This window comes from Pinus tabuliformis, chromosome X (genome assembly GCF_031772625.1).
Source record: "Pinus tabuliformis cultivar Carrire ecotype Pingquan chromosome X, CPIR1, whole genome shotgun sequence".
Lineage (NCBI taxonomy): Eukaryota > Viridiplantae > Streptophyta > Pinopsida > Pinales > Pinaceae > Pinus > Pinus tabuliformis.
In genome coordinates this window covers 673,329,445-673,906,160 of record NC_142308.1, presented here as the reverse complement: position 1 = coordinate 673,906,160, position 576,716 = coordinate 673,329,445, and the positions used below count along the sequence as shown (strand labels likewise).

At 40.1% G+C, this 576,716-nt stretch overlaps 2 protein-coding genes and 1 non-coding gene across 9 annotated transcripts; 2 read left to right on the top strand and 1 right to left on the bottom strand.

Annotated features, from left to right (window-relative positions):
• The first annotated feature begins 36,509 nt into the window (after positions 1–36,509).
• Positions 36,510–38,102, top strand: LOC149141776 (uncharacterized). Its single transcript, XM_089451332.1, has one exon. It carries the CDS (start codon positions 36,510–36,512, stop codon positions 38,100–38,102), a length of 1,593 nt encoding a protein of 530 aa, XP_089307458.1.
• A 55,477-nt stretch (positions 38,103–93,579) lies between these two features.
• LOC149141775 (uncharacterized) lies at positions 93,580–544,634 on the top strand. Of its 7 annotated transcripts, none has more exons than XM_089448793.1 (17): positions 93,772–93,904; positions 166,774–166,875; positions 172,367–172,492; positions 195,486–195,545; positions 248,454–248,567; positions 248,689–248,776; positions 309,526–309,713; positions 309,848–309,949; positions 347,712–347,783; positions 347,890–347,989; positions 398,161–398,243; positions 437,798–437,875; positions 438,110–438,208; positions 438,426–438,476; positions 438,671–438,727; positions 438,902–438,943; positions 544,092–544,634. In XM_089448793.1, exons 2-17 carry the CDS (start codon positions 166,864–166,866, stop codon positions 544,200–544,202), a joined length of 1,383 nt encoding a protein of 460 aa, XP_089304919.1. In that variant the 5' UTR covers positions 93,772–93,904; positions 166,774–166,863; the 3' UTR covers positions 544,203–544,634. The 7 variants fall into 7 exon arrangements, with proteins under 7 accessions (XP_089304918.1, XP_089304916.1, XP_089304917.1 ...); XM_089448794.1 differs by having other exon boundaries at positions 93,793–93,904; positions 166,769–166,875; XM_089448788.1 differs by lacking the exon at positions 166,774–166,875 and having other exon boundaries at positions 93,582–93,904.
• A 2,079-nt stretch (positions 544,635–546,713) lies between these two features.
• Positions 546,714–546,872, bottom strand: LOC149141774 (U1 spliceosomal RNA). The gene has a single exon (XR_016265417.1). It is a non-coding gene; the product is annotated as a U1 spliceosomal RNA (small nuclear RNA).
• Between the last annotated feature and the right edge of the window lie 29,844 nt (positions 546,873–576,716).

Sequence of the window (576,716 nt, the reverse complement as noted above, 5' to 3'; positions counted from 1 at the left end):
TGTTTTCAATTATAGACCTAATATTTTGATACCATCAGTTCAGAATCAGGAGGAAGGTCCTCCAAAGACAACCTTTAAGGCAATATTTGGGCATTATGAAATTGTAGTTTACCCTTTTGGTATAAAAAAATCCCTAGGTGCTTTCACAAGTTTGATGAACGGGATATTCCAGGAATACCTAGACAAATTTGTACGTCTTTATTGATGATGTTTTGATCTACTCAAATACCTTGGAGGAACATGACGAACACTTGAGGATAGTTTTACAGTGTCTTAGAGAGAACCAACTATATGGGAAGCTGTCAAAGTGTTTTACAAATCCAAGATCCACTATCTTGGGCACATTATCTATGGGGATGGGATTGCAATAGACATGACAAATATTGATGCCATCATCAAATGGCTGGCACCAACCAATGTTCATGAAAAATGTAGTTTCATGGGCATGGATGGATATTACCATAGATTTTTCAAAGGGTTTTCGAAGATAGTAAACCCCATTACTAAACTCCAAAGAAAGAACAAAAAGTTTGTTGGGATTGAAAAATGTGAAGAGGCATTTTAAAGGTTAAAAGTATTATTAACCAAGGCGCCAATTCTGAAAGTACGAAATATGGAACAATAATTTTTGGTTTGCACTGATGCCTCCCAGGAAGGATTGGGCTACATATTGATGCAAGAAGGGAGAGAAATAACATATGCATCAAGAAAACTTAGAACCCATGATGAGAACTATGCAACACATGATCTAGAGATAAAAAATATTGTTTACGCCCTAAAGATTTGGAGAAACTATCTTCTAGGAAGGAAGTTTGAACTAAGGATTGATCATTGTAGGTTATAATAAATTTTCACCCAATACCATTTAAATGCCATACAATAACAATGAGTAGAATTAATAAGTTAATAATATTTTGATATTTACTTACATAAAGGGAACAAAATATAGGGTGGAATATGCTTTAGGTAGGAGACCTCGAATATTTTTAGTGATTCCCTTATATAAAAACCCGAGGGAGATGTTGTTCCAATTACGAGTGGAGGATACCTGGTACAAGGATGTTAGCAAGAGTTTGAGGGAGGATGAAATGATGATCTCGAAGTATGAAGGGTAATCCCTAGTTGGTGTTGTATTACTACAATTCCATGGGAGGATATATGTGCTATCGAGTGAATATATACGCCAATTAATCTTGAGCGAAGCACATCAAATGGTATACACGGCACAGCCTGGTGTTAAAAAGATGAGTTTGGACTTGAAACCACTCTTCATTTGGAAGGGAATGGAGAAGGTCATTGTAAACTTTGTATCTATATATTTAGATGGTTATCAAGTAAAATTTGAACACAAACATCCAATAGGTTTATTACAGCCTCGAGTGAGATACCAAAGTTTATATGGGAAGTTATATCAATGGATTTCATCGTGGAACTACTTAGGACCACAAGAAGACATGATGCCATATTTGTTTTGGTTGAAACTGTAACCAAGAGTGCCCATTTTGTACCAGTCAAGACTACATATAAGGCACCTGATATAGCTAAATTTTTTATTGATGATATTGTGAGATTACGTGGAGTTCCAAGGAAGATCATATCATATAGGGGAGAAATATTTACAGGAATATTTTGGACTAGTTTCCAAGAAGCCCTGCCAACCTAGCTAAACTTTAGCACTGCTTATCACCCTGATACATATGGTCAAACATAGAGAACTAATAAAATCCTTGAGGATATGCTATGAATGTATGTGTTGGATTGACAAAAACAATGGGAGGAATTTTTACCACTAGTGGAATTTTTGTTAATAACAGTTATCATAGTTCCATCAAGATGGCACAATTTGAGTTCTTGTATGGAAGGCCTTGTAGAATGCCTCTAAGTTGGGATTGGTTAAAGGATTGAGTATTAATTGAACCATATGTAGTACAAGATATGGAAGATCAAATGACCATGATTAAGGGGACGCTTAAAGAAGCATATGACGGATATAAGAGCTACGTTGATGCTCACAAAATTGATCAAAGTTATGAAGTTGGAGATAGGGTGTTTTTTAGTGTAAGACCCCAAAATAGCTCCATAAGGTTTGGAAAGGGAGAAAAATTATCCCCATGGTTTGTGGGACCTTTTGAAATCATAAAATGGAAAGAGCCAGTGATATATGGGTTTGCTTTACCTTCATCACTAGCACATAACACCATGTTTTTGTATTACAACATTATATTTAAAATCCCTTGCATGTTATTTACTTGGGTCATTTGCAGGTCTTGTACGATGGCATGGTGATGGTAAAACCAATTCACATACTGGACCAATGAACTCTACAACTTATACAACGATTAGTGGACCAAGTTAATGTCCAGTCAGATAATTATAATCCCAATTCCACCACTTGGGAGGACGCCGAGGAGATGCATCACTATTTTCCTTTTCTATTCTGAGGACTTTAGGATGAAGTCCATTGTTAAGTGGGGGTTTATGTAGTGCACACTATAGTTGTCTGACCCTGATATGACATTATCCTTGATACATTATTCTTTGGAGACCTCACATTGAGGATCCAAATATTTGACTCTTACTATGAGTGTATGTGATTATAATTATTTTTCCAGTTTGATGTTATGATGATAATAGTTGTGATGGACATGTTTTATGACTATGTCTAACCATATGACATATTCATTATGTGTCTCTTTACATTAGCTCTTGCTCTCAGCTACAAATATCTTGGTAATTATGTTATGCTGATGATTTAGCAGATAAAAATATATTATTGACTAATAATATGAATCAAATATTATAGTGTGGTAGGATACCACCCAGATGCACTTGCATGTGATGAATCGACAACCTCTGGTTGGTTTTAATTACATACTATTGTCTTAAGAAATTTTTAAAGTTCAATTCAAAAGTATGTTGTGAGTTCTAATGACATGATCATGGTTGTAGGCACAACTTAGTTTCTTGGCCGAACAACTCACACATGGGTGATGGGGCTGTATAGATAGATGGAACTTCATGGGAGGGGTGGGACAATGTCCCTGATTTCACCCACTAGCACTCCTGCCATGACTTGGGCTGGAAGGTATTGGGATACCTTCACCTTGAATATCATGATGTCATGGGTGCAAACCCCTAATTGGGCTGCTCATGAGGATTTTACTGGGGGTGCGCATCAAGGCAGATTCCTTGATCCCCAACACCATTAGTCTCACTATAGCCAGTGACATTGGAGAGGATAACGATACCCATAGTCACACCTAATTTTCCCCCCTGTAGTCACTAGATGCTTGAAGGTGAAGTGGCATGGAACCCTTGGAACTACAAAGGGAAGTTCTTGAAGGGAACGACTGACTTGGCACACTAGGCATCATGAAGAAAATATTGAAATATAATTAAGATATGATAAACATAATAATTCACATTTTGTGTTAAATAAAGTTTTAAAAACAAGTTATCCAATTAAGAATAAACCTTGGGGTAAAGGGAGAATAGGAAGAAATAAAATATTGGACCACTTGAGAACTCTACCCTACCATCTTTAGAAAATTTTAGGTAGATAATGTGAATAATTTTTTTAATAGGAAGAAGGGGGGAAGAGAGGCATATATTTAATTAGAATGATTAATCCTTAAGTAGTTTAACCTCATTAAGAAAAGTGGGTGGTGAATAAAAATAAATATTAATAAATTAAATTTGAGAAAATTTAGAAAACCTCCATGTGGAAAAGTAAACACAAGAATCTCCATCTAAGAGGCAAATTGAGTTAAATTGTGAGGTAGTTGGAGGATCAAATATAAGACTTGTTAGTTTAAAAACGTAATGAATACAAATTAAGGAGTAGAAAAGGGGGATCAAGAGGCAATTAGGATAAGAAATAGGGAGTCGTGTTGGGGGAAGGAAAAATATTATTTTGAATTAAAATTGAAGTAAATAATTTTGGAAAGCCTTGGTGAGAGGGTGACAGATGGGTGGGTGAATAAGCAAAATCCTGGATTAAGTTATGCATGAAGTGCCAAGTGTCACCTATGAGGCCTCCTATAAAAGAAGGGGCAAGCTACGGGAGAGGGCATCTTTTTGCTGTATTATTGGATGAATGAGAAAATTTTAATTTGAGAGTGAATATGACTATAGTGGGTTTGGTATAGTGGATTTTTTATTTTGAGAGGGGGAACTCTTGAGAAAAGAGTTCTCTCCTCCACTGGCTAGCACTTCTCCACTATCTTACAACCCCATTGCATCACGAGGGTCAATGGGGAATAAGAGTACCTAGGGAGTAGGTTAGGAGGTCAAATAGTGAGTCATCAACATTCGATGAGTGATGTTACACCTTTCACAACCATATGTGGACAACCACAAGAGAGCACAATAATAAAAAGAGTCTAGTCGAGTTTCCATCCCTTCAGTGAACGATACTTTGGGTTATATAAATTTCCACTATATGTTTATTATATTGCATTAAATTGTATAATTGAATTATGGATGAATTGGCCTTGAATTGTTATGTGTATTGCATATTGTTGCATGGTTTATTATGTGATTCACTTATAGTTATTGTTCGTGGATAAATGAATGTCAATTTTATTTATTTATTTATTTTTATTTTTTTTTAATTTGTCTCATTACTAGTAATATAGTATCTTAGGATTGTCGTTCTATTTTCCCATGTTGTATGCAGATAATATAATTTAAAAAAAAATATGTGGGTAAATAACATTATAGGTGTAGTCCCTACATACACTACACCTATGTGCTGCACATTGAAAATGAGGGATAGTTAGCATGCCATAGAAATTAGTCAAGTGATGAGTTGATTGGATTCATGGAATACCACAAGGTCATATCATGATGGAATGGGTTGTGTGATGTATATTATGACTAAAATAGTGATGTATCCATATGAAAATACTCAAATTTCATATTAGAGAAAAATTAGGTTGAATTTGTTTGTGGTATTTTAAGTGCGTGCACGAAAATACCTATCCTAGTTAGTTATGAAATTAGGCATAAACAATAATGAAAATGAAAAAAAAATGTAAGAAAAAAAAAAAGTATGCATGCAAATATTATATTAAATCTTGTCTTGTGAATAAAAAAGAGCAAGTAACAAATGATGGATCTATTACCAACATCTAAGATTCAAAGCATAAGACATGATACAAAAATAATCCAATGGAAAAGCATGTGATTACAAACATCACTAGGAGAGATAACTTTTAGCAAGGTGGGCTCCAAATCATCTCTCCACGAGGGTCCTTTGTCACATTGCATGCTCTAAATCCAAGAGTTCGTGGACAATGATGGAACTCCCAATAGTAGAGGGACACTAACAATGGTTTCAATCTTCTATTAAGTAATTACAATAACATAACCTAAATTTTGTTGTGTATTATTAAATGCAACCACAAGGCCTTCATTTATAGGTGGATAGTGAAACCCATTTTTCAATATAACTTCTATGTGAATTGTCTTAATGTGTTGATAAGGACCCATAAGCTTAATGGGCATTATGGGAGACTATATTGATGTTATTAATGAAACGGGGGTTTGATAAGGTCCCCCACACACTCACAAGGTTGCTTAAACATGTAGGGGTGCATTAAGGAGACTAAACAAGTTCATTAATGAGTTGTTAGTTAACTATTTTTACATTTATAAAGCAACACATCAAATTTAGGGGTTTCCTATGCACATGAGATGGAAAAAGAGGGATAAGCCATAAAAAATGGTCAAATGATGATTTGTGTTTGTTGAGTGGAGTACCATAATGTCACACAAGGATGGAATGGGATGCATGTCATAGATTATGAATATAATAGTATTGTATCTAGGAGAAACTACTCAAACAAAACAAATGAGAAAAATTAAGCTAATAAGATGTTGTTATTGCCTATTAAGACAATGAAACAAATAATAAGAATAATACACCCAATAAATGTCAATCATTGGATATTATTTTCTTCATTAACTAACATAAAAGGAAATAGAAAAATTACAATTATAGCTACCTTGGTTAAGATAAAGATAACAATAGCTTCAAGAGCATGTAACACATGTATTCTAAGTAAGAAGAAGCTAATAATAATTTGACAATAGCATAATACATAGTAATTCATAGATATTCAAGCCAACATTCATTGAAATGGCTTAAATATAACCTAATGTTATAATGTCCAATATAACAACTATATCCAAACCCCAAATAAAGAAATTGTTTTCATTCATATGAAATGTGTTAGTGGCAAATTCTCATGAATGATTTCATGATATTCTATTGAAAATTCCCTTTATTTCCTCTTGAACTTTTTCCCAATTTTGAGGTGTTTCAATTGAAACCAAGTTGTTATGACTAGATGACTATACTAGGTAGACGTAAAATTTGGTTGGTAGTCTTGAAAAAAATTGTGGTAATTGAATTTATTAATTTATTAAAAAAAGTGTTCCATTAAAACCATTGAACTAATTGTATTTTCATAACTTGAAGGATATTTAGACTCTTGCATCAATATAGTTTTTGACCTAGTGCATTACATTAAATAGTAGAGCACCTCCTTCTAAATTATTTTCTACTACAAGGAAAAGAAAGACATCACATTTTCTAACCACATTATAAAACTATCATAATCCATCATAATCACAACTTTTTCATTATCCATCTTTGCATCAACCACATTTTCAAATAATGGTAATGGCCTCAATCCTTCATGTTTCCATGGTTTTTAAGTTTGTACATTGGTTGTGAGACACAAGTGGACTCTACATTATCAATATAAGCAATACAAAAGCAAGAGTACTTTAATTCCTCAATTTAGCACACATTTTCCATTTTCTCACTCGTAACATAGTGTAAATTCATTGTTCTAGGTACTTTGACATAATTACATTTGTTTTATCAACCTTGCCCATCACAAAATAATCTACTTTAGATAAAGGTATTTGTGGACAACAAGTTTCACAAATATTTTTGTTGCTATGTAAAAACACCTCTATATTTAATTAACTATAAACTTCAACACCATCCACACTTATCCTTGCACATGAACCATCCTTGTGTTGAATTCATGGCTTAAATTTGTTTTGCACCAGTGAATAACATCAATTGAATCTACAAGTCAAGAAGTAGTGTGATTCATTTGGTACCTCCTAATGATTTGATTTGGATCATTATATTTTTTTCATCCATATCTATTATTTTAGAGTGGAAATAGTGGAGGACTCAACTCACATAAACATTTTTAAGAGAAATAACTAGTTTGGAAAATTGGGGTCTAGAACCTTCTGGGATTTTTGAGGCATTAAATGAATTTTTCTGGGGTACAACTTTGCCACTTTAGTGCTAGAACTTTAAGTCTTATTCTACACATAGATACCTTTCCAAGGATGCAAGAACGACCTCAATGTAGTGTCCATATGAAAATATTATGCCACTCAGAAGTTAACCTTCCTCTTTTGACAACCATAATTTGAGAGGATTCTATGTCAACTCCCATTCATCAAGGAAAATGTTATAGCCACATGATCATGATGAAGAGGACTCTAGAAGAGTCAATTTCATAACCCTAGTTAAGAGTTGAAGGTTTGAGACTTAACCACTAGTGGGCTATCAAGTTTAGTATATCTATTGTGATGAAATATCTAGTGGAATATCCATGGTAGTTTACTAATCATATTGGTATTGAAGTAGGTTTCTTTGGGTATATTATGTAGGGGATCCAAATCAGTTAAAAGAAAAGTCACAAAACCCTATTCATGGTTGATGAATCTGTGAATAACCTAATGTGATCCTTCTCATGGTGTCCTTGACCAATAAGCTTGGTACATTTATAGAATGTGGGGATTCTAACACAAAGGACTGATCAAAGGGGAGATCAAGAGATTGGGAAGAAAAAAAGGAGACTAATAAAGGTCTTGAAAAAGATCAGCAAAGTTCGAGTGTCATGAACCATTCTATTGACCATCCTCAATGTTCCACCAATAGTAGGCGGTATCTTTGGTGTGAAGTTCCAATTAGATCTTATAGTGTTTGGGATAGGATCCCCATCCATTTTGTGGGCCCAACTTCCACCATCATATGTGTGTGTGTGTTACTCTTGGATTTCAACTGTAGAGAAATAAGTGTGATACCAAGTGTAATATGCTAAAAGAATGAGGACAAGATCAAATATCCATTGATGGCTTGCAAAACATAATACAAGAAAGTAACAACAAATAATGAGGAAGAGTATGCCTTATGAGAGAATCATATAGTCTAAAATAACTAAGACATACACAAGCAAGAAAGTATTAGAAACCAATTGCAAAGTTCACAATTAATTACTAACATTGCATGGAATGAAAGAGTAGAGATTCAAAGTAAACATACAAGTTTCATGCAACAAATTAGTTCATTAACATGTAACCAATATGTAAATACAGATGCATAAACAACAAAAGCATTGGATATCCATTGCAGATGTTATTAATATGCATGGGAACCAAATCATGAAGTGAAAAAAATCTCATTAAATGTTGATAGATTCAAGCACATGCATTGCAAGCCTATCAAAATCCAATAATGGAAAGAGAGTAGTTCATATCATATCTAAAACACAAACCCTAGCCTCATAATCACTCAACCTATAATCTACCAAGAAGCCCTCAAATCCTAGAATGTTATAGCTATGCTAATGTATTCAATGCCCCAAGCCCTCTACGAATGAGGCATGTGGGTATTTTGTGCAAGTGGGTGGGTAATATTTCAACAAGATTGACTTGAAGTCTAGTTATCACCAGGTACTAATCAAACCCTCTGATGTGTGGAAGATTGCCTTCAAATGCAAGGAGGGTCTTTTCGAATGGTTGGTCATCCATTTCGGGTTGAAAAATTCCCTTGCAACCTTCATGAGGTTGATGGACAACATCTTACAACCCTTCACCAACTCATTCGTGGTAGTGTATTTGGACGACATCGTGATCTTCAACTAGAGTTGGGAAGAGAACCTACACCATATTCGAAAGGTCCTCCAAACCTATTGTGTTCCAATTTGGAGAAATTCACTTTTGGTATGACCTAGGTTCAATATCTGGGGTACATCGTTGATGAGCAGGGTGTGTATGTGGACCTAGCCAAGGTACAATTTATTCGGGATTAAACAACCCCAACCACTCTAATAGAGTTCCACATCTTTCTAGGTCTTGTCAATTTCTATCGTAGGTTCACGTTGGGTTTCTCTCATACCACTTGGCCTTTGAGTCAAGTCACAAAGGGCAGACCGAAAGCAAAGTTATTTTTGCCTGAATCCCAACATAAGGCGTTTTTCGAGTTGAAGCATCGCCTCTACTCTACATCAGTGCTCACATTACCAAACCCGTAGTAACCATTTGAAATTAAGACATATGCCTCTGACTATGCTATTGGTGTAGTTCTTACCCAGCAAGGGCATTCAGTGACCTATCACAATGAGACACTTTCAGATACAGTCTAAAATGATCCCACCTATGAAGAAGAGATGTATTCCATTATGCAGCCCTACCGATAATGGAAGCATTACATTCTGGGCAAGGAAACGGTCATCCACGGAGACCATCGACCCCTCCAGTTCACACAGACACAAGGAAAGTTACAAAAAAATTTCCACCAGAAATAGTCTAGATATCTGTAAAAGTTCCATTTGAACATTAATTACAAGAAGGGAAACACTAATAATGTTGCATATTGCCTTAGCCAACCGCTAGTTATGGCACTGGTCAATGTGCTCGACTCTTATGGAAACAAGACTTCATGATGACCACATCTTTCCATGAGTGATCTAGAATTTGACACGACATACCAGATGCTCCTAAAAGGCAAGCAAGTTTGAAACTTTCACCTATAGGAAACACTAGTATGCCACCCGGGACACCTTTTTGTTCCTTCAAACAAGTAATCCAAGATGATTTGAGAGGTTCACTACAGTCGAGTCGCTGGACATTTTGGGGTAGAAAAAATAGTGGCAGTGTTGCAAAAGTATTTTTACTTGCCAAACCTTTGACAAGATGTTGGGAAGTACATCAGACCTTGTACTGCCTGTGCCATTGCCAAACCCACAATAAAGAAGCAAGGCATGTATACTCCTCTTCATACTCCTAACTGAACCTGGGAATCCATATCCATGGATTACATGTCAGGCCTTCCTTCTACCAAGCATGGAAATGACCATGTTTTTCATGGTCCTCGACAGATTCTCTAAGATGGCCATTATGGTGGTGTGCAAGAAGAGTATCATAGCAGAAGCCACTACCAAAATCTTCTTTGAATGAGTATGGGTACACTTTGGGATCCCACAATCCATTATCTCAAATCGGTACAACATGTTCCTAAGTATATTATGGTGAAGCCTCTAGTCATTGTTGGATACCAAGCTCACTAAGTCCACGACCTTCCACCCCCAAACTGATGACCAAACAGAGGTCGTCAACAGGATTATCGTGCACATCATGCGCATGTACAACTGGAAGAATTTATGCACATGGAATGAAAGCATCCCCTATGTCCATCATAGCTACAACAGATCTCTCCACAACTCAACTGGCCACAGCCCCCTTCAAGTAGGGTTGGGATTCCAACCACTATGTCCCATTGATATTTCCATACCACTTGCAACTACTCAGGAAAATTCGAATCATGTCCATTCTGAAGATGACAGAGCTACCAAATTCATTCAACACATTCAACACATTCGCTAGTAGATCCATGACATAGTGGACATATAAAATTCTAAGTACAAACAACTTCATAATCAACATTGGGTGGCACATAAGTTCTAGGTGGGCGACAAAGTATGGTTACATTTGCAAAAGGAGCACCTCGATGGGGGCCATTGTAAGCTTCACCCACTTAGATATGGGCCTTACACCATCACTAAGGCTATATGAGATATTTCTTTTGAGATCAGCCTTCCATCGTTCCTTGGCCTGCACCCAGTATTCAATGTGGATCGCTTGTGGCCATACTTTCCCCCATTGTTGGACACATAAGACATTGCTCAGTAGATGACACCCACAGAGTTCAACCCAAGTTGTATCAAACATTTCATGAATCATGGGATCATGGACACACAAATAAATAACACTCGCTAGTAGAGGATCCAGCTATATCGAATTGTCAAAGCAGGTCAACTCCTTCAGTAGGGTAAGTGGCTCACCAGGGACTAGGTTCAACAAAAATTTCCTCACCTCATGGAGGATTTGCATGCAATGGAGACCATTGCTTCATAAGGGAGGAGGATTTTTCCATGTGTATAGTGGTTTCCACCCACCTATTCCACCAGGAGCTCTAGCTAGTTTCATCAATTTCCTTGATTGTAACAAAATTTACTATTTTTCACAGTTTTTTGGGTCATGAAGTTCCAAAGTTGTTTTGACCTCCTAAACGACGGTTATTTTTTAGGTTTGTAGTAGGACCTTAGCAATATGCAAGGATCTATCACAAATATTGTAGTACGTTGAGAGACCTTTCTAACAAGGTATCGTATGCACCAAAAGAAGATAATATGACCAAGTTACGACCCCGGGAAGTTGGCTGACCAACTAACCCCAACGAGGCCCACAAATTCTTGGCGTTCCATTTCCTAGGGTTATGTTTTTGGTTTAGGGTTTCCCTTATTTGTTCAATAATAAAAACTCCCTTAAACCTCATTGTAACACAGTTTAGAGGCATATAGCTGCCACATCTCTTCTTAGAGATAAGCTACCATCTCCCGAGCTAGTTTATTTCCATTATGTATGTAAGCATATTTCAATTCTTTGATATCAATGAAATGAAGATTTATTTTTTATGAATCTTTGTGTTTATGTTTATATCTATATTTCATTCCTGCATGAGTTTAGATCATCGGTTGCCCGAGGGGTTGCCAACTAGGGTGGGGGGAGGGGGGGAGGCTGTGCAGCTCTCCCCCCCCCCCCGCCTTGAATAGTGGCCCCTCGGACAACCGAGGGGGCAAGGTCGATTCCCGAAATAGCTAAGAGATAACCAATATACAAGGATCCTTTCCAGGACTAACATTATGAGTTAATTTACCTCGTATTAAGAGCCATCCACAACACAAATTTTTCATTCTGCCTTTTATTATCTTTAGTAACCAATGCCAATATTCCACATGATAATAGTTAGGCTTTAGAAAATAACCTAAGTATAGAAAATCTTCATCCATAACAGACATCTTATATGGAAGCAGAGATTAAATGTGTGAAATTCTTTGTGCAGGGACATTATTGTGGAAGAAAGCATATTTTTTATGATGGATCTGCATCCTAAAGGCTGAGTAGAAGATAGAAAAAATGTTGTTAATGACGTTCCATTCAGATTCAAGGCCATCACTTATAATGAGGATGTCATCAACAAACAAAATATGAGTGATATATATCAATTTTTTCACCTTGAAACCTTTAAGGCATCCTCCTTTTTTTGCTTCAATAATCATTCTACTTAGTTCTTCAATTACTAAGAGGAATAAGAGCGGGGACAAGGAACATCCTCGCCTTAAACCCCTTGAAGTTTTGAAGAAGGAATATGGGACCCCATTAATGAGCACTATAAAATTGGTAGACAAAATAAATCCCTATCCAGTTAGTCATCAAAAGGTCCAACCCTATGTGGAGAAGAATAAAGTGAAGAAAATTCATGTTCACTCTATCATATGCCTTGATAAGGTTCATCTTGAGGATGAGAGCACATCGATTCTATAGTTTAATTGAATGAAGAGCCTCTTCGGATGAGCCTATAGCATCATGCATTGATCGATCTTAGAGGAAGCCAAATTGTTCCTTTGAAAGGCAAGAAGAGAGGACATATTTCATCCTGGAGGCCAAAACCTTAGCTATCACCTTGTAAATGAGATTAGAGAGGGATATCAGTCGATAGTCATTAAAGGTCTAGGGCTTGGATGATTTATGGATTAGAGATAGGAAGGTTGAGTTGATTGCTCCAAACACCTTCCTTGGCAACCTTGCCTCCTCAACTACGTTAAAATGTCTTCTCCAAACAAGTCAAAGAAAGCCAAGTAAAACTCAACAGTATAGCCATCGGCCCTGGACTTTTATCCTTGGCAAAAGAGTTCAAGTCTTCTTTTATTTCAATTAGGGATACCAGTTGGCCCATTTTATTAAATTCCACCTCCGTAAATATCCTAGGAAAAAATTGTAAGACATGTAATTGATGTTGTACTAAGTATCACCTCATTCCCTATACTAATTAGAGAAATGAACCCTTACTAGCTTCTCCAGTTCCTGTTGAGAAACATGTGGTTTTCCTTCAACATCCATTATGTCCCATAAAATGTTCTAATTCCTCCTATAAGATGAAAATTCGTAAAAGAATTTTGTATTATGATCACCCTCTTTTACCCAGATCGCCCTGCTTTGGAGTCTCCAACGTTCTTCTTCAATTTTGAGTAAGTATGCTTTCCTTTCATCTAGGAAACCCATCCTTTCTTTCATATCTTCATGAAACGTTGTGAGTGTAATGGATTTTTTACATGAATATATTTCAAATTCAATCACCTCGAGTACTCTTTGTTGCTCACGGATATGGTTTCAAGCCCATAGTTTAGCATGATATTTTAGAATTTTCATTTTGGTGGTCCAAGACTCCATTACAAATAGAGAGGGATCCACCTAAAAATATGACTAACAATCATGAACAAGGGTTTTAAAGGAGGTCTCATTGAGGTAACCTTTTTTAAATTTGAAAGGGAAATTTGCAGGGGATCTTTTGAAATCCAATTACATGCAAATGGGAAAATGATCAGATATAGGCTCTTAACATATCTAAGACTGATATTTTCCCAGTGTTAATGTTAGAGAGTCAGCTATCAAGAACATGTCTAGGTGCTTTTTCCACTCCCTTTGTCCTAGTTCTACCATTTTTCCACATAGGTCCAATAGGGGACGAGCATATGTCGATTAGGTGAGATTCACAGATTATCTGGTATATGACTGGAGAAAATGGGTCAACACAAACATTCTTGCCCCAAATCTCCTTAACAGAGGCAGTAAATTTCAAATTTATTTCTAGGAATTAAGGACTGCTCCCTTAAAAGCCTGCTATTGGCTAGTTGGTTCAAAAGGATTCTCCATCCATGTATGGGCCATAACAGTTGACTAATAAAATTGGATCATCCAGGCCCTTGATATGGTCGTTCAATATAATGCCTTTCATGGATGAGAAAGGGTTGAAGACGACATCTCTTTGATTCCAGAGAGAAGAAATACCCTTGATCCCGGAGATCATCCTGCAACATCCACCAAACAGTTAAACCATTCTGAGTAGAATTTGTGAAGGACTTCTCTGGCTTTGTCCATAGAAACCATTATTTCTTGAAAGAAAATTATGGAAGGATGATGAATGGAAACTAATCTTTGTAGGGATTAGATTTGTAAAATCCCTCGTGAAAATTCCATGTAAAAATATATAAGGCCACGGTCGATGGGACACATATTCCAAGATGAATGGTGGGAGAAACATCCTAGTGGGTGTTGATTCAGTTTATTATGGCTAAGGAAGTTGGAAAAGGCAATGGCTAAGGCTTTGGAAAGGCAAAAAGGCATTTTGGCACATTTATTTATGAAAATAAAGGAAATTAAGAGAAAAATGAGGTGAAAGGTCATAGGTTGCATGTGAGGAGGAAAATGAAGAAAATAGAGGCCTCATTCATGAAAAAAATTTGAGGGTCAGTTGGCAAGTTCTTGGCTTAACATTTTTTCAGTTCAGTTTTGGAGCTCTCTCATTATTCTCTCTCTCTTTCATACTCTTGGAGACTTATAGTTGTCTTGGAGCACTCTTGGTGGGTGTGGCATACATGGATTCTTGGAGCAAAAAGGCAAAGGAAGAGCAGGAAAGTGTAAGAGGGTATTGGGATCAGTAGCTACATCAGTTTTGCTTGCAGGTACCGAGTTGCATGTATGATTTCTTCACTAGTTTTGGCATGCATGTGGATTTTTGATCATGATCTGTCGTTGGCATGGAGGATTGCCTGGATTGAGAGTGATTGCCTAGCCTTTCCATTTCCTGGATAGCCATGGTGATTGTGGGTTTACTTTCATTGTTTGTTTTTGGTTGGTTCTCATGTTTTCTTAGATTGGGTTGATTTATTAGTTCTTGGAAGCCGTAGTTAGACAAATACTCTGGAAGCCCTATAACAACTTTGGTTGAGTTACTAGTCGTAGAAACCTTGGTTGGGAAAATGCTCTGGAAGCCCTTGGTGGGTTGAGTTACTAGTCCTGGAAGCCCTTGTTGGACAAACACTATGGAAGCCCTGTATAAGTTGTGGGTTGAGTTACTAGTATTGGAAGCCTAGGTTGGAAGAAATGCTCTATAAGCCTTCGAAGGCTAGGATGGAGACCAATCTGATGATGGTTTTGTGATGTCTGACCGTGAGGTGGAATCACTATTTGATGGGTTGAGGTGGATGACCTATGGAAGCCCTAGATGAGTTTTTATTGATTTGTTCTATGAGATCCCACATTCGTTCTTGGAATATGGCACGAGGGTGAATGGCCGAAGAGAGATTTGGCTTAGCCATTCTATGGTTGGGTGGAACGTGGAAGTCCCATCCCGGTTTGGATTTTGCATCATTAATGAAATGTTATTTCTCCTTGTATTTCTATGAGAATTTTGATGGATTATATGTGGTCTATATGGTTGTACTTTCATGAGTATTTATGTTGCTATTATGTTGGTTATGTATGTGTTTTATGACAACAACCATGTATGGATTTCATCATGTTTTTACTTGTAATTGAATGATCAATGTATCTATGACCTAATGGATGGAATGGCAGTTGATGTGTTGAGGCATCAATGGTTCTTAGTGATTCTCAGCTAAGTATGAGACACCTATGCTCAGAACTGTTATTTACACCTATAGTTTACATATTCGTGATATGTTTGACGAAATGTCTATCATGGCTACTAGGGGTCCAATCAAGGTCTTAAACAAGTATTGGTTGTAGTACTGTCATTTCCATGTTATTTTACTATTCTTAAGAGATGGTTCAATTCTGGGCAGTGACCTGTGCTCTGGGCCTGAAAAAGTTGCTCAAATCCTAGGGATGCTTGCATAACACTGACTAAATGTGTCTCTGGATGTTGGCAGGCAAGCTTCTGAGAGCGACACTAGGTTTCTAGACATTGTCATGCCTATAGCATGAGATCATCTAAGGCTTAAGTTGTCCAAAAGTTTAGTGGGACCCAAGGGCAAGTTGTCTAAAGTGTTGGATTGGTTCCTAAGGGTCCTGAAGCTGATGTTGGATGTTTGTATGGTGTGTTTCCATCAGTTCCACTTCCTTAATGTGACTTAGGAGGTCGAATCATATCATAGTGACCTCTCATCGCATGTTTACTCTGGCTAACCGACTACTTGGGTATATGTGGGTGGAGAGTGTTACAGAGTGGTATCAGAGCACGGCTCACCCCTCAGACTGGATGGGCAGTGTGTGTTGGTCATGAATGCATGTCAGTTGCATGTGTGTCTCTCACACTTGCATTCCATGTGCTTGTTGCATTTGGATGATATTGATCATGGTGGTAGTGATGTTGTCATGTGGAACTTGAGGTTGTTGTTGTGGAATGCAACGTCGTGAGTGTATGACGGGTTACATGTCGACTTATGTTGCTTACATGCATTGTTGTAGTATGTTTGGTTACATCCTTGTATTCTTGGTTGCACGTATAATTCCTGTAGGTTTGGTTCAATTATTGTTCATTCATGCTTGATCATATATGCTTATGCATATGTGTAGTTGGTTACATATTACTTATGCATGCTCATGTTTGCATGTGGTCAAGTGTACAATGATGTAGTGGTTGTTGTCATGCATGTGGTCATGGTGTGTTTTTTTGTTAAGGCCATGCATTGATGACTAAACCCTAGCTAGAATGATGTGTATACGGTTTTGTACTCATGTGTTATATGTCTATATGCAGTTGTTATGCATGAATGGTCTTGGTTATTGTTATGCATGCATGGTCTTGGTTATAGTTATGCATGAAATGTAGGTCAAACATTGATGGACTTTGTAACTTACTTGAACCTCTAAAGAGTATGCTGAAATTCCTCACACCATCCACCACGGGCTCGAGACACATGACTCCTTCGGTCTTCAACTCGCTTTACAATCTTGACTTAAGGCGATCTTGGAACAAATTGTCCTGAGACAGGCGGCCCAGCAGGCTTCAGAATTAATTCAAATAAAAATGTTACATACCAAGTTATGCCTCAAAGTAGAGCTTTCTGGTCTCTGATCTCTTAAAGCACAGAAAACAAACACTCTTTCACACACTCACTTATTCACTCACAACACATACGTGTTTATCTACATACACAAGACTCATACTTATAAGTTTAGAAACATATGAAAATCATTGAAGGTCCTGTCAGACATTTTTTAGTCCAGACGGTGTCTCTTCAATATTCTCGAGTACAATAATTAAAAGAAAACGCACTACCAAGGTCCCATCGAACTTCGATCACTATCATAATCGGAATTAGGATCATGTGCTTCTGATGAAGATGAGGGAAGCTTTTGCTTTAACCATGATTGATTTAACCACTCCAAATATTTTGTCTCCCATGTATGGTCCTGTTGCCCTTGAGCATCTTGGTACAAATCAACGAAAATAGTTTCTTTTTCGTCGAATACCTTCTCTTTTCCTTTTGTCGTAGCTGCTTTTTCTTTTGTCGAGACTGTAGAAGATTCTCCTTTTAGTGGTGCCTTGGATGATTGTCCTGTATCAAACTTTATCGTGTCAGTCGTAACATAGAGATTCTTTTGTGGAAAGAGATATTTATTGTCCTCTTTCGTCCACCGATTTACATAAGCCATTGGATCTATCTCAATGTCAAGGAAGGAATCCTTTTTTCTTTTACAGAATTCAGGCATTGTTTGAACTGACAATTCGACTCCATCTAATAATTCCCATTTGAAAATTTGAAACATGCTGACAGAGAGTTCTATGGCACATTGGACCCATAGCTTGCAGTTATGATTGATATTCTCTTGATGCTACCAACCTAATTCAAAAATCATAGACGAACAAACCTTGGTTGACAATAATAAATTTATGAAACAAACTACATCATCACTCCAATTTCCTACCAAAACACTAATAGTAATTAATGCCTTTGAATTAATCAGTAATTTGATTACTCCAAATCTTCCTTGAAGTGTTTCCAAAGTTCTGATCATAGACAATTTTTCAAGTAACTTGAGGCTGTGAAATTCTTTAAGATAGAGAGTGATTTTCTTAATTTCTTCATTATTGTTGGCTATCACAGAGGCAGCAACTCGTTCAGGGCCATATAATTGTGCAAAAGGATTTGGGATAATAGGATTTTTGAACTCTAAACTTTGATAATCCCAAGGTGTCGAGAATGTTCGCAAATATTGCAATGTCCTTTCAACACATTGAGAAGCTCTTGTCTGTGGCTTCTTTTGACAATGGCCATTTTTTATTTCCCAATATGCAAATGGTTCAAAGAGTTCATACTGGGAAAATGAATTTGTTCCTACAAAATTTTCATCATTTCTTTGAAGAAATGCAGCATCAAGTTCTTCAAAAGGATCAGGAATTCTTAATGACTTTAGAAACCTTCCTACCCTTTCAGTCATATTTATTTCATCCAAATCCAGCATTTTAGCAGAAGTATAAATAGCAAAAGAGAAATCTATACCTCCAATGATCTGATAATAATTCAAAGTTTGCAAAACCTTGATCATGGATTCAGTATATTCTTTAGTCCAGTAATCATCAAGAGTCTTGAAATAAAGTTTTACCTTCATATTTGGCAGAGGATATACCTTTACCAATTCTTCATCTAGACCCAACAAAACACCAACATTTTTGGATTGCCAAGCTTGACATCTGTGTATCCATTGATTTCTTCTCATTCTCAGTCCAATAACCTTTTTAATTTCTTCGACCACATCACCAAGAATTAATTCAAGAATCTGAAATATTTTTACAAAAGTTTCAAAGCTATCATCTGCAGGGGTCTTACCAGGAATAACAAAAATATCAGTTCTTTGGTTATGAACATGGGCCTTATTCATTTCTCTGGTAAGAGAGTCAGCTAAATAATTGGAAATACCTGGCACCCATTCAACATCAAAATCATACATTTGAAACCATATCTGCCATGCCAAAAGTCTACCTCTTGCAAGCTGTTTTGATATCTTGGCTGATAAGAAATACTTGAAATTCATTGAGTCTGTTCTTATCAGGAGCTTGGCAGGGACCAAATATAATTCGAATTTTTGTATGCCATTAAAAATGGCAAGAGTTTCTTTTTCTGCTGGAAAATAATTTTTCTGGTGAATTAGGAATTCTCCAAATGCATATGCACATAAAATTTCTTCTCCCGTTTCTTCCTTTCTTTCAAAAAGGATGGCTGCCCAAAAATTATCGGACGCATCAGTCTGAAGGATGAGAAATCCATTACCTGGCGGTTTGAGCTCTGGGAGATTTTTGAATTCAGATTTTAACAATTGAACTCCTGTTGTGGCTTCTAGTGACCATCTAGAATGCAAATGTCTTCTGATTGGAGAAGTTTTTTCTGACAATCTAGGAATGTATTTATGCACATAGTTGAGTATTCCTAGAAATCGTTGTATCATTTTAGTATCCTATAACTGATCGGGAAATTCATATAATTTTGTTAAAACATGGGGTTGCATCTGAATTTTTCCATTGATAACATGGATACCCAAAAAATCAATATTATCTTGAAACAGAAGCATTTTATTTTCTGACAAAACAATACCATGCTGCTTTGCTTCTTCAAGAAATATCTGTAAATGCTTCATATGTGATTCAAGATTCTGACTGTGAATCAAAATGTCATCAATATAGACAACAATAAAATCATATTTACCGAAAATATAGTCCATTCACCGTTGAAAGAAAGCTAGAGCATTCTTCAGACCAAATGGGACTACCCTCCATTGGTAAAATCCTGCGGGACACGTAAATGCAGTTTTATGACGATCTTCTTCTTTGATTTGTATCTAGTAATAATCGGATTTCATGTCGAACTTACTGAAGATCTTGCTATTCTGGATTTTTTGCATAATTTTTTCCTGGTGGGGCAGAGGATAATTAAAGCCCTTCATGATTGCATTTAATGGATTATAATTAATAACCATTCGATCTTTTCCTCTAACTATTTCCGAGTGATTTCTTACCAGGAAAGCAGAACTGTAATAATGAGAAGAACTAGGTTCGATTAACTTGAGATTTAAGAGTTCTTCAATCTGCTTTTTGATTTCTTTTTCATCTATTGGAGTACAGGGTATAAGCTTTCCTGTAACCCCATTGTCATGCAGAGTAATTATTTCTTGCTAAGGACTTTCTTTATTCCAGAATGCTTGAGGATTTTCAAAACAACATTTCAACAATTCATCATAAATAGTCATTTGTTCAGGAGACCAATCAGGATTTCTGTTTGCCTTTTGTTTTGATTTTGTTTGACTCCTTTCTTCATAAATCTGCAATACTTCTTACCAATTATGAGAAGTATTCTGGGATTTTTTCATGTCGGCCTTCTTTTGGCTATGTTCTTTTCTGGCTTCTGAATTAGCCAAAGTCAATCTTGGAACTGAGATTGCCTTCTTTTTTATATTCAGAATAACTTTTTCATCACTAATTGTAACTAGCAACACAGAATTAATAAACGGCATTCCAAGAAACAAACTTGCAGAGGCATCATAGTGCTGAATTGCAGAAATTTTTACAATACTCCCCCCAACTTTTAAAGAAATATTGTCAACATAGTGGGTGAGATTGACGGAGCCACCAATGGTCTCAGAAATCAGAATATTCTGTAAAGGCTTCCATAAACCTTTGAATAAAGATGGGCGAGCTAAATTATTGGAGCCACCTGTATCAATGAATGCATCCACAGTGATCCATTCACCTTTAACTTGGACTTCAACAGGAATATAGAGAAGATTGTTAGTTTTAACAATCTTTTTGAGAAAAGAACTTTCATCGAGATTAACAGATGTGGGAACGGGCAAAGATGAAGATGACTGAGAAACTGTCTTTGGGTAAGGACAAAAAGAATTCAACGTGGATTGTGGAGGCAGAGAATTTAAAACGGAGTGTGAATTCTTAGTATCTCGATCGGTAGATAGAGAGGGAACAGTAGAGATAGCATCATCTGAAATGGATTCAGATGTCTCATCAGTGTAGTCATCGGAGCTATACTCATCACTAAAATGCAAGTCAGTTTCATTCTCAGATTCAGAACAATCATAGAAAATATTCATTTTCTGGCATGTGTCGGGAACTGACTCAGTATCTGACAAGGAAGCATCAGTTAAAATATATACATCTGATACTTCATCTTGGGAATCAACAATTGACCAATTATCTACAAAATCATCAATCTCTATACATGCTTTCAACTTGTTGGAAGAGCTTTTGGGACATTTTCTGGCGAAGTGACCTTCTTGTTTGCATATAAAACATGCATTGTCTCTTTTTGGTTGCCTGCGCTTTTTTAAATATTTGAACTTGCGAAATGGATTTCTGGGATTGGCTACTCTCTTGGGCCTGAATTTTCCATATCTTCTGGATTTTCACTTTTTGAATGGTGTCCATGGTAATACATAACGACAAACATCAAGAACATGAGAAAATTCTTGAGCTTTCTTTTGCCAACAAAGATATTTAACTTTTTCTTGACACTGAAATAAGAGATCTATCCAATAAGTCTGTTCAATCTTTTTTCCTTGAACGTCCAAATCTTTCATTATCATGTCACCTAGATTACCAGGAAATTTTGATAGGAATGAAATATTTTGAGTAGAATCATTGGTAAGATTAGCTTTATAGATCTTGGCCATATAATCATTACCAAACTGATCTAAAAACTTTAAATCCTTCAATTCCATTCTTGCTAGATCTGTTATAATCTGTTTCTTTTCATCTACCAGTTCGGGGACAAATTAGGTTTTGAGTAGAAATTCTAATGTAGCTAATCCTGCAGCAACTACATGCATCTGTTCTTCTTCTAATGGTCCCATCCACCAGTCATATACAATTCTGGCCATTTGTTTTTCTGCTAAGGAAAAAATAGATAGATTATCTAATTTAGAGACAATTTGCATTTGATATAGGGCACCAATCCAAACTCTGATGGATTCAGCTGGATTTGTAGATTTGTCTGAGTATAAAACATATCCAGTGGCATTGGCTGCAAACAAGTCTTCTTCAACCCTTGGGTACTTATGTACTTCACGAAGTACATTGGATTTTTGGAGAGATGGCAAAATGAAGGAAGGGAATTTAGAGGCAGCATTTTCTAAAGTGGCTATCTCACTTTTTGATTTGTGAAGATTTAGTGATTTTGCTGGCTCTAGTCTATGTTCAGCTTGGGCGCTGGATTCAGCTTCACTGCCCTCTTGCTTTTCATCTATATCCCAATAGTTAGGAGTATCCATGGAGATAGAAAATTTGGGAACCTTTGATTCTCTCCTTTTCTTTTCTTTTTTCTTTTTCTCTTTTGCTTCTCTTCTTGCTTTTTCTTCTTGCTGTTCATCATGGAGAAGCTTAAGATTAGCTAGAATTAGCTCAGACTGGGATCCTAAATCATCCAGAACTTCCTCTGCATGTGCACACCATGTGGTAAGGTAATTACCAATCTGATAGGTCTGATCTAGGTCAGTGGTGTTTAATGCATTATGCTCTATCAAGGGAGCACAGTCAGCTCGGGTTGGCGGCTATTTTGACACAGAAGAGGTGGTGCAAAATTTTGTCTTAGGAGGCCATTTCCCACCCTTTACAAAACGATGATTTGCGTATTGCCATTCTTCAACAGGAGGAAATTGGGTATGAGAAATAAGATGCATTTTATTTACAGCTAAGAAAGGTTTAGATTCAGGTATATACAGTTCAGTTGATGACAATTGTGGTTCAGAAAGACTGACTTCTTCAACTGGAGGAAGATCTACGCGTCTTGAAGAAGAGGCTTCAGTAGAAGGTACAAGGATTACATAACGACGTGGCCTGACGATAGGTCGAGGAATCTGAGTTTTTGAAGGAATAAGCTTTACTTGACCATTATTAATCGAGATTCTTTTGAGTTTTGACTCAGGCTTTTGATCATCTACAATCGATTTATATTGAAAATACCAATTGCTTGGAAATTTAGTTTGATCATACAAAACACCTTCAACTTGAGAATTTGAAAGACCAACAATAACACAGTGTTTTAAAACGGGTTGTTTGAGTTTAGGGTGAGCTGTGTTAGTTAACTGAAAAGAAGCTTGAACTAGTGTAGAAAGATACTCACTATCTTCTATCATTTGAAGACCTTGAACTCCTACCAAGAGTTTCCAACAATCTTTGAGATGGGCATCTGCTAAACTGATTGAATAATCAGGAAATATTGTAACATATTGACATCCTATAGACATATTTCCCAAAATTGTTCCTATTCTTGCATGGTCATAAGTCTAGTGACGGGTATCAAAGATTTCAACAATACAGGGAGTATTTAATCCATGTCGGAACAAGGGAGCAAGACCAATTCTAATACCACCAAAATGAAGATAGGAATACTTCTAATCCTTAACATACTGTCAAAATTTTTTGATCTCATCATCAGAAAACAAATTTAAAGCAACTATTTGGACAGTCGGATTAGAGATTTTTATAGTGACTTCAACTTCTTTCAGGAAAGATTTTCTCTTAAAAACAACCGACATAAGCAATTTATAGACATCAGTAGCATGGAGAGAAGGAGGATTCCAGCTCTCAGGGTTCTCGATTGCTTCGGAGTTTTCAGTAGATGCAAGGTCAGATTCAACAGTTCGAGAAGAGGCTTCAGTTATAACTTTACGATCAATAGACGAGAAAGAGCGTAACAGATTTGCCATAATTACAAACTATACCAGAGATTGACTAAAGCGTTATAGACATTTTTGGGCATTGCAACCCCAATCATACATGTCCATAAACCAAGGGCTCCTAAGTCCCTAAAAGTTTTGTTCCATGCCCTAAAAGAACAAGGTCAGCTGATTACATCATCTCCCAGAAGTTCTCCACAGGAAACTACTCAGAACTGGTCAAAACTGGACCATACAGGTTGCTCAATGCTAAGGGTGCGATGCATCCCACCTGCCCAGTGTAAAGGGTGCGATGCATATCAAAAAGCCCTTCTGTGGGGTGTGATGGGCGAGAGTGGACAAATGGCAGAGACATTTTGCGAGGTGGATGATCATAGAATCTTCTAGAAACTTCTCCTATGACACTTGCCTCTTTGAATTTGCCCAAGGATGAGTACGAGATCATCAATCTCCAAGTGGAATCAAGAACTATCAGAGAGAAGACACTAATCAAAATCCCAGAAGCTGACTCACCCCCCTGCAATCATCTATATATGGATCCCTCATCCCAGAGATACAGAGGCTAGAATTTTGTATCTTGTAAGGAAGTGTTGTTGGTTTCTTGGTGGAATATCATAGTGTTGGTGATCTAAGCTTTTCATGAGGTGAAAGAAGGGCTTTCATGCTGGAGGATGACGCTAGGTCAGAAAAATTGGTTGTAATCCTCTTTGCTATTCTTGATATTAATAAAGCTATTCAAGTTTTCCTCCACATTCTTGTATGTTTGATGATATATGCATTTGTGTTATCAATATATATCTGGTCCTATATTGTTTATGATTGTAGATCTCTGTTCTTCGATAGTATTATGCTGCTTTGATTCCACAGGTGCTCTTTGACGTTGGGTAGATGAAGGAGAAGTGGCAAGGATCTGTCAGAAGGGAGAGGAACCGAGCAAGGAACCAAGTGCAATACTGAGGTTGGTGTCCTTCATTCCCCTCTTATCTACATCTCATAAAGGAAAATGTAAGTAGTTTTAGTTTGTTTGTTTCTAAGATAGCTACTAGTCTTAGTGGGACTAGCAGCTCCGAGTGGACACTAGATTTCTGAGTGGACCAAGAGTTGTATACTCAATGCAACAAAGTATGCTTATGTCAAATATCCCGACTACACTGGCTATTGTGACGGTGTCGCAAGTACAAGCATTACCTGTTGTATGCCAACCTCAAGTCTCTCAGGTCGCAATCCAACAGCCCCTTGTCCCTGTGACGCCACCACAATCATCGGTTAGTGGCTCCTTAACTGGAGTGACCCAAGCTCAAATGGGTACCATTACCCCTCATCTCGGTCAAACAGCCAGTATTGGACAACAACACATGGTCTCACAACCATGGTTGGTGCAATATCAACAACCACAATTCCAACAAGTTTACCAAGGATCTGAGCACCAAGTCTTTGCAAGTAATGGGCAGCCATATATTCAAAATGGACAACATCAACCATTTCATAATGGTTATGCCCATCAACCTTATCAAAGTTATCAGCATCAAATGCACTATGCTGGTATGCAAAGACCCACTGCTCAGGCAATCCCATCTTATCCTGGGTATGCTTCGCCGAACCTGAATCAACAGTTGCCCTTCGTGGAAACTTTAGAGTTACCAGATCTAAACCGGCTAACAAACGATCCAATCGCTTACGCCCCTTGGTGGCCAGCGATTCCTCATAAACTTCCATCAAATATTCCTAAATTTAATGGAAATCCAGGTGAAGATCCGTCGAATCATGTGATGACCTTTCATCTATGGTTTTCATCTAACACTCTAAACGATGATTCGATCAGGTTTTGCCTTTTTCAGCAAACGCTAATTGGTCTGGCAGCAAAATGGTATATCGAATTGCTTAGAGCTTTGTTTGATAACTTCAGTACCCTAGCCACAACCTTTTTAACCCATTTTCAGTTACCCATAAGGTACGAAACGGGAACAGAGCTTCTTACCAATTTCAAGCAAACGACGGCCACTCACATATCCGATCATATTCATGAGTGGTGACATCGTCGTAGAATGGTAAAAGCATATGTTCCTGATCAGCTGTTGGCTGAATGGTTTATTAAGTCGTTGTTACCTTCTATTACGGAAGATGTGGCAAAGGGAGGAATCGTCACTGAAGAGCAAGTAATTGCTCATGCGCAATATTTAGACTTGATCTATACTCAGTCTGGCACGCTCTACGATAAAATCCCTGATGCTCCTAGACCGGAATTTTCCATTCCTCCCTCTCCTAAATCAAACAAAGACTCTCATGCCGGGGACGGCGTGATAGGAACGACCAGCACAAAAACTGTAAAAGCTAAGTCAAAGAAGGCGCGTACGGTTTTAGGTCAAAATGCAAATGAAGAACTTCTCACCTCAGAAGTAAATTTCGTATTGACTGACAAAGGCAAAGAAACCAAGCAACCAGGAGGCAAGAAGAAAAAGAAAGGGAAGAAGAAGAAACAGGAGGAGTCGTCCCCTGAAAAATCTTCTGCAAACCCTTCTAGAGATAGGAAACCAAATCGTCCATGCCTTATATGTGATGAGGATCATTGGACAAGAGAGTGTTTGTATAAAGCTGAGCTTAGAAAATTCTTCAAGAATTCAAAAACCTCGACAGTACCTATCTGTTTCCAAATCCAGGAACAAATATGGTTGCTAGTGACAATGCTTCCCTGTCCCAAGTGCTAATGTTGTTGGTTTCGAAGCAGCAAAATGATGCTTTGATATCGACAAGGAATAAATATTACGGGAATCCACAGCTGTCGGACAACAAGGCCAATGATCAACCCAGTAGTTCGACAACAACTTTGACCGAAGTTGTGCCACCCATCATTCCTGAACTAACGATAAAGCCGCCAAAGGGAGTAGTACACAAATCGACATTTAATCCTCGTGCCAGAGTAGCACAACATTATAATATAGTGGAGGATCTGGCCCAATTGCCATCCGCTATGTCGACACTTGAGGTACTGCAAAATTGCCCCTCTCAAAAGCAGGCTTTATTATCAGCGATAGGTGGGATTGACCCAACGGATTCCAATCTTGTGTCCTTTAATCACAAAGGATATGACCCTCAGTTACCAGCTCAACTAGCTTTCCTTATTCAAGTGAAAGCCCTCAACAAAACTGTTCATCGAACAATTATTGATGAGGGGGCATCTACATGTATTATGTCGATGAGTTGCTAGAAAACTTTAGGATCTCCACCCTTGTCGCAATCTTCGACAACATTAAAAGCATTTGATGGACGAACATACACCCCATATGGGATTTTAAGTAACTTGCAAGTCAAACTAGGGGGCAAAACAGTAGAAATAGATGTTGAAGTAATTGACGGAAACCTCGATTACAACATCCTACTGGGAAGGCCCTGGATATATGCTATGGTAGCCATTGTGTCAACCTACTTCAGGAAGATTGCATTTCCCTTTCAAGGAGGAATTACAATCATCGACCAACAGACATTTCTCCCCAACAGTTCACAAGTTACGGGAAGCATTCCAATGATCCACGGAAGCCCTCATTCGCTTCAAAATATCGGAGTGGGCCTACTAAAAGACCCTATATTAATGGGGACTTTTGCCCTACCGCCTCCAATCAATCTGGCGGAAGTGGCAACGATGGGAACCTGCAATATGATATCTTCTATTCAAAAGATCTCTGAAAACGATATTAACATGGATCATCTGCAGGTATTGCCTCCAATCCCAATGGAAATATTGTAGCAATCAATGTTTTCGGCATGGGAGGCGAACCCAAATCAACGCTCATCAAGCGTTTGGATAGATAGGTCTAAAGAATATGGTACCCCTTCAGATCCTTGGTCGCAAGTACATTATATAGACGAAGGAATTGTTCAGTCAATGATGATTGACGGGGCACCATGGGAAGATTACCACCATCGTTCCGATCTTCTGGATTACAAAGAAGATACTCCTGGTGACCATCATCATCCCTCGATTTTTGATTTTCTATCAAACACTGTAAACACGGTGGATTCCAAGCAAAACTTGTCCAATACTGAAGAGACTATCGCCATAAATATCTCGACCAAAACAGATGTTGTAGAGAATATTCATGTCAGAAAATCTTGTTCCCCTTCAGAATCTGGAAATATATCACGCTCTTTTTCACGAATTCAGAGATGTCCATTGCTTGGTCATATGATGAAATTCCAAGCATTGACTCGAGCATAGTTGAACACGAAATAAAGATGTATCCAAATGTCAAATCAGTACGACAATGGCTACGGCAGGTGCACCCCAAGAAAGCCGCTGCCATCAAGGCAGAAGTTGAAAAACTTCTCCATGCTGGTTTTATTTACCCGGTTCCTCTAACCGATTGGGTATCGAATATTGTTCCTGTAATGAAAAAACAAGGAACGATTAGAGTGTGCATCGATTATAGGGATGTAAATCAAGCTTGTCTGAAAGAAAACTACCCTACACCCTTCATTGACCAGATAATTAATGAATGCGCCGGATGTGAAATCTTTTCATTTATGGATGGATTTTCCGGGTATAATCAAATAAATATCCGCCCACAGGACCAGTCAAAGACTACATTTATTTGTCCGTGGGGCACATTTGCATATCGCAAGATACCCTTTGGTTTAAATAACGCAGGGGCAACATTTCAAAGGGCAATGAATTATGCCTTCCATGACATCAAAAACATCGTTCAACCATATCTCGACAATCTTCTGGCTCATTCGCGAAAGCGGATCAATCATCCGCAGCATTTGAGAGCGATATTTCTACATTGCCGACACTACAAGATACGACTCAATCCACACAAATGTGTGTTCTGTGTCAGTTTTGGTCGTTTACTTGGCTTTTTGCTCTCAAAGGACAGGATTCGTCTCGACCCATGTAAGGTTCATGCAATCATTAATTTGCCTCCACCTTCAAATTTGCTTCAGATTCAGAAACTCCAAGGGAAAGCAAACTTTATGAGGAGGTTCATTCCAAATTACGCCGAACTTGCTAAAGGTTATACTCGTCTATTGAAAAAAGAAGTACCCTTCGTCTGGGATCAGGTTGTGCAAGCTTCCTTTGATGCTTTAAAGGAATCCCTAATAAAAGCATCATTAATGTACGCTCCTAATTATCAAAAAGACTTTAACATGTATCTGGCTGCAGCGAATACGACCATCACAATGGTTTTAGTTCAAGCAAACAATGGAATTGAACATCCTATATATTATTTGAGTAGAAACTTAAATGATACAGAAAGCAAGTATTCCTACGTTGAAAAGCTAGCTCTCGCAGCTGTTCAAGCGATACAGAGATTTCAACACTATGTCCTCTTTTGAAAAACTACCATTCTATCAGATTGCAACCCCATGACTTATATATTGTGGTGACAGTTGCTGGGGGGAAATATTCAAAATGGATAGAAATTCTACAAGAATTTGATCTGGAATTTATAAAATCCAAATCGAAGAAATCCCTGGTTTTCGCGGAGTTACTATGCGATCTCCCATCGTCGTTCAACGATGCAACACCATAAGAAGCAATAGTGGACGAATCTTTGTTTCTGATATCTTCAAGCAATCCATGGTATGGAGACATAATAATCTATCTCCAATCCAAACATATAGGTCTAATACCTCCCTCTCGGAACAACGACGCATTCGATACCAAACAAAAGAATACATGATCGTCGGTGATACACTTTACCATCGTGGTGTCGATACAGTTCTGAGGAGGTGCCTCACCCACGAGGAGCCGAAAAAGTCCTGAATGATTGCCATTCAGGAGCGTGTTGGGGGCATCAATCTGGTTACGCTACGGTGTGAAAGATTTTACGAGCAGGATACTTCTAGCCAACAATGTTCAAAGATTGCATAACTGCAGTCAGAAGTTGCCATGCATGTCAAATCTTTGATGGAAAAACCAGAATACCACCCGCATCTCTGCAACCAGTAGTTCTTGTTGGGCCATTTTCCAAATGGGGCATAGATTTCATGACATGTAACCCCACCTTGGCCAGGGGGCATGGGTATATCATAGTCGCAGTAGACTATTTTACCAAATGGGCCGAGGCGATGCCTACATTAAACAACAGCGGCGAAACAGCTACCCTCTTCTTCTTCAATCATGTAGTCTCCAGATTCGGCATTCCACAGGCCATAGTCACAGATCATGGATCGCATTTTCGCAATCACATGATGGTTGAATTGGCTGCCAAATTAGGGTTGTCCCACGACAGCTCTACTCCATATTATCCGCAGGCCAACAGACAAGTTGAGGCAATCAACAAGGTCCTGAAGCGGATGCTGCAAAGGATGATTGGAGTCCATAAAAGGAGTTGGCACCTGATCCTGTACTCATCCTTGTGGGCATATCGGACATCGGTGAGGAATGAAACTGGGTTTACACCCTTTCAACTGGTGTATGGCCTAGAGGCAATCTTACCAGTTCAGTGTGAAATCTTGTCCCTCAAACTCGCGGTCGACCTTCTCCCCGGAACTTCAGAAGAGGAGGCTCATTTCTTGGAACTAATACAATTGGATGAAACCCATCGTGATGCCGCTTTGGCTAACGAAGCCCATAAGAAATGAGTCAAGGCGCAGTTTGACAAGAATGTCAAACCCCGTGTCTTCTCAGAAGGTGACCTGGTCTTACTTTACGACCAGGAATCCGATAAATTGGGAGCAGGTAAGTTCAAGTCCTTATGGATGGGCCCCTATATTGTTAAACATGTATTAGCAAAAGGAGCCTACGAGTTAGTAGATTATGATGGGATTCCACTAGCGCAACCTCATAACGGGTTGTACCTTAAGTGTTACTATGCTTGACTCAAGATAGTGACCCCTATGCTTTTGTTACATTTTTGTTTTTGCTAAGGGTAATTGTTTTGGTTAAGTGATCCACTTTTACGTTTGTTGCAGATGTCGGACCTATTGGAATCATTTGTTGGATATGCCGACGGAGCGAGTCGTAGTTCGCGAAACCTATCTTCTGCGGCCTGGGCCATCTTCGATCCAAGCGGCGAGTTAGTGAGTTTCAGAGGGGTATGTATTGGTCGGTCAACGAACAATATTGCTGAATACAGCGCGTTAATAGAGCTCCTCTCTGATGCCATTACATGTGGCATACGTCGACTCGTCGTCAGGCTAGACTCACAACTCGTCATCCTACAACTCACTGGTATCTACTCCATACGGAATCCAGCTATCTATCACATGTTCCTAAGGGTCAAGATTTTGGAAAGGCAGTTTGATTCTATTCAATATCAGCATATTTCCAGAAACTTAAACACATTAATAGACTCATTGGCAAATTATGTGTTAGATAGACATTTGCAACATTTATAACAAAGCATTTCATCAAATATTTGCATCAATATCACGTAACTCAACCAAAATAAAGCTCCGAAAATCAAAAATATATATATATATATAACTATTTATGGTTCATAAGTAATGTTCTGTAACCAGGACAAAACCGGTCAAATTACCCAAAACTCAAAATGCTGGGGGGAACCCTAGTCTAATGATGTTGGTGATAACAAGTCACTGCCTGTGCAATCATGCATAAAAGCCTAGTCCATTGACTCGGCACGCCAGTGGTATGTCGCTGCAACCTCAGAGGCAGCTCGTCGGTCCTCACGTCCGGAATACCGAGAGTGAGGCCTTCGATCTGATCCTGCAATGCTGAAAGAGTCTCAGCCACATCAAGGTCGCGAAGGATAGCCCTCCCCACAGCCTCTCCTACTGGAGCGGCAGCTGGTACTCTCAGACGTACTGCTGGCCGAACTGGTCCAATATCTACATGAGCACATGAGTTTTGATTAGTCCTGATAGAAGAAAGCACAAGAACATTATAAAAAGAAATGATAAACAAAGATATGGTCAGAGAATTTACCGATAGCACCCCACTGCTCACCAGCCGGCAACACCAAATCCGAGTCACCCCGAAAATCCATACCAGCATATGCATACTCAGAAAAAACCATCTCCTAGCGGTTGAACCACTCGAAGAAGGTATCAGAAAAGGAAACCTGGGACTGACCAGCATGTTGGGCCATAAGGTCGACCCATCTCTGCATCCGTGGCTCAATCGGTGGAGGTAAGCCAAGTGAAATGTACTGCGACTGCATCAACGGGATCTTTTCCAAGGCAAAAGCGGTCAAAATAGAACCATAGCCGAAGTTCTTGGATTTTATGCTTTTTACCTTAGTTAGTTGTTCTTTCATCACAGGGAGTACTGCGTCACACCAGTTGAACACCTTTGGTTCAAGACATTCCAAGGCGTACTGCATATAAGACCTGTTAGCCACGTGAAGAGCCACACTACCAGCCAGTCTAGCAAAAGTGAACAGAATGGTCCTCAAGGACCGATCATTGACATCTCGGATGTTGATCTTGCCGTCCCTACTTGGCTGAGATCCCTCTCTGCAATACCGACGAATATAATCTCTCACGGATTCGCCCCCACGAGTGGAACCTGATAATGAAAGAGGGGCACCACACCTCGATAAACTGGTCAAAAAATAGATGTCCACAACAGTCAAGGGGATAGATTTGCCTCTGATCTGAAACACCTGGTTGGTAGGATCCCATGCATCGAGAAGATATTGCAACAAGTTGATTTTTTGCCTCATGCTAGAGATGCGGAAAAACTTGAACAGGCCACAGTTCCGCAGTGCAGTTACCATAACCGGATCATGTAAAGAAAGCATGTCCTCTTCTTCATGCTCGTGTTCTCGCCATGTAACAACCATTTTTCTCTGATGAATCTCTGCAAAACAAGCAAGAGAAGAGTTAGGGTCCTGATTTGGCAAAAAACAGGCAAAAATTCCATGAGAAAACAGTGCAAAAATTTCCCTTCTCGCGCCCATCACACCCCCAGCAGTGTACTAGGTGAGATGCATATTGATTGGCCAATAGCCAAGCCAATATGCATCGCACCTTTCGATATAGGAAGGGTGCGATGGAGCCAGGGTGAATTTTTCAAACCCCAGAGGCTCAGAAAAACAGGGAAACATGCACAGAATTCAAAAAGGAAGGAATGCAACTGAAGAGCTTAGGTTTAGCTCCTACCTGGTCCAGACGGTGCCAAGAATCGTCCACAGAATCTCTCGGAATCAGCTGATGAAAATCAAGGGGGAAAAGCACCTCCAGAGCTCCAACAAACCAAATTTCAAATGAAATCGTAAAATGAGGGGTAAAAACAACTTTTAAATTACTTTTCATGTAATTCGAGTAAAATATTAGTGTTTTAGCTCAATTTTTAAAACATATATTGTTCATTTCTAATCGGTTTGATGAAGCAATTGAACAGGAAGTACAGCCTTTGAAGGAACAAAGTGGTTAGCGGTGAAATTAAATCGATGACCATTATCACGAGAAGTTTTTATGCGAAGTTCAAGCTCGTTAAAAATTAAACCTTAGCAATGAGCAAGCGTTCCCCCAGAGTTTAAGCTCATTAAAAAATGAACCAATTTCCAGTAAATAACCATTGTGAATGCATTATGATTAGCTTTTGAGCCCTGGTCGTGTTTTTACCATCACCTCCACTCTGTTTTAGCCGATCATTCACCTCCATTTGATTGTTTACCCCTTTTGAGGAACAGCTACGAAGAGTGATCCTGTTAGCCATCCTTGTGACACTACCATGATTGGAAAATTCCAAACCTTACATGGAATCAGCTGCTACCTAAAATTATCACTCGTTCCTCAAAAAACGAGTCTCCTTTAAGCTCTACTCATTTGACTTGTAAAATATGAAAAGATTACCGAGCAATTGGCCTCTCCAGCTCGTTAAAGCTACCGGAAGTGATATCCCTCCTCTAGATTTTAATCTTTTTGGACCTGAGGGATTATTACACAAAAAGATCGAGCGCTTGTTTTGTTCAGCTCGTTAAAATTATCGAAAATATTATTTTATACTTTTTTGGACTTAAGGGATTATATGACGAAAAAGGATTATTGGAGTTTCCTTTACGTCCCTTTCAGACTCTCTAACATTGAAAAGGACCGAGTTATCTTTGTCGTTAAACTCGTTAAAACTGAATAGCGACAAACTTGTCGATACAGACAAGAACGAGTTTCACTGTCGCTAGGCTCGTTAAAACATAGCGACGGGTTTGCCCGAAGGGAAAATTACAGAACAAGCATATTTTATCCTCCTCAAGCTTGAAAAAAATAAAGAGGTACTGGTCAGCAATGACTGGGGAAAAAATGGGAAGAAAACTTGAAGAAACTTTATTGGTGGCAAGTCGCTCTTGGACATGACACTTTCGCTCCACGTCCGAGTCAGGTTGGGTTATTCCATTCACTGGTCATATCACCATTGGTCCATCACACCATCCATATTTGGGGTTAACGCTACCAATCCATGTCAGTGTTGCTGGTATGTTCAAGAGAAGTTGCTCAGAGAATTCACCTGTGTCTCATCCACTGCAATACATTCACGCTCCATTCTTTCATGACCGCCACCCTGAACCCTGTATCAGCAAATCGTTTCGCCTCCAAAAATCATTTACTCTGTTCCGTGTCGTAGATGTGGGAATCATTAATGCCTTCCTATGATGGGTCACTTCTTGTCGACATCATCTCATTATCCAAGAAGTCAACTTAGGAACAACCCTTTTAGTAATTTGAAGCTTGCATGCCTCAATGGCAAGTTTCTCACTCTCAGCGACAGGTTTACATCAATGGCCTTCGACCGAAATATTTTGCGTGGTGTTCAACCCCAAGTCCTTTTTCACACCACGCGAATTGTACTATAGTACCTTGAGGGTCATCATCATCGGTGACTCCTCTCGCGCTTGTTAACAGCTTACATCATTGGCTAGTAATTAGGCAATGTCTTTCCATGTTCGACTCCAGAACATCTTTCACATGGATTGACTTGTAGTCTGAGTGAAGATTGGATGAGTTTGAAGACCCCAAATCTAGTTTCATCCATCTGGGTTGCGATATATTCAGGAAAATAAAGACATCAAATGTACATTGTTGTCAGAATCATAAGTCTGCCGCACAGACGGTTGTCTGTCTTATGTACATGAAAATGAATTTATAAAGTTGAGCATGGGAATGCCCGCCTCAGCTAGATCATCAAAAATACTATGAAGATAATGTATTGTATTGTATCTTATTACAGGTCGCCTTCCAGCTCGGAAAAACTTCAGATCCTCATGATAAAGCATTTCACCCGACATCAAAAGATTAACGACCTGATGCTTTAGGGGGCAACTGTTATAGACATTTTTGGGCACTCCAACCCCAATCATACATGTCCATAAACCAAGGGCTCCTAAGTCCCTAAAAGTGTTGTTCCATACCCTAAAAGAACAAGGTCAGCTGATTACATCATCTCCTAGAAGTTCTCCACAGGAAACTGCTTAGAACTGGTCAAAACTGGACCATACAGGTTGCTCAATGCTAAGGGTGCGATGCATACTGAAAAGCCCTTCTGTAGGGTGCGATGGGCGAGAGTGGACAAATGGCAGAGATAGTTTGCGAGGTGGATGATCATATAATCTTCCAGAAACTTCTCCTATGACACTTGCCTCTCTGAATTCACCCAGGGATGAGTAGGAGATCATCAATCTCCAAGTGGAATCAAGAACTATCAGAGAGAGGACACTAATCAAAATCCCAGAAGCTGACTCACCCCCCTGCAATCATCTATATATGGATCCCTCATCCCAAAGATCCAGACGCTGGAATTTTGTATCTTGTAAGGAAGCGCTGTTGGTTTCTTGGTGGAATATCATAGTGTTGGTGATCTAAGCTTTTCATTAGGTGAAAGAAGGGCTTTCATGCTGGAGGATGACGCTGGGTCAGAACAATTGGTTGTAATCCTCTTTGCTATTCTTGATATTAATAAAGCTATTCAAGTTTTCCTCCACATTCTTGTATGTTTGATGATATATGCATTTGTGTGATCAATATATATATGGTCCTATATTGTTTATGATTGTAGATCTATGTTCTTCGATAGTATCATGCTGCTTTGATTCCACAGGTGCTCTTTGAAGCTGGGTAGATGAAGGAGAAGCGGAAAGGATCTGTCAGAAGGGAGAGGAACCGAGCAAGGAACCAAGCGCAAGACTGAGGTTGGTGTCCTTAGATCCCCTCTTATCTACTTCTCATAAAGGAAAACGAAAGTAGCTTTAGTTTGTTTGTTTCTAAGATAGCTACCAGTCTTAGTGGGACTAGCAACTCTGAGTGGACACTCGATTTCTCGATAACATAAAGTAGCGTTTATCTACTCAGCAATTGTAGAACAAGAGCTTTTTGAAGGCTTCCTAGCTAGCTTTAGACTCTGTCTATAGTTTATAACTTAGGACCAGAACAGGGCTCTGATACCAGGAAAATTCAGGCCCAAGAGAGTAGCCAATCCCAGAAATCCATTCCGCAAGTTCAAATATTTAAAAAAGCGCAGGCAACCAAAAAGAGATAATGCATGTTTTATATGCAAACAAGAAGGTCACATCGCTAGAAAATGTCCCAAAAGCTCTTCCAACAAGTTGAAAGCATGTATAGAGATTGATGATATTGTAGATAATTGGTCAGTTGTTGATTCCCAGGATGAAGTATCAGATGTATATATTTTAACTGATGCTTCCTTGTCAAATACTGAGTTAGTTCCCGACACATGCCAGAAAATGAATATTTGCTATGATTGTTCTGAATCTGAGAATGAAATTGACTTGCATTTTAGTGATGAGAATAGCTCCGATGACTACACTATTGAGACATCTGAATCCATTTCAGATGATGCTTTCTCTATTGTTCCCTCTCTATCTACCGATCGAGATACTAAGAATTCACACTCCGTTTTAAATTGTCTGCCTCCACAATCCACGTTGAATTCTTTTTGTCCTTACCCAAAGACAGTTTCTCAGTCATCTTCATCTTTGCCCGTTCCCACATCTGTTAATCTCGATGAAAGTTCTTTTCTCAAAAAGATTGTTAAAACTAACAATCTTCTCTATATTCCTATTGAAGTTCAAGTTAAAGGTGAAGGGATCACTGTGGATGCATTCATTGATACAGGTGGCTCCAATAATTTAGCTCGCCCATCTTTATTCAAAGGTTTATGGAAGCCTTTACAAAATATTCTGATTTCTGAGACCATTGGTGGCTCCGTCAATCTCACCCACTATGTTCACAATATTTCTTTAAAAGTTGGGGGGAGTATTGTAAAAATTCTTGCAATTCAGCACTATGATGCCTCTGCAAGTTTGTTTCTTGGAATGTTGTTTATTAATTCTGTGTTTCCAGTTACAATTAGTGATGACAAAGTTATTCTGAATATAAAAAGGAAGGCAATCTCAGTTCCAAGATTTACTTTGGCTAATTCAGAAGCCAGAAAAGAACATAGCCAAAAGAAGGCCGACATGAAAAGATCCCAGAATACTTCTCATAATTGGCAAGAAGTATTGCATATTTATGAAGAAAGGATTCAAACAAAATCAAAACAAAAGGCAAACAGAAATCCTGATTGGTCTCTTGAACAAATGACTATTTATGATGAATTGTTGAAATGTTGTTCTGAAACTCCTCAAGCATTCTGGAATAAAGAAAGTCCTCAACAAGAAACAATTACTCTGCATGACAACAGGGTTACAGGAAAGCTTATACCCTGTACTCCATTAGATGAAAAAGAAATCAAAAATCAAATTGAAGAACTCTTAAATCTCAAGTTAATCAAACCTAGTTCTTCTCATTATTCTTGTTCTGCTTTCCTACTAAGAAATCACTCGGAAATAGTTAGAGGAAAAGATCGAATGGTTATTAATTATAAGCCATTAAATGAAATCACGAAGGGCTTTAATTATCCTCTGCCCCGCCAGGAAACAATTATGCAAAAAATCCAGAACAGCAAGATCTTCAGTAAGTTCGACATGAAATCCGGTTATTACCATATACAAATCAAAGAAGAAGATCGTCATAAAACTGCTTTTACATGTCCCGCAGGATTTTACCAATGGAGGGTAGTCCCATTTGGTTTGAAGAATGCTCCAGATTTCTTTCAACAGCGAATGGACTATATTTTCGGTAAATATGATTTTATTTTTGTCTATATTGATGACATTTTGATTCACAGTCAAAATCTTGAATCACATATGAAGCATTTACAAATATTTCTTGAAGAAACAAAGCAGCATGGTATTGTTTTGTCAGAAAAGAAAATGCTTCTATTTCAAGATAATATTGATTTTTTGGGTATCCATGTTATCAATGGCAAAATTTAGATGCAACCCCATGTTTTAACAAAATTATCTGAATTTCCCGATCAGTTACAGGATACTAAAATGATTTAGCGATTTCTATGAATACTCAACTATGTGCATAAATACATTCCTAGATTGTCAGAAAAAACTGCTCCAATCAAAATACTTTTGCATTCTGGATGGTCACTAGAGGCCATAGCAGCAGTTCAATTGTTAAAAGCTGAATGCAAAAATCTCCCAGAGCTCAAACCGCCAGGCAATGGATTTCTCATCCTTCAGGCTGATGCGTCCGATAATTTTTGGGCAACCATCCTTTTTGAAAGAAAGGAAGAAACGGGAGAAGAAATTTTATGTGCATATGCATCTGGAGAATTCCTAATTCACCAAAAAAAGTATTTTCCAGCAGAAAAAGAAACTCTTGCCATTTTTAATGGCATACAAAAATTTGAATTATATTTGGCCCCTACCAAGTTCCTCATAAGAACAGACTCAATGAATTTCAAGTATTTCTTATCATCCAAGATATCAAAACAGATCGCAAGAGATAGACTTTTGGCATGGCAGATATGGTTTCAAATGTATGATTTTGATGTTGAATGGGTGCCATGTATTTCCAATTATTTAGCCGACTCTTTTACTAGAGAAATGAACAAGGCCCATGTTCATAACCAAAGAACTGATATTTTTGTTATTCCTCATAAGACCCTTGCAGATGATAGCTTTGAAACTTTTGTAAAAAGATTTCAAATTCTTGAATTAATTCTTGGTGATGTGGTTGAAGAAATTAAAAAGGTTATTGGACTGAGAATGAGAAGAAATCAATGGATACACAGATGTCAAGCTTGGCAGTCCAAAAATGTTGGTGTTTTGTTGGGTCTAGATGAAGAATTGGTAAAGGTATATCCTCTGCCAAATATGAAGGTAAAACTTTATTTCAAGACTCTTGATGATTACTGGACTAAAGAATATACTGAATCCATGATCAAGGTTTTGCAAACTTTGAATTATTATCAGATCATTGGAGGTATAGATTTCTCTTTTGCTGTTTATACTTCTGCTAAAATGTTGGATTTGGATGAAATAAATATGACCGAAAGGGTAGGAAGGTTTCTAAAGTCGTTAAGAATTCCTGATCTTTTTGAAGAACTTGATGCTGCATTTCTTCAAAGAAATGATGAAAATTTTGCAGGAACAGATTCATTTCCCCAGTATGAACTCTTTGAACCATTTGCAGATTGGGAAATAAAAAATGGCCATTGTCAAAAGAAGCCACAGACAAGAGCTTCTCAATGTGTTGAAAGGACATTGCAATATCTGCGAACATTCTCGACACCTTGGGATTATCAAAGTTTAGAGTTCAGAAATCCTATTATCCCAAATCCTTTTGCACAATTATATGGCCCTGAACGAGTTGTTGCCTCTGTGATAGCCAACAATAATGAAGAAATTAAGAAAATCACTCTCTGGCTTAAAGAATTTCATAGCCTCAAGTTACCTGAAAAATTGTCTATGATCAAAACTTTGGAAACACTTCAAGGAAGATTTGGAGTAATCAAATTACTGATTAATTCAAAGGCATTAATTACTATTAGTGTTATGGCAGGAAATTGGAGTGATGATGTAGTTTGTTTGATAAATTTATTATTGTCAACCAAGGTTTGTTCATCTATGATTTTTGAATTAGGTTGGCAGCAGCAAGAGAATATCAATCATAACTGCAAGCTATGGGTCCAATGTGCCATAGAACGCTCTGTCAGCATGTTTCAAATTTTCAAATGGGAATTATTAGATGGAGTCGAATTGTCAGTTCAAACAATGCCTGAATTTCGCAAAAGCAAAAAGGATTCCTTCCTTGACATTGAGATAGATCCAATGGCTTATGTAAATCAGTGGACGAAAGAGGACAATAAATAACTCTTTCCACAAAAGAATCTCTATGTTACGACTGACACGATAAAGTTTGATACAGGAAAATCATCCAAGGAACTGCTAAAAGGAGAATCTTCTACAGTCTCGACAAAAGAAAAAGCAGCTACAGCAAAAGGAAAAGAGAAGGTATCCGACGAAAAAGAAACTGTTTTTGTGGATTTGTACCAAGATTCTCAAGGGCAACAGGACCACACATGGGAGACAGAATATTTGGAGTGGTTAAATCAATCATGGTTAAAGCAAAAGATTCCCTCATCTTCATCAGAACAACACGATCCTGATTCCGATTATGATAGTGATCGAAGTCCGATGGGACCTTGGTAGTGCGTTTTCTTTTAATTATTGTACTCGAGAATATTGAACAGACACTGTCTGGACTAAGCAATGTCTGACATGACCTTCAATAATTCTCATATGTTTCTAAACTTATAAGTATGAGTCTTGTGTATGTAGATAAACACGTTTGTGTTGTGAGTGAATAAGTGAGTGTGTGAAAGAGTGTTTGTTTTATGTGCTTTAAGAGATCAGAGACCAGAAAGCTCTACTCTGAGGCATAACTTGATATGTAACATTTTTATTTGAATTAATTCTGAAGCCTGCTGGGCCGCCTGTCTGAGGACAGTTTGTTCCAAGATCGCCTTAAGTCGAGATTGTAAAGCGAGTTGAAGACCGAAGGAGTCGTGTGTCCTCGTATTTCTTGAGCCCGTGGTGGATGGTGTGAGGAATTTCAGCATACTCTTTAGAGGTTCAAGTAAGTTACAAAGTCCATCATCTTAATTGGTATCAGAGCCCTGTTCTGGTCCTAAGTTATAAACTACAGATAGAGTCTAAAGCTAGCCAGGAAGCCTTCGAAAAGCTCTTGTTCTACAATTGCTGAGTAGATAAACGCTACTTTAGTCAATCTCTGGTATAGTTTGTAATTATGTCAAATCTGTTATGCTCTTTCTCATCTATTGATCGTAAAGTTATAACTGAAGTCTCTTCTCGAACTGTTGAATCTGACCTTGCATCTACTGAAAACTCTGAAGCAATCGAGAATCCTGAGAGCTGGAATCCTCTTGCTCTCCATGCTACTGATGTCTATAAATTTCCTATGTCGTTTGTTTTTAAGAGAAAATCTTTCCTGAAAGAATTTGAAGTCACTATAAAAATCTCTGGTCCGGCTATCCAAATAGTTGCTTTAAATTTGTTTTCTGATGATGAGATCAAAAAATTTCGACAGTATGTTAAGGATCATAAGTATTCCTATCTTCATTTTGGTGGTATTAGAATTGGTCTTGCTCCCTTGTTCCGACATGGATTAAATACTCCCTGTATTGCTGAAATCTTTGATACCCGTCACCAAACTTATGACCATGCAAGAATAGGAACAATTTTGGGAAATCTGTCTATAGGATGTCAATATGGTACAATCTTTCCTGATTATTCAATCAGTTTAGCAGATGCCCATCTCAAAGATTGTTGGAAACACTTGGTAGGAGTTCAAGGTCTTCAAATGATAGAAGATAGTGAGTATCTTTCTACACTGGTTCAAGCTTCTTTTCAGTTAACTAACACAGCTCACCCTAAACTCAAACAACCTGTTTTAAAAGACTGTGTTACTGTTGGTCTTTCAAATGCTCAAGTTGAAGGTGTTTTGTATGATCAAACTGAATTGCCAAGCAATTGGTATTTTCAATATAGATCGATTGCAAATGATCGCAAGCCTGAGTCAAAACTCAAAAGAATCTCGATTAATAATGGTCAAGTAAAGCTTATTCCTGCAAAAACATAGATTCCTCAACATATCGTCAGGCCACGTCGTTATGTAATCCCTGTACATTCTACTGAAGCTCTTCTTCAAGACCCGTAGATCTTCCTCCAGTTGAAGAAGTCAGTCTTTCTGAACCACAGTTGTCATCAACTGAACTGTATATACCTGAATCTAAACCTTTCTTAGATGTAAATAAAATGCATCATATTTCCCATACCTAGTTTCCTCCTGTTGCAGAATGGCAATACGCAAATCATCGTTTTGTAAAGGGTGGGAAATGGCCTCCTAAGACAAAATTTTGCACCACCTCTTCTGTGTCAAAATAGCCGCCGACCCGAGCTGACTGTGCTCCCTTGATAGAGCATAATGCATTAAACACCACTGACCTAGATCAGACCTATCAGATTCGTAATTACCTTACCACATGGTGTGCACATGCAGAGGAAGTTCTGGATGATTTAGGATCCCAGTCTGAGCTAATTCTAGCTAATCTTAAGCTTCTCCATGATGAACAGTAAGAAGAAAAAGCAAGAAGAGAAGCAAAAGAGAAAAAGAAAAAAGAAAAGAAAAGGAGAGAATCAGAGGTTCCCAAATTTTCTATCTCCAAGGATACTCCTAACTATTGGGATATAGATGAAAAGCAAGAAGGCAGGGAAGATGAATCTAGCGCCCAAGCTGAACATAGACTAGAGCCAGCAAAATCACTAAATCTTCACAAATCAAAAAGTGAGATAGCCACTTTAGAAAATGCTGCCTCTAAATTCCCTTCCTTCATTTTGCCATCTCTCCAAAAATCCAATGTACTTCGTGAAGTACATAAGTACCCAAGGGTTGAAGAAGACTTGTTTGCAGCCAATGCCACTGGATATGTTCTAGACTTAGACAAATCTACAAATCCAGTTGAATCCATCAGAGTTTGGATTGGTGCCCTATATCAAATGCAAATTGTCTCTAAATTAGATAATCTATCTATTTTTTCCTTAGCAGAAAAATGAATGGCCAAAATTGTATATGACTGGTGGATGGGACCATCAGAAGAAGAACGGATGCACGTAGCTGTTGCATGATTAGCTACATTAGAATTGCTACTCAAAACCCTATTTGTCTTGGAACTGGCAGATGAAAAGAAACAGATTATAACAGATCTAGCAAAAATGGAATTGAAGTATTTAAAGTTTTTAGATCAATTTGGTAATGATTATATGGCCAAGATCTATAAAGTTAATCTTACCAATGATTCTACTCAAAAGATTTCATTCCTGTCAAAATTGCCTAGTAATCTAGGTGACATGATAATGAAAGATCTGGACGTTCAAGGGAAAAAGATAGAACAGACTTATTGGATAGATCTCTTATTTCGGTGTCAAGAAAAAGTTAAATATGTTTGTTGGCAGAAGAAAGCTCAAGAATTTTTTCCTAGTCTTAATGTTTATCATTATGTATTACCATGGACACCATTCAAAAAGAGAAAATCCAGAAGAATTAAGATGATGGACCTTGTAACTTACTTGAACCTCTAAAGAGTATGCTGAAATTCCTCACACCATCCACCACAGGCTCGAGAAATACGAGGACACGCGACTCCTTCGGTCTTCAACTCGCTTTACAATCCTGAATTAAGGTGATCTTGGAACAAACTGTCCTCAGACAGGCGGCCCAGCAGGCTTCAGAATTAATTCAAATAAAAATGTTACATACCAAGTTATGCCTCAGAGTAGAGCTTTCTGGTCTCTGATCTCTTAAAGCACAGAATACAAACACTCTTTCACACACTCACTTATTCACTCACAACACAGACGTGTTTATCTACATACACAAGACTCATACTTATAAGTTTAGAAACATATGAGAATTATTGAAGGTCCTATTAGACATTGCTTAGTCCAGACGGTGTCTGTTCAATATTCTCGAGTACAATAATTAAAAGAAAACGCACTACCAAGGTCCCATCGGACTTCGATCACTATCATAATCGGAATCAGGATCATGTGCTTCTGATGAAGATGAGGGAATCTTTTGCTTTAACCATGATTGATTTAACCACTCCAAATATTCTGTCTCCCATGTGTGGTCATATTGCTCTTGAGCATCTTGGTACAAATCCACGAAAATAGTTTCTTTTTCGTCAGATACCTTCTCTTTTCATTTTGCTGTAGCTGCTTTTTCTTTTGTCGAGACTATAGAAGATTCTCCTTTTAGTGGTTCCTTGGATGATTGTCCTGTATCAAACTTTATCGTGTCAGTCGTAACATAGAGATTCTTTTGTGGAAAGAGATATATATTTTCCTCATTCGTCCACCAATTTACATAAGCCATTGGCTCTATCTCAATGTCAAGGAAGGAATCCTTTTTGCTTTTACGGAATTCAGGCATTGTTTGAACTGACAATTCGACTCCATCTAATAATTCCCATTTGAAAATTTGAAACATGCTAACAGAGCTTTCTATGGCACATTGGAGCCATAGCTTGCAGTTATGATTGATATTCTCTTGCTGCTTCCAACCTAATTAAAAAATCATAGATGAACAAACCTTGGTTGACAATAATAAATTTATCAAACAAACTACATCATCACTCCAATGTCCTACCATAACACTAATAGTAATTAATGCCTTTGAATCAATCAGTAATTTGATTACTCCAAATCTTCCTTGAAGTGTTTCCAAAGTTTTGATCATAGACAATTTTTCAGGTAACTTGAGGCTGTGAAATTCTTTAAGCCAAAGAGTGATTTTCGTAATTTCTTCATTATTGTTGGCTATCACATAGGCAACAACTCGTTCAGGGGCATATAATTGTGCAAAATGATTTGGGATAATAGGATTTCTGAACTCCAAACTTTGATAATCCCAAGGTGTCAAGAATGTTCGCAGATATTGCAATGTCCTTTCAACACATTGAGAAGCTCTTGTCTATGGCTTCTTTTGACAATGGCCATTTTTATTTCCCAATCTGCAAATGGTTCAAAGATTTCATACTAGGGAAATGAATCTGTTCCTGCAAAATTTTCATCATTTCTTTGAAGAAATGCAGCATCAAGTTCTTCAAAAAGATCAGGAATTCTTAACGACTTTAGAAACCTTCCTACCCTTTCGGTCATATTTATTTCATCCAAATCCAGCATTTTAGTAGAAGTATAAACAACAAAAGAGAAATCTATACCTCCAATGATCTGATAATAATTCAAAGTTTGCAAAACCTTGATCATGGATTCAGTATATTCTTTAGTCCAGTAATCATCAAGAGTCTTGAAATAAAGTTTTACCTTCATATTTGGCAGAGGATATACCTTTACCAATTCTTCATCTAGACCCAACAAAACACCAACATTTTTGGACTGCCAAGCTTGACATCTGTGTATCCATTGATTTCTTCTCATTCTCAGTCCAATAACCTTTTTAATTTCTTCGACCACATCACCAAGAATTAATTCAAGAATCTGAAATCTTTTTACAAAAGTTTCAAAGCTATCATCTGCAGGGGTCTTACCAGGAATAACAAAAATATCAGTTCTTTGGTTATGAACATGGGCCTTGTTCATTTCTCTGGTAAGAGAGTCAGCTAAATAATTGGAAATACCTGGCACCCATTCAACATCAAAATCATACATTTGAAACCATATCTGCCATGCCAAAAGTCTACCTCTTGCGAGCTGTTTTGATATCGTGGCTGATAAGAAATACTTGAAATTCATTGAGTCTGTTTTTATCAGGAACTTGGCAGGGGCCAAATATAATTCGAATTTTTGTATGCCATTAAAAATGGCAAGAGTTTCGTTTTTTGCTGGAAAATATTTTTTTTGGTGAATTAGGAATTCTCCAGATGCATATGCACATAAAATTTCTTCTCTCGTTTCTTCCTTTCTTTCAAAAAGGATGGCTGCCCAAAAATGATTGGACGCATCAGTCTGAAGGATGAGAAAGCCATTACGTGGCGGTTTGAGCTCTGGGAGATTTTTGCATTCAGCTTTTAACAATTGAACTGCTGCTATGGCCTCTAGTGACCATCCAGAATGCAAAAGTATTTTGATTGGAGCAGCTTTTTCTGACAATCTAGGAATGTATTTATGCACATAGTTGAGTATTCATAGAAATCGCTGAATCATTTTAGTATCATGTAACTGATCGGGAAATTCAAATAATTTTGTTAAAACATGGGCTTGCATCTAAATTTTGCCATTGATAACATGGATACCCAAAAATTCAATATTATCTTGAAACAGAAGCATTTTCTTTTCTGACAAAACAATACCATGCTGCTTTGCTTCTTCAAGAAATATTTGTAAATGCTTCATATGTGATTCAAGATTCTCACTATGAATCAAAATGTCATCAATATAGACAACAATAAAATCATATTTACCGAAAATATAGTCCATTCACCTTTGAAAGAAAACTGGAGCATTCTTCAGACCAAATGGGACTACCCTCCATTGGTAAAATCTTGCGGGGCATGTAAAAGCAGTTTTATGACGATCTTCTTCTTTGATTTGTATCTGGTAATAACCAGATTTCATGTCGAACTTACTGAAGATCTTGCTGTTCTGGAATTTTTGCATAATTGTTTCCTGGCGGGGCAGAGGATAATTAAAGCCCTTCGTGATTGCATTTAATGGCTTATAATTAATAACCATTCGATCTTTTCCTCTAACTATTTCCGAGTGATTTCTTAGTAGGAAAGCAGTACAGGAATAATGAGAAGAACTAGGTTCGGTTAACTTGAGATTAAGAGTTCTTCAATCTGCTTTTTGATTTCATTTTCAGCTAATGGAGTACATGGTATAAGCTTCCCTGTAACCCCGTTGTCATGCAGAGTAATTATTTCTTGCTGAGGACTTTCTTTATTCCAGAATGCTTGAGGATTTTTAGAACAACATTTCAACAATTCATCATAAATAGTCATTTGTTCAGGAGACCAATCAGGATTTTTGTTTGCCTTTTTTTTATTTTGTTTGACTCCTTTCTTCATAAATCTGCAATACTTCTTGCCAATTATGAGAAGTATTCTGGGATTTTTTCATGCCGGCCTTCTTTTGGCTATGTTATTTTTTGGCTTCTGAATTAGCCAAAGTCAATCTTGGAACTGAGATTGCCTTCCTTTTTATATTCAGAATAACTTTGTCATCACTAATTTTAACTGGCAACATAGAATTAATAAACGACATTCCAAGAAACAAACTTGCAGAGGCATCATAGTGTTGAATTGCAGAAATTTTTACAATACTCCCCCCAACTTTTAAAGAAATATTGTCAACATAGTGGGTGAGATTGACGGAGCCACCAATGGTCTCAGAAATCAGAATATTTTGTAAAGGCTTCCATAAACCTTTGAATAAATATGGGCGAGCTAAATTATTGGAGCCACCTGTATCAATGAATGCATCCATAGTGATCCATTCACCTTTAACTTGAACTTCAACAGGAATATAGAGAAGATTGTTAGTTTTAACAATCTTTTTGAGAAAAGAACTTTCATCGAGATTAACAGATGTGGGAACGGGCAAAGATGAAGATGACTGAGAAACTGTCTTTGGGTAAGGACAAAAAGAATTCAACGTGGATTGTGGAGGCAGACAATTTAAAACGGAGTGTGAATTCTTAGTATCTCGATCGGTAGATAGAGAGGGAACTAGTAGAGATAGCATCATCTGAAATGGATTCAGATGTCTCAATAGTGTAGTCATCGGAGCTATTCTCATCACTAAAATGCAAGTCAGTTCATTCTCAGATTCAGAACAATCATAGAAAATATTCATTTTCTGGCATGTGTCGGGAACTGACTCAGTATCTGACAAGGAAGCATCAATTAAAATATATACATCTGATACTTCATCTTGGGAATCAACAATTGACTAATTATCTACAAAATCATCAATCTCTATACATGCTTTCAACTTGTTGGAAGAGCTTTTGGGACATTTTCTGGCGAAGTGACCTTCTTGTTTGCATATAAAACATGCATTGTCTCTTTTTGGTTGCCTGTGCTTTTTTAAATATTTGAACTTGCGGAATGGCTTTCTGGGATTGGCTACTCTCTTGGGCCTGAATTTTCCATATCTTCTGGATTTTCTCTTTTTGAATGGTGTCCATGGTAATATAGAACAACAAACATCAAGACCAGGAGAAAATTCTTGAGCTTTCTTCTGCCAACAAAGATATTTAACTTTTTCTTGACACCGAAATAAGAGATCTATCCAATAAGTTTGTTCAATCTTTTTCCCTTGAATGTCCAGATCTTTCATTATCATATCACCTAGATTACTAGGAAATTTTGATAGGAATGAAATCTTTTGAGTAGAATCATTGGTAAGATTAGCTTTATAGATCTTGGCCATATAATCATTACCAAACTGATCTAAAAACTTTAAATCCTTCAATTCCATTCTTGCTAGATCTGTTATAATCTGTTTCTTTTCATCTGCCGGTTCGGGGACAAATTGGGTTTTGAGTAGAAATTCTAATGTAGCTAATCCTGCAGCAGCTACATGCATCCGTTCTTCTTCTGATGGTCCCATCCACCAGTCATATACAATTCTGGCCATTCGTTTTTCTGCTAAGGCAAAAATAGATATATTATCTAATTTAGAGACAATTTGCATTTGATATAGGGCACCAATCCAAACTCTGATGGATTCAGCTGGATTTGTAGATTTGTCTAAGTCTAAAACATATCCAATGGCATTGGCTGCAAACAAGTCTTCTTCAACCCTTGGTTACTTATGTACTTCACGAAGTACATTGGCTTTTTGGAGAGATGGCAAAATGAAGGAAGGGAATTTAGAGGCAGAATTTTCTAAAGTGGCTATCTCACTTTTTGATTTGTGAAGATTTAGTGATTTTGCTGGCTCTAGTCTATGTTCAGCTTGGGCACTGGATTCAGCTTCACTGCCTTCTTGCTTTTCATCTATATCCCAATAGTTAGGAGTATCCATGGAGATAGAAAATTTGGGAACCTTTGATTCTCTCCTTTTCTTTTCTTTTTTCTTTTTCTCTTTTGCTTCTCTTCTTGCTTTTTCTTCTTGCTGTTCATCATGGAGAAGCTTAAGATTAGCTAGAATTAGCTCAAACTGGGATCCTAAATCATCCAGAACTTCCTCTACATGTGCACACCATGTGGTAAGGTAATTACCAATCTGATAGGTCTGATCTAGATCAGTGGTTTTTAATGCATTATGCTCTATCAAGGGAGCATAGTCAGCTCAAGTCGGCGACTGTTTTGACACAGAAGAGGTGGTGCAAAATTTTGTCTTAGGAGGCCATTTCCCACCCTTTACAAAACGATGATTTGCGTATTTCCATTCTTCAACAGGAGGAAACTGGGTATGAGAAATACGATGCATTTTATTTACAGCTAAGAAAGGTTTAGATTCAAGTATATACAGTTCAGTTGATGACAACAATGATTCAAAAAGGCTGACTTCTTCAACTGGAGGAAGATCTACAGGTCTTGGAAAGAGGCTTCAATAGAAGGTACAGGGATTACATAACGACGTGGCCTGACGATAAGTCTAGGAATCTGTGTTTTTGCAGGAATAAGCTTTACTTGACCATTATTAATCGAGATTCTTTTGAGTTTTGACTCAGGCTTGCGATCATTTGCAATCGATTTATATTGAAAATACCAATTGCTTGGCAATTCAGTTTGATCATACAGAACACCTTCAACTTGAGCATTTGAAAGACCAACAGTAACACAGTCTTTTAAAACGGGTTGTTTGAGTTTAGGGTGAGTTGTGTTAGTTAACTGAAAAGAAGCTTGAACCAGTGTAGAAAGATACTCACTATCTTCTATCATTTGAAGACCTTGAACTCCTACCAAGAGTTTCCAACAATCTTTGAGATGGGCATCTGCTAAACTGATTAAATAATCAGGAAAGATTGTACCATATTGACATCCTGTAGACAGATTTCCCAAAATTGTTCCTATTCTTGCATGGTCATAAGTCTGGTGACGGGTATCAAAAATTTCAGCAATACAGGGAGTATTTAATCCATGTCGGAACAAGGAGCAAGACCAATTCTAATACCACCAAAATGAAGATAGGAATACCTCTGATCCTTAACATATTGTCGAAATTTTTTGATCTCATCATTAGAAAACAAATTTAAAGCAACTATTTGGACAGCCGGGCCAGAGATTTTTATAGTGACTTCAACTTCTTTTAGGAAAGATTTTCTCTTAAAAACAAACGACATAAGCAATTTATAGACATCACTAGCATGGAGAGTAGGAGGATTCCAGCTCTCGGGATTCTCGATTGCTTCGGAGTTTTCAGTAGATGCAAGGTCAGATTCAACAATTCGAGAAGAGACTTCAGTTATAACTTTACGATCAAGAGACGAGAAAGAGCGTAACAGATTTTCCATAATTACAAACTATACCAGAGATTGACTAAAGTAGCATTTATCTACTCAGCAATTGTAGAACAAGATCTTTTCCAAGGCTTCCTGGCTAGCTTCATGGTATGCATTTTAGGTTATCATGATGATATTGGTTGTTATGATGCTAATGTGTTCGCTGAGATACAACAACAGATGCAGATCATCATAATGAGGTTGCAACATTAGACTTGGGGTAAGAGCAGATCATCATACAGGTATTGTTTGGCATGCAGGTATGTAAGTTAATGGATTGTTATATACATTAGGTTCATGTACATGTCTATTGATGTTATGGTTACATGTATGATGGATGTTAGTTGATTAGTATAGTTATATGCACATGTGTTAGATAGTCATGAATGATAATAACCTGTGTTTATATGCATTTTTGTTGTTGCTTTATGTTAGTTGACTTGATGATCATGTTATATGTTGTTGATGAGTGTGTTATGGGTTAAGTTGTTGTTGTTATATGTTAGTAACTTGATGATTATGGTTATTACATTAAGATCTTGATGTTATATGTATCATGCTAAATTGCACTGGCCTATGCATATGGTTAGGATTACGACATTCAAGTATGAGTCAACTTGTTGTGACATTGTGTTGTACTAATATGGACTGATCGTATATATGTGATTGTTATGCATGAATGACAATCGTTTATGAGTTTATGATGTGAACATGCTAGCTAGTGACTATTATGGATATCATGACCTTATTATGTTTGAATTGATATGATGTGAAGTTATATCGTGCTAATCTGGATTGATTGTGCAAACAAGTTCACCTCCCCTGAGATACTTTAAGGTATGAGTTCGCTTATGTCATATACTTGGTGCTTAATTGTATGATTATGTCTTCTATTGGGTGTTTGAGTGTTTGGTGTCTATTACTTCATCTAGTTGATTTATTTAACATGGTATGGTTGCAAGTTGGTTGAATGTTTGATGAATTGCTTAAAATGAGTATATGTTCAAATCGTCTTGTTTTAAGATGATTGTACTAATACATATGTGTTGAGACATTTGATATGTACTTGAATGTGGTTGACAATTGTAGCATTATGTCTAAATACTATGAGTTTTCTAGGGACTATGACATGATTGTTGGTCTTGGTAAAGGTTGATTTCAAATTGATAGATATGTTTGTCTTGATATTTGGAACATGTGGTTGACATGTGTGAGTAGCTGCAAGTAACATGTTTGGTATTAGAGTGACAAGGTAATAGTTGATATGTTTATATAACTAATAGTTGGGTGACATGACAGTGCATAGTAAGACTCAATTGCAACAAAGTAAAGAGGGTAAAAGAAAGGAATTGGACAAGAATTCCTTTGGCTATGTTTGTAAACCCTAACTCCAAATGAATGAATGCTTTGCATATAGGAAGCCTTCTTAACCTTAATATTGTTTTAGATTATGTGGATATGTGTTAGATTCATGAACATGTACTTGACAGGTATATTAGCTACTCTCTAGTGACAAGTGGATCTGTCAAGGGAATTGGAGTCCCTTGAAATTTGGCATGGATGTGTTCAGTTGCACCCACCGTGCTTGGCACAACACAGTAAGGTAACTGGTGTATTATTATGTTTAATTATGCACTGATAGTTATGTGTTTATGGCAGTATGATGTAGGGAGTTGCATGGCAAGAGAGGTTGCCATGAAATCTTGAAGAAGGCTTTGGTTGAGCTTTACTTAGGGAGCACTGGGAACCATGGGGATTGAGTCATGGTGTTTATTTTTAGTCTTATGCTTTTTGTCTTTCGTGATTTGTTGTGCTTGATTGGCGGCTTTGTTTATGTCTAGTGTATGGCCATACCACTTTGCTTGCGGAGTCGTGTTGTTATTGGTTTTCATGATTTTCTTATTGTTTATTTATTGTGCTTTCATTTTAAGTTTTGAGTCTTGGGAATTGGTTGAGAAAGAGGAAACTTAATGGAGCTTGGGGAGAGATGTGTGGTACCCAAAAGGTAATGTAAGATTCAGATGAAGCTCAGTGCATGAGTAAGCGCAGTGGAAGGTAAGACTATGATAGTCGATAGGACTAGTTAGGTCCATTGTGGTAAATGGATGGTGGTAGTACATACATGAGAAGGGTAACCAAAAAAGGTAAAGTAAATGGGTCTGGGGTGTCGGATGCCTTGGCTATGTTGGGAAATTTTTTTCTCAATGTTATGCATGTTGCGTAGAAATAAGGAATTTCTCTTAACCCAGAGCTTATGATATCTAGTAATTATGTTACGATCATGATTACACTGATGTTTATATAAGTATGTATGTATGTATGCCATTGTATGATAGAATGACGATTGTATTGTGATAATTATTATATATGTATGTATATATGTATCTATGTCATTGTTTGATAGGGTTGTCAGGAATCGTTATTGCAGAGGAATGTTTGATTATGTAGGTGAACCTCATGATGAGGTTCCTGGTTTATGGGGAATCAAGTGGGAAGAATAGTCATGAAAAATATATGATGTCAGTATCATGTGGTTATGAGTTGATATTATGTGATTATATTATGTTTATGTTATGGATAGGCTATGCTGAGGGATACATCAACAAAATGAAAGAAATGTGGTGTACGACATGCTGGGACAAGCATGGATAAGACATTGTAAGCAAAGCTGCTTGGTAAAGACAATGTGGTTTTGGATGTGTGGTACTAATGTTTTGCATATGTTATACATGTTGCATCTGTGATGTTGTGTGCATGCAGTGTTATGTATATATAGTGTGTGTACTGTTGTTTAGGCAATGTTATGTACATGATGGTACAAATAGTGTTGCGTGAATGTTGCATATGTAGTGTTGGGTATAGACGATGCTATGTACATGATGGATATGCGGTGTTGTGTGCATATGGTGTTGTGTGCATGTTGGGTATGCAGTGATGTGTATGATGTTATGTACATATGGTGTTGTGTGCATGATTATACAAGTGGTGTTGTGAGCATGTGATATAAGTGGTTTTGTGTGCTGGTGGTGTTGTGTACATGTTATGCATGTGGCGTTTTGGTACATGTGGTGTCGTCTACATGTCATATTGACTACACGTTGTACATGTGGTTCGATGTACATGTGGTGTTGTATACATGTTGTGCAGGTGGTTTCGTGTACATGTGATGATGAGCACACATTGTGAAGGTGGTGCTTTGTACAGGTGGTACTGTGTACGTGTTGTACATATGGTATTGGTGTACATGTGGTATTGTATGTGTGTCGTACATGTTGTGTTGTGTACATGCAGTTATATGTATGTGTATTGTGTAGTTGTGGTATCATGACATGCATACTCATTGTGCTGTACTATGTGCAGTGCATGTATTTTGTTGTGTTGTATGCCAGGTGTAGGTACATGTATTGTGTGGCATTGTACATCAGGTATAGATGTATGATTTGTGTTGTATATCGGGTGTATGTGTATGCATTTTTGGTGTCCCACATTGTGGGAGGATGTATGTCTTGTGATGTACATTATGTATGTATACGTGTTGTGTTGTACACCAGGTGCAAGTGTATGTATTTTGTTGTGTTTTACATTGGGTGTAGGTGTATGTGTTGTATGTCAAGTGTAGATGCATGTATTGCATGGTGTGGTATGTCGTGTGTGGTTGTATTTGTGGGATGTACACTATGTGTGTGTGCACATGGTTGAGGAGAAGGCACTGGGTGTTTGTTGAGTGTGACAACCAATCCAGAGTGTGTATGAAATAAGGACAAAGGTGGAAGCCAAGGATTGATTAAAGGATAAGTATCAATATTTTATTTCAGTTTTATTATGCATATGATTTATGATTCTGGTCTATAATGACTACATGTGATCTATGATTCTGGTTTATGATGGCTACATATGATTTATGATTTTGATCTATGATGGTTGTGTTTGACCTAACATGATGTGATATGTTTATACATGATGATTTGGTCAAAGATGCTAGTTTGAATGATTGTGACAAGAAGTAAACAAGATTGCAAGTGTACCTTATTGACGAGCCACCAATGAGGTATTATTTGAAGTTATTTCAATTTATTTTGAATCTAATGGAAATTATGTGCTTGGAACAGAAATGCATGTACATGCCTAGTTGAGTAGTTGAAATTAACTACAAGAATTAGCAGCATAAGTGAAATAAATTGGAACATGCAATAGTATGCCGGTAGAGCACTTCAGGAGCAAGGCCATTGTGGGACACTGGTACCCAATAGTGTCCATTGATTGCCATGAGCATGTTATGATCGGTATGATGGTTTTAAGGCAGGTATATGCCTTGGTTTTGTATCTTCCGTTGCGAGGAAGCCTTGCCAAGGGATGGATTTCCTGAGATGGGGATGCCAGCGGAACTTGGAAGGTGAGTGACTGCACGGAAGGGGTTGGCAAGATTGTTGGAGGGATTGTGTAGCAGAGAAGGGAAGACCGAGGATGGATTTTTTTTTGTCATTAGCATTTCCAGATGGAATCAGATGAAAATTGGGAGTGCGCCCTGGAACAATGAGTCGATAATTGTTTATTGAGAGGACAAGCAGTGCTAGATCATAACGCTGGACATTGGATGCAGATTTGACTTTGCAATGGATTCTGGACTTCCTAGGAAGGAGGTGAATCCTAGTATTACTTTGAGGGTGGAGGTGTGAGCCTTTTGATTCCCTTATTGCAGCTGCAGGCATCATATCCTTTTATTTTTTGGTTGCGCAAATGTGCATATGTGTATATGTGTCTGTTATTGTAAATATTGTATCGAGCTAGATTTATAAAGCTCCATATACAGTATGGTTATTTGCTGGTTGAACCAAATGTGTATGTGTATATGTGGTTATTGTAAATACCGTAATGATATGTGTTATAAAGCTACAATAAACGATATGTTTGTCATGTTTCAGTAGTGGTCATTGTAAATATTGCAACGAGTTGTGTTATAAATCTCCATGGGAAATATGTTTTGTTTTTAGTAGTCTTGTTGGTTATAGGTGTCATTGAACACCAAGGACGGTGTTCCCCCAAGGGGGAGGGTTCTGTAATAGCCCTGGTGAAAATTCCATGTAAAAAATATATAAGGCCACGGTCCATGGGACACGTATTCCAAGCTGAATGGTGGGAGAAACATCCTAGTGGGTGTTGATTCTGTTTATTATGGCTAAGGAAATAGCCGAAGGCAATGGCTAAGGATTTGGAAAGGCAAAAAGGAATTTTGGCATATTTATTTATGGAAATAAAGGAAATTAGGAGAAAAAGGAGGTGAAAGGTCACACGTTGCATGTGAGGAGGAAAATGAACAAAATAGAGGACTCATTCATAAAAAGGTTTCCGAGGATCAGTTGGCAAGTTCTTGGCTCAACCTTTTGTCAGATGAGTTTTGGAGCTCTCTCATTATTCTCTCTCTCTCTCATACTCTTGGAGACTTAGAGTTTTCTTGAAGCACTCTTCGTGGCTGTGGCATACTTGGATTCTTGGAGAAAGAAGGCAAAGGAAGAGCAAGAAAGTGGAAGAGGGCATCGAGATCAACAACTACATCATATTTTCTTGTAGGTATTGAGTTGCATGTATGTTTTCTTCACTATTTTTAGCATGCATGGCATATGCATGTGGACTCTTGGTCATGATCTATCATTTCCATGGAGGATTGCCTAGATTGATAATGGATTTCCTAGCCTTTTCGTTTCCTAGATAGCCATGATGATTGTGGGTTTACTTTCATTGTTTGTTTTTGGTTGGTTCTCGTGTTTCCTTAGCTTGGGTTGAGTTATTAGTTCCTGGAAACCCTCGTTAGAAAAAGGCTCTGGAAACTCAGAAAATGTTTTGGGTTGAGTTATTAGTTCATGGAAGCCCTGGTTGGACAAAAACTTCGGAAGCCCTGTAATAGCTTGGGTTGAGTTACTAGTCTTGGAAGCCTTGGTTGGAAAAACTCTCTAGAAGCCCTTGGTAAGTTGAGTTACTAGTCCTGGATGCCCTGGTTGGACAAACACTCTGGAAACCCTGTATAAGTTGTGGGTTGAGTTACTAGTCCTCGAAGCATTGGTTGGAACAAACACTTTGGAAGCCTTCAAAGGCTAGGATGGAGACCAGCCTGATGATGTTTTTGTGATGTCCGACTGTGAGGTGGAATCACTATTTTATGGGTTGAGGTGGATGACCTCTGAAATCCCCGGATGAGTTTTGATTGATGTGTTCTATGAGATCCCACATTCGTGCTTGGAATATGGCATGGGGGTGAATGGATGAAGAGAGATTTGACTCAGCCATTCTATGGTTGGGTGGAACGTGGACGTCCCATCCTAGGTTTGGATTCTGCATCATTAATGAAAGGTTTTTCCCCTTGTATTTCTACGAGCATTTTGATGGATTATATGTGGTCTATATGGTTGTACTTTAATGATTATTTCTACTGCTATTATGTTGGTTATGTATGTGTTTTATGACAACATCCATGTATGGATTTCATCATGTTTTTACTTGTAATTGAATGATCAAGGTATCTATGAACTAATAGATGGAATGGAAGTTGATGTGTTAAGGCATCAATGGTTCTTAGCGATTCTCAGCTAAGTATGAGACCCCTATGCTTAGAACTGTTATTTACACCTGTAGTTTACATATTCGTGATATGTTTGACGAAATTCCTGTCATGGCTAGTAGGGGTTCAGTCAAGGTCTTAAACAAGTATTTGCTTTAGTACTGTCATTTCCATGTTATTTTACTGTTCTTAAAAGATGGTTCAATTTTGGGCAGTGACCTGGGCTCTGGGCCTAAAAAAGTGGCATAACACTGACTAAATGAGTCTTTGGATGCTGGTAGGAAAGCCTATGAGAGTGACTCTGGGTTTATGGACATTGTCATGACAATATCATGAGAGTGACTAAGGCTTGAGTTATCTAAAAGTTCAATGAGACCCGAGGGAAAGTTGTCTGAAGTGTTGGATTGGTTCCCTAGGGTCCTAAAGCTGGTGTTGAACGTTTGTATGGTGTGTTTTCGTCGGTTCCACTTCCTTAACGTGACTTAGGAGGTCGAATCATATCATAGTGGCCTCTCGTCACATGTTTACCCCGACTGAATGGTTGCTTGGATAGATGTGGGGGAGAGTGTTACAAGATTTTGGGAGGTCTCCTGACTCTTGTGACGTTCGAAGACATCATAATCATCAAGTTAAATAAGTAAAGGGTTGCATTGCTCTAAGGGCCCTATCATATTTAGAGGTATTCATGGATTATGCATAAGAATTGCCACGAGAAATGGATTCACGAGAAAGTTCTTTTTTATTCAGACGCTTCTTTCAAACAATGACATTATTGAAGGAAAAGATGACATTATCTTTCATAGGAATGCTAGGCTGCGGGGAGGAAAAGGAGGGGGTGGCTATAAGAATTAGGGCTGAAGAGAAAGGGGGACGAGGAGACCTGTAGCCTCCTGTTGTGAGTCCTCCATGGGTGCATATTAGGGCATATGGTTCAAGGAGGATTTCCAAGCATCTAATGGGGGCTTAATGAGTGGGGGAAGGGATTTTGATAGGCTGGGAGAATATAAGGTTATTCTAGGGATGCCAACAGAATAAAGGATAAGGCTAGACCGGAAAGATAGAGGTGGGATAGGAGAGAGGGAGTTGGGAAAGGTCACGAGATGGAAAGGGTTGCATTTTCGATCATTTAAAACTAGGTGTTATAGTAAAGAGGGAGGAAGTGTGTCAGAGTCGGTATTATGAACTACATATATCTTAGACATATTTGCAATATTATCCAATAATATTACATCATCTGTTGAAAGGGTTTGTAAGAGTTTACCCGAAATAACATTTAATAAATTCAATGAGGTCGTCATCGAAGAGGAAGGGAGTGATGAGAAAGTAGACTATCTTAAGGAAGGATTTCCATTCGCTCTAAGCACCAAATAGGGAGAATATGAGGCAGCCTCCATCACTTCAGGTAGAGTTACTGTAGGAGAAGCCCCTTCATTGGTCAGACTTTCCAATGTGTCCCCGCAGTTCCCGCCTTCATCACGAGATAGGTTTTCCATCCTAGTTTTTCAACCTAAGGGAGTCCATTTGGAGCATGCATGCTTAAACTTATTGGTGTCTCCGCCTAGAATAATTTCACCTAAAATATCAACATAATTCTAAGATGTGTGTGGAAGCTTATCGCCCTAACTAGGGTTTGGATTTCCCTTTGAAATCCTATTGCTACAAGTTGCCTTTAGATGTCTTGTATGGTGGACAAATGAGCATAGGAATGAGACTTTCTAGTTGTCCAACCATTGGGTGAATGAGACATTTACTAAAGTTATTTTCATTTTTTATGGAAATCCCTTTTGAAGGTCCATTTCCACTAACACCCATAAGATTTTCTTGTAAAAAGAAACCAAGGACTTCTCCTCGAAGAAGATGAACCTCCTGATACAATTAGCTACCTTTGTTATAATTTGTCACGTCCAAAGCTCGAGGGAGAAGCCAAATAGTTTTACCCACTCGTAGTGAGAAGCGGGTTTTACCATCATATAGTTAAACCCTATTTTCCATTTTTGCAACCATAAGAAACCTCTGCTAATGACTAAAGCACGGTGTAGGATTATGAGAAGGTCCCCTTCGTCCATGAAGTGGAAGTGGATCCAATTTATCATCAAAAGGTTGAAGGTAGGACAATATCCCAGACTCTAATGTTGGATCGAAGACCCACCATATTCCAAAAAATGATATGAGGAAGTTTGATGGCAAGGATCCTGCAACATGGATATTACAGATGGAGCAATTTTTCGATCTCAATAATGTGCAAAACACACAAAAGGTATGTATGGAAACTTTATATTTGGTACCAAATCAGTTTGTATGGTATCAATGGCTTTGCTCTCGTAAACAATTTATCACTTGGGCAATTTTTACAGAAGAATTGATAGCACATTATGAGGAAACAAAAAGCAACACTTTTTTTAGCCAATTGATAAGTCTCAAACAAAAGGGTTCAATAATGGAGCACATTGAGGAGTTCCAAAAATTGAACATAAGGGTAAAAGATATTCTAGAGGAGCATAGGATTGATGTGTTCATAGGGTCTTTAAAGGATAATATCCAACATGATGTTCGCCTTTGGGAACCTGATTCATTAGAGAAGGCATTCAGGTTAGCAAGAAAAATGGAAAGCAAAATTATGGCAACCAAGAAGCATACCACTCACAACTATAAAGACGGAAGTGTTGTTGCCCCTAGTCTTCCACAACCTATAAGGTTGACACCACAACAATTGGAAGAAAAAAGAGCAAAAGGGCTTTGTTACAGTTGTGATAGAAAATACACTAAAGGTCATAAGTGTGCTGAGAAGAAATTATTCTACATAGATTGTGAAGAGGAAGAAGAAAAGGAGCAAGAAAGGTCAAAAGAAGAGGATATACTCCAGGAACAAAGCCTAGATGAAGAACAAATGAATCCGACCATATCTTTTAATGCATTGGTAGGAATTACCACTCCTCAAACCATCAAGATAGAAGGACAAATCAAGAAGAAAAAGGTAATAGTGTTGATTGATTCAGGAAGCACCCACAATTTTATTCATTGTAAGGTAGCAAAAGAATTGAATTGCTTCCTATATCCAGCACCAGAGTGTCAAGTGATGATTGCAAATGGAGGAACAATAAATTGCTCTGGAAAGTGCCATAATATCAAGCTATCCATGGGAGAATATGTATTGACTAGCCCAATGCTTTCCATTCCAATGGGAGGTGTTGATGTTGTACTAGGAGTCCAATGGCTACAATCCTTGGGTACAATAGCTTTTAATTTTCAAGAACTTTTCATCAAAATTTCTATGGAAGGAAAGGAAGTTGAATTAAGGGGTATTGCAGGGAAACCAGGAAAGATAATCAGCTCTAATGGTATGACAAAGCTTCTAAAAAAGGAACAAAGAGGTGTAATTGCACAATTATGTTCGCTAGATGTTTCCACATCAGAATCATCTATTTCTCTAGATCTCCAAAAATTCCTGGACAATCATTCCAAGGTATTTGAGACTCCCAAAGGTCTCCCACCTATGCGTGATCATGATCATGCTATTCATCTGATTCCAGGAAGTGTTCCTCCAAACATCAGGCCGTACAGATATCCCTATGTCCAAAAGAGTGAAATTGAACGTATGGTTGCAGAAATGCTAGAGGCTGGTATAATTCAACCGAGTCAAAGTTCTTTCTCTGCTCCAGTAGTATTGGTGCACAAGAAGGATGGATCATGGTGCATGTGTTCGGATTATAGGGAGCTCAACAAGCTCACTATTAAAGATAAGTTTCCCATTCCTGTCATTGATGAATTACTGGATGAATTGCATGGATCAATTTACTTCACCAAGTTGGATCTTCGTTCAGGATATCATCAAATCAGAATGAAGACTGAAGACATTCCGAAAACAGCATTTAGAACTCATGAGGGTCATTATGAATTTTTGGTCATGCCTTTTGGCCTTACCAATGCACCTTCAACATTTCAAGGTTTGATGAATTCAATTTTCAAACCATTCCTTAGAAAAATTTGTTAGTATTTTTTGATGATATACTAATCTACAGCAAGTCTTGGAAGGATCATGTTGAACATGTTGACAGGGTGCTACAACTATTGGAGGAGAAACAATTATATGCAAAAAGATCCAAATGTTTCTTTGGAGTCCAGGAGGTGGAATATCTGGGTCATATTGTATCTCATGAAGGAGTTAAGGTAGACCCTAGCAAAATTAAAGCCATTAAGGAATGGAAAATCCCCACATCCATAAAGCATCTGCGAGGATTTCTCGGGTTGACAGGGTATTATCGCAAGTTTGTTAAGAATTATGGGAGAATAGCAGCACCTCTAACAACATTATTGAAGAAAGATGCATTTTCATGGACTCCGGAAGCAACAAAGGCCTTTGAACATCTTAAAGAGGCAATGTGCCAAGCACCGGTCTTAGCTACACCATACTTCACAAAAACCTTTATTGTGGAATGTGATGCTTCAGGAAATGGAATTGGTGTTGTTCTAATGCAAGATGAAAGACCCATTGCTTTTGAAAGTCGTCCAATCAAGGGAAAGTTTTTACACAAAGCTATTTATGAGAAGGAAATGTTGGCAATACTCCATGCACTTAAGAAATGGCGACCCTACCTAATGGGAAGACACTTCAAGGTAAAAACGGATCATGATAGCCTTAAATACTTTTTAGAACAAAGATTATCCTCTGAAGAGCAACAAAAGTGGGTCACAAAGATGTTGGGTTATGACTTTGAAATCATCTACAAAAAAGAGAAGCAAAATGTGGTGGCAGATGCACTCTCAAGAAAGGATGAGGATGTGGAAGCATTGTTGTTCACCATTTCTATTATCCAACCAGATTGGATAAACGAAGCAAGGGAGGAATGGAAGAATGACGAAGAAGTGTGGGCACTTATTCGAAAGTTACAACAAGATTCCAGTACGTCTGATACATTTAGCTGGCAAAATGATTCGTTATGGTACAAAGATCGCTTATACCTCTGTAAGAATTCCCAGCTAAAACAAAAGATTCTTATGGAATTGCACACTTCTCCCTTAGGAGGGCACTCAGGATTTTTAAAAACTTACCACAGGGTTAAGAAGGGATTTTTTTGGGATGGCCTTAAATCAGATATTCAAAAGTTTGTGGCGAAATGTTTGGTTTGCCAACAAAATAAAGTTGAAACAATTAAGACACCGGGTCTATTACAACCTTTATCCATTCCAAGCCAACGTTGGGAGGAGGTTTCAATGGATTTTATCACAGGTTTACCCAAGTCTGAGGGAAAGAGTGTCATCATGGTGGTAGTTGACAGACTTACCAAGTATGCACACTTTTGTGCATTATCACATCCATTTAAAGCCAGTACAGTTTCTACTGCATTTATGGAAACAATTCAAAAGCTACATGGAAACCCAAAGATTATTGTAAGTGACAGAGATCCCATTTTCACTGGAAATTTTTGGACAAAATTATTTTCTTGTCTTGGTACTCAGTTAGCTCATAGCTCATCTTATCATCCTCAATCTGATGGGCAAACTGAGATAGTAAACAAATGTTTGGAAGGATATCTTCGTTGCTTTGTATCTGATAAACAGACACAATGGGTCAAATGGTTGCCTCTGGCTGAATGGTGGTATAACACTTCCTTCCATACAGCAACAAAAATGACCCCATTTATGGCACTTTATGGGTATCAACCACCATCCATCACATCATATTTAAGAGAAAATTCTAAGGTTCAGGCAGTGGACCATCACATCGAACATCAACAACAAGTCCTCCAACTCTTAAAGGATAACCTCATGTTGGCACAAAATAGAATGAAACAACAGGCAGATCAACATCGCAGCGAAAGAAGTTTTGATGTAGGTGATTGGGTATTCCTACAGCTACAACCATATAAGCAAATGTCCCTCAAGCAATCTAAGAAGGATAATAAATTATCACCAAAGTATTATGGTCCATACAAGGTGTTGCAAAAGATTGGTACTATGGCATACAAATTGGAGCTTCCTGCAGCTTCTCGATTGCACCCAGTTTTCCATGTTTCATGTTTAAAGAAGGTTATAGGCGACAAGCTCCCAGTTCAAACAATATTGCCAGAACTTGACGAGGAAGGAAAAATTATATTGGAACCGGAAGCAGTCACAGAAACAAGAACTCGACAGCTACGAAATCGATCAATTTCGGAGTATCTTATCAAGTGGAAGAACTTATCCACTGAGGATTCCACATGGGGGGATGAGAATTTTATACAAAAGTATCCAGAACTACTCAAGCGTTGAGGACAACACTTTTTTGAAGGAGAGGGGCATGTTGGGTCCCTATAATACTAGTGATTACCCCATTACTATTGTAGTTGTACCCCTTATTAATATTGTTGTGCCCCTATTGCCCCCATATTGTTATTACTGTGCCCCATATAATCCCTCTATTGTTATTTTTGTGGCTTTATATTATTATTGTTAGGTCGGCTGGGTTATATTGTGACTCCTTAGACTCCTATATATAGAAAGGAGGTTTTGTCATTTGAATCATCAAAGAATTGTTCATTTATGTAATGTAAAGGAGGTTGCCCCCGTAAAGCCTATGACAGGATCAGCTGGACATATCTAAGGATGCTTTTGACGCATTTAGGCTTTAAGGTGGAGTTCATAAACTGGATCATGGGATGCATATCAAGTGTAAACTTTGCTGTTCTGATCAATGGGGCTGCCTCTCAATTTTTTAAAAGCCAAAGAGGGTTGCGCCAAGGCTGCCCTCTTTCTCCACTGCTTTTTCTTCTAGCAGCAGAAGGACTAAGTAGGTTGATTTTAAATGCAAAGAGATCAGGTTTGGTCAAAGGTTTGGAAGTTGTTGTTAATTTATTCATAACTCATCTTCTTTTTGTCGATGATATTCTATTATTCACAAATGGGAACATAAATGAAATTAAAGAGATTAAATATATCCTTGATTTGTTCCTAAAAGCTACAGGGCTTCAAATAAATGATAGAAAGTCCCAGCTAATTTGCGAAGGTTTCAGAAGATAAGAGGAGATTCTGATTGCCTCTTATCTGCCTTTCGGAATCTGTAATATGGAGCAGCCATTCAAATATCTTGGTTTCTGGCTAAAACCATCCTCTTATAGAAAGCAGGATTGGAATTGGTTGGTGGCAAAAATCAAACAAAAAATCTCTCACTGGAGTTTCAAGTGGTTATCGCGGGCAGGTAGACTTACTCTGGTAAATTTTTTTCTTCAGGCAATTCCGGTTTTTTGGGTGGCATTGACTTGGATTCCCAAAGGGATTCTTCATAAAATCAAACAGATTTGTAGCAGGTTTCTGTGGTCGGGGTCTAAGGAGGACTCAGTTCTTCCTTGGGTGGCTTGGGATAAAATTGCTAGGCCGAAAGATTGGGGTGGTTGGGGCCTAAAAATCCCTTTTGATTTCAGTAAATCTTTTGCAGCAAAATCAGGATGGAGAATTATAACCTCGGAGAATCTCTGGACTAGGGTTGTCAAGAGAAAGTATATTGACCCTGTTCCTCTTGAAGAGTGGATTAGGAGCCCTAACAAAAAAGGAAGGAATTGTTCAGTTATTTGGAAAGCCACTACAGAGGCTTTTAAAGTAATTGAACAAGGTCTGGCTTGGCGGGTAGGGAATGGTGAAAGCTTGAGGATTGGCAGGGATCCGTGGGTAGGGTGTAGCGAAGGTTTCGCTCTATCTCTTGATTTGCTCTTTCACCTTGATGATAAAGGTATCAAAAGCTTAAACCAGATAGCTAATATGGAGCAGTCATCAATATGGGGGCAGGCTTGGAAATCCGAAGATGATCTAGGATTAGATCCCATATGGAGGAATGATTGGCAGCTCTTTCTTCAGGAGCTTAGAAGATCAAATGTTAGACTAAAGGACAGTCCGGATTCCCTGGTTTGGGCTCATTCTGAGACAGGGTTTTACTCTCCTAAAGCTGGGTATAACTTTTTGATGAAGGAAAAGGGATGGGATCCCCCTGTTTGGTGGGCAAAGCCTTTATTTAAATTGAAATGTCCCAAAAAAGCTAGGATTTTCTTCTGGTGCGCTTTAAAAAATAGGATCCCTTCATGGGAGATTCTTCAAGCTCGTTTTAAACAGGGCCCTGGCAGATGCCCTCTTTGTTTCAAAGACTCAGAATCCATTCCGCACCTGTTTCTCGCTTGTCCCTTTACAAGGCAAGTCTGGAATGAAGTGGAAAAGCTGTTAAACGTCAAAGTAAGGTGGGAGGGGGAAGTATTGTCCAATGCCTGGGAGTACTGGTGGAATCATTTTCATGTGAAAAATCTGAGGAATCTTCCCCCCATCATTTGCTAGGGCATTTGGCTTGCCAAGAATCGAAGTATTTTTAGAGAAAAATCCACCCCCGCGGCAACTATTGCAATTCAAAGCTCAGCCATCCTTGCCAGCATTCCGGAGCCGGATGGTCCCTCAAAATCTGACCTCCAGAAGGAGATTCAGATTAGAGATGGGATCCCTTGGGCATTTTTTGACGGAGCAGCCCAAAATAATTCCACTGGTGCCGGGATTATTATACACATTAGCCCATCTCGTTTGCTTAAAGCCTCAGTGGGTCTCGGTTTGGGTACAAACAATTTTGCAGAACTCTCAGCCTTGAAATTACTCCTTTGCTGGCTCATTCACAAAAATATCCTTGCAGTTCAGATTTTTGGAGACTCGCTGAATGTTGTTAACTGGGTCACCGGGAAATATAGATGTCAGCATTATGTGTTGTTGCCGTTATTAGAAGAAATCCAAAATTTAAAGTTACAGTTTGATGTTTTTTCCATTGATCACATCTACAGGGACAAGAATGAAGAGGCAGACCGGCTTTCTAAAGAAGGTTTGCAGCAAGCTGTGGGCACATGGAGAATAACTGAACAGGACCAGGACCAAATCCGCGTGTCGGATCTCCCCCCATACTCTTAACTTTTTTGTCTATATATATATGCACTAGTTTATCAGTGGTTTTATATGATACTGGTGGCATATGAAAACTGTGTCTCTCTTTTTACGTTTTGCTCTGTTTTGATAGAGCGGTTTTAGTGACCTGTGGTTTATTTTGTATATGCTATGGGTTGTTTTCCTTATAAAAGGAGACCCATGTTCTTGAGACTTGTTTGGATTACTGTTTTATGGCGTGGCTGTTTAGGCCGGGTATAGGAGTCATAGCAGAGTTTGTAGGTATGCTGCTGTTCCTACACAGAGGAGTATATGCTCCTTCTCATGCAATTTTTTGCAGAATGTTTACTCATATGCTTTGTAACTTTTTTATTTCTTATAAAAAAGTTCGATTTTTTTTCCTTGGAAAAAAAAAAGGAGGTTGCCCCCTCGAAGAGGCTGAATTTTAAGGCGTTGATCTATATTTTCTATCTTTTCTTGAGCTGGTTTCATAACACTCAACTAAAGCGCTAATACTCAAGTTCTGAAGTTCTGAGGCCAATACTGAGCCGCCAACTCCTTTAGCTTGGCATCTTGAGCAAGCCTCCTAGAATCTGGCAGTTCTTTGTGAGTAGAATTCTCTAATACCTCCTTGCTTCCGATGGAATTATTCTCCAATAAATCACAATAACAACGTTAGATGCCCTTAATAGAACAACCCTTAGTAGCCTAAAATAACCCAAAATTCATAAACTACCTTTCAATAAACTTAGAAAAATGTGGGAGAGAAGAGGAAGCGGCTTTAAAAAAAAGCTCCGTTGACTTGTTCAAACACTTTTCTACCTATTGCAGTCACCTGTGCATCCAATAGTCCTCCCATTGATGTAACAACAAGGAATCCTTTCCTGGAAAAGGAGTTGGATATACAGTCAACTAAATTTTGATAGCTAAAAGCAACTAGTTATCATGTACTTAAATAAATGGAAAAATACTACAATTATTTAGTTCATAATAAAACCAAAGCTTGAAGTATCTGCATATACTCATCTCAATGGTGAAATTATGAGAGTTTGTCTTAGCAGCATATCAACGAAGCTCCATCATTTCTCAAATATCAAGTATGATTCGATTTGTTTTGAGGACGATCTCTCAAAAATAGGAAAACGATACAAAATAACAAGATTTCAAGAAAGATAATATTCTTCTTACTCCATCTGGACCAAAATAAAAAGGGGAAAGTTTTTTTAAGAGATGTCTATTCAAAATAAACACCTTTTTTTTAAATCATAAAAACATGTACTAATTCAATCATATTACGTCAAGACAGTAAAATAGCTAGCAAAACCAACAACCAAACCACATTTTATAGGTAACATCTTCCATAATGCAAGGTTTTTGGTAATTTGCATCATCCACACGGTCTAGTATCAAATACATTTAACTCTTACATTTAGAGACACATCCACATTTTCTGCTCAATAAAAAAACAGACAAGTAGAAAATTTGAGCCCATTCATCCAACTCGTTGCTTACAAATTAAAACTCCCTATCAACTTAATAGTGATGAAAGAGAAAATCCTACATTAATATTCCATGCATGAGAAACTAAAAATTCAAAAGACCTCCAACTTAGGATGTGAAGGGCAAAACACTATTGTACTTCAACATCCCAACCTAACTTAAACCCACTTCATCAAAACAAAAAACTGGAAATAGAAATCATCATACAATTGTTTAGTCCTATGCAGAGCGCCTCAGGAAAAGCACGAAGGAATTAAGAAACACAACAATTATAATTTTCCCTCCAACATACAACTTCCATGGTAGTTGTAATGCTGAAATTCATCATTACACCGCCCTTCCAAAACTAGTGCTCAATTTATTCTATCTTATCCTCTTCATCTCCTTTTTCTTGTAAATATGAAGTCCAGGGAGTAAGATTTTCCCTTAATATTTGCATGATTAATGTGTTATCCTTGTAGTACTCTTCATTGAGAGTGTCAAGCTCCACAATTGTTTCATCAAATGCTTGTTTGGCCAAGTGGCAAGCCCTCTCAGGCGAGTTGAAAATTTCATAGTAGAAAACCAAGAAGTTCAATGCCAACCCATGCTTGATTGGGTGGGAAGGTTCCAGATCTGTAGTTCTTGTGATTGAAGCAGTCTGGTAAGCTTTGAGAGATTGGTCTACAGCTTCTTTAAATAAAAACCTGCATTAAATATAATGGTCGCAATGCATTTTATGTTCTTTTGGTTTGCATCTTCTTTAAATAAACACCTGCATTAAAATATAATGGCCGCAATGCATTTTCTGTTCTTTCCACCAAGCAACTAGTGGAAGAATCAGTTCAAGTTGTTGTGTAAATGGACGAGAGTGGTTGGATTTCAAAATGTTGTCCGGAAAATGAAGGAAATATTTTGGGATCCATATCTAGATTTAAAAATGGAACCAGGGAGAATAGGGGTGGGAGATGTGAAGGTCCAAGCTATGATTCCCTAAACCAATCTAGTAAAACAACCAGGATTTTGAAAGAGATATGGTCTTGAAAGGGCGTCAAGATGGTAGAAGCGAAAGTTTGGATTTTAGTGCACAATATGGTAGAAGCGAAAGTTTAGATTTTAGTGCAGGGGAGGATCCATTGTTCAAATGTATTGTGGATTTTTTTTACAGCAACAATTCAACAATTTCTTCAAGAGGAGGCGAAGAATATAGTCTTCAGATAGCACAACACAATTCAGGGATCACATATAAGACATAAGAAAGAATATCAGAGAAGAAAGCAAGAAGAAAATGTGTCTGCAATGAAGCTTGAGAAAGGAAAATTAGAGGATGGTCTCACACAACTAAAAATAAGATGCTCTACTTTTGAAGTAGACATTGAACAACCAATTCAAAATTTAACACCACCTCAAGCACAAGAAAAAAAAAAAGAAAAAAGAGGTTCATTCTGGAGGGTTTCTTTGGCTTCATAGACCCCTATTTTCTTAACCTTTACAGTTAACTTGGTGTTGAGGCAGAGAAAGCTAATTTGACAACAAACATAAATGTATCCCTCCATTTATTGGAGAGCATGGCTTATTTTCTTGGCCACCATGTCGTTGACTTAATGGTAACATGGTACATAACCTAAAATTCTAGGAGTCATTGCAAATTTTGCTCTCTCAGGGATTGTTTTCATGCCATACCTGCTTCGAGCTCGTGGATAAACTTGTTGAGGATGGACTTACTTGCTGACCTCTTCCTAATTTCTTGTCACCCTAGTAGCAATGAAACCCTGGTTGTAGTTAAAGACAAATTGAGGAATGAAGCACACCTAAAAAATGTCTCCTCTTCAATATGATTGTGCTTCATGAACACTGTTATACTCCTATAGCAATAGGTGTCATATTTCATGATTGACTGATTGAGCTCTGTAATATGTTCATCCTTTCCTTGCTGTAAAGGTTTCTATATTATCAAAAATAAAAATTAAAAATTAAAAAATGTAAAGAGGGTATGCCCTAAAAGAAAAATCAAAGGGTAAAAAGAATAAAATGGTCAAAAGAAAAAATGAGAAGAAATGAACCCCAAATAAAGAAAGACCAGGAAAGTGTGCAAGTCCAAATGCCACTATTATTTCATTTTCTGTAAATAAAGCATTGTGTGCAACTTGTTAACTTTATGCCACAATTGATGAATGGCCAAACAACTCAATCTTGGCTAGTTCATGTTTTGAATTTCATGTTTTAGAGATAGAGAATAAAAATATGTCCAAACTGTTTAATCTTGGCAGATATGTAGATAGGTAGAGAAGCAAGGGAGCTCAACAGTTTAATCTGAGCCCTTGGATGTAATAAGTGTAGACTTAGGTATGCTTACCATGAAAAGAAAAGAAAAGTTTATGAGGGTTTGCTAGTCCAAGTGCACCCAAGTAAAAGAAGAAAAAATGCTAGGCAAAATAGGCAGGGTAGGTAGATCACTGTTGCAGAATGAGACTTGTGATAGGTTTTGTCTCTAAAAAATGTGTTAACTTACACTTTTGTCACAAGTGCAAGGAAGATATTTTTGTTGCAGCTCAAGCGAGGCAAGGTTTTCATAACTAATTCCCCTTCATGTTTTCCCCTAATCATTCACTAACTCCCCCAAAGGTATTAAGAGCTGCTTAATATCCATCAATCACTCCTCTCATTTCATAAACATCCCCTAAGTAAAACCCTTTTTACTTATGAAATTGGAAAAAAACTCCTTGTAAAAACCCTTTTTGACCCTAAGCCTAAGTTTATCACTTAGCGCTTCCCATTTCATAAATCATATTAATTTTTAACTTGTATTGTTATATGTAAATCCTGTTTTTTTACCCCACTCCCGTACTATGTAAATATAACAAAACCCCGCATTTTTAATATCCCCCCCCGGGTCGAAATACAACCATATCACTGTATAAGCGAATTTTTGGGAATTAATAGGTTCATCTGAAGCCTATTAATAACCCTTCCCATGCTAGCAAGGGATTAATTAGCCTCCCGGGTTAATTAATAACCTAACCACCTCCCGAACCAATAGAAATAGCCCCGATACCATTATAAAACATTGTTTATTTGATTGGGCCCGCGCATTAAACTTTCGCCATATGCTGTGAGCACCCACTGTCCGATCTCCATTCCACCATCCAACGGTTGATAGCCATTTCGCGACCCCCTCCACTTCTGTTATAGCTCCAAATCTCACTCTTATGGTTTGTGATGCTGTACTCATGGCCTAGGGCAACCCCTCTTTCCAGACCTGGTCCTAAAATTTAAAAAACAGTGTTTTATCCCTTATACGCGACATTGCCCTGAGTTAAACGCGTGTATACGCGGGTATGTGTATAGCCAACCCGCGTGTATGTATTAAAACACTTAAAAAAATATAAAACTCCTCATTTTCGGGCGGAGATCGCGGGTTTTACCTGCTGATCACCTGTTAGTGCCTGTGGCCCAACTGTTCCCAACCAACTCCTAACTAAAAAACTACTTTGGAGATGGTATAAAAAGACCTCAAAGGGAAGGCCTAAGGGAGGAGAGAATAGAGAGAAAGGTTATTATGCTGAGATTTTTCCCTTGACCAGGTCTGAAGTCCCTTGTGCCTTCTGCACTTCCCCCATTTTGTACAAGAAACCTTTGTTTCCTTGTGTGTTGATGTTCATCCACCATTTATGACATCATGGAGAGAGGCATGGAAGGAGTTTTGTTAGAGGCTTGAGGCTGGAACAGATCCGAAAGGAAGCTTTGCTTGGAGCCTGCTGAAGGTGATTCAGGTGAACATATTCCTTTTTATGTACTTTATTTGTCTATAATAAAAGAAACACATGTCTTGGTTCCCGAAATGAATCTTCTTTATGTTAATGATAGTCATGTTTAGAATTCATATGTAAATGGTTGTTTGGATTTCATAACTAACTACCTTTCTTTATAACATGAAGATGGTTTCTTTATAGGTTTTGTCCATGTACTGCTGTGTTCTTTGAATTGGTTGTTTTGCAGGACAAAAGAGAAGAACGGAACTCCAAGAAGGGTTTGGACCCTAAAGGCCTTCTCAAACGTAGGACCAAAGGTATGTACCCTTATCATAGAATTTGCTTACTATAGCATAATGGCTGTATGAATGTATGTTTCTTTGAATAGATAACTTTCAGTCTGCTAGGGTTTCAACCCAAAAAACCCTAGGGGAGTAATTCCCTCAATCAACTTCCGAACTTTAACTCCCAGGGAACCGGCGGTATTACCCCCATACCTCTACCACGCGTCACTCCGTCGCCATGCTCGCTCCCTCCTCGCCCGAAACTGCCCAGCCCCAAAAGTGGTACGAGCAAAACCACTTACCACCATCCACCGTCCCCTTGCTGACGCCATCCGTTGGCGTCACCCTCCGCTGACATCACCTGCCACATCATCTACCCCATACTTCCACTGATGTCACCCGTCCGTCAAATCATGAGTTTCCACCAAAAATTCTTTTTTCCAATTAAAAAAGGAAAAAGGTCATTTTTTGATATATTTCGCTACAAACAACGCTCTGGGCACAATATCTACCGAGTTCGCAGTTCATCCTCGACTGCCTCTGGATCATTAAAGGCTCCATCGATGAGCTCCGCTGCCTGTCAACCGACCCTCTAGTCTACGGTTTCCTCCTGTTTAACACAGGTACCTGTAAATTTTCTCAATACATGGCTATTAGCGCATCAATTGCCAAGATTTCTCAGCAATCTCCGCTGCCACAGAAAGATCTAAAGGAAGTGAAACAAAAGGCGCAGAACAACCTCCACCATCCCAACAAATAAGTGTTTGTCCATAGTTGCGTTATTACCCTCGGGAAAAGGGAAATTTTGGGCGTTTTTTCAAACAGCGGTGAGCAAGGGTAAGATCATAATTAAAAGAGTATCAGTTCAAGCATTAAAGTGTATCAAATCACAAGTCAAAGTGTATCAGAGAATTAAAGACAAAAGCATATCAGCATTAAAAATGGGCAGAGCAGCATTAAAGAGTATCAAATGCACAGAGCTACTACAGGACAGATGCAAGCCGAACCCTAAAGGCCTGCCTCCAGCACAACATAAGTTAGTCGCTTCTATTTTTCTTGTAAACTATTTTAGGTTAAAAACTAGATATTACCTCACAACTATTATGAGATATTGTTTGTACATATTTTATTGTATAAATACCCCCTTCATTAGAGTTTTGGAGAGGTTGGGTGTGTGTGGATTTCTTAGACTCTGTTGTAATATTGAACTTTGGAATAAAGAGCTGTTGGAATCAAAATCTTGTCTGGCCTATTGGATGAAGAATTGAAGCAGAGGATTTGTCACAGAATTCTTGAATCAACCTTCGGATCAATAAGTCCCTTATACCTTGTGTTTTACAGTTTTCATGTTTATTATATCACCTGTGTTTCATAATCTGAATGATAAAGAAAAAGGTTAATTCAGAATTTGCTTAACTACACTCTGTTTTCAGTCTTTATTATTCTCTGTGTTTTCTTTAGAATTAGTATAAACAGTGAACTCTTAATTGCTCCTGTTTTCCTAATTCTTTCATGTTGTTTATTCGCTAAGGAATTCTTAACTGCTCCTTATCAGTAATCATCTGTTTTCCCTCTTTCAATATGTTGAAGGATTCTTAACTGCCCTTCACCCATTTGAGTCCATTCCATCTGATTTCAGCCTTTTAATTGTTCCATGTTTGACTACCTTGCTCTGTGATGCCATCCTTTGTTAGAAACCAAATCCAGGAAACCATCTTCTTTGACTCCATCATGCCCAATGGACTGAACTCTTCAGTTTTACCTCTCTGTTCTATTGAATCTCACCACCCAAACTCAAAACAAAACCCTTGAACTTCATAACTAGCCTAATACCTTCAAAAAACAAAGCTAAATCATAAAGAGAGAGCCCTCTCTGGATACAGATTGGCTAGATTCTGTATCTAAAAGATTGGTCTATGGTTACCTTGGTCGTATTCCCTTTCTTACAACTTTTGGGAAAAACCTAAGTGATAACATCATTGGCGACCCCACTGGGGACTAAATAATTATCTGTTACTATTGTTTATTTCATAAGCTACAGATGGAGCCTGAAGTTAGCCAGGTAGCCTTTGAAACTGCTTTTGCTTTGCAATTGCAGAAGTAAATAAATGTTGCTTCAGTCTATCTCCGATCTAGTTTATGTTTTGAACAGTTGGTTCCAAATACTTAATCAGTTCCTCTTTTCAAAAAAATCTTCAGGAAAGTTCAAAACTCCCACATCCAGAACCTCCTAGAAGAGACTGTCAAAGTAGTATTGTCAAAACTATACCAAGAAAAAACCTAAAACATACCTAGAAACTGGCTTCAGAAAGGATTCGTTACACGAGATCAAATCCTGATCCTAATCCCCCACCTGTGTTTGAAAATCCTAATCTAATTTCTAGGATTGTTAGAAGCCAAGAAAGCCAAGAAAATTCTGCTAGTTCACACCTTGACAAATATTTGCAGAACTCCATTCAATCTGAGCTTACCTCTGAAAGAACACCGAGCCTTTCTGCGATTACTACAGTTTCTTCAAGTTCACCATTAGCACCTCAAACTATCCTTTCCACTCCTCCATCTTCAACACACGTTCCTACTGTTGTCCCTACTCTTCCAGTTGTCACACTTATTTTTGCAGCCATGGAAAACCAATATACTCCCCTAAACTTGCCTGCAAATCTAGGGGCCATGCCTCAAGACTATCAAAGTAAAATCCCTTCTTTTGACGGCACTGGCACTTAGACAGCTCAACAACATACCAATAAAATAACCAGCTATTTTGAAAGTTATGAGATTGATGATGATGATGTGAGAATAAAAGTTTTTGTTCAAAGTTTAACTGGAGATGTTAGAACCTGGTTTAGAGCCCTCCCTGCAAACAGTATCAATGACCCACAAGCTCTTTATCAGACCTTCTTGAACAGATGGGAAAAAAAGAAAGATCCTCTCCACATTTTATCAGAGTATGAGAACCTGAGAAGAGGCACACAAGAAACTGTCCAAGATTACTGTGCCAGATTCAATAATGTCTACAATGCTATTCCACAAAATCTCAGACCTCCTCCAGATTTGGCCTTGATTAAATTCCCTGATGCATTTGATTCTGATATGGCATACCAACTTAGGGAAAGAGCTCCTCGAAATTTAGAAGAGGTGTAGAGTATAGTTGTCAGTGTTGAGGCCAACCTGATATCTAAGCGATCTAGAGCCAGAGCTGAAAGGAGGACACCTTTCAAAGAAGAACCTTCTACTTTTGAACAGAAATTATATGCTATCATTAAAGGAATGGATAGACTTGGAGACATAATGGAAACAATCGAGAGAAAATCCCCTTGGGATGGTCAACCAAGCAATACTGGGAGAAATCCAAATTTCAGGAAGAACCAAAATCCTAACACCGGAAAGACAGGGCCTGACCAAAATATTAGGCCCCCATTTCAAGAAAATTATGCTGAAGCCTCAACTTTTGATGAACCAACAGAAGGCACTTAAATTAATTTGATGGGACTCAATAATGAACAACAAGTTTTCTTGACCCAAGACGACCAAGAAGCTTACATTGTGAAACAATTCCAAACTCAGTCAGGTGAATCATTTGACTTTAGGGAGGGATATGATACAACCATTTATGAAGTTCACAAACAATACAATCTGAGAAGCAGAAGAATAGATGTCCCTGAAATCAGCAAACAGAAAGATACCAAGCAGCCTAACAAAGGTAAGATCAGTCCCCCCCTGTACATATTTTTTCTAGAACATATCCTAACCCTAATAATCCAATCGTGGAAGATATATCAGACAATCAAACACCTAACAGAAAACCTTCCGCTGCTACTTCTGCTAAAGCAAAAGAAGAGCCTCTAAAACTTGATTTGGAAACAAACTCAGCCCATAAATCCACTCCAGAAGAGGAGAAGAACGCAAAAAATTTAGTTGTCCAAAACACAAGAACTCAGACCGAAAAACATTTCAATTTTGAGACAGAAGTAGGCAAACTAAAGATAGTTGTTCCATTATTGGAATTAGCTAAACATGAGGTCTACAAAGTCAAATCAACAGATCACTCAAAATTTCTGGGAACGAAGATTCAATAAACATTTTTGATGACCAGCCGGAACTGATATTTGGCCCTGAAGTAAATGGAAAAACAACAAAGGGAGAAGTTCCTCCTTTCTATGTGGGTTTAAACATACATGATAAAATACTCCATAATGCCATGTTTGATTCTGGTGTTTCCCACAACTTAATGCCTAAATCTGTAATGGAGAAACTTGACCTTGACATCACCAGGCCATATAAAGACCTTTTCTCTTTTGATTCAAGTCAGGTCAAATGTTTGGGTTTAATCAAATATTTATGTGTGTCACTAGTCCAATATCTTGCCAAAACCATCTTAATGGACATAGTAGTAGCTGATATTCCTCCAAAGTATGGTATGTTGTTATCTAGATCTTGGGGTGCAAAGCTTCAAGGATCTCTACAGTTAGACATGTCTTACGCTACTATTTCAGTGTTTGGTCAACCCAAGAGACTATACAGAGAAACCCTTATGAAGTATGTAGTAAGTAGCCAAGAGAAACCTCAAAATTTCCCTATCTACTCAATACATTCAGACATGGATTCTTTTATCCTTTACAATGCTGAAATTGATCCCCCACATGAAATGAGAGGTTTTACAGATAAAACAGGAAAAATTGCAAATGAAAAGTCTGGTGCCTGAATCCAAGAAATTTCTAAAAAACATGAAACATCAGATAAATCAGAAGACACTGAAAAACTAGATCTCCTTATTGAACAGAACCTTGAAACTCCAGATACTAATTATAAGCAGGAAATCCTTTGGTACTTAGAATTTGATGGTTCTGTGAACAAATTAGGAGCAGGAGCAGGGGTTTGGGTGCACAATCTGGAAAACAATCATGCTGAAGGCCATGCCTACATATTGAGCTTTAGATGCACTAATAATATGGCTGAATATGAAGCTTTGTTGCTAGGTCTTAAACTAGTCAAAAAATTGGGAGCAACTAGAATGTCAGTCCTAGGAGATTCTAATTTAATAATTCAACAGATAAAAGGGAAGTTCTTGACAAATGATCCCAGATTAAGAGAATACAGAGGGACAACCATAGAGATCCTTAACACATTTCTGGAAACTCAACTTGCCAAAATCCCAAGAAAACATAACTTGCAAACTCATAGCCTAGCAATGTTTGCCAGCACCTGTAAATTGTTATTCGAACCAAACCATCAATTCACAACAGAAATTAGACACAGGCCAGCCATACCTGATAATGTAAAAAACTGGCAAGTTAACAGTGATAAACAGATCAACAATTTTTTAACTCTAGAAGAAGAATTTTCCAGCACTAATGTAGATGAAGATACGGTTACTGAGTTTGATCCAGCAAATCAGTTAGAAACAGACATTTCAGCAGAAAGTTCAACTCAAATGCTTCATCCAACGAAATTTACCAAAGAGGAAATACAAGATCTTAAAGAAACAGATGTTCATGAGTTTATTGAAGGAGAATCTGAAATCATCGAACTGAAAGACAATCACTTGCCAAAAGGATTAACTCCTTTGGAAGATCTCTTTGATTTCAACGACATTCCAAAGAAACCTCAGATGGAACCTCCAAAAGCAGACATTGAAGACTACAACATAGGAACTGAACAGAACCCAAAAATGGTAAAATTGTCCAAAACTTTGCCCCCTGATGAAAAACTTAAGTATGTTGAATTGATCAAAGAATTCCAGGATGTTTTTGCCTGGAGCTATGAAGACCTGAAGTCTTACGACACCTCTGTAATTCAGCATACAATACCCCTCAAGGAAAATCAAAAACCATTCAAACAAAAGCTCAGAAGAATCAACCCTGTACTGTTGCCTTTAATAGAAAAAGAAATCAGACGAATGCATGATGCAAGGATAATTGCTCCAATCAGATTTTCAGAGTGGGTATCTAATTTAGTGCCCACAAGGAAGAAAACATGAGAAATCAGATTATGTGTTGACTTAAGGAATGTAAACAAGGTTTCTTTGAAGGACAACCACCCTTTACCCAAGAAGGATCATATCTTACAAAGAGTAGTAGGTGCTTTTAGGATCTCACTTTTGGATGGGTTTTTAGGTTTTAATCAGATTCTGGTTCACCCTGATGACCAAGAAAAGATTGCATTTACAACACCATGGGGTACATTCAAATATGTTAAAATGCCATTCGGACTTAAGAATGCAAGGGCAACCTTTCAAAGAGCAATGGACATAGCTTATGCAAAAGAAATTCAAGATTTTCTGGTTGTATATCTAGATGACCTCACTGTGTTTTCCAAAACAGATCAGCAACATTTAGATCATCTGAGACAAGTGTTCCTAAAATGCAGAAAATATGGTATTTCATTAAATCCTAAAAAATCTCTATTTGGTCTAGAAGAAGGCAAACTGTTAAGCCATATCATCTCCAAAGATGGCATCAGAATTGATCCTGCTAGAATAAAAGCTATTCTGCAAATACCCCACCCCAGAATGTCAAAGAACTTCAAGATTTCCTAGGGAAGATTAATTTTTTGAGAATATTCATATCCAATTTGGCTGAATTAATCAGATTGTTGAACAATATGTTAAAAAAGAATTCCAAGGTTAAATGGACAGTAGAAGCCAAACAAGCATTTGAATAAATTAAAATGGCTTTGACCAGAACACCAATCCTTACAAGTCCAAAGTTCGACAGAGACTTCATAATTTTCTCATTTGCATCAGAACACACTATAGCAGCTGTTTTACTACAAAAAGATGATCAAGGATGTGAAAAACCCATAGCCTTTTTCAGTAAAGCACTTAGAGATGCACCCCTGAATTACAAAACCATGGAAAAACATGATTATGCTCTTGTGAAAGCTATTCAAGACTTCAGAGTCTACATACTGTACTCCCATGTAATAGCTTATGTGCCAAATGTTGTTGTCAAAGACATCCTGACTCAGGATGGAATTGAAGGCAAACGAGGTAAATGGATAGCTAAAATATTGGAGTATGACATTGAAATAAAACCTACAAAGCTGATAAAAGGACAGGGATTGGCTAAACTCATGACTGAAACAAACTTTCAAGCCCTAGATATTAATGAACTGGATAACGAACAGGAGATGGCGACTCCACAAATCAGCGAGGCCTTCTTAGAATCACCTTGGTACACTGACATAATTCATGTATTAGTAAACCTGCAAGCTCCTACAGGGTTATTCAGAACAAAGAAAAGATTTTTAAAGTTGAAAGCTTCAAAATTTTGTATTTTAGATGGTGCCCTTTTTTGGAAGAATCATGAATGTATTTTATTGAATTGTTTAGTAAAGGAAGAAGCTGACAAAGTTCTCAAAGAATTTCATGCAGGGGACTGCGGCGGACACCTTTACTGGAAGTCAACTGCAGACAAAATCCTGAGGGCTGGATTTTACTGGCCAACCTTGTTTGTTGATGTAAAGAAGTTTGTCACTGCTTGCCACAAATGCCAAATTTTTAAAGGCAAAAGGAAGCTGTTACCCTTTCCCTTGAGACCAATTTCCACTGAAAAACCTTTTCAACAATGGGGTTTGGACTTCATTGGAGAAATACACCCTCCCTCTTCTGGCCAACATAAATGGATTCTCACTGCCACAGACTATTTCACCAAATGGATAGAAGCCATTCCTTCTAGATAAGCCAATGATACAGTGATTATAGGATTCCTAGAAACCAATATCTTGTCTAGGTTTGGTTGTCCTAAAAAGATCATAACCGACAATGTTGCTGCCTTCAAATCCAAGAAACTGATAAATTTCTGCAGCAAATATCATATCACTTTAGGCCATTCCACAGCCTATTACCCTCAAGGTAATGGTCTAGCTGAATCCTCCAATAAAAGCTGATCAATATTATTAAGAAATTGTTGGAAGAGAACAAGAAAAACTGGCACAAGAAGCTTACAAATGCACTATGGGCAGACAGACTTACTACAAAGAGATTTATTGGAACTAGCCCTTATGAGCTAGTTTATGGCATGGAGGCTGTGTTTCCTTCATCTCTGGGAGTTCCTGTAATGAAATTACTGCAAGAAGCTCAGGAGGAACCAAATGACATTCAAAGGAGAATAAATCAGACCATCCATTTGCAGCAGACCAGAGAAGAAGTGCACCAAAAATCCCAAATGTTACAAGAAAAACTCAAGAAAATATTTGATAAAAGGACCAAAGCAGAAGATTTCTACATTGGAGACAAAGTTTTGAAGTGGGATTCCAGAAGAGAAGACAAAGGAAAACATGGGAAGGACCATTTGTCATCCATGCATTGCAATGGAACAATACTTACTTTTTGAAGAGCCTGGATGGTACAGAAACAGAAGAAGGACCAGTGAATGGTCGAATGTTGAAACATTACTTTGATCCAGTTTTTTGATGGATTTTTTACTCTAACATGTACATACTATATGCTTGATAATGTCACAGTTTAGATTGGATAAGTAACTTGCCGCAGTTGAAGCCCGAAGAGAAGGCCCTAAGCTTCACAAGTGTGCTGTCATATGTACAATAAAGCAACCAGCAAAGGAAGATTTCAGAGCACAGTAAAAGTTATCCATAAGGCCATCTGACCTGTTGTTCTTGACTTTCCACCAGGGAAAGCCATCCCCAAGTGGAGCCACTGTTATACTCCTATAGCAATAGGTGTCATATTTCATGATTGACTGATTGAGCTCTGTAATATGTTCACCCTTTCCTTGCTATAAAGGTTTCCATATTATTAAAAAATGTAAAGAGGGTATGCCCTAAAAGAAAAATCAAAGGGTAAAAAGAATAAAATGGTCAAAAGAAAAAATGAGAAGAAATGAACCCCAAATAAAGAAAGACCAGGAAAGTGTGCAAGTCCAAATGCCACTACTATTTCATTTTCTGTAAATAAAGCATTGTGTGCAGCTTGTTAACTTTATGCCACAATTGATGAATGGCCAAACAGCTCAATATTCGCTAGTTCATGTTTTGAATTTCATGTTTTAGAGATAGAGAATAAAAATCTGTCCAAACTGTTTAATCTTGGTAGATATGTAGATAGGTAGAGAAGCAAGGGAGCTCAACAGTTGAATGTGAGCCCTTGGATGTAATAAGTGCAGACTTAGGTAGGCTTACCATGAAAAGAAAAGAAAAGTCGATGAGGGTTTGCTAGTCCAAGTGCACCCAAGTAAAGAGAAGAAAAAATGCTAGGCAAAATAGGCAGGGTAGGTAGATTGTTGTTGCAGAATGAGACTTGTGATAGGTTTTGTCTCTAAAAAATGTGTTAACTTACACTTCTGTCACAAGTGCAAGGCAGATATTTTTGTTGCAGCTCAAGCGAGGCAAGGTTTTCATAACTAATTCTCCTTCATATTTTCCCCTAATCATTCACTAACTCCCCCAAAGGTATTAATATATGCTTAATATCCATGAATCACTCCTCTCATTTCATAAACATCGCCTAAGTAAAACCCTTTTTACTTAGGAAATTGGCAAAAACTCCTTGTAAAAACCCTTTTTCACCCTAAGCCTAAGTTTATCACTTAGCGCTTCCCATTTCATAAATCATATTAATTTTAACTTGTATTATTATATGTAAATCCTACTTTTTTACCCCACTCCCGTACTATATAAATATAACAAAACCCCGCATTTTAATATTCCCCCCCCAGTCGAAATATGACCATATCACTGTATAAGCGAATTTTTGGGAATTAATAGGTTTATCTGAAACTTATTAATAACCCTTCCCGTGCTAGCAAGGGATTAATTAGTCGCCCAGGTTAATTAATAACCTAACCACCTCCCGAACCAATAGAAATAGCCCCGATACCATTATAAAACATTGTTTATTTGATTGGGCCCGCGCATTAAACTTCCGCCATATGATGTGAGCGCCCACTGTCCGATCTCCGTTCCACCATCCAACGGTTGATAGCCATTTCGCGACCCCCTCCACTGCTGAACTTTAACTCCCGGGGAATTGGCGGTATTACCCCCGTACCTCTGCCACGCGTCACTCCGTCGCCATGCTCGCTCCCTCCTCGCCCGAAACGCCCAGCCCCAAAAGTGGTATGGGAAAAACCACTTACCACCATCCACCGTCACCTTGCTGACATCATCCGTTGGCATCACCCTTCGCTGACATCACCTGCCACATCATCTTCCGTTGACATCACCCGTCCGTCAAATCATGAGTTTCCGCCAAAAATTCTTTTTGCCAATTAAAAAAGGAAAAAGGTCATTTTTTGATATATTTCACTGCAAATAGCGCTCCGGGCACAATATCTACCGAGTTCGCAGTTCATCCTCGACCGCCTCTGGATCATTAAAGGCTCCATCGACGAGCTCTGCGCCTGTCAACCGACCCTCCAGTGTACGGTTTCCTTCTCTTTGACACAGGTACCTGTAAACTTTCTCAATACATGGCTATTAGCGCATCAATTGCCAGGATTTCTCAGCAATCTCCGCTGCCACAGAAAGATCTAAAGGAAGTGAAACAAAAGGTGCAGAACAACCTCCACCATCCCAAAAAACAGGTGTTTGTCCATAGCTGTGCTGTTACCCTCGGGAAAAGGGAAATTTTGGGCGTTTTATCAAAACAGCGGTGAGCAAGGGTCAGATCAGAATTAAAAGAGTATCAGTTCAAGCGTTAAAGTGTATCAGATCACAAGTCAAAGTGTATCAGAGAATTAAAGGCAAAAGCAGATCAGCATTAAAAATGGGTAGAGCAGCATTAAAGAGTATCAAATGCACAGAGCTACTACAGGACAGTTGCAAGCCGAACCCTAAAGGCCTGCCTCCAGCACAACATAAGTTAGCCGCTTCTATTTTTCTTGTAAACTATTTTAGGTTAAAAACTAGATATTACCTCACAACTGTTATGAGATATTGTTTGTACATATTTTGTTGTATAAATACCCCCTTCATTAGAGTTTTGGAGAGGTTGGGTGTGTGTGGATTTCTTAGACTCTGTTGTAATATTGAACTTTGGAATAAAGAGCTGTTGGAATCAAAATCTTGTCTGCCCTACTGGATGAAGAATTGAAGCAGAGGACTTGTCACATAATTCTTGAATCAACCTTCGGATCAATAAGTCCCTTATATCTTGTGTTTTACAGTTTTCATGTTTATTATATCTCCTGTGTTTCATAATCTGAATGATAAAGAAAAAGGTCGATTCTGAATTTGCTTAACTGCAATTTGTTTTCAGTCTTTATTATTCTTTGTGTTTTCTTCAAAATTAGTATAAACAATGAATTCTTAATTTCTCCTGTTTTCCTAATTCTTTCATGCTGTTTATTTGCTAAGGAATTCTTAACTGCTCCTTATCAGTAATCATCCGTTTTCTCTCTTTCAATATGTTGAAGGATTCTTAACTGCCCTTCACCCATTTGAGTCCATTCCAGCCTTTTAATTGTTCCATGTTTGACTACCTTGCTCTGTGATGCCATCCTTTGTTAGAAACCAAATCCAGGAAGCCACCTTCTTTGACTCCATCATGCCCAATGGACTGAACTCTTCAGTTTTACCTCTCCGTTCTATTGAATCTCACCACCCAAACTCAAAACAAAACCCTTGAACTTCATAACTAGCCTAATACCTTCAAAAAACAAAGCTAAATCATAAAGAGAGAGCCCTCTCTGGATACAGATTGGCTAGATTTTGTATCTAAAAGATTGGTCTGTGGTTACCTTGGCCGTATTCCCTTTCTTACAACTTTGGGAACAACCTGAGTGATAACAAACACAACCCTACAACATTTATGAATATGCATCCAAAGAGGAGAGGTAAAGGATTGCAACTGGCAGCAGTAACATGAATAAATAAAACTCAAAATTGACTCAACCCTCTTCGACAAAACTCATGCTTCCCCCTCGAACCGAAGTTGCAGAAAAGGCAGGTTAAGGGCAAACAAATGAGAGGGTAAATGTTTAAGGTACCATTTTTATATGAGCATATAGTTTGTCACGGTGAAAGCAAGGTTCAGGCATGAGGCACGTGGCCCTTATGCGAGGACCCACGTTTCTTACCGTGGTGTTTTCTATATAAATATTAAATTTCAAGTACATTTTGAAAATAAAGTTTTTCTTTAATTTATTCCGAAGCAAATGTGAAAAAGAAAATTTTCCAAAAATACGAGAATAGTTTTTTTTTAATCAAAATAAATAACAATAATGAGGAAACTTATGGAAACACAAACCACTAACAATTGTCTTCTCTCTTTCAAAACATTATCTCCTGATACGAGAGGGTTTCATACTTTTTTGTTTTCTATATAAATATTCCATTTTGTTTTCTATATAAATATTAAATTTCAAGCACATTTTGAAAATAAAGTTTTTTTTTAATTTATTGAAGGAAAATGTGAAATATCAATTTTCCCAAAAATACTAGAGTAGTTTTACTTTTATCAAAATAAAACAACAATAATGAGAAAACCTATGGAAACACAAACCTTGTCTTATGCCTTTCAAAACATTATCTCAAAATATGATATGTTAATTACCATGGAAAGCTAGAAAATAAAACTAGAAGTTACAATGGTCTTTTGCCTTTCAAAACATTATCTCAAAATAAGATAGGTTAATTACCAAGGAAAACTAGAAAATAAAACTACAAAGCATTATCTCAAAATAAGATAGGTTCATTACCAAGGAAAATTAGAAAATAAAACTACATGGCGGCATGGAAATAACATTTTGGTGAGCATTAAGATATAAATAGAAAGTGAGGTTTGAAGTATGAAATTTACGTATTTATTCGGGAAAAATGTTATATTGATTGAGAAAAAAATAAAATTTCAAATATATGGTAAATTATAAATACAACCATATTTATAAAAGAAATTATTTTATTATTATTTAATTTCATGTAAGTAATCATTTTTTTTGTTAATATTAAAAACTTTAAAACTAATTTCATGTAAACATTGGGATACAAATTGGGAAGTTCAACCAATAATGGACTCATGCATTCGTCTAATAAATTATCAAATTTTTATTGTTGCTTTTGTTTATTTTCTACTAAAAAAAATTAAAAACTAATTTCAGTTAAACATTGGAATACAAATTCATAAGTCTTAACAAAAAATGTAATGATATCAAGTTATTAATGTCCATATATAGAAATATCTTTAAAAACAAATCTCTATAAGATAATAACACCCCATAATTGACTTTTTGCACTAGCAAGTGAATATAAATACAACGTTAATATTTTCACATTGTTTTATTGTTGTTTATTTTTATGTAATATTATTTGTATATGGTCACAAGGGTTCAAAATTCAAGTGGTTACTGTCTTTCAAAAGTTAAGTTTGAATTGAAAATTTATTTATTTATTTTTATTTTTTTTAACGAGGAAAGGGACATACCACAGAGTACTTAAAGAAACAACTATTTATTCGATTTATTTGATTTCTTGGAGAGGGCTAGATCTAGATCTAACCTGGACACACTACGACTGGTTGGACTTGGGCTCAGAGGGCTAGGAAACTTGTGGAAGTTCCTTGGGCTAGGAAGTCATTCCTAGTTGGCTGGGAAGTGAATTCAGTGAGACAACCCCAACGGAAACTAAGCTGACAAAACATACCAATTGAGTCGCCAAATAAGATATTCTTCATTTTATAATTTTATTTATGTAAATGGTTACCATGACATGTATAATATGTTACAACTCTCAATCATTATAAACATAAAATTTTGTATGCTCCAAAATGTCTATAAAAATTATTTGAATGAATGTAGTAATAGTTAGACGAAAGCACTATCCGCATGTCTTTGCACCTTTTTGGTGCAAATGCTAGTATATATATTTGTTGCATGATATATATAAGTTGTGTAAATTTTAGGTCACCCATGAAATTTTCCATGGTCAAACAATTTGCGGTCATAAAGGGTGCAAGATTCAATGTTTCAATTTTTATGAGGAGATCATGTTGAGATTAAAGCACTTTTTTTCTGGCATAAAGAGGTAAAAATGATGTAAATTGGTTATGATCTCCTCTATTTTATTTATGAAATGTGTTTATTTGTTTTTTTTTAATTAATTAATTAATTTATAATGCATTTAGTTCTGTTTTTGAGTGTCTATAAGTTTTTCGTTGACTAAAAATTTATGCCTCTTATCTATAGTTTAATTTTGGAATTCATTTTTTGTTAATTTTTATTATTATTTAAATTGATTTATTTGTAAGTGATTGGTTGAGGTCTTATTATGGACTCTTTAGTAACTTACATTTTTGTTAGTTACTAATTTTTTGTTTTTAGTTTTATTTCATTTTTATTTATTTTTTTATCTTTTTTTCTATGGTTTTTTTTTAAGATGAAAAATTTTAAAGAAGAAAAAATAATAAAAAATCTTATCCAATATATATATATATATATATATTTAATTTAAGTTTTATTACTTTTTAATTTTACTTATATTTTTTTTGTCTTTTTCTATTTTTTTTTGTCTATTTTCAATTCCAATTACATTAATCATATTTTTTTTCTTGTTTACACATAGCTTTTATAATTAATAACTATTATGATAATTAGTTATTAGTTTTTAGAATGTCGTAAGCATTTCTTTCCTAATTTTGTTAAGAAAGTTTTATTGATGTGTAATTATTAATTGTTAGGATCTTGTGAGCATTTTTTCCCTAACTTTGTTGAATTTTATTTAAGCTTTGCTTCCAAGTATATCAAGAATTCAAGAAATGATCTTATAACAAAAAATTGAATTCAAGAATTCAAGAAGGTTTTTGTTTTTTTTGTTTTTTGTTTTATCCTTTGGTTTGTAATTAATGTTTGTTATTCTGGCAGGTCAAAAAGGATTTGAAACCCGGCCAATTATTATCCCACTTTGAAGTTCCATATTCTGCTTCAAGTCATTGGAGATTGCTAGTCATTTATTGAGAGATTAGCCTTCAATTTCTCACCATGCAAAAAGTTAATGTGTAAATTTTGTTAAAGCAATTTAATCTATTGCAACTTTAATCCTGGTTTTATTCAAAGTGATTGTCTCAAATTCATCCATTTTAATACTAAATCACAAAGCATAGACAAAAGTATAATATTTAAAAAATATTTGAAAATGGTTAATGATATATTTTATTTATTTTAATAATTAGATTTTTTTAAATGTTGTTGTTGTTGTTGTTTTTTTTTGTTCACGATACCAAATGTTTTAGGAACTAAGTATTTTGATTATAAACTAAGTGTTCTAATATCCATCTATAGTTACTAGTGATTTCATTTATATAAATGTGCTAGTCATAATTTAGTTGTTAAATTAATAGTAAAACAATCGTTATTACAAATTATTCATAAATATTAATAAGCTTGTCTTTACAATTTATTTTAAAAATTAATTTAATAGATCATCCCAACTCCATTTTGCTCTACAAAAGAAATAAATCTTGTTTAAAACGGGACGTCATTTGCGAGATAACATTAAAAGTTTTGTTCTATATTCTCACGCCTTCACTACCACAAACACAATTGCATTCAACTCTATATCATTGTTTTAAAAAACGATCGAGTCGACTCCGACTCGACCGAGTCAGATCGAGCCAATGCCTAGCCGGGCCAGCTCGGTGGCCGAAACGAAACGGCTGGCCGGGTTGTTACCGAGCCATTCATTGACTTGGTCGACTCGGTAACAACTCGAACGACTTGGTAACGACTCAGCCGACTTGGTAACAACTCGGCCTGCTCGGCTCTTTGACAAAAATCTTGAAGCACATTTGTCAAAAGTTGTTCTGCCTCCTACATTTCAATGGTTGGGTTGTTGTTTATTGCATATTTATAACCCTAAAGTAATCTATCAATGTGAGAAAGTTTTGAAAATTACAAGGCCTAAGTATGGTTATCCTAGTGGCATGAATTAGAAAACTGAAACAATGCATTGAGCCATACAATATTTTTAAAAAGACAAATGTTCTGACAATGGACTAATAAATACATATTTACCTCTGATTATTCTGGAGCTTGACCAGAATTAAATCAAGGGTTTTGAGACTTCATTAGGGCCAAAGAATTGCTATTATTGTTATTGTAGTCTAGTGATTGTCCGTAGGCTGAGGCAGAAAAGAATCCTGGCATTGGTGGCTAAGTATGAACTTTGTATTGGACAGTGCACTGGGTGCCATTTTGATATAATGGATATATTCATGAGCATACTTTGATCATATGTTGTCTTCTCTCTATATTCTAAAGCTTTGTGTTTGGAAACATGAATGAAAATATTTAAAATTATGTTTTTTATAAAAAAATAAATATTTAATGTATTTTTTACAATGACCAAGTCATTCAAATCAAACCGTCCGAGTCAATATCGAGTCAGAGTCGGAGTCAAAGTCGACCCTCGGCTGTTTCCGAACCGGAGTCGGAGTTTTAAAACATTGCTCTATATCGATCATGTACAATTTACATGAACTTTGTACGAGAAAATTGGTTGTGCAAAACAAGTATTGACATCTCAGTGAGTTGAAACTAAGTTTCTCCATATTAGTTTGAACCAAACACTGCCAAAGAGATAAAGTTATAAAGCTTCATTACAACTAATGAGGTAGGACGCTCACTAAAAAACAACATTTTCACTTTCATTTCTATTTTTTTGTGAGGGCCTTAATTGATCATCTCACAGCAATTCATATTCCAATTAGCTATATTTAAATTAAGCAGCGGGTACTAGCTACTAAGTAACACTTGTTAAATTATATATTTGATAATTTATATATATAATTTTAATTTTAATCATAAACAAAATATATTTTTGTTTATGATTGAGATGAGATTTTTCTCAATTATATAAAAAGAAAGAGATTATAAACAAAATATATCTTGTTTATATATATATAATCTTAATCATAAACAAATATAATCTTAATCATAAACAAACTATATTAATAAACTAAAATATTTAAATATAAATTATCAAAAATGCATTTGGGGTTTTAATAATTTAATTTTTATATATAATTTCATCACTTTTACATGTTAGACGTGTTAGTGATTTAATTATTTCATTGCAATTTATAGTAATGTTATGTATAATGCTTATTTTATTTAATTATTTATTCAATTCAAGATGTCTCTAACTTAGACAATTTCACTAATCTCTTACACATCAAAAAGTAATGTGTAGTTAAAAATATTAATCCCTTTAAAAAAATAACAAATAGTTTTTAATTTATAAAGAGCAATGAACCTCATGCCACATGAATATGGAATACAACATTTTACTTGTCTAATTGCTACTAATACCCTCCATGAATTAACCCAAATCTTTACTATTGCTTACCAAACCTTAGTATTATTAGTTTGCCATAGCATATGTGGCATACATTTCAATAGGGAATATTAGAATGAGAGTTTGGAATGACCAAATATTCTTAAAAATTTGAGGGTTAACAATCATATACAACTTGAGTGGGCCTAATGGTTAAGAGCATGTGTTTCTTCCTAAGAGGTCATAGGTTGAAAACCAAAGGGAGTAGAGTATGTATGTCTTTGTAGACTTAGCAGTCAAATTGTTGTGCGGAGGTGGGTCCCTTGTCCCACAAACTAGGGGGTCTTAGGTCCCTTGTCCCACAAACAAGGGAGTCTCATACACCAATTTGGTGTTTGCCATGACCTTAAAATAAGATGAAAATAATAATAAATCTAAAATAAATGAGAATTTTGTTTACATAGATAGGCACATGCATTTATTTAAAATAATTTTAAAATATTTAAAATAAATGAAAAAATTCATTTTCTATAAACATTAATTATACTAATTTATGATGTTTATCGGTTTACCACGTATGTTATTAAAGTTACTTATTTTTATAGTATGGAGGAGTTATTTATGAAATGTCTTTGTTGTCTAGGCATAACAAGACACAATACTTATCAACTTTTTGCAAATAGAATAACAAGTTAAGAGGACTTTACTCTGGAGAAATCATTATGGTTAAACATGTTTGAATTAAAGTTGTATCAAGATAGTTGGCCTTCACAGAAAGTCATGGTTATTAAGTGCAAGTGTTGTAGGTGATAATTATTGTTATGTTCTCTATTTTGTCAATTTCAATCTCACTTATTTACCTTTTAACATTCTAGGAGAGGTTTTTGTAAATATTTCTACCGTTATAAGATTGGACAAAATGATCTAAAAAAAACTTACCATTGGTATTGAAGGTTTTACTGATTTTCACTATAACTAAAAAATCTAGGCAAATTCTAGTAGAGTGTTTTTTCCATAATGTGCTTAAATTGAGAAAACTTATGTAGTAATTATGTTTATATTAATGCACAAATGAGCATGGTACTAATATGCATTAGTGGGTTAAAATCCCAGCGATCAGCACTAATAGTTTTCTATCTTAGTCAATAACTTTTGCTATCAATTATTTTTTCATAAGAGACGAGAACTAACAACAACGCTACATATAATACTTGTAATTAAAATTTATAATAAACTCTTGTGACATCCATAATAAATTAGTACTTTTCTACTTAGTTACAATAACTTCTATTATCAATTACTTTTTACATAAAAGACAAGTACTAACAACAACGCTCTATTACTTGTAATTAAAATTCATAATAAAATCAGGTGAAATCCCTAATGAATATTTTTTTAATGCTTTAATGCGCAACGTAAAATAGAGCATTGTGTTTAATTTCACAAGAGGTTAAAATGTATAAAGTGCTAACGTCAATATATTTACGTTACAAAGATACACACATGTATGTTCATGATTGAGGTATTTTTATAGATACACATGTATATTCATGATTGAGGTATTTTTATGGAGACCATGATTATAGATAATGCAAAACAATACTTTTAGATATTTAATTAGGAAATTTAAAGAAGAAGCGGTGAGGAAAAATTAATATTATTGAAGTGTAAATGTACCATCTAGTTTTTCACTGATTTTCCATACTCTTATAGCTGAACAAAACCTACCTTAGAGAGAGAGTCTATTTTTGTGTTCCACTCCCTGTAAATATGTCGACAAGAAATTTAATTAAAATGTTGTTTGAGCAAAAAAACCTCCTCAAGAATAGGTAACAAAGCGTGTATGTGACAACGTTGCGAACCATTGAACCAGTTAACAATGATCATTGAATCACCAAATATTTGCAAAGCATGAATATCTTTTTCAATGGTAAAGAGTAGCAGAAGTTTTAGGTTGAGAAGTTCCACATAGTTATTGTGATATTCCTTTTTCTGGTGTTCCTCATGGCATCGTTAGGATGGACTTTCAGGGTTGGAGGTAAACATGTCATAGGTGGAGGTTTACTTTATTAGTGGGCCCAAGGGTTTTTGGAGATATTTCATGGGGTTTTGAGGAGTTTCTATGGGATCTGATGACATTTGCTTGGTCTATTCCATCATCTGCACAACTTGTCTTTTGTTCCGTCGCATTCCGACAACTTTTGAAAAACAGGGTTATTATTGGGCCTAACTTAGTTAATGCTTAAGGTGACATTCCGAGAGGAATGCTTGGCATAACACCTTAGTGCAATAGCTCGTTGGAACCGAAATGAGAAGATCTACAAAATGGAATGGTTATAAGTGTTTTTCAGTGACCTGAGGAGGCGTGGTGGTCAATTTACACTTGACCCACATTAAAAAATATGTTAATTGAAATAAAAAGAGGGAAAAGTGCTCAATTATTAAAATAATGATAAAATGGAGGGTTCTAGAGGGGTCCATCAAATCTATAAAAGAGGAGGAGGAGGCCATTAACAGACATCTTGGATTTGCGTTTTCTTCTTGTGGAGAGGTTTGAGAACTCGGTTCTCTACTTCAGCAGTGACACCAAGATGAAAACCCTCAGGTGATTTTGGTGAGAGTGGACGAAAACCCACCTCATCTCCTTGGTGGATTTAACCAAAATTCATAGGTGTAGTGATTGATTTCAATTCAGTTTTGGGAGGGCCGTTTTCAACATTGGAGCATATTAGTTTTGGAGACGAGATTTTCTATCTTAGCTATTTCAGTTATATCGTCATGTACACTCTTTCAGTTATTTATTATAATGAAAGATGAGATTATTTATGCCCATTGTCTTATTGAATTGCATGCACTCTACTTATTATATTTTACATGGCAGTCTTCTGTGAATTGAATAATAATTTTATGGTGAAATTTTGGTTGAGATAAATTTATGCATAATTAGCAAAATATCCCATTTGGGATATTACAGTTATTTGTGCCTCTTCCCAAACCACTTTGGAGCTTATAAAGATGGTTTTCATGTATGTAAAGAACTACCACAGAAACCATTTTCTGATGCAGCTCCATCAAAGTATGCCCACATGAAGGAATGGTCTATCTCTTCAGTGACAATATTTTGAGGAACATGTGAATTTTCTTCCACAGGGAGGAGTTCATAGATCAAACATACATCAGTCGCCACATTCTTAGGAGCAAATGTTTGATTTTTGAATATTTCTCTATTTCTTGCTATCCAAATTCCCCAACAAACCAGAGGAGCTAGGTTTCTGAGATGCTTTGGGGTGATATGATCCCACCATACCTATGATGCTTCCTAAACTGTATCCCTGACCTAATTTATGGCTCCACCTAATTGTCCTTTGATCAAATTCCAAACTGCCATTGCAAAAGGACATTCAATGAACATGTGCAGTTTTGATTCCAGAGCACTCTTACACAGAGCACACCTGCCCGATCATGCAAGTCTCACTTTAAGAGGTGATCCCATTTTGGAATTTTTTTTTCCAAAAAACACCACATGAATATATGAGATTTAGAGGGGTGTTTCAGCTTCCACAAACAGTTCCACCACCAAACCTGCACTTCCGACTGTCTAAATATGTTGATATAAACATACCCATCTTTTGGAGTATATCTCCCCCAGGAGGAATGGATCCAACAAAGTGAATCATCCTCATCCTCATTGATGCAGACGTGAGCAGTGTTGAGAGCCAAAGTGTAATTTTGCCAATTCTCCTAGAGATCCATAGGCAAATTTCGCTACTGTGCAGAGCACCCACCTTGGGCCCAAATTTTAAATTTTATTAATAAAAACTAAAATTAATATTTATATAAAGATAATTTTCATTTGAAATTTTAATAAGATAATGTGATATTTAAAAACTAAAAATTGAAAGTGATTTGATTTGTATATAGATTAGTCTAAATTGATGTAACTTCGGATCTATAGTGTGTCGAGAAGGATCAAATTCCTTAATGTGTAAATCTTCTTTTGGAATGTAAAAATTAAATTATGTGATCTTATTATCACTTTACATGAATATTACATAATCATATCTAATTTATAATTATATAAAATATAAAATATTAATGTTCCACTTTTTTTTGCTAGACAATATGAGTCCTGAGATGATTAACACCCTTAACGTTTGGCTTGAGTAGCCCCGACCCAGGGGCATCGAAGTTGTCAAAATCACTTGGGGATCACACCTTGCTTAGGTCACACCAACCCTTAGCATAACTGAATTTTTGCCCACGAAATTTCCAACTGATGACCTTTTCACCATAGAGTGCCTTAACTAACACCCTATCACTATCTACTCTATGCCCATTAAACTAAATATTTTACCTTTTTAGTAATAAGTTTATATTTTTAATTTATTTTAAAATTATTAATTAAATTAAATTATTTTATTTTAATTTTATGTTTATTAAATTATATATATATATATATATATATATATAAAATCTTTTATAAAATGTGCAAATAAATGATTAAATTTTAATTAATATAATTTTCAATTATATTATTAAATTTTAAAATTTATAAATATTTAAAAAACACTTTTAAAAATTATATACCATTTATATTTAATATAAAATAATTTAAAAATAAAAATAATATTATATAAATCAAATAAATAATTTTGTTTGTTTGTGTGTGTGATTCACCAGATTTAACCTGTGGGTTGAGGAGCTGTGAGCCAAGAGGCATCTAATTCGTCAAAATTTTGACTGGATTTTTAGCATGTTTTCTCCCCTAACACAGGAAACCTATGGCTTGAGGAGCTGCGAGCCAAGAGGCATCTAATTCGTCAAAGTCTTGACTAGATTTTTTAGCCTGTTTCCTCCCCTAACACAAGGCACAACTACTCCCTTGTGAGATTTGATCCCGAATCACTTTACGAAGTTGAAGCTATCCTCAACTGATTGTACTAATAAAACTTGACATAAATCAATTAAATATTAAAAAAACATATTTTTTTAAGTTAATAAAACATTTATATTTTAATTTAAACCCTAAGACCAAAATCCTCACTCACACAACAATGGCCAATCAACCTGCCTCACCTTAGTTAAGAAAAACCATACATGTAAACTTCACGCTAAACATTGACTATAAACATCAGCCTCATAATATAAGGACACTCTGCAAACAAATAATATAATGATACTCTCGAAGCAATAATGATAAATAATAATGATAGATAATTAATTTATATATAAGCCTTTGATTAAATAAAACGATTGAAGTTGAAAAAAATTCGTTTTATTTAAGTTGTGTGAGATACCAAAACACTTCCGCCCTCAAAATTATAATATCAGTTGGAACTATCAGTTGGAACTTTGTATACTGTACACCCACGGTGGAGAGAACTATAATCAGAGAATATGAGCAACAGAAGATAAAGATAATATCGGTAGATCACAAAACAAACAACATGCCGGTGTCTCCTCTCGGAGGACAGAGATGGTTGGGGACTCAGGCGACCGATTTTCGCGGAGCGATTTTCTTCCATTCTCGTCTTCGGGACCACCACAGATACCCAAAAGTCCCAGTCATCCGACACAAGATTTCCGTTTACTGTATGCAACAACATCAACAACAGGTACTTATTTATTCAGTCAGTTCAACTGCTTTTCCATAATATTTAGTCATTAACATCTCAGCAGCCACAGTTTTAATCTTACAAAATGGGATAGGTGTTTGATTTTGTTCCTGGAATTCAATCTCACAGAGGGATCATCTTCTTTGAGTCACTTTAAGTTCATATGATATAATATCAATATCTATTATTTGCTAAATAAACTTAGGCATGTCGCTGCGTGCAATTCACAGAGTATTTTTTTCATTTTTGCTTTAGCCCAGTGGACGAAGCCGATCGAGGCCAATGTCTGGTGGAATACCTTCATTGATAGCTAGGTGACTCGGTTGCTGAATTCGGTTATTCCTAAAAATTTCAGTACCTGCATTGCAGTAAGAGTCCGAATCAGATTAAGATATTTCACTTAAATCAATCTTCAGCAGCAACCCTGCGTACCAACTAAGTGGCCCCAAACTGTGCGGAGTTGTCCTTGGATTGTGAAAGGGCACAGGCCTATTAGTGTGATATAGATTTCACGTGAGTCATCTCGAAGACCTCTTATAGACTATATACCAAAGCCAAAAGTCTTACTAAACCCCTAAATTTACATTCTACACTTCTCTTTATATATATCTTTTTAGGAAAGAATCAAGTTTGGTTGATGGTCAGTCAAAGGTCAGACAACTCATTAGAATTTCAACCTAACAATAAGCTCAATGGACTAATTAAACTAACTCACTAAGCCTATTTTATATATCATAATCTGTTTCTAAACCGCAAATTTTACATTACTAAAGTAATCCATTACTAAGCCACGAGTCTTCTCACTCCCCCAAAATCTGCATTCGACAGCTTTCTTTATCTATTATTTCATGTCGAAACCTTATGTAATTCACTACCATGAGTCCCCTAAATCCACACTCGACAACTTTCTTGATGAATTATTTCATGCCGAAACCTTAGTATGTAATTCATCACCATGGAAAATAGTTTTTGCTCAAGAGGGTTTCCTAGATTTTCTCATTTTCTTTATCAATATAATTTTTAATTTTAATTAATTAATAATTAATTTGTTTTTTAAAATAAGAGCAAAAGAGATTCAAATTGTGTTGAAATTCCCAATTATGAACAATAGGGATTAAACTCAAGGACGAAGCTCAATTAAACTTTTAAACTTTTCCCTATTTGATGTGGAATAATCTTTTAGATTAATGGTTTGGCAACCTTTTAGTGGATTTACAAATAATTTTTGAAAATTTATTCCATTCTTTTTTTAGTGTTTTACTATAGAAAATAAATTAACCTAATGGATTTGAAGGAATTTGTTCTATGGAGTAACTTGCAGGAACAATCACTGAAACAACCAACAGTTTTCACCTCTCTTGGAAATTAGCCTCACAATAAACGATCCCAGCTTCTCAACAAACCCCTCGCTAAATAGAGTATCCCAAGAGCTAGTTGCCAGAATATCTGCATAACTTTCCCTGTTGTCTTTGAAGGTCTTGCATTCTAAAATGAAATGCTTTTCCGTTTCCACTTTTCCAGAAGAACAAAAAATACACACTCTTTCCTCCCACACTTCTTTTGGCCTTTTCCAGTGTTGTGTTTCACAACGGAGTTGATGAGAATTAGTCTTTAACTGAGCAATAAGAATTTTGACTCTCCAAGAAATATTGGCCTCTATGTACTCTTTTTGTTGATGTTTATGAGTGGGATTAAACACTTCAAGATAGAATTTTTTCTTTCTCCCTAGCTCTTTATCCCAAGTACACTTGTGGAACTTATCCATAACAAATTATTTTATCTCTTTACTCTTTATGGTGTTGAAGAATCTAGGGCAAAGTAGTGTAGTGTGATTCTTCATTACTTGATAAAATATTGTGGAGTCTTTTTACTTTTCTTGTTAGCTTATTCTTCTTCTTCTTATTACTCTATCAAACTGCTACCAAAACATAAAAACAAGAACACAAGATGTTGGCTCTTTGCCGGGGCCAAAACCTCTCTTCTCTTGAGAGGAAACCCCTTTTGTGAATTTCTCTTATTAAAGCTTCTATTGATCAATGCCAAACCCTAGACCCGTGACAAGAGATCCTCCAAGCACAAGTCAAGTCTTTACTCCTTTCTGCACCATATATCTCACACTTCTTCTGACACTTTCTCTTCTAGCACTTCGTCTTCTAGTTAGAGTTTTTTTACCTTAGAGAGATAGGCTCCTTCGCTTGGCTTGAGAGTCCTTGTAGGCTTGATCTCTCATCCAAACAATGAACTGTTCGCTAGCTGCTATTATGGCTCAGACATACCCTTACTGCACCTCGCATGTGTGACTGTTTCTAGCCCTAGAAACAGTCCTTTATACTTCGATCTCCTTCTTTCTTACTTCGCTTGATGTCCTTCTTCCACGCTGGAGTAGGAGGCCTTTATGGGCCTAGTTTTAGCCCCAAACAAATAGAAATATCCAATTGTGATCTTACTATTGTTATGGTTGCAGACTGTCCTTCATTCCCTCACACGTGTGACTGTATATACCCTAGAAACAATCCCTTACTCTTCGCTGTTCTTCCTCTTCTCTTCGCTGCCCTAGTAGCCCCTTTTACCTTGGCTTCCTTCGACCTTCTTGATCTCTTTCTCTGGCGCATTTTAGAGCACAATTGATGCGTTGTCTTTGGAGTGGACAACCTCTATAAATAGAGGACTGTCCCTCCATTTTAGCCGACTTGACTGACTGCATTTAGGCCGACTTGTCTTCGTAAATGTAGGTCAACTTTGAGGGCAGTTGTTGAAGTTTCGAAGCCTAACTGCTAGAAACCGTTCATGCACTTCACTGATTTATTCCTACCTACTTGTTCTGTTAATTAACAAGTTATTTACCATGTAAATACTGGAAATAAATACAAGTGCATGCTCAACACATTACAGATCATCAACTAAAGGAGACAGAAACAAACACATAAGTGACACCGTTGTTTTTGGACTAATGTCCCTGGAAAAACTCAATGCGGGAAAACCGGTGCAGCTACCTGAGGGTTTGATTTATTAAGCAGTTTCAGAATACAATCTGGGCGCCAAGTCTGGTTCACCCAACAGAGAATAAATCTCGACAGTAGTACCTCTCTACTCGGAAGCAGATATTCGACTGAAACCCCGGATAAACACTTCGGTAGCTCCACAGCTCCAATCTTTCCCACGAAACCCCAACATTAGCCTCTCTCTGGCCCAACGTTAGCCAACATCACTCTGGCTTGGCCTTGGTCAGCCTCTGGAGGCACTGCGTTAGTCCTCTGGCCTCTGCGTCACCTACGCTAGCCCTCTGAGGCATTGCACAGCTCTTGGTTGGCTCTACGTGACCCTTGGCTGGCTCTGCATGAACCCTTGGCTGCTTTTGCGTCCCTCTCTCCGGCTACTGTGTTGATCCTCTTGGTGCTATCTCTGCCTCTCTGCTTCTGTATTCATTGCCCCTCAGTTGTAACTCTGATCACTCTCTCAACTTTCTCAGCAAACCCAGCCCCAGAAAGTCGAAATCTTGATCTCTTGGTGTATCCTCTAAGTGACCTTCAAGCCTCCTCTTATACTTTTCTCGTTGACAAATCAATGGCCGAGATTAAGTCCCTAATCAACGACTAAGATTAGATCTGGCTTGATCCATGACTTTTGGACCATTCTAACACAGTTTTATATTAATTCACATTAATAGTTTATTTTCCCTAAGTTTAGACTTAGGGACTCCATTAAAAATATTAATTATTTTAATATCTCTCAAATTGTTTAGAATCTACCCAAACCCTTTCTGGGTATTGGAGATCTCATGTGCCTTAGCCTCTCCACCAATTTTCATGGCTAGATCACATCCGATGCTACCCCAAATCAACACTCCCTCTTAGCGAGGACTGTGCTCTAGCAATACTCCTCACTGAGTATCACCCTGATCATTCGGTATCGGTTCCTGTGCTGATGCTAGGCCTGCTGCTCATCATTTGCACTGCTGCATCCTGTACTGCTACCCATGGCCTTGCCATTGCCACTGCTGCATCCGTACTGCAACTCCCTGTGCATCCGTGCTGCTGCCCATGGCCCTGCCACTGCCACTGATGCATCAGCACTGCAACTCCTCTCATCACGCTGCATCGTGCTGCCCATAGCACTACCATTGCTAACTACTGCACTGCAACTCAGTTACTAAGAAGTAAGTAACTGACCTCCCAACTCTGACATCTATGTCAGGCTAGAGACACCCTCGATGCTGAAACTCCCTCTGTCATTGACAAGTGCTCCCTCTCTGACCTTTGCGCTGCTGCAACAAATCCATGCATCTCGCACCATTGCACACCTCTCTGTGCCATCTTGCGCTGGTACAACACTCCCGTGCTTCTCACACTCCTGCTACCTCACGCTGTCCTGGGAATCTTGCACTGTAGCTCCCTCTGTCGCTCCATCCGTATTTGTCTCTACTAACATCCGCCAATACTGCTACTCCTCTTCGGGGCTCCCATAGGAAGGTCTAATCCAAGAGGCTGGGTACCTCGAGGATCCTGCCCCTCATCGCTTATAGTCCGTCTAACTACAGCTCAATGTCTCCCCACTTCCGCTCAAGTGGTGTGTGTGCACTCATGGCACAGTCATCGCCTGTCTCCACTTCTTTCTCTACCCTTGCTGGCGCAGCCTTGGTTTCGGAGGCCTCTCCCTTGCTCTTCTTCCTTGCACACTGGGTTGCATAATGATCCAGCTCCCCACAATGGAAGCATTTGACCTTGGAGAGGTCCTTCTTCTTCCGTTTCTCTTGCTTTCCCTCAGATACTAGGGTAGCATCCACCTCCTCCACCTCCTCCACCTCCTTCTTGATTATGATCCCCTTGTCGCTGCTTCCCGCCTTGCTCAGCCTTCTGATCTCTTCTTGGCGAAGAGCAACCCACATTTCCTCCCAATCTGGAAGGGTTGCCTTGCCCAGTATGCTCTGGACAAACATCTCCTAGTCTTCTGAGACTGCGTTCAGGGTTGTTCTCACCATCAATTCTTGATTCGGCGTGGCCCCTATGGAAGTCAGCTGATCCCAGATCTCCTGCAATCAACTGAGGAAGGGGTCGATCTGTTCTCCCTTCTGCATCTGGTATGATCGTAGCTAATTTTCTAGTAACATCCTTCTTTGCATAGAAGTATGCTGGTACAATTTCTTTAGGGCCTCCCACCTCTCATTTGCTGTTTCGTTTTCGACAATATGTGGTACTACATGGTCCTTGACCTCGTCAAGGATGATGCTCTTGGCCCTCGCCATTGCCTCCTCGTACTTGTCGTTATTATCTGGGTCAACTGGGATAGCTATCGTCCTCAAGGCGAAGTGCTTGACACGATTCCTGTCTAGAATGGATAGGATTCTAGCCTTCCAGATTACAAATTTTGAGGCTTCGTTTAGTCTGTCCTGGTCTCTTACCCCGTTCACTGCCATCTCGCTGCTCCTCTACTTCCCTCCTAGAAGTTCTCGGTGTGACTCCCTCTAAGCCTCGATTTCCCTCCTGGAAATCCTTTTGCCAATGTCGAGATGCCCCCACTCCGATCCTTAGTGCCGCTGCACCACTGATCCAGATTTCTTGGCTAGAAACCCTCGATAGCAACTCCCTCCTCCTTGGTCTTGCCCTGTTAGGTACTGTTCTGACTACAATACCCCACTAGCTCCACTCTGCAACTTACCCATAGCCTCCTAAACCCCAACAAACTGAAGGTTAGAGCTCCTAGGCTTTGCGCAATCCCGGCACCGGAAAATCAACCTTCTCAACCAACTGTGTCAGCCCTCCTGGCCTCTGCGTGGCTTTGCGTGAGCCTGTCTTTGCCTCCATCAGCCTCTGCACTGCCTCTTTTTGGCTCGATCTTGATGATCCAGGCACTGTGTCACCCCTTCCTTGCTGCTACTCTGCTAGGAACAACTTTTGTCACTCGGGACAGCTAGTTTTTTCTACTGCTGCTCTGCTCGGCTGATGTCCTTAGTTCTCCTGTGATTTGCAACCACGTTCTGATACCATGTTGAAGTTTCTAAGCCTAACTGTTAGAAACCCTTCATGCACTTCACTGATTTATTCCTACCTACATGTTCTGTTAATTAACAAGTTATTTACCATGTAAATAATGGAAATAAATACAAATGCATGCTCAATACATTACAGATCATCAACTGAAGGAAACAGAAACAAACACACAAGTGACACCGTTGTTTTTGAGCGTTTGATTTATTAAGCAGTTTTAGAATATAATCTGGGTGCCAAGTCCGACTCACCCAATAGAGAAAAAATCTTGGCAGTAGTACCTCTCTACTCGAAAGTAGATATTCCGACTGAAACCCCGGATAAACACTTCGGCAGCTCCACAGCTCCAATCTGCCCCACGAAACCCCAGCGTCAGCCTCTCTCTGGCCCAGCATTAGCCCAATGTCACTCTAGCTTGGCCTGCGTCAGCCTTTGGAGGCACTGCGTCAGTCCTCTGGCCCTCTGTGTCACCCACGCTGGCCCTCTGAGGCACTGCGCAACTCCTGGCTGGCTCTACGTGAGCCCTGACTGGCTCTGCGTGAACCCTTGGCTGCTTCTGCATCCCTCTCTTCGGCTACTGCACTGATCCTCCCGGTGCTATCTCTGCCTCTTTGCTTCTGTATTCACTACCCCTCAGCTGCAACTCTAATCACTCTCTCAACTTTCTCAGCAAACCCAACCCCAAAAAGTCGAAATTTTGATCTCTTGGTGTATCCTCCAAGTGACCCTCAAGCCTCCTCTTATATTTTTCTCGTTGACAAATCAACAACCAAGATTAAGTCCCTAATCAACGGCTAAGATTAGATCTGCCTTGATCCATGACTTTTGGACCATTCTAACACAGTTTTATATTAATTCACATTAATATTTTATTTTCCCTAAGTTTAGACTTAGGGACTCCATTAAAAATATTAATTATTTTAATATCTCTCAAACTGTTTAGAATTTGCCCAAACCCTTTCTGGGTATTGGAGATCTCATGTGCCTTAGCCTCTCCACTAATTTTTGTGGCTGGAGCACATCCGATGCTACCCCAAATCAACAATAGTTTGGTGGTTGACTTGTTGAGCATACTTTGGATTGATTCCATGGTGTTGTAGCATGCTTGAAGGAGCTTGTTGAAGGTGCCATTGCCTAGGAGTAGACTTGACTTTGCTTGGAGGTTTTCCTTTGATTTTAATATATATTTATACATAGTGTAACATGCCCTTAAGGCCTTCAATATTTTTTCTTGACTATTTGACTCACCTATAGCACTTTGACATGTGCTAGACCTACTACAATGAGCAAGAAACTCATTGTCATATATCATAAAAATAATATTTCTTTTCTTGAATAAGTACAAATATCAAAAGTACATTTATGAAGACCAAACCTAGTTACACTTCCTTCAACATATGGGACACGCGTTCAAGTAAATACCGCATGTACTAAACCATTTGTTATTTTGCTACATCCAAGTCTTTTTTCTTTTGCACAATATGTCATTAAAGACAACCTTAGGCCATCTGCCCTTTTCCATTTGCTCATTTTTTTTAAATACCTTATGACTCGCACCATAACAATTGTTTCAATAGGAGCAGCCTTTGTTTCACTTAGCAAGATAGCATAAGGAACTGCACTTTTAATTTTGAATTTGCTTGTAATCAAACGCTTCTGAATTTTCTCAATTTGTTTCCACTGCATGTCGGATGTACTGCTGGCCCACAGTTCACAACCATAGAGAATCACCAGAATCACTAGAAGCCCAAAAAGAGTTTGAGTGGTTTTCTAGTCCCATAACTCTGCCTCTCTACACCTATTTTGAAAATCATAAAATGCTTTCCAACCCCCCAAAGTTCTTTTCTTTCTACAGCCAGCACAACTTAGATTTTTGTTGAAGTCAATTCGAGGTATTTGTAATCCACAGTTCTTCCAGAATGCTGCCTTCAAAGTAGAAAAAGATAAAATGAGATAAAATTGAAAGAAATAAAAATTATGTTAATAAAAATATCAAGAATTAATTCTAGAAACATCTCATGCATAAATAATTGAAAAACATAAAATAATTAAGAAAGAAAATAACAATTCATCGAAAGTATCTAGCAATACATTCAACCGTATTACAGTTAATGGAATTCTTGCTGGACGCCCATGACATTTACTCAGTTGTACATCATTCCATGATATAGAAAAAGATGCAGAAGAATTCAACAAACTAAAATTGTCTTGACTCCAAGAGGAGTTTTTGTATAAGCTTTGAATGAATCCTCTGCTCCAATTCTCTTCTACTGTTCTAGAGCTAAAATACCATTTCTAAGAGGTCGATTCTCCTATTTATAATTAAATTTGTAACTTAAAATAATATGAAGCAAAAATAGTGCAAACAATCTAAAAAATCACAAAGCTTTGCATGTTACTATAATTATGGCAGACGAGGTGGCTCAACGGATGCATGCTCAGTGTCATAGCTGGCCCATTGCTCAATTAGATCCTTAGACAAGTAGGCATGTGGGAATGCATATTGGTCCATAAGTAAACTCGAGATTTCCTTTCCATATTTGAAAAGCTAAGTGTATCTTTCTATCTTTGGAATTTACAATTTCAATCTATTAGTTTTTTTTTCCTAAAGTTAGACCATTCATATTACTTTCAAAAGGACTCATACATACAATTATCACTTGCTACTGGTTTGCCATTTATAAAACCAGACTAGTAGCATAAGTTCAAAATTTTGTAAGATACCTAGAATATCTGAAAATCCCCTCTAAATTTCTGAGTTTTGTTTGAATTTGTCTCTATGGTATTTCGTCAAACAGTTTATGTACATATGGCTGTAGGTGCTTTCTTTTGTATTTTATTTTAGTAAAAAATACACAGTACCGAATAACACCATGAAAATACTTTCAGACAGCAATATATAATTTATATTGTACTCGGAAATGTTACATACCACTGACAGGAGTCTGCTACAGCAATATTGGGACAAATATAACAAGAAATATCAGCATGTTTGCACAAACAGTGAGGTTGTAAGATGTCCACTCAGAAGATACACTGATAAACTCAGTCCACAGAGATATACTGGTCTGATAATGGAGGATATATGCAGCCTTCCCAACAAGTCACCTGCAAACAGTGACTGATATCTTCAGCAGCTCGTATAGATACCCAGAATAGGAACTCGGCCTCTTTTATGACACAACTCGACCTCTGAAATAACAGTGACTCGGCCCTTGGTATATGACAGACTCAACACCGCTTTCTTTATGCTGTTCTTAGCTTGTGTGAGGAGGTTTTCGTTTAGCAATATAACCCAGCTCTTATGGAGTAGACTCGGCCTCTTAGCAGAACTTGGCCAACACATAAAAGATGCAAATCTCGGTCCCTTAAGGGTACAGAACTCAGCCCCTTTCAATATTCAGTTCCCATTTTAATTTTTAAAATACCAAGGCTACTGGTCGATTTGGTGACAGTCTGATATGAAGGAGAAACTCGGCCCCTTGAAAGATGTAGTTTTGCTCCCAATGTGTCTCAATATTCAGTCTGTATAGATAATATGAAATACCAAAAGTTAGAAGATAAAATCAACTGATAGCACCTTTAAAACTTACTCTATTTCTGCCATTGTCTTCTTTTCCGTCAACAATGAAGCCCAATGTCGAAATTTGAGTGATTATGATCCAATAGTAGCTAGTGTGTATAGTTTCAACACTGATACCAACAACCAAAATGAGGGTTTCCAAAAACCCTAGACTCTTTCTCAAGCGCTTTCCAAAATTCTATTTTTCAAGTGAGTGAATGCAAGAATGAGGAGAGACTCCTCATTTTTCCCTTTTTATAACTCATTTGACTCTTTTGCTGCCTTTTTACCTTTTCATTTTAATAAAGTCACTTTAGTGGGTTTTTTTACTTTATAAATTAAAACTGACTCTTCGTTAGCCTAGAACCCATGTCCCCTTTTTTCTCCTTTAGCTTTTTCATAAGGTTTTCTCCTAGGCAAATTGTGTTCCCTTGATTAATTTTTCCGTCCTAGCCTATGAGAATTTAATTAGGTTAGCAGAGTCATTACCTTATATCGCCCAAGTGGATGGGGACATTACAGTCCTCCTGGCCCAAGATTGCTTGTCCTCAAGCAACATCAATCCGGGATGTTGGATTACTTGTTCTCCTTCCCAAGTGGTGTCTTCGACAGACAAATCTTTCCATTTGACCAGGTATTCTTAAATGGTCCTGTTTCTTAGCTTATGCTCCCATACCTCCAAAATTCACTTCAGGACCAAATCAACTCCCCCACTTCATCCAATGGTGGGAGCTCAGTAAAAGTGACAATGTGTTGCCCTAGGGTCTTCTTGAGGCATGAAAAACGAAAGACATTTTGTATCTTACACCCTTTTGGAAGCTTCATCACATATGCCACCTCTCCTATGCGCCTCACAATCCTGTAGGGTCCACAAAATCTGGGTTTCAATTTCTTTGCCCCTTCCTTTTGAGTGATGATTTCCAATAGGCTTGTAGACAAAGATATACCAGGTCCCCAACCTCGAAACTATGCTCCACTTGATGCTTATATACATAAGTCTTCTGTTGATTCTGAGCCATCTGCAAATTATCTTTGAGGAGTCGCGGTATGTCCTGATTCTCCTAAATCTAATCCTTAGCTATAGGCGCCCTACTGCCTCCAAACACCCGATCTATAAATGTTGGTGCATCATACTTATACAGGGCTCTGAAGGGAGTCATCCCAATCAACATGTGATAATTGGTGTTATAACAATTCTCTCCCAACTGCAACCACTTTATCCAAGCTTTCTGTTGGCTCGACACATAGTTTCTTAGATAGCCCTTCAGCCATTTGTTGACTATCTCAGTATGCTCGTCAATCTGCGAGTGGTAACTAGTACTCGACATTAACTTTGTTCCAACCAACCTGAGCAACTCTTGCCAAAATCATCCCCTCATGAATCTATTGTCTGTGAAAATTTGAGAATCCCCGAATCACTACTGCAGCAAACTGATATTACTTCTCCTACTTTTTAATCTATGCAAGTTATTTACTGTGTTCTATTGTAAATATCGAAGTAAATACAATTGCAGCTTTCACAACTTTAAATAATATGCGGAAACAAGAAACTGAGCAAGAAGGAAATACACAACACATGACACCATTATTTTTGGACAAATGTCCCAGGAAAACGCAATGTGGGAAAACAGGTGCAACAACTGAGGGTTTGTATTATTAAGCAATAGTTTTATGAATACAATCTTTGGATGCCTTGCTGGCTATCCAATACAGAGAATCTGACTGACAAAAGATTAGTGAGAAATACCTCACACTATCACTGGCGATCCAAGACTGATCCAGCCACTGAATGGCTAGCCCCTAGCAGCCTCTACGCAGTTTCTGCGCAATCACTGCGTTGTTCTGCGTCACTGCTTCTGGGGCCTGCGTCACTCCTTCTGGCTGATCATTTTGCTTCTGGAACTTCGACTTCTGCCCTCCCGGTCTCACACCCCGACTTCTGGCTCCAGAACTCGACTTCTCCAGCAAAATATGGATCTCCTCTCGGGCTCTGCGCTGTTTCTGCGTGGCCCTACACTGCCTCTTCTGGATCTCTCTCTGCCTCCTTTGCGATGTATTCTCAGATCAGGAAACTCTCCAACCAGAACTATCCCTGCTCCTCACTGCAGGAAATCACCTTGATCTATTCTATAACATCTGCTACGTGTTGATTTTTGGTAGTATCAGATGTGCTCTAAGCCTCAAAATTTGCAAGGAGGCTTGGACACATGTATTCTACAATATCCAGAAATCATTTTGAGAAATTCCACCCAAAGGCAATTTTATTTAAATAATTAATTATTTTTAATGGGTGCCTAAGTCTAAACATAGGAAATTAAAATAATTAAAGGGTATTAATCAAACTGTGGGTGAAACTTCTAGAAGAAGACGAGGATAAAGCCAAAATGATTTGAGCCATTGATTAGAATCTAATCTGGGTTGTTGGTTCTCAACGAGAAGATTATAAGAGGAGGCTTGATGGGCATTTGGAAAACACATCGAGTAAGAGATCAGAGATCGAATTTCTGAAGAGAGCAACGCAACAGTTGCCAGAGAGAGATTCGAAGTGATTTCTTGCAGTGAGGGGCAGGGATAGTATCCAGAGGGAAGTTTTCCTGGACCAGAGAGTACAAGGCAGAGAGGGCAGAGAGATGTCCAGAGAGGCTGACGCTGGGCCACACAGAGCTATGCTGTGGCAGCGTAGAGCTTCAGAGGGAGATTGAAATTCTGCTGAGGAACAGTCAATATCTAGTGTCAGGGCCGAGGTGTGAGACCGAGAGGCTTGAGAGCTGAAGTTTCCAGCCAATAGAGGATTAGAAGAAGGTGCAGCACAGTCCCAGCTGCAGTGACGCAGTGATTGCGTGGGAGTAATGCAGAACTGCATAGAGGCAACGCAGAGGCTCATCTCCATTGCAGATCAATGTTGGTTCTTCCAGTGACTGGATGAGATCATCTCACTACACTTTTTGTTCAGTTTCTCTCTGTATCGGATAACTAGTTTGTCATCCAATGAGTTGTACTCAGATATACTACTGCTTAATAATACAAACCCTCAGCTGTTGCACAGGTTTTCCCACACAGGGTTTTTCCGGGGACATTTGTCCAAAAATAACTTTGTAGATGTGTGTGATGATTGTTTCTCTCCTGTACTGTATTTAGTTTCTGCAGTTTTTATTTGTGTAGGCTGATGTGTATTTAATTCAATATTTGTCGTAGCACAAGGAGTAAATTGTTTAATTGAATTAACAATTAGAAGAATTAACGTTAGTTGCTATAGTAGGAATCGGGTAACCGAATTTTCACAAGGTATTAGAGCACTAATCGTGAGCAAAAGAGCTCAGAAGCAGAAAGGAAGAGGAGTTCGAAATTACTGCAGAGGCAGCAATTCAAAACCCCAGAGGTAGCGTAGTTTGTGGGCCAAGGAGGTCGAAGTTTTGAGGAGAATTCGATTTCTCTGAGTGAGTCGACAGAGAAATTCAATCTCTAGATCGAAGCTTTCCAGAGGCATAAGTGAGCAACGTACTTTTCCTTACAGAGCAGATCTTTAGTTGGGACACAGATATTTTGCAGCAGTTGCTGGCAGAATAGTGTCAGTGGGAGAGAAGAAGACACTCTTGAGGGAATTCTTCCTTAGAGGACTTCAAGCCAAGAAGTCTGAATTCTCATTTGTTGAGCAGCAACAGGGAGCGACAAATCTACTAACTCCAGCAGGGATTGCGTAGGCCAGCCTAGTAGTAGCGCATAGGAGAGAGGAGGTAGTTCGACACTTCACTAGCAGAAATGGCAGCTCATGGGTTGCAAGATCAGGATCGGTTGGAGGGTGCATCCAACTACGTGATTTGGAAGGCAAGGATCTCATGCCTTTTGGATGAGCACGATCTCAAAACCTATGTCGATAGTGTGGTAGCTGTACCCGCAGATCCAGATCCGCTCAAGAAGTACAAGGCCGAGATGGCGAAGGCCAAGAGGTTGATCCTCGACGGAGTGAGGGATCATGTAGTGTGTCACATTGCCGGCAAGGATATTGCTCGACAGATGTGGGAAGCTTTGGCCACGCTATACGAAGGATCTTTTGAGCAGCGAAAGATGTACTTGGAGCAAAAGATGAGATCCACGCAGATGTAGAAGGGGGAACACATTGATTCGTTCCTAACGAACCTTCAAGAGATTCGGGATTCGTTGGAAGTTGTGGGGTCAACACCTCAGCCTACCGAGATGGTGAGGCTGGCCCTGAATTCTGTTTTATAAGAATGGCAAGTGTTTGTCTAGAGTATCCTGGGCAGAGAGAGATTGTCGGATTGGGAAGGAATGTGGGTCGCTCTTCAGCAAGAAGAGATGAGGAGAGACTTAGTCAAGTGCAAACTTGATAGTAGCAGCAACAGCAGTGGGACGAAGCCAAAGGAGGAGGAAGAGAATGCAACCCTTGCATCTAAGGGGCAGCAGGAGCAGTGGAAGAAAAAGAAAGATGTTTTGAAGATCAAGTGCTTCCGGTGTGGTGAACTTGGTCACTACGCTACACAGTGTCCTCTCAAGAAGAAGGACAAGGACGAGAAGCATGATTCGAAGGCTGCATTTGCAAAGATCGCGGAGGAGGAATTTGCGATGGTTGCCCAGATGCCTCCAGGGGAGAGGTGGAGTGATCTAGAGCTGTAGTTTGAAAGAACTACAGATGGGCGGGATCCTTAAGGAGTCCACCTCTCGGATCAATACCTGTTCAGTAATTTTGGATGCTTTTCCGCTGCTGATGCAGTAGCAGCAGCAGTTGGAGAAGGTTGCAATGCAGATGCAGTGTTGGCAGTGGCAGTGCCAGCAACAGCACAAATGTAAAAATTATGAGGGTTGCAGTACAAATGCAGTGTTGGCAGTGGCAGTGTCAACAACAGTACATATGCAACATTTGTGCAGTAGTTGGTGGGCAGCGATGTCAGACATCAACAACACAAAGGGAGATGTTATAGAGAAGGGTGATGCTTCAGCGAGTTGCATTACTAGAGCATATTCCTCGCTAAGAGGAAGTGTTGATTTCTGGTAGCATCGGATGTGCTCTAATATCATGTCCCTTTTGAAATACATTTGTAGCAGGGTGATGCTACACAATTTTGCACAATTTTGTCTAAGGAAGAGAACCCATCATTTTCGACTTAGGGACTTAGGAGGTAATTCGAATTTATTTGGTTGCTAGTGGAACGTGGGGGCCACCCAAATCGGAGTTCGAATTGGCCCATTCGAATAGCTTGGAGGGAAAGTCGAATAGGTGGATGGAGGGGACCACATGAGGCTAGGGAGGCCCAAGGAGTTATAAGGAGGGAGCAAGTCTCATTCTGGATTCATTCTTACACCTTACAATCAAAATTACTTGATTGTTCGCTCTGCTGTTTAGCTGAGTCAACTGACTATTTAGCCACGAATCTCTAAAGCGAGAGATTCAACTTCTACTTCGGGGGACCATCCGTGCCCGCCCTAGAGAGGTAGTTCCATAAGTATTTCAGGAGTTCTGGGAGTGTGTTACAACACTACCATTCAGCTACAACAGGGAGTGTGTATTTCTGGCTACCTGGAGGATACGCATGGGGAGTTTGGAGCTATTAGTGATCAAGCATTTGCCGGGAGAGTTAGTGGATTGGGAGAGTAGCAAAGGGCCAACCTTTCTTGTGAGTTTCAGAGCCAGCGTCCTAGCAGTTCGGATTATTGGGCTTGGGGACAGCGTAGAGGGCCAATCCAGCAATTTCGTGGATCTAAGGAGCAGGTGCCATAGGCCAGAAGCCCATCTAGGAAGTCAGGGGATTGATAACGGAGGTCAGCCCAACACTTTGGGTCCATTTCCAGGAGGATTTACAGGAAAATTCCGGTAGGCCGAGTTTCGCAGTTGCAGCTGAAGCTGGTTTCCAAGGGGGTCGAATTTCATAAGTCTAAACCAGCCAAATTCCTTTCTGGGGTTTTCTGGGTTTTGGGCAAGGATCACACTCCTAATTTTATAGAATTTTATGGGCAGATCTAAGGGGTCAAACAGGGGTCCCAACTGAGCCAGCAACTAGAGGAGCTAAGGGGAATGTGGGCCAAAATTTCGAGGTCAACACTTGGCCAATTGCTTCGTGGGTTTTTCTGGGTTTAGGCCATTGTTTTAAAAAACGACTGAGTTGACTCCGACTTGGCTGAGTTAGATCGAGCCAATGCTTGGCTGGGTCGGCTCGGTGGCCGAAACGGAACGGCTGGCCGGGTTGTTACCGAGCCAGTCATTGACTCGGTCGACTCAGTAACAACTTGAATGACTCGGCCGGCTCGGTAACAACTCGGCTGACTCGGCTCTTTGACAAAAATCCTGAAGCACATTTGTCAAAAGTTGTTCCGCCTCCTACATATCAATGGTTGGGTTGTTGTTTATTGCATATTTATAGCCCTAAAGTAATCTATCACTGTGAGAAAGTTTTGAAAATTACAAGGCCGAAGTATGGTTATCCTAGTGGCATGAATTAGAAAACTGAAACAATGCATTGAGCCATACAATGTTTTTAAAAAGGCAAACGTTCTGGCAATGGACTAATAAATACATATTTACCTCTAATTGTTCTGGAGCTTGACCATAATTAAATCAAGGGTTTTGAGACTTCATTAGGGGCAGAGAATTGGTATTATTGTTGTTGTAGTCTAGTGATTGTCCTTAGGCTGAGGCAAAAAAGAATCTTGGCATTGGTGGCTAAGTATGAACTTTGTATTGGACAGTGCACTGGGTGCCATTTTGATATAATGGATATATTCATGAGCCTACTTTGATCATATGTTGTCTTCTCTCTATATTCTAAAGCTTTGAGTTTGGAAACATTAATGAAAATCTTTAAAATTATGTTTTTTATAATAATTTTTTTTTTAATGTATTTTTTACAACGATCGAGTAATTGAAATCAAACCGGCCGAGTTGATACTGAGTCAGAGTCGGAGTCGGAGCCGACCCTCAGCTGTTTTTGAACCGGAGTCGGAGTTTTAAAACATTGGTTTGGGCCAAGGAGCAAGGAGCTGAAATCTCATAATTTTCTAAGCACGCGAAGCAGTGATTCCAGCCCTTCGAAGTCAATAGACATAACAATTTTTTGGGGCAACGCAATTTAGTTTGGTGCAACAGTTGTAGCAGCCTTCAGTTCTGTATTTTCTCACCCGGGTTTTGTCATGCTTGTCCATTGAGACAAGCCTAGGTGCACCAATCTAATTTACTATTGTATTTGCTCTTGAAGAAGTAATAAAATGGCTCAACAGTTCTCTATTTCCAGTGTTTCCATGGGTGCTTAATGTATATTTTGTTTTTCTAATTGCTGGATTGTTTGCATGCTTTGTATATCACTTATATTCCTGTTTATGAACATTACATTTAAGCCTCAAAATTTGCAAGGAGGCTTGGACACATGTATTCCAGAATACTCAGAAATCATTTTGGGAAATTCCACCTGGAGACAGTTTTATTAAAATAATTAATTATTTTTAATGGGTGCCTAAGTTTAAATTTAGGAAATTAAAATAATTAAAGGGTATTAATCCAACTGTATCTGAGCCATTGATTAGAATCTAATCTGGGCCATTGGTTTTCAATGAGGAGATTATAAGAGGAGGCTTGATGGGCATTTGGAAAACACATCGAGTAAGAGATCAGAGATTGAATTTTTGAAGAGAGCAACGTAGCAGTTGCCAGAGAGAGATTCGAAGTGATTTCTTGCAGTGAGGAATAGGGATAGTATCCGGAGGGAAGTTTTCCTGGACCTGAGAGTACAAGGAAGAGAGGGTAGAGAGATGTCTAGAGAGGCTGACGCTGGGCCACGTTGTGGAAGTGCAGAGCTTCAGAGGGAGATCAAAATTTTGTTGAGGAACAGTCAGGATCTAGTGCCGGGGCCGGGGTGTGAGACCGTGAGGTTTGAGAGCTGAAGTTTCTAGCCAACTGAGGATCAGAAGGAGGTGCAGCGCAGTTCCAGTTGTAGTGACGCAGTGACTACGTGGGGTGATACAGAACTGCGCAGAGGCTGCAGAGAGGCAGCGCAAAGGCTCATCTCCAGTGTAGATCAGTGTCGGTTCTTCCAGTGACGGGGTGAGATCATCTCACTACTCTTTTTGTCCAATTTCTCTCTGTATTGGATAGCTAGTTGGGCATCCAACGAATTGTACTCACATTTACTACTGCTTAATAATACAAACTCACATCCGCTGCACTGGTTTTCCCACACTGGGTTTTTCCGGGGACATTTGTCCAAAAATAACTATGTAGCCTTTACTATATTTAGCTTCCGCAATTTTTATTTGTGTATGCTGCAGTGTATTTAATTCAATATTTGTCGTAGCACACAGTGTGAAAATTCCTCAACCGCAATCCCTACTGCAGCAACTGATGATATTACTCCTATTTGTTAAATTCCTTTAAACAAATTACTTGCAGTTTCCTACGACAAATATCGTAATACATACACTGCAACCTTCACTTAATTCAATTATATGCGGAAACAAGAATTGAGCAAGAAAGAAAATACAACACAAATGACACCGTTATTTTTCGACAAATGTACCCGGAAAAACCCAATGTGGGAAAACCAATGCAACAGATCTGAGGGTTTATAACTTTATTATTATTAAGCAGCAACAAATTCTGAATACATCTCTGAATACCTCTCGGGTTATTCAGTTACAGAGAGAGAAATATTGGCAGGAAGATTTGTGAGATTACCTCACACAATCACTGAGAAAAATCTCGGCTGATCCAGACACTGGATGAAGTGCCTCTGGTAGGCCCTGTGTTGCCTCTGCGCAGTCCCTGTGTCAACCCCTCTAGGCATTGCGTCATCCAACCAACTGATCGATTTGCTGCCCGAAGTCACTGCTCTCAACCTCCCGGTCTCACACCCCGACTCTCGGCTTCTGAAACTGACTCTGTTGCAAAATTTTAGACTCTCTCTCACCCTCTACGTTACCTCTGCTTGGCCCTACGTGAGAGCTGCTGGATCACTCTCTGCCTCTCTCTGCTGATGATTCTCTCACTGAGAAAATCTCTCTCTCTCTCTCCGGATGCTATCCCTGCCCCTCAACTGCAAGAAATATCCTCAATCGGAATTTCTTCATGAGAACTTCTCACTTCAGAAATTCGATCCCTTGATCTCTTGGTGTGTTTTCCAAATGACCTTCAATCTCTCTTAAATAATCTTCTTGTTGACATTCAACGACCCAAATTAAAAGCTAATCAATGGCTAAGATCATTTTAGCTTGATCCTTGTCTTCTTCTAGAAGTTACACCCACAATTAGATTAATACCCATTAATATTTTTAATTTCCTAAGTTTAGACTTAGGGTCCCATTAAAAAATATTAATTATTTTAATAAAATTGTCTCTGGGTGGAATTTCCCAAAACGCTTTCTGGGTTCTTTGGAATACATGTGCCCAAGCCTCCCTGCAAAATTTGAGGCCTAGAGCACATCCGATGCTACCCCAAATCAACACTCCCTCTTAGCGAGGAATGTGCTCTAGCAATATACGCTGCTGCATACTACTCTGACTCTGAAGCATCGTCCTCTGCGCTGTTGATGTCTGACATGCTGTCCACCAACTACTGCTCAAATGCTGCATTTGTATTGCTGCTGACCCTGCCACTGTCAACACTGCATCCGTACTACAACTCCCTCTCAAGTGCTGTTGCTAGCACTGCCACTGCCAATTGCCATTGCACTGCAAACTGTTGCTGCTACTCTATCAACAATGGAAAAACATCCAAAATTACTGAACTAACTGTGTTCAGTATGATACCACGTGAATGCTAAAGCCTGATTGTTGCTAGTCTTTGCGCTGACCCTCTGAATCTACTGCACTGCTGTTGACCTCTGCTCTGTGCCATCTGCACTGCTGCCAACTCTACTCTGCGCTGTTCAGTCTCTGGCGCTCCTAGCCACTACAATTGTCTCTCCGACACTCCTCGACACCATTTGACACTAGTCCATCCTGCTACCTCTGATTTGGGCTCCCGTAGCAAGGAATTGATCCAAGAGGTGGGCTCCTCAAGGATCTTGCCCATTTGTAGCTCTTTCGAACTACAACTCCAAATCAGCCCACCTCCCTCCTAGAGGTATCTCGGTTGTCATGGCGAACTCCTCCTCTTCGATCTTTGCGGGTGCAGCCTTCGGATTGTGTTTCTCATCCTTGTCCTTCTTCCTGAGAGGACCATGTGTTGTGTAGTGATCCATCTCACCACACCTGAAACACTTGATCTTCGAGACGTCCTTCTTACGTCTCCGTTGCTTCTGCTATCCCTTCGTTGCAAGGGCTGCATTATCCTCCTCCTCCTTGGGCTTTGATCCACTACTGCTGTTGCTTCCAACAAGTTTGACCTTGATGAAGTCTCTCCTCAGCTCCCCTTGTTTAGAGCTGCCCACATCTCATCCCAATTTGGCAATGCATACTCTGGACAAAGACTTGCCACTCATTTGAGACAGAGTTGAGGTCCAGTTTGATCAACTCTGAATCTTGAGGTGTATGCCCCGCAACAAACAACTCATCACGGGTCTCCTTAAGCTTCGTGAGGAATGGATCCACACGCTCCCCCTTCTGTATCTGAGCAGATATCAACTTCTGCTCCAAGTACATCTACTGCTGCTCGGAAGATCCCTGATATAATGTAGCCAAGGCATCTCGCATCTCCTTAGCAGTCCCTCTGCTAGCGACATGACAAACCAAGTGATCCTTTACTCCATCCAAGATTATCCTCTTGGCCTTCGCCATTTTTGTTCAGTACTTCTTCAGTGGGTTTGCATCTATAGGGATAGCCACCACACTGTTGACGTATGTATTGAGGGCATGCTCATCTGGAAGGAATGACATCCTTGCCTTGTAGATGACATAGTTGGATGCTTTGTCCAACCTGTCCTGATCCCTCAAGCCACTGGTTTCCATTTCTGCCAAAAATAGAAAGTTGAATGACCTCCTCTCTCCTCTGTGCCACTGTTGGGCTAGCCTACACACTCCGTGCTGGAGCTAGTAAAACTGCTGTCCCTTGCTGTTGCTCAGCTCTAGAGAATTCGAATTCCTTGGCTAGGAATTCTCTGAGGAAGAAATTCCCTCAGCCGTGCTTCTCTTCTCTCTTCTGATGATCTTCTACCTAGCAAACTACCTGCAAAAAAATCTGCGTCCCACCAACTTCTCCTCACGCTGAGACTTCAACGCTGCTCCCTCTGCCCCGACAAAAACTCGATCCGGAAGCCCTTTTCTTCGTTGACTCACTCGGAGAGAAACTGCCTCGAAATTTCAGCCCTCCAGGTAAGAATTGCACAAACCCTCTGGGGTTTCAAACTGCTGCCTCCTGTAGTTTTTCGATTTCCCTCTTCTTCTCAGCGCTGGGTTTTTTGGCACTGCTCTTCTTGTTCCACCTGCAGCTCCGATACCATGTGAAAATTCCTCAACCGAAATCCCCACTGCAGCAACTGATGATATTACTCCTAAATGTTAAATTCCTTTAAACAAATTACTTGCAGTTTCCTACGACAAATATCGTAATACATACACTGCAACCTTCACTTAATTAAATTATATGCGGAAACAAGAGACTAAGCAAGAAAGAAAATACAACACAAATGACACCGTTATTTTTGGACAAATGTCCTGGAAAAACCCAATGCGGGAAAACCAGTGCAACTGATTTGAGGGTTTTATTTTATTAAGCAGTAGCAAATTATGAATACGTCTATGATTACCTCCTCGAGTTATTCAATTACAGAGAGAGAAATATTGACAGATTGATTTGTGAAATTACCTCACACAATCACTGAGAAAAATCCCCGCTGATACAGACATTGGATGAAGTGCCTCTGGTAGGCCCTGCGTTGCCTTTGCGTAGTCCTCACGCAATCCCTGTGTCAACCCCTCTAGGCACTGTGTCACCTAGCCAATTGATCGATTTGCTGCCTAGAGTTACTGCTCTCAGCCTCCCAGTCTCACATCCTGGCTCCCGACTTCTAAAATTGACTCTGCTACAAAATTTCGGACTCTCTCTCACCTTCTGTGTTGCCTCAATGTGGCCCTGCGTCAGCCTCTGCGTGAGAGTTGTTGGATCACTCTCTGCCTCTCTCTGCTGATGATTCTCCGGCTGGGAAAATCTCTCTCTTTCCGAATGCTATCCCTGCCCCTCAACTACAAGAAAGCTTCTCGATCAAAATTTCCTCTTGAGAACTTCTCACTCCAGAAATTCAATCTCTTGATCTCTTGGTGTGTTTTCCAAATGACGTTCAAGCTCTCTTAAATAATCTTCTTGTTGACATTCAACGACCTGGATTAAAAGCTAATCAATGGCTAAGGTCATTTTAGCTTGATCCTCGTCTTCTTCTAGAAGTTACACCCACAATTAGATTAATACCCATTAATATTTTTAATTTCCTAAGTTTAGACTTAGGGTCCCATTAAAAAATATTAATTATTTTAATAGAATTTCTCTAGGTGGAATTTCCCAAAACACTTTTTGGGTTCTTTGGAATACATGTGCCCAAGCCTCCCTGCAAAATTTGAGGCCTAGAGCACATTCGATGCTACCCCAAATCAACATACAACAAGTACATTGTTTAATCGAATTAACAATTAGAAGAATTAACATCAGTTCCTGCACTAGGAATCGGGTAACTGATTTTTCACGCTGCACTGGCCTCTCTGAGAAATTCGATCTCTTGATCTCTCTCCGATGTGTTTTCCAAATGCCCATCGAAGTCCTTCTAATCCTCTAGTTGAGTAATCAACGGCTTGGATTAGATTCTAATCAATGGCTCAGATCATTTGGGCTCGATCTCCGTCTTCTTTTAGAAGTTTCACCCTCAGTTTGATTAATACCTTTAAATTATTTTAATTTCCTAAGTTTAGACTTAGGCACCCATAAAAAATAATTAATTCTTTTAATAAATCTGTCTCCGGATGGAATTTCCCAAAACGATTTCTGGGTATTGTGGAATACGCGTGTCCTAGCCTCCTTGCAAATTTTGAGGCTAAGAGCACATCAGATGCTACCAGATATCAACATTGTCCCTGTCATTGACGATGGTCTTTGGCAGTTTGTGCAATCGAAATATCTCTCTGAAAGTTAACTCTACCACCTGTGATGCTGAATATTGGGAAGGTATGGTGAAGAAGTGTTCAAATTTCATGAGTCGATCAACCACCACATAAATGCAATCCTTTCTTTGCACCTGAGGTAACCCCGATAATGAAATCCATAGAAACGCTTTCCCATTTTTTGCTCCAGTATGGGAAGTGGTTGAAGTAATTCTACCGAATGAGTGTGCTTTGCTGTATTCTGTTGGTAGATGTTGCACTCCCTCACGAATCTCAATACATCTGTCTTAAGGCCTTTCCACGTGAATATTTTACTGATTTGCTTGTAAGTTTTCAAGTACCTAGGGTGCCTTGTTAGTCGTGAGTTGTGCGTTGCCTGTAGGATCTTTTCTTTAAGCTGAGACTCTGGTACCAGGTAGATCCTATCTTTGTAATAAATAATGTCATCTATGACACAATACCTGTCATCCTGAATCAACCCATCAAGGATCTCACAAGTAAATTTGTTCTTGGAGTACTCAACTAGCAAAAGAGATTTCTAGTCAGCAAAAATCTCCATGAGAGAGAGAGAGTGGGTGGCATTCTGGAAAGGGCATTGGCTACCACATTGTTTTTTCCCTTAACATACTCAATCTCAAAATCATAAGCTTGAAGCTTACTGATCCATTTTTTGTTGACGCTCACTCAACTCTTTCTGCTCCATGAGGAACCTTAAGCTATTGTGATTTGTTTTCACCTTAAATATGTTCCCCACCAAGGATTGTCTGAATTTGGCAGTGCATGCATGATGGCCAACATCTCCTTATCATATATCGTAAGAGCACATTTGGATGTTGCTTCTCTCTAGGTTCTGCTTCGATATCCTGGATGAGCAAGAAGCAAAAATCGGTTGCTTTGAGCACCGCAGAGGCTGAATATATTGCTGCTAGTATGGCCTCCTATGAAGCTGTTTGGTTGATGAAGCTCTTTAGTGAGTTGTTTGGGCATGTGCTGGATACCACTGTGATCTATTGCGACAACCAAAGTGGGATTCGTCTTTCTGAGAATCCTGTGTTTCATGACCACTCCAAGCATATTGATATCAGGTACCACTTTATCCGAGATATGGTACAACGGGGAGCAATAAGGCTCCGTCATATTGGGACTAATGATCAAGTCGCAGATATTCTTACGAAGCCCCTAGGGAAGGTCAAATTCTTAACCTTCTGTGAACAACTTGGAGTCGTGGAGAGACCCTCTTATGAGGGTCCCATTTGAGTTGGATATTGAGCTCTAGGAGCTTTGGGGGGCTTGGGGTAGTTCTTGGAGCAATGAGTGACCATAGGGTGAGTGGTTCACCTTCCCCTAGTGGTGCGCAATGTATAGGGTGAGTGGTTCACCTTTCCCTGTGATACCCCATGATGGTTGAGATATGCATAGGATGAGTGGTTCACCTTCTCCTATGGCATATGAGCAGGATGAGTGGTTCACCTTCTCTTGTCGATACATCCTACCCATGCAATCTGGGACTCATGGGAAGTACCTCTCATCTGGCCAATGAGTAGGGAAATGAGGATAGGGACCATAGTACTACCGATGGACGCATCGTGTACTACCGTACTCCCTATGCTAGGATGTTTGATATTGATCTGGGATCAATGGAGACTGATTTCGGGTCAGTGGAGAGTGGTATGATACACTCTCGATCATTGGAGACTAACTTTGGGTCAGTGGAGAGTGGTATGACACTCTCGATCATTTCTTCTTCATTATTTCTTCATAGTTCAGCAGAGCAGAGTAGTGCAGAGCAAGGATGTTAGAGATGGTATAGATTGACAAATGGTTTGGCAGGTGGAGTTCTCCCTAGTTGAGAGGGAGTGTTAAATTGTCAGAGATGATATAGATTGACAAATGGTTTGGCAGGTGGAGTTCTCCGTAGTTGAGAGGGAGTGTTAAATTTGGCAACCAGGGCCAAACCCCACCTTGGACAACTCATATAATGGAGATGATATTTTTGGTGGATTCCTCTTTCCGAGAGGTGTAGGATTGATCTAAATATCATCTCATTCTGACATGTATAAATGGAATTATGAATTTATTTCTTTTATGGACAAATTGTCAAGGTCGGCCAGCAATCTAATGTAGGCTCAGAAGCCCAAAAGACATGTCTCTTCACCCTCAACGTTGCATATAAATAGAAGGAGCATCTACCTCATTTGGACATCATTCATCTCACACATATCTCTCTCTCCTCATCTGATTGGGTGTACAGATTTCTGGGCAGCCTCTCTCCTCCACATGTGCGAAGGACAGTCTGTGATTTTCTGTTTCATGCGTTGACCAAATTGTAGAAGGTTTGACCAGTGTTGACCGGGCAACAGTTGACCTTGTTTGATAGCGATTGTCTTAGGAGAAAATTTTGTTTGGGTAGGCCGCATTTCTAGGCATAGATTTCGAGGCATTTTGTACTGTTTGACCAATGTTGACCGCAGGTTTGACTTTACATTGATTGAGTTTGATTAATATTTTCGTGACTGTTTTGGGCTGATTCGAACTATCCTTGGAGGCCAAATTGACTGTTTGACCGAGCTGATTTGGAGGTGTAATTCTGCTAAGTTGACCAGCATTGACTTTTTGGTTAGGGCATCTTGTTGACTGTCGTTTGACTAGACAAATTTGACTGTGATTGGGCAAGTGAATTTTGTATATTGTACTCTCTCTCTGCTTGAACTTTTGAAGAATAATAAGAAGAATTGATCAAAGGGTTTCCCCACATTGGGGTTTGTCCCTGGCATGCGCCACATCTTGTGTCCTCTTGTCTTAGCTTGTCGTCTGTTTTTTAGGAATGTTCTATCTGCATTTACTATCATGTTAATGTGATTGCTAATCTGGAAATTGATATTGGGCTAATAAGAAAAATTGAAGTAAATTGCTCTTGAGCATAGAACATACCATTGTTATCTAAAATTAACAATATGAGAACATATTATGTTGATTTCATCTAGTGTGACTTATGCTTTGCTGCAATTCTTCGGAGGAGGAGATCCTTTCTTCTCTTGATCATATTTCCCAGGATGGAAATAGTGATCCATATTATCTGCAACCATATGACATGACTTTCATAATTATCTATGTAAGCATACATACCTCATTTTTATTTTGGTCATCCAGACTTCCTATAGCAACTTCATTCGAAAGGATTTTATCCTTCTTTCCTGTTATGTCATCATGCCATCACCCCTTGAATCCCACGAGTTGGAATTCCTGATGAAAACCTTGCTTTTCTTTCTACATCGGTGAATCCTTTGATTAGGATTCCATCAGAGAAACTCGAGGATGTTTCATATCCTCACCCGACAGATGTTTTCTTTGTTGACTATGATGGTCCTAGACGATGATGACCTCTGCTACTTTCTATAAGTATTAATGAGGTTTCCTAAGAGCTTCCTATTCTTTGTAATCAGTAGGATTTGTACCAGACATATTTTCTGCTTCCCATGTCACGAGCTCTTACTTCTAATGCTTCTATAATGCTATTTTCTAATCTGATGCATCCTATCTTATTTACACTGCACCCTATCTATAATTTACAAGTGGAAAGTACCTTCTAGAAGAAGATCATCTCAGTCATAGTAGAGATCTTTTACTTCTTCATTCTTAAGCTTCTTTGACTTAGGTTCTTTCACTTCTCCAGTAATGTGGGCTTCTTACCTATTCCTCTTGTCCTTACTACGACTAGGACAGTCTCTTTTATAGTGCCCAAGTTAATGACATCCACAGTATCTTATCTTATCCATGTTCTTCCTTTTCTTTGGAGTACCAAACTTTCCAAATTTTTGTTTTCTTCTTGTCATCACATCATATGCTTGATTCTGCTCATTTGGTCCAACATCAATCTTTGCCTTCAGTCTAGTTTCTTCGATCTTATAGAGTGACCATAGATTTTGAAATGTATTAGTCTCTTTCTTCCCATATAAACATGAAGTGAAGTTACCCCATTCTTCTGGTAGTGCATTTAGTACCACTGTGATCATCTCGAATTTCTGATATCCTCATGAAGTATGAGGCTATTCCATCTTCCTTGGATATCTTCAGTTTGTAGAGTTCTTGCCTTAGAGGGATTACTTCTCCTGCAGTACTTGCGAAAAACAACTCCACCAATTTGTCATATATAGCTTTTGTAGTCTCCAATTTTGATACATATGGGATTAGAGAGTCTTTTATAGATTCTATAATAATCCTTTGGGATCTCACTTCTCCTTTCATGTATCTAGCATGTGCTTGAGTATCTTCTTTTGGAGGCTGGGTTATTGATCCCTTAATGTGATCCACAACCTCATTCTCAATAAGATTTAAGTCTGTCATTTTCTTCAATGCTAGGAAATTTACAACCCCAACCAATTTATTGCTTTCCTTGCAAAAAGACATTTTGATATTATCAGATATAGTCATAGACTTACTTGAGTGATTGTTGCTTGCTTCCTCCTTAATCTTGATGTTGATAGAGGATCTTCTTCTTGAGTGATTGATGAGAGAGCTTGATTCACGATCCTTCTTGAATGTTCTAGTCTTCCTCCTTTCTTGAAGAGTTTTCACTCCTTTGATGATGTGATGATATCTGAAGTGATCCTAGGGTTTCGGTCTTTCTTCCTGCTTCCTTCTTTGATCTAGGGTTTCTTTGATGTAGATCTTGATCTTTTTGCTTTGATAACATTCGACTTGCTTTGATGCCTTTCTTTGAAGATCGATTCTCTTGTGTCTAATTCTTCTTGACTGCCCTTTCTTGTCTTCAACGCCTAAGCTTTGATACCATGTTGAGAAATCTAGGGCATTCAAAGATGACACTTTTTGTGCTTGATAATTGCTTGTGACACACTTTTACTTCTTAATCTTATAGTCTTTTCTTTATTAGCTTATTAATGTGTTCTTTCATCAAGACAATTACCAATATGCATAAAAGACAAGTGACACAGTATGTAGGCTTCTTTAGCCAGGGCCAAAACTTCTCATCTCTTGAGAGGAAAACTCAATCAAAATTCTTCTTCTAGATCTTCAATTGATAAGTACCAAGACCATGACACAGACCCTTGACTCTAGTATCCTCTCAAGAACCTTGTCACTAACCTTGATGCTCTACCTCTTCCTTCCTTCGCCTTTCTTCTTGATCTTGAACTGCTTCTCCTTAGCTCCTTCTAGAGAAACTCGGTCTCTATCTTTTCCACTGCTCCTTCACAACTTCCCTAGAGAATCTTAGTCTCTAGGTCTTCTAGAGAAACTCGATCTCTACTTCAATCACCCAGAAGAGTCTTCTTTTGTTGCCCCAGAAGATACCTTCCTTTGCTATCCCAGAAGAAACCCTACTTCGCAGGTCCCAGAAGAATTCTTCTTTGTATGCCCAGAAGAATCCTGTTTACTGCCCCAAAGAATGCCTCTTTCGCTGATCCAGAAGATCCCTTCTTCGCTGTCCCAGAAGAATGACTTTCGCAGCCCTAGAAGAAACCCTTTCACTATCCTTACTTCGCACTTTCTTCTGCACATTTTCTTCGCACTTCTCTTGGACCGAATTTAGATCTAACTGCTTTCTTTGAATGGAGGCTGAGTTCTATTTATACACCTCTTCACTGTGTCTTTAGGCCAACTTGACAACTGGAGTTAGGCCGACTTTATCTAGTAGTTTCTTCATCATTTGTAGGTCGTCTTGAAGAGGTTAGGTGACAAGTTCTTGGAGGATACTTTACATAAACAAGATTGACCTTTTACAAAGTGTAACATGACTTCATTTACATGACGATGACTCTAACATTTTATGACTAGATGATAAATAAATCCTAAAGACTCTCAATGGGAGTCTTGACTCAAAAACAAAATCCCTTGCTCATGAAACCCATGAAGCAAGTCAATATAATAATTTTATTTTTTCTTATTTACATCTCATTACATAAAATCATAATTGCATGTCATTATGAAGACTGAACCTAGTTACACTTTTCAACAGACTATATATCATTGCTTCTGATACACTGGTAATGAAATCCAACTCATAGGATATACAAATTTAGATTGGGATGGCAGTGAAACAGACAGAAAAAGCACGATAGGTGGATGCTTTAGCGCAGGATCTTCCATGATCTCATGGATAAGTAGAAAGCAAGATACAATTGTTTTGAGTAGTGTTGAAGCTGTATATTGCTGCAAACGAGGTCTGTCGGGAAGCGGTTTGGCTCAGGAAGTTGCTATCAAACCTGTTTGAATGACTGCTTAGCCCTACATGGATACATTGTGATCATCAGAGTTGCATAAGATTGATAGAAGACCCAGTGTTTCATGATAAGACGAAGCATATAAACAACTACCACTACATCAAAACCTTGGTACGAGATGGGTCATAGACCTGCACTATCTACCGACATATGAACATGTAGAAGATATACTGACTAAAGCGCTACCAAACAAGAAACTTGAGTACCTGAGAGGTAAGCTTGGTTTGGTGGATATCTCTTCCTTAATTGAGAGGGAGTGATATCAGATAGTTCTTGTCTTTATGGGTCAGGCACTAGACTAGGACTAACAACCATAAGTCTTAGTGAAGGCCATAAATAAAGAATGGAGTCCAGAGGATTAGATAAGCATCTATATTGGAACTTCTTATGGATTATAGAATCCAGGAAAAGAAGTTGTTGATTGATGCTCTTTCAGGATGAGGTAGGGCATCCAAGATAAGAGTAGTCGAAGAGGACTGATATTCTTTGAGGATCTAGGTTTGGGAATCCAAAATAAGAATAGTCCTAAAAGGACATACCTTGTAGACATCTAGATGGGGTATGTGCCTTGAGAGGTAGTGTGGCAGCTCACATAAAGCCTCCCAACATAATGCTCATAATTAAGGGATAATGCTGGTTATGATAAAGATGCTTGACAAGAGATGGCTTATCATTTCGACTCTTCTTATGAGAATGCTTCAAGATTGAGATTCCTTGTACCATGAATACCTCCCTAGTTAAGAGGGAGTGTTGAAAATTGTAACTAGGTTCAATCTTCATTATGATGTAATTGTAATCATGACATTGTATATTCTTTATAAAGAAAGAAAAACAAAGAAAAATAAATTATATTTTATTTTTGGAGGGGTTTCATACTCAAGTTTAAGTCAAAAGCATGTTCTTCATGTTTTAAGGTCTTCTAGGTCTTTTGAGGATAAAGAATAATATTGGTCATGTGTTAGTCCCATTTGGACTCATTGTAATGAAGAAAAATATTTATTTTGTCAAGAAAAAGCCATGGATAAGCCCAAGACCAAGTTGACCCAAGAAGCAGATCAATTCGGCCTAAAGGGAGGGAATTCGACCCTCAATAAAGGCTATATAAAGGAAAGTAGTTTGACTCATTTGGCACACTAAAAAAAAGCAAGTTTGATCTGCAATAACGAAGAAGGAAGAGAGTAGCTGGAGGGACGAAGAAGAAGGATAGAAGCCGAAATTTGTCTAAAGATCATCTTCTCTTATTTTGCTCTAGGGTTTGTGAAGCTGCCAGTTGCAGGGGGTCGAAGTTCCGTTGTAGGGGGACGAAATTCCGTGAAACAGTTGCAGGGGGTCGAAGTTGCAACATCAAAGAAGCAATATTGAAGTTTTGGAAGCTGTCTCAAGGAAGATCTTGCTGGGGGCTGGCTTGGGGCTTGGAGGGTTTGTTGGCTTTGGTCTTTGGGTCTTGGAAGTCTCTTTTGTAAGCATATTCTAAAGAAGAGAAACATTTTTTGGGTTTCCCCTTGGAGGGGTTTTGCCTTGGCTTGGAGCCTATATCTTGTGTACTTTGTCTTGTTGTGATCTTCATTGTTTTGGTAATTGCTTGATGAACAAATATCTAAAAAAGTAATAACGGGGCAACACATATCACAAGTAATTATCAAGTTAAGGAAAATCATCTAAATGCATAAGTCTCCTGATTTTCCAATAGGGATGGTGGTAAGGGTTGGTTATAACTGCTTGAACCCCCTCCTCTAACTCTATAACATGCTCAAACCCTCTATCTGGGAGTTTACCTGGAGGAATATCACTAAAAACTTTTTTATTTTTAAAGAGTAATACCTGGATATCATTTGGATGTTGTCGAGGTTGTTCTAGGGGCTTCTTGTCTGAAATGTAACACTCAACAACCCATTGTATGCCTCCGTTCCGCAACATTGTCTCCATGCTATGAGCTACACTATCTTGGGTGGATACTGATGAATGGACCGCAAGACTACCTTCTTGCCGTCATGGTTTGTGAACTCCATGTCCATCTTCCTTTGATCAGTGGTGTATCTCCTGATGGAATAAAGCCACTGAACTCCGAGTACCACATTGTCATCTCATACGTCCAATGCAAATAAGTCATCTATCAATGTGTAGTTCCCCATGGTTATTTTTAGTTTGGGGATCCATCTGCTGCACTCCATCTGATGACCACCTGGTATGACCACTGTGAAACCATCAAACTCCTCTGTCGGAATCTCTTGTTGATCCACCATAGCTGCATCTATAAAGTTGTGGGATGCCCCACCATCAATCAACACTGTCACTTTTCTTCCCAACATAACCTCCCTAACTCTGAACGTTTGGTATTTAGGAAGTCCTGACATGGATACAATAACAGGGCCTTTACCCCTAGCTTGTGATGACTCCTCACCTACTGCCTGATGCTCCTGTTCCTGTACTTGCTCCTCATCCTCCTCACCATTGTCACTGTCTGAATAAACCTCAATGTAATGGAACTTACCCGCTTTGTCCTTCCCTGCACACTTGTGCTTTGATGCCCAAGGCTCTTGACAACTAAAACATAGCTTTTTCTTCCTCAGCTCCTTTCGGGTCTCCTCATCCAGCATTGGTTTCTTGGTGTACTCCCTTTGAAAGGGTTTAACCTCTTTGTTCTTTTGGGGGAAGGATGGTTTAGGAGGAAATCTACTCCTAGGAAGAACATCTTGCATGTCTCTGGCTCCACTGAATGCAACTTGTAGAGTGGCGGGCTTATAAATTTGCCAAAGTTCCTTTGGGGAGAAGCAACAAATATAGCAGTATATGCTCAAAACAGGGTACCTCATCAAGCATTGGATAACAAAATTCTCGAAGAAGTATTCACAATTGTCAAGCTCGACGTTGGTCATCTCTGTATATTTGGTTGCCCCGTATATTTCCATGTGCCGAAAGACAAAAGGAACAAACAAGAAGCCATAGGAAGAAAATGTACGTTTGTTGGATATTGTGAATATTCTAAATCATTTAGAATATATATTCCTAGTCAAAGGAAGGTTGAAATTAGTAGAGATGTAACGTTCGATGAAGATGCTGCCCTTTTGAAAGCATGGACCTTCCTTCACCGTCTCCTCCTAAGAAGAAGAATGATAATATGGATATTTTAGAAGGTCCTTCAGTGTCTGAATCCAAGAGAGACATTGTTGATGATACCATGGAGCCTATGGACCTCTTAGATCCTCCTCCATGTGATCCCTCTGCTAGGAAGAGGCCACTTTGGCTTCGTGACACATTACAGGATGCCGAAAGACTCATTCCTGCCAGAAGGTCATTAAGAGAAAGCAAGAAGCCATGTAGGTACTAGGGATATGTTGTAGCTATGAGCAATTTGATTCAAGCAGAGCCTCACACCTTTGAAGAGGCCGTGAAAAAACAAGTCTAGAAGGATGCTATGGCTGAAGAATACGAATCAATTATGAAGAATGATGTATGGGATGTTGTGTTGAGACCGAAGGGGAAATCTATCATAACTTCAAAATGTCTATTCAAGATCAAGCATGGAGTCGATGGAAGTGTTGAAAAATATAAGGCAAGGTTCGTGGCCCGGGGATTCTCCTAGAAAGAGAGAGAAGATTACGATGATGTATTTGCTCTTGTAGCTCGATACAACACCATTTGTTCGATAGTTACCCTTGTTGCAAGTCAAGGATGGACCCTTCATGAGATGGACGTGAAGACAACATTCCTTCATGGCATGTTACAAGAAGAAGTGTATGTTGAGCAACCTTAGTGATTTGAAGTAAAGGACCGAAAGATACATGTTTGTAGGTTGAAGAAGGCATTGTATGGCTTGAAGCAAGCCCTGAGAGCATGGTACACCTGCATAGATGGTTACCTGATGAAGCTTGGATTCACAAGAAGCAATGCCGACCCCAACCTCTACTTTAAAGTGGTCCAAGGTATGCCATTGATTTTGGTATTATATGTTGATGACTTATTCTTGATAGGTGCAGACCCTCTCATTCTTGAATGTAAGAGGGATTTGGCTACTGAATTCGAGATGAAAGATCTTGGTTTGATGCACTATTTCCTGGGATTAGAAGTATGGCAAAGACCGGGCGAGATTTTCCTTTCACAAGGAAAATATGTTGTGAAACTGTTAGAGAGATTTGGCATGGTAGAATGCAAGTCCTTGCCTACACTTATGGAGATGAATTTCAAGAAGCTATGTGGAGAGGTTGTTGGACCGGACATAGCAAACCCTTTTGAGTATAGACAACTGGTTGGTGCTTTGATGTTTCTCGTGAACACTCGCCCTGACATATGTTTCATAGTCAACACTTTGAGCCATTTTATGACCGAGCCTCACCACGTACATTGGGTCACTGCCAAGCATGTATTGAGATATCTACATGGGACTGTAAACATTGGACTAAGATATGCTATTAGAGATGTTATACTACATGGATATATAGATGTAGATTGCACTGGCAGTGTTTTTGATAGAAAGAGTACTTCCAAATACTATTTTAGTTTGGGATTCGCTATGATATCATGGATGAGAAGGAAGAATAAGTCTGTAGCCTTTAGCACAATTGAGGCTAAGTATATTACAACCAACTTGCCGAGTTGTTAAGCAACGTGGTTGAGGAAACTCTTTGGAGAGCTATTTGAGCAGGTCTTGGACATGACAATTATCTATTGCGACAATAAGAGTGGGATTCGTTTGTCAGAGAATCTTGTGTTCCACGACAAGTCCAAGCACATTGAGATCAAATATCATTACATCTGAGGCATGGTGCAGAGAACAGCCTGAGACTCCTTCACATGTCAACAGATGAGAAGATTGCTGATACCCTTACTAAGGCTTTGCCAAAAGGGAAGGTCTTGGTTTTCAGAGAGCAACTTGGACTGGTTGAGATGACCCTTTCGGATAAGGGTTTGAGTTGATCAAGAACACTGAGCAATGCTCTTCCTCCCTAGTTGAGCTCCCAGGGTGAGGAATGGAGTTGATGAGCTATTGGGGATAAGGGACCTCTAACCGATATGGTGTAGAGACCTGAGATCTCCCCTACTCAGAGTATTCCCTAGTTAGCCTCCTCCCAATGAATAGAATATATCATATAATATTGATTTAATATAATTGGAAAGCTTGTGTCAACCAACCAATACCATTATACCACATGGATAGAATTTATTTCACTGAAATATGAAAATGAGAACGAATCAAATCCAATTCATTTTATTTATTTATTTATTTATTTTTTTGTTTATGGGCGAAGGACGGGAATTGAACCCGTGCGTGGTGGATTCACAATCCACTGCCTTGGTCCACTTGACTACGTCTGCCCCAGAAAAACAAAGGTTTTTTCTCAACTCTTAGACACCCCACCCTGTGGGATAACCTCCCATCTGGCCAATGGGATGAGGGACTTGGGATAGAGTGTGATCTCTACCGCTTGCATTAGGTGGATCTTGCCCAAGTTGGTGGATGCAAGTGTTCTACCAGCTGACTCTTTAGGGTTAACATGGATGATCAGGGACAATAGGGTAGAGTGTGATTCTTGTCTCTGTAAGTTGATCTCACCTATTGTCAAGGACTTTGGGATAGAGTGTGATCCCTACGCTTTGGGGTAGGTTTGATCTCGCCCATTGTCTTTAGTTCTGGGTGGTAGCTATGGCTCCCCATCGATGATGATGATGATGATGATTTCAGGTGGTAGCTGAGTCTCCCCGATGGTGATGAGTCAGGGTGGTAGCTGGAGCTCCCCTGCAACAATTCTTCTTCTTTAGATTCGAGAATGTTCAACATGAGATGAGCAGAGACAAGCAAAGATGAGTAGGGATGCACATGACATGATGCTGAGATACTTATGATGATCACATGATGCAATTGGAATTTCTCCCTAGCTGAGAGGGAGTGTTAATTTGGCAGCTCAGTGACAAATTCCAATCATTGGACTAGATTCCTCATTTCGAGAGGACCAAAATTGACTTTTGAAGCACTTGAATTGGACAAGGGAAAGTGTATTTTTGAAGTGAAGCTCACATGTGCACAAATGGACAGGTGGTCCTAAAATGAAATTGGACACCCTTGGAAGCCTATAAATACAAGTCTAGTGACCCTCATTTGTATATGATCATCAACCATCTTCTTCTTCTCTCTTCCTTGGTTTGGTTCGCACGGGTTTGAAGGTGGCTTGCAGATATTGGTTCGTATAGGTTTGAAATTGTAGGGTCTGAAGTTCGCACGTGTGATTAGGGTTTTTGGGTTCCAGCCACAGGGTTGACACAAGATTTTTTTGGTTGCAATTGCACGAATCCAAGCCAGTCCGTGCGATTGGAAAGCTTTAGCCGCACACATCAGCCTTCCTCCTTGCGGATGGGTTTTAGGGTTTCATATTTACATGTGATGTAGTTGACTGCAGATTGGGAAAGTTAACTTTGATCAATCTTGTTACTGGGATCATATTTCTAGATATTGTTTGGGTGATTTTGCTAGATCATTTTGTATTGGCTCATTGTACTCTTTGTTGAACATTTTATGACAATCTAATAGAAGAAGAATTGCGAAGGATTTTCTTCCTTGTGGGGTTTTTCCCCTAGTCATTGACCAAATATTGTGTCTCTTGTTTCTTGGTTGTCTTTCATTGTGCATTTGTATAATTGTTCTATCTACTATTTCTTTACTGTCGTTGCTTAATTTAATTTGTAATTTGGATGCTATTGGAAATTGTTGAAGTAATAGTTGCAACATAGAACAATTCTTGATGAAAAATTAACATGGTATCAAATATGAGGTGAAGACAATCCCAAGAGACATAGAGCAAGAGCATCCATCCTCTAGTAGCTGAATTTTGGTCTGATAAAATAAAGAAGAAGTCTACTTCATACTTCAAGGATAATGAAAACTTAGTTGTTTCATCTGGCTTTGCAGCTTGGAAGACCAGGATCAATGTCACCTTAGATGAGTATGATGTCATGGAATACGTGGAAGGAAAGATTTCACCGCCACCAGAAAATGCATCCCAAGCTGCCAAGTCCAAGTACAAGAAAGGTGAGATTAAAGCTAAGAAGATTATTATTGATTCTTTAAGAGATCATCTACTTGTTTATATTTCATCTTTGAAGACTTCCAAAGAAATGTACGATAAGATTGTGGGCATGTATGAAGTGAACAATTTGAGCCACATTATGGATTTGAAAAATCAACTCAAAGAATCTAAGATGCGCAAAGGAGAGACTATACAATCATTCTTCATGAGAATCACTGAAATTAGGGATCAACTATGGACTGCTCAAGAAATTGTACTTGACAGGGAATTAGTGATGACTGCCCTTAGTGGTCTTCCTTCATCATGGGACATGTTCATTACTTCTATCAACAATAGAGAAAGGATCCTTACTTTTGATGAGCTACTTGCTGTATAAGGAAAGAATGATGATATCTAGGGGAAGAATTCAAAGGCCAAATGAAGGAGAGCCCACTGCCTTCGTTACTCAAGGGAAGAAGAAAAACAAGAAGAAAGGAAAGGGAAATCCATCTAATGCAAGAAGACCTCCTCAAGCCAACCGAGATTCCAAGGACTCAAGAAGACGAGATAAAGATGTTGAATGCTACAATTGTCATCAAAAGGGTCACTATGCTCGAGATTGCCCTGAGAAGAGAGATGCTCCAAGAAGAAACACTTCAAGGTCCTACAACAATAATCGTGGCTACAACAACAAGTCATATGATAGAAGAGATGATAGAAGAAGGAATGATAGAAGAAGAAGAGACTCTCCCGATGATCGTGAAGAAGAATATCGTCCACAAAAGAGGTCAAGAAATTCTAGGTATGAAAGTAATGCTACTAATCAATCTGAATATATTCTTATTTCTACACTTTCTAGTTCCTCTCCTTCGGATACTTGGGACAGTTGGTTGGTTGATAGTGGGGCCTCTCATCATTTCTCTGGGTATAAGGAAGTTCTCTCTAATTTGGTGGAGAGGGAATCATGTTTGAAAATTATTCTTGGAGACAACTCCACTCATCCCGTTAAAGGTTTTGGGTCTGTTAAATTTCATTTGGATTATGGAGAATTTGTTTTGCTTCATTATGTAATGTATGTGCTGGGATTGAAGAAGAATTTGGTATCTATATTTGCTTTGGAAGACAAAGCGATGAAGGTTGCCTTCATCAAGGGAAAAGTACTTACTTGTTCAGTGGGATCCCCTATGAGAGATGCATTCACATTGGGATCTAGATTTGAAGGAGTCTATAGAGTCTCTAGAAGACCTCTTCTAGCATTGGTCCATAATAGTAATCATCAAAGCGATGTTAGAAAAATTTATTTCTAATTGCTGATTGATTTCTGAAAATACACAGAGGTTTCTGTATGTAATATATTTAATTGATTGATAATATTCGAATGATGAATACAAGGCTGAGGCGATGCTCCTTTAATAGGAGTTGACTGGCCACGCCTAATCAGAGAGACATGTCCTTTGGGACTAATGTCTCTTCATTTAAGTAATTAATTGTTAATTAATTAATTACAATTAACCATTTAATTACTTAGATAATATTTTAATATTTTAATAATTTTATGAATTTAAATTCATAACATTGCCTTCCCCTTAAGATGCTTTGTCCTCAAAGCATAGGTAGGTTTGGGTGTTGATGAAGAAAACGTTTTGATTCCCAAGACGAGTCTTCCTTTGGTAACCTCTTCCATTTGATGAGGTATTCCTTTATTGTCTTGGATCGTAAAACCTTTTCTCGGGTAGCGAGTATACCTTCAGGTTCGAGGATGATTCTTCCTTCTTCATCGGTCTTTGGTATTTCTGTTTGTGCTATTTGGTTTTGCCCTAATACTCTCTTGAGACTTGATACATGAAAGGTATTATGGATTCGACAATTGTCAGGTAACTTTAATCCATAAGCTATGCTACTTATTTTTTTGATTATCTGATACAACCCATAATATTTAGGTGATAATTTATTCTTCCCCTGTTGTTTTAGTGATAATTGCTTATAAGGTTGGAGTCTAACAAAGACCCAATCTCCCTCCTCGAACTCTCTTTCAGTGCGGTGTTGGTCGGCTTGTTGTTTCATTCTATTACAAGCCATGGTTAGATTTTCTTTTAGTAAGTTGATGATCCTTTGACTTTCTTCTAGGTGGTATTTAACTGCTGGTACCCTAGAATCAAGGAGTGCAAAGTCTTTCCACCTGGGTGGCTCGTAACCATATAAGGCTTGGAAGGGTGTCATCTTAGTTGAAGTGTGGTATGTGGTATTATACCACCATTCTGCCAGGTGTAGCCACTGGGTCCATCTGTTTTGTTTATCTGTAACGAAACAACGAAGATATGTTTCCAAGCATTTATTAACGATTTCGGTTTTTCCATCTGTTTGGGGGTGATAGGCTGAACTCATGTTGAGGGATATTCTTGCTTGGTGGTAGAATTCCTTCCAAAATTTGCCCTTAAACCTTACATCTCTATCGCTGACGATGACCCTAGGAAACCCGTGTAGTTTGTAAATATTTTTACAAAACACATCAACGATTTGATTAGTTGTGTTAGTCTTTTTAATAGCCATAAAGTGGGCATATTTAGTGAGCCTGTCGACTACTATGAATATTTTATCCTTTCCGTCAGATGCAGGTAGTTCTTCAATAAAGTCCATTGAAATCTCCTCCCACTTTTGATTTGGAATGTGTAGTGGATGTAGCAACCCTGGAGTTGGAATATTTTCGCTCTTGTTCCTTTGACAAATATCACATTTTGCAACATATTTCTGAATTTCCTTTCTCATACCCTTCCAATAGAATGACTATCGGATGTTGTAGTAAGTCTTGTAGAATCCGACATGTCTGGCTGCAGGCGAATTGTGAGACTCTTTTAGTATTCTCACCTTAAATTTGGATGCGGGTGTTAGGTAAATTCTACCCTTGTACCATAAGATGTCATTCTTCCACTTGAAGTTGGTCTACTGACTGATATTCTTAATCATGGAGTGACAATCCTCATCCTTGGCATATTTGGCTCGTATTTCGTCCAACCATTCTGGAACAACTATCATGGCAGCACATGTTGTGTTGTCGTCGTCTTTACATGAGAGTGCATTTGCCACGACATTCTCTTTCCCTTTTTTGTGCAATATTTCTAGGTCGAAGGCTGACAACTTCTCCATCCATTTTTGTTGCTCTGTTGATAATGTCTTTTGCTGAAGTAAGAACTGTAGACTGTTGTGGTCGGTTCAGATTGAGAATTTACTTCCAAGCAAGTATTGGCGCCACTTTGTGTTGGAAATACTGAGAGGGGGGTGAATTAGTATTCTTTTTCAATTGTTACTTTTATCAGTTAAATCAATTATATTTAGGACACAAAATGAGCAATAGAAATAAATGCTTCTATTAATATAGTCTTTATAATGAATCAAGTACAATATATAGGGCTCCAACCCTTGATGAAGACACTGATCTTCAATTCCCTAGGCTCCAGCCTGTTGCCAAGCACCAACTTGGTCTTTTGTGAGGCTCCAACCTCTAGGGCACCGCCCTATCTTCTCAAGGCATCAACCTTGCATTTAGAGGCTCCAACTCCTAGGGCACCAACCCTTCTCTGGTATAGGCTCCGACCTGGTTTCTTGAGGAGACCAATCCTCTAAGGCTCCAACCCTATCTTCTCCAAGGCACCAACCTTATATTTTCCAAGCAACAACTTGGACTTCCCAAGGCACCAACCCTGTCAATTTTGAGGCACCAAACCCAAGGGCTCCAACCCTATAGCTTTACTTTGTCAAGGTATATTTGGTTGTACTTCACGGCTCCCTAAGTCTTCTTCACCGAGCCCTATCAATCTTCAGCTTCACTGCTACATCAATGCCAACCTGTCTTCATATGAAGGAGTCTTCACAACTCTTCATATTGCCCAAACAGAGTCTGCAAAGTTACCTCGTGATGATTTCAAATAGGCATCATGATCTCCAATAATGTCTCCAAGATTTGCTGAAGCTTTTCAACAAGATATCTGCGCTAAGCCTCAATGTCTATACAAAAACAATTCTCTGTTTCAAGCCTTTGTTCTTACTGTCGCGGTAATTGCTTCAGGAGTGACTGCTTTAGAGGAGTGACTGTCATGGTCTGCACTTCTATGGATTAATTCATTATAGGTCCTAGCCTTTCAAAGATTAACCCAGTCAGAAGAATTTCTTTTCCCGCTTGACCTTTGACTTCCTTCTATTCCCGCTCGACCTTCGACTTCCTTCTTTTCCACTCGACCTCTGGCTTCCTTCTTTTCTGTTCCTTCAAGTTCACGAGTTGTGAATTGTCACTTCTTCTCTGTGATAAATTCCTGATTCCAATTTACTTCTCGAGGTGGAGCGTTTAACTTATATATATGAATCTCATCAATACCCAAAAGACATGTTCATTGGAGGAGAGGTCGACTTGTGTATGGGGTCGCACATTACAAATATATCATAAACTTGTTTATTTATGAACATTCATATTATAATAGATGTTTGGCGGTCCCACATGCCACGTCACTGCTTAAATTGCAATCGCAACTTCATAAAACTCCTGCAATCGCAACCCTTTGGCTTCACGATATAACATTGCCGATGCCCCTATTTCCAATGGAGCGGATGTGATGTGATATTAAACAGTTGTTAATAAATCCGTTGGGTCCACAATTCTATCGCAATTGGCGGTTTGCCATCATGACATCTCTTCAAGACTTGCGATATGCGACGGATGTGATATTTCTTTAGGACGTATTATAATGGTGCAGCGGGTCTGCAATACTATCGCAATCGGGGTTTCGACGTGATAAGGCTTTAAAGCTTGCAATGCAGTGGATGCGATATTTCAATAGAGTTGTTACCATAAAATGATCGGGTCCGCAGTACATATCACAATCGGGGTTTTGAGCAGTGGCATATAATAGAACTGTCGATATGTTTTCTCCAATGCGTTGTGGACTTTAAAGAGTTTCCATGGCTTATTACTCGGATGTTCCTTAGCTCTTTCGATATCTTAACTCCTCTGATATGTTAACTCCTTCGATACTCCGCAATACTCCTCCGATATGTTAACTCCTCCGATATGTTAACTCCTCTGATATTTCTCCGATATTTCATGCGATATCTCCGATATGGCTCTTACTCTTGAGCATATGCGATATTTCAATAAAAACAGATTGTAACAAACTCTTACTCTTGGCTTGGCTTTCCTGTGGCTTCTCTGTGATTTCCGATGGCTACTCTTTGATGGCTTTCCTCCTTGGCTTCTTGCTCCTGTTACTTCACGGATCTGCTTCTCCTTGGCTTTCCTCCTTGGGTCTACTGCTTCTATTCTTGTCTGTATATATATATTTAATCCATATGTTGTATTCAGTCCTTGGGTCCTCCATGGGGAACATTATGATCACAAGAATTTTCCATCACAAACACTACCATATTGACATCAATGACAACCTTGATTAACACTTTGTTAAGGCATGTATGATGGAGAGCATCTCCCTTTGGTATGTTGATTTCAAGCCTTCCTGCTTATTGAGTTTCCTTCTTTCAAATGCTATAGGGTGGTTCTCCTGCATTAATACGATTCCAATCCCAAATCCTTAGGCATCACATTCGACTACAAACTGTTTGGAGAAGTTGGGAGTCGCTAATACTGGTGTGGTTGACATTACTTCCTTTAGATTCTCGAAACACGTGTTTGCTTGGTCATTCCACTGAAAAGCATTCTTCTTTAACAAATTGGTCAGGGGTGTTGTCAAATGTGCATATTTTTTTATAAATATTTTGTAATACCCGGTTAGACCTAAAAATCCTCTTAGCTTGGATACATTTTTGGGTTTGGGCCATTCCTTGATTGCCTTGATTTTGTTGGGATCCACTTGGACTCCTTCCCTGGATATAACATGTCCAAGGTATTCAACTTCCTTTTGCCCAAACATACACTTTGATAGCTTGGCATAGAACTGGTTCTTCTCCAATACAGACAAGACTTCTTCCAGATGCTTGAGATGTTCCTTCCACGTCTTACTGTAGACCAGAATATCATCAAAGAAAACTAATACAAACTTCCGCAAATATGGGTGAAAAAGTTCATTCATGGTTTCTTGGAAGGTGGCTGGCGCATTTGTTAATCCAAATGGCATAACTTTAAACTCGTAGTGCCCTTCATGAGTTCTAAATGCTGTCTTTTCGACATCTTCTAGTCTTACTCGTATTTGGTAGTAACCTGATCTTAGATCTAATTTGGAGAAGTATTCTACAATGTGTAGTTCATCTAGCATTTCATCAATGAACGAAATCGAAAACTTATGTTTGATAGTGATTTTGTTTAACCCTCTGTAATCTATACATAATTGGAAGGATCCATCCTTCTTCCTGACCAATACCACGGGTGCAGCGTAAGGACTTCTACTTTTCGTAATGATTCCATGCTTTAGCAGATCTTGTATTAATCATTCAATTTTTGTCTTGTGGTGATGGGGATAACAATACGGTTTAACGTTTACAGGTGTCGAGTTTGGTTTGACTTCGATGATGTGCTCAATTTTCCTTTCAAGGGGTAATTTCATTGGCAGGTCTTGAAAAACCTTCTTGTATTTTTGGATCAAGGATAAAACCTTAAGGTCTTTATTAGTCTTTGCATCATCACAGTAATGGGACAACAATTGCAAGTTGTAATGAACATAAACCAAGCTCTCTGCCCGATCTAAACTCTACCCGTTCCTTTTAACACTGTGGATGAAAGAATAAGAGCTCCAACACCTCTTTTGTTAATTTTAGGTATGTTCTATGCTTAGAGCAATTTATTTCAATTTTCACAGTTAGCTCCATATCTTTTCCAGATTAGCAATCACATCAGCGTTAAAGTAAACTGCAGATAGAACATAAACATAAATCGCAGAAGACAAGTCAAGACAAGAGGACACAAGATGTGGCGCTAGCCAGGGACAAACCCCAATGTGGGGAAACCCTTGATCAATTCTTCTTATATGTTCTTCAATAGTTCAACAGAGAGAGAGAGAGAGAGTACGTTTACAACAGAAGTCAACACTTTGACTTATCTAGATAAGAGCATAGATCATCTCTAAGAAGATGATACATGAGATCAGTTGAAGACATATTGCTTCAACTAATTCTCCAAGGTGACTTCTTCACCTATCGTTGTGCTGCATTTCGTCATCATGCTGCAACTCACCACGCTGCACCCATCATCACTATGCTACATCGCATCACGCTTCATTAATCATGACTGTACCCATCACTGTACTGCATTATGTGCCATTGCTGCACCATGTTGCCATCTTGACTTATGTGTTGGCTGCACCTTGCTTGCTTGTTGTCCCTAGCATGCTTGTTGTCCTTAGCATGCTAGTTGTCCCTTGCATGCTAGCTGTAACATTGCATGCTTGGTGTATTTGCTGCTAAGTACCATACAACTGTCCCAATGTTAGTTAGCTGTCCCTTGCATGTTGCTCTTCTTTGGAAACAGATGCTCCGGCTGTTTCGGCAGTTCCCGACAGTTCTGGTTGTTCCCGGCAGTTCCGGTTGTTCTGGGTAGTTCTGGCAGTCCCGACAGTTCCGAAATTTCCAACTTTTCTGGCAGTTTCGACTTTTTCGGCATTTCCAGCTTTTCCGGATTTTCTGGCAGTTCCGTCTTTTCCGGCAGTTTCGGCTTTTCTGGCAATTCCAGCTTTTTCGGCTTTTTTGGCAGTTCCGGCTTTTCCAGCATTTCCGGCTTTTCCAGCAGTTTCAGCTTTTCTAGCTTTTTCGGCTTTTCCGACAGTTTCAACTTCTCCGGCAGTTCCGACTTTTCTGAATTTTCTAGTAGTTCCGGCTTTTCCAGTAGTTCCAACTTTTCCGGCAGTTCTGGCAGTTCCGGCTTTCTGCCCTCTGGATCAGGGAAACGTTATTCCTTAGGATCTCTCCTCCTACTAAAACCCAAAGACAAGTAGAGAGAGGAAGAGATCCCAAGTGTGTTGAAATGACTTGAAGGCCACCTCTATTTATACTAAAACGTTGAGCACATGTGGGGTTTATTTGGTTGCTGGCCGACCTTGACGAATTGTCTTATAACGCAAATAAATTCATAACTCCATGAATACTTATCAGAATCGGATGATCTTTAGATCAATCCTACACCTCTCGATGAGAGGGATCCAAGAAAAATATCAGCTGCCATAAATAAGATGACCCACATGGAGTTTGGCCCTAGTTGCCAATTTTAACACTCCCTCTCAACTAGGGAGAACTCCATCCGTTGATCCATATGTCCGACTGTACTATCTCTGCCATCAGTGCTCTGCACTGCTTTGATCTGTTGAGCTCTGCTCTGCTCTGCTTTGATCTGCTGAGCTCTGCTTTGCTCTGCTCTGTTGAACCATGAAGAAGAAGAATTGATCGAGAATGTCTCATACCATTCTCTACTGACCCGAAGTCAGTTTCATTTGAAGAGAGTGTGTCACATCACTCTTACTAACCTGAAGTCGGTTTTATTGATCCCAGATCAATATCACAAGAGAGTGTCTCAAACCACTCCTACTGATCCCAGATTAGTTTCATTGATCCCAAATCAATGTCACAAGAGAGTGTCTCAAACCACTCATACTGATCCCATATCAGTTTCGTTGATCCCAGATCAATCGAGGTCGTCCTAGCATAGGGAGTACGGTAGATACAGCGATGCGTCCATTGATAGCAATGTTTTAAAACTCCGACTCCGACTCCGACTCGGTCGAGGATCGACTCCGACTCCGACTCCGAAACGGTAATGACTCGGCCGGCTCGATTTCAATGACTCGGTCGTTGTAAAAAATACATTAAATATTTATTTATTTTATTAAAAAACATAATTTTAAATATTTTAAACATAATTTTAAAGATTTTCATTCATGTTTCCAAACACACAGCATTATAATATAGATGGAAGACAACATATGATCAAAGTAGGCTCTTTGCTTCTGTTCAATTTGAACATTAAACCTTGACTGTCAATCTTGACATTGTCACTATACAACAACCACTGTTGCCCTCGACACAAACACTGCAATGCTCACGAATGAATATGCAATAGGGAGCTCATGGCGCAGTTGCTAAATCAACTATGCCAAGCTGCTTTCAATCTTACACTGCTGCACTGGTGCCGAAAGGATGTATCAACAAATATGCTGCGAGCAGTGAGGCTCAGAGCTAGATGTCTTAGTTCTGCTCTATGACCTTGAAAATATCTCAACCTCTGCCCAAGGAGGCTTACTGGCATGCGTCTTATAGCTGCTCAGATATAGCAATGAAGCACCTTCCAGAGTGCTACAACAATGATGAAACATAAACCTTTACTGCCCCCTATCTTAGAATGAAGGACTGTTGATGAAGTAAGCCAGAATATGTAAATGAACTCCTAATCATGAGACCAATTCCAATGATGATAACCTTACTATAGATAAAGACATATTCTTCTACAAATCTTCAACTTCAGTCAATAAGAGGAATGCTACTACATACAGTGCCTCTGTCTTTTCACTTAGAATCATCAAGACTCACAACTGCAATGTGAATACCCTTACTGCAAACCAATGAAACATGAACCTCTCACTGCTGCAATATAAGCCACTGAACCTTACACTGTCAGAAGGTGCCTACCATTAATTTCTAACTGCTACTATTGGAGGCACTGGCACTGCTGAAGTAATGATTGATGATGTAGTCCTACTCAATCTGCTTGTCAAGTCACCTTGGAAATTCAATTGTGAATAGAAGACCACGTTTGAAGTTCGAAATTTGTAGATGATGATGTATATAAAGGATCAATACTTCAGTGCAATAAGTAGGTAATAAATGCGAAACGGATCTCATTGACTAAGCCAATCACAGAGCTAAATGATTCAGAGTTTTAAGCCTCATACAGTTGTGCAAGTCTGCAAGAACAGTCCTTGTTAGCTTGAGAATGGACTTCGCTGACCTGCCCAGCCGTCCCCTTGTGACTCGGCCGAGTCAAGTCGGATCCGGCCGGGTTGACCGAGTCACACATGACTCGGTCAACCGGACCGGTTACTTGGCCGGGTCACTCCTCCAGCAATCGACTCGGTTCGACTCGGCCGTTTCGGTTTCGAAACGGCCGATTTGTAAAACACTGATCGATAGTACTACTATGGTCCCTATCCTCATTTCCCTGCTCATTGATCAGATGAGAGGTACTTCCCATGCATCCTAGACTGCATGGGTAGGATGCCTCGACAAGAGAACTAATCATCCTGTCCACAGGAGAACGAATCATCCTGTCAGTGGATGCCACAGAGAACTAATCATCCTGGCCCACAGGAGAACTAATCATCCTGTTCCACAGTCGCCACAGAGAACAAATCATCTTGGCCCACAGGAGAACTAATCATCCTGTTCCACAGTTGCCACGGGAGAACTAATCATCCTGTTCCACAGTTTCCATGGGAGAACTAATCATCCTGACCCACAGAAGAACTAATCATCCTATTCATAGCGCACCACCAGGGGAGGGTGAGTCGCCCTGTGGTCGTATGTTGCTCTAGTAAGTACCCCAAGCCCCCTAGAGCTCCCAGAGCTCAATGCATGCAACATGCAGGACCCTTATAAGAAGGTCTCTCAACGACTCTAAGTCGTTCGGGAAAGTCACAAATTTGACCTTTCCCTGGGGCTTTGACAAAATGTCTGCGACCTATACATCAGTCTCAATGCGATGGAGCCTCCTCGCTCATCGACTTACCATATCCCAGATAAGGCAGTATCTGATGTCTATCTGTTGGAGCAATCATCGAATACGAGATTCCTCAATAATCGAATCCCCCCTCTGGTTGTCACAGAGAATCATAGTGGTATTCGTCATGTGTACAAACAACTCACTTAAGAGCTTCTGCAACCATGCAGCTTCACACGAGATCATACTTGTAGCTATGTATTCGGTCTCGGCGATGCTTATAGCAACTGACTTTTGCTTCCTGCTCATCCATGATATCGAAGCAGAATCCAAAGAGAACCAACACTAAGAAGTGCTCTAGTGATCCTCCACACTGCCTGCCCAGTCAGCATTCGAATAATCATGTAGTTTCATATTTCCGACAGTGTATCTCAATCCATGAGAGATTGTGCCCCGAAGATATCTCAAAAAATTCTTGGCACCAATCCAGTGAGGCTCAACCAAATATGAGCTCACCATGTTAACTACAAAACATATGTCCGGACGGCAGTTCACCAAGAACATCAACGCGAATGAGTTTATGAAACTCAGAGGCATTTCCCAAATCTGGTTCGACATCACTACCATATAAGTTCTGAAAGTTAAGATCCTCGAGGTAGTCACAGGCTTGCAGTTTATCATTCCACTTCCGGACTCCAACTCCCTCTTACTTCTGCAAATGAGAGGGTCTGCACCTGTCAGAAATAGGTCGTCCTCATAAGGTGCCGATATGATAGTTCTATCATCCACAACTTTCAAACAATGGTTTGGATCGACTTCACTCTTAGTGAATCTCAGCTTCATCTGACAGCGATCAATCCTCTCATACTACGCCTGGGGTGTTTTGCTTCAAGCCATAGAGGGCTTTCTTCCACCTGTATACATGAGATTCCTGATCATGAATCTCAAACTCCTTGGGTTGTTCCAAACCTGTGGACCTGCTGCATGAGGGGAATGGTCCCTGTTGACCACTATGTGTCAACTACCCATAGCAGTACACCCCCTTTTTTCGCAAAAGGGATAGCGCTTGATTGATATGTCCGTGCCATTCAATTGTCATCATCAGCCCGATCATGTATGTTGTAAACCCAATCTGCATGTGTAAATGTAAATAATCTTAGCAGATCTGAGTCATGTATGTAAATTGCCTAGGCAAACCTAATTTTTTAGTGATAATTTACGTTCCGGAAGGTTTTTCGTCTCACCAATCCATGATCGGCAGAGTTTTCCTTCAGCCTAACCCAAAGCCGAAATGGATTTTGTCATTAGAATCTTAGGGGAATCCTAGTGTGCTTCGAGTCGATGTAAAAGTAATTTGGAAATAATCCTAATTATTTCGTTAGGTTATTTCAAATTGCTTGATCTGTTAGATTATGTGTGTTGCAGAACTGGGTGGTCTATGAGGGTCTATGTCAAATGGGTTTTCCCCCTTGAGATGTAAAATTGTAAAAGTCATGATGTAAAGTGTCTTGAGGGTTGGAAAAAGTTTTATCCCCTCATAAGTCCTAGGTCCTAAGTGATTTTTCCAAAGGCTAAGTTTGAGGATCCAATAATAATAATAATAATAATAAAATAATAATAAGTCAAAAGTTTTGAGGAAATAAATGCAGGATTTTAATTTTTTAATATATTAAAATGCATTTAAAATTTCGACGGATGAGACTAAAAGAGATTTTAATCCTCATCGACGGTCGAGATTAGTTTGACATGCATCACTCGAACTAGCCGTTGAGAATTTTTCCTTTAAATGAGGTGTTAGGGGTCATTTGTGATCATTCGATCTAAGAGTCGTGTGCTAAAGAAAACTCTCTTGTAGTCATTTTTTGTGCAATAAAGAAAGACTTTGGGGTTGAAAATCTTGCTGGTGTTACTCTTTTGGAAATGCTGTAAGATGTTTTATTTTTTTGCATAATTTTATTTTCAGCCATTGATGATAGCTTGATGAAGATTGATTTAGGCACAGGTATCTTGTCTGATCTCTGGGGTTTGAATGATAGTTTAATTTCTGAAATATAATGGCAGGTATCTCCATTTGATCTGAATTTCACTGTTGTTTTCTCCCTCTATGTTAATGGTTGATTTAAGCTGTGCAGGATATCCTTAATTTTGAGTTTACCGGGCGTTAGGGGAAGTTCTCGGTTGAACCAACCAACTCCTGGATTGCATTTTCTGAAAGAGCCCAACCAGTTTTAATCCCGGGCTTATCATTAGAATTTTTGTTGCAGATGCATGAAGGGTTTTCTGAAGCACCTCACATTAAATTTAAAATTCTGAAAATATTTCTGTGGCATAATGGCAAATTTGGCTATTTAGAGCCTTTAATTTGTAATTACTGTAACTATTTCGCTGGTTTTTGTTAGGGTTTTAGTTTTTAATTCTTGCACATTTTACTTCTCGGTGTTCTGTTTTTGCCATTGCAGGTTGTAGGTACAAATCTTGAAATTTTTTCGGGGTTTTCATTAGACAAATCTGCATGCAGGGCAATTTAAAATTTATTGGAGAATTTGGAAGGTTTTCTGATCTATCTGTCTGCTGTTCTTGGGGTTTCATTTCGCAGAAAAAAATTCAAATTTTTTTTTGGGCATACGCTGGTCTCAGGCTTAGAAAATCAAAAGAAAAATTCGAGATTATACAGCTGCATCCATCATCGGTTTCCTTTCCTGCGTACTGGCTCCTTGTCACTCCATTCTCACACATTGTTTTCTTCTCCACGCAATTTTTCATTCACGCAGCTCGTCCTCCTGCGCGCTGCTCTTCCTCCCCATGCTCTCCTCGTCCCTTTTCACACAATCTCTCCACTCTAGGTCCCTTCCTCATTTGTGTACACCATTCACCCTTCAGCTTTCTTCAGCAAACCTGCAAAACCACTGCCTAAACCCTCATTCGCATTTTTCTACATGCTGCTGCTTACTATCTCATCCATCGAAATATTCATCCATCTGCCAGACTTGCATACTTCCCTCATCTCCACCTGCAAACGCAAAGAAAACCGGCACCTTCATCTGCTGCAATCCATTCCATCTTCATGCAACCAGCTTCATCACTTGCGTATTTTCCCTTGCTGCCGTCAAAAACCCTTTAGCATACCTGCTAGCAAACCAAACAAACATTAAACACAAACAAATTTTCGATTTTGGTTTGATACAATGCATGTTAATGTATATATGTTATTCTAAGATATAAGGTTAGCATAGTTTGTTGATATATGCGTTTTAGTTTTCTTTTAATGTTATTTAATTTTCATTTTATTTAAATTTATAGTTAGTGTAGCTTTAGGTTAATTTTATAATTTACGTATATATGCTAGTTAAGTTAGCGTACTTTCTTTTTTTTGGTATTTAGATCTTAAGTTCTAGAATTAGATTATTATTAGTTTTAGATACATTAGATTTTAGTTTCTTCTTTTTAGAATTTTAAAATCATAAAAAATAAAAAATATAAAAATATAAAAATATAAAAAAGGCATCTTCAAGTTCTTTTTAGATTTTAGATTAGACTTTAGTTTAGATTAGATTTTGTTTTTTATTTAGAATTTTAGTTTTGTTTTATTTTTAGAATTAAAATTTTATAAAAAAAATCCCAAAAAGCATAAAGTGTTTTATCCTTAGGTTTTATTTTAGTCTTGTTTTATTTTTCTAGTTCATATTAAAAAAAAAAAAATATATTTTTTGAAATGTTTTGTCAGATTTAGTCTTGGCTCAAGGATTTGTCATATTTACAATTTTGGTGTATCTTTTCCGCTAAGGCTAAAATTTTGATGTGGGATTTATATTTATCATTTTTATATAGTTAAACATGCTTAAATGTTTATTTGAAGATGAGCTATATGAAAGTGGTAACTGATTAGCATTTAAAATTGCATGGTTATTTAAAGCACTTAATCTTTTGAATTTTAATTGCTGGAATATTGTTAAGGCATTGCGCATTTATTGATTATCTCGCAAGATTAATCTTTGCTTGGGTCGTTTGATGATATATGATTGTTTTACAAGGTTCATATTTCTGCAACATTTAATAATCATTTAGTCATTAACTCCATAAGGCACTGGCACATTAATTTCTAAAATCAATCAGGTGCTAAATTGCCTAACTGTGTCTCCCAACCCAACTGGTTCACAGTTGGTCATCCTTTATCCCATAGGGTCTACCCCCCTTAACCTCGGGAGATGGCTTAAACGGAGAGATCGGGGATCAGGGTGACAACCCCCGGTTTGAGCATTGTCGCGTTGCCCAGACAATCTGTGCGACAATATTTTTTGGCGCTATTTCCGGGGACATTTTATTCTCGGCGTTTCAACGACATTTCCTCATTTTCTTCTTATTTCTCATCTTTTCATTTGGCCCGGCAACAACAATATTTTTTGGCGCCGTTGCCGGGGACATTTTATTCTCGACATTTCGACGACATTCATTTTCTCATTTCTCATCATTTCCTCATCATTCTCATCTGTTCATTTCAGCCGACAACGACAACATTTTTTGGTGCCGTTGCCGGGGATAGAGTTTTTCTGTCCCTGGCATTTCAATGACATTTCATCTTCATTCTTCTCTCTCATCTGGAATCTGGAATCTTTTCATTTGAGCCGACAAAGTCAACATTTTTTGGCATCATCTCATCTTTTCCGCCATTCGTTAACCTGTCAAACGACCAACATTCTTTGGCGTCATTTGATCTTTTCATCACTTTATCTTTCGTCATATCGTTTAATCGTATCTTCAACACCTACTCTTCAGTTCGTTTCTTGTTTGGGTGGTGACTCCATTTCTTTTCATTTATTTTTTCCTAGACAAGAAGCCTCCCTCATATCTGCTTGTTGGTTGCTTTTTGGATCCTAGAATTAGATTCATTGTTCAAGTGGCGACTCCACTTCTTTCATCTCTTGATTTTCTTGAGCAGAGATCTCTTTCTATCATCCATTTGGTCCCTCGTTATTCATCATGGATTATACGTTTACCCCATGTCATTTTACTGATGATCTCCATGATGTTCCAGAAGTGGCCATTTCTAAATTACCTTTGTTCTCGAGTGGTGATTCAGTCGCTGTTAGAAAGCATCTAGGCAGGTTTACTCGTATAATGATCATATATTGTAGACCCCCTCAGTATAATCATGAAGATGTCAAAATGCGTCTTTTTGTCCTTTCTTTAGAGGGTGATGCTTTGAATTGGTTTAACAATTGTCCCGAGGATTCTTTAACTTCTTTACAAGACATTGTCAATGCTTTTAAAGATAGATATGGTTATCAAGATAGCTCGCCTTGTGCCCCTAAAATTGTGCAACAGAATGAAAGTAATCTTATGAAAGGTCCAACTGTCGATGAAATATTTCAAGACAATTTTTCATATCAGAGTGTGCCATCGACCTATACCATTGCAGATCAAATCCAAGATAGTGGAAAAGTAGGGACAAATTGTGAAATCAATGAAAAGGAAAATTAGAAGAAAATTATAGAAGAACTAATGCGGCGGGTAGAAAATATGGAGATCAATCAAACTAATTACGCCAATGATGTGAGAACTTTATGCACCCGCTTGGAAAGACGTGATAAGGAGATGGAAATCATGAAAATTAAACACTCTGACCACGTAGCCGACATGCAAAGTCAACATGCTAAGGAAATTGAGACCATGAAAGCTAATCTTGACAGGGAAATTAATTTTATGCTTTGCAAGTTATCAGGCTTAGAGGAAAATATGATGATCATGGAATTTGATTATAATAATCAATTGGCTACCATGCAAGAAAATCATAAGAAAGAGATAAACTTTATGCAACATTGCTGGATGACCATAAAAGCAGATAATGATAAAGTAATAAAAGATATGGAAGCTAATCAGATATGTCTTCAGAATAAGTTATTGACCATGGAAGAAGACCATGCCAGGGAAATCAGTGCTATGAAGATTGAACACTCTAGTTAGATAGATGCCATTAAAATACAGGTTCAGAAATTTCAACAATGGTCAGAGGATGAAAGAAACCAGGGAATGCCAATAGATCAGGAGCCTCCTTATCTGTTGCAACAAGCTCCATCTTATTATGAGGTTCGTTGTTCCATTGAAAAGTGGATAATTGAAGGTGACCTGGATAAAAGGGAAATTAATAATCAGGTTGATGCTCACACGGTTAATCCATTAGTCATTGAAGATCAAGTTATAACTCATGGCACCTGTGAGATTGATCCATCATCCTTGACAGGGCAGATGCAGAATGAAGAAAGACATGTCACGCATATTTAACATACTTCATCTGGGAGCTTTGAAGCAGAAAGTCCCACGTCATCAGCGATACAGCCTGCCACAAAGAAAAAACACAAAAAAAGAAAATGAGAAAAAGATTTGATGCATCAGACGGCCGCGAGCAACTTGATTTTCGGATAGGGAAAAGTCCTACCGTATGCAAAATTGGACATGGTACATCCGATAAGCAGCCGACAGATTTGCTTGAAAGCAGGAAAATGCTCAGTATACACTATGTTGAACGCATAAGATGCCATGGGGCATCCTCTGTATTTCCAACCCTACTCCTTGTTTTTTCAGCATTTTCATTTCTGTTTTAGGATTAGATTTACTTTTCATGTTACTAGATAGTTAATAAATGAAGAGCTTATATCTTTCCTGTGCTTAATGTTATATGATGATTTTTGGATGGACGCTACTTATGTTTTGTTGTGTGTTGCGTGGATGCAGATTTTGGATTCTCACATTCCTACAATGCAGCAACGTGTCCCCAAGTAGAGCCAGATGTTGACCACTACGTGTCAACTACCCATAGCAGTACACCCCCTTTTTTCGCAAAAGGAATAGCGCTTGATCGATATGTCTGTGCCATTCGACTGTCATCATCAGCCTGATCATGTTATGTTGTAAACCCAGTCTGCATGTGTAAATTGTAAATAATCTTAGCAGATCTGAGTCATGTATGTAAATTGCCTAGGCAAACCTAATTTTCTAGTGATAATTTATGTTCCGGAAGGTTTTTCATCTCACCAATCCATGATCGGCAGAGTTTTCCTTCAGTCTAACCCCAAAGCCGGAATGGATTTTGTCATTAGAATCTTAAGGGAATCCTAGTGTGCTTCGAGTTGATGTAAAAGTAATTTGGAAATAATCCTAATTATTTCGTTAGGTTATTTCAAATTGCTTGATCTGCTAGATTATGTTTGTGTCGCAGAACTAGGTGGTCTATGAGGGTCTATGTCAAATGGGTTTTCCCCCTTGAGATATAAAATTGTAAAAGTCATGATGTAAAGTGTCTTGAGGGTTGGAAAATGTTTTATCCCCTCATAAGTCCTAGGTCCCAGGTGATTTTTCCAAGGGCTAAATTCGAGGATCCAATAAAAAAATAATATAAGTCAAATTTTGAGGAAATAAATGCAGGATTTTAATTTTTTAATATATTAAAATGCATTTAAAATTTCGACGGATGAGATTAAAAGAGGTTTTAATCCTCATCGACGGTCGAGATTAGTTTGACATGGATCACTCGAACTAGCTGTTGGGAATTTTTCCTTTAAATAGGGTGTTAGGGGTCATTTGAGATCATTCGATTTGAGAGTCGTGTGCTAAAGAAAGCTCTCTTGTAGTCATTTTTTTGTGCAATAAAAAAAGACTTTGGGGTTGAAAATCTTGCTGGTGTTACTCTTCTGGAAATGCTATAAGATGTTTTATTTTTCTGCATAATTTTATTTTCAGCCATTGATGATAGCTTGATGAAGATTGATTTAGGCACAGGTATCTTGTCTGATCTCTGGGGTTTGAATGATAGTTTAATTTCTGAAATATAATGGCAGGTATCTCCATTTGATCTGAATTTCACTGTTGTTTTCTCTCTCTATGTTAATGGTTGATTTAAGTTGTGCAGGATATCCTTAATTTTGAGTTTACCGGGCGTTAGGGGAAGTTCTTGGCTGAACCAGCCAACTCTCGGATTGCGTTTTCTGAAAGAGCCCAACCAGTTTTAATCCCGGGCTTATCATTAGAATTTTTGTTGCAGATGCATGAAGGGTTTTCTGAAGCACCTCACATTAAATTTAAAATTCTGAAAATATTTCTGTGGCATAATGGCAAATCTGGCTATTTAGAGCCTTTAATTTGTAATTACTGTAACTGTTTAGTTGGTTTTTGTTAGGGTTTTATGTTTTAATTCTTACACATTTTACTTCTCGGTGTTCTGTTTTTGCCATTGCAGGTTGCAGGTATAGATCTTGAAAATTTTTCGAGGTTTTCATTAGACAAATTTGAATGCAGGGCAATTTAAAATTTACTGGAGAATTTGAAAGGTTTTTTGATCTATCTGTCTGCTGTTCCTGGGGTTTCATTTCACAGAAAAAAATTCAAATTTTTTTTGGGCATATGCTGGTCTCAGGCGTAGAAAGTCAAAATAAAAATTCGAGATTATACAGCTGCATCCATCATCGGTTTCCTTCCTGCGTACTGGCTCCCTGTCACTCCATTCTCACATGTTGTTTTCTTCTCCACGCAATTTTTCATTCACGCAGCCCGTCCTCTTGTGTGCTGCTCTTCCTCCCCACGCTGTCCTCGTCCCTTTTCACACAGTCTCTCCACTCCAGCTCCCTTCCTCATTTGCGTACACTATTCACCCTTCAGCTTTCTTCAGCAAACCTGCAAAACCACTGCCTAAACCCTCATTCGCATTCTTCTACATGCTGATGCTTACTATCTTATCCATCGAAATATTCATCCATGTGCCAGACCTGCGTACTTCCCTCATCTCCACCTGCAAACGCAAAGAAAACCGGCACCTTCATCCGCTGCAATCCATTCCATCTTCACGCAGCCAGCTCCATCACCTATGTATTTTCCCTTGCTGCCATCAAAAACCCTTTAGCATACCTGCTAGCAGACCAAACAAACATTAAACGCAGACAAATTTTCGATTTTGGTTTGATACGATGCAGGTTAATGTATATATGTTATTCTAAGATAGGGTTAGCATAGTCTATTGATATATGCGTTTTAGCTTTCTTTTCATGTTATTTAATTTTCATTTTATTTAAATTTATAGTTAGTGTAGTTTCAGGGTAATTTTATAATTTATGTATATATGCTAGTTAAGTTAGCGTACTCTTTTTTTGTATTTAGATATTAAGTTATAGAATTAGATTATTATTAGTTTTAGATACATTAGATTTTAGTTTCTTCTTTTTAGAATTTTAAAATCATAAAAAAAAATTAAAAAATATAAAATAAGCATCTTAAAGTTCTTTTTAGATTTTAGATTAGACTTTAGTTTAGATTAGATTTTATTTTTTATTTAGAATTTTAGTTTTGTTTTATTTTTAGACTTAAAATTTTATAAAAAAAAAATCCCAAAAAGCATAAAGTGTTTTATCCGTGGGTTTTATTTTAGTCTTGTTTTATTTTTCTAGTTCATATAAAAATATATATATATATATATTTTTTGAAATGTTTTGTCAGATTTAGTCTTGGCTCAAGGATTTGTCATATTTACAATTTTGGTGTATCTTTTCCGCTAAGGCTAAAATTTTGATGTGGGATTTATATTTATCATTTTTATATAGTTAAACATGCTTAAATGTTTATTTGAAGATGAGCTATATGAAAGTGGTAACTGATTAGCATTTAAAATTGCATGGTTATTTAAAGCATTTAATCTTTTGAATTTTAATTGCTGGAATATTGTTAAGGCATTACGCATTTATTGATTATCTCGCAAGATTAATCTTTGCTTAGGTCGTTTGATGATATATGATTGTTTTACAAGGTTCATATTTCTGCAACATTTAATAATCATTTAATCATTAACTCTATAAGGCACTAGCACATTAATTTTTAAAATCAATCAGGTGCTAAATTGCCTTGCTGTGTCTCCCAACCCAATTGGTTCACAGTTGGTCATCCTTTATCCCATAGGGTCTACCCACCTTAGCCTCGGGAGACGGCTTAAACGGAGAGATTGGGGATCAGGGTGATAGCCCCCGGTCTGAGCGTTGTCGCGCTACCCAGACAATCTGTGCGACAACAGTCCCCTTATAAGATTTTCCTTTGGTACATCTCAGACATGTACCTTCATGCTTTACTTGAATTCAGACATCCCTATCACCATTTGACTCACATCAGGTAGGGCCCCATAGGTAGACCTCTGGTGTTATAGATGCGATATGTCAATTGACATGATCCCCAATGGACCATCCTGCAGCTTGATACAAATTGCCAACCTTGAACCCATGAGAAAAAGCATCTTTGGAAATTATATTTTTTAACACGTACCTTTCCATCGATGAATGCCACCCTGAAGCCTTTGACTTCCATTTCCAAGATGGACACCAGGTTGTTCTTGCGATCAGGTACATTAAAGAGATTCTGTAAATGAATCGAGTTACCCTTATTCAATTGACAATTAACATTCCCTACACCCTTTCCGGGATAGGTGGCATCGTCTCCAAGGATAATCCCACGATTGTTTCCATCTCTACCAAATTAGAGAGTGCACCCATCTATCCGATGAAGTGCCTTGAAGCACTACAATCTATAAAGCCAGATTCCCAAAGAATCTGAAGGAGAGGGCCAATACAAGATAACGCTTCTTTATGTTATCAAAAACAACATTTGATTCTTCATACCTGGGGTTCCTTGCTTTCTATGAAGAGGTGGCCATTTCCTTGATGACCTGCATTACCTGTCATTCCTTTGATCATTGAAGATGTCCCTGGAATGATTGTTATCATCATCAAGTGATGTGTCCCTGCCATTTGGACACTCCTTCGCATAATGGCCGAACTAGTTATCTGCCTTTCCTTCCACCCTTAGATTTGGTCTTCCAATGAAGTGATCTTTAGGTAGGCCAGATTTCGCTGCGCCATTTTGATAATATTCTCTGCTTCGACTTCACCCTTGGTGAATTTGAAGAGGGATGAGGAATCCACTGATCCTTTTGTCCTTTCCCAACTGTCTTCGGTGATTTCACTCTTGCTTGGGCATTGTCTTCACCTCAGCTCTGATACCATGTTAATTTTAGGTATGTTCTATGCTTAGAGCAATTTATTTCAATTTTCACAGTTAGCTCCATATCTTTTCCAGATTAGCAATCACATCAGCATTAAAGTAAACTGTAGATAGAACATAAACATAAATCGCAGAAGACAAGCCAAGACAAGAGGACACAAGATGTGGCGCTAGCCAGGGACAAACCCCAATGTGGGGAAACCCTTGATCAATTCTTCTTATATGTTCTTCAATAGTTCAACAGAGAGAGAGAGATAGTACGTTTACAACAGAAGTCAACACTTTGACTTATCTAGATAAGAGCATAGATCATCTCTAAGAAGATGATACATGAGATTAGTTGAAGACATGCTGCGTCAACTAATTCTCCAACGTGACTCCTTCACCTATCGTTGTGCTACATTTTATCATCATGCTGCACCTCACCATGCTGCACCCATCATCACTATGCTGCATCTCATCATGCTTCATTAATCATGACTGTACCCATCACCGTACTGCATTATGTGCCATTACTGCACCATGTTGCCATCCTGACCTATGTGTTGGCTGCCCCTTGCTTGCTGGTTGTCCCTTGCTTACTTGTTGTCCCTAGCATGCTTGTTGTTGCATGCTAGCTGTATCATTGCATGCTTGGTATATTTGCTGCTAAGTACCATACAACTGTCCCAATGTTAGTTAGCTGTCCCTTGCATGCTGCTCTCCTTCGGAGATAGATGCTCCTATTGTTTCGGTAGTTCCCGACAGTTTCGGATGTTCCCGGTAGTTCCAACAATTCCGGTTGTTCCCAGCAGTTCTGGCAGTCCCGACAGTTTAGGCTTTTCCGGCAGTTCCAACTTTTTCGCAGTTTCGGCTTTTCCGGCAATATCGGCTTTTCCGGCTTTTCCCTTTTTTTGGCAGTTCCATCTTTTCCCGCAGTTCCGGCTTTTCTGGCTTTTCCGGCAGCTCCGGCAGTTTCGGCTTTTCCGACAGTTCCGACTTTTCTGGTAGTTCCGGCTTTTCCGACATTTCCAGCTTTTTCGGCAGTTCGGTTTTTCCGGCAGTTCCGACTTTTCCGGCTTTTCTGGCAATTTCGGCTTTCTGCTCTATGGATCAGGGCAACGTTATTCCTTAGGATCTCTCATCCTACTAAAACCCAAAGACAAGTAGAGAGAGGAAGAGATCCCAAGTGTGTTGAAATGACTTGAAGGCCACCTCTATTTATACGAAAATGTTGAGCACATGTGGGGTTTATTTGGTCGCTGGCCGACCTTGACGAATTGTCTTATAATGCAAATAAATTCATAACTCCATGAATACTTATCGGAATCGAATGATCTTTAGATCAATCCTACACCTCTCGATGAGAGGGATCCAAGAAAAATATCAGCTGCCATAAATAAGATGACCCACATGGAGTTTGGCCCTAGTTTCCAATTTTAACATCTTTGCAGAAGAAGTGTTTACCACCTGTGATAGCACCTGCAATGCCAAAGTCTGTAGAAGTGGAGTAGCACCTCCATGCGTGTTCCACTACTCAAGAGAAGAAAAGGTCTCTCGATCTCTAATTGCATTCATGCTCCCAAATGGACTAGTGCTAAGCGTGTAGTTGCTCAACTGTTTGCGTACCATGGAAGCCTCCTCAGCAAGGACTAATTTATCCAATGCAATCATATATTTTTCTAGAACCACTTGATCTAGGTGTGGTTTTCTCTTGCTCCCCCCCAATGTGTTGGTGTTGAAAGCCATGATGGATGATAGTATTTAGGTGTCAAAACATATGCTAATGCATGCAATGGAACATTTAGCATATCCCATCGTTTTTTCACCTCTGCACGAATATAATTGTACAAGGTGATATCTCTAGGCTCAACAATGTCTTTAATCTGCGCCAACATGTTATCCATTTGCTCATACACCTCCCCAATTATTGGTCGATTTGAATCTGCAAACTTGATCATGTAATAAATTGGTTTGGTGAATTGCAAAACATATTAAACCTGTGACCAAAAGAACGTGTCAAGAATATTGTCCTCGGCTGCATTAACACCATCTCTATCAGTGTTAATTTCCTCCCATGGTTCAGAGGTCACCATATTAGTTAAAGCTTGTCTCACCTTCACTAGCCGCCTAAAGGTGAGGTAATAACTTGCAAATCTTGTTTTTGCAAGTTTAAGCAACTGCAACTTGGAGTAAGTGCCATAGAAGTAGTTTACCCTTGTATGCCCTGTGATAAATTTAATGAGTTGCTTCCCTCTCTTGTAAAGCTCATTAATCCACCCACATTCTTTATGCTTCACAATATCATGCATCAAAAGGTTCAATGTGTGCACCAAGCAGCCATACCAAAAGATGTGTGGATGAGTATGCTCAATAACTTTTCCTGCTGCCTTACAATTTATTTCATTATATGTGATCACTTGAATCACATTATTAGGACCAACATCTTTGATTGATTGTAATAGGAGATCTGCAATGTTATGGGAAGTTGCAGTGATGGAGGTGTCATGACATGTAATAAATACTGCACCACTAACAAAAAGACCAAGCAGATTTATCAAATGTTGGTTTTTAATATTTGTCCACCCATCTGATACAATGGATACCCCACAATCCACCCACTCATTTGTTAAACATGTCAAAGCTCTTTGAACCTTTGCCTTTTCTCTTTCTAATATCACTCTTCTAGCTTTCCCATAGTTGGGGGCCTTGTATCCTTAGGGGGCTTCATTGTTGAAATTTGGTACCGGAGGACAGGTGGTTCCCTAAGGCTTTGATCTTTGGCCTAGGGAAAAGTGTCCAAAAGAATTTAATTTTTCTCCTAAAGTGACTTTATAATTTTTATAAAGTCAAATCTAATTTAAAAGTGACTTTAAGTGATAAAGTTACTAAAGTCTAATTTTAAAGTGACTTTAATAAAGTCAATGTAAAATTAGAAAGGAAAAGTGACTTTGGAAATAAATGATTAAGTGGGTCTTTATAAAGTGGGGTGAATTGAAAAATAGCAAGTGAGATTTAAATGAGCATTTAATCTCAGCCCTAGATCTCAATCTATTTCAGCCATTGGATTTAGGGATTACCCAAAAGTCACTTAGGGTTAGATTAAGGGAGGAAAAGGAGGAAAAGGTCATTAATTCTTTCATGAGCAGATTGAGAGAAGGAGAGCAAGAGAGCAAGGGAGATTTCTGGGCAATGAGGAGAAGGAGTTTCAGCAAGGCGATACAGCGGAGTTTCAGCAATGCGGAGTTTCAGCAAGTCTGTATAGAGGAGTTTCAGCAGGGCGGAGTTTCAGCAAGGCGGAGTTTCAGCAAGTCTGTACAGCGGAGTTTCAGCATGGCTGAGTTTCAGCAAGGCTGATATAAGTTGTAAAAGTTTGCTTGCTGATTTTTGCTGAATATTTCTCTTACTGTAAAAAGCATTTTCCAGAAATAAAAGAAGCTTTCAAACTGGTTTTCCCCAAGAGTTGTAGGGGGTTTTTCCAGGGTCACCTTGACCAAAAATCACTGTGTTTAAATGTGTTGAATGACTGTTTGTATGTGCTGATATTTATTTCTGCATTTTCCAGCGTTCTGTAAAATTTCCAGAATTTGTGTTTTCAACAAAATTTATTTTCCAGTTGTTGAATGTATGGATATGGGAAATGGCATTTAACTATTTTGGAGAAATAAGGTGAAACTGAAAACCGGGGTGGGAAATGAGAAATTTTTACATGGTATCAGAGCTTGAGTGCTGAAGTGCAGTTTGGGACAGCAAGGAGGAAAATTATAGCCTGTTGATTTTTCACTCAGAAAATTCCAGCAAGCTGATTTTTCACAAACAATAGTTTTTATCTTTACTACAACAATGCTATTTTTCAGTTTTAGGACAGCAGGATGTCATTGGGATTGAGGGTGGAGGATAGGCTGGATTGGCATACAAATTACAGCGTTTGGAAGGAGAGAATGCAGAGTATCTTTGAGGAGGCAGAAGTCTGGGACATCATGGTGCATACCACACAGAACCCTGTTGTTGTGCCTACTGATGCTACTCAGTTGGCTGAGTATAATAAAAAGAACAACAAGGGTAAGAGACTGATTTTAGACGGAGTCAAAGACCATTGCATTCCTCATGTGAGAGGAAAGAGAAATGCCCATGAGATGTGGACAGCATTGTCCAATCTCTACCAGAGTATCAATGAGAACTAGAAAATGGTCCTAAAAGAGAAGCTGAAGACCATTAAGATGGGTAATGATAGTGCAGCTGGATATCTCACAAAGATTACTAATGTGAGAGATGAGTTGGCAGCAGTTGGAGAGGACATTCCACCCACTGAGTTGGTGCAGATTGCAGTGAATGGTCTCCCCTATTCATGGATGAACTTTGCTGATGGGGTTTGTGCACGTGAGACCCTTCCCACATGGGAGAGGTTTTGGGATGATTGCATTCAGACAGAGATCAGGAAAGGTCAGCTTGGGGCAGCCAAGCCAGTTGAGCAGGATGAGGATGTAGCACTGTCGGCAGGAGGCAAGAAAGGCAAAGGGAAGAAGTAGGCTTCCACAAGCAATGGTGGGGCAAAGGCAAAGGTAAAGGTAAATAGGGTAACACACAGAAGGACTATTCCAAGGTGAAGTGTTGGAATTGTCAAAAGATGGGACACTATGCAGTTGTGTGTCCGGAGAAGAAGAAGAAGAAGGGAAGAACCAGAGCGTAGCAGCTTCAGCAGAGGTTGAGGACTTTGCAGATCGTTTTGACCGGGAGTTTGGGTTCACTGCGTATGAGTTCTCTAGTGCAGGATCACCTGCCACACATGTTTTGAGGGAGCATGCTTTTCCCTCGATTAGCGGAGCATCTTCGGGTATCTGGTATGTGGACAGTGGGGCTTCACGTCACATGACAGGAGTCCGTGAGTACTTCTCAGAAATTTCAGAGAGTGGCACTGATATAGAGGTAGTACTCAGTGATGACAGAGTTGTTAGAGCAGTCGGGGTGGGGACACTGACATTTCAGAGGGAGTCCAAACCTCCCTTGAAGGTGTCAGATGTTCTTTATGTGCCAGGGATGAGGAAGAACCTCATATCCGTCTCAGCTTTGGAGGACAGAGGATATGAGGTACTGTTCAGGGGAGGACAGGTGTTGATGTATTCCAGGGGCACTCCAGCTGATTTAGCTAGAGTGATAGGTGTACGCCATGCAAAGGTGTACAAGTTTGCATTCTAGTCCCTTTTGGCATTGAGCAGTAGTACCGACAGCAGAGCTAGCAGTTCTGAGCTGTGTGAGATTTGGCACCGCAGGATGGGACATATGTATCATGGAGCCTTGAGGACCTTGCGGGAGGTCACTACAGGTGTGCCAGATTTTAGTACTGATCACTTTGATACTCGCAGAGGATGTGCAATGGGCAAGTTTGCCAAATCCCCTTTTCCCAGCAGTGACAGCAGAGCGACTGGGATACTTGATTTGATTCATTCCGATGTGAGCGGTCGGATGTCTCATGTTTCCTTGAGTGGATATGAGTACTATGTTTTATTCATTGATGATCACTCCAGGAGGACCTGGATTTATTTCTTGAAGACCAAGAGTGAGGTCTTCAAGCGGTTTCAGGAGTTCAGAGCTCTTGTGGAGACACAGACAGGTCGGAAGATCAAGTCCCTGAGGTCGGACAATGGGGGAGAGTACACCCTTGGAGAGTTTGTTGACTATTGTGCGGAGGCAGGCATTAGGAGGGAGTTCACTGTTCCTTACAACCCCCAACAGAACGGGGTTGCAGAGAGGAAGAACAGATCCATCGTAGGAGTTGCCAAAGCCATGTTACATGATCAGGGGTTGCCATTGTTCTTGTGGGCAGAGGCCTGCAACACAGCTGTTTATTTGCAGAACAGGAGTCCGCATCGTGCCTTGGGGTACATGACTCCGGAGGAGGTTTTTTCTGGGAAGAAGCCTGATATTGGTCATCTTCGTATCTTTGGATGCATTACATGCTCCTACATACCCAAGGAGAAGAGGACCAAACTAGAGCCTACCGCAGAGAAGGGTATCTTTGTGGGCTACAGTGAGACCTCAAAGGCCTTTCGGATTTACATTCATGCACAGAGGAAAGTTGTTGTCAGGCGGGATGTGAAGTTCGAGGAGGACAGGGCCTTTAGGAGGTCACGGGAGTTAGAGTATCTGGATCAGCCAGACCCTCAGCAGCAGTTGAGTCAGTCGCAGGGATCAGGAGGTACATCTATGAGGATGTCAGGTCCGTCAGTGAGCAGTGGCTCGCCGAGCCAGAGGGGTGGTGCTCCGGGCAGCATGCAGAGCAGTCCACAGAGCAATTCACTAGGGAGTCCACTGATGGATAGTTCACACGGTACCTCAGCTTCTACAGGTTCAGGTGCAGGTAGGAGGATAGTAGACAGACAGTCAGGAGTTCAGGCTCCTGATGATGATGAGGAGGAGGAGTTTCATTTTCCTATGGGAGAAGTGTGCTCAGGGAAGAGGAAGCCCAAGTGGCTTCAGGACACCTTGAGAGATGCCACATCTGTTGCTGAGCCTAAGAGGCCGGTCAGAGAGAGTAGACCACCTGAGAGGTTTTGTAGCTATATGGCAATGGCTACTAGCATCCTTGACTCTGAGCCTTCTAGCTATGAGGAGGCAGCTAGCTAGCAGGTCTGGAGAGAGGCCATGCAGGAGGAGTATTCTTCTATCATGAAGAATGATGTTTGGGAGGTGGTGCCGAGGCCTGAGGGCAAATCCGTGGTTACTTCCAGATGGCTTTACAAGGTAAAGCATGCTGCAGATGGCAGCATTGAGAAATTCAAAGCGAGGTTTGTGGCTAGAGGGTTCTCCCATGTAGAAGGAGTTGATTATGAGGAGACCTTCGCTCCCGTGGCTCGATATACTTCGATCCGCTCCATTATATCGATAGCAGCAAAGATGGGTTGGAAGATCCACCAGATGGATGTGAAGACTGCATTTCTCAATGGCTTCATACAGGAGGAGGTGTACATTGAGCAGCCACAGGGCTTTGAGGTGCATGGGAAGGAGTCCCATGTGTGCAGACTGCAGAAGGCCCTTTATGGCCTGAAGCAAGCTCCCAGAGCTTGGTACTCCAGGATAGATACATACTTGCAGGGGATGGGTTTCACAAAGAGTGAGGCAGATCCGAACCTTTACTATATTGTGATAGGTGAGGAGTCTCTCATTCTGGTGCTGTATGTGGATGACTTGGTCATTACAGGTGCAGAGAGACTCATAGAGCACTGCAAGAGAGATCTTGCAGCGGAGTTTGAGATGAAGGACATCGGCTTGATGCATTACTTTTTGGGTTTGGAGATGTGGCAGGAGGAGGGGCATTTCTTCCTGGGGCAGGGGAAGTATATTGTGGACATCCTTAGCAGATTCCACATGGAGGATTGTAGACCCATGTCGACACCGATGATTACCAACTGGAAGAAGCTTCATGCTTCGGATTCCGAGTTAGTGGATTCCACATTGTACAGGTAGCTGATTGGTTCCTTGATGTATTTGGTCAACACTAGACCAGATATTTGTTTTGCAGTCAACAGGATGAGTCAGTTTATGTGTGAGCCTAGGAAGGTTCACTGGGTGGCTGCAAAACACATTTTGCGATACTTGCAGGGGACAGTGGATTATGGTCTGGACTACAGGTAGGGGGATGGAGTGAGATTGGCAGGTTATACTGATTTTGATTGGGCAGGTTGTGCTTCTGATAGGAAGAGCACTTCAAGGTGCTGTTTTGGGTTGGGTTCAGCAGTAGTGTCATGGTTCAGCCGGAAGCAGCAGTTAGTAGCATTGAGTTCAGCGGAAGCAGAGTATATGGCAGCCAGTCTAGCTAGTTGTGAGGCCATCTGGCTTCACAAGATGTTGTTTGGCTTATTTGGTCAGCCGTTGAGACCTTCAATGATTTACTGTGATAATCAGAGTTGCATTAAACTCACGGAGAATCCAGTATTTCATGACAGGTCAAAGCATATCGGGATCAAATATCATTTCATCAGAGACTGTGTTCAGAAGGGCGCTGTGAAGCTTGAGTATATTCCCACTAATAAGCAGGTTGCAGATATTCTTACCAAAGCCTTACCACGAGGCAAGCATGTCTACTTCAGAGACAAGATGGGTGTGGTGAGGAACACCTTCCTCGGTAAGAGGGAGTGTTGAAATTTGGTACCGGAGGACAGGTGGTTCCCTAAGGCTTTGATCTTTGGTCTAGGGAAAAGTGTCCAAAAGAATTTAATTTTTCTCCTAAAGTGACTTTATAATTTTTATAAAGTCAAATCTAATTTAAAAGTGAATTTAAGTGATAAAGTTACTAAAGTCTAATTTTAAAGTGACTTTAATAAAGTCAATGTAAAATTAGAAAGGAAAAGTGACTTTGGAAATAAATGACTAAGTGGGTCTTTATTAAAGTGGGGTGAATTAAAAAATAGAAAGTGAGATTTAAATGAGCATTTAATCTCAGCCCTAGATCTCAATCTATTTCAACCATTGGATTTAGGGATTACCCAAAAGTCACTTAGGGTTAAATTAAGGGAGGAAAAGGAGAAAAAAGTCATTAATTTTTTCATGAGCAGATTGAGAGAAGGAGAGCAAGAGAGCAAGGGAGATTTCTGGATAGTGAGGAGAAGGAGTTTCAGCAAGTCTGTACAACGGAGTTTCAGCAAGGCGGAGTTTCAGCAAGGCGGAGTTTCAGCAAGGCTGAGTTTTAGCAAGTCTGTACAGCGGAGTTTCAGCAGGGCAGAGTTTCAGCAAGGCGGAGTTTCAGCAAGGCTGAGATAAGTTGTAAAAGTTTGCTTGCTGATTTTTGCTGAATATTTCTCTTACTGTAAAAAGCATTTTCCAGAAATAAAAGAAGCTTTCGAACTGGTTTTCCCCAAGAGTTGTAGGGGGTTTTTCCAGGGTCACCTTGACCAAAAATCACTGTGTTTAAATGTGTTGAATGGCTGTTTGTATGTGCTGATATTTATTTCTGCATTTTCCAGCATTCTGTAAAATTTCCAGAATTTGTGTTTTCAACAAAATTTATTTTCCAGTTGTTGAATGTATGGATATGGGAAAGGGCATTTAACTATTTTGGAGAAATAAGGTGAAACTGAAAACCGGGGTGGGAAATGAGAAATTTTTACATTCATTGATGGTTTTTTCCATTTCATGCCAATAGGGAGAGCGAAGAACATTGAATGGTACACCGCAAGCACAAAGAAATCAGACTATCTTTCCATCCACGTCATTCCTCCCAACAACATTAAGGAAATCCCCCATTGTTCTTTTACCTTCAGAGCTTGTAGAAGTACCATAAAGATATGAGCTACCAAATCTAGAGGTTGCACTTGATTCAGATTGAGTTTTTTGTTTCTTGTTTTTTTGTTGTGCAACCTCCTATATTTGGATGTATTTTCTTCTTTGTTCAACTAAAACCTTTGGGCGAATCGCTATCCCCACGACACCCTTTTTCTCATCATTGTCCATCACCCCACAAAGATACCTCCTCACACAAGTATATGAACCATTAGATGGTTTTCCTCCATGAAAACCACGAGGGCACAAAAACTTGTAGCTTTCACCACCTTTTCCCCCTTCAATTTTGGTCACATAGTTCCACAAGGGTATTAATGCAACTTTCCCCTCTAGTGTTTCAATGTTCTCATCAGGTTTATCGCCTTCCTCTTCAAACCCTTCCTCATCATTGTACATTGGGTCATCCATATGGGGACTACTATTCTCTTCTTCTTCTTCTTCCCTTCTATTCCTACTCCCCCTTGCCATCATGAAAACCAAAAGTGGAGTAATATATATAAGCCAAAAAAACATCATTTTGGAATATGAATATAGGTGGTGGACAACCTGCAAACAAATGAGCAAGAAGAAAGATTGGGAAAGAATAGGAGAGGGAGGAGAGAAAATACAAAAAACGATGAAAAAAATGAGGGAGTTTGGGTTTGCACTTACCTCTTTAACTCTTGTAGATGGAAGCCCTTCTTTACTCCTCCAAGCTCCTCCTCCTTCAATGCTCGTAGCTCTTCCTTCACTCCTCCTAGATCTCCTTAAATATCTCTTCTCCTCTCTTCTCCAAGCTCTCCAAAAACATAAGAGTGAGCAAATGAGAGGTGAAAAGGACTTTTATCCTTTTCATTCCATCCCTAACCCAACACTAACCCACCCCCAACCCAACTTAAGCCAAAAAAAAGAAAAAAAAGAAAAAAAATAGTTTAAGTGGGTTGCATGGTGGAATCCGCCGGCAGGCTCACGGAAGCGGTCGTGATCTGCCCAGAAGCGACCCCGATCTGCGGCGGATCCACGGGCCGATCCGCCCTCTAAAACACGGATCCATGGGCCAATCTGTCCTTCGAAATGTGGATCCAGCATATGGAAATGTGGATCAGGCCGCACGATTCCCACAAACCAAGAATCGTGCAACCTGACCCGATCCGGGTTTTGGTTTTTCGGAGCCTCGTTTCGGGGGGTGGATCGGCCGCGTTTCCATACGGGATGTGGATCAGGCTTTGTAGTCAGGGGGGAGGGGGTGTTTCTTGCAACGCTGCTTGAGGCACTTGGATGAGGTGTTGAGCATGTTGGAGGAGCAATCATTGTTTGCTAAGGAGTCCAAATGCGAATTTGGAATGACGAAGATTCTATATCTTGGGCACATCGTCAATGCATGAGGAGTGTAGGTCCATCAGGAGAATATTCGGGCTATCATTGAATGGTCAATGCCTAAGAACCTCATAAAATTGAGGGGATTCATAGGGGTATGCAATTATTATCGACAATTTGTTAAGGGTTATTTTCAAATCGTGGCATGCTGACATATTTGACAATGAAGGGAGATTTTAGATGGACAAAAGAGGCACAACGCACTTTTGAGCGGTGTAAGGAGGTAGTGAGTTCTTGTCCTGTTCTTTCCCTTCCAATTTTTTCATGACCTTTTGCTTTAGAATGTGATGCATCATGGAAAGGCATAAAAGCAGTATTGATGCAGGACAGACATCCGATTGCTTTTGAGAGTTAGAAGCTAAGGGAGCCAAAGAGGCTCTCTTCTATATATGATAAGGAGACGTTGGCCATCATGTATGCAGTTGCAAAATTTTGGCAATATTTGGTGGGAGGAAAATTCGTGGTCAAAACATACTATAATAGCCTGAGATACTTCATGGAGCAAAAAGATCTCAACGAGAGGCAATAGAGGTGGGTTAGCAGAATTTAGGCCTATGATTTCGATATTGAATATGTGAAGGGGAAGGAGAATGTGGTGGCCGATGCTCCCTCTTGGATGCCAACAACCTGCTCTCACATGGAAATTAGCAGTGATTGGAGGGTACTTCTACTAGTGGAATACACAAAAAATAAGTTTGCATGTGACTTACCAGATGGAATAATTTAGGGTGACAAAAATACAAGGTTATCAATGATGTTATTTATTACAAGGGAAGAATATTCTTGGTCCCTGAATCGCATCTCAAGGGGGGATTTGGAGACATGTAACTGAGTGCGCGGTCTGCTAATAGAAAAACACTGAGCAATCCCATCCAACAGGACTACTACATCCTCTGCCAATCCCAGATCAAAAATGGGAAAATATTTCTATGGATTTCATCATAGGGCTTTTGAAGGTGTAAGGGAAGGGTTGCAACTTCGTTGTGGTAGATCGATTAACAAAATTTGCCCATTTCATGGCCATAAATTCCAATTATTCAACAACATAGATGGTAGAGATGCTCTTTCAGGAGGTCTTCAGATTGCATGGGATTCCCAAGCGAATTGTGAGTGACTGCGATAGAAGATTTCTTAGTGCCTTTTGGCAGGAACTCTTCAGATTAGTGGGTACGGAGTTAATCTTGTTTCCCAGTTACCACCCGTCGACGAATGGCTAGATGTAAATTGTTAACAAATGGGTGGAAGGATGTTTGAGGAATTAAGTGGTAGGGTAGTAGAGGACTTGGATCAGGGGGTTGCACTTGGGGGAGTATTGTTATAACACCACCTATCATATGTCTATCAGGATGACTCCATTCAAGGCATTGTATGGATATAATGCTCCTACATTTTTAGAGATGGCTCTAGGAGATAGCTGTTGAAGAATGTAACTAGTGTCGGTTTTCATAATTGTATTTGAGTCATGATGTAATGTATTTATCAAAAGAAAGAAAAAGTAAATTTTATTATAAAAGAAATTGACTTATTAAAGCATGGGTTTCATGCTTGGGTCTATGGTTCTTAGGTCAAAGCCTCCATTGTAGGCTTCTAGGGTTTATGTCAAGTGTCCTTGTTCATGTGATAATGTAAAAGACCCTTTTTGGGCTTCATCTATCAAGAAAGAAATTTATTTTGATGTAAAGTAGGGAATTCGACTTCAAGAAGTCGACCTTATCAAGGGAATTCGACTTCACACAAACACTATATAAAGACAATAATTCGACTCATTTGGAGCACACTGACTCAACAAGTTCAATCTGTAGTTGTTGGAGGTAGAAAAAGATCTCGAAGTTGCTGGAGAAGGATTGAAGAAATTGGAAGACCAAAGATCGAGTTCTTGGGCAATCTATCTCTCACACGTGCGAAGTTTCTGGATTATAGCTGGGCCGAAATTGTGAAGTTGCTGGGGTCGAAGTCCTAAATTATAGTTGGGCCGAAATTGTGAAGTTGCTAGGGTCGAACTTCTGGATTGTGTGAAAATTTCTGAATCTAACAAACGAAGTTCCTATTGCAATAAATTGATTTGCATTAACTACTTGTGTTCTTCATTTTAACAAGTTATTTTAAAAAATATTCAGAAAATATTAATGCAAATACATTGCAGCCTACACCACTATACAGATCAAGTACTGAAAAGTAAGTGAGACAACCACACAAAGGACACTTATTTTTGGACTAAACGTCCCCGGAAAAACCCAATGCGGGAAAATCGGTGTAGCATATATGAGGGTTTTATTATTAAGCAGATTTCTGAATACAACTAGGGTGCCAAATTCGACTCACCCAATAGAAAATAAACTCGGCAGAAGTACTTCAATCTGGAGACAGATATTTTGGCGAATCCGGAAATTGGATGAGCAAACCCCATAGGTGACTGCGCTGTCCCCAGTGTCGTGCAGCGATGGCTGCTCCCAGCTCTGCGCTGGAACTGTGTTACCTCCTCTAGGAGTTGCGTCACCCTCCCATTGAGCCTTCCGGGCTAAGAAATCGATCTGCTGAACTGCTGCTTGATCTACCTCACAGAAACCCCAATGTTGCCTCTAACTGACTGCGTCAGCTCATCTAGCCTCTGCGTCACCCTTTTGGAGCTGCGCTGTCTCTCCCTGGTGCTGTGCTGCCTCTTTGCTATGTATTCTCAGCCTTGGACTGAAGTCCCTTTGTCGAACTTCCCCTCTCTGCACTAGAAGCTCACTCCGAAATTCTCAGCAAACCACGCCCCAGAATTTCGATTTAGCTCAAGTGTTGCTCTCACTGTGTGTGTTCTCCAACTGACCCCAAGCCTCCTTTTATACTTTTCTTGTTGAGAAATCAATGACCGTGATCTAATCTCTAATCAATGGCTAAGATTAAATTAGACTTGATCCTCGTCTTTTAGAAGCTTCTCACCCATATTTTCATTAATACCCATTAATATTTTAATTTTCCGAAGTTTTGACTTAGGAACCCCATTAAAAATATTAATTATTTTAATAAAATACTATCCAGGTGGAATTTCACCAAACGAATTTTGGGTCTTGGAGATCTCATTTGTTCTAGCCTCTTCACAAAATTTCGGAGCTAGATCACATCCGATGCTACCCAAAAATCAACAAATCGCAGCTGGGCTGAAATTCTGAAGTTGCTGGGGGTCAAAATTCTGGGTTGTTGTTGGGCTGTAGCTGCTGGACAAGAAGAGATTACTGAAGTTTGCTGAATTTTATTTGAAGGCTGACTTGGTGGAGGAGGAAGGTGTTTTAGGTCTAAGGTCTTGGTCTATCTCAGTTTGATTTACTAGTGGAAGAGTTTGACTGGGTTTTCCCCTATAGAGGGGTTTGACCGTTTTAGCCTTGGCTGAGTGCCTACATCTAGTGTCATTGATCTTCATGCTTTGTTTTGATGATTACTTTGATAAAATAAGAACATAAGAGAAGATAATAAAACTACAAGAATATCACAAGTAATTATCAACATAAGAAAATCTTTTTGCCTTTCCAATTTTCTAACATGGAATCAGAGCTAAGGTGAAGAAGAAGGAAAAAGGCAGACTGAAGATCTATTGAAAAGAGAGATATAAGAAAAGGGTTTCAAGAAAGGTCACAAGGAGTAGAAGATAGCAATATGACAAACTCAATGAAGTCATAAAACAAGCTAGAAGGAGCCACCAACTACAGGGCATGGAAGAAGAGAATGGATCTTATTCTTGCAAGACATAAAGTGTTGGATTTTGTTCAAGGAAAAGTCAAGGAACCAACAGATGAAGTAGGAAAAGTAAAATACAAGGAAATCGATATCTTGGCCATGAACTTAATTGTAGATGGAGTGAAGGACAATCTCATCCCTTACATATCTAATATAGAATCTGCAAAAGCAATGTATGAAGCCCTCTCCAAGTTATTCACCATCAAGAACATTGGTCAGATAGCTAGCCTCAAGAATGAACTAAGGAAAATAAGGATGACAAGAGACGATATTGTGTCATCATATTTTGTAAGGATATCTAGAATAAGAGATAAACTCCAAGCAATAGATGAGGTTGTACCAAAAAGAGAACTAGTAATTGCTGCTCTACTAGGTCTAGCAAAATCCTAGAGTGCTTTTGCATCAAGAATTAGCAGTTGGAAGGATACTCCAACATTCGAACAAATGCAGAATGCATGCAGTCAAGAAGAAGCCCAAATATCATTAGTAAACAACAAGGAGGATGAAGAATACAACACCTCTAATGCCTATTCTTCTCATCACAAGAAGAAGGGAACCTTCAAGAAGTTCAAAGGACCAAAGAAGAAAGTTGACCTATCCAAGGTTGAATGCTACAATTGTCATAAGATGGGTCACTACAAAAGTCATTGTCCTGAAGATCCAAGGAATAAGAAGAGAAAAAAAGAACACGCGAATGTTGTTGATGAAGCTCCACCTAAGAGAAACAAGACTGAAGAATTTGAAATCAAAGATCTATTTGCCAAAGACTCTTAGGGAATACTATCCCTTGCATATCCTTCTATCTTAAGTTTTGCATTATTTTCCTTTATGTTTTGATTTCTAAAGTTTGTAGGTCTAACATATCTTGTTAGAACATTTTTGAATTATTTTGATAAGTTGTAGGTATCCCTCAAAAATATTGGATTAAGAGAGAACCTTCACCATTTTACCAAAAGATAAGTATCTTGTTCCTTGTCTCCTCTTTTATGTTTGGTTTCCCTCTCATATCAAGATTTGTTTGTATTATATGCTAATAACCTTTTATGTTTTCCTTGGTAGGAAAGATTGCAGAATACACAAAGGTTATGGAGGAGACTTAAAAGGATTTGAAGGATGGAAGAAATTATGTTGCAAAGGAAGCCCTTCAAGAATTGATGTCCTACAAGGTTTGTTAAAGACAATTCAAGGTATGTCATAAACTACAAGTTTTGTAACAAGGTTCTGTTCATAGAAAAGGTATGTTCATTTTCTTTTGAAATTTGCTTTACATTACTCACATCGTTATGTCTAAGATTTTGAATCTTAAAGATTCTTATTAGGATGATTAATGATTGGATTGAATCTACCCTCGTTATACTATCATTCTTGTGAAATGCTAACATTTAGGGTTCACTGTAAAACCCGAGCATCTTAATCCTAAGGGTATGTCAATGTTAATAATGAAACCCTAAGTCTTCTTAGGGTTTGTCTAGAACATATGATGAAATCCTATTATTTTGAAATTTAGGGTTTTGGTATTGTTATGATAAAACCCTAGTCCTTTAGGATTTGCAATTAATGTCTAGGTAATATAATGAAACCCTAGATTTTTAGGGTTTGGTGATTTAGGGTTCGTGAACAAAACCTTTATAGTAAGATAATAGGAATGAAACCCTTGGTGTATATTCGTTTGTATGATCGAAACCCTAGTTTGAATAAAATTGTTGTATATCTAAGTTTGATGTTTGTGTCTTGGGTTTACCTAGTAGATATTGATGTGAAATACTAGTGCATCCTAGATATGTATACACAAGTATGCTAACTTAATGATTTAGTTTGTGAAATCTAGGGTTTGTAACAAAACCCTAGTAGAAATTGATATTCTAGGATATTGTTTTCGATATGATTTAGTTTTGATGATAAAATCTAGGGTTTGCAACAAACCCTAGTAGAGTCTGACATGTAATTCTAAAAGCTTATTGTTGAAACCTTAGATATATTGTACTATGATTGGATTGTTATTGAATTGTTGATATCTAAGGATTTATGTCTTGAAGATGAAGTCTAGGGTTTATGACAAAACCCTAGCAATAAGTTGAAGACTAGTATATAAAAAGATGTATCTTTCGCTGATTATGAACCTAACCAGGTTTAGGTATTTGATGTCTAAAGTTTGAATGTTTTGATGCTTCCATTGTAATGACATGATAAACATATTATAGTTGTCTTCATGCTTTTGTATATTTGTATTTGGTTGTACTTGTTGTTGAAGGTTTGCAGGTACATAATCTTCAAGATATTCATAAGTTGAAGATGATAATGATGAGCATGATGGAGATAATGATTGCATTGAATTCCTCTTTTCGATAGGACCAAAATCGACCTAAAGATCATCTTATTTGGACAAGCAGAAGTTGGTTTTTGAATTTATTTATCCACTCATGTATATTGGATTAGGTCGGCCCTAAGCACATGTACAATTGGACAGGTCAGCCTCAACATCAAGTGGACCCTCATGGAAGCCTATATATAGAAGAGACCTCAAGCTCATTTGGACACAATCATCAAGCACTTTCTTCTCTCTTCTATTGTTTGGTTCGCATAGGTCTGATGGAGGAAAGCTCATGCAAAGGGTTTGAAACTATAGGGACAAAGCTCGCACGTGTCTAGGGTTTTTGAGTCTTGGACGCACGCTTGTAACTAAGGATTTTTGTCCCTAGACGCTCGCACAATATGGTCAAGGGAGCATTTGGGAAGTCTCGGGCGCCCGCACACAATGCCTGAGGGAGCGTCATGGAGGCTAGGGTTTCCGCAGTCCAGTTTGGCCCCAGACGCTTGCATGTAATTCACTTGGGAGCATCCAAGTTAGTCCCTGACACTCGCATAGAGTGTCTCTAGGAACGTCTGGGACCAAAAGATGAATTATCGGTACTCCGAAGTTTCTGCTCAGTGACAACAACATTTAGCAGTTGACTACAGTCAATGATAGGGCATTGCATTCCTCAGGATCAAGGTTTTGAGTACAAGCATGTTTAGGGTCATGTCATGGATGTTCTAGTTGTTTTTGTTGTATTGATGAAGATATGGATCATCATACTCTCTTTTGTTGAATCATTTGATGACGATCTATAAGAAGAAGAATTTGCAAGGGTTTTCCCCATAGTGGGTTTTGCCCTGGTCTCCGACCAATCTTGGTGTCTCTATGTGTGCATGCTTTTCTTCTATAGTTCCTTTATGTTCCACTACATTGATGATGATGATGATGATATTGTTCTTTCTACATAGTTGCATATGCTAATGAATAATGATGTAAATCTGAATAATGTTATAATGCTATGGGGTGAACTTAATGTGTTAACGAAGAAATGCAATTATCAAAGCAAAGAACAATGTAGTTCTATGAAAATTAACATGTCAAGTGTCCTTGTTCATGTCATAATGTAAAAGACCCTTCTTGGGCTTCATTTATCAAGATTTTTTATTTTTTATTTTGATGTAAAATAGGTATTTTAGTTCTTCTCCAGCAAGTTGGCCTCAAGAAGGACAAGTTGACCTCATCAAGGCAATTCAACCTCACACAAACACTATATAAAAGTAGCAATTCGACTCATTTGGAGCACACACACTCCACAAGGTCAATCTGTAGTTGCTGGAGGCAGAAGAAGATAGCGAAGTTGTTGGAGAAGGATTGAAGAAGCTGGAAGACCAAAAATTGAGTTCTTGGGCAATCTATCTCTCCCACGTGCAAAGTTTCTGGATTATAGCTGGGCCGAAATTATGAAGTTGTTGGGGTCAAAGTTTTGGATTATAGTTGGGTCGAAATTCTGAAGTTGCTAGGGTCGAAGTTCTGGATTGTAGCTGGGCCAAAATTTTGAAGTTGTTGGGGGTCAAAATTCTAGGTTGTTGTTGGGCTGTAGCTGCTGAACAAGAAGAGACTATTGGAGTTTGCTGAATCATATTGGAAGACTGACTTGGTGGAGGAGGAAGGTCTTTTAGGTCTAAGGTCTTGGTCTATCTCAATTTGATTTACTAGTGGAAGAGTTTGACTGGGTTTTCCCCTATAGAGGGGTTTTAGCCCTGGCTAAGTGCCTACATCTGGTGTCGTTGATCTTCATGCTTTGTTTTGATGATTCTTAGATAAAATAAGAACATAAGAGAAGATAATACAACTACAAGAATATCACAAGTAATTATCAACATAAGAAAATATTTCTGCCTTTTCGATTTTCTAACAATATCAGGGCACCCATGGTTAGGGATTAGTTGTAGAAGAGTCGAGATCTTCTTAGACTCCTCAAAGAGAATCTACAGGTAGTTCAGAACCAACAAAAGATGTACGTGGATTTTTGTAGGGTGCAGCGCAGTTTCCAGGAAGGAGATCTTGTTTTTCTAAGGCTTCAACCATACAAGCAATCAACCTTGAAGAAGAGAAATTTCGAGAAGTTGAACCCACAGTTCTATGGACCCTAGAAGGTGATTAGGAAGATTAGGGAGGTGGCTTATGAGTTAGAATTGCCTAAAGATAGCAAAATCCACAATGTATTCTATGTATCTTGTCTCAAAATAGTACTTGGACAACAAGTTGTGGCAACGACAAAGCTACCACCATTGGACGAGGAAGGACAATTAATTCTCATTCCAAAAGAAGTCTTGGACACAAGGGAGAAGAAGTTAAGGAGTAGGTTCATACAAGAATATTTGATTCGATGGAAATGCTTGTTAGTAGAAGATGCTACATGGGAAGGAGAGCAGGTGTTGTAGTTGCTTGAGGACAAGCAAATTCGGGAAGGGACGACTGTGATGTCCCTTTCGGACTCTTAGAAGCAAAAGGGGGTTAAGTCATAGCCTATCTTGATCCCATGGGTTATTGACAAGAAAAAACAAAAGGGGTCACCATAATAATAATTAAATAAAGGGGTAAAATTTCACTTTGGGAAAGATCAAGTGACCCATGGTATTATCCATGGTTTTTTGAGGAGGAAATTATTATTAAAATGGAGAAGGAGATTGAATGAGGACATGCGAAGAATTATTGGAGAATTTATTGAGGAGCTCTAGTAGCTTGTTGAGAGAGGTGAAACTCTCGTTTGGCTCCCAGTTTTGGTGTTGAAATATACACCCTAGCTGGTGGCATTGGTTTCAGTGGTTGCAAGCCACCCTACCCAATTATTGTTTTGCAGGTTGATCTTGTGGCCAAGGAGATTGATTCAGGAGGATGATTTCCCAATCCATTGTGCATGTTGAGTTCATTGAATTTCAAAGACCGAGTTTACTTATGGGTGTCGAGATCATGATTAGCAAGGGCCAAGCTCGTTAATTTTGCTTGGCTGAAATTCCATTGAATTGTTGGGCCGAATTATCATCTCGCTTGGGGATTGAATTTTTGCATTGATAAGGGCTGAGTTAGCTATATTTCCTGGGCCAAGTTTATTGATTCTATAGGGGCAGAATTTGTTATACTTGCTGGGCCAAATCAGTAAAGAAGGGGCAGAATTTGTGGGTTGAGTTTGTGGTTTTGCAAGAGTCAAGATCATCATTTTTCCGAGGCCGAATTTCTTGGTTTATAGGGGCTGAATTGTTTGATTTTGCCGAGGTTGAGTTCACTAAAGTACCAAGGGTTGAGTTCGTGTATAGCAGGGGCCATGTCTACTGACTTTGTTGGGGCCAAGTTGCCATTCATGTAGCAAACTGATAAAGGAAAAAGGGATTGAAACACTGAGTGTGAATTAGATATTCCGGGAACAGAATAAAGGAGATTGAATTGTTAATTGCTGGGGTCGCGTTTCCATCTAGGAGGTCGAGTTGATTTTCGTAGGCCAAATTGAGGGTGAATTGCTGAAGAGGGATGTGTTGCCAATCAAGGGAGGCTGAAATTGGAGGCCGAATTGCTAATTTCTCAAGGCCGCATTCACACCAGCTAAGGAGATTGGATCCTAGGAATTCTGTGGCCGAATTGCATTAATAAGGGAGGTGGCGTGGTCTGGCCAAACTTGCTGTAGAAGACCTGAGCTAACAAATATTTTGGGCAAGAATTACTACCAGGTTCTCTCTTAGAGGTTTATGTAAAAGAAATTCCTCCAAAGAATTCCATTTAATAAATAATGCCGGAGTTTTTTCAGAGGAAAAAAACTATATTTGTTATATTGAGATCAAAATAATGCCGGAGTTGCTGCATTCTCATTTCTAGGTTTGCATGTTTATTTAATTGTTGGTGATTTTCATGGTGTAAATTTGAGTAAATTTATGGTGTTTTTAAGTAAAAAAAACATTCCAGAAAATTTCTAAATCAAAACCCTTGAAATTTTAGCAAATTAATAATAAGGGATATTACAATCCCTAGAAATAAGATATGCATATATGTGGATATGGTTTGTTTTATTCATATATAGATACTTGCGTTGCCAAAGAGAAATACAAAATATTAGAATTCAAACTATACAAAAACAAAGTACCTGAATCGCTAGGATGCTTGCAATTAGGAAAAGCAACTGTGAATGTTAAAATAGCAGGAATCTAGTTGAGAAAGCCTAAAAAATCATTCTTTGCTAATTTAAAATTAATCGAGAATTTATTTTGATTTTTTACAATTGACTTCTGTGATTTTGCTAAAATTCTTTTATTGTAGCCTTGTTTTGACTTGTGTTTCTGACCTTTATACTGGAAAATGCTGTTGTGCAGTCATATGAACAAGTACTGGTGGTAATTGGAGGTGGAGCAGCTGGTATTTTTGGAGCAATTAGAGCTAAAAATGTGATGCCCCAACTAAAGGTGGTAGTGGTCGAGAAAGGAAAGCCTTTGACTAAGGTGAGAATAAATCGACCCTTTTTCCTATCATGGTCGAGAAAATGGAAAAATGTCGAAAGTGATTTGAGGTCTTTAATTAGTCTTACGTCAACCTGATTCAATAAAAATGTCTGCTCAAGTTGGATTTCAATGCCTTTTCTAGAAAACCAATGACAATAAAATAGATTTTGCATGCTGATTCATGTTCACTGGAAGGGCTGAGCATCTTATTTGACGTTACTGCGAGCTAATAATGTGAACTATAAAGAACATTGTTTTGAAATTGAAAATGATAGGTGTACAAAAAGGAACTGATATGGCAAAGAATACCATCTGTCTGCTTGTGTTGTTCTTTTTGGTTGAAATGCTTCCAATGAACACTAGCAAGCAATGGTTATTTGATGTGAGATATTACAGTGTGGTGGAAGTGTCTCGTGCTATGAAAGCACCCCTTCAGCTAAGTGACCATGACTATGGAGTATCATTTCCATCGAAGTTGCCTATGGCTTGCACATGGTGCAATGAACAATAATCCATATAGGGAATATCCATCATAAGAAGGATAAAGAGTTGAAGTCCATACAGGATGTAATTACTAATATGATTGATAGTGAATGAATAAGGTGACTGATTGATGATATGATGCAGCTTGTGGCAATATACTTACGTGCATTGACAAGTCCTGAAGGTGAATGTTGGTGTCTTTTCATTTCTTCTTCTTCATCTTCTTTTTTCATGAGAAATATCTCTATATTCCATATGAGAAATATACATGTTTCAGTCCTCAAGGGATTGCTCAGACTCAACAACAAAGACTTGAATCCATTACAACAAAGCTTATCATATCACTTGCTGGAATTGAACCTGGGCAAGGAGGTTAACACTCATTCCTCCTAATCACCCAAGATAAGCCCAATTGACATTCATTTCTTCTTCTTCTTATGATGATGTAATATTTTTTTATGTGTTTAATATTCATTATATCGCCTCTTGCTTCAAGGATGCTTTGTCCTCAAAGCATTTTATGGAAAAAGTCATTTCTTTGTTTTGGTTTGCAATGTCTTCTCATGATTTTCTATTCTTGAAGCTGTGATGGTTGATGACACAAGACGATATGAATTAAGAAGCATTGGGCAGAATTGTCATATTGTGAAAGGATCAAACTATCCTAATTTGATCCTGTGGTATTGCATGTTGACAACTTTGTGATTTGGGGATTGATGAGGTTCCACGACTGAGCTTCGTTTTGATGTACTAGAATAGTCATTTAGTTTTTCATGTGGATGTTGTCTTTGGTTAGTTCGTTGAATAACTATTATAATTAGGATGACAATAAGCCTGGGGAGCCTTCTAACAGGGATTGCTAGCACTTTTGGAGCATTTAGCACCAAATTCTACAAGTGGGTTGATTTACCCAGTAGCAGAGCCACTCAAGCCAAAGAGGGTCGAATTTCTGGGGTCAAGCTTTGGCCAAACTCTTTGTGGGTTATTCTGGGTTTGTTGAGGAGAGGCCGGGGTTAATTTCCCGGAATTTCTAAGCAGTGGAGAGGGACCTAACAGAGAATCCTTTCAGGAAACAACACATTTATGGGCATCTATAGTTTGGAGGAGGGTGTCTCACTTGACTTTTTGGGCTTTTCTAGCTTGCCTGGAGCAAACCCAGGTGCACTCATTCCAACACCTATTTGTACACCTCTTTCCATTAATAAACAGTGTACACAACGCAGTTCTTGGGTGTCAATTTGTGGACTGATTGCTTGTTATTGTTTCATGGTGTTTTTATCTATTTTGCTTTGCATATTTACTATTAATTTTCCTTAGGGATATTACAGTTGTATCAGAGCTCATAGACTTGGCACAACCTGTGGGAGCATCACATTCTATGACACCAGAGGATAAGCAAAACGTGACATACCAAAGGCAAAGGTACAGAAGCAAGGAAAGGTAGTTGGAAATTTCCCCTGATCCTGTGATTACAAAGCTTGAGGTAGAAGAAGCCAACATGGGGGACAATGGAGGAGACAAAGTGAATGAGGAAAAGGAGTTTGCCCAACTCCTACTGAGTGCAATGTAGGATTTATCCTGGAACATTGAGGGAATGGGCCAACGAAATGGCAATGGCAACAAGGGTAAGGGAGTCGAAGGGGATTTCCACTATGGAGAAGGGTCTGGCACTTCGCAACACCACGCATCTCTCAATGCCAACATGCCACTGATCCCGAACACACCCCCTAGGTCTACCATTCCCACATTTCTACAATCTGGAGCTGGTGGGAAAGCGGAGCAGGAGGAGGCACCTTATGGGGACTATTTACTAGAGTATCAGTCCTATGGACCTGATTTTGGGAGGGTCATTACTTTCAAAGACTTCTACTAGCTAAAGGGCAACAATAGGCCCTAGGGACAAAGTGGAGGAGGCTACATGCAGGGGATAGACTTGCAATGCACTGTGGGGAGGTTGTTTCTCCCAACTTTTGATGGGTCGTCCAAGAGCTTGGCTAAGGCATGGGTCGAAAAGTTGGAAGCCTATTTCCAGCTAAATCAAATGATGGAAGGAGAGGTAATCTAGATTGCCACGTTTCATTTGGAGGGGGAAGCCCATGACTAGTGCTTCCATGGGCTAACCACGTTGGGGCATGCAGGAGTAACTGCTTATGATGATTTCACTGGGAGGGTGTTGGAGCAGTTTGAGAGGAAAGATCTGGAGGAGTATTTTGGGGAGCTGATAAGGCTAAAGCAGACCGAGAGTGCAAAAGCCTACATTTTAGAGTTTCTGCGATTGTCTGTGATGGTGCCTGACTTGTCAGAGTCTAGGAGGATCGACATGTTTGTGGATGGGCTAGCAGATCCATTGCGCAGGGTAGTAAGGTCCAATAGGCCCACTACATTATAGGATGCGGTAGGGAGAGCCTGAGATTTACAGGATGCCCTACCTAGGGCTCGAGCACCACTACCCCCTAGACAAGGTTTCCAACAGAGGGGGAAAGACACCAGGGCTCCACCATTGAGGGCCAATCAGGGGTGTGGGCAGCTAGATGAGGAGACCTGGAGAGACCTCAAGAGGAGGAAACTGTGCTTCACTTGTCAGGAGCCGTGGGCACCAGGCCATAGATGTGCAGTGGGCAAGGCCCACTACATCGAGGTCTTTTCTGATAGCGATGTAGAGGATGAGACCTATTTTGAGATGGGTGGAGATGACAACGCAACACCTCAGGAGGGAGGACCACCACCACCACCACCACCAATAGGGGGAGTTTCCTTTGCACCTTCTGGAGGGGTCCTTGCATCACTGCGTGGGGTACCCAAATTTTTGACTTTGAGGATCAGAGGCACTATTCAGGGGCAACGTGTATTAGTTCTGGTGGATAGTGGGGCTACCCACAATTTCATTGATGCTCAGTTGGTTCAGAGGAGAGGCATCACAACTGAGGAGTTTGAGGGATTCTCAGTTCTTGTGCCTGGGGACAGAACCATGCAGTGCACTCACTATGTGCCAGCTTTGACAGTGACCATGGGGAACTACTCCATGACAGATCATTTCTTTGTAGTAGATGTACCGGACACCAATGTGGTGTTGGGAGTCCAGTGGCTCTATTCGCTTGGCAGAGTCACAACAGACTGGAGGAAGTTGGAGATGGAGTTTGTAGGGCCAGATGGCAAGACCGTGTTGCTTCGGGGAATGCACTCATACCCACCACAGATTGTTTCGGCCCACAGGATGGAGGCTAACTTGAGACATGGAGACATTGAGTGGGCTGTGGAGTTGAGGATCTCAGAGGCTGGGGGCAAGCCCAAGCCACCACATCCGAAGATACAGGCTATTCTTGACAGGTATCCAGTTGTGTTTGGGGACATACCACCGGGTCAACCACTTGACCGGGGGTTTGAGCACACTATCGAGCTAGAGCCGGGAGTGCAGGCCGTCATCACCACTCCTTATCGACATCCCAAGGCATATCAGGATGAGATAGAGAGGGCCATCCATGAGCTATTGGCACTTGGGCATATCAGGCCCAACTCTAGCCCTTTTGCTTCATCAATTGTGCTGGTGAAGAAGAAGGATGGGTCCTTACGGATGTGCATTGATTATCGGGCCCTCAATAAGAAGACACTGAAGAACCGCTACCCCATCCCACACATAGATGAGCTGATGGATGAGTTGAGGGGAGCTAAGTTCTTTTCGAAGATTGATTTGCGGTCGGGGTACCACCAAATCTGGGTGAGGGACCAAGATGTCTTGAAGACAGCATTTCGGTGCCATTATGGGCACTTCGAGTTTTTGGTTATGCCCTTCGGGTTGACCAACGCACTAGCTACATTCTAGTCATGCATGAACCACATGTTTCGTGGGCAATTGAGGAAGTTTGTGCTGGTGTTCTTTGATGACATATTGATTTATAGCCGGACTTGGGAGGAGCATTTGCAGCACCTTGAGACAGTATTGCGCATTCTGGAGGAGCAACAATTCTATGCTAAACTGTCCAAGTGCGAGTTTGGGCTGACTGAGATGCTCTACCTAGGGCACATCATTGGGGTGGACGGTGTTAGAGTACATGAGGAGAAGATTAGGGCTATCCAGGATTGGCCAGAGCCCCGGAATGTGATCGAGTTGAGGGGTTTCGTAGGCATTTGCACCTATTACAGGAAGTTCGTGAAGGGCTTCTCCCAATTAGCAACACCCATCGCAAACTTGACGAAGAAAAGGGATTTCGAGTGGACCACTATAGCAAAGGAGGCATTTGACCGCCTCGAGGAGGTCATGAGTAGCTGTCCGATGTTGGCACTTCCTGACTTCACTCAACCTTTCGTGTTGGAGTGGGATGCATTAGGAGTGGGTGTGGGGGCCGTGTTGATGCATGGAGGGAACCTCATAGCTTTTGAGAGTTAGAAGCTACTGCCCCATGAGCTACGTATTCCATCTATGATAAGGAGATGCTAGCCATCATGGATGCGTTGGCCAAGTTCATGCAATATTTGATGGGGAACAAGTTTAAAGTCAAGACAGATCACAGTAGCCTTAGGTTCTTCTTGGAGCAGAAACAATTGCAGGAGAGGTAGCAGAAGTGGGTGAGCAAGCTGCAAGCATATGACTTTGACATTGAGTATGTCAAAGGGAACCACAACATAGTGGCTGATGCATTGTCCAGGAGGCCAACCACTCTTTCTTTGATGAGCATTGCCCCGGATTGGAGGTGTAGTTACTAGAGGAGTACTCCAAGGACCCGTTTACGTGTGAGGTCCTTGATGGGTTGGTGATAGATGACCAATATTAGGTGATGAACGAGGTGATCTATGTTGATTTGGGGTAGCATTGGATGTGCTCTAGCCATGAAATTTGGTGGAGAGGTTGGGGCACATGAGATCTCCAATACCCAGAAAAGGTTTGGGGTTTGGGCAAATTCTAAACAGTTCAGGAGATATTAAAATAATTAATATTTTTAATGGAGTCCCTAAGTCTAAACTTAGGGAAAATAAAATATTAATGTGTATTAATATGAAATTGTGTTAGAATGGTCCAAAAGACATGGATCAAGCCAGATCTAATCTTAGCTGTTGATTAGGGACTTAATCTCGGCCGTTGATATGTCAACGAGAAAAGTATAAGAGGAGGCTTGAGGGTCACTTGGAGAATACACCAGAGTGATCAGTCATTCTATTCTCTAGAGCGGGGTTTGCTAAGAGAGATAGAATTAGTGATCGGGAGTTGCAGCTGAGGGGCATTGAGTACAGAGAGACAGAGAGGCAGAGATAGTGCCGGGAGAGCAGCGCAGTAGCCGGGGAGAGTGACGCAGTAGCAGCTAGAGCTCACGCAGGGCCATGCAGAGGTAGCCGGGAGCTGCACAGAGCCTCAGAGAGGCCAGCATTGCTGACGCAGAGGGCCAAAAGGCTGACGCAGGGCTAGCGCTGGGCAGAGAGGGGCTGACGTAGTCCAGAAAAGGTTGACGTTGGGGTTTCTGGGGCAGATTGGAGTTGAGGAGCTGCCGGAAGGATTATCCGGGGTTTCAGCCAGGAGATTTGTCTCAAACTGAGAGGTATTACTGCCAAGGAAATTCTTTGTTGGGTAGGCCAGTTTCGGCACCCAGATTGTACTTTGATATTGCTTAATAAGAAAACCCTCAGATAGCTACACCGGTTTTCCCACATTGGGTTTTTCCGGGGACATTGGTCCAAAAATAATGGTGTCATATGGTGTGATTGTTTCTGTTTCCTTCAGTTGTTGATCTGTAATATGTTGAGCATGCACTAGTGTTTATTTTCAGTATTTACATTGTAAATAACTTGTTAAGTAACGAAACAAGTAGGCAGGAATAAATCAGATAAAGTGCATGGAGGGTTTCTAACTAGTAGACTTAGAAACTTCAACAATCTACTATCGAGACTAGATCTTCTTGGTACCCAACTCCCCACCGAGGGAGAAGATTCTACAGGTTGCCCATGATTCACCATTAGTGGGGCACCAAGGGTTCACGAAGACATATTGGGCCATTAGAGAGCGCTCTGCGTGGAAGGGCCTCAAGGATGATGTTCTGAGGCACATCGGAGAATGTGACACATGCTAGCAGAACAAGGGAGAGTAGACACACCCTGCGGGCCTATTGCAACTGCTTCCATTTCGGAGGGGAAATGGGAGAGCATATCGATGGATTTCATTATCGAGCTGCCCACAGTACAGGGCAAAGATTGCATTTACGTAGTGGTGGACCGCTTGACGAAGTATGCTCACTTCTTCGCCATCCCAGCTTGGTACTTGGTCTCATAGGTGGCCAAATGGTTCTTTAGGGAGGTGTTTCGGCTACATGGTCTCTCAAAGACCATTGTCAGTGATCGAGACAACTGGTTCATGGGTGGATTTTGGAAGGAGCAATTCCGATTGGTGGGTATTGAGCTCACCTCGACTACAAGTTACCACCCTCAAACAGATAGGCAGATGGAGATAGTTAACAAGTGGCTGGAGGGCTATTTGCGTAACTATGTGACAGGTCAGCAGAAGGCATGGATACGGTGGCTACACTTGGGTGAATACTGCTACAACACCACGCACCACATGTCCATAGGTATGTCACCATTCCGAGCTGTATATGGTTATGACGCATTGTCTTTCATTGACATTATGTTTGGAGACAGCAGGGCCCCAAGGGCAAAGTTCTAGATACAGGAGAGCCAAGATATCTTGAGGGCTCTGAAAGACAACCTGCGGATGGCCCAAAACCTGCAGAAGCTTTATGCAGACAAGGGCAGAGTTGAGAGGTAGTTCGAAGTAGGGGACTTGGTGTTTTTGAGGCTCCAACCGTACCGACAGTCCATACTCAAACAAAAGGGGGCTGAGAAGCTCAAACCCCACTTCTATGGGCCTTATCGTGTCACTCGGAGAGTGGGGGAGGCAACATATGAGCTGGAGCTACCCCTAGTGAGTCGGGTGCACAACATTTTTCATGTGTCTTGCCTAAAAGAGGCACTAGGACAGTAGGGTACAACAACTACAAAGTTACCCTCTATGGACGATGAGGGGCATTTGGTGCTTGAACCAGAGGCCATTTTGGATACCAGGGAGAGGCATCTGCATAACAAGGTCATCAGGGAGTTTTTGATTCGATGGAGGAATCTGTCGGATGAGGATGCCACTTGGGAGGGGGGGAATATACTACAACATCCTTCATTGTAGTTGCTCGAGGACAAGCAATGTTTTGGCGGGGAGGACTGTGATATTCCTACTTAGTATTTTACTAAGTAAATATCAATTTTGCTCATTTTTGGCTTATTACATAGTTACACTTAGGAGAAGTGGGTGTAGGGGACGCACATTCGATTTTTGGCATAGTAGGCACTCCAACATTAGACTTCGATGAAAGATTGTGGCCTTGGTGGAGCATGGGGGTCACCACAAGGGAATTTCGGCCCACATGGAAAGTACGCTCTCATTGGAGCGGAATTGGTGAGAGGAATTCGATGTGGGCCCACATGGGCAATCTTGGAGGCAATTTGACAAAAGGAAGGAGGGATTCTCATTTTGCTCATTCACCTACCGTTCTAGAATTTGTCTCTTGACATAGCATGCTTGAGCAGTGAGCCAAGTTTGGATGTGCTGTTCAACACAAGGTTGTTTCCGAGCGGAGATCCCAACCCTTGCTTCAGTGGACTTCGAGTGCCAGCCCATAGAGGGAGGTCTACTTAGTCCCAAATCGTACCAACAGCAGTGAGGCTGAGCTACAACAGTGGGGAAAGCTACATCAACGGGGAAAGATACAACATCGTAGGGATTGCACAACCTTGGGTAGAGACACTCCGAGAGGTTGAGGAATGAGTGGAGTTTGAGGTGGAAATTTGGAGGGAGGCATGGGGAGCATTCTAACAGGGATTGCCAACACTTTTGGAGTATTTAGCAGCAGATTCTACATGTGGGTCAATTTTCCCAACAACAGAGCCACTCAAGCCAAAGAGGGTCGAATTTCCAGGGTCAAGCTTTGCCAAACTATTCGTGGGTTATTCTGGGTTTGTTGAGGAGAGGTCGAGGTTAATTCCCTGGAATTTTCTGAGTAGTTGAGCCCTAGCAGTGGATCCTTTCAAGCAGCACCACATTTCTGGGCATCTACAACGCTGTACTTGGGCAACATAGCAGCAGTTTGGAGGAGGGTGTCTCACTTGTCTTTTTGAGCTTTGCTAGCTTTTGCCTAGAGCAAGCCCAGGTGCACTCATTCCAACACCTATTTGTAGTATGTACACCTCTTTCCATTAATAAAAAGAGTACACAACACAGTTTTTGGGTGTCAATTTGTGTACTGATTGCTTGTTATTGTTTCATGGTGTTTTTGTCTATTTTGCTTTGCATATTTACTATTAATTTTCCTTAGGGATATTACATAATCCTCTTCATCCTTCTTCTATAGTATCTTTTCAGTTTAGGAATTTGGTGAACAATGCCTTGTGAAGAGATTGTAGAGTACTTCTTAGGCACAATTTCTTTATGTGGAGTTGCTAGATGAGCTTGTATGATAAACCTCAAGGCTTATGCTCATCAAATATGGTAAAGCTTTAATGTCAAATTTCTGGGAAACAGATTCTCTTTCACAATGGCACCAAAATGTTACCAATTAAACTTGCATTTAAGCTACAAAGTTGAGAAAAGACAGGTCTAATGGTAATTCAAGAGCGCTATCATTGTCACCATGAGCAAACCTCTTCTCACTTAAGGCCAACTCTTCTCTGCCACAAGGGGGGTTGTCCCTAGGTTAGGATTAGTAAAAATTTATGCCATTGAGGTTTAAGTTAGCGTAGAGTTTCTTTAGTAAAACAAATATCTTTAAAGGATTTATTGAGTTTATTTTAAAGGTGGCTGATGGAGAAAGACTAGTGTCAAATATTCAATAGTGCATATTGAATCATGAGGTAACTATAAACTCTGATTATGTATGACAAGTGGGAGTAAAGATTGCAATAGCATGCAGAGAATTACTGATAATTTAAAAATTCACAAGCATGAATATGAAGTAGTAAAAGGCCCTTCCAAGGTGCCCTTGTATGAACATGCAATAAAAGTAAGAGGACATTTTACTTTCAGCCGAAAATTAATGACATATCCTTCAATGAAATGACATTATTGAAGTAATTCATGTTAATTTATGGTATGTTGTATGCTTAGCGCAGTTTACTTCGATTTCTTCTTATTAGCCACTGTTTAGCAATCATATAAGCATGAAATAAAATGCTGATAGAACATTAATAGATTGACAGAAAACAAGCCAAGCGAAGAGACAGAAGATGTGACGGCTAGCCAAGGACAAACCCCAATGCGGAGAAACCCTTTGATCAATTATTCTTTAATCTTCAATAGTTCAGCAGAGAGAAATAGTACAAATTCAGAAATCTGTAATTTTATGACAGCAGCGACAAACCCTAAATCAGCAAAGTCAAATTTAGTCAAACAGCCCCGGATTGACCTCTAGTCAACCTTGAAGAACTCAGTCTTCAACAACAAACTTCAGCAGCCCAAAACAGCCCTTGGTCAACGGTCAAAACAACAGTGAAAAATCAGCAGTCTACGGTCAGCCCTAACTAGTCAATGCTGGTCAACACTTTGGTCAACACTGGTCAACACAGCCCCCAAACAGCATGCGCAAGTCAGCCTTTGGTCAACGCTTCATTTAGCATCCCAACACTTGGTCAACGCAACCCTAGAAAAGTCAACGCTGCCCTAAACAGAAATTGCATCCTTCTTCTTGCACGTGTGAGAGACGCTGCTCTTTCGCTGGCCCAATGAGACGAGGAGAGAGAAGATGAGTGAATAATGACTCAATCTCACTTGTCCTTATATGATATGCTGGGCATGTGTGCCACAGATTTAGCTGCTGGTCGACCTTGACAATTTGACAAGTAAACACAAATAAATTCATATCTCCATAAATACTTGTTGGAATCGGATGATCGTTAGATCAAAACTACACCTCTTGACGAGAGGAATCAAGGAAAAATATCAGCTGCCATAAATAAGATGACCCACATGGAGTTTGGCCCTAGTTGCCAATTTTAACACTCCCTCTCAACTAGGGAGAACTCCATCTACTACTTTGTCTGACTGTCAGTACTATCTTTGCCATCAAATGCACTACCCTGCACTGCTCGGCTCTACTCTGCTCTACTATGAAGAAGAAGAAATGATCGAGGATGTATCATACCATCCTCCACTGACCCGAAGTCAGTCTTAGAGTGTCATACCACTCTCACTGATCCCAGATCAGTATCATTGATCCTAGATCGATGGAGGTCATCCTAGCATAGGGAGTACGGTAGATACAACGACGCGTTCATCGCTAGTACTACTAATGGTCCCTAACCCCATTTCCCTACTCATTGATCAGATGAGAGGTACTTCCCATGAGTCCCAGACTGCATGGGTAGGATGCCTCGACAAGAGAACTAATCATCCTGTCCCAAAGTCACCACGGGGTATCACAGGGGAAAGTTGAACCTTTCAACCTGTACATAGCGCACCACTAGGGGAGGGTGAGTTGCCTTGTGGTCGCATGTTGCTCCAAGAAGTACCCCAAGCTCCCCGGAGCTCCCAGAGCTCAATGTATGCATCATACACGACCCTCATAAGAGGGTCTCTCAACGACACCAAGTCGTTCTCGAAAAGTCAAGAATTTGACCTTTCCTAGGGGCTTTGTCAAAATGTCGGTGACCTGCTCATCTATATCGATATGTTGGAGCCTTATTGCTCCCCGCTGCACCATATCCCGGATATAGTGGTACCTGATATCGATATGCTTGGAGCGATCATGAAATACAGGATTCTCTGATAAACGAATCCCGCTCTCGTTGTCACACAGGATTACGGTAGTATCCAATGTAAATCCAAACAACTCACTGAAGAGCTTCTGCAACCAGACCACCTCACAAGAGGCCATACTCGCAACAATGTACTCTGCCTCAGTGGTGCTCAAACCCACCGACTTCTGCTTCCTGTTCATCCAGGATATCGAGGCAGATCCCAAAGAGAAACAACACCCAGAAGTGCTCTTTCGGTCCACCATACTGCTTGCCTAATCAGCATTGGTATATCCATGTAATCTCACATCTCCGGCCGTGTATCTCAACCCATGAGTGATTGTGCCACGAAGGTATCTCAATAGATTCTTGGCGCCAATCCAATGTGTGTGGTGAGGCTCAACTATATGTTTACTCAACGTGTTGACTATAAAACATATATCCAGATGGGAGTTCACCAGGAATATCAATGCTCTGATGAGTTAACGATACTCGGTAGCATTTTGTAAAACAGGTTCGACAACACTACCGCTTAACTTCTTGAAGTCAATCTCCATCAGGGTAGTCACGGGCTTGCAGTCCACCATACCGAATCTCTCCAATATCTTCACCACATATTTTCCTTGAGATAGGAAAATATCCCCTGGCTTCTGCCAGACTTCCAGTCCCAAGAAATAGTGCATCAGTCCTAGGTCCTTCATCTCAAACTCAAAAGCCAACTCCCTCTTACATTTGTGAATGAGAGGGTCTGCACCTGTCAGAAAGAGGTCGTCAACGTACAACACCAGTATGAGAGGTTTGTCATCTTCAACCTTAAAGTAAAGGTTAGGGTCGGCTTCACTCCTAGTGAATCCCAGCTTCATCAAGTAGCTATCGATCCTCTCATACCACGCTCGGGGTGCTTGCTTCAGCCCATAGAGGGCTTTCTTCAACTTGCACACATGAGATTCCCGATCATGAATCTCAAATCCTTCGGGTTGTTCCACATAGACTTCCTCTTTGATCGAACCATGCAAGAATGCGGTCTTGACATCCATCTGATGTAGGTTCCATCCTTGCAAAGCAGCAAGGGCTATGATCGAGCGGATGGTGGTGTATCGGGCAACAGGTGCAAATATCTCGTCATAGTCTATGCCTTCCTTCTGAGAGAAGCCACGAGCGACAAAACGAGCCTTATACTTTTCAACACTTCCATCAACTCCATGCTTTATCTTGTAAAGCCATTTCGAAGTGACAACTGCTTTGTCCTGGGGTCTGGGGACCACATCCCAGACATCATTCTTCATGATGGACTCATATTCCTCAGTCATAGCATCCTTCCATACTTGATGCTTGACAACTTCTGTGAACAATGAAGGCTCATTTTGAATGATCGTGCTCATGATGGTCAAGTATCCCTGATACCTGGCCGGCTTCTTACTTTCACGGAAAGTCCCTCTAGGTGCAATGTGTCCTTTGGCATCATCAAGTGTCCCCCTGAGCCATGAAGGCCTCTTCCTAGAAGAGGAAGGTTCTTGCGGAGGGGGATCAAATTTCAATAGGATCCGTAGGTTCTTCTACATTGGGCATGATCTCATCTTCATTTTCCTCTAGTTTCCTGGTGACAGCTTCTCCAGATTTCCTCAATATAGGAAGATTGTCAACTTTGCTAAGAGCCATATCTTCGTTAAAGGTGACATCATGGCTAATCTCGACATCCCTTTGACCAACCACATAGATTCTATAGCCCTTAGTATTTTCGCTACAGCCCACGAAGATCCCTTTCTTTCCAGATGCACCCAATTTATTTCTTTTCTCTTTCGGCACATGAAAATATACAGGATTTCCAAAACTTCTAAAATGAGATACGTCAGGTTTCTTGCCAGTGAACATTTATTCGGGAGTCTTGGAACCCAATGCTTGATGAGGGCATTGATTTTGCACATATACGACTGTATTCGCAGCTTTGGCCCATAGAAACTTCGGAAGCCTTTGATCATGGAGCATAGCACGGACAGCTTCCACAATCGTATGATTCTTCCTTTCCACCACACCATTCTGATCAGGAGTATATGGTGTTTTAGTCTCCCTCTTAATGCTAACCTCTTTGCAAAAGTCATGGAACTCATTGGATTCATACTCAGTCCCATCATCAGTCCTTAAGATTTTGATCTTCTTTTTGGTTTGATTCTTGATCAAGGCTTTGAAGTGACGAAACTAGGAGAACACTTCATCCTTCTTTTTCAAGAAGTATATCCAAGTCTTGCGAGAATAATCATCAGTAAAAGTGAGGTAATATAAATATCCTCCCAAGGAATTCACCTGCATCATACCAGATATGTCAGAGTGAACCAATTGCAATATATCAGAGGTCTTGCTATGGCTTGAGGGGAATGGTCCCCTTTTGAGCTTTCCTTCGGCACATCCAGGACATACACCTTCTTGCTCTAATTTGAACTCAGGCATCTAGTCACCATTTGTCTCACATCTGGTAGAGCTTTATAATGAAGGTGGGCAAACCTTTGGTGCCATAGTTCGGACTGAAGAGATGTGTCACAAGTCATGACACCCAACAGACTTCCTCCGACATGATATAAAGAGTCAACCCTAAACCCAAGAGTGAAAGCATCTTTGAAATTCTTTTTCCATACACGTACCTTGCCATCGATGAAGGCCACCTTGTAGCCTTTGTCTTCCATTGCCGAAAGGGACACCAGGTTCTTTTTGAGATCAGGTACATATAGGACTTCTTGCAAGTGAATTGTATTACCCTGATTCAATTGTAGAGAGACATTCCCTACGCCTTTTACGGGATATTTAGAGTTGTCCCCAAGAACAATTTCCAGGTTGGTCTCCTTCTCTATCAGATTAGAGAGATATTCTTTGTAACTAGTGAAGTGCCTTGAGGCACCACTATCAATAAGCCAATTTCCTAACGAGTCCTGGGGAGCAGTAGTAGAGAGGGCCGCTGGTAGATAATATTCATCGTGCTTATTGTTAACAACGTTAGATTCATACCTAGAGTTTCTTGCCTTTTTGGAGGGTTGACCATTACCCTGATTTCCGTCATTCATTTCCTTTGCCATTGAACCTGCTCTTCCTTTGATTGTTGTGGGAATTGCCTCGGGAGTGATTTTGATCATCGTCATGAGATGTGTCCTTTCTATCAGGTCACTCCCTCACATAGTGGCCAATTTTGTTGCAAATGTAACATCTACCTTTTCTTCCACCTTTCGGTTTGGCCTTTCCCTTAGATCTTGCCCCGGAGTTATTTCTCCTTTTAGCATGAGAGGAGAATGCAGCGGGATTGCCTCTAAGTGTAGGCATTTCCTGCTCTTCCATCCTTGTTTCTTCTTGAATGCATCTCGCCATTAGTTCCTCAAATCTTGGGATTACATTATTGTTGAGAAGAGTGGTTCTGAATATATACCATTCAGATGGGAGCCCTCCGAGAGTTGTGATGGTTAGTTCTCTGTCAGGAACGACTTCCCCAATCGATAGGAGATCATTCTTGATCACGGTGATCCTTAAGAGGTATGCTTGCATACTCTCATCTCTGCCCTTCTTAATTTCCTTCAGCTTATTTCTAAGGAACAAAACTTGATTTGCATCATTAACTTTAAATAAACTTACCAGTCTATTGTAGATTGCCATGGAGGTGGTCAGCTTGGAAACATAGGCCACCAAGCGCTTGTCGATAGAGCCCCGGATGATCTTCTTTGCTTTGACTTCTCCCCTGGTCCACTTGTTTCTACAGCATTAGATGCATTTGATGGAGGCTCAACGATTCTGCCTCTCACATGGTCCAACACTTCCTACTCTTCTAATGTCAGATCGAGAGACATCTTCCATCCGTGATAGTTAGACTTCTCACGGAGCTTGTCTTCAGCAGGGAAGTGTGATGAGGACCCCATGAAGTCTTTGAGATTGCTTCAACAGCCTTCGGTGATTGCTCTTGCTCTTGCTTTTGCTTGGGCTTTGTCTTCACCTCAGCTCTAATACCATGTTAATTTATGGTATGTTCTATGCTTAGCGCAGTTTACTTCGATTTCTTCTTATTAGCCACTGTTTAGCAATCATATAAACATAAAGTAAAATGCTGATAGAACATTAATAGATCGACAGAAAACAAGCCAAGACAAGAGACACAAGATGTGGCGGCTAGCCAGGGACAAACCCCAATGCGGGGAAACCCTTTGATCAATTCTTCTTTAATCTTCAATAGTTCAGCAGAGAGAAATAGTACAAATTCAGAAATCTGTAATTTTATGACAGCAGCAGCAAACCCTAAATCAGCAAAGTCAAATTTAGTCAAACAGCCCTGGATTGACCTCTAGTCAACCTTGAAGAACTCGGTCTTCAACAACAAACTTTGGCAGCCCAAAACAACCCTTGGTCAATGGTCAAAACAACAGTCTGCGGTCAGCCCTAACCAGTCAACGCTGGTCAACACTTTGGTCAACACTGGTCAACGCAGCACCCAAACAGCATGCGCAGGTCAGCCCTTGGTCAATGCTTCATTTAGCATCCCAGCACTTGGTCAACGCAGCCCTAGAAAAGTCAACGCTGCCCTAAAATCAGTCAACGCTGCCCTAAACAGAAAATGCGTCCTTCTTCTTGCATGTGTGAGAGACGCTGCTCCTTCGCTGGCCCAATGAGATGAGGAGAGAGAAGATGAGTTGAGATGAGATGAGTGAATAATGACTCAACCTCACTTGTACTTATATGATACGCTGGGCATGTGTGCCACACATTTAGCTGCTGGCCAACCTTGACAATTTATCAAGTAAATACAAATAAATTCATATCTCCATCAATACTTGTTGGAATCGGATGATCGTTAGATTAATCCTACACCTCTCGACGAGAGGAATCAAGGAAAAATATCAGCTGCCATAAATAAGATGACCCACATGAAGTTTGGCCCTAGTTGCCAATTTTAACAATTCAACTAAGAAGTAAAAACAGCAAGAACCTTAGATAAAATGTACCTCATCCAAAACTCCTTTTCAAGTGACAAATCTGCCCCTTATCTTGAAATCCTTACTGTAGTAGCATCAATAATAATTCCAGCAACGTAAATCAGCAATAGTTGTAGAATGGGATGCCACGCATGAGTAGAAACTTCAATAATCACATGACCATCAAGAGATCTTCAATACAAAGCCAAACCAATGAGTATTGTTTCCTCAAACCATCAACAACCAATCCAATAGGAGGGGCTTCTCTTATATACAGTCAAAGCTCAAACCCCCCTTAAATAAAATAAGAATATTCATATTTTAGATCCTAGATCTCTCCTAAAAACCTATGTTACCGGATCCGGCAGAGGCAAGAGGAACATTGCCGGATCCACGGATCTGAACCGGATCCGGATACGATACACCAAAAATACGTCTAAAATACGTATTTTATAAATATACAGTTTTTGGAAACGGTAAACTTTCCCAGGATACGGATCCCGCTGGTGGCTGCCGGAAACAGTGAAATGGTCGCCGAAAAGTCAGAAAAAGCGGAATTTTTTTAGGTTTCGATTGTCGCTGTAAGTTTAGATTGTCGCTGTAAATTTATGCTATTCTGACTTTCTACCCATTAACGTTTCTAAACTCCCAGCAGCCGCAAAGATCGTTTCACGTTATGCGGGCAAATTTTTGATAGGAAGATGTCACGTTTTCTCTCTCTGATTTTATAAATTAAATATGATTCCTGAGTCTGGCACTTCAGGCAATTCGATTAATTTTGACTTCTTAATCTGGATAGCTCTATTTCCGTTCAGGAGAGAAATGGGAAACAATATAAATTCATATAATACACAAGCATCTGCACGCGCGTAGGCAATAAATCAGAAGTGCAATAATAATTTCTAGAGTTTTGATTTTTATGTGTTTTAAAAAAAAATATTTGGGAACCATAGATTTTTTAATATTCTTAAAATTTGACAAAAATAATTGCCTTGCCCTATGTCTTTTATATTTTTAGAATATTTTAAAATTTACTATAGCGTAACCATATATATTTAAAAATTAACATATGTTTTTTATTTTTATATAAATTTAATTAATATTAATAAATGATACATTAAATATGAAATTATCTATACAATAATTATTTATTGTATGTAAAATTTATATATTTAAAAACTAACTTATGATTTTATTTTTATATTAATATAAATTTTAATTTTAAAAATAAAAGACATTTTTAGAATATTTTAAAATTTACTATAGCGTAACCATATATATTTAAAAATTAACATATGTTTTTTATTTTTATATAAATTTAATTAATATTAATAAATGATACATTAAATATGAAATTATCTATACAATAATTATTTATTGTACGTAAAATTTATATATTTAAAAACTAACTTATGATTTTATTTTTATATTAATATAAATTTTAATTTTAAAAATTTTATTTTTTTTTATTTGCTTGTACTTGACGTTTCCTTGCCGTTTCCGGATCCTGGCTTTTCAAAAAATTAGCGGATCCGTATCCGAATCCGTATCCGGATCCGGATCCGGATCCGAATCCTGGTAACTTAGCTAAAAACATAAACAACAGTGTCTTCTAACTGCCTCTAATACAAGTCAAAACACTTGAGCAAAAAAGTATTAAAACTAAATGGACCAAATAGTGGGCATGGCATTTGTCCATATCCCATCCAAAAGACCTCCTTGCTTTGTTGCTTTGGGCTGATTTGATCACATCATAAGCTTCCTAATGCCAAGTATGGGCTCCTTTCATGGGGTGCTCCTGAAAAATATCAAGAAATGTGCAATAGATCCATGAATGAGGGAGCGCTACCTAGATCAGGGAGGGATCTCCCTTGAAAGACCAACAAAATGCCCAAAATGGCTAGGGCATTTCCTTGAAAAGACTATCAAACTCATCCATCATGAAGAGCCATAAGAATATGCTCAAGAAGGTCAATCTAACCGTTTCCTCTAACAAGTAGAATAACTTCAAATGATGAGCCAAGGTAGTTAGGTTCATGTGTACATCCATCCAAATCATGCGTCCTAGGAGAATGTGCATAGAAAGTGGCATGACCTCCAATGTAAGGATGAAATACTCTAGCACCATGTGATGCCATGTTAAATAGTGTGCGAAACAATTCAAAACCCACTTCAATTAACTAGGCACAAGGTGGAGCAACCTAGTGAGAAGTGCGATGTAGTTAGCTTTCTTCAATATGTGTGCCAAAATGTGATGATCCTAGGATCCCTCCATCAATCTAGGAGCCATCCATCTCAAATATACCATCTCCATGCTATGGAAAACCCCATACATTAGGATGCTTCTCTAACAAGGCAAGTTATGTCTTGAACGCTGCACTAATATAGTTGTTAGAAGGCTAATCACATATGAAAATGTGCAAATGGGCAAGCTCTCCACTAGACATGCAATAAGGCATGAAGAAGCATCCACAAATGAGTGGAAAGAACCTCTTCTAAACAAGGCACTCCAAAAATAATCATATGATAGTGGCAACACTAAGGCATAGTTCTCAAAGGGGCATCATCAGGAGATGAACAATGTAGATGTGAACTGTGAAAATTTCTGAATCTAACAAACTAGAAATCCTTCTGTAGGAAACTGATTTACATTACCTACTTGTATTCTTCATTTAACAAGTTATTTTCAGAAATGTTCAGAAAATATTAATGTAAATACACTGCAACTTACACCACTATACAGATCAAGAACTGAAAAAATAAATGAGACAATCATGCAAATGACATACTTATTTTTGGACTAAACGTCCCCCGAAAAATCCAATGCGAGAAAACCAGTGCAGCAACTCTGAGGGTTTTCTATTATTAAGCAGAAGTTCTGAATACAAATGCTAGTTGCCCTCCCGACAAATCAGTGACAGAGAAATACAATGGCGGAGAACCTGAGTGAGTTTTACCTCACTTCACCCGGCAGAATCTGGTAGCAAAACTGACAGGCCCCGGCTACAACATCGCTGCCCCTTCGCAGTAACTGCGTGGAGCTCTTTGAGGCTCTGCGTCAGCACTACTGCCCGCTGCGTCAGCTTTCCCGGTTGTTCCGACAGTTTTCGGTAGCTCCCTGGCTTTCTGCTTGGAAGGTAGCTCTTACTCTGCATTGGTCCTCTTAGCTCTGCGTCAAGGCTGCGTGGGCCCAGACTGGCCCAACGTCAACTCTCCTAGCTACTGCACTGCCTCCACAAGTTTTTATCTGCCTCTCTGTCTGTATTCCCGAACTATCATTGCCCCTCAGCTGCAAGATCTCCCAAATCGATTTCCCTCCTGAGAACTTCTCACCTCATAAAATCGATTTCCTCAATCTCTCTGTGTGTCTTAACTTCTCCAACTGACCCCAAGCCTCCATTTATACTTTTCCTGTTGATAAATCAACGGTCGAGATTAAGTCTCTAGTCAATGGCCAAGATTAAATTAGACTTGGTCCTCGTCTCTTAGAAGCTTCTCACCCATATTTTCATTAATACCCATTAATATTTTAATTTTCTAAGTTTAGACTTAGGAACCCGATTAAAAATATTAATTATTTTAATAGAATATAATCCAGGAGGAATTTCACCAAACAATATCTGGGTCTTGGAGATCTCATGTGTTTTAGCCCCTCCACAAAATTTCGGAGCTAGAGCACATTCGAGGGTACCCAAAAATCAACACCCCCTCTTAGTGAGGAATGTGCTCTAGCAATACTTCCCAGTAGAAGTATCACACTGATCCACCGCATCGGTCCTTTGCACTGCTAATGCTCGATCTACTGCCCTTCATCCATTGCGCTGCTGCAACCTGTACTGCTGCCCGTGACACTGCCACTGTCATTGGTACATCTGTATTGCAACTCCCTCTCAAAATGCTGCATCATGCTGCCCATAGCACTGCCACTCAGTTGTAGAGAAGTAAGCAACTGAAAATCCACCCAAAAGCTGATATGCTGGTCAGTTGGGATGCCCCTAGATGCTGAAGCTACCTCTGTTGCTAATCTGTGTTGTCCCTTTGATGCTAGTGCGTTGCTATTGTATCTTCTCTGTGCCTTCCGCACTGCTGCGACACTCCACTGCGTTGCTTCAGACTTTGGCACTCTAGCTCTGCCACTGTTGCTCCATCATCCCTCGCACTAACTGACTCCTGTCATTCTGCTACTGCCGTTAAGGGCTCCCGTAGAGGTATGTGATCCAAGAGTTTGGGCACCTCAAGGATCCTGCCCTTTTGTAGTCCTTTCGAGCTACATCTCTAGATCACCCCACCTCCCTCCTAGAGATGTTGTTGCCATCTCTGCCAAAAAATTTCGAACTGGTTATCTTCTCCCTCTTTCGCTGCTGCCCCAGCAAAACTCGGATCTGGATTTCTTTGGCGCTAGAAATCCTCTAAGGAACAAGCTCCCTCTGAATTTCGATTTCCTTCACGGAAATCCTTCTTCCAACCACTGTCGAACCACCCCTCTCTGATCTCTCTTTGTTGCTGCTCAACATTGGATCTAGATTTCTTGGCAAGAAATCTTTTGAGGAACTGATTCCCTCTACTTTGCTTTTTCCCCACTAGGTATTGTTTTGCACCAACAGAATCAACACCCCACCAGTAACTCCAGATGAAATTTGCGCTGCACCCCCAACAACTGGAAAACTAAGACTCAACAGTCTCTGCGCTAGCCCAGTAACCACTGCGCTGCCCTCTGCAACAACAACGTCACCCAATCAGGCTGACGCAAGCTCTGCGTGAGCCTCCCTTGGTGACTACGTCACCCCTCCTCTACTCTCTTGGCCAGAATCTGCGCTGTCTCTCGGGACAACTATCATCAGCAAAGATTTTCCTCTGTGCTTTTGCTGATGGCTTTAGTCCTCCTTGATCTGCGATCGCTTTGATACCATGTGAAAATTTTTGAATCTAACCAGAAATTCTATTGCAGAAAATTGATTTACATCACCTACTTGTATTCTTAATTTAACAAGTTATTTTCAGAAATGTTCAAAAAATATTAATGTAAATACACTGTAGCCTACACCACTATACAGATCAAGAACTAAAAAAATAAATGAGACAATCATGCAAATGACACACTTATTTTTGGACTAAACGTCGTCGAAAAAACCCAATGTAGGAAAACCAGTGCAACAACTATGAGGGTTTTCAATTATTAAGCAGAAGTTTTGAATACAAATGCTGGTTACTCTCCCGACAAACCAGTGACAAAGAAATACAATGGCGGAGAACCTGAGTGAGTTTTACCTCACTTCACCCGACAGAATCTGGCTGATCCGGCAACAAAATTGACAGGCCCCGACTACAACTTTACTGCCCCTTCGCAGTAACTGCGTGGGCATGCGTGGAGCTCTCTGAGGCTTTGCGTCATCACTACTGCCCACTACGTCAGCTTTCTCGTCTGTTTTGGTAGTTTCTGCCAGCTCCTCGACTTTCTGTGTGGAAGACAACTCTTCCTCTGCGTTGGCCCTCCTGGCTCTGCGTCAACGCTGTGTGGGCCCATACTGGCCCAACGTCAGCTCGCTTGGCTACTGCGCTGCCTCCACAAGTTTCTCTCCGCCTCTCTATCTGTATTCCAGAGCTATCATTGCTCCTCAGCTGCAAGATCTCCCCAATCGATTTCCCTCTTGAGAATTTCTCACCTCAGAAAATCGATTTCCTTAATCTCTCTATGTGTCTTCTCCAACTGACCCCAAGCCTCCATTTATACTTTCCCTGTTGATAAATCAATAGTCGATATTAAGTCTCTAATCAATGACTAAGATTAAATTAGACTTGATCCTCGTCTCTTAGAAGCTTCTCACCCATATTTTCATTAATACCCATTAATATTTTAATTTTCCTAAGTTTAGACTTAGGAACCCCATTAAAAATATTAATTATTTAATAAAATACAATCCGGGAGGAATTTCGCCAAACGATTTTTGGGTCTTGGAGATCTCATGTGTTCTAGCCCCTCCACAAAATTTCGGAGTTAGAGCACATCCGATGCACCCAAAAATCAACATGAACAACCCTCACTAGAGCATCTCAGCACCACATGATGGTCAATGGACAAACTTTCATAACTGTCTAGGAAGGTATACACAAGTGATATGACCCCTCCTCAAGCCTTGAGACCCATGTTACATATGCGATAAGGATGCCAATTGAATGATAATTGATGGAACATATGCAATCCATATTACTAAAATATGGCCCAAAAGCCAACATACCCCCACACAACTTTCTTGGGTAGGGTCTTCAATCTTGATCAAAATCCTCATGCTAAATGAGGGGTAATAGGTGTTACAAAGTTAAAATCTTGTTTTTATGAGATTGGTCCTAGTATTCTGTCACATTGTATAATTGAACTTTGTGTGTGCTCATGCCCCTAGTGTTAAAGCTTTATTGTGATTAAATATTTTACATCTAATGTCACCAGCACATTATAAAAACGAGAGCAATATCTATATGCATATTCTTACTTCTTGCAAGAGATGAAAGTTTTGATTGTATCTCTTCTTGCTTGAATTTAATGTTTCTTTCACAAGTTATTTGTTTCTACTGTGCATTTATTACACTATAACAATCATTGCTTTGATAACATAGTTCATTTATTGTTCCTAGCTAGATACTTACCTTTGTTTTTACTTTCAATATTGCTCTAGGAGTTGCTTTTGCACTCCCACATTGTATTTACTTTGTATTCTACCTAGTAGTCCCTTTGACCTACTTTTTTAGTTAGTCATTGGACATTAATAAATTATCTTATCTTATCTAAGATACCTTTCTTTGTATCATTGTGTTAGGTACGAATATCTGGTGGGGGCCGATGCAATGTGACAAATGGACATTCCATAGATACAATGGTATGGCTAGGAATCTTCTAATGGTGTTGAAAAGTCTGTGATGCTTACAAGTTAAGATTACATTCTGTAATGCCTTTCAATAGATGAATTTGCAAGGCTTGCAATGCGAACCAACAATGGCATGCTTTTGCTTTACTAGAGTATTAATTATAGAATATAAGATGGTTGACTTTGTCTATGATAACTGTTGGAAAAATGTGAAATTTTAATTGCTTGGGATGTGAAGAGGATTCTTTTCTACTGAAATTCCTACACAACTAACTCCATTCAATAATTTCTTAGAAGAGTTGAATCAATATCAGACTCACTACAATGCAAAGAGGTTGATGCAGCTGCAAATATCTATGATATGAAGCTTGCATGATTTGAAATGAAGAAATTAAAATATTTAGTTCCTTATAGAAACATTGATGTGTAATTAATATATGTGAATATGTACTTAATACTAAGAATATTGCATAGTAGATTGTAATGTTTTCAATACTTTTAATATTGATGGTAACCGCATAAGACCAGCAAATAATAGTTTTCATTGATGCAATTGTGAACATAACATCATCGATTATTGTTAAGAAAAATAACACAGAGAGAAATGCATGATGCCAAATGATTGTGATTGTTCGTTATAAAAAAATGCCATTAAGTACATGTATTTGGACATAATTGACACACATCCCAAAAGATGCACTAGTATGACTTAACTTTGAAATGACTTAATTAAATTCATTTACTTTTTTCATTTAGCCGAAGTTACATTTACTTTTTAACTAGGCCTTGTTGATTTTTCAAGAGTCCTCTAATTTGATAATTGTTTTTCTCTCATAAAGAAATATTTATGGGTTTTCCGCTTGTGGGTTTTGCCCTGGCCTCAAGCCTCATTTCTGTGTCTCTTGTCTCATGGTTATTTTCTACTACTCTTTCATGTTTAATGGTTGGTATTTTCTTTTGTATAACTGCTTAATGATATTGAATGAATGCTATGTGGTATTTACTATTAATTCTAACTGATCATTGGAAGTAGTTATTATGTTGAAGAAAATTTATTCTATTTTGTGCCCTAGAAACATCAACAATTCAAAGGAATGGTGTGCTGGATCACATCCTCACTATAAGCTTTCAAGTCTTGTCATGACCAAGCAAACACATCCTTAAACTCACGAAATAGCTTCTTAAGTTCATCTCTTTCACCTTGGTTTGTTACCTTTCCGACTTTAATCTTTTGGGGATTAGATGTTTATCCTATGTTTATCTCAACAATATCATGTGGTTCATCAGTTATCTTGCCATTTTTGCAACCATCATCTCTATCAAAGGACTTTTCTAGGGGAATTGTCTTTTCTAACTTGGAAGACTCATGCATATCTCCGATCATATCATTTTGATTGTTTGGAAAATCAGATTGATTATTGTTCTGTAGGAAATCTAGGATATGGACGTCATCCTCAAAGACTTGCCGATGTTCATGGTTATAAGGTATGGCTGGTCAAAAAATGACCTCCATGTTAAAATTCTCCTAAACTAAAGTTGTCCTCATCAGGTGGTTGCAAAGTAGTGGCAGCAACAACCAAAGAATTAGCCAAGGTGTTCTTTTCTCGGGAAACAACATTTATATTGAAAGTTTCTAACCAATGAATGGTGCAACACACAATTCCTTTGTACTTTCTAAGCTTCTCATTTTTAGCATTAAAAGTTCCTTTGATTTGAGACACAATAAGGTTAGAGTCCCCTATAACTTTCAAATATTTTATCCCCTTGTTGAGGGCTATATCTAGTCCTAAAGTGTGAGCTTCGTATTCAGTAATGTTATTAGTGCATTTGAAATTATGTCTACAAGAAAACATAATATATCTATTGGAAGGAGAAATTAAAGTGATCCTTGTTCTAGAAGTGGATTTGGAACAATCCCCATCAAAGTACATAGTCCAAACCTTATCCACATGTTGCTCAAATGTAATGTCCCCTTTTTAGTTTCCTATATAGTACAACTAGGATGGATTTCCATGGTACCTGATGGCTAGGTCATAGGAGCAGGATTACATCATGAGGGGACCCAAAGGGGTTTTGAGGAGTTTTATGGGGTCCAACGACATTCGCTTGGCATATTCCATCATCATGATCAGTTCCCCACAACTTGCTTTTGGTTTCGTTGCATTTCGATATTCCCATAAAACGGGTATATTATTGAGCATAATTAATTATGCTTAAGGTGGCATTCCAGGAGGAATATTTGATGGAACACCTTAGTATAATAGCTCGTTGGAATTAGAATGAGAAGATCTATAGGATGGGATGCTGAGAAGTGACTTCCAGTGGCTAAAGAAAGTATGGTGGATGATTTACCATTTTCTCAGATTAAAAGTGACTTTAATTAGTCACTTAATTAAATAAAAGAAAAGGGAAAAGATTAATTAAGGGGAAAAGGCCAAAAGTGACTTAAGTAAAATAGAAATAAATTAAAAGTCACTTAAGATGAAGTCAAGGAGGAGCTTCTAGAATAATAATAAAATAATAAAATAAAATACTTCTAGAAGATTGAAGATCTATCTATCAAGCCTTTAAAAGGAGGAGGAGATCATTTGGGATATCTTGGATTTGAGTATTTGTCTTTGGTGTGGTTTGGAGAACCTAGTTCTCTACTTTAGTAGCTCCAGGACATAAACCTTTGGGTGATTTGGTGAGAGTGGACAAAAATCCATCTCATCCCTTGGTGAACTCATCCAGAATTTACAGGAGCGCTTATCAGTTGCAGTTCAGTATGGGAGGCCAGATCCAATATTGTAGCAACTAGTTCCTGAGGCAAGTTCCAGTTTGGAGGATCCCATCTCAGCTATCCTCCTGTTATTTGTAAAATCAATTTTATATTAATATAAATAAAGCTTAGATTTCCTGCATGTGTTTATTGCCTATTATGAGATTGCAGTTTATATCTCTAGTTTGTTGATTTTTATGGTTCAGTTTGTGAAATTTTTTTATTGGATTAATGACATAAATTTCTGAAGCAATATTATGCTAAATTTATATTCGGGATATTACAACGGTATCAAAGCTATGCATCCTGCCAACCTAAGGGTTTATTGCAGATCAACTTAGAAAAATATGGAGGGTTTAAGAGAAACTAATATTCGGTGATCCTCCATAATCACCCTAGTTAGAATCTCGTTAATTTCATTGGTTCTCTATAGCCATCATAGTTGGCTTATTATTGTGAAATTCTCCGGAGTTTATTGTTTTCACAGGTGATCTTAGAGGGCCAGATTATCTTGCTTAAAGAAGCCCAAATTCACTGTGATAACTCATTTATATTGCAGAAGGAATTTTTATAAAGGAAGGCAAAATTGTCTTCTTATTGGAGGTCGAATTGCTTGATTTGAGGGTCAATCATTTTGGGGTCGAGAGCATTTTCTGGAGGGTCAATAGCCCTTTCCTTGTCAAAAAAATTTAGAGGGCCAAGAACCTCCTCCTGCACAGGCCAAATCCTGAGTGATACAGTCATCAGTTGGAAGGAACGAATTTCTCCGTCGATACAGGGGGGTCGAGGTTGCCTACAACAAAGCATGAGTTGTTCATCCCTTAGGCAGTTCAAATAAGGTCTGAGAGGGGCCCGAGTTAACCTCTACAGGTCTGTATGAGTTTATTTATCTGCCAGGGGGGCTGAGATATTATAAGTGCAATAGGGCTGTATTCTGTTCATTATGAGTCAAGTTCTAAGCAAGGAGAAGGCCGAGTTCCTCCCTCTATCAGTCTGTTATCTCTGTGTGTAAAGATGAGTACTTGAGGAAAGGGGGGTGAGTTTCAGTTCTCCTAACTACTAGATGAGTTCCATTTGAAGGAGGCCTCGGGTTTGAGTATCTTCTTCTCTCTAAATTGTTTGTGGCAGTAACCTTTATCAAGAATTCATGGTATTCTATCTGCTGGGTCACACTTCATCTATCAACCATTGTAAGAGCTAAACCTTGATGCTGGTCGTGGTGTCATTTTGTTCAGCTGCGTGGGAGTTCTTGCACAGTATGTTGGAGGCATATATATGCAGGCTGTAAACTTCACTACATGACTGGTTGTATCATTCATAATTGGAGTCATATCACTACGTATCCCTGGAGCTGAGCCGATATTCACAACTACAGTCAAAGAAAACTCAGGTTTCTCTATCATTCTTCTATGTTGTGAATTTATGATATATTGTGAATAGTGGATTGTTAGTGTTTATATATATATAGATCAGTGAATGTTCATGCCTCTGTTCCAAAGACAATGTGTCCTCCTGTGGTGATTTCTAGGTAAATACAATGAGTAAAGAATTGCAAACATTATGGAGAAATCTTGCCAACAATAGCTTATCTTGTTGCTTGGGTCTTATGGAATTTACATATTGTTTATGGCATTTTTGGGTTGAATGATGATGTTGTATATGATTATGTGCCAAGTTTGCTTGAGGGAAAAGAGTTGAGTTTCCCTTGACCACGTGCTGGAGATGTCTGGAAGGATGGGCCAACAATACAGTCTAGGAAGTCCATGATATTATTGTTGGGTGAGACAGTTCGAATCACAAGTATGCTGAGGATTCGTGGAGAAATATCAGTTGCCAATGAGTCTGTTTATTAACTAAGGAAGTTGGACGGAGTATGTACTGCCCTCTCTTGTAGCAAACCAATATCATATAAGTGTTGGACCCATCTTATCAAATGATGAAAGTTTGCGTGGGAGACTGTGGGTATATTTATGTGTGACCTGTTGTCGCATAATATGCACGCCTAGATTAGCAGGGAAAAAGTCCTCAATCCCACTAGGTGAGGCCTTAAAGACAAAACACTCAAAGAAGGGGCTGTCACCTATTCTCAACTCTCTCCGTTTAAGCTCTCTCCTGGATAAGCTAAAGGGGTAGTCTCTAAAAGAAAGATATCTAAAGGAAAACTTGTTAAGGATAACAAGGGCTAAGAGATAATAGGAAAGGCAATCACCATTAGATATAACTTGAATTTATAGATTAATTAACAAGTATGAATGTTTATGAGCATGTAAACATCAATAAGATAGATTCAATGAAATCAACAAGATATCTTTCAAGATAAAGCATGAGAGACCAGTGCCTTTAGAGATAACTTGCAAGAAACAATATGCTCAATAAGAAATTATGATACTGGCAATTGAGAAATGATCTTTCAAGTTACAAGAATAGCAATGTTGCAAGACAAGCGTTAGTGATCTTAAACCACAATTGATTATAAATAATTTAGAGATATGAGCAACAAGATTTTAAAATAAAACTTGCAAGAGAAGAAATCTTCTACTTAAAGAGAGATGCTCCAATGTGATACAATCATCAAAAGACAATGAACATGAAATTGAAATAAACAAGTACAAGGATATTGAATGAAAACTTGCAAGTAAGTGATTAGCTCTTAATCCAATTTTGTACAAGAACCAATTGAATGCAAAAATGATAAGTGAGTGTGTGAAGAAGAGTGCTCTTGGTTAATTTTATTTATTTGCCTAATCTAAGGTTTGACTTCCCACCAATTCCTTCAACTTGGTAAGGAATGAGGTTGTTGCAAGAAGGCTAAGAGAGAAGGCAAACGCCTAATTAACAATACCCCCTTAGGACTTCAGTACAACCCGTGTGCCTTTGTTCTTACAAGGGCTCGACCACAAAAGAACTACGAGGTCACATGGAGTTTATCCAAGGAAAATATCAGCTTCCATTAATAAGATGATCCACATGGAGTTTGGCCCTAGTTGCCAATTTTAACAGCTCCAAACTCAAATTTAGGGAGATTGAATGACAACTAGGGAAGTTTGTCCTAAATTTCTATCAACCAAGTTTATGCTTGGAGGTAAATTTTAGAGGGTTCAATATGCAAACTAAATCTAAAATGCAAGATAGTTAATTGCTTAGAATGAAATACTTCAAAAATGAAGTGTCTTAAGATTTATCGATAGCAACATACCATTCCACTTATATGATCAAATTAGTAATTAGCACTTTGAAGTTTGAACACTTTTAGCACTATGAGAGTAGCTTATGCCAATGACCAATGAAGCAAAGCGAACTAAATCAATTACAAATGAGATCAAGATATTAGAGCAACTTCAATGGAAATGGCAATTAGATCTAGTTGCGAAGTGAAAATTACTCAATGAACACAAGAAGCAAGTTAGATCAAGAAGATGACAAGAGGTTTAGATCTAGATCTAGAAATGCTAATGCAACTAAATAATGAAATGAACAAGAATAACTAATCTAAACTAACAATACAAAAATACAAGTTAGAGATTAGATCTAATGATTAAGCTAGCAAAAGAAATGAAATTAGTAAGTGACTAGCTATCCAAGAGGTCCTCCTACCAAACGAGGAGAGAGGGATACCAAGGGAAGAAACCCCAAGCTCTCTCAAGAAAAATTCTTCTTTTATTATTATTACAAGAGAAACCCTCTTATACAAGAGAGGGCTAAGATCTAGAGGAGGGTTTACAAGAAATATAGAGCTTTGAAAGCTAATACCCCTTCCTCAAAAAGAGCGAAAATTTTTATGATGAAATTACAAGGAAATTCCTCCAAGGAAAACTTGGTAATTCTCCAAAATTTTTTCTCTCTTCAAATTTTTTTTGCTTGAAATGCTAGATGTCCAAGAAGGAGGAATTTCACACAAGAAGCAAGGAGAAGCCTCTCCTTTGCTTGCGGCATAGAGAGATAGGCCTAAAAAATGAAGATGACCTCCAAAAAAATTCAACCTTACTTCAAAAGTGGAGACAACCTCCAAAACAATTTCGATCTTGAATTTTCCTGAGGCTCAGATGATAGGTCTCTTAAAAAAAATCGAACTTAAGAAAAGGCCTTGAAACCCTAACCGTCTTGGATTTGTGCAGAAAGATGGAGAGAGGAGAGGGTTGGATCAACGAACAAGTGTTTAGCTTCAAAAAATTCAATTTGTCTCTTGGTCCTCAAGCTTCTACTAGCAAGAAAAAATTTCAAGAAAATATCGAAGCCAAATCCTTGCTCCTCCTTTCAAATTTGCAAAAATTAGAGAGGATATCCAAACAATATATAAGATCTATATACAAGAGAAATATATATACAAAATGGGTTAGAAATATATACAAAATTTTATAGATCTACTAGCCCAAAGAGTATGAGGACAACTCCGCTCTTGGGTAGCAAATTATAAGCTCTAAAATAGCTAGATCTGACAAATAAGGTGCTTAAATAGATATATTTGAATAATTTATGACAAAATTTACAAGCGATGGCAAGGAAATCCCCTTTAAAAATATATCTTATGATAAGCCTTTGAGAGAGATTAAAGTGGGTTCTTTCACTTCTATGCTTTGAGAGTTCGTTGGTTTAATTGAAAACTTCCCCAAATGCCCAAAATTTGATTCAAAAAATAAAATCTCTACAATTTCGAAAGATAATGTCAGATCCACAAGGGATTAGATAGCACAATGAAAAAGAAGACTATGGTTTCAACTGAAAACCCACTAGCGCTTCTAGATCTAGAGTGTTTCTCTAACCCAAATGTCAATGCAAGATAATTGTACATCAATAGATCCAAACTATGGCAAATCGAAATAACAATTTAATTGTTTACCTGTAGAGCATTAAGAACAAATGAATTAGAAAAATAATTACCAAAGATGTAGAAGAAAAACAACATAAAGCTTTAACCCCAAAGACTTCTTTTTATTAGCTCAGAAAAAATTTCAATACAAAGCAGAGCTTCTAGCGAAGAGTTTGACTACACATGATGTTGATAAGATGTTACAATGAGGAGCTTAGAGCTCTTTAAATAGAAAAATGATAGAGTGAGACACCTCTCCAAGTGCTAATGGCTAGATCCAAGCCAAAAAAATTCGAACCCTTGATGAGCCAATGCAAATCTCTAGCAAGAAATTCATTTTCCTTGAAGGAGATGCAAGGTGGAGAAAATATTTGATCCGGGAGTGGTTTGGACCACCAAAATATTTCTATCATTTTCTCCAAAAACTCTCATTCGAATTAACCATCATGGACCATCTCCTTTAAAAATTCAATTTGTTAGGTCATTGGCTTCTTTTCTAGACCATCAGATTTTACCGTGGGCCATTTTTCTTGGTAAATGGAATTCCCATCAATTTTGACTTGAATTTAATATTTGGGAATTTCCATCTCATTTTTTATCATTTTCACTTGGAGAGAATTTTTAATTTTTTCTCTCATTTTATTTTTTGGCTAATTATTTGCCATTTTTTGCCAAAAATTAGAAAAATGGGTTTTTGAGGGGTAAAGACATATTTTTCCACCCTCAAAGTGTGTCTAGATAGAAAGTTGAGGTGTAGAGGTCTAATTTTGATTACTCATACCCCCTACAACTTCTATAGACAACACTTATTACATTTTACATCAAATAATTATTAAAAATCCCGACCAGTGGGAAATTTTTAATAATTAAAAAATGACACTTAGACACAACCAAATTTTGTGAAACTTTAGAGATGATCTAGTATGGTAATATACATTAATTCTAGACACTAGGACTCACCTAAGACTCTACCATCAAGCCGCACTCTAGCTTTGGGGTATATCTGGGAGAAAAACTCAACTGATTATAAGTGTTGAAAAACACAAATAATGGGTTGAGGAAAAAAAACTCCCTAGAGTGAACTCACTTGCTAGTATAGTCCTAAGCTACCTAGGCCTTTTACATGACTCATTTTTCATCATACTAGAATCATTTTTTACATAATCCCCACAGGGTTGTAGAATCTGGAATACATAGATTGAAGATAGGAAGTAGATGAAATTCTGGAATTCTGAAAGTTCGGAATTTTGGCATTTTGACATGATCTGATGATGATGAAATGCTTCTGAATGTGCTTTGCCCATGGAACCTTTGACAAGTCTTCAAATGCAATTTGAGTGGTCAACATGACCTTCCCTCTATTCACACTAGGTTCTCTCCATCTTCGCTCTTGTAATTATTCTAAATATTTGGACTATTTATGTAATGAATGTGCACATGAATGATGTGTTAAAATTATGTAATAAATGTTGTTATAAAGATTTATGGATTATGCACAGTTAATAGAGAGATTGTATATAGGGTGGTCAACATTGACTTGCCTCATTAGATATATGTTATTCACTGTTGTTAGTGTTGAGCTGTTTTGTGGTTTTGTATGTTAATACATGGTAATAAATGAAAGAAAAAAACTCAAAAAACTCCTACAACACGCTCCTTACCCCACATTTTGACAAGTGACCAGTGATTAAATCATCTAAGTCCACAAACTTAAGAAGAAAACAGAGAGAATCTTCCAGTGGGAATATTACAAGAGTCTTGATGCATCTTTATGACATTGATGTATGAAATCAAGTTTTCTATGTCCGGTATCTTGCCATGTATTGACCCCTGTTTTAAGAAACGGCCGTTTCGAAACCAAAACGGCCTGGTTGATCCGTTTCACTAGCAAGAAGAGTGACCCGGCCATGGAAACGGTCCGGTTGGCCGAGTCACCCATGACTCGGCCGAGTCATTGAATGACTCGGCCGAGTCATGGGTGACTCGGCCAACCCGGCCGTTTCCGTTATGACTCGGCCGAGTCACAAAGGAACGGCCCAGGCACACGTAAACAACAAAAAATATAAATTTTTAATGGATTTTTTAATTGTTTTTTGTTTGGTTTGGACCCCAAACAGTTATATGAATATGCTAAATGATTTTTGGGGTCCATTTCCCCCTCCCAAACCCTATTTAACACACCCAAGTGCTCTCATTCACTCACAGCAGTCTTATGCATTTGAGTGAGAGTCTTCTTTGAGAGTTAGTGAGCAGTTCTTGAGCTTGTTTTGGAGCAACAGTGAGGAGTCTTGGAGGAGCATTGTAGCTGGAGTGAGGAGCTTCTTGGGCAGCCATTTGGAGCAACATTGAGGAGCTGATTCTTGGAGCAAGCTTGAGGAGGCAGTTTGTGCCTGGAGGTATTTTTTTCCACCTCTATAAATCTGTTTTTGCTTAGTAAATTTTAGGTGCATATCTAGAAAGCTTAGAGAGTGTTTTTTGTCAAATAAATGAACATTGAATCAATGTTTTTGGGCATATGTTGAAATGGTTGATAGTCAAATGCAATGCAAATTTTGCCATAGGAAAATTAAGGAAGGTCCTGGGGGCATTCATAGGCCGAAACAACACTTGGCATGGATTAGAGGCCAAATTACCCCATGTACCTCACCAGAAATTGGGGAGATTAGAAAGAATTTGTTGGCCAGCTTTGAGAAATTTAAAGAAGATAAGGCTAGGCAAAAAGACATATAGGCTGAAATTGGGAGGAAGAGGGAGATACAAAAAATGATGGCTACCAACCCCCACTATGATTTTGAGGGTTCTTCCTCTATCCCTCAAACTGAGGCATCCAACCCTTTCCGATATGTTCCTCCCTCTTTTGGTTCTGTTCAAGATAAGGAAAAGGGTAGAATGAATTTGAAAAAGGGTGATGTGACTATCAAAAGTTATTTCACTCCCTCCTCTCCATCAGATGCACATGGTCCTGAAGTTAGTAAAACTCAAATGCAGCCCACTTTAGATGACCATTGGAAGAAAGAATTGAGGGAGACTGCTTGTGATTACATAGCTAGATGGTGGTATGATGCTGATATCCCCTTTAATGCTGCTCGTTCACCATATTATGAGCCTATGTTTGATGCCATACATGCTGCTGGAAAAGGCTTCAAAGGCCCTACTATGCATGAGCTAAGGGGGTTTCGTTTGCAGAAAGAAATTCAATCCATTAATGAGTATTTGCAAGAGTTCAGGGACTCATGGGCAAGAACAGGGTGTACCATCATGTCAGATGGATGGACTGATCAAAGAAACCGTACCATCATAAACTTTCTTGTCTTCTGCCCACAGGGAACCATGTTTTTAAAATCAGTTGATGCATATAATAAGATAAAAGATGGCCACTTGTTGTTTCAGCTATTGGATCAGGTTGTTGAGGAGGTGGGGGTGGCTAATGTTGTTCAAATCATCACAGATAATGCCTCTAGCTATGTTCTTGATGGTAAACTGTTAGAGGAAAAACACAAGACCATCTTTTGGACCCCATGCGTTGCACATTGCATAGACCTCATGCTTGAGGATATTGGAAAATTAGATTGGGTCAAAAACACTATAGATCATGCCAAAAGCATAACAAAATTTATCTACAATCATACATTGGTTTTGAGCCTCATGAGGAAACACACTGGGGGCAAGGATATTATTAGGCCTGCCATCACTAGATTTGCTACACATTTTTTGACATTGCAATCTATGCTTTCCCAACATAGAAACTTGCAAAAGATGTTTTCCAGTGATGAATGGAATCAAAGCAATTGGTCTAACAAACCAGAAGGCAAAGAATTGAAAAGGAAAGTCCATGAAGAAACTTTTTGGAGAAAGGCAACAGAGATTGTGAAGCTTGCTGAGCCACTAGTTAAGGTGTTGCGGTTGGTGGATGGGGAAAGGTTGGCTATGGGCTTCATTTATGAGGCAATGGATCAAGCAAAGGAGCAAATAAAGACGGTATACAAGGATAGAGTGGCAAAGTATGGGCCCATTTGGGCAATCATTGATGAAAGATGGAACAATCAACTCCATCACCCTATACATGCAGCTGGGTATTTTTTGAACCCACGGTATCATTATAAAGCTAAGGAGTCAGGAGCTTTGAGGGGGGAGGTCAGAGATGGACTGGTTGATTGCATTGAACGCATGATCCCATTGGAGTCTGATCAGCTGGAGATACACCGACAGGCCAATACCTTCAACAATGCAGCAGGTACCTTTGGGAAGAACCTAGCAAAGATTGCAAGAGAAGCAGATGAGCCAGGTAAACAAAAATTTCAATTTTCAAATTCTTAATAGTTTTACTTTTTTTTTTAAAGTTTGTTAAATCGTTTATAATTTGAAAGTTAGATATAATTTGTAATTTTGTTGAGCTAACTCATTACAGTCCTATGTTTTTTGCAGCACAATGGTGGGAGGCCTTTGGTGGCCATTGTCCTGAATTGCAATGGTTTGCAATTCGTATTTTGAGTCAAACTTGCAGTGCATCTGGGTGTGAGCGCAATTGGGCTATCTTTGAGAGGATTCACACAAAGAAGAGAAACCGTTTGGATAAAAAACGGTTAAATGATCTAGTTTTTGTCCAATACAACCTTCGGCTCAGACGAAACCATTTGCTGAACAAAAGACCTGATTTAGATCCCATTGTGTTGGAAGACATTGATCCAACATCAGATTGGGTAGTGGAGAGTTGTCCAGCAGAGTTTGATCCTGATGAGAATCTTGATTTAGATTTAGATCTAGAGACATCAGTTGAACTTGAACATGTTGTTCAACTTCAGCCTATTCAGTTGAATGCAGATCCCAATCCACCAGCCTCAGTCTCACAGCCAGCAAGGACTCCAGTTGTAGGTGCTTCCTCTGCTCAGCCACGACAGAAGCGCAGCCGCATATCTACTCTATCTCAGCTTGCATCTGCTGCAGTTGCACAGCCTGCTAGTGGTACCACTTCTACAGTTGCAGTTGGGGATGATGATGATGATGAGGAGGAGCCATGGGGCCCCCTGTCTGACTCTGATGATGATGATCCAGAGATTGATCGACATGATCTTGGCTCCTCTGACAGTAGCTACTAGCCAGTAGTACTGTAGTACTAGTACTGGAGTCTGGTCACCGTCACAGTTTACTTTTGTTGTAGAGGCCATTTCTAGCCTCCTTGGTTATGTGTTTTTTGTTTTGAGTCTTCGATCATGTATGACAGTTGACTATGTATTGCCATTGGGTACCATTTTGATATAATGGATTGGTTCATGAGCCTACTTTGATCATATGTTGTCTTCCATCTATATTATAATGCTTTGTGTTTGGAAACATGAATGAAAATCTTTAAAATTATGTTAAAAATCTTTAAAATTATGTTTTTTTATAAAAAAAATAAATATTTAATGTATTTTTTACAACGACCGAGTCATTGAAATCGAGTCGGCCGAGTCATTACCGTTTCGGAGTCGATCCTCGGCCGAGTCGGGGTCGGAGTCGCAGTCTTAAAACATTGGTACTATTGACTACTGGTATTATTAGCAAAGGGTTTGGTGTATAGCGCTGAGTGAAGTGTATCTTGTGTGTTAATTTGAGTGAAGTTGTTTGGCTGCTAGGAGTTGAAGAAAGGTGTATGTGAGGGCTGCTAGTACTCTAATGTCTTAGTCTTGATTATTATGCTATAGCTGGAATGTATCGGTCATAAGCTCTATCTGGATATAGTATTGCTATCCATTGTAGTGCTGTGTTGCATTAGTTGTAGAGATGTTGTTGGATTTGAGTACCAACAATTGATTGAGATATTGATGTTCCTTGTCTAAAATATACTACAGGAGATGTACGATTGCATGGATGCACTGATGCTGATTGGGTTGGAAACATTATTTATAAAAAGAGCACATCTGGGTGCTACTTTAGCTTGGGATCTGCCATGACAGCTTGGATGAGTAGGAAATAGAAGTTCATAGCTTTAAGCACGATCGAGGTTGAGTACATTATTGTTAGCATGGCTATTTGTGAGACAATTTGGTTAAGGAATATCTTTGAGAGAGTTGTTTGAGCAGGTTTTGGATACGTCAATGATATATTGCGGCAAACAAGACTAGGTTCTGACTGGTAGAAAATCCCGTATATAGCTGGGATAGAGATATCTTCATAGATTGAGACAATGCTGCTGCATGAGAAAGGCTTAGGTTTGTGGTTGTTGCCTCTGTGAGAGGGAAGATGAATAAGGTATCCTTTTATGACATGTATTTACTTTAACATAATATTTGATTTGATGTTCCATATGAAAAGGAAAATAGAGAGGACTGCTGCTTGAAAAAACTGCATAAAGCAGTATGATGGAATTGTTCAGTGAATTGTTTGAGTCGGTTCCAGATATGAGCACGTTGATATGAGCTGTCGGGCTAATCGAGGACACTGAGGTAGCTCTTCCCCCATGTTTGAGCTCCTAGGGTGAGGAATTGAGCCATAGAGCTCCTGGGGTTGAGGTACCTCTGGATTTGACAGAGTATACCCTAATTGGCATCTGTCTTTCCCACCCATCTGGCCAATGGGTGCTAACTGCTTGAGTTAGGCGTGATCCTTACTATTTATGGTAAGTGGCATCCCACTCAAGCTAGAGATGCAAGTGTTCTACCACATGACTCTTGAGGGTCATTGTTAGGAAGATCGGTAGGCGATAGGATGGATGTGATCCGTACCTCCTATATAGCAAGTGGTATCTCGCCCATTGATTGCATAATGGGGTGTTTGTGATCCTGGCTTGGTAAGTTGTATCTCGCCTGAGATGACTTGGGGTGAGAGTATCCCATAGGATCTTCCCCATTGTCAAGACATGAGGTAAGAGTGTCCTGTTTACCACTCAAACTACCAGGGGTCCTAGTAGGGGATCCTATAGAGCAACTACTAGGTCAAGTGGCAACAATGGAGCGATAACCCATTGTCACCTCAGCTAAAGATCCCCGCTCTTACAGACTTTCACTAATGGGAGGAGTCCCGATATGAGAGGAATCACTAAGAATAATAGATCAATGATGGGATAATGGACTTGCTTGCTATGAGAGCAAGATAGATGGCTCTCTTAGAAGGGCTATGAGGACACTTAGACCTAGGTTTGAGGATTGATACTTGGCAAGGTGTATTCTAGGCATAAGAGTCCTAAAGAAATAATGGTTTTTATGTAATCCTTGTGGGATTTGAGTCACAAGGTTGTGGGACCACAGAGAACCCAAGTGGACCCAAACTAGGTCAAGGGTGTGGAGTTTATTAACAATGGAGGGGCTTGACTAGGTTAGAGAGGAGAATATGATCAAAGGAGCATTTTTGTTTTGAAATTCAAATGCATTGATCTAAATGAGGATACTAACCCAAAGTAACCTAGGGAGAGGAATGATCCTTGAGCTAGGTCTTGTGATATCTGGGGATTCCATCGTCGAATTGAGCTCTGTTGACCACTACGTGTCAACTACCCGTAGTAGTACACCCCCTTTTTCGCAAAAGGGATAGTGCTTGATCAACGTGTCCTTGCCATTCGACTGTAATCATCAACCCGATCATGTCATGTTGTAAACCCAGTCTGCATGTGTAAATTGTAAATAATCTTAGCAGATCTGTGTCATGTATGTAAATTGCCTAGGCAAACCTAATTTTCTAGTGATAATCTACGTTTCGGAAGGTTTTTTGTCTCACCGATCCATGATCGGCAGAGTTTTCCTTCAGCCTAACCCCAAAGCCGGAATGGATTTTGTCATTAGAATCTTAGGGGAATCCTAGTGTGCTTATTTGGTTGGGTTATTACAAATTACTTGATCTGCTAGATTATATTTGTGTCGCAGAACTAGGTGGTCCATGAGGGTTTATGTCAAATGGGTTTTCCCCCTTGAGATGTAAAATTGTAAAAGTCATGATGTAAAGTGTCTTGAGGGTTAGAAAATAATTAATCCCCTCATAAGTCCTAAGTCCTAGGTCCTAGGTGATTTTTCCAAAGGCTAAGTTCGAGGATCCAATAAAAATAATAAAAGATATAAATAATAAAAAATTAAAAAATTAAAAAATAACTAAAAAATAAAAAAGAAAATAAAATAAAATTTAAAAATAAATAAAAAAATTTGAAAAATAAAATAAAATAATAAAATAATAATAAGTCAAAGTTTTGAATAAATAAATGCAGGATTTTAATTTTTTAATATATTAAAATGCATTTAAAAATGCAACGGATGAGATTGAAAGGGATTTTGATTCCCATCAACGGTCGAGATTAGTTTGACATGGATCACTCAAACTAGCCGTTGGGATTTTTTTCCTTTAAATAGGGTGTTAGGGGTCATTTGAGATCATTCGATCTGAGAGTCGTGTGCTAAAGAAAGCTCTCTTGTAGTCATTTTTTGTGCAATAAAGAAAGACTTTGGGGTTGAAATTCTTGCTGGTGTTACTCTTCTGGAAATGCTGTAAGATGTTTTATTTTTTTGCATAATTTTATTTTCAGCCATTAATGATAGCTTGATGAAGATTGATTTAGGCACAGGTATCTTGTCTGATCTCTGGGGTTTGAATGATAGTTTAATTTCTGAAATATAATGGCAGGTATCTCCATTTGATCTGAATTTCACTGTTGTTTTCTCCCTCTATGTTAATGGTTGATTTAAGTTGTGCAGGATATCTTTAGTTTTGAGTTTACGAGGCGTTAAGGGAAGTTCTCGGCTGAACCAGCCAACTCCTGGATTGTATTTTCTGAAAGAGCCCAGCCAGTTTTTGATCCCGGGCTTATTATTTGAAATTATTTCTTTTTTATGAATGCATGAAGGGTTTTCTGAAGCATCTCACATTAAATTTAACTCATGAAAATATTTCTGTGGCATATTGACAAATCTGGCTATTTAGAGCCTCTGAGCTGTAATTACTGTAATCATTTAGCTGGTTTTAGGGTTTTTAGGTTTTGTCTCTTGCACATTTTATTTCTGGGCGTTCGGTTTTTGCAGGTTGCAGGTACAGATTTTGAAAAATTTTCAGGGTTTCTATCAGGCAATCTGGAGCAGGAAGGATTTAAAATTTTGATTAAATTTCTTGATTATGGGTCTGTTACCTCCGGTTTAAGTTTCTCTGCTGCTCGAGATCCGCGTCCTTCAAGCTGCAGCTCTGCCATCAAAATCAAGCAGCGTCCATTATTTCACCATTCAGAACCTGCGCATTCTCCACGCAACACTCTGCCTGCGTCTACCCTCCTTCCCGCGTTCCTCACCTTCAATGCTGCCAATTCTGCCATACATATCTGCTTCCTTCCCCACGCTGCTCCAAAACCGGCTCCATTTTTTCACAACGCTATTCAAACTCTCCTCCATGCAAACTTCTCCCAACATTTCTCCTCTCTGCTCTTGCGTACCCATCACGCAGCTCCTGTTCACTGCCCAAATCTGCTCGATCCCTTCCCCATTTCGCTGCTACCACCACCTGAATTTTCCTCTCCCAATGCTGCGTCCTTCTCCACGCTGCCACTTTCAGCTGCATCTTCACGTCTTCCTTCCATTCCACGCTAAAGACCTGCAACAAACTCCGCCATCGAACTCATTTTCCATTGCAATCGAATGTTCCTCTCCGCCATCGAATTTTCCTCTCATGTCCCTCAGCCACCTGCGTTCCCTTCTCCCAAACCCTCACACGCTGTCCACGATTCCTCACATCTGCAAACAAAAGCATAGAACCCGCTACTCCTGTGTTTCTGTCATTCCAGCGTTAAAACCCTGCGTGCTGCTATCCCTTTTGCCATCGAACTCACCAGGCCTGCACATGTTGAAACACAATAGCAAAAACGTAGATAAAATTCGATGTGTGTATGGTAAGTTTAGTCGTTGGATTCTAGGTTTGATTTCTATTTTATTTTTTATTAGATTTCATTTAGTTTAAAATAAGCGTTCGATTTCTTTTATCTGTGCATGCTCAGGGTTAGCGTAGGTATTCCTATGTTTTTATTTACTATGATTTTCATTTAGTTGAGGCATTAGTTTAGTTGTGTATATTTAGGTTTTGGTAGCGTATGATTTTTTCGTTTTAGATTTTGAATTAATTTTTTTTTAGTTTTAGTTTTATATATATGATAGTTCATTTTAGTTTCAGATTTATTAAATTCTTGTTTTAGTTTTAGATTTAGACTTCTTTAAATTTAGATTTAGTTTTGTTTAAAGTTAGATTTTAATAATAAAAAATCATAAAATATAAAAATTATAAATGGTTTAAAAAAATAAAAAGGTTCCTTCTTTTTTTTTTTAAGTTTAGAATAGATCTTAACTTTATTTAGATTTTAAGTTTTGTTTTGATTTTAAACTTAAAATTTTATAAAAAATATAAAAATATTATTATTATTTTTTTTTTGAAAAGCTTAACAAAAAATTGAAAATTCATTTTTGGTGTCTCTATGTTCCATTTATTTATAGTTAAATGCACTTAATGTTTATTTGAAGTTAGTTATGTGAAAGTGGTAACTGCTCAACATTTAAATTTATGATCGTTTAAAGCATTTGACTTTTTTAAATTTAATTGCTGGATCATTATTAAAGCGTTGAGTTTATTGAACATCTTGCATTGCTTGGGATATTCGATGATAAATGATTGTTTTACAAGGTTCATATTTCAGCAACATTTAATAAATAATCATTTAATCATTAACTCCATAAGGCACTGGTACAGTAATTCCTAAAATCAATCAAGTACTGGTATTGCCTTGCTGTGTCTCCCAACCCAACTGGTCCATAGCTGGTCTTCCTTCATCCCATAGGGTCTACCCCCCTTAGCCTCGGGAGACGGCTCAAACGGAGAGATTGGGGATCAGGGTGACAGCCCCTGGTCTGAGCGTTGTCGCGCTGCCAAGACAATCTGTGCAATAACAAGCTCAAACTTGGAGGACCCCTTGAGAAGACACAATCGCAATTGTGGCTAAATTGTCAAGGGCTTTTGATGGCTATAAAGGATTTCGCTTGATGCCCGAGGAGACTTTCTAGGGTTAGGCCTAGAATTGGAAGAGATGAAGAAAAGAGAGGTAATTTTGACCCCCAAAGGGATGCGAGGATCAATGCCTTGCTTCTTGGGCTTAATGGAGTCAAGATACACCTAGATCGAGAATTTTCATGAGCTAAGGAGACCTAAATGATCTTCGCTAGCCTTTCAAGGTGCAACAACAAGGTCATTAAGGTTTTATACTTCAAATTGCAAAGGAGATGAAGTTTCAAGGCTTGTTAACCTATTAGGTGCCTATAGGAACATTCACCCATTCCCACAAAGAGTAACACATGCAATATATCATTTATTCAAAGCTTAAAGAAGAATTTTGCATTACTTTGGCCTTTACAATAACAATATCATGCATTATACAAGTGAGATAACAAGAATAACATCAAATTTCACTTACAAGAGAGAGAAAGAGTATATCCATTCACCAACTTCTCATAGCAAGAAGCTTCAAAGACAATAGTGAATATCCGAACATCATAGTGCATCAAGAAACTTCAAAAATTTCATCCAAGAAAGCAAGTGAGAAAATCTCAAGAGATACTAATCCAATCCAAGTGATGATGAGAGGAATGAATGAGCTTCTCATCTATTTATACAATCCATAAAAGAGTTCGAATACCCTAAATGGCCTAATTAAGCCCCTAATTATAAAATAATGTACAATAGTAACATGACTTGGTGACAAGCCCACCAAGATAGCTCAATAATACAAAGATGAAGCCTCTCAAGAGGGAAAAATAGTAGATACAATGAGTCGTTGGGCCATTGAGGAGGCTTAGTGGAGTCCAAAGTGTGCCAATGTGAGAAAATAGGATCCAAACATAGTGATCAAGGGGATGGCCCTTTGATACTCAAACAAATTCTATGTGGTGTCCCCAAGTGCGTGTGGGGGCACAATGACATCCTCATGGGTTTCCAAGGGAATCAATAATGCATGTATACCATTTGTAAGGGCTAGAATGATGACATAAGCCCTGCCTTTGTCTCCCACGGTGAGACATATCCTTATCTGGGCCTTGGAACATCTGCCAAGTGTGTAGTACAAGTGTGAAGTCGAATGGGCATGGTGGTCCAGGTGCATCATCCTCATTCAAAAGGTGGAACACAAGCAATCAATGAATGGTGTTGAGGGATCCATGAAGTGTTAATCTGTTCTCTACTATGGTGGAGGCCAAGGCTCTTAATGCTCACCCTACAAGTGCCAATATGACCCTCTGGAGGGCTTGGACAACGTATAGGGAGACCAAACCCAAAATGGAGACCCACCTGCAATCCTGTATAAGATCCAATGTGTTTCTTTACCTTTCAGTACAACAAATCATAAGAGTAATTGAGTACAAGAACTTACAAATCATGGAAAACAAGTAGACACTTCATAGTGGCATGCTCTTCCACAGTGGGATTTGGTATGTACAGGTGTCACCAAGCTTAATAAAAGGGTTAACCAAGGATTCTATTAGTTGGTTTCAACCCTTAAAGGGGGTGACATGTCCATGGTACACCCATCAAGTGGTAGGTGGCATGTGATATACTGATGGAATGGAGTGGGGGTCAGGGGAAGGCTCCAATCCACATGCCTCAGTGGAAGGGTAGCTATAATAGGGGAAGCCCACACTTGGGTATATTAGTGTGGGAGGGAGCAGTCATGGTACATGAGTTACCTCGAACTTTGTTTTTCCAGCCTTCTTCATATGTATTTTGTCTTTGATTGGTTTTTCTTCATAACTGCTTGGGGCTCCAGGGGATGAGAGCATGATGTGTAGGATGTAGCAGTGATTACCCCCTTAAGGTGGGGCAGTTCATCACCCACCATGGGTTGGGACAATCATGGGTTCCTTAATGATGAAAGGGATCAATATGAGGGACCTTAGAAACTAGGGTGATGGCCATAATGATAGTGGTAGAGCTCATGTTCAACTTTTTCCCACGTGCTAAATATGTATGTCTTGGCCATCATTTGCATTTTGTGGTACAATTCCTGTTGGGAGTGGCCAAAATATGCTTTTTCTCTTCTTTTTAGCTGCATCAACCTCCGGGCATCGTTTTAGGCTCTACCCAAGGTGTGGACAAGGGGAGGGGGGATGCTAACTCGTTGTGGACCCAATGGACAAATGTGGACCCTGATGGGAAAGATGATGAATGGTGTTATAATAACTGGAGGGGAGATGATGTATATGGTGTTGGGAAGCTAGACCATGCAACCTGTTGTCGCACAGATTGTCACGACAACGCTCAGACCGGGGGCTGTCACTCTGATCCCCGATCTCTCCGTTTAAGCCTGTCTCCCGCGGCTAATGGGGGTAGACCCTATGAGGTGATGAAGACCAACTGTCGACCAGTTGGGTTGGGAGACATGAAGAAACGAGCACTAAATTGATTTTGTTAATGTAAAAGACCAGTGCCTTGTGGGTTTGATGTTTAAACAATTATTTACTAGATGTTGCAGAGATGTAAACCATGTACAGCAATCATTTATCATCAAACAACCTGAACGATGCAAGATATCCAGTAAAACCACAATGTTCTTACAATGATTAAGGCTCAATAATGATATTCCGACAATTAAAAATTTCGAAAGATAAATGCTTTAAACAACCACGCAATTAACCAGATATCATATTCATGTAACTAATCTTCAAAATGATCATTCATGTGCAGATTCGCATAAAATGATAAACATTCATTCCACATCAAAAATTTTAGCCTTAGCAAAGATAATAAAGCGTGATAAACCCCTGAGCTAATACTAAATCTGGCAAAAAAATTTCCACAATATTTTTTATGACCGAATGAAACTTTAATTTCAAAAAATTTGAACTAAACCTAAAAGGAAAACCAAATTTTATTTATTTACTCCTAACCAAGTTAAATCTAAAAAAAATTTAAAACCTAAACTATAAAAAAAAAAAGAAAGAAAATTTTATGTCTTCTATAATTTTTATGATTATTTTTTTTTTTTTAATCTTTTGTATATTTTTTTATGATTTTTCTAAACTTTAAACTCAAAACAAAACTAGAGAAAATAAAATCTAATATAATCTAATCTAAAGTTATAAATCTAAAATGAAACTATGTACTAAAAAAATTAAAATTAAATCTAAACAAAGAAACGTGAATTAATACTAAAGCAAAATAAAAAAATGTGAACTAACGCATAACTGTTAAATGCTCCCTTCATAAAAAAAATACACAAGAAAAAGGACGTTCTAACTATGCTAACCAATATGTCAAACGCATGTATATACCAAAAACGTGCTCTTACTGTGCGATTTACAGCTTTTGACGGCGGAATGTTCTTCGACGGCGGACGGAGAGGATGCAGATGGGCGAGCACTTGATCCACGCAGCACACAGGTCTGGTATCTTCGATGAGGAGCCAGGCAATACATTGCAGATAGGCAGCTCAATGAATTTGCTGCAGAATAAGGAGGTTTATGCAGCTGCAAGGAAAGGAGATCAGGTTGACGGAAATCTGGACGACGGCGTGGAGATGGAGTAATGTTGGGTGCTGTTTCGGCAAGGGATGCACGCTGGCGAAGGAAAGAGAAGCGAAGCGCTGGAAAGGAGTGTAGTGACAGGTTCTGAATGGAAATGAAAAATGCGTGGGCAGGAGAATGGCTGCGAAATAGTTATTGCAGCGAGGGAGGTTAGAAAACAGAGTCGAAAAGTACAGGGACTGCGTGAATGGTTAATGATGTGGAACTGATTGTTGTTTGAAGGGCAGCCAATGGTCTGGAAGGGGGGCGGATGATGAGATAGCTGCAGATAAGAAAAAATGCATGGAAAATAGAGAAGGATGGGCAGCAATAGAACAGTTAGTTGGCCAATTGGCAAGGGATTTGCCCAGGTCACAAACGCCCTTGAGAAACTTCTTCCTCATATGCAATGAAAACCCTTTAGATCTGGAGAACAACCGATATTCAAAACCCCTGCACAGCAAAATAGTGTAGATAAACCTTGAAACTCCTCAGAAACCCTGCAACCTGGAATAGAAAATCATCAGAAAAAATGATATGTGCATAGAACCAAAATTTAAAACCCCAGATCGGCTAAACAACTTTTGACTCTTAAATAGCCAGATTTATCAATAATCGGCAATAATATAATCAAAATTCCAGATTCACTATGAAAAACTTCAGAAATCTCTCTTGCAATTTAGAAAAATAAACTAAATGATAAACTCGGGATCAAAACTAGCTGGGCTCTGCAAGAGAATGCTTGCGGGAGTTGGCTGGTTCAGCCGAGAACTTCCCCAAACGCCCGCTGATCTTCTTCAATAAGGGTTTCCTGCACATCTCACTTCAACCATCAATAAAGAGAGAAAAAATAATACTAGATCTCAAAAAGCAATGGAGATACCTGCCATTACTTCAGAAAGCCTAATACCATTCAAACCCTAGCAAGTGAACAAGATACCTGTGCTCAACAATACTCTATAATAAGCTGTTACTAATGGCTGAAAATCAAAATATGCAGTAAATAAAATAGCTCACAGCACTTCCAGAGAGTAACACCAGCAGGGTTTTAACCCCAAAGTCTTTCTTTATTAGCACCACAAAAGTTTACAAGAGAGCTTCTTCAGCACAAGACTCCAAGATCGAATGATCTCAAATGACCCCTAGCACCCTATTTAAAGGAAAAGATCCCAACAGCTAGTTCAAGTGATCCATGTCAAAATGATCTCGACCGTTGATGAGGATCAAGATATCTCTTAATCTCATCCGTCGAATTTTTAATGCATTAAAAAATTGAAATTCTGCATTTATTTACTCAAAATATTATTATTTTATTATTTTTTAAGTTTTTACTTTATTTTATTATTTTTTTATATTTTATATTTTTATTTATTTATTATTTTTTAATTTATTTTTAAATGGATCCTTGAACTTAGCTTTTGGGAAAATCACCTAGGACCTAGGACTTAGGACTTATGAGGGGATTAAAACATTTCTTAACCCTCAAGACACTTTACATCATGACTTTTACAACTTTACATCCCATGGGGGGAAAACCCATTTGACATAGACCCTCATAAACCACCTAGTTCTGCGACACAACTATAATCTAGCAGATTAACACACTAGGATTCTCCTAAGATTCTAATGACAAAATCCATCCCGGCTTTGGGGTTAGGCTGAAGGAAAACTTTGCTGATCATGGATCGGTGAGACGAAAAACCTTCCGGAACGTAGATTATCAATTAGAAAATTAGGTCTACCTAGGCAATTTTCAGACATGACTCATATCTGCTAAGATTATTTACAATTTATACATGCACACTGGGTTTACAACATAAATTGATCAAGCTGTCGATGACTGTAGAATGGCACGGACATGTTGATCAAGCGCTACCCTTTTTGCAAAGAAAAAGGGGTTGTACTGCTATGGGCAGTTGACCGGTAGTGGTCAACATCTGGCTCTACTTGGGGACACGTTGCTGCACTGTAGGAATGTGAGAATCCAGAATCTGCATCCACGCAACACACAACAGAAATAAGTAGCGTCCATTCAAAAATCATCATATAACATTTAAGCACATAAAAGATAGAAACTCTTTAACTATGAAAAGTAAATCTAATCTAAAACAGAAATGAAATGCTGAAATGACAAGGAGTAGGTATAGAAATACAATACAAAGTATGCCCTATGGCATCAGATATCATCTTTGAAGAACAGCTTGAGCATTTGGCCATTCGCTGGTAGATCAAGTGGTTTGCCATCCAGTCTGCTCAAGTGGAATGAGTTTGGTCCAGCTATATCTCGAATAATGTAAGGTCCCAGCCACAAACTGTCAAACTTCTTATGTTTTCCTGGTTTCTCATTCTTGCGGTCCTAAAGCAATACCATATCTCCCACCTGCAGAGATCTAGATCGAGAAAATTTATCAAAGCTTTTCTTAATGTTAGATTGATTTTTACATATGGCATCAAAAGCTGTCCTACGAGTTTCATCTAACTCCACAATTTGATCTATTCTATTCTGAACAACATCTTTATTAGTAGAAAAATTCTGGAGGAGCTGATAAGCTGGCAATTTGAGGTGCACAGGTAGAGTTACATCCAAGCCATAAACTAATTCGAAGGGAGATTTACCAGTAGCTTTCTTCTTAGTGATTCTATCTGCCCATAAAGCATACTTGATTTTGCTGTCCCATGATCTTTTATTATCTCCTATTATCTTCTTAATAATCGTTATGAGATTCTTGTTACTTGATTCAGCCAAACCATTACCCCTAGGATAGTAATTTGACGAATGAGATAAGACAATGCCATACTTGAAACAAAAAGATGAAAACTCTAAAGAACTAAAAGCTTTGGCATTGTCAGTAGTGATCTTAGCAGGGACACCAAATCTAGTAATGATGTTATTTTCAATGAAATCCATAATAACCTTTTCAGTGGCATTCTTAGCAGGAATGGCTTCAACCCATTTAGTAAAATAATCCGTAGCAGTCAAAATCCATGAGTAGCCATTGCTAGAATTTTCATGGAACTTCCCTATGAAGTCCAAACCCCAATGCTGAAAAGGTGCCTCTACAATGACAAGTTGTAGAGGCAGGGAAGCAAGCTTCTGTTTCCCAGTGAATAGTTGACAGGCTTGACAGGTTCTAACAAACTTGTGCACATCAGAAAAGATTGAAGGCCAATAATAGCCAGCTCCCAGGATTTTGTGGGCGGTAGTTCTAGCAGCATAATGACCACCACAAAATCCTGAATGAAACTCAGAGATTAATTTCTTGGACTCAACGTCGTCAACACACCTAAGCACTATGCCCTCAGGATTTCTCCACCCAAGGCCATCCTTCATAAGGCAATACTTAGTGGCTTCTAGTCTAAGAGCCCTTCTCTTATGAGCGACTAAATGGTTAGGACATGCAAGATTCATCAAGTAATAAACTATGTCCTTGTACCACTCATGCTCTCCTAATCTTTGCAACTCTGGCGAAGATAGATCGCTAAGACAGAACAAACCAAGAGTCTTTTCGTTACCTTCAGTTAACATCTGAGCTAAACCTTGGCCTTTGACCAGCTTGGTGGGTCTGATCTCTAAATCATATTCCTGTATTTTAGTAAACCACCTAGCACGCATCCCTAAGCAATCAGTTTGAGTTAATATATCCTTGACAGCAGAATGTGGGACGAAAGCAATGATTTTAGAATAACCCACATAAGTTTTAAAGTGCTTAAGAGACTTGACCAGGGCATAAGCCTGCTTTTCCATGGTATTGTACTTCAATTCAGAATTTTGAAGTGCTCTACTCATGAAAGCAATAGGTTGCTCGTGACCATTTTTATTCTTTTGAAGCAGGACACCAGCAATGGTATCTTCGGAAGCGAAAGAAAAAATCATGAAATCTTTGGAATAATCGGGACTAACTAAGACAGGAGCTCTTGCGATAGCACATTTGATTTCTTGGAAAGCCTTTTTGCCGTCTTCTTGCCAAACAGATTTTGCATCTTTCTTTAGAAGATTTTGAATAGGCCTAGCTATTTCTGCGTAATTTGGAATAAACCTTCTAATAAGATTTATCTTTCCGAGGAAAGACTGAAGCATTTTAAGATTATGAGGGAGAGGAATCTTTTGGATTGCTTCAATTCTTTCAGGATCAATCTTGATTCCTTCCTTAGAAATGATATGGCCGAGTAATTTCCCTTCCGTTACTCCAAAAACAGACTTAGCTGGATTCAAAAAAATCCCGTATTCTCTACATCTATCGAAAACCTGCCTAAGATGATTTACATGATTGGTACGATCTTTAGAGAAAACAGTAAGATCATCTTGGTAAATTTCAATAAATTTCTTGATTAACCCTTTGAAGGCATAATCCATAGCCCTTTGGAATGTAGCCCCAGTGTTTGTTAATCCAAAAGGCATTCTGATGTATTCAAAGGTACCCCATGGTGTGGTGAACGTGGTTTTATGACGATCTTCCTTCTTAACCCATACCTGATTGTACCCAGAAAAACCATCTAGCAGCGACATCATTCCAGAACCGGTTACTCTTTGCAATAAAGTCTCCATGTTTGGCAAAGGGTAATTATCTTTCTTGCATGCTAGATTGAGGTTTCGAAAATCGACACACAGCCTTATCGTACCATTCTTTTTCCTAACAATCACCAGATTCGAACACCATGTTGAATGCCTTGTTTGGGCGATAATCCCTGCTGCAAGCATTTTCGCAAGTTCTTTCTGAACCAAGGGGGCTAATTTAGGATTAATTTGCCTAAGTTTCTGACGAAAGGGTTTAGCATTTTCATCCTTTAAGGGGATAGTATGTTCCATGACATCTTCCCTATAGCCCTTTAATTCATCATAAGAAAAAGCTAAAATATCTCGATATTCGCGAAGTAAATCAGTTAACCTTTTTCTTTCCTCCACACTAGTACCTCTACCAATTTTAACGATCTTTGGGTTTTCAGAAGTACCAATGTTTATCTCGAGATATTCGCCTGGGTCCATCTTATTTTCTTCTCTCAGCTTCGTGGCATCATGCCGATCAAAATGTTGCTCTAAGGCAACCACATTCCTAGGAGTAGGATTTATGATATGCTCATGATTTAAAGATCCATCCTCCTCAGAAACTACCCGGAAATCCTCAAACTCATCCAAACTATTAAGAAAACGAATGACTTGCTTTTCATCATTGAAGACTTGCCAATGCTCTGAGTTATCTGGAACAGATGGTCTGAATATTACTTCCATTTTGATCTTATCTTTAATTAGCTCATCAGATAGCTGGAAAGTAGTAGCAGCTACGGCAAGTTCATCTGCCAAACTATTTTGCTCTCTTGGAATTGCTTTGAGGTCAAGGGCATCAAAATGCTCCATAGTATCCCACACAGCATTTCGATAATTTCTTAATCTTTGATTTCTGCATGTGAATTTATTTTTAAGCTGCATGATAACTAAATCAGAATCCCCCTTAATGCTAAGCAATTTAACCTTCAAAGACTTGGCCAATTCAAGCCCCAACAATATAGCCTCATATTCAGCGACATTGTTGGTTGCTTCAAATTCTAATCGATAGGCAAACTTGAAAATGTGACCAAGGGGAGATTTAAGCACTATTCCAGCACCTTTACCCTGCCTAGACGCTGCACCATCGAAGTACATATACGAAACTTTACCCTTGAGATCCCTAATCTTATCATCGGGAGGAATTATAAAATTAGACATGGTGGCATAGTTCCCAATGTCAGATTGCTCTTTGATTATTTCGTTGTGAGGTCTCTTAGGATCTTCAACATGAAATTTTCTTTGGGCTCTCTATTTAGTCTTACAAAACCATCACCCCTAGGAGAAGGAATCATGGCATATGACCAATTCATTTGAATACTTCCTCCTAGATCAGAGGCCCACTTTCTAGATAACAGCATACCCCAGGCATCAGGCACATCCACAACAACAATATCCATGACAACCATGATGTCTGGGTAAACTGAAAGATGAACTTGCAAATCTTTGATTAAACCATGCACTTCGATTTTCTTAGAATCCATGGCCCATATGTTATAGTAGGGTCTAGAAACTCTTAAGTTAAGCTGTTCCATGACCCTTTTAGTCATTACACAAGCTGATGCACCAGAATCCAACATGCAATTATTCAATTTATACCCATTAACTAATAAGGTGATAAAGAAAGGCTAGTGATCTTTGTTATCAGCATCTAAGCTTTGCAGATATATGGGAGCATCATGATAGTCAACTTCCCGAGTCTTCTGTTGAGAAGTATTGACTTGAGGACCTTGAATCGCTTTTAGTAACTTGTCTCTTTGGGAAGGGATTTTAGCAATCTCGGAGATAGGAACCCAGATTTTTGCATTGTTATACCAACTTCCCAAATCGACATCTATTCCAGAGTTTACACCAGGGTTAAAAGTTCGAAGGGGAATTTGATTCCCGCTTTGATCTTTATCCCTTCTCTGATAGGTCAAACCCTTATCTCTAGCAATTTCCAAGATTTGCTCGGGAGAGGGTTTTTCACCATATAACCTAGCCAAAATATCATCTTCATTTTCAAGGTTATTTATACTAAAAGCTGATGAAGGATTCACAACATCACGACTCCTTTCCTTGACCTCTATCCAATCATCCATAGACAAAGGAAACTTGCTGCCTACTACATTTATTTGATCACCCGTTCCAAACATTCCATTATCTAAAATTCTTCTAACGATGGGACAAGTGGCCTCTTCATGAAGAGCATCACAAACCCGACAATAAGGAGGAGCATTACCAACCAAATTATTTAGCGGATTAGGAGGTCTCTGCTCACTAGATTGAGCCTTCCTTTGGCAATTGTTATTTCTATTATTATTATTTCGAGGTTGAAAATTCTGCGTTTGCGATCTTTCCATTTGGATCAACCTATTCTGCAAAGTGGTTATCTCCTTATTATGATTAATTTCCATAGTTTCCATTTTTTGAAGCAATTTGAGAACAAGCTCACTTTCAGGTTCTTGAACTGCTTTTCCTTTAGGTTCCTTTAGTTTTGTAGCAGCCCTATCAAAACCTGGGATCTCAGATTTCCCAGATGCGGCCTTGTCCTTTTCAAGCTCTATAGCTAAGGCTTGGCAATCTCTATAATCATTAAGTTTAGCATGCCTTAATTCATAAGATGGCTCAGGACTAAAGGCATCAATGTAAAAATCTTGGAGAGTTTTATCTGTAGGTTTATAGTCTTGAGGTAATTCTCTAACAATACCATTAAACCTTTTATTAAATTCTTCAACAGTTTCATCCTCTCTCTTTTTTATTAGGCTAATAGCTTTTACGAGGTGTCTTCCTTCTCTCTTATCTCCATATTTTTCTTTAAATGCATTAATGATCGATTCTAAGGAATCAAATGAATTCTGGGGTTTTTCAGTGAACCATTCATGAGCATCACACCCCAAGGTTAAAATGAAAAGAGTCATTCTAACATCTTCATGATCGAAATTAGGAGACCTTGCATATTTAGCCATCCATATACTAAAGTCTCTTAGATGCGAATTTGCACTAATAGCATTGTCTCCCTGAAAGTTAGGCAATTTATCTATCCCAACTGATGGAATAGCATTGGGATACCCTGGAATGCTAGAAAAATTGCAAGGGGCATACATATCCATGATGCTGTGCCTAACTTGACCTTTAAAAAGCAAATGAATGTCAGAGAGGGCTTCTTGTCCAAGGTTAACAAGAAGTGTACGAGAAGAGAGTTTGTGTAATCGTACCCTGAGGACCTTCTCAGGATCAGGAGTAGGATTGCATAGACTGCTTGGATGTCTTCTAGTATACACTCTTGAAGATAATATATGAAGTGGAGTCGCCACCTGAACAAGAAGTGAAACATGAAAAAACTCGAAATGAAAGAACCAAGGATAGAAAAACTCTATCCCCGGCAACGATGCAAATGTTGTCGCACAGATTGTCACGACAACGCTCAGACCGGGGGCTGTCACTCTGATCCCCGATCTCTCCGTTTAAGCCTGTCTCCCGCGGCTAAGGGGGGTAGACCCTATGAGGTGATGAAGACCAACTGTCGACCAGTTGGGTTGGGAGACACGAAGAAACGAGCACTAAATTGATTTTGTTAATGTAAAAGACCAGTGCCTTGTGGGTTTGATGTTTAAACAATTATTTACTAGATGTTGTAGAGATGTAAACCATGTACAGCAATCATTTATCATCAAACAACCTGAACGATGCAAGATATCCAGTAAACCACAATGTTCTTACAATGATTAAGGCTCAATAATGATATTCCGGCGATTAAAAATTCCGAAAGATAAATGCTTTAAACAACCACGCAATTAACCAGATATCATATTCATGCAACTAATCTTCAAAATGATCATTCATGTGCAGATTCGCATAAAATGATAAACATTCATTCCACATCAAAAATTTTAGTCTTAGCAAAGATAATAAAGCGTGATAAACCCCTGAGCTAATACTAAATCTGGCAAAAAATTTCCACAATATTTTTATGACAAAATGAAACTTTAATTTCAAAAAATTTGAACTAAACCTAAAAGGAAACCCAAATTTTATTTATTTACTTCTAACCAAGTTAAATCTAAAAAATTTAAAACCTAAACTATAAAAAAAAAAGAAAGAAAATTTTATGTCTTTTATAGTTTTATAATTTTTATGATTTTTTTTTAACCTTTTGTATATTTTTTTTATGATTTTTCTAAACTTTAAACTCAAAACAAAACTAGAGAAAATAAAATCTAATATAATCTAATCTAAAGTTATAAATCTAAAATGAAACTATGTACTAAAAAAATTAAAATTAAATCTAAACAAAGAAACGTGAATTAATACTAAAGCAAAATAAAAAAATGTGAACTAACGCGTAACTGTTAAATGCTCCCTTCATAAAAAAAAATACACAAAAGAAAAAGGATGTTCTAACTATGCTAACCAATATGTCAAACGCATGTATATACCAAAAACGTGCTCTTACTGTGCGATTTACAACTTTCGACGGCGGAATGTTCTTTGATGACAGACGGAGAGGATGCAGATGGGCGAGCACTTGATCCACGCAGCACACAGGTCTGGTATCTTCGATGAGGAGCCAGGCAATACGTTGCAGATAGGCAACTCAATGAATTTGTTGCAGAATAAGAAGGTTTATGCAGCTGCAAGGAAAGGAGATCAGGTTGACGGAAATCTGGACGGCGGCGTGGAGATGGAGTAATGTTGGGTGCTGTTTCGGCAAGGGATGCACACTGGCGAAGGAAAGAGAAGCGAAGAGCTGGAAAGGAGTGTAGTGACAGGTTCTGAATGGAAATGAAAAAATGCGTGGGCAGGAGAATGGCTGCGAAATAGTTATTGCAGCGAGGGAGGTTAGAAAACAGAGTCGAAAAGTACAGGGACTGCGTGAATGGTTAATGATGTGGAACTGATTGTTGTTTGAAGGGCAGCCAATGGTCTGGAAGGGGGCGGATGATGAGATAGATGCAGATAAGAAAAAATGCGTGGAAAATAGAGAAGGATGGGCAGCAATAGAACAGTTAGTTGGCCAATCGGCAAGGGATTTGCCCAGGTCACAAACGCCCTTGAGAAACTTCCTCCTCATATGCAATGAAAACCCTTTAGATCTGGAGAACAACCGATATTCAAAACCCCTGCACAGCAAAATAGTGTAGATAAACCTTGAAACTCCTCAGAAACCCTGCAACCTGGAATAGAAAATCACCAAAAAAAATAATATGTGCACAGAACCAAAATTTAAAACCCCAGATCGGCTAAACAACTTTTGACTCTTAAATAGCCAGATTTATCAATAATCGGCAATAATATAATCAAAATTCCAGATTCACTATGAAAAACTTCAGAAATCTCTCATGCAATTTAGAAAAATAAACTAAATGATAAACCCGGGATCAAAACTAGCTGGGCTCTGCAAGAGAATGCTTGCGGGAGTTGGCTGGTTCAGCCGAGAACTTCCCCAAACGCCCGCTGATCTTCTTCAATAAGGGTTTCCTGCACAGCTCACTTCAACCATCAATAAAGAGAGAAAAAATAATACTAGATCTCAAAAAGCAATGGAGATACCTGCCATTACTTCAGAAAGCCTAATACCATTCAAACCCTAGCAAGTGAACAGGATACCTGTGCTCAACAATACTCTATAATAAGCTGTTACTAATGGCTGAAAATCAAAATATGCAGTAAATAAAATAGCTCACAACACTTCCAGAGAGTAACACCAGCAGTGTTTTAACCCCAAAGTCTTTCTTTATTAGCACCAGAAAAGTTTACAAGAGAGCTTCTTCAGCACAAGACTCCAAGATCGAATGATCTCAAATGACCCTTAGCACCCTATTTAAAGGAAAAGATCCCAACAGCTAGTTCAAGTGATCCATGTCAAAATGATCTCGATCGTCGATGAGGATCAAGATATCTCTTAATCTCATCCGTCGAATTTTTAATGCATTAAAAAATTGAAATTCTGCATTTATTTACTCAAAATATTATTATTTTATTATTTTTTAAGTTTTTACTTTATTTTATTATTTTTATTATTTTTTTTTTATATTTTATATTTATTTTTATTTATTTATTATTTTTTAATTTATTTTTAAATGGATCCTTGAACTTAGCTTTTGGGAAAATCACCTAGGACCTAGGACTTAGGACTTATGAGGGGATTAAAACATTTCTTAACCCTCAAGACACTTTACATCATGACTTTTACAACTTTACATCCCAAGGGGGGAAAACCCATTTGACATAGACCCTCATAAACCACCCAGTTCTGCGACACAACTATAATCTAGCAGATTAACACACTAGGATTCTCCTAAGATTCTAATGACAAAATCCATCCCGACTTTGGGGTTAGGCTGAAGGAAAACTCTGCCGATCATGGATCGGTGAGACGAAAAACCTTTCGGAACGTAGATTATCACTTAGAAAATTAGGTCCACCTAGGCAATTTACAAACATGACTCATATCTACTAAGATTATTTACAATTTATACATGCAGACTGGGTTTACAACATAAATTGATCAAGCTGTCGATGACTGTAGAATGGCACGGACATGTCGATCAAGCGCTACCCTTTTCGCAAAGAAAAAGGGGGTGTACTACTATGGGCAGTTGACCGACAGTGGTCAACACAACCAAAATCAAGTTTTCTCATTTAGTGTCATCCCTAAAGCTAGTAGTCGGCAAAGGAGATCCGACGGGACTAGCATACAAGGTTAATCATCAAATCGGGCAGAGGAGACAAGAGTCCAAACCTAGCCCACTTTTTTCGCTGAATCGCCCCACTAATCCATGCCCAAAAGTGTCCATGATAAGTAAACAAAAATACCCAACTACATAATGAAAAACCATACCTTCGGGGTTGAAGGGCCGACTTTCAAAGATACAATCATAACAGATGGGTGACGGACCACATGGGTGGCTCAGGTGGTGGAGATAATGGCACATCGAGTTATCTGGTGGTTGCAAGGGGTTGCTGGCTGCTAGCTGAGGATCATCTAGGAGAAAAAAATCTCTTATGGATACTGCCCATGGATGGTGGGTAACATCTAGCTCCAACTGGGACATGAGCTCTAAGAAGAGTGCACAAATGTACTTGAAGAGGGAGGTCATGAGAACACTAGCAATCTCCCGGAACCGCAGACCTGTTACCTGCACATATCAAAGACCAAGCACACGGGGCAACATGTTTTTGTGGTGTCCTATGATCACCCATGCTTAATATTAGGCCATAAAAATCAACAAGAAATAAAATTATTCTAAATGCAATCTCGATGCAACTAATCTATCATGATAATATCATATGATGTTAGTTCTAATGAGAAAATCAACATGCAATGCATCCTATCCTAACATGCATATAATGCAATGTCAAGTATCAAGGAAAGGGGTGATACGACTCAACTTGACCAGTTGCATCCAAAGTTCATCGTTAAGCTTGGCAATATAATAGTAATTCTCCCCAACCTTCCCATGGATCTTAATAGGCACAAGGTTTTTATCAACCAATATCACATCCGCAACTTTGTATTCCTTTTTGGGCTTCCATTTCTTGTTTTGTTTGTGAGTAGGCCTTTGAAGGATACAAACTTCTTGTGAAGGAAGAATGGGAGAAAGTTTCTCAAACTCGGGAGTCTTGTAGTAAGGTATTTGTTGACCACTGGAGGGGCACCTGAGGATTATATGAAAAACTCCATGCCGAAGGATGATCCAGAGTACACTTGTATCATCAGATATCATCAGTCAAGAAAGTCTTTTAACTCTACTTCTATTTTCTCATCATCTTTCTTATACCCAAATTCCACACCTTGCGGGGAATAGTAATAAGTGATACTAGTAATAATGAGTTTTGAGTCTGTAACAGGCCTAGGATGTTGGGACTCGATCAACAAACACGTACAACTTGGAGTGCTTTTTTTATTTGGTTAATTATTCCTTTTTTTTCGGAGGCAGATACTTTTCTGGGTTTTTTCACTCACTTTTTACCCCAAAGTCAGGGTGACTGTTTGAAGGTTGAGCCCGTAACACATCTTAATGTCTAGAGTCGATGTATATTACTATACTAGATCACACAAAAAATTTCGTGGAATTTGGTTGGGTCTAGGTAGTCATTTTTTAATTTTTTAGATTTTCCGCAAGTAAAAAATTGCAAAGTAAATTGTATTTAAATTGTAATAAGTGTAGTCTAGAGAAGTTGTATGGGGTATGTGTAATAAAAATTACACTTTTCACCCTCGGGTTTCTACTATGACACACTTTAAAGGGTTAATAATGTGTTTTGGACCTTCAAAACCCACATTTTCTAAGTTTATTGGAAATTGTGGCATTTAAATAGGCTATAATTAAATTAAATAGAGAGAAATAAATTATTCCCTGTGATAGAATGATGTGGAAATGACTTGGAAATTATCCTAAGTCAAAGAGTTGAGTCAACGGACATGTGGAAGATGACTGAGCACACTGCATCATAAATACACCATTATTTGGCAAAATCGAATTTCCTAGAGATAAAGCAATAGTTGCACATGTGGAAAATCAAATTTATTAGAGGAACTCATGTACTGAAGGAATATTCTACGAAATATTTAGACTAAGTATTTCATGGGGCCTTTTCTCACTGTTAGCTCGAGTTGCTTATACACTTAGCATTTCACATGGAGGATTATGAGTTTCACTTGAGGAAATCACACAGTTCGTAGGGATCTGTGTAGAGCATCTTTGTTATCATCATTTGAAGTGGCGGCACTTGGTTCAACTTTGATTTGGTTTGATTGGAGTTATCTCATTGCTTTGGTTCACTCATGGATATGTTTATTATGCCATATAAGAGAATTCGATTTTCCTTGGCTGCCAATGAGGAATTCGATTTGCCTTGGTGTCTCTATCATATCTGCTTGGAACTCGACTTGCTCTTTCTTGGGATTTGTTCTATGTTCAGTTCTCACATGCATTCTTCCTTGGGATTTACTTCCAACTCTCTATATAATGAGGCTATGTGCTCTCATATTGTATCATGTTATGAACTATTGGGCTTGAGGAAACTTTGCCATTTTGTACTTGCATATTTTCTTAATGTAATCAAGACTTTGAGGCTATCTGGCTGGTGTTCTCTTGGCGTTATGAGGTGATGTCCTTTCATGCTATTGCTATTGTGTTTAATTTCTTTTGTATATTGAATCCATCTGGAAGTGGGAGAAATCGCAATTAGATCAACTTACTCCTAGAGTCACAACGTCCAAGACTCGGCCATTTTTTTCGCTCCAAGTCTTCCATCCAATGAGGAGCAAAAGGGAGTTTTTTTACTCTATAGCTATTTGATCATCCATTTAAATTTAAAATACTTCTTTGATTCTAGTTCTTTCAAAGTTATATCTCCTATTCAAGAGTCATTTCCAAAGCTAGGCAAGTATGGGGGTTTACTTGAACTAGTATTTTGTATATTAAATTGTAGTTTAGTTTTGGTTTCTTTTTCCTAATTTCACACTGACAATTGGTTTTGTGTTTTGCAGCCCATAGGCTTGAGCATTGGGCAACAAGGAGCTTGAGGAGAAGCTTTGGGAAACTACTCACTCGTGTGTATGCAGAACCCCCTTCACACTATCCAAGGACTGATTTCTAGGGAGGTCGTAAGCATCTGAGGGAGAGTTGCAAACTCATCTAGGCCGTGGGCCTTTTGAGCCTTGTGAATCTCTTTTGGAGAGTTTTTTCCATCTTCAAGCTGCTTCTTGTTATATTTTTTTGGGAGAGAGTTTAGTTTTGTTAGATTCCTATCTTTGTAAAGATCTCTCTCATATTGTGGACAACCATCTTAGAGACATTTTTACCCGCTTTAAGTGCTAATAAAGGATAAATTTTTTTGTTTGAGGGAGCTTGGGATTTTTCCCATGGCATCCCCCTTTCTCACTTAGAGGAGGGATTTTGTGGGTGGATTAATTTTTCTTCTAGTTTTTCTTAGCTTTCTAGCACTTATTTTCATTTTGTTCATGCTTAAAATTAACACATTTCACTCCACATGCAATTTTTCCAAATCTTTTATTTAAATTCTCACATGCGTAAGCTTCTAAATTGTAAACTTGAACAAATCTTATTTTATGTGTAAACACTTCATACTATGGCAAGTTTTAATTGTTTCATAAGTTCTTCAAGTATATGCTTCACTACTTGGTCAATTTATGCTATATGTGATTGAAACTATTGAAGCATTATCATTTATTTGAAACAATTGTAGCTTAAAGCAATCTATTCTATTTTATTTCCCTATTTTCCATTTTATGGTGCAAACACATATGAGTTCATTTACATTTTAGTCTCTCAAGTTTATCAACTATCTTTTTTTTCGTTGAAGCATTTGCATGTAGCATTATTTTAATTGGGGAATTAACACAATTTGCACTTCATTTAGGCATTTTAGTATAGGAAGGTCCCAAGCCTCATTAAAATTTTATCTCCAACATAAGTTGGTTGAAGTAGACATCTTAGGGAACCTCTACTCCTCTATTGACTCCTCAATGTAAGATCCATATCTTTTGGCGAGAGTGAGGTCTGCGGATTGAAGAGTTAAATTGCAATCTTGTTATAGAGTTAATTAATAAAATTAACCAAGAGCATTTTCCATTACATTTACTTTTACTTGTCTCTTAATGGTTTCAGTTTTCATATGCAATGTCTATTCCAAAGGCAAGTATTATAATCTTTTCAAACAAGTGTTTTCTTTTCATGCTTCAAGTCTAATTTCATATTGATGTCTTGGTTTAGCATTTTTTTTTACATTTCCAAATTAACTACTAATTGTTGGGTTTTGGCAAGATATGTTTCACATGTTTTGATTCATAAATTTAATTATCTCAAAAACATTTTTGTATTTTGCAATATCTTGTGCTAACAAATTTTTGTCACATTTCAGGGTTACTTTGCTCTTTTTTTTGAGAGCATTGCATTTTACTTTCAGCAAATATATCTTTAAATTTGTTGAGCAATTTCCTTATAAGGCACTGGTTTTATGGTTTTCTCATGTTAATGACTGGCATTGTTATTTCATGTTGCTCACATCATATTTGCTCATAAATCCCTAAATGTAATCCATTTTCACCATAATATTCTCCTAGAAACTCACATCTTTTAACTTAACTTTTCATTAGGGACCACTCTCCTTAGCTAACCTAGGAGATATCTCAAATAGAGAGAGTCAGGATTAGTGTGACAGCCCCTTCTTTGAGTTCTCTGCCACCAAACACACCTTGTGGGGTTGAAGGCTTTTCTCTCTAACTTGTAGGTAGATGTAGGCGGTAGGTAATAACATTTTTGGTGCCATTGCCGGGGACAAGATTTCTTGTACCTAGGAAATCAACTAACCTTTTGGTTTTAGCATGTTTGAACTTTAGATTTAGATTCTTTCTCAAGTGGTGACTCCACTCAATCCAAATTTTGCAAGAGTCTCTACTAGGAGAAATTCAAGTGGTCTAGTTAGCCCCTCCCCTGATCTTGAAGGGGCTTTTTAGAGGAGGGTGAATAGATTTTCTCATAGTAGAGCTCTTGTTAGCAATGTTTTAAAACTTCGACTCCGACTTCAACTCGGCCGAGGGTCGACTCCGACTTTGACTTGGTATCGACTCGACCGGCTCGATTTCAATGACTCGGTCGTTGTAAAAAGTACATTAAATATTTATTTTTTATAAAAACACATAATTTTAAAGATTTTCATTCATGTTTCCAAACACACAACATTAAAATATAGATAGAAGACAACATATGATCAAAGTAGGCTCATGAATATATCCATTATATCAAAATGGCACCCAGTGCACTTTCCAATACATACACGATGATGATATAGAGATCAAAACAAAAACACATAACCAAGGAGGCTATAAATGGCCTCTACAACAAAAGTCTATGACCAGTACTACTAGCTACTACTAGAGTTGCCAACATCATCTGGCTCAGTGTTACTTGGGAGTGGGAGCGAAAGTGGGGAGCGAGAGCGAAAACGAGAGCGGGAGCGACATTTTCAGAAGCTCCTGGTTTGGGAGCGAATCCTAGAGGAGTTCGACAACCAATGTCACTAACATCAAGGTACATAGAGGGATTGGTGCTCTTGATTAAATACGAGTTCCATACCCTAATACATGACAAAATTCAATGGAAACATTGCAATCCTCCAATCCTGAAATCCTGAAAAACTGATAAGCCTGTTGGATTTTGAATGAAATCTAAAATTCTACTTTCTCCATATGAAATCCAATGAGACCGGAACCACTCTCAAACATCCTAAGTCATTTCAGGGTAATGTTAAAAATTTAAGTAAAAGGATGAAAATGAATATTGAGGAGAATGTCACTTTTACTTTAAGAATTTAACATTACCATGAAATTTGAATAGCATATCAATACTAGGAGAGGGGAATGGACCCCAAATAGAATTTAACTAATTTAGACAACACCTTGGAGTTCCCAACACTCAGCTAACAATTAAAATTTAAAAAAAAATATGAAAAATCACATTGTTTTTGGGGGTTACAAGCTGCATTCATTGACTCGGCTGAGTTATTGCAGAATCGGCCGGGTTGACCGAGTCCTCCCATTCCATTTTTTTTGCCGGGTCACAAAAAATCCCAACGACTTGGATCAACTCGGCCGTTTCGGATTCGATTCAGCCGTTTTTTTTAAACATTGCTTGCTAGTCTTGGGCAAGAGGCTATTTCTGATATTCATTTGATTTTTCAAGAACAAGTAGAGCCTAGCATCATGAATGATCTTTTTTCTTCTTGTGACTTCACTAACATAAATGACTATCTTCACAATATCCCTGACAAGGCTATTGAAAATTTGCCTTCCTTTCAAGGTAACAATGCCATTAGTGTTACATCACATGTGAAAAACTTTAATGATTGTATCTTTAAATGGTGTAACACTGTTAATTATGAGGATGTGAAGATGAGACTTTTTGTTTTAATTTTAGAAGAGGATGCTCTTGATTAGCTCATTGAGCAACCTACTAACTCATTTAACTATTTAGAAGCCATTCTAATTGCATTTTTAGATAAGTTTGGAGAGAAGAAGGAAAATAGGCATTTGATTAATGCCATTAGCAATACAAAGAAAAATGAGAATGAAACCATGGAAGAGTTTAACAAAAGATTCAATGGATTAGTAAAAGGCATGCCTGCTACTGCTAAACCTCGTGATGAATTTATTTTATGCTCATATCTAGATTCTTTTGGTGTTGACACTGCTTATGAGTTGAGGAGGAAGGAGCTTGCAAATTTAGGTGAGCTCAAACTGAAGCCTTACAAATGGAAAAGGCTAGAAAGCAATCAGGAAAGTTTGAACTTCTTGGTTTCACTAGAGAGCCATCGAAATCGAATGATTCGAAAAGCAAGGCCAAAGAAGAGACTATACATGATCCTATTAAGGGTTGACCCAACTCATCAAGAGTATGGAAACAAATCACACTAGTCAAATGAATGCTATCCAAAATTGATTAGTAGCCATGGAAAGAAATCAAGGTGGGAGATTCCCAAATAGAGGAAATGATAGATGACAAAAGAGAGGACTTCCCAATGACCATAGGCCACCTAATCCACTTGAGCCTACAAACTTAGTTGATGATTCCAGGCCTTATTGTAGACCTTGTGATGACATACATGATGAACTCACTTGTCCTTATGCAAGAAGGATCCTAGAAGGAAATATGGTGCAAACAAGTGAGCAAAACAATGTAGTTGGAAAAGAGCATCATTTGTCCTTGGAAAATTGGATGGGAGTTATGGAGAGTAGTCAGAAGGTATTAAAAAGTCTCCATCCTCCCATAGTGTGAATAATTTTGAAGATTTGGATAGGATCACTGAGTTATATGGAGAAAAGCCTTCATCAACTCAGATTCTAGAGGTAGCCACGGATAAAGAAAGGGGAAAGAATAAAGAAAGAAATCATAATAAAACTTTCACTCCACCCACATCGAAGTTGAATATTGACTTGAGAGGATGGATTAATAATGCTAAGATTTTAGTTCCTGTCACTGATATCATGAAAATTCCCTCCCAAAGATATAAATTGTTGAAAGCCATTGATGCTCCCAATGGAAAAGAAATGTCTAATTTTTCTAAGGATAGATATGAGGATGCCCCTATCACTATGAAAAGTAGTGATATTTGTAGAGATAACAGAGACCACCAACCTTTTTTCATCACTATGTTGGTCAATGGAATGCTTTTACACAATTGTATGTTTGACTCTAGGGCATCATTTTGTGTCATGACTAAGAAAGTCATGAATTAGTTAAACTTCTTGATTTCTAGACCCTACCACAACATTTGTGCGATGGATTCAAAGGTCATTGAAGTTTGTGGTTTGATAAAAGATCTTGAAGTCCACTTCGCTGTACATCTTGACATTATGATCACCATGGATATTGTGGTGATTGATGTGCTTGATGCTTGGGGGATGTTATTGTCTAGAAAGTGGGGAGTTGATATTGGGGGTAGTTTGCAAATGGATTTAAGTTATGCTACCATCCCTAATAGCGAGGGCATCATGGTTAGATTGGATAGGGAGTTGGACAGAGTTTCATGTAGAAAATCCCAAGGAGCCTCATAATGAAATTGTGTATGAATTTGATAACTTGGGAAACTATACTATCCTGGCTAATTCTTTTCCTTCTTTGGAGAAGGAGGTGGATTGTAAGAAAGATAGACTTTGGCACATGAATTTTGTGGTTCCCATTCTAGGTATGGTAATGGTGTTTGAATTGTCCTTACCTCCCCTCTTGGCCACATATTCAAGTTTGCCTATAGATTGGAATTTGATGAAACCAACAACGTAGCAGAGTATGAGGCTCTATTGTTGGGTCTTGAGTTGGCAAAAGACTTGAGGATAAAGTTGCTTAGCATCAAGGGGGATTTAGATCTAATCATTCTTCAAACCAAGAATCAATTTGCATGCAAGAATGATAGATTAAAGAAATATCGAAATGTTGTTTGGGACAATATGGAATATTTTGATGCATTAGATCTTCAAACAATTCCCAGGGAAGGAAATAAACAAGCTGATAAGCTGGCTGTTGCTGCCTCTGCATTACAGCTTGGAGAGAAGTTGATGGATGATAAAGTTAAGATGGAGATTATCTTCAGGCCATCAGTTCCTGATAATCTTGAGCATTGGAAAATCTTTAATGATGAAAGCCAAGTGGTTCGTTTTTTAAATAACATGGAGGAATTTTTTGAATTTAAGGCTAGCCACAAAGAGGAAGGCTATGATTATGAGGAGTGTAATATGGTGACAAATCCCACTCCTAGGGAACGTGTAGCCTTACGGCAAATTTTTGATAGACATGATGGTTCGAAGAGAAAAGATGATAAGAAAAGGATCCCGGTTGGGATTTGAAACGTTGACGAAAAATGGTTCGTACTGTGGATTCTCCGGTAACTAAGTCAAAAGAAAATTGACTCAGGAGAATTCATTGAAGTGAATATTGGTGCCCCTCATGATCCAAAGATTATTAAAATAGACAAGGGTACCAATGAACAAGAAAGGAAAAATTTGATAAATTTACTTTATGAATATAGAGATGTTTTGATTTTTTCATATGATCACTTGAAAGGTTATAGGGAAGATGTTATGGAACATACTATCCCTCTTAAAAATGAAAATGCCAAACCCTTTCGGCAGAAACTTAGGCAAATCAATCCTAAGTTATCTCCCTTGTTTTCCAAATGCCCATCAAGCCTCTTCTTATAATCTTGTCGTTGATCAATCTACGACCCAGATTAGAATCTAATCAATGGCTCAGATCATTTTGGCTTGATCCTCATCTTCTTCTAGAAGTTTCACCACCAGTTTAATTAATATCCTTTAATTATTTTAATTTCATAAGTTTAGACTTAGGCATCCATTAAAAATAATTAATTATTTTAATAAAACTGTCTCCGGGTGGAATTTCCCAAAACGATTTCTAGGTATTCTGGAATACATGTGTCCTAGCCTCCTTGCAAATTTTGAGGCTTAGAGTGCATCCGATGCTACTAGAAATCAACACTCCCTCTTAGTGAGGAATGTGCTCTAGTAATGCAACTTTCTGAAGCATCACCCTGATTCTATAACATCTCCCTTTGCGCTACTGATGTCTGACATATCTGCCCACCAACTACGGTGCAAATGCTGCATCCGTGCTGCTACTGACTCTACATGTTGCTACCAAGTGCATCTGCACTGCAACTCTTCTCCAACTGTTGCTGCTGCCTTCTACAACAACTGCAACGAGAAAACATCCAAAATACTGAACTAGTTGTGTTCAGCGTGATGCATTGTTGCTGGAGTTCTGACTACTGCTAGTCTCTGTGCTGACCCTCTGAAGCCTCTGTGTTGTTGCTGACACTGCACTGTGCCAACTGCACTGTTGCCAACTCTGTTCCGCGCTGCTGTCTCTGGCGCTCCTAGCCAATGTGACTGACTCTGGCACTCCTTTGCACCAACTGACACTGGTCCATCCCACTGCTTCTGATATGGGCTCTCGTAGCAAGGTATTGATCCATGAAGTGGACTCCTCAATGGACTCTGCCCATCTGTGGTTCTTTCGAACTACAGTACTAGATCACCGCACCTCTCCCCTTGGAGGTATCTGGCAATCTTGGAAAACTCCTCCTCGATCTTAGCGGTTGTAGCCTGTGGATCATGTTTCTCGTCCTTGTCCTTCTTCTTGAGAGGATACTGTGTAGTGTAGTGACCAAATTCACCACACTGGAAACATTTGATCTTTGAGACGCCCTTCTTCCGCCTCGACTATTCCTGCTACCCCTTTGATGCAAGGGCTGCATTCTCCTCCTCCTTGGGCTTCGACCCACTGCTGTTGCTACCATCAAGTTTGCACTTGACTAAGTCTCGCCTCATCTTGCTGAAGAGCGGCCCACATCCCTTCCCAATCCGACAATCTCTCTCTTCCCAGGATACTCTGGACAAACACTTTCCATTCTTCTGAGACTGAATTCAGGGCCAACCTCACCATCTCGGTGGGTTGAGGTGTTGATCCTACAACTGCCGACGAGTCTTGGACCTCCTTCTGCATCCTCATGCATCTCATTTTCTCCTCCAAGTACATATTTTGCTACTTGGAAGATCCTTGATACAACGTAGCCAAGGCATCTCACATCTCTTTGGCTGCCCCTTTGCTAGCAATGTGACATACAACGTGATCCCTCACTCCGTCGAGGATCAACCGCTTGGCCTTCGCCATCTCAACCTTGTACTTCTTGAGCAGATCCGCATCTGCAGGTTCAGTTACTACACTATCGACATAGGCTTTGAGATTATGCTCATTCAGAAGGCATGAGATCCTAGCCTTCCAGATCACATATTTGGATGCTTTGTCCAACCGATCTTGATCTCTCAGCCCTTTAGATGTTGTCTCTGCCAACAAAATGTCGAACTGCCTCCTCTCTCCTCTGCGTTGCTGCTTGACTGGCCTACGCACTCCCTGCTGGAGTTAGTTGATATGCTCCTCTCTACTGCTGCTCATCAATTGAGAAATTGAATTCCTTGGCTAGGAATTCTCTAAGGAAGAAATTCCCTCAGAAAGTGTCTCCTCCATTCTTCTGATGTTTTTCTGCCCAACAACTGTTGCAGAACACTGCGTCTCACCTGAAGACTACTCTGCGCTGAAGCGTCTACTACGCTGCTCCCTCTGCCGGTGACAAATCTCGATCTGGAAATCTTACCTCTTTGTCAACTCACTCATAGAGAGATCTTCCTTGAGAATCTTGCCCTCCTGGCCGGGACTGCTCAATCCCTCTTGGGATTTGATCTACTGCCTACGCAGCACTTTAATCTCCGTCCTTCTCTTCAATGCTCGACTCTTTTGGTCTGCTCTCTTACTTCACCTGCGCTTTGATACCATGTGAAAATTTGGAATCCATGAATCACCACTGTAGCAACTGATTATATTTCTCCTACTGAATCAAGTTATTTACAATATTATACGGTAAACATCTAAATAAATACAACTGCAACCTTGAAAACTTAAATAATATGCGGAAACAAAAACTGAGCAAGAAAGAAATAACACACACAAGTGACATCATTATTTTTGGACAAATGTCCCTGGAAAAACCCAATGCGGGAAAACTAGTGTAGCAACTGAGGGTTTGTATTATTATGCAGTAATTTCTGAGTACAATTCTTCAGATGCCCAAACTGGCAATCCTATACAGAGATCTAACTAGACAAAAAGATAGTGAGATGATCTCACCCTGTCACTGGGAAACCCGACACTGATCTGCCCTGGAGATGAGCCTCTGCACTGTCTTTGCACAGTACTGAATCACACCCACATAGTTGTTGCGTCACTGCTGCTGGGACTGCGCTGCACCTCCTCTCGATCCTTTGCTCACTGGAAACTTTGGCCCTCTGGCCTCTTGGTCTCACACCCCGGCTTCGACACTAGATCTTGACTGTTCCCCAACAGAAATACAGACTCCCTCTGAAGCTCTGTGCTGCCACAACGTAGCTCTACACTGCCTCTGCGTGTCCCAGTGTTGCCTCTCTGGACAACTCTCTGCCCTCTCTGCTTTGCACACTTCGGATCAGGAAAAATTCCTCCGAAAAATTATTCCTGTTGCTCATTACAAGAGATCTCATCGATCATGTTCTCCGGCAACTGATGCACTGCTATCTTGAGAAAATCGATCTCTGATCTCTTACCCGATTTGTTTTCCAAATGCTCATCAAGCCTCTTCTTATAATCCTCTCGTTGATCAATCAACGACCCATATCAGATTCTAATCAATGGCTCATATCATTTTGGCTTGATCCTCGTCTTCTTCTAGAAGTTTCACCCCCAGTTTAATTAGTACCCTTTAATTATTCTAATTTCCGAAGTTTAGACTTAGGCATCCATTAAAAATAATTAATTATTTTAATAAAATTGTCTCTGGGTGGAATTTCCCAAAATGATTTGTGGGTATTCTGGAATACATGTGTCCTAGCCTCCCTGCAAATTTTGAGGCTTAGAGCACATCTGATGCTACTAGAAATCAACACCCACATCTGCCGGGCAATATCTTTGCCAGCTATGTGAGACACCACGTGTTCTCGAACCCCATCGAGAATCAGCCTCTTTGCTTTCGCCATCTCCCTCTTGTAGGCCTTTAGTAGATCTGCATCTGTGGGTACAACTACCACACTATCGATGTAAGCTTTGAGATCATACTCATCTAGAAGACAGGAAATTCTTGCCTTCTAGATCACATAGTTGGAGGCTCCCTCCAATTGATCCTGATCTCTTAGCCCTGCTGATGTCATCTCTGCAAAAATGTCGAATTCCTCCTCTTCTCCTCTGCGCAGTTGCTGATTGGATTTTCGCCTCCCTGCTGGAGTGGTCAAATATGCTCATAGCTACTGCTGCTCTGCTCGGAAAAAATCGAACCTTGAGGAAAGAATTCCCTCAATGTGTGTTCTTTCTTCCTCCTGACGTTATTTTGCACTAGCAAACTACTGCAAAATAAATGTGTCCCAGCTGAAGATTTGCTCTACAAGAAAAATGTTGTGTCTCTCTGCCTCTGGTAAGCTCTGATATGGAAAATCTAATTTATCTTTCGACTCTCTCTAAGAAATAAACTTTTCTCAAAAAATTGACCCTCCTGGCCCAAGGACTGCGCTGCCCCTTGAGGGTTTTGAACTGCTGCCTCTGTAGAGATTCAAAATTCCTCCTTCCTTATGCTATTGAGCTATCTGGCTTACAGTCTATGCTCTGATACCATGTGAAAATTCAGAAACCCTGAATCCTACTACAACAATTGATTTGGTTTCTTCTATTTGTTAAATAACTGAACAAATTATTTACTGCATCCTACGGTAAATATCGAAACTAATACACTGTAACCTTCACAAATACAATGCTGCGGAAGAAAAATAATGCTGGAAGAATAGATACACATGCACATAATTAACACTTTATTTTTTGGATCAATGTCCCTAGACAAACCCAACTTGGGAAAATCGATGCAACAACTGAGGGTTTTATTATTATGCAGTAGTAAATCTGTGTACAAATCTATGGATGCTCAAATCAAGCAATCCATACAGAGAAATGACTGACAGAAGCCTAAGGAGAAAAATCTCATTCTCACCGATGATTCGACATTGACCTTGGCTCAGGATGAGCTCATCTCTGCTGCCTCTACACAATCCCTGCGTCAGCCTAGGCAATTCTGTGTCACACAACTCAGACCAGCTTCTCTCTCGCTTACTGATCAACTGTTGTCTGGGAAATGGACTCTCCTAGCCTTCGGGCTCTCACTTCGGCTGTTGGCACTAAATCACTGCTTCTCCCTAGCAAAATACGACTTCCCCTTTGAAGCATTGCACTGTCTCTTTTCTTTACGTTGCCTCTCTATGGAACTCTTTGTCTCTCTGCTATGCATTGTTGGAATTTCTAAGTTTAACCCGTTAGAAAATATTCCTGTACTATCTGGTTTATTTCTTCCTACTTGTTCAATTGCTTAACAAGTTATTTACCATGTAAATACTCAAATTAAACACAAGTACAATATCAACATCTACAGATCATCAACTGAAAGAAAACAAGCACACAAGTGACAGCGTTATTTTTGGACCAATGTCCTCAGAAAAACCCAATGCGGGAAAACCAGTGCAGCTATTTAGGGTTTTATTATTATGCAGTTTTCAGAATACAACTAGGGTGCCAGAAATGGCTCACCCAACAGAGAATGCCCTCGGCAGTAGTACCTCTCCTCAGAGATAGATATTCTGGCTGATAAATCACCGGATGAACAATCCCACAGTGACAACTGCAGCTTCACTGCTCTGTGTCACTCTGATAGGGACTGCATCACCTTATTCGGCTCACCAGCGCCTAGTCTATCCCACGAAATCCTCCCAGCGCTGCCTCTTGGCCTTGCGTCAGCTCTGCTAGCCTCTGCGTCAACTTCTAGAGCTTCTGTGTCAACCCCTAGACCCTCTGCGTCTCACATGCTGGCCTCTCCTGGCTTTGCGCAGCTCCTCGCTGCCTTTGCGTAGCCTCCAGCTGCCTTTGCATCAACCTCTCCGGGGTCTGCGCTGTCTCTCTGGTACCAACTCTGCGTCTGTGTTGTATATTCACTACCCCTTGCTGTTGATCATTGATTCTATCTCTCTTAGCAAACCCCGCTCTAGAGAATAGAATGACTGATCACTCTGGTGTGTTCTCCAACTGACCCTCAAGCCTCCTCTTATACTTTTCTTGTTGGTCCATCAACGATCGAGATTAAATCTCTAATCAACGGCTAAGATTAGATTTGGTTTGATCCATGACTTTTGGGCCTTTCTAACCCAGTTTTATATTAATACCCATTAATATTTTATTTTTCTTAAGTTTAGACTTAGGAATTCCATTGAAAATATTAATTATTTTAATATCTTCAAAGCGGGTACAATATGTCCAAACCATTTCTGGGTCTTGGAGATCTCATGTGCTTTAGCCTCTCCACCAATTTTCATGGCTAGAGCACATCCGAAGCTACACCAATCAACACTCCCTCTTAGCGAGGACTGTGCTCTAGTAATACTCCTCACTGAGTATCACCCTGATCATCCAGCATCGGTCCCCGTGCTGATGCTAGGCCTCCCTGCCCAACATCCTCTGCACTGCTGCATCCTGTACTGCTGCCCATGTCCCTGCCACTGCCATTGCTGCATCTGTATGACAACTCCCTCTGCATCCGTGCTGTTGCTGGTCCATACACCAGCACTGCATCCCCTTCTCCTCACGCTGCGTCGTGCTACCGCATACTGCTACTGCACTGCAACCCGGTTACTGAGAAGTAAGTAACTGATCCACCCAACATTTGACAGCCCTGTCAGGCTAGAAACACTCCCGATGCTAAAGCTTCCTCTGCCGCTAACAACTGCTCCCTCTACTGACCTCTGCGCTGCTGCAACAACTCCCTGCATCTTGCACCGTTGCACACCTCTTTGTGCCATCCTACACTGGTGCAACACTCCCGTGCCCCTCGCACTGTTGCAACCTGCTAGCCTCGTGCTGTCTCGAGACTCCTGCACTGTAGCACTCTTTGCTGCTCCATTCGCATCCGTCTCTGCTGACAATCGCCAATCCTGCTACTCCTCTTCGGGGCTCCCGTAGCAAGGTATAATCCAAGAGGTTGGGTACCTCAAGGATCCTGCCCCTCATCGCCTGTAGTCCTTCTAACTACAGCTCGATGTCTCCCCACTTCTTCTCAAGTGGGACATGAGCACTCATGGCACAATCGTCATCCTCCTCGACTTCTTTCTCCACCCTCGCTAGCGCTGCCTTGGTCTCAGAAGCCTCTCCCTTGCTCTTCTTCCTAGGACACTGGTTCGCAAAATGACCCAGCTCCCCACAATGGAAGCACTTGACCTTGGAGAGGTCCTTCTTCTTCCTCTTTTCCTGCTTTCCCTCAGATGCTAGAGCCGCATCCTCTTCTTCCTCCTTCTTGATTCTAACCCCTTTGCTGCTACTCCCCGTCTTGGTTAGCCGTCTGATCTCTTCTTGACAAAGCACTGCCCACAGTTCTTCCCAATTTGGAAGCTTCAACCTGCCTAGTATGCTCTGGAAAAACACTTCGCAATCCTCGGAAACTGCATTCAGTGCGGTCCTCACCAACATCTCCTCATCCGGCGTGGCCCCTATGGAAGTTAGCTGGTCCCGGATCTCCTTCAATTGACCGAGGAAGACATCTATCTACTCTCGCTTCTGCATCTGGTATGACCGCAACTGGTATTCAAGTAACATTTTCCTCTGCACGGAAGTATGCTGGTACAATTTCTTTAGGGCCTCCCACATCTCATTTGCTGTATCCTTTTCGGCAATATGTGAGACCACATGATCCTTGACCCCATCAAGGATGATGCACTTCGCCTTGGCCATTGCCTCCTCGTACTTCTCATTTTCAGCTGGGTCAACTGGGATCGCTATAATTTTCAAGGCGAAGTCCTTGATGCGATATCTTTCTAGAATGGACAAGATCCTGGCCTTCCAGACCACGAAGTTGGACGCTTCGTCTAGTCTATCCTGATCTCTCAGCCCATTCACTGCCATCTCGCTACTCTTCTTTCGACTCCTCTGAGTCTCTTAACTTCCCGTCTGGAAGTTCTCGGTTCGACTCCCTCTGAGTCTCAATTTCTCTTTTGGAAATCCTTCTGCCAACGTCGGGTTGCCCCACTCCGATCATCTGTGCAACTGCACCACTGATCTAGATTCCTTGGCTAGAAATCCGCCTCAGTAGCAACTCCCTCCTCCTTGGTCTTGCTCTATTAGGCACTGTTCTAACCACAATACCCCACCAGCTTCGCTCCGCAAATTATCCACAGCCTCCTATGCCCCAGCGATTGAAGAACTGAGCCTCTAGGCTCTGCGCAATCCTGACATCGGCAAAATCTGCACCTCTTGGCCACAATGTCGATCCTTCCTGACTGAGAAAGATGACCGGGCACTGTGTAGGTCAGGTCTGCTCCTCTTTGCCTCTGCGCTGATCCTCCTCCTGACTCAAACTGATGATGCAGGCCCTTTGCATCACCCCTTCCTTGCTGCTTTCTACTAGGAACTACTTCTGTCACTCGGGGCAACGGTTTCTGCTGCTACTGCTCTGCTAGCTAATGCCTTTAGTTATCCTGTGATCTGCAACCATGCTTTGATACCATGTTGGAATTTCTAAGTTTAACCCGTTAGAAATTCTTCCTGTACTATCTGGTTTATTTCTTTCTACTTGTTCAATAACTTAACAAGTTATTTACCATGTAAATACTGAAAATAAACACAAGTACAATATCAACATCTATAGATCATCAATTAAAAGAAAATGAGCACACAAGTGAGACCATTATTTTTGGACCAATGTCCTCGGAAAAACCTAATGTGGGAAAATCGGTGCAACTATTTAGAGGGTTTTATTATTATGCAGTTTTCAGAATACAACCAGGGTGCCAGAAATGGCTCACCCAACAGGGAATGCCCTCGGTAGTAGTACCTGTCCTCAGAAACAAGTATTCCTGCTGATAAATCACCGGATGAACAATCCCACATCGACAACTGCAAATTCCACTGATCTGCGTCACTCTGATAGGGATTGTGTCACCCTATCCGGCTCACCAGCTCCCAATCTATCCCACGAAATCCTCCTAGCGCTGCCTCTTGGCCTTGCGTTAGCTCTGCTAGCCTTTGCGTCTGCTTCTGGAGCTTCTGCGTCAGCCACTAGACCCTCTGCATCTCACACGCGGGCCTCTCCTGGCTTTGCTCAGCTCCTCGCTGCCTTTGCGTAGCCTCCAGCTGCCTCTGTGTCAACCTCTCTGGGCCTTGCGCTGTCTCTTTGGTACCAACTCTGCCTCTCTGCTATGTATTCACTGCCCCTCGCTGCTGATCACTGATTCTATCTCTCTTAGCAAACCTCGCTCTAGAGAATAGAATGACTGATCACTCTGGTGTGTTCTCCAACTGACCCTCAAGCCTCCTCTTATACTTTTTTCGTTGGTCCATCAACGGTCGAGATTAAATCTCTAATCAATGGCTAAGAGTAGATTTGGCTTGATGCATGACTTTTGGACCCTTCTAACCCAGTTTTATATTAATACCCATTAATATTTTATTTTTCCTACGTTTAGACTTAGGAACTCCATTAAAAATATTAATTATTTTAATATCTTCCAAACTGAGTACAACCTGTCCAAACCATTTCTGGGTTTTGGAGATCTCATGTGCTTTAGCCTCTCCACCAATTTTCATGGCTAGAGCACATCCGATGCTACCCCAAATCAACATGCACTCACTGGACTGGTAAATCTTTCTCCCGACCTTACTATCTCTGCCCCTCTCTCACTGCTTCGATCTTACTGAATCACCTCCGGCAACACACAACTACTACTCTGAAGATCGATTTCCCAGCAAAATCGAATTCTTTGGTGTCTCAAGTGTGTTCTCCAACCCCCATCGAATTTCTTTTTACAATCTCTCATTGAGACATAAACGATGAAGATTAATACATAATTGATGGCTAAGATTGACTAAAACTTGATCTATGTTTTCTTCTAGAAGATTCTCACCATGGCTTAATTAATACCCTTTAATTAATCAGTTTTCCTAAGTTTAGACTTAGGCACCATTAAAAAAGATTAATTATTTTAATCAAGTCGTCTCTAGGTGGAATTTCTAGAAACAATTTCTGGGTTTTGGAGAATACATGTATTCTAGCCTCTCCACCAAATTTTGTGGCTAGAACACAACTGATGCTATAAAAACTAACACGCAGTCTGCTACACGCTCAACTTGGAACAACTGCAAATAAAGCCGTCCTGCCTGTTGCTCACTGGGAAATTGTCTCTCCGACACTCTGGAAATGTCTTCCGGCCTCTGGAGCTGATAACTAGCTTCACCCCAGCAAAATCGAACTACCCTTTGAAGCTTTTGCACTGCCTCGGCGCAACTTCCTGGAGAAATTTTGACCTCTCTGCAATGTACTCACCGGATCTAGAAAAATCTTCATCCGTCCTCATTGTCCTTGCCCCTTTCTGTCTTTGCTTCCCTTTTGAAGCTCGAACTCTTCTGGCTACTGCCTCTGGAAAATCGAACTCTCCAAGGAAATCAATCTCTAGTGTGTGTGTTCTCCATCTACCCATCGACTTCTTACAATCTTCTATTGGGACTCCAACGGCCAAGATTAAATCTTAATCGATGGCTAAGATCATATCAGAGTCGATCCGTGTAAGTTTCTAGATGATTCACATCTTATCTCAATTAATACTGATTAATTAACCACTTTTCCTAAGTTTAGACTTAGGAAACATTTTAAAATAGGCTAATAATCTAATTGAGACACGTTTAGGTGGAATTTCCAGAAATGATTTCTGGGTTATGGAGAACTCCTGTGTTTTAGCCTCCCCACATAGTTTCGAGACTAGAACACCTCCGATGCTACAAAAACTAACAAAGAAATACGGGATGGTGAGAGGTGCTTGACTGGTACAAATGATGGAGAATCATGGCATAATATCATGTACTGAACAATGTAGGGCTGCTGGCTGGCTGGCTGTCCAATAAAGGGGAAATTTTTCTCCTATGGTTGGTTACGTTTGTCATTAGTTAGTCTGCTTACCTCGAGTGATGTATGTCTGAGGCCCCAATTGTGGGCCAGATGGGAAGGTTCTGACGGGATTTCTTATAAATGAACTGCTAATGCAAAATAAGGAGATTATTTTGATATATTGTAAATTATAAGGATCATTCTTTGCTTGTTAATTTTGAATTCTTTAGAATCTCAAGTAGAATGATTACAGCAACCTCTTTTCTCTTTTATCCTTTTATGTGAATCAGAGAGTTAGGACTGAAATTTCAACTTGATTTTACAGCTTTTGGCTGATCATTATCCAAGGGGGAATAGAGAATTACGTGGCTCCTATTTTAAGGCTCATGGACCAAAGGATACTGTTACTTGGTTTTCATGTCATGGAGTGCAGCTTAAGGTAACTTTCAGTGCTTCTACTATGTAGTGTATAGAACAGGCTCTTTGAATTGTTTGTTTTCTTTACTGGCTTTTACCATGTGCATCCTAAGCAAATCCACATTTGCAATGTGCGCATCCAGACTGAGGAGGATGGGAGAATGTTTCCTGTAAGTGACAGCTCTTCTACAATTGTTGACTGCCTTCTGAGTGAGGCCCATAAGAATGGAGGTATAATGCATTTTAGTTCACTCTATGAATCTCTATGCAATATTTCAAAACTAATGTAGGAAATTGCATATTTTATTGCATGAAATTGCATATTCAGTTCTGCAGCAAACATAAACAATATTGAAAATAGGGGGAATATATTGTTGCTTTGCCAGTGGTGGGAAATGCATTTTTGTTTTTAGTTTTCTAAATTATTGGAGATGTGTGAGGGAAGGGACAGGCTCAAACAAGCACGTCTGTTAGGTTGGATTTTTGAAGTGCGTTTTATGAAAGAAAATAAGGAATCCAACTAAACAAAAGATTCTGTTGCTAATGCTAAACATTCTGTTGCTGAACAGGGGAAAAAGTGCTCTTTGTTGTCTTTTTGATCTTTCACTTTTTTTCTTGACTTGTGTAGGACAGTTGGTTTATCATAACTTTTGTCATGTACTGTCCAGTTCGTTCAAAAAGATGACAGAACAATAGTTGTCTGGTTCCAAGAATAGTTGGATGTGATGTGTCATTATTACCACATGAATTGTAATAACATACAATTATTGTCAATAAGATAGTGACACGTACCAATCTGGAAGATCACGTTTTTTGTTTTGATCACTGATGTAAGTATTTAACAATTTGATTGAGAAAATGAGTGTATCGTGAACAAAATGAGTCTAATGTCAGTTCAACCAATGAAAACATAAATAGTCTGCTGATTATTGTGTTTTAATACTGGTTCCTGTTAAAGAGAGGTAACTTGCCAGGGTAAGAGAATGATAGCTGACATGGGATCAACTTTTGGGTTGTTTCTTCCTTATATTCATGATGCATATTGTATCTTCGTTTCTAGTGTAGACAAAGTAACCTCAAGACACATCAAAGACAACCAATTACCTGCAGATGTATTTCGTCCACCAGGATTGATAGCATAGCTCCTTGTGGAAACCTCTTTCATTTCTTACCAAAGATCTGACAAAATTCATTTCACTATGATGATATTATATGGTTAGTGATGATAATTTGTTTGGTGTAAAGTGGAATATCTGTACCCATAAGTCGTATTCTACAGGATATTTGTAAATCTCATATATCACTCCACCTGCCACCTCAGGTAAACCTTCGCTTGCCTCCATCTAAGCCTTTTCCTACCAAATTTTTGTCCTCTTATATATATCTAATGGAATATACAATGTATGGAGAGTGGTTATTGTGACAGTTCTTTTACATGTTTCCTTCTCATGCAAGCGTTTTTGTTGATTTCATCATGTTGACACATTTGGTATTAAAATCTTCATGCAAAGCATGTTGGGTGTCTTTCATCTTGTCTCCCCCTCCAATGTAACTATATCCATAGAAACCCCCTTAGCGATGTAGTTTCCAATTTGCATAAGCTCTCTTGCTTGTCTCATCCAAATACAGACTTGTTTTTCAACTTCTTCAGACATATGATGATCTCACCTCACATCAATTCTCCATAGTTCTTTCAGTTGCCTTGGCCATGCAATATCGCTTCCTATGCGGGTTGTGAATGTGAATATAGATGACACATGCACTTACATATGGTAAACTATGCTTTCAGACACATGGTGCTATGTTACATTTGTTTAGCTTGTTACTTTGGTTGCTGTACTATGATTCCGTGTATGGGTTTCTTTGTTAGACATAGTGTTGATGTTTCCTATGCGGGTTGTGAATGTGGTTGGCATTTGTGTGATCTAATAATATATCATAATACTCTAAATTTTTACCTTTTGTGTTAGAAGATGCCATGGTGGATCACAATTTACTTCTAGATAATGTCATGTCCCTTCTCACAAACATTAGTCACAGGGTGCAGCTACACAATTTTGGCACATTTTTGACTTAGGAAGAGGACCCCACACTTCGACTTAGGAACTTTGGGGCAAATTCGACTTTATTTAGCAGCTAGTGGGATGTGGGGGCAGGACCCCACACTTCGATATAGGAACTTTGGGGCAAATTCGACTTTATTTAGCAACTAGTGGGATGTGGGGGCCACCCACATGGGGGAATTCGAACTTGGCCATTCGATATACTTGGAGAGAAATCAAATGGGTGGATGGAGGGGCCCACATGAGGCTAAGGAGGCCCAAGGGAATATAAGGAGGGATCGACTCTCATTTTGGATCATCTTCTACATTTGCAAACCAACACTCACTTGTATGCTTTGCTGTTTAGCAAGTCTTTGGCAGACCATCCATGCCCACCCTAGGGAGGCTGTTCCACAGGAGTTTCAAGGAATCAGGGGCAACAACACACTTTAGTCATCAGCGCAGAGAGGGAAGTGCGTATTTCTGGGCAGCCAAAAACATGCAGAGGGAGTTGAAGACCAGCAGGGGATTCATTGCTTGTTGGGGGATCTGGGAACTGAGGAAGCAACATAGTGCAGGCATTTTTGCTGGAGTTTGCAGCTAGCTGAACCAACATGCCAGCGATTTGCATTTCTGAGCAAAGGGACAACGCAAAAGCCACCCAACAGAAATTCATGGTGACTTAGGGAGCAACTGATCTTGGCCAAGAGCCATCCGAGTAGTTAGGAGTTGGATAGTAGGGGTAAATCCAACATTTTGGAGGAGTTTGCAGAGGGATTTGCAGGCAGTTTCCAGCAGGTCGAATTTGGCAGCCATAGCTGGGGAGAGGCTCCAAAGGGGTCAAAAAACAGAAGTCAAAACCAGCCAAATTCCCTTCTGGGTTTTGTCCAAGAAGTTCGAGGTTAAAAGCACACAAATTTCTGGGCAGTTTTAGTGCACTTTCCATCCAGTCGAAGTTCAACAGTGCAGTAGTTTTCTGGGGTAGCGCAATGCAGATTGGTGCAGCAGCTGGGCAGCCTTCAACTCAGCCATTTTCCCACCTGGGGTTGGTCTTGCTTGTCCATTGGGACAAGCCCAGGTGCACCATTCCAATATATATTGTATTTAGCTTGCAAAATTCTAATAATATGGCTCAACAGTTCCTTATTTGCAGCATTTCCATGGGTGTTTAATGTGTATTTCGTTTTTATATTCTGCTGCACAATTTTATTTGCTTTATATCACTTGTATTCCTATTTAGGAACATTACAGTGGTATCAGAGCCTAGTTCTTGGCTCAGTTGTGGGGATTGTCTCCTATGAGAGAAGGGGACCAACAAAACATCACCTACCGTAGACAGAGGTACAGGAGCAGAGAAAGGGAGTTGGAGATTACTCTAGACACGGAGGACAAGGGGAAAGCAGTAGCTGAAGAGGAGGAAATGACAGAGCCCAAGAGCAGGGAGTAGATGGCTTTCAACAGCCTCCTGAGGGCCTTGAGTGACTTGGTCAAGGGGCAGAAAGACATGCTGGAGGAGATGAAGTCACATAACAGAGAGAGGACCATGCCTAGAGGGTTTTTATGTGGGGAAACTTCTGGGGCCTCTCAACCATTCGATCACCCCTCACCAACAGTGTAGCGCCCTTTAGTCAGTGTGCCGACTTGGGCTACACTACCTTCCTTCGTGCCAGTGGCACAAATCGAGCTTGCAAGGGAGGAAGACCCTCCTCAGATGGGGGATTACTTCAGAGTGGCAGTCTATGGATGAAGACTTCAAAGAAGCCCTCTTCTTCAGAGATTATTGCAAGCTCAAGCAGAGAGTGAAGAACAAGGGGTACGGTGGACAAGGGACCCAAAACTATGACCTGCAGAGAACCATAGGGAGGATGTATTTCCCTACTTTTGATGGCACTGCCAAGTGCACGGCCAGGGCTTGGGTTGAAAAGATGGACACATACTTTCAACTCAATTGGATGACAGAGCAGGAAGCCATTAAGATGGCCATGTTGCACATGGAGGGGGAAGCCCATGATTGGTGGTTTCATGGCTTGACCACCCTAGGGCATGCCCAAATAGTTTCTTATGAGGACTTCACCCGGAGGGTGGTGGAGCGATTTGATCAGAGGGATCCAGAGGCTTATTTCAGAGAGCTAACCCAACTGTGCCAAACAAGCAACCCAGAGCAGTACTTTTCAGATTTTCTGCGGGTGTCAGTGATGGTCCTGGATCTATCTGAGGCAAGGAGGGTGTATACCTTCATTGAGGGCTTGCTTGAGCCCTTGCATGGACTGGTGAAGTCACACAGACCCTCCACGTTGCAGGAAGCAGTCTTGTGTGCCAGAGATCTACAGGGGGCCATCCCCAAGACTAGAGCACCATTTCCTACACGGACCCCTTTCCCATAGAAGGGGCATGAGACTAGACCCCCATCGCAGAGGACCACACAGGGAGGGGGCAGTTAGATGAGGAGACATGAAAGGACCTCTGGAGGAGGAAGTTGTGCTTCACATGCAGAGAGCCCTGGGCACCTGGCCATCGGTGCACTGCAGGTAGAGCACACTACATTGAGGTCTTTTCTGATAGTGACCAGGAGGATGAGGTGGAGTAGGATTGTGGTGGGATAGATGGAGAGAGTCCGATAGACAGAGGGCCACCACCACCACCTCCACAGGGAGGGGCATCTCTTGCCCCAATAGGAGGAGTTCTTGCTTCTTTATGCAAGATTCCTAAATTTTTGACACTGAGGATTAGAGGCACTGTACAGGGACAAAGGGTGTTAGTGTTGGTGGATAGTGGGGCTACCCACAATTTCATAGATGCCCAGTTGGTCAAGAGGAGGAGCCTCACCATAGCAGAGTTCGAGGGGTTCTCAGTCCTAGTGCCTAGTGACCGTACCATCTAGTGCACTAGATATGTGCCCTCCTTAACAGTAGTTATGGGGAACTACTCGATGATGGACCACTTCTTTGTGGTTGATGTGCTAGACACCAACATGGTGATGGGTGTCTAGTGGTTGTATTCCCTTGGGCGAGTCACGATGGATTGGAGGAAACCAGAGATGGAGTTCATTGGGCCAGATGGCAAACTGGTAGTCTTGAGAGGCATGCAGTCTTACCCACCTCAGACAGTTTCGGCCCACAGGATGGAGGCAGACTTACGACATGGGGACATTGCATGGGCAGTTGAGCTGAGGATCTCAGAGGTTGGGGGACAGGCGCAACCACCACCAGCAGACATACAGGCTTTGCTGGACAGGTATGCAGTAGTGTTTGGGGACATTCCACCAGGGCAACCACCAGATAGAGGATTTGAGCACACCATTGAGTTGGAGCCGGGTGTACAAGCAATGATCACTACTCCTTACAGGCATCCCAAAGCCTATAAGGACGAGATAGAGAAGGCCATCCAGGAGCTGCTTGCATTGGGCCATATCAGGGCAAGTTCCAACCCTTTCGCTTCTTCAATGGTGCTGGTGAAGAAGAAAGATGGAAACCTTCGGTGTGCATTGACTACCGCGCACTCAACAGGAAGACTCTAAAGAACTGGTACCCTATTCCCCGCATTGACGAGTTGATGGATGAGCTTAGAGGAGCCAAGTACTTCTCTAAGATTGATCTGCGTTCAGGGTACCACCAGATCAGGGTGAGGGATCAGGATATCCCTAAGACAACTTTTTGGTGCCACTATGGGCACTTTGAGTTTCTGGTCATGCCATTTGGGCTGACCAATGCTCCGGCCACATTCCAGTCATGCATGAACCATGTCTTCCGGGGACAGTTGAGGAGGTTCGTGCTAGTGTTCTTCGATGACATTCTGATCTACAGCCGGACATGGGAGGAGCACCTCCAACACTTAGAGGAGGTATTGCACATTCTGGAGGAGCAACAGTTTTATGCCAAGCTCTCCAAGTGTGAGTTTGGGTTGACAAAGATGCTCTACCTAGGGCATATCATTGGAGCAGATGGGGTGAAAGTCCATGAGGAGAAGATTCGGGCCATCCGGGATTGGCCAATACCCCGAGACATGACTACGTTGAGGGGCTTCTTGGGCATTTGCACCTACTACAGGAAGTTTGTCAAAGGGTTCTCGTAGCTGGTAGCGCCTTTGACCGACTTGACCAAGAAGGGGGCCTTCGCATGGACTGATGGAGCACAAGTCGCCTTTGATCGCCTCAAGGAGGTGATGAGTAGTTGCCCTGTTTTGGCACTTCCAGACTTTTCCCAGCCATTCATGGTGGAGTGTGATGCATTCGGGGTAGGAGTTGGAGCAATATTGTCACAGGAGGGGCATCCCATAGCTTTCGAGAGTCGAAAGCTCCTACCGCATGAGTTGTCATATTCCATATATGACAAGGAGATGCTGGCCATTATGCATGCATTGGCCAAGTTTCGCCAGTACTTGGTGGGCAACCGGTTCCGAGTGAAGACTGATCACAACAGTCTTCGACATTTCATGGGGCAGCAGGGCCTCAATGACAGGCAACAGAGATGGGTCAGCAAGGTGCATGCCTATGATTTTGACATAGAGTATATGTGGGGGAAGCACAATGTGGTGGCTAATGCTCTATCTCAGAGACCAGTTGGGTTATCTCTCATGAGCATTTGCCATGATTGGAAGGCTTAGTTGTTGGTGGAGTACTCCAAGGACAAGAGGGCATGCGAGGTATTGGAGGGGACACATGTAGATGAGCGTTACTGTGTGATGGATGAGGTCATCTATTACAAGGGGCGCATTTACTTAGTGCCCAACTCGCAGTTGAGGGAGAGGGTACTCCAGGCAGCTCATGATTCACCACTGTCCGGACACCAGGGGTTCCGGAAGACTTATATGGTTGTTTGGGAGAGATTCACGTGGAAGGGCCTCAAGGAGGACGTGCTGCAGCACGTATGGGAGTGTGAGGCCTGTCAGCGGAACAAGGGGGAGCTGACCCACCCTGCAGGATTACTACAACCACTTCCCATCCTGGAGGGGAAATGGGAAAGTATTTCGATGGATTTCATCACTGGGCTCCCCACAGTACAGGGGAAGGATTGCATATATGTAGTGGTCGACAGGTTGACCAAATTTGCCCACTTCTTCGCCATCCCCACTAGGTACACGGCTGCACAGGTTGCTGAGTTGTTCTTCCGGGAGGTTTTCAGACTGCATGGGCTCCCCAAGAACATAGTGAGCGACAAAGACAACAGATTCATGGGTGGCTTTTGGCAGGAACTCTTCAGGTTGGTTGGGACGAGCTCACTCCTAGCACCAGTTATCACCCTCAGACAGATGGCCAGACAGAGAGAGTTAATTAGTGGTTGGAGGGGTACCTGAGGAACTATGTGACAGGTCAGCAAAGGACGTGGATTCAGTGTTTGCATCTGGGTGAGTACCGCTACAACACCATGCACCACATGTCCATTGGTATGACTCCTTTCTGTTCCCTTTATGGATATGATGCACTGACTTTTGCTGATATTGTTTTTGGAGACAGCCGAGCCCCAAAGGCCAAAGACTGGGTCCATGACAGCCAAGATATCCTCAAGGCTCTCAAGGATAATTTGGTGACAACCCAAAATCAACAAAAACTTTACGCAGACCGGCACGGGACAAAGAGACACTTTGAGGAGGGGGACTTGGTATACCTCCGGCTGCAGCCTTATAGGCAGTCTACGCTAAAACAATCGGGGGCCAAGAAGCTACAACCACACTTCTATGGGCCCTACTGGGTGACTAGATGAGTTGAGGAGGCGGCGTATGCGATGGAGTTGCCTCAAGGGAGTAGGATCCACAATGTTTTTGATGTATCAGGCCTTAAGAAGGTGTTGGGACAACAGGTGACGACAACAACTGATCTACCCCCACTGGATGATGAGGGCCACTTGGTGTTGGAACTAGAGGCCATTTTGGAGAGCAGGGAAAGGAGACTGAGGAGCAGGACCATCAGGGAGTTCTTGGTGCGCTGGAAGAACTTGTCGGATGAGGATGCCACCTGGGAAGGTGAGCACATATTGGAGCACCCAGCTTTGAGGTTGCTTGAGGGCAAACAACATTTGGGAGGGGAGGACTGTCATGTCCCTTCTCACAAACATTAGTCATAGGGTGCAGCTACACAATTTTGGCACATTTTTGACTTAGGAAGAGGACCCCACACTTCGACTTAGGAACTCTGAGGCAAATTCGACTTTATTTAGCAGCTAGTGGGATCTGGGGGCCACCCACATGGGGGAATTCGAACTTGGCCATTCGATATGCTTGGAGGGAAATCGAATGGGTGGATGTAGCGGCCCACATGAGGCTAAGGAGGCCCAAGGGAATATAAGGAGGGATCAACTCTCATTTTGGATCATCTTCTACATTTGCAAACAAACACACTTGTGCGCTTTGCTATTTAGCAAGTCTACCGACTGTTTAGTCACGTATCTCTCACGCGGGAGATTCAACTTCTACTTTGGGTGACCATCTGTGCCCGCCCTAGGGAGGTTGTTCCACAGGAGTTTCAGGGAGTCATGGGCAACAACACACTTCAGTGATTAGCGTAGAGAGGGAAGTGCGTATTTTTGGGCAGCCAGAAAACACGCAGAGGGAGTTGAAGACCAACAGGGGATTCATTGCTTGTTGGGGGATCCAAGAACTGAGGAAGCAACATAGTGTAGGCATTTTCGCTGGAGTTTGCAGCTAGCTGAACCAACATACCAACAATTCGCATTTTTGAGCAGAAGGACAGCACAGAGGTCACCCAATAGAAATTCGTGGTGACTTGGGGAGTAGATGATTTGGCCAAGTGCCATCCGGGTTGTTAGGAGTTGAATAGCAGGGGTAAATCCAACATTTTGGAGGAGTTTGCAGAGGGATTTGCAAATAGTTTCTAGCAGGTCGAATTTGGCAGCCATCGCTGGGAGAGGCTCCAATGGGGCCGAAAAACATAAATCAAAACCAGTCAAATTCCCTTCTGGGTTCTTTTGGTTTTTGTCCAAGGAGTCTGGGGCTAAAAGCACACAAATTTTTGGGTGGTTTTAGTGCACTTTCCAACCAGTCGAATTTGGCAGCCATCGCTGGGAGAGGCTCCAAGGGGGTCGAAAAACAGAAATCAAAACCAGCCAAATTTCCTTCTGGGTTTTTTTGGGTTTTGTCCAAGGATTCCGGGGTTAAAAGCATGCAAATTTTTGGGTGGTTTTAGTGCAGTAGTTTTCTGGGCAGCGCAACGCAGATTGGTGCAGCAGCTGGGCAACCTTCAGCTCAACCATTTTCCCACCTGGGGTTGCCCAGGTGCACCATTCCAATATATATTGTATTTAGCTTGCAAAATTCTAATAATATGGTTCAACAGTTCCTTATTTGCAACATTTCCATGGGTGTTTAATGTGTTTCGTTTTTATATTATGCTGCACAGTTTCATTTGCTTTATATCACTTGTATTCCTATTTAGGAACATTACAGATAATTGTTGCAACCTTTTGAGTTAGGTTGTAGCAGTAGAGGATTAAGTAGAATATAACGTCATATCCGAACCATACTTAACACTTCCCATATTTTCCTTTCACCTCTTTTCCATCCCCCATATTTCCCTACTCATGATTAACTTATCCTAAGTCATTCATCAAGGTCTTAAGAAAAGTAATGAAGACCCATGTGCAAGAGCCTTCAAAGTCAAGGAGAAAAACTGCTCGAGTTAGTAGTGCGTTGACTATTGAAATGTACCCAAATATTTTTGAGGACTCCATGCCCAAGGATGTATCAGAAGCTTCGTGTACCATCAGAGATCATCATATCATCAAATTTTTTCAACTCTACTTCTTCTCATCTTCTTCCTTTTTACCCAGATTCCACAAACTCTGTGAGGATGATGTAAAGTGATGCTAGTATGATGAGTTTGAGTCATGTAATAGGTCTAGGTAACTTGGGACCTTGTCATCAAGTGAGTTTACTCTGGGAGGTTTTTTTTACTTGGTTAATTATTATATCCTTACGAGGCTTAATAATTAATTGAGTTTTTTCCTCCAAGCATAACTCCAAAGCTAGAGTACGACTTGAAGGCAAAGGCCTTTGGTGAGTCCTAGTGTCTAGAGTCATTGTATATTACCAAACTAAATCACTTGCAAAATTTCGTGGAATTTGATTAGGTCTAGGGGTCATTTTTTAAAATCTTTTAAATTTCCTGCCAGGTGGAAATTGGAATAAATTTTGTATATGTGATGTAATAAGTGATGTCTAGAGAAGTTGTATGGGGTATGAGTAATAAAAGTTACACCTTTCACCCTCAACTTTCTACTATGACACACTTTGAGGAGCATGAGCAGTCATTTGGAGTTGTTGACAATAGGCTAGATTTATATTTTGGTGTGTATAGTGAGCAGTCAGTGGACGCTATGAGACACATTCAGGGTGATGAGTCACTGGTGACTATTCAACATGAGCAACATATGGTGGAGCATGAGTTAGTTGAGGAGGATGATATGTACAGTATGCGTGATGAGCCTTTTGTAGAGCTAGTTGGAGGTTCAGGTTGAGCCCATGATAGAGGAGGATGAACAACCATCTTTTGGACCAACCATTGATGAGGAGCAAACAGATGCACGGTTAGTCAGCAAGGTTGTAGTACATGCAAACACTTGTCATCAGGAGGTGCTGGAGTTTAGCAGGATAGTTTTATAGGAGGTTGGTGGACTAGAGGAGCATGGAGTTTTCGATCAGATGAGGGAAGATCTTTAGGAGACGGTGGGGCATCCATCTTTGGGCCTACCCATTGATGAGGCGCAGATAGATGCACAGGCAGTTGGTAGAGCTGCATTGTTTCAAGGAGCAACCCTCTCCAGGAGTACATAGATAGGGCGTGCAACGCAGTTTGGCCACTTGTACCCATTATAGGGAGAGAGGCAGGGTTTTCTCGATGGATATTGCTCATTGACTAGTCAGAGTTGCATGAGTTGGGCATGGTGCAGCATAGGGGACTTGTTCCACATACAGGTGCCTATGCATTTGACCCTTCCCATAGAATGGATCGGCAAGAGATCATGAGGTGCTATGCTATTGATGGACTGTCATTCTAGTCAAGAGCGTGGTACAGTAGGGGCCCTTAGAGATAAGGGAAACTACATGCCCTAATTGACAGCATGGCACAGGGTGGCCATCCATCATCGTTCCATCACAGCATCAAGATAGTGGGGTTGACGTTGGTCTATTCCAATAGTTGGACTAGAGAGAGGTGATGAGTTGGTATTCTATTGGTGGAATAGGATATATGGCCAAAGACAACACCGTTAGAGCCATGGGACTTGGGTGATGATTGGCCATGGTGGCATTGGGATCCAAGTAGATCTACTTGTTAAAATTGGCAACTAGGGCCAAACTCCACATGGGTCATCTTATTTATAACAACTGATATTTTTCTTGGATTCCTCTCTTTGAGAGGTGTAGGATTGATCTAAAGATCATCCGATTTTAACATGTACAAATGAACTTATGAATTTATTTTGATTATGGTCAAATTGTCAAGGTCGGCCAGCAAACTTACGTAGGCTCAGAAGCCCAACAGTGACGTCTATTCATCCTCAACGTTGCATATAAATAGAAGGTGACTTAGCCTCATTTGGGCACACTCATCTTCACACTTCTCTCTCTCTCTCTCATTGATTGGATACGGATTTCTGGGCCTCTCTCTCTCCACACATCTGAAATTTCAGGAGGCCGAAATATTAGGAGAGTGAAATTTCAGGAAGTCGAAATTTCAAGAGACAGAATTTCTGAACAATTTGACTAAGTCTTGACCAACATCCATTGACCTCCTTTGACTGTGTTTTTGTGAGGGCTATCTCTGTTTGGGCAAGCTGCATTTCTGGGCACAGAAATTGAGGCAAAACGTTGATTGTTGACTAGGGTTGACTGCAGATAGGGCTGACCGCAAGTGGGCTGTTTGACCAGATTTTGATTGGGCCGTTTTGCGAACTGATTCATCTTGCTGTTTGGAGGCTGAAGTTGACCAATTTATTGAGGGTCAAATCTACCTTCTTGACCAGTGTTGACTTTTCTGGTTAAGGCTCTTTTGCTGCTGTTATAAATTATCAGATTTGTAAATTATACTATCTCTCTCTGTTGAACTATTGAAGACTAAAAGAAGATATGATCAAGGGTTCCCCACATTGGGGTTTGTCCTTGGCTAGTGCCACATCTTGTGTCTTCTTGTCTTGGCTTGCCTTCTACTGTTTATGTTTATGTTCTATCTGCATTTTACTATCATGTTGATGTAATTACTAATCTAAATATTGATACTGGGCTTATAAAGAAATTGAAGTAAAATTGCTCTAAAGCATAGAACATACCGTTGTTGCCTAAAATTAACACTACTGGTAGCATTTTGAGTTAGAGATGGGCTTGGGATCCAAGTATTGAGGGATCCAATCATGTTTGGAGGCATGACGTGGACCAGTGGTTCATATGGGATCTTCGTATCAGTTTGTAGATGCCTCTACAGTGGACAGGTATCATTTTTATTTTCCTCTATAGTACAACCAGGGTGGATTTCCAGGGCACGGGAGGGCCAGGTTAGGGAGCATGAATATGTTGTTAGGGTCTCGGGGGAGTTTTGAGGAGTCTTTATGGGATTTGATGGCATTTGCCCTACATATTCCATCATCCGCAAAGCCTGCCTTTCGTTCCATTGCATTCCGACAACTTTCAAAAAACAACTTTATTACTAGGACTGACTTAATTAATTACCTTGGGGTGGCATTCCAGGAGGATTATTTGATGGAATGCTTTAGTGTAATAGCTCGTTGGAACCAAAACGAGAAGATCTACAGGATGGGATGCTGAGAAATGACTTCTAGTGGCTGTAGAAAGTATGGTGGGCGATTTAACATTTTCTGAGATTAAAAATGACTTTAATTAGTCATTTATTAGAAAGGGAAAAATAATTAATTGGCGGAAAAAGGCCAAAGTGACCTAAAATAAATTAAAACAAAAAGTCACTTAAGATAAAGCTAAGGGAGAAGCTTCTAGAATAATAATAAAATAATAAAATAAGATGCTTCTAGATGCTTTGAGATCTATCTATGGAGTCTTTAAAAGGAGGAGGAGAAGATCATTTGGGACATCTTGGATTGGAGCATTTGTCTTTTGTGTGGATTGGAGAATTCAATTCTCTACCATAGTAGCCCTAGGATGGAAACCCTTGAGTGATTCAGTGAGAGTGGGCAAGTACCTAACTCTCCCCTTGGTGAGTTCATCCAGAATTCATAGGAGAGCCTAGCAGTTGCATTTTAGTTTAGTTTTGGAGGGCCATTGCAACGTTGGAGCAAATCCTTGAGGCCTATTTCTCATCTCAGGCATATGGGTTGTATCAACATGTAAACCCTAGTTTATCTAATGTAACAAAGTTTGAAGATTTTTTTATTCATCGTGTTATTGGATTGCAGTGCTTTATCTGTTATGTTTTATATGGCAATCTTCTGTTAAATCAATGAAATTTTTATGTAGCAATTTTGTTGAGTTAAATTAGCCAATTTTTTTAGTTTGGGACATTACATACTAATGCTATGTAATTAATGATAATGTTAAATTCTTGAAGTAAAAGGTTGAAATTGAAATTTCATCCTTTTTCTTAAATTTTTAACATTACCATGAATTGACTCAGGATGTTTGAGAGTGGTTCCAACCTAATCAAACATCATATGGAGAGAATAGAATTTCATATCCCATTCAAAATTTAACAAACTTAACAGTTTTCAGGATTTCAGGATTCGGGGGATTGCAATGTTTCCATTGGATTCTATAAGGGTCTGGAACTAGCATTTAATCAAGAGAGCCATTCCCAGAAGCACCCCTTTTGAATTTAAATAACCCTTGAAAAGAAAAAAAAAACTAAAAAGAAAAATACATAACAAATTTCAAAACCTAAACTAATTTGCAATACCTAACTCTCTCATTCGACTTACCAAGCTTACCTCTACTTAGCTTACCAAGCAATGCTATCTAACTTATCAGTTAACTGTTGCCTCACCTGCCACACGACTCTCCTTCAATGTTCATTGTGTGAAAATTTCTGAATCTAATAAACCAGAAAGCTTACTGCAGTAAACTGATTTACATTACCTACTTGTTTTCTTCATTTAACATGTTATTTTCAGAAAATATTTAGAAAATATAAATGTAAATACACTGTAGCCTACACCACTATACAGGTCAAGAACTGAAAAATAAATGAGACATCATGCAAAAGACACACTTATTTTTGGACTAAACGTCCCCAGAAAAACCCAATGCGGGAAAACCGATGCAGCAACTTTGAGGGTTTTCTATTATTAAGCAGAAGTTCTGAATACAAACGCTGGTTACCCTCCTGGCAAACCAGTGACAGAGAAATACAATAGTGGAGAACCTGAGTGAGTTTTACCTCACTTTATCCGACAGAATCCGGCTGATCTGACAGCGAAACTGGCTGGCCTCGACTACAACTTTGCTGCCCCTTCGCAGTAACTGCGTGGGCCTGCGTGGAGCTCTCTGTGGCTCTGCATCAACCCTTCTGCCCACTGCGTCAACTTTCTCGGCTGTTCCGATAGTTCTGGTAGCTCCCTGACTTTCTGCTTGGAAGGTAGTTCTTCCTCTGCGCTGGCCCTCTTGGCTCTGCGTCAAGGCTGCGTGGGCTGAGGCTGGCCCATCGTCAACTCTCCCGGCTACTGCATTGCTTCCACAAGTTTCTCTCCGCCTCTCTGTCTGTATTCCCGAACTATCATTGCCCCTCAGCTGAAAGATCTCCCCAATCGATTTCCCTCGTGAGAACTTCTCACCTTAAAAAATCGATTTCCTCAACCTCTTTGTGTGTGTTCTCCAACTGACCCCAAGCCTCCATTTATACTTTTCCTGTTGAGAAATCAACGGCCGAGATTAAGTCTCTAATCAACGACTAAGATTAAATTAGACTTGATCCTCATCTCTTAGTAGCTTTTCACCCATAATTTTATTAATACCCATTAATATTTTAATTTTCCTAAGTTTAGACTTAGGAACCCCATTAAAAATATTAATTATTTTAATAAAATACAATCCGGGTGGAATTTCACCCAACGATTTCTGGGTCTTGGAGATCTCATGTGAGCTAGCCCCTCCACAAAATTTCAGAGCTAGAGCACATTCGATACTACCCCCAAAAAGCAACACATTGTCCATTTTTAATTTTCAGTTTTAGCTTTAGAGTCTTGACTCTAGATATCGATGACCTTAGATTGATTCTTTGACTCGTCACTTTTCACTAGAGTTTGAGTTATTTCAATATATTATTCTAGTTTTCAGATTTCAATATCTACCATAGTCTACTTTGCTTAGTACTAATTAGATTCTAGAATGATGAATGATGAACATAAATTTTAAATAAATTTAGAATCTAGAATGATGAATGATGAATTTATTTTTTAAATCAATGTAGATTCTAGAATGATGAATTATGAATATAAATTTTAAATAAATTTAGAATCTAGAATGATGAATGATGAATTTATTTTTTAAATCAATGTAGATTCTAGAATGATGAATATGGATCGATGTATTGCATTATTGAATCTCGTGGTGCATGGATGAAGGATGAGTACGGATCATTGTAATTCATTATTTAATTCAATTATGTATGGTTTGTGAAAATTCCTTGAAATGCAACAATTGGAATTTATTCTTCTAACTGATTAATTATGAAGTTTATTTTGTTATGACAAAATAAGAAATAAATCACATTGCAATTTCTTCACCATAAAATTAAAATGCACTGCAGAAACAAAATTGGAACTGAGAAAAATAGAGCCCACACAAAATAAAAATGATAATTATTTTTGGACAAAAGTCCCTGAAAAAACCCAAATGTGGGGAAGCAGTGCAGTAGATGAAAGTTTTATTATTATTATTCAACAACAAAATTGAGTACAATGTATGGATGCCAAATTGGCAATCTTTGTTGAAATATGTAACTAGGTTCGGTCTTCATAATGACATATATAATCATGTTTTTATGTATTTAATTAAATGAGAAAAATAAATTTATTATTGTTATTCTTGAGGCATGGGTTTCATGTTCAAGGGAAATTTATTTTATAGGTGAAGCACCCATTGAGTGCTTCTAGGGTTTGTCTTTGAGTCAACAAGTCATAAGATTCATTGTCATGTATGGAAGACCCTTTTGGGCATGTTAGATATTGTAAAGAAAATTTATTTGAGTCAAATCTAGCGTCAAAAGACCCTCCAAGTCCTTGTCATAGTGGAAAGACAAGTTAACCTTCGAAGGAGATCAAGTCTTCTCTCTAAGTGACAAGTCAACTTATTAGTAGGGCTATTCGACCACTTCAAGTAGCATATATATAAGATAGACCTCGACCTCATTTTGAAGGACAACAATAGAGCACAAGAAGTTTGATAAGGGTAGAAGAAGACAAGGAATAATTAGTGAGAAAGACGAGAGACAAAAGAAAGGAAGATCAGAGGTTTAGAAGGCTGTTTTGGGTGAAAATTCTCTCACACATGCGACTGTAATTAGGGTTTTCTAAAGTGAGTAATTGCAGACTTCAAGAAGAGATGAAATCACCATCCAAACAATCATAAGAGTAAGCCAAATTCATAAGGAGAGAGATCTAAAGCAAGTGAAGAAGGGAAACCCTCTAAATCTGCCATTAACTCCTCTCACGTGCGAAATTGCAGTCACTACAGAAAGACGAGAATTGCATGTCAAAAGTACAGTTCAAGGTTGCAGGTCCGAAGTCTAGGTCGAAGAAGTAAGTACTGCTACTACAAGAAAAGATTTACTTGGTTTGACTTTGCAAAAAAAAAAAGAATTTTAAGCTGGTCTTGGAGGGGTCTTGGTCAAGGGTCATAGGTCTCGGAATTCGTCAACTGAAGTTCTATAAGTAGGGAAGAATTCTTATGGGTTTTCCTCTCAGAGTGGAGAGGTTTTGGTCCTAGCTGATCACCTATATCTTGTGTCCTCTTGTCTCATTATTCTTCATTGTTTTGGTGGTTGTTTGATGATAAGAACACTAAATATAATTAAGTAAAGCAAGAAGCTAATCTCTCACACATGTGACTGTAATTAGGGTTTTCTGAAGTGAGTAATTGCAGACTTCAAGAAGAGATGAAATCACCATCCAAACAATCATAAGAGTAAGCCAAATTCATAAGGAGAGAGATCTAAAGCAAGTGAAGAAGGGAAACCCTCTAAATCTGCCATTAACTCCTCTCACGTGCGAAATTGCAGTCACTACAGGAAGACGAGAATTGCATGTCGAAAGTACAGTTCAAGGTTGCAGGTCCGAAGTCTAGGTCGAAGAAGTAAGTACTGCTACTACAAGAAAAGATTTACTTGGTTTGACTTTGCAAAAAAAAAGAATTTTAAGCTGGTCTTGGAGGGGTCTTGGTCAAGGGTCATAGGTCTCGGAATTCGTCAACTGAAGTTCTATAAGTAGGGAAGAATTCTTATGGGTTTTCCTCTCAGAGTCGAGAGGTTTTGGTCCTAGCTGATCACCTATATCTTGTGTCCTCTTGTCTCATTATTCTTCATTGTTTTGGTGGTTGTTTGATGATAAGAACACTAAATATAATTAAGTAAAGCAAGAAGCTAATCAAGATAAGAAAAATACATCACAAGCAGTTATCAAAGTAAGAGAAATTATTTAATTTGCTACCCCTAGCTTTTTCATCATGGCATCAGAGCTAAGGCGATAAGACAAGGAAAGGTAGCTTGAAGAAGGATCATCAAAAGAGATCAAAGAGGACATCAAAGTATCAAGAAAGGATACAAAAGGGCCGAAGCACAAGAAGATCGTCTAGGAAACATCAAGAGCATCAATCATCATGAAGGACTAACCCTTTCGTCATCTTAAATGAAGTATCTAAGGAGACCTCAAAACCCTAGCTCACTCAAAGAAGGGTTCTACAATTGAAGCATTCTTGGGAAGCTCACAATCCTCATCACAAGGAAAAGAAGAGGCATCGTCTGGTGGCCTGCCAATGCCACCTCCTCTGACAAACTCCTGCCAGAGTACGCTGATCACACTGTGATCACGTGTACAGCCGCCATACCAAGACAACCAAAGGAGTCTATCCACAAGCTGGTTGGCCACTGGTGCTGACCGAGACTCCCTTAGTGAATGTGCAAGCTCAATTGTATCAACTAGGTTGTAGTCAACCGATATACCTGGGAAATAGTAGGTAGTCCCACCCGGATCCCAATGCTAGTCTGGGCTCCCGGTATCCCTGTTGAAGTTTCTAAGTTTACTTACTTAGAAACCCTCCATGCACTTTATTTGATTTATTCCTACCTACTTGTTATTTTTCTTAACAATTTATTTACAATGTAATTTACTGAAAATAAACACTAGTGCATGCTCAACATATTACAGATCAGCAACTAAAAGAAACAGAAACAAACACACCATATGACACCATTGTTTTTGGACTAATGTCCCCAGAAAAACCCAATGTGGGAAAACCAGTGCAACTATTTGAGGGTTTTCTTATTAAGCAATATCAGAGTACAATCTAGGTGCCGAAACTGGCCTACCCAACAGAGAGTTTCCTTGGCAGTAATACCTCTCAGTTTCTGACAAATCTTCTAGTTGAAACCTCGGATAATCCTTTCGGCAGCTACTGAGCACAAATCTGCCTCAGAAACCCCAGTGTCAGCCTCTCTCTGGACTGCTTCAGCCCCTCTGCCTCACGTTGGCCCTGCATCACCCCGGATGGGTTTGCGTCAGCCCTCTGGCCTTCTGCGTCAGCAACACTGGCCTCTCTGAGGCTCTGTGCAGCGCTCCTGGCACTATCTCTGCCTCTCTGTCTCTCTGTACTCAAATGCCCCTCATCTACATCTCCCGATCACTAATTCTATCTCTCTTAGCAAACCTCGCTCTAGAGTAGAATGACTGATCACTCTGGTGTGTTCTCCAAGTGACCCTCAAGCCTCCTCTTATACTTTTCCTGTTGTCAACAGTCGAGATTAAGTCCCTAATCAACGACTAAGATTAGATCTGGCTTGATCCATGTCTTTTGGACCATTCTAACACAGTTTCATATTAATACACATTAATATTTTATTTTCCCTAAGTTTAGACTTAGAGACTCCTTTAAAAATATTAATTATTTTAATATCTCTTGAACTGTTAAGAATCTGCCTAAACCCTCTTTGGGTATTGGAGATCTCATGTGCCCCAACCTCTCCACCAAATTTCGTGGCTAGAGCACATCCAATGCTACCCCAAATCAACACTCCCTCTTACCAAGGATTGTGCTCTAGCAATACTCCTCACTGAGTATTACTCTAATCATCCGACATCGGTACCTGTGCTGATGCTAGGCCTACTGCTCACCATCCTCTGCATTGTTGTATCTTGTACTGCTGCCCATGGTTCTGCCACTGCCACTGTTGCATCTTCACGACAGCTCCCTCTGCATTCGTGCTACTGCTGGTCCTTTCTCCCAGCACTGCATCCGCACTGCACCTCCACTCATCATGTTGCATCATGCTGCCCACTGCTGCATTGCAACTCAGTTACTGAGAAGTAAGTAACTGATCTCCCAACCTAACCTCCCTGTTGGGCTAGAGACCCTCCTGATGCTGAAGCTCCCTCTGCCACTGACAAGTGGTCCCTCTCTGACGTCTGCACTGCTGCAACAACTCCTTGCATCTCACACCTTTGCACACCTCTCTGTGCCATCTTGCACTGGTGCAACACTCCCGTGCCTCTCACACTGCTGCAAAGTGCTAGCCTTGCACTGTCCTAGGACTCCTGCACTGTAGCTCTCTCTGCCGCTCCATCCGCATCCATCTCTACTCGACTTAGCCAGTCCTACTACACCTCTTCAGGGCTCCCGTAGCAAGATCTAATCCAAGAGGCTGGGTACCTCGAGGATCCTGCCCCTCATCGCTTGTAGTCTGCCTGACTACAGCTCGATGTCTCCCCACTTCTTCTCAAGTGGCGCGTGTGCACTCATGGCATAGTCATCGTTTGTCAAAACTGCCTTCTCTGCCCGTGCTGGCGCTGCCTTAATCTTTGAAGACTCTCCCTTACTCTTCTTCCTTGGACACTGGGTCGCATAATGACCTAGCTCCCCACAGTGGAAGCACTTGATCGTGGAGAGATCTTTCTTCTTCCGCTTTTCTTGCTTTCCCTCATATGCTTGGGCCACATTTTCCTCCTCCTACTTGACTTTGATCCCCTTGCTGCTGCTACCCGTCTTCGACTGCCGTCTGATTTCTTCCTGGCGAAGAGTTGGCCACATCTCATCCCAAGGTGGGAGAGTCCCTCTGCTCAGTATACTCTGGACAAATACCTCCCATTCTTCTGAGACAGCATTCAGGGTTGTCCTCACCATTAGCTCCTGATCTGGTGTCACCTCTATAGCAGTCAACTGATCTCAGATCTCATTCAGTCCTCCGAGGAAGGTGTCAATCGGTTCTCCCTTCTTCATCTAATACGACCTCAACTGATTCTCAAGCAACATTCTTCTCTGCATAGAAGTATGCTGGTACAGCTTCTTGGGAGCCCCCACATCTCAAATGCCGTTTCCTTTTTGACTATGTGTGGTACTACATGATCCTTGACCCCATCAAGGATAATGCTCTTGGCCCTTGCCATCGCCTCCTCGTACTTGTCATTATCGTTAGGGTCAACTGGGATAACTATTACCTTCAAGGCGAAGTTCTTGACACGATTCCTGTCAAGTACGGATAAGATTCTAGCCTTCCAGACTGCGAAGTTCAACGCTCCGTCTAGTCTATCCTGGTCTCTTACTCCGTGTAGTGCCATGATGCTCCTCTACTTCCCTCCTGGAAGTTCTTTGTTCGACTCCTCTGAGTCTCTACTTCCCGTTTGGAAGTTGTCTTTTGGACTCCCTCTAAGTCTTGATTTCCCTCCTGGAAATCCTTCTGTCGCTGTCGAGATGCTCCCTACTCTGATCGTCTTGTGCAACTGCACCACTGATTCGTGTTCCTTGGCTAGGAACCCTCGGTAGCAACTCCTCTGGCCTTGCTCTGTCAGGTACTGTTCTGACTACAGTACCTCACCAGCTCCACTTTGCAATGTTCCCACAACCATCTAAACCCCAGCAACCTGAAGGTGAGAGATCCTAGGCTCTATGCAATCCTGATACCAGCAACCTGGCCTCCTCAGCCAACTGCGTCAGCCTTCCCAGCTACTGTGTGGGTCTGCGTGAGTCTCCCTTTGCCTTCTTAGCTTCCGCACTGCCTCTTCTCAGCTCACCCTTGATGACGCAAGCACTGCGTCACCCTTCCTTTGTTGATGCTCTGTTAGAAACAACTTCTGTCACCTTGGGACAACTGTTTTCTGTTGCTATTGCTCCGCTCGGCTGATGTCCTTAGTCCTCCTGTGATCTGCAATCACGCTCTGATACCATGTTGAAGTTTCTAAGTTTACTTAGTTAGAAACCCTCCATGCACTTTATTTGATTTATTCCTACCTACTTGTTATTTTACTTAACAAGTTATTTACAATGTAAATACTGAAAATAAACACTAATGCATGCTCAACATATTACAGATCAACAACTAAAAGAAACATAAACAAACACACCATATGACACCATTATTTTTGGACTAATGTCCCCAGAAAAACCCAATGTGGGAAAACTGGTGCAGCTATTTGAGGGTTTTCTTATTAAGCAATATCAGAGTACAATCTGGGTGCCGAAACTAGCCTACCCAACAGAGAATTTCCTTGGCAGTAATACCTCTTAGTTTCTGACAAATCTTCTAGCTGAAACCCCGGATAATCCTTCTGACAGCTACTCAGCACAAATCTGCCCCAGAAACCCCAGCGTCAACCTCTCTCTGGACTGCGTCAACCCCTCTGCCTCACGCTGGCCCTGCGTCACCCCGGATGGGTCTGCGTCAGCCTTGGGATGCCCTGCGTCAGCCCTCTGGCCCTCTGCGTCAGCAACGCTAGCCTCTCTAAGGCTCTGCGCAGCTCTCCCGACACTATCTCTGCCTCTCTGTCTCTCTATACTCAAATGCCCCTCAGCTGCATCTCCCGATCACTAATTCTATCTCTCTTAGCAAACCCTGCTCTAGAGAATAGAATGACTGATCACTCTGGTGTGTTCTCCAAGTGACCCTCAAGCCTCCTCTTATACTTTTCCTGTTGACATATCAACGGCCGAGATTAAGTCCCTAATCAACGACTAAGATTAGATCTGGCTTGATCCATGTCTTTTGGACCATTCTAACACAGTTTCATATTAATACACATTAATATTTTATTTTCCCTAAGTTTAGACTTAGGGACTCCATTAAAAATATTAATTATTTTAATATCTCCTGAACTGTTTAGAATCTGCCCAAACCCTTTCTGGGTATTGGAGATCTCATGTGCCCCAACCTCTCCACCAAATTTCGTGGCTAGAGCATATCTGATGCTACCCGAAATCAACAATCCCCAATGCTTGAATGCTCCTGCTGAGCTTCCCACCAGTCTACTACCATCTCCATAGCCCACTCCACCGGGTACCAACTCAAAATCTCTCGCCATCCAACTCGAAGAGAGGGATTGAATGTACGAACTCTCGTACACAAGACAAGCCCTCCATCCTGTGAGTGCTGCACCCTGCGCAACTCATGTCACTTCATCTCACCATCCTGGTCAACACCCAAAATCTATTGAGGTGACTCCTCCTCTCCCTCTCTGTTGTAGTGGCTATGACCACCCTCCAAAATTTTGGCTCACATGCAAATTTCAGAGCCTACCTTGGATCCTGCGATCGATCGTTCCTTGGTCACTTGTTGGTAAGCTGATGATCTCAAGCTTCCCCTCCTTGATCTTAAGAGTTGTTCATGTTCTCATCTTTATGCAACATGTGTCATATTTGGGCATAGGGATTGTTGTTTGTCATGCAAAGGGAATGTTGTTTTGCTTCAAGGGAGATCTTGTACATATGAGTTGTTTTCATTACATAGACATGTTTCACACTCACTTCATGCACTCTTGTCACGAAGGTTGTTGCATCAAGCATAGTATGTTTTATACATTTTGGATGGTCTACATTGTATCACTAAGTGTTCATGTGTGATCATAGTCGAGTCCTATCATTGTTTACATATGTTTCACTGATCTCACACTCAGCTCATGTCCCTAACAACCTAGCCTCATCCAGCTTCTCGGAACTGTGCATTTTGCTTCTGCAACGCTCAAGATTTCTCCCTTACCTGCTGGAACTCTGCAGTGTGCAGAGACCCCAACCTCCCTTGGCATCCAAAACTGCGTAGTGGTTTCCTCCAGTGTCTTTCCCCCAATTCTGTCTCCAGAAATTGCGCAGTATTGTCCCTCAACTACTCAGTCTGCGTTGCAACCTAAAACTGCATAGATGTGTCCTCCTGGAACCCATCCCATGGCAGTGCCTTGCATCCAAAAACTACGCAGTGTTGCCTCTCAGCTGCCTGGGCTACACTGCACTCAAAAACTGCGCGGAGCTGTCTTCTTAGGACCCCATCCCGTAGCAGTGTCTTGTGCCTCAAAACTACGCAGTGTTGTCCAAGTTGCCCTATCTGTCTTGCATTTAGAAATTGCGCAGATGGGCCTCCTAGGGCTTCATCCTGACAATAGTCACTGCCCGCTAAAACTGCGCTGATCTATCTCTTAGTGACTACAGGAAAAGGTGACATGTTGAGATCACTCCCAAGGAGTTGAGGAGAAGGACCAAGAGACTAAGTGATGGAAAAAGATCAGGACCACATGCAAACTCCGTCGAATGCATGATCATCTCGAGGGTAAGTATGGTAAGTAAAGAACAACTTTCGAAGTACACTTCTTAGTTGAGTTTGCAGGACCGCTTGTCATTGTCATATCATCTTGTCATCAATAACATGCATGGGTGCAAACACAAAATAGTCATTTCATGTGTTTCCTCTACATGTCTTGCTTCCTTTTCGCTTGTTTGACCAACTGTCATCTTTAGCATGTTGATTGCTATGTCATGGTTGCGACCTTGTTATGGTGATGTTGAAGGTTTGTTTGTGTGTATGAGTTGTGTTCGCTGTGTAAACATCTATCGCACTCACACACGAAGTCGTAAACAATGTCGTGCAAGTGTCGTCACGGTCGTTCGATGATCTATCTCAAGTGTCGCACTTGTTGCTCTTAACCCTTAGACAGTCACACTGAGACATGTATTTTTGGTTTGAGGTGTCTTATCGTCAAGTTATGTTGAGTGTGTGTTTGCAAGGTCATGTATACACGAGTTGACTCGCTCACACACTAGCAATTTTTCCGAAAATTTGTTGACTGGACCACCCTCCATTAGCTGGACCTCCACTGAGTTGCATTGCGCAATCTCAGCCCTTAGTGACCAAGCACTATTGCCCAGAACTGCACAGAGCTTGAGGCTGCCCTCCAAGCAGTCTGCACTATGCAATTCTAGAATCAACCCGGCTGACTGTCACCCAAAACAGCACAGAAGTTTCTCAAGAAGCCATCTTAGTCTGTGCTCCCTGCAAGCTTATCCATCAATCCTCTCGCTGGTCAATCGGAGAATTTGTCTTAAGCAGTGACCCAAGGCTGCACTCATCTCCAAAACTGTGCAGAAGCTGTCCAGCTTGCTTGCCCGCACTTCTTGAAGAAACTACGCAGACATGAGGGATAGGCACCCGCTTCTTGTCACTGCACTGTCCCTAGAAATTGCGCAGTTCTGTCAGGCAGTCCCCCTGCTGGCTTGCTCTCCACTCCTCCTGAAAACCGCACAATTTTCGTTGATGTTCCACTTGTTGCCCGACACTCCGCTTAGCCTAGAAACTGCACAGTCATTTCTTGCTTGCTCGCCTCCTGGAACTGCTCAGTTCTGACGAGCAAGCTCTCGCAACCCAATCGTGGCCTCCTCCGGGAAACTACGCAGTTTTCACTACCAGTGCTCCTGCAGCTCGATCCCGGCCTCCTCTGGAAAACTGTGCAGTTTTCACTGCCAGTGCTCCCTGTTGCCCGCATTGCCTTCCCGGAAAACTGCGCAATTCTGCCTCCCAGCTGATCCATCTCTTGCAGATGTCACTGCTGTTTCAAATCGCTCAACCCAGCCTCCCAGTGACCTCTGCGCAGTTTTTCCCGACAGTGTCCTGGAGCCTTGCATCCCAGCTTGACATGTGCTCTGCGCTATTTCAGAGGCTTGTCCTCTCTTTCGATTACCTGCACCCGGAAATAAAAGACAAAGCTTCATGGTAGACTAGGGGATTTCTGGATTTGATGTTGTCTCATCATGAGTGATTTCAGAAACAGGTACATGGATGAGACATGGCATGACAACGAACGGGATGAACAAGGAGCGCATGCTAGAAGACTTGCTCACGGTTGGACGGACACGTGAAGCAGACCAAGTAGCAAGCAAAGGAGACACATGCACATGCATGAACCATCACGTGAACACCAACACCATCAAAGACCCTGCACGCTTTATCATGCAGAGGTGAAGATATGATACACCGAGAGCACACTCATCACTCAGCAGCACAACAACTTGACATGAACAGCACAACCAGCATGTGCATACCAGCAGTGTCATGTCGAGTTGTGTCATGAGTCGTCTCGGCCACATCACTACTATGGGCCATACCTGTTGTAATCAATGTAATGTAACGTGGAAGTCCAAGAGACCCACGGATGAATTCGAAGAGACATGAGGGAAGTGGAACAGTCACAAGGGTTAGTTTCACCCTTGGCTATATATACCCCCTCATTTGTACAGCAAAGGACTTTTCTCCATGGCTCCTCCCACATAGCCTTGAGAGTCTGTAGTCTTTTCTTTGAGGAGTGAGCAGTGGCTCCAATGCCCCACTACTGGGGTTAGTGATGTATGGTGACCTAGCTAAACAACTTAAGCAACAGAATCAAATTCGATAAGCCAAGAATGCCAAACGAAGTGTGTTGCCTTCCTTTCATAACTTTCGTGGAGCCTTTCTTTCGGCCTTTTCTTCCCTCTCATGCATTTCAAATCATTCGCTTAGGGAGTGCATATTTCTTATGTGGGTGGTCCCCACATATCATTAACAAAACAAAATATAATAAAATTAACTTGCCTCTAACTCCTAGGTCTTCTATGAAAAATCCAATGGGCCCCTATCTTCACCAAAATTGGCCCCCAAAATGTAGAAATAAATCCCGTTCCAAAATAATTTACGAAGGGACATTACAGGTGGCCTGGTGCCCATGGCTCTCGACAAGTAAAACATAGTTTCCTCCTCCAGAGGTCCCTCTTGCTCTCCTCATCCAACTGCCCACGCCCCTGGGCTGTGCACTGTGGTGGGGGTCTAGTGTCACTTCCCTTTTGTGGGTAGGGAGTCCATGATGGAAAGGGTGCTTTGGTCTTGGGGATTGCCCCCTGTAAATCTCTAGCACAAGTCACTGCCTCCTGCAAGGTCAAGGGCCTGCGTGACTTCACCAGTCCACGCAATGGCTCCAGTAACCCCTCTATGAAAGTGTACACCCTGCTAGCCTAGAATAGGTCTGGCAACATAACTGAAACCCTAAAAAACTCTGATATGTAGTGCTTCGGGTGGCCGGTATGTTAAAGTTGTGTCAACTCCCTGAAGTGAGCCTCCGGGTCCCTCATATCAAAGTTCTCCACCACTCTCTATGTGAAGTCCTCATAAGAGGTCATGCTGGCATGCCCCAATGTGGACAAGCCATGAAACCACCACTCATGCGCTTCCCCCTCCAAGTGCAGGGTAGCCATTTTGATGGCTTCCACCTCCGTCATCTGATTAAGCTGGAAATAAGTATCCAACTTCTCCACCCAAGCTCGAGCTGTGCACTTGGTAGAGCCATCATATGTGGGGAAATACATCCTCCCAATGGTATGTTGTAGCTCTGAGTTCTGTGTACTCGGTCCCCCATTGTACTTGCTCTTCTCATTTTATTTGAGCTGGAAATAGTCTCTGAATGACAGGGCTTCTTTGAAATCTTCCCCCATGGCTTGCCACTCCCTAAAGAAATCTCCCTTGGGCATCTGATCATCCGGTCCTCCATGCTCACTAGGTGCTGATGGTAAGAATGCAGGCAGTGTGGTTCTGGATGGCCCACTAAAAGATGGTGGGTGAGTGGTTGGTGAAGTGTAATGTTCCTAAACAGGAATGTAAGTGATATACAAAGCATGCAAACAATCCTGCAATCAGAAAAATGAAATATACATTAAGCACCCATGGAAACATTAGAAATAGAACTGCTGAGCCATTTTATTACTTCTTCAGGAGCAAATACAAGAGTAACATAGAATGGTGCACCTGGGCTTGTCTCAATGGACAAGCATGACAAAACCTAGGTGAGAAAATGCTGAACTGAAGGCTGCTACAACTGTTGCACCAAACTGAACTGCGCTGCCCCAAACAATTACTTTGTATGCTGATTTCTAAGGGCTGGAATCACTGCTTCTTGCGCTCAGAAAATTATGAGATTTCAGCTCTTTGCTCCTTTGCCTAAACCTAGAAAAATCAACGAAGGAATTGGCCAAATGTTAACCTCAGAATTTTGGCCCAAATTCCCGTTAGCTCCTCTAGCTGCTGACTGAGTTGGAACCCTTGTTTGACCCCTTAGATCTGCCCAAAAAATTCTATAAATTGAGGAGTGTGATTCTTGCCCAAAACCCAGAAAAACCCAGAAAGGGTTTCCCTTGGTTCCAACCTTCAAAAATTGACCCTTCACAACTTGGCCCTTCTCCAATTTAGAATTTTGTTGCTCTGACTGATCCTGTCAATTTATGCTCTCCCAAATCCAACAATCCTCCTCAAATTTCCCTCCAAGTGATCTCCTACTTCTCCCGGCCAGCTCCAGATCTACAATTCCTTCCTCCAACTCCCACGTGAGCCTAGTGATATCTCTCTGCGCAGGCCCATGTAACTGTAAATCAGATTGCTGGGATGCTGGCTCCAAACTCGCAAGAAAGGATGGCCCTTTGCTGCTCTCCCAATCCTCTAACTCTCATGACAAATTCTTGATCACTGATAGCTCCAAACTCCCCTTGCGTATTCTCCAGCTAGCCAGAAATACACACTCCTTGTTGTGGCTGAATGGTAATGCTGTAACACACTCCTGAAACTCTTGAAATACTTACGGAACTGCCTCTTTAGGGTGGGCACGGATGGTCCCCCGATGTAGAGGTTGAATCTCCCTCTTGAGAGATTCGTGGCTAAACAACTAATTGACTCAGCTAAACAGCAGAGTGAACAGTCAAGTAATTTTGTTTGCAAGGTGTAAGAATGAATCCAAAATGAGAGCTGCTCTCTCCTTATAACTCTTTGGGCCTCCCTAGCCTCATGTGGGCCTCTCCATCCACTTATTCAACTTTCCCTCCAAGCTATTCGAATGGGCCAATTTGAACTCCCATGTGGGTGGCCCCCACATTCCACTAGTAACCAAATAAAGTCGAATTGCTTCCTAAGTCCCTAAGTTGAAAATGATGGGTTCTCTTCCTTAGCCAAAATTGTGCAAAATTGTATAGCAACACCCTATTACAAATGTGTTTGAGAAGGGACATGACATTCCTCCCCTCCCAAATGTTGCTTGCCCTTAAGCAACTTCACAGCTGGGTACTCCAAAATGTGCTCACCCTCCTAGGTGGCATCCTCATCTGGCAAGCTCTTCCAATGCACCAAAAATCGCTTATGCTCAAGCAATTCTTGAGCAAGCAACCTCTCTAATTGTTTCTCCCCATTGTCACTGCAAAATGTGCCAGGATCCTAGATGTCCCACTGGATCGTGCCTGACCTCTACATTGTCCTGGTATGGAAGAATCCTTCAATACCAGGATCCTAGGCAATCCTGTGCAACATGAAGCTCCCCTCGCTCCACTCACTATCCTACTTGGTGAAAGTACTAGAAGTCCCCTGCTCCATCAGTGACTTGCTAAAGCCCAGTGGAAGATCTATATGATCTCCCCTTGTAGTAGTCGGTGCATCCCTAAAGGTTATTGAGCTGTGGAGAGCTATGATGTCCCAGTTCCCTGCTAGTCCCAGAGTGGTGCCACCACGCTGACGATGCGCTACTCTGACTATGTCATACTCCCAATCGTGCACAGTCGGTATTGTCCTCTCCTGGAACTCGATGGTGGAATATTGAAAGAGGCGAGACACATCCAGCCTGGGTATCTCCATGGCACCCAGGCCTACCCATCCAAATCTAACTCTGAACCTATGCAGCAACAGAGAATGTCTGCTTCCCCATATGATGAAACTTTCTGTGAACCCCCATGTGTCATCCCAAGAGTGAACTATATCACTCTTTGCCACGACTCCGCTCATCACAAGTGATCTATCGATCAACTGAATCCTTGCATCCCATAGCCAGACATGCTGTAGCATAGCCCTGTCAATCGATGGAATCCCTTTGGCCCTCGTCTCTAGTCCCTGCATGTGATCACTATATAGGCTCCATATATCGTGGGCTAATCTGATGCATGCTAATCTGCCTTGTGCCTGCCACTGTGTAGTACCGATGATCGCTGGAAGCCACGTGTGCCAAAGAGCTACCCCTGAATGCAACCAAAAGATGGGTATCCGATACTCGTAATCAACTCAGGGTATGTGGATCCCTCCTGTCCCTGCCAACCATCTCCCCTGGGTCTGCCATCTGCCCTCTCGATAATGTGCCAATATAAGGTCTGGAGCCCGGACACATATTGGGAAACTACCTCAGTTGTAACCGCTATCCTTTGCTCATGCTCAGTCCCGACATGCCCTGAGAAAAGAGTGACACATGTCTCCCTCAGGACTAGATCCCTAGACGTAGGCTCGGTGATGAACGATATGCCACCCCTGCAGATGATCACCTCATCCCCCAACCTATGGCTGTCAACTGATGCACCAACCCAACGCCACTGCTGAAAAGTCTCCCCCCTAGTGCGTTGAGTCTCACCCAAATATCTCAGGTGAGCTCCTCGTCCCTCGTGGCTCATGCCCAAAGTGCAGAAATTCGATAGCAAAATCGATTGCGCCCGTGAGGAATGTAGAAGAGGGTCAGGTGTGTGAGTCCTCGCGGATACCATCAAATATTGCTCATTTGTGTCTCCGTCGATCCTGGATGAACTACGCCCAAAGGTATGCTTGGTGTTTCTGTCCAAGGGTCTCCTTGGAGGCAACACTCCATGACCTCATTGTGCAGCACTATACACCCCTGCATGCCACTCATCATCCTAGTACTGCTAGACATGCTACTGTACACCATGGCCTACCCCTATACACCGTTGTTTACCCTCGACTACGGCTATGCCATCTTGTACTGCCCTGGGTCCCACATGTGTCACTGTACCTGTCACTCCCTGCATGTACTCAATGCGATGTGAGGCACTCCCACTCCACAGTGCAATCCAACATACTATGACACACCACCCTACATTTCCACGGTCCTTTGCAGGCCCCTGCTCCTCGCTCCATAGCCTTGCACACCATTGGATGCTATGGCCTAACGTTGGGTCCGTATGCATCAGACTGCATCCATCTACATAACACTGGACGCTATGACATAACTCTGTGTAGTCCTGTGTACCACTGCCCATTGTTGTACCATCCTGTAACATACAGTATCCTGCATGGGCCAAAATATCGACCTCTCTGCTAGTATGCCCTCCATGATGTGGGCTACATCCCCCCATCTGCTCTGAAAGACCTGAGTGGGCCAACTCCCCACATGCTAACGGAAATGACACTACTGCACCTATCCTCAATAGTCCCTACGTCCCATATGCCACCTCCTCCTACCAGCTCCTTCCAAAGTAAGGTAGTCACCCTGTGACTCCACGCACCGTCAATATGCCAAGACAACTCATGAAATTTTTTTGCTCGCCTGTCAAACCATCCTGTCACTGGTGCTGACTGGGGCTCTGATGGAGATCTGAAAATGTGGGTGTGCTCAAGCATCAAATCCATCCTGTAGCTACTACCATCACCTACTAGCTCTATAATGTGATGGAGAATCTCACCTAGATCCCAAAAATAGTTCGACCCTCGAGTCCCTCTGGTAATCCATGGCCTCGCTGACATGTGGCCATGGATGTATCCAACTGCCTAACCTGCTCCATCAAGTATCAGCTCAATACCTCTCGTCATCCAATCCCAAAGGAGAGATGTTAAGACTAGGTATGTTCTATGCTAGAGCAATTTATTTCAATTTTAGTTAACACAATATCTTTTCTTGATCAGCAATCACATCAGCATTAAAGTAAACTGCAGATAGAACATAAATATAAATCGCAGAAGACAAGCCAAGACAAGAGGACACAAGATGTGGCGCTAGCCAGGGACAAACCCCACAATGTGGGGAAACCCTTGATCAATTCTTCTTTTATGTTATTCATAGTTCAGCAGAGAAAGTGAGAGAGATAGTACATTTACAATAGAAGTCCATACTTGATTTTTGATATTGCATTAGTTAAGTTGAAGACATATTGCTTCAACTGATTCTCTAAGGTGACTCCTTCACCTATCTTGGTGCTGCATCTTGTCCATTTGCTGCACCTTACCATGTAGCACCATCATGCTACATCATGCTGTCTCATTCATCATCACGCTGCCCTTTACTAACATGCCCATGATGCTGCATCTTTCATCATCATGATCTGAGACTGTTCATCCTTTGTTGTTCATTGTGATAGGGTTTCTACAAATATGCTACCTACAACTGTTCATTGCTGCTACAGGTATGCCACCAATCTATCACTGCTGTTCATTACTGTGATTATGGTGATATCAGGATCAAGACTGTGATCCTTGTCCCTGTCCCTTGTAGCACGTCAAGTTAGCATCATAATTAAATCTGAGAGCTACTGAAACTTCTTCCATGGTTCTGTGATACATCACGTTGAGGTTGCTACAAGTATGTCATAGTGAAGACAATAGTAGATCACACGCTAACTTATCTACTTTATCCATTCGAGGGCATCATCTTCACACAGGGATGTCGAGAGGAGGTTGATCTAGGTTCTACTGCTCCTTATACCCATTCGAGAATGCAGCCGAACCCTAGATCTATCCCACATAAAAATGTGGATTCATTTTCTTTATGACTGCGGCACCATGCCTAGATTGCGGCTCCAACAACCTTGGCTGCGGCTCTGTTACCTTGACTGCTACTTCATTCTCTTGACCGTGACTCCATTACCATGACTGCGGTCTTTGTTACCCTTACTGCGGCTTTATCACCATCACTGTGGCTACGTGCATTGACTGCGGCTTCATATATTGACCCAATACATAGATTACGCTGCATCCGTATAGAGTCTAACTGCGTGTAAGGATCTCTGCCCTGTGTATAATTAGGGCATCACGTTGACTGTGTTGACCTCTACCGGTCAACTACCCATGCAGTACACCCCCCTTTTTCTTTGCAAGAAAGGGGCAGCACCTGATCAGCGTGTCCGTGCCATCCAGCAGTCATCAGCAGCTTGATCAATCTAATTGTAAACCCAGTCTGCATGTATTAATTGTAAATAATCTTAGCAGACATGAGTCGTGTATGTGTATTGCCTAGGTGGACCTAACTTTCTAGTGGTAATCTACGTCCCGGAAGGTTTTTCGTCTCACCGATCCATGGATCGGCAGAGTTTTCCTTCAAACTTGACCCCAAAGCCGGGATGGATTTTGTCATTAGAACTTTAGGAGAATCCTAGTGTGTTGATCTGCTAGATTATAGTTGTGTCGCAGAACTGGGTGTTTTGTGAGGGTCTGTATTAAGTGGGTTTGTCCCCTTGAGATGTAAATTGTAAAAAGTCATCATGAAATGTGTCTTGAGGGTTGAAAATGTTTTAAATCCCCTCGTGAGTCCTAAGTCCTAGGTCCTAGGTGATGTTTCGAAAGCTTAGTTCGATGATCCATTAAAAAAACGAAATAAAATAATAAAATAAAAAAAAAAAATTAAGAAATTTTAAAATTTTAAAAATGAAATAAAATAAAAAATAATAAAAGATTAAAAAATTTAAAAATTTAAAAAATTAAATAAATAAAAAATAATAAAAAATTTAAAAAATTTTAAAATTTTTAAGTGAATAAATCGACGGATGAGATCAAGAGATGTCTTGATCCTCATCAACGGTCGAGATCATTTCTACATGGATCATTCGAACTAGCCGTTGGGATCATTTCCTTTATATAGGGTCTTAGGTGGTCATTTCAGATAATGGGATCTGTGAGTCTGAGACTGAAGAAGCTCTATTGTAAATCTGTTTCTGGTTAATAAAAGAAGACTTTGGGGTCCATATCTTGCTGGTGTTACTCTCTTGAAATGCTGTGAGATCATTTCATTTTCTGCATATGTTATTTTCAGCCATTAATAATAGCTTTTTGTAGAGTATTGTGAGCACAGGTATCTTGTTCACTTGCTGGGGTTTGAGTGCCGTTAGGGTTTCTGAAGTAATGGCAGGTATCTCCATTACTTTCTGAGATCCAGCAGCATTTTTGCCCTCTTTATTGACGGTTGTTTTGAGCTGTGCAGAAAACATCATTGAAGGAAATTTTGTGGGCGTTCGGGGAAGTTCTCGGCTGAACCAGCCAACTCCCGCAAGCATTTTGTGTTGAGCCCAGTTGGATTTGATCCTGGGTCTATCATTCGGTTTATTTTTTATTTTTAAATTTGCATGAGAGATTTTCTGAAGTTCTTCACAATGAAAATCTAAGAATCTTTATTTCTTTAAAATATTTCTGTGCCTATTGCTGAAATCTGGCTGTTAAGGGGCCAAATCTGTACATTAAATAAGCTGTTTCAGGTTTTCAAAATTTTTTTATTAGGGTTTTTGATTTCGGTTTCATGTACATATTATTTTTTGGGTGATTTCATCATTTCAGGGGCAGGGTACCTGTTCTCTCAGTGTCCATTTCTACTAAGGGCGTGACTGCATACAATCAGCAAATGCCAAAACGCTGTTGCCTGGTGACCTAACCTTTCAATACGCTGTTCGCTGAGCCTGCGGATTAACTGTAAAAAAGATAACCATGTGCCGGCTGGGTAAAAGGAATCACTCTTTGGCGGCTTTCCAAAAATAAGGCATCGAATTTCTTTGTTTATCCACGGGCGTGCCTGCATAGCAAACCTTTCGGCGTGAAATTACTCTGCTCCAGTATTTCAATAGATAGAAATTCTTCAGATCACCGCCGCGGCATGAGGTAGGATATATACGCAGAAATCGTCAGGAAAGGGGCGTGTTTTGGAGCAGCCTTTGACGTGATCCAATCAGCTGTGCGTTCAAGTGAAGAGGGTTGATATTCGGCGTGGAAGCTCCAGACCCGCAGCCTGCCAGTCAATAAACGTGGGGAAATCCAAAACGTTTTATTTTCTGCTGCATCAAGTTCCTTACTCTATGGCAGGCTAAGAGATTATTATTGTTTGCCGACGCTGGTAATGCTTTCACCTGCGAAATTTCTCTCGGCCCGCGAAAACGCTCTCCATTTAAAATCTACGCGCAGGTATTTTCACATTGTGGTTTTACGCACAGGTAATTCGTTTTTTTTTTAATTTCGTTATGCAATACGTCTTGCACATTCAGGCTAGGGTATTTACGTTTGTTTTTTTTTGTTAGAAATTTAGTTTGTATTTTAATATTTCATTAGCGTAGATTTTAATTTAATGTTTTGTATAGTCATGTATTTAGATTTCAATTTATTTTTTTTAGTTTAGTTTATAGAATTGTAAAGTTACGATTTTAAATTTTTTTTAGATTTTAATTTTTATAATTAATCATTTCCATTTCTTATAGATTTTTATAAAAAGTAATAAAAATTAAAAATAAAAATTATTAAAAATAAAAAAAAATAAAAAGCCGATTTTCATTTAGTTTAGTCTCAACTTAGATTTTAATTTATTTATTTTTGTTTAGTTTAGGATTTATTTTATATAGATTTTAATTAGTCTTTAGATTTAGGATTTTAATTAGATTTTAATTCTTTTTTTAAATAGTTTCATATAAATTCATAAAAAATCAAATAAAAAATGCATTTGTTGTTTAGACTTTGTTTGATTTTAGTTAGAATTTAACTTGATTTTAAATTTTTAGATTTTAAAATAGTTTTAAATTTTTGTTATAAAAAATCAAAAAATTAAAATGTTTAGGTTTTGATTTCTATTAGTTTAGATTTTAGTATTTAGTCTTTAGATTTTAGTTAGATTTTATGTTTATATTTTTAGATTTTAGTTAGATTTTATGTTTATATTTTGGTTCTGTTAGTTTCTAGCTTTTGATTTAATTTTTTTTTATGTTTTAATTTAGGACTTTACTTTGTCTAGATTTTAGATATTTTTAATTTTATAAAAAACAAAAATATATATATAAAAAAAAAAGGGAAAAAAGAAAAGAAGAGATTTATTAATTTAATTTTGGTTTAGTTTAATTTTTTATATATAGTTTAGTTTTAGATTTACTTTTAGATTTCATTTTTTTTTAGATTTCATTTAAAAAATAAAAAATATAAAAAATTGGAAAATTTTCTTTTTCGGATCCAGTTTCAGTTGTCTATCATGATATATCTTTCATGCTGAATTTTCAAGTCGAGATGCGAAGTCGATATCTGGTTAATGGTTTATGATTCGTGGTGGTTTAAAGCATTCATCTTTTTAAATTTTCAGTTGCTGGATATCGTTTTGATCATTCTAAAAGCATTGTGATGACAAATGATTGCTGTTCACGGTTTATGTTTCTATGTCATCTAACTAATAATCGTTTTAATAACAATCTCTTAAGGCACTGGTCTGCTAAGTTAATCAAATCCATCGAGTGCTTTTTACATCGTATCTCGTGTCTCCCAACCAACTGGTCGACAGTTGGTCACATCATCTCACAGGGTCTACCCCCCTTAGCCGCGGGAGACAGGCTTAAACGGAGGGATCGGGGATCAGAGTGACAACCCCCGGTCTGAGGGTTGTCGTGTCAATCCGCGCGACAACAGACTGTATAAATTTCACCATGAACAACGTATAACTAGCATATGAACGTAACCATGAACAGCGTATAACTGTGTCTCCATGATCTGTGCATAAGTGTTTCTATGAACTGCATATTAGTGTCTCAATGACCAGCGTATTGGGCCTCTCCTTAGCAACGAATTAGAGCACCACTTTGACTGTGTATAGATGTCTTTATGACTGCGTTGGATTAGGGCATCATCTGTAGGTAGGACATCATACTAGGCCAATGTATTCTTTAGTGTTCCTCCTTTTCCAAAAACCCAAGACGTGGAGAGGAGATCACATGAAGAGTGTGTCAAAATGACTTCAAGTCCTCCTCTATTTATACTAAAACGTAGATGATGAATAGACATGTCTATTGGGCTTCTGAGCCTACATAAGACGCTGGCCGACTTGACAATATGTCTTATAACACAAGTAAATTCAGAACTCCATGAATACTTGTCGGAATCGGATGATCTTTAGATCAATCCTACACCTCTCGATGAGAGGGATCCAATAAAAATATTAGCTGCTATAAATAAGATGACTCACATGGAGTTTGGCCCTAGTTTCCAATTTTAACACTTCCTCTCAACTAGGGAGAACTCCATCTGTTGATCCATATGCCCAGTTGTAATATCTCTGCCATCAGTGCCCTGCACTGCTCTATTCTGCTTAGTTAAGCTCAGCTCAGCTCTGCTCTGCTCAGCTCTGCTTAGCTCAGCTCTGCTCTGCTCAGCTTAGCTCTCCTCAGCTTAGCTCTGCTCAGCTCTACTCTGCTTAGCTCAGCTTTGCTCAGCTCTTCTCTGCTGAACCATGAAGAAGAAGAATTGATCGAGAATGACTCATACCATTCTCCATTGACTCGAAGTCGGTCTCAGAGTGTGTACTACTGGTCCCAGACCAGTCCTCAACCGACTCGAAGTCAGTGTCATAGTATGTACCACTCTCACTGGTCCCAAACCAGTCCTTTACTGACTCGAAGTCAGTCTCAGAGTATGTACTATTGGTCCCAAACCAGTCCTATACTGACCCGAAGTCAGTGTCATAGTGGGTACAACTCCTACTACTGGTCCCAGACTAGTATCATTAATCCTAGATCAATGAAGGTCATCCTAGCATAGGGAGTACGGTAGATACAATGATGCGTCCATCGGTACTACTATGGTCCCTATCCTCATTTCCCTGCTCATTGATCAGATGAGAGGTACTTCCCATGAGTCCCAAACTGCATGGGTAGGATGCCTCGACAGGAGAACTAATCATCCTGTCCACAGGAGAGCGAATCATCCTGTCTAGTGGATGCCACGGAGAACTAATCATCCTGGCCCACAGGAGAGCGAATCATCCTGTTCCACAATCGCCATGGAGAACACATCATCCAGGCCTCACAGGAGAACTAATCATCCTGCTAGGCTTGCTACACAATTGTCATGGAGAACACATCATCCAGACCTCACAGGAGAACTAATCATCTTGCTACACAATCGTCATGGAGAACACACCATCCAGACCTCATAGGATAACTAATCATCCTGCTACATAGTCATCATGGAGAACACATCATCTAGACCTCACAGGGGAACTAATCGTCTTGCTACATAGTAGCCACGTGGTGTCACAGGGAAAGTTTTGATTCTTTTACCTTGTACACATACACCACCAAGGGATGGTGAGTCACCCTGTGGTCATATGTCACTCCAAGAAGTACCCCGCGCACCCCTGGAGCTCCCAGAGCTCAGTACATCATACTTGACCCTTGTTAGAGGGTCTTTGAACGACACCAAGTCATTCTCGGAAAGTCAGGAATTTGACCTTTCCTAGGGGCTTTGTCAAAATGTCGGCGACCTGTTCATCTGTACCGATATGTTGGAGCCTTATAGCTCCCCGCTGCACCATATCTCGAATATAGTGGTACTTGATATCGATATGCTTGGAGCGATCATGAAATACGGGATTCTCTGATAAACGAATCCCACTCTGGTTATCACACAGGATCACAGTGGTATCCAATGTAAATCCAAACAGCTCACTAAAGAGCTTTCGTAACCAGACTGCCTCACAAGTGGCCATGCTAGCAGCAATATACTCTGCCTCGGTGGTGCTCAAAGCCACCGACTTTTGCTTCCTGCTCATCTAGGATATCGAAGCAGATCCCAAGGAGAACTAGCACTGAGAAGTGCTCTAGTGATCCTCCACACTGCCTGCCCACTCAACATTCGAATAATCATGTGGTTTCATATTTCTGGCAGTGTATCTGATTCCATGAGAGATTGTGCCCTGAAGATATCTCAGAAGATTCTAGGCACCAATCTAATGAAGCTCAACGAAATATGAGCTCGCCATGCTAACTGCAAAACATATGTCCGGACGGAGGTTCACCAAGAACATCAATGCAAATGAGTTTATGAAACTCAGAGGAATTTCCCAAATCTGGTCCGACATCACTACCATATAACTTCTGAAAGTTAAGATCCTCGAGGTAGTCACAGACTTGCAGTTTATCTTTCCACATTCGGAATCCAACTCCCTCTGTCTTCTACAAATGAGAGGGTCTGCACCTATCAGACATAGGTGCCGGTATGAGAGGTCTATCATCCACAACCTTCGGGTAATGGTTTGGATCGGTTTCACTCCTAGTGAATCTCAGCTTCATCCGACAACTATCAATCCTCTCATACTACGCCCGGGGTGTTTTGCTTCAAGCCATAGAGGGCTTTCTTCCACCTGCATACGTGAGATTCTTGATCATCAATCTCAAATTCCTCGGGTTGCTCCAAGCCTGTGGACCCGCTTTTCATCAATGAGTGCCACCTTGTAACCTTAGACTTCCATTGCTGAAATGGACACCAGGTTCTTCTTGCGATCAGGTACATAAAAGAGATTCTGTAAATGAATTGAGTTACCCCCATTCAGTTGAGGGATAACATTCCCAACATCCTTTCTGGGATAGTTGGCATCGGCTCCAAGTATAATCCCACGATTGTTTCCATCTCTACCAAATTAGAGAGTGTACCCATCTATCCAATGGAGTGCCTTGAAGCACTACAATCAATAAGCCAGATTCCCAAAGAATCTGAATGAGAGGGCCAATACAAGATAATGCTTCTTTATCTTATCAGAAACAACATTTGATTCTTCATACCTGGGGTTCCTTGCTTTCTCTGAAGAGTCGGCCGTGCCCTTGATGACCTGCATTACTTATCATTCCTCTAATCATTGAAGATGTCCTTGGAATGATTATTATCTTCATCAAGAGGTGTCTCTGCCATTCAGACACTCCTTCGCATTATGGCCGAACTTATTGCAACCAAAGCATCCGCCTTTCCTTCCACCCTTAGATCCGAACTTCCCAATGAAGTGATCTTTAGGTAGGCCATCAGAAACATCCGCTGCACCATTCTGATAATATTCTATGCTTCGACTTCACCCTTGGTGAATTAGAAGAGGGATGAAGAACCCATTGATTCTTTTGTCTTGTCCCAACTGTCTTTGGTGATTGCTCTTTCACTCTTGCTTGGGCATTGTCTTCACGTCAGCTCCGATACCATGTTAAGACTAGGTATGTTCTATGCTAGAGCAATTTATTTCAATTTTAGTTAACACAATATCTTTTCTTGATCAGCAATCACATCGACATTAAAGTAAACTGCAGATAGAACATAAATATAAATCGCAGAAGACAAGCCAAGACAAGAGGACACAAGATGTGGCGCTAGCCAGGGACAAACCCCACAATGTGGGGAAACCCTTGATCAATTCTTCTTTTATGTTCTTCATAGTTCAGCAGAGAAAGTGAGAGAGATAGTACATTTACAATAGAAGTCCATACTTGACTTTTGATATCACATGAGATCAGTTGAAGACATATTGCTTCAATTGATTCTCTAAGGTGACTCCTTCACCTATCTTAGTGCTGCATCTCGTCCATTTGCTGCACCTTACCGTGTAGCACCATCATGCTGTCTCATTCATCATTGTGCTGCCCTTTACTAACATGCCCATGATGCTGCATCTTTCATCATCATGATCTGAGACTGTTCATCCTTTGTTGTTCATTGTGATAGGGTTGCTACAGATATGCTACCTACAGCTGTTCATTGCTGCTACAGGTATGCCACCAATCTATCACTACTGTTTATTACTGTGATTATGGTGATATCAGGATCAAGACTGTGATCCTTGTCCCTGTCCCTTGTAGCACGTCAAGTTAGCATCATAATTAAATTTGAGAGCTACTGAAACTTCTTCCATGGTTCTGTGATACATCACGTTGAGGTTGCTACAGGTATGTCATAGTGAAGACAATAGTAGATCACACGCTGACTTATCTACTTTATCCATCCGAGGGCATCATCTTTATCACAGGGATGTCGAGAGGAGGTTGACCTAGGTTTTGCTGCTCCTTATACCCATTCGAGAATGCAGTCGAACCCTAAATCTATCCCACATAAAAATGCGGATTCATTTTCTTTATGACTGCGGCTCCAACAACCTTGGCTGCGGCTCCGTTACCTTGATTGCTACTTCATTCTCTTGACCGTGACTCCATTACCATGATTGCGGTCTTTGTTACCCTTACTGCGGCTTTATCACCATGACTGTGGCTACGTGCATTGACTGCGGCTTCATATATTGACCCAATACATAGATTACGCTGCGTCCGTATAGAGTCTAACTGCGTGTAAGGATCTCTGCCCTGTGTATAATTAGGGCATCACGTTGACTGTATAAATGTCACCATGAACAACGTATAACCAGCGTATGAACGTAACCATGAACAACGTATAACTGTGTCTCCATGATCTGTGCATAAGTGTTTCTATGAACTGCGTATTAGTGTCTCAATGACCAGCGTATTAGGCCTCTCCTTAGCAATGAATTAGAGCATCACTTTGACTGTGTATAGATGTCTTCATGACTGCGTTGGATTAGGGCATCATTTGTAGCTAGGACATCATACTAGGCTAGTGTATTCTTTAGTGTTTCTCCTTTTCCAAAATCCCAAGACGTGGAGAGGAGATCACATGAAGAGTGTGTCAAAATGACTTCAAGTCCTCCTCTATTTATACTAAAATGTAGATGATGAATAGACATGTCTATTGGGCTTATCAGCCTACATAAGACGCTGGCCGACTTGACAATATGTCTTATAACAAAAGTAAATTCATAACTCCATGAATACTTGTCGGAATCAGATGATCTTTAGATCAATCCTACACCTCTCGATGAGAGGGATCCAATAAAAATATCAACTGCTATAAGTAAGATGACCCACATGGAGTTTGGCCCTAGTTGCCAATTTTAACAAGAGATCAAATGTGTAATCCTCTATGGAAGGAACAAGCCTTCCAAGCTGATGTGGTATCATGCTTAGCTCAGTCTTGCTAACCTGTCCACCCCGTTAGGTACGTCTAGACAACTTGGCCTCCCTCAATCCAATGCATAAGGGTGGGCTGATAACGCTATAGACCCCGCCAGTGGGCTTCTGAAGTGCACTATGCTGAAAACCCGACGTGTGACCTCTATGCTGCCCCTCATTAATGGCTAGCCCAAGGGATGGCTGCACGTCCTCCTTCATCACCGGCTCGACATGAGCCTTTGACTACTCCTCCATAGACAACCCAATATGCACGATATGCTCACCAATCAGCTGTAGGCGACTGTCGTCTAGCAACTCCGTCATAGATCTGGAGGCCTCTGTACCTATCGGCTCCTCAACAACAGTGGAGCTGTCTTCTGACACCTCACCAACCTGTGGTGCATTGTTATCACCTGAGAACTCAGTCACAACCCCAAATACCTCATCAATGGGTGTATGCTCAACTATCTCTTTGCCAACCATGGCCCCTTCAACTACTCTTTCATCTTTTTTCTTAACACTTCTCATCATCCTTGCAAAATCCCACTGAATCTCCATTGGTTTGTGCATACCCTTCGTTCACAAAATTCCCAAAAAGAGAGGGATGCCTGAATGCCATGACCCAATGATTGGTATGCCCTCCAGTTTTTCCCCAATAACTCCACATCAGTTGCAATCATGTCAAGATTCGCAACTGAGGAATGAATCAATTTCTTCCCCATATCAATCATCATTTGTTGTATCCTCACCACCTCATTGCAGGTGACCGCCATGTTGTTTGATTCTAATCTTTCCCATAAGCTGAGCTAAGATTATGGCTCTGATACCACTATAATGTTCCTACACAGGAATGTAGGTGATATACAAAGCATCTAAACAATCCAACAATCAGAAAAACGAAATATACATTAAGCACCCATGGAAACATTGGAAATAAAGAACTGCTGAGCCATTCTATTACTTCTTCAAGAGCAAATACAATAGTAAAATAGAATGGTGCACTTGGGCTTGTCTCAATGGACAAGCATGAAAAAACCCAGGTGATAAAATGCTGAACTAAATGCTGCTACAACTACTGCACCAAACTGAACTGCGCTGCCCTAGAAAACTACTATGTCTGTTGATTTCGAAGGGTTGGAATCACTGCTTCCCGTGCTCAGAAAATGATGAGATTTCAGCTCCTTGCTCCTTGGCCTAAACCCAGAAAAAAACACAAAGGAATTGGCCAAATGTTGACCTCATAATTTGGCCCAAATTCCCCTTAGCTCTTCTAGCTGTTGACTGAGTTGGGACCCCTGTTTGACCCCTTAGATCTACCCAAAAAATTCTATAAATTTAGGAGTGTGATCCTTGCCCAAAACCCAGAAAAGCCCAGAAAGGGTTTCCCTTGGTTCCAACCTTCAAAAATTGACCCTTCACAGCTTGGTCCTCCTCCAATTTAGAATTTTGTTGTTGTGACTGATCCTGTCAATATATGCTCTCCCAACTCCAATAATCCTCCTTAAATGGCCCTCCAAGTGATCTCCTACTTCTCCCGGCCAGCTCCAGATCTACAATTCCTTCCTCCAACTCCCACGTGATCCTAGTGATGGCTCTCAGCGCAGGCCCAGGTAACTTTAAATCAGACTGTTGAGATGCTGGCTCTACTGGCTCCAAAATCGCAAGAAAGGCTGGCCTTTTGCTGCTCTCCCAATCCTCTAACGCTTCCGGCAAATGCTTGATCACTGATAGTTCCAAACTCCCCTTATGTATCCTCTAGCTAGCCAGAAATACACACTCCCTGGTGTGGCTGAATGGTAGTGCTGTAACACACTCCCAAAACTCCTAAAATACTTATGGAACTGCCTCTCTAGTGCGGGCACGGATGGTCCCCCAATGTAGAGGTTGAATCTCCTGCTTGAGAGATTCGTGACTAAACAACCGGTTGACTCAGCTAAACAGCAGAGTGAACAATGAAGTAATTTTGATTGTAAGGTGTAAGAATTAATCCAAAATGAGAGCTGCTCCCTCCTTATAACTCCTTGCGCCTCCCTAGACTCATGTGGGCCCCTCTATCAACGTATTCGACTTTCCCTCCAAGCTATTCAAATTGGTCAATTCGAACTCCCATGTGGGTGGCCCCCACATTCCACTAGCAACCAAATAAAGTCGAATTGCCTCCTAAGTCCCTAACTCGAAAATTATGGGTTCTTTTCCTTAGCCAAAATTGTGAAAAATTATGTAGCAACACCCTGTTACAAATGTGTTTGAGAAGGGACATGACATGAAGGGTGGTCATACTATTGTGAGGCCCCTGAAGTCTCTCCAAATAGGAACTCACGATGAAGGCTCTTGTCCCTATTCTTTTTTTTTTATTTCCTCCAGCATCTCTTTCTGTCCCCTAGCCAAGTCATTCAAGGCCTTCAAGGGGCAATCGAATGCTACTTCTTTCTTACTCCTTGGTTCCCCGATCTCAGCTACAACTATTGCCTTCCCACGTTCCTCTGGATCAGGTGTAATCTCCAACTCTCTTTCCCTGCTTCTATTCCTTTGCCTCCAGTAAGTGATGTTCTGCCTGTCCTCCTTGTTCATAGGAAAAAGTCTCCCATGGCTGAGCCAAGATCTTAGCTTTGATACCCACTGTAATGTCACAAACTATGAAATATAGTGATATGCAAAGCGAACAATAAATACAACACCAGAAAATTTAAACATTCAGTGCACACCCATGTAAAGACCAAAAATGATAACCAGTTGAGCCATTTTATTATTATAAGGGAGAAATAGTACAATAATGTGGAAGAAGTGGACTTGGGCTTGCCTCAATGGCAAGCGTGACAAAGCCCAGGTGATAAAATGACAAGCCCAGATGGTAGAAACAACTGCTACAATGATGCCCTGCGCTGCCCCAGTAAAACTGTGTTGTCTGCTGTAAAGATGTTGCTAGAAACCCCACCTCCAGTGCTCAGAAAATTCCACCAAATTAACCCCAAGCTCCTCAAACAAAACCCACCAAAACCCAAAAAGGGTTTGGCCTAGTTTTGACCCCGGAAATTCGGCCTCCAAGTACCACGTCCTCCTCCAACTGCTGGAAAGTACGGCCTGCCTGCAACTCCAGTAAAATCCCTCCAAATCACTCCAAAAATGTTGAGATACACTTCCCCAAAGTTCTCCTTATCTCTCCCAGCAAATACTTGCCCCACAACTTGACCCACAAACTCCCACGTGTGCCTAGTGAGAGGCTTCTGCGCTGGCCTTGAATGTTGTAAGTCGTACTGCTCTCAAGCAGCAAGCTCCTGCTCCCAAACTTCTCCCAAAGGCTAGTGTCCCACTGAAACTCCTTCACCAAAATTCTCCCGACAATTGCACCCTAGAAGACCCCTGAAACAACTCCCACGTATTCCCTTCCTGTGTCCTCCTGGAATATGCACTAGCTGAGTAATGGCTGAGTGTTATGCTTTGAATCCTCTCCATCACTCCAAAATGGTAGAATGGAACCTCACTAGGGTGGCACTCGTAGTCCACCGAAGAAAGGGTGAGTTCTCCGCTTGGAAAACTCGTTGCTAAACAACAAGTGACCCGGCTAAGCAACTCGAGCAACTAAGTTGAGTTCGATAGGCAAATGATGCCAAATGAGGCTAAGCCTCTTCTATTTATAATTCGTGGGCCTCCTTTCCCCACGTGGGCCCCTCCATCTAGCCTTTCGACTTCCCTCCTTGGCTATTCGAACTTTTCCCTTAAGTAAGTGTGTGTTTTTTCATGTGGGTGGCCCCCACGCTTCATCAACAAAATATGTCGGCTGTTATGTAAAAAATTAGTTAATTTTAGGTTTATTATTTAAATTTAGGTTTAGCCAGACGAAAGGGCACGATCATAAGATCATACCCTTTCCCAAAGGGTGCCCATGGCGATATATAAGCCAGGAAACCCCATTGTAAACATCATCATCTATCTATTCATCTTTTTAATAAATATTTATATATGAATTTCTGCGTATCTTAAGTTTTTTGCTTCATCTGGTATCAGAGCGGGTTAGTTATCCCCCACTTCTGCTGTGCTCATAGTCTATCTCTGCAGCTCACGCCAATTTTTCTTCCGCCATACAATTCTCCCCAGCAACCCGTCCACCACAACGCTGTCCGTACCCACGTCCCTGTCTTCATTCCTATTCAAATTTCCGCTGTTTGTCATTCTTTTCGTACACGGTCTCAGTTCCGCGGCTCACACTTGGTTTCCGGGTGACCAAAACCTCATACAAACCAGCTGCGGTGGTTCCGTGTGGGTGACCTGTGGCTGCGTGGAGTAACCTCTGCGGGAGCTCTGCCACCACGATTCTATTAATTTGGTCTGCTGTAAGTATCATTTGCTGCCGGAGGTGACCCCACCAGCGAACGTGACGGTCAACAAAGACTTAAATATAACGTGACATATAAAGTGAAAAATACGTAACGTTATATAAAACTACTTTATATATAATATATATAACTCATATATATAGCGTGACATATATTATATATAATATATATATATATAACGTGACATATGATATATATAACTAACATATATATATAATAATTATATTATATATAATACATATGATTTAATTAATTAAATTTATTTTAATTAATTAAAAATTATATATATATATATATATATATATATATATATATATATATATATATAAGTTAATTTAATTAATTTAATTAATTTTAATTAATTAAAAGTTATATATATATATATATATAAGTTAGTTAATTAATTAAATCTATTTTAATTAATTAAAAGTTATATATATAAAATTTATTTTTGCTAAAAAAAAAAAGGGAGAGGAAAAACATTTTAGCTGGCAAATAAATACACGCCCCCGCAAACTCGCTCAATGTCGACAATGACAATGGCGGATTTCCAAAAAAAATTGTTGGACGCGGAGCATAAGATAAATAGCAACCACGACGAGGTCAGTAAAAGATTAAATGAATTCCAGATCAAGCTTGGGGAGCAAGCTGATGAAATAAAAAATCTTCACGATACGACAAATCGAATAGAAATAAAGATGGAAAATTACCATGTTCAGACAGAAGCAGGCATCAGAGAGGTCTTAACAATGCTGAAAACTCTGTGTAAAAGGTTGAATTGTACACCCGAACAACTACTAAAAGAAGGTGAAGAGAATCAATAACACATCTCGTCAGATTCAACAAAGTCGACAGACTCTCATGAAAAAGTTGAATCCCCAAAAAATCAACGACACCCCACCAAGAAGCGAGTAACACAGCCTTTACAAACAAGCAACTCTGGGATAACTTTACCAATCAACACCCTTTTTTCGCTCAACCATTAGCAACATACCAGCGAAGGGCAAAAGTCGAGATGCCTAAATTCGATGGAAACGAAAAAGACGATGTTGCATGGATAAATAAAGCAGAAGAATACTTTGAGATATATGACATCAATGACGATGACGAAAAGCTCAGGCATGCATCCATGAAAATGGAGGGAGAAGCATATAACTGGTATATGTGGTGGAAAAAGACAACACACGTCATTAGCTGGAGAAAATTTAAAGATGCATTCTTCAAAAGATTCCAAGGTGTAAAGGAAGAAGAATTCTTTTCAAAACTCATCAAATTACGACAAAAAGGAAGTGTGGATGAATACACTCAAGAATGGGAGACCTTAGTAACACGAGTACCTGGGTTATCAGAATCTCGTCTAATTCAGTCATACATCTCGGGACTCAAAACCCATTTACAAGCAGAACTTGAGATGCATGACATTACATCTATAGAAGTAGCAAGACGAAAAGAAAAAACAACTGAAAAGAAATCCGAACCAATATTTTGGTCAAAAGTGGAAAAAGCTTATGCAAGACGAAGGATACCCCAGTATGTGGACTCAAATAATACAAGATCTGTTCCACCACATCGTCGTGAAGATGAAAAATCTAATGTGGAAATGCAAAGGATAAAAGAGGGTAAATGTAAGCGCTGTGGTGAGAAGTGGGACCCCAAACATAGATGTGCTAAAGAAAAAGAACCAAAGAACCTATATAATTGTGAAGCAACCAATGATTCAAATAGTGAGGATTATGACATAGAAGACACAGAAGATGCCGCAGAATTCTCACCAGAATTAGATGACGGAAGTATTCCACAAGTGTCATTATCAGCTATGACAGGTATATCACAACCTCAGATTTTAAAGTTAAAAGGACACATAAAGAAGAACAACGTAGTGGTTCTCGTCGACTCAGGTAGCACACACAATTTTTTAGATGAAACCGTGGCAAGGAGACTCAATATTTTTTCATTTCCCTTACCAAACATGAAAGTCATGGTAGCTAATGGTAAGAAGATTGAAAAGGTAGGGAAATGCCATAAGGTCAATTTGCAGATTCAAGACTTTAATCTAGAGTCTCCATTCTTCACGGTACCGTTAGGAGGAGTAGATGTAGTCTTAGGTATCCAATGGCTACGAACTTTAGGTACTTATGCCGCCAACCATCAAGTACAATTTATAAAATTCAAATGGGGAGGTCAGAAGTACAAACTACACGGATTCCAAGCACTAGAAAATCAAGTTGTATCATCATCTCAGATGATGAAGCTGAGTCGAAGAAGAGCACCTGCTTATGCAATACAATGTCACCAATTAGAAATGTTATCTGCAAATATGAATAGAGAAGAGTCATCAGGGATACAAGATCTGATTCGGAAGTATGAAAAAGTAATTCAAGACCTACCTATGAAGAGGCCGCCTAATAGGGAAATTGAGCATACAATAGAAGTCAAGGCAAGATCAGATCCTGTCAACATCAAGCCATACCGATATCCACATCACCAAAAAACGGAAATTGCAAGATTAATCCAAGACCTTTTAAAATGTGGGACCTTGATCATCTTGGAATATCTACTCAAGTGGAAGGACTTACCCCAAGAAGACGCTTCCTGGGAGAATGAATCATTCTTCAACAACATACATCGTTACTTATGCTTTGAGGACAAAGCATTCTTTCAAGAGGAAGGCAATGTTATGTAAAAAATTAGTTAATTTTAGGTTTATTATTTAAATTTAGGTTTAGCCAGACGAAAGGGCACGATCATAACATCATGCCCTTTCCCAAAGGGTGCCCATGGCGATATATAAGCCAGGAAACCCCATTGTAAACATCATCATCTATCTATTCATCTTTTTAATAAATATTTATATATGAATTTCTGCGTATCTTATATCTCAACTTATTAAATAATTATGAAAGATGTTTAAATGAATGATAAAAGGATTAAGTACCTAAATTATTAAGAAGGGAGATATTACCTAAAATTCGACACTCTAAAAAAAATACATGTTAAATATTTCGTAATTATTAAGGTTATTGAATAAAATTAATACTTTCAATCTTGCTAATGTAAATATTGATAACCATAGCATTAAAGTTTATAAGTTAATGTATAAATATCTATTATATTTAAATATTATAATTAAAGTTTTAAAAGTTAAAAACAAAATTAAAAAAACAAACAAGTAGAGTTTTAAATTCAACATATCAAACTCCCCACTAATATATTATCTAATGTTGATTTGGGGTAGCATCAGATGTGCTATAACCACGAAAATTGATGGAGAGGCTAAAGCACATGAGTTCTCCATGACCCAGAAATGGTTTGGTAAGAATCTAACCAGTTTGGGAGATATTAAAATAATTAATATTTTTAATGGAGTCCCTAAGTCTAAACTTAGGGAAAATAAAATATTAATGTGAATTAATATAAAACTGAGTTAGAATGGTCCAAAAGTCATGGATCAAGCCAGATCTAATCTTAGCCGTTGATTAGGGACTTAATCTCGGTTGTTGAATTGTCAACGAGAAAAGTATAAGAGGAGGCTTGAGGGTCACTTGGAGAATACACCGAGTTGATCAAGAATTTGATTTTTTGGGGCAGGGCTTGCTGAGGAAATCGAAGGAGTGATCAGAGTTGCAGCTGAGGGGCAGTGAATGCAGTAGCAAAGAGGCAGAGATAGTACCGAGAGCATCAACGCAGAAGCCGGGAGAGGGTTGACGCAAAGCCAGCTAGAGGCCAACAGAGGCCACGTAGAAGCAGCTAGAGGCCACACAGAGGCAGCCAGGCTATGCGCAGAGCCTAAGGAGGGCCAACGTGGGACACACAAAGGCTCCAGAGGCTGACGCAGAGCCCCGAGAGGTTGACGCAAACCCTAGAGGCTGACGCTGGGTGATTTCGTGGGGCAGATTGGGGCTGATATTTGTCTTCGACTGAGAGGTACTACTACCGAGGGCATTCTTTGTTGAGTGAGCCATTTCTGGCACCCAGATTGTATTCTGAAACTACTTAATAATAAAACTCTCAGATAGCTGCACCGGTTTTCCCGCATGGGGTTTTTCCGGGGACAATTGTCCAAAAATAACAGTGTCACTTGTGTGCTTGTTTTTCCTTCAGTTGATGATCTGTATGTGTTGACTGTATGTGTATTTATTTTTAGTATTTACATGGTAAATAACTTTTTAATTAACATAACAAGTAGGAAGAAATAAATCAGAAAGTATAGGAAGGATTTCTAACAGTTAGACTTAGAAATTTCAACATGGTATCAAAGTGTGGTTACAGATCACAGGATAAGTTAGGGCATCAGCCGAGCAGAGAGCAACAGTAGAAACAAATATCCTGAGTGACAGAAGTTGTTCCTAGTAGAAAAGCAACAAGGAAGGGGTGACACAGTGCCTGTGTCATCAGTGCAAGCCAGGAAGAGTATCAATGCAGTGGCAGAGAGGAGTAGACCTGACCTACGCAGTGCTCGGTCATCTTTCTTAGTGAGGAAGGAATGACGCCCATGGCCAGGAGGTGCAGATTTTGCTGGTGCCGGTATTGCGTAGAGCCTAGAGGCTCGAACCTTCAGTTTGCGGGGCATAGGAGGCTGTGGGTAAGTTGCAGAGTGAAGCTGGTGGGGTACTGTGGTCGGGACAGTACCTAACAGGGCAAGACCAAGGAGGAGGGAATTGCTACTAAGGATTTCTAGCCAAGAAATCCGGATCAGTGGTGCAGTTGCACTACCGATTGGAGTGGGGGCATCTCGACATTGGTAGAGGGGTTTCCAGGAGGGGAATTGAGGCTCAGAGGGAGTCACACTGAGAACTTCCAGGTAGGAAGTAGAGAAACTCAAAGGAGTCGAAAGAGGAGCGATGAAATGGCAGTGAATGGGGTAAGAGATCATGACAGAGTGGATGGAGCTTCAAACTTCGTAGTCTGGAAGGCCAAGATCTTGTCCGTTCTAGACATGAATTGTCTCAAGTGTTGAGATTTTCTGTTAATTAAATTTGGAGAAAATCTCATGAATGTGACAACAATAGGATTTGTTGCTAAATTAACTCCATTTATTCCTGATGAGGAGTTATTGCATCCTATATTTGTTGTGAGTGAATTTATGATTCAGTTTTCTACTCCTAGCTATAAAAATGTAAGCCCGTAGAGGATATGTGTGATGAGAAGGTGTGAGGAAAAAGAATTCCAGATGTGCAAATCTATTGTTGTAATCTCCTGTTGAGTAATAAGATTGCCGATGCCTCTGTTTGGTGGACGTAGCCCAGATTGGTTGGGTGAACCACGTTAAAATCTCTGTTTTTCATGGTTGAATGCTGTGTGTGTCTTATTTGTTTTAAATTTTCCGCTGTGTTAACTCTAACACTTGGTATCAGAGCTGTGGTAGAAGCCGTGTGGCTGCGTCAGTGCTGTATGAGCCACTGTGTAAACCGATTGTAGAAGCCGTGAGATGTTCATTCATAACTGTACGCTGCCGAGTTGTGAGCTGCTGTGTTGAGCGGTCGAATTGAAGTCTGCGTTCACTGGAGGTTGACCAGCGCTGCTTACACAGAGAGCATAGCAAGAGCCGTGAGCTTTGTACAGTGCGTGAGTTTTGCAATCGAAAGAGCTGTTGTGTGGAGTCTTTTTGTCGTGAGAATCCGTAGAGAAGCTGTAGGCCCGTATCGCCTACTTGCAGAGCCTTGAGATATTTGAAGCTGTGAGTTTTTTGATTTTTTGCTTCAGAAAAGTCAGTGTGAGTTTTCAAGGTGAAGGATTGCAGGTTGGCCGGTTCTGAGTGCTTGCACCAGAGCTGCCAAACCGTGAGTCGCAGCAGTGTTGAATGATGTAGATTCTGGAGTTGTGAAGTCAACGCATGAGCTGAAGTCTTTAGCAGCATTGGAGAAGGCTGTTAGCTGGTGTTGAATAGAGGCAACTTGAGTGAAGGCTGTCGTGTGACAGCGTTAAGTCAACGGATTGCAGCATTCAAGGTTGTTGACTGAGAAGCTGAGACATGGTAAGTCGTTTTTTTTTATTTGAATGTTTTTGAAATGGGTCAACAGGTTCATAAAACGTTCAAATGAAATTGAAGTGAAACAACCTACAAAACGTTTGGCAAATGGGTCGACAGGTTCATAAAAGTGCAATGAAATTAAAATCAATTTATGTAATGTCAATCAAATTGATTTATTAAAATGCCATATATATATTTTTAAGTCGATTTATAGTCATTGAAAATCGATATGCAAAATCGATGTTTGGCATAAGGTTTGTTATATCGATTTGAGTGGTGTTTTAAAGTACAATCGATTATATTTGAAAAAGGTTGGCACTTTATATTGTAAAAATTTGTTTTAAAAATTGATTGGTAATTATGTAAAATGCTATTTGCATATGTAATAAAGGAAAGACATTTTATTGGTGAAGGGCATTTTTTAAATAAAAACTTCATTTATTAAAAGTTGCAATTGGAGATTTTTTGTGACACAACATGGCAAAAACTCAAAGTGCTCGATTTGAGATTGAGAAGTTCAATGGCAAAAACACCTTCGAGATCTGGAAAGTGAAGATGTATGATCTACTCGTGCAACAAGGCGTGGCGAAGGCATTGTTGGGAAAAACCAAACAGCGTTACACCATGACAGATGATGAATGGAGTGACTTGGATGAAAGAGCATTGAGCGGCATTCCACTGTGTTTGGCGGATGATGTTTTGTTTAACATCGTGTCAGAGAAAACTGCTGCTGGTTTGTGGACAAAGCTTGAAAAGCTGTACATGACAAAATCCTTAACCAATAGGATTCTTCTGAATCGACAGTTTTATAGCTTGCACATGAAGGAAGGTACGACAATAACTGATCATCTGAATACCTTTAATACTTTCCTGGTGCAATTAGAAAGTATAGAAGTAAAATTTGAATCAGAAGATAAAGCTGTAACTTTATTACGCTTGTTGCCCGAGTCATGGGTCATTTTGTTACTTCTATAAGTCTTAGTTCATCAGAAACCCTTGAATTTGATGATGTTGTTGGAGCTTTGTTGTCCAAAGAAACAAGGAGGAGGTCAAATTCAGCAACCTCTACATCAGTAGCAATGATGGTCAGAGGTCGTTCTAAAGAAAGACGCTTCAGTAAGCACAACAACTCGCGTTCAAAATCGAAAGGGAAGAAGAGTAAGGTAAAGTGTTGGTTTTGTGGCAAATCAGGACATTTGAAGAAGGACTGTTGGAAGAGACAGCAAACATCCAAAGGAGACTCTTCGACAGAGAAGAAAGAAGCAAACACGACAGATACAGGTTCGGCATCCATTTCAGGTATGAGTGATGAAGTGTTATCAGTTAGTTTGTCTAATCATGATCAACATTGGTTGTTAGATTCTGGTGCATCAAATCACATGTGCATTCATAGAGAATGGTTTAAAACTTATAAATCAATCAATGATGGAGTTGTTTACATGGGAAATGATGTCTCATGTAATATTGTGGGAATTGGAAGCATCCAGCTTAAAATGTTTGATGGGACAAATAAAATTCTAACTGATGTAAGACATGTACCTGAACTAAGAAAAAACCTCATTTCACTAGGAGTACTAGACACTAATGGATATAAAACCTTTATTCAAGGTGGAGTAATGAAAGTTTATAAAGGAATTTTACTAGTAATGAAAGCAAAGAAGGTTGGAAATCTTTTTCAGTTAGAAGGAAGAATAGAGTTAGATCATGCTTCTACAGTATCTGAAAACGACAGTAATTCTATTTGTTTATGGCATCAAAGGTTGGGCCATATGAGCGAAAGAGGATTAAAATTTTTATCTGATCGTAAGTTACTTCCTAGTTTAAAATCTTCTAAGTTAGATTTCTACAAACATTGTCTATTTGGGAAACAAAGCAAGCAGAAGTTTAAAACTAGAAAACATACTAGTAAGGGAATCCTTGATTATATCCATTCTAATGTTTGGGGTCCATCTCCTACAACCTCATATGGAGGATCATCATATTTTGTATCTTTTATTGATGATTTCTCTAGAAAAGTGTGGGTCTACATGTTAAAGAAGAAGTATGATGTATTCACAGTTTTCAAACAGTTTAGAGCATTAGTTGAAAACATCACTGGAAGAACCAGTAAATGTTTAAGAACTGACAATGGTGGTGAGTTTACTTCAAAGGAATTTGATAATTATTGCAAGGACGCTGGGATCGAAAGACATAAAACCACTGTATATACTCCTCAGCAAAATGGAGTTGTTGAACGCATGAACATGACTCTTTTAGAGAGAGCAAGAAGTATGCTTAGTAATGCCAATTTGCAGAAGGAATTGTGGACAGAAACAGTTTCTACAGCTTGTTATTTTATAAATCGATCACCATCAACTGCATTAGGATGCAAAATTCCTTGAGAGGTATGGAAAGGTCATCCTTGTGATTATTCTAAATTGAAAGTTTTTGGTTGTGATGCATATGCTCTAGTTCCGAAACATCAGCATTCTAAATTAGATCCTAAATCAAAAAGATATATCTTTGTTGGATATGGTGATGGGACTAAGGGATACAGGTTGTGGGATCCTGCTACTCACAAGATCATCATTAACAAAGATGTTAAATTTAATGAATCTTCACTTGAAAGTCCAGATGTAGATGATAAATTGAAACAGGATAATGTATCTAAGCTTCAACACATTCAGTTTGAAACCAGTTCAAATACTGATGATAGTCCAGATGAACAAGTTTCAGATTCAGATCATGAACAAGTTTCAGATGCAGATCATGAACGTGTTTTAGATGCTGATCATGAAGAAGTTCCTACAGATAATAATCAACAAATTGTGGAAGTACCAGAAACATCTTTAAGGAGGTCCACAAGAATCAAACGTCCTCCTAAAAGGTATGATGATTATGTTACTTCAGTTGCTTTAATCGCTAATGATGATGAACCTTTGTGCTATCAGGAAGCTGTAGAAGGTTCTAAGAGTGATAAATGGAAAGAAGCTATGAAGGACGAGATGAAGGCATTAGACAAGAATGCCACATGGGATCTGGTAGAACTTCCTAAAAACAGGAAAACTGTGGGATGTAAATGGGTTTACAAATTGAAAAGGGGTGTTGATGATACAGAGGACAGGTACAAAGCAAGGCTGGTCGCAAAAGGTTTTTCTCAGAAAGCAGGAATTGACTTTCATGAGATATTTTCACCAGTTGTAAAAATTGTTTCAATTCGGATTGTGTTAGCATTAGTTGCTTTACTTGATTTAGAATTACAACAACTAGATGTTAAAACTGCATTTTTACATGGAGATTTAGATGAAGAGATTTACATGGAACAACCGGAAGGGTTTGTTCAAAATTGCAACAAGAAATTTGTCTGCAGACTTAAGAAATCATTGTATGGTCTGAAGCAGTTGCCTCGACAGTGGTACAAGAAATTTGATTCTTTCATGATGAGTCAAAACTATATAAGAAGTGAATATGATCATTGTGTTTACTTTAAGAAATTAAGTAATGGCATGTTCATTATCTTAGTGTTGTATGTTGACGATATGCTTTTAGCAAGCAAAAGCATAACAAAGATCAACAGGTTAAAGGCTCAGATGGCTAGGACGTTTGATATGAAAGATCTAGGAGCAGCAAGACAGATTTTGGGCATGGAGATTTTCAGAGATAGGAGCAATTGTAAGCTGTGGCTATCACAAAAGAAATATATTGAGAAAATACTCTTAAGGTTTGGTATGAACAATGTGAAGCTTGTTTCAGCCCCTTTAGCTTCCCATTTTAAGCTTTCTTCAAGTTTATGTCCTAATACAAATGAAGAAAAGGAATATATGTCTTGAATTCCATATGCCAATGTAGTAGGTTGTTTGATGTATGCGATGGTTTGTACTCGATCAGATATTTCACATGCAGTTGGGGTTGTCAGCAGGTATATGGCAAATCCAGGAAAAGAACACTAGATAGCAGTGAAATGGGTGCTTCAGTATTTGAGAGGCACAAGTGATTATTGTATCACTTATAACAGAAGTAGTGAATTTGTTTGCGGATATGTTGATTCCGATTTTGCAGGTGATTTGGATAAGAGAAGGTCAACTTCAGGATATGTCTTTACTCTTGCAGGTGGAGCTATAAGCTGGATGTCAAAGCTACAAAACATTGTTGCTTTATCCACTACAGAAGCAGAATACATAGCTGCTTCACATGCTTGCAAAGAAGTGGTTTGGTGAGTTTGGTAGGTTGCAGGACAACATCAAGTTATTTTGTGATAGTCAAAGTGCAATTCACTTGGCTAAAAATCCAGCCTATCATAGTAAATCAAAGCATATACCTATCAAGTACCATTTTGTAAGACAAGTTATCACTGAAAGGGGAGTCTCTCTTGAAAAAGTGCATACAAAGGAAAATTGTGCAGACATGTTCACGAAACCAGTTTTGTTAGAGAAGCTACGATGGTGTCTGGCTTCTCTTGGCTTGTATAAAAGATAAAAAATAATATTGGAACAGGGTATCAGGCTAATTGTTGTCAAGGTGGAGATTGTTGAGATTTTTTGTTAATTAAATTTGGAGAAAATCTCATGAATGTGACAACAATAGGATTTGTTGCTAAATTAACTCCATTTATTCTTGATGAGGAGTTATTGCATCCTATATTTGTTGTGAGTGAATTTATGATTCAGTTTTCTACTCCTAGCTATAAAGATGTAAGCCCGTAGAGGATATGTGTGATGAGAAGGTGTGAGGAAAAAGAATTCCAGATGTGCAAATCTGTTGTTGTAATCTCCTGTTGAGTAATAAGATTTCCGATGCCTCTGTTTGGTGGACGTAGCCCAGATTGGTTGGGTGAACCACGTTAAAATCTCTGTTTTTCATGGTTGAATGCTGTGTGTGTCTTATTTGTTTTAAGTTTTCCGCTATGTTAACTCTAACATCAAGCACTTCGCCTTGAACATGATAGCAATCCCAGTTGACCCGGATGAGAATGAAAAGTACCGGGAGGCAATGGCAAGGGCCAAGAGCATCATCTTTAACGGGGTCAAGGATCATGTAGTACCACATATTGCCGAAAAGGACATGACAAATGTGATGTGGGAGGCCTTGACGAAATTGTATCAGCATACTTCCGTGCAGATGAAGATGCTACTGGAGAATCAGCTGCGGTCGTATCAGATGCAGAAGGGAGAAGAGATAGACACCTTTCTCGGTCAATTGAAGGAGATCCGAGATCGACTGACTTCCATAGGGGCCATGCCGGATGAGGAGATGACGGTGAGGACAACATTGAACGTTGTCTCAGAGGATTGGGAGGTATTTGTCCAGAGCACACTGGGCAGGTCGACCCTTCTAGATTGGGAGGAACTGTGGGCGACTCTTCATCAAGAAGAGATCAAAAGGCTAACCAAGGTGGGAAGCAACGACAAGGGGGTCAGAATCAAGAAGGAGGAAGAGGAGGATGCTGCCTTAGCATCTGAGGGAAAGTGGGAGAAACGGAAGAAGGAGGACCTCTCCAAGGTCAAATGCTTCCACTGTGGGGAACTAGGTCACTATGCGAGCCAGTGTCTGAGGAAGAAGAGCAAGGGAGAGGCTTCTGAGACCAAGGCTACGCCAGCAAGGGCGGAGAAAGAAGTGGAGACAGATGATGACTGTGCCATGAGTGTTCATACGCCACTTGAGAGGAAGTGGGGAGACATCGAGCTGTAGTCAGATAGACTACAGGTGATGAGGGGCAGGATCCTCGAGGTACCCAACCTCTTGGATTATACCTTGCTACGGGAGCCCCGAAGAGGAGTAGCAGGATTGGCGGATGTCGGTAGAGACGGATGCGGATGGAGCAACAGAGGGAGCTACAGTGCAGGAGTCCCAGGACAGCGTGAGGCAACAGTGTGAGATACACAGAGTTGTTGCAATAGCCCAAAGGTCAGAGAGGGAGCACTTGTCAGTGACAGAGGGAGCTTCAGCATCGGGAGTGTTTCTAGCCTGACGAAGGGTGTCAAAGTTTGGAGATCAGTTACTTACTTCTTAGTAACTGAGTTGCAGTGCAGTTGTTAGCAGTGGCAGTGCTATGGGCAACACGATGTAGCATGATGAGAGGGGTTGCAGTGCAGATGCAACAGTGGCAGTGGCAGGGCCATGGGCAACAACACAGATGTAGAGGGAGTTGCTGTGCAGATGCAGCAGTGGCAGTGGCAGGGCCATGGGTAGCAGTACATGATGCAGGAGTGCAGAGGATGTTGGGCAGCAGGCCTAGCATCAGCACAGGGATCGATGTCGGATGATTATGGTGATGCTTAGTGAGGAGTATTACTAGAGCATAGTCCTCGCTAAGAGGGAGTGTTGATTTGGGGTAGCATTAGATGTTATATAGCAACGAAAATTGGTGGAGAGACTAAAGCACATGAGATCTCCAAGACCCAGAAATGGTTTGGGTAGAATCTAACTCGTTTGGGAGATATTAAAATAATTAATATTTTTAATGGAGTCCCTATGTCTAAGCTTAAGGAAAATAAAATATTAATGTGAATTAATAATAAACTGAGTTAGAATGGTCCAAAAGTCATGGATCAAGCTAGATCTAATCTTAGCCGTTGATTAGTGACTTAATCTCGGTTGTTGAATTGTCAATGAGAAAAGTATAAGAGGAGGTTTGAGGGTCACTTGGAGAATACACCGAGTTGATCAAGAATTCGATTTTCTGGGGCAGGGCTTGCTGAGGAAATCGAAGGAGTGATTAGAGTTGCAGCTGAGGGGCAGTGAATGCAGTAGCAGAGAGGCAAAGATAGTATCAGAAGCATCAGCACAGAAGCCGGGAGAGGGTTGACGCAGAGCCTGTTAGAGACCACCAGAGGCCAAGCAGAAGTAGCGAAAGGCCACGCAGAGGCAGCTAGGAGCTGCGCAGAGCTTGAGGAGGGCCAACATGGGACACACAGAGGCTCCAAAGGTTGACGCAGAGCCCTGAGATGCTGACACTGGGCCAGAGAGGTTGACGCTGGGCTGTTGTTGGGCTAGAGAGGCTGACGCTAGGAGATTTCGTGGGGCAGCTTGGGGTTGATATCTGTCTCTGACTAAGAGGTACTACTGCCGAGGGCATTCTTTGTTGGGTGAGCCATTTCTGGTACTTAGATTGTATTTTGAAATTGCTTAATAATAAAACCCTCAGATAGCTGCACCGATTTTCCCGCATTGGTTTTTCTCCTTGGACATTAGTCCAGAAATAACGGTGTCACTTGTGTGCTTGTTTTTCCTTCAGTTGATGATCTGAATGTGTTGAGACTGTACTTGTATTTATTTTCAGTATTTACATGGTAAATAACTTGTTAATTAACAAAACAAGTAGGAATAAATAAATCAGAAAGTACAGGAATGATTTCTAACAGTTAGACTTAGAAATTCCAACACGTAACCTCATCTTCCTGCTACGCGTAAAGCAAATAAACTCTCAAATAAATCTGATGAGAGCGGTGGAAGAAGGCGGCAACCGCCTAGGAAGGGGTATTTATCCAAGCACACAGAGACACGAAAGGGGTGAAATGTGGTTCGAAGGAGAATTCAATCAGAAATTGAGATTTGGGTAACTGTTCTTGAAGCTTTTGGGCACGGGGGCCGGAGTGCTTCAATTTTGAGGTATTCTGGAACTGGGTATCGAGTTTGTGCCTAGTTTGGCAAGGAGGATTCAGTGATTTTGGTAACGGGAACAAATTTGGAGCTATGACAGTTCGGGATCGACTTCAAACATGGAAACCAGGTATGTATTTGTGTTATTTAATTGATAGATTCCTGATTAATTTCCAACTGTTAGAATTTAAGAATTTGATTTGGTGAGGTCACTACAAGAAGAGAGATAAGGGTAGATCAAAGTGAAAGCAAGTCAGGTTTTTGGGCAAAACAAATTTGGGCAGACCATCTTTGAGTAGACCAAAATTCCCTGAGGCATCAACAAACTGATTCTTGAGGCAGGAGGCCAAAATGTCAGGAGGCTGAGATTTGAGGAGGCCGAATTTGTCTCTGGTTGACTAGGTTTGACCTGGGTATATTTGTGGTGAGTTTGACTTTGTTTTTGACTGCAAATTCAGATTGTATCTCTTGTTGAATTGAATGATTTCTCTAAGAAAAAGGTTGCTAGGTTTTCCCCCCAACAGGGATTTCTCAGGGTAAAATATTTTCTTTCTTGTGTTTGGCTGTCTCATTTTGATGCTACTGTCAATTTTTGTTCTACTGTTGAAGATCTTCTGTGTAATTGCGTAATGATGAAATGTGAATACAAGAGGATTTAAAGTAAAAATCATTAGAAGTAATTATCATCTAGAAGACCTTGAAAAATCAACATAAAGTAAAAATCATTAGAAGTAATTATCATCTAGAAGACCTTGAAAAATCAACATAAAGACATGAAAGTAGCATCCACAACCATGAGAAGATTATCAACCATGACCCTTGACCAATGAAGAGTGAGTCCTCTTCAATTCAAAACACCAACTTAATAAAAAAGTAGCATCTCCAAGAAAATAAAGAGAGTGTGTATCTCCAATCCATCCAAACAGCTCCAGGGGACCAGCAGCAAACTCTATCAATGTGATGAAAATCACAATGCGTATTCTCATACAATATGGACTGTAACAGATTGTACAGATATGTGTACAATTCCAGCAATCTCCTATCATGCTTGCAAACTTTCTTTCTTTGGGACTTTTCTTTTGTGTGAATATCTTTCTTCTAATTGCCAGTTTTCTGCACCTACAAAAATGGTATTTCTTCATTATTTTCTTGTATTGAAAGTATGGCCATTGAATTTCTCATCAAGATCTGACATAAATTGATGAATGCATTCATCTTTGCCATTTTGTACCTCAAATGCACCACAAAGAGAACCTCTTTACCCTTAGATTTTATTGATATAAATAATAGCTATAGCCTAGCATCCACAACCATGAGAAGATTATCAACCATGACCCTTGAACAATGAAGAGCGAGTCCTCTTCAATTCAAAACACCAACTTAATAAAAAAGGAGCATCTCCAAGCAAATAAGGAGAGTGTGTATCTTCAGTCAATCCAAACAGCTCCATGGGACCAGCAGCAAACTCCATCGATGTTATGAAAATCACAATGTGTATACTCATACACTATAGACTGTAACAGATTGTACAGATATGTGTACAATTCCAGCAATCTCCTCTCATGCTTGCAAACTTTCTTTCTTTAGCACTTTTCATTTGTGTGAATATCTTTCTTGTTATTGCCAGTTTTGTGCACCTATAAAAATGGTATTTCTTCATTATTTTCTTGTATTGAAAGTATGACCATTGAATTTCTCATCAAGATCTGACATAAATTGATGAATGCATTCATCTTTGCCATTTTTTATCTCAATTGTACCACAAAGAGAACCTCTTTACCCTATAACATAATAGTTATAGCCTATGATATGTCTTCTAAAGTATATGTTTTCTACTATTCCTTCTGACAGGTAGCCTTGAAACTAAGAATTACCTTCTTTCTTGTTCTTCAGTCCTATTAGAATCTGGCAGAATTGCTACCCGGATATCATGCAATGATAATGGAAGGTTTGACATCATGGTTGCTAAAGCACCTGATAACTTGAAGCAGACAATCCAAGCTGACTATTTACTGATTGCCACTGGTGGAAGTCGACAGGTTTGTAAAACACATCAAAGCAATAATAATAGTAACATTGCAGCATTATTTTAATTTAGAATGAGTATTTGCAAGTACTGATTTGCTTGTACTTGAATTATAGCTAATGGACTTGACTTCTTGCAAATATGCAGGGTTATGTTCTCGCTGTTCAGCTCGGTCATACGATTGTAGAGCCTAGACCAAGTCTATTTACTTTTAAAATTAAAGATTCTGATCTGAATAAATTAGCAGGGGTATTTTATTTTGTGCCAATTCATTGCAACCCTTTTCTTTTCTGTTCTTTTTGAATTAAATAATGCTTTTGCATTTCCATTTTTACCACTTTGTATATGTGTGAGTAGTTTGGATAGAAAGTTATATTGTAATTGTTACTTCAAAATCTAGCAGGTCCAGTGAAAGGACTCACTGGGCAAAGGCCATACCATATGGCAACAATGAGGAATGGTTGCCACTATCACCTCAACAACCTTCCTCCTACTACTTCGTGGGATTTCGTTCTCAAGGGAGGTTTCCCTATGGCGCTTGTTACCCACCATTTTGTGGATGATATCCCTAGGAGAATTTTTTTTCTCCAAGATGGTCCTCAACCGGCAGCCAACAGCCCTTTGCAGCCATCAGTTAGCTCATTGTGCCATTTTCTCCGCCATCTGGGCCAGCCATGTGGTCCCTCGCCCATCTGCTATGATCGTATGTTTGAATGTGGGCCTCCTGAATTTAAAAGTATGCTTTGTCATTTGGTAATTGAGAATTGTAGTTTGCTTATCATGGACACTTGTGGGCATGGATTAATGGGGGGATTCGGTGGAAAGAATGGATCAGGTCTGTGCCCTTGTCCCCTAGACCCCTTTTTGGATATTAACTTTGCATTCTAGTCCTGTGGAATCTCTTTTACTGACCATTTGGATTTAGGGATGGTATTTTATGGGAAACCCTGATTTTGGTTGCATGGTCCCGCTCCCTTATTTGCTCATATTACCCCCTTTTCACTTATTTTTTTTTTTTTTTAAATCTAGGATAATCGGTAACTGGTGAGAGTTATCCTGAACAAACCCAAGATCAAATCTAACTGGCTGCCACTATAAACCTAGACTACGTGCAACCGCCTGTAAGCCGCACAATAGCAGGAAACGTATGCCCCAACAAGAGCCGAGACGTCCGCTATGGGGTCGCCTACTCTTCTAGCCAAGACACAACAGGTCATATATATACTCAATGAGATTTGAACCCTCATCTTGTGCGTTTCACCCAGCGAAACTTACCGTTAAATTATTATTACCCCATTCATCGTTTCTCCCGCCTGGATCTACATTCCTCGACTGGGTCCACATACGGTTAGCTCGCTCCTTCCTCTTGCCCACACCTTGGCTTAGACTTGGAATGATGCCTCAGAGGTTGATGCAGCTAAAAAGAAAGATAAAAGCATATTTGGCCACATTCAACAGGAAATTGTACCACAAAATGCAAAAGATGCCCAGGCCAAACACATTTAGCACGTGGGAAAAAGCCAATACATGAGCTCTACCCCATCATCATGGCCATCACCCTAGTTCCTACAGGTTCTATGAGCCTCTTTCATCATATAGGAATCCATGATTGTCCCAACCCCTGGTGGGCAATGAACCACCCTACCTTAAAGGGGGGTATTCACTGCTATATCTTATACATCTTGCTCTTATCTCCTTGAGCCCCGAGCAATTAAACAAAGAAAATCATAAAAAGGAAAAAGGCATATAAAGAAGGGTGGACAAATCAAGGCCGCGACACCTCATGTACCACGATTGCTCCCTCCTATACATTATAAACCCAAGTGTGGTCTTCCCTCTTATTAGCTACCCTTGTACCCTAGCATGTGACCCAGGGCTGCCCCTTCTCATCCCCTACTTCATTCACCTATCTGTCACATTCCACCAACTTTTGAAGGATGTACATTGACTATATTATCCCCTTTAGAAGTAGAAACCACATAATAGGATTATTGGTTAACCCCATTTGGAGTTTAGGAGACATTGGCACATCTCGAAGCCCATTATGGAAGGGCAGGCCATTATGAAGTCCCCACCTGTGGTCCATGACTGTTAAGCTTATTTACTCAATTTCACTAATGACTTGTTGTACTGGAAGGCTAGGGGACACATTAGATCTTATGCAGAATTGCAGATGGTTTCCATCTTGGGTTTGGTCTCCCTATACGGGGTCTTAATCCTCCAGAGGGTTACATTGGCACATGTAGGGTGTGCGTGGAGAGCCATGGGCCTCCACAACAACAGATTGCACTCCATGGATCCCCATAGCCATTCAGAAATTGCTCGTGGTTTACTTATTGGATGAGGAAGATGAACCTGATCCATCATGCCCAACGGACCCAAAATTTACACTATACACTTGGCAGATGATCCAAGACTTGTACGATGATTTGGCACCCCTACACCATCATCCTAACCCTTACAGGTGATTTACAGGCATCTTCGATTTGTGTGGAGACCCATGAGGACACTTGTGTGGCCCCACATCTCATTTGGATGCCAATCCCTTGTCCATTGCTTTTAAGGGTCCTATTATTCATTGTGACACCCATGGACCTCATTAGGCCTCTTAGAAGGCCCTCCGACATGCATAGATTATTATTTGACCTCTTGAGAGGCTGATTCTTTAATTTATGAGCTAGTTTGGTGGGCTTGTCACCAAAAGTTGAATTATTAGAACATTATTTTATTTTTGGGGCTTATGTAGGCTAAGGAGGCTAATTCGAACTCCTAATTTGTGTATAAATACAAGTGAGATGAACTCATTTTCTCATCATCACATTGGATTGGATTCTTCTCTCTCTCGAGAATTTCACACTTTTTCTAGAGGATGAATTGGAGCTTTATGGATGAAGTTTGATGTGTGGATATTGGTCTATCTTATCTTGGAGCTTCTCTTTTGTCAGTTGTGGATGGTTGGATATACTCTGTTACATGTAAGTACCATGCTTTTAATGTTATTCTTGTTTTACTTTGTCATACACATTGGACTGGGATTTTCGCTATTTCTAGGGCTAATTGCTGCATGCATTTACTACCTAAAATTGTGGAATTCTATCTCTATTATAGCATCTCTCAATGTATGGGCCATGTAATGTGAATGAAATGTTGATTTTTGGTAGCATCGGATGTGCTTTAGCCATGAAAATTGGTGGAGAGGGTAAGGCACATGAAATATCCAAAACCTAGAAATCGTTTGGAGAAATTCCACCCGAATGAAGAGATATTAAAATAATTAATATTTTTAATGGGGTTCCTAAGTCTAAACTTAGGAAAATTAAAATATTATTGTCTATTCATATAAAATTGGTGAGAAAGTTCTAAATAACGAGGATCAAGCTAGATCTAATCTTAGCTGTTGATTAGGGGCTTAATCTCGACCGTTGAATTGTCAACAGGAAAAGTATAAGAGGAGGCTTGAGGGTCAGCTGGAGACACCCCCAAGAGATCAAGAATTCAATTTTCGGGGCTGGGTTTGCTGAGGAAATCGAGTTAGAGATCAGTTGCAGCGAGGGGCAGTTCAACAAGGGATTTCGATCCAAGGCTGAAGAATACATATCAGAGAGGCAACAAAGTGCCGGAAGAGGCAACGCAGAGCCTAGGAGGGCTGACGCAAAGGCTAAGAAGCCCAACGTAAAGGACGCAGAGGGCTGTAAAGGCTGATGCATAAGCTGTAGAGGTTGACGCAGAAGTCGAAGAGGGCTTCAGAGGCAACGCTGGGAGTATCTGTGGGGCAGACTGGGCGCTGATCAGTTGACGCAGAGCCGAGGAAGGGTGATGCAATTCTAGAGGAGTGCTTGGAGCAACTTTCGCTGTCCAACACAAGGAATAGCCAGAGTCACTGTGGGGTTGTTCATTTGGTTGCTGATTTGCTGGAATATCTGTCTCCGGATAGAGGTACTACTGCCAAGGATATTCTTTGAAGGGTGAGCCATTTCTGGCACCCTAGTTGTATTCAGAAATCTGCTTAATAATAAAACCCTCATATATGCTGCATCGGTTTTCCCGAATTGGGTTTTTCCGGGGATGATTGTCCAAAAATAAAGGTGTCCCTTGTGTCGTCTACAAATATAGACCCATGAATGGATGACCATGAATGTAAGGCCATTGTACATTTGATTTAGTACTCTTGAAAATATCGCAGCCTTGATGGATGAAATTAGATCCGGGATCTTCAATCTCATTCAATCTTTCGCTCAAGTACAAGTCTAACCATATGAATAGATGATCTGAAGTCGAACATGGGAAGACATCGTCTGATTACCAGGCACTGATGTAAGCCGTTAACAGATGCGAGAGGAATCACCGATAATGATAATGACCCTCAAGGTACTATAGTACATTTCGTGTGGTGTGAATAAATGATTTGATGTCAAAGACCATACAAAGTCTTTCGGTCGAAGGCTAGTGATGTCAACCTATCGTCGGAGGCGGGAAACCTGCCATTGATGTATGCAAGCCTCAAGGTACTGAAGGGGTGTTTCTAAGTCAACTTCTTGGATAATGTGCTGATGTCGACAAGAAGCGACTTGTCGCAAGAGGGCATTGATGTATCCCACATCAACGACACGAAACGAGGTAAACGATTTTGGAGATGAAAGTCGACTGACGACAGAAGGTTCAGGAATGGTGGTCATGAAAATGAGGGTTTAAGGTATTGCAAAGGATGAAGTTTGAATTGAATGACTTCTCTTGAACATGTTGGCGACATTAAAATGAATTGGTAGCATTGACCCAAAACAAAGTAATGGATGGTATGATAGACCAACGGTGTGATAACCAACAAGCTGAATGACCCAATCCACATTGTCACGGTGATGAGGTGAAAGTGTCATGTTCAAGAGCGACTTGCTACCATAAATTGTTCTCCCCTTTTTCCATTTTCCCAAGTCATTGCTGACTAGTACCTCTTTATTTTTATCAAGCTTGAGGAGGATAACATATGCTTGCTGTATAATTCCACCCTTTGGGTGAATCCATTGCTATTCGATGCTTTAACGAGTCTAGTGAAGGTGAAACTCGTTCTTGTCTAGATGGACAAGTTTGTCGCTATTTGATGTTTTTAACGACAAGGATAACTTGGTCCTTTTCATGTTTAGAGAGTTTGAAAAGGTACAAAAAGAAAACTCCATAAGCTCTTTTTCGTAAATTAATCTCTCAAGTCCAAAAAAGCATAAAATAATACGAGAGAGAACCTATTGACCATGTTCAATCAACGTATTCCTTTTTCGTAGTTAATTTATCTCAGCCCGAAAAAGGGTTAAACTTATATTGAGTAGATATCAATTCCAATCCGTTAACGAGCTGGAAATGACAAGCGCTCGACAATATTTTCATGTTTAGAGAGTCTGAAAAGAGCTTAAAGAGGACTCCAATTTGAGGAACGAGTGGTGTCTAGGGTAGCAACTGGTTCTGGTGATATTAGAACTTCTCAAAACATGATGATTTATGTGAAGAGGCTGGCTAATAAGACCACTCATTGCAATTGTTCCTCAAAAAAGGATAAAACAATAAAGTGAATGCATATGATCGACCAAAGGGATGGTGGCGATGGGATGAAACAATGAAGGTTCATTTGATGAAAGAGGCTGATAGAATGGTAATCACGAGGGTTAAAAATGGAAATGGGTTCATTTTTAGACAAGCTTGAACCATAGGGAACTATGCTTGGATTCAGTTTCATGTTTACACAAGCTTGAAACAAAAAACTATGCTTGGATTCAGTTTCATTTTTACACAAGCTTAAAACGCAGAACTATGCTTGAGATTGGTTTACATGCCCCCAACATGATGAAAGGGAGAGTCTCCTAAAACCAGAGAGAAGTCGCTGCGGTGAAGCAGGACGGTTATCCAACACTTTTTTGGCTTCATCCAGATAGTGACAAAGGTGAATGGGGTGATTCCCTTCATATAATTTATAGGGAGACTTAACTTTAGCACTAGGTGCATGCCCCCCAAGCTTCATTACATTCACCTAAGTAGACTACTCGTGGGTATCAAGTGGATGGAATGGAGGTTCTTTTACGAGATAAAGTGAAAGACTCGACTGGGATTTTACGAGATCTAATCAAAGACTCGACTTGGAACTTTGCTCTAGGGGACCTTGTTTCATTTTTAAACGAGCTTGACACAAGACAAAGAACTTTGCTCAGATTCCTTGTTTCATTTTTTAATGAGCTTGACACAAGACAAGGAACTATGCTTATGGGCCTGTTTCATTTTTTAACGAGGTTGACACAGTAAAAGAACTATCCTCATATTCTTTGGTTTCATTTTTTAACGAGGTTGACACAAGACAAGGAACTCTCCTCATATTCCTTGTTTCATTTTTTAATGAGGTTGACATAAGACCAGGAACTCTCCTCATATTCCTTGTTTCATTTTTTAACGAGGTTGACACAAGACAAGGAACTATCCTCATGGACCTGTTTCATTTTTTAATGAGGTTGACACAGTAAAATAACTATCCTCATATTTCCTTGTTTCATTTTTTAATGAGGTTGACACAAGACAAGGAACTATCCTCATATCCTTTGTTTCACAACTCATAAGAGGTCATGAAGGAGAGATCTGGTTCCAATGCCCCCAGTACATGATGTACAACATCACTGAAATGATCGTCAGTTGATGTAGGTATGGAACGGGTTGCCACATAATTAACCCGTGGTGGGGATGATACCATTGGTACAAAAGGACCATTTAGGGAAGATGGTTGACTGGAAGCCATATTTGGACTGGGAAATGAAAGTTGGTCAACGGTGACAATTCTGCCTTCATGCGGGAAACAAATCACTCGAAAGAGTGTTGAAACAATAGCTCCCATGTCATAAACATAGTCGCGCCCTAGAAGTAAATTGTAATCTAATGGGCCTGGGACTACCATCACGTTTAGATAAACAATTTTTCCTCCCAAAGTAATAGGTAACTGAGGGAGGATCCCTAATGGTCGATTGGTTCCTCTGTTAAAAGCCAACAAATTCTGGGTAACAGGCACAAGCGGCGGCGAACTGAGCGCTTGCCAAGCAGTTGAGGAAAGGATACTCACAGATGCACCTTCATCTATAATAGTGCCAGATACAATCATATTATAAACCTATACTATGATCTGGAAAGGCACATAAGAAGGAAGGCAGAATCCTGCCAGTCGGTTCCAATCAAAGGAAGTGACTAGACTACTTGGAGGGGGTACTATAAGAACGGGAAAATTAACCCCTTGAGTTACGAGAGTGGGAGGATTTTCCTCCTGTCTTGATGGAACAAGAGGATTGCCCCCAAGCTCATTTGAATCTGAAGAAACAAAAAGAACTTGAGTGGTATCATATTCACTCTCTTCGGGAAAGGTACGATTTACTAAAGGTGAAATCGGGTCAACTGTTACCTCGACCTGTTGATTTGGGTCGGGTATAGACTCATAGGATTCACTTTCAGAGAGAGTGGGTTTGACCGACGGTTGATTTGAGTCAGTCAATTCATCAACTAGTGAAGGATTAAGGGAGAGTCTCCTATAACTAGATGGAAGTTGCTGCGGTGAAGCAGGACAGTTATCCAACACTTTTTTAGCTTCATCCAGATAGGGACAAAGGTGAATGGGGTGATTCCCTTCACATAACTTACAGGGAAACTTAACTTTACCCTTCTTTCCATGAACTTTACTACAACTAGTTGATGGTGTGTATGATCTCCAGAAGTTGATGATACGGGATGATGTGAACGAGAAGACCAATCTTCTAAGATTTGAGGAATATCAGGACAATTTTGAAGAAGATGGTTTCCCACACAAAGTTTGCATGGATATCGAACTTTGTGAGGCTTGATGGATGGTTTCTCATCAGATTTTGCATTCAAAGCGATGGTTGCTTGGTTGCCCCTCTGCTGAATTTGCTTTTTCTTCTTCTTCTTCCCTTTCTTTTTCTTCTTAGCCCCCTGGTTACTAGTACCAATACTTTCACCAGGCGGAGAGGAAGAAGGGGAGGAAGAAACAACCGAGGAAGAAGGCAAAGGGTTAACTTTAAGATCAACTGGAGGTTGATTTTGTCCAGTTGGAGGTATACTCAATTGTGGAGAAATCACGACATTTTGAACCAAGGAGGTTGAAAACAACCATACTGGCAAGCCAATGGTAAATCCCGAAAGGGACAATGTAGCCATATATGGAGTACCAATATTTCCAAAAAGAGGAAAATGACTAGGATTCCCATCAAAAGGAATTCCTTGATCGGTGGATTCTGGATTTGTCGCCATATGTTTCAACCTAAGATCAACTAAGGAGCGAGCGTGGAGGATGCTATCCACGGTCAATTAATTTTATTTTAATCAAAGTAACATAACAAAAACAAAAGAGGGATGATCTAGGCAAAAGGATTACCAAGTAACTGTGAATTGTAGAATACCTCTTGGCGAACCAAGAAGTACGGGCAGGAAATCTTCCTGAATGCTGTGTTCGGTGTATCACAATGTACAAGGCGGCTGACTCGGTTACCTAAGGATGGATAGCAACCTAGGGTTGTCCTCCCATATATACCCGAAGGTACATGAAGTCCCAATCCGTATAAGCGCTGTTTAATGCAAAACCGCACAATGAGAGCATTCCCATATACTTTATGTACTGTAACACCGCCCTATATACCCGAAGGTATATGGACGAGCTACGATATACTCACGTACGTGGAATGAGGTATCACACTCGGGGTGTATTGCAGACAAGTTAGCGACAACTGCTTTATTTTACGACGCCAGAACACATCTCTAGCCTAGACTTCTAAATGTTTTTCGTTAGGTGACAATGCTCCATTAGGTAAATTCAGATAAATTTTAAGTTGATCTTCTTTAGAATTTGCCTTTCAAGGTTCACCACGTGATGTATGTTTTCAATTCCTAAAATGCAACTAATATGATAAGCATTCTTTCCATTCAATTTAACAATGAAAACCCTTAGCTAGTAGGGATAGAGCAATCAGAGCTTTGACAAAGAGAAGAGAGCACATCTAATGCAATTTCTCTAGCTATTCCTTTCAAGCATTCACAAACTTTTTCAATGCAACATGCATGTATTTCTTTTCGATTTCCCTTAATGTGAATGAACCAAAATGAAAACTAATGCACAATCGACCAATAAACTTTTTTCATAAAAGTGACGATTTTGCGACAATTTCTTTTCAAGGAAAGGAAGACTTTACGACACTTTCATTTTCAAAGAAATGAGGAATTACGACACTTTCAACAAAAAGACTAATCATATGCACACATCAATCAATTGATCTTTCATGAATGAAGACTTTACGACAATTCAATTTTCGAAGGAAAAGACGATTTTATGACACTTTCTTTCGACAAAGATCAATCGACCAAAAAACTAACTTTCGACTATAGATTGAAAATGACAAAGTAAATACATAAGAAACATTTATCAATCCTAGTCTAAGTAGGGCCAGCTAAGGAGATGAAAAACTATTTTCAGAGACAAGACATCATTGACATTCAACAAATCATTCAAACAAGAGAAAATTGGCAAAAACTTCAGTTCCTAGATGGGAAACTGACCCTCAAGGGATCAATGCAGGCTGCAGTGAGAGACAATGCGCTTCAGTGCACTGGCTCTATGCGGGAAGTGCATTGCAGCGCACTGTGTCCTTCACTAGGCTACGCTAGTGATAGTAAGTCATTTTTGAAGGCAATTTGACACAGTTTCGACTCAATTTTCAATTAAATAAGACTGAAATTCAATCAACAACCACAAGTACAGTATGTAAAAATGTCTTAAGACGCTGATAAGCTACTAAGATGGATAATCGATCCCTAGTGGAGTCGCCAATTTGTTTTGGGAATTTTAGTGTCTACGAATAAACGCTTAAACCCCTAGACTAGTAGCTAAGTCTAGAACAACAGTGCAAAGCATTCTCTACTTTTTCTATAACCAATAGATTAAATAAAACAGTAAAGAAGCCTACCTGAAGCTTTCACTTACTCCTTATCTCCCTTGACCAATTCTGTCGCTCCTTTCCGTTCTTAATCCACTTGAAAAGTACCTCCACACAGACAAAAGACAAAAACCGATCAAAGCATATGATAATGATGTATTGATTAAACATAAAATGGAATCAAGTGCATAATACACATATGAAAGCATCAATAAACAATACAAACATATGAAAAAAGCTTTGAGCACTTTATTAGTAAAAGGAAGAGTTACAACCCAATTTGCTTGATTTAGTGCCATTCCTCCAGTTCAATCCCATCCTCTCATAACAAGCAAGACATTTTGACATCATTACAATACTTGAAACCAACTCAAGTCTCATACTAACATTATCTCCCTATAATTCAATGATTTCCAGCCCCTGATCACTTAGATGAGTGGTCTTTTTATAGGTGATTGAAGGAAGTTATGCCATAAATGGTGACAATGAATGCCCTCCCAAACTTAGGATATAGTTCGATGGAGGAAGGGATAAAGGGATTGATGTTCCTTAACTTCCTCCCTCATCCAATTTTGAGCCCAAAGGAGTGGAGAGCCTTGGGAAACATCTAGAGGCATCCTATGGATAAGAATATTCCAAACCCCAATGCATATTTCGCTCAAATTCGCCTAGCGCAGGCCAAAGAGGGCTCAAGTGCACTGCAATGCACCTTGGAAGTGTACTGGGCTGCATTGCAGTGCACCCTGATAAAGGGCTGTCTGTGCTGATCTTCTTAGAGGTAGTTTTTGGATGATTTCAATCATGGAATCTCTTGGAAAGGAGACATTCTGATGGTTGACTTCATCAGGGCATGTAACAATTGAATTAGGGTTTGATGGACCCTAATAGTACTGATTTGTAAGTCGGGGTGTGCCCAAATGGATCTATAACACATAACTATGTACTATTGCTAAGCCCAGTGAGGTCAGTTGGCCATATATCAAAACTTTATTGTTGTATTTGAGTCGAGTATTATTGTTGCTAGGAGAGTTAGTAGGGTGCAAGTATGTTATTGCCCAAGTAGATGAGCATGTGTCAAAGAATTAGTGCAGTTATGTGTTGCGGGGGCTGTCATATTTATATTGTCCTGTTGTACTATTGAGCAGTGTTTGAGCATAGCAACATTGTTGTCAAGAGTAAGTATAAGGCTGTTGATAGAGTCTTGTCTATAAGATTAGACTTATGTTGTTGATGTAAGAAGACCAGTGTATTGAGTCAACCACTGAGTCAACCAATCATTATTGTGTACTTCTTGCTGTACTTGATATCATTTGACTAAATATGGATGAAACCTTCATTAACTCCTTTAATAACTCAGCAACAACAAACAATAGACCCTTCTCAAAGGGGGACTATGCCATTCTTCAAAAAGAACAACGCAATGATTTTCAGAAGAAGCCGGAGATTGGACACAAAATCCTTGCACTTGGATCAGATTTGAAACATATGAGAGTCACATGGAAAGCCCTTTTCAAACTAGATGAATTGGATGCACTTCTTTTTGAAGTGAACCAATTAGAAGGGAAGAAGTTGTTGTGGGCTTTGAAACCTGCCATGCTAGCTTTAATACAGCCCAAGCTTGTGAAGGGGTCACACTTCCGGTTGCCTCGTGTCTTAGTAACATCATGAGACTGACCGCCCCTATAGCTCCTTACAATGATGATGTTATGAGGAGAGTTTTCAGACTAATGATAGAAACTTTCTGAGACTTGGACAACAGTGCAGGCTCTACCTTTGGGAAGAAGCTTGATATTCTAGAAGGCATGGCCATGACTAGGACTTATGAGATCTTGTTTGATTTGGAGTGTGACAATTTGATCCTACAGATGTTCCAATGCTTCTTCCGCATTAGGAAACATCATCCCGACAGAGTCATAATACACATGCAGTCCATCTTGTCCTCATGTATGAGAGGCCATGATGCCATTTGTCGGGAGTTGCAGTCCCGATTGTTGTCTGTTTGGAGGAGAGAGCAGTTGGTCTCACTTGTTGCTTATGATCTAGCCGAGAGGTTGGTTGAGCAGAACATTGGGTTGTTCAAGAGACAGTTGATGAGGGAGGAGAAACTCAGGTTTGGGGGCTCATGAAACAAGAATGAGATGAGGAGGAAGGGACACTGCTTCATCTGCAAATGACCTTGGGGACCTGACCACTCATGCTTGAGTGACACTGAGGAGATGACAGCGGTAGAGTAGGGAGATATTCATTATGTCTGCCAGGATGAGGACTCTTCGCTGGACAAGTCTATGGGTTCATACGATGATACCTTAGAGGAGCACGAGCAGTCATGTGGAGTTGATGACAGTAGCCCAGATATGCATCCATGTGTGGTAGAGGAGTATGTGGAGCAGCCGATGGTTCCCATGTGGGAAATAGATCAGAGATCAGATGAGCGGCTGATGACTCAGCATAGAGAGCACATAAAGGAGCATGAGTCATGTCAAGTCATTGACATCAGGCCAGATTCATATGATGAGCAATCTGTGGGTCCTAAGAGAGACATTCAGGATAATGTGTCACCAGTGATGAGTCAGCATGAGCAATATATGATGGAGCGTGAGTCGGTTGAGGAGGATGAGGCGCATAGTATGCATGATGAGCCTTCTTGGGAGAGCCAGTTGGAGGTTCATATTGAACCCGTGATGGTGGAGGATGAGTAGCCACCCTTGGGGTCAACCACTGATGAGGAGCAGACAAATGTACAGACAATTGGCAAGATGACATTATTCGCTGACACTTGTCCTCAGGAGATGTTGGAGTATGATAGGACAGTTTGGCAGGAGATTGGTGGACTAGAGGAGCGTGGAGTTTCCTACCAGGCGAGGGGGATGGAAGTGCATCCATCTTTGGGACTACCCATTGATGAGGTGCAAACAGATGTAGTGAAAACCAGCCGAGCTGCGGCATTTTCAGGGAACAACCATCTCTAGGAGTACATAGACGGGGCTTGCAGCACAATTTGCCCACTTTTTCCCATTAGAGGGAGAGAGGCAAGATTTCTTTAACATGCTTCGATTGTCCAAGAAGAGCATCAGCAGTTGAGCATGGACCAAGTTGCATGGCAGACATATCCCTTGCACAGGTGTCCATGCGTTGGATTGGCGAGAGATCATGAGCTGGTATCCTTTTGATGGAGTGTCATTTTTAGTCAGGAGCATTGTATTGTAGGAGCCCTCCAAGGTGAGGGATATCACATGCTTCAGTTGGCAGCAGGATGTAGGTTGGCCACTCATCAATATTTCAGCACGACTTCAACATGATGAGATTGACCTTGGTCTATGCCAAGGGTTGGATTAGAGAGAGGCGTTGAGTTGGTACGCGGCAGGTGGAGCATCATTCACAACCAGAGTTATAGCACAACAGGAGCCGTGGAGCCTTGATGCTCCTTCTTGGCGGCATTGGGATCCAGGAGGATTTGTTGATGATAGGTTCCATCAGATATTGATCTAGGATTCGGGCATTAAGGAGTACGTTTATGGTGGGTTGACACAGGAGCAGAGCATCACGCAGTGGTTCATATGGGATCCTAGGATTGGGTCTCAGTTGCGTCGGACCACCAGATTGTTCCACATGTTTGGATTGCTTGAGGGCAAGCAATCTTGGGGTGGGAGGACTGTCATGTCCCCATTTTTAACCTTCTTCATAGTGCAGCCAGGGTGCATTTCCAGGGCAGGAAATGGCCAGGTTAGTGGAGCAGGTTTATGTCATTAGGGGTTCCGTTGGAGTTTTGCGGAGGTTTTATTGGATTTGTTGGCATTCGCTTGGCATAGTCCACCATCCGAACAATTTGCCTTTCGTTTCGTCGCATTCCAACAATTTTTAGAAATCAACATTATTATTAGGCATAACTTAATTAATTATGCTCGAGGTGGCATTCCGAGGAGATTAATCGGTGGAACACCTCAGTGTAATAACTCGTTGGAACCGGAACGGGAAGAGCTATAGGATGGGATGGTTAGATATGAGCTTCAGTGACTCGAGGATACATGGTGGCCAATTCACCCTTTTCCCGCATTAAAATAATATTTTAGTTGAAATAAAAAAGGGAAAAGTGCTCCATGATTAAAATGATAATAAAATAGAAGGTTCTAGAGGAGTCCATCAAATCTATAAAAAAGGAGGAGACCATTGGAGGACATCTTGGATTGGATATTGTTTCATATATGTGAGGTTGAGAACCTGGTTCTCTATTCCATTGGTAGCCCTAGGACGAAAACCCTCGGGTGATTTAGAGAGATTGGGCGAGCACCCATCTCCCCTTGGTGGATCCATTCAGGGTTCACAAGTTGCAGTGTATTGTTTTTCAGTTTGTTTTGGGAGGCCCATTGTGGCATTATTGCAGATTTGTTGAGGCCAGCTATTTCAACTATTTTTCCAGCATGTAAAACCCCAGTTCTTATATTATAATAACGCTGAGATTGTTTCTGGTTATCGTATTATCAAATTGTATGCATTTTATATGTTATATTTTACATGCCAATCTTCTGTTTATGAGTAGAAATTTTATGTGAAGGGAATGTTCCAAATTTTCTTCGTTTGGGACATTACAACAAACTAAATGAGATGTATGGCTGTGTTAATTAGCAAATTAAAGCATGCATGTAAGTGAGAAGAGAAACTAGAATCAACAAGTTCTCTCCCAAAGTTGAGAGATAGGGATGCCAATGGGTAAAACCCATGCTCCCCAAAATAAGAAATTTTATTAATTAAATTATAGGAGGCAAGGGCTTATGAAAGCCTCCTCCAAACTCAAGGAAAATCTTTTATAATGAAGCTTTTAGACCATAGAATTTTCCTTGATGAATTACTGCTGCAAATGAGATGAAGGAGGGCCTTGAAATCTGAAATTTCAAAGGGGTGCTTTAGATACAAAAATTAGATTCAAGAAAAAGAGGAATTTGCACCAAAGCAAGAGAGGCTAAGCGTCCTTAAGCCGACAACCAAGAGAGAGAAATGCAGCCCCAAAATGGAACTCAGTCTTGCCAAAGAGAGTCTCAAATGGCCACAACCAAGGGAAAAATTAGTTTTGAATTGAGAGCCCAAGGTCCTGCACACAACTTGTTAATAGTTTCAAATGATAAATCCTGCAAGCTGTCACAAGAAACAAGTTAGAGAGGGCTGCAATACAAACCAAGTGTTAGCTATGAAATTACTTAATAAAATTACAAATGTATGTGTACAATATAATCTACAAAGGCTAAGCTAAAGAGTATGAATAAACTCTCCTCTTTGCCTAGCCATGATTTAGCTCTAAAATAGCAAGATATTAGCAAATGAAGCACAATATTTGAGAAATAAATATTGAATTATGAAGCAAGAGATATGAGACCAAAGCTCAAAAGAAATCCTTGCAAGACAAATTCGAATGATAAGACTTTGGCAATTGACAAATGTGGGTTCTCCTTGAGTACTTTCAAGAGTGGGTTGGTTCGCCCGAGAACTTCCCCTCACGCTTGAAGCTTGATCAAAAAAAGATTTTCTACACAACTTCACATGAACAAATTAGATCCACATGGGCTTAATCAAATGCAATGAAGAGAAAATTCTAGAGATATATTTGACATCAACTAAAACATTTCTCTATCTAGAGCAAGTAAATAATCCTTATGCTAATGTGAGATAGCTACACATCAACATAACTTGAAAAACATAATGGAAATAATAACATAATGAAACAAGTAGAAATATAAGAGCAAGAATATCAAGAAGTTACCATACACAAGGAGAAAAACACCTCAAATGTAACCCCAAAGTCTTTTGTATTAATTTGCAAAGAGTGTACAATCCAACAGAGTATCCTTAAGCACAATAGCTCATATTCCAGATTACAATATGAGAGCCCAAGGCTCCATTATATAAGAGAGTGGGAGCAAATCCCAATGAAGAGTCCACATGACAAATGGCTATGGAGGAAATCCCAAGGAGAGAAAGTCGAGTTCCAAGTGGAGATGAGAGAGACACCAAGGAAAATCGAATTCCATATGTGGCACCATGAGAAAATCCAAGTGCGAACCAAATCAAGAAGTTAAATCAAGTCAAACTCCAAGAACAAACCATGTGATGCCACCTCTTGTAGATGATCCCAATGGGCTCAGCGTAGATGCCTCATGAACTGCGTGGGGCCTCCAAGAGCAATTTGAAATTCCCAAGTGGATGTGCCAAGTGTAGAAGAAGTGGAGCTAAGGTGAGACAAGCCTCCATGAAATCCTCCATCAAATATCCATCAAATATTCGTTTGTGTGCTTTAAATCCTCCAAAAGTTTGATTTTCCATAGAAGCAACTTCTCAATTAAATGCCAAAAATTTGATTTTCTTGTGGGAGTGGTGCATTTATGATGCAAGGTGCTCAATCATCCTCCACATGTCCCTTGAATCAACTCTTTGACTTGGGATAATTTCCAAGTCATTTCCATGTCATTTTGTCACATGGAGCAATTTATTTCTCTCCATTTAATTTATTTCTGGTTTAATTTATTGCCACTTTTTCCACTAAACTTAGGAAAAGTGGGTTTTGAAGGTCTAGAACACATTTTTAACCCCTCAAAGTGTGTCATAGTAGAAAGTTGAGGGTGAGAGGTGCAATTTTTATTACTCATACCCCATACAACTTCTCTAGACAACACTTATTACATTTCATATACAAATTTTATTGCAATTTCCGCCCCGCAGGAAATTAAAAAAATTAAAAAATGACCCCCTAGACCTAACAGTGCTCCACGAAATTTTTTGTGTGATCTAGTATGGTAATATACATTGACCCTAGACACTAGGACTCACCCAAGACCTCACCATGTAATATTTGTAAGGAAAATTTATAGTAATAAATAAGGCATCCATAGTAAAAATACATAGAAAATTTGCACACAAATAAGACCATGATATAGAGCCAAAAGTTGCGTTGTGCTAAGCCATTTTATTATGAAAACATGGGGTTACAATTTGATGTTTGGAAAGTGTGCACCTGGGCTTGCCTAAGGCAAGCTAGCAAAGCCCAAGTGAAGAAGACAAGTCCCCCAAAGCTGCTGGTTGATCTCTCTCTGGCTCTGCGCTGAACTGCCCAGAAAATGAGTTGCTGGCTGTAAACAATAGCTGCTAGGGCTTGCTCGGTGCTCAGAAAATTCCGGGAAATTAACCTCGGGCTCTCCACCAATAATCAACAAAAACCCACAAAGGAATTGGCCAAATCTTGACCTTGGAATTTCGGCGCAATTTCCTGTAGCTCATCCTGCTGCTAGGTATTTTGACCCACCTGTAAATTCTGCTGTCGAGTGTCCCCAAAATGGCTGAAATCTTCAGCAATTCTCCCTTTCGGGCTCCCCCACAAATCGCACCCCCCAACCTCCCTTCTCTCCTTAAGCCCCACGTGTGGCACTAACAAGGATTGTGCAATGCCTACGCAGATTCTATTGGAACTCCTCCACACTCCCACTACGCTACTCCCGGATCAATCTAAAAAGGATGAGACTCCCTCCTTGGGTTGGCACTTGAAGTCCACCAAAGCAAGGGTGAGATTTCGCCTAAAAATCTCTTGTACTCAACAACACCTGCAGACTTGGCTTCTAGCTCAAGCGTGCTAGTCTAAGAGAATGCTCAAATGATCAAGAATCCCCAAAAGTGATTGCCTCCTCTTTTGTCAAAGTGCCTCCCAATTTCCCATGTGGGCCCAACCATTGACTTTCCCCCACCAATTTCCCTCCAATGAGTGCGTACTTCCTATGGGGTCGTATTTCTCCATGAGTGGCCCCCACTTACCACCAGCAATTCTATTTTCTCCCCTTCTCCTAATGTTTGGGCCTCTTCTTAACTCCAAAATTCAAGTGGGACCCCAAACCCACTTTTCCTAAGTGCAAGTACGAAATAAGACAAAATTGGGCAAAATTGATATTTCCCCTTAGCAATATTGCTAAGTGGGAATATCATAGTCCTCCCCGCCAAAACTTTGCTTGTCCTTAAGCAACTACAATCAAGGATGCTGAAATATCTACTCCCCCTCCCAAGTGGCATCCTCATCAGGCAGGTTCCTCCATCTGATAAAAAATTCTTTGATAACCATGTTCCGCAAGTGCCTCTCATGGGTGTCCAGAATAGCCTCCAACTCCAGAACCAAGTGCCCCTCATCATCCATGGGTGGCAGCTCTGTAGCTGCAGTCACCTGCTGACCCAGTGCCTTTTTCAGGAAAGACACATGAAAAATGTTATGAACCGACTCCCTGGGGGTAGCTCCAGCTCGTATGCTACCTCCCTAACTCTCCTGGTGACTCTGTATGACCGATAGAAGTGAGGCTAGAGCTTCTTGACCCCCTTTTGTTTGAGTGTCGACTGTCTATACGACTGAAGTCTCAAGAAGACCAAATCCCCATGCTACCTCTTCGACTCTCCTAGTGACTTGGTACGACCCATAGAAGTGAGGCTTGAGCTTCTCGGCCCTCTTCTGCTCGAGTGTTGATTGTCTGTACTGTTGGAGCCTCAAGAAGAGTAAGTCCCCAAGCTCAAATTGCCTCTCTACTCGGCCCCTGTCTGCATAGAGCTTCTGCTGGTTCTGCGCAGTCTGTAGGTTATCTTTGAGAGCTCGCAAGATATCTTGGCTCTCCTGTATCCAATCCTTGGCCCTAGGGGCCTTGCTGTCTCCAAACATCGTGTCAGTGAAAGATAATGCATCATAACCGTACAAAGCTTTCAATGGGGACATACCTATGGACATGTGGTACGTTGTGTTGTACCAATACTCACCCAAATGTAACCACCATATCCATGCACGCTGATGGCTCATCACATAGTTGCGTAGGTAGCCCTCCAGCCATTTGTTGACTATCTCCGTCTGCCCATCAGTTTGGGGGTGATAACTGGTACTCAGAGTGAGCTCTGTGCCCACCAGTTGAAACAACTCTTGCCAAAATCCCCCCATGAACTTGTTGTCCCGATCGCTGACAATGGTCTTCGAGAGACCATGAAGCCGAAATACCTCCCTGAAAAACAGTTCAGCCACCTGTGAGGCCGAAGACCGGGTTGAGATGGCGAAAAAGTGGGCAAACTTCGTCAATCGGTCTACCACCACATATATGCAGTCCTTGCCCTGAACTGTGGGCAACCCGGTAATAAAATCCATCGACACACTCTCCCATTTCCCCTTAGGGATAGGAAGAGGTTGTAGCAACCCAACAGGGTGTGTCTGCTCACCCTTGTTCCTTTGGCATGTGTCACACTCTCAAACATGCCTCAGAATATCATCCTTAAGGCCCCTCCATGCAAAACACTCCCTGATGGCCCTGTATGTCTTGGTAAACCCATGATGCCTTGCTAATGGTGAGTCATGGGCAACTTGCATTATCTTCTCCCTCAACTAGGAATTGGGCACTAAATAAATTTGGTCTCGGAAATAAATCACCTCGTTCATCACCCTGTATCGATCATCCGCCACTGCACCATCAAGAACCTCACATGAAAATCAGTCCTTCTAATACTCCACCAGTAACTGCGCCCTCCATTCTAGTGCAATGCTCATCAGTGAAATGGTAGCCGACCTCCTGGACAACGCATCAGCTACCACATTGTGCTTTCCCATGACATACTCAATGTTAAAGTCTTATGCATGGAGCTTGCTCACCCACTTTTGTTGCCTCTCCTGCAACTTCTTTTGCTCCAAGAAAAAAATGAGATTGTTGTGATCTGTCTTGACCCAAAACCTGTTTCCCAACAAGTACTGTTTGAACTTGGTTAGCGCATGCATGATTGCTAGCATCTCTTTGTCATAAATGGAGTACAATCTCTCGTGGGGCAGTAGCTTCTGGCTCTTGAAAGCTATTGGGTGTCCCCCTTACATCAAAATTGCTCCTACACCCTCGACTGATGCATCGCACTCAAGTACAAAGGGTTGTGTGAAATCTGGGAGTGCCAACACCGGGCAGTTGCTCATGACCTGTTTGAGGCGCTCAAAAGCCTCATGTGCCCCATCTGTCCACTCAAACGCCCCTTTCTTCATGAAATCAGTGAGGGGAGTTGCCAACTGAGAGAAGCCCTTCACGAAATTATTGTAGTAGGTGCAGATACCCATAAAACCCCTCAACTCCGTCACATTCTGGGGCTCTAGCCAATCCCGAATGGCCTTGATCTTCTCCTCATGGACTCTCACACTGTCCTCCCTAATAATGTGCCCTAGATAGAGCATCTCCATCAAACCAAACTCACACTTGGACAACTTGGCGTAAAACTGATGCTCCTCCAAAATACGCAATACTTTCACCAACTGTGTAATATTTTTAATGGAAATATTAAGTGATGACAATAGTGAAATCATAAGCATGCAATAAAAATTGTACACACATGCAGAAATATCAGATTACGCCAGAAATAACACCCAAAACACTGAGCCTTTTTATTAAATTAATCAGGTGGAGTACAATGAGTAGGAATAGAAGAACCTGGGCCTGCTACAACAAACAAGGCAAGATTCCAGGTGAATATGATGGTACCCAAATGTTCGAAATGACTCTACTACCAAATCTGCATCCACCCAGAAAACTGTTGCTGTCGCTGGAAAGGAATTGCTAATTTAACCCTCCAACTCCAAAAATCTGAGAAATTAGCCACAGGCACTACTCGACCAACTCAACAAAACCCAGAAATGTCACGCAAACCCAAGTGGTGGAAATGGTCCCCAAAATAACTATGTCCTCCTCCATTAATTTATGTTGCTGACTGCTGAATGCAACTAGGAATTCTGCCCTTAGGATTGTTCAGAAAATTCTGCAAAATTAATCCTAGCCTCCTCTCATAAAACCCACAAAAGCCCACAAAGGGTTTGGGCTGAGTCTAACGTGACCCGTTGACCCCAATTTGTGCGTGGACCTCTAACTGGCTAGCAAAACTGGTTGTAGATGAAATTTGCTACAAAATGCTCCAAATCTCTCCTAGAAAATCTCCTTCCCAAATTTTCCCTTATTCCTCCATAGCCACACCATAGACTCTCCTTGCCCAAGTGATTGCATAACAATGCCTAGTGAGCCCCTGCGCAGGCCAAGAATTGGAGTAACTCAGCTCTCCCAAACGCCTCATCAACAGGCCTGCAAATTGACAAGAAACTCCAACCCTCTTTGTGGAAGGATTCTCTGCTAATTGGCTGGCCCAAATTCCCCATTTTGTTGGCCCTCCCAGGAGCCACAATTTCTCTTCAGCGTCCAAGGGAAACTCGCTCCAGCTGAAGGAAATGATTGTAAATGTGCCCATTGGAAACTCTAAATTGAGCTCCCCAATTGCCTCACTAGGGAGACACTCTAAGTTCTCCAAAATGAGGGTGGAATTCCCGCTCGAGAATTCCTTGTGCTGAACAACACGGTTGTCTTGGCTAAGCAGCTCAAGAGAACTAATGTTAAATTGTCAAATTATCAAAAGTACCAAATGGAGACCTCCAAGCTCTATTTATAATTGTTGGCCCTCTCTCCCTTGGTGGTCCCCACCTTCCACTAATTCGCACCCCTTCCTTTCTCTCTCTCTTCTCACTAGTGCGAATTGCTCCATTGGGTCGAATTTCCTTCTCTTGTGGCCCCCACATTCCACTAGAGCTATAATTTTCTATTTCTCCTAAGTCCCATACGCCAAAAATGCCTCCAATGCCCAAATTACAAAATTGTGCTATGCTTAGCACCTCCCCAATAAACTCCATTAATCCCCTCAAATAAAAATTAAAATTAGGGATATTACAAAATGCTGCAAGTGTTCCTCCCAGGTCTGGCTATAGATCAAAATATCATCGAAGAACACCAACACGAACTTTCGCAACTGCGCACGAAACACGTGGTTCATGCAGGATTGAAAGGTGGTAGTCGCGTTGGTTATCTCGAAAGGTATAACCAAAAACTCAAGTGCTCATAGTGGCACCTGAAAGCTATCTTTGGGACGTCTTGATCCCTGACCCTGATTTGGTGGTACCCCGAATGCAAGTCAATCTTGGAGAAGAACTTAGCCCCCTCAGTTCATCCATCAGCTCATCTATGCATGGGATAGGGTAATGGTTCTTCAGGGTCTTGTTGTTGAGGGCCCGGTAGTCGATGCACATGTGTAAGGTCCCATCATTCTTCTTCACTAGGACAACTGATGAAGCAAAAGGACTGGAGCTAGGCCTAATGTGCCCAAGTGCCAACAACTCATGAATGACGCTCAATCTCTTTCTGTATGCCTTGGGATGTTTGTACGGGGTAGTAATCACGGCCTGTAACCCCGACTCCAACTCAATAGTATACTTAAAACCGCAACTAGGTGGTTTCCTGGGCAGTATGTTTCCAAACAACACTGAGTACCTATCCAAAATACCTTGTATGTCTGGGTGTGGTGGCTTGGGCTAACCCTTAGCCTCAGAAATCCTCAACTCCACGGCCTACTCAATGTCACCATACCTCAAATTAGCCTCCATCCTGTGGGCCGAAACAATATGTGCAGGGTAAGAGTGCATACCCCGCCGCAAAACCAATTTGCCATCCAACCCTGTGAATTCCATCTCTAGCTTCCTCCAATCGGTAGTGACTCAACCAAGTGAATAGAGCCACTGGACACCCATCACCACATTAGTGTCTGGCACATCCACTACGAAAAAGTGGTATGTCACTGAATGGGTCCCCATGGTCACTGTCAAGGCGGGAACATAGCGTGTGCATTGCATGGTTCTATCTACCGGCACAAGAATCAGAAACCCCTACAACTCCTCGGTTGTGATGCCCCTGCTCTGAACCATCTGTGCATCAATGAAATTGTGGGTAGCCCCACTGTCCACCAAAACTGAGACATGCTGCCCCTGATCCTCAAGGTCAAAAACTTGGGTACCCCACGTAGAGATGCAAGGACCCCTCCTGCTGGTGCGAAGGGAGATCCCCTTGGTGGTGGTGATGGTGGTGGTCCCCTCTCCACACATGCCACACTGTCATCTCCACCCACCTCCAACTCTACATCATCCTCCAGGTCACTGTCAGAGAAGACCTCAATGTAATGGGCCTTGCCTGCTGTGCATCTGTGGCCCGATGCCCATGGTTCCTAACAGGTGAAACATAGCTTCCTCCTCCGGAGGTCTCTTTGGGTCTCCTCATCCAACTGCCCATGTCCCTGGTTGGCTCTCGGTGGTGGAGCCCTGGTGTCTCTTCCCCTCTGCTGGAAGCCTTGTCTAGGAGGTAACGGTGCTCTAGCCTTAGGTAGAGCATCCTGCAAATCTCGAGCTCTCCCTACTGCGTCTTGCAAGGTGGTGGGCCTGTTGGACCTCACCAAACCCCTCAATGGCTCTGGTAGCCCCTCTACAAACATGAAGACCCTCTTGGCCTCTGATAGATCAGGCACCATCACTGACAACCTCAAAAACTCTGAGATGCAAGTCTCAACGCACCCCGTTTTCTTGAGCCTTGTTAGCTCCCCAAAATGCTCCTCCGAATCTCTCCTCTCAAAGCGCTCCAACACCATCCTAGTGAAATCCTCGTAGGCTGTCACTCCAGCATACCCCATCATGGTTAGCCCATGGAACCACCAGTCGTGGGCTTCCCCTTCTAAATGCAATGTGGCAATTTTAATTGCCTCTCCTTTCGTCATCTGATTGAGCTGGAAGTAGACATCCAACTTCTCAATCCATGCTTTCGTTGAGCTCTTGGACGAACCATCGAAAGTTGGGAGGAACAATCTCCCCATGGTGCACTGCAAATTGGTACCATGCATTTAGCTTCTCCCCGCGTTGCCCTTTTCCCTTGTATTACAATTTGTTAATATAATGAAGTTGGGTTATTGTAAAAATTGTAAAAAGTTGTCTATATTGTGCACATGTTGATTTAGTGTTGTATCTTGTTCTGCTGTGCAAAGTAGTTTGTTGTGGTATTTTGATTTTTAGTGCTAGCAATTCTATGACCCTAACCTAGATTCCAATATCGTGGATTGACAACATGGTATCAAAGCTACTTTGAAGGGCCGGTGAATCAGAGTATGCACAAAAGGAACTTAGAGGGAGCTGAGATCGTCTAGATCATGGAGTAGAGGGTTCAATGAAGACATGGAGGTGTGGTCTTGATTGGTTTGGTAGTGAGATTGGCTGGGAGTTCTGGTGAATTGGTGGTGAGCCTGGTGAACAAAAGTTTGTTGTAGGAAAAATTGTTGATCATGGACTTCCTATGATTTGCCATGGATTGTTGGGACAACTCGAGGATTGCTTTGGTATGGATGAGATTGGTATGATCGAGATTGCTTCATGTGATGGACTGCATGTTGGCAGGCTAGTTTCTTCATTAGATCGTGATGTTGCATATTTGAGATTGGAGGGATGTGCACGAGTTGTGTTTGATCCGGGAGGATGAGTGCTTGCAAGATTTGGTTGCAGTGAGGTGATGGTCCGTGTTCGACCGCAACTTAGATTGACCTTCTAGAACACGACATCAATAGCAGGTTAAGCTAGTGGAGATCGTGTAGACTCAGAGGGAGTCTAGCTTCAGAGGGAGAAACCCTATGGAAGTGTTGAGGCCTTCAGGTTTAGATCAATTGAGGTGGAGGCACTACTGAGATAGCATGGTTCATTCTACAAAATATGCTGCAATGATGGATGCCAGATGGGTTAGTGTCGTTGGTGATGATGATGGAGACTTCCCAGCATTGAAAGTACCTCCCTCGTTAAGAGGTTGTGTTGAGATTTGTAGCTTGGGAGGTACTCCAAACGCTAGGCTAGAAGGTTGTGGAAGAATTGGCATCATAAGGTCACTTGTGGGCTAAGAACCCAAGCTTGGGGTTTTGTACCCAGAGGTGTGGGGTCAAAACCATAAGGAGAATTGATGGCTTGGCACATAGAGATGAAATAACACCCTTAAAGGAGCAAGGGGCAACTTCAAGCACCATGAGGTCCCTTGTCAAAGTGAAGATATTAATTTTTGGATGTTTTGTGTGGGCAAAAAGACTAGAAAGTCAAGTCGGCCTTAGTTGAAGGACCCTCTTGGAATCGCTGGTTGTTTTCCCTAGAGAAACATATGTATAGGAGTGAGGAGGAGCCTCATTCCTGATGAATCAAGCCATTCGATCCTCAAGGAAGATTGAAACAAGAAGGCCAAGTACCTTGAGGTAGCCACAACCTATAAGGAGAGAAGAACGGTTTTGTTTGGGTTGGTTTTTGGACTTGTTATAGGTTGTTGTAATGTAGGTAGAGGCAGCGAATTTTAGGAGTCCAGGGCCGAGTTATTTGGAGCAATTTTGGGCATAAAAAGGAGTAAAATCTCTCACTGTAGCAGGTCGAAAAGTTTTGTGATTGCAGGTGGACGAAAAGTTTAGTTCTTGGGAGGCTGAGTAGCTGTATAGGCCTTCCATGGCTTGTCGCATTCTTCTACAGGAGCAGCGTGATTGCAGGTGGACAAAAAGTTTAGTTCTTGGGAGGCTGAGTAGCTGTATAGGCCTTCCATGGCTTGTCGCATTCTTCTACAGGAGCAACGCATGAAGATGAGGGATGTAGGTGTGTGAGATTTGTTTTTTATGTAGGAACATGATGCCCTAGGTAAGTGTGTACCTCAGATAGCTCAGATTTGAAGGTTTTGGAGAGCAAAACCAAATGTCTTCAAGGAGGAGAGGTGGAGGATTGGAGTCCTAGTGGAGGATAGATTGAAGGTCATGCTAAGGTTTTAAGAAGGGCAACAAGTGGATGGTCTTAGTGGCCTTAGATCAGTTGACAAGAAGGACTTTGGCAACTATAAGAAGGGTGAAGTTTTGTGTAAGATCATAACTGATCCTTGAAGGACAACGGAAGGAAGTCAAGGGAGTAGATTACATCAGCCCTAAATTATTGAGTAGGGAAGGACATATACAACAAAAGTGGGCAACCCTCCATGCCCTATTCATAAGTAAGAGTATCTTGCCTTTTACTATCGTTGTCACCTCTAACCTTTGGACTTGATATATCTTTTAAGTGACCTAGCATAGGGAAGCCGTGAAATTTCCCTTGAAATGCAACAACTAAATTTGTTTTCTTCTAATTGATTAATTATGCAATTTCTTTTCTACAACAAACAACGAATAAATCACACTACAATTCTTCACAAATAAAACGTTGTGGAAAGTAAAATGTTGGAACCGAGAAATATAGACTGCACACAATAAATTTGACATTGTTATTTTTGGACAATTGTCCTCGGAAAAACCCAATGTGGAAAAACTGGTGCAACAGATGAGGGTTTTATTATTAGTTCTTCAGCAAAATGGATGCCAAACAGATAGTCCTCTCTGAGAGAAATATTGCAAAATTATTGAGGGAATTTTCCCTTCCTCCACAAGCAATCCTACAACAAAACGAGCCACATAACTGGCTCCAGGAAACCCTTGCGCAGGCCTTTGCGCTGCCTCTTCGCAGGCCAAATTCACACTACTCCGAATCTGCCTTTGATGATTACATATTGCCTGTTGCTACCTCTTGAAATGATTCGCTTGGCCTCTTGGTGAAAATTCTGGCCTCTAACAATTGAATCGATTTTCTCTTTGGCCGAACCGAATTGCCTCTTTGAGGCTCTGTGCAAGCCCTTGCACAGCTTCCTATGGACAACTTCGACCTACTTCAGCTGACTCTTGAGGCACAGGAAATCTCCTTTGGAATCCTGCTATTGATCTCCCTCTCACCTTTGCTTCCTTCTAGCTCAAACTCTTCTCCCTGATCGACTTCTACAACTGGGTAGCTCACTACTCTAGTGTGTTTTGCGCGGACCCCATTGAACTCGTCTTATAATCTCTCGTTGGCTCAGCAAAGACCATGATTAAAACCTCATCAATGACTAAGATCATTTTTGAGTTGATCCATGTGAGTTTCTAGATAAATCTCACCTTTCTCATTTAATTCCTATTAATTAATCAATTTTCCTATGTTAGACTTAGGAAATATTTTATTATTGACAATTAACTTAATTGAGCCATCTATAGGTGTTTTCTCTTGAAACATTTTCTAGGTTCTGGAGCTCTAGTGTTTCTAAGCCTCTCTAACAAAATTCGAGACTAAAACATCTGTCCGATGCTACCCAACCATCAAAAAACTAACACTCCCTCTTAGCGAGGAAGTTGCTCTAGACAATCTCATAATATCCTCCCATACATGTTGTTGATGTCTAAAAGCTGTGACCATATTCCATTGCCCACCAACTGTTGCACAACTCTAATTCATCTGCTACTCTGAGCTGAACCATCCTGCATCTGCGCTGCTGCTGACACTGCACTGTACACCTTGTATTGCTGCCAACTCTGCTCTGCGTTGCAATTGTTCTCATGTTGTTGCTGCTACTACAATTGAGAACCTCAAGTTTGAATCGACTATATCTATGGATTGCAACTGTCTTTTGAGTCACTGACTGCTACCAGTCTTGACATTGTCCACTGAGTCTGTATGCACTGCAATTGCACTGTACTCCTCAACAATTTGACTGCAACTAGTGCTGCAACTGTCCCTCAAGAACTGGCTGCACCATCTGACACTGATCCATCTTCTACTGAATATTGTGGGCCCCTATAGCAAGAGTAATGATCCATGAGGAAACACTTGTTCGATGCTCACCTCGATGGGTCCTGCCCGAACCTCTGCAACTCTGAGAACTACAACTCGATATCGTCCCACCTCTCTCCTGGAGGTATAACTGCATACAAAGCGAATTCATCCTCTAACCTGGAATATAAATTGTCTATCTCTGTTGAAGGTGTTGCCTGCTCCTGCTTCTGTAATATTCCAAATTGAAAATTTACAACAAATAACAGAAACATGTACAAGGAACAACAACCATGAACAAATACCGCACATGCATATCAAAATACTCGGAAAATAAAGCAGAACAACTAAGCCATTTTATTAATCTTGAGAATGATGAGTACGATGAGTGAGGAAAATGGAATCTAGGCTTGGTACTGCAAGCTATCCAAAACCCAGGTGAGACAACTCTAATTTAGAGGAAACACTGGCCCAAACTGGTACAGCACACTACCTAGGAAATTAGTGTTGCTACTGCTAGAATGGGACTGAAGATTCTGCTCTGAAGAATGGCCGAATCACCCTGAAATTGCAGCAACATGCTCCACTTCTCATACCCAAAAATACCCAGAAATGGTTTGGCCCAACTCCAAGCCAAAACTGAACCCACAAAGTGATGCAAATTTACTTGCTAATCAACAATATTCCCTGCTATAAGAATGAGGATTTCAGGCGTGAATATCACTCGAAAAATTCTGTAAAATTAGCTGGGGACTCTTCTCAATAAACCCACAAAAACCCAAAAAGGGTTTGGGCTAAATCCACCGACGCTTGGTGACCCCCAAGAAGTGTGAATTGCCCAATCTTGCTTGAAAATGCCCCTCAGTTTTGATAGTACTGAATTATGCCCAAATCTACCATGAGAAATTTCTCCCAACTCCGGCTAAATTCTCCATTGAGAAATACCTCCTATCTCCAACCCTTATCTCTCCTGACTCCACTTCTCTAAACCCTTGCGCAACACTTGGTCAATAGCTTTTGTGCCCTTGCCAAAAGATAGAAAAATCGACCTAGGTAATAGCCTCCAATCCAGCTCGGCAAATTGTTGTCCAAACTTCGGTCTAACAATAAGAAAATTCCCTGCAAAATCTCGGAGCCTCTAACCCACGCTTGCTCCCACAATGTGCTCCACAAAATACCTCTACGCCCAAGAAAAACGCACTATTGAATAAACTCCTGCAATGATGTCCAATGGAAGCTCTGAATTGAGCTCCCCAAATTGCCTCACTAGGGAGACACTCGAAGTTCTCCGAAATGAGGGTGGAATTCCTGGTGCTAAATAGCACTCTAGCCCTTGTGCTAAACAACTCCAAGAGAAGATGAAATATGAAGTGTAATAGCAAAAAGATGATCCACAAAATGAGTCCTTCCTTTTATATTTTCTCTCCATCTTTCTAAACTTCTTTTAATATTATTTTATTAGTGGGGGCCATTTTCCACTTAGTTACTTTCTCCACCATTTTAGTAAAAGAATAATTTGTCGCCAATCTGCAATAAAATAATACTTGCCATCTTTCTCCAAAATATTAGTTTTCCATTTTAATTAATATTACCAAAATTGGGCAAAATTCCCATGCTCACAAAATTGGGGATATTACAACTTCTCCCTCTTTTCCTTCTTCCTCTGAGGACACTAACTACTGTAGGGACCAAATTCACCACACTTGAAGCACTTAATCTTCGACAGGTCCTTTTTCTTCTTTTCTCCTCCCTGTGAGCCTTGTTCCTTACTGGGACGTTCCTTTGCCTTTCCCTTTGATGGAAGGGCTACATTCTCCTCCTCCTTCATACTCTTTGATCCTTTGGTACTGTTGTCGCTAATGTTGCCCTCAACTAGAGAAAGCCTCATTTCTTGCTGTGTGAAAGCAACCCATAATCGATCCCAACTAGGCATTTGATCTCGTCCAGTAATACCTTGGATGAAAGTTGCCCATTCCAGTGAAAATCCATTAATGGTTATACGCACCAGTTCACCCTCTTGAGGTGTTGCTCCAACTGTTACGAGCTCATCTCGGATATTCTGAAGTCTAGTGAGATAAGGAGTAACCCCTTCACCCTTCTGCATCTTTTTGGTCCTCAACTTCTCCTACAGATACATCTTCCAATTCTCGAAAGGATTCCGATATAACGTTATGAGAGCATCCCACATCTCTTTGGTCGTATTCTTGATTGCTATGTGTGAGACTACATGATCTCGAACTCCATCAAGGATCAACTTCTTTGCCTTGGCCATCTACTTATTGTAGTTCTCTAGTTGCTGCGGGTTTTTCGGTACAACTACTACTCTCTCTACGTATGTCCTCAGGCCATGCTCATCTAGTAGGAAAGACATCCTGGCTTTCCAGATACAATAATTTGAGGCTCCATCTCCTTATTGTAGTTCTCTAGTTGCTGCGGGTTTTTCGGTACAACTACTACTCTCTCTGCGTATGTCCTCAGACCATGCTCATCTAGCAGGAAAGACATCCTGGCTTTCCAGATACAATAATTTGAGGCTCCATCTAGCCTATCTTAATCTCGAAGTCCTACTAAGGCCATTTTCTGCAACACTCACAACTGGGTAAAATAAATAGGAATATCCTCCTCTCCTGCTCGACTACCTGCTCTGCAATTCACACTCCTTTTTGGAATGCGCAACCTTGCTTGCTGGTTTTTCCTTTGCAACTGGAAATTTCAAATTTCTTTCAAGACTGGAAGTGGACACCCTCTGAGAAAAATCCCTCAGCGTGTGCAATTTCTCTTCCACCCGGCGCTGATTCTGCTACTACTAAAAAAAATTGTTGCTAATCAACTGCACACAAATCTGAATTGCAAATTTTCTGATTTGTTTCACTGGAACTGCTTCCTGGATTCACTATTACTTGCTGGAACTGCTACTAGGCTCTGCAAACTTTCTTGCCACATGCACTGGAAAATTGACCAATCTGCCTAGCAGTTCGAATTGCCTGGCTGGCTCTACGCAAATCTGGAGAAATTGTGATACTTCTCCCTCTGAACTGTGAATTTCTCCCTTTTCATCTCTGTTCTGTGAAACTCCCTTTGATACGATGTGAAATTTTGCTTGAAACATAACAATTGGAAATTTATTCTTCTAATTGATTAATTATGCAGTTTATTTGCTACGACAAACAGCGAATAAATCACACTACAATTCTTTACAAATAAAATGCCGAGGAAAATAAAATGCTGGAATTGAGAAATATAGAGCACACACACAATAAATTTGACACCATTATTTTTGGACAATTGTTCCCAGAAAAACCCAATGCAGGAAAACTGGTGCAACAGATGATGGTTTTATTATTATTTCTTCAGCAACAAATATGAGTACAATAAAATGGATGCCAAAATGACAATCCTCTCTGACAGAAATATTGGCAAAATTATTGAGGGAATTTTCCCTTCCTCCAAAAGGAATCCTGCAACAAAATGAGCCACAAAACTGGCTCCGGAAAACACTTGATCAGGTCCCTGTGCTGGCCAAACTCGCAGTTCCCAGATTCTGCCTCTGATGATGACTTCTTGCTTGTTGTTGCCTCTGGAAATGATTCAATTGGCGTCCTGGTGAAAATCCTAGCCTCCAACAATTGAATCGATTTCCTCTCTGGGTGAATTGAACGACCTCTTTGAGGCTCTGCACAAGCCCCTGCGTAGCCTCCTTTGGATAACTTCAACCTCCTTTAATTGACTCTTTGGACATTGGAAATATCCTTCGGAATCCTGATACTAATCTCCCTCTCACCTCTGCTTCCTTCTGGCTCGAACTCTTCTCGCTGCTCGACTTCTGCAACCGGGTAGCTCAATTTGCCAAGGAAACTCTCTACTCTGGTGTGTTAGCTCCAACCTCATCGACCTCCTCTTATAATCTCTCGTTGGCTCACCAACAACCATAATTAAAACCTCATCAATGGCTAAGATCATTTCTGACTTGATTCATGTGAGTTTCTAGAGAAATCTCACCTTTTCCAATGAATTCTTGTTAATAATCACTTTTCCTAAGTTAGATTTAGGAAATATTTAATTATTGACTAATTAACTTAATTGAGCCATCTATAGGTGTTTTCTTCGGAAACGTTTCTGGGTTCTAGAGCTCTAGTGTTTCTAAGCCACTCTGACCAAAGTCGAGACTAGAACACCTGCCCTATGCTACCCAACCATAAAAAAACTAACGGAAGCCTCCCTTGTGGTGCAAATCCAATAAAGAGCAGGAGGTAATGGCTATGATGACAGTGGGCTACACCTCGTAGTGTTGTCACTTGGTCTAGCTTTTGTCGTGTGAGCTCCCCTCATAAGACTTGCTAGATTTTGAGGAAACGATGCCCAAGGGAAGAACACTATTCTGGGAACTATTTGGGATCAAGCATCCAATTAGTAAGCTCAACTACACAAATCCATCAAGGGCTATCTATCATGTTCCAATCCATGTTGGACCATCCAGGGGCTGAACATACACCATGTGTTACATATTTCGTGGAGCACTCCAATTATGGTGTAAACACTTTCAGAGTAACCCTGGAAGTTAACAACCTTTAGGATTTCATTTATTCTTTGAACTTTGAAGCTCAAATGCAAGATTGTAGAAATGATTTGAGGTCAAGCATCCATTGAGCAAGCTATCTCAGCTGTGCAAATCCATCAAGGACTATCTCTCATGTGCAAATACACGTTGGATCATCTAGGGAATGAACATACACCATGTGCCCCAAATTTCATCAAGCACCCTAAGCATGGTGTAAACAATTTTGAAGTAACCCCAAAAGTTAACAACGTTTAGGTTTGCACCTACTATTTGGACTTTGAAGTACAAGTGCAAGAATTTTTGATAATCTCTCTCTCTCTCTCTCTCTCTCTCTCTCTATATATATATATATGGTGTTTTTGTTGGAGAGACTTGAAGCACAAACACCAGCTCACATTTATTAGGTTCTTGATTTTTCTTAACGGAGTGGGAGGTCTATACTGATTGTGTTTGTAGTAATGAATGGTATTAGTGACATTAGGCATGCTCCAAATCATTTTCTCGGGTAGTTTGATGAACAATAAAAGGCCACTAGTGTAATTTATTGAACAACCCACTTAGTCATTTGTCATTATGTGCAACACTCATGAATAATTAGTGTGTGCCTTGATGCTTTATTGCGAGGGATATAATTCCTATTTTTCGTGAATTCTTTTGATTAATATCCCCAAATATAGAATTATTCCAAGGAACCTTTAGGAAAAACGGAGTATTTATGTAATATCCCATTTACCAGTACCATTGGTTTAACTTATAAATTTTCCAATTTTTCTTTCAGGTATTTCGACAAGCACTTAGCCAACAAATAGTTATTCAAACGCTTGGCACACAATCAAATTAGGATAGCAACGCTGATTAGCTCTAACACGATAAATTTACTCATATAGGAACCAAATGCTTCAACTGTTATGTAAAAAATTAATATTTTTGTAATTATCGATTAATTAGGCAAAAGGGCACGATCAGAAAATCATAAATGTGCTAAGGGAAAAGAGACCAAGAACTTGTATACATGTGAAGCAATCAATGATTCAGACAATGAAGAATCATATGTAGAAGGTTCTCCACAATTTTCTCCAGAATCAGATAACAAGAATATTCCGCAAGTGTCATTATCGGCCATGACAAGTATATCTCAGCCCCAGACATTAAAGTTAAAAGGACATATCAAAAAGAGCAATGTAATGGTTCTAATAGATACTAACAACACCCACAACTTTTTGGACTCAAATATGGCGAAAAGGCTCAACATTTTCGCATATCCCATGCCCAACATGAAAGTGATGGTAGCTGACAGAAAGAAAATTGAAAAAGTAGGGAAATGCCATAAAGTCAAATTACAGATTCAAGACTACAATCTAGAATCTCCATTCTATACTGTACCATTAGGAGGATTGGATGTGGTCCTAGGTATCCAATGGCTACAAACCCTAGGCACTTACTCTGTCAACCATCAAAAACAATTTATAAAGTTTAGATGGGAGGGGTAGAAATACAAGTTATATGGGTTCCAACCCCCTCAGAATCAAATTGTATTGTCATACCAGATGATGAAGCTGATCCGGAAGGGAGCACCAATGTATGTAGTGCAATGTCATCAAATGGAGATGCTGGCTTCAAGATTGGTTAGTGAAGAAACACCTGAAGTTCAAGAACTACCACCTGAAGTTCAAAAATTGATTCAAAAACACAAAAAGGTGTTCCAAGATCTTCCTATGAAGATGCCTCTTGAAAGAGAAATCAAGCACATAATCAAAGTCAAATCAGGGTCAAACCCTATCAACATCAAGCCATATAGATATCCACACCACCAAAAAACTGAAATCGAAAGATTAGTCCAAGATCTTTTAAAGTGTGGAATCATCACAAAAAGTAGAAGCCCATACGTTGCTCCAGTGGTTTTAGTCTGAAAGAAGGATGGGTCCTTTAGACTGTGTAGATTATCGAGGACTGAACAAGGTAATGATTAAGAATAATTTTATGATCCCCTTTATAGATGAAATGCTAGATGAACTTCATGGAGCCCAATATTTTTCAAAATTGGACTTGAGATTGGGATACTACCAAATCAGAATAAGGCTAGAGGACATAGCAAAGACTGCTTTTCAAACACATGAAGGTCATTATGAATTTAAGGTAATGCCCTTCAGATTAACTAATGCTCCAACAACCTTCCAAGCCACCATGAATGAGGTATTTCGTCCATATCTAAGGAAGTTTGTGTTAGTGTTCTTTGACGATATTATAATTTATAGTAAAACATGGAAAGAGCATGTACACCACCTGGAGCAAGTTCTCACTTTATTAGAAGAATATCAGTTCTATGCAAAGATGTCCAAGTGCACCTTTGGAAAAGAAGAGGTAGAGTACCTCAGACACATAATATCCAAGGAAGGAGTAAAAGTAGATCCTAATAAGATCAAAGCGATAAAAGAATGGCTCAGACCAATTAACATCTCCAAATTAAGAGGATTCTTAGGGTTGACTGGATACTATCGAAGGTTTATTCGAAATTATGCTCATGTATCTGCACCCTAAAAAATTGTTGAAAAAGAACTCCTTTCAATGGGATGATATGGAAAAAAATTGTTTTGAAGACTTAAAGGAAATCATGTCCAAGGCACTTGTATTAAAATCTCCAGATTTTTCAAAGCGTTTTGTAATTGAATGTGACGCTTCAAGTCTTGGCATAGGAGCAGTATTGATGCAGGATGGTCATCCAATAGCGTTTGAAAGCAGGAAGCTCAACAAGTGAGAATATCTCAAGTCTACATACAATAAGGAAATGCTCGCCATTATGCATGCCTCAGCTAAGTGGAGACAACATCTATTGGGAACTCTATCTTTAATACAAACAGACCATAATAGTCTTCAACACCTCCTCCAGCAGAAAACACTCTCTATAGAACAACAAAAATGGATCGAAAAAATTGTTGCCTTCGACATGGATATATTACATAAGAAAGGGAAAGACAACGTAGTAGCAGATGCTCTGTCTAGGAAAGATGAAGAATCATCATTACTTGCAATTTCAGTTGCTGTCCCAAAATGGCTTAATGAAATTCGAAGTGAGTATGCAAAAGATCCAGAAACAAGTGCTATAATCAATAACCCTCCTCAAAATTCAAAATTTGAATGGAAAAACGATATTCTGTGGTACAAGGGGAGAATTTACCTAAGTCCAAATTCTAAATTTAAAGCCAAAGTTCTCAAAGAGTCCCATGATTCATTGTCAGCCGAACATGTAGGTTTCTTTAAAACCTACTATAATGCACGCCAATCATTTTTCTGGAAGGGAATGAATAATGATATTCAAAAATATGTAGCAGAATGCGATAAATGCCAGAGAAATAAAAATGAGAACATTATGACCCTTGAACTGCTCCATCCCTTAAATATTCCAAATCAGAAGTGGGAGGAAATATCAATGGACTTTATCGAAGGATTACCTGTGTCTGATGGCAAGGACAAAATTCTCGTAGTAGTCGATAGACTCACCAAGTATGCACACTTCATTGGAATGAGGAAATCAGACTCAACAAAACAAATCACCGAGATATTTTGCAAGAATGTCTACAAATTACATGGGTTTCCCAAGGTCATTGTTAGCGATAGAGACACCAAATTCAAAGGTAATTTTTGGAAGGAATTTTTCAAACATATAGGAACCTACCTCAACATGAGTTCAACATACCATCCTCAAATAGATGGTCAAACAGAAGTTTTCAATAAATGTTTAGAAGCCTACCTATGTTGTTATGCAACAAACAAACAAAATAAGTGGGCTCAATGGTTACATCTCGCCGAATGGTGGTACAATTCCACTTACCACACTTTAGTGAAAATGACTCCATTTCAAGCTCTGTATGGTTATGAACCTCCTAAATGGAAGGACCTTGCCATTATCGAGACAAAACTTCTAGCAGTTAAAGATCAATTAGAAGAAACCCAAAAGGTCGTCTAAGCACTAAAGGAAAATCTAAATATTGCAAGAAATTGTATGAAGCAGCAGGCTGACCAAAACAAAACAGAGAGAGAATTTGAAGTTGGAGAATGGGTATTTGTTAAACTTCAGCCTTACAAGCAGTTATCCTTAAAACAAAAGGGAAAAAACAAATTGGCACCAAAATTCTATGGACCATACCAAATTAACAAAAAGATCAGCCAAGTAGCATACAACTTAAGCCTTCCTGATAAAAGTCATGTTCACAACGCTTTCCATATATCTTGCCTTAAAAATGCACTTGGTAAACACCAATCAGCATAGACAACACTTCTGACTTTAGATGACGAAGGGATGATCATTTTAGAACCAGAAGGTATCATCTCCACCACGGAAAAAAAGTTGCGATCACGAGTAATCAAAGAATACCTGACTAAGTGGAAAGAAGCTTCCTGGGAGACAAAAGCATTTCGGTAACAACATCCGTCGTTATGTATGCATTGAGGACAAAGCATCTTTTCGAGAGGAAGGCAATGTTATGTAAAAAAATAATAATTTTGTAATTATAGATTAATTAGAGAAAAGGGCATGATCAGAAGATCATGCCCTTTAACCAAGAGGCACCCGAGGCAGTATATAAGCCAAGGGCCCTTTTATGTAACAATCATCATTCAGTCATTAATAAAATATATATAAATATTTCTGTTCTGTCAATTAATGAGCTATTTCGCTCCACCATCCGATATTTTATTAATACCCATCAAAATTTACATACAAAATTTATTAATTACTAGAACTTGGAAATGGCTTTGGCACTGTCGCAATTTGGCTGTTGGAACGAAGAGAATGGCCTCCAAGATACAACGAGATTAACTTGGCTCCTTCAGTTGATTTCCCCCCCACAAAATATTCAGCTGTCCACAATTAATTCAACCTTCATAGACGAATACAATCTACCCAAAATAATCTCTGAACTATTGCACTGGATAAATCGTCTCTATCCCAAGCTCCACGACCTTCGGCAAATCAACTGTCTTCTTCATGTGAAATCCATATGAAGAACCTGGGTGGTTCTTCCTCTGGATCCTCTAGGGTAGATAATCTTACGACTGAAACCAATCTTAACCAGCTAGGGTGGATTAGTGTCACCACCAAAACTGATTACGCACGAGTGTTTCATACCCTTTATTTAGAGCTTCAAGAGCCCACCAAAAAGAATGTAGAAGAATAACCAACACATGGCCAAAAGTGAGCTCCAATTCTCCTTCTATAACTTTTTATCATTAGAATACTATGGGTGATCAAAATACCATGGGTCATATTTTTTCCCTTTTTCCTGCTCAATAATTTAAAGTGACTTTATAAAAGTTTATTTTTCTCCTTTGTCACTTTTATTTTAATTATTCACTGTCACTTCTATATGTTGTTCTTTTCACCCGAGTGATATTCAAACAATTAATTGATCCCTTTTCCCCCCTACAGCCTACCAGAATCAGATAGGCTATTGAATCAGTCTCCAGAAATGATCATTTGAAAAGGGACATTACAATTTATTTGTGATCTAGCATTTTCATGTAATGCCATTGTTACTAGTACAATACAACAATCATTTTAACATAGATGATCTTCTCCAAGATTAAGAGGATCCTATATTAAGTGCACTTTCTATGAAGCCAAAACAATTATAGGTAAATGGAGAACGTTTCTTCAAAGGACCAAGTGCTCCAAAAAAGGAATTTTCAAATATACCAAAATGCACAATGAGTATTTATAGTTGATATTCTGAAGAGGCTATAATTTTTGCAATCCATGTGTTATTTAATTAGGAAAGATCATATGAAGAATCACGTTTATACTTTAAATGAACATCAAATATATTAACACAGACAATGATAAAAATATCACACTAATTCTATGCAATTTTTGTTTAGTACATGAAACAGTAGTTAAATGTATTGAAAGAAAATTCTTCGAATATCTGCTATGTTTTCTATTATATATTTTATTTATATTATGTTAGATTCACCTCTTGAGCTGGATTATGCATTTTCTGTTTACAGGTGAGCTTTTCAAGAGTGCGTGCAAAATTGAAACTTCCAAATCTTCAAAAGAGCATACCCCAATTAACACAGGTACGTGATCATTGAGGCTTTGAGCCACAACAAAATTCTTTAATATTCATTATTTAAAATAGTAAAGCATCTGATCAAGGTGTTATTCTTTTTTCATATGCATTAGGTTGGCCCAATGTTGGTTACCCATTGGGGTTTCAGTGGACCAGTAATTCTTCGTTTATCTGCTTGGGCTGCACGCCTTTTATTCTCGTCAGCTTATCAAGGCATGTAGACAGTTGGTGCAAAATAATGGCTAATAATATATCCAAGTTTGTTGTGTTTCCTTAGAAGAGGGATTGTGCAAAGACAACATTGTATATAAAAAGTGTTTCCTTAACCCATTTTGTATGATTGAGGGTTGAATTGAGAAAGCTTGACTTCTCAAGTTTAAAATTTGTCTTATTTCTTGGGACTACTTGTCCTAACTCTAAAGTTTTGTTTAAGTAGATAGTTGATTGAATTACATGCTAAAACCTTTTTTCTAAGTTGTAATGAAGAAGAGACCAAAAATTATGTTCCCTAAATAATCTTAATGAGTCACAAAAAATTGTCCATTATCCTTAACAAGCCCTTCTAACAAATGTATTAGTATTGGCAATCCGAAATCAAACCCTAATATGAGGGTTGTTACAAAATAGGGGTACTCAAAATGTAAACCTAGACATATGTCTTTGCGTTATGTTACCTCTAAGATCTGCTCAAAAGATAAGTCCAATCACCAAGCACAAACCCTAGGGAAACTTGAGGACAACACCCACTATCAGCTCGATGGTCGTCCTCTTCACTTTATGTCAGCAGTTTTGTAGTACAAGGTGGGATTCCCTAGTAAAACTACATATATGTCCTTGCAAACCTTGCTATAAAAATCATATTTGTAGAATGAAGATACTTCTAGATTAAAAGTAATAAAATGATGGTGGACTATCAAAACCAATGTATAGCCATTAAGCATTGGAGTCAAGATTAGAGGGAAAGAAGGCTTGAATGTAATGGAGAATATGTAATTAAGATATGCATTGATGTGATACAATTAGTATGAAACATACTTCTAGATTATGCAAGAATAAGTGACGGCCCTTATGTAGGATGCACCATCACAATGATGACATTACTACGAAATAATAATGTGCAACATGAAACCCTATATGAAGTAGATTGTGTATAACATCCTTATAATTGGATAATTAGCCAACAACACATCATATATTCAAATTCGATTTCATCATGACATCAAAGAACCATAACATACCACACCTAATCTTCTTTCTTGTTTACAACAAGCCTCAAACAAAGAATGTGTGAAAATTTCTGAATCTAAGAAACTAGAAATCCTACTGCAGTAAACTGATTTGCATTACCTACTTGTGTTCTTCATTTTAATAAGTTATTTTCATAAATATTTGGAAAATATTAATGCAAATACACTGCAGCTTACACCACTATACAGATCAAGTACTAAAAATTAAATGAGACAACCACACAAAGGGCACACTTATTTTTGGACTAAACGTCCTCGAAAAAACCCGGAACTGCTGGAACAACCAGGAAAGCTAATGCAGATGGCAGAAGCCGAAACTGCTGAGAACTGCCGGAACTGTCGGAAAGCTGACGTAGAGGGTAGAAGTCGGAACTGCCAGGGAGTGTCGGAACAACGAGGAAAGCTGATGCAAAGGGCAGAAGACGGAATTGCCCGGAAGAACCGAAACTGTCCAGAACTGTCAGAACAGCCGGGAAAGATGATGCAGAGGGCAGAGCCGGAACTGCCGGAAAGCTGACGCAGAGGGTAGAAGCCGGAATTGCTGGGAAAGTTGATGTAGAGGGCAGAAGCCAGAACTGTCGGGAATAGTTGAAACTGCCAGGCGCTGCTGGAGCTGCCAAGATAGCTGATGCAGAGGGCAAAAAAGGCTGGCGCAGTCCCTAGAGGTTGACGCTGGGGTTTTTCGTGGGGTAGATTGGAGCTAAGGAGTTGCGGAGTGTTTATCCGGGGTTTCAGCCGGAGCATCTGTCTCTGAAGGAGAGCAGCATGCAAGGGACAACTAACTAACATTGGGACAACTGTATGGTACTTAGCAGCAAGTACACCAAGCATGCAAGGGACAACAAACTAACATTGGGACAACAACATGATACTTAGTGTAGCAAGCATGTATTGGTACAACTAGCATGCAAGGGACAACTAGCATGCAACAACAAGCATGCTAAGGACAACAAGCATGCTAGGGACAACAAGCAAGCAAGGGACAACAAACTAATATTGGGACAACAACATGATACTTAGTGTAGCAAGTATGTATTGGTACAACTGGCATGCAACAACAAGCATGCTAGGGACAACAAGCAAGCAAGGGACAACAAGCAAGCAAGGTGCAACCAGCACATAGGTCAATATGGCAACATGGTGCAGCAATGGCACATAATGCAGTACAGTGATGGGTACAGTCATGATTAATGAAGCATGATGAGATGCAACATAGTGATGATGGGTGCAGCGTGGTGAGGTGCAGCATGATGACGAAATGCAGCATAATGATAGGTGAAGGAGTTGCCTTGAAGAATTAGTTGAAGTAGAATGTCTTCAACTGATCTCATGTATCATCATCCTAGGAGATGATCTATGCTCTGATCTAGATAAGTCAAAGTGATGACTTCTGTTGTAAATGTACTATCTCTCTCTCTCTCTGTTGAACTATTGAAGAACATATAAGAAGAATTGATCAAGGGTTTCCCCACATTGGGGTTTTTCCCTGGCTAGCGCCACATCTTGTGTCCTCTTGTCTTGGCTTGTCTTCTGTGATTTATGTTTATGTTCTATCTGCAGTTTACTTTAATGCTGATGTGATTGCTAATCTGGAAGAGATATTGAGTTAACTGTGAAAATTGAAATAAATTGCTCTAAGCATAGAACATACTGAAAATTAACAACCTTGCTGTCCCATGCATTTATACAGCATTATGTACCTTGCTGTCCCATGCATTTATACAGCATTATGTACCTTGATGTTCCATGCATTTATACAGCACTATGTATCTTGCAGCTTGCTGTCCCATGCATTTATACAACACTATGTACCTTGCTGTCCCATGCATTTATACAGCACTATGTACCTTGCTGTCCTATGCTTTGCTGCACTAGTTATCTGCTGTCCTATGCTTTGCTGCACTAGTTAGCAGCTGTCCCACTTGTGCCACTGCTGCTCCTATGATTGCTTGCTGTCCCATTTATGTTTGCAGCACCATGTGACCTTGCTGTCCCATCTTCCTTTGCTGCCAACCCACCATACAAATGCTGCTGTTTGTCACTTCATTACTGCTGTAATTTTTGGTACTGGTTAGGGCACACAACAGTCCCTAACCATCCTCAAATCTAGCCCAGAATTTCCCTTATGAAATGCGGCCTACCCTAGTGTGAACAAACCTCATTTAGATGACTGTGTCTAGGGTATTCTAGGACTGCAGCTAGGGCTTCCTTAGGACTGCGGCTAGGGCTTCCTTAGGACAACATCTAGGGCTTATTTAGGACAGCGTTAGGGCTTCTTTAGGACAACGTTAGGGCTTCTTTCCATCTGCGTCTAGGGCTGCCTTCTATCTGCGTCTAGGACAACCTCTTTTCCTCCAACGTCTAGGGCTTCCACTCCTAGATTTCTCTTCCACTAAAACCCAAGACAAGTGGAGAGAAATCAAGATAGAAGTGTGTGTGAGAAATGACTCTCAAGTCATCTCCTTTTATACTAAAACATTGAGCACATGTGGGGTTTATTTGGTTGCTGACCGACCTTGATGAATTAGCTTATAACACATAAATTCATAACTCCATGAATACTTATCGGAATCGGATGATCTTTAGATCAATCCTACACCTCTCGATGAGAGGGATCCAAGAAAAATATCAGCGGCCATAAGTAAGATGACCCACATGGAGTTTGGCCCTAGTTGCCAATTTTAACAATCTCATTTGACTAAGTTTGACTTTGCTGATCTAGGGTTTGCTGCTGCTGATATAAAATTACAGAATTCTGATTTTGTACTATTTCTCTCTGCTGAACTATTAAAGATAAAAGAAGATTTGATCAAAGGGTTTCCCCACATTGGGGTTTGTCACTGGCTAGCCGCCACATTTTGTCTCTTGTTTTGGCTTGTTTTTTGCCAATCGTTTAATGTTTTATCTGCACTTTACTTAATGTATATGTAATTGCTAATCAATGGCTAATAAGAAGAAAAGAAGTAAACTACTCTAAGCATAGAACATACCATAATTTAACATGGTATCAGAGGTGAGGTGAAGACAAAGCCCAAACAAGAGCAAGAGCAAGAGCAATCACCAAAGGTTGGCAAGGCTATCCTAAAAACTTCATGGGGTCCTCAACACTCTTCCCCGCCGAAGACAAGCTCCGTGAGAAGTCTGACTATCACGGATGGAAGATGTCTCTCGATTTGACTTTAGAAGATCAGGAAGTGTTGGACCATGTAAGAGGCAATATTGTTGCGCCTCCATCAAATGCATCCGCTGCTACTAGAAACAAGTGGACCAAGGGAGAAGTCAAAGCAAAGAAGATCATCCAGGACTCTATCGACAAGCTCCTAGTGGCCTATGTTTCCGCGCTGACCACCTCCAAGGAAATCTATGATAGACTGGCGAGTTTATTTAAAGTTAATGATGCAAATCAAGTTTTGTTCCTTAGAAATAAGCTGAAGGAAATTAAGAAGGGCAAAGGTGAGAGTATGCAAGCATATTTCTTAAGGATCACCAAGATCAAGAATGATCTCCTATCTATTGGGGAAGTAGTTCCTGACAGGGAAATGACTATCACAACACTTGGAGGACTGCCACCTAAATGGTATATATTCAGGACTACTCTTCTCAACAATAATGTCATCCCAAGATTTGAGGAATTGATGGCTAGATATATTCAAGAAGAAACAAGGATGGAAGAGCAAGAAATGCTCGCACTTAAAGGCAATCCCTCTGCCTTTTCTTCTCATGCTAAAAGAAGAAACAATTCTGGGGCTAAATCCAAAGGAAAGTCTGGACCGAAGGGTGGAAGAAATGGACGATGTTACAATTGCAACAAAATGGGCCACTATGCGAGGGAGTGCCCTGATAAAAGGGACTCACACCATGGCGATGACCAAAATCACTCTCAAGGCAATCAAAGGAATGGCAGGTCCAATGGCAGAGGTAAAAGAAATGTCGGAAATCAAGGAGGAGGACAACCCTTCAAGAAGGCAGGAAACTCTAGGTATGAATCTAACGTTGTTAACAATAAGCAAGATGAATATTGTCTACCAGTGGCCCTCTCTACTGCTCCCCTGGACTCGCTGGGAAATTGGCTTATTGATAGTGGTGCCTCAAGGAACTTCACTGGTTACAAAGAAGCTCTCTCTAATTTGATAGAGAAGGAGACCAACCTAGAAATTGTTCTTGGGGACAATGCAAAATATCCCGTGAAAGGCATAGGGAATGTCACTCTTCAATTGAATCATGGTAATACAATTCATTTGCAAGAAGTCCTATATGTACTTGATCTCAAAAAGAACCTGGTGTCTGTTTCGACAATGGAAGACAAAGGCTACAAGGTGACCTTCATTGATGGCAAGGTACGTGTATGGAAAAAGAATTTTAAAGAAGCTTTCACACTTGGGGTTTCGGGTCGATTCATTATATCAGGTTGGAGGAAGTCCGTTGGGTGTCATGTCTTGTGACACATCACTTCAGTCCGAACTATGGCATCGGAAGTTTTCTCACCTTCATTATAAAGCTCTATCCAATGCAAGACAAATGGTGACAGGGATGCCGAGTTCCGAGTAGAGCAAGAAGGTGTATGTCCTGGATGTGTGGAAGGGAAGATCAAAATGGGACCATTCCCCTCAAGCCAAAGCAAGACCTCCGATATATTGCAGTTGGTTCACTCAGACATATCTGGTATGATGCTTGTGAACTCCTTGGGAGGATATTTATATTACCTCACTTTTACAGATGATTATTCTCACAAGACTTGGATACACTTCTTGAAAAAGAAGAATGAAGTGTTCACTTGGTTTCGTCACTTCAAAGCCTTGATCGAGAATCAAAACGAAAAGAAGATCACGATCTTAAGGACTGATAATGGGACTGAGTATGAATCCAATGAGTTCCATGACTTTTGCAAAGAGGCTGGCATTAAGAGGGAGACTACAACACCATATACTCCTGAGCAGAATGGTGTGGCGGAAAGGAAGAATCGTATGATTGTGGAAGCTGTCCGTGCTATGTTCCATGATCAAAGACTTCCGAAGTTTCTATGGGCCGAAGCTACGAATACTGCTGTATATGTGCAAAACCGATGCCCTCATCAAGCATTGGGTTCCAAGACTCCCGAAGAGATGTTCACTGGTAAGAAACCTGACGTATCTCATTTTAGAATTTCTGGAAGTCTTGTATATTTTCATGTGCCGAAGGAGGAAAGGAATAAATTGGGTGCATCTGGAAGGAATGAATCTTCATGGGCTATAACAAAAATACTAAGGGCTATAGAATCTATGTGGCTATTCAAAGGGAAATTGAGATTAGCCATGATGTCACCTTTGACGAAGATATGGCTCTTAGCAAAGTTGACAATCTTCCTAGTCAAAGGGGATCTAAAAAAGCTGAGACTAGGGAACCGAAGGAAAAGGAAGATGAGACGATGCCCGATGTGGAAGAACCTATGGATCCTATTGATCCCCCTCTATAAGAGCCTTCCTCTTTTAAGAAAAGGCCTTCATGGCTTAGGGGGACACTTGATGATGCTGGAGGACACATTGCATCTAGAGGGACTTTTCAGGAATGTAAGAAGCCGGCCAGGTATCAGGAATACTTGACCATCATGAGCACGATCATCCAAAATGATCCTTCATCATTTGCAGAAGTTGTCAAGCATAAAGTATGGAAGGATGTTATGACTGAGGAATATGAGTCCATCATGAAAAACGATGTCTGGGATGTGGTCCCCAAACCCCAGGACAAAGCAGTTGTCACTTCGAAATGGCTTTACAAGATAAAGCATGCAGTTGATGGAAGTGTTTAAAAGTATAAGGCTCATTTTGTCACTCGTTGCCTCTCTCAGAAGGAAGGTATAGACTATGACGAGATATTTGCACTTGATGCCCGATATACCACCATCCGCTCGATCATAGCCCTTGCTGCTTCGCAAGGATGGAACCTACATCAGATGGATGTCAAGACCGCTTTCTTGCATGGTTTGATCAAAGAGGAAGTCTATGTGGAACAACCCGATGGTTTTGAGATTCATGATCGGGAATCTCACGTGTGCAGGTTGAAGAAAGCCCTCTATGCGATGAAGCAGGCACCTCGAGTGTGGTATGAGAGGATCGATAGCTACTTGGTGACGCTGGGATTCACTAGGAGTGAAGCCGAACCTAACATTTACTTTAAGGTTGAAGATGACAAACCTCTCATACTGGTGTTGTATGTTGACGACCTCTTTCTAATAGGTGCAGACCCTCTTATTCACAAATGTAAGAGGGAGTTGGTGACTTCTGAGTTTGAGATGAAGGACCTAGGACTGATGCACTATTTCCTAGGACTGGAAGTTTAGCAGAAACCAGGGGAGATTTTCCTATCTCAAGGAAAATATGTGGTGAAGATATTAGAAAGGTTCAGTATGGTGGATTGCAAGCCCATGACTACCCCGATGGAGCTTGACTTCAAGAAGTTAAGCGGTAGTGCTTGCCGGACCGGTTTTACAAAATGCTACCGAGTATCGTCAACTCATCAAAGCATTGATGTTCTTAGTGAACTCTTGTCCGGATATATGGTTTGTAGTCAACACGTTGAGTCAACATATGGTTGAGCTTCACCACACACATTGGATTGGTGCCAAGAATCTGTTGAGATATCTTCGTGGCACAATCACACATGGTTTGAGATACATTGCCGGAGATGTGAGACTACATGAATATACCGATGCTGATTGGGCAGGCAGTGTGGTGGACCGAAAGAGCACTTCCGGGTGTTGTTTTTCTTTGGGATCTACCTTGATATCCTAGATGAGCAGGAAGCAGAAGTCAGTGGCTTTGAGCACCGCCAAGGTAGAATACATTGCTGCTAGTATGGCCTCTTGTGAGGCAGTCTGGTTGCGGAAGCTCTTCAGTGAGCTGTTTGGATTCACATTGGATACTACCATGATCCTATGTGACAACCAGAGCGGGATTCGGTTATCAGAGAATCTCGTATTTCGTGATCGCTCCAAGCACATCAATATTAGGTACCACTATATCCGGGATATGGTACAGCGGGGAGCTATAAGGCTCCAACATATCGGTACAGATGAACAGGTTGCTGATATTTTGATGAAGCCCCTGGGAAAGGTCAAATTCTTGACTTTCTGAGAACGACTTGGTGTTGTTGAGAGACCCTCTTATGAGGATTGTGTATGATGCATATATTGAGCTCTGGGAGCTCCAGAAGGGCGTGGGGTACTTCTTGGAGCGACATGCGACCACAGGGCGACTCACCATCCCCTGGTGGTGCACTATGTATAGGGTGAAAGATTTAACCTTCCCCTGTGACACCCTGTGGTGACTGTGGGACAGATGATTAGTTCTCCTGTAGGACAGGATGATTAGTTCTCCTGTAGGCCGAGATGATTAGTTCCACTGTGGCGACTGTGGGACAGGATGATTAGTTCTCCTATGGCAACTATTGGACAGGATGATTCGTTCTCCAGTGGACAGGATGATTAGTTCTCCTGTCGAGGCATCCTACCCATGCAGTTTGGGACTCATGGCAAGTACCTCTCATTTGATCAATGAGTAGGGAAATGGGGTTAGGGACCATTAGTAGTACTATCGATGGACGCATCGTTGTATTTACCGTACTCCCTATGCTAGGATGACCTCCATTGATATGGGATCAGTGAGAGTGGTGTGACACACTTTGAGACTGACTTTGGGTCAGTGGAGGATGGTATGTTACATCCTCGATCATTTCTTCTTCTTCATAGTTCAACAGAGCAGAGTAGAGCCAACGGTGCAAGGCAGTGCATTTGATGGCTGGGACAGTACCGACGGTTAGACGGATTAGCAGATGGAGTTCTCCCTAGTTGAGAGGGAGTGTTAAAATTGGCAACTAGGGCCAAACTCAATGTGGGTCATCTTATTCATGGTAGCTGATATTTTTCCTAGATTCTCTTTTCAAGAGGTGTAGGATTGATCTAAAGATCATCCGATTTCGACAAGTATTTATGGAGATATGAATTTATTTGTATTTACTTGACAAATTGTCAAGGTCGGCCAACAGCTAAATGTGTGGCACACATGCCCAACAAATCATGTAAGTACAAGTGAGGTTGATTCATTATCAACTCATCTCATCTCACTCATTCTTCTCTCTCTCTCCTTAGCTTTGGGTTACACAAGGAGCAACTCACACGTGGGAAGGAGGAGGATGCAGAAGGTTAAGGAAGACGCAGAAAGAAGGATGCAGAAGGTTAAGGAAGATGCAGAAAGAAGGATGCAGAAGTTGCTGAAGGTCTCTTTGATTAGTGTTGACCTTAGAAGTTAGTAGAGTGCGGTTTTGGTGGTGCTGCCTCTCCTAGGCATGCCACAGATTTTGGCACGCAAACCGAGGCAATCTGACCTCTGGTTTGACCAGCGTTGATTCCCCTAGTTTGGGGCAGCAGGTTGACTTCAGTCAACAACAGTTTGACTGGGCTTTTGGGGCTGTTTATGGGCTGCTTCTTCAGGCTATTCGAGGACTAGTTGATTGGAAATTGACCAAGCATATTCAAGGTCAATTTCATCTCGTTTGACTAAGTTTGACTTTGTTGATCTAGGGTTTGTTGCTGCTGATATAAAATTACAGAATTCTGATTTTGTACTATTTCTCTCTGCTGAAATATTAAATATAAAAGAAGATTTGATCAAAGGGTTTCCCCGCATTAGGGTTTGTCCCTGGCTAGCCACCACATCTTGTGTCTCTTGTCTTGGCTTGTTTTCCGTCAATCGTTTAATGTTCTATCTGCACTTTACTTAATGTATATGTGATTGCTAATTAGTGGCTAATAAGAAGAAAAGAAGTAAACTGCTCTAAGCATAGAACATAACATAATTTAACAGTTAGCCTCCCCCTCCCCTTGCCCACGCCTTGGGTCAGGCCTGGAACAATGCCCTGGAGGTTGATGCAACTAAAAAGAAAAGAAAGAACATAATTTAGGCACTCTCAACATGAAATGTACTACAAAATGCAAAAGATGGTCGGGACACACAAATTTAGCACGTGGACAAAACCCAAGCATAAGCTCTACCCCTTATATATGGCCATCACCCTAGTTCCTATGGGCCCTAGCTGAGGCCCCTCCACATTGAGGAACCCATGACTATGCCAACCCATGGTGGCCAATGAAATGCCACACCTTAAAAGGAGGTACCTACTGCTATATACCACACATCATGCTCTCATCCCCCAGAGCCCTGAGCAGTTACAAAGAAATATCAATAAAATGCATATGAAGAAGTGTGGAAAAACAAAGGTCAAGGTAACTTATGTACCACGATTTCTCCCTCCTACATTGACATACCCAAGTGTCGGCTTTCCTTATTATAGCTACCCCTTTGTCCCATAACATGTGGCCTGGATTCTTCCCTTAACTCCGTTGTCGCACAAAGTGTCTAGGCAGCGCGACAATGCTCAGAGTAAGGGCTGTCACTCTTAAATCCTTACTCACTCCGTTTACACTCTATCCTAGACAAGTCGAGGGGGGTAGTCCCTAGGTAAATGGATGAGGATAGCCTATGGATCACGGGCTCTAGGAGATTTTAATGATGGACAACTTGATGAATTCAAACGATTAAATCAGATTGATAGATTAAACGCCAATGTAAACAAGACACGACCACAAGATAGAAACAATTATAGACCAGTGTCGTAGATTAAGTAAAACAAGTTATTCAAAACGATTTTCAATATGTGACGAAAAGTGACAATCATAATTAATCCATATAAATGCCGAACACTTTATCACTCAAGATATTTTAGATTTTAAATGATTTTCATTAACTGCCCAAGATCTAGATTTAATAAATTTTCTTCAAAAGCCAAATATGATAAAAATGTTTATTGCACCTTGACCATAGGAAAATCATAAAAATTGCATTTAATGACCAAATGATACTGAGGAACTTTAGGTTAGATTTTTTTCATTATTCCTTAGGAATTTAATTTAATCAAAGGGTTAAAAAAAACAAAATTTTTAATGGGCCATAGGCCACATTAAAAATTCTAGAGTTTAAGCAAAAAAACCCTGAATTTTATTTTAAATCCTTAGTCACCAAATTTAGATTTATGATTTAAATTTTTTTATTTTATATTTTTTAAATGTTTTTGGATTTTAAATATTTTAGATGTTTTTAGACTTTTGAAATTTTATATTTTTTAGATTTAAAATTTTTTAATGTTTAGGATTTTAGAAATTTTTAGAATTTTCTATTATTATTATTATTATTATTTATTTATTTATTTTTTTAGTTTTTATTTATTTATTTTTTTATCAAAGTCAAAATCGAATTTTTATTTTTATTTTTTATTTTTTAATTAATTCAAAAATAAAAACACATTCATAAAATTTCTTTTTATTATTATCTAAACACTACCTATCTAACCCTAAGTCTAATAATATACAAACCTAACTTAAATCATATGCCTAATAAAATATAAATCGAAACATTGTTAACCTCTAACTCTAATGAAAAATAAAAAATCTACGCACAAAAGAAAATTTCGAAATGTTTTTGGTGATTGTAGGTTGGATGGAGGGGTGACCGAGAGAGCTGGAGCGAGCAATGTATGGAGCCACGGGAATGAAGGCCGGGGGAGCTCAACGTTTGAGCGATGGGCAGCGGAAAGAAGGGCCAGAGTAGAAGAGGCATGCAGGGGTAGTGAGACGTTGACCACTACGTGTCAACGACCCATAGCAGTACACCCCCTTTCTTGCAAAAGGGATAGCGCCTGATCAATGTGTTCTTGCCATCTAGCTATCATCATCAGCCTGATTGTCATGTTATAATGTAAACCCAATCTGCATGTGTATAATGTAAATAATCTCAGCAGATCCGTGTCATGTATGTAATCACTTAAGTAAACCTAATTTTCTGGTAACGATCTACATTCGGGAGGTTTTTTGTCTCACCGATCCATTCTCGGATGGTTAGCAGAGTTTTCCTTCATCCTTACCCCAAAGTTGGAATGGATTTTGTCACTAGAATCTTAGGGGAGTCCTAGTGTTCTAGATCGAGTCTATGTAAAAGTGATTTGGGAATAATTCTAACTATTTGTTTAGGTTATTTTATTACAAATTGCTTGATCTGCTAGATTATATTTGTGTTGCAGAACTGGGTAGTCTGTGAGGGTCTTTTGTGAATGGGTTTTCCCTCTTGAGATGTAAAAAATGTAAAAATCATGATGTAAAGTGTCTTGAGGGTTAGAAAAATAATTTATCCCCTCATAGGTCCTAGGTCCTAGGTAAATTTAAATTTTCTAGAGGTAAAATTCGTGGATCCTTTAAAAGAATTAAATCTTAATAGGTCCAGGGACTAAGGTTAATTGATTATTTTGCTAAATTTTATGCCTTGGGTCCCTGGGGTTAAGTCAAAGTCAAAATTTTGAGGAAATAAATGCAAAATTATAATTTTTGAATTTATTAAAATGCATTTAATTGAAAAATTCGAAATTTCCTCAATATTTAAAATTTCGACTGATGAGATTAAAAGAAATTGTGGTCCTCATCAACGATCGAGATCACTTTGATAAGGATCACTTGAACTAGCCGTTGGAAGATTTATCTTTAAATAGGAGGTCATTTGTCAGTCAGTGTCATCCGATTTTTTGATCGTGTACTAAGTGAAAAGCTCTCTCTTATAATATTTTTATGAGCAATAAAGAAAGACTTTGGGGTTAAATTTCTGGTGGTGTTAATCTTCATGGAAATGCTGTAAGATGTATTATTTTCGTGCATAATTTCTTTTTTGCCATTAATAATAGCTTCTGAAGAGCGATTTGAGTACATGTATCTTGCTCAGTCGCTGGGGTTTGAATGATAATTTAAGTTTTGAATATAATAACAGGTATCTCTATTAGATTTGAATTTTATTATTGTTCTTTCGCTCTATGTTGACAGCTGAATTGAGTTTTGCAGGAAAATCCTTGATTATTAGATCATCGGGCGTTCGGGGAAGTTCTCGGCTAAACTAGCCAACTCCTGATCCGTGTTTTCTGAAGAGCCTAGCTTAAAATGTGATCCCGGGCTTATCATAAGATATTTTTATGGGTGATGCATGAAGGGTTTCGAGCTTAGTACCTCCTCTAAAATTCAAAAAATTTTAATTTTTCTGTGCTAAATCGTTAGATCTGGCTGTTGAGAGCCTCAGATCATCAGACCTGGGAGCGGAGTTGGACTCACACTCCCTAGTTCTCATAGATTTGCCATTTATGTACATAGATCTGTGATTAATTTTAGTTTTCTAACTTTGGTTTTTAGGGTTTTAGTGTTTTTTGGGTCATTGTGCATATCGTTTGGGTGTTTTTTGTTGTATTGTAGCTGTAAATCTGAAGCTGAAAGCTGTACAGAGTCCAGATCTAGGCCCTGGAGGGTAAGATCTAGATCTCTGGAGGTCCATTAACATCATTTTTTGCAAGGGTTTAAATTTAGTTTCAGATCTGGAAATTTAATGAGGGTTTCAAGGTCAAATCTCAAGGAAGTGTATTAAATATTTTAATTAAATATGGAGAATTTTCTATAAGGGTTTCATTGATAAATTTTAAGCATAAGTATAACATTCCAATCTGTAATTTCTTCTCCAGTTTTTGGCTACTTGGCTGCTGCCTGGGGTTTTATTTTTATTGCAGGAAAAATTTGAATTTTTTTTTGGACAAATCGGCTTAAGTTCCTTGCTTCCCCATCTGCGTCCTTGGCCCTCAGTTGCTGCGAGACCTTTGCTCTAACCCTCCATTTGAACTTCCCTTCTTCTCCATCGAGTTTCCAACCCATTAATCTGCAGCAATCCCGTGATTTTCCCTTTCCTCACCTCGCGTTTATCCCTCAGCTCCCTCTGATTCCACATATTCTTCATAACCCTCGCAGTGGTCATATCTCCCTTTGTTGTTGGCTGAAACTCCTCAACGTTGCCCAACTGCTCCCTTTCCCTGCGTTTTTGGCCACCTCCATCTGCTGCTCCATCACGCAGCTCCATCCCCTCAAATCCGTCCTCACATTCCTTCCTTCCTGACTGTCCAGATCCGTAAATCTCTCAACCACTGCTCCATTCCAGCTACACGCAACCATCATCTCCTTCCCTCTCCTTCTGACCAGCTCTCCCTCCTCCGCCACAGCTCCCTACGCAGCTCCTATCGCTCATCCCACCAGCGTCTGCTCTGCCTCAAATTACCATCCATCTACATTGCTCTTTCCGCTGAGTCTTCAGCTCATGCGAAATCCTTCCTCACTACTACTATCCCCTTATCACACCAGTCATCTCAGCTCCTCATCGCTCCTCCTTTGCCACCTACGTGTTGCCTTTCCTTTCCACACAAACCTGCAAACAAATCCGCTGTCCCAAGATGCCGTCAAGCTTCTCTTCTCCTCCCATGGACCTGTAGTCAACAAATACAATTCGATTTTTTTTTATTTTTTTATTTTTCACTTATATGAATGCACGTTAGATTAGTTTTTTTTTTGTTAGTTGATTTTCTTTTTACATGGTTTGTATGTACATTAAAAGGTCAGTTTTTAGAATGTATTAAGATTTTTCATTTTTCTAAAATTCGATTTTAATTTTAATTTTAATTTTAATTTTAATTTTGATTTTCGATTTGCTATTTTGAATTTTTTGATTTGATTTGATTTTCTTATTTTTTATTTTTTTTAATGTTTTGGTTTGATTTTGATTTTCTTATTTTTTGATTTATGGTTCTGATTTTATTATAATCTAAAAAATTTAAATATATATATATATATTTTTAAAATCCAAACACATTTAAAAAATATAAAATTAGAAAAATTTTAAAACATTAAAAATTTCTTAAAAAAAATATTTTTTGACTGAGAATAAACAAGATTAAGGGTTTTCTTTTTTGCTTAAACTTTATAATTTTTAATGTGGCCTATGGCCCATTAAAAATTTGATTCATTAACCCTTTGATTTATTTTTCATCTTTCACATTAAAGCGTTCTTCAATGAATAATTGAAATGCTAGTTTTAAATTCCTCTGGCGTTTCTGATGTTAAACGCTAAATCTTAAATTCTCATGATTCTTCTATAGTCTAGTGCGATAAATGTTTTAAGTTATATTGGCGATAAGAGAAAATTAATTAATTCTAGATCTGGGCAGTTGATGAAAATCATTTTAGATTTGGAATCTTTTGCATGTTACAGTGTTGGGCGTTTATATTAATCATACCTGATTGTCACTATTCGTCACATATTGGAAAATTGTTTTGGATAACTTGTTTTATTGATGGTTAATTCAAATATTGAAGGCATTGGTCTATTGTTTTTATCTAGTGGTCGTGTCTGGTTTACGCTGGCGTTTAATCTATCAATCTGATTTAATCGTTTAGATTCATCAAGCTGTCCATCATTTAAATCTCCTAGAGCCCGTGATCCACAGGCTTTCTCATCCATTTACCTTAGGGACTACCCTCCTTGACTTGCCTAGGAGAGAGTCTAAACGGAGTGAGCAAGGATTAAGAGTGACAACCCTTACTCTGAGTGTTGTCGTGGTGCCTAGACACTCTGTGCGACAACATTTTTGGCGCTGTTGTTGAGGATAGAGTTTTTTTGTGTCCTTGGATTCTCGAAATCGTTTTAATCATCTCATCTTTTCCGCCATTCATTAGCTTGTCAAGCAACATAACATTTGCTGGCGTCATTCGATCTTTTCATCGCCCTATCTTTTGTCATCTCGTTAATCATTTCATCTGCAATTTTAGCACTTGGACATCTCAGTTCGTTTCTTGTTTAGGTGGCGACTCCATTTCTTTTCATTTATTTTTTCTCAGACAAGAAGCCCTCCCTTATATCTGGTTGTTTGTTGCCTTTTGGATCCTAGAGTTAGATTCATGTTCAAGTGGCGACTCCACTTCTTTCATTTCTACAAGAATTTCTACTAGAAGCTCGCTTCTTGTGGATCTCTTGATTTTCTTGAGCAGAGGTCTCTCTCTATCATCCATTTGGTCCCTCATTATTCATCATGGATTATTCGTTTACCCTGTGTCATTTTACTGATGTTCTCCATGATATTCTAGAAGTGGCCATTCATAAATTGTCTTTGTTCTCGGGTGGTGATTCAGACGCTGTTAGAAAGCATTTATGCAGGTTTACTCGTATAATGCTCATATATTGTAGTTCTCCCCAGTATGATCATGAAGATGTCAAAATGCATCTATTTGCCTTTTCTTTAGAGGGTGATGCTTTGAATTGGTTTAATAATTGTCCTGAAGATTCTTTCGCTTCTTTACAAGACATCGTCAATGCTTTTAAAGATAGATATATGCAACATAATGAAAGTGATTTTGTGAAGGATCGAGCTGTCGATGAAAGATTTCAAGACAATTCTCCATATCAAAATGTGCCATCCACCTGTACTGTTGCAGATCAAATCCATGATAGTGGAAAAGCAGGAACAAGTTATCAAATCAGTGTCGACCATGAAAGGGAAAATGATAAGCAAATTATAGAAGAACTAAAGCAGTTGGTTAAAGACATGCAGTTCAGTCAAACACAGCTGGTAAAAAATATGGAGCTTAATCAAGAAAAATTTGTAACTGATTACGTCAAGGATATGAGAACTTTATACACCCACCTAGAAAAGCGAGATAAGGAGATGGAAAACATGAAAGCTAATCATGACAGAGAAATTAATTCTATGCAAAACAAGTTATTAACTATGGATGAAGAAATGACCATCATGACATTCGATTATAATAATCAGTTGGCTACCATGCAAGCAAATCATAAGAAAGAGATAAACTCTATGCAACATTGCGTGATGACCATAAAAATAAAGAATGACAAAGTAATAAAAGATATGGAAGCTAGTCAGATATGTCTTCAGAATAAGTTATTGAGCATGGAGGAAGACCATGCCAAGGAAGTCAGTGCTATGAAGGTTGAACACTCTAGCCAGATGGATGCCATAACAATACAGGTACAAAAATTTCAACATCAGTCAGAGGATGAAAGAAACAAGGAGACATCGACAGATCAGAAGCCTCCTTATCTGCTGCAACAAGCTCCATCTTATTATGAGGAGGTCATTTGTTCCATTGAAAAGTGGTTAATTGAAGGTGACCCAGATAAAATTGAAAACGATAAAAATCAGATGCAAAATGAAGAAAGACATGTCACGCATATCTTACATACTTCATCTGAGAGTTTTGAAGCAGAATGTTCCACGTCATCAGTGATACAACCTGCCACAAAGAAAAGACGCAAGAGAAAGAGAATGAGAAAGTGATTTGATGCATCAGATGGTCGTAAGCAGCTTAATTTTCGGATAGGAAAAAGTCCTATAGTACGCAAGATTGGACATGGCACATCCAAGAAACAGCCGAAAGATTTGCCTAAAAGCAGGGAAATGCTCCGTATGCACTATATTGAACGCATCTGATGCCATGGGGCATCTTTGTATTGTATTTCTAACCTTATGCCCTGTTATTTCAGTGTTTCATTTTGTAGTTAGATTTGGTTTTTCATGTTGTTAGACTAGTTAATAAATGAAGAGCTTATATCTTTCCTATGCTTAACGTTATATAATGATTTTGGATGGAAGCTACTTATGTTTTGTTGTGTGTTGCTTGGATGCAGATTCTGGATTCTCACATTCTTCCAGTGCAGCAACGTGTCCCCAAGTAGAGCCAGATGTTGACCACTACATGTCAACGACCCATAGCAGTACACCTCCTTTTTCGTAAAAGGGATAGCGCTTGATCGATGTGTTCCTGCCATCCAGCTATCATCATCAACCTGATTGTCATGTTATAATATAAACCCTGTCCCCATGTGTATAATGTAAATAATCTCAGCAGATCCGTGTCGTGTATGTAATCACCTCGGTAAACCTATTTTTCTGGTAATGATCTACATTTCGGGAGGATTTTTGTCTCACCAATCCATTCTCGGATGGTAGGCAGAGTTTTCCTTTAGCCTTACCCCAAAGCCGGAATGGATTTTGTCACTAGAATCTTAGGGGAGTCCTAGTGTTCTAGATTGAGTCTATGTAAAAGTGATTTGGGAATAATCCTAACTATTTGGTTAGGTTATTTTATTACAAATTGCTTGATCTGCTAGATTATATTCGTGTCGCAGAACTGGGTAGTCCGTGAGGGTCTTTTGCAAATGGGTTTTCCCCCTTGAGATGTAAAAAATAGAAAAATCATGATGTAAAGTGTCTTGAGGGTTAGAAAAATAATTTATCCCCTCATAGGTCCTAGGTCCTAGGTAAATTTAAATTTTCCAGAGGTTCGTGGATCCTTCAAAAAAATCAAATCTTAACAGGTCCAAGGACTAAGGTTAATTGATTATTTTGCTAAATTTTATGCCTTGGGTCCCTGGGGTTAAGTGAAAGTCAAAATTTTGAGGAAATAAATGCAAAATTTTAATTTTTGAATTTATTAAAATGCATTTAATTGAAAATTTCGAAATTTCCTCAATATTTAAAATTTCGACAGATGAGATTAAAAGAAATTTTGATCCTCGTCAACGGTCGAGATCACTTTCACAAGGATCACTTGAACTAGCCGTTGGAAGATTTATCTTTAAATAGGAGCTCATTTGTCAGTCAATGTGATCCGATCTTTTGATCGTGTACTAAGCGAAAAGCTCTCTCTTGTAATATTTTTATGAGCAATAAAGAAAGACTTTGGGTTAAATTTCTACTGGTGTTACTCTTCATGGAAATGCTGTAAGATGTATTATTTTCGTGCATAATTTCTTTTTTGCCATTAATAATAGCTTCTGAAGAGCGATTTGAGTACAGGTATCTTGCTCACTCGCTGGGGTTTGAATGATAGTTTAAGTTTTGAATATAATAGCAGGTATCTCTATTAGATTTGAATTTTATTATTGTTCTCTTGCTCTATGTTAACGACTGAATTGAATTTTGCAGGAAAATCCTTGATTATTAGATCATTGGGCGTTCGGGGAAGTTCTCGGCTAAACCAGCCAACTCCCGATCCGTGTTTTCTGAAGAGCCCAACTTAAAATGTGATCCCGGGCTTATCATAAGATATTTTTATGGGTGATGCATGAAGGGTTTCGAGCTTAGTACCTCCTCTAAAATTCAAAAAAATTTAATTTTTCTGTGCTAAATCGTTAGATCTGGCTGTTGAGAGCCTCAGATCATCAGATCTGGGAGCGGAGTCGGACTCACACTCCCTAGATCTGATAGATCTGCCATTTATGTACATAGATCTGTAATTAATTTTAGTTTTTTGACTTTGGTTTTCAGGGTTTTAGTGTTTTTTGGGTCATTGTGTATATCGTTTGGGTGTTTTTTGTTGTATTGCAGCTGCAGATCTGAAGCTGAAAGTTGTACAGAGTCCAGATCTAGGCCCTGGAGGGTAAGATATGGATCTCTGGAGGTCCATCAGCATCATTTTTTGCAAGGGTTTAAATTTAGTTTTAGATATGCAAATTTAATGATGGTTTCAGGGTCAAATCTGAAGGAAGTGGATTAAATATTTTAATTAAATCTAGAGAATTTTCTATAAGGGTTTTATTGATAAATTTTAAGCATAAGTATAACATTCCAATCTGTAATTTCTTCTCCGGTTTTTGGCTACTTGGCTGTTGCTTGGGGTTTTATTTTTATTGCAAGAAAAATTCGAATTTTTTTTTGGCAAATCGGCTTAAGTTACTTGCTTCCCCATCTGCGTCCCGTGGCCCTTGGTTGCTGCCAGATCTCTGCTCTAACCCTCCATTCGAACTTCCCTTCTTCTCCATCGAGTTTCCAACCCATTAATTCGCAGTCATCCCGCGATTTTCCCTTTCCTCACCTCGCGTTTATCACTCAGCTCCCTCTGATTCCACGTATTCTTCATAGCCTTCGCAGTCGTCATATCTCCCTTTGTTGTTGCCTAAAACTCCTTAGCGCTGCCCAATTGCTTCCTTTTTCTTGCGTTTTTGGCCACCTCCATCTGTTGCTCCATCACGCAGCTCCATCCCCTCAAATCCGTCCACGCATTCCTTCCTTCCTCACTGTCCAAATCCGCAAATCTCTCAACCGCTGCTCCATTCCAGCTACACGCAACCATCATCTCCTGCCCTCTCCGTCTGCCCAACTCTCCCTCCTCTGCTGCAGCTCCCTACGCAGCTCCTATCGCTCATCCCACTAGCGTCTGCTCTCCCTCAAATTACCGTCCATCTACATTGCTCTTTCCACTGCGTCTTCAGCTCATGTGAAATCCTTCCTCGCTGCTGCTATCCCCTTATCACACCAGTCATCCAAGCTCCTCATCGCTCCTCCTTTGCCACCTGCGTGTTGCGTTTCCTTTCCACGCAAACCTGCAAATGAATCCGCTGTCCCAAGCTGCTGTCGAGCTTCTCTTCTCCTCCCGTAGACCTGTAGTCAACAAATACAATTCGATTTTTATTTTTTTATTTTTCACTTATATGAATGCACGTTAGGTTAGGTTTTTTTTTTTAGTTGATTTTCTTTTTACATGGTTTGTATATACATTGAAAGGTCAATTTTTAGAATGTATTAAGATTTTTCATTTTTTTTATTAAATTCGATTTTAATTTTTATTTTGATTTTCGATTTGCTATTTTGACTTTTTTTATTTTATTTCGATATTCTTTTTTTTTTTTGGTTTGATTTTGATTTTCTTATTTTTTGATTTATGGTTCTGATTTTATTATGATCTATTTTTTTTTTCAAATCCAAAAACATTTAAAAACATATAAAATTAGAAAAAATTTAAAACATTAAAAATTTCTAAAAAAAGATTTTGTGACTGAGAATAAACAAAATTAAGTGGTAATTTTTTTAACAGAAACAGTTAGAGATTTTATTGCCAAAATAGGAGCAAGCTCCAATTACAAGCAACAATAGCTTATGAAAGCTATGCTTAATTTCAAAATTACATCGAATACTTTGGCTGCTTTTGATTTCTATCTTGTTTTCTGAATACTGATCCGTTTGGCACTGTTCTTGGTGTTTCTTTTGCTGGCTGTTCTATCAACATAATACTTGGCATTCCTGTAAGTGAATTTATGGAGTCCTGATGTCATTCCTGAACTATAAAGAGGCCCCTAGGATCGATCAACTAAAGCATGCCTATGGTAGGGGTGGTTTGAGCAGGGTCCTCCATTGAGACTGAGAGATCCTTGAGATAACAGGCAGCCTTTGTTTGCCAGGGAGTCTGCAAGCTTATTGAGATCCCACAGAATATGATATATTGCCACAGAGTCAAAATATTTCATTGTATTTCTGATTCTCTGCAGTGTATTATTTAAAACGACATTGCAAAAATGGTTTTCAGAATTTAAGAGCTTAATCAAGAGCTCCGAATCTCCGAAGATTTGGATTCTTTTATGTCCTAACTCCTTCGCGATTTGGCAGGCTTTTAGGAGGCTATAGCTTTCAGCTTGGTTGTTTGTGTTTATGCCCAGGCCCCAGCTGAAGCTAGTGTTGTCTGCTCTATCTGGGGAAATGATCAAACCGCCTGCGCCTGAGTTTCCAGGATTCCCCTTGGACGCGCTGTTGAAGAAGATTGTGGCAGCCGACGTCCCTTGTCACCTCGAAAGGAAGTCCTCTTCAGAGATACACAAGCGTCATGGAGGGTCTGTCACAAGTTTTCTGAGTGCGCATTTTCTTTCTCCTGTCCCACAGGGTCCAAGCCACGCAAAGGCTTCTGCAGGTAACTTGAAGTCAGACTCTGTGTTGGCAACGATTTCCAGAAGGAGGCCTTTGATTTTGGCTACCACGTCCATCGCCTTGGGAAACCTGTCATTGAAAATCCTCTCATTTCTTGCAATCCAGACTTTCCACCAGAGACATTTGGGAATTGCTTGCCAAATGTTATTCCACTCTGCATTTTTGATTTTGAGCTCAGGATTTCGATCTGCCCAGGAGATATAGAGAGAGACAATAGATATCTGTGAAGGGATTAGGATGCTGAGGCCTTGGAGAACCAACTTCCAAACAACTTGTGTGAAAACACAGTCAACCATCAAATGATCAGTAGTTTCGGTTGCCAAGTTGCATAGGCAGCATCTAAATGGACCATTAAACCCTCTTTTATTCAGATTTTCTCCAGTTAGAGCCTTATTGTGCATGAGAAGCCAAGTGAAGAAGTTCACTTTTGGGAGGCTTAAGGAGGACCAGACAGATTTCCAGAGCTTCGGGTTCAGCAGAGGAGCATGAGTATCTTGTAAAGCGGAGAAGCCTTGGGCAACTGTGTAGTTTCCTGTTCTTCCCCACCCCCATTTATCCTTGGTCGAAAGGTGGATAGGGGCAAGGCCCGAGAGAGCCGAACACAGTAAATTTTTTTGTGGTTCCAGAGGGTCAGGGATCCCAGGAAAGATCCACCCTGTCCAATTCCCTTTGCTGTCCCAAGCACATATATCAGCGAGACGAAGGAAGCCTTTATTCACCAGCCACATCTTTAACTCAGAGCAGGAGTCAAGGGTGGACAGTGGGGCTTTCCCCTGAATGGAATCCTCCCATAGAAGAGTTCTCAGTCCATTACCAGGGATTCTATAAAGTTGCTGCTGAATATGATCAATGCTTCTTCTCGCTAGATTCCAAATTGTAGTTCCTGTAGGAGTAGAAGTAGTGGTAAGATTTCTAAGGGATCCTCCCTTTAAGTATTTCTTCCAGAGGATTTTGCTGACAGGGTGCTTTTTATCTGCATAAAGTTGCCATATGATTTTTCCTCCTAGAGCTAAATTTTCCAAGCCAGGATCCCAGATCTGAAGCCCTCCTTGCTGGAGAGGTCTGTTGAGAATCTCCCATCTAACTAGATGAAACTTGCTATGGTTGCCTTTGCCCCTATTCGAAAGAAAATCTCGAAGGATTTTTGAAATCTGGTTTGTGATAGACTTTGGAGCCAGAAGAAGGGAAGACTGGAAAATGGGAAGGGTGGAGAGGACTGCCTTGATCAAGACTAATTTCCCAGCCTTTGTAAGCCATTGGCCTCCCCAATAGGCTATTTTATTTTTTATCTTGCTGATTACTTCAGCCCACAAGGAGGAGGAGCTAGGACCCAAGGTTAATGGGAGACCGAGGTATTTGATCTTTTCCCATTTGTCAAACCCAGGGAATCCCAACAAGCAGGCAATTCTGAGCATAGTTGGGTGATCAACATTCCATCCATACACAACGCTCTTTCTTTTATTGATCAGGGCTCCAGTGATTAAGCAGAACTGTTGGAGAATTTCTTTGAAGGCCTTTGCAATCTTAACCGAGGCCCCTCCCAATAGGAGAGAGTCATCTGCAAAGAGGGCATGATTTATGGGATCAACACCTCTAGCAGCCTTGATCCCAGGGATAGCACCTGAATCCATTTCCGCTGTCAATTTTCTGCTCAGCGATTCTGCCAAAAGAATATATAGAAAGGGAGACAATGGGCAACCTTGGCGGAGCCCTCTAGAAGCTTGGAAAAAATCAGAAGGTCTGCCATTGACTAGGGGTGCAATCCAGGGTCTATGAGTGCAAGCTTTTATCAAATTGACGAAATCAGCACTGAAGCCAAAGGAGAGAAGGATTTTATAGAGAAAAGAGAGTTTGACTCGGTCGAATGCATTGGACATATCCAGCTTAATGAGCATGCCTTTTTCCTTCCGAGAATGGCTGGAGTGAAGGGCTTCTTGCACTTGGATCACGTTGTCTATGAGGTGCCTTCCTTTGACGAATCCACCCTGCAAGGGAGAGATCAGATTCCCCATCAAAGATTTGAGTCGATTAGCGAGAAGTTTGGCAAGAATCTTATGTTAAACGCTAAATCTTAAATTCTCATGATTCTTCTATAGTCTAGTGCGATAAATGTTTTAAGTTATATTGGCGATAAGAGAAAATTAATTACTTCTAGATCTGGGTAGTTGATGAAAATCATTTGAGATCTGGAATCTTTTGCATGTTACAGTGTTGGGCGTTTATATTAATCATACCTGAATGTCACTATTCGTCACATATTGGAAAATCGCTCTGGATAACTTGTTTCATTGATGGTTAATTCAAATATCGAAGGCACTGGTCTATAATTGTTTTTATGTAGTGGTCGTGTCTGGTTTACGCTGAAGTTTAATCTATCAATCTGATTTAATCGTTTAGATTCATCAAGTTGTCCATCATTTAAATCTCCTAGAGCCCGTGATTCATAGGCTTTCTCATCCATTTACCTTAGGGACTACCTCCCCTTGACTTGCTTAGGAGAGAGTCTAAACGGAGTGAGTAAGGATTAAGAGTGATAGCCCTTACTTTGAGTGTTGTCGCGATGCCTAAACACTTTGTGCGACAACAAACCCCACACTGTTCCATTATTATATCACTTGACACCTTCCATTTGATGGATGTACCATGCACATGTCACCCCCTTTAAAGGCTGAAACCACCTAATAGGGTGCTTGGTTAACCCCCTTATTGAGCTTGGAGACACTTGTACATGCCAAAGCTCACTATGGAAGGGCATGCCACCATGAAGTGCCTCATTGTTTCCACGATTTGTAAACTCTTTTTCTTGATTATTCTAATGATTTATTGTATTGCAGGGCAAGGGGATGCATTGGATCTTATGCAGGATTGCATGTGGGTTTCCATTTGGGGGCTTGGTCTCCCTAGACGGGGTCCTAGTCCTCCAGAGGGCCACATGGGTACTTGTAGGGTGAGCATTGAGAGTCATGGGCCTCCACCATAGTAGAGAGTACTTCATGGATCCCTAACACCACTCGTTGATTGCTTGTGTTCCACCTTTTGGATGAGGATGATGCACCTGGTTCACCATGCCCAGCCGGCTCCACACATGCACCATACACTTGGCAGATGTTCCAGGGTCCAGAGGATGTCTCCCGTTATAGAGGGAGGGCTTATGTCATCATCCTAGCCCTTACAGATGGTCTACAGGCATTTTCGATCCATTTGGAGACCCATGAGGATGTCCTTATGCCCCCACACCCACTTGGGAGCACCACAGGTTCTTGCTTGGAAAACAAGGGGCCAACCGCTTGTCCATTATGTTTGGAGCCCAGTTTTACATCATGGCACCCCTTAGACTTCATTAGGCCTCCTCAAAGGCCCAATGACTCACTATATTGATCATTTTGCACTCTTGAGAGGCTTATTGTTGTTTTATTGAGCTATTTTGGTGGGCTTGTCACCAAAAGTATTGTTATTATGCACATTATTTTATTTTAGGGGCATTAATAGTCCAAAGTAGGCCATTCAAATCCCTTAGAGGATTGTATAAATAGAAGTGTGATGATTAATTTTCATCATCATCACTTGGATTGGATTAGTGTCTCTTATGAGACTTTCACACTTTTTGCTGAGATGAATTTTTGGAGCTTTTCTTGATGCATTATGATTTTTGTATTTCGCTATTGTCTTTGGAGCTTCTCTAATGCGAAGTTGATAAATGGATATACTCTCTCTCTCATGTAAGTCGAAATTTTTATGCTATTCTTGTTATCTTACTAGTTAACTACATGTATGTTGTTATGTTTATTCTTATATGGGTTAATGTAATGTGAAATTATTTTAGGACCTTAAATAAGTGATTAAATGCATTCGTTGACCTTGGAGGGATTAGGCGAATGTTCCTAGAGGCACCTCTTGGGTTAAAGACCTCGAAACTTTGTCTCCTTCGCAAATTTGAAGTATAAATATCTATTGATCTAGTTGTTTCCCTTAGAGAGGTTAGCAAAGATCAGTTAGGGCTCCTTAGCTCACGAAATTCCATGATCTATGTGTTTCTTGACTTCGTTAAGCCCAAACAATAGGGCACTAATCCTCGTATCCCTTTGGTGGTCAAAATAACATTTCTTTTCTTCATTTCTTCCAATTCTAGGCCTAATCCAAAAGGTCTCCAAGGGCATCACACATAATGATTTGTAGCCATCCAAAACCCTTGAAAATTGGTCCACTATTGCGCTGTAGTTTGCTCAATAGGTCCTCCAAATTTCAAGCAATTCTGACTGTGGAATCCCGAGATATAGCATGCCCTAGCCTCATGACCATTTCTTGCCCTAAGTTGGTGTTAGTGACCTCCTCAGGATCATTGCATCCAAATTTGAAAAGAAAATTTGTCCTTTGATCGTCTTCTCTTCCCTAACTAGGTCAAGCCCCTCCTTGGTTGATCAACTCCATACCCTTGACCTAATTTTGCGTCCACTTGGTCCTATGTGGTCCCACAACTTTACAACTCCATTTCCCCAAAGATCACGTAAAGGCCAATTCTCCATAAGGATTTTCAGGTCTAGGAAACCTGTTGACAAGATATATTCCCTAACCCTAACCTCAAGAATCCTCTTAGCCCTTCTTAGAGTAGCATATTGCCTTGCTTTTCAAGCAAGAAAGGCATATAATTGAGTCTCTCTTGTGAATAGGCCTTTGGAATCACTCCTTATCTTCCTATTTGATACATTCATCTAGTGATTCCCTTTATACTGGGTCTCCTCTCATCGGTGAAAGTCTGTAAAGAGCAGGGAGCCTTTGCTGAGGTGACAGTGGGCTATCGCTCCATTGTTGCCCTTGACCTAGTAGTTGCTCTATAGGATCCCCTCCTAGGACCCCTACTAGTTTGAGCGGTAACAGTACCCAAGTAGTGGGTTTAGACCCAAAGGTGTTGTTTAAAGACCCAAAAGATATTATTGTTCATTCTATTTATTATGTGAGGGCACCTTTAATGAGTTAAAGGCGACACCTAAGGAAATGATGGAGAGATATAAATTAAGGAGACCTAGTAGAGGTCTCACCACCCATAGCAATTCATTCTTGTGACTACATCTTCCCTAGAAAAGGTGATGCATACCTCAAGAGGAGCTGCAGCTTGGTGAGAGGAGCATCTTATGGTTTTTGTTATGTTGAAGAATGCCAAGTATACTCAAAAAAGGAGGTTGGGTTCTTGTGTCAAGTATGTGCCCTAGAAGAGGTTTGTCCATGTCAAGATAAGGGGCCGAATTATCTTTGTGAGGTATGTTTTGTTTCTGTGTATAAGGGGAGATGGTCGGGCCCTGAAAGAGGCCTAGCATGCCTCAGTTTAGCCTGTTGTGGAGGGTCGCAAGGCCTTAAGAACAACACTGGGTTTCTATGGCAAGGCTAAGCCCTAAAGGAGGTCGAAACTAGCCTTAGTCTTGGACAAAGAAGCAATGAGTTATCTTAGGGACAGAGAGAGGGCAGTTTGATAGGTTGTTGGCAGATGTGGTGAAGTAGAATGGTTGCTGAGGATGGTTGCTAAGGTCTGTTCACTAAGGAGTGCTAAACAGTAAGGTTAAAGAGTGATAATATATAGTCCACTTGATGAGCTAAGTAACTATGGGTGTTGGACTGATTTAGGGCTAATTGTACAGTGACGTGGAAGAAGCTTACTCACTGTGACAAATAGACTTATGTTGGAGCTGATGCATGCAAGGTCTTTGGTGTAGCAAAGGACCTTGTGAGCGGCTGAGTGCAAACACATTGAAGGTGCAATATCTTTGTGAGAAAGGTGGCAAATGACCTGCCAAGTATACCAAGAACAAGAGGAATAAAAGGGTTGTAAGTGAAGGTAATCTACAACAGGTAAGTCAAGCAATTTGTTTCCATTGTTTAGGTAGATTGATTGTTATAAGTTGTTGATTTCAAGCCCTAGTTTATCTTTGTATTAGGGTTTTGTAAGGGCGATGATCCTTGGTACGGAATCCCTATGTTTGTTTGATTAAAGTAATAAAAACAAGTTTTGGGTCGGCAAATTCTTGTGTACATTTTTGATTCACTGTTGTTACATTTCCATTGTTCAAAGAGCTTGAAGTTGTGATTATTTTAGTGTTTATGATCGTGATTAGACATAGACGTGATTTGAAGTACTAGGAAAAATCAACAAATGTGGCTAGGGCTTTGAAGAGACATTTGAAATTACCATAACTTCCTCGAACTCTATTGAAAGATATCAACTCTTCTTTGGAAAGAGGACATAAAGAAGTTGTTCTAGATGTTTCTAAATGGATTGTTTTTCCAAAATTTTCCTCTTTTATGCTATGTATAATGTGTGATATGAAGGCCATGTTAGACAAAATTTAGCACCTTATTGCAAAACCTCACTAGGTGACCTAGACAAAGTGCAACATTGGGTGTGTCACCACTATCTCCTTAGTGATTACTCTGCTTGTTTCAGTGATGAACACAATCCAACACAAGAGAAGCTTTCCTAGTAGAATTTAGGTATCAAATACCTTTATCAACTTGAAGTTAAGTGCCCCCTAAGGGTTCTAAAATGATTTTCCACCATAGGATAAAGATAGGAAATTAGGGCTTAAGGTGGATTAGTGAGTAATTTCTAGATTCAAGTCCAAAGGTTCCTACGACTCTTTTGAAGGTTTAGGTCAACCAATAGAGGTTTAAGATATCTTCACAGTCACACAGAATAGGGTAAGATGTCATCATGTGGGAGCAACGTCCAAGCTCCAACGGGCAACATCTAGAGTTCCAAGGGAGGAGGAGGGTCTCTGGAGGTTTGCCAAGTCATCATCAAGCCAAATCTAATCTTAGCCATTGATTAGAGATGTAATCTCGGCCGTTGAAGACTCAATAGAAAAAGTATAAGAGGAGGCTTGAGGGTTAGTTGGAGATACACGAGAGTGATCAGTCATCCGATTTTCTAGAGCGGGGTTTGCTAAGAGAAATTGAATCAGTGATCAGATTTGTAGCGAGGGGCAGTGAGTACGAGGCAGAGAGGTAGAGATAGTGTCGGAATACCAACGTAGAGGCAGACACAGAGGCCAGAAGGGCCTGCGTCATCCATGCAGAGGCTGTAGGACTGACGTAGAGGGCCAGAGAGGCTGCATAGAGCCTCAGAGGGCTGACAAAGAGGGGTTCAGGCTAATGAAAAGGCCAGGAGGGCTGACACAGTGCTTCAGATTGTGTTGGAGAGGGTTTCGTGGGGCAGACTTTCCAAATATCCGCTTCCGAATAGAGGTATTACTGCTAGATTTGTTTATCTCTGTCGGGTGAGCCAGTTTGGCACCCAGTGTACTCAAAAAAGCTACTTAATAATAAAAACCCTCAGAACTGTTGCACGGTTTTCCCAACTTGAGTTTTTCTTGGGACGATTGTCCAAAAATAACGATGTCACTTGTGTGTTTGTCTATTTCTTTCCGCTGTTGATCTATAGATGGTTGAGACTGTATTGTGTTTTTTCAGTGTTTATATGGTTAAATAACTTGTTAGTAGTTAAGCAAGTAGGCGAAATAAACCAGAGAATACAGATAAAATTTCTAATGGGTAATAATTAGAAATTTCAACATGGTATCAGAGTGTTGCAAATCGTAGGAGAGCTGAAGGCGCCAATTGAATCACAGAATTTGCAGTAGAAACAGCTGTCCCGAGTGACAAAAGTTGTTCCTAGGCAGAAAGTAGCAGAGAAGGGTTGACGCAGAGGGCCTGCGTCATCAGTTCGAGCCAGAGAGAGGACAACGCAAAGGTTGAGGAAGGCAGAAGAGGCTCACGAACAGTCACGTAGAGACAAGAAGGGTTGATGCAGTTAGCCAAGGGGGCAAATTAGCCTTGCCGGGATTGCGCAGAGCTTAGAGGCTCAGTTCTTAAGCTGTTGGGGCGTAGGAAGCTGTGGGCAGATCCGAGAGAGTGAAGCTAGTGGGGTGTTGTTGCTGTCGAGACAGAACAGTACCTAATGGGGCAAAACCAAGGTAGAGGGAGTCGCTACCTAGGCAAATTTCTAGTCAAGAAATCTAGATCAGTGTTGCAGGTGCATAGGGGATTGGGAGGCGCTACCTAGGCAGATTTCTAGTCAAGAAATCCAGATCAGCGTTGCAGGTGCATAGGGGATTGGGAGGTGCAACTCGACAGTTGGCAGGCGGATTTCCAGGAGGGAAATCGAGACTCAGAGGGAGTCTAGTAGAGAACTTCCAGGAGGGAAGTAGCGACTCAGAGGGAGTCGTGTGAAAATTCTATCACTCCGGCAACTGATTTACTTTTCCTACTTATTTCATCGTAAGTTATTCATGAAATTACTTCAACAAACATTAAAATAAATACTGCTGCAGATATCACACCGTAATACAGAAACAAACATATGCACACATTGACACAGTTATTTTGGACTAATGTCCCCAGAAAAACCCAATGTGGGAAAATTGGTGCAACAAAGGAGGATTTTATTATTCAGTAATTTTCTAGTACAACAGGGTGCCAAACTGGCTTACCCACAAATAGAAAATTTTCCAGCACTTCTTCTGAACCCAGCGTAGGCCCTACTGACCTCTGCGTCAGCCTGAAACCCTCTGTGTCAGCCTATTGAGGCTCTGCGCAGCCTCTCTGGCCTTGTGCATCACTCTTGCATCCTTTGCGTGGATGATGCAGGCCTTGCTGTCTTTGCGCAGCCTCTGCTACCTCTGCGTGGCTTCCTCTGGCCCTGCATCTGCCTCTTCTGCCTTTGTGCTAATCTCCCATCTCTCTGTTCCGTACTTACTGCCTCCTGACTGCTCTCCAGACCACTGGCTCAATTTCTCAGCAAACTCCACTCCAAAAATTGAACTGACTGGTCTCCCTCAGTATGTTTTCTAAGTGACCCTCAAGTCTCCTCTTATACTTTGCTCGTTGAGAAATCAACAGCCGAGATTAAGTCCCTAATCAACGACTAAGATTAGATCTAGCTTGATCCATGTCTTTTGGACCATTCTAACACAGTTTCATGTTAATAGGCATTAATATTTTATTTTCGACTCCATTAAAAATATTAATTATTTTAATATCTCCTGAACTGTTTAGAATTTGCCCAAACCCTTTTTGGGTATTGGAGATCTCATGTGCTCTAACCTCTCCACCAAATTTCGTGGCTAGAGCACATCCGATGCTACCCCAAATCAACAAGTCAAAGAGAGAACTTCCAGGAGGGAAGTAGAGACTTAGGGGAGTTGAAAAGAAGAGTAGAGAGATGGCCATGAATGGACTGAGGGATCAGGACAGGCTAGATGAGGCATCCAACTTTCTGATTTGGAATGCTAGGATCCTGTCCGTTCTAGATAGACATTGCGTCAAGGCCTTCACCTTGAGAACCGTGGCGATCCTAGTTGACCTAGCTGACAACGAAAGTATGAGGATGCAATGGCCAAGGCAAAATGCATAATCCTTGATGGGGTCAAGGATCATGTGGTCCAGCATATTGCCGAGAAGGACACGGCAAAGGAAATGTGGGACACCTTGACGATGTTGTATCAAGGCACCAGATGCAGAAAGGGGAGCAGGTAGATCACTTCCTCAGTAGGTTGTAGGAGATCCGGGACCAACTGACTTCCATAGAAGCCATGCCAGACGAAGAATTATGTTGATTTGGGATAGCATCCTATGTGCTCTAACCATGAAATTTGGTGGAAAGGTTGGGGCACATCAGGTCTCCAATACCCAGAAAGTGTTTGGTCAGATTCTAAACAGATTAGGAGATATTAAAATAATTAATATTTTTAATGGAGTCCCTAAGTCTAAACTTAGGGAAAATAAAATATTAATGTGTATTAATATGAATCTGTGTTAGAGTGGTCCAAAAGACATGGATCAAGCCAGATCTAATCTTAGTCGTTGATTAGGGACTTGATCTCAGCCGTTGAGATGTCAACAGGAAAAGTATAAGAGGAGGCTTGAGGGTCACTTGGAGAATACACCAGAGTGATCAGTGATTCTATTCTCTAGAGTGGGGTTTGCTAAGAGAGATAGAATCAGTGATCGAGAGAGCAGCTGAGGGGCATTGAGTACAGAGAGACAGAGAGGCAGAGATAATGTCGGGATAGCAGTAGAGCAGCCAGAGAGAGACGCAAGAGCAGCCAGTGCTTATGCAGGGCCACGCAGAGGCAGCGAAGTGCTGCGCAGAGCACTAGAGGGGCTAGTGTAGCTGCCGCAGAGGCTCAGAGAGCTAACGCAGGGCGTCCTGGAGCTGACGCAGGCCAATGCTGGGCTAGGAGAGTCTGACGTAGTCTAGATTGGGTAGACGTTGCGGTTTTAGGGGTAGATTGGTGCTGAGTAGCTGCCAGAAGGATTATTCGGGGTTTTAGCCAGTAGATTTGTCTGAAACAGAGAGGTATTACTGCTAAGGAAGTTCTCTATTGGGTAGGCCAGTTTCGGCACCTAGATTGTACTCTGATATTGCTTAATAAGAAAACTCTCAGATAGCTGCATTGATTTTCCCAGATTGGGTTTTTCCGAGGACATTAGTCCAAAAATAATGGTGTGATGTGGTGTGTTTGTTCTTGTTTCTTTTAGTTGCTGATTTGTAATATGTTGAGCATGCACTAGTGTTTATTTTCAGTATTTACCAGTGTTGTTAAAATCGCGATAAAATCGCGATTTTTTCCTCTGCCCGATCAAATCGCGATTTTTATTCGTAAAAATCGCCACTTTTTTTTTATACCGATTTTTATCGAAAAAATCGCGATTTTTTGAAAAAATCGCGATTTTTAAGGAAAAAATCGTGGGGGCTTGGGACAGCATAGTTTTATAACTTTTTTTGGGTTTTTTCATGCAATTTTTTTGAAAGAAACAAATAATTTTTGAGTGGGGCAACTTAATGATCAAGTCTATGCCCTAGTATGGATATGCTATTCATGGTAATGTTAAATTCTTAAAGTAAAAGTGACATTCTCCTTAATCTTCATTTTCATCCTTTTACTTAAATTTTTAACATTACCATGAAATGACTCAGGATGTTTGAGAGTGGTTCCAGCTTCATTGGATTTCATATGGAGAAAGTAGAATTTTAGATTTCATTTAAAATCCAGCAGACTTATCAGTTTTTCAGGATTTTAGGATTGGGAGATTGTAATGTTTCGAGGTGACACCATCCGCCCAGCCTACCCCTGCCACCAGTAGAGGACGTGGTCTACCTCCTATAGCTCCTACTTCTAGTTCTTCAGCTTCTAGAGCACGTTAGACTCCACTGCCATTTCCACCAGCACAGGCACCAGCTTCTACATCTAGAGGGAAAGAGAAAGCTGTGCCATTTTCTCGCAAGAGGGGCAGAGGAAATCAATAGGATTAGACTTTCATTTTATTGTATATGACATTATGACATGATGAGATACATTATCATATTTTTTGTTGATATTTTGAGGCTGAGTTGGACTTGGGACTCAGGACTTACTATTCAGGACATGATTCAATGTTATGTGTGATTTTAGCGCTAGAAATGATATTAAACATCTTATATATTAGTTTTTCTATCATATTTATGTGTCAATGTATTTATTTTATGTTGTAGATGGTTTAGATATTAAAAAAATTGAAAAAAAATGAAAAAAAATGAATATTTTTGTGCCAAACGCTTTTTTCCCGCTTTTGTCGATTTTTTCCGCTTTTTTCCCGGCGCCGATTAAATCCCGATCGCGCTTTGTGCAACATTGGTATTTACATTGTAAATAACTTGTTAAGGAAAATAACAAGTAGGTAGGAATAAATCAGATAAAGTGCATGGAGGGTTTTTAACTAAGTAAACTTAGAAACTTCAACATGGTATCAGAGCGTGATTGCAGATCACAGGAAGACTAAAAGACATCAGTCGAGTGGAGCAATAGCAGCAGAAAACAACTGTTCCGAGGTGACAGATGCTGTTTCTAGCAACGCAAAAGCCAAGGAGTGTGATGCAAAGCTAGCCAGGGCCACGCAGAGGAAGCCGAGAGTTGCACAGAGCCCCAGAGTGGCCAGCGTTGTTGATGCAGAGGGTCAGAGGGTTGACGCAGGGCTTCGTAGGGTTGACGCAGACCCATCCAGGGTGACACAGTGCTAGTGTGAGGCAGAGAAGGGCTGACGCAGTTCACAGAGAGGCAGTTGCTGGGGTCTAGAAGGCTGCAAAAATATCGCAGAGTGGAGTTGGTGAGGTACTGTAATTAGAATAGTACCTGACAGAGTAAGGCCAGAGGAGTTGTTACCGAGGGTTTCTAGCCGAGGAACTCGGATCAGCAGTGCAGATGCATAAGACGATCAGAGTAGGGAGCATCTTGACAAGTGGCAGAAGGATTTCTAGGAGGGAAATCAGGATTTAGAGGGAGTCCAGAAGAGAACTTCCAGACGGGAAATAGAGACTCAGAGGAGTCAAACAGAGAACTTCCAGGAGGGAAGTAGAGGAGCATCATGGCACTACACGGGGTAAGAGACCAGGATAGACTAGACGAGGCATCGAACTTCACAGTTTGTAAGGCCAGAATCTTATCAGTGCTTGACAGGAATCGTGTCAAGAACTTCACCTTGAAGGTAATAGCTGTCCCAGTCGACCCCAATGATAATGACAGGTACGAAGAGGCGATGGCAAGGGCCAAGTGCATTATCCTTGACGGGGTCAAGGATCGTGTGGTACCACATATAGCCGAGAAGGAAATGGAATTTGAAATGTGGGAGGCTCTCAAGAAGCTATACCAACATACTTCTGTGTAGAGAAGAATGCTACTCGAGAACCAGATGAGGTCGTATCACATGAAGAAGGGTCAATTGATTGACACCTTCCTCGGAGGACTGAATGAGATCGGAGACCGGTTGACTGCTATAGGAGCGACATCGGATCAGGAGCTTATGGTGAGGACAACCTTGAATGCTGTCTTAGAAGATTGGGAAGTATTTGTCCAAAGTATCCTAGGCAGAGGGACTCTCTCAACTTGGGACGAGATGTGGGCAACTCTTCACCAGGAAGAGATTAGACGTTAGTCGAAGACAAGTAGCAGCAGCAAAGGGATCAAGGTCAAGCAGGAGGAGGAGGATGTGGCCCTAGCATCTGAGGGAAAGCAGGAGAAGCAGAAGAAGAAAGATCTCTCCAAGATCAAGTGCTTCCACTATGGGGAGCTGTGTCATTATGCGACCCAGTGTCCAAGGAAGAAGAGTAAGGGAGAGTCTTCTGAGACTAAGGCAGCGCCAGCACAGGTAGAGAAGGAAGTTTTGACAAACGATGACTGTGCCATGAGTGCACACGCACCACTTGAGCAGAAGTGGGGAGACATCGAGCTGTAGTCAGATGGATTACAAGCGATGAGGGGCAGGACCCTTGAGGTACCTAGCCTCTTGGATTAGACCTTGCTACGAGAGCCTCGACGAGGAGTAGCAGGACTGGCTGGGTGGGTAGAGATGGATGCGGATGGAGCAGCAAAGAGAGCTACAGTGTAGAAGTCTCGAAACAGTGCGAGGCTAGCAGGCTGCAATAATGCGAGAGGCACATGAGTGTTGCACTAGTGCAGGAAGGCACAGAGAGGTGTGCAACGGTGCGAGATGCAGGGAGTTGTTGCAGCAGTGCAAAGGTCAGAGAGGGAGCAATTGTTAGCGGCAGAGGGAGCTTCAACATTATTGGGTGTTTCTAGCCCAACAGGGAGGTCAGTTGGGAGATCAGTTACTTACTTCTCAGTAATTGAGTTGTAGTGCAATAGTGGGCAACACGATGCAGCTTGATGAGAGGAGGTGCAGTGCGGATGTAATGCTGCGAGAAAGGACCAACTACAACATGGATGCAGAGGGAGCTGTTGTACAGATGCAACAGTGGCAGTGGCAGAACCATGGGCAACAGTACATGATGCAACAGTGCAGAGGATGTTGGGCAGGAAGGCCTAGCATCAGCATAGGTACTGATGCTGGATGATCAGAGTGATACTCAGTGAGGAGTATTGCTAGAGCACAGTCCTCGCTAAGAGGGAGTGTTGATTTGGGGTAGCGTCGGATGTGCTCTAGCCACGAAATTGGGTGGAGAGGTTCGAGCACATGAGATCTCCAATACCCAGAAAGGGTTTGAGCATATTCTAAACAGATTAGGAGATATTAAAATAATTAATATTTTTAATGGAGTCCCTAAGTCTAAACTTAGGGAAAATAAATATTAACATGTATTAATATGAATCTGTTTTAGAATGGTCCAAAAGACATGGATCAAGTTAGATCTAATCTTAGCCGTTGATTAGGGACTTAATCTCGGTTGTTGAGATGTCAACAGGAAAATTATAAGAGGAGGCTTGAGGATCACTTGGAGAATACACCAGAGTGATAAGTCATTCTATTCTCTAAAGTGGGGTTTGCTAAGAGAGATAGAATCAGTGATCGGGAGAGAAACTGAGGGGCATTGAGTACAGAGAGACAGAGAGGCAGAGATAGTGTCGTGATAGCATTAGAGCAACTAGAGAGAGACGCAGGAGCAGCTAGTGCTCACACAGGGCCACGCAGAGGCAGCCAAGTGTTGCGCAGAGCACCAGAGGGGCTAGCGTAGCTGACGCAGAGGCTCAGAGAACTGACGCAGGGCCTCCTGGGGCTGATGTAGGCCAAGATAGGCTGATGCAGGGCCAACGCTAGGGTTTCAGGGGTAGATTGGTGCTGAGTAGCTGCCGGAAGTATTATCTGGGGTTTCAACCAGTAGATTTGTCTAAAACAGAGAGGTATTACTGCTAAGGAAATTCTCTGTTGGGTAGGCCAGTTTCGGCACCCATATTGTACTCTGATATTTCTTAATAAGAAAACCCTCAGATAGCTGCACCGGTTTTCCCACATTGGGTTTTTCTGGGGACATTAGTCCAAAAATAATGGTGTGATGTGGTGTGTTTGTTCTTGTTTCTTTTAGTCGCTGATCTGTAATATGTTGAGCATGCACTAGTGTTTATTTTCAGTATTAACATTGTAAATAACTTGTTAAAGAAAATAACAAGTAGGTAGGAATAAATTGGATAAAGTGCATGGAGGGTTTCTAACTAAAACTTAGAAACTTCAACAGATTAATGTAGAGGACCGCCCTAAACGTAGTCTCCGAGGAGTGGGAGACATTCGTCCAAAGTATCTTTGGCAGAGCGATTCTTCCAGGATGGGAAGAATTGTGGGCAACTCTTTGCGAAGAAGAGATTAGACGACAGACCAAGGCGGGAAGCAGTGGCAAAGGAGCTCGGGTCAAGAAAGAGGAGGAAGAGGATGTAGCTCTGGCATCTGCGGGGAAGTAGGAGAAGAGGAAGAAAAAGGACCTCTCCAAGATAAAGTGCTTCAACTCTGGGGAACTAGGCCATAATGCGAACTAGTGTCCGAGGAAGAAGAGTAATGGAGAGGTGTCTGACTCCAAGGCAGCGCCAACGAAGGTGGAAAAGGAGGTAGAGGATGATGACAATTGTGCCATGAGCGCTCATGTACCTCTAGAGAAGAGGTGGGGAGACATCGAGCAATAGTCAGGAAGAGTACAGGCGATGAGTGGCAGGATCCTTGAGGTAACCAAACTCTTGGATTATCCCTGGCTACGGGAGCCTCGAAGTGAGAGTAGCACGATGACGTATGTCGGTAGAAACAGATGCGGATGAAGCGGCAGAGCGTGCTAGAAGTGCAGTAGTCCCAGGCAACATAGAGAGGGTCGCAACAATTCGAGAGGCACAAAGGAGGTTGCAGCAGTGCAGGATGGCACAAAGAGGTTTGCAGCGATGCGAGAGGCACAGAGTTGTTGCAGTAGCATAGAGGCGGCAAAGGGAGCACAATATAGCGACAGAGAGAGCTTCATCATCGGGAGGGTTTCTAGCCTGACAAGGATGTCTGTAGTTGGGTGGATCAATTACTTACTTCTCAATAACTAAGTTGTAGTGCAGTAGCAGTCGCAGTAGCACGATGCAACATGATGAGAGAGAACTGCAGTGCAGATGCAGTGTTGGGAGAAAGGACTAGCAACAACACGGATGTAGAGGGAGCTATCGTACAGATGTAGCAGTGGCAGTGGCAGAGCCATGGGAAGCAGTACAGGATGCAGCAGTGTAGAGGATGTTGGGCGGGGAGGCCAAGCATCAACATAGGTACCGATGCCGTATAATCAGGGTGATGCTCAGTGGTGGAGTATTACTAGAGCACAATCCTCGCAAAGAGGGAGTGTTGATTTGGGGTAGCATCGAATGTGCTCTAGCCATGAAAATTGGTGGAGAGGCTAAAGCACATGAGATCTCCAAGACCCAGAAATGGTTTGGGCAGATTCTACCCGGTTAAAGAAGTATTAAAATAATTAATATTTTTAATGGATTTCCTAAGTCTAAACTTAGGAAAAATACAATATTAATGGGTATTAATATAAAACTGGGTTAGAAGGTTCTAAAGGACATGGGTCAAGCCAAATCTAATCTTAGCCGTTGATTAGATATGTAATCTCGGCCGTTGAATACTCAACAGAAAAAGTATAAAAGAAGGCTTGAGGGTCAGTTGGAGATACACGAGAGTGATTAGTCATTCGATTTTCTAGAGCAGGGTTTGCTAAGAGAAATCGAATCAGTGATCAGAGTTGCAGCAAGGGGCAGTGAGTACGAGACGGAGAGGCAGAGATAGTGTCGGAATACCAACGCAGAGGCAGACGCAGAGGCCAGAAGGGCCTGCGTCATCCACGCAGAGGCTGCAGGACTGATGCAGAGGGCCAGAGAGGCTGCGCAGAGCCTCAAAGGGCTGACACAAAGGGGTTCAGGCTAACGCAAAGGCTAGGAGGGATGACATAGTGCTTTAGATTGTGCTGGAGAGTGTTTCGCGGGGCAAACTTTCCGAATATTTGCTTCTAAAGAGAGGTATTATTCCCAGATTTGTTTATCTCTGCTGGGTGAGCCAGTTTGGCACCTAGTGTACTCAGAAAAGCTGCTTAATAATAAAAACACTCATAATTGCTACACTGGTTTTCCCAAGTTGGGTTTTTCTGGGGACAATTGTCAAAAATAATGGTGTCACTTGTGTGTTTGTCTATTTCTTTCAGCTGTTGATCTGTAGATGGTTGAGATTGTATTGTGTTTATTTTAGTGTTTATATGGTTAAATAACTTGTTAGTAATTAAACAAGTAGGCAAAATAAACCAGAGAATACAGATAAAATTTTTAACGGGTAATACTTAGAAATTTCAACATGCAAGAAACAGCCTGGAAATCCCTCTGCAAACTCCTCCAATATGCTGGTTTTACTTGTGCTATTCAACTCCAAGCTTCCCAGATGGCTCTTGGCCAAGATCAACTACTCCCCAAGTCCCACGAATTTGCTGCTAGATGGCCTCTGCACAGTCCCTCTATCCAGGAATTTGACTGACTGCTGCGCTGTTCAACTCCAAGCTCCCCAGATGGCTCTTGGCCAAGATCAACTACTCCCCAAGTCCCACGAATTTGCTGCTGGATGGCCTCTGCACAGTCCCTTTGTCCAGGAATTTGACTGACTGTTGCACTGTTCTAGCTGGCTGCAAACTCCAACGAAAATGCCTTCTCTATGTTGCCTCCTCAACTCCCGGATCTCCCAGCAAGCACTGAATCCCCTTGTTGACCTCCAACTCCTCTGCATGTTTTCTGGCTGCCTAGGAATATGCATTTCCCTCTTCATGCTGATGGTTGAAGTTTGTTGCTGTCCCTAACTCCCTAAAACTCCTATTAGAATAGCCTCCCTAGGGTGGGCATGGATGGTCCCCCGAAGTAGAGGTTGAATCTCCCGCATGAGAGATTCATGGTTAAACAGCCAGTAGACTTGCTAAGCAACAAAGTGTACAAGTGAGTGTTTGTTTGCAAATGTAGAAGATGAGAACAAAATGAGCGATGATCTCTCTTTATAACTCCTTGGGCCCCCTAGCCTCATGTGGGCCCCTCCAACCACCCATTTGATTTTTCCTCCAAGCATATCAAATGGCTAATTCAAACTCCTATGTGGGTGGCTCCTTCATTCCACTAGCAGCTAAATAAAGTCGATTTGGCCCCTATGTCCCAAGTTGAAAGTGTGGGGCCCTCTTCCTTCGTAAAAAATGTGGAAACTTGTGTAGCAACACCCTGTTACTAATGTGTTTGAGAAGGGACATGACAATGGCACATTAGGGGTTTGATGCACATTTGATAGGTTGGATCATTGGTATTTGGGTAGCAGATTTGCATTGATTTCTCCTAGGTATATCCTTGTTTACTAACATTCTCTGTCGTCCCATAACAATTGTTGCATGTCATTTTGCATTACTAATCTTTAGTTTCTTTGCATGACATTTTCTCCCTTGCATTGCATTCATTGGCATAGTTTTGCTTTGTCTCCATTTTGCATCTCAATATTGCAAAATAAGTGCTCTCTAAACCTCAAGGAAATTGTGTTTTAAAAAGATCAATCTCATCATTGTTTTCTAAAGAAGTGATCCTAATCATATATCTTGTTGTAGAGTTTGGATGATTGCTAATGCTCTAAAGTTCTCTTGGTATGGCATGAGTGTATCTTGCTAAAGAGCATTTTCTTAGAGTAGCCAATTGTTCCTAATTGCTAAAGTTTCTCTTACACCTCATTGTTGTCATTGCTAATTGATAAGAGCACTTTTCATCATCTTTGGAGCATTAAGGTGAAATCTCAATATTGTGGTTTTAAGGGTGACTTCACTTAAATCTTATAATTGGATAATATATTGGAAGTTGCTTGTCTCATTGATTGGATGAATTGGTTTTGAAGTGCTTTAAATAGCAAGTCAAGTGGTTTATTGGTACATTTTCTTTTGTTGATACTCTTGTGTTGAACATCATTGAATTTTAAAGTACTTAAGTCATCTAACAATCTCACTTAAGGCATTCACTCACATTTTGCATTTCATTCTAGGAATAGTTGTGCATCAATAAAATTTACCTCCAAGCATGTTGAAATTTCTAAGTCTACTTAGTTATAAACCCTCCATGCACTTTATCTGATTTATTCCTACCTACTTGTTATGTTACTTAACAAGTTATTTACAATGTAAATACTGAAAATAAACACTAGTGCATGCTCAACATATTATAGATCAACAACTTATGGAAACAAAAACAATCACACCATATGAGATCATTGTTTTTAGATCAATGTCCCCAAAAAAACCCAATGTGGGAAAACCGGTGCAGCTATCAGAGGGTTTTCTTATTAAGCAATATCAGAGTACAATCTGGGTGCCGAAACTGGCCTTCCCAACAGAAAATTTCCTTGGCAGTAATACCTCTCAGTTTGAGACAAATCTCTTGGCTGAAACCTTGTATAATCCTTCCGGTAGCTCCTCAGCACCAATATGCCCCAGAAACCCCAGCGTCAGCCTTAGGAGGCCTTGTGTCAACCCTCTAGCCCTTTGCGTTAGCAACGATAGTCTCTCTGAGGCTCTGCGCAACTCCCGACTGTCTTTGTGTGGCCCTGCGTGAGCCCTGGCTGGCTTTGTGTCCCTCTCTCTGGCTCTACGCTGCTCTTCCAACACTATCTCTGCCTCTCTGTACTCAATGCCCCTCAATTGCAACTCCCAACCACTAATTCTATCTCTCTTAGCAAACCCACTCTAGAGAATAGAATGACTGATCACTCTGGTGTTTTCTCCAAGTGACCCTCAAGCCTCCTCTTATACTTTTCCTGTTGACATATCAACGGCCGAGATTAAGTCCCTAATCAACGGCTAAGATTAGATCTGGATTGATCCATGTCCTTTGGACCATTCTAACACAATTTCATATTAATACACAATATTAATTATTTTAATATCTCCTGAACTGTTTAGAATCTGCCCAAACCCTTTTTGGGTATTGGAGATCTCATGTGCCCCAACCTCTCCACCAAATTTCGTTGCTAGAGCACATCCGATGCTACCCTAAATCAACATTCCCTCTTAGTGAGGACTGTGCTCTAGCAATACTCCTCACTGAGTATCACCCTGATCATTTGGCATCGGTCTCTGTGTTGATGCTAGGCCTGCTACCCATTATCCTCTGCACTGCTGCATCTTGTATAGCTGTCCATGGTTCTGCCACTGCCACTGCTGCATCCGTACGACAGCTCCCTGTGTATCTGTGCTGTTGCTGGTCCTTTCTCCCAACACTGGATCCACACTGCACCTCCTCTCATCATGTTGCATCATGCTGCCCACTGCTGCATTGCAACTCAGTTGCTGGGAAGTAAGTCACTGATCTCCCAACTCTGACCTCTCTGTTGGACTAGAGACCCTCCTGATGCTGAAGCTACCTACAAGTGCTCCTTCTCTGACCTCTACGTTGTTGCAACAACTCCCTGCATCTTGCACCATTGCACACCTCTCTGTGCCATCCTGCACTGGTGCAACAATCCCGTGCCTCTCGCACTACTGCAGCCTACTAGCCTCGCACTGTCTTGGGACTCCTGCACTGTAGCTGTCTCTGCCGCTCCATCCGCATACATCTCTACCCGACTCAGCCAGTCCTGCTACTCCTCTTCTGGGCAAGGTCTGATCCAAGAGGCTGGGTACCTCGAGGATCCTGCCCTTCATCGCCTATAGTCCGCTTGACTACAGCTTGATGTCTCCCCAACTCCACTCAAGTGGTGTGTGTGCACTCATGGCACAGTCATCGTCTGTCAAAACTTCCTTCTCTCCCCTTGTTGGCGTTGCCTTAGTCTTGGAAGACTCTCCCTTACTCTTCTTCCTTGGACACTGGGTTGCATAATGACTCAACTCCCCACAGTGGAAGCACTTGATCTTGTAGAGATCCTTCTTTCGGTTTTCCTGCTTTCCCTCAGATGCTAGGGCAACATCTTCCTCCTCCCGCTTGACTTTGATCCCCTTGTTGCTGCTACCTGTCTTTGACTACCGTCTAATCTCTTCTTGGCGAAGAGCAGCCCACATCTTATCCCAAGGTGGAAGTGTCCCTCTGCCCAGTATACTCTGGACAAATACCTCCCAGTCTTCTGAGATTGCATTTAGGGTCGTCCTCACCATCAATTCCTGATCTGGCATGGCTTTTATAGCAGTCAACTGATCTCGGATCTCATTTAGTCCTCCGAGGAAGGTGTCAATCGGTTCTCCCTTCTTCATCTGATATGACCTCAACTGATTCTCAAGTAACATTCTTCTCTGCACAGAAGTATGCTGGTACAATTTCTTGAGGGCCTCCCACATCTCATATGCCGTTTCCTTCTCGGCAATGTGTGGTACTACATGGTCCTTGATCCTATCAAGGATGATGCTCTTGGCCCTTGCCATTGCCTCCTCGTACTTGTCGTTATCATTAGGGTCGACTAGGATAGCTATAACCTTCAAGGCGAAGTTCTTGACACGATTTTTGTCAAGTATGGATAAGATTCTGGCCTTCCAGAATGCAAAGTTCGATGCTCCGTTCAATCTATCTTTGTCTCTTACTCCGTGTAGTGCCATGATGCTCTTTTACTTCTCTGCTTGAAGTTCTCTGTTTGACTCCTCTGAGTCTCTACTTCCCGTCTGGAAGTTCTCTTCTGGACTCCCTCTGAGTCCCGATTTCTGTCCTGGAAATCCTTTTGCCGCTGTCGAGATGCCGCCTACTCTGATCGTCTTTGTGCAACCGCACCAATAATCCGGGTTCCTCGGCTAGAAACCCTCGGTGGCAACTCCCTCCTCTTGGCCTTGCTTTGTCAGGTACTGTTCTGACTACAGTACCTCACGAGCTCCATTCTGCAATATTCCTGCAGCCTTCTAAACCCCAACAACCTGAAGGTGAGAGCTCCTAGGCTCTATGCAATCCCAACACCAGCAACTCGGCCTCCTCAGCCAATTGCGTCAGCCCTCCTAGCTTCTGCGTGGCTCTGCATGAGACTCCCTTTGCTTTCCTTAGCCTCTGCGCTGCCTCTTCCCGGCTCACCCTTGATGACACAGGCACTGTGTCACCCTTCCCTTGTTGCTACTCTGCTAGAAACAACTTCTGTCACCTCGGGACAACTGTTTTCTGCTGCTATTGCTCCGCTCGGCTAATGTCCTCAGTCCTCCTGTGATTTGCAATCATGCTCTAATACCATGTTGAAGTTTCTAAGTCTACTTAGTTAGAAACCCTCCATGCACTTTATCTGATTTATTCCTACCTACTTGTTATGTTACTTAACAAGTTATTTACAATGTAAATACTAAAAATAAACACTAGTGCATGCTCAACATATTATAGATCAACAACTGAAGGAAACAGAAACAATCACACCATATGACACCATTGTTTTTGGACCAATGTCCCCGGAAAAACCCAATGTGGGAAAACCAGTGCAACTATCTGAGGGTTTTCTTATTAAGAAATATCAGAGTACAATCTGGGTGCCGAAACTGGCCTACCCAACAGAGAATTTCCTTGGCAGTAATACCTCTCAGTTTGAGACAAATCTCCTGGCTGAAACCTCGGATAATCCTTTCGGCAGCTCCTCAACACCAATATGCCCCAAAAACCCCAACGTCAACCTTTTCTGGTCTGCGTCAGCCCCTCTCTGCCCAACGCTGGCCCTACGTCACCTCGGATGGGTCTACGTCAGCCTTAGGAGGCCTTGTGTCAGTCCTCTGGCCCTCTGCATCAGCAATGTTGGCCTCTTTGAGGCTCTGCGCAGCTCCCGGCTGTCTCTACGTGGCCCTGCGTGAGCCCTGGCTGGCTCTACGTCCCTTTCTCAGGCTCTATGCTGCTCTTCTGACACTATCTTTGCCTCTTTGTTTCTCTGTACTCAATGTCCCTCAGGTGCAACTCCCGATCACTAATTCTATCTCTCTTAGCAAACCTCACTCTAGAGAATAGAATGACTGATCACTTTGATGTTTTCTCCAAGTGACCCTCAAGCCTCCTCTTATACTTTTCCTGTTGACATATCAACGGCCAAGATTAAGTCCCTAATCAACAGCTAAGATTAGATCTGGTTTGATCCATGTCTTTTGGACCATTCTAACACAGTTTCATATTAATACACATTAATATTTTATTTTCCCTAAGTTTAGATTTAGGGACTCCATTAAAAATATTAATTATTTTAATATCTCTTGAACTGTTTAGACTCTGCCCAAACCCTTTCTAGGTATTGGAGGTCTCATGTGCCCCAACCTCTCGACCAAATTTAGTGGCTAGAGCACATCCAATGCTACTCCAAATCAACAAAGCATAATCTTGGTTGATAGAAAGATAGGACAGCCCCCGTCTCTTGGCTTGCGATGCTTGACCCTTGCACCAAGGTTAAAACATGTGACCTTGCAGTTCTCTTGCGGACAATCCCTTGTAGGAATGGAAGCACCTTGGCCATTAGAACCTCACGAGAGGTATCGTTAATGAGACCATAGCCTCCTTCTTGTGGGGTTCTTTCTACAACCTTCTTGCGAGATTTGCTTCAAGACGTCTAAAATGATGGTTTTCAACTAGAATAGGCATTATAACTAAAATTAACCTAGATCTTGCATCTAACTTAGTTTCAGGTGTTGCATTTCATATAGAATAGTTTTCATCCTAGCAACAATTGTTCATCCGATAACTTGGGCTTTAAATTCATATTGTGCAAGTAATTTGACTCCTAAGGCATTGGTCTCTAATTGATAATTTTAATTAATCTAATCAAGTTGTGCTAAATAGTTAAACTTGCCAATTATCCTTAACCAAGTTGCTAGGCCATTCAGTTGTGTCTCCCGGCCTCATCATCTCATCCATAGGGACTACCCCCCTTAGCCTTCTTTAGGGAGACAACTTAAACAGAGAGGGATGGGATCAGAGTGATAGCCCCTGCCTTGAGTGTTGTTGTATTTTCGTGTACAATTTGAGCGACAACAAAACCCACCTTGGTGATAAAATCAAGACAGTGAAAAAAATTCACTATATATTCGACATGAGAAATGAGGGGTAACAAGATGAACCAATGTTACTTGGGAGCGGGAGCGGAAGCGGGGAGCGGGAGCGGAAGTGGGAGCGGGAGCGACCATTTTCAGAAGCTCCTGGTTTGGGAGCGAATCCCGGAGCGATTTTTTAAAAATATATATATTTTTTATATTTTTTAATTTTTGATACATATATGTCAACAAAAACATGTAGAATGATGAAATAGACATAAAAAACATAAAAAAACATAAATTGATCATTGAACCATATCACATCAATCATCTAGAAATTATAATCGTCATCAACCTTAGTAAAATTAAAATACATATTACAACTGCAACATATTGAGTCTTATAAATCATGATTCATCAAATTCAATATTAAAGTTTCAACTTCAAGCTTTCAGAATTGAAAATTCAATAACATTTATCATCATTGATCACCAAAGTAACAAGTTGTACTTGTAAGCCAAGTTTAACCATTACAAGAAGTAATATCGAAGATATTTCTAAGTCCTGACTCCTAACTTCTAACTGTTAACATGATATGAAATGTTAAAAATTTATAAATTGAAACATGAATAATGAGATGAAATGAAACAACTTTAGTGACTAGTCTTTCACAAAGCATCATATTCATAATTCACAATCATTACCAATGAGTTATAATTGCCAAGGCCCAACTTCAAACTTCAAATTTTCATTGTCACAGTGATATAATGTTTACAAAAAATATCATAATGTCATAATGATATGAAAGAGTCAAGAGTCAAGAGTCAAGGACTCAAAACTCAACACTGAACAGTTATGAAAACTAAAGTGACAAGTCTAATAGAAACTAAAAAAGACAAGTAAACTGTAAATCTACAAGTGGCCCTTGCCACGAGAGTCTCCAGGAGTATAAGTAGGTCGTGGTGGTCTTCTAGGAGTCTCCCGCCCAGACCGACGACCAGAACTAGAGCCTCCACGCGAGGGTGCCGATGGAGGTGGCGACAGCAATGGAACAAGACTCGGGCCCCGAGAACTGCTACTAGATGGTGGAGGTGGAGGTGCCATGGCTGCTGCAGCTGCTTCAGCTTCATCTCGTACAAGCTCCTCTTCTAGTTCTTCCATATGTACAATGCCATCCTCCAAATTGTCGTCCTCAGGGTGATTGTCCCAAATTTTATATGTGGGATCTTCATTAGCCCGATCACAGTAATGGCTCAACAACCTCAAGTTGTAGTGCACATAAACCAAGCTTTCTGCTCGGTTTTCGTTGAGCCTGTTTCTTTTCACATTATGTATATAACTGTAGGTGCTCCAACACCTCTCTGCAGAAGAAGAATTTACAACCTGTGAAAGAACTTTTATTGCCAATTTTCGCAAAAGTCCGTGGCCGCCATATGTTTCCCACCATGTGAGAGAATCAAATTTATCTTTGTCATCCATTGCATGGAAGTTACCATACAAACCACTGCTAGTGAAGTATCTGCCTATTTCAAGGCGCACAACTGCACATTCCTCCCTGTCAGGCACCAACTTTTCTAATGCTTCCAGATATCCTCTAGTTACCTCTCGATCTAAATGGGGTTTGGTCCTAACACCACCCCTTGCTGCAGGTTTGCCCAACCAAGAATCTGAGTAGTATTTTGGCGTAAGGATATACGCCAAGCAATGTAGTGGAAGGTTAAGCCTATTCCACCGTTCACACACACAATCGTGAATCAGTTTGTACAAGTCGGGATCTTTGTTATGAACAATGTCTTTTATTTCCCCCAACATGGTATCCATTTGCTCATACACCTCGCCAATCACTGGTTTGTCTGTATCTGCAAACCGAATCATGTTATAAATTGGCTTGGTGAAATCCAATACCTGTCTCACAGTTGTCCAAAACTGCCCATCAAGAGCGGCCTCCTCCACCGTTTCAAAACCTGCAATGTCAGCTACATTTGTAGCCCTTTCCTTTAACACCTGCCAATGTGGACTTGATACCATGCTAGCTAATGCCTCTCTTACCTTCAAAAGGCGCCTGAAGGTGAGGTAATAACTACCAAATCTAGTCCTCGCAATCTTCAGCAACTCCAATCTCGAGTGACTGCGGAAAAGGCCATGGGTATTGCTATGATTTGTAATAAATTTTATCATTTTTTTTCCTTTCTTGTACAAATCACCAATCCATTGGTATTGTTCATTTTTGTTTTTGACAATATCATGCAACAGAAGGTTCAATGTGTGAACCAAACATCCAGACCAAAATATGTTCGGGTATTTATCCTCAATAATTGCTCCCGCTGCCTTACAATTAGGAGCATTATCAGTGATGACTTGGATGACATTGTATGGGCCAATACGCTCAATTGTTTCAAGCAATGCTTCTGCAATGTTGATAGCGGTCTTGAACTTGTCTGAGTAATCATGTGCAGCTAGAAAGATGGGACCACTAACAGACACAGCAAGAACACTTATCAATGGCTTGCCTTTTACATTTGTCCATCCATCAGATACAATGGACACCCCATTGTCAGTCCAAGAACTTGTCATTTTATTCAAAGAATGTGATATTTTTGCTTTTTCATGATCAAGGCCAACAGTTCTTGCCTTGTCATACCCAGGGCTCTTGTATCCTTTAGGGGCATCATTTATGGCAGAAACCATTTCGTGCCAATAAGGTGAGCGTAGAACATTGAATGGTATCCCACATGCATAGAGGAACCTGTAAACTTTTGAATCCACATCATTCCTACACCCCTCATCAAGGAAATCTGATATGGTTCTACGGCGTAAAGATGATGACCCTGTGCCTCCATGTCCATATCCACTGCCTTGGGAGGATGCTGAAGGAGTTCTTTGTGAGCTTGGTTCAAAGAAACCCCTTGATCTTTTTGCTCTGTATTGGGCGTCCTCCTCTTCCTTTATGTATTTGGCTCTATCTGCTGTTGACACCTTGTCACAAGTTTTGATTCCTATTTGTTTCTCTCCATCCCATGGCCTTTTCCCGCAGAGGTGTCTTCTAGCACGGGTGTATGAGCCTGTGTAGTCAGTGTTGCAATGGGGGAAATGAAATTTAGTGGTTCCACCCCCTCTCCCTGTTTCAGCCCTGTGAACATATTTCCACAATGGAGTTTGGTCTTGTTTAGTTTTTTGACCCTCATGTTCACCCTCCTCCACATCCTCCTCACTGGGGTTTTCACCCATTTGACTTCCTCCGGCTTCTTCATCCACCTCTTCAGTTTCAGGCCCCCTCCGTTTCCTACTCTCCACCACCATAATAACCAGAAAGGGGACCAGGAAGAGGAAAATGCCAATAAAAATGCTCAGGTCCATCGTGTTTGATGTTTGTAGGGTTTGAGTCTTGAATCTGCAAATTAATTTAGTTTATTGGGATTAATTCATTTAATTTATTAATTTAATTTAAATTAATGATCTTTAAACTCAAACAGGTAAATGAAACTAACCAAATTAACTACCTAACCAGCTAAACTAACTAAATGATTAAGTTACTTACCTCTGCAAGCTTCCTCCTCGCTCCTTGGCACTTGCTCCTCGCTCCTCAGCTCTGGCTCCTTGCTCCTCAGCTCTTGCTCCTTGCTCCTTTGCTCTTGCTTAGCTCTCAATCTCAAGCTCAATGAAGTTGAAATGAGTTTTTTTTGGCCCATTGGGCTTATAAACAAAAAAAAATTAGTTAAATTTTTTTGATTTTTCGGGTCCGGCGGAAATTTTTTCCGCCGAACCGCTCCCGGCCGGTTAAAAATCGCTCCCGGAGCGTTTTTTAATGCCCGGGAGCGATCAGGGAGCGATCGCTCCCCGATCGCTCTCGGGCATTAAAAAGCGCTCCGGGAGCTCGGGAGCGATCGCTCCCTGAAACGCTCCCTATCAGAGCAGGGAGCGTAAATTTTTTTAAGGGAGCGCGCTCCCAAAATCGCTCCTGTCCGGGAGCGATTTTGGGAGCGCGCTCCCGACCCGCTCCCGACCCGCTCCGGCCCGGAGCGCGCTTCGGGAGCGGGTTCGAGGGGGGGGGGGCGCTCCCCCGCAACACTGAGATGAACTGTGTCTCTCTTGCTTCAAGGCCGAAACTATGAAGCACATCCTTTTGGAAGTACTCTTTTGTGAGGTCTTGTTGGGATCAAGTTCAGTTGTAGTCAGCAAACATTCATCAAGGGCATCTGCATTGCAAAGCAGCGTTGTTAGGGGATTCCAAATCTGTGATTCAGGATTCTCTGGCCGATGTTTCTTATTGCTTGAGAGTTTCAGCAATAATTGTCCTTTGGAAACTCCACTATAAATATGTCTTTGAAAATGGGGTCAGTTCTTTGGCTGCTTTTTGCCAGTTATGCAGAGAGGAGGTACATATGCAGCTGCTGGCAAAAGGGGCATTATTTATTAAGGATGCCAAGCTGTTAGATTCCACCAGTTATTCTGAATTCATGACTATGTTAGTTGTGTTAAGGAGGAAGATATAATTTCATTGTATATACCTTTCCATTTTATTTTCTTACTGCTGATCTAAACATTTTTATTTATATATATGAGGTACCTTTTTTCAAAAAGAACGATGCAATCACATTGATTTTGTACTAAAATCTGAATATATGCATTTGTTGGCTTATGGTTCTTTTGAAGTCATTTTTATTATCCCAACCATTTTCTATCGGAGTAGGAAACATATTTTATATGATAGTCATGACTCATCTTTATGTTGTCTTACATCACCTTTTCGATTGCAGGGACTTTGCTGGTGGATTTTGTACCTGATCTTCATGTTGATGATGTTAAAAATATTCTTCTTAATCACAAGAGAAAATATAAGGTATGAAATTATAATCATACGAGAAAAATTATCGTATGAAATTAATTCACTGGGGTCTTTTAGGTGCAAATCTGCATTCTTGCATTCTTTAATAGATCCAACTACAAGATATACATAGGACATTTCTTGATTTGCACAACCTGTTTGTTAACAAGCACTCATTAAGAAGTTAGCCAAGATATCATAGGCATAATGGATTATAACTCATCCTCTATACTTGAACAAATCAGCAAGTGCACATTGAAAAGTCACATTTGTTACTTGATAGCACCTGGAAAGTCCACCTGCAAAATAGGAAAGGAGTCCAGCTAACTATCTAGATGCAAAGCCAATGTCACCTTGATCAGAATCTGTCTCATTTCAGGTTGGGGCTTTCTTAACCAAAAGTGGTAAGTATACCTTCAAACTAATGAAATAAGTTACTGCATGGAATAAAATTAGATATAAATAAGAGAATATAAAATCAGGCAGCAAACACTGTTCAGAAAGCTATAAATCTGATCTAAATGCAAAATTCACCTAGTATAAGCCTAAATGTGCAAAAGTCTATTGCTGTTCTGCACTAAATAAATGCAGGACAGCAATCCACAACACTCTAAAATTCTGGACAATACACTCAGATAGATGAACTAGCTACTATGTATTTATGGCCATTCAAACGAGTGCAAGTAGATGATTATGAAAGCCTATGTCTATGTAGAATTAGAGTGGGGAAACAAACTATTCTCACTATCTTTATGCAGAAGACACTAAATAAATGCAAATATACTATGCTGGTGTGAAGCTCAAGTGCACAAAAATCAAGATAATTGTAATGATCCTAAATAGGAAATACAAGTGATAACAACAAATATTCTACACAGCAAAATACAAAAACGAAATGTTCAGCGGACACCATATAAAAACTGTAAATGGAGAACCTCTGAGCCATTTTAATAATTTTCTGCAGCCCAAATACAATAGATGATGGAATGGTGCACCTGGGCTTGTCTCAATGGACAAGCAAGACCAAACCCAGGTAGGAAAAGGGCTGAGCTGAAGGCTGCCCAGCTGCTGCACCACTCTACATTGTGCTGCCCAAAAAATTGCTGCTCTGCTGAAGTCGAATGGCTGGAATGGGTACTAAATCCGCCCAGAAAATTATATCCTTTTAACCCTGAACCCCTTGCCCAAAACCCAGAAAAACCCAGAAGGTATTTTAGCTGGTTTTGAATTTGGTTTTTTCACCCCCTTGGAGCCTCACCCAAGCTATGGCTGCCAAATTTGACCTGCTGGAAACTGGCTGCAAATCCACCTGCAAACTCCTCCAAAATGCTAGGTTTACCCTTGCTATCCAACTCCTTTCTCCCTGAATGAAATCTTGGCCCGACCCAGCTGCTCTCCAAGCACCACGAAATTCTGCTATGTAGCCTTTGCGCTGTCTCTCAGCCCAGAAATGCGAATTGCTGGAATGCTAACTCAACTGGCTGAAAGCTCTAGCAAAAATGCCTGTCCAACAATGCTACCTCAGCTCCCTCACCTCTCTGCTAGTTGTGTGATCAATGCTAGTCTCAAACTCCCTCTGCGTGATTCCTAGCTGCCGAGAAATACACACTCCCTTCCTCTGCGCTGTTGCTAATGTGTGTCATTGCCCCGAAATTCTTGAAAACTGCTGTAGAACAACCTCCCTAGGGCGGGCACGGATGGTTCCCCGAAGTAGAGGTTGAATCTACTGTGTGAGAGACTCGTGGCTAAACAACCGGTATACTCGCTAAACAACAGAGTGAACAAATGTGTGTTTGTTTGCAAATGTTAACGCTGAAAACAAAATGAGAGTTGATCTCTCTTTATAACTCCTTGGGCCCCCTTAGCCTCATGTGGGCCTTTCCATCCACCCATTCGATTTTCCCTCCAAGCATATCGAATGGCTAATTCAAACTCGTATGTGGGTGGCCCCCACATTCCACTAGCAGCTAAATAAAGTCGATTTCCCTAAGTCGAAAGTGTGGGGCCCTCTTCCTTAGTAAAAAATGTGCAAAATTATGTAGCAGCACCCTGTTACTAATGTGTTTGAGAAGGGACATGACAGTCCTCCCCTCCCAAATGTTGCTTGCCCTCAAGCAACCTCAAAGTTGGGTACTCCAAAATATGCTCACCCTCCCAGGTGGCATCCTCATCTGGCAAGTTCTTCCAATGCACCAAACATCGCTTGTCCTCAAGCAATGCCTGAACAAACACCCTCTCTGACTATGGATCCCCACTACCACTGCAAACCTCACCAGGGTCCCAAATGTGCCATTGGATCGCCCCTGATCATTGTACTATCCTATATTGAAGGAGTCCCTCGATACCAAGATCCCAAGCCAACCTGATTAACGTGAAACCCCCCTTACTCCACTCACTATCCTACTAGATATGCGCATTATAACCCCTGTGTCTATCACCAATAAGTAGAGCATCCTGATGATGTAAAACTCTGCCCAAATCCTCATGAAGATGCTTTACCGAATAGTCCACCCCATGCACTCAGATTGTGGGCCCTTGAAGATACAACTCAATCCCTATGCAAATGAAGCCTCTCTTGAAATCCTCTTGCTGGCCATCCTGTCATGTTGATGAAGTCTCCCAATGGAGAATCTTGATGAGACCTGATGGAGAATCTTGATGACCCTCCCCTATAGAAACTAGCTCACCCCTATGGGTATTTGAACTGCTAAGTACTATGATGCTAGGGTCCCATGCCAAACGCAACAAGAAACTATCTTGCTAACCCATCGACACCCTGGTCATCACTAACTGTCTAACATGCTCGTACTAGAGTCTCCTCTCACATAGGTCTCGGCCATAATCTATGCAATGATCGAGGTTAGGCCTAACCTGCCAAAGTGACCCAATAGTGTCAGCGCCTATCTCGCCATCGCTGGCCCCAATCTTGAGCAACAATCCACCTCGCCCTATGGTGAGGGCTTCCATGATTCCCCATGTGTTTGTGTGTGAATGAATCAATTCGCATGTTATCTTGCCCATGCTCACTGAGGAGTGGAGTATCCCACCAATCCATTGGATTCCTGGATCCCATAACCATACTAGAGGTCGACAATCCCCAATCCTCTCTGCATGTTGCGGTGATATGCTGCTAGTTGTTGGGACTCCTCCATGCCCCGTATTTGACTCCTGTAGGTATCTAATAGGTAGGCACCGTGCATTAAGAACCCATGTTGTGAATAACCAACTGCTCTGTGCCTGCCAAATCACACAGCAAGATCTACTATCCCAACTCCTGATGATATGCCTTGGTCCTGCTGGAAGCCTAGGCATCATCCTGCCAACAAAGGCTACCATCTCTCACACCTCATGCTCACCTAATGTCTCAAGTAATCGGGCTGGAAAAGCACCATACAACTCCCTCTTAGTCACCCGCCAAGTGTGAGCCTAGGGGTGGAACATATGCTACCTCGACAATCAACCATGTTATCCCTAAGCCTGTATCTATCAACTCGTGCACCTACCAAGTGTCTCAACTGGAGAGTCTCCTCCCAGCCCATGACATGCAGTGTCTCATCCAACTGCCTAGGGTGAGCCTCCCATGCCCTGCTGCCTGAATGGAGAGTGTCAAGGGGCAACAACCAAACACTATGTGACTGTAAGCAACACCAGAGGAGGATGGGTAGGTATGTTTCGAAGGGTATGATCAAGAGTATGCTAGAATGCTCAAGAGTAATCCTACAGACGTCCCTGTCTCTGCCTTGGATCTGTTGACAACCCCCTTGAGGCCATATCTCTGCTAAACATGGTGTCACTAGATGCTCAACCATGTCCTCATCATTCCTAGGTGAGATGCATCCAATGGTACACCTACTACCCCTTTCCATAAGACTCCTTGGAGGTAATGCTACAAGCGCCCACTGCACTGCATCATCTGCCACTGCATACCACCCAGTATCACTACACTCATCGACATGCTATTGTATATCGCAACCAGTCTCTGTACACCATGGAATACCCCGTGCTACAACCATACCATCTTGTATCGTCCTGTGTCCTGCCTGTGTCACTACACCTGTCACTCCTAGCACGTCCTCAATACGATGCGAGTCACTTCTCCTACCCCATAGTGTCAACCGACATGCTGTGGTATACCACCATGTATCTCCATGCCCCTCTGTAGGCCACTGCTCCTCGCTACATAGCCCTGCACAACCCTAGGTGCTATGGCCTAGAATTGGGTCTATATGCATCAAGCCACAACCCTCTATATAAAACTGAATGCTACGACCTGACTCTGTGCAGTCTTGTGTACCACTGCCTATTATCATACTACCCTGTAACATAGGTATCTTGAATGTACCAAAGTGTCTGCTACTCTGATAGTGACCCCACCATGACAAGCGTCATGTCCCCTCGTCCATCCTGGTAGACCTGAGCACCCTAACTCCACTCCTGCTAGGGGGGATATCTCTACTGTGCCGATCCTTTGTGACCCTTGAGTCCTAAACTTCAATGGGAGAACATTGTCTCCATACAATATCCGGTCTGGTGGCATACCCATGCCACCTCCTCCAACCAGCTCTTACCAAAGAATGCTAATCATTCTGCGCCCCCATACGCAACCAACTTGCCAAAGCAACCAATGGAGTCTGCTCATAAACCACCTAGCCACTAGCATCAACTGGAACTCCCCTAAGGAATGCATGCACTTAGGCACGGGGTTGACTACCTCATCAATGCCATAGCCATTTTAAATGTTTCATATCTTATAGGAAGCCCTGCCTGGATCCCAATGCCAACTTGAGCCTCTAGCACCCTCAATGTCTAAGAGCTCCCACTGAGCTTTACTCCAGACTACGACCATATCCATGAGTCTAGCCCACTCCACTGGGTACCAACTCAGAATCTCTCATCATCCAACCCCAAGAGAGGGATCCAATGCACAAACTCAAGCACATAGAACAAGCCCTCCATCCTGTGAGGGTTGCACCTTGCGCAAGTCATGTCGCCTCAACTCACCATCTTGGTCAACACATAAAACTTGTCAGGGAGTGTCTGCATCTCTCTCTTGTTGATTTGTGGTAGCATCGGATGTGCTCTAGCCACGAAAATTGGTAAAGAGGCTAACGCACATAAGATCCCCAAGACCCAGAAATGGTTTGGGGAAATTCCACTCGGTTGGAGAGATATTAAAATAATTAATATTTTTAATAGAGTTCCTAAGTCTAAACTTAGGTAAATTAAAATATTAATGGGTATTAATATAAAACTGGTGAGAATGTAAATGACATGGATCAAGCCAAATCTAATCTTATCCGTTGATTAGGGACTTAATCGCGGTCGTTGAAGACTCAACAAGAAAGGTATAAAAGGAGGCTTGAGGGTCAGTTGGAGATACACCAAGATTGATCAGTTAGTTTGATTTTCTGGAGAGGGGCTTGCTGAGAAAATTCGAACAAGTGATCTATTGCAGCGAGGGGCAGTGAGTACATAGCAGAGAGGTAGAGATAGTGCCAGAGGGTTAGTGCAGTGACCAAAGAGGCTGACCCAGAGGTAGCAGGAGCTATGCAGAGGCAGCAGGAGCCACGCAAAGGCAGCTGGGGACTGAGTAGAGGCTGAAGGGCCTGTGTGGGTGACGTAGAGGACCAGAGAGTTAACGCAGAGAGTTAGAAGGTTGAAGCAGAGGTTTCAGGAGCTACGCTGAGGCTAGCAGGGCTGACGCACAGCCAAGAGGAAGCACTGGAAGGTTTTTCGTGGGGCAGACTAGAGTTGAGAGGCTGAATATCTTTCTCCAAGAAGAGGTATTTGTTGATTTGGGGTAGCATCGGATGTGCTCTAGCCATGAAAATTGGTGGAGAGGCTAAAGCACATGAGATCTCCAAGACCCAGAAATCGTTTTGGGAAATTCCATCTGGATGAGGAGTTATTAAAATAATTAATATTTTTAATGTGTTTAAGTCTAACCTTAGGAAATAAAAACATTAATGGGTATTAATAAGGATAAGGATGAAAAGCTTCTAAGAGACGAGAATCAAGTCTATTGTAATCTTAGTGGTTGATTAAGAACTTAATCTCGATTGTTGATTCATTAATAGGAAAAGTATAAGAGAAGACTTGAGGGTCATTTGGAGACACACCAACAGATACTTAGTATCCCAAGTAAAATCGATTTTCTCATAGAGGAAGAAAAATTGATTTCAGAGGGAGAGTTGCAGGGTGGAGGAAGCGGGGGTGACTAGCAACAGTCAGGAAGCTCAAAAAGGGTGAGGTAGGGGCTCTAAGAAACAGCGCATAGGGAGACGCAGATCAGGGATGCAATGGATGACGTAGTGAAGGACGGAGCAACATAGAGCCAAGCAGGATGGCGTAGGGTTGACACAATTAAGAAAGAAAATCCTCTAGGGTGTCAGAAAGTCTCAAAGAAAGGTCTCAAGTGTTTTCTCCCAGTGTCTATGTAAAATCTTTCTGTAAAAGATTGTTGCTGAAGACTAATAAAACCCTCCTCTGGTGCACTGATTTTCCCATATTGGGTTTTTCCTGGGACAATTGTCCAAAAATACTATGTTAATGTGTCTGATTCTTGTGCATATATTTGTTTCTGTATAATGGTGTGATATCTGCAGTAGAATTTATTTTAATATTTACTGAAGGGATTTCATAAATAACTTATTGAGAAATAAGTAGGTAAAATAAATGAGTTGTTGCAGTAATAGAATTTCTGCTTAGAAATTTTCATAGTGTTATTGCCGTGTAACAATCTCTGTTGGGTGAGCCATTTCTGGCACCCTAGTTGTACTCAAGAATCTACATAATAATAAAACCCTCAGAACTGTTGCATCAGTTTTTCTCGCATTGGGTTTTTCTGGGGATGATTGTCCAAAAATAATGGTGTCCCTTGTGTGTTTGTCTCAGTATTTCAGTTGTTGATTTGTATATGAGTTAAGGCTGCATTTTTGTTTACTTTTAGTATTTATATTTATAAATAACTTGTTAATGGAATAAACAAGTAGGAGAAATTAAACCAGATAATGCAGTAGGGATTTCTAATGTGTCAGTCTTAGAAATTTCAACATCTCTCTGTGGTGCAAAGGTAGTCTAGCAATGTTGCAAGCCCCATTTATATAAGCCTAGAGAGAGCTATTATCTGGAAGTACTGCAACTTTGTTGACGGTCTATGCATCTAACAACTCTAAGTCAGTGGTGGGGCCCAAAGAAGACTGTTATTCCTCCTCCACCATGGGTTCAACATGAGTCACGAACTACTGTTCCATGACTAGCTCAGGCCCCTCTATGTGCTCTCCATGTTGTTGTAGGTGGTTGTCATCCCGCAACTCTATCGTAGATCTAGTTGCCTCTGTACCTATCGGCTCCTTGTCAAGGGTGGTGATGTCTCTCGGCACCTCATCATCCTGTCGTGCACTGCTATCACCTGAAAACTCAGTCACGACCCCGAATATCTCAACAACGGATGTAACCTTCTCAACGGTGGACATGTTTGTGTCTCTTGGCACCTCATCAATGGATGGTCCTATGGGTGTGTGCTCTACTTTCTTCCCCAAGGTCTCAACTGGTGCTATCAAAGAGGCCTGCAACAATGGTGACTCTTGTGCCACATCGGGTATACCAATGTGATCTTCACACTCCCGCATGTCCTCTGCCTCATGTTCAATCCTTTGTTTTAAAAACCGGCCGGCTTGGAACTGACTCGGCCGAGTTGGTTCGAGCCAGGCTTTGAAATTGTGACTCGGCCCTGGATTCGGTTCGGCCGGCCGGGTTAATACTAAGCCAACCGAGTTATCTAACAACTCGGCTGGCTCAGTATTAACTCGGTCGGCTTGGCTGGGCTCGCTAGAACTCGTCCGAGTTAGTGACAGTGGCCCACAGAAACCGAAAAACAACGATTTAAAAAAAAAAAAATTTGGGGACTCCAAACCAGTTTATAGTTTGCCTATTTGGTCTTTGGGGTCCATTCCCCTCTCCTAAACCCTATTTAACCCACTCAACCCCTCTCATTCTCTCACAGCCATCTCATGCATTTGAGTGAGAATTTCAGTGAGAGTTTGTGAGGAGTTGTTGAGTTTGTTTTTGGAGCAGCAGTGAGGAGTCTTGGGCAAGCATTGTAGCTGGAGTGAGGAGCTTCTTGGGCAGCCATTTGGAGCAACATTGAGGAGTTGGTTTCTTGGAGCAAGCTTGAGGAGGCAGTTTGTGCCTGGAGGTATTTTTTTTCACTTGTAAAAATCTGTTTTTGCTTATTAAATTTTATGTGCAAAGTGCAAATCAAGAAATCCTAAAGAGTGTTTTTTGTGAAAGAAATGAACATTGAATCAATGTTTTTTTTGTTTTGTTTTCATTTTCAGATTGTTTGCTTTCATTTCCAAGTCAAAAAATGGCACCTAGAGTGAAAGATGCTGCTTGGGCATATGTTGAAATGGTTGATAGTCAAATGCATTGCAAATTTTGCCATAGGAAAATTAAGGAAGGTCCTAGGGGCATTAATAGGCTGAAACAATACTTGGCAGGGCTTATAGGCCAAATTACTCCATGTACCTCACCAGAAGTTGGGGAGATTAGGAAGGATTTGTTAGCCAACTTTGAGAAGTTTAAAGAAGATAAGGCTAGGCAAAAAGAGTTAGAGGTTGAAATTGGGAGGAAGAGGAATATACAAAAAATGCTGGCTACCAACCCCCATTTTGATTTTGAGGGTTCTTCCTCTATCCCTTGTACTGATGCATCCAACCCCTTCCGATATGTTCCTCCCTCTTTTGAGTCTATTCAAGAAAAGGGAAAGGGTAAAATGAAAAAGGGTGATATGAATATCAAAAGTTATTTCACTCCCTCCTCTCCATCAGATGCACATGGTCCTCAACCTAGTAGAAGTCATTTGCAACCCACTTTAGATGACCATTGGAAGAAAGAATTGAGGGAGACTGCTTGTGAATACATAGCTAGATGGTGGTATGATGCTGAGATCCCCTTCAATGTTTCCCGTTCACCATATTATGAGCCTATGTTTGATGCCATACATGCTGCTCGAAAGGCTTCAAAGGCCCTACTATGCATGAGCTAAGGGGGTATCGTTTGCAGAAAAAAATTGCCTCCATTAATGAGTATTTGAAAGATTTCAAGGATTTATGGGCAAGAACAGGATGTACCATCATGTCAGATGGATGGATTGATCAAAGAAACCATACCATCATAAACTTTCTTATTTTCTGCGCACAAGGAACCGTGTTTCTAAAATCAGTTGATGCATCTGATAAGGTAAAAGATGGACAATTGTTGTTTCAGCTATTGGATGAGGTTGTTGAGGAGGTGGGGGTGGCTAATGTTGTTCAAGTCATCACAGATAATGCCTCTAACTATGTTTTTGTTGGTAAACTGTTAGAGGAAAAGCACATAACCATATTTTGGACCCCATGTGCTGCACATTGCATAGACCTCATGTTGGAGGATATTGGCAAATTAGATTGGGTCAAAAAGACTGTAGATCATGCGAAAATCATAACAAAATTTATCTACAATCATTCATGGATTTTGAGCTTGATGAGGAAACACACAGGGGGCAAGGATATTATTAGGTCTGCCATCACTAGATTTGCTACTCATTTTTTGGCATTGCAATCTATGCTTTCACAACATAGAAACTTGCAAAAGATTTTTTCCGGTGAAGAATGGAATCAAAACCAGTGGTCTCACAAACTAGAAGGCAAAGAATTGAAAAAGAAAGTTAATGAAGAAATATTTTGGAGAAAGGCAGCAGAGATTGTGAAGCTTTCTCAGCCACTGGTTAAGGTGTTGCGGTTGGTGGATGGGGAAAGATTGGCTATGGGCTTCATTTATGAGGCTATGGAACAAGCAAAGGAGCAAATAAAGAGGGCATACAAGGATAAAGTGGCTAAGTATGGGCCCATTTGGGTAATCATTGGTGAACAATGGAACAATCAACTCCATCACCCTATACATGCAGCTGGGTATTTTTTGAACCCACTGTATCATTATAAAGCTAAGGTGATAGGAGCTTTGAAGGGGGAGGTTAGAGATGGATTGATTGATTGCATTGATTGCATGATCCCATTGGAGTGTGATTAGCTGGAGATACATCGACAGACCACAACCTTCAGCATTGCCTCAAGTACCTTTGGGAAGAACCTAGCAAAGATTGCAAGGGAAGTAGATGAGCCAGGTAAACAAAGATTTCAATTTTCAAATTTTTAATACTTATTTCGTTAAATCGTTTATAATTTGAAAGTTGGATATAATTTGTAATTTTGTTGAGCTAACTCATTACACTCCTATGTTTTATGCACTACATTACCAGATCCGGCAGCCGAGGGTCACAGATCTCCGTATCCTCGGATCTGGATACGGAGAAATATGTGGAAAATACGACACGTGGCGGATGGCAATTTTTGGAAACGGCTCCTCCTTGCCAGAAACGTATGCCTAGTAGAATGCCGGAATCCGCATAACTTTTGCCTAAATTTTGAAACCCGAAAAAGCGAAAAAGTAAAATCTGCGTTGGAGTTTAGGGTTTTTGCTTTGTACACTAGTTAAAGTTAGGTGGTCCCCCTTTGGTCGGCAGTGCACCCAACAGGCGGAACAAAAGCGTTTGGCGTTTACGGTTTAGCTTTCAGTTTTTTGGCGTTTCGCTTCAGGGGGCCCAGCGTTCAGGTTCAAGTTTCAACGTCTGTCGGCTGGACCAAAAAACCGCGCAAGGTATTTTAAGTTTTTTATGGAATGTGCTGAAGCCTGAAATCTTTCCCAGGCCGCATTGTTTTTATATAAACACAACCGCATTGTTATTACCAGAACAATAAAATATTAAAACCTCCCTGTAGCAGTTCGAGGGTTCCAAGCGACAGTTCGAGGGTTATTACCAGGACTGCGATAGACGCATTATTTAAAATAACCATAGTTATAACTTATCAGCATTATTACGGTTTACGACAGCCGCGTTATTTTTTTTAATTATCAGCGTTTACAACTTTACGGTTTACCCATAGATTTTATAATATATATATTATTATTATCAGCGTTTAGTAGTTTACCCACGGGAGCGTTTATATCTAAGTCACATGACACGAGGACACGAGACACAGAGGACACGTAAATACAAGTATTCAATACGAAACGTAGCGATCTGGAAACAGGACACGGGGGACACATTATATATATATATATATATATATATATATATATATATATACTGAAATATAGTTTTTTATCCATATTAAATTGCAGGTTGCAGCTTATCTAATCAAATTAAAATATAATTACTTCTCAAAGTTCATAGTTCACTTTAAAAAAATAAATAGAATCAAAATTTACTATTTAGAAATTAGAATGTGATATGCTTGGTCTTGATTCCTGAATATTCAATGTTCATTGTTCATGTACAACTTACAAGCACATAAGAAAATAACTAAAGTCTAATCCTATTAATTTCCTCTGCCCCTTTTGCGAGAAAATGCCACAGCTTTCCCTTTCCCTCTAGATGTAGAAGCTGGCGCTGGTGGAGTTGGCAGTGGAGTTTGTTATGCTCTAGAAGCTGAAGAACTAGAAGTAGGAGCTATAGGAGGTAGACCACATCCTCTACTGGTGGCAGGGGTAGCCTGGGCAGGTGGTGTCACCTGGAAACATTACAATCTCCCAATCCTGAATTCCTGAAAAACTGATAAGTCTGCTGCATTTGAATGAAATCTAAAATTCTACTTTCTCCATATGAAATCCAATGAGGCTGGAACCACTCTCAAACATCCTGAGTCATTTCATGGTAATGTTAAAAATTTAAGTAAAAGGATGACAAGGAGAATGTCACTTTTACTTTAAGAATTTAACATTACCATGAATAGCATATCAATACTAGGGCCTAGACTTGATCATTAAGTTGCCCCACTCAAAAATTATTTGTTTCTTTAAAAAAAAATTGCTTCTTATGCAGGCAACGTTTTCTATCAACGGAATATGCGTTTTCCAGATGCAGGACACGACGAAAACTGGCGAATACGTTTTACATTTTACAGGACACGATGAAAAACGTTTTCGACACGTTTTAGGGCCGTTTTCGTGTCCGACACGTAAAATACGGGACACGAGACCTTGGAGGACGTGTCCTGTGACTTAGGTTTATATATAATATTATCATCATTTGTGTTTATTATAAAATATATATTATCAACGTTTATAAATTATTACTATCAGTTTGATAAATTATTAATTATCAGCGTTTAGTTTAAACTTATCAACGTTTATATAATTTGAAATATATATATATATATATATATATATATATATATATATATATATATATATAATTTAAATACCAGCCATTAACTTTGGTTTCGTAGGTTAACCATTGTTTCTTGGATGAGATTTATTTCTTCACAAATAGCACGCCCCATCCGCTTTGTTGGTTTGTCAACTGCTTTAGCCAATGCTCAGTAAGGGTTACTTATAAAATATAATCCCTGTTTGACTTTTCAATAATTTGAGTCTTTGTCATATGATTATTAAAATTTATGTAATATTGGATAACAAATCCTGCTTTGAGGTTTTATCAGCCATATTGGATATGCTGCAGTTTCATTAACTTTCAAATGAGTTTTCAAATGAACATTTAAAAGAAATCATATATATTTTAATTTTAGCTTTTGGTATTGATATTTTGATATATACATAATATTATAATAATAATATATATATGTAGCTTTCAAATGAATATTTAATTTTTTAAAATCTCATATATATTTTAGTTTTTGTCTATTGATATATATATATTAGTTATTTAATTCAAATTGTGTATGGATAATTATTAAATTTTAATACATTATATTTTGAATTTTATATGCAGTTGTGAGTCAGAGTAAGTTACGTAATCTATATATCATTATGGAGCCATCACAGCGCGAGCAGAGTGAAGGGGAAATCATCAAGACAGACCCAAAATCTCCTCTATGGCAGTATGTGGAGATTATTGGAAAAAATCGCGGAGGTGGTTCATTTAAATGGTAGTGCAATTAATGCCAAGATATAAAAAATGGCTCATATACTAGAGTGAAGGCCCATCTCATTGGTCAAACTAACACAGGGGTGCAAGTATGCACCGGACCAAAAGATGCAAATGGCAAACTTGGCAAAGGTTTGAGTCCTGGAAAAATGCAATTCTATGCATCTTTGCAAGACGTTGCTGATAGAAAGCATGCTAAGGGAAAATACCCTATGCAAAGCTCTACAACTAGGCCTCCATTGCCATCTTGGCCTACTGCCACAACTAATAAAAGGCCCACTCTAGGCCCTCTTGAAGCAGCATTCAATAATCAAGGCAGAGAGATAGCTGATGAACATGTAGCTCGTTGCATCTATGCAAATGGGCTAGCATTCAATTTGGTGCGTTCCCCTTATTGGCAACAAATGATTAAAGCAATGAATGAAGCGCCGAAAAGGTACAAAAGCCTTAGATATGAAAAGGTCCGCACTGCTTTGTTGGCATCAGAAAGACAATTTGTGGATAGACAGCTACAGGCAATCCGGGATACATGGGCAGAAACAGGGGTGTCCATCATTTCTGATGGATGGAGAGATCAAAGAAACCGTCCATTAATTAACGTTGTTGCAGTATGCCCCCAAGGGGCAATGTTTTTGAAGGCTGTTGATTGCAGTGGAATAGAGAAAGATGCATCTTTCATATCCACAATTCTTATTGAGGCAATAGAAAGTGTGGGGCCATATAATGTTGTCCAAGTCATTACGGACAATGCACAAGTTTGTAAAGCTGCAGGTTTGATTGTGGAGGGTCAATATGATCACATCTTTTGGACTCCATGTGCAGTACATTCACTGAACCTTATGCTTGCCAAGATTGGTGAGATTGAATGGATTAATGAAATATATGTAGCAGCAAAGGAAATCCAAATTTTCATAACCAATCATTCAATGTCCCAGGCCATTTATAGAGGTTTTGCAAAGTTGGAGCTACTAAAGGTATTTTCTTTAAATCAATATTATTTGTATTGGAAATTATTTTAATTGCAAATTTATATATGATTTTTCATTTCAATTTGAGATTTGACTATTGTACTTTTTGAAACTTGTAGGTTGTTGAAACTCGTTTTGCCTCCCACACTCTTGTCATAATGAGGCTTGTGGAGGTGAGACAAGCATTACAAGCAATGGTCATTGACCCTCTTTGGGAATCATGGAGGACTTCCACTTCTGATAGAGGGCAAAAAATCAAGTCTATCATTCTTGATGATGCATGGTGGGACAAGGTCCAATATCTTCTACGGTTCACTGAACCAATCTTGACCTTGATCAGGGCATTTGATACAGATACACCTTGCTTGGGGGAAGTTTATGAAAACATTGATAGTATGTTAGAGAGGATAAGGGAAATTATCAGGGCAAGTGAAAATGACCCTGATGAAACATTCTATTATTCAGTGAAGGACATAGTTACAGAAAGGTGGAACAAAATGACCACACCATTACACCTTCTGGCATATGCATTGCACCCTAAATACTATCATTCCAAAGTTTTGTCTTTACCAGGTAGAACAACACCAAATAAGGATTCTGAAGTGGTACAAGGATACAAAATAGCTTTGAGGAAAATTTATAGAGATATGGGAGTTGCAATGAAAGTCCGCCAAGAATTTGGAGGGTTTGTACAGTCTACAGGTAGCTTTTTAGATCCAATAGCTATGGACGATCGAGGACATCTTGATCCTATTACTTGGTGGGGTTTCCATGGTGGGGATAGCATTCATCTCTCTACTTTAGCCACCAAGTTATTATCACAGGTTGCTAGTTCCTCATCAGCTGAGAGGAATTGGAGTACATATGGCTTCATCCATTCAGTGAAGCGAAACAGGCTGGGAGCAGCAAATGCTGAGGATCTTGTTTATGTTCATTCCAACCTCCATCTTCTATCACATGTTGAACCAGAGTATAAAAAAGGTCCGAGCAGGATGTGGGATGTGGAGCCTGAGATCTTTGACTTGAACTTGACACTAAATGCCATGACTCACCTCAACCTACTTGAGGATATTGTTCCACCACCAGTCCAGCCTACTGATGCAACTTCCTACATTCCAGGACCCCCATCATCTATTCATGATGTAGAGTTGCAATATGCAGAAGATAGAGATCCATTTGAAGATATGTAAATGTATTTACTATTATCATTTATGATATTATGATCCTTTTTGTTACTTTGTATGACGGATGATGCATCATTTCAGTGTTTCAGTCTTCCTATTCATAATATATCTAATGGTTTCGGTTCTAAAAGTGTTTGATGGTTCAATGGAGTATTTGATTTTTGAACTCTAAAGTGTTTTTTAAAATTTTAAAAATATTATTATATTTTATTTTTTTGTACGTGATGTATCCTTGCCGTATCCGGATCTTGGATTTTCAAAAAACTAGCGGATCCCGATCCGGATCTGTATCCATATCCGAATCCTGGTAACATAGTTTATGCAGTGCAATGGTGGGGAGGCTTTTGGTAGCCATTGCCCTGAATTGCAGAGGTTTGCAATTCGTATTTTGAGTCAAACTTGCAGTGCTACTAGGTGTGAGCACAATTGGTTTGTCTTTGAGAGGATTCACACAAAGAAGAGAAACCGTTTGGATCAAAAACTGTGAAATGATCTAGTCTATGTCCAATACAACGTCCGGCTCAAACGCAACCAATTGCTGAACAAAAGACCTGATTTAGATCCCATTGTGTTGGAAGACATTGATCCAACATCAGATTGGGTAGTGGAGAGTCATCCAGCAGAGTTTGATTCTGATGAGGATCTTGATTTGGATTTACAGGTGGAGGCAACACTCGAACATAATGTTCAGTTGAATGCAGATCCTGATCCACTTGTACCAGCCTCAGGGCCAGCCCCAAGTCCTCTAGTTGCAGGCACTTCTTTTGTGGAGCCACGACAGAAGCACATATCTCGTCTATCTCAGCTTGCAACTGCTGCACAGCTTGCTAGTGCTACCACTTCTACAGTTGCAGTTGGAGATGATGATGAGGAGGAGCCATGGGGCCCCCTGTCTGACTCTGATCCAGAGGTTGATCTAGATGATCTTGGCTCCTCTAGCAGTAGCCAGTGACGCCACTAGCCAGTAGTATTGGTCACAGTTTACTTTTGTTGTAGAGGCCATTTCTAGCCTCCTTGGTTATGTGTTTTTGTTTTGATCTCTATATCATCATCATGTATGTATTGGACAGTGCACTGGGTGCCATTTTGATATAATGGATATATACATGAGCCTGCTTTGATCATATGTTGTCTTCTATCTATATTCTAATGTTGTGTGTTTGGAAACATGAATGTAAATCTTTTAAATTATATCTTTTTATAAAAAAAGTAAATATTTAATGTATTTTTTACAATGACCGAGTCATTGAAATCGAGCCGGCTGAGTTGATACCGAGTCAGAGTCGACCCTCGACCGAGTCGATGTCGGAGTCGGAGTTTTAAAACATTGGTTCAATCTCCTCCTTAGGTCCCTGATGTCTAAGACCAGGTCTGCACCAAAAAAATCGTCTCCTTGACTCATCCTCTAACTGTCTCTAGCCTGCCTGCTCCTTTTCAGGAGATCTGGTGCCCTGATTCTGTCGGCTTTCCCCACATAGTGTAGATGGTTGTACTCCCACGACTTGTGCACCTCTAGTGTCTATGTTGTAAGGACAAGGATGGATCTGGTCTAACAGCTTCCTTAATTGAGCCAACCTCTCATTGCTCTAATGGATTCCACCCTAGAATTCCTGCATACTAAATCTCCCTTGAGCCATGGGCAGTGTACGGTGTAACTCGTCACTATGCATACATGCCCAAATCTCCCATGATCTTAATGGTTACCCACAGCTGGGCCAAGATCATGCTTTGTTACCACTGTAATGATCCTAAATAGGAAATACTAGTGATAACAACAAATATTCTACACAGCGAAATACAAAAATGAAATGTTCAACAGACACCCATATAAAAACTGTAAATGGAGAACTTCTGAGCCATTTTATTAATTTTCTTCAAGCCAAATACAATAGATGATGGAATGGTGCACTTGGGCTTGTCTCAATGGACAAGTAGGATCAAACCTGAGGTAGGAAAAGGGCTGAGCTGAAGGCTGCCCAGTTGCTGCACCACTCTGCACTGCGTTGCCTAGAAAACTGTTGCTCTGTTGAAGTTCGAATGGCTAGAATGGGTACTAAAACTACCCAGAAAATTATATCCTTTTAACCCCGGGCTCCTTGGCCAAAACCCAGAAAAAACCAGAAGGGATTTTAGCTAGTCTTGCCTTTGGTTTTTCGACCCCCTTGGAGTCTCTCACCCAAGCTATGGCTGCCAAATTCAACTTGTTGGAAATTGGCAACAAATCCACCCGTGAGCTCCTCCAAAATGTGAGGTTTACCCTTGCTATCCAACTCCTAACTCCCCGAATGAACTCTTGCCCTGACCTAGCTGCTCTCTAAGCACCACGAATTTCTACTGTGTGGCCTCTGCGCTTTTTCTCAGCCTAGAAATGTGAATTGCTGGAATGCTGGCTGAAAGCTCCAACGAAAACGCCTTTCCAACACTGCTACCTCAACTCCCTCACCTCTCGGCAAGCTGTGTGATCCCTGCTGGTCTCAAACTCCCTCTGCGTGATTCCTAGCTGGCCAAAAATATGCACTCCCTTCGTCTGCGCTGTTGCTGATGTGTGTCACTACCTCGGAACTCTTGAAAACTCCTGTAAAACACCCTCCCTAGGGCAGGCACGGATGGTCCCTCGAAGTAGAGGTTGAATCTCTCGCGTGAGAGACTCGTGGCTAAACAGCTGGTAGACTCGCTAAACAACAGAGTGAGCAAATGTGTGTTTGTCTGCAAATGTCAAAGCTAAAAACAAAATAAGAGCTGATCTCTCTTTATAACTCCTTGGACCCCCTTAGTGTCATGTGGGCCCCTCCATCCACCCATTTGATTTTGCCCTCCAAGCATATCGAATGGCTAATTCAAACTCCTATGTGGGTGGCCCCCACACTCCACAACAGCTAAATAAAGTCGATTTGGCCCCTAAGTCCCTAAGTCGAAAGTGTGGGGCCCTCTTCCTTAGTCAAAAATGTGCAAAATTGTGTAGCAGCACCCTGTTACTAATGTGTTTGAGAAGGGACATGACAATAATTCTATAGTTTCCCTTTGTTACTGCGTAAAAGTAAAGATCCACCAAGTTAAACTTGTTCTTTGATAGAAAACTTAAAAACATATGCAAATATAGCTAACCTATACGATTTGTTACCTCTAAATTCCAGTGAAGCACGACTCTTATAAGACTCTTGAAGACTCGCGAGTCTTCACGAGTCAAATGTTGAAATGAGTCTAGAGGCCAAGACTTGCCTATAAGACTTGGACTCGCCAAGACTCGTCCAAACTCGCCAAGACCCGTGGACTCGCATAAGACTCTTATAAGACTTGTATCAGACTCGTGACATACCCAAAAAAATCCTCCTTGATTGAAATTTGATTTTTAAAAATTTTTCTTTGTTTTTTTAGAGATCTGGTAGAGGGAAAGGGAAAATGGAGGGAAGGAAATGCTTTATAAGCACCTCCCTCCCTCTCATTTCTCATTCACTTGTCATTTGACTCATTTCTCATTCACTAAGTGTTGATTGAAGGAGCTGAGTGACTCCATTGCATAGTGAAGGAGCTCTTGCAGGATGCTAAAGTAGGTTGAAGGAGGCTAAATGAGGCTTCATTAGACCTAGCTTTATCACAACCAGGAAGGCTTGATGAAGTTTTATTATTTGTTTCAATTTATTTTGTTTGCATTTCAAAATTTTTTTGTTTCACTTTCAATTGTTTTTTATCTCTGATTTGTTTTAGGTCTTGTGGCTGAGTTTCTCAGCCACACACAGGCCCTGTGCAGTTGAGAAACTCAGCCACAGGGTCTATGGGCTGAGTTTGTCAGCCGCACATTTAAAAAAATTAAATTAGAGTTAAATTTAATATTATAATTTAATATTTTTTTCTCTTCCAGATTCCATGCCACTAAAGGGTAGTAGAAAGCCTCGTGATTCAGCATGGGCACATTGTGTTCGAGTCATTCCCAGTGATGACCACCAAGTCAAGTGCAATTATTGCAATGCCACAATGTATGCAGGCATAAACAGGTTGAAATACCACCTAGCTAGAATTCCTAGGAATGGTGTTGAACCTTGTGATCATTTCCCTCCAGAAGTCACTGTTGAAATGGCAGCTTCTTTGGATGCCATTAGAGAACAAAATTCTAAGAGGGCAAGAATGAAGGTTGAGGTTTTTGGGATAGGTAGATCTCAGATTGCACCACCAGATCAAAGTGCAGGTAACTCCCCTTCTACTACTGTAGTCTGTAGCAAATAAGAGTATAACCTCTCCTTTCTTCCATTCTCGTACAACTCCAGGATCTCAGCCAACGTTAGAGAGCTTTAATGAAAAGAAGAGGAAGGAGGCTGATATGACAGTGAGGAGGTTTTGGCACTGTTGTCGCCCAAATTTTACAGGTGAATGCAACAACGACTCAGGGCAGGGGTTGTCACTCTGATCCCCACCCTCTCCGTTCTAGTTGTCTCCCTAAAGTAGACTACGAGGGGTAGTCCCTATGAAATGTGAGGATGAAAGACTTGTCGGGAAACCGACAAGTTCGAGAGACACAATTGAATAGCCTAGCAACTTGGTTAATGATGATTGACAAGTTTAATTATTAGCATAATTTAATTAGATTATTGAGAGACCAATGCCTTATGGAGTCAATTTACTTGCACAATATAGATTAATTTCCAAGTTATCGGATGAACAATTGCTGCTAGGATGAAAACTCTCCTATATGAGATGCAACACCTAGAACTTAGTGAAATGCAAATTCTTGGTTAATTTTAGATTAATTTCCTGTTCTAAGTGAACCCATTCTCTCAACTATTTTGAAGTTAGTCTCAATTGTAGGTTGTGGAGAGAAACCAAGGCGAAGACAACAATGGCTATATTAACAATACCTCCCCTAGAGTTCTAACCACCCGAATGCCTCCGACATTGCAGGCATTGTGGCCCTAACGACTGCAAGGTCACTTTGTTAACCACAAGTGAGGGTCTAAACTTCACAAGCTAGGTGAGAAAGGTGGTCCTATCTTCTTTCAACCAAGCTTATGCTTGGAGGTAAATTTTAAGATGCAAAACTAACTTAGAATGAAAAATGCAAGATGATGAATGATTTGCTTCAACAAGATTGTTAGATGTATTAAGGTGTTTTAAGAATGACGAGAACAATTCAAGAGAGCAACTTAAAGACAATCTTAAATGAAGCAAGACAATTTGATTTAGCAAAATTAGCAATTCTCAATAAACCAATGTTCTTAGATAAAACAATGCTCTAAATGAAATAATGACAAATAACACTTTTATTTATTAGGAGCAATAAGTGAACCAATTTCCCAATGGTCAATGAACAATAGCACTTACTAATTACATGATGCCAAGTAGATTTGCTCCTTAAAATGTCCTTTAAAGATCAATGCTACTTGTGAATTGATTAGAGCACAAATATCATTGTAATGTGACAATTAGGGATGAACGAGAGATGCTTAAAAGACATTATCTTATCAACAACAAGAAGATGCCATATGAGCCCATCAAATTTACCCTTTAGAATCTTGTCAATCTTGTGAAAGCTAATTAGAGAACACCATCTGCTTATCACTTATGTTAGGAGCACAAAGGATGAGAAATGGAAATGGTGATTTTTCAATAAGATTCAACAAATATTGCCATAGTGCTTGCAAAGTGCTCATTACTATTGGCTAAAGGAGGACCCCACTTGTAAAATTTTTGGCTAAAGGAGGCTCCAACATAGGAGAAAGAAGGCAAATCAAATTCTTAGTGGATGGTGGGGGCCACCCCAAGGGGAATATGCACCCCTTAGAGTAAAATGCACTTTTGGAGGGAGAAAGGCAAGAGGGGGCCGATGCATGGGACCGACATGGAGAATATGAGGCTTAATGATACATACGAGGAGTATGCATCATTTTGGGGCTTTTGATCATTTGACGAACTTACTCACTTGTACGCTTGAGCTGCTAAGCCAAGTCTACAAAGTGTTTTTCAGCACTAGAGATTTTCGAGGGGATATCTCACCTCCTTCTTCAATGGACTTCTGTTGATTTTTGGTAGCATCAAATGTGCTCTAGCCATGAAAATTGGTGGAAAGGCTAAGGCACATGAGATCTCCAAGACCCATAAATCATTTGGGGAAATTCCACCTAGATGGAGAGATATTAAAATAATTAATATTTTTAATGAGACCCTAAGTCTAAACTTAGGAAAATTAAAATATTAATGTGTATTAATATAATATGGGTAAGAAAGTTCTAAATAATGAGGATCAAGCCAGATCTAATCTTAGCCGTTGATTAGGGACTTAATCTTGGCCATTGAATCATCAACAGGAAAAGTATAATAGGAGGCTTGAGGGTCAGCTGGAGACACACCAAGACACTAAGAGAGATCAATTAGTTCGATTTTTTGGGGCGAGCTTTGCTGAGGAAATCGAACAAGTGATCAGTTGCAGTGAGGGGCAATTCAGTTGGAGGCCGAAGAATACATATCACTGAGGCAGCAGAGTGCCAGAAGAGGCAGTGCAGAGCCTAGGAAGGCTGATGCAGAGGCAGCAAGGGTTGACACAGAGGCTAAGGAGGCTAGCGCAGAGGACACAGAGGGCCAAAGAAGCTGACACAGAGGCCATAGATGTTGACGCAGAGAGCTTCAGAGGCTGCGCTGAGGAAGTTTGTGGGGCAGACTGAGAGCAGATTAGCTGAGAGAGGATGATGCAGTTTTGAAGAGGGTGACACAGTTTGAGAGGAGTGTGTGGAGAAGCTTTCGCTGTCCAGCACAAGGAACAACCATAGTCGCTAGAGGATTGTTCATCCGGCTGTTGATTTTTCGGAATATCTGTCTCCGGATAAAGGTATTGCTGCTAAGGATATTCTCTGAAGGGTGAGCCATTTTTGGCACCCTAGTTGTATTCAAAATCTGCGTAATAATAAAACCCTCTATATGTTGCACCAGTTTTCCCGCATTGGGTTTTTCTAGGGACGATTGTCCAAAAATAACGGTGTCTTAGTGTTGTCTCAGTTTATTTCAGCTGCTAATCTGTATATTTGTGAAGGTTGCATTTGTGTTTACTTCGATATTTATGCATTTAAATAACTTGTTAATGCAAAGAACAAGTAGGAGATAGTAAACTAGAAACTGCAGTAGGGGTTTCTGATGTGTTAGATTCAGAAATTTTCACAACTTCAAGTGCCACCCTAGGGGAGCCATTACTACACTTGACGAGCTGTTCAGGGAGGTGTTACAGGGAAATTTGAGTTATATTTGGAGCAGATTGGGTGCAGAAAGGGACAACATTTTCTTGTGGAAGGATAACTTCAAGGAAAAGTTGGTTCCGGGTTTTTAAGGAGCACATTGGCTTGGCATTTGGCAGCATTTTGCAGTGGTTTAGTGAGTTGATTGGGTGACCATCCTTCAGGCCGAATTCTTCTTTCGAGGCATGCAGAGAGCGGTTTGACTGGGCCTGCATAGTCACTTGAGGAGTGCACTTCTTGTGGAGTCTTGACTGGGAGTTGGAGGCTGAGTTTTGCTAGGGGTCATAAGAAGAATTATTGGAGGGATTTCTCAACATTTTGGGGGTAATTTAGGCAGCAGATTCACAGGGGTGAGAATATCCAATTGGAAAAGGAGCTTGCACTAATTGTGGGTATTATTGGGAGAATGAAACTAGGCCAAACCTTTTTGGGTCTTTGTGGGTTTGGTGAGGAGATCCTGTGGTTAATTTCGCAGAATTTTTTGAGCACTCTAGAGGGGTCAAACTCGAATTTCTTTCTAGCTAGCAGCAACCTAATTCCTAGGCCAGTGAAGGGGTTGAAGGAGCAATACTTCTTATCATCCAGGCAACATATTTTATCACCTAGGACTTGTCTAGCTTGTTTTTGCAAGCCCGGGTGCACCTATTCCATACATCTTTGTACTCTCCTTAATATATTAATTAAAAGGTTAAGCTTGGCACAGGTTTTGGCAAATTTCTAGGTGTTTGATTGCATGTTGAATTTTGTGTGTTTCATATGGTGTTTTTTGTTTTGATTATCACTTTTAATTCCTAGTAGGAATATTACAATGGTATCAGAGCACTGGTCTTGGCTCAGCCATGGGAAAATCTTCTTTGACCACAGAAGAGAAGCAGAACATTACCTATAGGAGGCATAGATACATCAGTGAAGAGAGGGAATTGGAGATCACACTTGATAGTGGAAGCGAACATGGGGGAACTAGCAAGCAAAGAGGAGGTAGCATTCAATAGCCTCTTGAAGGCTTTGAATGACCTGGCAAAGAGGCAGAAAGAAATGTTGGAGGAGATTAAGCAACAGAACTGTGACAAGTGTCCACCGAGATTTCTTGTTTTGGGAAACCTCAAGGGCTTCCCACTTGTATGACCACCATTCTCCTTTGACTCACCCACATGCTTTCAATGGGCCAACCAGGACCACATTGCCCACGTTTTTACCCTCAGGAGCTAGTGAGCAGTCTGGGCAGGACGAGATGCCCATGGGGGAGTATTTTAGGGAATGGCAGTCGATGGGTGAAGAGTTTCGAGCTGCATTGAGTTTTCAAGATTTTTGTCAGCTCAAGCAAAATGATAAGAGAAAGGGTACAAGAGGTTTAGGCACTCAAAACACAGAGTTGCAGCATACCTTTGGGAGGATGTACCTCCCCACATTTGATGGCTCATCCAAGTGCATGACTAGGGCATGGGTGGAGAAGTTAGACACATATTTTTAGCTTAGCCGGATCATTGAGGTGGAAGCCATTAAAATGGCTACCTTGCACTTGGAGGGGGAGGCCCACGATTGGTGGTTCCATGGGTTGACCACGCGAGGGAATGCCAACGTGACTTCATATGAGAACTTGAGGGTTGTGGATATTTTTGACAAGAGGGATCCAAAGGCACATTCAGAGATTTGACCTAGCTCAAGCAAACATGCAGTGTCGAGCGTTACATAGACAAGTTCTTGAGGGTGTCAGTGATGGTGCAGATTTATCAGATTCCAGGAGGGTCTACACCTTTGTGGAGGGTTTGTGGGCTAGTGAGGGTAGGCAAGCCCACCACTCTATAAGAGGCAATGAATCGCACACGGGATTTGTAAGACATAATTCCCAAGACTATGGCACTAGTCCCACCACGAGCTCCTTTTCCACAAAGGGGTCGAGACACTAGACCGCCACCGCAAAGAGATGTTCAGGGGCATGGGTAGTTGGACAATGAAACCAGGAGAAACCTCCATAGTAGGAAGCTATGATTCTCTTTCCGAGAGCCATGGGAACTTGGGCATAGGTGTACCAAGGGCAAGGCCCATTATATAGAGGTGTTTTCTGATAGTGAGTTGGAGGATGGTGTAGAGCAAGAGGATGATGTAGGAGGTGGTGAGCTGCAGACCATTAGAGGTAGTGGGGGAGGAGGAGCTCCACCCTTGCCTGATGGAGACCTCTTCAAACCCACTGGAGGGGTCATTGCCTCACTGAGGGGAGCCCCCAAGTATCTCATGCTGAGGATCAGTGGCACGATGCAAGGACAAGATGTAACAATCTTGGTGGACAGTGGGGCAACCGACAACTTTATTGATGCGTAAATGGTGGAGCAGAAAGGTATACAAATTGAGAACTTTGAAATGTTTTTAGTCCTGGTGCCGGGACACAGGACTATGCAATGCACCAGGTGTGTCCCTAGTCTAACGGTGACTATGGGGAATTACTCTATGATTGATCACTTCTTTATGGTCGATGTTTCATACACCAAAATAGACATGGGTGTTTAGTGGTTCTATTCTTTTGGATGAGTCACTACAAAATGGAGGAAACTGGAGATGGAGTTCGTAGGGCCAAATGGGAAGTTGATGTCATTGAGAGGGATGCGTTCGTACCCCCCACAGACGGTGTCAGTGCATTGGATGGAGGTTGATTTACAACATGGAGATATAGAGTGGGAAATGGAGCTCAGGATTACAGAGGCAGGGACTCAGCCACAACCAGTACACCCGGACATCCAGGAGATATTGGACAGGTACCCAACAGTTTTTGGGGACATTCCTCCAAGCAAGCTACCTGATAGGGGATTTGAGCACACAGTTGAGTTAGAGGAGGGTGTGCGTGTCGTGATCACCACTACGTACTAATATCCCAAGGTTTACCGGGATGAGATTGGGCATGCCATACATGAGTTGTTGGCCTTGCGGCACATTAGGCCCAGTTCGATTCCCTTTGCTTTTTTAGTGGTGTTGGTGAAGAAGGATATGACCCTCGACATGTGTATTGAAAATCAAGCCTTAAACAAGAAGACCTTGAAGAAACGGTATCTGATCTCACGCATAGATGAGTTTATGAACAAACTTAGAGGAGCTAAATATTTCTCTAAGATTGATTTGTGCTCAGGCTACCAGCAGATCAAAGTTTGGGAGCAAAACGTCCTTAAGACAACTTTTCAGTGCCATTATGGGAACTTTGAGTTCTTGGTGATGCCCTTTGGGCTAACCAATGCCCCAGTTACTTTCCAGTCTTGCATGAACCACGTGTTCTGCAAGTAACTTCGCAGGTTCGTGCTGGTGTTCTTTGATGACATCCTGATCTATAACAAGACTTGGGAGGAGCACTTGAGGCATTTGGAGGAGGTGCTTCATATCCTTGAGGAGTAGCAGTTGTACACCAAGGTGTCCAAGTGTGAGTTTGGACTAACGAAGATGTTGTACCTTGGCCATGTGATTGGGGAGGATGGAGTGCTACCAAGATCAGGGCCATATTGAATTGGCCCACACCCAGGGGTGTGACTAGGTTGCTTGGACTTTTGGGCATTTGCACCTATTACAAGAAGTTCGTGAAGGGGTTTTCACAACTGGAAGCACCCCTCACCGATTTGACCAAGAAAGGTGTATTCGAGTGGACTGATGTAGCACAGGAGGCCTTTGAGTGCCTCAAGAGGGTCATGAGTAGTTGCTTAGTGCTAGCGCTGCCAGATTTCACACAACCTTTTGTTTTGGAGTGTGATGCATTCAGTGAGGGCGTTGGGGTTATTTTGATGCAGGGTGGGCACCCCATAACATTTGAGAGTCAGAAACTCCTTAGTCATGAGAGGCTCTATTCTATATATGACAAGGAGATGTTGGCCATCATGCATGCGTTGGCCAAATTCTGACAGTATCTGGTGGGAAATAGGTTCAGGGTGAAGATTGATCACAACAGTCTTTGGTTCTTTTTGGAGCAGAGAGAGCTTAATGAGAGGCAGTGGAAGTGGTTCAACAAGACCTATGCTTACGATTCTGACATAGAGTATGTCAAGGACAAGCAGGATGTAGAGGTTGATGCTTTATCCAGGAGGCCCACGACACTATCCCTCATGAGTATCTACCAAGATTGGAGGGCGCAGTTGTAGGTGGAATACTCTAAGAACAGGTAGGCTTGTGAGATCTTATATGGCACTTGTTGACCACTAGAGTGGCACTTGAATATTTTTTGAAAACCCCATGCCCAAGGATGTATTAGAGGCTTCATGTACCATCAGAGTTCACCATATCGTCAGAGTTTTTCAACTCTACTTCTTCTCATCTTCTTCTATTGTACTTAGATTCCACAAGCCCCCTGCAGGGATGATGTAAAGTGATGTTAGTATGATGAGTTGAGTCATGTAACAAGCCTGGGTAACTTGGTACCTTGTCATCAAGTGAGTTTACCATGGGAGGTTTTTTCTCACTTGGTTAATTATTATATTGTACGCGGTATCTCCTTTATACTTATTAATTATCACTTCTATGTGGTATCTCCTTTCTACTTATTAATTATCAGTTCTACGTGGTATCTCCTTTCTACTTATTAATTATCACTTCTACGTGGTATCTCCTTTCTACTTCTTTGTACAACCTGACCATGCCACCTACAGCTGTTGGAATAGTGGCATAAGATAAATCCATCTGAATGCATCCACCTAAATCAGTTGCAAATTTCCGAGAGAGAAGCATTTCCCACACATGTGGCACATCAATGATTGCTATGTCCATGGTAATGATTTTGTATGGATAATCTGATAAGGCAACCTAGAAATCTTTAACCACACCAAGGACTTCAACCTTTCTAGAGTGCATTGAACAAATGTTATGGTATGGTCTAGTAGCCCATAAGTTTAATTGCCCCATGACCTTCTTGGTCATAGCATTCTTAGATGCACTAGAATCTAGCATCCAGTTGTGAAGTAACCTGTCATTTATGTTCAAAGTAAGAAAGAAAGGCTCATGATTTTCAGTAGTCATATAACAGTTGATATCCTTTAACTTAATTTCTTCATCCTGATGATTATTTTTGTCATCTTTTTATTGAAGCATACCCAAAACGCTGAAGAAAGATACCCTTTGAGATGGAATCTTTAAAAGTTCAAGTACTGGGACAAACATCTTAATATTATTTATCCACGCAGCCCAATCCATGTTTAAACCAGATTTCTATTTTTCAGCGGGAACCTGTTTATTTAGATTTTGACTTTTACCCTTCCTTTGATTATATAGCCCTTGCTCTTTGCAAATTCTAGAACTTGTCCCTGAGTCGTTTATCACCATATCCTTGAGTAATGGGGTCTTTTTCTTCATCAAAGGTGTTTATTACAAGGGCTGAATAAATCATATTAGCACATTGTCTTTCACTTTATTAATCTTGACTTGCATTATTATTTTGTTGATATCTACTTTCCTCTAAGATCCTTCTAGCAAAGTTACATGTACTTTCTTCATTAACACTGTCACAAGGTCTGCAGAAAGGGATAGACTCATCAACTACGTTGGCAAACTCAAGTGGTGTAGGAGGCCTTTGATCATTTGAGAAATTCCTTTTTGGCTACTGATTGTTGTTGATACCCCTGTTATTATTATTGTTCCGGGGAGGCATACTCTTTATTTGCATCCTGGTATTCCTTTCCATCTATATTAGTTGATTATGCATGTATCTTATTTTCTTGGCGTGTTTAATTTCCATTTCTCTAACCAATTGGGTTAATTCTTTTACTGTTTTTGAATCTTATTTAACTTTAATAGAACCTCTTTGAATGTTTCATAACCAAGGATTCCTGACTTTCCTGAAGCCCTTTTATCCTTCTCTAACTGTTTAGCTGTGTTCTGGGCATCAGCTAAAGCGACAGGGTGAGCTCGTCTTTTTCATACTACACTTCTACATGATAAGCCTCAAGGTATGTTTCTAAGACTGTCTTGTCAGGAGGCTTATAATCTTGAGTCATATCCCTTAACAATTTGTTGAACCTCTGGTTAAATTCTACCATTGTTTCATTTTCTTTCTTCTCAATTGTTAAAATTGGCAACTAGGTCCAAACTCCGTGTGGGTCATCTTATTTATGGCAACTGATATTTTTCTTGGATCCCTCTCATCGAGAGGTGTAGGATTGATCTAAATATCATCCGATTCCGATAAATATTCATGGAGTTATGAATTTATTTGCGTTATAAGACTATTCGTCAAGGTTAGCTAGCAACCATATAAACCCCACATGTGCTCAACGTTTTAGTATAAATAGAGGTGGCCTTCAAGTCATTTCAACACACTTGAGATCTCTTCTTCTCTACTTGTCTTTGAGTTTTAGTAGGAGGAGAGATCCTAAGGGATAACACTGTCCTGATCTAGAGGGCAGAAGCCGAAACTGTTGGAACTGCCGGGAAAAGCCGGAACTGCCGGGAACAGCTGGAATTGCTGGGAAAAGCCAGAACTGCTGGAACTGTCAGGAACAGCTGGAATTGCCAGAATTGCCGGAACTGCTAGGAACAACCGTAATTGTCGAAACTGCTGGAACTGTCGGGAATTGCTGGAACAAGTGGGAACGCTGACGTAGAGGGCAGAAGCTGAAACTGCCGGGAACAGCTGGAATTGCCGGGAACAGCTGGAATTGCCGGGAACAACCAGAATTATCGGAACTTCTGGAACTGTCGGGAACAGCCAGAACTGCCAGGAACTGCCGGAACTGCCGGGAACTGCCAGAACAGCCAGAGCATCTGTCTCCGAAGGAGAGTAGCATGCAAGGGACAACTAACTAACATTGGGATAGTTGTATGGTACTTAGTAGCAAATACACCAAGCATGCAATGTTACAGCTAGCATGCAACAACAAGCATGCAAAGGACAACAAGCATGCTAGGGACAACAAGCAAGCAAGATCCAGCCAACACATAGGTCAGTATGGCAACATGGTGTAACAATGGCACATAATGTAGTACAGTTATGGGTACAATCATGATTAATGAAGCATGATGAGATGCAGCATAGTGATGATGGGTGCAGCATGGTGCAACACGGTGAGGTGCAGAACAATGATAGGTGAAGGAGTCACCTTGGAGAATCAGTTGAAGCAGCATGTCTTCAACTGATCTCATGTATCATCTTCTTAGAGATGATCTATGCTCTTAGCTAGATAAGTCAAAGTGTTGACTTCTGCGGTAAATATACTATCTCTCTCTCTCTCTACTGAACTATTGAAGAACATATAAGAAGAATTGATCAAGGGTTTCCCCACATTGGTGTTTGTCCCTGGCTAGCGCCACATCTTGTGTCCTCTTGTCTTGGCTTGTCTTCTGCGATTTATGTTTATGTTCTATTTGCAGTTTACTTTAATGCTAATGTGATTGTTAATTTGGAAAAGATATTGAGCTAACTGTGAAAATTGAAATAAATTGCTCTAAGCATAGAACATACCTAAAATTTAACATCAATGGTATTGAATTTCTTTACCAAATATTTTCCTTCCCTCCTATCCCCATATTTGTCTCTAAATGCGTTGAGGAGGGTTCCCTGAGAGTCAAAGGAATTATTGGCTTTGTTGTGAAACCAGTCAAGTGCATTACCTTCCAATGATAAGGAAAATAATTTTATCCTGACATCTTCATGATTATAGTCCGGAGAATGAGCATATCTTTGGATGAACACAATGATCTTCTTTATATGCTCTTCAACGTTGATATCATTATTTCGATCAAAGATTAACAATCTGTTCTTAGTTGACTCATTCGACAGATTATGTGGATACCCCTAGATGTTTGCAAAGTTGCAAGGCCCATAGAAGTCACCCATGATATCTTGATTTGGAGGATTGATGAAAAGCAAATGGAGGTCAAGGAGAGCTTCCTGTCTGAGAAAATTTAAACGATCTCTAGAATGTAACTTGTTTAACCGAGCTCTTAGAACCTTTTCAGGATCGAGAGCAGGGTTAACCAGGCTACCAGGATTCCTTCTAGAGTACGTTCTAGTGAATGGATGAATAAGTGGAGTCGCCACCCAAACAGGAAACCAACCTAAATGTCCAGGTTCTAATGTGAGAATAAACAAGATGAGAGGATTAGTGAGAGGAAGAATAATAGGGTGATGGGAAGATGAAGAATGATGAGAGGAAGGTGCCAAAAATGTTGTGGCATTGATGAAATAATGAATGAAGGATGAAAGATTACAAGATTGTGGAGATTGTTGTAAAACCAAGGTCCAACAAATTGGTCCCTGGCAACGACGCAAAATGTTGCCACTCAGATTGTATAGGCACCGCGACATTGCTTAGGACGGGGGTTGTCACTTTGATCCCTGTCCACTCCATTCTAGCTTTCTCCCAACAACAGGCTATGGGGGGTACTCCCTATGGAATGAGTTGAAGGAAAACAAGTTGGAAACCAACTTGCTTGGGAGACACGGATGAGTGGCCTAGCCACTTGGTTGAATTTAAGCAAGGTTATTAATTTGATTAGATTTTTAAGTATGAGATTAGTGGCTTAATGGAGTTACAAATTCTTGCTTATAGTAAATGTGAACCAAATGACCCGATGGACACCTGCTACTTGAGATGATTGACTAACCTAAATGATATGCAAGTCCTATGACCTGTGTGTGATGCAGTGATCTTGGTTATTTTTAGTTAGATGCCTAAACTATTTTGAAGCTGGGCTCCAAGGTAGGTTGTGGGAAGGAGGCCAACGAGAAGTAGGCTAAGGCCTAATTAACAATACCTTCTATTGTTCTCCTATCACCCAATGCCTCCGGCATTGCAGAGACTGTGGCTCTAACCACTGCAAGGTCACCATATTAACCACCAAAGAGTTGTCGAGGCCCTTCAAGCTAGGTGAGAAGGGTTGCCCTATATTTCTATCAACCTAGCTTATGCTAGGAGGTAAATTATTAATGCAAGCTAGATCTAGAATGCTTAATGCAAGATGATGAGTGAAATTTATCTTGAGTTAAGATTGTGTAAGTTACTTAAGTACTTATTGTGAATTTATCTTAAAGCAAGAGTACTTAACGATATTAAGATACAATCTTAAACAAGATACCAGTGTAAACTTCAACAATATTCCACAAGATGTTTAACCAATTAAACCAACTTATCCACTTATCAATCAAGATGCCAATCACAGTTAAACAAGATTATATGTGATCTTATTACTCAATGCCAATATTCCCAAGAGATTTAAGTGCTTTAAGTGAGTGTGAAATATGGTTTCTTATAGCATGAAAAATGTAATGTTCCCAATTTTTTGTGAGAGAAAAGTGGAAATTAATAATTTTAATGAAGAATGGCAACAAAGTAATATTTTATTAGTGGAAAGTGGGGACCACCAAGGGAGAGGGATAACAATTATAAATAGAGCTTGGAGGCCTCCATTTGGTATCTTTTGATTATTTGACAATTTAACACTAGTTCTCTTGAGTTGCTTAGCCAAGACAGCCTGTGTTATTCAACACAAGGAATTTTCGAGCGGGAATTCCACCCATATTTCGGAAAACTTCGAGTGTCTCCGTAGTGAGGCAATTTGGAGAGCTCAATTCTGAGCTTCCATTGGACATCTTCGTAAGAGTTTACTCAACAATGCACATTTTTTGACCGCAGAGGTATTTTTGTGGAGCACATTGTGGGAGCATGTGTGGGTTAGAGGTTACGGGTTTTGCAGGGATTTTTCTTATCGTTAGACCAAATTTTGGACAACGATTCACCGAGTTGGATTGGAGGTTATTACCTGGGTCGATTTTTTATCATTTGGGAGGGGTACATAAGCTATTTGACCAAGTGTTGCGCAAGGGATTAAACAAGTGGAGCCAAGAGAGATAAGGGCTTAAGATAGGAGGTATTTTTTAGTGGAAAATTTAGCCAGAGCTGGGAGAAATTTCCCATGGTAGATTTGGGCATAATTCAGTAGTATCAAAATTGTGGGGCGTTTTCTAGCCAGATTGGGCAATTCACACTTGTTGGGGTTCACCGGGGGTCGATGGATTCAGCCCAAACCCTTTTTGGGTTTTTGTGGGTTTATTGAGAGGAGTCTCTGGCTGGTTTTATAGAATTTTTTGGACAATATTCAAGCCTGAAATCCACATTCTTATAGCAGGGCGAATTGCTAGTTAGTTAGACAATTTGCATTCCAAGGAGTATTGAGCCTTAAGATCAACATTACATCCAACAACCAGTAGCGGATTATTTTTGGATAGTGCATAGATCACTCCTGAACCATTTTTACCATTTTGGTTTGGGCCATTTGTCTGGGTTGTGCTCAAATTGCATAGCAAGCCAGTTTCCAAAATTTCAGCTCATTTTATGTACTCTTTTATCATAAAATTAATAAAATGACTTAGATTGTGTTGTTGGACATTTTGGTGTTTTAATTGTGTATGAGTTCCAGTTTATTTATTGTTCTTAGTCCATTGTTTGGTATTAGCTGTTAAATTCCAATTAGGAATATTACAAAAAATCACAAGAGATACAAAATATCAATCACTTTCACAATGCAAATGCTAGGAACACAATATGAAGACACTTAGATACTTTATGTTCCTATGATCTTTTAATGAGAAACACGTGATTATTATGACACCAGTAAACAAGTTATGACAATGGTGAGTAAATGTCAATCCAACAATATCTATGCTTGCTAAAATATGCCCAACTGCCAGATAACTTGATTAACTAGAAAATCAGATATATTAGCCTTCTTAAGATGTGATATTCCCTCTTAGCAACATTTGTAAGGGAAATACCGTTTTTGCCCAGTTTTGGAAAAATTTGCACTAGGCTCTAGCACTTAGGAAGTGTGGGTTTAGAGGCCGCACATTTATTTTTTATTAAAGTGAGCCCAAACAATAGAGGATGAAGGACAGAAATCGAGCCACTAGTGGTCCATGGGGGCCACCCATAGAGGAATGTGGCCCACAAGGGAAACACACGTTCATTGGAGCGAGTTTGGTGGGGGAAAGTCGAGTTGGGCCCACATGGGCATTTTGGAGGCTCTTTGACAAAAAGAGCAAGAGGCACTCATTTTGGTCATTCATGAATATTTGAGAATTGTCTTAGACTAGCATGCTTGAGCTGAAGCCAAGTCTGCAAGTGTTGTTTAGCACAAGAGTGTTTCTGAGCAGAAATCTCAACCCTTGCTTCAGTGGACTTCGAGTGCCAACCCAAGGAGGGAGTCCCATCCATTCCAGTTCGAACTAGCAGCAGAGAGTGCGAGTTTGAGGAGAGGTTCCAACAGTAGCAGCGCAGGAATTGCATAGTTCTTGGAGGAGTCACACTTGGAGGTTGAGGAGAGAAGGGAGTTTGGGGCTGAAACTTGAGGAGGAGTTTGGGGAAGTGTTTTGTTGGTGATTGCAGCCATTTGGGGGCTTTTTGCAGCAAGATTGACAGGTGGGTCAAATTACCCAGTAGCAGAGCCATTGAGGGAAAATAGGGCCAAAATTCCAAGGTCAACCATCGGCAAATTCCTTCATGGGTTATTTTGGGTATTTGGTGGAGAGCCCGGGGTTAATTTCCCAGAATTTTCTGAGCACTGAAGGAGGCCCTAGCAGCTATTCTACACAGCCAACAACTCATTTTTTGGGCATTTCAGCGCAGAGCCAAGGAAGACCAACCAGTATGCTTGGGGGAATTTCACATTCATCATTTGGGCTTAGCTTGCTTGCCTTGGGAAAGCCCAGGTGCATACTTTCCAAGCACCCATTGTACTTCATGCTTAATCAATAAAATGGCTCAACAACACAGTTTTTGGCTCTATTTGGTGTTCTGATGTTTGAGTAATTTTTCTATGTGTTTATGTCTATGCATGCTTTGTTTATTACTGTAAAATTTCCTTAGGGATATTACAATGGTACCAGAGCTCATAGTCTTGGCTCAGCGTGTGGGCAGCAACATCGGTTTATGACACCAGAAGACCAACAAACGTAACTTACAAGAGGCAAAGGTACAAAAGCAGAGAGAGACAACTACAAATCACCCCAGATCCAGAGGTTACTGAACCAGAGGTCGAAAGGCCAAACATGGGGGATAACGTGGGAGACAGGGGGAGTAAAGAGGAGGAGTTTGCCCAAACTCTTCTCAAGGCTGTGTAGGATTTGTCCAAAGGTATTGAGGAGCTGAGGCAACAAATTGCAGCAACAACAGGGGCAAAGGGATTCAAGGGGAATTCCAAATTGGTGAGGGCTCTGGTACTTCACATCACCAAGGGGGTCATGGCCCCAATGCACCCCTCATTCCCAACACACCACCCAAGTCCACCATTCCTACATTTATAGCATCCGACACTTGAGGGCTGCAAGGGCAAGAGGAGATGCCCATGGCGGACTATTTTATAGATTATTGGTCATATGTGCCTGACTTTAGAGAGGCCATTACCTTTAGGTACTTTTGTCAGTTGAAAGGTAATAACAAGGGAAAGAGACAAGGTGGAGGAAACTACACTCATGGCATCTATTTACGGTGCACCAAAAGGAGATTGTTCCTCCCAACTTTCGTTGGGGTGTCCAAGAGTTTAGCAAGAGCGTGGGTGGAGAAGCTGGATATCTATTTCCAGCTGAATCAGATGACGGAAGGAGAGGCAACTAAAATTTCCACTTTGCATTTAGGGGGAGAAGCCCATCACTGGTGGTTCCATGGGGTAACCACAATGGGGCATGCCAAAGTGGAAACCTATGAGGAGTTCACTAGGAGGGCGTTGTAGCATTTCGATAGGAGAGACCCAGAGGAGCATTTTGGGAAACTAACAAGGCTCAAACAGATGGGAAGCGTTGAGGGCTACATTTCAGAGTTTCTCCTGAACTGTTTAGAATCTTCCCAAACCCTTTCTGGGTATTGGAGATCTCATGTGCCCCAACCTCTCCACCAAATTTTGTGGCTAGAGCACATCCGATGCTACCCCAAATCAACACTCCCTCTTAGCAAGGACTATGCTCTAGAAATATTCCTCATTGAGTATTACTCTGATCATCCAACATCGGTCCCTGTGCTGATGCTAAGCTTGCTGCCCCCCATCCTCTGCACTGTTGTATCATGTACTGTTGCCCATGGTTCTGCAACTTCCACTGCTACATTTGTACGACAGCTCCCTTTGCATCCATGCTACTGCTTGTCCTTTCTCCCAACACCACATCCGCACCTCCTCTCATCATGTTGCATCGTGCTGCCCACTGCTGCATTGCAACTCAGTTACTAAGAAGTAAGTAACTGATCTCCCAACTCTGACCTCTCTGTTGGGCTAGAGACCCTCTTGATGCTGAAGCTCCCTTTGTCGCTGACAAGTGCTCCCTCTCTGACCTCTATGTTGCTGCAATAACTCCCTGTATCTCGCACCATTGCACACCTCTCGGCGCCATCCTGCACTGGTGCAACACTCCCATGCCTCTCGCACTGTTGCAGTCTACTAGCCTTGCGCTGTCCTGGGTCTCCTGCACTATAGCTCTCTCTGCTGCTTCCTCCGCATCCATCTCTACCCGACTTAGCCAATCCTGCTACTCCTCTTCGGGGCTCCTGTAGCAAGGTCTAATCCAAGAGGCTGGGTACCTCGAGGATCCTACCCCTCATCGCCGATAGTCCACCTGACTACAGCTCGATGTCTCCCCACTTCCGCTCAAGTGGTGCATGTGCACTCATGGCACAGTCATCGTCTGTCAACACTTCCTTCTCTGCCCTTGCTGGCGCTACCTTAGTCTCGGAAGACTCTCCCTTACTCTTCTTCCTAGGACACTGGGTCGCATAATGACCTAGCTCCCCACAGTGGAAGCACTTGGTCTTGGAGAGATCCTTCTTCTTTCGTTTTTCCTACTTTCCTCAGATGCTAGGGCAACATCTTCCTCCTCCTGCTTGACTTTGATCCCCTTGCTGCTGCTACCCGTCTTTGACTGCCGTCTGATCTCTTCTTGGCGAAGAGCAGCCCACATCTCATCCCAAGGTGGAAGTGTCCCTCTACCCAGTATACTTTGGACAAATACCTCTCAGTCTTCTGAGACAACATTCAAGGTTGTCCTCACCATCAATTCCTGATCCGGCGTGGCTTCTATAGCAGTCAACTGATCTTGGATCTCATTCAGTCCTCCGAGGAAGGTGTCAATTGGTTCTCCCTTCTTCATCTGATACGACCTCAACTGATTCTCTAGTAACATTCTTCTCTACACAGAAGTATGCTGGTACAATTTCTTGAGGGTGCTGTCCTGGGACTCCTGCACTATAGCTCTCTCTGCCGCTTCCTTCGCATCCATCTCTACCCAACTTAGCCAATCCTGCTACTCCTCTTCGGGGCTCCTGTAGCAAGGTCTAATCCAAGAGGCTGGGTACCTTGAGGATCCTACCCCTCATCGCCTATAGTCCACCTGACTACAGCTCGATGTCTCCCCACTTCCGCTCAAGTGGTGCATGTGCACTCATGGCACAGTCATCGTCTGTCAACACTTCCTTCTCTGCCCTTGCTGGCGCTACCTTAGTCTCGGAAGACTCTCCCTTACTCTTCTTCCTTGGACACTGGGTCGCATAATGACCTAGCTCCCCACAGTGGAAGCACTTGGTCTTGGAGAGATCTTTCTTCTTTCGTTTTTCCTACTTTCCCTCAGATGCTAGGGCAACATCTTCCTCCTCCTGCTTGACTTTTATCCCCTTGCTGCTGCTACCTGTCTTTGACTGCCGTCTGATATCTTCTTGGCGAAGAGAAGCCCACATCTCATCCCAAGGTGGAAGTGTCCCTCTACCCAGTATACTTTGGACAAATACCTCCCAGTCTTTTGAGACAACATTCAAGGCTGTCCTCACCATCAATTCCTGATCCGGCGTGGCTTCTATAGCAGTCAACTGATCTTGGATCTCATTCAGTCCTCCGAGGAAGGTGTCAATTGGTTCTCCCTTCTTCATCTGATACGACCTCAACTGATTCTCTAGTAACATTCTTCTCTACACAGAAGTATGCTGGTACAATTTCTTGAGGGCCTCCCACATCTCATATGCTGTTTTCTTCTCGGCAATATGTGGTACTACATGGTCCTTGACCCCGTCAAGGATGATTCTTTTGGCCCTTGCCATTGCCTCCTCATACTTGTCGTTATCATTTGGGTCGACTGGGATAGCTATAATCTTCAAGGCAAAGTTCTTGACATGATTTTTGTCAAGTACGGATAAGATTCTGGCCTTCCAGACTGCGAAGTTCAATGCTCCGTCCAGCCTGTCCTAGTCTCTTACTTTGTGTAGTGCCATGATGCTCTTCTACTTCCCTCCTGGAAGTTCTCGATCTGACTCCCTCTAAGTCTTGATTACCCTCCTAGAAATCCTTCTGCCGATGTTGAGATGCCCTCTACTTTGATCATCTATGCAACCACACCACTGATCTAGGTTTCTTGGCTAGAAACCCTCGGTAGCAACTCCCTCCTCTTGTCCTTATGTCAGGTACTATTCTGACTACAGTATCTCACCAGCTCCACTCTGCAATGTTCTCACAGCCTTCTAAACCCCAACAACTTGAAGGTGACAACTCCTAGGCTCTGCACAATCTCGACACCAACAACCCGGCCTCCTCAGCCAACTGCGTCAGCCCTCCTAGCTTTTGTGTGGCTCTGCGTGAGGCTCCCTTTCCCTTCCTGGGTATTGGAGATCTCATGTGCCCCTACCTCTCCACCAAATTTCGTGGCTAGAGCACATCTGATGCTACCCCAAATCAACATTTCGCTAGGTCAACAAAGTGTTGTTCGGCACATGAGATCTCCAACCGGAAATCTCAACCTACCTTTGGTGGACCACGATTGCCATCCCTAGGAGGATTCTATACACTTCAGAGTGCTGTTCCAGGAGACATTGCAGGTGTTTTGATGAATTTCTGGGGCAGACTTATGCAGGAGCAAAATTTGCCCTAGTTGGAGGAGCTGTTATAAGTCAGAGCTTTTGCCGGGTTTTTGAAGGGAGTTGTTGCCTACATTTTGCAGGTGGATTAGAGTGATTGCAGGGCTTGCTTCTGTGGTAAATCAGCAGAGCTATCACTTGTTGTTTAGGGCCTGCGTGGGCCTGTGCAGAGGATAAATTGGGCAAATTCATGGGAGCTTGGGGCTGTGGTTTGGAGCTGGGGAGGAGCAGGAATTTTCAGGGTTAATTGAAAGGAGTTTTTGCTGGAATTTTACAGTGGATTGAGGGCCATTTGCAGCTATTATTCAGCAATGTGCACAACTGGTGTCACTGGGCAATTCACACTTCTTGGTGGGTTTTCTGATGGCTAGTCGAGTGTCCAAATCCTTTCTGGGTTTGGTGGAGCAGCATGAGAAAAGGTACCAGCGGAAGTTTCAACCCTTTTGGAGCAGTATTGAGGTCTGTACAGACAATTTCGTCCTGCAGCAACACCCAGATTTGCAAGGGCAACCCAGAACAATCACTACTTGCATAATAGTGCATGTAGATATGGGTAGACATTGATCCTTATGAGGAAAGCGACATTAAATGAAAAGGGAAAAACGAGGATACTTCAATCATTTCCATTGATATACCTCCAATAAATGAAAGCATATGCCGAGTATCTACTGGTAATATATGCAAAAGAAGGCACAGCTTATGTCCAGATCTGAGTTACCAAGTTAGTAAACAGATTATGAATTCATGTATCTTCATGTATAACAAGTTGTACATCCATTACATGATAAAAGTGCTGTTATTGTTATGCTAGTTTAATATTGAGGAACTTGGTTTTTTGAAGCTGAACTGTAGACAGAAACAATGTTAAATAACAATGTTAACTTTGGCTTTGAATCATAACAGGAACAATATCGTGGGGAATTAATATCTTGGGTTAAGCAAAGGCTTATCTGAGTTGCTAATATGTGTGTTTGTATAATAATCATAGGCATTTCTGGATTTGTATTGGCATTGTCTAATTTAAGCGAAAAAGGTGCCACCTATAAAGGCTAAGGCGTGTCCTTGCCCTGCAGTATGTATTGATATACTAACTCCTGAAGTATGTTGAACTTTGTTTTCTTTGTCATGTGATGTAAACTGATCTAGTCCTATCTATGCTTGTATCATACGTATAATGTTTATGAGAATAAAATGTTCTGGCTGCTCTTGCACAGTGTCTTATATGGGAGTGGCCTTAACACTTCCAATTTTTTGTATTAACACTTTTTTACTATGCACTTTGATTGACCTAGTTTTGGTCATTTGATGGACTTTAATAAATTTATATTATCTCATCTCATCTACTTTATGCTGAGTATTGTAATCTGCTTCTACAGAAACAGAAGTTGCAAAATTCGTCTCCACCAGAATTTCACTTGCCAAAAAGATTTTGGCAATATCTAGTGGAACATCAGGTCTTGTTGATTGTCTCCTTATGATTTAAAATTTGTGTAAAATGAGATGCCAACTAGATCATCTAATTCCTGCAAAACAGGCAAAAGCAATGTGACAAATATTTCTACTCGGAATTTCGTCAAATTGCTTTGTTAATTGTTACTTTAATTCTTAAGAAATGCAAGAAAATTTCCCTTTTGGAACATGTTCTCAATCCAGGCATTTCACCCACATGTCGGAAAATGGCGTTGCAGGGATTGGACAGGAATACTTTATGGGCATCTGTATCTCACCACAGTTTGCAATTGCTTGCCTCCAGTATAAAGTATTTCTCTTTTGATCTTTCGGGAAAGGTGTGGTTCTGACATAACTTATGACTTTCCATTTATCTTCTGTATTGCAACATAAAAACCAGTTCACTGTATGACTATGAAAAACTGGATTTAAGGTAATTGTTTATATAAGTAATGTCATATGTTTCAAACTTCTGGGTATGTCATCTTTTTTGTAGTCAATGTGATTACAGTACAGCAAAATCAGCATTCTAGTAATATACTTCATTTGTGACAGGGTGAATTCAAGGATGAGTTTGTCACTGCTGGAGGAGTCCCACTTTCTGAGGTTATTGGGATTTCATATTTTGAAGCTGTTAGATGAACTGTTACCTTGTGAAACTAGAGAGATATTTGACGGTGTTTGTTAAATGTTGCTGAAACAGTTACAGTTCACTAACATCATCTGTACATTTTTAATCCTTTCAACAAACACTGGGTGCCTTTCATTATTGAATTACTCATGTTATTTTGAACATGCAGATCAATCTAAATACCATGGAAAGTAGGACATGCCCTAATCTCTTCTTTGCTGGAGAGGTAGTCCTTGCTGTTACCTTTTAGTGATTTCCCTTTCTTAGCCATATCTTTCCATTTTATAACCTTATTATTCAAGCTTTGTTTAAGTGAAAATTGGTCAATAAGGTCTGTCTATATGACCTTATTCATGCTATGGCAATCTAAACAATATATAACTTGCAAAATTGATTGAAGGTGATAAATGTTGATGGAATCACTGGCGGCTTTAATTTCCAGGTAGCATTGATTTCTGTCCTTTGGGTTTAACATTGTTATATTGAAATTTTAACTGTAATTTGCCACTATGGTATAAATATGAACTCATTGAATGCCGAAATAGCTATGAACATTGAACATCATTATCGGAGTGATGCCGATGTTTATGTCATATACTCAAACAAGCCTAAATAGTGTTGCCAAATTTTCATATTTGATATTCCATAATCATGCCTAATATTGACAACTTTATAGCTAAATTTCAAAGGCCTTTTAAAAGATATCTTTACAGTTTTGAAAGATCTATTTTAGGGCAATTGCTAATCAGCTAAGGATGTACTGGGACTAGAATGCAGTGTAGGTAAAGGATATCCCCTCAACTTAGTAAAATTGGAGGCTCATTATGAGACGAGCTTTTAGAAATTCTTTGCTAGTTGAATGTGATAGGATTCAAAGTTTCATGCATTGTGACTGGACAATCGAGGTGTGGTCTTGCAATAGTTCATTGATATCAAGTTAGAAGTAATTTTTACCAAAGAAAGAGGAAATGTGTGGATTTGTACAAGAACCAAATGAAATGAGTAGGTTGATAACAACACAAAAATATTTCAGGATATGTTAGGATGAAGACGAACTGGTCCTTTATTCTGACAAGGATCAGAGCTTGGTACAAAGGGAAATTGCTAATTATTGCATTTCTGTATGGAACTCCTAAGGATATGTCTATAATAAGGATGTTGCTAATTTTGTACTAATTCGATTCTTACAAAAGTTGTTCGTTTGCTAATAAATGATAATCACTGGCTTAATCTCCTCATGGAAAGACTCCTACAAGTAAGGAGATTGAGACCACCATCAATTGTGTGAGCTTGGATAGTATAATGATAACATGAACACATAAACGAAACCACGATTGGATTCATAATAAGAAAGCAAAAGCTTGCTCATAAATTGTTACAAGATAGTTCCAGTCAATCCTCTTTATGAATACGAGATTAGACCAAAAAAACACACTAAAGTGAAATAAAGCATAAAATAACCTAATGTCCAAATGACATTATTAATGCTTATGTCTAATATGATATATCTAGTTGACCATTATAATTTGATATTTACTTTGACACCCTCACTTAATAGTCAATTTACTAACTACACCAAGCTTATCGTGGAATTTTACATATTTTTCAAGAGCCAAAGATTGGTGAAAATGTCTGCAATATGGTCCTTTGTGGGGCAGTACTACAGCTCAATATATCCATCTTGTACAATTTGTCTAATGAAGTGGCAATGTATTTGAACATGTTTGGTATGTTTGTGGAAGACTGGATCCTTGGCTAGTTTGAGCAACCCTTGATTGTCAAAGAGTAGGGATGTCAACTCTATCTATTGCATCTTTGTTTGAAAGAATCTTCCTAAGCCAAACTACTTCACATGCTCCTTTCACTGCTCCTCAATATTTTGCTTTGGTCAATGAAAAGACTATTGCACATTGTTTCTTGCTGGTCCATGTGACTACAGCCATGCCAAGGAAAAAAATATATCTAGATGTTGATTTATATCATCTACACAACCTGCCCAAATTTAATTTATAAGCCCACATAGCCTAGGGTCTTTGCTTCTGCTGTACAAAATGCCAATGTCAATTGTCCCTTTCACATATCTCAATGCTCGCTTTGTTGCAATCCAATGCTCTACCTTCAACATTGTCATAAATCTAGAAATGGAGTGCACAACATAACTCAAATTAGGCCTAGTGGCTATAAGATATATCAAGCTCCCCACTAGCTGCCTATAGATCTGTTACCCACTAGCCTATGTGTAACCCCCCAGGTGATATTTTTCCTCATTTTGATCCAGCTTGCCATGCAACAACCCCACTTTGATCCATAGATAGCCACTCTTAGTTGCCTCTCAACCACTCTTCGATTTGTGATTTCTTTCATCTAGTCAATTCACCTTATGAAGATGGGTCTTCAAATATGAGATATGCTAACCATTTATTTATTTAGGTGCTTTCATTTAATGCTTAAAGGAATTCTGGTGTGAATTTGTAATATCCCTAACAGGAAATAACAATGATAACAAAAGAAAGTACCAACATGCAACACAAAATTTTAACCCATGCATAAACAACAATATACAACACTAGAAACTGCTCCAAGCTGAGCCATTTTATTCAATATTAAGTGAATAAGATGGAGTACAAATATGTGGAAATATGTGAACCTGGGCTTTCCACAAGAAGCAAGGCCAAAAACCCAGGTGGAGATGAATCTCCCAAATGCTGAAAATGGCTCTGCTACAAGGACTATGCCCAACCAAAAATAATAGTTGCAACTGCTGGGAATGAACTGCTGATTTAGCCCTCCAAACTGCTCAAAAAATTCAGCGAAATTAGCCACAGCCTGTACACCTCAAACCCACAATAACCCAACAAGGAATTGGCCTACTTCTAGCTGCTCCGGGAAGCCCCAAAAATGAGCACTCCTCTTTGTGCTTGGTGTACACACAATTGAAGGAAGAATGCTGCTCTCAAGCCCCAAACTCCTCCGAAAATCTCTTTAAAAGCTCTTCTGCAAATTCCTTTGGCAATACCTCCAAATCCCAACAAGTATCTCTCCCCAAATCCCACAGCTCTGCACGATGCGTAAGCCCAGCCAGTGACCCTCTCCGCACTGCAACACACTCTGAAAAGCCTAGAAACCAATATGCCCTGTAGCTATTTATCCCAAGAATGCGTGCTACTTCTTCTACGCCCAGTCTGCTCCAATTGATGGTCGAATACACTTGTAAATCTCCTCGGAACAACTTTGAAATGTAGAAATAGACTCCCCTAGGGTGGCATTGGAATTTAACCAAAGAAAGAGGTGAGATTAATGTTGCACGAAGCGCCCCCCCCAGTTCCAAGCCCGGAAGCGCATCCCGTGCGGAAACGCCTAGGAAGCTTCGCCGAAAGCGCACTTCTGATTTTTTTTGCCACTTCCTGGACTTTTCGGAAGCGTGGCTCAGAAGCGCGCTTTGTACGGCGCTTCGGGCGTCGGAAGCGTGGCGCTTCGGAGGAGGAAGCGTACGCTTCCCGTACGCTTCCGTACACTTCCGGAAAAGCGTTTAGAAAATCGTTTTTTTTTTCAATTTTTTTTTTTAATTTTAGGTGAGTTTGCTTGTTGGGGATGGGTCCACCTTGGGTTAGGGTGACGAATGAAGGCAAAAAAAATATATAAATATAGCAAATGCTCCCTCATGGTAATGTTAAATTCTTAAAGTAAAAGTGACATTCTCCTTTATTTTTCATTTTCATCCTTTTACTTAAATTTTTAACATTAGCATGAAATGACTCAGGATGTTTGAGAGTGGTTCCAGCCTCATTGGACTTCATATGGAGAAAATAGAATTTCATATCCTATTCAAAATTCAGCAGACTTAATAGTTTTCAGGAATTCAGGATCAATGGGATTGTGGCATTTCATTAGATTATATCAAGTATGAAGGTATGTGATTAGCATTTAATCAAGAGCACCAAGCCCTATATGTACGCTAGTGCTGGTGGTGTTAATTGTTGAACTCCTTTGTTACGCGGCACGCCCTTAGCAAAAAATTACCTTTCAATCAAGTCAAAATCATCGATCAAGCATGTTAAGCTTTTTCTACCATATTTTAAGTCTTGAATTAGGTAGTTTGATCAAAATTGGGCAATGTTGACTAATATCCCTAGACAATCGAGATGGAGGCAAAGGCTAGACAAGAGGAGAAGAATCTATATTCTAGATGGTTGATGCTCGAATAATTAATCATTAATGTACAATGGATGTTATATCTATCTTGATTTATGCAAAAATATGCATGTTTTCATGTCTTCTACAACTAATTTGGTATTTGGGATGTTTGTTTTGAGTATAAATGCAAAAAAATATAAACTATATATATATAGCAGACGCTTCGCTTCCTAGATTTTTGGAAAATGACGCTTCCGCGTCCCTGCTTCCAAAAAACGTCCCCGCTTCGTGCAACATTGGTTCGAATTTAACAAGTAGAAAAAATAAACCAGAAGAATACAGATTAAATTTCTAACAGATAGACTTAGAAATTTGAACAAACAAGGGTTCAATTCTGAATTTGGCAAAAAGTTCTAAAATGAGGTCCTCCACCTCTATTTATCCTTGAATCCTTCATGCCCCTCCTCTCCCCTTATGGGCTCCACAAATCAAACCCCCTTCTCTCTTCCTTCCCACAAGTGCGAGTTCTCCTAAGGGATGAGAATTTTCTCTTGGAGTGGCCCCCACATTCCACTTACTTTCTAATTTGCCTTCTTTTATTATGTTTGGAGCCTTCTTTTATCAAAATGTCAAGTGAGGTATGCGTAACCCAATTTCCCTAAGTCAAACGTGTCTAAATATCAAAATTGTGCAAAAATGTTTCTTCTTAGAAAAAATTGCTAACTAGGGAATGTTACCACTCAAACCAGCAGGGGACATAACAGGGGTTCCTAAGAGGGCAACTGCTAGGTTAAGGGTAATGGTGGAGGCTTAGCTCACTATCACCATAGCTAAGTCTCCCTACGCTTTACGGACTTTCACTGATGGGAGGAGTCCTGGTAGTGTAGGGATCACTTGTAAAGTATATGTCAATCGATAGGTGGAAAGTGACCCTAGAAACCCTTTCCCAAGGATGGAGTGAAGAATGAAACTTGCATACTCTTTAACCAAGGGCCTTGGTCCTCCAGGGTTAAGGGGTGAGGATTGGAGGGTTGAGGGATAAGGAATAGGCTTGTAGATGAGGTTCTCAATCCCTCTAATCCTTGGGAAAATTGGATTCCCAAATGGTCCTTGACAAATAATCTTTATTGAGAAGTGGGATGACACGGGGCCAAGTGGACCCAGTGCAGACTCAAGGATGGAATGTAGCAACCAATGATGTTCCTATCTTGGACAAGCTGAAGGGAAAGGACCAAACAAGAATATTTACTTCAATAGGTTGAATTGATCTTGTTGAGGTCTAGCCTTGGGAATGCCTAGGAAAAATTCAATCCTAGAGCTAGGGCTTGGGATTCCTGGAGATTCCACTATTAGAATTGCCTCAAATTTGGAGGAGAGGGAGGGGACCCACTAGTGCAGTAGCCTGTAGGAGATTGAAATTTTTCCTTGTGTCAATTTCCAGGAAATTGATGCCCTAGGTGACCTTTGAGGGCTAGACCTGGGAAAAAGTGATAAAAGGTGAAAAAGGTGAAGGAGATGACCACCCTTTTTAGGGATCAGTGCCTAATTCACTTGGGGATATGGAGTCAAGGATGATGATGAGTAAGAACTTGGTTTCTTGATCAAGGAGGCTCGGAAAGTCAGTTTCATCCCATGTTGAGAGAAAGAAAGGAAAAGTGACCTTCAAGTATTTATAATTCAAAGAAAATGATGCAATCTTATCGAGACAAATAATCTCTAGGATATTTCATTCATATAACATCGTCCCATACATTAAATTAGCTAAAACATGCTTAATTCCACATTTCAATTATGCAACAACTAGCCCTAATTTTAGCAGTATGCAGCAACAAGAATAACAACGTTAAAATTTACTTACAACATTATAGAGTATATCCAACCAGCATTTCGTTTGCAAGACAAGAAAAATAGCCCAAATCCATACATCAAAATCCATCCATCTCCAAAGATATCCTCCAAGGAAAATATGCGAAGTTCTCTATGATTAGAGAGATCACAAGTCAAGTGGTCATCAAAATGAATGTATCTAACATCAATATATAGCCTCCCAAGGAGTTCGAATTAGCCTATGGGCCTACATTAGCCCATAATGATAAAATAATGTGCAAATAAAACCCCTGTTGGTGACAAGCCCAACAAACTAGCTCACAAGGGGCCAAATAATAATATGTACATGTCGTGAGGCCCTCCAAAAGCATAATAATTTCTTAAAGTGCTATACTGGGGAATAAATTCCTTGGAATATGATGGACAAGGGGGTGACCCCTTGTTCTCCAAGTATTAGACCTATGGTGCTCCCAGAGGGTCTGAGGGCACATAAATGACCCCATGGGTCTCAATATGAATCGAAGATGCCTGTAGATCCTCTACAGGGGTCCAAGTGGTGGAATGAATGCTCCCATGACATCGTATAAGTCTTGGGACACCTGCCAAGATTTTGGGGCTCCTGTGGGGGCCTGCTGGGCATAATGTACCAAGCATATCACCATCATCCCAAAAGTGGATCGCTAGTAGTCTCTGATCATTGATGAATACCCGTGGAGTGTTTTTTGTTGTTGTGGAGGCCAATGGCTCTCTATGCACACCCTACATGTGCCAATGTAGACCTTTGGGGTTAGGATCCCATATAGGGAGACCAAACCCAAATGGAACCACCTGTAATCTTGCATAAGATCTAATGTGTCCCCTAGGCTTCCAGTACAACCAGTCATTAAAATAATAGTGTAAAAGAGTTTACAACCCATGGATAACAAAGTGGGCACTTCATAATAGCATGCCCTTCCGTAGTGGGCTTTGGCATGTGTTAGTGTCTCCAAGCTCCAAAGGGGGTGAACCAAGTGTACCTTATTAGGTGGTTTCAACCCTTAAAGGGGAGAGTATGTCCAAAGTACATCCCTGTAATGGGGGTGGCAAGTGATAAATAAGTGGAATGGAGTAGGGAATGAGGGGCAATCTTGGGCCACATATTGGGGCATAGGAGTAGCTAGATAAGGGAAAGCCCACACCTGGGTATGTAATGTGTAGGAGGGAGCAATCGTGGTACATGAGGTGCCCTGACCTTGATTTTTCCACCCTTTTTTATATACCTTTTGCCTTTTATGAATTTTCTTTAATTAACTGCTCGAGTCTCAAAGGACAAGAGCATGATGTGTAAGATATAGTAGTGATTACCCCCTTTTAGGTAGGGTGGCTCATTGCCCTCTAGGGTTTAGGACAATCATGGGTTCTTGAATGATAAAGGAGGCTCATTTAGGGCCTATCGAACCAGGGTGATGACCAAGGATTCGGGTAGAGCTTATGTATTGGCTTTTTCCCGCATGCTAATTATTTTGTCCCGATCATCTTTTGCATTTTGTAGTACAATTTCCTATTAAATGTGGCCAATTATGCTTTTTTCATTTTCTTTTAACTACTCCAACCTCCTTTTGAAATTTCTAAGTCTAACCCGTTAGAAATTCTTCCTGCACTATCTGGTTTATTTCACCTACTTGTTTAATTACTTAACAAGTTATTTAACCATATAAATACTGAAAATAAACACAAGTACAGTCTCAACCATCTACAGATCATCAACTGAAAGAATAGACAAACACACAAGGGACACCATTATTTTTGGACAATTGTCCCCGAAAAAACCCAACTTGGGAAAACCGGTGCAGTAGTTCTCAGGGTTTTATTATTAAGCAGCTTCCTTGAGTACAATTGGGTGCCAAACTGGCTCACTCGACAGAGGAATCAATTTGGCAGTAATACCTCTCTTCAAAAGCAGATATTTGGCAAGTTTGCTCCACGGAAAACTCTCCAACGCCTCTCCGAGGCTATGTGTCAGCCCTCCTGGCCTCTGTGTCAGCTTGGAATCCTCTGCGTCAACCTTCTGATGCTCTGTGCAGACTCTCTGGCCCTCTGCATCACTCACGCAGTCCCTGGTAGCCTCTGCGCAATCCCTCTAACCCACTGCGTGGCTCCTGTTGGCTCTGCATAGCCTCCTCTGACTCAGCGTTGATCCTTCATACTATCTCTGCCTCTCTGCTATGCACTCACTACCCCTCGCTGCAACTCTGATCACTGGTTCGATTCTTCTTAGCAAACGCCGCTCCAGAAAATCGAACTGACTGATAAATCTTGGTGTGTCTCCAACTGACCCTCAAACCTCCTCTTATACTTTTTCTGTTGAGTCTTCAACGACCGAGATTAAATCTCTAATCAACAACTAAGATTAGATTTGGCTTGATCCATGTCTTTTAGAACATTCTCACCTAGTTTTATATTAATACCCATTAATATTTTTATTTTCCTATGTTTAGACTTAGGAACCCATTAAAAATATTAATTATTTTAATCTCTCTAACTGGGTGGAATTTCCCCAAACCATTTCTGGGTCTTAGGGATCTCATGTGCTTTAGCCTCTCCACCAATTTTCATGGCTAGAGCACATTCGATGCTACCCCAAATCAACAATTCCTCTTAGTGAGGAATGTTCTCCAGTAATTCTCCTCTCCACTGAACATCAACCTGATCATCTGGCATCGGTACTTGTGTTGATGCTTGTCCTACTGCCCGACATCCTCTACACTGCTGCCTCTTGTACTGTTGCCCATGGCTCTGCCACTGCCACTGCTACATCTGTACTGCAGCTGTTGGTCACTTTAATTGCTTATTAATTCAAACAACTAAGTGCTACATGAATTGTTAACCTAGGAAAGTCTGTTTATTTCAAAGGCAACTACACACTGTATATGCTCAATCTTAAAAGCAATAAAAAGTTGTAGTAATAAATATACTAATCACACCTTGCTTTAAGCACACTGAAGCTCTACTAAAAAAAATCTATTGTAGACAATTATCAAAGAATCCTTGATTACATTAAAAAGAACAATCTAGGAAAAGAAATCAATCTGCAAAGGAAGAGACTAATTATGCTGCAACAGAGAAAAGGACCCTATTCCCCAGGCAGGAATCTTCAGCACCTGTTTCTGATTCCTATGCTTCACAACCTACTCTGTAATCTCAATTACCAATTAAAGCACTCACTAACTGACTGTGAATGAATTTAGGAAAGTAATGCAACAATCAATTGAAAAACAGAGTTTCAGTAATAACGCATAAGCAATATTCAGTAAACAGAACTTAACAAGGTATGGATAGAAAATATACTTAACACACTACAGGAATTTAATGGGTGAATCTTGTGATGAAGGTGGGCCTTTCCTTCTCACAAGATTCCCCAAAAAGAAGAACTAAAAAGGAATGCTCAGAATAATATTTTATTCATCTGTCAATGTATCATATTACAAAAGATTTCAGTTCTTTACTTTCAGCTAGACCTTCCCGCAGTCTGTCCATCCCCCTCTAATGTAGATGTCTCCTCTTTTTAAAGAGGAGACATCTATTACAATTGTTTACATTATGGGTCCTATCTTTAACCCGATATGCCAAAATAGGATAATTAGTTCTTCCATTAACAAAATGTTGTTACAATGGTTGTGACAATGCCGACTTTGGAATGTAGTTGTTATGGCCAATGTAATAGCTCCTTCGATGATCTTCTTTTGCTGCTGTCGAATCTAAAATGCAAATCACGGGCTGTTTCAGCAACGGGATTTGCGCACTGTGCTAACTGTTTCAGTAACATAAACTATAATGATAAACCTGCAGTCTTTAGGCTGTTTCAGCAACGTAGACTGCAATGATAAACTGTTTCAGCAAGTTATCCAATCAACGATTAACTGTACAGGTAATGTAATTATATGCAAAATAAATTAAACGTATAGTAATGAGAAGAAATATTGTATACCTTCGGAAAAATGGATTAAAGTAATAACATGGGCTTTAAATACAGATTAGAAAAGGTGACATAATAGCAAAATATATGATCAAAAAGGGACAATGTAGGGTCCTAACATCCCCCCCAACTGAAAGGGTTGCATGTCCTCATGCAACTTTACTCTGAATCTGAGTCCAGGTACTGGGCCTTGGAGTGCAAGTTACTTAGGCAGTAACTATAGAAGGTACTATCAGCCAGATCTCTGAAGCCGTGAACATTTTGTAACTTCTGCCATGTTGTTGCTTCTTCCTTTTTGGACAACCTGTAATGAGCCCTATACTCTTGTGCTAGCATCCATAGAAGAGGGAAATGAAAATGATATCCTACCCATTTTTCAGCACATTGCTGAACACATTTGACATAGTCAGGTACCCTTGAAATTGTTGCTTCAACATTAGGAGGACTGAAGGGATGATACTCCTGCCTTTCCTTAGAAGAGTGTTGCCAGAATAAATTATTTGCTTTTAAGGCAAGAGCTCCCTTGGCTTTAACAAAATGTTGGCAGTCTCCTAACACTGCTACTTGTAGCTGCTTGATGTGCTCACCCATTCCTGGTTCCTTCAAAAATTGACGATATTCAGCAACAAAAATGGCAGAATTTTGTGGCTCGGATCGAATCCACAGAAGACGATTGTCTTCATTATGCCTTGCTGAAAGAAAGGCATTCTGCCATGTGAGCTGGTTAGCAAGAAAAGAGACAAAGGCCCTGATTTGAACATCACCAACCAAAGGGTTCAGATTCAACTTCCTATCCTCAGGGATAGCTTCATTATGGAGATACAATTCACAGAGTAAATTTTGTTCACTGGTAGATGCTTCTGTGAAAGTTTTCACAAATTGTTCAGGTCCAGATACCTCATGAGGTCTGCCATCTCTAATTGCCTTTATTTGAAAGAACGCTAAGCATTCTGCAAGAAAAAAAAAGTAATTGGAGGATGGTTTCCTGGTAGCTAATAATCTCTGAACCAAATCAAAGATGAGGAGCAGTCTAGTCTTTAGCTGTTTATTCTCCTTCTTCTGGGCACAAGAATGTTGGAGTAGCTGCTCCAAAGCTTCCCAGTTTGAATATATATGATTTTGCCACAGTGATTTATGCTCCTGCAAGATCCTATTTTGTGACATAACATACCCTTTCTTCCATTCATCAATTTGTTCTTGAGTGCTGCTAGTCTGGGTAAAAACAGTCTTTGTAGACCATGGTTCAGTCTGAGTAAACACAGTTTTTGTAGGCCGAGGTACAGGATTTTCAGTCTTAATAGTCACAGCAGGCCGAGGTACAGGAATTTCAGTTTTAACAATCAAAGGAGGCCGAGGTATTTGTGGTTTAACCTCTTTTTCAAAAAAAATTGCAGACCCTGCTAGTTCTTGTGTGACAGTAGGGTGTTCCTTTTTTATTTCAGGAGAAGTGGATGTAGAGGAGGCTCCAGGCAATGGGACTTCAACTACTTTATACCCGGCTTGCTGATAAATGGTACCGCATTGGCTACACATATATTCCTTATACCAGTCTTTTTCTGCACTTTTCTCGGATGTGGATGCTACATAGGCTAAAGTATACAAATTAAGTTCTCTATCATAGGTTTCCCTTGCCATTATTAATTCTTGCTTATAAGCTTCGAGTTCTGATTTTAGAAACTCGTTTTCCTGTAGAAGGGAAGCCAGGGTGACTGGGCTTTGTGTAGCAGTCACAGTCTCAGTAGTTGGTTCTTGTGTGGCAGCTACTGGATGAGTAGCTTGTTGTTCTGTAGCAGCTACATAGTTCGCAGCATCTTGAGCATCCTGACAGCTACTAAATCAATAGCTAGTTCTTGTGTAGCAGCTACGTTTTGTGCAACATCCTGGTCGTCTGTGTTCTGTATATCAGTAGGTGGTTCTTGTGTGGCAGCGACTGAATCAGTAGCTAGTTCTTGTGGGGAAGCTACTTGACGTACAATATCCTGAATATCTAAATTTTGTAGATCAGCAGCTGGTTTTTGTGTGGCAGCTGATGAATGAGTAGCTAGTTCTTGTGTGGCAGCGACTTGTTCTGCAATACCTAGGGTATCTAAATTTTGCGGATCAGCAGCTGGTTCTTGTGTGACAGCTGTTGAATGAGTAGCATCCTGGTCGTCTAAATTTTGTGGATCAGCAGCTAGTTCTTGTGTGACAGTTGCTGAATGAGTAGCATCCTGGGTGTCTAAATTTTGTGGATCAGCAGCTGGTTCTTGTGTGGCAGCTGCTGAATGAGTAGTTGGTTCTTGTGTGGCAGCTACTTGTTCTGAAAGAAATGGTGTCACAAAACCTTGGGCACCTGGTTCTTGTGTTTCAGTGCCCAAGGGTGAGACAGGTAAAGATTCTCGGACTTGGGACTGCGGTGGAGTATGGGGTTTTAGGCTAATAGGCGGGGAATTTGGGATGGTAGCAACAGTTGCTGCTTCAGTAGACATCCTCATTCGTCTTCGGGGTAAAAAGGCAGGGAGAGCAGTAGTTTTCCTTTTGTGAGTGGGTTTTTTCTGAGGGGGAGGGCTATCAGAGATAATGGCTTCTTTGGTTGAGGCCCTCGTTCGTCTTTTTGGTAGGAAAACAGTCTTATTTTGCCTTTTTCTTTTTAGCATAGTGAGGGGAAGGTTATCTTCAGAATCATCACTAGGAATGTGGACAGTAGGATTAGATGATTCTGCTAAATTATGGGATGGAGTTTATGTGGTGGGAGGGTCTACTGGTGGGATTTCTGCGGGGTCAGGAATGCTCCCTGATTGCTGTTTGGAAGGATTTTCAAGAATTTCTTGAGGATTCTCAGCAGCTTGCTGAGAGATTTCAGGAGCTTGTTGAGGAATTTCAGGGATTTCAGCAGCTTCTTGAGGAATTTCAGCTGCTTGCTCCGGGTCTAGGGGTGGGTTATTGCGAGGGGGGTTTTGTCGAGCAAAACCTCTCTGAATTAGTAGCTGGACAAGACGGTGGTGGGTGAGGGAAAGGAGTGGGAATTTTGCCTGTCTACAATAATGTGACATATTCTTTAGACACCCAAGTAAATAATACGGCATATTCAACAGTCAACCATGTCTCAAATGATTTAACAAGACAAAATCATGCTGATAGACTACCTGATAGCAACCTTCACAGGTGAGATAATGCTTGACGAATTCAGCAACCGTCGGCCATGGAGGTGGTAATGAATGAAGTGCGACACCCCTGCCTTTGGGCTCGACCTGCTCTCCTAGCAGAAGAAAGTCCTGTTGTGCATTCAGAATGATATGCTTACGACTAAACCATCGAGTGCCAGTGACTGGTAGGCCTGAAACCTATGCTATATCATACTCTGAGACCGGAATTCAAACTCCTTGGACAGTAGAGTAGCCATCCCGTAGATTACGTGCAAATTCAAGGACTTGCTGTGGATCAAATCCCTGAAGCCTCTGAAAATAATCTACCCAACCTGCCCACTAAAAAATCTGATATACCTCTGGGTGTAATTCTAATAGAGCTATCGAGCCGGGCTCATGTCGAATAGCAGGTCCTCCCACAGTTAACCAGCTTCAGTAAAATGCACAGTCAAAAACCGAGTTACCGCACTTCGAACAGAGTAAATTTTGCAAATGAGAACATGGAGTAATAGCACAGAGGCAGGGTGATAAGACGTTGTTGTGGGTAAAAAAAACGACGGTGATTGGCTTGCTATGAAATGATGGCGTATAATCTTGGTATTCCCCCCCAACTACGGCTGAAATAATGACTTTGAATGTATGGGGATCGTGGTAATAATGACATAATCTTCTCATTTAACTATAGTTTAATAATATCTACACATAATAATTACATACCTCGTGTTTACCTTTGATAGATATTTTGAAAATATAGTGCACGTTGATCATAGATCATCAATAGTTATGGAAGAGGGTTTTGAAACATGAGGGTGATTGTATGAAAGGCTTGTATAATCGTAGGAGAAGTCAGTGAAAGGATAGTTATAAAAATGATGGAAGAAGTGATTTCCATAATGGAAAGTAGTGGATAGTAACATTTTTCTTTGAAAACAAATGGTGTTTCAGCAACGGGAAAGTAGATAAAGGATGGTGTTTCAGCAACAGGAAAATGGGTGGAGAATGGTGTTTCAGCGACAGGAAAATGAGTGGAGAATGGTGTTTCAGCAACGGGGAAGATAAGAAAAAGTGTTGCTAAAAAGTACTGTTATTGGGAGAAATAGGGGAAATGTTGTTGAAGAATACTATTTCATTGATGATAAAAATAGGAAAAATGTTGCTGAAAATAATGGGGAATATGGGTAGGAGAAAGAAGGGAAAAATGATGGGAATGTTATGGAAAATGAAGGGATGAACTATGGATAGAAATGAGATGACAGTGCTTCACAAGATGAAGCTTAGATCTGCCTGTAATGAAATTGTCTTTTCCAATCAGCCTTTCCTACATCTGGAATCTGCAAAATAATCAATTGTGACATGCCAACCCTTGACAGGGATTATTAGTTAAGAAATCTAATCTAATGCTAAAAAAATACAATGCAGAAATTAAATGCAGTGAGGGGCAGCAGGCTCCCCCAAAAAGATATAATGTGAATCTGCCATGCAGGTGGCCTTAAAATCCTCCTTGGAAATGGGCTGCTGGTACAGACAGAGCTGATACCCATTTACTAATAACGGTGTTCTAGAATTATCAATTGTTAGGAGCCTTACTGTTCCATTGGAAAAACAGTGTCTATTTCGTAAGGTCCCAACCATCTTGTTCGTAATTTCCCTTGAAAATTTTCAAACCGAGAATCATACAATAAAGCCCAATTACCTTTCTGGAACTGCTTATGCTTGATGGTTTTATCATGCCACCTAGTTCTTTGTTGTTGGATCATAGTTGTTTGATGGATGGCATCTAATCTCTTTTCATCCAATTCCTAAAGCTGCTGCAACCTGGCTGTCTGTGCATCAATCAAATCAAGGTTAACAGCTAAAGCAGTGCTTAAAGTTTTAATTTCAAATTCTACAGGAAAAACAACACTTTTACCATAAACCAATTCATAGGGAGAAAATCCTGTAGTGTTTCTCCAGGTAGTCCTGTAAGCCCATAGTGCTTCAGGGAGCCTTTGAGACCAATCCTTCCTATTTTCCTTCACTATTTTTGTTAGAATGGCTTCTATAACTTTGTTTGTGCTCTCCACCTGTCCATTGGCTTGGGGGTGGTATGGTTTGGTCATTCTATGATGAATATGATATTTTTGAAGGGTGGTTTTAAAACCGTGAGAATTGAAAGGAGGTCCCCCATTTGTAATTAGCTCTCTAGGCACTCCAAATCTAACAAAGATTTCTTCAAATAAAAAGGCTAAAGCAGATTCTTCATTAGCTCTAATGAGTGCCTTAGCCTCCACCCATTTAGTCATATAATCTGTACAAACCAATATATAAACTCTTTGATTGGATGGAGGGTTAATGGGCCCCACAAAGTCTAGAGCCCATCTTTCAAAGGGTTCAAGTATTACCTGGGGATTCAATGGAATTTCATCTCTATGATTAGGTTGACCCATTCTCTGACAGCTATCGCAGGCCTGAACATATTTCTTTGCATCCTTGAAGAGTGAGGGCCAATAATAACCCATCCTGAGAATTTTATGTGCTGTTCTTTTATCAGCAAAATGCCCTCCACAAGGGCCATCATGACAAGCTTTCAGTATATCGTAAACCTCATCTTCTCTAATGCATCTTCGGATTTCATGATCAAGTCTTGTATGGAAAAGACACCCACTTATCCAGCTATACCGAGCACTTTGTTGAATGATCTTTCTTTTCTCTCGATGTGATAGGTGTGATGGTAACTTCCCTGCAACCAGATAATTGGCAATGTCTGCATACCAAGGTGAGTGAGCAGATACTGCAAATAAATATTCATCAAGAAAGGAATCATCTACTGGAGTATTATCATCAGCTTTTAACCGAGAAAGGAAATCAGCAACTACATTTTCTTTACCTGGTCGATCTACAATTGTAATATCAAACTCTTGTAATAACAGTAACCACCTGGTGACTCGAGCATTTGTGACAGATTTGTTCATTAAATACTTGATAGCTGAGTGGTCAGTATGGACAAAAGTAGGGTAACCAGTAATGTAATGTCGGAATTTATTAATAGCATAAATGACTACTAAAAATTCCTTCTCAGTAACTGTGTAATTAAGCTCAGCAGGAGTCATATTCTTACCAATGAAATACATAGCATAAGGAAGATGGTTTTCCTCTTGTCCCAAGACAGCTCCAATTGCAGTATCTGAAGCATCAGAGGATATATGGAAGGGAAGTGCCTAGTCAGGTCCCCTTAGAATCAGAGTTGTAGATAACTGATGCGTAAGTTCATCAAATGCTTTTTGGCAAAGATTAGTCCACTTGAATTCAACATTTTTCATAGGTAACACAAACAAAGGAGAAGCTATTTTAGAAAAAAATTTGATAAGTCTTCTGTAGTATCCAGCATGTCCTAAAAAACTTCTCACATCAGTTTGTGTTCTAGGAATAGGAAGGTTCTCAATTACCTGTATTTTGGATGGATCTACCTAAATTCCTTGGAATGAAATAAAGTGTCCAAGTACGATTCCTTCATTCATCATCATATGACATTTTTCAGTACTTAGGGAAAGGTGAGCTTGTACACAACGTTTAAGTACTTTTTCAAGGTTCTGTAATGCATCCTCAAAAGACACACCATAAGGGGTAAAATCATCCATAAATATCTCAATACAGTCATTAAGCATATCAGAGAAGATTCCTATTACTGCCCTTTGAAAGGTTGCTGGAGCATTACATAGTCCAAATGGGAGAACTCTATAGGCAAATGTTCCCCAGGGACTAGTAAAAGTGGTCTTATCTTGGTTTTTGGGTGCAATTTTGATCTGATTATATCCACTAAAACAATCTAAAAAGGAGAAGAATCTCTTCCCTGACAAATTATCTAACACCTGATCAATGAATGGCAAGGGAAAGTGATCCTTTTGAGTGGCTTTATTTAAGGCTCTATAATCTACACACACTCTCCATTTCCCATTTTTCTTAGGTACTATCGCCAATGGGGAAACCCATTCTCTGTCAGATATGAGGTATATAAATCCTGCATTAAGCAATTTTTGAAGTTCTTCTTTAACAATTTCCCTCAAATTGGGATTCATTCGTCACTGGGGTTGACAGATTGGTCGGCAACCTTCCTTGATATAGATGCGATGAGTACATAATTCGGGAGAGATTCCCTTCATATCTGTATAGTCCCATGCGAATGCTTCCTTATTTTCATGAAGTAACTTCATTAGTTGTTGTGTTTCAGCTTCTGTTAAATTGGGGTTTATATTCAATGTTTTTCCAAGTTCGATTTCTACTGTTATACTTTTAGAGGAGATGGTAGTTGATGTTTGGGGTAGATCTTCAGATTTAAGCTTTTCCTGGGTTTCAGATTCCAAAATTGCAGTCAACTGATTATACGTTTCAGAAGTGATCGAGGCGGGTTCACAAATAAAATTACTAATTACTTTATCCTCCGTGGTATCTTTAAGAGTTAAAGCTTGTCCAATAGTCAAAATAGGTTGAGTAGCATTGTCATCATAGTCCAACCATATAGAATTAGCATTATTAATCATGGGTGTGGCATGAGGATAGAGAGTAAGCTGCTTAGTTTCACATCCATTAGAAATTGTCATTAAACCGGATCTGCAGCTGATAAAGGCATCGGCTGTAGCCAACCAGGGCCTTCCCAGAATTAGGGGATGTCCCCCCAACTTTGTTTTAGTCTGCAATACCACAAAATCAGCTAGGTAATTCTAGGATTCAACTAAAATGATTAGGCCTTCAATGACTCCTTTTGGTTTGATTATAGAACGGTCAGCTAATTCCAGAATGGTTGGTGTCTCTTTGATCACATTCTTCAGCTGTAACAGTTGTGAAGTTTCAAGAGTCATAATATTTATAGTAGCACCTAAATCTACCAAAACTCGTGAAATAATATTTTTTCCAATATTTACTGTCACTGTAGGATGGCCAGGTCACCATATTTAACAGGAGGGATTTTTCTGGACATTAAGGCAGATAGATCACCCATCACATGAACTGTAAGGGGATCTTTAGCTTTCCCACCAGGTTTCTTAATACAAATATCTCTCACAGTTCTGGCATAAATTGGTACATCTCTGAGTGCTTGTAAGAGTGGAATTTTAACATAAAGATTCTGCAATTCCCCTAGAAGATTAAAAGCAGGCGGCTCAGGTGTCTTAGTCAACGCTAAACGTTCAGGGAATGGTGGCTCTGCTGTTTCAGCACCCTTATTAGCAGGTGGTTGTACCTCCTTAGGTAAATTATTTCTCTCTGTTTCTTCTTTATCAGAATTAGAAGAGGTAATATCATCAATAATAGGCTCAACTATTTTCCCAGATCGTAAATGAATATCATTACACTGCGCAGGGAAAACAGGAGATATAGGTTGGTTCTGAATATCAATGACTTGCACAACTTTATTATTGGGGTTAGGGTTTGGTTGTACAGGCAGCTGGGGTCTCATCATTTGATTATTTGGTGGAGCACCTGATGGTAGAGGGAGTGGTTGCTGAAACTGAGGAAATTGATTTGGAAACGGGATTTGTTGACCTCTCCAGTTTGGATTCCATTGATTAAAATAAGATTGTTGTTGTGGAGGCCAAGGAGTCCACATTGCTGGGTCTACAAAGGGAGGGTTTGTTTGTTGCATGGGTGGGTAACTCATTTGATTAAAGGGCGAGTAATTTGCTTGATTAAAAGAAGGATAATTATTCCAGCAATTAGAAGATGTAAATGGCATATTAGAGTTCATACCTTGTCCTCGTGGTTGCCATTGCCTTCTCTGTGTCAGTAGATAGACTGCTTCAGCTTCTTCTTCAGTTGGCTGCAATGTTGCTTTTATTCCTGGTAAAGAAGGGCATTGTTGTGTTTCATGATCCTTCTCACAAATGGTGCAAATTGGCACTTTGTCCAATGGGCATTCTCTTAGTGGATGTTTATCTCTGCATTTGGGACAGAAGATAGCCAAAGCAGCTTCTGCTTCTGCTTGTTTCTTCTTAACCTGCAAGGTATCAATCTGTGAAGCAAAAGAGCTTAACATTTCAGTTTTGAATTCCTCAAGTAAATTACCTATTTCAGCTCTTGTTGCTCCTCCATTGGTTGATTTTTGAACTCTCGAATATGTATTATCCTTGCTGTTCGATCTATTCCTTGCAGCTCCTCTTGAACATCTTTTGCAGAGGTTAACAATTTCATCATATGATTCTTTAGATATGTCCCCTTTACCAAGCATATTTAGCATATCTAAACAATCATCCCTTACCCCTTTCAATAATATTGTTTTAAGAATATCTTTACTTACATCGGGATGATTGGATCTCTGCAGATTATATTGTAGCCTTTCCACAAAGTCCTCCAGATTTTCGTCCTCCTTTTGTACCATCTTAAATAGTTCCTCCCTTTTTTCTCTCATTCGGCAGTAGTCCTGATATTTGGTCAGAAACTTCTGCTTCATTTGTTCCCATGTTGTGATTACATGACCTCCCAGACTCATGAACCATCTTAGTGCATTTCCTTTTAGTGTTGCTGGAAATAGCTTCAGTTTCTGAGCATTAGTAACATAATCATAACTTCTGCATAATATATCAAACTCAAAAAGAAACTCATCAGGATCTTCAGAAGATAAACCATGGAAGTTAGGTAAGGCTGAAAGTGGGATATTCTTCATGGGAGTTGCCCCTCTGGGAAGATCACCAATAGGAAATCCCAAGGTAGAGAGGGAATTCTCATCTCTTCCTTCTCCTCCTCCAAGTCCTCCACCAAAAAGTCCTTCATTGTTCCCTTCCATTGGTTGTTCTCCTGCTGCACTTGCCCGGTCTTCAATGTTTTCTGTTGGCTCCTCAATGTCTTCAATTGGTTCCTCAATATCTTCTACTATTTCCTCAACCTTTTCAGGGCCCACAACTTCCTCCATTTCATAGTTTGTTTGAAGAGAATGTTGAGTCCTTGACTTTCGAGAGCTTAGTCTCTGAGAAGTTTCAGCTTTTGATATAATCTCATCAATAAAGGTCTTTCTTCCTCCTCTTCCTTTGCCCTTGCCACCTGTAGGGTTAGTTTTCTTGCGTCCTCTCATGCATTTTGCACATCTAAAAGAAAAACATTAATGCTTTTGAAATCTATGATTGCCTTCCCCGGCAACGACGCCAAAATGTTGGTCACTTTAATTGCTTATTAATTCAAACAACTAAGTGCTACATGAATTGTCAACCTAGGGAAGTCTATTTATTTCAAAGGCAACTACACACTGTATATGCTCAATCTCAAAAGCAATAAAAAGTTGTAGTAATAAATATACTAATCACACCTTGCTTTAAGCACACTGAAGCTCTACTCTGAGTTACAGCAAAAACAATCTATTGCAGACAATTATCAGAGAATCCTTGATTACATTAAAAAGAACAATCTAGGAAAAGAAATCAATCTGCAAAGGAAGAGACTAATTATGCTGCAACAGAGAATAGGACCCTATTCCCCAGGTAGGAATCTTCAACACCTGTTTCTGATTCCTATGCTTCACAACCTACTCTGTAATCTCAATTACTAATTAAAGCACTGACTGACTGACTGTGAATGAATTCAGGAAAGTAATGCAACAATCAATTGAAAAACAGAGTTTTAGTAATAACGCATAAACAATATTCAGTAAATAGAACTTAACAAGGTATGGATAGAAAATATATTTAACACACTACAGGAATTTAATGGGTGAATCTTGTGATGAAGGTGGGCCCTTTCCTTCTCACAAGATTCCCCAGAAAGAAGAACTAAAAAGGAATGCTTAGAATAATATTTTATTCATCTGTCAATGTATCATATTACAAAAGATTTCAATTCTTTACTTTCAGCTAGACCTTCCCGCAGTCTGTCCGTCCCCCTCTAAAAGAGGAGACATCTATTACAATTGTTTACATTATGGGTCCTATCTTTAACCCGATATGCCAAAATAGGATAATTAGTTCTTCCATTAACAAAATGCTATTACAATGGTTGTGACAATGTCGAATTTGGAATGTAGTTGTTATGGCCAATGTAACAGCTCCTTTGATGATCTTCTTTTGTTGTTGCCGAATCTAAAATGCAAATCACACGCTGTTTCAGCTACGGGATTTGCGCACTGTGCTAACTGTTTCAGCAACATAAACTATAATGATAAACCTATAGTCTTCAGGCTGTTTCAGAGACGTAGATTGCAATGATAAACTGTTTCAGCAACTTATCCGATCAACGATTAACTGTAAAGGTAATGTAATTATATGCAAAATAAATTAAACGTATAGTAATGAGAAGAAATATTGTATACCTTCGGAAAAATGGATTAAAGTAATAACATGGGCTTTAAATACGGATTAGAAAAGGTGACATAATAGCAAAATATATGATCAAAAAGGGACAATGTAGGGTCCTAACAGCAGCTCCCTCTACATCCGTGTAGTTGTTGATCCTTCCTCGCAACACTGCATTTGCACTGCAACTCTCTCTCTCATCATGCTGCATTGTGTTTCCCATAGCACTACCACTGCTACTGCTGCACTGCAACTCAGTTACTGAGAAGTAAGTAACTGATCTACCCAACTACTGACATCCTTGTTAGGCTAGAAGCCCTCCTGATGCTAAAGCTCCCTCTGCTGCTATCCTGTGCTCCCTCTGTTGCCTCTGCCTTGCTGCAACAACTTTGTGCCTCTCACACTGTTGCAAACACCACTATGCCTTTTTGCACTACTGCAACCCTCACTGCGCTGCTATAGATCCCGACACTCTAGAACTGTTCTGTCGCTCCATCCGCATCTTGCTTCTACTAACATCCGTCATCCTACTACTATCACTCGGGGCTGCCATAATTGGATATGATCCAAGAGTTTGAGTACCTCAAGGATCTTGCCCCACATCTCCTGTATTCCTCCTAACTACAGCTCGATGTCACCCCACCTCTTCTCTAGAGGTGCATGAGCACTCATGGCACAGTCGTCATCAGTCTCTACTTCCTTCTTCGCCTTAGCCGACGCTGCCTCGGAGTCAGAAGCCTCTCCCTTATTCTTCTTCCTAGGACACTGGGTTGCATAATGACCCAGCTCCCCACAATGGAAGCACTTTATCTTGGAGACGTCGTTCTTCTTCTTCTTCCCTTGTTGTCCTATTGATGCCAGAGTCGCATCCTCTTCCTCTTTCTTGATTCGACCTCCTTTGCTACTACTTCCTATCTTGGTCAACCGTCTGATCTCTTTTTGGCGAACAGCTGCCCACATCTCTTCCCAACCTGGAAGATTCGCTCTGCCCAAAATGCTTTGGATGAATATCTGCCACTGCTTGGAGACTGTGTTCAGGGCAGTCCTCACCATGAACTCCTAATCCGGCATGGCCCCTATGGAAGTAACTTGGTCTCGAATCTCCTACAACCTGCTGAGGAATGGATCTATTTGCTCCCCCTTCTGCATCTGATACGACCGCAGTTGATTCTCCAGTAGCATCCTCCTCTGCACGAAAATGCTTTGATACAATGTCGTCAAGGTATCCCACATCTCCTTTGTCGTATTCTTCTCGACAGTATGCTTAACTACATGATTCTTGACCCCATCAAGGATTATGCACTTTGCCTTGGCCATTACATCCTCATACCTTTTGTTATCAGTTGAGTCGACTAGGATAGGCACGGTTATCAAGGCGAAGTCCTTGATGCGATGTCTATCTAGAACAGAGAGGATCCTGGCCTTCCAGATGACAAAGTTGGATGCTTTGTCCAACCTGTCCTGATCCCTCAGTCTGTTCATTTCCATCTCTGCTCTTCTCTTCGACTCCCTCTGAGTCTCTACTTCCCTCCTAGAAGTTCTCTTCTAGACTCCCTCTGAGTCTCAATTTCCCTCCTATAGATCCTTCTACCAACAATCGAATTGCTCCTCTCTGATCCCCTTTGCTCAGGAGCACACTGATCTGGATTTCTTGGCTAGAAATCCGCCTAGGTAGTGACTCCCTCTACCTTGGTTCTGTCCCGTTATGTACTGTTCTGCTTCGACGGCAACAACACCCCACCAGCTTCACAATCCACAATCTACCCACAGCTCCTAGGCCCTAGCAGCTGAAGAAACTGAGCCACTTAGCTTTGTGCAATCTTGGTAAGGCTGAATCGCTCCTCTAACCAATTGTGTCACTCCTACCTGGGTAAGCAGGATGATGTGACTCTTCATGAACCTCTTTTGCCTCTCACTGCTTCTGCACTGGCCCTTTCTCTAGCTCGAACTGATGACGCAGGCCCTCTACGTCACTCCTTCTTTGTTGCTTTCTGCTTAGGAACAACTTCTGTCTCTCAAGACAACTGTTTCTGCTGCAAATTTTTTGATTTTAGCTTATGCCTTCAGCTCTCCTGTGATCTGCAACCCTCTAATACTATGTTGAAATTTCTAAGTCTAACTCGTTAGAAATTCTTTCTGCACTATTTAGTTTATTTAACCTACTTGTTTAATTACTTAACAAGTTATTTAACCATATAAATACTAAAAATAAATATAAGTATAGTCTCAACCATCTACAGATCATCAACTGAAAGAATAGAAAAACACACAAGGGACACCGTTATTTTTCGACAACTGTCCTTGGAAAAACCCAACTTGGGAAAACCGGTGCAACAGTTTTGAGGGCTTTATTATTAAGCAGCTTTCTTGAGTACAACTGGGTGCCAAACTGGCTCACCCAACAGAAAAATCAATCTTTGGAAGTAGATATTCAGCAAGTCTGCTCCACGAAAAACTCTCCAACGCCTCTCTGAGGCTCTGCGCCTCTATGTCAGCCTGGAACGCTCCCCGTCAGCCTTCTGATGCTCTTTGTAGGCTCGCTGGCCCTCTGTGTCACTCACGCAGGCCCTGGTAGCCTCTGTACAATCCCTCTGGCCCTCTGCGTCGGTCACGCAAGCCCTGGTAGCCTCTGTGCAATCCCTATGGCCCTCTGCGTGGCTCCTGTTGGCTTTGTGTAGCCTCCACTAACTCAACGCTAATCCTTCGACACTATCTCTATCTCTTTGCTATGCACTCATTGCTCGTCGCTGCAACTTTGATCACTGGTTCGATTTCTCTCAGCAAACTCTGCTCCAAAAAATCAAACTGACTGATCAATCTTGGTGTGTCTCCAACTAACCCTCAAGCCTCCTCTTATACTTTTTTCTGTTGAGCCTTCAACGACTGAGATTAAATCTCTAATCAACGGCTAAGATTAGATTTGGCTTGATCCATGTCTTTTAGAACATTCTCACCCAGTTTTATATTAATACCCATTAATATTTTTATTTTCCTAAGTTTAGACTTAGGAACCCATTAAAAATATTAATTATTTTAATATCTCTCTAACTGGGTGGAATTTCCCCAAACCATTTCTGGGTCTTGGAGATCGCATGTGCTTTAGCCTCTCCACCATTTTTCATGGCTAGATCACATCTGATGCTACCCCAAATCAACACCTCCAGGGCATCATTCCAGGCCTGACCCAAGGTGGGGGCAAGGGGATAAGGAGGCTAGCCCTATGTGGACCCAAAATGGAAATGTGGACCTGGGTGGGAGAATTGATGAATGTGATATAGTGAGTGGAAAGGGAGTAATATATGCGAATAAAGGAGTGGGACCACGCACCCAAAGTCAGGGTCTTCCATGTAGTACCACCCTAGAACCAAATGGTCAAAAAAGGAAATCCCACAAGAAGAAGATCGAGGGTAACATCCAAAAGAGATCAAGGGGACACGAGCACAACTTAAGCCCACACTTTCCGCCAAAGCCCCCCATTAATCCATACCCAGAAGTATCCATGATAAGTAAACCCAATCCTCAATTACCAAATGACAAGACGTACCTTTAGAATCAAGAGGCCCACCTTCAAACATATGATCAATACAGGTGGGTGAGGGACCACATGACTAGCTTAGGTGGCAGAGAAATGGCACAACAAGCTAGCAGGAGACTGCAATGGGTCGTTAGCTGCTGAGTGAGGTTCATCATGGAGAAAAATTTCTCCTTGGGATGTCACCCACGAAGTGGTGGGTAACAAGGACATCATAGTATCACAAGTTAAATTGGATAATTAACCACTTTTTATTGTATCCCTGTTCCCTTGCCTCGTCTTGGTGATTATCACTCAACCCTAGTCTAGTGTGACCCTCCTTGAGGCCTTTTGTTTCATTGTCTAGAAAGGAAAAAAATAGGAGGTACTAATTGATGTTGCATGTCCATGGTAACCCATAATTACCACTTTCTATCATTTCCCTTGCTCCATTGTCGCTTTCTTCTAGTCAATCACTTTCTGCTCACATTTATTGGTTCCCTATGTACCATGTCCTTGAGTAGGGGCCCAAAATCTTGGGCCTAAGTAGTTGATGCAACTAAAGGAAAGATAAAATCCTAGTCACTCTAAAATAAAAAAAAAAAATGTTAAAAGGAAAAAGATGTTTGGGACAAAATGAAAGTGCGTGAACAAAAGCTTAACTTGACAAGCCTCACCCAATTTTTTATCTATCATGGTTTATCTTGTTGATTTTTGGTAGCTTGGGAGGTACTCCAAGCCCTAGTGTTCATGGTTTGGAGGGCAAAGCGTCACAAGTAGGCTTGTGGGCTTGAAACTCAAGCTTGGGGGTTTTGCACCCATCGGGATTTTGTCCAAAACCATGAAGAATTTGAGCATGAGAAAATTTGAGGTGATAGAGCTTGGCGTGCCGATTCCAACGCTTCGAAAATCACCCAAATCTAGCTCTAGAACTTGAGATATGAATTTTTGAAGTTGACAATTAATTATGGATAGTCAAGTCATGTAAGCTTGGTCCAAGAGACATGTCTCTTCAAGGAATTCATTGGAGCCCTTGGATTTGGTATAAATACAAGGTGAGGGAGCATTCATTTGATCATCCATTGTGCAACACTCATACACAAGAGAAGAACTCGGTGGAGGAGAGAAAGATCCCTGTTTTGGGCCGTAGCCAAGAAGAAGGACAGTGAGGTCAATTGAAGGATTGTTTTGGGTTATTTCAGGAGGACCGAAGTGCTGGTTGGAGGGTGGAGTGTTGAAGAAAGTGTAACTAGGTTTGGTATTTACAAATGTAATTTTGATCTTTGTACTTGTAAAGAAAAAGAAATATTATTTTTGTAAATTATAAGAATGAGTTTCTTGCTCATTTCATAGGTCTAGGAAAGTCAAAGAGTCAAAGAGCTCTTCTTGAGCATATATGTAATGTATATGAGTCTACCTAGTGACTAGATTAGCCTTCCAAGACCAAGCACAATCCTCCAAGACAAGCACAAAGAAGTCTACAAGCAAAATGATAAGGAGAACAGTCATGTCGACTTCAAAATATATATATATATATATATATATATATATAACTGTCATGTCGGCTCAATAAATAGACACAACTTTTCACATTGTAATGTCGGCTTATTTATGGAGATGTGACAACTATAAATACCCCGTTGGGGTCACCACAGGAAGCATAGAACTTCGGATTACTCTGAAATCTCGGATGGCACAGTAAGTACAGATCTCGGACAAACACAGTGACACATAATCTCGGATTCATGTGTGATGAAGAACTTTGGATGCCTCTCCTATCTTCGGTGATGATTACAGTGAATTACAACAGCCTCATGACCACAGTCTCTTCACGGTTTCAGTGACTACAGTCTCAGCTACCTCAGAAGTTACAGTCTTGGCATACATGTTATAAGGAGGATCTCAATCATACTTTGTCTCGGCTTATATGCATTATAAACACAGTGACAATCTTGGTCTCCCAGTCTTGGTGTATCTATGATGAAGAGGATTATACAGTTTTGGCATACCTTCTAGATACAGTCTCGGTAATGTTCTAAGGAAGATCTTTGTGGTAGTAATGATGGTGTTGTTGAGAAGATGCAACAATGATCTATGTGAAGATGGAACAATGGTGCAACAACAATGATCTCGTCGTTATGATGAAGTCCTCCATGAAGGTGCAACAATGATGGTGCAGCAATGTAAATCTCAATAGTGCAGTAATGATGATCTCAGTGGTGTAGCAATGATGATGATCTCAATAGTGACAAAGAAGAGGATTGATGTCTTGGTCTTGGAGTGGCATAGTAGGTCAAGGGTCATGGTCTTGGTGTTCGTCAATTGGAATCTCTATAAGAAGAATTTTGTGTGGGTTTTCCTCTCCAAGAGGGAGAGGTTTTGGCCCTGGCAAAATGCCAACATTTTGTGTTCTTGTCTCTTTGTTTTGGTAGCTATTTGATGAACTAAGAAGACATACTCTAATAATAACAAGTGAAGACTATGATAAGAAGAAAAGTTAAAAACACCTCACAAATAGTTATCAAGCTAAGAAGAATCACATTAACTCTAACTGCCCTAGATTCTTCAACATGGTATCAGAGCTATGGTTACAGTCAAAGGAAGGGCAGAAAAGAGACATTTCAAGGATCAAGTTTCTAGTAGGGCATCAAAGCAAGTTGAAGGACATCAAGATCTGCATTAAAGAAACAAACCCTGATCTTGATCAAACCCTAGCAATCTACAACAACAGTCTACATCAGCAAGGGTTTTTGTCTATGCAATCAAGGAGACAGTCTACAACAGCAAGAACTTGTGTCTCCACAGTCATCATCAAAAGGCCACCAAGACCCTCATCAAGATGTCTACAAAACAAGATAGCTCGAAGAATTTCAAAATGAAGATCACATCAGCTTGGAGAAAGTTGAAACCCTAGCAGCAATCTTGATCTACAAAAGAAGGCAAAGCATATTGAAGAAGAAAAAGCATTGTCATCATCTTCAAGGTTATAAAAGCAAGAATCATTTCCTTGCCCTAGAAGAAGATCATTCGAGGAAGAAGCAAATCATCCTCATCAAAAGGAGCAACCTTTTTCTATTGAGGAAAGGCTTTCTCATTTGAAAGAAGATCACCCAAGAAGAAGCCCTCATACATCTTTTGTTGATTTTGGGTAGCATCGGATGTGCTCCAGCCTTGAAATTTGGAAGAGAGGCTAAGGCACATGAGATCTCCAAGACCCGGAAATTGTTTTGAGAATTTCCACTCGGATGAGGAGTTATTAAAATAATTAATATTTTTAATAAGTTCCTAAGTCTAAACTTAGGAAAATAAAAATATTAATGAGTATTAATAAAGATAAGGGTGAGAAGCTTCTAAGAGACGTGGATCAAGTCTGTTTTAATCATAGCCATTGGTTAGAGACTTAATCTTTGTCGTTGATTCATCAATAGGAAAAGTATAAGAGAAGACTTAAGGATCATTTTGGAGACACACCGGCAGATACTCAGCATCTCAAGGAAAATCAATTCTCAAGAGAAGGAGATCGATTTCAGAGGGAGAGTTGCAGGGTGGAGGAAGAGGAGGGCATCAGTAGCAATCAATGACTGAGGAGGAGGTGACGCAAGGACATTGAGAGATGCAGTCCAGAGGATAGACGTAGCCCTCACGCAGGCTGGTGCAAAGGGACGCAAAGCCACTCGGAGCCACGCTAAGCCACATAGAGTGATGCAGGAGTGGGATAAGGATCTCCAAAGTGTCAAAAAGTTTCTAGGGGAAAGTCTCAGGTGTTTTCTTTCAGTTTCTTCGTAAAATCATTACTTGTAAAAGTGATTGTTGTTGAAGATTAATAAAACCCTCATCTGTTGCATCGGTTTCCCTGCATTGGGTTTTTCCGGGGACAATTGTCCAAAAACAACTGTGTTGATGTGATTGGTTCTTCTGCATGTATTTTCTCTGTGTAATTATGTGATACCTGCAATAGAATTTATTTTAATATTTGCTGAAGGGATTTTGTAAATAACTTATTGTGAAGAATTAGTAGGTGAAACAAATCAGTTGCTGCAGTAGAATTTCAGATTAGAAATTTTCACATGGTATCAGAGCAGAGATCCAGCAACAGAAGAGAAGAATCGACTATGGGTCAAGAGCATGATGCAAAGGCATCAACACAAAGGGACTCACACAAATTTCTAGAAGAAGACACAAGGGACATGGATCACGATTATTCTATGTTAGCTTCTAGATTGGAAAAAGAAGTCGCTTGCCTAGCAAGCTCTCCCTCCTCTGAGGTTTGGTATATAGACGATGGAGCTTCTTGGCATATGACAAGAATCGAGAATGTTTTTCAGATTATCAGGAAAAAAGAATGAATTTTTAGATCACCATGGGAAATAAGGCAAAGTGTACCCCAATAGGAAGAGGCACTGTAGTCTTTCAAACTGAAGCAAGAGAGCAACTTCGAGCAACCAATGTGCTGCATGTGCCAGGATTGGGGATGAACTTACTCTCCGTATCTCAACGTCAAAACAAGGGCTATGATGTTTTCTTTGTTAAGGAGAAAGTATATGTCAAACATCCGAGTTGGAAAACGAAGGCCCGGATTGGAATCAGAAGTAACAGGCTATATAGATTACAGCTAGAATCACCAATGGCACTGATAGGTAGCAATGGAGACAAATATTTGAATGAACTATGGCACAGGAGGATGGGACACTTACACCATGGGGCTCTGAGAATTCTCAGGAAAACAGTATCAGGAGTTCCAAAACTAAGTACCGAACGAGATGATGTATGCAGAGGGTGCGCTCTGGGCAAGTATGCCAAAGCAACGTTTTCCAGAAGTAACAATAGAGCTAAGAGTGTTCTAGGATTGATACACTCAGACATCTGCGAACCGATGTCCACAAAATCTCTTAGTGGTGCCGAATACTTCGTCACCTTCATCGATGACCATTCCAAGAAGACTTGGATCTACTTTCTGAAAACCAAGGATGAGGTTTTTGGTCAATTCAAAGAGTTCAAGGCTCTAGTGGAGAATTTGACAGGAAAGAAGATAAAAGTGTTGCGCTCAGACAATGGTGGAGAGTATGTTGACAAGGACTTCACCAATTTTTGCGCTAAGGAAGGCATCAGAAGAGAGTGGACAACTCCCTACAATCCAGAGCAAAATGGAGTAGCAGAAAGGAAAAACAGGACTATTGTGGAAGTAGCTAGGGCAATGTTATATGATCAGGATATGCCCAAATTCCTGTGGGCTAACATGGCAGTTTATGTCCAGAATAGGACTCCACATAGGGCATTGGGAAAAATCACACCGGAAAGGGTCCTCATTGAGAGGACACCTGAAGTCAGTCATTTCAGGATATTTGGGAGTTTAGTGTATTGTCGTATACCCAAAGAAAAGAGAAAGAAATTAGATGAAATTGCTGAGAAAGGATTTCTTGTGGGATATAGCGAGAATGATAAGGCATATAGATTCTATCTTCCATGTTGGAATTTCTAGGTCTAACGGTTAGAAACCCTTCATGTAATTTCTGATTTATTTCTGCCTATTTGTTTTGATTAATTAACAAGTTATTTACCATGTAAATACTGAAAATAAATACAAGTACATGCTCAACACATTACAAATCATCAACTGAAGGAAACAAAAACACACAAGTGACACTGTTGTTTTTGGACCAATGTCCCCGGAAAACCCCAATGCGGGAAAACCAATGCAGCTATCTGAGGGTTAATATTATGCAGTTTCTGAATACAATCTGGGTGCCAAAACTGGCTCACCCAACAGAGAATAATCTTGGCAGTAGTACCTCTGTACTTGGAAGCAGATATTCTGGTTGAAGCCCTGGATAAACACTCCGACAGCTCCCAGTTCCAATCTACCCCATGAAAACCCCAACATCAGCCTCTAGGGACTGCGTTAGCCCTTTCTGGCCCAACGTCTGCCCAATGTCACCTCGGCTCACCCTGCATCAGCCCTTAGAGCCTCTGTGTCACCCACGCTAGCTCTCTGAGGCAATGTGCAGCTCCTGGCTACCTCTGCGTGAGCCTAGCTGGCTCTGCGTGAACCTCTGGCTGGCTCTGTGTCCCTCTTTCCCGACTTCTGCGTTGATCCTCCTGGTACTATCTCTGGCTCTCTGCTTCTGTATTCATTGCCCCTCAGCTGCAACCCTGATCACTCTTTCGACTTCCTCAGCAAACTCTGCCCCAGAGAATCAAAATCTTGATCAACTCGATGTGTTCTCCAAGTGACCCACAAGCCTCCTCTTATACTTTTCTCGTTGACAATTCAATGGCTGAGATTAAGTCCCTAATCAATAGCTAAGATTAACTCTGGCTTGATCGATGACTTTTGGACCCTTCTAACACAGTTTTATATTAATACACATTAATATTTTATTTTCCTTAAGTTTAGACTTAGGGACTCTATTAAAAGCATTAATTATTTTAATATCTCTCAAACTGTTTAGAATCTGCCCAAACCATTTCTGGGTATTGGAGATCTCATGTGCTTTAGCCTCTCCACCAATTTTTGTGGCTAGAGCACATTCGATGCTACCCCAAATCAACATTCCAAGAAGTAGGAAGGTAGTTGGACAGAGCTTTCAGGAAATCCCGAGAAATGCCTTTCGAGGAGTAGTCAAAAGACGATCTGTTGGTCCAACCACTTCGACCAGCAGAAACTAGTACCAGAAATTCTCCTAAAGACAAAGCTTTAGAATAGGAGGAATCTCAGGAAGAGGAAGAGCTGATAGATGTACCCACTACCAGTGGAAGAATGAGCCAGGAACTCCGACAGATTCTACAGGATACAAAGGACTTCATTGGTGCACCCAGGAATGATAAAAGGGAGTGAAGACAGCCAGACAGATACCAAACCTAGTAACTCAGGTTGGGGAACCTTCTAGTTTTTAGGAGGTTGTTCAGCATAAAGTATGGGTAGATGCTACGGTGGAGGAATACAATTCTATAATGGTCAATGATGTCTGGGAAGTGGTACCTAGGCCTCAGGACATGTCAGTGGTAGGTTCAAGATGGATCTAGAAAGTCAAATATGTTGTCGAAATAGTGTGGAGAAATACAAACCAGGTTTGTGGCTAAAGGGTATGTTCAGAAAGAAGGGATAGACTATGAAGAAATCTTCGCCCCAATAGCCAAGTATGCTTCTATTATAACCGTGATATCTCTTGCAGCATAGATGGGGTGGGAGATTCACCAGATGGATGTCAAGATGGCATTCTTGAATGGGGTAATAGAAGAGGAAGTATACATTGATTAGCCAGAGGGTTTTGAGACACATGAGAAGAAATCTCATGTATGCATATTAAAGAAAGCCTTGTATGGGCTTAAATAGGCACCTAGAGCATGGTACGGTCAAATTGATGGCTACTTGCAGAAGATGGGATTCGTCAAGTGTGACGCAGACCCTAATCTCTACTATCTTGTCGTAGAGAATGAGCCTCTAATCCTAGTGTTATATGTGGATGATCTTTTCCTGACAAGATCATCTAGGCTCATCAAAGATTGCAAGAAGAACCTAGCCACAGAATACGACATGAAGGATTTGGGACAAATGCATTATTTCCTGGGGTTGGAAGTTTCACAACAGAATGGTGAGATCTTCCAGAGGGTTTGAGAGACGATTTCCTTAGCATCCAAAGGCAGAACGACTTCATCGGAGCCTAGTTTGAGGCAAGTCGTCCAGCCAGCTACGCAGAGAAGCGCAAAGGCTAACACAGAGCTCTAGGAGGCCGTGTTTTGATAAGCAAAGCCATGCCAGAGATTTCTTGTGGGAGAAGGGTAATTCCCTTTAGTGTTTTGCCCAAATTTTCTTGCTGTTTGGATTGCCAGTTGAGCATGCATAGATGTACTCAGATTTCACTACTGCATAATAAAATAAAATCCTTACTACTGCATCGGTTTTCCCAAGTTGGGTTTTTCCGAAGACATTGTTCCAAAAATAACAGTGTCATTTTATGTGTGTGCTAGCATTTCTTCCAACGTTTATTCTTTTGCAGTTTTATTTGTGTAGGTTGTAGTGTGAGTCATTCAGTATTTGTTGTAGGAAACAACAAATAAATTGTTAAATTAAAATAACAATTAGGAGAATAATTTCCAGTTACTGCAATAGGATTCCGAGTTCCAGAATTTTCACATTGCATATGTTACATGTGTCATGTATGATGAATGAATGTTCCTAGAGGTTTAATTTCATTGAATACACCTTGATGAATCATCAATTCTTGCACATCGAAGTATAAGATCCTTTGGTAGCCGAGTTCATGCCCTGATTTTTCGTGTGAAGTTACCTAAGGACTCCTTGATTAGGTAAAAGTCTCTCCAAATTTCAAAATCATCTTGACTCCATCTCTCCCAGGGAAAGGCACTGATCTAGCCTCTTGGTGGTCACTCAAACGAATATTTTTCTCGCCTTTTTCCCTCTTTCTAGGCCTAACCCTAGTAGGTCACCTAGGGAATCAAGCAAAATTCTTTGTAGCCAGCCAAAATTCTTTAATTTTGGTTCACTATTGCACTGGGGTTTTCTCAAGAGGTCCTCCAAGTTTGAGGCGAATCTGACAATGGAATTACGAGGTATAGCAAGCCCTAGCCACAAGACCATCTCTTTCCCTAGGTTGATTTGGGTTAGTGTCCTCACTTGGGTCATTGCATTTGTATTTCAAAAGAAAATTTGTCCTTTGATCCTATTCTCCTCCCTAAACAGGTCAAGCCCCTCTAGTGTTGATCAACTCCATATCCTTGACCTAGTTTGGGTCCACTTTGGTTCTTTGTGGTCCCACAACTTTATAACTCAAATTCCACAAGGATTGCATAGAAGCCATTTCTCCACAAGGATTCTTAGGTCTAGGAAGCTTCTTGTCAAGGGATATTCTCCAAACCTAGGCTTAAGTATCCTCTTAGCCCTTCCTAGAGAGCCCATCACCTTGCTTCTTAAGCAAGCAAGCCATTTAATTGAGTCTCTCTTGTGAATAGGTTCTAGGAATTATTCTCCATCCATTCATTGATACATTCATCCATGTGATTCCTCTTATACTGCGTCTCCTCCCATCGCTGAAAGTTCGTAAAGAGAAGGGAGTTATAGCTGAGGTGACAGTGGGCTATTGCTCCATTGTTGCCACTTGACATAGTAGTTTCTCTATAGGATGCCCTCCTAGGACCCTTGCTAGTTTGGGCAGTAAAAAAGCCTACTCGGCCTTCTCCTCTTAAGAGAATTAATCTCTCATCGACCACACAAATGGATCACTCACTGTTGTACTTATACTTTTGCAAAGGGTGCAGTACCATGGGTCATCAGAATACCAAGAGAGCAACCAAGAGAGCCTGTGAAGGGCCAAAAAGGTTGACCGAGCTAGCAAGGGTACAGGTGTTGAAAAATGTAACTAGTGTCAGAGTTCATAATTTTATTTGAGTCATGTTGTAATATATTTGTGAAAAGATAGAAAAAGAAATTTTATTGACTTATTAAAGCATAGGGTTCATGCTTGGGTCATTGTTCAATATGTCAAAGCACCCATTGAGTGCTCTAGGATTTTTATATTAATCCAAAGTCAAAATTATTATGAAAAGGACCCTTCTTGGGCTCATTGTATTATAGAAGGAAATTTATTTTGTCATGTCTAAACCCTGCATCTAGCAAGTCGGCCTCAAGCTCCTCCAAAACGGCTACAACTTCATTTTTTATTAGTCGACTTGCCAATGATTCATGTCGGCCCAAAGTACAGTGGCAAACCACTATAAATAGCAAGTAAAACCCGACCTATTTGAAATAACTCGCATCTGCAATTTGAGAAGGATGGACAAAATGTGAAGGACATAAAGTGCGCCTATTACAGGACGAAGGCTAAGGTTACTATTGTAGTACAAAGATTGATATTGCTAGACGAAGGCTACTGTTGCAGAATGAAGTTATTATTGCAGGGAAAAAACTATTATTGTAGGACGAAGGTTGAACAGCAGGAGGACTATAGCCCTATTCGATTAGCTTGATGGATGGAGGGGTAAAGTCAGTGTCAAAGGTCTTGGTTGTCTCACTTTGATATGAATCTACTAAGGAATAGTTTTTGACTGGGTTTTTCGTCTCCTTGGGGGTTTTCCCTGGCTGAGTGCCTACTTCTGGTGTCTATTTGTTTATTAAAAGGATCACAAGCATGTATCAAACTTAAAAATAAATCAAATTTATATGCTTTAGATAAGCTGCCCTAGATTTCTCAACATGGTATCAGAGCTAAGGCTTTAAAGAAAGGGCAGAAGAGTAAATCTATAGAGCTCCAATTCATCATCTACCTACACTTAACCTCCTAACGTAAAAATTTTAATGTTCTAGGCACTCTAGTTAGCCCTACTTTCTGCAACAAGGCCACAGACTCACACAAGGAGAGTGAGTGCATAAGAAGGCTTGTTTTAAGGACCGAATAGTTAATTCTATTACTCTTGGAGAACTGAACTCCCTAGAAACGAAAGCACATCTTTGGGCACATTAGACAAGGTCTGAAACTATCTCCATAGGATCTGAAATTACATAGTGAGACAAATAATTCTGAAGTTTGACATTTGTTGACTCCAAGTCTTATCCTAAAGTTCTGAGCATAAATCTTATTGGAAGCCTTAGAAGAAGATTATTATTGCATTCTCAAAAGAGCCTCAATTTAAGAGAACACTGAGACCTATACAATACACTTAGTCCAAGTTATACAAAAGAAGTACAATCCTATCCTTGAAGGGTAATCATCAAGCTACACTCTACCTTCAAAAGGCTACAAGCTTAAGGATCGAACTCTATAAAGACTTGTGCATATTAATAGGTAGGTCGAAACTTATAAGTGACAAAGAATCAACAATAGAATCTCTGATGCACAATACATTTCAAGCTTATCTCAGAAAAGGCTACTAGAATTCGATACATGATTTATCAATTGAAGAAAGGAACAGTTTGTTGAACAAGCTCTATATTTTTATGGAAGTAGTCGATCATTTTAAAAAAGGAGTTGACTCAACACCAAAGTCAAGTAAGTATCTTTGTTCTTTCCTTTTTAATCATTTAACCATGTGTACTTGTTGATTTTTGGGTAGCATCAGATGTGCTCTAGCTCCGAAATTTTGTGGAGGGGCTAGAACACATGAGATCTCCAAGACCCAGAAATCGTTTGGAGAAATTCCACCCGGAGTGCATGTTATTCAAATAATTAATTATTTTTAATGGTGCCTAAGTTAAAACTTAGGAAATTAAAATAATTAAAGTGAATTAATGTAAATATGGGTGAGAAGCTTCTAAGTGACGAGGATCAAGTCTAATTTAATCTTAGTCATTGATTAGAGATTAGATCACGGTCGTTGATTTCTCAACAGGAAAAGTATAAAGGAAGGCTTGGGGTCAGTTGGAGAACACACAAGGAGAGCAACACTTGAGCTAGATCAAAATTCTGGGGCGTGGTTTGCTGAGAATTTCGGAGTAAGCTTCTAGTGCAGAGAGGGGTAGTTTGGCAGCGGGACTTTTGTCCAAAGCCGAGAATACATAACAAAGAGGCAGCGCAACACTAGGGAGATACAACATAGCTCCAAGAGGGTGATGCAGAGGCTGGAGGGCTAACGTAATCACTTAGAGGCAATGCTGGGGTTTCTGTGAGGCAAATTGGGCATCAGTTTAGTAGATTGATTTCTGAGTCGAGAAGGCTCACCGGGATGGTGACGCAATCCCAACGCAGAGCTGGGAGTAGCCATCACTGCATAGCACTGGGGATAGTGCAGTCACCTATGGGGTTTGTTCATCTAGTTTCTAGATCCGCCAAAATATCTGTCTCCGGATAGAGGTACTTCTGCTAGGTTTATTCTCTGTTGGGTGAGCCGGATTTGGCACCCTAGTTGTATTCAGAAATCTGCATAATAATAAAACCCTCATATTTGTTGCACCGATTTTCCCTCACTTGGCTTTTCCGGGGACGTTTAGTCCAAAAATAAGTGTGTCGTTTGTGTGGTTGTATCATTTACTTTTCAGTACTTGATCTGTATATTGGTGTAGGCTGCAGTGTATTTGCATTAATATTTTCTGAATAATTCTGAAAATAACTTGTTAAAATGAAGAACCCAAGTAGGCGATGCAAATCATTTTACTGCAGTAGGATTTCTGATTTGTTGGATTCAGAGATTTTCACAGTACTCAGTTTGCAAAAGGGAGGCAAATGGAATATCAATCATTCAAGACAAAGGTACGTAATTGTGAATGGCATACTCATCTAATAAAACAATCTAACATGAATTGTCTTAGGGTTTAGTGCTTCATGTGGATCTAGGGTTTGTAATTTCATTATATTATAGATTGTTATCTAGGATTGTTATGAGAAAAACCCTAGTCATCTAGAAACCCTAAAATTCCCTCACTACTCTTGACTTCTAGGACTTGTAGGTAATCTAGGATGTAATGTAATCCCTAGTGTTGATTAAAGGAAAGATGATTTGATTTTTGCTAATTCTAGGATTTGTAAACCCTAGGATTCCATCCTCCATTGTTGCATAGAAACACTTGATTGACAAATTGACACCATGTTTTTGGTATTGTATATTTTTGCTTGATTGTATTTGTCAATAAGGATTGCAGATATAAAGATCATGGCTAAATTCAAAGGGAGTATTTCAATGGAGACCTTACAAGGTTTGTAAAAAATACGCAACTCAAGATATGTCTTAAGATCATAAGATTTTGTATCTAAACTTCTTCATTAAAAGATACAATCATTTTGAAATTTGTTGTGTATTTCTAATTTTCTTATGTTTAGGGTCTTGAATCATAAAGATTCTTGTTAGGGTGATTAATCATTATATTGAATCTATCCTCGTTATACTATCTCTTGTCATTTGTTCATTTTTGTGAAACCCTAACCTTTAGGGTTCACTGTAAAACCATAGCCTCTTGATGCTAAGGGTATATCAATGTTAGTAATGTTGAAACCCTAGCCCTCTTAGGGTTATTGATAAAGTCTAGAACCTATAAAGAAAACTCTATCCTTTTGATGTTTCGGATTTTGGTATTGTTATGGAAAAATCCTACCCTTTTAGGGCTTGCTATTATTGTCCTAGTTATAAACTGAAACCCTAGATTTTAGGGTTTGGTGAATTAGGGTTTATGAGAAAAACCCTTGTATTAGCTAAAATGAGGCCCTAGGAATGAAACCTTAGGTGTGTATTCTTCTGCATAATTGAAACCCTAGCTTGATGAAAATTGTTGTATATCTAACTTTGATGTATTAATGTTTGTATCTAGGGTTTACACTAGAAAGTATTGAATATAAGTCTCTAGTATATGATGATGAAACCCTAAATATGTATATGCTTGTATGCTAACTTGTCGATGATTTAGTTTTATTAATGAAATTAGGGTTTGCAGGAAAACCCTTGTAGAATCTGTCATGAAATTCTAAATGCATATTGTTGAAACCTTAGATTGATTGCTAACTTGATTTGGTTGCTGATGAGTTAAAGTTGTATGATGAAGTCTAGGGTTTGTGACAAAACCCTAGCAAGTTGTTAAGATCTAGAATATAAAAGATGTAACTCTTGTCGATTATAAACCTAACTAGGTTTAGGTATTTGATATCTAAAGCTTGATTGTTTTGATGCTTCCATTATAATGACATGATTTGATACAGTTGATTTCATGCTTCTGTAAACTTGTACTTGGTTGCACTCGTTGAAGTTTTGCAGGTACATAATCTTCATATTGTTGAAGATGTTCATAAGTGAAGATAACTTGATAATATTAGTGAGCATGATAAATAAAGGAAGTTGTAAGAATAAGGTATAGATGACCTTGTTGCCCTAAGTAAGAATGTTATTCTCAAAGAAGTGAAGCCTTGAGAAGATTGAAGTTTCTCCGATGTTGTATACGAAAAAGAAAGTTTTTGATATCCCTAAGTTGAGATGGAGCTTGGATAAAAGAAAGGGTACTTCTCCCTAGTTGAAAGGGAGAGCATGTTATGACAATTATACCTTGAAGAAAGAATGAACGAAAGTACTACATGAAGTTGCAAACAAAGACTTACGAAGTATTGAGGCTATACTAGGTGTTGTTGAAAAAGTGAAAGCTTCTGACAAGATGTATTTGAATAACTTGATGATAATTTAAGCAATATCAGAATGATTAAGGACCCCAAAGGTTTGTGTTTACTTGTATTTGAAAGTTTATTACTAATTGGGGTTGTGTGTGTACAAGAAAATCTCTCCATAAGAAGGTTGAACCTTTTGGAAGCATGATTGGACTAGTGGATATACCTTATTTAGTTTATAAGGAGAGTTGAGGCATCTTGTGTAATACAAAATGCCTAGGAGGACATCTAGTCGGCCTGTGTGTTGATGTTTAGATCCTAAAGTAAGGAGGATGGTGTTGGTCATGGATATCCGACCTTGGATACGCACCTAGATCCCTGGGTTGGTGATAGAGCTTAAAAGCCTGGTGGTACCTAGAGTGGCTAAAGCTTGAATTCACCTTAGTCCCACTCGATTAGAGTACCTTGGTCAGGTATCTAATCTGTAGCACTGTGTGTGTGTTGTGACTCTTCATAGATCATATCATTTTTAGATCTTCCATGTACCTATATATATGTAATTATGAATACCTCCCTAGTTAAGAGGGAGTGTTGAAAAATGTAACTAGTGTCGGTTTTCATAATTGTGTTTGAGTCATATTGTAATATATTTGTCAAAAGATGTAAAAATAATTTTTATTGACTTTTTAAAGCATGGGTTGCGTGCTTGGGTCAATGGTTAATAGGTCAAAGCACTCATTGAGTGCTCTAGGATTTTTGTATTGAGTCAAAGTCAAAATTATTATGAAAAAGACCCTTCTTGGGCTCATTATATTATAGAAAGAAATGTATTTTGTCATGTTTAAACCCTCCATTTATCAAGTTGGCCTCAAGCTTCTCTAAAACGGCTACAACTTCATTTTTTATAAGTTGGCTTGTCAATTATTCATGTTGACCCAAAGTACATTGGCAAACGACTATAAGTAGCAAGTAAAACTTGACCTATTTGAAATAATGTGCATCTGCAATTTGAGAAGGATGGATGAAGTGTGAAGGACATAAAGTGGGCCTATTACGGGACGAAGGCTAAGGTTACTATCACAAGATAGATTTTGTTGATGGACGAAGGCTACTGTTGCAGAATGAAGTTATTATTGCAGGGAAAAACTATTATTGTAGGACGAAGGTTGAACAACAACAGGATTGTAGCCCTCTTCGATTAACTTGATGAATGGAGGGGTAAAGGAAGTGTCAAAGACCTTGGTTGTCTCACTTTGATATGAAGCTATTGAGTTTTTGACTGGGTTTTCCCCTCCTTAGGGGTTTTTCCATGGCTAAGTGCCTACATCTGGTGTCTATTTGTTTTATGATTTTGATAGTTGTTTGATGATCATCAAGATAATAACAATAAGAAGAAGAAGAAGAAGAATTTTAATAAAAGGATCACAAGCATCTATTAAACTTAAATAGAAATAAAATTTAAATGCTCTAGATAAGATGCCCTAGATTTCTCAACAAGAGGATCAGGAACAAGAGGCTCCTATGGTTGAGTATGGACCAGCAGCAGGGACACATCTTGTAGATCTAAAGGAGCAATGAGATGTTCCTTCGAGCTCTACTAGAAGAAGGCCTAGTAGGCCTTAGATCTGTGGAAGGGTTGTAGTATACCTAACGGGGGTAGTATGGGGTACTAAGGGAGGTACCCAAGGGAATAAATAATGGGATGGGCCATAGTAATAAATAAATTGGTTAACCCGTATCATGTAAGGGACCACAAGTAGTTAGCAATAATGTAATAAGCCATTGTATTAGATAGATGGTATTGAGGGAACCATGGTAATGACCCATGGTATTGTATGTATGAGGCCTATATAGAGGCTATAGACTCCCCATTGAGAGAGGTCAAGGAATATTGTATGAACAAGCATATGGCTTGTGGAGTGTTCTCCTTCCTTAAGGAGTGAATGTATGATGTTGCCCTACCTTAAGGGTTTAATCAATAAAGAAGCATTTCTATCTATATTCAGATCTTGTTATTTCTGGTGATTATTTACAGTTATTGGGTATATTGGTATCATTTCATATATTTGCAAGTCAGATCTATAACAAGTGGTATCAGAGCACTTTCTTGGGCAAAGCGGATTTTATTTATTTATTTTTTTTTTGCAAGAACTTTTTGGAGCGGCGAGTTTGCAAATCATATCTATGTGTTCTAGTGCAAAATTGGTAGAATCTAATTGCATATCTGGGTTCCTTGCAAAAAAATACCCAATTTGAAAAAAAAATCGGCTGAATCAGAGTCCGGATGAGGGAGATATCACTGATTTAAAAATCAGTTGTGTTGCAGACATTTTTCGAGGCGGCGAGTTTGTGGATCAGATCTGTACGTTCTGGGGCAACATTTGCATAATCTAATTGTAGATCTGGGTTCTTTGCAAAAAAATACCCAATTTCAACAAAAAAAAATTAGTCGAATCGGAGTCCAGATGAGGGAGATCTCGTTGATTTAAAATCAACTCTTTTTTTTCCAGAAATTTTTGTGACAGCGGAACAGTTGTAGCGCGAATCTGAAATTCCAGTGTCTAGATCGGGATTTCTATCACAGGGGAAGAAGCAGAATGGTTGTTCCATTTCAGAAAACAGGTCATAATAGGGATTCTGAGCAATATAAACTGAATTGTGGCCATTTCAAATTTTTGCCAAGTAAGCAATTTGTTTTCAAAACCCTCTTCATGGCTTATAATAGTAAGTTTTTTACAAGAAAATATGATTGGTCTTCTATTGAAAATTTTATAGCATATCATAAGTTGGACTTTCCAGGGTGTTGAAAGGACAATATAGGGTATTATTTGAAAAATGAGGGTGCTATATGGTGGAAATCACTGGACAGTGAGTTTCTGAAGTTATGTAGTGCTGATGAAATAGAAGAACTACTTTTGGATAAATGGTCTTGTTGACCACAACGTGTCAACTTCCCAGCAGTACACCCCCTTTTCTTCGCAAAAAGGGATAGCGCTTGATCGACGTGTCCGTGCCATTCGACAGTCATCGACAGCTTGATCAATTTATGTTGTAAACCCAGTCTGCATGTATAAATTGTAAATAATCTTAGCAAATATGAGTCATGTACGTAAATTGCCTAGGTGGACCTAATTTTCTAGGTGATAATCTACGTCCCGGAAGGTTTTTCATCTCACCGATCCATGATCGGCAGAGTTTTCCTTCAGCCTAACCCCAAAGCCGGGATAGATTTTGTCACTAGAATCTTAGGAGAATCCTAGTGTGTTAATCTGCTAGATTATAATTGTGTCGCAGAACTGGGTGATTTATGAGGGTCTATGTCAAATGAGTTTTCCCCCCTTGGGATGTAAAGTTGTAAAAGTCATGATGTAAAGTGTCTTGAGGGATAAGAAATGTTTTAATCCCCTCATAAGTCCTAGGTCCTAGGTAATTTTACCAAAAGCTAAGTTCAAGGATCCATTTAAAAATAAATAAATAAAAAAAAAACAAAACAAAATATAAAAAAGTAATAAAAAATATAATAAAGTAAAAAAACCTAAAAATAATAAAATAATAATATTTTGAGTAAATAAATGCAGAATTTCAAATTTTTAATACATTAAAAATTCGACGGATGAGATCAAGAGATATCTTGATCCTCATCGACGGTCGATATCATTTTGCCATGGATCACTTGAACTAGCTGTTGGGATCTTTTCCTTTAAATAGGGTGCTAGGGGTCATTTGAGATCATAGGATCTGTGAGTCTTGTGCTAAAGGAAGCTCTCTTGTAGTCATTTTTTGTGCAATAAAGAAGACTTTGGGGTTAAAAATCTTGCTGGTGTTACTCTTCTGAAAATGCTGTAAGATTGTTCTATTTTTTTTTCTGCATAATTTTATTTTCAGCCATTGATCATAGCTTAATGAAGATGATCTAGGCACAGGTATTTTGTCTGATCTTTGGGGTTTGAATAATAGTTTAGATTCTGAAATATAGTGGCAGGTATCTCCATTTGATCGGGGTTTCACTATTGTTTTCTCCTTCTATGTTAATGGTTGATTTTAAGCTGTGCAGGAGATCCTTTTTCAGATTACCAGGCGTTAGGGGAAGTTCTCGGTTGAACCAGCCAACTCTCAGGTTGTGTTTTCTGAAAGAGCCCAGCTAGTTCTTGATCCCGGGCTTATCATTCGAAATATTTTTTATGCATGCAGGGTTTTCTGAAGCGTTTTACATTAAAATTAAATTCTGATAATATTATTGATGATAACTGACAAATCTGGCTGTTCTAGAGCTGTAAATTTTGCAATTTTGGACCAGTTTTGTAGGGTTTTACTTTTAATCTTTGCATATATCTTTCCGGATTTTGGTTTTCCACCTGCAGGTCTGAGATAAAATTCTGAAGGAAATTTGAGTTTTGCAGGGTTTACTATTCTGCTGTCCAGAGGTTTCAGATATCATTTGTTTTTCAAAGCTGGGGTTCCATTATTTACAAGAAGAGAATTTTATTGTGCTCCCATCAAAGTTCAACTCAGCCTGGTCTCAGTTCCGTCAAACCCCATCATCTCTTCATCGACCCTGCAAACCTGCGTGACCCTTTTTTCACTGCTGCTACATCCATCCTATCTGCTGCCCAAAGCCTGAGCGCATACACAGCGTGACTAAGCCTGCGTTCAAGCAGTCCCTGCATTCACGCGTTTCCAACCTACGCCCAAGAAGCTGACCCGTAGCTTCCTTCGTTGACCTGCGCAACAAGCAAACAGAATCATGGTTAATGCAGTTTGTTGAATCGATTTTTATTAATAGCGGGCCAGTTTGTGGGTGTGTTCTGGTGTATACCCCTCAAGTGTGCTCCAATCCTTCAGCACCCTGCCGTTGAACTCTCTCCAAGTTGTGCATCGGTCCGTGGCCTTGTCAGTGTTTCAATCGCACCTCCAGATAGCAGCTACGTCCTGCCCTCCTCACCTGCAAAACCTACGTGTGGCTGCCGCTGGGGAAAATTTCGTGGACCTGCAAAACTCTTCAGGCAAATCTGCGTGGCTTCAATCTCCTGCAAGAGATCACGCCTTTCTCTACCTGCAAACACTCAGGATCTTTCTTTGTCTGCCGTCTAAGTTTTCCGCCGACAAACAAGAACTCGTTGCTACGCAGGCCAGTCCCCTTTATCACGCCGACGGTAATATTGATCTAAGTTTTGAATAGGTATGGCGTTAAATTAAATCATTTTTCACTGCCTTAGGTTTTAACGTAAATGAAAATTTAAAAAAAAAAAAAAAAAAAAAATTGATTTTCTTTTTTTTGTTTTAGATTTTATATAGGTTATTTAACTTTTAGATTAGTATAGATTTTTAGTGTTAGTTTTAGTATCTAGTTTTTTTTTTTTTTTTAAATCTTCAAAAAAAAAAAAAACAAAAAAAAAATTCTTTTTAGTTAGAATTTAGATTCTTTCAATTTTTGATTTTAATAGTTTTGTCTTAGTTTAGGAATTAAATTTTTAATTTAGGTTAATTTAATAGTTTAAATTTTTTAGATTTATTTTAAATAGTTTTAACTTTTTAGATTTTATTAATTAAAAATCAAAATATATATATATATATATATATATATATATATTGTGGAAAATTTTTGCCAGATTCAGTTTTGTCTCGGGAACTTATCACGTTCTATTTTCTCCTGCTGAGATTCAAATTTTCGATATTTATCATTTTATGCGAGTCTGCACATGAATGATCATCTTGAAGATTAGCTGCATGAATATGATATCTGGTTAATGATTCATAATTGCGTGGTTGTTTAAAGCATTTCATCTTTCGAAGATTTAATCGCTGGAATATCATTTAAGCATCTTCTCTCGTTTGGTAAAAGATAGTCTCTGTGTGTTTATCGATATCTTGCATTTGCTTGAGTTATCTGATGGTAAATGATTGTTAATGAGTTCATCTTTTCGCAGCATTTGATAGATAATCGTTCAGCCAATAATTCTATAAGGCACTGGTCTTTTAGCTTAGCTAGTGCTTTCTCCTTCGTGTCTCCCAATCCAACTGTTTCGCAGTTGGTCGTCCATTTCTCTACAGGGTCTACCCCCCTTAGCCGCAGGAGACAGGCTTAAACGGAGAGATCGGGGATCAGAGTGACAGCCCCCGGTCTGAGCATTGTCGTGACAATATGTGCGACAACAGGTCTCATACTAAAAAGGAAGAAACCACAAAACCTAGCAAAGATTTTATTTTTACAGGAAAGAAGGAAACCAAGAAACCTAAAAGGTTATTTTCTGCTGGTATCTCCTTATTACAGGTTCATGGATTGATTTAGAAGGAGAAGATCATTGTATCTATAAATCCTAGCTGCAAGCATAATTATATCGATGTTAATTTGACAAAAAAATTGCAAGTTCCAGCAAAACACATTGAAAACACACAGGTTGATAATGAGGATGTTCAAGTTTATAAAGATTTGAAGCTTTCTATGGATAAGTATGTGTTGCATTGTGATTTTTATACTTCAGATATGAATAACATGGATGTTGTTTTGGAATACCCTTGGATGGAATCTATGGGTACTATCAATATTAATGTGCAGAAAAAATTCCTGACGCTGTGGTATAAAAAGAAGAAAATTACATTACAGGATATTTCCATCAATAAACAGGTAGAGTCCAAGGAGGCTGAAGTAGAAGATGTTCCAGGGACTGAGACATCAGATGATGAGCCCTTGATGGTCGACAACCAAACACAAACATCAAACCAGGTACGAGAAAAACAGGTAGAGTCCAAGGAGGCTGAAGCAGAAAATGTTACAGGTACGAAATCCGTGGTTGAAGTAATATTGGAAGATAAACAACAACAACAGATGCGACAACATGTACCAGATAGCAATCAAGCTCCATTAGATGGTGAATTAAAGAAAGATACACTGTTGGTTAAAACTTCAAAATATCACCACCCACATCACCCCGCAAAAAAGCAACCTACAAGATGGCAACGAATTAGCCACACGAACGACAGGACAAATAGAGAGGAGCGACGATCCACCTACTACACATCAACACAGAAGAGCCACCAGGGTCAACTTCCATCTCAAGCGAGTGAAACACTAGCTAGATCGAGGGTTCACCTTTCTCTTGGATGGCTAAATGCATGTGCATGGTACCAGTGGACTACTCTTTTGAGTAGATCTTATTATTTTTGTTCTTCTTATGTTTCGAGGACGAAACATGTTTAAGGGGGGTGGAATGTAGTATACCTAGGGGGGATAGTATGTGGTACTAAGGGAGGTACCCAAGGGAATAATGTAATAATTGGATGGGCCATAGTAATAAATAAAGTAGTTAACCTGTATCATGTAAGGGACCACAAGTAGTTAGCAATAATGTAATAAGCCCATTGTATTAGATAGATGGTACTGAGGGAACCATGGTAATGACCCATGGTATTGTATGTATGAAGCCTATATAGAGGCTAGAGACTACCCATTGAGAGAGGTTAAAGAATATTGTATGAACAGGCATATGGCTTGTGGAGTGTTCTTCTTCCTTAAGGAGTGAATGTATGGTGTTGCCCTACCTTAAGGATTTGATCAATAAAGAAGCATTTCTATCTATTTTCAGATCTTGTTATTTCTGGTGATTATTTACTGTTATTGGGTATATTGGTATCATTTCATATATTTACAGGTCAGATCTATAACAAGGGTAGAGTAGGCCTCAAATTAGTGGCTTAGCAAGAGAGCTGAGAAGGTTGAGCGGGGCTGATAGGGCCAAGCAAGGCGCAGAATTGTGTAGGGGCACAAGACATTGAGAGGGATTCTCTCAAGTAAGAAAGAGACCTAGCTTTGTTGATGTTTTGGGTAGCATCGAGAGTATTCTCACATGTGGGGCAAGTGGGCTAAGTGCCAGAGCTTTACACCTATAAACCTGTGGTATCAAAGAATGGTTTCTGAGAAGGGAAGTTAGATCTGTGATTTGCACTAGTGATAGCACTGAGAGGAAGTTGCAGGCATTGTTGCAGGTAGTAGCAGTGTTTTGAATACCCATGCCAAGAGAGTTGGCTAAGTATGGAAAACTGCTTGTATGGGTTGTAAAGGCCAAAATCAACAGGCCTAGTGCCATAGAGCAATGTGAAGGATTGCACCACAAGTAGAGTGCCACAATGGGCATGATCAAGTAGTTGCAGGATGCAGTGGCCAGCAGGAATTGTTGGGCAGAGGATTTGCCATGACAAGCACGAACTGATAGAGTTGGTAGCAATTAGGAGGACCACTAGCAGAGATCGTACAAAATGTACAAAGGTTTGCAAGCAGGATTGGCGGAGGTCAACCCTCAGAGGGAGAGAGGGAGGCCATACCCATACCAGTCAAGGGTTTGGCAGTAATGCTAAAGAGACATGACGTTGGGAGCTACAAGATGGAGAATGAGACTTGGGATGTTACATCAGAACCATAAGGTAACCTAGTTCCAGGTGGTTCTTCCATAAGTACCTTCCTCGCTAAGAGGGACTGTTAGAGTTTGTAACTCAAGCAGATACTTCATAGGGCTGAGATAGCCATTGGAGATCTAAGCGAGAAACTTGGAGTACCTTGAGGGTTTTGAAAGCCTACGATCTGGAGTTAGAGAAAGACATGCTTCGAAGGGAGTGAGCAGGCTTGAGATGAAGTCAGCAAACTCAAAGGAAGAAAACCTTCAAGTTCAAGAAGTCATGGTACAAGATGGCCATGCAAGATGCTTAGGAGCGAGAGGTTTCTAGGAGTAGGATGTCTTTGAAGAAGGGTCCCTATCATATAGTGAGAATTGCTTCTATGTCATTTGGAGTAGAGATGGTAACAGATCAAGGGTGGAAATGTGTTCCAAGTTCGAAGGCAAAGCTACTTCCAGGTGGTGTTGTGAGAATGCATCCCTCGCTAAGAGAGAGTGTTGGTGTTTTTGGTAGCATCGAGAGTATTCTCATGTGGGGGGCAAGTGAGCTAAGTGATGAGGATTTGCACCCATAGAACCTATAATGGCCCATTTCAATTTATAAGCAAAAGGGTATTAGCATGCATACGATGTATGCATATGATAGCTACATATGCATACATCGCATGCCTTGCACTAGTATACTTATTAAATAATTAGGAAAAATGTTTAAATGAATGAAAAAAAGGGGCTAAATACCTAAATTATTGAGAAGGGAGATATTACCTAAAATTCGACACTCAAAATACACATATTAAATACTTTGTACTTATAAGGTTGTTAATTAAAATTAACAACTTCAACCCTTCTAATGTAAATATTGATCGCCATATTGTTAAAATTATAAGTTATATATATATATATATATAAAGTTAAAATTACTATATTCATTTGATTTAAATATTATAATTAAATTTTATAAAAGTTAAAATTATTAGTTTAACGTGACAAACATATATATATATATAGATATATAGATATATACGTACCCTCACCTCCCGGTTACATGTAAAGCTTATGACTTGTGAAAATTTCTGAATCTAAGAATTTAGAAATCCTACTGCAGTAAATTGATTTGCATTACCTACTTGTGTTCCTCATTTTAACAAGTTATTTTTAGAAATATTCAAAAAATATTAATGCAAATACACTGCAACCTACACCAATGTACAGATCAAGTACTGAAAAATAAATGAGACAACAACACAAAGGGCACACTTATTTATGGATTAAACGTCCTCGGAAAAACCCAATGCGGGAAAACTGGTGCAGCAGATATGAGGGTTTTATTATTAAGCAGACTTATGAATACAACTAGGGTGCCAAATCCAGTTCACCCAACAGAGTATAAACTCAGCCAAAGTACCTCTATCCGGAGAGAAATATTTCAGCGGATCTAGCAACTGGATGAACAAACCCCACAAGTGGCAACGTTGTCCCCAGTGTTGTGAGCGATGGTTGCTCCCAGCTCTGCGCTGGAATTGTGTCACCTCCTCTAGGAGCTGCGTCATCCTCCAAGTGGACCTTCCCACCTCAAAAATTGATTTGTTGAACTAATGCCCGATCTGCCTCACAGAAACCCCAACGCTGCCTCTGCTTGACTACGTTAGCCCTCCAGTCTCTGCATCACCCTTCTGGAGCTGCGTTGTCTCTTCCTGGTGCTGCTTTGCCTCTTTGTAACGTATTCTCAGCCTTGGACGAAAGTCCTGCTGCCGAACTGCCCCTCTCTGCACTAAAAGCTTACTCCGAAATTCTCAGCAAACCATGCCCCAGAATTTTGATCTAGCTCAAGTGTTTCTTTCCCTGTGTGTATTCTCTAATTGACCCCAAGCCTTCCTTTATACTTTTCCTGTTGAGAAATCAACGGTCGTGATCTAATCTCTAATCAATGGCTAAGATTAAATTAGACTTGGTCCTTGTCACTTAGAAGCTTCTCACCCATATTTACATTAATTCACTTTAATTATTTTAATTTCCTAAGTTTTAACTTAGGCACCACTAGAAAGCATCTTGTGGCTGAGAGGGCCGACTAGAGTTGAGAGTGTTGAGAGGGTCGAGTAGGGCCAAGAGAGGCCAAGAGGGACGAGAAGGGAACAAATAGCACAAAGAAACAAAGGATATTTGCATGAGTAATATTGCGGGTTTATTGTGAGTGAGATACTCAATGATGTCGCATCTAAGGAAAGAGCACAGAACAACAAAGGAGATCTACATGAGTAATATTGCAGGTTCGCTATGAGTGAGATACTCAGTTGTGTTGGGTCTAAGGAAAAAGCATGGAGCAACAAAGGAGATCTATATCAGCCAGATCGAGGATGGATCTAGGGATTGGTCCACTAGATCAAATCCACAGTAATTGTTGTTATGTAATTCCATCAAGGGCCATAATCCCAGTAAGGGAGCCCGGGTAGGTTCTGAGAAGAATTTAATGAGGAATTATTGATTGGGCAGAATGTGTGTGTAATACATTTATTGTGCATGATCTAATTGATGGTTTTATAAGTTTAGATGTGCATAATTTATTTCTAGTTAGGCACATTAATGTGTTTCAGCTAATTAGCTAGGTTAAAGTTAATTTGGATCTTGTGTGTGAGTGTGTAGTGATTTTAGTGCCCTCAAAATTCCATCAGCGTGACTACACTTCTTAACTTTCATGGAATCATTTCAAATATTGGCAATATTTGTGAAAATGTTATGATAAGTTTGTTTTTATGTAGCTTTAAAAAGAATGCAAGGGAATGGTTTAAACGTATTGGTAGAGAAGAAATATCATATTTTGAAGGTTTTTTTGATGCATTTTGCATGAACTGAAGCCCTAATGATCATTAGTAATGGATGCTCTATGTTGAAAAAATCAAGGAAATATATTGTGTAATAAACAGAGAAGATCTTGTTAAAGAAAATCCTCAAGAATAATCCCAATCTCTCCCTTAAGATGATGAAACCATGGAAGACCTTGTTGCATCTCCACTTGAAGAACACAATGATGAGGACTCTTCTCACATCTCCATTGACGATCAAGCACATGCATAAAGCATTGTTGAAGAAACATTTTATTCTCCCATGGATGATTTGGTGAAAACCTTGAAGATGAGAGTAGCCATGCATCTCTTTCTCCTCGCTATGAGGTCAATGTTTTTGTGCCATGTTATCACTGACCCTTTGGCACACATGATGAGGTAACCCATTCAAAAAATGCCAATCCTCCCTAGCCCCAATTTATCTTTGTTCACACATGCCAACTTATCCACATTTTGAGAAGGTTGTTGAGCATTGAGTTGACTTTTCATCATCCGCTCATGCACATATCCCTATGTAATAGTCCTACTAGGAATTAACAGTGAGTCAAATCAAAAACACCATATGCAACACAAAAATTCAGCAAGCAATTAGACACCTAGAAATTTAGCCAAAAACTACGCCAAGTTAAGCCATTTTATTGATATATCAAGGGGCGTACAAAGATGTATGGAGTAGGTGCACTTGGGCTTGCAAAAGCAATCTAGACAAGTCCCGGGTGATAAAATATGTTGCATAGATGATAGGAAATGTTGCTCCTTCAACCCTTGCACTGGCCCAAAAATTCTACTACCGCTGGCTGGAAAGGAACTGGACTTTGACTCTTCTAGAGTGCTCATAAAATTCTGCAAAATTAACCTATAGATCTCCTCACCAAACCCACAAAGACCCAGAAAGGGTTTGGCCTCATTCTGACCTCCTGAAAATACCCCCAAATAGAGCAAGTTCCTCCACCATCTGGGTATTTGCACCCCTGTGAATCTGCTACCCAAATGACCCCTAAAATGCCGAGAAAATCCTCCAATAATTCTCCTTATGACACCTAGAAAAACTCAGCGTCAAACTCCCGGCCAAGCTTCGCACAACAAGTGCACTCCTTAGGTGATTGCATAGGCCCAGTCATGCCACCTCTATGCATGTTGAAAACAAGAAATTCGGCCAGAAGAATGACCACCCAATAAGCCCACTAAACCACTGCAAAAATGTGTTGATTTTTGGTAGCATTGGATGTGCTCTAATCCTCAAAATTTGCAGGGAGGCTTGGACACATGTATTCCACAATACCTAGAAATCGTTTTGGAAAATTCCACCCGGAAACAATTTTATTAGTTTAATTAATTATTTTTAATGGAGGCCTAAGTCTAAACTTAGGAAATTAAAATAATTAAAGGGTATTAATCAAACTGTGAGTGAAACTTCTAGAAGAAAACGAGGATGAAGCCAAAATGATCTGAGCCATTGATTAGCATCTAATCTAGGTCGTTGGTTCTGAACTGAAGGATTATAAGAGCCTTGATGAGCATTTGGTAAACACATCGAGTAAGAGATCAGAAATCGAATTTCTAAAGAGAGCGGTGCAGTAATTGCCATAGAGAGATTCGAATTGATTTCTTGCAGTGAGAGGCAGGGATAGTATCTGGAGGGAAGTTTTCCTAAACTAGAGAGTACAAGGTGGAGAGGGCAGAGAGACGTCCAGAGAGGCTAACGCAGAGCTACGTTGTGGCAGTGCAGAGCTTCAAAGGGAGATCAAAATTCTGTTGAGGAAGCCAAGTTTCAGAGCCAGAAGCCAGGGTGTGAGAATGTGAGGCCTAAGAGTTGAAGTTTCTAGCCAGCAGAGGATCAGAAGGAGGTGCAGCGCAGTCCCAGCTGCAGTGACGCAGTGACTGCATGGGAGTGATGCAGAACTACGCAGAGGCTCATCTCTAGTGCAGATCAGTGTCGGTTCTTCCAGTGACAGGGTGAGATCATCTCACTATTATTTTTGCCTAGTTTCTCTCTGTATCGGATAGCCAGTTGGGCATCCAACGAATTGTACTCAGATTTACTACTGCTTAATAATACAAACCCTTAGTTGTTGCACCGGTTTTCCCACACTAGGTTTTTCCGAGGACATTTGTCCAAAAATAACTGTGTAGATGTGTGTGATGATTATTTCTCTCTTGTGTTGTATTTAGTTTCCACATTTTTTATTTGTGTAGCTTGCAGTGTATTTAATTTGATATTTGCCATAGCACACAGCAAGTAAATTGTTTAATCGAATTAACAATTAGAAGAATTAACATCAGTTGTTGTAGTAGGAATCGGGTAACTGATTTTTCACATGGTATCAAAGCACAGATTGTGAGCAGAAGAGCTCAAAAGCAGAAAGGAAGAGGATTTCCAAATTACTGCAGAGGCAGCAATTCGAAATCCCAGAGGCAGTGCAGATTGTGGGCTAAGGAGGTCAAAGTTTTAAGGAGAATTCGATTTCTCTAAGTGAGTCGACAAAGAAATTCAATCTCCAGATCAAAGCTTTTCAAAGGAGCAGCGTGTTTTTCCTTGCAGAGTATATCTTCAGCTGGGACGCAGGTATTTTGTAGCAGTTGTTGGCAGAATAGCATCAGTGGGGGAGAAGAAGACACACTCGAGGGAATTCTTCCTCAGAGGACTTCTAGCCAAGAAGTTTGAATTCTCATTTGCTGAGTAGCAGCAGGAAGCAGCAATTCTACTAACTCCAGTAGGGAGTGCGTAGGCTAGCCTAGCAGCAACGCAAAGGAGAGAGGAGGCAGTTCAACATTTCATTGGCATAGATGGAAACTCATGGGTTGCGAGATCAGGATTGGTTGGAGGGTGCACCCAACTATGTGATCTGGAAGGCAAGGATCTCATGCCTTCTGGATGAGCACAATCTCCAAACCTATGTCAACAATGTGGTAGTTGTACCTGTAGATCCAGATCTACTCAAGAAGTACAAGGTCGAGATGGCGAAGGCCAAGAGGTTGATCCTCGACAGAGTGAGGGATCATGTAGTGTGTCACATTGTCGGCAGGGATACTGCTCAGCAGATGTGGGAAGCTTTGGCCATGCTATACGAAGGATCTTCTGAGCAGCGGAAGATGTACTTGGAGCAGAAGATGAGATCTATGCAGATGCAGAAGGGGGAGCAGAAGATGAGATCTATGCAGATGCAAAAGGGGGAACGCATTGGTCTGTTCCTAACAAAGCTTGAGGAGATTCGAGACTCGTTGGCAGTTGTGGGGTCAACACCTCAGCCTACCGAGATTGTGATGCTAGCCCTAAATTTAATCTTAAAAGAATGGTAAGTATTTGTCCAGAGTATCCTAGGAAGAAAAAGATTGCTAGATTGGGAAGGAATGTCGGCCGCTCTTCAACAAGAATAGATGAGGAGAGACATAGTCAAGTGCAAACTTGATAGTAGCAGCAGTAGTGGGACGAAGCCCAAGGAGGAGGAAGAAAATGCAGCCCTTGCATCTAAGGGGCAGCAGGAGCAATGGAAGAAGAAGAAAGATGTTTCGAAGATCAAGTGCTTCCGGTGTGGTGAACTTGGTCACTATGCTACACAGTGTCCTCTCAAGAAGAAGAACAAGGATGAGAAGCATGATCTGAAGGCTACATCCGCAAAGATCGAGGAGGAGTTTGCCATGGTTGCCCAAATACCTCCAAGGGAGAGGTGGGGTGATCTAGAACTGTAGTTTGAAAGAACTACAGATGGGCAACATCCTTGAGGAGTCCACCTCTTAGATCAATACCTTGCTACGGGAGCCCAGATCAGAAGTAGTAGGATGGACTAGTGTCAATTGGTGCAAAGGAGTGTCAGAGTGATAGTTGCAATGGCTAGGAGCACCAGAGACTGAGCAACGCAGAGCAGAGTTGGTCGCAGTGCAGTTGGCACAATGCAGAGTCAGCAGCAGCGCAAAAGCTTCAGAGGGTCAGCGCAGAGACTAGCAGTAGTCAGATCTGCAGCAACAAATGCATCATGTTGAACACTTGTTCAGTAATTTTGGATGCTTTTCCGTTGTTGATGCAATAACAACAGCAGTTGGAGAAGATTGCAGTGCAGATGCAGTATTGGCAGTGGCAGTGCCAGCAGCAGCACAGATGCAGAACTTATGAGGGTTGCAGTACAGATGCAGTGTTGGCAATGGCAGTGTCAGCAACAATACAGATGCGACATTTGCGCAATAGTTGGTGGGCAATGATGTCAGACATCAGCCTCACAAAGGGAGATGTTACAGAGAAGGGTGATGCTTCAACAGGTTGCATTACTAGAGCACATTCTTTGCTAAGAGGGAGTGTTGATTTCTAGTAGCGTCGAATGTGCTCTAAGCCACAATACCCATAAGTCTTTTTGGGAAATTCCACCCAGAGACAGTTTTATTAAAATAATTAATTATTTTTAATGGAGGCCTAAGTCTAAACTTAGGAAATTAAAATAATTAAAAGGTATTAACCAAACTATGGGTGAAACTTCTAGAAGAAGACGAGTATCAAGCCAAAATGATCTGAGCCATTGATTAGCATCTAATCTAGGCCGTTGGTTCTCAACTAAAGGATTATAAGAGGAGGCTTGATGAGCATTTGGAAAACACATCGAGTAAGATCAGAGATCGAATTTCTAAAGAGGGCAGCGCAACAATTGCCAGAGAAAGATTCGAAGTGATTTCTTGCAGTGAGGGGCAGGGATAGTATCCGGAGGGACGTTTTCCTGGACCGAAGAGTACAAGGAAGAGAGGGCAGAGAGACGTCTAGAGAGGCTGACGCAGGGCCACACAAAGCTACGTTGTGGCAACACAGAGCTTCAGAGGGAGATCGAAATTCTGCTGAGGAATTTGAGTTTTAGAGCCAGAAGTCGGGGTGTGAGACCGAGAGGCCTGAGAACTCAAATTTCCAGCCAGTAGAGGATCAAAACGATGTGCAGCGCATTCCCAACGCAATGATGCAGTCACTGTGTGGCAGTGATGCAGAACTGCACACAGGCAACTTAGAGGCTCATCTCCAGTGCAGATCAGTGCCAGTTCTTCCAGTGATAGGGTGAGATCATCTCACTATTATTTTTCCCACTCTGGGTTTTTCCAGGGACATTTGTCCAAAAATAACTGTGTAGATGTGTGTGATGATTATTTCTCTCTTGTGTTGTATTTAGTTTCCACAGTTTTTATTTTTGTAGGCTACAGTGTATTTAATTCGATATTTGTTGTAGCACACAGCAAGTAAATTGTTTAATCGAATTAAAAATTAGAAGAATTAACATTAGTTGCTGCAGTAAGAATCAGGTAACCGATTTTTCACAAAATGTTGCTAAATGCCAAGGAAATGTGCCCCTAAAACCCAGGAATCAACTCTGCACTGAAGCTCTCTCTCCACAAGAATACGTGGTCCCTTTTTGCACCAAGTCTGCTCCAAAGATAGCTCGAATCACCCTATAGAATCTCTTGGAACAACTCTTCAAATGTAGCAAAGGCTCCCCTAGGGTGGCACTCGAAGTCCATCAAAGAAGGAGTTGAGATCTCCCCTCAGAAATGTCGTGTGTTGAAAAACACTTCGTAGACTTTGCTCAACCGCTCAAGCATACAAGAGAGTTTGTTTGTCAAATTATCAAAAGCCCAAAAATGATGCATGCTCCTCCTATTTATCATTGAGCTCCCTTTCCTCCATGTGGGCCCCATGCATCGACCCCCCTCTTACCTCTCTCCCTCCAAAAGTGTGAGTTTCTCTAAGGGGTGCATATTCCCCTTGGGGTGGCTCCCACCATCCACTAAGAATTCGATTTGCCTCCTTTCTCCTATGTTAGGGCCTCCCTTAGCCAAAAATATGCATGTGGGGTCCTCCTAACCCACTTTTCCTAAGTCCTCCTAGCAAAACTCTAAAATTGTGCAAAATTGTGACTACTTAGCAAAACTGCTAAGTAGGAACATCACAGTCCTCCCCACCTAGATGTTGCTTGTCCTCAAGCAATTGTAGTGATGGGTGTTGCATAACATGTTCCCCTTCCTGTTATAGGCCATTTTGTCACATTTGATCAATGAACCTCCTAATGGGATCAATCAACATCCTATTCCCCCTTGTCAACATCTTGCACAAAGTCCTAAGCATGTTCCCTTTATCCCCCAGCGTTTCAACCCTAAACTACTTCATCTGAGTCAGTTTGAGGACCAATGCTCCCTGTAAGCCTATTGGGGTGCATTCACCTACATGTTGCTCCACTATGGCCTGCGTTGATCACCAACAAGTTGCTCCCCTTTGCACTTGCGTTGGTTCTAGAAATCCAGGAGAATGATCAGGATTCCAGAAGCTTCCCCTTCTAGGAGTTTCCAGAATTTGTTTCAACTACTTACCTTCGATAAAACATTCGGATCCTATCTTTCCCTACTTTGGAGTTTTCACCACTTATCTTTTGATCCTATCCCTCCATCAAAGGTGGATCTCTTACCCTAAATTGGTAAATGGATAAGAACTCCCAACTTACCCTACTTTTCTATATATTCCTAACCTTCTATGTGGTTGGGGGTTGGCTTTTGGAAAGTGATTCTTCCCTTATGCTATTGTAGTGAGTGGTTATCATCTCATGCATTTAGGGTGATTAGAGGTGCATATTGTGACAAGGAAAGGACAAGTCAACAACTTGGAGAAGCTCTTCTACAAGATCAACAACTACTTATGGTTGTAATCTCCTTCTATTTATATTAATGCAAAGAATTCATTGTTTTCCTATATGTGATGTTTTTATTTCATATATTTCAATACCATGTTGATCTATTGAATGAAGTATTTAGATGATACTGCATAGCTCTCGTAGTTTCTTGGCTTGTGTTATCTGATTGTGCAAGTTCTAATTTTGGCATTCGGTGCTAGAATTGGAGCTTCCAAGCTAAAGAAGGAGCGAAGTGTGCGAAGAATTCCAAGTAGGCCTCACTTCGTCATCTATTTACTTTAAGGAAAATCATTGTGTTTCTTGCCTCTTTGTTGTTCTAGGTTAGCCACCGACTTAGGGGAGATACTTTTGTCTGCGATCGTAAATCCCGTATAACACTTCCTAAGTGGCATCCTCCTCGTGCAAATCTTTCCACTTCATCAAAAACTCCCGAACAATCCTGTTTCTGAGCTTTCTCTCTCTCACCTCCAAAATGGCCTCTGGAACTAACACCAAATGCCCCTCATCATCTAGAGGGGCTAGATCAATAACTACTATCACTTGTCTCAAGGCCTTTTTCAGGCACGAGACATGAAATACATTGTGCACCTTGCTACCAAGTGGGAGCTCCAGCTGATATGCCACCTCTCCAACCCACCTGGTCCCCCGATAAGGCCCATAGAAATGTGGTTTGAGACTCTCAGTTGCCTTTTGTTTCAAAGTAGACTGCCTATATGGTTGGAGCCTCAGAAAGACTAAGTCCCCAACCTCAAAATGCCTCTCAACCCTGTGCCCGTCTTGTTAATTTTAGATAACAATGGTATGTTATATGCTTAAGAGAACTTACTTCAATTTTCTTATTAGCCCAATATCAATTTCCAAATTAGCAATCACATTAACATGACAGTAAATACAAATAGAACATAAATAAAAACAGTAGAAGACAAGCCAAGACAAGAGTACACAAGATGTGGCGCATGCCAAGGACAAACCCCAATATGGGGAAACCCTTTGATCAAGTCTTCTTATTATTCTTCAAAAGTTCAGTAGAGAGAGAGAGAGAGAGAGTACAATATACAAAATTCACTTATCCAATCAAAGTCAAATTTGTCCAGTGAAGCAACAACCACAGGAAGCCCTAACCAGAAAGTCAACGTTGGTCAACGAGGCAGAACCTCTCTTTCAAATCAGCCCGGTCAAACCCAGTCAACTCGACCTCCAATAGTCATTTGAATCAGCCCAAAACAGTCCCAAAAATGACAATCAAACTTGGTCAACGCAGAGGTCAAACTTGCAGTCAACGCTAGTCAAACAGCTCTATTTGCCTTGATTTCTGTGCCCAGAAATGCGGCCTGCCCAAACAGAAAATTCCACAAGAAAAACGCAATCAAACTCGGTCAACTGCAGCTCAGTCAACACTGGTCAAACCCTTCCTGCAATTCGGTCAATGCCCAAAATAGAAAACACAGTCTGTCCTTCGCACGTGTGGAGAGAGAGAAGGCTGCCCTGAAGTTGTACGACCCAATCAGATGAGGAGAGAGAGATATGTGTGAGAATGAATGATGTCCAAATGAGGTAGATGCACCTTCTATTTATATGCAATGTTGAGGATGAATAGATGTGTCTTTTGGGCTTTTAACCTACATTAGATTGTTGGCCGACCTTGACAATTTGTCCATAACCGAAATAAATTCATAATTCCATTTGTACATGTCAGAATGAGATGATCTTTAAGTCAATCGTACACCTCTCAAAAATAGAAATCCAATAAAAATGTCAATTGCATCATATGAGTTGTCCAAGGTGGAGTTTGGCCCTAGTTGCTAAGTTTAACACTCCCTCTCAACTAGAAGAACTCCACCTGCCAAACCATCTGACAATCTGTACCATCCTTGTCATCCCTGCTCTGCTCTGCTCTACTCTGCTCTGCTGAACCATCAAGAAATAATGAAGAAGAAATGAACGAGAATATATCATACCATTCTCCACTAACCCGAAGTCAGTCTCTAATAATCGAGAGTGTATCATACTACTCTCCACTGACCCGAAGTCAGTGTCCATTGATCCTAGATCAATATCAAACATCCTAACATAAGGAGTATGGTAGCACACGATGTGTCCATCAGTAGTACTATGGTCCCTATCCTCATTTCCCTACTCATTGGCCAGATGAGAGGTACTTCCCATGAATCTGAGACTACATGGGTAGGATGTATCCACAGGAGAATGTGAACCACTCATCCTGCTCATATGCCATACGAGAAGGTGAACCACTCATCCTATGCATATCTCAACCATCATGGGGTATCGCAGGGGAAGGTGAACCACTTACCCTGTACATCTCGCACCACTAGGGGAAGGTGAACCACTCACCCTATGGTCGCTCATCGCTCCAAGAAGTACCCCAAGCCCCTTGGAGCTCCTAGAGCTTAATATCCAAATCAAATGGGACCCTAATAAGAGGGTCTCTCAACGACTCCAAGTCGTTCAAAAAAGGTTAAGAATTTGACCTTCCTCAAGGGCTTCATAAGAATATCTGCGACCTGATCATCAGTCCCAATATGACAGAGTCTTGTTACTCCCCGTTGTACCATATCCTGGATAAAGTGGTACCTGATATTAATTTTCTTGGAGCAGTCATGAAACACAGGATTCTCAGAAAGGAAAATCCCACTTTGGTTGTCGCAATGGATCACGGTGGTATCCAGCGCATGTCCAAATAGCTCACTAAAGAGCTTCCTCAACTAAACAGCTTAACAGGAGGCCATACTAGCAGCAATATATTCGGCCTCAGCGATGCTTAGAGCAAGCGACTTCTGCTTCCAGCTCATCCAAGCTATCAAAGCAGAATGTCATGTCTCCATTTTTATTCTTCTTCATAGTACAGCCAGGGTGGATTTCGAGGACAGGGGATGGCTAGGTCAGTGAAGTAGGTTTATGTCATCAAGGATCCCAATGGAGTTTTGAGGAGTTTTTATGGGATTTGATGGCATTCACTTGGCATATTCCATCATCAGCACAGTTTGCCTTTCGTTCTGTTGCATTTCAACAACTTGCAAATATTAGCGTTATTATTGAGCGTAACTTAATTAATTATACTCGAGGTGGCATTCCGGGGAGATTAATTGATGGAACACCTCAGTGTAATAGCTCGTTGGAACCAGAACGAGAAAATCTACATGATGGGACTCTTGGATGGGAGTTTCAGTGACCTGAGGAGACATGGTGGCCAATTTACCCTTTTACCGCATTAAAAAGAATATTTTAATTAAAATAAAAGAGGAAAAAGTGCTTCATGATTAAAATAATAGTAAACTAGAAGATTCTAGAGGGGTCCAGATCTATAAAAGAGGAGGAGGAGGCCATTGGAGGACATCTTGGATTTTGATATTGTTTCTTATATGAGAGGTTGATAACCGGTTCTCTATTCCATTGGTGGCCCCAGGACGGAAACCTCGGGTGATTTAGTGAGATTGGGCGAGTACCCATGTCCCCTTAGTGAACTCATCCAGAATTCACAGGAAAGCTTAGCAGTGGCAATTTGGTTCAGTTTTGGTAGAGGGCCTATGTAGCATTGGAGCAGATCCTTGAGGCCAGTTCTATCTCAGTTATCTCAGCTTTTTTGTTATTCCAGCATGTAAAACCCCAGTTTATACAATATAATAAAAGTTAAGATTATTTCTGCTCATTGTATGATTGATTTGCATGCATTTTCTTGTTCTATTTTACATCGCAATCTTCTGTTTATGAATGGAAAATTTATCTGAAGTATTTGAGTTAAGATTTTGAGAAAACCCCAAATTGTTCCATTTGGGACATAACAGTGGTATCAGAGCTGGTTTTCCTGCCATTGCCAGCCTGAGGGTTTACTTGGCAAATTTGTTGAACCCAATCTATTGCGGGAGCAGGAAAGAGGGTTTTTTTTTCTTCTGAAAATAAATATTGGTCGGAAGGGTAAATTTCTGAGCACGAATTGTCTCGTGAAAACTAATTACTCGACAAATTTTTATTTTGTGGCGCACAAGAAAATTCGATGATGAATAAGAGTTGTTCGACAAATCATTATAGTATGGGTCACGTCTGATTTGGATGAATTTCGAGAGGGTTGAAACCGTTTGAAGAGGGACGTCAAAGCATATCGAATGGAATGCATGAGACGTGGGGGCCTCGGTCTATTGGATGATCCACACCCGCCGCACGGAGGGCACTGTTCTGACAGGTTGAATAACGAAGGTCTGGGCAAACGTCAAACCCGCAGAAGGTTGGATAAACGATTGTGCATGGGATCGCAGTTTAGCTGCAACTGGCAACTCGATTGCTAATTAACGGGGCCGACTGTGGACCTCCTTTTCAAAAGGGGGCTGAATCTTTGGCAGCAACCACTGATTAAGTGGAACGGTAAGCTTGTGGGCCCATCAAAGATCGAATTATGCAAAGGCCGAGTTTCGGAGTCACAGACCACGAATAATTTGCCAACATCTAAAGTTTTGAGGACGCTTTCATCAAAATATAAAAGGGGCGGACCAAATTTTAATAATAAGCCATGGCACAATATTTTACGAGTGGGGCCGTAAATTGATTTGATTTTTAAGAGAGGGCCGAAAGATTTTGGCATGGGCCAACAAATTAAATAACATTGGATTTTTTTACTAAAATGCCTGAAACAAATTTGTCGTAAAGGCCAAATATCTCATTGAAATGCGGCATAGTCCATGGTTCGAATAAGCAGCGAGCAGGAGGGGTCGTGACACCATTAGTTGGGTCGATGTAATGCGACACACATGAGATTGGTCCCTTACCACGTTGACCTGTGCGTCGGAAAAAAATGGAGCGGTGGGTGGAGAAGGTCTGTTCGACCAGAAGCGACGGAGATATATTTGCAGGCCGCAATTGCTGGGGCGTCATCACATTGATTTCCAGAAGATTTAGAAGGACGTGTGCATTCTCAAAAGGGTCGTAAAGTTAATTTTGAGAAGGGAATCGGAAGCCTGGCCGAGAAGATAGAGTTTTACTGATGGAGGGATGATTTTCTGAGTACAATCAGAGCACGAGTTCCCTTTCCTTGACTGTTGGTTGAATCACCATACCTTTTGGAAGGACGAGTTCAATCTCTGTTGGGAGCTCTAACAAATTCTGTGCGTGTGGCTAAGTATGTTGTTTGAGGGGCTCGATTTATGTTGTTTCCTGTTGCCAGAGGGGACGTGGACCATTGCTAGAGGTTACTAAAAACTCTTAGCAGGTCGTGACTCTTTTTCTGGCTTGACGTTATCCATCTTTTCCATATTCTGCATGGGTCAATCCCACAGTGAAACAGTGGCGCAATTTGTTATAGTTTGGAGCTCATACTTCAAAATCTACGTTGTTGGCCTCATTCCCATCATTAACTGAAAGCTACGGCTGAGGCAAAATCTCAGTTTCTTCTAATCCTTGCGACAGAAACCACAGGAAGACGAGTTCTGGGCTTAAAGTTGGGTTATTCAAAGTGGCAGCATTGCAGGTGTTTATGCGTCTAGGAGGGAAGAACAAATTATTTATCATTACTAGGTTCTCAAAATGTCTTGATCACTTGTAATATTTGCCAGTAAATCAAATTATACATTCATATCAGTGTTTTTCTGAGTTATTAATCAATCAAGTAATCAGTATTTTCTCTCAATTTTCTATGCTGATGTGGTGAGCGGCATATTATTTGTATCATGTTCTTGTCCTGTCCATCCAAGTGCGAGAGAAATTGTCACTGCCTTGTATCCAAACCCAGTGATGATAGAAACCTGCATATGGAGTCACCTGAACATAAATACGATTTGTGAATGAATTGTGCAAAATGATTATATGAATTACTGAGCCTGTTTAGTGTATGATTGGATTATTCCCTGAGGTTAGTGAAAGATTGTCATTGCCATTGTGAAGCTGCTGCTGGTGAATTACGACGCATTGAGCAAAGTATTATGAGCTAAGAGAGAGAAGTTTATATGTTTGTTAGGGTCATAGCCTTGTTGACAATGTTGAAGCCATGAGACTTGTTGTTTACAATTTTATCGCGCTTTGTGTGGCTATGGGTGGAGTCAATGTTGTCTAAATGATTGCTAGTTTTGTGTCCTCAACCTCAGAATATGTATTACTGAAGTTAATATTTGAATATGCCAAGAGTGCTGACATTTTGCTGAGATCATGTCAGTGATGGTGTTTGTAAAACACCTCCTAAATCATCACAACAATACATTAGTGGACTGCAATCTAGACCAAAAACCAACACAGAACAGCAAACCATTCTGAAAAAGGATCCACAACCTTCTCCAGCAAGAACCACCAAAGGATCTGCAGAAAGAGCGGGAGATTGGACACAAAATATTTGCACTTGAAACAGATTTGAAGCACATGAGGGTCACATGGAAAATTCTTTTTAAACTTGATGACCTAGATACACTCCATTCCAAAGTGAGCTAGTTAGAAGGGAAGAAATTAATTTGGGCTCTAAAACCAGCCATGTTTTCTCTCATACAACACAAGTTCTTGGAAGAACCTTGTGAAGGGGTTAGACTTCCAGTTGCATCTTGTCTCAGTAACATCATGAGATTGACTGCCCCCATAGCTCCTTACAATGATGATGTTATGAGGAAATTTTTCAGATTGTTGATAGAAACTTTCCGAGACTTGGACAACAGTGCAGGCTCTACCTTTGGGAAGAAGCTTAAGATTTTAGGAGGCATGACCATGACTAGGACTTATGAGATCATGTTTGATCTGGAGTGTGACGGTTTGATCCTACTGATGTTCCAATGCTTCTTCAACGTTAGGAAACATCATTTAGACACAGTTGTAGCACACATGTAGTCCATCCTGTCATTGTGTATGAGAGGTCGTGATGCCATTTTCCGTGAGTTGCAGTCTTGATTGTTGCTATTTGGAGGAGAGAGCAGTTGGTCTCACCTGTTGCTTATGGTCTAGCTGAGAGGTTGGTTGAGCAGAACATTGAGTTGTTTGGGAGACAGTTGACCAGGGAGGAGCAACTCAGGTTTGGGGGCTCATGCAGCAAGAATGAGATGAGGAGGAAGGGACTTTGCTTCATCTACAAAGGACCTTGGGGACCTAACCACTCATGCTTGAGTGACACTGAGGAGATGACAGCGATAGAGCAGGGAGATATTCTTTATGTCTGTCAGGATGAGGACTCTTCGTTGGACGAGTCCATGGGTTCATACGATGATACCTTAGAGGAGCATGAGCAGTCATATGGAGTTGATGACAGTAGCCCAGATATGCATCCATGTGTGGTAGAGGAGTACGAGGAGCAGTTGATTGTTCCCATGTGGGAAAGAGATCAGGGAGCGATGAGCAACTGATTGTTTCCATGTGGGAAAGAGATCATGGAGTAGATGAGCAACTGATTGTTCCCATGTGGGAAAGAGATCAGGAGCAGATGAGCAGCTGATGATTCAGCATAGAGAGCACATAGAGGAGCATGAGTCATGGCGAGTCATTGACATCAGGCCAGATTCATATGATGAGCAGTCCGTGGGTCCTAGGAGAGACATTCAGGATAGTGTGTCACCAGTGATGAGTCAGCATGAGCAGCATATGATGGAGCGTGAGTCAATTGAGGAGGATGAGGCGCATAGTATGCATGATGAGCCTTTTTGGGAGAGCCAATTGGAGGTTCATATTGAACCCGTGATGATGGAGGATGAGCAGCCACCCTTGGGGTTAGTCGTTGATGAGGAGAAGACAGATGTACAGACAACTGGCAGGGTGACGATGTTCGCTGACACTTATCCTCAGGAGATGCTAGAGTATGACAGGACAATTTCGCAAGATATTGGTGGATTGGAAGAGCATGGAGTTTCCTATCAGGCGAGGGAGATGGCAATGCATCCATCTTTGGGTCTACCCATTGATGAGGTGCAAACAGGTGTAGTGGCAGCTAGCTGAGCTGCAACATTTTCAGGTAGCAACCCTCTCCAAGAGTACATAGACAGGGCTTGCAACACAGTTTGGCTACTTGTACCCATTACAGGGAGAGAGGTAGGACTTTCTCGATGGATATTGTTGACCAACCAGATAGGGCAGCATGAGTTGAGCATGGACCAACATCAACATAGTAGACTTGTTCCTTACACAGGAGTCCATGACTTAGATTGGCAGGAGATCATGAGTTGGTATCCTATTGATGGAGTATCATTCTTAGTCAGGAGCAATGTATTGCAAGAGCCCTTAGAGGTGGGGGATATTACATGCTCCAGTCGGCAGCAGAATGTGGGTTGGCCACTCATCAGTATCTCAGCACAACATTAGTATGGTGAGACTGACCTTGGGGTATGCCAAGGATTGGATTGGAGAGAGGTGATGAGCTGGTACACAGTTGGTAGGGAAGCATTCACAGTCAGAGCTACAGCACAGTAGGAGCCGTGTAGCATTAACGCTCCTTCTTGGTGGCATTGGGATCTAGGTGGATCTACTAGCAGCAAGTTAAGTCAAAAATGGACATGGGATCCACGTATTGGAGGATACAGTCATGTTTCGATAGCTTGGAGACGTGACATGGACTTGTGGTTCGTATGGGATCTAGGCATTAGGTCTCAGTGGCGTTGGGCCACCAGATTGGTCCACGGATTTGGATTGCTTGAGGGCTCTTGGGGCGAGAGGACTGTCTTGTCACCATTTTTATTTTTCTTCATAGAACAGACAGGGTGGATTTCCAGGACAGGGGATGGCCAGGTCAGTGGAGCAGGTTTATGTCATTAGGGGTCCTGATGGAGTTTTGAGGAATTTTTATGGGATTTGATGGCATTTGCTTGGCATATTCCATCATCAACACAGTTGTTTTTCGTTTTGTTGCATTTCGACAACTTTCAAAAATCAACATTATTATTGGGCATAACTTAATTAATTATGCTCGAGGTAGCATTCTGGGGAGATTAATTGATGGAACACCTCAGTGTAATAGCTCGTTGGAACCGGAACGAGAAGATATACATGATGAGACTCTTGTATGGGAGTTTCAGTGACCTAAGGAGACATGGTAGCCAATTTACCCTTTTCCCGGATTAAAAAGAATATTTTAATTAAAATAAAAGAGGGAAAAGTGCTCCATGATTAAAATAATAATAAAATAGAAGATTCTAGAGGGGTCCATCAGATCTATAAAATAGGAGAGAGGCCATTGGAGGACATCTTGGATTTTGATATTGTTTCTTATATGAAGTTGACAACCCAGTTCTCTACTCCATTGGTAGCTCTAGGACGGAAACCCTTGGGTGATTTAGTGAGATTGGGCGAGTACCCATCTCCCTTTGGTGAGTTCATCCAGAATTCACAGGAGAGCTTAGCAGTGAGTTTGGTTCAGTTTTGGTGGAGGGCCCGTGCAGCATTGGAGCAGATCCTTGAGGCTAGTTCTATCTCAGTTATCTCAGCTATTTTGTTATTACAACATGTAAAACCCTAGTTTATACATTATAATAAAAGCTGAGATTATTTCTGCTCATTGTATGATTGATTTGCATGCATTCTCATATTGTATTTTACATGACAATCTTCTGTTTATGAATGGAAAATTTATCTAAAGTATTTATGAATTAAAATTTTTTGAAAACCCCAAATTGTTCCATTTGGGACATTACACAGAACCTAGAGAGAAGCAAAATCTAGATGTGCTTTTACGATCCACCATACTACTAGCCCAGTCAGCATCAGAATAACCATGGAGCCTCACATTCCCAACAATGTATCTCAGTCCATAGGTGATTGTGCCCCAGAGATATCTCAAGAGATTCTTGGCAGCAATCCAGTGTATGTGATGAGGCTCAACCATAAACTGACTCAATGTATTCACTGCAAAACATATGTTCGGACAGGAGTTCACTAAGAACATCAGGGCCCACAGGTTTATGATACTTAGAAGGATTTCCCAAATCGGGCCCAGTAGCGCTTCTGCATAACTTTTTGAAGTTAAGTTCTATCGGAGTAGTCACGAACTTGCAGTCCACCATCCCAAATCTTTCAAGTAGATTCACAATGTATTTTCCTTGAGAAAGGAAAATCTCACCTGGCTTTTGCCAAACCTCCAACCCTACGAAATAATGCATCAGTCGTAGGTCCTTCATCTCGAATTTAGAATCCAACTTCCTCTTGCATTGATGAATGAGAGGATCTGCACCTGTCAGAAAGAGATCGTCCACATAAAGTACCAAGATGAGAGGTCTATCATTCTCAACCTTAAAGTAAAGGTTCGGATCAGCTTCACTTCTTGTAAAACCCAACTTCATCAGATAGTTGTTGATCCTCTCATACCAAGCTCGGGGAGCTTGCTTCAACCTATAGAGGGCTTTCTTCAACCTGCATACATGTGTCTGACGATCTTGAACTTTGAACCCCTCAGGTTGTTCTACATAGACTTCCTCCTTAATTGAACCACACAAGAGGGCGGTCTTGACATCCATCTAGTGTAGATTCCATCCTTGCGAGGCAACAAGGGCTATAATCGAACGAATGGTGGTATATCGGGCAACAGGTGCAAATATCTCATTGTAGTCCACACCTTCCTTTTGAGAGAAGCCTCGAGCAACAAATCTAGCCTTGAACTTTTCAGCACTTCCATCAGCTCCATGCTTGATCTTGTAGAGCCATTTCGAGGTGACAACGGATTTGTCCTTGGGTCTAGGGACCACATCCCAGACATCATTCTTCATAATCGACTCATACTCTTCATTCATAGCATCCTTCCAAACTTGGTGCTTCACAACTTCTTCGAATGTGCAAGGCTCAGATTGAACAATGGTGCTCATGGCAATTAAGTACCCTTGGTACCTATTCGGTTTTTTACTTTCACGAAATGTCCCCCTTGGAGCAACATGTCTCTCGGCATCTTCAAGAATTTCCCTAAACCATGAGAGCCTCCCTTTTGAGGAGGAGGGCTCATGAGAGGTGGATCAATGGGATCCATTGTTCTTCAACATCGGGCATCGGCTCATCCTTCAATTATCCCTGCTTTCCTGAATCTGCTTCTTTGTCCTTCCTTGGAATAGGAAGGTTACTAATCTTTCCAAGGGAAAAATCTTTATCAAAGGTGACATCATGACCTATCTCCACTACTCTTTGACCAGGCACATAGATTCTATATGCCTTAGAAGTTTCATTGTAGCCCACAAATGTTCCTTTCTTCCCAGATGCATCCAATTTGCTTCTCTTTTCTTGCGGCACATGAAAATATACGAGGCTACCAAAAATTATAAAATGAGAAGCATAAGGTTTCTTACCGATGAAAACTTCTTCGGGAGTTTTGGAGTCCAACGCTTGATGAGGGCATCTATTTTGAACATACACAATAGTGTTGGCAACTTCAGCCCATAAGAATTTCGGAAGGCTTTGATCATGAAGCATGGCACGAGTGGCTTCTATTTTAGAACAATTCTTCCTTTCGGCAACACCATTTTTCTCATGAGTATATGCGATAGTAGTCTCCTTCTTAATGCCAGCTTCTCTACAATAGTCATTCAACTCATTTGATTCATATGCGGTTCCATTATCATTCTTCAATATTTTGATCTTCTTCCTAGTTTGGATTTTGACCAAAACTTTGAAAGAACGAAACCATGAGAATACTTCATCCTTCTTCTTTAAGAAATATATCCAAATTTTGCGAGAGAAATCATCCACAAAGATAGCATAATATAAATATCCTCCTAAAGAGTTCACGGGAATCATACCGGATAGATCAGAATGAACCAATTTCTATATGTCGGTAGTCTTGCTATCACTTGAGGGGAGTGGTCCCCTTGTATGTTTTCCTTCAGCACATCCTTGACAAACACCTTCATGTTCTACTTTAGATTCAGGCATACCTGTCACCATCTTCCTCGCATTGGGTAGAGATTTATAATGTAGATGAGCAAACCTCCAGTGCCATAATTCGGATTGAAGAGATGTGTCACAAGACAGCTCCTAATGGACTTCTTCCAACTTGATATAAGTTGTCAACCCTGAATCCAAGAGTAAATGCTTCTTTGAAATTTCTTTTCTGAACACGTACCTTTCCATTGATGAATGCCACCTTGAATCTTTTGTCTTCCATTGTCGAGATAGATACCAGGTTCTTCTTTAGATCGGGTACATATAGTACTTCTTGTAGATGAATGGTGTTACCTTGATTAAATTGAAGAGTAACATTCCCAACTCCCTTCACGGGATAGGTGGCATTGCCCCCAAGAATGATCTCCAAATTTGTATCCTTTTCTATCAGATTTGAAAGACCTTCCTTATACCCAGTGAAGTGCCTTGAGGCACCACTATCAATCAACCAATTTTCCAAAGTATCCGAAGGAGAGGCAGTACAGAGGGAAAATATAAGATAAATTTATTTTTGCTTGTAATCAACAACATTAGATTCATCATACCTAAAGTTTCTTGATCTTTTGGGAGGTTGACCATTTCCATGTTGAGTAGTGGGAACATTCCTTTTCCCTTTGTTGTTGAATCTGCCATTCCTTTGATTGTTCTTGCCCCTGAAATTTTTGTTGTGGTTGTCATCATCATGCGCTGTATCCCTTCTATTAGGAAACTCCCTTGCATAGTGGCCAAACTTGTTGCAAATGAAGCATCTTCCCTTCCTTCCATTTTTGAATACCGACCTTCCTTGACATTGCTTCTTTGAATCTGCATTGTTCTTCTTTTAGCATGAGCGGAAAATGCAGTGCGATCATTCCTATTTGAAGGCATATCCATTTCCATCATCCTTGTCTCTTCTTGAGAACATCTAGTCAGCAATTCTTCAAAACCTGGAATCCTGTCATTGTTGAGAATAGTAGTGTTGAACACATGCCATTCATGAGGGAGACCTCCAAGGGCAATGAGAGTGAGCTCCCTATCAGCAATAACTTCTCCAATTGAAAGAAGATCATTTTTTATCTCAATGATCCTGATGAAGTAGGATTGAATATCTTCACCTCTTCCCTTCTTTATGTCCTTCAATTTGTTCTTGAGAAAGAGAACTCGGTTTGCATTGCTAGCTTTGAACATGCTAACCAACAAGTCATACATTTCCTTAGATGTGTTCAAATCGGAGATGTATGCAACCAAATGCTTGCTAATAGAATCTTTGATGATCTTCTTTGCTTTGATTTCACCTTTCTTGTACTTTGTCTTAGCAGCAGCTGGTGCATTTGAAGGAGGTTCAGTGATCTTTCCCTGCACATAGTCTATAACATCTTGCTCTTCTAAAGTCAAATCAAGAGACATCTTCCATGCATGATAATCAAACTTATCATTGAGCTTGTCATCAAGTTTGAAGTAAGATGTGGAGGCCATTGACTCTTGTCCTTGTCCAACAATTCTCAGTGATTGCTCTTTTCACTCTTGCTTGGGCTTTGTCTTCACTCATCTCTAATACCATGTTAATTTTAGATAACAATGGTATGTTCTATGCTTAAGAGCAATTTACTTCAATTTTCCTATTAGCCCAATATCAATTTCTAGATTAGCAATCACATTAACATGACAATATATGCAGGTAGAACATATATAAAAACAATAGAAGACAAACCAAGACAAGAGGACACAAGATGTGGCACATGCTGGGGACAAACCCCAATGTAGGGAAACCCTTTGATCAAGTCTTCTTATTATTCTTCAAAAGTTCAACAGAGAGAGAGAGAGTACAATATACAAAATTCACTTACCCAATCAAAGTCAAATTTGTCCAGTCAAACAACAGCCACAGGAAGCCCTAACCAAAAAGTCAACGTTGGTCAACGGGGCAGAATTTCTCCTTCAAATCAGCTCGATCAAACCCAGTCAACTCGGCCTCCAACAGTCATCTGAATCAGCCCAAAACAGTCCCAAAAATGATAGTCAAACTTGATCAACATAGAGGTCAAACCTGTGGTCAATTCTCTTGGTCAACGTTGGTCAAACAACTCTGTTGGCCTCGATTTCTGTGCCCAAAAATGCAACCTTGTCCAAACAGAAAATTCCACAAGAAAAACGCAGTCAAACTCGGTCAACTGCAGCTCGGTCAACGCTGGTCAAACCCTTCTTGCAATTCAGTCAATGCCCAAAATAGAAAATGCAGTCTGTCCTTCGCCAAACCATCTTTGCCCTGAAACTCTCTCTCCAGAAGAACGTGTGGTCCCTTTCTATGCCCATCTGCTCTAAAGATAGCTCGAATCTCCCAGCACAACTCTTCAAATGTAGCAAAGGCTCTCTTAGGGTGGTGTTGTCGCACAAATTGTCTGGGCAGCGCGACAACGCTCAGACCGGGGGTTGTCACTCTGATCCTCGATCTCTCCATTTAAGTCGTCTCCCGAGGCTAAGGGGGGTAGACCCTATGGGATAAAGGATGACCAATTGTGGACCAGTTGGGTTGGAAGACACAGCAAGACAATTTAGCACCTGATTGATTTTAGAAATTAATGTACCAGTGCCTTATGGAGTTAATGATTAAATGATTATTTATTAAATGTTGCAGAAATATGAACCATGTAAAACAATCATTTATCATCAAATACCCCAAGCAATATAAGATATTCAATAAACTCGGTTAAATTTTTGAAGATTGAATGCCTTAAACAACCATACAATTTAAAAATTAACCAATTACCACTTTCATATAGCTAACTTTAAATAAATATTTAAGTGCATTTAACTATAAAGAAGTGGAACATAGATATCACAAAAGAAAAATACATTAAAATGAATTGTCAATTTTTAATCGGTCTTTTTCAAAAAATTTAATTTTTATATATTTTTTATAAAACAAAACAAAACTAAAAAAAACTAAAGTAAATGAAACATAGAATTATTAAAATCTAATTCTAAACTAAATGAAATTTAAAATTATTAAAACTAAATCCTAAAATCAAATAAATCTAAAAAAAATCAAAGCTAAAATTTAAAACTTTTTATGATTTTTTTTTTAAACTACAAGAAAAAAATAAATAAATAAAAATAAAATAAAATAAATTCTAAACCTAAGATCTAACTTAATAAAATCAAAGTCTAATCTAATTTTGATTTAAATAAAACGAAACTTTAACAAAAATTACAAAATCCTAAACTTTTAGAAAAAACGAAATCAATTCTAATTAAAAAAGTAAATAAAAAAACAAATGCTTACCCTAACACATACATAGAAACTTAAAGGAAAATCGAAATTTTTGTTCTGGTGTATTTTTTCTGCGGGTTCACGGGAAGGAAGACGGCGGCAAGGAGAAGCTCGATGGAGATCAAGGGATGGTCTGTGGATGGAAGACGAAGGCAGCTCGATGGCAAAGGAAATACGTTTTATTATTATGTGCAGGTGAGAGGGAATGCATCGGCTGAGGAGGGAGATGCGCAGTGTTTGCAGGTTGTTGACTTGCGTGGAGAGGTAGTAAAGAATGATCAACGGGCAAGCAACGAGAGGACAGTGATGTAGCAAGGGTTTTGAAGAGCAGCGTGGGAGAAAAACATGAGAGAGATGCGTGGACAGGCGATGCAGATTGAGTGGTTTTTGGTTTCTGAGGGTGCGTAGAGCTGCGTGAATACACAGGGATAATCTTTGCAGATGTTGCGTGAGGGGACCTAGTAATGAAGTTTGAAGAAAACTGAGCGATGGAGGTAGCGTGGACGGCGTGGAGAAGCAGTGAGGAAAGGTAACGCGTGAGGGTTTTGCAGGTGGCTGAGCTTGTTGCTGCGTAGATCTGGAGATGGCATGAGGCAGACAAGATGGTGCTCACGCGTGGATCTCACAACACAAATACACGGATTTGATGTGTTTTGCAGGTGTGCGTGGAAGGGCAGCTCGATGGAGGGCAACGTGTGAAGGCTAGATGTGGGGCAGCAGGTTAGAAGATTCGAACGAGTGATGGTTTTATGACAAGAGACAACAAAGAATGAGGCTGCGCGAGGGCTAGCAATGAAGGGTTTCAGCTGAGGATGGTGCAACGACAGGAGGTGGAATGCCTGCGGTTTGAGAGGATGAGCTGGATGGGCAGCGTATAAGGCTTTGGAACCAGGCAACAAAGGGATGACAGTGTGTAGATCGTTGCGTGAAGTTTGGCAGCAATCCAGGAGCTGCAATGGGGAATGGGATTGCATGGAGAGAAAACGCACGGAGGTGAAACAGCAATCACCCAACCTGCCTTTAAAAAAATTTCGAAAAAAAATTCTATGAAATGAAACCCCAGGATGCCACAACATATAAAAATAAATAAATAAATAAATAATATTTCGAAAATTTCTGTCATAATGAAATCCCAGGCAACAAACAGATAGCCTGGAAGAAACCTTCGAATTTCTTCAGAAAACCTGAAAATCCTTTTGAAGAATATCCCTGCAAAAATGACATTGAGGCCAGATCTTACCCTCTAGGGCCTAGATCTAGCTTCAAACAAAAATCTCCTCTTCAATCCTGCAACCTGCAATAGCAAAACAGAATACCCAGAAACAATATGTGCAAAGATGAAACTAAAAACCCTGAAAATCAGCTAAATAATTACAGTAATTACAAATTGAAAGCTCTAAGCAGCCAGATTTATCGTTATGCCACATAAATATTTTCAAAATTTTAAATTTAATATGAGGTGCTTAAGAAAACCCTTCATGCATCTGCAACAAAAATTCTAATGATAAGCCCGGGATTAAAATTCGCTGGGCTCTTTCAAAAAATGCAATTCGGGAGTTGGCTGGTTCAGCCGAGAACTTCCCCTAACGCCCGGTAATCTCAAAATTAAGGATATCCTGCACAACTTAAATCAACCATTAACATAGAGGAAGAAAACAACAGTGAAATTCAGATCAAATGGAGATACCTTCCATTATATTCAGAAATTAAACTATCATTCAAACCCCAGAGATCAGACAAGATGACTGTGCCTAAATCAATCTTCATCAAGCTATCATTAATGGTTGAAACTAAATTTATGTAGAAAAATAAAACATCTTACAGCATTTCTAGAAGAGTAAAACTAGCAAGCTTTTCAACCCCAAAGTCTTTCTTTATTGCACAAAAAATGACTACAAGAGAGCTTTCTTTAGCACACGACTCTAAGATCGAATGATCTCAAATGACCCCTGACACCCTATTTAAAGGAAAAATTTCCAACGGCTAATTCGAGTGATCCATGTCAAAATGATCGCGACCGTCGATGAGGATCAAAATCTCTTTTAATCTCACCCGTCGAAATTTTAAATGCATTTTAAAAATTAAAATCTTGCATTTATTTCCTCAAAACTTTGACTTATTATTATTTTATTTTATTTTTCAAATTTTTATTTTTAGTTTATTTTTAAATTTTATTTTAGTTTATTTTTTATTTTTTTATTTTTATTTTTTTGATGATGATGATTTTAATTGTTTATTATTATTTATTATTTATTAGTATATTTTTTATTTTTTTTTTTTTATTTTTGGACCCTCAAACTTAGCCTTTGGAAAAAAAAAACATCTAGGACCTAAGACTTATGAGGGGATAAAACATTTTCTAACCCTCAAGACACTTTACATCGTGACTTTTACAATTTTACATGGGAAAACCCATTTGACATAGACCCTCATAAATTACCCAGTTCTGTGACACAAACATAATTTAGCAGATCAAGAAATTTGTAATAACCTAACCAAATAGTTAGAATTATTTCCAAATTATTTTTACATAGACTCGAAGCACACTAGGATTCCCCTAAGATTCTAATGACAAAATCCATTCCGGCTTTGGGGTTAGGCTGAAGGAAAACTCTACCGATCATGGATCAGTGAGACAAAAAACCTTCCAGAATGTAGATTATCACTAGAAAATTAAGTTTGCCTAGGCAGTTCACATACATGACTCAGATCTGCTAAGATTATTTACAATTTACACATGCAGATTGGGTTTACAACATAACATGATCGGGCTGATGATGACAGTCGAATGGCATGGACACGTCGATCAAGCGCTATCCCTTTTGCGAAAAAGGGGGTGTACTGCTATGGGTAGTTGACACATAGTGGTCAATAGGTGGCATTCGAAGTCCACTGAAGGAGTTGTGATCTCCCCTTGGAAATCTCGTGTGCTGAATAACACTTCGTAGACTTGGCTCAATAACTCAAGCGTACTAGAGAATTTGTTTGTCAAATAACCAAAATCCCCAAAATGATGCATGCTCCTATTTATCATTGAGCTCCCTATCCTCCATGTGGGCCCCATGCATCAACCTCCCTCTTGTCTTTCTCCCTCCAAAAGAGTGAATTTCTCTAAGGGGTGTGTATTTCCCTTGGGGTGCCCCCACCATCCACTAGGAATTCGATTTGCCTCCTTTCTCCTCTATTGGGGCCTCCTTTAGCCAAAAATCTGCAAGTGGGGTCCTCTTGACCTGCTCTTCCTAAGTCCTTCCTAGAAAAACTCCAAAATTGTGCAAAATTGTGACTACTTAGCAAAACTGCTAAGTAGGAACATCACAGCCTATGCCATTAAGTGTTGTGCTTCACTATGAGGATTTACCTTTTGAATAACCTTGTTCGCACCTTACACATGTGAAGTGATTAGAAGCTAGTTTAGCTTGGTCAAAGGAGGTTCAATTGCACATTTTGATGTGGAACCATTTGCACAAATACTAAGAGCACATCATCTATGTTAGCATCTTCATGATTGACTTGGTCAAAGGTAATTGAGACAAAACAATTACCAAGTGCACACTCTCTCCTCAAAGACACGTGCCTGCATAACGTTTTATTTTGATGGTGGACCCAAGGGACTCCATTCTAGGACACACTTGGGGAAGGAATATTTTACTATTTCAACCCAAGTCAATGTGGATAGAAAGGCTCAAATACCAAGAGTTCATTTCTTCAAAGGTTATTTAATATTGTTTATATTTTAGATTTCCCTTCTTCATTCATCAAGCATTTTATAATCATTATTGAAGTGATTATTTTTGGACTGCGTCGTCATCATGTGGCTTGTACACTTGACATTCATGCATATACTTTGGAGAGCACTCTACCTCTTTGACTTAGCTTTTCCATTATTTAATTGAGGTGGCTATCTCTTGGACAAAGCCTTGCATATGAGGGAGACAAATAGCACATGGATCACTCTTTACCTAGGTTAGAAGATTGAGGAAGATAACATTTTGCATCACATTCATTTAGAACTAAGTTGCACGAAACGGGGAAACGGGTACGAGTTTCCGAAACGGGAAGCGATACGAAACGCGACCTTCCCAAATTTTGGAAACGGGGAAACGCAAATATATATATATATATATATAGAGAGAGAGAGAGAGAGAGAGAGATTAGGACATTTAAGAAATATGTGCAATCATAAAGCATATATGATACATTCTAATTTATTACATTATGATAAAATTGTCAATTGTCAATGCATAAACTATAAGTCTCTAAATTTACATCACATTTACTCATGAATGATCACATAATGAAAATAGAAATATCCAAAATCAGCCACGAGAAATTTCTAATTTCTTGTCTCGTGCTTGATTGGGAGTCTCCTCCTACATAGTCGAACGACCTTAGTGCTCTTGATTAAATACAAGTTTCATACCCTAGTACCCTACATGCTCTTCATTATTGGGAGTCTCCCCTGCATAGGGGGTTTGGTTCTCTTGATTAAATACAAGTTCCATACCCTCGTACATGATAAAATCCAATGGAAACATTACAATCCCCCCAATCTTGAAATCCTGAAAAACAAATAAGTCTGCTAGATTTTGAGTGAGATCTAAAATTCTACTTTCTCCATATGAAATCCAATGAGGGCGAAACCACTGTCAAACATCCTGAGTCATTTCATGGTAATGTTAAAAATTTAAGTAAAAGGATGAAAATGAAAAATAAAGGAGAATATCACTTTTACTTTAAGAATTAACATAAACATGCACTATAACAACAACTAGGAAATTCAACACATACGCAGAAAATCACAACATAAGAGGAAATGCACCAAAACTTTGAGCCATTTTATTTATTTCCGAGCGAATAAAGTACAAATGAGTATGAAAGAAGAACCTGGGCTTGCTACAGCAAGCAAATCCAAACCCAGGCGATGATCAAGCTGCCCAAATGTCAGATGAGCTCCCCACCATGATTCTGCGCTAGCCCAGAAAATTATCACCACTGTTGTTGTAGGTGAACTGAAATTTTGGCCCTCAAATCTCCTCCAAAAATTCTGCAAACTAAATGTAGGCTCTCCACACCAACTCCAACAAAACCCAGAAATATCTCACAGATCCAAGTGGTGGAAATGCTCCTGGGGTAAATTGCGCCCTCCTCTAATAATTTATGTTGCTAACTGCTGAATGGAACTAGGAATTTTTTCCTCATAAGTGCTTAGATAATTCTATAAAAATAATTCTAGCCTCCTCTCAACAAACCCACCAAAACCTAGAAAGGGTTTGGGCTAAATCCACCGACCCCTGGTGACCCCCAACAAGTGTAAATTGCTCGATTAGGCTAGAAAACACCCTACAATTTACATACTTCTGAATTTGGCCCATATCTCTCACCAAGAAATCCTCCCTAACTCTTGCAAATTTCTCCCCTCAATCACCAAGCAAATCCTAGCGTGAATGCTCCCCAAATTTTGAATCTCTGCAAGTGCATAGAAGCTGCTAGTAAACCCCTACACAGGCCCTGGAATAGATAAATTCGTTCCTTCAAAATGCAACATTCTCAGCCCTATAAATCCCCAAGGAAACACTTGTCCTCCCTATGGATAATTCTCTACAAATTCTCTAGCCAAAACTCCATTGTCTGCTAGCTTCTCTCTACCCCTTCGAATTTCCTTTTACGTCCTAACAGAAGCATGCTCTAGCTAGAAATGGTATGCAATGTAGCTCCTAGAGAAGCCATGAGATGGACTCCTTCTTACTCCCCTATGGTGACACTTGAAGTTCACCAAAGGTAGAGGTGGAATACCGCTTGGAATTCTTGGTGGTAAACAACACTTTTCTTCTTGTGCTAAACAAACCCAAGAGAGATGAAAGGTGAAATGTAATGGTCAAAAGATCATTAGCAAATGAGTCCATCTCCTTTTATAATCTCTCCCCATGCTTCAAGACTTTTTCCTCCATTTTAATAAAATAATAATTTGTCGTCAATCTCCAATAAAATAATACTTGCTACCTTTCTCCAAAATAATATTTTCCCCTTTACCTAATATCACCAAAATTAGGCAAAATTTCGATGCTCACAAAATTGGGGATATTACAGTCCTCCCCACCAAAAATTGCTTGTCCTCAAGAATGTCGAAACAAGCACCCCCTGCCTGCTAATCACCACTATCATCACCAGTATTACCAAGGTCCCAAATGTGCCACCAATTCAGCCCCGATCTCTGCACTGTCTGACCATGAAGGAATCTCTCAATACCAGGTTCCCAAGGCATTCTGATCAATGTGAAGCACCCCTTGCTCCACTCACTATCCAACCAAGTATAAGCTCCAAAAGCCCTCTACTTACTATCAATAAGTAGAGCATCATAATAATGTAAGACCTTTGTCCAACTCTGTGAAAATTCCTACACTAAAGGAACCCCCACTGCAGTAAATATGAATTTACTTCACCTACTTGATTTTTAAATTTACATACATCAAGTTATTCTTCTAAATACTAAAGCAAATTACTCCTGCGGCCTACACTATTAAATATTTGATCTCATGAAACTTAAAATAGAGCAAAGAACAAGATACATAAGACACACTTATTTTTGGACACAATGGTCCCTGGGAAAACCCAATGGGGGAACCGGTGCAGCAACTTTGAGGTTTTTATTATTATGCAGGAGAAATATCTGAATACAAATCTTGGATGCTCATCCAGCAATCCTTTACAGAGAAAATACTAGTGGAAAATCTGAGTGAACTTTACCTTAATTCACCTGGCAGAATTCGGCTGATCCGGCACAACACTGGCTAACCTCGGTTATTTCTACGTCACTTCTCCTGCCCTCTGTGTCAGCTTTCCTGGCTATTCCGGTAGTTTCCATTATGCCCAACAGTTCCAACTTTTGCCCTCTGCGTCAGCTTTCCCAGTTGTTCCGGCAGTTCCGGCTTCTGCCCTCTGTGTCAGTTTTCCCAACTGTTCTGATAGTTCCAGCTTCTCCAGCGGTTCTGGATTCTGCGTGACAGGCAGCTTTTCTGCTTCAGCTCTCCCGGCTATTACGCTTCCTTTTTGCAAGCTCTCTCCGCCTCTCTGTTCTGTATTTTTCGGAAAGTTCTCCTGGATTCTCTCTGCCCCTCAGCTGCAAGATCTCCCCAATCGATTTTCCACCTGAGAAATTCTCACCTCAGAAGATCGGTTTCCTCAATCTCTCTGTGTGTGTTCCAAATGAACTCCAAGCCTCCATTTTATACTTTTCCTATTGAGTCTTCAACAGCCAAGATTAAGTCTCTAATCAACGGCTAAGATTAAAATGTGACTTGATCCACCTTCTAGATCATTCTCACCCATATTTTGATTAATATCCATTAATATTTTAATTTCCCTAACTTTAGACTTAGGAACTCCATTAAAAATATTAATTATTTTAATAAAATACAATCCAGGTGGAATTTCACCAAACGGTTTCTGGTTTCTTTAGAACTTATGTGCCTTAACCTCTCCACCAATTTTCATGGCTACAACACTTCCAATGCTACCAAAAACTAACAAACTCTCCATGAAGTTGCCCTACTAAGTAGTCATTCATGCACAAAGATACAGCGAAATCCATGTGGAGAAGAAATCTCTCTCGCATGTGCTCTTGCTGATATAGTCCTGCTGACCAACTTGCCATGTTGATGAAGTCCCACACGCCATCAACGAGTCAACGAATCCCAACAGAAAATCTAAGTGACCTCCCCCTATAATAGCCAGCTCATCCCTGAAGGTCGTTGAGTTGTCTAATACTACAATACTCGGGTCTTATCCTCGTCTCAAAAAGGCGCCACCATGTTGTCGCTATGCCATTCTGACTCGAATAGGTTGCCCATCGTGTGCACACTATAGCCTCATCCCCTGAAACCTGGAGGCGAAATATCAACGAAGGACAAGCTCTTCTTGTCGAGGTGTCTCTATGATGTCAATATCTACCCACCCATTGCTAGTCTTGATCCTGAGCTACAACTGAAGAAGCTTTCCTCGCCAAACAATGGAGGCCTTAGTGATCCCCCATGTGTCAACCCCAAAGTGACCTAGATCACCCTCTGTTATGGTCTTGCTCCTCACGAGATGGAGTGGCCTATCAACCAACTAATCCCTAGATCCCCTAGCCAGACCTGCTGTGACATAGCTCTAACAACTATTGGTATCCGTTTGTTCCTCGTCCCTAGTCCCTTCATGTAACCAACATATAGGCCCCATATATCATGAACTAATCTGATGCATGCTAAACTTACTTGTCCGCCACTGCATAGTACCGATGACTACGGGAAGCCACATGTGCCAAATAACTACCCCTTGAAGGCAACCAATAGATGAGTATATGATACTCGCAATCGTCTCAGTTTATGCGAACCCGTGTTGCTCTTGCCAACCATCACCACTGAGTCTGCCATCCGCCCTCTCGATTATGTGACAATACAATGTCTAGAGGGCAGACACATACTAGAAAGTTGCCTCAGCCATACACAGTAACCTCTATTCATGCATGGTCTTGACATGCCCTGTGGAAAGAGTGACACATGTCTCCCTCATGACCAGCGCCCCAAGCGTAGGCTCACTTCTGAACGATATGCCACCCTGCAGATGATCACCTCATCACCCAACTTGTGGTTGTCAACTCATGCACCGACCCAATGCCACCGCTAAGAAGTCTCTCACCTAGTGCGTCGAGTGTCATCCCAATATCTCGGGTGAGCTCCCCGTCCCCCGATGCTCGCACCTAGAGTGTCAAAGGACAATAGCCAAATCGTATGTGCTTGTAAGTGATGTATAAGAGGGACAGGCGTGTGAGTCCCCATGGATACCATCGAGCATCACTCATCTGTGTCCCCGTCGATCTTGAGTGAACTACACCCAAAGGTATGCCTGGTGTCTCCGTCCATAAGTCTCCTTGGAGACAAACCTCCAAGACCTCATTGTGCAACACCATATGCCCCTGCATCCTACCAAGTATCCCTGTACTTCTCAACCTGGCACTGTACCCTACAACCTATCCATGTACACGACTAGATACCCCATGCTACTACTGTGTCGTATTGTATCTTGCCTATGTCACTGTACTTGCCACACCCCACGTGTACTCGATGCGATGTGATTCTCTCAATGCAAACCAACATGCTACATCAAACAACCACGCATCTTCGTGCTCCTCTACGGGCCATTGTTCATCATTGCATGCATCTATACAACATTGGATGTTAGGGTCTAAAAATGGGTTTGTATGCATCAGGTCGCATCCCTTTGCATAACACTAGACTTTGCAGCATATCCATGTGCATTATTGGGTACCACTGCCTACTCTCCTACCACCCTATATCATATGCCATCTTGCATGTGCTAATGCATCCACCACTCTGCTAGTACGCCCTCCATGATGTGGGCTACATCTCCCCATCCGCCCTAAAAGACTTGAGCGGCCTGACTCATGACATGCCAATGGGAATGACACTATTGTGCTTATCCTCAGTAGCTTCAGTGTCCAATATACCAATGAGAGAGCATCGTCTCCATGTAATGCCCTGTATGGTGGCATGTCGATGCCACCTCCTCCTACCAGCTCCTGCCAGAGTAGGCTAATCACCCTGTGACTCTACGCACAGTCAATATGCCAAGACAACTCATGAAATATGTTTGCTCCCCTGTCAACCCATTTTGTCACTAGTGTTGTCCAGGGCTTTGATGGAGATATGAAAATGTATGTGCGCCCAAACATCAGATCCATCACGCAACTACTACCATCACCTACCGGCTCTATGATGTGATGGGAAATCCCACCTGGATCCCAACAATAGTCTGGCCCTCGAGTCCCTCTGGTAATCCATGGCCTCTGCTGAAATGTGGCCATGGATGTATCCAATCGCCTAGCCTGCTCCATCGAGTACTAGCTTAGTACCTCTCGCCATCCAATCCCAAAGGAGGGATTGAATGTACAATCCCCTGTGGAAGGAACAAGCTCTCCAAGTTGATATGGTGTCACACTCAGCTCATGTTGCTCAGTCATGTTAACCTGGCCATCCCCTTAGGTATGTCTAGACAACTGCCTCCCTCAATCGAGTGCGTAAGGATGGGCTAATAATATTGTAGATCCTATCAATGTGCCTCTGAAAAGAACTGTGTTGAAATCCCAACGTGTGGTCTCTATGATGCCCCTCATCAATGGCTAGCCCAAAGGATGGTTGCACATCGTCCTCCATCATGGACTCAACATGAGCCTCCAACTGCTCTTCCATAGACAACCCAACATGAAAGACATGCTCGCCAGTCAATTGCAGGTGACTAGTATCGGGTAAATCTAGCATAGATCTAGATGCCTCTATACCTATTGGCTCCTCATCAACGGTGGAGATCCCTCCATCTCCATTTTGTAGTGACTCATCCCAAAGAATAGAGCCACTGCACACCCATGACTATGTTGGTGTTCGGAACATTGACCATAAAGAAGTGATCGATCATAGAGTAATTCCCCATAGTCACTGTCAAACTAGGGACATACCTGGTGCACTGCATAGTCCTGTCTCCCGGCACCAGGACTGAAAACCCCTCAAAGCTCTCAGTCTGTATACCTCTCCGCTCCACCATTTGTGCATCAATAAAGTTGTGGGTTGCCCCACTGTCCACCAAGACTGCTACATGTTGTCCCTGCATCATGCCCCTGATCCTTAGCGTGAGATACTTGGGGACTCCCCTCAGTGAAGTGATGACCCCTCTAGTGGGTTTGAAGAGGTCTCCATCAAGTGGGGGTGGTGCTCCTCCTCCTCCACTACCTCCAATGGTTTGCAACTCACCACCTCCTACATCATCCTCCTTTACACCATCCTCTGATTCACTGTCAGAAAACACCTCTATATAATGGGCCTTGCCATTGGTACACCTATGCCCAAGTGCCAATGGCTCCTTGCAAGTGAAGCACAACTTCCTTCTGTGAAGGTCTCTCCTAGTCTCATCATCCAGTTACCCACGCCCCTGAACATATCTCTGTGGTGGGGGTCTAGCGTCACGAACCCTTTGTGGGAAAGGAGCTTATGGTGGAATTGGTGCCCTAGTCTTGGGAATTGCGTCCTGCAGAGTAGCGGGTATGCTTGCCCTCACTAGCCTATGCAAGGGCTCAACCAAACACACCACAAAGGTGAAGATCCTCCTGGCATCTAACAAATTCAGCACCATCACAAACACCCTCAAGAACTTTGTTATGTAATGCTCGAGGTTGCATGTTTACTTGAGCTGAGTCAACTCTTGGAAATGTGCCTCTGGATCCCTCTTCTCAAAATGCTCCACAACCCTCGGTGTGAAGTCCTCATAGGAAGTCACACTGGCATGCCCTAGCGTGGTTAACCCATGGAAGTACCAATCGTGTGCCTCCCCCTCCAAGTGCAAGGTAGCCATTTTTATAGCTTCCACCTCAGTGATCCAACTAAGCTGAAAATGCTTATCTATCTTCTCCACCCATGCCCTAGTCGTGCACTTGGATAAACCATTGAATATGGGGAGATACATCCTACCATTGGTACACTGCAACTCAAAGTTTTGTGTGTCTAAACCCCTACACCCTTTCCCTTGTCATTCTGCTTGAGCTATCAATAAACCCAGAAACTTAGTGCAGCACGAAATTCCTCCCCCATCGATTGCTACTCCTGGAACTACTCTCCCATGGGCATCTCGTCCTCCCGAACCTGCTTACCAACTCCTGAAGGTAAGAACATGGGAAATGTGGTTTTGGTTAGCCCACTGAAAGTGTGTCGATGAGTCAAAGGGGAATGGTGATCGTATTGGTAGGAAGCCCCTGAAGTCTCCACAAACATGAAAACCCTATGGACAATCTTGTCATGGTTCTGTTGCTTAAGCTCCTTCAGTATTTCTTTCTGCCCCTTCTCTAGGTCATTCAAAGCCTTCAAGAGGCTATTTAATGATGCCTCCTCTTTGCTTGCTAGTTCCGCCATGTTCGCTTCCAATACCTTATGTTATGGGGTTCTCAGTATCAGGTATGATCTCCAATTCCCTCTCCCGACTCTTGTATCTATGCCTCCTGTAGGTAATGTTTTGCTTCTCTTCTCTGGGCATAGAAGATTTCCCCCTTGGCTAAGCCAAGATCGATGCTCTGATATCACTGTAATATTCCTACTAGGAATTAACAGTGATAGTCAAAACAAAAATGCCATATGTAACAAAAAAAAATCAATAACCAATTAGACAACTAGAAATTTAGCCAAAAATTGCGCTAAGCTGAGCCATTTTATTAATATATCAAGGAAAGTACAAAGATGTATGGAGTAGGTGCACCTGGGCTTGCAAAAGCAAGCTAGACAAGTCCTAGGTGATAAAATGTGTTGCTTGGATGATAGGAAGTACTGCTCCTTCAACCCTTGCACTGACTTAGAAATTCTGTTATTGCTGGCTGGAAAGGAAATGGAGTTTGACCCCTCTAGAGTGCTCAGAAAATTCTGTGAAATTAACCTTGAGCTCTCCTCACCAAACCCACAAAGACCCAGAAAGGTTTTGGCCTCATTCCGACCTCCTGGAAATACCCCCAAATAAAGTGAGTTCCTCCACCAATTGGGTATTCACATTGTTGTGAGTCTGCTTCCCAAATGACCCCCAAAATGCTGAGAAAATCCCCCAATATTTCTCCTTATGACCCCTAGCAAACTCAGGCTCAAACTCCCAGTCAAGCCTCCCACAACAAGTGCACTCCTTAGGTGATTGTGCAAGCATATTCAAGCCACCTTTGCGCATGCTCGGAAAGAAGAAATTCTTCCAGAAGAATGGCCACCCAAACATCCCACTAAACCACTGCAAAAATGCTACTAAATGCCAAGGAAATGTGTCCCTAAAACCGCAAAACCAGCTCTATCTTGAAGCTCTCTCTCCAGAAGAATGTGTGGTCCCTTTCTATGCCCATTCTGCTCTAAAGATAGCTCGAATCTCCCTATAGAATCTCCCAGAACAGCTCTTCAAATGTAGCAAAGGCTCTACTAGGGTGGCACTCAAATTCCACTGAAGGAGTTGAGATCTCCCCTCAGAAATCTCATGTGCTAAACAACACTTCGTAGTCTTGGCTCAACAACTCAAGCATACAAGAGATTTTGTTTGTCAAATGATCAAAAGCCCCAAAATGATGCATGCTCCTATTTATCATTGAGCTCCATGTCCTCCATGTGGGCCCCATGCATCAACCTCCCTCTTGTCTCTCTCCCTCCAAAAGTCTGAATTGCTCTAAGGGGTGTGTATTCCCCTTGGGGTGGTCCCCACCATCCACTAGGAATTCGATTTGCCTCCTTTCTCCTATGTTGGGGGCTCCCTTAGCCAAAAATCTGCAAGTGGGGTCCTCCTAACCACTTTTCCTAAGTCCTTCCTAGCAAAACTCCAAAATTCTGTAAAACTGTGACTACTTAGTAAAACTACTAAGTAGGAACATCACATCCTATGCCATTAAGTATTGTGCTTCACAATGAGGATTTACATTTTGAGTAACCTTGCTTGCACCTTATACATGTGAAGTGATTAGAAGCTAGTTTAGCTTTGTCAAAGGAGGTCCAATTGCACATATTTTGAGGAGATATCAAGATTTTGATGTGAAACCATTTGCATAAATACTAAGGGCACATCATCTATGTTTGCATCTTCATGGCTGACTTGGTCAAAGGTAATTGAGACAAAACAATTACCAAGTGCACACTCTCTCCTCAAAGACACATGCATGCATAAAATTGTGTTGTGATGGTGGACCCAAGGGACTCCTTTCTAGGACACACTTGGGGAAGGAATATTTCACTATTTCAACCCAAGTCAATGTGGATAGAAAGGCTCAAATACCAAGAGTTCATTTGTTCAAAGTGTATTTAATATTGTTTATATCTTAAATTTCCCTTCTTCACTCATCAATCATTTTATAATCATTATTGAAGTGGTTATTTTTGGAGTGTGTCGTCATCATGTGGCTTGTATGCTTGACATTCATGCACATACTTCGGAGAGCACTCTACCTCTTTGACTTAGCTTTTCCATCATTTAATTGAGGTGGCTATCTCTTGGACAAAGCCTTGCATATGAGGGAGACAAATAGCACCTAGATCACTCTTTACCTAGGTAAGAAGATTGAGGAAGATAACATGTGGCATCACATTCTTTTAGAATATTGTATCTATTTTCTCCTATGGGCCTTTTGTCCTAATTTGCCCACTTAGGTTGTTATTGTAAATATTTTTACTATTTTCCTTGGAGAACCACAAGGAAAATAATATTTTATTGTAGAGGAGAGTTGAGGCAAAAACCTATACAAGGGTTTTCTCTCTTCATTTGTGTAATATTCTTAATGAAAATATTAAGTGAATAACAGAAACATGCACTATAATAAGAACTAGGAAATTCAACACATACACAGGAAATCACAACACAAGAGGAAATGCACCAAAACTCTAAGCCATTTTATTTATTTCCGAGCAAATAGAGTACAAATGAGTATGAAAGAAGAACTCGGGCTTGCTACAGCAAGCAAATCCAAACCTAGGCGATGATCAAGTTGTCCAAATGTCAGATGAGCTCCCCACCATGATTTTGCGCTAGCCCAGAAAATTATTACCACTACTGTTGTAGGTGAACTTAGATTTTGGCCCTCAAATCTTGTCCAAAAATTATGCAAATTAAATGTAGGCTCTCCACACCAACTCCAACAAAACCCAAAAATATCTCACAGACCCAAGTGGTGGAAATGGTCCTAGGGTAAATTGTGCCCTCCAATAATTTATGTTGCTAACTGCTAAATGGAACTAGGAATTTTGCCCTTAGAAGTGCTCAGGCAATTTTATAAAAGTTAATTCTAGCCTCCTCTCACCAAACCCACAAAAGCCCAGAAAGGGTTATGGCTAAATCCACCAACCCCCGGTGACCCTCAACAAGTGTAAATTGCTCGATTAGGCTCGCAAACTCCCTATAGTTTACATACTGCTAAATTTGGCCCAAATCTCCCACCAAGAAATCCTCCCTAACTCCTTCAAATTTCTCCCCTCAATCACCAAGCAAATCCCAGCTCGAATGCTTCCCCAATTTTGAATCTCTGCAAGTGCACAGAAGCTCCCAGTAAACTTCTGCACAGGCCTTAGAATAGATAAAATCGGTCCTCCATTCTCAGCCCTGTCAATCCCCAAGAACAACTCGTCCAACCTATGGATAATTCTCTGGTCAAATGTTGCTAGCTTTTCTCAGCCCCTTCGAATTTCCTTCTACGCCCTAACAGAAAAATGCTCTAGCTAGAAATGGTATGCAATGTAGCTCCTAGAGAAGCCTTGAGATGGACTCCTTCTTACTCCCCTAGGGTGACACTCGAAGTTCACCAAAGGTAGAGGTGGAATTCCACTTGGAATTCCTAGTGGTAAACAACACTTTTCTTCTTGTGCTAAACAAACCCAAGAAAGATGAAGGGTGAAATGTAATGGTCAAAAGATCATTAGCAAATGAGTCCATCTCCTTTTATAATTTCTCCCCATGCTTCAAGACTCCTTTTTTAATTATTATTTTATTGGTGGGGACCATTTTCTATTAAGTGACTTTTTCCTCCATTTTAATAAAATACTAATTTGTCGCCAATCTCGAATAAAATAATACTTGCTACCTTTCTCCAAAATAATATTTGCCCCTTTACCTAATATCACCAAAATTAGGCAAAATTCCCATGCTCACAAAATTGGGGATATTACAGTCCTCTCCACCAAAAATTGTTTGTCCTTGAGCAATGTCGGAACAAGCGCCTCCCTACTTGCTAATCACCACTATCATCAACAGTGTTACCAAGGTCCCAAATGTGTCACTAATTCAGCGTCGATCTCTGCACTATCTGATCATGAAGGAATCTCTCAATACCAGGATCCCAAGGCATACTGATCAATGTGAAGCACCCCTTGCTCCACTCACTGTCCAACCAGGTATAAGCTCCAGAAGCCCTCTGCATATTATCAATAAGTAGAGCATCATGATAATGTAGGCCTCTATCCAACTCTCCATGAAGCTGCCCTACCAAGTAGTCCATCATGAACACCAAGAGTAAACTCTTGAAGATACAGACAAATCCATGTGGAGACGAAATCTCTCCCGCATGTGCTTCTACTGATATCCTCCTGTTGACCAACCTGCCATGTTGATGAAGTACCCCACGCCATCAACGAGTCACTGAAGCCCAACAAAAAATCCTAGTGATCTCCCCCTATAAAAGCCAGCTCATCCCTAAAGGTCGTTGAGTTGTCTAATACTGCAATGCCTAGGTCCCATCCTTGTCTCAAAAAGGCACCACCATGTTGTCGCTATGCCACTCTGACTCAAGTAGGCTTCCCATTGTGTGCACACTACAGCCTCCTCCCTTGAAACCTGGAGACGAAATATCGACGAAGGCCAAGCTCTTCTTACTGAGGTGTCTCTATGATGTCAATATCTACCCCCATCGCTAGTCTCGATCATGGGCTGCAACTAAAGAAGCTTGCCTCGCCAAACAATGGAGGCCTCAGTGATCCCCCATGTGTCAACCCCAAAGTGACCTAGATCACCCTCTGCTATGGTCTTGCTCCTCATGAGATGGAGTGGCCTATCAACCAGTTGAATCCCTGGATCCCCTAGCTAGACCTAATGCGGCATAGTTGTAACAACTGCTGGAATCTGTTTGTTCCTCGTCCCTAGTCCTGCATGCAACTGACATATAGGCCCCATATATCATGAACTAATCTGATGCATGCTAAACTGCCCTATGTCTGCCATTTCTTAGTACCGATGACTGCGAGCAGCCACATGTGCCAAATAACTACCCCCTGAAGCCAATTAATAGATGAGTATCTGATACTCATAATCGACTCAATTTATGTGGACCCATCCTGCTCCTGCCAACCATCACCACTGAGTCTGCCATCCGCCCTCTTGATAATGTGCCAATATAATGTCTAGAGGCCTTACACATACTGGAAAGTTGCCTCAACCGTACACAGTATCCTTTGCTCATGCATGGTCCTGACATGCCCTGTGGAAAGAGTGACACATGCCTCCCTCATGACCATCTCCCCAAGCGTAGGCTCACTTATGAACGATATGCCACCCTTGCAGATGATCACCTCATCCCCCAACCTGTGGTTGTTAACCCATGCACCGACCCAATGCCACCACTGAGAAGTCTCTCACCTAGTGCATTGAGTGTCATACCAATAGCTCGGGTGAGCTCCCCGTCCCTCCCTGCTCGCACCTAGAGTGTCAAAGGACAATAGCCAAATCATTTGTGCTTGTAAGTGATGTATAAGAGGGACAGACGTGTGAGTCCCCATGGATACCATCAAGTATCGCTCATTTGCGTTCCCGTCGATCTTGGGTGAACTACACCTGGTGTCTCCGTCCTTAAGCCCCCTTGGAGGCAACCCTCCAAGACCTCGTTCTGCAACACCATATGCCCCTGCATCCCACAGAGTATCCTTGTACTTCTCAACCTGGCAATGTACCCTGCATCTTATCCCTGTACACCACTGGATACCCTGTGCTACTACTGTATCGTCTCGTCTCTTGCCTATGTCACTATACCTAGCACTCCCCATGTGTACTTGATGTGATGTGAGTCGCTCAATGCAAACCAACATGCTACATCAAACAGCCACGCATCTCCATGCTCCTCTGCAGGTGACTGCTCATCACTGCATACTTCTATACAACATTGGATGTTAGTGTCTAATATTGGGTTTGTATGCATCAAGGCTCATCCCTTTGCATAACACTGGACTTTGTGGCATATCCCTGTGCACCCCTGGGTACCACTGCCTACTCTCCTACCACTCTGTATCATATGCCATCTTGCATGTGCTAATGCATGCACCACTCTACTAGTAAGCCCTCCATGATGTGGGCTACATCTCCCCATCTACCCTGAAAGACCTGAGCAGCCCGACTCCTCACATGCCAACGAGAATGACACTACTATGCCTATCCTCAGTAGCTTTGAGTCCAATATGCCAATGAGAGAGCATTGTTTCCATGTAATCACCCTGTGACTCCATGCAATATCAATATGCCAAGAGAACTCATGAAATATGTTTGCTCCCTTGTCAAACCATTTTGTCACTAGTGTTGTCCAGGGCTCTGATGGAGATCTGAAAATGTATGTGCGCCCAAATGTTGGATCCATCACCCAGCTACTACCATCACCTACCGACTCTATGATGTGATGGGAAATCCCACCTGGATCCCAACAACAGTCTGGCCCTCGAGTCCCTCTGGTAATCCATGGCCTCTGTTGAAATGTGGCCATGGATGTATCCAACTGCCTAGCCTGCTCCATCGAGTAACATCTTAGTACATCTCGCCATCCAATCCCAAAGGAGGGATCGAATGTACAATCCCCTGTGAAAGGAACAAGCCCTCCAGGTTGATGTGGTGTCATACTCAGCTCATGTCGCTCAGTCCTGTCAACCTGGCCATCCCCTCAGGTATGTGTAGACAACTCTACCTCCCTCAATCTAGTGTGTAAGGGTGGGCTAATAATGTTGTAGATCCCGTCAGTGTGCCTCTAAAACGAACTATGTTGAAATCCCAATGTGTTGTCTCTATGCTGCCCCTCATCAATGGCTAGCCCAAAGGATGGCTGCACATCCTCCTCCATCATGGACTCAACATGAGCCTCCAACTGCTCCTCCATAGACAACCCAACACGCAAGACATGCTCACCAGTGAGCTGCAGGTGACTGTCGTCCTATAAATCTCGCACAAATCTAGATGCCTTTGTACCTATCGGCTCCTCATCAACTGTGGAGACGTCTCCCGACATCTCATCAACCTGTGGTGTGTTGCTATCACCTGAGTACTCGGTCACAACTCCGGATATCTTATTAATGGATACCTCAACAACGGATGGAATCTCATCAACGGGTGTATGCTCAACTGTCTCCTTGCCAACCATTGCCCCTTCAACTACTCTTTCATATTTTCCCTTAATCCTCCTCATCATCCCTGCATAATTCCATTGCATTCCCACTAATTTGTGCATGCCTCTTAGTTCACAGAACTCCCAAAAAGAGAGGGACACCTGAATGCCATGTCTCAATGATTCATATGCCCTCCAATTTGCTGTCAATAACTCCACATCAGTTGTAATCATTGTAATCATGTCTTGCCATCTTGATGCATTATCCATAACTTTGGGCATGATGGTTTTGTTGTATAATTGAGAATGGTCATGATTCCAAATTGTGGTATGAATTAGATGCTTCCCCACATAAATCACCATTTGTTGCATCCTAATCACCTCATTCAAGATTACTGCCATGTTGTTTTATTTTAACCTTTCTTTAAATCCCATGATTTCTTAGTTTTTTTTCTTGTCTTGTCATAGAATGAAGGATTTCCCACAGGGTGAGCCAATATTATGGCTCCGATACCACTGTAATATTCCTAACAAAGACATGCACTATAACAACTAGGAAATTCAACACATATGCAGAAAATCACAACACGAGGAAATGCACCAAAACTCTGAGCCATTTTATTTATTTCTGAGCAAAACGAGTACAAATGAGTATGAAAGAGGAACCTTGTCTTGCTACAACAAATAAATCCAAACCCAGGTGATGATCGAGTTGCCCAAATGTCAGGGGAGCTCTCCACCATGATTCTGCGCTAGCCCAAAAAATTATTACCACTATTGTTGTAGGTGAACTGATATTTTGGCCCTCAAATCTACTCCAAAAATTCTGCAAATTAAATGTAGGATCTCCACTCCAACTCCAAAAAAAACCTAGAAATATCTCAATGACCCAAGTGGTAGAAATGGTCCTAGGGTAAATTACGCTCTCCTCCAACAATTTATGTTGCTAACTGTTGAATGGAGCTAGGAATTATTCTCTCAGAAGTGCTCAGAAAATTATATAAAATCAATCCTAGCCTTCTCTCACCAAACCCACAAAAACCCATAAAGGGTTTGGGTTGAATCCATCGACCTCCGGTGACCCCCAACAAGTGTAAATTGCTCGATTAGGCAAGAAAATGATGTAATGTTTAGATACTGCTGAATTTGGCCCAAATCTCCCACCAAGAAATCCTCCCCAACTCCTGCAAATTTCTCCCCTCAATCACCAAGCAGATCCTAACTCGAATGCTCCCCAAATTATGAACCTCTGCAAGTTCATAGAAGCGGCTAGTAAACCTATGCGCAAGGCCTGGAATAGATAAATTCGGTCCTCCAAAATGCAGCACTCTCGGCCCTGTAAATCCCCAAGGAAAAACTCATCCTCCCTATGGATAAATCTCTGCAAATTATCTGGCCAAAACTCCATTGTCTGCTAGCTTCTCTTAGCCCCTTCAAATTTCCTTTTGTGCCCGAAGAGAAGCACGCTCCAGCTAGAAATGGTATCCAATGTAGCTCTTAGAGAAGCCTTGAGATGGACTCCTTCTTACTCCCCTAAGGTGACACTCGAAGTTCACTGAAGGTAGAGGTGGAATTCCACTTGGAATTCCTGGTGCTAAACAACACTTTTCTTCTTGTGCTAAACAATCCCAAGAGAGATGAAAGGTGAATTGTAATGGTCAAAAGATCATTAGCAAATGAGTTCATCCTCCTTTTATAATTTCTCCCCATGCTTCTAGACTCCTTTTTTAATTATTATTTTATTGGTGGGGGCCATTTTCCACTAAGTGACTTTTGCCTCCATTTTAATAAAATAATAATTTTCCGCCAATCTCCAATAAAATAATACTTGCCACCTTTCTCCAAAATAATATTTGCCCCTTAATATCACCAAAATTAGGCAAAATTCCCATGCTCACAAAATTGGGGATATTACAGTCCTCCCCGCCAAAAATTGCTTGTCCTCAAGCAATGTCGGAACAAGCGCCCCCTCTGCATGCTAATCACCACTATCATCACCAGTGTTACCAGGGTCCCAAATGTGCCACTAATTCAACCCTGATCTCTGCACTATCTGATCATGAAGTAATCTCTCAATACCAGAATCCCAAGGCATCCTAATCAATGCGAAGCACCCCTTGCTCCACTCACTATCCAACCAGGTATAAGCTCCAAAAGCCCTCTAGACACTATCAATTAGAGCATCTTGATAATGTAGGACTCTATCCAACACTCCATGAAGTTTCCCTACCAAGTAGTCCACCTCATGCACACCAAGAGTAAACTCCTAAAGAATCCATGTGGGGACGAAGTCTCTCCTGCGTGTGCTCCTCCTGATATCCTCCTGCTGACCAATCGGCCATGTTGATGAAGTATCCCACGCCATCAGCAAGTCACTGAAGCCCAACGGAAAATCTAAGTGATCTCCCCCCATGGAAGCTAGCTCATCCTTAAAGGTCGTTGAGTTGTCTAGTACTGCAATGCCCGGGTCCCATGCTCGTCTCAGAAAAGCACCACCATGTTGTTGCTACGCCACTCTGACTCAAATAGGTTGCCCATCATGTGCACACTGCAGCTTCCTCCCCTGAAACCTGGAGGCAAAATATCGACAAAGGCCAAGCTCATCCTGCCCAGGTGTCTTTATGATGTCAATATCTACCCACCCATCGCTAGTCTCGATCCTGAGCTGCAACTGAGGAAGCTTGCCTTGACAAAGAATGGTGTTAAAATTGGAAACTAGCGCCAAAGTTCATGTGGGTCATCTTATTCATGGCTGATAATATTTTTATTAGATTCCTCTCATCGAGAGGTGTAGGATGGATATAAAGATCATCCGATTCCAATAAGTATTCATGGAGATATGAATTTATTTTGATTATGGAATTATTATCAAGCCGACCTACAACTCATGTAGGCTCAAAAGCCCAACAGTCGCATCTATTCAAACACCAATGTTGTGTATAAATATAGGACTTTTCCTCATTTGGACTCACTCATTTCATCACATCTCTCTCTCTCTACTGCGCAGAAAAGAGTCTCTTCTCTACTGCGCAGAAAAGGGTCTCTCTCTCACACATGTGAAGCCAGACCCTGTTGAACCTGAAGTTGCAACTGCAGATCCAAAGTTTGACCAACGTTGACCATCAAATCTCCTCCTTAGAACTACGTTGTAGGTCCATCTGGATCTCTTCTGAAAGCCGCAACTTTTGGTGGTGGAATCAAGTCAATCCGACGAATGCTTTGCAAGATATTGACTGCCCTAGTTTGAAGGAAGCCGCTGAAACTGAAGCTGCAACTACAGAAGTGAAGTTTGACCTGCGTGGACCAGAAGATCTCCTCATCTAAATTGCGTTGTAGGTTCATATGAACCTCCTCAGGAAGCCGCAACTTTTGGTGGTGGAATCAAGCCGATCCGACGGTCGGTTTGTGAGATCGTCTGCCCTAGTTTGATGATGAAGCCGCTAAAGCTGATGTTGCTGATCTAGGGTTTTCTATTGCTGATATAAATCAGATTTATTGTACTATTTCTCTCTGCTGAATTATTGAAGATAAAAGAAGATTTGATCAAAGGGTTTCCCCACACATTGTGGGGTTTGTCCCTGGCTAGCCGCTACATCTTGTGTCTCTTGTCTTGGCTTGTTTTCTGTCGATTGTTTAATGTTCTATCTGCACTTTACTTTATGTACATGTGATTGCTAATATGAAATAATAAGAAAAAGAAGTAAATTGTTATAAGCATAGAACATACCATAACTTAACATGGTATTAGCGCTGAGGTGAAGACAAAGCCTGAGCAAGAGCAAGAGCAATCACCGAAGAGAAGATAGGCAAGGCTATCATAGAAAAAGGAGTGTTGGACCATGTGATTGGCAATATTGTTGAGCCTCCATCAAATGCATCCCCTACTGCCAGGAACAAATGGAAAACCGGAGAAGTCAAAACAAAGAAGATCATCCGGGACTCTATCAACAAGCACTTGGTGGCCTACATCTCTGACCTGAACACTTCCAAGGAAATCTATGATAGACTGGTGAGTTTATTTAAAGTTAATGATGCAAATCAAGTTTTGTTTCTTAGAAATAAGCTAAGGGAAATCAAGAAAGGTAAAGATGAGAGTATGCAAGCATACTTCTTAAGAATCACCGAGATCAAGAACGATCTCCTATCTATTGGGGAGAGTATTGTTGATAGGGAAATGGCACTCACGACTCTTGGAGGATTACCATCCGAATGGTACGTGTTCAGGACTACTCTTCTGAACAATAATGTAATTCCTAGTTTCGAGGAATTAATGGCTAGATGCATTCAAGAAGAAACAAGGGTAGAAGAGCAAGAAATGCCCTTGCCTAGAGGTCCTCCTGCTGCCTTTTCTTCTCATGCTAAGGAAAGAAATAATTCCGAGTCTAAATCGAAAAGAAAGGTTGGACCTAAGGGTGGAAGAAAAGGACGATGTTACATTTGCAATAAAGCAGGGGAATGCCCTGATAGAAAGGACTCTCACTGTGACGATGATCAAAATCCCTCTCATGGTAATCAAAGGAATGACAAATTCAATAGCAAAGGTAAGAGGAGAGTTGGGAATCAAGGAAGAGGACAAGCATTCAAGAAGGCTAGAAATTCCAGGATGTATTAAATGCACCTGACCTCTGAAAGAACCTGGTGTCCATCTTGGCAATGGAAGACAAAGGCTACAAGGTAACCTTTAGCAATGGCAAGGTACGTGTATCGAAAAATAATGTTAAAGATGCCTTTACTCTTGGGTTTCGTGTTGATTTATTATATCAGGTCGATGAAAGTCAGGTAGGTGTCATGTCTTATGGCACATCTCTTCAGTCTGAACTTTGGCATCGGAGGTTTGCCCACCTTCATTATAAAGCTCTATTCGGTGTAAGACAAATGGTGACAGGGATGCCCGAATTCCGAGTAGAGAAAGAAGGTGTATGTCCAGGATGTGCCAAAGGAAAGCTCAAAAAGGGGACCATTCCCCTCAAGCCAAAGCAAGACCTCCGATATATTACAGTTGGTTCACTCAGGCATATCTGAGGTTGGCATTAAGAGGGAGACTACTACTCCACATACTCCTGAGCAGAATGGTGTGGTGGAAAGGAAGAACCGTACGATTGTGGAAGCTGTCCAGAGACTTCCGAAGTTTCTATGGGTAGATAATGTAACAATGCTTGATGTGGAGGAACCCATGGATCTTATTTATCCACCTGAGCCTCCCTCTTCTAGGAAGAGGCCTTCATGGCTTAGGGGGATACTTGATGATGCTGAAGGACATGCTGCACCCCGAGGAACCTTCCGTGAAAGTAAGAAACCTAACCATCATGAGCACGATCATACAAAATGAGCCTCCATCATTCTCAAATGCCGTCAAGCATCAAGTATGGAAGGATGCTATGACCAAAGAATATGAGTCTATTATGGAGAATGATGTTTGGGAAGTAGTTCCCAAACCCCAGGACAAGACAATTGTCACTTCTAAATGGCTTTACAAGATAAAGCATGCAAGAGATGAAAGTACGGAAAAGTATAAGGCTCGTTTTGTTGCTCGTGGTTTCTCCCAAAAGGAAGGTATAGACTATGATGTGATATTTGCACCTGTTCCCAGATATATGACCATCTGCTCAATCATAGCCCTTGTGGCTTCACAAGGATGGAACCTACATCAGATGGATGTCAAGACTGCGTTCTTGCACGATTCGATCAAAGAAGAGGTCTACGAGGAGCAACCCGAAGGATTTGAGATTTATGATCAAAAATCTCATGTATGCAAGTTGAATAAGGCTCTCTATGGGCTGAAGCAAGCACCCCGAGCATGGTATGAGAGGATCGATAGCTACGTGATGAAGTTGGGATTCACTAGGAGTGAAGTCGATCCTAACCTTTACTTTGAGGTTGAAGATGATAAGCCTCTCATACTGGTGCTGTATGTGGATGACCTCTTTCTAACAGGTGCAGACCCTCTCATTCATAAATGTAAGACGGATTTGGCTTCTGAATTTGAAATGAAGAACCAAGGACTTGAAGCGTGGCAGAAGCTAGGGGAAATTTTCCTATCTCAAGGAAAATATGTGGTAAAAATATTGGAAAGATTTGGTATGATGGATTGCAAGCCTGTGACTACCTCGAGGATCTTAACTTTTAGAAGTTATATGGTAGTGATGTCGGACCAGATTTGGGAAATGCCTCTGAGTTTCATAAACTCATTCGCATTGATGTTCTTGGTGAACCTCCGTCCAAACATATGTTTTGTAGTTAGCATTGTGAACTCATATTTGGTTGAGCCTCACTGGATTGATGCCAAGAATCTTCTGAGATATCTTCGTGGCACAATTACTAATGGGTTAAGATACACTGCCGGAGATGTCAGACTACTTGGATACACTGATGCTAATTGGGCAGGCAATGTGGTGGACTGTAAGAGCACTTCCGGGTGTTGTTTCACCTTGGGATCCACTTCGATATCTTGGATGAGTAGGAAGCAGAAGTCGGTGGCTTTGAGCACCATCGAAGCAGAGTATATTGCTACTAGCATGGCCTCCTGTGAGGCAATCTGGTTGCGAAAGCTCTTCAATGAGTTGTTTGGATTTACATTGGATACCACTGTGATCCTATGTGACAACCAAAGGTGGGATTCGATTATTGAGGAATCCCGCATTTGTTGATTGCTCCAATAGATAGACATCATCTGGGATATGGTAAGTTGGTGAGCAAGGAGGCTTCATTGCATTAAGATGATGTACAGGTTGATACACCTTGTCAAAGCCCCGAGGAAAGATCTAATCTGTGATTTTCCTAAACGACTTGGAATCGTCAAGAAACCCTTGTACAAGGGTCCTACATGTTGCATACATTGAGCTCTGGGAGCTCTGAGGGCTTGCGGTTCTTACTGGAGCAACATATGACCACAAGGTGACTCACCCTCCCCTGGTGGTGCGCACTGGAACAAGATGATTCGCTCTCCTGTGGGACAAGATGATTCGCTCTCTTGTGGAATAGAATGATTCGCTCTCCTATGTAGCAGGATGATTAGTTCTCCTGTGAGGCCTGGATTGATGTGTTCTCCATGGCGATTGTAGCAAGATTAATGTGTTCTCCTGTGAGGCCTGGATTGATGTGTTCTCCATGGAGGCCTGGATTGATGTGTTCTCCATGGCGATTGTAGCAGGATTGATGTATTCTCCTGTGAGGACGAGATTGATTAAGTTCTCCTATCGAGACATCCTACCCATGCAGTCTAGGACTCATGGGAAATACCTATCATCCGATCAATGAGCAGGGAAATGAAGTAAGGGACCATAGTAGTACCGATGGACGCATTGTTGTATCTACCGTACTCCCTACGCTAGGATGACCTCCATTGATTTGGGATCAATGATACTGGTCTGGGATCGATGGTAGGAGTGGTACATTCTATGACACTAACTTCGGGTCGGTTGAGACTAGTTTGGGACCAGTGGTATGCACTCTGAGACTGACTTTGAGTCAGTGGAGGATGATACTGGTCTGGACCAGTGGAGTTGTACTGACTATGACGCTGACTTCAGGTTGGTTGAAACTAGTCTGGGACCTGTGGTACATACTCTGAGACTGACTTTGAGTCAGTATGATACATCCTCGATCATTTCTTCTTCTTCATAATTCGGACAAAAGCAGAGCAGAACAGAACAATGCAAGAGCATAGTAGAACAGAGCAGAACAATACAGATCAGTGCAGGGCAGAACAAGACAAAGCAGAACAGGCAGAATAGAGTAGAGCAGGGCTAAGGTCAAGTTGTACAGGGCAGTGCATTTGATGGATGAATAGTAGTGACCGACAGACAAAGTGCAGATGAAGTTCTCCCTCGTTGAGAGGGAGTGTTAAAATTGGCAACTAGGGCCAAACTTCATGTGGGTCATCTTATTCATGGTTGATAATATTTTTATTAGATTTCTCTTGTCGAGAGGTGTAGGATTGATATAAATATCATCTGATTCCGATAAGTATTCATGGAGATATGAATTTATTTTGATTATGGAATTATTATCAAGCCGACCCGCAACTCATGTAGGCTCAGAAGCCCAACAGTCGCATCTATTCAAACACCAATGTGGTGTATAAATATAGGAGGACTTTTCCTCATTTGGACTTACTCATCTCATCACATCTCTCTCTCTCTCTCTACTGCACAAAAAAGAGTTTCTTCTCTACTGCGCAGAAAAGGGTCTCTCTCTCACACAAGTGAAGCTGGAAGCTGTTGAACCTGAAGCTACAACTCCAGATCCAAAGTTTGACCAGCGTTGACCATCAAATCTCTTCTTTAGAACTGCGTTGTAGGTCCATCTGGATCTCCTCTGAAAGCCGCAACTTTTGGTGGTGGAATCAAGTCAATCCGACGGATGCTTTGCAAGATATCGACTGCCCTAGTTTGAAGGAAGCTGTTGAAACTGAAGCTGCAACTACAAGAGTGAAGTTTGACCTGCGTGGACCAGAAGATCTCCTCATCTGAATTACGTTGTAGGTTCATTTGAACCTCCTCTGGAAGCCGCAACTTTTGGTGGTGGAATCAAGCCAATTCGATGATCGGCTTGTGAGATATCGTCTACCCTAGTTTGATGATGAAGCCGCTAATGCTGATGCTGCTAATCTAGGGTTTGCTACTGCTGATATAAATCAGATTTATTGTACTATTTCTCTTTGCTGAATTATTGGAGATAAAAGAAGATTTGATCAAAGGGTTTCCCCACACATTGTGGGGTTTGTCCCTGGCTAGCCGCCACATCTTGTGTCTCTTTTCTTGGCTTGTTTTATGTTGATCATTTAATGTTCTATCTGCACTTTACTTTATGTACATGTGATTGCTAATCTGAAATATTAAGAAAAAGAAGTAAACTTTTATAAGCATAGAACATACCATAACTTAACAAATGGAGGCCTCCATGATCCCCCATGTGTCAACCCCAAAGTGAGCTAGATCACACTCTACTATGGTCCTGCTCCTCATGAGATGTAGTGGCATATCAACCAACTAAATCCATGGATCCCCTAGCAAAACCTGTTATGACATAGCTCTAACAACTGATAGAATCTGTTTGTTCCTCATCCCTAGTCCCTGCATGCAACCGACATATAGGCCCCTTATATCATGAACTAATCTAATGCATGCTAAATTGCCTCGTGCCTGCTTCTATGTAGTATTGTTTTGGGCAAATTTAGTGTTTCTTCAAACGCCTAACCCTCTAGACCTAGTAGCTAGTCTAGAAACAACAGACAAAGTAATTCGTTGCTTTTCCTATAGTTAACAGATAAGAGAAAGAAGAACAAAGGTACTAACCTGTATCTTTCGCTCGATCCCTCTCCCCTTTGACCGATTTCGTCACTCCTTTTCGTACTTAACTTGCTTGGAAAGTACCTGCACACAAGCTGAGACAGAAACCCATCAAAGCATACAATAATGACAATCTGTTAACTAAACATATCATAGAATCAAGAATACGATATACATCATATAAACACATGAATGGAAAAAGCTTAGAATTCTTTATTAATAGAAGGAAAGATTACAACCCATGTAGATGCATGCTCGATTCAGTGTCATCCTTCCAGCTTCAAACCCTTCTCTCCTCATGAAGCAACAATTCGACATCATTACAATACTCTTACTAATCTCATTCAAACAGCATTTCCTTAGCTCAAGAAATTCCAACCTAGACGAGCCTTTAAATGCATGGTCAATTTATAGTTTAATGGAGAACGTTAAGCCATTAATGGCCCTCATGAATGCTTTGCCAAAATTGGGAAGTGGTTCCATGGAGGAAGGGATAATGGATTAAGGTTCATTCATCCTCTTCCTCATCCAAAAGCGAGCTCAATCCATCTGGAAACTTCCAAAAGCATCCATTGGATGAGGAATCCAATGGATTCATTTCAAAAATTCGATGAATCTCGCTTAGCGCAAGTGAAACAAAGGCCAACTGCGTTGCAGTGCACCCAGACAGTGCAATTCCTACATTGCAATGTAGCCTGATAAAGGGCCACTGGCATTGATCTCCTTAGGGGCATTTTTTGGATGAATGGTGACATGAAACTCTTGGGAGGCAAGCATGATGTAGGTTAACTTCATTAGGGAATGAAAACAACTGAATTAGGGATTGATGGACCCTAATAATACGGATCTGGAAGTCGGGGTTGATGTGCCCAAATTGACCTGTAACAAGTACCGATGACTGCGGGAAGCCACATATGCCAAATAACTACCCCCTGAAGGCATCCAATAGATGGGTATCTGATACTCGCAATCGAATCAGTGTATGCGGACCTGTCCTACTCCGGCCAACCATCACCACTGAGTTTTCCATCCGCCCTCTCGATAATGTGCCAATACAATGTCTAGAGGACAGACACATACTGGAAAGCTGCTTCAACCATACACGGTATCCTCTTCTATGCATGGTCCTGACATGCCCTGTGGAAAGACTGACACGTCTCCCTCGTAACTAGCTCTCCAAACGTAGGCTCACTGATGAACGATATGCCACCCCTGCAAATGATCACCTCATCCCCCAACCTGTGGCTATCAACTCATTCACTGACCCAATGCCATTGCTGAGAAGTCTCTCCCCTAGTTCATTGAGTGTCATCCCAATGTCTCAGGTGAGCTCCATGTCCCCCACTACTCGTGCCTAGAGTGTCAAAGGACAACAGCCTAATCGCATGTGCCTATAACAGATGTATAAGAGGGACAGGCATGTGAGTCCCAATGGATACCATCGAGTATCGCTCATCTGCGTCCCCGTCGATCTTGGGTGAACTGCACCCAAAGGTATGCTTAGTGTCTTCATCCATAAGTCTCCTTTGAAGCAACCCTCCAAGACCTCGTTGTGCAGCAACATATGCCTCTGCATCCCACCGAGTATACCTGTACTTCTCAGCCTAGCATTGTACCTTGTAACCTATACCTATACACCATTGGATGCCCCGTGCTACTACTCTACCATCCTGTATTGTCTCATATCCTGCCTGTGTCACTATACTTGGCACTCCCCACGTGTACTTGATGCGATGTGAGTCGCTCAATGCAAACCAACATGCTACATCAAACAACCACATTCCTCTGTAGGCCACTGCTCATCATTACATACATCTATACAACACTGGATGCTAGGGTCTAAAATTGGGCCTGTATGCATCAGGTCGCATCCCTCTGCATAACACTGGACTTTGCGGCATATCCTTGTGCACCCATGGGTACCACTGCCTACTCTCCTACCACCCTGTATCATATGCCATCCCGGATGTGCCAACGCATCCACCACTCTGCTAGTAAGCCATCCATGATGTGGGCTACATCTCCCCATCTGCCCTGAAAGCCCTGAGCAACCCGACTCCTCACATGCCTCCATGTAATGCCCTGTTTGGTGGCAAGTCGATGCCACCTCCTCCTACCAACTCCTGCTAGAGTAGGCTAATCACCCTGTGACTCCACGCACAGTCAATATGCCAAGACAACTCATGAAATATATCTGCTCCCTTGTCAAACCATCATGTCACTAGTGTTGTCAGGGGCTCTGATGGAGATTTGAAAATGTATGTGTGCCCAAACATCGGATCCATCACGCAGCTACTACTACCATCACCAACTGGCTCTACGATGTGATGGGAAATCCCACCTGGATCCCAACAACAGTTTGGCCCTCAAATCCCTCTAGTAATCCATGGCCTCTGTTGAAATGTGGCCATGGATGTATCCAACCGCCTAGCCTACTCCATCGAGTACCAGCTCAGTACCTCTCGCCATCCAATCCCAAAGGAGGGATCGAATGTACAATCCCCTGTGGAAGGAACAAGCCCTCCAAGCTTATGTGTTGTCATACTCAGCTCATGTCGCTCAGTCTTGCTAACCTGGTCATCCCCTCGGGTATGTCTAGACAACTCTACCTCCCTCAATCCAATGTGTAAGGGTTTGTTAATAACGTTGTAGATCCTGTCAGTGTACCCCTGAAATGAACTATGCTAAAATCCCAATGTGTGGTCTCGATGTTGCCCCTCATCAATGGCTAGCCCAAAGGATGGTTGCACATCCTCCTCCATCATGGACTCAACATGAGCCTCCAACTGCTCCTCCATAGACAACCCAACACACAAGACATGCTCGCCAATCAACTGCAGGTGATTGTTGTCCAGTAATTCTGGATAGATTTAGATGCCTCTGTACCTATTGGTTCCTCATCAACGGTGGAGATGTCTCCCGACACCTCATCAACCTGAGGTGCGTTGCTATCTGTTGAGCACTCAATCACAACCCCGAATACCTTATTAATGAATACCTCAACAACAGATGGCATCTCATCAACGAGTGTATGCTCAACTGCCTCCTTGCCAACCATGGCCCCTTCATCTTTTGCCTTAATCCTTCTCATCATCCCTCCATAATTCCACAGAAATCCCACTGATTTGTGCATGCCTCTTAATTCAGAGAACTCCCAAAAAGAGAGAGACACTTGAATGCAATGTCCCAATGATTGGTATGCCCTCCAATTTGTTGCCAATAACTCCACATCAATTGCAACCATGTCTTGTCATCTTGATGCATTATCGATAATTTTGGGCATGGTGGATTTGTTGTATAATTGATAATGGTCATGATTCTCAATTGTGGTATGAATTAGTTGTTTCCCCACATCAATCATCATTTGTTGCATCCTAATCACCTCATTCAAGGGTATTTCCATGTTGATTGATTTTAACCTTTCTTTGGATCCCATGATTTTTTTTATTTTATTTTTTTGTCTTATCATAGAATGAAGGGTTTCCTACAGGCTGAGCCAAAATTATGGCTTTGAAGCCACTGTAATATTCCTAATGGAAATATTAAGTGAATAACATAAACATGCACTATGACAACAACTAGGAAATTCAACACATTTGCAGGAAATCACAACGCAGGAGAAAATGCACCAAAACCCAAAGCCATTTTATTTATTTCCGAGCAAATAGAGTACAAATGAGTATGGAGAGGAACTTGGGCTTGCTACAACAAGAAAATCCCAACTTAGGTGATGATCAAGCTACCCAAATGTCAGATGAGCTCACCACCATGATTCTGCGCTAGCCTAGAAAATTATTGTCACCGCTGTTGTAGATTAACTAATATTTCTGCTCTGAAATATACTCCAAAAATTCTGCAAAATTAAATGTAGGCTCTTCACACCAACTCCAACAAAACCCAGAAATTTCTCACTGACCCAAGTGGTGGAAATGGTCTTGAGGTAAATTGCGTCCTCCAATAATTTATATTGCTAACTGTTGAATGGAACTAGGAATTCTACCCTCATAAGTGCTCAGAAAATTCCATAAAATTAATCCTAGCCTTTTATAAAATTAATTCTATAAACTAATTTCACCAAACCCACAAAAACCCAGAAAGGGCTTGGGTTGAATCCACCGACCCGTGGTGACCCCCGACAAGTGTAAATTGCTTGATTATGCCAGAAAACGCTCTATAGTTTAGATATTGTTGAATTTGGCTCAAATCTCCCACCAAGAAATCCTCCCTAACTCCTGCAAATTTCTCCCCTCAATCACCAAGCAATTCCCAACTTGAATGCTCCCCAAATTCTAAATCTCTACAAGTTCACAGAAGCTGCCAGTAAACCCTTGTGCAGGGCCTGGAATAGATAAATTCGGTCCTCCAAAATGCAGCACTCTCGGCCCTGTAAATCCCCAAGGAAAACTTCATCCTCCCTATAGATAAATCTCTGCAAATTTTCTTGCCAAAATTCCATTGTCTACTAGCTTCTCTTAGCCCCTTTGAATTTCCTTCTGCGCCCGAAGAGAAGCACGCTCTAGTTAGAAATGGTATCCAATGTAGCTCCTAGAGAAGCCTTGAGATGGACTCCTTACTCCTCTAAAGTGACAATCGAAGTTTACCAAAGGTAGAGGTGGAATTCCGCTTGCTAAACAACACTTTTCTTCTTGTGCTAAACAATGCCAAAGAGAGATGAAAGGTGAAATGTAATGGAAGATCATTAGCAAATGAGTCCATCCTCCTTTTATAATTTCTCCCCATGCTTCTAGACTCTGTTTTTAATTATTATTTTATTGGTGGGGGTCATTTTCCATTGACTTTTACCTCCATTTTAATAAAATAATAATTTTCCGCCAATCTCCAATAAAATAATACTTGCTACCTTTTTCCAAAATAATATTGCCCTTTTACTTAATATCACCAAAATTGAGCAAAAATCTCATGCTCACAAAATTGGGGATATTACAATTTGTAGTAGGGATTTGTGAATAAAAAGGCTCCAAGCATTTAAATAAATGTGTTTTTTTCTTTGTCACAAGTTACAACCCAGTATGTGTGGCACCATGTTCTAGGTGCATCACTAGAGAATTTTTCTTGCAAATTTAAATTGTAAGAGTTGATCTGGGAACTATAGAGGAGTAGCATTGTTACATTGAAGGAGGTAAATTGTACGTTCTTATTTCTTTCTCTAAAGGAATAGGAATTACATGCATTGGACATCCTTAGTGAGTAAAAGCATAGTTCAATTTCTTAGGCAAGGCAACTTTTAAATTAATTTGGTTGAGGAGCTTCTCATAGAGAGTCCCTTCCCTTCATAAAACATATGATTTTTTATTAACCAAATTAGTGTTGTGGAATGAGCGACCTTGGTTACATTTTGAGGAGTTAAATCCCAGCATTCTATTCGTTGTGCCTTAACATATACAATGATCATGAATTAAATTATACTTCAACGCCATACAAGTGGGAAATTATAGAGGCTCATTTAAAATATATAAATTGGAAATTATTGCTTTTCTTAATCATCTATGTCATGTATTAGTTTGAATTATTTATCTTAATTATCCATGACCATAAGGTATATGCGTCTCATCTGTTTATGTATTTAAATAACGTTAATAATGTTGATTTGTTTAAATTGATAGAATGCATGGACGGGAGGTTACATAGCTGGAACAAGTATAGCAATGTCAGCATTATCCCACACTGCTAGCACGAGTGCAAATGATGGTAATGACACTTTGTATAATATCTAAACCAAGGAGGATCAGATTCTAACCAGCGAGACTTTCTTTTACTGTGGCGGGAAATTGTGTAGCTAGATCCTAGTATTAGTCAAAGCTTACTCTTCACATATTTTCTCATTTGAAGGGAAAAAAACACCCCTTTTACAAAATTGCTGGTACAGTAAATAATGTATTAATTATTAGTATATTTTATCATTTTGTAAAAACTAAAACACTTTTTATTTTGTTGCCACTTTAATTATATAAATCTTGTATTATTTATTCGGATTCTGAAATCCTTTCATTTTAATCCCGAGGGCTGAGGCGATAGACAAGAAAGGTCTAGCTGGTGGAGCTGAGTAAATGAAGTGTTATTTGTTAACCGGGGAAAGTAGTGTCGATAATATTGGCGATATTTGAAAATATTAAATTAATTAAATAAATAGAAAGTATGTTGGTCGATATTTTGCTGATATTGTTGATAAGATATTATTAACATTTGGTTAAAAGTGAATCACTTTTATTATATATTGTTTTAATGGACTTCAATGGGTTGCCACTTTGATAACCTTTGAATTTTTGTCACTGAGTGACTTTTTTATATTTTAAGAAAAGAGAATCATTTTATTGTATTGCTGTTTTAATGGGCAGTTAAGTAAATGGTGTTATATATAGATATATATGTCACCTTCACTTCATTGTTACTTCAAGAGGGCTTAAGTGGTGTAGTGAGACATATTGTTTTTGGTAGTGAGGGGTTGATGTATTGTTTTTTATTTAAATATAAAAGGGGATATTTTACATCTATGTAAGAATTTTTTTTAATTAGTTTATTGAGGCACTCGAATGGTTTTGTGTAACCTGTGTTTTGGAGTTTTAATTTAATATAAATTTAAATTAATAATTATTAAAATTTATAATGCTATATTATTAATTTTTAGAATTATATTCTTCAAATTTTATAATATTAAAATGGTATTATTAAATTAAAATAATTTAATAAGGATATTTTAGTTTTTAAAATATATTATGATTAATTGATAATTAATTAGTATATATTTATATTATTTTTAGATTTATCAAATATTTTAAGATGCAAATAAGGTTTATATTTCTAGTGATTTGATAGTGTTTCTCAACATATAAATGGATAGATTGATATTTATATTGATTTTTTTTTATTTTTTTATTAATATGTTGTAAAATGTTATGTGTCAACTCTATACTAAGTATTGAAGGAATTACAAATTTTCTTATATTTTAAATTAGAAAGTACTTATAAATAAAAGGAATTGCACATATCTTTCATCTTGAACAACACTAATAAAATGTTTTAAACATAAGAATTTTTATTTTTATTCGCTTTATATAAGATATAGTGTATTTCTCTGGGTATCTCCATCTTGAATAACACGGAAAAGTATTTAACAATAATAAATTTGTTATTTTCTTTTACTTCATAATAAATACGTAGATCCATGTTAACATCTGACCTATCAAATACAAAGAGGGATCAAATCTTGCTTCAAGTTTTACACTCTAAAAGAGATTTGTAGCTCAAAATATTTGAGATTTGATCCCTATCAATGCTTGATAAATCTAAAATTAACATGAATCTATACTAATATTAATTTAATTGATAAAATTATTTTAAAAATTTTCATTACAAACAATAATTTTAATGATTCAAAATTCCAATTATAAAGAATATTTTATCACTTTAGTCAAATAACAACTTTTGTCTTGCTACACCCTAGTTATATTATATCCCTTATAACATAAGAAATTGAAAAAGTTTTATCTTTTGGAAAAAGAATTATCTTTGAATTTATGTTAATTTAGATAATTATAGGTCATAGGTTAAATAATTATAGATGCAATAGTCTAACTATACTGCTTTTTTGCCTTGAAAATCATGGAAATTCCAGCAATATTTTGATAAAATCCAGCAGGGATTTTTGTAAATCTAAGTTACAACTATCAAACTTCAAGATTTTGGATGTCCCAAAGGTTTTTGATGGTGTTGAATCCATTTCTACCATCAAAAACATGATTCAAACACTAATAATGCAAGATTTCTTGAAAAAAAATTGCTTGGATTTCAGCCACTTTTGGCCATCCAAGTAATTCCTTCGCCTCAATGCTATTATAGTTTTATTTATCCAATATTTTAATAGTTAAAGGCATTTTTTTAATGTTAAAATTAATTTAGATCATTTTATAATAATTATATTTTTCAAAATAAATTTAAATAAAATTGATTATTTTAAAATAGGTAAGTTATAAGATTTTTGTAGTATATTAAATTGAAAAGGCTAGTTTTCTTATTAATAATTAAAATAATAATAATAAATGAACAACACACTAATAAATTATTTTAATAGTAAGAATTTTTTTTTTTTAATTTGCTTTCTAATAAAAGAAATTGCAACGAGTAGCACATTAATAAAATGTTTTAACCATAATTTCTTTTTCATTTACTTTAAATAATATATATATAGTCTATTTCTAGTGAAGATATTTTTTTAAAAAGAGAAAAAATAGAGGCAGCGCGAACGCGAGCCTCCGCTGCCACAAATTATGACGTGCACTCTCCTCGATGGGAGATGCTAGGTAAACTCCCCTCCCAAGTGCAATGGAAGTGGTCTTCCTAGGCCATCGACCTTCTTGATCATCGATTGACCCCGCCCAGGTTATTTCTAGTGAAGATATAAGAAACATTTCAATTTTAATTGCTTTATCTTTCTCCCTATATAAAGTTAATATGGACATTGAAATATTGTATTTATTACTAGCACTAAATTTTTTATTTATTATTATTATGAAAGTTTTAAATATCATATGTCACAACACAAAATGAATTGCACATGTCCTTCGTACTGAGTTGCAATAAATAAAGTGTTTCTCTTCATAATAAATATTATGTTTAGATGTCATTTGTCAATTTTCCTTGTACTAAAAAGTAAAAATTAGTAAGCTTTTACTTTTAATTACTTTGTCTCTACATAAAGTTGATGTGAAATTAAAATGGAAATTGAATTATTTTATTTATGGCCAACATTTAAAGTTTTTTTGTTATTATTTTATTTTAATTTGTTAATGTAATTATTTTATTATTATTTTTAAATGTCATGTTATGGGACATCTCCCTTATATTGGGCTTTAAGGGTCGAAATTTAATAAAATTTCAATCAAATGTATTTTTGAATGTAATAATAATAATAATATAGAGAGAGAGAAAGAGAATTTTGTATTAGATCAAAATACATGAGGAAATATATCATCATAAGTCTAAGTTTTTCAAATTGATGTTTCCTATACAAAACCAAAAATTTCCTCTCCAAAGGTACATTATTCATGCAAACAAAGGGAGTTTTTTTTAGAAGTGAATACCTTTCAATAAAGCCCTAAAATAAAGAAAAAACTTACTGTACATACACTCCTAGTTTATGATGTAACTTGATGCTACATGACTTATCATTGAAATTATTACTAAGGAATGAAGTATTGTCTTAACTAACCATTAATCATCAATTCACCAAATTTAGCATTGCATCCAGATTGACACATCTTCCTTATTATTATCTCATTGTATGTGCCTATAACTCATAATAGGGATATCTCTTGTTTCCTTCTTAACAAGCTTTAAAAGATTATCCAAAAATTTATCTCTTGGAGATGAATCTTTAACTATGTGTTGAATGATAATAAGAGAGTCTCCCAAGGAAACCTAATTTTCTCTTACAAGGAGGATGCCCTTACGGTAAGTCGTAGGCTTCTTCATGATTATTTCTCACATTTCCCAGTCCTTAACTTTTTTCAACTAGACCATAGATAACCCTTCCACTCTTGTTACCCATTTTTCAATTTAAATTTTAGTTGTTAAATTTTCCAATTAATAATAATTTATTTTATTGTTAAAAGTTGATATTTCAAATTTAATGAGATATATAAAAAGATAAAAATATTATATATTAAATAATTTTAATATTTCAAAATGATTATTGTTATAGTTAAAGGAAAAAATTTATAAAATTGATAGGATTCACTGTAATTTGACATTTCTAACTAGGAGATCAACTAACCTCTCCTCTTTGGATGAGGGTAGTGACTCGCCAGAGCAGATGCCAATTCTGCCCAGTCTTTTTTTTTTCTCATGTTGATGCATGTCAAGGTCTAGCATGGCCAATTTGTTTTTATAAGCTTACAAGATGCTCTAGTTTGATGAGGTCTTAGCAACCTCAAGACTTTGAACCTCTATTGGTCTATTTTCCTTGGGAGAAAATTTTTTGGTCAATGTAATCCTCATTTAATGTAATTCAAAGTGTGTATATACACACACACACATAAATTTGATATATTTTAATAATTGGTGCAACCATATAAATTAAATGATTGGGTGGCATCAATCTATAATGAACATTAAAACACACACATCCATATATCTAAAGTTGCTAAAAAAATAAAAAATCAAGATTTAACTAAATTATAACTTTATTATTATTATTATTTTATTAATAAAAGAAATTAAGATATAAGTTAAACGTATATACATGAAAAAAAATGTAACAAGCTTCTTAACCATGAGATTCACCCTCATTTCATCAGAGAGACTCTTAATTTGTAAATAAGATTTGATATAATACCATGACTTATAATACCACATGCCCAGTGATATGCCCAAAAAACCATAACTCATTTCATATGACTTGTGTTCATGTGTCACTTTTTTAATTAATGAAATTAATTAAAATGGGAAAAAAGGCATTACTACTTTGGAAATAAATTTCAGATTTTGATTTGTGTATACTACTAAGAATATTTCTAAAATATTTTATGGAGGTTAAATCTCTACCATCCATCAAATAATTATTGATAATTAAATTAAAATTTTGGAAGCGTATTCCAAAATAAACATGCCTATTTGCATCAAAAACATTTTTTTTCAAAAACATTTTTTTTTGGTACCAATAGGCACTCTCCTTCCAAATATAGAAGAGTTATTGTAATGTTAACATAAACATTTTGTCTATCAAAATAAAGACATTAAATTAAAAATTAAAATTGGAGAGGTCAAATTATTTAAATTTATTTAAATCATTAGTTGTTTTTTGCTTCCAAGTTTTAACAACCCGTAGCTTTACCAATCATATTCTAATGTAATATAGTATATTCAAAAACATATATATATATATAAAGTCTTATTATGGATCTAATTTCTCAAGGTGCAAATCTTTTTTTGACCACCAAAAAAAATTGCACCTTGACATTTGGTCCCTTGGCACTTGATAGATCCAAAGATCTAGACTAGTTGTTAAGATTGTAGAGTGATTTTACAAATTTATATAAAAACGCTTATATGAAAATTTTTATCTTTTTACCTAGCATATGACCATAACCAAATTGAGAAGAGTTTATTTTTAAAAAATAAAATATTTCTATATTTATTCAAATTATATTATTATTTTGATTTATCAATCTATGTGATTGACAATATCATCTTAAATCATATTGATTTATATTAAAAATATTTCCTTTTTACCTGCACTTCATTATAATAAGGTGAGACATAGAATTTGCTAGGGTTTCAAGAATGGTTGTTGATATTGGTTAAAATTTTATTTTGGTTGACCTAAATGCAAAAGAAAATTAGTGAAATGAAAATTACCAACTTTTTGGTTTCACAAAGTCATACCCAAGTGCTTAAAACTTCTACATTTTTGAATGATACATTTTATAGTAACACTATGGATTTTTAATTACTAGTAATAAATAAAATATTTCAATCCCTTGTTTTATATTCACTAAACTCTCTTTACTATCACTATATACTCCTAATATCCCATAAGAATGCCCTTATTGATTAAAATTCACTAAACTCTCTTTACTCTCACTCTATACTACACAGAGTGAACCTAATATCCCATAAAGATGACCCTATTGGTTAAAATTCTATTTTCCTTGATCTAAATTGCAAACAAGAAATAATAGTTACCGACCTTTTAGTTTTACAAAGTCATACCCAGGTGATGGGGACTTTTACATTTTTGGAGGATAGATTTTGTGGTAACAGTATAAATGCATTTTACTACATCTTTTCCCAATCCTACCTTGACAATTATTAATTTCTTGGGTTGATCACCAAATGGGCACCAAGAAAACCATCAAACATAGACCTACAATGCTACTCTTTAAAAATCTAGCAAAACTTCAAAACTGCTTCAACCGATTAACATCTTGGCTTTTTTCTGGAATGTGGAAGTTGCTCTCTTCTTAAAATATAAAGGCGTGGAGTTGTTTTCACACCTCAAGTATCTTGGTTATATGTTGAGGAGTTAAATCCCAGCATTCTATTCGTTGCGGTTTAACAGATACAGTGGTCATGACTTAAGCTCTACTTCAACGCCATACAAGTAGGAAATTATAGAGGCTCATTTAAATATATAAATTGGAAAGTATTGCTTTTCTTAATCATCTATTAGTTTGAATTATTTATCTTAATTATCCATGACCATATATGGGTGTCATCTTCCACTTCAGTAATGTTTATGAATGTAAGTAACGTCAATAATGTTGATTTGTTTAAATTGATTGAATGCATGGACAGGAGGTTACATAGGTGGAACAAGTATAGCAAAGTCAGCGTTTTCCCACTGTTAGCACAAGTGCAAATGATGGCGCTCCATTATCTTAGCAATGACGCTTTGTATAATATCTAAACCATAACCACGAACAGATTTTAATTCGCGAGGCTGTAGTCTAACCTGCTTTTAAATTTGTCTCCAACATCATAGAAATTTTGGAAAGATTTTGATAAAATATGGTATGAATTATGAATTTTTGTAAATCCAAATTATAGTTGTCAAATTTTAGTATTTTAAGTGGCCCGGGGAATACTTATTCCATTTTCACCATCAATAACAAGATTCAAACACTCCTATTGCAAGATTTGTAGGAAAAAATAAATAAATAAAATAAAAAATAAAAATTGCAAGATTCCAACCATTTTAGCCTTCCTAGCAAGACCTTTTTTCACTATTGGGGGAAATTGTGTAGAGAAATCCTAGTATTAGTCAAATCTTACCCTTCACATATTTTCACATTTGAAGTGAAAAACACACCCTTCATATATTTTCTCATTTGAAAGGAAAAACCACCCTTTTTTTTTTCAAAATTGCTGAAAATCTTTTTACTTTAATGTTATTTTATTAGTCTAAGCCAAAGCAAGACTCTAGCATTAGATGAGCTTTGACCTAGATGTTTTCTCTTTTTCTACAAACATTATTAAAAAAACTAATTTGTAACTGTCTCATTGATTCATATTTTGAAAGTTTTAATGGAGCATAATGAAATAATCGTTCTTTTAACGGGATTCTATGCCACCTCCAAGGTTTTTGCAACTACATTTTCTCTTTCATTAAACACAAAATTCTTAGAACCCTAAATCCAACCCCTCTCGAGTTCGTTGATTCCTGTGTTAATCTTATTCTTGTTTTCGAACAAAAAGGAAATCTATCATATTTTTACGTTGCAATTTTCTTTGACAGGTTTCTCTTGGAGCGACAATGAGTTCTCATTTGTTCAATGCAGTTGTCCAAGCAGTGTGAGCAGTGTGGTCAATAGTGAGAGAAGCGAGCAGTGAACAGTTGGCAGTGGTCAATAGTGAGAGCAACGACCAGTGAACAGTTGGCAGTGTGAGAGCAGGGAGTTTTTATGCAGCAGAAGTATTGAGCAATGAGCAAGGAGCAACAAATGCATTCAAACATGACAAAGGAACAAGAAATTTCAGAACATGTGGAGACAAATGATTTAGGACAAGTGAAAATTGCCTCATCCACCAAAGCTAGGAAGTGGGTTTAGGTCAATGCCAAACAATATCAGGGCATTTTAAAACGAAGAATAACCTGTCTAAAATGGGAGCAAAAAAGGAAGAAATTGTCTAAAAAGAAAAGTATCGAGCCCTTCGCAAAAAGCACTCAAACAAGTCTCCTCCACAAGCACATGGCAACAAGAAGTCGAGAGGAAAAGTCATTGATGATTCTGCCTTATATAGTCCCACATCCACACCTCTCACCTGGTCATCTGATCTTTATGTGAAAGAATTGTTAAGTGCAAAACAAAGGTTGGAGGTTTTAGAAGCTAAATGGCAGGAAAGAAATCATAAAATTAATATAATAACAGTTGAGAACAAGGCTTTAGCAGAAAGCAATAAAGTTTTAAAAGAACAAGTGGCATTGCTACAGGAAGCTCTCCTGATAGGGAAGACAGAATGGCAATGCATGAAGGTGGATGTGCAAAACATAAGGAAATTTGTAGTGGAAAGCACTGAGGTGGTGCATGTGAAATCACCCCATGATAAAGGGAAAATGATTGCCCAAATAAACAACCATGAAGAGAACGCAAGAGAAGAAATGAAAGAAGATTCCACCAAAGTTTCCAAAACTTGGGCTCAAGTTATTAGCAATTCTGCTAATAAGGAAGGAAAAACAAATATTCAAGTTGACAACATGCAAGATAGTGAAGGCAAGGAAAGACAAAATAGGGCAGCAAACATAATTATTAAAGGGGTGAAAGACTATGGGAAAAATGAATGTACTCTTGACCTTGCAAGAGACTTCTTGAAAGAAAAGTTGTTATGGCAAGAACAAATATGCCAAGCATGGAGGGTGGGTAAGTTTAACGGGGAGAGAGCTAGGCCCTTAAAAGTCATTATGCCTAGCTTGCGTAATAAATATATCATTTTAAGCAAGAAAAATTTCTTGAGGGGTTTTTGTTTTTTCCTAGAAGAAGATTTAACTGTAGAACAACAGGAGGAAAGAAGGGAGGAAATTTTAAATATTAGGGCAGCAAGAGATGAAGGCAAAAGAGCATGGACTTATAAAGGCAAAGTTGTGATAGCGCGATTTGGACCTCCTTCCAAAATAGAGCAGCAAGATGGTAATAAAGAAGAGGCAACAAACTCTTCAATAGGAAATTAGAAAGAAAGGTCAGTATGGGAAAATAGGGACAAAGACTCAAATGTGAAAAATAAATAGCAATCAAGTCATACCCAAGTTTCCTTAAGATTAGTTTGTTTGAACTGCAGAGGTTACCCATGGAGATGAGGACCTGGGGTAGGGCCTATTGCGGAAAATAGAGACATAATTTGCCTCATAGAAACACATGAGCATGAAGGGTGCAAGACACCTTTGTTTGAAGGATACTAGAAGATGGTAGTGTGGAACAAGGCAGTAGGGAATGGCAAAGGGCACAAGGTTATCATTGTTTTAGTAAGGGAGAAAGAAGGTTGTCTCATTCAGTTAGAAAAAGAAGACTCAAATAAGCAATTCATTTGGTTTAAAATATCAGAAAATGGAAACCACATCAGAATCATAACATGCTATTTTGCGCCACAGGTTTCAAAAATCTACAAAGGTAGAGGGCTTGACCACAAAGATTCATTTGCAGCCTTAAAAGCGGATATTGCAACATATTCGCAGCTAAGTGAAGTCCTTGTAGTGGGTGATTTCAATGCTAGGACTGCAAGTGAACAAGCTTGCATTCTTTGTTGTAAAAATGATTATGACCTTATTTGGCTTACAGAAGCAATTAATCATCAATGGGAAAGAATTTCAGAGGACAAGGATTGCAATCTTTTTGGTGAACAATTGCTTACTCTATGTGGGGCCTTTGAATTAGTCATTTGTAATGGCTTAACTAGATGGGCAAAGTCTGGTAATTTCACTTGCAATACTTACAATGGAGCAAGTGTGGTAGATTATGTAATTTGCTCACATTATTTGTGTGAGAAAATGGAGGAAGTTTTGATTGGAGATCAGCTGTAGGACTTGAAAACATATCACAAGCCAATTTATTTATGTTTCTCTTGGATTGAAAAGAAACAATTAGAGTAAAAAATTCAGCTTGTCCAACCAAATCTCCCACGGGGAAGAATTCTTTTGACCCCAGAAAATTGTAATACCTTCAAAATGACGCTAGAGAGGCTCTTTGAGAAGGAGAAAATTACAATTCACAGCCTTCATATTCATGAATTAACACATTTAATTCAATGTGCACTTACAAAGTGCAAAAGAGCAAAAATTAAGAAGTCTAAAACAAATTGCTTTCTAATTAATGCTTGGTTTGACGAGGAATGCAAAAAGGCAAGGAGAATGTGTAAAGAGTCAAACAAGGATAACATAAAGCTCAAAGCTTACAAGTAGTTATTAAGCAAGAAAAAGACCGGTTTCATGGTTTCAAGGAGGGAAGAACTAATCTTCCTTGGGAAAAATAATCCCAAATTATTTTGGAAGGAGATCCAACTGAAAAAGATACAAATTGGAAATAATATTATAGCTTCTAAATGATTTGACTATGCAAAACAACTCTATGAGCAGGTTCCCAAGGTTGACCCTCCCCCCTTGGTCAACATTGATATTGAACTCTTCACGGTACAAGAGGTACATATGGGTATCAAGAAGTTGGGTGTTGGGAAAGCAAAAGACTTAGTTGAACTCCAAACGGAATATCTAAAGTGGGGCTCAAAGATTCTTGCACCTCACATTACAAAAATATTCAACAACATCATACAACAAGGGCTTCCCATAGATTGGACAACTAGTCTGGCAATACCTCTTTTCAAGAGCAGTGACATCAACAATCCCTCCAATTATAGGACCATCATGATAAACCCTTTTCTTGCAAAGCTATTTGGAAGCATGCTAGAAAACAAATTTAGCAAGTGGGGAGAAAAAGAGATAAGCGTGCTAAAGGGCAAGTAGGTTTTAGACCTAAACATTCCACAGTTGATCATTGTATAACTTTAAGGCACATCATTGAAAAAGTTTGGGAGAAAAAGGAAGAAGTCTTTTGTTGCTTTGTTCATTTCAAAAAAGCGTTTGACTCTGTTCCTAGGGATAAGCTCTAGCACAGAATGGAGGAACTTGGGGTTCCTAAATGTTTGAGAGCAGTTGTGCATACGCTGTATGAAGAGGTGAAAGTCAAAATTAGAATTTCAGCAGGCATTTCTAAAAGTTTTAGAAGCGATATCGGGGTCAAGCAAGGTTTCCCACTGTCTCCTACCCTTTTTGGTTTATATATCGACAAGCTTGAGGAGTGGTTAAATTCGCAAGGGGGTGATGGTATCTATTTGGGCAAGTTTGTTATAAAGCTTCTTTTGTATGTAGATGACCTTATTCTGATTGCTAAATCGGCTCTTGGTTTGCAAGAGCACTTACTATCCCTTGAGCATTTTTGTAGAAGTGTGGGGATGCAAGTCAATATCAGCAAAACGAAATTAGTGGTCTTCTCTAAGAAAATAAAACATAACCAGCATAAGTTCTACTTTGAAGGCAACATTCTGGAAGAAGTTGCAGATTACAAATACCTTAGAATTGGCTTCAACAAAAATCTAAGCTCGAATGGTTGTAGAAAGAAAAGAACTTTGGGGCGTTAGAAAGCATTTTATGTTTTCCAAAATAGGTGTAGAGAGGCAAAGTTATGGGACTGGAAAACCACTCAAACTCTTTTTAGGCTTCTAGTGATTTTGGTGATTCTCTATGGTTGTGAACTATGGGCCAGCAGTACATTCGACATGCAGTGAAGACAAATTGAGAAAATTCATAAGTGTTTGATTACAAACAAATTTAAGATTAAAAGTGCAGTTCCTTATGATATATTGTTAAGTGAAACAGGGACTACTTCTATTCAAGCAATTGCTATGGTGCGAGTCATAAGGTATTTATAAAAAAATTGAGCAAATGGAAGAGGGTAGATGGCCTAAGGCTGTCTTTAATGATAGATTGCGTAAGAGCAAAAAAACTTGGATGCAGCAAAATAACAAATGTTTTAGTAAATGGGGTATTTGCTTGAACGCGTGTCCCATAAACAGCGAAGAGATAAAAGCTTTTGTTATGGAAAAGCTCCACAAGCGTACTTGGGATAAGGAGCTAGGAAGAAAGAAAAATTACTATATTGAAGTGTTTAATCTCACTCACAATCATCAACCAAAAACATACATAGATGCTAATATCTCTTGGAGAGCCAAAATTATTATTACTCAGTTAAGGACTAATTCTCATCAACTCCGTTGTGAAACAGGGCACTGGAAAAGGCCAAAGGAAGTGTGGGAGGAAAGAGTATGCATTTTTTGTTCTTCCAGAAAAGTGGAAACAAAAAAACATTTCATTTTAGAATGTGAGGCCTTCAAAGATAACAGGGAAAGTTATGCGGATATGCTGGCAGCTAGCTCTTGGGATAATCTATTTGGCAAGGAATTTGTCAAGAAGCTGAGAGCATTTATTTTGAAGCTTCAAAGAAAGAGGGTCGAATACATAAAGAATATGAAGAAGCAATCTATCCCATAGGCTATCTTTAGCCTCATGGACGTTAAATATAATTTCTTTCTTTCTTTAATGTAACTATTTTCTCTTTCATTAATGTAACTATTTTTCAGTTCTCTGTGAGTAGATAAAGATGTGAGAATCAAAACTCCAAGGTATCCTCTTTCTAAGCCCCGAGGATGCAGATCGAATTCTAAAGGTACCATGGGTTAAGGGATGGAGTTATCTCATTCTGCAGAAATGGAAGGCAGGATTTGACCCCTTTATTGAGAGTCCTCGCCGAAATCTAGTATGGGCTAAATTGTCAGGTTTGTCTGTTGGAATTATCGAATGCTTATGCGGTCACAGAGATAGCAAATCGAATAGGGAAGTTCTATTATTGGGATGAGGGAAGTTTCAGATAGCTTAACAAACATATGGCATGGGTGTTGGTTGAGGTTGAGATGGGAGAGGTCTGATATCATAACTAGACATTCGATGGAACATTTATTCTATCAAGCTATTCATAGATTATTGGGGAATGCCATACATATGCATACACTCCCATGATATTGGACATCTGATTTCAATATGTCAGAAGAAATTCACACAATCAAGGGATCTTCGTCAATCCAAATCACTTGGGTTGCAATCTTTTGTTTTCCCTTTGAACCCAGCGTCCGAAACGGCGCCTCGCAATCTGGCTTCTACAGGTAATCTGGTACCCTGTAATAACATATCGAATGTTGTTTGTAATGTTGAGACTATAAATACCTGTAATGTTACAGAGGATTATATATCTATTATTCCTTTCGGGTCCTATGAAGGACCTCGGAATTTTTCCTATCCCTCCATCAGACTCTCGAATGCTTGTGTTCGTGATGGACCCAACTCTTCTTCCCATCCTATCGTTGACTCCTTTGTCCGATCTCCTAAGTCACCTTATAGTTCTACACAACCTTCCAATTCTCTTGAAAATGGTATCTCCCCTATGTCTTTATCTCCTGGTAAGGATTTGGAAGCTACACTTTCCTCTTCAGAGGTTCTAGAACCTCTATCGATTAAAAGGTCATTTTTTCATAATCCATTGGAAACCAATTGTCCATTGTCTTTTAAAAATGTCACCCACAGAAAGAAGAAACCCCCGAAGTACAAAAAGGTATATTCTTGTAATTTAATTGATCATGCTTCTGCTAAGGAGACTGGATCTCCTCAAATCATTTTTGACATAGATCCTTATTATACTGCTAGAAATGTCTCAATTTATGATTATAATGGAATTCGGGTCCTTAGAGGGGATGCACCCATGTCTGCGGTGTCTCCATGAACATCAAGGGTTTGGGAGTGACCCCCAAAATAAGCTCTCTTAGGGGTATTTTCCAGGTACATAATGTGAAAACTTGGAAGCCCAAATTTCTACTGCAACAACTGATTACGTTTCTCCTATTTGTTAATTACTAAACAAAATTATATATTGTTTCCTACAGTAAAAACTGAAATGAATACACTACAACCTTCACCATTTAAATAAAATGTGGAAGCAAGAAATTGAGCAAGAAAGAGATACACAATACATCTACACAGTTATTTTTGGACAAATGTCCCCGGAAAAACCCAATATGGGAAAACTAGTATAGCAGCTGAGGGTTTTATTATTATGCAGTAGTAATCACTGAATACAATCTTTGGATGCCCTTCTAGCAATCCAATACAAAGAATATCACTAATAGAGAGATAAGTGAGATTACCTCACATTATCACAGGAGACCCTGGTTGAGCCAGCCCCTGGTTGCCTTTGTGTTCTCTCTGCGTAGTCACTGCTTTAGCCCAGCATCACACTGTCTAGGGTCTGCGTCACTCCTCCTGGATGATCATTTTACCTCTGAGATTTTGGCTTCTGCTCTCTCAATCTCACACCTAGGCTTCCAGCTACAGAAATCAATCCCTCCAGCAAATTTCGGATCTCCTCAAGGCTCTACGCTACCCTACGTCAGCCTACGTTGCCTCTGCGTAGCCCTGTGTCAGCCTCTACTGGCTCTGTGATGCCTCTCCGGGATCTCTCTCTACCTCCTCTGTTGTATTCCCGTATCGGGAGAAATCTCCAACTAGAATTATCCCTACCCCTCACAACAAAAGCTCACTTCGCATTTCTCACTGGCAGTTGGTCTGCTTCAGAAATTCAATCTTTTGAACTCTACTCGATGTGTTCTCCAAGTGACCATCGATGCATAATCCTCCAGTTGAGAACCAACGACCCAGATTAGATTCTAATCAGTGGCTCAGATCATTTGGACTCGATTTCCGTCTTCTTCTAGAAGTTTCACCCACAATTTAGATTAATACCCATTAATTATTTTAATTTCCTATGTTTAGACTTACGAACCCATTAAATAACTAATTATTTTAATAAAATTGTCTCCAGGTGGAATTTACCAAAATGATTTCTAGGTATTGGAGAATACATGTGTCTAAGTCTCCCTGCAAATTTCGAGACTTAGAGCACATCTAATGCTACCAGAAATCAACACTCTCTCTTAGCGAGAAATGTGCTCTAGCAATGAAACCTGCTGAAGCATCACTTTGTTCTATAACATCTCCTTCTGTGTTGCTAATGTCTGACATCCTATCCACCAACTACTGCACAAATTTTGCATATGTACTGTTGTTGACCCTGCCACTGTCAACACTCCATTTGTATTGCAACTCCCTCTCAATTTTGCATTCATGTTGTTGTTGGCACTACCACTACCAATACTGCATCTGCACTGCAACCTTCTCCAATTGTTGCTGTTACCGCATCAACAATAGAAAAGCATCCCAAATTACTGAACTGGTGTTCAATATGATGCATCTCATTGTTGGAGTTATGACTGCTGCTACATTGACCCTCTAAAGCCTCTGTGTTGCTGCTGACTATGCTGTGGGCCAACTACACTGCTATTAACTTTATCTTTGCACTGCTCAGTCTTTGGCACTCCTAACCACTGCAACTATCACTCCAGCACTCCTCTGCATCAACTGACCCGATCCATCCTGCTACCACTGATATGGGCTTCCGTAGAAATTTATTGATCCGAGAGGCAGAATCCTCAAGGATCCTGCCCAACTACAGTCCTTAAGAACTATAGCTCTAGATCTCCCCACCTCCCTCCTAGAGATTCTTGCGTTGTCATGGTGAAATCCTCCTCCTCGATATTCACGGTTGCAACCTCCGATCATGATTCTCATCCTTTCCCTTCTTCCCGAGAGGACATTGTGTAGCGTAGTGACCAAATTCACCACCTGAAACATTTAATCTTCAAAACATCTTTCTTCTTCTTCTACTGCTCCTGCTGCCCCTTGGATGCGAGGGTTGCATTATCTTCCTCCTCCTTGGGCTTCGACCCATTGTTGTTGCTTCAATCAGGTTTACACTTGACCAAGTCTCTCCTCAGCTATTCCTGCTTAAGAGATGCCCACATTCCATTCATCTGGCAAAGTTTCCCTGCCCAGGATGCTCTGGACAAAAACTTGCCACTCCTCAAAAACTGAATTTAGGGCCATTCTTACCATCTCAAAATCTTGAGGTGTTGACCCCACAACTACCAGCTCATCTCGGGTCTCCTGAAGCTTAGTAAGGAATAGATCAATGTGTTCCGCATTCTGCATCTTCATAGATCTCATCTTCTGCTCCGAGTACATATTTCGTTGCTTGAAAGATCCATGATATAGTGTCGACAAAGCATCCCACATCTCCTTGGCAGTGTCTCTGCCATCAATGTGACATACTACATGATCCTTCACTCTGTCGAGGATCATTCTCTTGGTCTTTGTCATTTCTCCCTTGTACTTCTTGAGCGGTATGGATCCGCGGGCTCAGCTACCACACTATCAACGTAGATCTTGAGAAAATGCTCATCCAAAAGGCACAACATCCTTGCCTTCCAGATCATGTAATTGGACGCCCCATCCAACCTATCTTGATCTCTCAATCCACTGGTTGTCATCTCTTCTAATTAAAAAAGTCAAATGACCTCCTCTCTTCTGCTACTACTCAACGAATGAGAATTTGAATTCCCTAGCTAGGAATTCTCTAAGGAAGAAATTCCCTTAGTGTCTCTTCTTTCTTCTGACGTCTTTTTTCCCAGCAACTGCCTGCAGAAAACTGCGTCCCACCAGGAACCCCTCTTCACTAAAGCTTTTGTTGCATTTCTCCCTTTGTCATTGACAAATCTCGATCTGGAAATCCTACCTCTCTGTCGACTCACTCAGAGAGAGATTTACTACGAAAATTTTGTCTTCCTGGACTGAACTGCACAATCCCTCTGGGGATTCGATTTGCTGCCTATGCAACACTTTGACTTCCCTTCTTCCTTCAGCGTTGGGCTCTTCCGATACTGCTCTCTTGTTTCACTTACATCTCATGTGAAAATTTGGAAGCCCAAATTTCTACTGAAGCAACTGATTACGTTTCTCCTATCTATTAATTACTAAACAAAATTATTTACTGTTTCCTACAGTAAACACTAAAATGAATACACTGCGGCCTTCACCATTTAAATAAAATGTGGAAATAAGAAATTGAACAAGAAAGAGATACACAACACATCTACACAATTATTTTTGGACAAATGTCCCCGGAAAAACCCAATGTGGGAAAACTAGTGCAATAGTTGAGGGTTTTATTATTATGCAGTAGTAAGTTCTGAATACAATCTCTTGATGCCATGTTGGCTATCGAATACAGAGAATATCACTAATAGAGAGATAAGTGAGATTACCTCACACTATCACATGAGACCCTGGTTGATCTAGCCATTGAATGAATATCCATGGCTTCCTCTGCACAGTCACAGAATCAACCCAATGTCACATTGTCTAGGGTTTGTGTCACTCCTCCCAGCTGATCGATTTGCTTCTGAGATCCCGACTTATGCTCTCTCGGTCTCACACCCCGACTTCCAACTACATAAATCGATCCCTCCAACAAATTTTGGATCTCCTCAAGGCTTTGCACTGTCTCTGTGTTAGTCTACACTCCCTCTGTGTGGCCCTGCATCAGCCTCTTATGTCTTTGCATTGCCTCTCCCGGATCTCTCTCTGCCTCCTCTGCTAAGTATTCCTGGATAAGGAGAAATCTCTGATAGGAACTATCCTTGCCCTTCACTGCAAAATCTCACTTCGAATATCTTGCTGGCAGTTGCTCTACTTCAGAAATTTGATATTCTAAACTCTACTTGATGTGTTCTCCAAGTGCCCGTTGATGTCTTTCTTATAATCCTCTAGTTGAGAATCAATAACTCAGATTAGATTCTAATCAGTGGCTTAGATCATTTGGACTCGATCTCCGCCTTCTTCTAGAATTTCCACCCATAGTTTAGATTAATACCCATTAATTATTTTAATTTCCTAAGTTTAGACTTAGAGATCCATTAAAAATAATTAATTATTTTAATAAAACTATCTCTGGGTGGAATTTCCCAAAACGATTTATGGGTATTGGAAAATGCATGTGTCTAAGCCTCCCTGCAAATTTTGAGACTTGGAGCATATCCGATACTCTACCATAAATCAACACATAATCCATCTATGATCCTATTTCAAGAAACAATGATTTGTAGATAAAAGGCTTGTGAGGTATGTTGTATGTATGCCATGCATGGCATGTTTGTGCATCTGATGCGAATGGACTATCTAGAGGATTGGGGGTGTTGTGGGATTCGAAAGTTATTGAGATGCAATCAGTTATGTCATGTGCAGGTATTATACTGACGGACACATGGTGGGAACTAGACAAACGATCTGAATTATTAATTCATATGCACCATATGTTGGTTGAAGACTATTCTGGGATATTGTAGAAGGATCTAAACTTCTTTGACTAAGCTCCTTGATCATAGTGGGAGATCTCTATTTCTCGATGGGTGTGGAAGAGATTTGTGGTACAAAGTCAAGGGAAGATTGATTGACTTCTTATCTCAGAGGAATGTTGGAGAAGTATGCCCTTATAGACGCAGTGTTAGATCCCTTTTGTACCACATGGAGGAATGAGTGCACTGGAGAAGAGGGAATATCAAAAAGATTGGATAGATTTTTGGTGACTCATACATTGTTTAATCATCTGATAGACATCAATCTAGTGTTATTCCTTCCTTTATTTTTGATCACCTACTTATCATGCTTTCATGGGATGGGGAGGAAAAGAGGAAATCCTACCACTTCGAATTCAATTTGAAATGGCTCCATATGGAGGATTTCGGGGGACTGGTCCGTGAAGTATGGAACCATACATTGTTTCATCCCCCGCATAGCCACATGTTAGCTATATGCCAGAAACTAAGAGCGTGTAAGAGGGAAGCATAGTCATGGGTCAGGGATAAGAATGAGGATGAAATTAAATCTCTAAAAGAGATAGATGTCAGTCTCATGTATTATAATGATCCCATGGACCCCTTATTCTTCTCGGATCATACCGGAACAGGATCATTGATTTGGAGGGAAAGAGGAGGGACATTATCCAATCTATGGAAGAGAATATACGCATGAAAAGTTGAGCGACATGGATCAAAGTTGGAGACAAAAACCTCAGATTTTTCCACATGAATTTTAATGTCAAGAAACAGTCCAATTTCATTAGGCTGATAACGAATGATGCATGCAACAAACACTGGACACAACGGTCCATAGAACAGGCGGTTGTATCTCATTTCAGAGGACAATACATGGCACAGGAGCATATGTTCTTGTCCCAAATGGAATTCATAGCTCAGGTACCAAACATGTTCTCTGCAGAGGATAACGATAAATTGGGGCAACCAATTTCAAGGGCAGAATTGACAAATATTTTGAAGGAATGTGCAAAGGAGAAGAGCCCTGGACCGAATGGTTGGGGGTGGAGCTATTTCTACACTTCATTGACTTGATGATACCAAACCTGTTGGCGGTAGCAGAAGAATCAAGGATACATGGACTCATCTCGGGGCCATCAATGCTACGTTCATCGCATTGATTCCTAAGAGGGAGAAGCCAAGAACCTTTGTTGATTATAGACCGATTTCCCTCTGTAATTCAATGTATAAGATTATATCAAAACTGATTGCAAGCAGGCTCAAACCGGTGTTGTCGAAACACATCACAGAGGAACAGTTTGGGTTCTTAGAAGGCAGACAGATTTAGGATGCTATTGGTATAGCACAGGAGATGATACACTCCATAAAATCACGAAAACAAAGATCATGACTTCTCAAGGTAGATCTGAACAAGGCATATGACTGCATAGATTGGGAGTTCCTTAAAATGGTCATGATCAAAACTGGTATGTCTCCGAAAAAAAATTAAATGGATTTTGGCATGTATCAAATCTACTAATTTTGCTATCATTATTAATGGTTTTCCTTCTCATTTCTTCAATGCTCTCATAGAGGACTAACTTTCAGGGATGTGCCCTGTCTCCTTTGCTCTTCCTTCTAATAATTGACTGTTTGGGCAAAAAAGTGAGGGGTTGCTAGGGACAGTGGATTTATTAAGGGGATTAGAGTCTCCAAACAAATTTCCATTACTCATTTAATTTTTGTTGATCATCTATTATTCGGTGGGGAGTCCTCGATTGGTGAGTGGAAAATCATGCAAGACATCATTAAATCTTTTGGTAAAGCTATAGGCTTATGTATGAATGAAGGCAAATCAATATTGTTACATGATGGCAAAGAGAAAGCAATAGCAAAGTAAATTTGTGACATGTTTGGAATCGTATCTTCCCACCTCCGTGTAGGTTTCACTTACCTTGGGTTCAAGATGAAACCGAATGGATATTGCAAGCAAGATTGGGCATGTTTGATTGAAAGATTTCATAAAAAAATTGGACAGTTGGAAACATAGGTGGTTGTCGATGGGAGGAGGAATGATTATGCCGAAATCAGTGCTCTAAAATATATCGGTATATTGGATGCACCTGTTTTTATTGCCCGGGAGGTCGTACATAGGTTCGATAGAAGCTATCATTTGTCGCTTCTTATGGCTGGATCACAACTCAAAGAGAAAATACACTTGTTGCATGGACAACATTAGCAAGGCATATCGAGGAAGGGGGATGGGTTCATTGATACATCGACTTTCAATAAGGCATCGATTATCAAAAATGTGTGGAGGGCAGTGTCAGGAAATGGTGTCTAGTCACTCATCATAAAAGATAAATATATGTATAGTCAAAATTTCTCCACCTGGATAAGCAATGGAGCGAAGAAAACATGTATATTTTTATATTTGGAGAAACGTGATGATCGTTTTACAATGGACGCTGGATTTTATTTCATAGGAGATAATTACAGCATAGAGGAGAATTTGAGTTATGTTTTTTGAAATAATGTATAAGGATTTTCTATAATGATGGGGCATATAGGTGCTATTGTATAAAGCTAACAGTGAGGTGTTAAAAAAGACTCAAAATGTAGATTCGAAATGCAGGCAAGTTTTCTGAAAAGATAGAAATAAGTTCATTACTTCCCGCATTTGTTTTGGCTGGTCGTGTAACAAGTTTTTATATAAGACTTCAAAGTCAGGAAGCTTGCGATTTCAGAGTTGTTAAAGAAGAAAATTGAGTCCAAGCTATAGCATTGGATCTTATGTCAAAATGAATTCGTTATTGAATACTTGAAAGCGGAAAGTGGGTCGTTTAACCTCTCTACATGTCCCCCAAGAGAATCTCAGTGATAATCAGCACCCGTATCGTGGGGTAACAAAGTAATTTATCAAAACCAACAGTCTCTCAACCAGAGATGACTCTTTATGTAGTTTTTTTAATTGTATTGTAGACATAGATGGATTGGTAAGTGTGAGGCCGCCTTTGTTTGCCTTTCGCTTTACCGAAGGCAATGCTTTGAATTTTCTTTAGGTTTCGTTCTCTGCTGTCAGATTGACCAAAGATGATTCTTTATTATGTTTTGTTACGGTATTGCAGACATAGATGGACTGATAGTTAAGAGGGCCATTTATGGGACTGTGCTTGGAAAAGGGAGGGAGCTCCCCGTAATGGTAAGCAAGGTTGGTTACAAATCCATTATTACATAAATCTCTGCTACTTTGATGATCTAGTATGATTGTAATGCAGTGTGTTAATTTAATCTTTAATCGTAATGCAGTGTGTTAATTCAATCTTTGATTATTAGTGTTGTATCATCACTAGTAAACATATAATTTGGGCATTCTATACTCATGAATTTGTGTATTGTCACATGTCTTGATATTATATTGCTTTATCAACACAACATTCCAGTCTATTTAGTTGAGTAATAATGTGACTTTCTGTTTTTATGCATGAAATTTTAATAAAAGAGCATTGCTTCCTCTTTTTATTATTAAGCTTATTCTATAGCCAAGTGTGATGTGCAACTTTGCTTATCTTTTATCAAAGTTGAAAGTTTTCTCAGGTTAGCTCAAATAAAAATTTTAAAAATTTTAAAATAAAATAAAAAAATTAAATAACTAAATAAAATATTTGAATAATGTTCATTCATTAAAAAAAAAAAAATTACAATTGAAAAAATTGGATCCCTCTAGAGTCATGTTAGATCGGTATTTAAAATGGATCTATGCCAGTTTAGTAATAAAATGGAAATATGTAAACTCCCTATATTGTATCAAATAGATAAGCCCAACAAAAAAGACTACAAGAACTCTGAAATTTTGGGAGTCAACAACCAAAGAAATTTTTACGTACAACTTGTTACTTTTAATTGCTTTTAATTGTCAAATTTCTCGTAAGAATTTATGAACAAATAAAAAATTTGAAGTGTTCATAATACGACAATAAATATCTTGTAATCTTACAAACATTGATGCTATTAGGAAAATAGACTCTAGATCTACAAAATATACCTTTTAAAGAATACAATAGACCTTAAATGAATAATATCAATTTTCTTTGCCATCCACCAATTATGAGAAACATATCCAAGAGATGGAGATGCTAAGGAGGTGTCAAGACTAAAGAAGTAGTGGGGGTATTGAGGAGGTGTCAATTTTAATTTCCTAATCTCATGATTTATTTTGCCATTATCAATTTCATTGTGGATTTATTTTGCCATTATCAATTTCATTGTGACTTTCAATGTATACACAAGGTTAATAACTTGGATATTTTTTGTTTTGTTTGGGATTTTTATCTGCTGCTAAATGGATCGAGCTCGATCGATTACAGGTTTATGGTGATGTCAAGGGTATCATTGATTAGGTCAACTAACACAATCTATTCAAACCACCCATTTTATCTTACTGGATGAAACGCATTAGGGAACTGGTAAGATTCTTTCACTACATCCGTTTTGAGCATGTCTACAGAGAACAGAATATGACCGTTTTGACCTCCTGTTCAAAAGAGGTATAAAGATGCTTCTAGGTAAGATATATTACACAATCTTTGAAAATCATATCAAAATTAAAGTTGACATTGTGACTTTCATTTAAGGAAAACAATTTCTTATTGATATTATTCTTATCCAAGGATAATGGTGTCACTCTTTTGCTTAACAGAACTCTGAGTTCTCTTTTTGTAAAGAAAGCTAAAGAATGGTGATCAATTCTGTTTTTGAAAGAACAGTATAAGGCATATTTGTGTTTTGCAGGTATTTTATTAGCAGGAAAGATTGTGGAAATATCAAAGGACTTCTGGGGCGAGTACATATTTTGAATATATATGCACCATATAGGGACAGGAATACTTTCTGGGAACATCTGGCAGAATCGGGGGTCTTGATTCCCTTATCATGGCAGGGGACTTAAATTGTACTATTGGGATGAATGAGATTTGGGGGGGTTCTGGCAAAGTAGATGCCATTGCCGAACAAATAAAGGATATTATTGTTGATTTCAATCTTGTAGATATCTGCCCTTCAAAGATTGCCCCTACCTGAGATAATGGAAGGACTGGGGATGGTTATGTCGCCAAAAGACTGGATAGATTTTTTTTACATGAGCAACTGATTAAGAGACTTGAGTACATACAATATGGGATTATAAACAATTTTATTTCAGACCACAGGCCCATTACTCTACGATGGAGGCGGGATGATCATAGACAAGGGATGTCATTTAAATTTAACCGGGTATGGCTGGAGGACCCGGAATTTGACACTTTGGTAAAGGATTTCTAGAATAAATATAAGATGCATAACACCTCTCCTATGGTGAGTGTGCTGGAAAAACTACGGGCTCTCAAGGACGTGGTTAAGGGATGGGATAAGAAGAAGAAATCCCAACTGAAAAAAGAACTTGTTGATATTACTGCCAAATTGGACAAATTGTGCATCCATTTACAAAAAGGCAATCCCTCGGAGAATCTGCGGATGGCTATAAATTCACTGGAAAAAAGAAGGAAAAATATACTACATATACAAGAGGCAACTTGGCATCTAAAGAGTAAAGCCATATGGATCCAAGAGGTAGATAGGAATACCAATTTTTTCCATAGATATGCCAACCACAAAAGGAAGATCAATACCATATGGGAGATGACTGACTTTGAGGGGAACCGATATACTCTCAACAAGATATATAGGAAGAAGCAGTCAAACATTTTGACAAAGCATATAGTCGCAGAGAAGTGGATTGTGCTGAGGACTAGATTTGGGGAGTGGGTCTATACCCCACCATGTTTGATGATGAAGCAAATGAGGCACTAAATAAAAAAGTCACGAGGGAGGAAATATTGAAAGTGCTCAAATCCTTCAAAAAGGATAAGTGCCCGGGACCAGAGAGGTGGACTGTCGAGATATTCACACATTTCTATGACATCTTTCAAGAAGATCTATTGGCAATGGTGGAAGAGTTAAGAATAGGGGATATATACATCCATATATCAATTCGACCTACATTGCCCTCATACCAAAAAGGAGATCCACTGGATCCTTCATGGACTATCGACCCATATCCTTGTGCAATCTTATTTATAGATTATATCCAAGGCTATTGTGGACAGGATTAAACATACTCTTTCAAAATATATATCTCTTGAACAGTTTGGCTTTCTACAGAATAGACAGATCCAGGATGTTGTAGCTACTGCTTAGGAATGTCTCCATACTATTCACACAAAAAAACTTAATGCCGCAGTTATGAAAGTGGACTTACAGAAGGCATATGATTGCCTAGACTGGGGTTATCTGAGTATGGTTTTACATAAAATTGGCTTACAGGCCAGGAACACAGAATGGATCATGGCATGCATCACAAATGTTTGATATGTTGTCATTATAAATAGATACCCAACCCGATATTTCAGGGCGGGCAGGGGGCTCAGACAAGGATGTTCCCTTTCCCCACTTTTATTCATTTTGGCAATGGATGGGCTCAACCTACATATAAAAAGAGTTGTGACGAAGGGAGGTTTCAATGCTCTTGTTTTAGGACAGAACATAAGTATATCACATAGCCTTTTCATGGATGATGTGCTTATTATGGGTATGATCCATAGAATTACTTGGTTGACATTATTTCATATCTTTCATAAGTTTGAGAATGCCACTAGACTTCTCATGAATCATCAGAAGTCTATTATTCTATATGGCAATGGTGATATGGCAGATATTACATATATCCAAAGATTATTTGGGGTGGAGGCTGATAGTTTGGTTGGTGGTATGAAATACTTGGGGTTTCATATCAATCCCAACAAATACATGGTAAATGACTGGATGTGGCTAGCGGACTGTTACTACAAAAAAATATCTGGGCGGGATTACAGATGTCTAACACTTGGGGGTGCATTACTCTCACCCAATCGATAGATTTCATAGTTGGGGGTATATTGGTCCCATCTATACCACCTCCCTGGTACCATTATCACCAAACTTAACAGGATCATGGCAAAATTCATTTGGTCTGGGTCGACCACTGCACATAAGTATCATCTGGCTAATTTGGCATCCATTACTCTACCAAAAAGGCTGGGCGGTTGGGGGATTCTGGATTTGAAGCGTTTTGGATGGGCCTTGCTGCATAAAACTCTATGGAGGGGGGGACATTATAAGACACAAATATCTCAAAGACAAAGACTTTACTGTCTGGATGCGTAGGGAGCGCATTGGGGTTCATATGGGGTCAACAATATGGCTCAACTTAAATAAAATTAGACAGAGTTTTCTACACAACATATGCTGGATATTTGGAACCGAACATAAAATTCTGATTGGCCCAAATCGAATATTGGGAATGGGACGGGAAATAAACCTCTCATATGGGCTCATACAATGCATCAATGATATGGGCATATTTTTTTGGAATCAAGCCATAAGACAGTGGCAAGGTGATACTCCTATTTGGATGGGGTCGAGGGAGATGGGCCTAGAGGGTCTGATGGCACGGGAATGGGAGCAGATCAGGTCCGAAATGAAACTGGTTGGTGTTTGTAGGGAGGTAGAGGGTGATCGGATTGGATGGCATGGGAAAATGAAGGGAGGCGATGTGGAGGTGGCAGACTACGACAAAACTTTCTGTTGCGAGGAACTACACAATCCCTAGTATGTTGGTTTTATAAGTATTGGAAAACTAAAATTCCTATTAAGATCATTTTATTTCTTTGGCTTGTTTGGAAAAACAAGAACTTGACCTGGGACAATCTACAAAAGAGAAACTCGCAGGGGCCTAGAATATGTGCATTATGTAGGGGGGTGGTGGAGGCAGAAAACAACGTACATCTTTTTCTACAATGCCCCATCACTACACAGATCTGGAGGAACATCGCGGGACATATAGGTTTCCATATTAATCCATTTGATAACATTGTTGACTGTTTGAACTGGTGGAGTATACAAACCCCCTTGTGGAGGAACATCCCATTGGCTCTTTTTTGGGAAATATGGAGATGGCAAAATGGCATTATTTTTTAAAATAATATGGGAAATGAGACTATTGTGAATGATCGCATTCTGGGTTGGTATAACTTTGTAATCTCAAACAATATCAGACCTAAGAGGACGACAAATAGGAAGACAGTCCCAGGATTGCCTACCTGGCTGGGTTTTTTGATGGTGGCAGCACAAGGGGGCATATGTGGTTGTGGTTTCTGGATCATCATATCCAAGGAACAAGAATTCTGGGTTCATTGGGGAGCCGGTAGAGGCACTAATACGAAGGCGAAGGTTGTGGCTTTATGGGGACTACTTTGGTTCACTACTTTCCTGGACATCCCCACAATTCACATTTATGGGGACTCTCAGACTATCATCGACCACGTCTGGGGCAGCACAAGAATTAGACAACCACAACTACATGGATGGCTCAGACAAATTGAGACCCTATGGGGGTCTTTCACGGATCCAACTATTCAGTACATAGGAAGGGATTTCAATCAAAATGCTGACAGGATGTCAAAGCTGGGACTTCTGGATGCACTGGACGGGATGCACATTGAGATAAGGATGGGTGGCAACATACTAGATGCTGGCATTCTACCTCTCCCGGGATAAGTCCCACTTGGCTGGGATATTTTACAAATGGAATGTTGGTGTTTATACATCTTCCTGGATTGTTGTCTTTGCCAGGTTTTTGATTTGGATATGCATATGTTTACATAGATAGGGTGTGTTGATGGACTGTTTAACTGGATATTTGCAGGACATAGATGTAATTTTGATTTGTTAATATGTTTAAGTTGTCACACTTTACGTTCATAGATTGGTATATTAGAATAGATTGATCTTATTTCACATCTAAATGGACAGATACATGTTGCCTGGGGCAATGCTTTGGCACTGGAAAAACTGGATATTTGTACTATTTTTTTTCTCTCTATTAAAAAAAGAAAATTCTGAAAAAAAAAAATTAGAAGGCTTTGTATTTTCCAAAAGTGCATGGAGAAATGGTAAAAGCGTTGTAAAATTTAAGAATGGAAAATAAGGTATTAAAAGTTTTTGAAAATAATTGCTTATATGTAATTGGGATGGGTAGAAAATATCCATGGGAAAAAAAATCTTGGAATTGTACTTCCTATTTTGTTAAATATAATGAGAAAAACAAATCTTCTTAAAAAACCACTCCCATAAAGTTACTAGGTTTAGGTTTATCTTTATATTGTTCTCTCACCTCTAATTATGGAACAAAATAGAATATTGTTATTTCATTGGGAACCCTTCATATTTATGGTAAACAATAAAACTTGCAATAGAATTTGTAAATATTTTTTTGAAATTGTTGTGTTTATGTATTATATCAAATATTGATTTTTTGATACAGTGAAACATGCTCACAATGCTCACTGAGAACAAACTCGAGCGCTTCTAAAATCCATAGTTTTCATTAACTCTAGCACACATGCCCATGTGAATGGTTAAAATTTCAGTTTGGTTCTACTGCCTTCCTCGTAAGGCTTTGATAGATCTAGACATATAGAGTATCTTTACAAGCAAGTCGTTGTCCCATTAAGTGTAACTAATTTCCTTGGCGTTGCCTTATTTATTTATGTGGGATCTTTAACTCTGGATATTGGGATTTTTATTAAGTGTTTTAGAATATGTTTTTAGTAGTATACATGAAATTTTTTCCAAAATATTTATGTATTTTTTAGTTAAATTTATCCATTAAAAAATGTTATATAAATAATCGTCATATGAGATAAGTTATGGTTGTTGGATATATAGTATCTATATTGGGTTAACGACAATATTTGTCTTTTTATTATATTTTGAAGGTTTAATGTTTAAATGAGATATGTTTATTTTTAATATGATCTTTCTTTTTTAAATATGATTGGTTTATAAAATGAACTTTTGATTTCGTATTGCAGCATATAGACTATATAAAGATTTTATATTGTTAAACAATGTTCGAGATGTTTGACTAAGTTTAATGGTCTCCACGGGTGTTTGACTAAGTTTAGTAGTATTCAAATGTGTAATTGTTATCTAAAATCACCCACCTTCACCATCATCTTGATTTTGTTATTCAAATATACTTCCAAGAATCTATAAAATGTAAATAATAATTTATAAAGAAAGAAAATAATTATTTGTAAAACATGTTTCTATTTTTAATAAATATTTTTTTTTTTAATTAATAAAAAATATAAACTTTCTTAACATTTTATAAAACTAAGTCAAAATTAACTATATGTAATGCAATAGAAACTACATATTATAGAAGCATAGGCAACATAGTAGCATAGTTGATATTGTAGTTTTTAATTCACAAGAAACATAATTGAATTTTGAATTTTAAATTTGCAATAAATCTAAGTGGAAAGTAAGAAACAAATATGTAACAACTAAACCTTTGAATGGCACAATACAGTAATCATTTTTGCATAATACTCATCATCCATGGATCTTGGTGCAAAGATTTGGATTGCATGCTTCATTAGGCTATCATAATAATTTTATGGGAAGATATTATATCACTCATGATTCAGGCTTATTTAGTTGTGTAAATCAACTACACAAAATTTTTAAAATAAGATCATAAAAATTCAATTCATGTAATTTCACAAATAAATTAAATTAAATATTTTTGTAACCATTTGACTCAAACTAATAATTAAATAATTTTTTTTTACTTTGTGTATAAATCAACTACACAAAATTATTAAGTTAAAATAAAAAATTCAATTCATATAATTTCATACATAAATTGAATTAAATATTTTTGTAATCACGTAGTTAAAATTAATAATTAAGTAATATTTTTTTACAAATTTATATAGCAAAACTAAGTTGTAATGCAACACTTATTTTAATAATTCAATTAATAGTAAGCTTGAGTAAAGGATGTATCATTACTTATTAACATTGAAAGTGAATCACTTTTATTATATTGTTGCTTTAATGGACTTTAATTGGTTACTACTTTAATAGTTTTAGTTTTTGAAGTTTTATCGCTCATTGAAGAAGAGGGAATCACCTTTATTGTATTGACCTTTATTGTATTGTTGTTTTAATGGGCTTTAAAGTAAATGGTGTGTTATTAATATACTTTATTGCCTTTATTCTTACTTCAAGAGGGCTTGAGTGGTGTAGTGAGTGGTCGAGGTAGTGTTTTTTCAATTAAATTTCGATAAATTTAAAATGGGGCCATTTTTCAACCATGAAAGAATTTTTTTCTTATTTTGTTCTGCCACTCGAATGGTTGGGTAAACAATCTTTGTGTGTTTTAATTTAATAGAGATTTAAGTTAATAATTATTAAAATTTATAATCTGATATTATTATTTTAGAATTACACTCTTTGAATTTTATGATTATAATATTAAAATAGGAGTATTAAATTATAATAATTTATTAAAGATATTTTATTTTTTCAAATATATTATGTGTAATTGATAATAAATTAGCATAAATTAGTGAGTCGAGAAGTACTCTACAACTTAATATAGGGTAGATGTATAGTAATAAAAATAATAAACTTTAATTTGTTATATTTTATTTATTTTTAGATAAAAAAAAATCATAATATCATAGGTCAAAAGCTTTTAATTATTTTGTGATCATGGTTTATCAAAACTATGGGCTATATAGTATGTTATGGATCTAAACTTTTAACTATTTTGTTACAATTCTATGGTTTAATACCATGGCTTATCTACATGCCCAAAAACTATAATTTATTTCACAATCTAAATATTTTATTTTAATTTAATTTAATGACATTTTTACACCTAGAGACGCATTCTAACCCATTATGTAGGTGATGTGTAATACACCAAGTCTCCAATAAAATAATAATAATAAAAAAATAACCATATGGAGGAAAAAAAAAGAAAAAAAAAATCCACACAGGGAATCGAAAATCCTACTCCAAAATCTTTTAATATTTCTTTTAATTGAATATTTGTAAAATGAATCTTTAAAAGGAAAAACCATATTTTACAAATATATTAAAATCTTTAATGACATAAATATTTCCACCTCAAAGTTGTAATATTTGAAAATGTTAATTTTGTTATCATGCCATGTAAAAAATATCTAATATTAATATTAAAAGATTAATATTAATACCAACCTAGATCCATATTAATATCCTTTTTGGTACTTGATAGATCCAGGGTTAAGATGGATCTAAGGTGGTTTAATTAGATCTAAAAGCAAAAAGTTATAATTACTTTTGAGATATATCTAAACCCTCTATCCTCACGACTACTAATAAATATTCCCATAAATATTAAATTGATGTTTTAATAAAATTAAAAATTAGAATACTTTTATATATACATATGTGAAATTTATATAATGTAAATAATATTATAGAGAACCAAGATAGATTCATCTTAACCAAGGATCCAAGCGAAGAGAGAAACCAAAGTGACTAACAATGATAGAAGAAAGATAGTTCATGATTCTTTTAAATTTTTCATTATTGTATTTTCTTTGACATGATTGATCCAAAATATAGGTTTAATATTTTACAACCAATTATGTTTTTTTTTTTACTTTAGATACTTTCTTAAATACAGTAAAATGGGATCGGATTTAAGAGAGAGAGAGAAAGGGGAGGGATAGAGTTTGGGGGGGGGGAGAGAGAGGAGGGTGGAGAGAGAAGGAGAGAGGGAGGGTGAGAGAGATGGATTTGGAGGGGGAATGAGAGGGAGGGAAGAATAAATATGTTGAGATATAAAGGTGGAGAGAGAGAGGGGGTGACAAGGGAGAGATGAAGACAGAATGGGGGAGAGAGGAGACGAGGGAAGCGAGAGAAAAGGAGAGGATAGAGAGAGGGAAGGAAGGGGAAGAGAGAGACATAGATATGCAGGGGGTAGAGAGAAGGAGAGAGGGAGGGAGATATTGACAGAGTTAGAGGGTGGAGAGAGAGTGTTATAGCGGAAAGACAGAGGGAGGTGGGAGAGAAAGGGGAGAGAGAGAGATGGAGTTGGAGGGGGTGAGAAAGGGAGGGAAGAAGAAATACATAGAGAGAGAAAGGTGGAGAGGGAGAGGGAGTGACAAGGGAAAGTCAGAGAAACAATGAGGTAGAGAGGAGAGGGAGAGGGGAGAGAGAGAGAGAGAGGGAGGGGGGGGAGAGAGAGAGAGTATAGATTGGAGAGAGAGTGTGTATATTTTAGGGGTTAGAAGGAGAGACAAGGGGAGATAGAGATATAGATGGAGGGAGGAGAGAGGGAAGAAGAGAGGGGTAGAGAGAGAGAAAAGAAGAGGGAGGGAGGGGGTAAGAGATAGATATGGAGAGAGAAGTGGAAGAGAGAGAGTGTGTGTATGTTTGGGAAGTGAGATAGAGAGACAAAGAAGGAGGGACAATGGGAAATAGAGATATAGATGGAGCGAGGAAAGAGGGAAGAAGAGAGAGACAAAGATATGGAGGGAGGAAGAGAGATAGATATGGAGAGAGAATAGGGAGAGAGAGAGAGGGAGAGGGAGAGATAGATAGATATACATGGAGAGATAGAGTGTGTATGTGTGTGGGATGATATAGAGAGATAAAAGGAAGGAAGATAGAGGGAGATAGTTATATAGATGAAGGGAGCGACAGGGAAGAAGAGAGAGACAGAGAGAGGGAGGAAGGAAAAGAGATATATATGGAGAGAGAGAGGGGGGGGGAGGAGAGAAGTGACATGTATTTTGGGGGTGAGATAGAGAGACAAATAAGGAGAGATGGAGAGAGGTATAGATATAGATGGCAGGGGAGGGAGAGAAGAAGAGAGAGACAGAGAGAGGGAGGGAGAGGTGGAGAGAGAGAGATGGGGGAGAAAGGGATGTAGATAGACACAAAGATGGAAGTTGGAGAGAGAGGGAAGAAGAAAGAGACACATAAAGAAAAATATAGACATAGAAGTTAGATCTAGAAATTCATGAATATTTTGGTTTTTCACTAAAACAGATGTATTGTTTTGTGTAGTTGTTGATTTTTAATCCTATTTGATTGCTTGCATTATATGCATTGATTTAAGTGTAGATGCAAAATTCTAATCCTATTTGATAGCTTTCACTAGATGCATTGATTTCAGTGTAAATGTTGATTTTTACTCCTATTTGATTTCTTGCAATGGATGCATTAGTTTCATTGTAGATATTGATTTCTAATCCTATTTGGTTGCTTGCACTAGATGCATATTCAGTATAGATGTTGATTTCTAATCCTATTTGATTGTTTGCACTAGATGCATTGATTTTAATGTAGATGTTGATTTCTGATCTGATGCAACTAATGTATGATGTAAATTAATTTCAAAGTAATTAGATTAATAGTGTGCATTGATTTCAGTGTAAGCATGTAAAAATGATTGATAACATGCATTGACTTTTGTGTTACAATAATTCAATCATAAATACAATACTTGAATT

Excerpts from the sequence above, each read along its gene's own strand:
- LOC149141776 (XM_089451332.1), top strand. The coding sequence starts at position 36,510 with ATGAATATTTGCTATGATTGTTCTGAATCTGAGAATGAAATTGACTTG.
- LOC149141775 (XM_089448788.1), top strand. The coding sequence starts at position 93,737 with ATGCCGGTGTCTCCTCTCGGAGGACAGAGATGGTTGGGGACTCAGGCG. Across the intron at positions 347,784-347,889 it reads GCATACCCCAATTAACACAG|GTTGGCCCAATGTTGGTTAC; the intron begins GTACGTGATCAT and ends CATATGCATTAG. Across the intron at positions 438,728-438,901 it reads ATCTCTTCTTTGCTGGAGAG|GTGATAAATGTTGATGGAAT; the intron begins GTAGTCCTTGCT and ends AATTGATTGAAG.